Raw genomic sequence first — 559,751 nt, 5'->3', positions numbered from 1 at the left:
ATGTTGAATTTGTTGTCATCTATTATCGTTGTTACGGCCATGTTTCATCCAAATGAAGCCATCTTGCACTATTTGAATGGCCTTGAAATTTGATGTTGAATTTTTGTTGCCATCTATTATCGTTGTTACGGCCATGTTTCATCCAAATGAAGCCATCTTGCACTATTTGAATGGCCTTAAAATTTGATGTTGAATTTTTTTGCCATCTATTATCGTTGTTACGGCCATGTTTCATCCAACTGAAGCCATATTGCACTATTTGAATGGCCTTGAAATTTGATGTTGAGTTTGTTGCCATCTATTATCGTTGTTACGGCCATGTTTCATCCAAATGAAGCCATCTTGCACTATTTGAATGGCCTTGAAATTTGATGTTGAGTTTGTTGCCATGTATTATCGTTGTTACGGCCATGTTTCATCCAAATGAAGCCATCTTGCACTATTTGAATGGCCTTGAAATTTGATGTTGAGTTTGTTGCCATCTATTATCGTTGTTAACGTACTTAACAACATGCTCGTCATGGGTTCAAGCCCCGAATAGACCGTGCTCCCATACGTAGGACTGACTATCCTGCTATGGTACAATAAGTCGAAAGCCAAGCTCACTTCAATTGCGGGTGCCTTGGCAGGCCCTTGACCGACAGTGGTTGTTGTGCCAAAGAAACATATTATCGTTGTTACGGCCATGTTACATCCAACTGAAGCCATTTTGCACTATTTCAATGGACTTAAAATTTGATGTTGAGTTTTTTGCCATCTATTATCGTTGTTAGGGCCATGTTTCATCCAAATGAAGCCATGTTGCACTATTTGAATGGACTTGAAATTTGATGTTGAGTTTTTTTGCCATCTATTATCGTTGTTACGGCCATGTTTCATCCAATGAAGCATCTTGTACTAATTGAATGACCTTGAAATTTGATGTTGAATTTTGTTGCCATCTATTATCGTTGTTAACGTACTTAACAACATGCCCGTCATGGGTTCAAGCCCCGAATAGACCGTGCTCCCATACGTAGGACTGACTATCCTGCTATGGTAACAATAAGTCACTGAAAGCCAAGCTCACTTCACTAGTGGGTACTTGGCAGGCCCTTGACCGACAGTGGTTGTTGTGCCAAAGAAAAAAATTATCGTTGTTACGGCCATGTTTCATCCAAATAAAGCCATCTTGCACTAATTCAATGGCCTTGAAATTTGATGTTGAATTTTGTTGCCATCTATTATCGTTGTTACGGCCATGTTTCATCCAAATGAAGCCATCTTGCACTATTTGAATGGCCTTGAAATTTGATGTTGAATTTTGTTGCTACCCATTATCTTTGTTACGACCATGTTTCATCCAAATGAAGCCATATTGCACTTATTCAATAGCCTTGAAATTTGATGTTGAATTTTGTTGCCATCTATTATCGTTGTTACGGCCATGTTTCATCCAACTGAAGCCATATTGCACTATTTCATGGTCTTGAAATTTGATGTTGAGTTTGTTGCCATCTATTATCGTTGTTACGGCCATGTTTCATCCAAATGAAGCCATCTTGCACTATTTGAATGGCCTTGAAATTTGATGTTGAGTTTGTTGCCATCTATTATCGTTGTTACGGCCATGTTTCATCCAAATGAAGCCATCTTGCACTATTTGAATGGCCTTGAAATTTGATGTTGAATTTTGTTGCCATTCATCGTTGTTAACGTACTTAACAACATGCTCGTCATGGGTTCAAGCCACGAATAGACCGTGCTCCCATACGTAGGACTGACTATCCTAATATGGTAACAATAAGTCACTGAAAGCCAAGCTCACTTCATTAGTGGGTACTTGGCAGGCCCTTGACCGACAGTGGTTGTTGTGCCAAAGAAAAAAATATCGTTGTTACGGCCATGTTACATCCCCATGTTAAATCAGCCATGTTTTATCCAAATGAAGTCGTATTGCACTATTTGAATGGCCTTGAAATTTGATGTTGAATTTTGTTGCCATCTATTATCGTTGTTACGGCCATGTTTCAGCCAAATGAAGCCATATTGCACTATTTCAATGGACTTAAAATTTGATGTTGAGTTTGTTGCCATCTATTATCGTTGTTACGGCCTTGTTTCATCCAAATGAAGCCATCTTGCACTAATTTAATGGCCTTGAAATTTGATGTTGAATTTTGTTGCCATCTATTATCGTTGTTACGGCCATGTTTCATCCAAATGAAGCCATCTTGCACTATTTGAATGGCCTTAAAATTTGATGTTGAATTTTTGCCATCTATTATCGTTGTTACGGCCATGTTTCATCCAAATGAAGCCATCTTGTACTATTTAAATGGCCTTGAAATTTGATGTTGAGTTTTTGTTGCCATCTATTATCGTTGTTACGGCCATGTTTCATCCAAATGAAGCCATCTTGCACTATTTGAATGGCCTTGAAATTTGATGTTGAATTTTGTTGCCATCTATTATCGTTGTTACGGCCATGTTTCATCCAAATGAAGCCATCTTGCACTATTTGAATGGCCTTGAAATTTGATGTTGAGTTTGTTGCCATCTATTATCGTTGTTACGGCCATGTTTCATCCAAATGAAGCCATCTTGCACTATTTGAATGGCCTTGATATTTGATGTTGAATTTTGTTGCCATCTATTATCGTTGTTACGGCCATGTTTCATCCAAATGAAGCCATCTTGCACTATTTCAATGGCCTTGAAATTTGATGTTGAGTTTTTTGCCATCTATTATCGTTGTTACGGCCATGTTTCATCCAAATGAAGCCATCATGCACTATTTGAATGGCCTTGAAATTTGATGTTGAATTTTGTTGCCATCTATTATCGTTGTTAACGTACTTAACAACATGCCCGTCATGGGTTCAAGCCCCGAATAGACCGTGCTCCCATACGTAGGACTGACTATCCTGCTATGGTAACAATAAGTCACTGAAAGCCAAGCTCACTTCACTAGTGGGTACTTGGCAGGCCCTTGACCGACAGTGGTTGTTGTGCCAAACAAAAAAAATTATCGTTGTTACGGCCATGTTACAACCAAATGAAGCCATCTTGCACTAATTCAGTGGCCTTGAAATTTGATGTTGAATTTTGTTGCCATCTATTATCGTTGTTACGGCCATGTTTCATCCAAATGAAGCAATCTTGCACTATTTCAATGGCCTTGAAATTTGATGTTGAGTTTTTGCCATCTATTATCGTTGTTACGGCCATGTTTTATCCAAATGAAGCCATTTTGCACTATTTCAATGGCCTTGAAATTTGATGTTGAGTTTGTTGCCATCTATTATCGTTGTTACGGCCATGTTTCATCCAAATGAAGCCATCATGCACTATTTGAATGGCCTTGAAATTTGATGTTGAATTTTGTTGCCATCTATTATCGTTGTTAACGTACTTAACAACATGCCCGTCATGGGTTCAAGCCCCAAATAGACCGTGCTCCCATACGTAGGACTGACTATCCTGCTATGGTAACAATAAGTCACTGAAAGCCAAGCTCACTTCACTAGTGGATACTTGGCAGGCCCTTGACCGACAGTGGTTGTTGTGCCAAAGAAAAAAAAATTATCGTTGTTACGGCCATGTTACATCCAAATAAAGGCATCTTGCACTAATTCGTTGGCCTTGAAATTTGATGTTGAATTTTGTTGCCATCTATTATCGTTGTTACGGCCATGTTTCATCCAAATGAAGCCATCTTGCACTATTTCAATGGCCTTGAAATTTGATGTTGAATTTTGTTGCCATCTATTATCGTTGTTACGGCCATGTTTCATCCAAATGAAGCCATATTGCACTATTTCAATGGACTTAAAATTTGATGTTGAGTTTTTGTTGTCATCTATTATCGTTGTTACGGCCATGTTTCATCCAAATGAAGCCATCTTGCACTATTTGAATGGCCTTGAAATTTGATGTTGAGTTTAATTTGCCATCTATTATCGTTGTTACTGCCATGTTTCATCCAAATGAAGCCATCTTGCACTTTTTCAATGGCCTTGAAATTTAATGTTGAGTTTTTTTGCCATCTATTATCGTTGTTACGGCCATGTTTCATCCAAATGAAGCCATCTTGCACTATTTCAATGGCCTTGAAATTTGATGTTGAGTTTTTTTGCCATCTATTATCGTTGTTACGGCCTTGTTTCATCCAAATGAAGCCATCTTGTACTATTTCAATGGCCTTGAAATTTGGTGTTGATTTTTTGTTGTCATCTATTATCGTTGTTACGGCCATGTTTCATCCAAATGAAGCCAACTTGCACTATTTGAATGGCCTTGAAATTTGATGTTGAGTTTTTTTGCCATCTATTATTGTTGTTACGGCCATGTTTTATCCAAATGAAGCCATCTTGTACTATTTCAATAGCCTTGAAATTTGGTGTTGATTTTTGTTGTCATCTATTATCGTTGTTACGGCCATGTTTCATCCAACTGAAGCCATATTGCACTATTTTCATGGCCTTGAAATTTGATGTTGAGTTTGTTGCCATCTATTATCGTTGTTAGGGCCATGTTTCATCCAAATGAAGCCATGTTGCACTATTTCAATGGACTTGAAATTTGATGTTGAGTTTTGCTGCCATCTATTATCGTTGTTACGGCCATGTTTCATCCAAATAAAGCCATCTTGCACTAATTCAATGGCTTTGAAATTTGATGTTGAATTTTGTTGCCATCTATTATCATTGTTAACGTACTTAACAACATGCTGGTCATGGGTTCAAGCCCCGAATAGACCGTGCTCCCATACGTAGGACTGACTATCCTGCTATGGTAACAATAAGTCACTGAAAGCCAAGCTCACTTCACTAGTGGGTACTTGGCAGGCCCTTGACCGACAGTGGTTGTTGTGCCAAAGAAAAAAAATTATCGTTATTACGGCCATGTTTCATCCAAATAAAGCCATCTTGCACTATTTCAATGGCCTTGAAATTTGATGTTGAATTTTGTTGCCATCTATTATCGTTGTTACGGCCATGTTTCATCCAAATGAAGCCATCTTGCACTATTTGAATGGCCTTGAAATTTGATGTTGAATTTTGTTGCCATCTATTATCGTTGTTACGGCCATGTTTCATCCAAATGAAGCCATCTTGCACTATTTGAATGGCCTTAAAATTTGATGTTGAATTTTTTTGCCATCTATTATCGTTGTTACGGCCATGTTTCATCCAACTGAAGCCATATTGCACTATTTGAATGGCCTTGAAATTTGATGTTGAGTTTGTTGCCATCTATTATCGTTGTTACGGCCATGTTTCATCCAAATGAAGCCATCTTGCACTATTTGAATGGCCTTGAAATTTGATGTTGAGTTTGTTGCCATGTATTATCGTTGTTACGGCCATGTTTCATCCAAATGAAGCCATCTTGCACTATTTGAATGGCCTTGAAATTTGATGTTGAGTTTGTTGCCATCTATTATCGTTGTTAACGTACTTAACAACATGCTCGTCATGGGTTCAAGCCCCGAATAGACCGTGCTCCCATACGTAGGACTGACTATCCTGCTATGGTAACAATAAGTCACTGAAAGCCAAGCTCACTTCACTAGTGGGTACTTGGCAGGCCCTTGACCGACAGTGGTTGTTGTGCCAAAGAAAAAAAAATTATCGTTGTTACGGCCATGTTTTATCCAAATGAAGCCATTTTGCACTATTTCAATGGACTTAAAATTTGATGTTGAGTTTTTTTGCCATCTATTATCGTTGTTACGGCCATGTTTCATCCAAATGAAGCCATGTTGCACTATTTCAATGGACTTAAAATTTGATGTTGAGTTTTTTTGCCATCTATTATCGTTGTTACGGCCATGTTTCATCCAAATAAAGCCATCTTGCACTAATTCAATGACCTTGAAATTTGATGTTGAATTTTGTTGCCATCTATTATCGTTGTTAACGTACTTAACAACATGCCCGTCATGGGTTCAAGCCCCGAATAGACCGTGCTCCCATACGTAGGACTGACTATCCTGCTATGGTAACAATAAGTCACTGAAAGCCAAGCTCACTTCACTAGTGGGTACTTGGCAGGCCCTTGACCGACAGTGGTTGTTGTGCCAAAGAAAAAAATTATCGTTGTTACGGCCATGTTTCATCCAAATAAAGCCATCTTGCACTAATTCAATGGCCTTGAAATTTGATGTTGAATTTTGTTGCCATCTATTATCGTTGTTACGGCCATGTTTCATCCAAATGAAGCCATCTTGCACTATTTGAATGGCCTTGAAATTTGATGTTGAATTTTGTTGCCATCTATTATCTTTGTTACGACCATGTTTCATCCAAATGAAGCCATATTGCACTTATTCAATAGCCTTGAAATTTGATGTTGAATTTTGTTGCCATCTATTATCGTTGTTACGGCCATGTTTCATCCAACTGAAGCCATATTGCACTATTTTCATGGTCTTGAAATTTGATGTTGAGTTTGTTGCCATCTATTATCGTTGTTACGGCCATGTTTCATCCAAATGAAGCCATCTTGCACTATTTTCATGGCCTTGAAATTTGATGTTGAGTTTGTTGCCATCTATTATCGTTGTTACGGCCATGTTTCATCCAAATGAAGCCATCTTGCACTATTTGAATGGCCTTGAAATTTGATGTTGAATTTTGTTGCCATCTATTATCGTTGTTAACGTACTTAACAACATGCTCGTCATGGGTTCAAGCCACGAATAGACCGTGCTCCCATACGTAGGACTGACTATCCTAATATGGTAACAATAAGACACTGAAAGCCAAGCTCACTTCACTAGTGGGTACTTGGCAGGCCCTTGACCGACAGTGGTTGTTGTGCCAAAGAAAAAAAAATATCGTTGTTACGGCCATGTTACATCCCCATGTTACATCAGCCATGTTTTATCCAAATGAAGTCATATTGCACTATTTGAATGGCCTTGAAATTTGATGTTGAATTTTGTTGCCATCTATTATCGTTGTTACGGCCATGTTTCAGCCAAATGAAGCCATCTTGCACTATTTGAATGGCCTTAAAATTTGATGTTGAATTTTTTGCCATCTATTATCGTTGTTACGGCCATGTTTCATCCAACTGAAGCCATATTGCACTATTTTCATGGCCTTGAAATTTGATGTTGAGTTTGTTGCCATCTATTATCGTTGTTACGGCCATGTTACATCCAATTGAAGCCATCTTGCACTATTTGAATGGCCTTGAAATTTGATGTTGAATTTTGTTGCCATCTATTATCGTTGTTACGGCCATGTTTCATCCAACTGAAGCCATATTGCACTATTTTCATGGCCTTGAAATTTGATGTTGAGTTTGTTGCCATCTATTATCGTTGTTACGGCCATGTTTCATCCAAATGAAGCCATCTTGCACTATTTGAATGGCCTTGAAATTTGATGTTGAATTTTGTTGCCATCTATTATCGTTGTTACGGCCATGTTTCATCCAAATGAAGCCATCTTGCACTATTTGAATGGCCTTAAAATTTGATGTTGAGTTTTTTTGCCATCTATTATCGTTGTTACGGCCATGTTTCATCCAACTGAAGCCATATTGCACTATTTTCATGGCCTTGAAATTTGATGTTGAGTTTGTTGCCATCTATTATCGTTGTTACGGCCATGTTTCATCCAAATGAAGCCATCTTGCACTATTTGAATGGCCTTGAAATTTGATGTTGAATTTTGTTGCCATCTATTATCGTTGTTAACGTACTTAACAACATGCCCGTCATGGGTTCAAGCCCCGAATAGACCGTGCTCCCATACGTAGGACTGACTATCCTGCTATGGTAACAATAAGTCACTGAAAGCCAAGCTCACTTCACTAGTGGGTACTTGGCAGGCCCTTGACCGACAGTGGTTGTTGTGCCAAACAAAAAAAAAAATATCGTTGTTACGGCCATGTTACAACCAAATAAAGGCATCTTGCATTAATTCAGTGGCCTTGAAATTTGATGTTGAATTTTGTTGCCATCTATTATCGTTGTTACGGCCATGTTTCATCCAAATGAAGCAATTTTGCACTATTTCAATGGCCTTGAAATTTGATGTTGAGTTTTTTGCCATCTATTATCGTTGTTACGGCCATGTTTTATCCAAATGAAGCCATTTTGCACTATTTCAATGGCCTTGAAATTTGATGTTGAGTTTGTTGCCATCTATTATCGTTGTTACGGCCATGTTTCATCCAAATGAAGCCATCATGCACTATTTGAATGGCCTTGAAATTTGATGTTGAATTTTGTTGCCATCTATTATCGTTGTTAACGTGCTTAACAACATGCCCGTCATGGGTTCAAGCCCCAAATAGACCGTGCTCCCATACGTAGGACTGACTATCCTGCTATGGTAACAATAAGTCACTGAAAGCCAAGCTCACTTCACTAGTGGATACTTGGCAGGCCCTTGACCGACAGTGGTTGTTGTGCCAAAGAAAAAAAAAATTATCGTTGTTACGGCCATGTTACATCCAAATAAAGGCATCTTGCACTAATTCGTTGGCCTTGAAATTTGATGTTGAATTTTGTTGCCATCTATTATCGTTGTTACGGCCATGTTTCATCCAAATGAAGCCATCTTGCACTATTTGAATGGCCTTGAAATTTGATGTTGAATTTTGTTGCCATCTATTATCGTTGTTACGGCCATGTTTCATCCAAATGAAGCCATATTGCACTATTTGAATGGCCTTGAAATTTGATGTTGAGTTTTTGTTGTCATCTATTATCGTTGTTACGGCCATGTTTCATCCAAATGAAGCCATCTTGCACTATTTGAATGGCCTTGAAATTTGATGTTGAGTTTAATTTGCCATCTATTATCGTTGTTACTGCCATGTTTCATTAAAATGAAGCCATCTTGCACTTTTTCAATGGCCTTGAAATTTAATGTTGAGTTTTTTTGCCATCTATTATCGTTGTTACGGCCATGTTTCATCCAAATGAAGCCATCTTGCACTATTTCCATGGCCTTGAAATTTGATGTTGAGTTTTTTGCCATCTATTATCGTTGTTACGGCCATGTTTCATCCAAATGAAGCCATCTTGTACTATTTCAATGGCCTTGAAATTTGGTGTTGAGTTTTTGTTGTCATCTATTATCGTTGTTACGGCCATGTTTCATCCAAATGAAGCCATCTTGCACTATTTGAATGGCCTTGAAATTTGATGTTGAGTTTTTTTGCCATCTATTATCGTTGTTACGGCCATGTTTCATCCAAATGAAGCCATCTTGTACTATTTCAATAGACTTGAAATTTGGTGTTGATTTTTTGTTGTCATCTATTATCGTTGTTACGGCCATGTTTCATCCAAATGAAGCCATCTTGCACTATTTGAATGGCCTTGAAATTTGATGTTGAGTTTAATTTGCCATCTATTATCATTGTTACTGCCATGTTTCATCCAAATGAAGCCATCTTGCACTTTTTAATGGCCTTGAAATTTAATGTTGAGTTTTTTGCCATCTATTATTGTTGTTACGGCCATGTTTCATCCAAATGAAGCCAACTTGCACTATTTGAATGGCCTTGAAATTTGATGTTGAGTTTTTTTGCCATCTATTATTGTTGTTACGGCCATGTTTTATCCAAATGAAGCCATCTTGCACTAATTCAATGTCCTTGAAATTTGATGTTGAGTTTTGTTGCCATCTATTATCGTTGTTACGGCCATGTTTCATCCAAATGAAGCCATCTTGCACTATTTTCATGGCCTTGAAATTTGATGTTGAATTTTGTTGCCATCTATTATCGTTGTTACGGGCATGTTTTATCCTTATGAAGCCATCTTGCACTATTTGAATGGCCTTGAAATTTGATGTTGAATTTTGTTGCCATCTATTATCGTTGTTACGGCCATGTTTCATCCAAATGAAGCCATCTTGCACTATTTGAATGGCCTTGAAATTTGATGTTGAATTTTTTGCCATCTATTATCGTTGTTAACGTGCTTAACAACATGCCCGTCATGGGTTCAAGCCCCAAATAGACCGTGCTCCCATACGTAGGACTGACTATCCTGCTATGGTAACAATAAGTCACTGAAAGCCAAGCTCACTTCACTAGTGGATACTTGGCAGGCCCTTGACCGACAGTGGTTGTTGTGCCAAAGAAAAAAAATTATCGTTGTTACGGCCATGTTTCATCCAAATAAAGGCATCTTGCACTAATTCATTGGCCTTGAAATTTGATGTTGAATTTTGTTGCCATCTATTATCGTTGTTACGGCCATGTTTCATCCAAATGAAGCCATTTTGCACTATTTCAATGTCCTTGAAATTTGATGTTGAGTTTTTTTGCCATCTATTATCGTTGTTACGGCCATGTTTCATCCAAATGAAGCCATCTTGCACTATTTGAATGGCCTTGAAATTTGATGTTGAATTTTGTTGCCATTTATTATCGTTGTTACGGCCATGTTTCATCCAAATGAAGCCATATTGCACTATTTCAATGGACTTAAAATTTGATGTTGAGTTTTTGCCATCTATTATCGTTGTTACGGCCATGTTTCATCCAAATGAAGCCATCTAGCACTATTTCAATGGCCTTAAAATTTGATGTTGAGTTTTTTTGCCATCTATTATCGTTGTTACGGCCATGTTTCATCCAAATGAAGCCATATTGCACTATTTGAATGGCCTTGAAATTTGATGTTGAATTTTGTTGCCATCTATTATCGTTGTTAACGTACTTAACAACATGCCCGTCATGGGTTCAAGCCCTAAATAGACCGTGCTCCCATACGTAGGACTGACTATCCTGCTATGGTAACAATAAGTCACTGAAAGCCAAGCTCACTTCACTAGTGGGTACTTGGCAGGCCCTTGACCGACAGTGGTTGTTGTGCCAAAGAAAAAAAATTATCGTTGTTACGGCCATGTTTCATCCAAATAAAGCCATCTTGCACTAATTCAATGGCCTTGAAATTTAATGTTGAATTTTGTTGCCATCTATTATCGTTGTTACGACCATGTTTCATCCAAATGAAGCCATCTTGCACTATTTGAATGGCCTTAAAATTTGATGTTGAGTTTTTTGCCATCTATTATCTTTGTTACGACCATGTTTCATCCAACTGAAGCCATATTGCACTATTTGAATGGCCTTGAAATTTTATGTTGAGTTTGTTGCCATCTATTATCGTTGTTACGGCCATGTTTCATCCAAATGAAGCCATCTTGCACTATTTGAATGGCCTTGAAATTTGATGTTGAATTTTGTTGCCATCTATTATCGTTGTTACGGCTTTGTTTCATCCAAATGAAGCCATCTTGCACTATTTGAATGGCCTTGAAATTTGATGTTGAGTTTTTTTGCCATCTATTATCGTTGTTACGGCCATGTTTCATCCAACTGAAGCCATATTGCACTATTTTCATGGCCTTGAAATTTGATGTTGAGTTTGTTGCCATCTATTATCGTTGTTACGGCCATGTTTCATCCAAATGAAGCCATCTTGCACAATTTGAATGGCCTTCAAATTTGATGTTGAGTTTTTTGCCATCTATTATCGTTGTTACGGCCATGTTTCATCCAAATGAAGTCACATTACACTATTTGAATGGCCTTGAAATTTGATGTTGAGTTTTGTTGCCATCTATTATCGTTGTTACGGCCATGTTTCAGCCAAATGAAGCCATATTGCACTATTTCAATGGACTTAAAATTTGAGTTTGATATTTTCTGCCATCTATTATCGTTGTTACGGCCTTGTTTCATCCAAATGAAGCCATCTTGCACTAATTTAATGGCCTTGAAATTTGATGTTGAATTTTGTTGCCATCTATTATCGTTGTTACGGCCATGTTTCATCCAAATGAAGCCATCTTGCACTATTTGAATGGACTTAAAATTTGATGTTGAGCTTTTTTGCCATCTATTATCGTTGTTACGGCCATGTTTCATCCAAATGAAGACATATTGCACTATTTGAATGGCCTTGAAATTTGATGTTGAGTTTTTTGCCATCTATTATCGTTGTTACGGCCATGTTTTATCCAACTGAAGCCATTTTGCACTATTTGAATGGCCTTGAAATTTGATGTTGAGTTTGTTGCCATCTATTATCGTTGTTACGGCCATGTTTCATCCAAATGAAGCCATATTGAACTATTTGAATGGCCTTGAAATTTGATGTTGAGTTTTTTGCCATCTATTATCGTTGTTAACGTACTTAACAACATGCTCGTCATGGGTTCAAGCCCTAAATAGACCGTGCTCCCATTCATCCAAATAAAGGCATCTTGCACTAATTCATTGGCCTTGAAATTTGATGTTGAATTTTGTTGCCATCTATTATCATTGTTACGGCCATGTTTCATTCAAATGAAGCCATTTTGCACTAATTCAATGTCCTTGAAATTTGATGTTGAGTTTTTTGCCATCTATTATCGTTGTTACGGCCATGTTTCATCCAAATGAAGCCATCTTGCACTATTTGAATGGCCTTGACATTTGATGTTGAATTTTGTTGCCATCTATTATCGTTGTTACGACCATGTTTCATCCAAATGAAGCCATCTTGCACTATTTGAATGGCCTTAAAATTTGATGTTGAGTTTTTTTGCCATCTATTATCTTTGTTACGACCATGTTTCATCCAACTGAAGCCATATTGCACTATTTGAATGGCCTTGAAATTTTATGTTGAGTTTGTTGCCATCTATTATCGTTGTTACGGCCATGTTTCATCCAAATGAAGCCATCTTGCACTATTTGAATGGCCTTGAAATTTGATGTTGAATTTTGTTGCCATCTATTATCGTTGTTACGGCTTTGTTTCATCCAAATGAAGCCATCTTGCACTATTTGAATGGCCTTGAAATTTGATGTTGAGTTTTTTGCCATCTATTATCGTTGTTACGGCCATGTTTCATCCAACTGAAGCCATATTGCACTATTTACATGGCCTTGAAATTTGATGTTGAGTTTGTTGCCATCTATTATCGTTGTTACGGCCATGTTTCATCCAAATGAAGCCATGTTGCACTATTTCAATGGACTTGAAATTTGATGATGAGTTTTTCTGCCATCTATTATCGTTGTTACGGCCATGTTTCATCCAAATAAAGCCATCTTGCACTAATTCAATGGCCTTGAAATTTGATGTTGAATTTTGTTGCCATCTATTATCATTGTTAACGTACTTAACAACATGCCCGTCATGGGTTCAAGCCCCGAATAGACCGTGCTCCCATACGTAGGACTGACTATCCTGCTATGGTAACAATAAGTCACTGAAAGCCAAGCTCACTTCACTAGTGGGTACTTGGCAGGCCCTTGACCGACAGTGGTTGTTGTGCCAAAGAAAAAAAATTATCGTTATTACGGCCATGTTTCATCCAAATAAAGCCATCTTGCACTATTTCAATGGCCTTGAAATTTGATGTTGAATTTTGTTGCCATCTATTATCGTTGTTACGGCCATGTTTCATCCAAATGAAGCCATCTTGCACTATTTGAATGGCCTTGAAATTTGATGTTGAATTTTGTTGCCATCTATTATCGTTGTTACGGCCATGTTTCATCCAAATGAAGCCATCTTGCACAATTTGAATGGCCTTCAAATTTGATGTTGAGTTTTTTGCCATCTATTATCGTTGTTACGGCCATGTTTCATCCAACTGAAGCCATATTGCACTATTTGAATGGCCTTGAAATTTGATGTTGAGTTTGTTGCCATCTATTATCGTTGTTACGGCCATGTTTCATCCAAATGAAGCCATCTTGCACTATTTTCATGGCCTTGAAATTTGATGTTGAGTTTGTTGCCATCTATTATCGTTGTTACGGCCATGTTTCATCCAAATGAAGCCATCTTGCACTATTTGAATGGCCTTGAAATTTGATGTTGAATTTTGTTGCCATCTATTATCGTTGTTAACGTGCTTAACAACATGCTCGTCATGGGTTCAAGCCCCGAATAGACCGTGCTCCCATACGTAGGACTAACTATCCTGCTATGGTAACAATAAGTCACTGAAAGCCAAGCTCACTTCACTAGTGGGTACTTGGCAGGCCCTTGACCGACAGTGGTTGTTGTGCCAAAGAAAAAAAATTATCGTTATTACGGCCATGTTTCATCCAAATAGAGCCATCTTGCACTATTTCAATGGCCTTGAAATTTGATGTTGAGTTTTGTTGCCATCTATTATCGTTGTTACGGCCATGTTTCATCCAAATGAAGCCATCTTGCACTATTTGAATATCCTTGAAATTTGATGTTGAATTTTGTTGCCATCTATTATCGTTGTTAGGGCCATGTTTCATCCAAATGAAGCCATCTTGCACAATTTGAATGGCCTTGAAATTTGATGTTGAGTTTTTTTGCCATCTATTATCGTTGTTACGGCCATGTTTCATCCAACTGAAGCCATATTGCACTATTTGAATGGCCTTGAAATTTGATGTTGAGTTTGTTGCCATCTATTATCGTTGTTACGGCCATGTTTCATCCAAATGAAGCCATGTTGCACTATTTCAATGGACTTAAAATTTAATGTTGAGTTTTTCTGCCATCTATTATCGTTGTTACGGCCATGTTTCATCCAAATAAAGCCATCTTGCACTAATTCAATGACCTTGAAATTTGATGTTGAATTTTGTTGCCATCTATTATCGTTGTTAACGTACTTAACAACATGCCCGTCATGGGTTCAAGCCCCGAATAGACCGTGCTCCCATACGTAGGACTGACTATCCTGCTATGGTAACAATAAGTCACTGAAAGCCAAGCTCACTTCACTAGTCTAATTTTAAGAAACACATAGTTTATAAGACATTAGTTTTAATTGTGTATGTAGGCCATGGAGGCTCGATACTCTATAATAAATAAATAAAAGTGGGTACTTGGCAGGCCCTTGACCGACAGTGGTTGTTGTGCCAAAGAAAAAAAATAATCGTTGTTACGGCCATGTTTCATCCAAATGAAGCCATCTTGCACTAATTCAATGGCCTTGAAATTTGATGTTGAATTTTGTTGCCATCTATTATTGTTGTTACGGCCATGTTTCATCCAAATGAAGCCATCTTGCACTATTTGAATGGCCTTGAAATTTGATGTTGAATTTTGTTGCCATCTATTATCTTTGTTACGACCATGTTTCATCCAAATGAAGCCATATTGCACTTATTCAATAGCCTTGAAATTTGATGTTGAATTTTGTTGCCATCTATTATCGTTGTTACGGCCATGTTTCATCCAACTGAAGCCATATTGCACTATTTTCATGGTCTTGAAATTTGATGTTGAGTTTGTTGCCATCTATTATCGTTGTTACGGCCATGTTTCATCCAAATGAAGCCATCTTGCTCTATTTTCATGGCCTTGAAATTTGATGTTGAGTTTGTTGCCATCTATTATCGTTGTTACGGCCATGTTTCATCCAAATGAAGCCATCTTGCACTATTTGAATGGCCTTGAAATTTGATGTTGAATTTTGTTGCCATCTATTATCGTTGTTAACGTACTTAACAACATGCTCGTCATGGGTTCAAGCCACGAATAGACCGTGCTCCCATACGTAGGACTGACTATCCTAATATGGTAACAATAAGACACTGAAAGCCAAGCTCACTTCACTAGTGGATACTTGGCAGGCCCTTGACCGACAGTGGTTGTTGTGCCAAAGAAAAAAAATATCGTTGTTACGGCCATGTTACATCCAAATAAAGCCATATTGGACTAATTCAATGGCCTTGAAATTTAATGTTGAATTTTGTTGCCATCTATTATCGTTGTTACGGCCATGTTACATCCAAATGAAGCCATCTTGCACTATTTGAATGGCCTTGAAATTTGATGTTGAATTTTGTTGCCATCTATTATCGTTGTTACGGCCATGTTTCATCCAAATGAAGCCATCTTGCACTATTTGAATGGCCTTAAAATTTGATGTTGAGTTTTTTTGCCATCTATTATCGTTGTTACGGCCATGTTTCATCCAAATGAAGCCATATTGCACTATTTTCATGGCCTTGAAATTTGATGTTGAGTTTTTTTGCCATCTATTATCGTTGTTACGGCCATGTTTCATCCAAATGAAGCCATCTTGCACTATTTGAATGGCCTTGAAATTTGATGTTGAATTTTGTTGCCATCTATTATCGTTGTTAACGTACTTAACAACATGCCCGTCTTGGGTTCAAGCCCCGAATAGACCGTGCTCCCATACGTAGGACTGACTATCCTGCTATGGTAACAATAAGTCACTGAAAGCCAAGCTCACTTCACTAGTGGGTACTTGGCAGGCCCTTGACCGACAGTGGTTGTTGTGCCAAACAAAAAAAAAATTATCGTTGTTACGGCCATGTTACAACCAAATAAAGGCATCTTGCATTAATTCAGTGGCCTTGAAATTTGATGTTGAATTTTGTTGCCATCTATTATCGTTGTTACGGCCATGTTTCATCCAAATGAAGCAATCTTGCACTATTTCAATGGCCTTTAAATTTGATGTTGAGTTTTTTGCCATCTATTATCGTTGTTACGGCCATGTTTCATCCAAATGAAGCCATTTTGCACTATTTGAATGGCCTTGAAATTTGATGTTGAGTTTGTTGCCATCTATTATCGTTGTTACGGCCATGTTTCATCCAAATGAAGCCATCATGCACTATTTGAATGGCCTTGAAATTTGATGTTGAATTTTGTTGCCATCTATTATCGTTGTTAACGTGCTTAACAACATGCCCGTCATGGGTTCAAGCCCCAAATAGACCGTGCTCCCATACGTAGGACTGACTATCCTGCTATGGTAACAATAAGTCACTGAAAGCCAAGCTCACTTCACTAGTGGATACTTGGCAGGCCCTTGACCGACAGTGGTTGTTGTGCCAAAGAAAAAAAAAATTATCGTTGTTACGGCCATGTTACAACCAAATAAAGGCATCTTGCATTAATTCAGTGGCCGTGAAATTTGATGTTGAATTTTGTTGCCATCTATTATCGTTGTTACGGCCATGTTTCATCCAAATGAAGCAATCTTGCACTATTTCAATGGCCTTTAAATTTGATGTTGAGTTTTTTGCCATCTATTATCGTTGTTACGGCCATGTTTTATCCAAATGAAGCCATTTTGCACTATTTGAATGGCCTTGAAATTTGATGTTGAATTTTGTTGCCATCTATTATCGTTGTTACGGCCATGTTTCATCCAAATGAAGCCATCATGCACTATTTGAATGGCCTTGAAATTTGATGTTGAATTTTGTTGCCATCTATTATCGTTGTTAACGTACTTAACAACATGCCCGTCTTGGGTTCAAGCCCCGAATAGACCGTGCTCCCATACGTAGGACTGACTATCCTGCTATGGTAACAATAAGTCACTGAAAGCCAAGCTCACTTCACTAGTGGATACTTGGCAGGCCCTTGACCGACAGTGGTTGTTGTGCCAAAGAAAAAAAATTATCGTTGTTACGGCCATGTTACAACCAAATAAAGGCATCTTGCATTAATTCAGTGGCCTTGAAATTTGATGTTGAATTTTGTTGCCATCTATTATCGTTGTTACGGCCATGTTTCATCCAAATGAAGCCATATTGCACTATTTCAATGGACTTAAAATTTGATGTTGAGTTTTTGTTGTCATCTATTATCGTTGTTACGGCCATGTTTCATCCAAATGAAGCCATCTTGCACTATTTGAATGGCCTTGAAATTTGATGTTGAGTTTAATTTGCCATCTATTATCGTTGTTACTGCCATGTTTCATCCAAATGAAGCCATCTTGCACTATTTCAATGGCCTTGAAATTTGATGTTGAGTTTCATTTGCCATCTATTATCGTTGTTACTGCCATGTTTCATTTAAATGAAGCCATCTTGCACTATTTGAATGGCCTTGAAATTTAATGTTGAGTTTTTTGCCATCTATTATCGTTGTTACGGCCATGTTTCATCCAAATGAAGCCATTTTGCACTATTTCAATGGCCTAGAAATTTGATGTTGAGTTTTTTGCCATCTATTATCGTTGTTACGGCCATGTTTCATCCAAATGAAGCCATCTTGTACTATTTCAATGGCCTTGAAATTTGGTGTTGATTTTTGTTGTCATCTATTATCGTTGTTACGGCCATGTTTCATCCAAATGAAGCCATCTTGCACTATTTCAATGGCCTTGAAATTTGATGTTAAGTTTTTTTGCTATCTATTATCGTTGTTACGGCTATGTTTCAACCAAATGAAGCCATCTTGTACTATTTCAATAGCCTTGAAATTTGGTGTTGATTTTTTGTTGTCATCTATTATCGTTGTTACGGCCATGTTTCATCCAAATGAAGCCATCTTGCACTATTTGAATGGCCTTGAAATTTGATGTTGAGTTTAATTTGCCATCTATTATCGTTGTTACTGCCATGTTTCATCCAAATGAAGCCATCTTGCACTTTTTAATGGCCTTGAAATTTGATGTTGAGTTTTTTTGCCATCTATTATCGTTGTTACGGCCATGTTTCATCCAAATGAAGCCAACTTGCACTATTTGAATGGCCTTGAAATTTGATGTTGAGTTTTTTTGCCATCTATTATTGTTGTTACGGCCATGTTTTATCCAAATGAAGCCATCTTGCACTAATTCAATGTCCTTGAAATTTGATGTTGAGTTTTGTTGCCATCTATTATCGTTGTTACGGCCATGTTTCATCCAAATGAAGCCATCTTGCACTATTTTCATGGCCTTGAAATTTGATGTTGAATTTTGTTGCCATCTATTATTGTTGTTACGGCCATGTTTTATCCACATGAAGCCATCTTGCACTATTTGAATGGCCTTGAAATTTGATGTTGAATTTTGTTGCCATCTATTATCGTTGTTACGGCCATGTTTCATCCAAATGAAGCCATCATGCACTATTTGAATGGCCTTGAAATTTGATGTTGAATTTTGTTGCCATCTATTATCGTTGTTAACGTGCTTAACAACATGCCCGTCATGGGTTCAAGCCCCAAATAGACCGTGCTCCCATACGTAGGACTGACTATCCTGCTATGGTAACAATAAGTCACTGAAAGCCAAGCTCACTTCACTAGTGGATACTTGGCAGGCCCTTGACCGACAGTGGTTGTTGTGCCAAAGAAAAAAAAAATTATCGTTGTTACGGCCATGTTTCATCCAAATAAAGGCATCTTGCACTAATTCATTGGCCTTGAAATTTGATGTTGAATTTTGTTGCCATCTATTATCGTTGTTACGGCCATGTTTCATCCAAATGAAGCCATCTTGCACTATTTGAATGTCCTTGAAATTTGATGTTGAGTTTTTTTGCCATCTATTATCGTTGTAACGGCCATGTTTCATCCAAATGAAGCCATCTTGCACTATTTGAATGGCCTTGAAATTTGATGTTGAATTTTGTTGCCATTTATTATCGTTGTTACGGCCATGTTTCATCCAAATGAAGCCATATTGCACTATTTCAATGGACTTAAAATTTGATGTTGAGTTTTTTTGCCATCTATTATCGTTGTTACGGCCATGTTTCATCCAAATGAAGCCATCTAGCACTATTTCAATGGCCTTAAAATTTGATGTTGAGTTTTTTTGCCATCTATTATCGTTGTTACGGCCATGTTTCATCCAAATGAAGCCATATTGCACTATTTGAATGGCCTTGAAATTTGATGTTGAATTTTGTTGCCATCTATTATCGTTGTTAACGTACTTAACAACATGCCCGTCATGGGTTCAAGCCCTAAATAGACCGTGCTCCCATACGTAGGACTGACTATCCTGCTATGGTAACAATAAGTCACTGAAAGCCAAGCTCACTTCACTAGTGGGTACTTGGCAGGCCCTTGACCGACAGTGGTTGTTGTGCCAAAGAAAAAAAAATTATCGTTGTTACGGCCATGTTTCATCCAAATAAAGCCATCTTGCACTAATTCAATGGCCTTGAAATTTAATGTTGAATTTTGTTGCCATCTATTATCGTTGTTACTGCCATGTTTTATCCAAATGAAGTCATATTGCACTATTTGAATGGCCTTGAAATTTGATGTTGAATTTTGTTGCCATCTATTATCGTTGTTACGGCCATGTTTCAGCCAAATGAAGCCATATTGCACTATTTCAATGGACTTAAAATTTGAGTTTGATTTTTTCTGCCATCTATTATCGTTGTTACGGCCTTGTTTCATCCAAATGAAGCCATCTTGCACTAATTTAATGGCCTTGAAATTTGATGTTGAATTTTATTGCCATCTATTATCGTTGTTACGGCCATGTTTCATCCAAATGAAGCCATCTTGCACTATTTGAATGGACTTAAAATTTGATGTTGAGCTTTTTGCCATCTATTATCGTTGTTACGGCCATGTTTCATCCAAATGAAGACATATTGCACTATTTGAATGGCCTTGAAATTTGATGTTGAGTTTTTTGCCATCTATTATCGTTGTTACGGCCATGTTTTATCCAAATGAAGCCATTTTGCAGTATTTGAATGGCCTTGAAATTTGATGTTGAGTTTGTTGCAATCTATTATCGTTGTTACGGCTTTGTTTCATCCAAATGAAGCCATCTTGCACTATTTGAATGGCCTTGAAATTTGATGTTGAGTTTTTTTGCCATCTATTATCGTTGTTACGGCCATGTTTCATCCAAATGAAGCCATCTTGCACTATTTCAATGGCCTTGAAATTTGATGTTGAGTTTAATTTGCCATCTATTATCGTTGTTACGGCCATGTTTCATCCAAATGAAGCCATCTTGCACTATTTGAATGGCCTTGAAATTTGATGTTGAGTTTTTTTGCCATCTATTATCGTTGTTACGGCCATGTTTCATCCAAATGAAGCCATCTTGCACTAATTCAATGGCCTTGAAATTTGATGTTGAGTTTTGTTGCCATCTATTATCGTTGTTACTGCCATGTTTCATCCAAATGAAGCCATCTTGCATTATTTCAATGGCCTTAAAATTTGATGTTGAGTTTAATTTACCATCTATTATCGTTGTTACGGCCATGTTTTATCCAAATGAAGCCATCTTGCACTATTTGAATGGCCTTGAAATTTGATGTTGAGTTTGTTGCCATCTATTATCGTTCTTACGGCCATGTTTCATCCAAATAAAGCCATCTTGAACTATTTGAATGGCCTTGAAATTTGATGTTGAGTTCAATTTGCCATCTATTATCGTTGTTAACGTACTTAACAACATGCTCGTCATGGGTTCAAGCCCCGAATAGACCGTGCTCCCATACGTAGGACTGACTATCCTGCTATGGTAACAATAAGTCACTGAAAGCTAAGCTCACTTCACTAGTGGGTACTTGGCAGGCCCTTGACCGACAGTGGTTGTTGTGCCAAAGAAAAAAATTATCGTTGTTACGGCCATGTTTCATCCAAATAAAGCCATCTTGCACTAATTCAATGGCCTTGAAATTTAATGTTGAATTTTGTTGCCATCTATTATCGTTGCTACGGCCATGTTTCATCCAAATGAAGCCATCTTGCACTATTTGAATGGCCTTGAAATTTGATGTTGAATTTTGTTGCCATCTATTATCGTTGTTACGGCCATGTTTCATCCAAATGAAGCCATCTTGCACTATTTGAATGGCCTTGAAATTTGATGTTGAGTTTGTTGCCATCTATTATCGTTGTTACGGCCATGTTTCATCCAACTGAAGCCATATTGCACTATTTTCATGGCCTTGAAATTTGATGTTGAGTTTGTTGCCATCTATTATCGTTGTTACGGCCATGTTTCATCCAAATGAAGTTATGTTGCACTATTTCAATGGACTTAAAATTTGATGTTGAGTTTTGCTGCCATCTATTATCGTTGTTACGGCCATTTTTCATCCAAATAAAGCCATCTTGCACTAATTCAATGGCCTTGAAATTTGATGTTGAATTTTGTTGCCATCTATTATCGTTGTTAACGTACTTAACAACATGCCCGTCATGGGTTCAAGCCCCAAATAGACCGTGCTCCCATACGTAGGACTGACTATCCTGCTATGGTAACAATAAGTCACTGAAAGCCAAGCTCACTTCACTAGTGGGTACTTGGCAGGCCCTTGACCGACAGTGGTTGTTGTGCCAAAGAAAAAAAAATTATCGTTGTTACGGCCATGTTTCATCCAAATAAAGCCATCTTGCACTAATTCAATGGCCTTGAAATTTGATGTTGAATTTTGTTGCCATCTATTATCGTTGTTACGGCCATGTTTCATCCAAATGAAGCCATCTTGCACTATTTGAATGGCCTTGAAATTTGATGTTGAATTTTGTTGCCATCTATTATCGTTGTTACGGCCATGTTTCATCCAAATGAAGCCATCTTGCACTATTTGAATGGCCTTAAAATTTGATGTTGAGTTTTTTGCCATCTATTATCGTTGTTACGCCCATGTTTCATCCAACTGAAGCCATATTGCACTATTTTCATGGCCTTGAAATTTGATGTTGAGTTTGTTGCCATCTATTATCGTTGTTACGGCCATGTTTCATCCAAATGAAGCCATCTTGCACTATTTTCATGGCCTTGAAATTTGATGTTGAGGTTGTTGCCATCTATTATCGTTGTTACGGCCATGTTTCATCCAAATGAAGCCATCTTGCACTATTTGAATGGCCTTGAAATTTGATGTTGAATTTTGTTGCCATCTATTATCGTTGTTAACGTACTTAACAACATGCTCGTCATGGGTTCAAGCCCCGAATAGACCGTGCTCCCATACGTAGGACTGACTATCCTGCTATGGTAACAATAAGACACTGAAAGCCAAGCTCACTTCACTAGTGGGTACTTGGCAGGCCCTTGACCGACAGTGGTTGTTGTGCCAAAGAAAAAAAAATTATCGTTGTTACGGCCATGTTTTATCCAAATGAAGCCATTTTGCACTATTTCAATGGACTAAAAATTTGATGTTGAGTTTTTTTGCCATCTATTATCGTTGTTACGGCCATGTTTCATCCAAATGAAGCCATGTTGCACTATTTCAATGGACTTAAAATTTGATGTTGAGTTTTGCTGCCATCTATTATCGTTGTTACGGCCATTTTTCATCCAAATAAAGCCATCTTGCACTAATTCAATGGCCTTGAAATTTGATGTTGAATTTTGTTGCCATCTATTATCGTTGTTAACGTACTTAACAACATGCCCGTCATGGGTTCAAGCCCCGAATAGACCGTGCTCCCATACGTAGGACTGACTATCCTGCTATGGTTACAATAAGTCACTGAAAGCCAAGCTCACTTCACTAGTGGGTACTTGGCAGGCCCTTGACCGACAGTGGTTGTTGTGCCAAAGAAGAAAAAATTATCGTTGTTACGGCCATGTTTCATCCAAATAAAGCCATCTTGCACTAATTCAATGGCCTTGAAATTTGATGTTGAATTTTGTTGCCATCTATTATCGTTGTTACGGCCATGTTTCATCCAAATGAAGCCATCTTGCACTATTTCAATGGCCTTGAAATTTGATGTTGAATTTTGTTTCCATCTATTATCGTTGTTACGGCCATGTTTCATCCAAATGAAGCCATCTAGCACTATTTGAATGGCCTTAAAATTTGATGTTGAGTTTTTTTGCCATCTATTATCGTTGTTACGCCCATGTTTCATCCAACTGAAGCCATATTGCACTATTTTCATGGCCTTGAAATTTGATGTTGAGTTTGTTGCCATCTATTATCGTTGTTACGGCCATGTTTCATCCAAATGAAGTTATGTTGCACTATTTCAATGGACTTAAAATTTGATGTTGAGTTTTGCTGCCATCTATTATCGTTGTTACGGCCATGTTTCATCCAAATAAAGCCATCTTGCACTTATTGAATGACCTTGAAATTTGATGTTGAATTTTGTTGCCATCTATTATCGTTGTTAACGTACTTAACAACATGCCCGTCATGGTTTCAAGCCCCGAATAGACCGTGCTCCCATACGTAGGACTGACTATCCTGCTATGGTAACAATAAGTCACTGAAAGCCAAGCTCACTTCACTAGTGGGTACTTGGCAGGCCCTTGACCGACAGTGGTTGTTGTGCCAAAGAAAAAAAATTATCGTTGTTACGGCCATGTTTCATCCAAATAAAGCCATCTTGCACTAATTCAATGGCCTTGAAATTTGATGTTGAGTTTGTTGCCATCTATTATCGTTGTTACGGCCATGTTTCATCCAAATGAAGCCATCTTGCACTATTTGAATGGCCTTGAAATTTGATGTTGAGTTTGTTGCCATCTATTATCGTTGTTACGGCCATGTTTCATCCAAATGAAGCCATCTTGCACTATTTGAATGGCCTTGAAATTTGATGTTCAATTTTGTTGCCATCTATTATCGTTGTTAACGTACTTAACAACATGCTCGTCATGGGTTCAAGCCCCGAATAGACCGTGCTCCCATACGTAGGACTGACTATCCTGCTATGGTAACAATAAGACACTGAAAGCCAAGCTCACTTCACTAGTGGGTACTTGGCAGGCCCTTGACCGACAGTGGTTGTTGTGCCAAAGAAAAAAAAATATCGTTGTTACGGCCATGTTGCATCCAAATAAAGCCATATTGCACTAATTCAATGGCCTTGAAATTTGATGTTGAATTTTGTTGCCATCTATTATCGTTGTTACGGCCATGTTACATCCAAATGAAGCCATCTTGCACTATTTGAATGGCCTTGAAATTTAATGTTGAATTTTGTTGCCATCTATTATCGTTGTTACGGCCATGTTTCACCCAAATGAAGCCATCTTGCACTATTTGAATGGCCTTAAAATTTGATGTTGAGTTTTTTTGCCATCTATTATCGTTGTTACGGCCATGTTTCATCCAACTGAAGCCATATTGCGCTATTTGAATGGCCTTGAAATTTGATGTTGAGTTTGTTGCCATCTATTTTCGTTGTTACGGCCATGTTTCATCCAAATGAAGCCATCTTGCACTATTTGAATGGCCTTGAAATTTGATGTTGAATTTTGTTGCCATCTATTATCGTTGTTAACGTACTTAACAACATGCCCGTCTTGGGTTCAAGCCCCGAATAGACCGTGCTCCCATACGTAGGACTGACTATCCTGCTATGGTAACAATAAGTCACTGAAAGCCAAGCTCACTTCACTAGTGGGTACTTGGCAGGCCCTTGACCGACAGTGGTTGTTGTGCCAAAGAAAAAAAAATTATCGTTGTTACGGCCATGTTACATCCAAATAAAGGCATCTTGCACTAATTCATTGGCCTTGAAATTTGATGTTGAATTTTGTTGCCATCTATTATCGTTGTTACGGCCATGTTTCATCCACATGAAGCCATATTGCACTATTTCAATGGACTTGAAATTTGATGTTGAGTTCTTTTGCCATCTATTATCGTTGTTACGGCCATGTTTCATCCAAATGAAGCCATATTGCACTATTTCAATGGACTTAAAATTTGATGTTGAGTTTTTTTGCCATCTATTATCGTTGTTACGGCCATGTTTCATCCAAATGAAGCCATGTTGCACTATTTCAATGGACTTAAAATTTGATGTTGAGTTTTTCTGCCATCTATTATCGTTGTAACGGCCATGTTTCATCCAAATAAAGCCATCTTGCACTAATTCAATGGCCTTGAAATTTGATGTTGAATTTTGTTGCCATCTATTATCGTTGTTACGGCCATGTTTCATACAAATGAAGCCATCTTGCGCTATTTGAATGGCCTTAAAATTTGATGTTGAGTTTTTTTGCCATCTATTATTGTTGTTACGGCCATGTTTCATCCAAATGAAGCCATCTTGCACTATTTCAATGGCCTTGAAATTTGATGTTGAGTTTTTTTGCCATCTATTATCGTTGTTACGGCCGTGTTTCATCCAAATGAAGCCATATTGCACTTATTCAATAGGCTTGAAATTTGATGTTGAGTTTTTTTGCCATCTATTATCGTTGTTAGGGCCATGTTTTATCCAAATGAAGTCATAATGCACTATTTGAATGGCCTTGAAATTTGGTGTTGAGTTTTTTGCCATCTATTATCGTTGTTGACGTACTTAACAACATGCTCGTCATGGGTTCAAGCCCTTAATAGACCGTGCTCCCATACGTAGGACTGAATATCCTGCTATGGTAACAATAAGTCACTGAAAGCCAAGCTCACTTCACTAGTGGGTACTTGGCAGGCCCTTGACCGACAGTGGTTGTTGTGCCAAACAAAAAAAATTATCGTTGTTACGGCCATGTTACAACCAAATAAAGGCATCTTGCATTAATTCAGTGGCCTTGAAATTTGATGTTGAATTTTGTTGCCATCTATTATCGTTGTTACGGCCATGTTTCATCCAAATGAAGCAATCTTGCACTATTTCAATGGCCTTTAAATTTGATGTTGAGTTTTTTGCCATCTATTATCGTTGTTACGGCCATGTTTTATCCAAATGAAGCCATTTTGCACTATTTGAATGGCCTTGAAATTTGATGTTGAGTTTGTTGCCATCTATTATCGTTGTTACGGCCATGTTTCATCCAAATGAAGCCATCATGCACTATTTGAATGGCCTTGAAATTTGATGTTGAATTTTGTTGCCATCTATTATCGTTGTTAACGTGCTTAACAACATGCCCGTCATGGGTTCAAGCCCCAAATAGACCGTGCTCCCATACGTAGGACTGACTATCCTGCTATGGTAACAATAAGTCACTGAAAGCCAAGCTCACTTCACTAGTGGATACTTGGCAGGCCCTTGACCGACAGTGGTTGTTGTGCCAAAGAAAAAAAATTATCGTTGTTACGGCCATGTTACAACCAAATAAAGGCATCTTGCATTAATTCAGTGGCCTTGAAATTTGATGTTGAATTTTGTTGCCATCTATTATCGTTGTTACGGCCATGTTTCATCCAAATGAAGCAATCTTGCACTATTTCAATGGCCTTTAAATTTGATGTTGAGTTTTTTGCCATCTATTATCGTTGTTACGGCCATGTTTTATCCAAATGAAGCCATTTTGCACTATTTGAATGGCCTTGAAATTTGATGTTGAGTTTGTTGCCATCTATTATCGTTGTGTTACGGCCATGTTTCATCCAAATGAAGCCATCATGCACTATTTGAATGGCCTTGAAATTTGATGTTGAATTTTGTTGCCATCTATTATCGTTGTTAACGTACTTAACAACATGCCCGTCTTGGGTTCAAGCCCCGAATAGACCGTGCTCCCATACGTAGGACTGACTATCCTGCTATGGTAACAATAAGTCACTGAAAGCCAAGCTCACTTCACTAGTGGATACTTGGCAGGCCCTTGACCGACAGTGGTTGTTGTGCCAAAGAAAAAAAAATTATCGTTGTTACGGCCATGTTACAACCAAATAAAGGCATCTTGCATTAATTCAGTGGCCTTGAAATTTGATGTTGAATTTTGTTGCCATCTATTTTCGTTGTTACGGCCATGTTTCATCCAAATGAAGGCATATTGCACTATTTCAATGGACTTAAAATTTGATGTTGAGTTTTTGTTGTCATCTATTATCGTTGTTACGGCCATGTTTCATCCAAATGAAGCCATCTTGCACTATTTGAATGGCCTTGAAATTTGATGTTGAGTTTTTTGTTGCCATCTATTATCGTTGTTACTGCCATGTTTCGTCCAAATGAAGCCATCTTGCACTATTTGAATGGCCTTGAAATTTGATGTTGAGTTTCATTTGCCATCTATTATCGTTGTTACTGCCATGTTTCATTTAAATGAAGCCATCTTGCACTTTTTCAATGGCCTTGAAATTTAATGTTGAGTTTTTTTGCCATCTATTATCGTTGTTACGGCCATGTTTCATCCAAATGAAGCCATTTTGCACTATTTGAATGGCCTTGAAATTTGATGTTGAGTTTTTTTGCCATCTATTATCGTTGTTACGGCCATGTTTCATCCAAATGAAGCCATCTTGTACTATTTCAATGGCCTTGAAATTTGGTGTTGATTTTTGTTGTCATCTATTATCGTTGTTACGGCCATGTTTCATCCAAATGAAGCCATCTTGCACTATTTCAATGGCCTTGAAATTTGATGTTAAGTTTTTTTGCTATCTATTATCGTTGTTACGGCTATGTTTCAACCAAATGAAGCCATCTTGTACTATTTCAATAGCCTTGAAATTTGGTGTTGATTTTTTGTTGTCATCTATTATCGTTGTTACGGCCATGTTTCATCCAAATGAAGCCATCTTGCACTATTTGAATGGCCTTGAAATTTGATGTTGAGTTTAATTTGCCATCTATTATCGTTGTTACTGCCATGTTTCATCCAAATGAAGCCATCTTGCACTTTTTAATGGCCTTGAAATTTGATGTTGAGTTTTTTGCCATCTATTATCGTTGTTACGGCCATGTTTCATCCAAATGAAGCCAACTTGCACTATTTGAATGGCCTTGAAATTTGATGTTGAGTTTTTTGCCATCTATTATTGTTGTTACGGCCATGTTTTATCCAAATGAAGCCATCTTGCACTAATTCAATGTCCTTGAAATTTGATGTTGAGTTTGTTGCCATCTATTATCGTTGTTACGGCCATGTTTCATCCAAATGAAGCCATCTTGCACTATTTTCATGGCCTTGAAATTTGATGTTGAATTTTGTTGCCATCTATTATTGTTGTTACGGCCATGTTTTATCCACATGAAGCCATCTTGCACTATTTGAATGGCCTTGAAATTTGATGTTGAATTTTGTTGCCATCTATTATCGTTGTTACGGCCATGTTTCATCCAAATGAAGCCATCATGCACTATTTGAATGGCCTTGAAATTTGATGTTGAATTTTGTTGCCATCTATTATCGTTGTTAACGTGCTTAACAACATGCCCGTCATGGGTTCAAGCCCCAAATAGACCGTGCTCCCATACGTAGGACTGACTATCCTGCTATGGTAACAATAAGTCACTGAAAGCCAAGCTCACTTCACTAGTGGATACTTGGCAGGCCCTTGACCGACAGTGGTTGTTGTGCCAAAGAAAAAAAAAATTATCGTTGTTACGGCCATGTTTCATCCAAATAAAGGCATCTTGCACTAATTCATTGGCCTTGAAATTTGATGTTGAATTTTGTTGCCATCTATTATCGTTGTTACGGCCATGTTACATCCAAATGAAGCCATCTTGCACTATTTGAATGTCCTTGAAATTTGATGTTGAGTTTTTTGCCATCTATTATCGTTGTAACGGCCATGTTTCATCCAAATGAAGCCATCTTGCACTATTTGAATGGCCTAGAAATTTGATGTTGAATTTTGTTGCCATTTATTATCGTTGTTACGGCCATGTTTCATCCAAATGAAGCCATATTGCACTATTTCAATGGACTTAAAATTTGATGTTGAGTTTTTTGCCATCTATTATCGTTGTTACGGCCATGTTTCATCCAAATGAAGCCATCTAGTACTATTTCAATGGCCTTAAAATTTGATGTTGAGTTTTTTGCCATCTATTATCGTTGTTACGGCCATGTTTCATCCAAATGAAGCCATATTGCACTATTTGAATGGCCTTGAAATTTGATGTTGAATTTTGTTGCCATCTATTATCGTTGTTAACGTACTTAACAACATGCCCGTCATGGGTTCAAGCCCTAAATAGACCGTGCTCCCATACGTAGGACTGACTATCCTGCTATGGTAACAATAAGTCACTGAAAGCCAAGCTCACTTCACTAGTGGGTACTTGGCAGGCCCTTGACCGACAGTGGTTGTTGTGCCAAAGAAAAAAATTATCGTTGTTACGGCCATGTTTCATCCAAATAAAGCCATCTTGCACTAATTCAATGGCCTTGAAATTTAATGTTGAATTTTGTTGCCATCTATTATCGTTGTTACTGCCATGTTTTATCCAAATGAAGTCATATTGCACTATTTGAATGGCCTTGAAATTTGATGTTGAATTTTGTTGCCATCTATTATCGTTGTTACGGCCATGTTTCAGCCAAATGAAGCCATATTGCACTATTTCAATGGACTTAAAATTTGAGTTTGATTTTTTCTGCCATCTATTATCGTTGTTACGGCCTTGTTTCATCCAAATGAAGCCATCTTGCACTAATTTAATGGCCTTGAAATTTGATGTTGAATTTTGTTGCCATCTATTATCGTTGTTACGGCCATGTTTCATCCAAATGAAGCCATCTTGCACTATTTGAATGGACTTAAAATTTGATGTTGAGCTTTTTTGCCATCTATTATCGTTGTTACGGCCATGTTTCATCCAAATGAAGACATATTGCACTATTTGAATGGCCTTGAAATTTGATGTTGAGTTTTTTGCCATCTATTATCGTTGTTACGGCCATGTTTTATCCAAATGAAGCCATTTTGCAGTATTTGAATGGCCTTGAAATTTGATGTTGAGTTTGTTGCAATCTATTATCGTTGTTACGGCCATGTTTCATCCAAATGAAGCCATCTTGCACTATTTGAATGGCCTTGAAATTTGATGTTGAGTTTTTTGCCATCTATTATCGTTGTTACGGCCATGTTTCATCCAAATGAAGCCATCTTGCACTATTTCAATGGCCTTGAAATTTGATGTTGAGTTTAATTTGCCATCTATTATCGTTGTTACTGCCATGTTTCATCCAAATGAAGCCATCTTGCACTATTTGAATGGCCTTGAAATTTGATGTTGAGTTTAATTTGCCATCTATTATCGTTGTTACGGCCATGTTTCATCCAAATGAAGCCATCTTGCACTGATTCAATGGCCTTGAAATTTGATGTTGAGTTTAATTTGCCATCTATTATCGTTGTTACTGCCATGTTTCATCCAAATGAAGCCATCTTGCATTATTTCAATGGCCTTAAAATTTGATGTTGAGTTTAATTTACCATCTATTATCGTTGTTACGGCCATGTTTTATCCAAATGAAGCCATCTTGCACTATTTGAATGGCCTTGAAATTTGATGTTGAGTTTGTTGCCATCTATTATCGTTGTTACGGCCATGTTTCATCCAAATGAAGCCATCTTGAACTATTTGAATGGCCTTGAAATTTGATGTTGAGTTCAATTTGCCATCTATTATCGTTGTTAACGTACTTAACAACATGCTCGTCATGGGTTCAAGCCCTAAATAGACCGTGCTCCCATACGTAGGACTGACTATCCTGCTATGGTAACAATAAGTCACTGAAAGCTAAGCTCACTTCACTAGTGGGTACTTGGCAGGCCCTTGACCGACAGTGGTTGTTGTGCCAAAGAAAAAAAATTATCGTTGTTACGGCCATGTTTCATCCAAATAAAGCCATCTTGCACTAATTCAAAGGCCTTGAAATTTAATGTTGAATTTTGTTGCCATCTATTATCGTTGCTACGGCCATGTTTCATCCAAATGAAGCCATCTTGAACTATTTGAATGGCCTTGAAATTTGATGTTGAATTTTGTTGCCATCTATTATCGTTGTTACGGCCATGTTTCATCCAAATGAAGCCATCTTGCACTATTTGAATGGCCTTGAAATTTGATGTTGAGTTTTTTGCCATCTATTATCGTTGTTACGCCCATGTTTCATCCAACTGAAGCCATATTGCACTATTTGAATGGCCTTAAAATTTGATGTTGAGTTTTTTGCCATCTATTATCGTTGTTACGCCCATGTTTCATCCAACTGAAGCCATATTGCACTATTTTCATGGCCTTGAAATTTGATGTTGAGGTTGTTGCCATCTATTATCGTTGTTACGGCCATGTTTCATCCAAATGAAGCCATCTTGCACTATTTTCATGGCCTTGAAATTTGATGTTGAGGTTGTTGCCATCTATTATCGTTGTTACGGCCATGTTTCATCCAAATGAAGCCATCTTGCACTATTTGAATGGCCTTGAAATTTGATGTTGAATTTTGTTGCCATCTATTATCGTTGTTAACGTACTTAACAACATGCTCGTCATGGGTTCAAGCCACGAATAGACCGTGCTCCCATACGTAGGACTGACTATCCTGCTATGGTAACAATAAGTCACTGAAAGCCAAGCTCACTTCACTAGTGGGTACTTGGCAGGCCCTTGACCGACAGTGGTTGTTGTGCCAAAGAAAAAAAAATATCGTTGTTACGGCCATGTTTCATCCAAATAAAGCCATCTTGCACTAATTCAATGGCCTTGAAATTTGATGTTGAATTTTGTTGCCATCTATTATCGTTGTTACGGCCATGTTTCATCCAAATGAAGCCATCTTGCACTATTTGAATGGCCTTGAAATTTGATGTTGAATTTTGTTGCCATCTATTATCGTTGTTACGGCCATGTTTCATCCAAATGAAGCCATCTTGCACTATTTGAATGGCCTTAAAATTTGATGTTGAGTTTTTTTGCCATCTATTATCGTTGTTACGCCCATGTTTCATCCAACTGAAGCCATATTGCACTATTTTCATGGCCTTGAAATTTGATGTTGAGTTTGTTGCCATCTATTATCGTTGTTACGGCCATGTTTCATCCAAATGAAGCCATCTTGCACTATTTTCATGGCCTTGAAATTTGATGTTGAGGTTGTTGCCATCTATTATCGTTGTTACGGCCATGTTTCATCCAAATGAAGCCATCTTGCACTATTTGAATGGCCTTGAAATTTGATGTTGAATTTTGTTGCCATCTATTATCGTTGTTAACGTACTTAACAACATGCTCGTCATGGGTTCAAGCCCCGAATAGACCGTGCTCCCATACGTAGGACTGACTATCCTGCTATGGTAACAATAAGACACTGAAAGCCAAGCTCACTTCACTAGTGGGTACTTGGCAGGCCCTTGACCGACAGTGGTTGTTGTGCCAAAGAAAAAAATTATCGTTGTTACGGCCATGTTTTATCCAAATGAAGCCATTTTGCACTATTTCAATGGACTAAAAATTTGATGTTGAGTTTTTTTGCCATCTATTATCGTTGTTACGGCCATGTTTCATCCAAATGAAGCCATGTTGCACTATTTCAATGGACTTAAAATTTGATGTTGAGTTTTGCTGCCATCTATTATCGTTGTTACGGCCATTTTTCATCCAAATAAAGCCATCTTGCACTAATTCAATGGCCTTGAAATTTGATGTTGAATTTTGTTGCCATCTATTATCGTTGTTAACGTACTTAACAACATGCCCGTCATGGGTTCAAGCCCCGAATAGACCGTGCTCCCATACGTAGGACTGACTATCCTGCTATGGTTACAATAAGTCACTGAAAGCCAAGCTCACTTCACTAGTGGGTACTTGGCAGGCCCTTGACCGACAGTGGTTGTTGTGCCAAAGAAGAAAAAATTATCGTTGTTACGGCCATGTTTCATCCAAATAAAGCCATCTTGCACTAATTCAATGGCCTTGAAATTTGATGTTGAATTTTGTTGCCATCTATTATCGTTGTTACGGCCATGTTTCATCCAAATGAAGCCATCTTGCACTATTTCAATGGCCTTGAAATTTGATGTTGAATTTTGTTTCCATCTATTATCGTTGTTACGGCCATGTTTCATCCAAATGAAGCCATCTAGCACTATTTGAATGGCCTTAAAATTTGATGTTGAGTTTTTTGCCATCTATTATCGTTGTTACGCCCATGTTTCATCCAACTGAAGCCATATTACACTATTTTCATGGCCTTGAAATTTGATGTTGAGTTTGTTGCCATCTATTATCGTTGTTACGGCCATGTTTCATCCAAATGAAGTTATGTTGCACTATTTCAATGGACTTAAAATTTGATGTTGAGTTTTGCTGCCATCTATTATCGTTGTTACGGCCATGTTTCATCCAAATAAAGCCATCTTGCACTTATTGAATGACCTTGAAATTTGATGTTGAATTTTGTTGCCATCTATTATCGTTGTTAACGTACTTAACAACATGCCCGTCATGGTTTCAAGCCCCGAATAGACCGTGCTCCCATACGTAGGACTGACTATCCTGCTATGGTAACAATAAGTCACTGAAAGCCAAGCTCACTTCACTAGTGGGTACTTGGCAGGCCCTTGACCGACAGTGGTTGTTGTGCCAAAGAAAAAAAATTATCGTTGTTACGGCCATGTTTCATCCAAATAAAGCCATCTTGCACTAATTCAATGGTCTTGAAATTTGATGTTGAGTTAGTTGCCATCTATTATCGTTGTTACGGCCATGTTTCATCCAAATGAAGCCATCTTGCACTATTTCAATGGCCTTGAAATTTGATGTTGAGTTTGTTGCCATCTATTATCGTTGTTACGGCCATGTTTCATCCAAATGAAGCCATCTTGCACTATTTGAATGGCCTTGAAATTTGATGTTCAATTTTGTTGCCATCTATTATCGTTGTTAACGTACTTAACAACATGCTCGTCATGGGTTCAAGCCCCGAATAGACCGTGCTCCCATACGTAGGACTGACTATCCTGCTATGGTAACAATAAGACACTGAAAGCCAAGCTCACTTCACTAGTGGGTACTTGGCAGGCCCTTGACCGACAGTGGTTGTTGTGCCAAAGAAAAAAATTATCGTTGTTACGGCCATGTTGCATCCAAATAAAGCCATATTGCACAAATTCAATGGCCTTGAAATTTGATGTTGAATTTTGTTGCCATCTATTATCGTTGTTACGGCCATGTTACATCCAAATGAAGCCATCTTGCACTATTTGAATGGCCTTGAAATTTAATGTTGAATTTTGTTGCCATCTATTATCGTTGTTACGGCCATGTTTCACCCAAATGAAGCCATCTTGCACTATTTGAATGGCCTTAAAATTTGATGTTGAGTTTTTTTGCCATCTATTATCGTTGTTACGGCCATGTTTCATCCAACTGAAGCCATATTGCGCTATTTGAATGGCCTTGAAATTTGATGTTGAGTTTGTTGCCATCTATTTTCGTTGTTACGGCCATGTTTCATCCAAATGAAGCCATCTTGCACTATTTGAATGGCCTTGAAATTTGATGTTGAATTTTGTTGCCATCTATTATCGTTGTTAACGTACTTAACAACATGCCCGTCTTGGGTTCAAGCCCCGAATAGACCGTGCTCCCATACGTAGGACTGACTATCCTGCTATGGTAACAATAAGTCACTGAAAGCCAAGCTCACTTCACTAGTGGGTACTTGGCAGGCCCTTGACCGACAGTGGTTGTTGTGCCAAAGAAAAAAAATTATCGTTGTTACGGCCATGTTACATCCAAATAAAGGCATCTTGCACTAATTCATTGGCCTTGAAATTTGATGTTGAATTTTGTTGCCATCTATTATCGTTGTTACGGCCATGTTTCATCCACATGAAGCCATCTTGCACTATTTGAATGGACTTGAAATTTGATGTTGAGTTTTTTGCCATCTATTATCGTTGTTACGGCCATGTTTCATCCAAATGAAGCCATATTGCACTATTTCAATGGACTTAAAATTTGATGTTGAGTTTTTCTGCCATCTATTATCGTTGTTACGGCCATGTTTCATACAAATGAAGCCATGTTGCACTATTTCAATGGACTTAAAATTTGATGTTGAGTTTTTCTGCCATCTATTATCGTTGTAACGGCCATGTTTCATCCAAATAAAGCCATCTTGCACTAATTCAATGGCCTTGAAATTTGATGTTGAATTTTGTTGCCATCTATTATCGTTGTTACGGCCATGTTTCATACAAATGAAGCCATCTTGCGCTATTTGAATGGCCTTGAAATTTGATGTTGAGTTTTGTTGCCATCTATTATCGTTTTTACGGCCATGTTTCATCCAAATGAAGCCATCTTGCACTATTTCAATGGCCTTGAAATTTGATGTTGAATTTTGTTGCCATCTATTATCGTTGTTACGGCCGTGTTTCATCCAAATGAAGCCATATTGCACTTATTCAATAGCCTTGAAATTTGATGTTGAGTTTTTTGCCATCTATTATCGTTGTTAGGGCCATGTTTTATCCAAATGAAGTCATAATACACTATTTGAATAGCCTTGAAATTTGGTGTTGAGTTTTTGCCATGTATTATCGTTGTTGACGTACTTAACAACATGCTCGTCATGGGTTCAAGCCCTTAATAGACCGTGCTCCCATACGTAGGACTGACTATCCTGCTATGGTAACAATAAGTCACTGAAAGCCAAGCTCACTTCACTAGTGGGTACTTGGCAGGCCCTTGACCGACAGTGGTTGTTGTGCCAAAGAAAAAAAATTATCGTTGTTACGGCCATGTTTCATCCAAATAAAGCCATCTTGCACTAATTCAATGGCCTTGAAATTTGATGTTGAATTTTGTTGCCATCTATTATCGTTGTTACGGCCATGTTTCATCCAAATGAAGCCATCTTGCACTATTTGAATGGCCTTGAAATTTGATGTTGAGTTTTTTTGCCATCTATTATCGTTGTTACGGCCATGTTTTATCCAAATGAAGTTATAATGCACTATTTGAATGGCCTTGAAATTTTATGTTGAATTTTGTTGCCATCTATTATCGTTGTTACGGCCATGTTTCATCCAAATGAAGCCATATTGCACTATTTCAATGGACTTAAAATTTAATGTTGAATTTTGTTTGCCATCTATTATCGTTGTTAACGTACTTAACAACATGCCCGTCATGGGTTCAAGCCCCGAATAGACCGTGCTCCCATACGTAGGACTAACTATCCTGCTATGGTAACAATAAGTCACTGAAAGCCAAGCTCACTTCACTAGTGGGTACTTGGCAGGCCCTTGACCGACAGTGGTTGTTGTGCCAAAGAAAAAAAATTATCGTTATTACGGCCATGTTTCATCCAAATGAAGCCATCTTGCAGTATTTGAATGTCTCTGAAATTTGATGTTGAAATTTTTTGCCATCTATTATCGTTGTTACGGCCATGTTTCATCCAAATGAAGCCATCTTGCACTATTTGAATGGCCTTGAAATTTGATGTTGAGTTTTTTTGCCATCTATTATCGTTGTTACGGCCATGTTTCATCCAAATGAAGCCATCTTGTACTATTTCAATGGCCTTGAAATTTGATGTTGATTTTTTGTTGTCATCTATTATCGTTGTTACGGCCATGTTTCATCCAAATGAAGCCATCTTGCACTATTTGAATGGCCTTGAAATTTGATGTTGAGTTTAATTTGCCATCTATTATCGTTGTTACGGCCATGTTTCATACAAATGAAGCCATCTTGCACTTTTTCAATGGCCTTGAAATTTAATGTTGAGTTTTTTTGCCATCTATTATCGTTGTTACGGCCATGTTTCATCCAAATGAAGCCAACTTGCACTATTTGAATGGCCTTGAAATTTGATGTTGAGTTTTTTTGCCATCTATTATCGTTGTTACGGCCATGTTTTATCCAAATGAAGCCATCTTGCACTATTTCAATGGCCTTGAAATTTGATGTTGAATTTTGTTGCCATCTATTATCGTTGTTACGGCCATGTTTCATCCAAATGAAGCAATCTTGCACTATTTGAATGGCCTTGAAATTTGGTGTTGAGTTTTTTTGCCATCTATTATCGTTGTTAACGTACTTAACAACATGCTCGTCATGGGTTCAAGCCCTTAATAGACCGTGCTCCCATACGTAGGACTGAATATCCTGCTATGGTAACAATAAGTCACTGAAAGCCAAGCTCACTTCACTAGTGGGTACTTGGCAGGCCCTTGACCGACAGTGGTTGTTGTGCCAAAGAAAAAAAAATTATCGTTGTTACGGCCATGTTTCATCCAAATAAAGCCATCTTGCACTAATTCAATGGCCTTGAAATTTGATGTTGATTTTTTGTTGTCATCTATTATCGTTGTTACGGCCATGTTTCATCCAAATGAAGCCATCTTGCACTATTTGAATGGCCTTGAAATTTGATGTTGAGTTTAATTTGCCATCTATTATCGTTGCTACTGCCATGTTTCATCCAAATGAAGCCATCTTGCACTTTTTCAATGGCCTTGAAATTTGATGTTGAATTTTGTTGCCATCTATTATCGTTGTTACGGCCATGTTTCATCCAAATAAAGCCATATTGCACTATTTCAATGGACTTAAAATTTAATGTTGAGTATTTTTGCCATCTATTATCGTTGTTAACGTACTTAACAACATGCCCGTCATGGGTTCAAGCCCCGAATAGACCGTGCTCCCATACGTAGGACTGACTATCCTGTTATGGTAACAATAAGTCACTGAAAGCCAAGCTCACTTCACTAGTGGGTACTTGGCAGGCCCTTGACCGACAGTGGTTGATGTGCCAAAGAAAAAAAATTATCGTTGTTACGGGCATGTTTCATCCAAATGAAGCCATCTTGCACTATTTGAATGGCCTTGAAATTTGATGTTGAATTTGTTGCCATCTATTATCGTTGTTACGGCCATGTTTCATCCAAATGAAGCCATCTTGCACTATTTGAATGGCCTTGAAATTTGATGTTGAGTTTTTTGCCATCTATTATCGTTGTTACGGCCATGTTTCATCCAAATGAAGCCATCTTGTACTATTTCAATGGCCTTGAAATTTGATGTTGATTTTTGTTGTCATCTATTATCGTTGTTACGGCCATGTTTCATCCAAATGAAGCCATCTTGCACTATTTGAATGGCCTTGAAATTTGATGTTGAGTTTAATTTGCCATCTATTATCGTTGCTACTGCCATGTTTCATCCAAATGAAGCCATCTTGCACTTTTTCAATGGAATTGAAATTTAATGTTGAGTTTTTTTGCCATCTATTATCGTTGTTACGGCCATGTTTCATCCAAATGAAGCCAACTTGCACTATTTGAATGGCCTTGAAATTTGATGTTGAGTTTTTTTGCCATCTATTATCGTTGTTACGGCCATGTTTTATCCAAATGAAGTCATATTGCACTATTTCAATGGCCTTGAAATTTGATGTTGAATTTTGTTGCCATCTATTATCGTTGTTACGGCCATGTTTCATCCAAATGAAGCCATCTTGCACTATTTGAATGGTCTTGAAATTTGATGTTGAATTTTGTTGCCATCTATTTTCGTTGTTACGGCCATGTTTCATCCAAATGAAGCCATATTGCACTATTTCAATGGACTTAAAATTTAATGTTGAGTTTTTTTGCCATCTATTATTGTTGTTACGGCCATGTTTTATCCAAATGAAGCCATCTTGCACTAATTCAATGTCCTTGAAATTTGATGTTGAGTTTTGTTGCCATCTATTATCGTTGTTACGGCCATGTTTCATCCAAATGAAGCCATCTTGCACTATTTGAATGGCCTTGAAATTTGATGTTGAATTTTGTTGCCATCTATTATTGTTGTTACGGCCATGTTTCATCCAAATGAAGCCATCATGCACTATTTGAATGGCCTTGAAATTTGATGTTGAGTTTTTTTGCCATCTATTATCGTTGTTAACGTACTTAACAACATGCTCGTCATGGGTTCAAGCCCTAAATAGACCGTGCTCCCATACGTAGGACTGACTATCCTGCTATGGTAACAATAAGTCACTGAAAGCCAAGCTCACTTCACTAGTGGGTACTTGGCAGGCCCTTGACCGACAGTGGTTGTTGTGCCAAAGAAAAAAAATTATCGTTGTTACGGCCATGTTTCATCCAAATAAAGCCATCTTGCACTAATTCAATGGCCTTGAAATTTGATGTTGAATTTTGTTGCCATCTATTATCGTTGTTACGGCCATGTTTCATCCAAATGAAGCCATCTTGCACTATTTGAATGGCCTTGAAATTTGATGTTGAGTTTTTTTGCCATCTATTATCGTTGTTAGGGCCATGTTTTATCCAAATGAAGTCATAATGCACTATTTGAATGGCCTTGAAATTTTATGTTGAATTTTGTTGCCATCTATTATCGTTGTTACGGCCATGTTTCATCCAAATGAAGCCATATTGCACTATTTCAATGGACTTAAAATTTAATGTTGAGTTTTTTTGCCATCTATTATCGTTGTTAACGTACTTAACAACATGCCCGTCATGGGTTCAAGCCCCGAATAGACCGTGCTCCATACGTAGGACTGACTATCCTGTTATGGTAACAATAAGTCACTGAAAGCCAAGCTCACTTCACTAGTGGGTACTTGGCAGGCCCTTGACCGACAGTGGTTGTTGTGCCAAAGAAAAAAAAATTATCGTTGTTACGGCCATGTTTCATCCAAATGAAGCCATCTTGCACTATTTGAATGGCCTTGAAATTTGATGTTGAATTTTGTTGCCATCTATTATCGTTGTTACGGCCATGTTTCATCCAAATGAAGCCATCTTGCACTATTTGAATGGCCTTGAAATTTGATGTTGAGTTTTTTTGCCATCTATTATCGTTGTTACGGCCATGTTTCATCCAAATGAAGCCATCTTGTACTATTTCAATGGCCTTGAAATTTGATGTTGATTTTTTGTTGTCATCTATTATCGTTGTTACGGCCATGTTTCATCCAAATGAAGCCAACTTGCACTATTTTAATGGACTTGAAATTTGGTGTTGAGTTTTTTGCCATCTATTATCGTTGTTACGGCCATGTTTTATCCAAATGAAGTCATATTGCACTATTTCAATGGCCTTGAAATTTGATGTTGAATTTTGTTGCCATCTATTATCGTTGTTACGGCCATGTTTCATCCAAATGAAGCCATCTTGCACTATTTGAATGGTCTAGAAATTTGATGTTGAATTTTGTTGCCATCTATTTTCGTTGTTACGGCCATGTTTCATCCAAATGAAGCCATATTGCACTATTTGAATGGCCTTGAAATTTGATGTTGAATTTTGTTGCCATCTATTATCGTTGTTAACGTGCTTAACAACATGCCCGTCATGGGTTCAAGCCCCAAATAGACCGTGCTCCCATACGTAGGACTGACTATCCTGCTATGGTAACAATAAGTCACTGAAAGCCAAGCTCACTTCACTAGTGGATACTTGGCAGGCCCTTGACCGACAGTGGTTGTTGTGCCAAAGAAAAAAAATTATCGTTGTTACGGCCATGTTTCATCCAAATAAAGGCATCTTGCACTAATTTATTGGCCTTGAAATTTGATGTTGAATTTTGTTGCCATCTATTATCGTTGTTACGGCCATGTTTCATCCAAATGAAGCCATTTTGCACTATTTCAATGTCCTTGAAATTTGATGTTGAGTTTTTTGCCATCTATTATCGTTGTTACGGCCATGTTTCATCCAAATGAAGCCATCTTGCACTATTTGAATGGCCTTGAAATTTGATGTTGAGTTTTTTTGCCATCTATTATCGTTGTTACGGCCATGTTTCATCCAAATGAAGCCATATTGCACTATTTCAATGGACTTAAAATTTGATGTTGAGTTTTTTTGCCATCTATTATCGTTGTTACGGCCATGTTTCATCCAAATGAAGCCATCTTGCACTATTTCAATGGCCTTGAAATTTGATGTTGAGTTTTTTTGCCATCTATTATCGTTGTTACGGCCATGTTTCATCCAAATGAAGCCATATTGCACTATTTGAATGGCCTTGAAATTTGATGTTGAGTTTTTTGCCATCTATTATCGTTGTTAACGTACTTAACAACATGCCCGTCATGGGTTCAAGCCCTAAATAGACCGTGCTCCCATACGTAGGACTGACTATCCTGCTATGGTAACAATAAGTCACTGAAAGCCAAGCTCACTTCACTAGTGGGTACTTGGCAGGCCCTTGACCGACAGTGGTTGTTGTGCCAAAGAAAAAAAATTATCGTTGTTACGGCCATGTTTCATCCAAATAAAGCCATCTTGCACTAATTCAATGGTCTTGAAATTTGATGTTGAATTTTGTTGCCATCTATTATCGTTGTTACGGCCATGTTTCATCCAAATGAAGCCATCTTGCACTATTTGAATGGACTTAAAATTTGATGTTGAGTTTTTTGCCATCTATTATCGTTGTAACGGCCATGTTTCATCCAAATGAAGCCATATTGCACTATTTGAATGGCCTTGAAATTTGATGTTGAGTTTTTTGCCATCTATTATCGTTGTTACGGCCATGTTTTATCCAAATGAAGCCGTTTTGCACTATTTGAATGGCCTTGAAATTTGATGTTGAGTTTGTTGCCATCTATTATCGTTGTTACGGCCATGTTTCATCCAAATGAAGCCATCTTGCACTATTTGAATGGCCTTGAAATTTGATGTTGAGTTTTGTTGCCATCTATTATCGTTGTTACGGCCATGTTTCATCCAAATGAAGCCATATTGCACTATTTGAATGGCCTTGAAATTTGATGTTGAATTTTGTTGCCATCTATTATCGTTGTTAACGTACTTAACAACATTCCCGTCATGGGTTCAAGCCCTAAATAGACCGTGCTCCCATACGTAGGACTGACTATCCTGCTATGGTAACAATAAGTCACTGAAAGCCAAGCTCACTTCACTAGTGGGTACTTGGCATTCCCTTGACCGACAGTGGTTGTTGTGCCAAAGAAAAAAAATTATCGTTGTAACGGCCATGTTTCATCCAAATAAAGCCATCTTGCACTAATTCAATGGCCTTGAAATTTGATGTTGAATTTTGTTGCCATCTATTATCGTTGTTACGGCCATGTTTCATCCAAATGAAGCCATCTTGCACTATTTGAATGGACTTAAAATTTGATGTTGAGTTTTTTGCCATCTATTATCGTTGTTACGGCCATGTTTCATCCAAATGAAGACATATTGCACTATTTGAATGGCCTTGAAATTTGATGTTGAGTTTTTTTGCCATCTATTATCGTTGTTACGGCCATGTTTTATCCAAATGAAGCCGTTTTGCACTATTTGAATGGCCTTGAAATTTGATGTTGAGTTTGTTGCCATCTATTATCGTTGTTACGGCCATGTTTCATCCAAATGAAGCCATCTTGCACTATTTGAATGGCCTTGAAATTTGATGTTGAGTTTTGTTGCCATCTATTATCGTTGTTAGGGCCATGTTTTATCCAAATGAAGTCATCTTGCACTATTTGAATGGCCTTGAAATTTGATGTTGAATTTTGTTGCCATCTATTATCGTTGTTACGGCTGTTGAAAAACGCGGTGGATTTTTTAGAGAAAACACTTTATTTACTGTGGTATGAGGTTAAATCAAAAAATTAATCCACATGTACCGATTGTCGAATTTCAACTAACTGGTTAGGGGCGGACCAACCCTCCTCCTTATCTCCTAATTTACCGTTTTTATCCTCCCTCTCACTCTCTTCTCTAGCGTTGTCACCTGACAGACTGTTGGGCACTCACGAGTTTCCAACATTGTTCCCCCAGTGTACCACGGTTGAGGCGGTTGAATTTGTTAGTAGCCCGTAAACGCTGAACGTGTAACCCGCTTGAGCTTATAGCCCGTAAACGCTGATCGTGTAACCCGCTTAAGCTCTATAGCCCGTTACACAAAAACGTCAATCCCGCTTAACAATGGTGCAACCTCTTTTTTCGCCATCGTAGCCTGCGACACTATCTACCTTGGCTACACTTCCTATTATCTGTCAGGTGTTTTGCGTGTATGTGTATGTGCATTGGTTTGTTTACTGTCTGCTCACTGTTCGATCTGTTGCGTCGTAACCACGCGGTTTTACCCCAATTACTCTAAGGAAATTGCACATCCGTGCGTAGACCTATCGTACGTTTAATGGGCCGTTTTGACGGTGGCTTGACTAACTTGTCCATTCCTATCAGGGTTTACTACCACGATTCCTCCCTTAGGCCAACAATTCCTAGGAATTGTTACACGCCACTACAACTATATCGCCTATTTCTGTCGGCCGCACCGGTTCGGACCGCTCGGTTCTGTGGTGAAGTGTAGGTAAAAACTCTGCTACATTTGTTCTATTCACATCGTTTGCTAACTTCGAATATTTTGCCATCTTCTGTTTTAGAAACCCATCACGCTTGAACGCCTTTTTGTTGTAGGGCAAATTGACGCTGTCGTACCGCCACAAAGGTCCCATTTCGTATCGCTGTCCGTTCGTTTCCCGCTCCAATATTGCCAACGCTCTTTCGTCGTCCCTAGGCCGCAACGGCCGCACTGCTTTGTCGGACTTGGAGTTACAAGAGAGGTTGTGAAACGGGCGGCCCGAGAAGGACCGGTTTGAAGGACTCGGCTTTGCACTCGCAACCGAGCAAGGCCCATAGACAACCCATCCAAGGCGGGTTTTCGAAGCGACCGGTTCGTTGCAGCTTGCATCCACGGTCTTCAGAGTTCGCGTTATGTTGCAGTTGTCTATGCCTATGAGGATGCGAGGCACGGCGTAAGCGTAGGATTCGAACTGGAGACCTCTCAGATGAGTATAGCGTGCAGTCAGTTGTGCTACGTTTACAGATTGTTCCGGAAGGGCAAGCTCTTTGACCGTGTGTACTTCTGATAGTTTGTATATCGCATGCGACATGTTTCTACCCGATATGCGCACCGATAGCCTTACGGAGTCTTGTTCTGCTCTTGTCACGTCTCCCGTCCATTGTAGACACAAGGGGTACGGTGTCCCTGTAACTCCAAGCTCCTGTGCTAGTTCGTGCTCCATAAACGTGGAAGTAGAGCCGTCATCTAAAAAGGCGAACGTATCTATTCGCCCCCTGGGCCCGTGCAGCGTAACGGGTACGTATTTTAAAAGCGAAGAGTCTTTCGGTCCGGAATGGGTAAGAACGTTAGCGACACCAGTGTACACGACCTTACCTGAGCCATTTAGATGATCGCGTTGGTGAGGGCTGGCTGGTGTCTGGTCATTTACGTGGAGCAGCTCATGGTGTTGTCTGTTGCATCCGTTCACCGCGCACGGTGCTCTTACGCTGCATCCACCTCTATGGTATCCGAGGCATTTCCGGCATATCCTGCGTTCACTTACAAACGATCTTCTGGTGGCAACCGTTGTCCTTTGGAACTGCTCACACTGGACCAGAGTGGGACAATCCCTGCCGCACAAGGGACAGACAGTCAGCAATTCTGGTGTATTTTGCGATGAAGATGGATCACCAAGATTCTCATCCTGCAATACCGTTGCGTTGCAGTAGGCTAGATGAACCCGCCCAGTACGGATCGGTGGCCGTCGATCGAGTTGCGCTGGCGGGGCACGATGGGGTTGAAACCGCTGAGGCTGGGTGCGGCTGTGATGAGTTGGGGGTTCTGGTTGTTGATGAGTTGAGTCGCTATTGTCCATGATGGACATCACGTCGACAACACCACAGAGATCTTCTGCTAAGTCACCAACCCATTTTCCAAACTCCAAAAGCGTCACTTCCGAAAGTTTACTCCTCGTTCTCGCCCAGTCGATGCATAGGACGGGGGGTAGTTTCCTGACTAACTCCTTGAATAACGCCACGTCGTACATGTACCCTCGTAACCCGGAGGCCGTCATCGTTCCTACCAACCGCTTCACCGCATATCCAAACTCTACGACCGTTGACAACCTTTCAATCTTCGGTGGTGCCATTTTTCTGATCTTCTCGGTCATGGACTCCACAATCAGATCTGGTCTGCCGAAACGCGCCTTTAGAGTCGCCATCACCTCATTCAACCCGTCCGGGAAGGACAAAAGGTGGCCTACCGCTTCGAACGCCGCTCCTCTCAACGCATATTGTAGACGGCCAATGTTTTCGTCATCGGTGTAACCACATGCCGTGTTAGTGCGGTTATACGTGGCTATGAAAAACGACCACGCTTCTGGTTCCCCGGAAAAGATCGGAAGGTCCCGGGGCACCGGTTGACGAGCAGCTATCTGGCTCTGACTCAGTGTGCTGGTGTTGAAATGTGGTTGCACATATTCGTGTTGTGGTAGTATCGTGTGAGCCGAATGTGTATGCGAAGTGTACGTCGGGTGTGTCTGTATAGTGTGCGCTGAGTGAGAATGTGTCGCGTGAGGAAGAGTTTGTGTTGCGTGAGGATGCATCCTTTGTGACGGTAGTGTAGCGTAGGTCGACGCAATCGCGGGGCTCGGTTGAGGGAGTTGGGCTTGCTCAGCAGCGGCGCGTTGCCCGAGGTCGTTGCCCCCTGGAATTTGGCCTTGCGTAAGGGCTTTTCCCGCCGGGTATATTCGACGCAAGGATTCCTCGAAATTCTTCACCCACCCAGCAAACTCCGGATAATGTGTCCCCCCAGTGCCGCCGTGGTTGGGATGCTCAGCGATGGCCGCCGAGCCATTTTCGTCCTCTGCATCCCGTAGCATCTGCATCTCGTGCTCAATCTCCTGCAATCGTCGTCTTCGCGATTCGCGAATGTCAACGCGGCCCTGGTTCGCACCGTGGTTTAATGCGTGGAACGGTGAACTTATCCCCTTACTCTGCCCCTCTTTGCGAAGTACCGCAACGTTCGTTGTGGTGGCATCGCTCCTCGGGGTGCTTCCTTCCGTCGTTACAGTGCTCGATGTTCCCGGGGAGGATGGATCGTACCTGTGCCCGCCAGAGACGTTACCGCTTTCCTGCGGCGTTTCCGGACTCGCTGGTAGGTTTTGCTCCACCCGAAGCGTACGACGCATTTTACGTTGGTTTATTTTCCCGTTCCACTATATATCACTTGCGCGCGCGACTTACTGTGCTTTCTGCTCTGCGAAACGAGTTTTCGATCAACTTTATTGGCTTTTTCGCGCGAATGCTAATTTTTTGAAATGTTGAAAAACGCGGTGGATTTTTTAGAGAAAACACTTTATTTACTGTGGTATGAGGTTAAATCAAAAAATTAGTCCACATGTACCGATTGTCGAATTTCAACTAACTGGTTAGGGGCGGCCCACGCCTCCTTATCTCCTAATTTACCGTTTTTATCCTCCCTCTCACTCTCTTCTCTAGCGTTGTCACCTGACAGACTGTTGGGCACTCACGAGTTTCCAACAACGGCCATGTTTCATCCAAATGAAGCCATATTGCACTATTTCAATGGACTTAAAATTTGATGTTGAGTTTTTCTGCCATCTATTATTGTTGTTACGGCCATGTTTCATCCAAATGAAGCCATCTTGCACTATTTGAATGGCCTTGAAATTTGATGTTGAATTTTGTTGCCATCTATTATTGTTGTTACGGCCATGTTTTATCCAAATGAAGCCATCTTGCACTATTTGAATGGCCTTGAAATTTGATGTTGAATTTTGTTGCCATCTATTATCGTTGCTACGGCCATGTTTCATCCAAATGAAGCCATCATGCACTATTTGAATGGCCTTGAAATTTGATGTTGAGTTTTTTGCCATCTATTATCGTTGTTAACGTACTTAACAACATGCTCGTCATGGGTTCAAGCCCTAAATAGACCGTGCTCCCATACGTAGGACTGACTATCCTGCTATGGTAACAATAAGTCACTGAAAGCCAAGCTCACTTCACTAGTGGGTACTTGGCAGGCCCTTGACCGACAGTGGTTGTTGTGCCAAAGAAAAAAAAAATTATCGTTGTTACGGCCATGTTTCATCCAAATAAAGCCATCTTGCACTAATTCAATGGCCTTGAAATTTGATGTTGAATTTTGTTGCCATCTATTATCGTTGTTACGGCCATGTTTCATCCAAATGAAGCCATCTTGCACTATTTGAATGGCCTTGAAATTTGAGGTTGAATTTTGTTGCCATCTATTATTGTTGTTTCGGCCATGTTTCATCCAAATGAAGCCATCATGCACTATTTGAATGGCCTTGAAATTTGGTGTTGAGTTTTTTTGCCATCTATTATCGTTGTTAACGTACTTAACAACATGCTCGTCATGGGTTCAAGCCCTTAATAGACCGTGCTCCCATACGTAGGACTGACTATCCTGCTATGGTAACAATAAGTCACTGAAAGCCAAGCTCACTTCACTAGTGGGTACTTGGCAGGCCCTTGACCGACAGTGGTTGTTGTGCCAAAGAAAAAAAAAATTATCATTGTTACGGCCATGTTACATCCAAATAAAGCCATCTTGCACTAATTCAATGACCTTGAAATTTAATGTTGAATTTTGTTGCCATCTGTTATCGTTGTTACGGCCATGTTTCATCCAAATGAAGCCATCTTGCACTATTTGAATGGCCTTGAAATTTGATGTTGAGTTTTTTGCCATCTATTATCGTTGTTACGGCCATGTTTCATCCAAATGAAGCCATCTTGCACTAATTCAATGTCCTTGAAATTTGATGTTGAGTTTTTTTGCCATCTATTATTGTTGTTACGGCCATGTTTCATCCAAATGAAGTCATATTGCACTATTTGAATGGCCTTGAAATTTGATGTTGAATTTTGTTGCCATCTGTTATCGTTGTTAACGTGCTTAACAACATGCCCGTCATGGGTTCAAGCCCCAAATAGACCGTGCTCCCATACGTAGGACTGACTATCCTGCTATGGTAACAATAAGTCACTGAAAGCCAAGCTCACTTCACTAGTGGGTACTTGGCAGGCCCTTGACCGACAGTGGTTGTTGTGCCAAAGAAAAAAAAATTATCGTTGTAACGGCCATGTTTCATCCAAATAAAGCCATCTTGCACTAATTCAATGGCCTTGAAATTTAATGTTGAATTTTGTTGCCATCTATTATCGTTGTTACGGCCATGTTTCATCCAAATGAAGCCATCTTGCACTATTTGAATGGCCTTGAAATTTGATGTTGAGTTTAATTTGGCATCTATTATCGTTGTTAGGGCCATGTTTTATCCAAATGAAGTCATCTTGCACTATTTGAATGGCCTTGAAATTTGATGTTGAATTTTGTTGCCATCTATTATCGTTGTTACGGCCATGTTTCATCCAAATGAAGCCATATTGCACTATTTCAATGGACTTAAAATTTGATGTTGAGTTTTTCTGCCATCTATTATTGTTGTTACGGCCATGTTTCATCCAAATGAAGCCATCTTGCACTATTTGAATGGCCTTGAAATTTGATGTTGAATTTTATTGCCATCTATTATTGTTGTTACGGCCATGTTTTATCCAAATGAAGCCATCTTGCAGTATTTGAATGGCCTTGAAATTTGATGTTGATTTTTGTTGTCATCTATTATCGTTGTTACGGCCATGTTTCATCCAAATGAAGCCATCTTGCACTATTTGAATGGCCTTGAAATTTGATGTTGAGTTTAATTTGCCATCTATTATCGTTGTTACTGCCATGTTTCATCCAAATGAAGCCATCTTGCACTATTTGAATGGCCTTGAAATTTGATGTTGAATTTTGTTGCCATCTATTATCGTTGTTACGGCCATGTTTCATCCAAATGAAGCCATCTTGCACTATTTGAATGGCCTTGAAATTTGATGTTGAATTTTGTTGCCATCTATTTTCGTTGTTACGGCCATGTTTCATCCAAATGAAGCCATATTGCACTATTTGAATGGACTTAAAATTTGATGTTGAGTTTTTTTGCCATCTATTATCGTTGTTACGGCCATGTTTCATCCAAATGAAGACATATTGCACTATTTGAATGGCCTTGAAATTTGATGTTGAGTTTTTTTGCCATCTATTATCGTTGTTACGGCCATGTTTTATCCAAATGAAGCCATTTTGCACTATTTGAATGGCCTTGAAATTTGATGTTGAGTTTGTTGCCATATATTATCGTTGTTACGGCCATGTTTCATCCAAATGAAGCCATCTTGCACTATTTGAATGGCCTTGAAATTTGATGTTGAGTTTTTTGCCATCTATTATCGTTGTTACGGCCATGTTTCATCCAAATGAAGCCATATTGCACTATTTGAATGGCCTTGAAATTTGATGTTGAATTTTGTTGCCATCTGTTATCGTTGTTAACGTGCTTAACAACATGCCCGTCATGGGTTCAAGCCCTTAATAGACCGTGCTCCCATACGTAGGACTGACTATCCTGCTATGGTAACAATAAGTCACTGAAAGCCAAGCTCACTTCACTAGTGGGTACTTGGCAGGCCCTTGACCGACAGTGGTTGTTGTGCCAAAGAAAAAAAAAATTATCGTTGTTACGGCCATGTTTCATCCAAATAAAGCCATCTTGCACTAATTCAATGGCCTTGAAATTTAATGTTGAATTTTGTTGCCATCTATTATCGTTGTTACGGCCATGTTTCATCCAAATGAAGCCATCTTGCACTATTTGAATGGCCTTGAAATTTGATGTTGAGTTTTTTTGCCATCTATTATCGTTGTTAGGGCCATGTTTTATCCAAATGAAGTCATCTTGCACTATTTGAATGGCCTTGAAATTTGATGTTGAATTTTGTTGCCATCTATTATCGTTGTTACGGCCATGTTTCATCCAAATGAAGCCATATTGCACTATTTCAATGGACTTAAAATTTGATGTTGAGTTTTTCTGCCATCTATTATTGTTGTTACGGCCATTTTTCATCCAAATGAAGCCATCTTGCACTATTTGAATGGCCTTGAAATTTGATGTTGAATTTTGTTGCCATCTATTATTGTTGTTACGGCCATGTTTTATCCAAATGAAGCCATCTTGCAGTATTTGAATGGCCTTGAAATTTGATGTTGATTTTTTGTTGTCATCTATTATCGTTGTTACGGCCATGTTTCATCCAAATGAAGCCATCTTGCACTATTTGAATGGCCTTGAAATTTGATGTTGAGTTTAATTTGCCATCTATTATCGTTGTTACTGCCATGTTTCATCCAAATGAAGCCATCTTGCACTATTTGAATGGCCTTGAAATTTGATGTTGAGTTTTTTTGCCATCTATTATTGTTGTTACGGCCATGTTTTATCCAAATGAAGCCATCTTGCACTAATTCAATGTCCTTGAAATTTGATGTTGAATTTTGTTGCCATCTATTATCGTTGTTACGGCCATGTTTCATCCAAATGAAGCCATCTTGCACTATTTGAATGGACTTAAAATTTGATGTTGAGTTTTTTTGCCATCTATTATCGTTGTTACGGCCATGTTTCATCCAAATGAAGACATATTGCACTATTTGAATGGCCTTGAAATTTGAAGTTGAGTTTTTTGCCATCTATTATCGTTGTTACGGCCATGTTTTATCCAAATGAAGCCATTTTGCACTATTTGAATGGCCTTGAAATTTGATGTTGAGTTTGTTGCCATCTATTATCGTTGTTACGGCCATGTTTCATCCAAATGAAGCCATCTTGCACTATTTGAATGGCCTTGAAATTTGATGTTGAGTTTAATTTGCCATCTATTATCGTTGTTAGGGCCATGTTTCATCCAAATGAAGCCATATTGCACTATTTGAATGGCCTTGAAATTTGATGTTGAATTTTGTTGCCATCTATTATCGTTGTTAACGTACTTAACAACATGCCCGTCATGGGTTCAAGCCCTAAATAGACCGTGCTCCCATACGTAGGACTGACTATCCTGCTATGGTAACAATAAGTCACTGAAAGCCAAGCTCACTTCACTAGTGGGTACTTGGCATTCCCTTGACCGACAGTGGTTGTTGTGCCAAAGAAAAAAAAATTATCGTTGTAACGGCCATGTTTCATCCAAATAAAGCCATCTTGCACTAATTCAATGGCCTTGAAATTTGATGTTGAGTTTTGTTGCCATCTATTATCGTTGTTACGGCCATGTTTCATCCAAATGAAGCCATCTTGCACTATTTGAATGGCCTTGAAATTTGATGTTGAGTTTTTTTGCCATCTATTATCGTTGTTAGGGCCATGTTTTATCCAAATGAAGTCATCTTGCACTATTTGAATGGCCTTGAAATTTGATGTTGAATTTTGTTGCCATCTATTATCGTTGTTACGGCCATGTTTCATCCAAATGAAGCCATATTGCACTATTTCAATGGACTTAAAATTTGATGTTGAGTTTTTCTGCCATCTATTATTGTTGTTACGGCCATGTTTCATCCAAATGAAGCCATCTTGCACTATTTGAATGGCCTTGAAATTTGATGTTGAGTTTAATTTGCCATCTATTATCGTTGTTACTGCCATGTTTCATCCAAATGAAGCCATCTTGCACTATTTGAATGGCCTTGAAATTTGATGTTGAATTTTGTTGCCGTCTATTATCGTTGTTACGGCCATGTTTCATCCAAATGAAGCCATCTTGCACTATTTGAATGGTCTTGAAATTTGATGTTGAATTTTGTTGCCATCTATTTTCGTTGTTACGGCCATGTTTCATCCAAATGAAGCCATATTGCACTATTTCAATGGACTTAAAATATAATGTTGAGTTTTTTGCCATCTATTATTGTTGTTACGGCCATGTTTTATCCAAATGAAGCCATCTTGCACTAATTCAATGTCCTTGAAATTTGATGTTGAGTTTTGTTGCCATCTATTATCGTTGTTACGGCCATGTTTCATCCAAATGAAGCCATCTTGCACTATTTGAATGGCCTTGAAATTTGATGTTGAATTTTGTTGCCATCTATTATTGTTGTTACGGCCATGTTTTATCCAAATGAAGCCATCTTGCAGTATTTGAATGGCCTTGAAATTTGATGTTGAATTTTGTTGCCATCTATTATCGTTGTTACGGCCATGTTTCATCCAAATGAAGCCATCATGCACTATTTGAATGGCCTTGAAATTTGATGTTCAATTTTGTTGCCATCTGTTATCGTTGTTAACGTGCTTAACAACATGCCCGTCATGGGTTCAAGCCCCAAATAGACCGTGCTCCCATACGTAGGACTGACTATCCTGCTATGGTAACAATAAGTCACTGAAAGCCTAGCTCACTTCACTAGTGGATACTTGGCAGGCCCTTGACCGACAGTGGTTGTTGTGCCAAAGAAAAAAAAATTATCGTTGTTACGGCCATGTTTCATCCAAATAAAGCCATCTTGCACTAATTCAATGGCCTTGAAATTTAATGTTGAATTTTGTTGCCATCTATTATCGTTGTTACGGCCATGTTTCATCCAAATGAAGCCATCTTGCACTATTTGAATGGCCTTGAAATTTGATGTTGAGTTTTTTTGCCATCTATTATCGTTGTTAGGGCCATGTTTTATCCAAATGAAGTCATCTTGCACTATTTGAGTGGCCTTGAAATTTGATGTTGAATTTTGTTGCCATCTATTATCGTTGTTACGGCCATGTTTCATCCAAAAGACGCCATCTTGCACTATTTCAATGGCCTTGAAATTTGATGTTGAGTTTGTTGCCATCTATTATCGTTGTTACGGCCATGTTTCATCCAAATGAAGCCATCTTGCACTATTTCAATGGCCTTGAAATTTGATGTTGAGTTTGTTGCCATCTATTATCGTTGTTACGGCCATGTTTCATCCAAATGAAGCCATCTTGCACTATTTGAATGGCCTTGAAATTTGATGTTGAGTTTTTTTGCCATCTATTATCGTTGTTAGGGCCATGTTTTATCCAAATGAAGCCATCTTGCACTAATTCAATGGTCTTGAAATTTGATGTTGAATTTTGTTGCCATCTATTTTCGTTGTTACGGCCATGTTTCATCCAAAAGACGCCATCTTGCACTATTTGAATGGCCTTGAAATTTGATGTTGAGTTTGTTGCCATCTATTATCGTTGTTACGGCCATGTTTCATCCAAATGAAGCCATCTTGCACTATTTCAATGGCCTTGAAATTTGATGTTGAGTTTGTTGCCATCTATTATCGTTGTTACGGCCATGTTTCATCCAAATGAAGCCATCTTGCACTATTTCAATGGCCTTGAAATTTGATGTTGAGTTTTGTTGCCATCTATTATCGTTGTTACGGCCATGTTTCATCCAAATGAAGCCATCTTGCACTATTTCAATGGCATTGAAATTTGATGTTGAGTTTTGTTGTCATCTATTATCGTTGTTACGGCCATGTTTCATCCAAATAAAGCCATCTTGCACTAATTCAATGGCCTTGAAATTTGATGTTGAGTTTTGTTGCCATCTATTATTGTTGTTACGGCCATGTTTTATCCAAATGAAGCCATCTTGCAGTATTTGAATGGCCTTGAAATTTGATGCTGAATTTTGTTGCCATCTATTATCGTTGTTACGGCCATGTTTCATCCAAATGAAGCCATCATGCACTATTTGAATGGCCTTGAAATCTGATGTTGAATTTTGTTGCCATCTGTTATCGTTGTTAACGTGCTTAACAACATGCCCGTCATGGGTTCAAGCCCCAAATAGACCGTGCTCCCATACGTAGGACTGACTATCCTGCTATGGTAACAATAAGTCACTGAAAGCCAAGCTCACTTCACTAGTGGATACTTGGCAGGCCCTTGACCGACAGTGGTTGTTGTGCCAAAGAAAAAAAAATTATCGTTGTTACGGCCATGTTTCATCCAAATAAAGGCATCTTGCACTAATTTATTGGCCTTGAAATTTGATGTTGAATTTTGTTGCCATCTATTATCGTTGTTACGGCCATGTTTCATCCAAATGAAGCCATTTTGCACTATTTCAATGTCCTTGAAATTTGATGTTGAGTTTTTTTGCCATCTATTATCGTTGTTACGGCCATGTTTCATCCAAATGAAGCCATCTTGCACTATTTGAATGGCCTTGAAATTTGATGTTGAATTTTGTTGCCATTTATTATCGTTGTTACGGCCATGTTTCATCCAAATGAAGCCATATTGCACTATTTGAATGGACTTAAAATTTGATGTTGAGTTTTTTTGCCATCTATTATCGTTGTTACGGCCATGTTTCATCCAAATGAAGCCATCTTGCACTATTTCAATGGCCTTGAAATTTGATGTTGAGTTTTTTGCCATCTATTATCGTTGTTACGGCCATGTTTCATCCAAATGAAGCCATATTGCACTATTTGAATGGCCTTGAAATTTGAAGTTGAATTTTGTTGCCATCTATTATCGTTGTTAACGTACTTAACAACATGCCCGTCATGGGTTCAAGCCCTAAATAGACCGTGCTCCCATACGTAGGACTGACTATCCTGCTATGGTAACAATAAGTCACTGAAAGCCAAGCTCACTTCACTAGTGGGTACTTGGCAGGCCCTTGACCGACAGTGGTTGTTGTGCCAAAGAAAAAAAAATTATCGTTGTTACGGCCATGTTTCATCCAAATAAAGCCATCTTGCACTAATTCAATGGCCTTGAAATTTGATGTTGAATTTTGTTGCCATCTATTATCGTTGTTACGGCCATGTTTCATCCAAATGAAGCCATCTTGCACTATTTGAATGGACTTAAAATTTGATGTTGAGTTTGTTGCCATCTATTATCGTTGTTAGGGCCATGTTTCATTGAAATGAAGACATATTGCACTATTTGAATGGCCTTGAAATTTGATGTTGAGTTTTTTGCCATCTATTATCGTTGTTACGGCCATGTTTTATCCAAATGAAGCCATTTTGCACTATTTGAATGGCCTTGAAATTTGATGTTGAGTTTGTTGCCATCTATTATCGTTGTTACGGCCATGTTTCATCCAAATGAAGCCATCTTGCACTATTTCAATGGCCTTGAAATTTGATGTTGAGTTTTTTTGCCATCTATTATCGTTGTTAGGGCCATGTTTCATCCAAATGAAGCCATATTGCACTATTTGAATGGCCTTGAAATTTGATGTTGAATTTTGTTGCCATCTATTATCGTTGTTAACGTACTTAACAACATGCCCGTCATGGGTTCAAGCCCTAAATAGACCGTGCTCCCATACGTAGGACTGACTATCCTGCTATGGTAACAATAAGTCACTGAAAGCCAAGCTCACTTCACTAGTGGGTACTTGGCAGGCCCTTGACCGACAGTGGTTGTTGTGCCAAAGAAAAAAAAATTATCGTTGTTACGGCCATGTTTCATCCAAATGAAGACATATTGCACTATTTGAATGGCCTTGAAATTTGATGTTGAGTTTTTTTGCCATCTATTATCGTTGTTACGGCCATGTTTCATCCAAATGAAGCCATTTTGCACTATTTGAATGGACTTAAAATTTGATGTTGAGTTTGTTGCCATCTGTTATCGTTGTTAGGGCCATGTTTCATTGAAATGAAGACATATTGCACTATTTGAATGGCCTTGAAATTTGATGTTGAGTTTTTTGCCATCTATTATCGTTGTTACGGCCATGTTTTATCCAAATGAAGCCATTTTGCACTATTTGAATGGCCTTGAAATTTGATGTTGAGTTTGTTGCCATCTATTATCGTTGTTACGGCCATGTTTCATCCAAATGAAGCCATCTTGCACTATTTCAATGGCCTTGAAATTTGATGTTGAGTTTTTTTGCCATCTATTATCGTTGTTAGGGCCATGTTTCATCCAAATGAAGCCATATTGCACTATTTGAATGGCCTTGAAATTTGATGTTGAATTTTGTTGCCATCTATTATCGTTGTTAACGTACTTAACAACATGCCCGTCATGGGTTCAAGCCCTAAATAGACCGTGCTCCCATACGTAGGACTGACTATCCTGCTATGGTAACAATAAGTCACTGAAAGCCAAGCTCACTTCACTAGTGGGTACTTGGCAGGCCCTTGACCGACAGTGGTTGTTGTGCCAAAGAAAAAAAAAATTATCGTTGTTACGGCCATGTTTCATCCAAATGAAGACATATTGCACTATTTCAATGGCCTTGAAATTTGATGTTGAGTTTTTTTGCCATCTATTATCGTTGTTACGGCCATGTTTCATCCAAATGAAGCCATTTTGCACTATTTGAATGGCCTTGAAATTTGATGTTGAGTTTGTTGCCATCTATTATCGTTGTTACTGCCATGTTTCATCCAAATGAAGCCATCTTGTACTATTTCAATGGCCTTGAAATTTGATGTTGAGTTTTTTTTTGCCATCTTTTATCGTTGTTAGGGCCATGTTTCATCCAAATGAAGCCATCTTGCACTATTTGAATGGCCTTGAAATTTGATGTTGAGTTTAATTTGCCATCTATTATCGTTGTTACTGCCATGTTTCATCCAAATGAAGCCATCTTGCACTATTTCAATGGCCTTGAAATTTGATGTTGAGTTTGTTGCCATCTATTATCGTTGTTACGGCCATGTTTCATCCAAATGAAGCCATCTTGAACTATTTGAATGGCCTTGAAATTTGATGTTGAGTTTTGTTGCCATCTATTATCGTTGTTAACGTACTTAACAACATGCTCGTCATGGGTTCAAGCCCTAAATAGACCGTGCTCGCATACGTAGGACTGACTATCCTGCTATGGTAACAATAAGTCACTGAAAGCCAAGCTCACTTCACTAGTGGGTACTTGGCAGGCCCTTGACCGACAGTGGTTGTTGTGCCAAAGAAAAAAAATTATCGTTGTTACGGCCATGTTTCATCCAAATGAAGACATATTGCACTATTTCAATGGCCTTGAAATTTGATGTTGAGTTTTTTGCCATCTATTATCGTTGTTACGGCCATGTTTTATCCAAATGAAGCCATTTTGCACTATTTGAATGGCCTTGAAATTTGATGTTGAGTTTGTTGCCATCTATTATCGTTGTTACGGCCATGTTTCATCCAAATGAAGCCATCTTGCACTATTTGAATGGCCTTGAAATTTGATGTTGAGTTTTTTTGCCATCTATTATCGTTGTTACGGCCATGTTTTATCTAAATGAAGTCATATTGCACTATTTCAATGGCCTTGAAATTTGATGTTGAATTTTGTTGCCATCTATTATCGTTGTTACGGCCATGTTTCATCCAAATGAAGCCATATTGCACTATTTCAATGGACTTAAAATTTGATGTTGAGTTTTTTGCCATCTATTATCGTTGTTACGGCCATGTTTCATCCAAATGAAGCCATTTTGCACTATTTGAATGGCCTTGAAATTTGATGTTGAATTTTGTTGCCATCTATTATCGTTGTTACGGCCATGTTTCATCCAAATGAAGACATATTGCACTATTTCAATGGCCTTGAAATTTGATGTTGAGTTTTTTTGCCATCTATTATCGTTGTTACGGCCATGTTTCATCCAAATGAAGCCATCTTGCACTATTTGAATGGCCTTGAAATTTGATGTTGAGTTTTTTTGCCATCTATTATCGTTGTTAGGGCCATTTTTCATCCAAATGAAGTCATATTGCACTATTTGAATGGCCTTGAAATTTGATGTTGAATTTTGTTGCCATCTATTATCGTTGTTACGGCCATGTTTCATCCAAATGAAGCCATATTGCACTATTTCAATGGACTTAAAATTTGATGTTGAGTTTTTCTGCCATCTATTATCGTTGTTACGGCCTTGTTTCATCCAAATGAAGCCATCTTGCACTATTTGAATGGCCTTGAAATTTGATGTTGAATTTTGTTGCCATCTATTATCGTTGTTACGGCCATGTTTCATCCAAATGAAGCCATATTGCACTATTTCAATGGACTTGAAATTTGATGTTGAGTTTTTCTGTCATCTATTATCGTTGTTACGGCCATGTTTCATCCAAATGAAGACATATTGCACTATTTCAATGGCCTTGAAATTTGATGTTGAGTTTTTTTGCCATCTATTATCGTTGTTACGGCCATGTTTCATCCAAATGAAGCCATTTTGCACTATTTGAATGGCCTTGAAATTTGATGTTGAGTTTGTTGCCATCTATTATCGTTGTTACGGCCATGTTTCATCCAAATGAAGCCATCTTGCACTATTTGAATGGCCTTGAAATTTGATGTTGAGTTTTTTGCCATCTATTATCGTTGTTAACGTACTTAACAACATGCTCGTCATGGGTTCAAGCCCTAAATAGACCGTGCTCCCATACGTAGGACTGACTATCCTGCTATGGTAACAATAAGTCACTGAAAGCCAAGCTCACTTCACTAGTGGGTACTTGGCAGGCCCTTGACCGACAGTGGTTGTTGTGCAAAAGAAAAAAAAATTATCGTTGTTACGGCCATGTTTCATCCAAATAAAGGCATCTTGCACTATTTGAATGGCCTTGAAATTTGATGTTGAATTTTGTTGCCATCTATCATCGTTGTTACGGCCATGTTTCATCCAAATGAAGCCATCTTGCACTATTTGAATGGCCTTGAAATTTGATGTTGAGTTTTTTTGCCATCTATTATCGTTGTTACGGCCATGTTTTATCTAAATGAAGTCATATTGCACTATTTCAATGGCCTTGAAATTTGATGTTGAATTTTGTTGCCATCTATGATCGTTGTTACGGCTTTGTTTCATCCAAATGAAGCCATCTTGCACTATTTTAATGGCCTTGAAATTTGATGTTGAGTTTTTTGCCATCTATTATCGTTGTTACGGCCATGTTTCATCCAAATGAAGCCATCTTGTACTATTTCAATGGCCTTGAAATTTGATGTAGAGTTTTTTTTTGCCATCTATTATCGTTGTTACTGCCATGTTTCATCCAAATGAAGCCATCTTGCACTAATTCAATGGCCTTGAAATTTAATGTTGAATTTTGTTGCCATCTATTATCGTTGTTACGGCCATGTTTCAGCCAAATGAAGCCATATTGCACTATTTCAATGGACTTAAAGTTTGATGTTGAGTTTTTCTGCCATCTATTATCGTTGTTACGGCCTTGTTTCATCCAAATGAAGCCATCTTGCACTAATTCAATGGCCTTGAAATTTGATGTTGAATTTTGTTGCCATCTATTATCGTTGTTACGGCCATGTTTCATCCAAATGAAGACATATTGCACTATTTCAATGGCCTTGAAATTTGTTGTTGAGTTTTTTGCCATCTATTATCGTTGTTACGGCCATGTTTCATCCAAATGAAGCCATCTTGCACTATTTGAATGGCCTTGAAATTTGATGTTGAGTTTGTTGCCATCTATTATCGTTGTTACGGCCATGTTTCATCCAAATGAAGCCATCTTGAACTATTTGAATGGCCTTGAAATTTGATGTTGAGTTTTTTGCCATCTATTATCGTTGTTAACGTACTTAACAACATGCTCGTCATGGGTTCAAGCCCTAAATAGACCGTGCTCCCATACGTAGGACTGACTATCCTGCTATGGTAACAATAAGTCACTGAAAGCCAAGCTCACTTCACTAGTGGGTACTTGGCAGGCCCTTGACCGACAGTGGTTGTTGTGCCAAAGAAAAAAAAAATATCGTTATTACGGCCATGTTTCATCCAAATAAAGCCATCTTGCACTAATTCAATGGCCTTGAAATTTGATGTTGAATTTTGTTGCCATCTATTATCGTTGTTACGGCCATGTTTCATCCAAATGAAGCCATCTTGCACTATTTCAATGGCCTTGAAATTTGATGTTGAATTTTGTTGCCATCTATTATCGTTGTTACGGCTTTGTTTCATCCAAATGAAGCCATCTTGCACTATTTTAATGGCCTTGAAATTTGATGTTGAGTTTTTTGCCATCTATTATCGTTGTTACGGCCATGTTTCATCCAAATGAAGCCATCTTGTACTATTTCAATGGCCTTGAAATTTGATGTTAAGTTTTTTTTGCCATCTATTATCGTTGTTACTACCATGTTTCATCCAAATGAAGCCATCTTGCACTTATTCAATGGCCTTGAAATTTGATGTTGAGTTTAATTTGCCATCTATTATCGTTGTTACGGCCATGTTTCATCCAAATGAAGCCATCTTGCACTATTTCAATGGCCTTGAAATTTGATGTTGAGTTTTGTTGCCATCTATTATCGTTGTTACGGCCATGTTTCATCCAAATGAAGCCATCTTGTACTATTTCAATGGCCTTGAAATTTGATGTTGAGTTTTTTTTGCCATCTATTATCGTTGTTAGGGCCATGTTTCATCCAAATGAAGCCATCTTGCACTAATTCAATGGCCTTGAAATTTGATGTTGAGTTTAATTTGCCATCTATTATCGTTGTTACTGCCATGTTTCATCCAAATGAAGCCATCTTGCACTATTTCAATGGCCTTGAAATTTGATGTTGAGTTTTTTTGCCATCTATTATCGTTGTTACGGCCATGTTTTATCCAAATGAAGCCATCTTGCGCTATTTGAATGGCCTTGAAATTTGATGTTGAGTTTGTTGCCATCTATTATCGTTGTTAACGTACTTAACAACATGCCCGTCATGGGTTCAAGCCCCGAATAGACCGTGCTCCCATACGTAGGACTGACTATCCTGCTATGGGGGGAAATCTATTAGTCACTGAAAGCCAAGCCCACAAGTGGGTACAGGCAGGCCTTGACCGACATCGGTTGTTGAGCCAAAGAAGAAGAAGAAGATTAGGGTGTGCACATTTTAAACAACGCATTTCCCATGTGCCTCTTAAATACAAAATACTCATGAGGCTCACTTACTGATGCTGATTATGACGCTAAAACAGTCTTTTAATTCCATCAGATCCGACACCTGTCCCGGTACAGATTTTGGTCTCATACCGGTCCTAGAAATGCTACCAAACCTGTACCGGTTTTGGAACTAACCCCGTACCGATCGTACTACCAAAGTCGATTAGTTGATCCCGAACTCATTCCATAAACTTACACTGAATACATATCGGTCCTGGAAATGATCCTGACCCAATATTTATCCTGGAAGCTTTTTCTATCGTTTCTAGAACTGACTAACCCATAGTGGCCCTGGAACTGATTCCAATTATATATCAGAACTGAAACTGATCCTGACACCATAATGGGTTGTGACCAGACATGGAGCTAACAAGTGCAGTGGTTTTCCTTTTTGTTTATCTGTTGATGCAACATCGGTGGATCTTGCGATACTTACTGACCATCAGGCTATGTCAGGGGTCTCCAAACTACGGCTCGCGGGCCGCATGCGGCCCTCGAGAGCCTATAATGCGGCCCGCGGTGATGTTGCAAAGGATAATGTAAATATCTGATTAATTTCACAATTTTCATCAAATTTTTAATTTTTACTAAACCATTCCAAAAATCAAGGTACTATAAAAGAAAATGCAGTTTTTAAAAATATTCATTAAGTATTTTCAAATGAAAACGAGATTTAAACGTTCTCATTACCAAAAGTATCGTCAAAATGGCCCTCAACAACGTTATTTGCGAAGCAATGCGGCCCGCGAATTGAAAAGTTAGGAGACCCCTGGGCTATGTGATACTAAGACTGCGTGATGTGTGAGTCTGTTTAGTCCTATAAGTCTTTATTTCAAAAATAACTTTTTTGATACACGAATATTAACGGAACGCTTTGAAAAAAGAATTAATTTTATAGCCAAAAACCAAATTAAATTTTTATTTTTATTTAAACTGAACAATTCTGAGCGAGAAAATGTTGCCGTGACATTTTTACAGCGGTATATATTAAAATTTTCCCAGAAGCATCGGAAAGTAACGAAATAAAAATTAATCTTTCCTTTCTGCTCAAAGAACATAAAACTTAGTCATCTTACTACATACATCCTACGCAAAAAGCGATCTTACAGCCACAGGAAAGTAACTCAGCGTCAAACTTCACTAGAGTTTAAGTAAAGAGATTATGAAAAAATAATAGGTACTGGAGCAAAATGGCTTTGCTGTTCTTTTTTTATTTTTTTATTATAATCCTAATCACTAGAAATGATAGTCAAAATATAAATTTCAATTAAAATCGAAACATTTCAAGCAAATAACCGCCAACGAAAATTTAAATTTACATTTCAATCGTTATACGCCATATCTTATGCAATCCGCATACACGATATCAGGATTTGCGTATGTGCTACGCAATGCCCTCACCTGGCTATCGTACAACATTCCCGGAGCCTTCTCTACTCTTTAGCCTCAATTGGTAGTTTAGCATATAATTTAGCTAAATTTTAGGCTTAGTTATAGGTTATGGTCTTGTTTGTAATATTTAATGTAAAGTTAGTTAGTGTAGTTTGCATAACTAGGTTAGTTAGTTTAGTTAGCATATTTAGATAGGATAGTTTCTAAAACAAAATTCGTGGGTTTTTTTTTTGTAAATTTTTCCCACGTTACTACTCAACATCAGAACAAAATCGAAAAATCCAACAATTGCTACACAGAAAACATTAATGAGGAAAGCTTAAGAGTCGAACCCATTATCGCAAGGAAAATTTGTAAAACATAATTACATTTAATGCTTCAAATTCAAATAAACTACTACTACTACTACTCCTACTAACCAGGTGGCCGTCTTGCCCCATACGAGTGGCACTCTTGTCCCATAGCCCAAAACACAACGTCTTTTTGGACCCTTTATAAAACGCTTCAAAAACAATTTTGTTTGCACGTTTTTCAAGCGAAACTCATTTATTAGTGAGGAAATAGATGTAAAATGGTTATGAGATTTAAATTGGCTTTTGAAAAACTCGTTTTAGTGAGTTATAACTAGAAATGCTTAAGGTGGCACACTTGCCCCAAATACCGCTAATAATGTTTTAACCGTCATCCGCTTAATCCGTTTTGGCGTACAATCGAAGCGTAAACAAAACCATAAATACATGTACAAGTGGAGTTAATGTTGTCAAAATCGGTGTCCAAGATGGAAGCTGTCAAACGGGCTAATTGTGACCTGATATCTCCTATCCTGATAACAGACCTTGTACCAGTCCCAATAGTGGCCAAAGTACTATTTTAGATTTTTGTACTCTCTTCTCTATAGCTTCTAGTTTTTCCATTCATAACGATACCCATATTGTTGATTGGACCCACTTTTTGTCCATTGTCATCAACTAACCCACAGCTCTCTAAAACGTTCCAGGTGGAAGTATGAAAAAACAGAACATAGATTTCTATACACATTACTCTTAGATGATCCTCCCTCCCTTACACGCTTTCACAAATAATAACAAATGTAGCCTCAACTAATTTCCCTCTTACAAAAGTGCAGTTGGCAGAAAGTCCGTCCCATGGTGGAATAAAACAATTACTCTTCCCATTAAGACTCGTCGTAAAACACTGAAGAGTAGGGAATTAAGAGAAGCCGTCAAATTTGCAAAAGATTTATCTTGGGGCTAATTTGTTTTTAAAATTATCTCTAAGATAACCGCCAAAACAATATTCCAGAAAGTGGGAATTGTATCCAGTAAAAACTACAAATCTGCACCAATCTTTCTAAAACCAGCAAAGATGATCATTCCACCGACTAAAATACCTGAGGCTGTAGTAAAATACTTATGATACATCTGCAACACATAATTTTCCATCTCATTTTTTAAGCCATAAATTCATCTCTGAGTCCAGACCCCATCAACCCATTGACGCCTCCGACCATAATTACAATAGTCTTTTTTCTCTGGATGAGCTTAATTGAGCTCCCAATAAATATCATTGCAGGCCCGGACAACATTGGTTATCCAATGCTTTGAAATCCCTCCTACCGGTCCAAAACTGTTCTTCATCCGATTTTCAATAATATTTTTGATCCGGAAACATACCGGATGACTTGAAAACCTGTTTAACAATTCTCATTCCAAACCCCAATAAATCACCACATGCAATAGATAGCTACCGCCCCATTTCTCTCCTGAATTGCATTGGCAATATCACAGAGAGAATGGTAAAATAAGATCGCAACCTTCTTAGTACCAATCAACACGCTTTTAGAGGTGGGAAAAGTACTGAGACATACAGGACGTTCGGGATAATTTTGACAGTCACCTACGGAGAAAGAAAAAAAAAATATGGCAAAATTATTCATCGGGGAAATTTTTGTTTTTGTTTTAGAAATAGTAGCTTACCATGTATTTTATTCATTTTATTCAAAATATCCGCCCTCGGCTTCTATTACGGCCTCCACCCGTCTCCGGAACCGGGAACAAGCCCTGGCCAAAGGTTTCGCGGGGTAGCGCCGCAAAAACGAACCTGATTTTCGCCATCAGCTGCGCCTTGGTGTTGCTGGAGGTTCTGTTGGTGTCCCGTTCCACCGCGCCCCACACGAAACTATCCATTGGATAAAATTCCGGGGAGCTGGGAGGCCACACATTCGGCGCGGTGAAGTCGTTGAAATTGGCCGCCAACCACTTTATTGTTTTGGAGGCTGTATGGCACGGAGCGGAATCCTGCTGGAACACGTACGGTCTGCCGTTGGCCACTCTCGTGATCCAAGGCTTCACGACGGTCATTCAGGGCCATTTTCATCGTGGATGGTGCCACCCTCATCTCACGTACCAACGGCCGAATCCCGATCCCTGTATTTTCCATTACGTGCACCTGGAGGTTAGCCAGGAAAGCGTCGGTCTGCACGCAATCCCGCCGCTGAGAATATGGTTTTTGTGCTGCCACCGCTTCGTCGTCGTCGCTGTTTTCTCCCAGCTCACTCCGGATCGCCTTCACCGTATTCAGCGAACACTGCACGCACTGCATGATCATGATGCATGTGATCCGCTTCCACAATGTACTCTTTTTTGGCATTTTTTTATCACGGGATATTTTCGCTGCTTGTTCCGTACATTTTTAGCTGTCGAATGACGTATTGGTTGTTTTCCTATGCCAACTCGATCACGAGTTAAAAACAAAAATGTAACTGTCAAAATTATCCCGAACTTAACATTTTTTAGAAACCCACAACCCATGAGGCCACCACATTGACTGCGCAATATTATATTTATCAAAAGCTTTTGAAAGAACCTGGCGACATACAATGCTTGAACAGCTCAATATGGGAGATTTTGAAAGACGCATTACAGCGTATCTTCAAAGCTTCCTTTCAAATCGCACATTTAAAGTTTTAATTGGAACTCTATCTTCCGACCTGCCTGTCCAAGAGAATGATGTTTCCCAGGGTGCCATTATCTCTCCCACTCTTTTTTTCTGATTAGTATAGAATCCCTCTTCCGCCCTATGCCTAGTAACATTAAATGTTTCATGTATGCTGATGATATAGTTCTTGTCTCAACATCTAACAATAGAACTGAATCACGCACAATTTTACAAGAAGGAGTCAACATAGTTCAGAAATGGTCATGTTGGACAGTTACACAATTTAACACTTCAAATCCAAAATAATTCACATCTGCAATAGCAAATATCATACACTAAAACCCATAACATACACACAGTAATACCAAACACACGAACAGCCGATATCCTAGGAGTGACTTTTGATCGTCACTTAACATTTAAAGCACACACTTTCCGCGTCAAAAGAGAAGCGTAGAACCGTATAAATCTTTTCAATGTGCTTGGTACCGATCGCGCCTCCCTCCAAATACAACTTCAAACATCAATAGCTGGGAAGAGACTGTAGCATATCTGCTATACAGAACATATTATAATACACACTATCAGCTATAGACACATTGTAACACACTTCGAAAAGCCAAATCACACCATTGCAACACATTCATTCTAACACATCAGCAAATCAATCCACACCATAGCAACACACCCAGACCATACCGTTCATAGAAAAAAACAATTGAGACACAATTATCGACAACAACCGAAACGCGCAACATAAGCAATTCAAGCGTTACTGCAGCAAACCCGCTGCGCAAAGCGACGGAAGAAATCATGCCGTTCGGAGATTTTTATCATGCCATCATTTTCCCTCCAACTGCAAATTTGTCAAGCACCTCGTCGAGCTACCCGTCCCTGGAGCCTGAGCGCGCTGCGAAGGTTTGGATGAGTTGGGGCGTCAGACGGCAAATCGCTGTCAGTCGTCGCCCGTGCTTTTTCCCTCCATAGCGCCATCTCTTTCTCGCGTGTGGTCAATGCTCGCGAGCTGTTGTGGCGCCTAAAAATGCCGTTAACAAACATTGCGGTGATGAAGTTGCATTTTCACAAATCAAATTAAAAATGCGCAATGAGTTCAAACACTGCAATATAAAAATGACTAAGGAATCGCTAGTTTACGCTAGAGGGTTTGGTGTGCAACGCGCTGAACCCTAATTCGCATTAACACGTTCAGCCCGGCATCATCAACTTTCCTTTCTGTTTTCAGTTTTCATCAACTTTCCTTTCTGCCGGCATCTAGAACGCAAGCTGATTGTGAAACCGGCATACTGGAAAGTTCACTGGCAGTCCCAGGGGCCTGCCATCGATCTGAACGTGCTAAGCATTAAGCATAACTTTGTTACCCTAAGCTTTTGCTTTCGTATGTTGTAGATTACGCAGATAGACTGAGCCGTCTGCGCAAGGGTGTGAGCGTGCGTATGTGTGCAACACTTTCGCCAAATGTGTTTTCTTCCGGAATGTTATGATCCATCGGTCAAAGAAAGGAAGGTGTTGATGACAGTGGCGGATTGAGGGAATCGGGGGCCCTGTAAATGCGGAAAGATGGAAAGGCAAGTTGAGGTCCCTGTGAATGGTAGCTGCTGATTGAAAGGAGAGGGTACTGGCACACAGCTGTTGAAAGATTTGAACAGTATACTTAAATTGCCGGCGGGAGGGAGGGAGGGGGGACTCCTACGATCATCGGTCATAGGTCCTAAAATTGTTGCCGGCATGGGGGGGGGCAAATGGTTCTACAGCCACGGGGCCCCAACGACCATCTTTCCGGGGGCCATTGTCGCTAATGCTCTGTCCACTTGTAAACATACGGCATACTACAGACCAGAGATCTTCGGCGACCGTCTAGTCCGCCTACCGTTAGATCTGCCGCTGGTTCATGACGGTGTTTTTTTATTGTGGAGGTGAATCCTTCCTCCTGCCTGCAGCGTATGCATCGGGCAGGAGACAGTGTGGCAATATGCAAGTTGCCCGCTGGATAGGAACGGGCCCGCGGCACCTGATTCCTCACATCTGCATGCCCGTGGTGGGTTCTAACCGCGTATGAACCGTCCGCCGTAGCAAGAGGTGACTATCCGGGTACGTGGTACTCAAGTTCTGAAAAGGCCGGCATGATCGCGTTGGCTATTACGCCAATAATAATAATAATAATAATAATAAAAAGAACTTAGCGTAGCAGTCCACACCCGGGTAAGAGTTTGTCTTGACTTTGTTGTTGCCGTGCTACCGCTGTGACGAGACAAATACACGGAACGCACTCGACCAAAACATGAACCTACCGATCCGAACCCATTCCAAGGCATTGCCGGTCAATCGGCGTCATGATAACTACTCCAAACCAACAAGCCACCAGATTCTGGACGGACAGGTACGCGCACCGTAATAAACAAATCCAGAATCCTTTTTTGTATGAATTCAATTCAAAATGTTGTTTCCACTTGCGTTCGCTAGCTGAATTATAAATAAAGGTGCAACATATCACACACACGTTTGCTTAGATCGTGTGTCTTTTTAATACCCCCAACAGCAGAGCCGATCGCAAAGATGCCAATGCCAATGGTTGTGTTGTCTCTCAGGTAGCGAGATCGAAAATGCACCGACTTTGTAGCCGCAGCGGATGAAAATGTACGCATCAGAATCAAATAGTTTTGGGGTTTCCAAACGCACACACACACAAACACGCGCGCGCAAACTCACACACACACACACACACACACACACACACACACACACACACACACACACAATAGCGGAATGAGCGGAGGCGATTCCCTTCATCCGCGTCCTTTAGGGTCCGCCCTTAAGGACTTAAGTGCTTTTTTCGGTCGTAGTGGCAAGACACCAAGGTCACCCCGGATGAAAACGCACAGAGTTCTGCATCACCTGCAGTGGTTGCCGTTGAAGAAACACCGGTTGAACACGCCTTAGTCAACCTTGGTCAATCAACCGCCTTAGAAGAAAAAACCTTGTTGGCGTCGGAGAGCGTAGGAAAAATACAAATAGGCTGGTCAGTCTGTCCAGTGCGGGTCAGCACTCCGAGCAGAAAATGCTACCGCTGCTGGCAAACGGGCCACATCTCGCAAGACTGCAAGGGTCCAGACAGGAGTAAATGCTGCCTGCGCTGCGGAGATGAAGGTCACTTCGCTTCTGCGTGCCGAAAAACCCCTCGATGTGTGTTCTGTCCAGCTGGTTTCAACGCGCATCATTCGAGTGGAGCATTCTGCCCAGTGACGAAAAAAATAATATCATGGAAGTTGTCTAGATAAATCTGAACCACTGTCCAACAGCCCAGGACCTCCTGAGCCAGGTATTGATTGAACAGGAGGCAGATATTGCTATTATATCAGAGCCTTACAGGGCTCCAATCAGATCTACGAATTGGGTGGCTGATAAAACTGGCGCAGCAGCAATCCCAATCAGCGGGTTGTTTCAAATACGTTCGAAGGCTTCTGCATAGCCGAAGTTAACGGAGTATTCTTTGCCAGCTGCTATGCACCTCCTAGCTGGGAACCAGAAAAATTTAATGAAATGCTTAACAATCTATGTGCAGCGCTGGAGGGATGCAGTCCTTTGGTGATTGCCGGTGATTTTAATGCCTGGGCTGTCGAATGGGGGAGTAAACGGTCTAATAACAGAGGAGAGGCAGTGCTCGAAACTTTTGCCCAACTTAATGTAGTGCTTGGAAACGTCGGCTCAACCGCTACCTACAGCCGAAACGAAAGGACATCTATAATAGATATTACGTTCTGTTGCCAATCTCTGGCCTGGCATCTACACTGGCGCGTCAGCGATACTTTTACAGGCAGCGACCATTGTGTGATACGGTATGCTGTCGGGGCACAGGGGCAAACGAGTAAACTAACTTTGGCGTCGACAACGGATATAAGAGGCTGGAAAACACAGAGCTTTTGCGAAGACCGGTTTGTAGAGGCCCTGAATTTCGGTGACTTTGGAGACGTTGCAAATCCTTCTCAGCTCGTGTCTGCATTGAGCCGAGCGTGTGACGTCACAATGCTTAGAAGGAAAACACCAATAAACACCAGACCACTGGAATACTGGTGGAATTCTTCGATCAAGAAGCACCGAGTTGAATGCATTGCTGCTCGTAGGAAACTACAACGCGAGAGCAATCCTTCTATCAGAGAGTTACTGAAAATTATCTACGTCAAGTTAAGATCAGATCTTAAAAGGGAGATAAAGTTGAGCAAAAGAAAAATATTCCTTGAGCTACGGGACGAAATAGCTCGGAAGCCTTGGGGATTGGCTTTTGAAACTCTTATGGACAAGAGAAGACCCAAAGAGCCTGTGGAAAGATGCCCCGTGAAGCTTCTCCAGATAATCCAGCAGCTGTTTCCTACCCATGGCCCTCCGCTCTTGAATTCGATTATCGACTCGCCAGAATCCACCCCTGTGCCTATTACGACCACAGAGATTGAAAAACTCGCAGATCGCTTCAAGTGTGGAAAAGCCCCCAGCCCAGATGGTATCCCCGCTGAAGCAGTCAAAGGCCATGAGGATGTTCCCTAGGGTTTTCCAAAAAGTTTTCCACAACATACTTACGACAGGACAGTTTGCAATAGATTGGAAGAAGCAGTTGTTAGTCCTGATACCAAAGCCAGGGAAGACTCCAGGGGATTTATCAGCCCTAAGACCACTGGGACTGATCGACGTACTGGTCAAAGCACTGGAAATGGTAATTCTCGATCGTTTGACACCCTATACAGAAGGAGAACACGGATTATCAGAGCGTCAGTTCGGTTTCCGCAAGAAGCGCTCCACGGTTGATGCGATACAGGCGGTACTGGTGAAGGGTGATGCTGCCTTTCAACGGAAGCGATGTGGGGCTCGTTACTGCGCGATCATCACCATCGATGTGAAGAACGCCTTCAACACTGCTAGCTGGGAGGAAATAGCAAAAGCTCAAGAGCGCATGAAAATCCCCTTGCATTTGTGTCGGCTACTGAGAAGCTATCTCAGCGGGCGCGTTCTACAGTATAGCACGGAAGAGGGAACAAAAATAGCTACCATCACTGCTGGCGTACCGCAAATATCAGTACTTGGCCCCACTTTGTGGAACATTATGTACAACGGAGTATTAACCCTGGCCCTACCCACAGGAGCTGAGGTCATCGTGTTTGCAGACGATATTGCACTGACTGTCGTAGGAAATAGTGTAGAGGAGGTCGAGTTGCTGTCTACGGATGCTGTCGGCAGGATTGACGATTGGATGCGAGAAATGAAGTTGGAAATAGCACACGCCAAAACGGAATTTATTCTCATAAGTAGCCATAAGGAGGTCCAAAAAGCTCACATAATGGTAGGCACTAAGCAAATAGAATCAATAAGAAGCCTGAAATACCTTTGAGTTATTTCTGTACATTTAAAAAAATATATTTTATAGCCACTATACACTGTGCTACATGATGCTTAGAAGGTCGTTTAAGCATCAAACATGTTCAAATTAAAAAAAAAATTAGATTAGTGTTACACGTTCTCCTACGCTTGTTTTAAATAGGCTTCTTCACCCTCAACTGGCACGGGCATCGAATGGTCTCATCAGCAGCGGCACGAAATAAAATAAACCATCAATACACCGATAACACTTTGAATCCCAAGCCAACCCAACCAGCTTCTCCCGCATCGTCTCAAGGTCACACACAAATTAATAAATGCTAACGCCCACCAATAACAATACACAACCGCAATGCACATATGAGTATCAACGCATACACCGCAACAGCCAATCAGATGGCGGTGGAAGGCACGGGCAGAAGCGCAAGGCAAGTAAGGCAAGGCAGGGTGAGGAGGGAGAAGAAGCGGACGAAAAAATGGGTGCCAATATTTTTAAAATTTTTGACCGTTTTTTTGTTGCTCCGCCGCCATAAATAGTTCATCCATTTCGCCAACAGATGGCGCTAACCCTGCGACAGCCTGCGCAGGAATCGCTGAAGTCCCGCGCGGGAGACCAGCCAAAATCTGCGATGGCTAGCGCAGGCTTTGGTACATTCCCGCTGTGCAAAGCGACGGAAGGCGTTATGGCGTTCTGAGAATTTTATCATGCCTTCCTTTTCTCTCATACGGCAAATTTGTCGAGCAGCTCGTCGAGCTACCCGTCCCTGGCTCCGCCTCATACCCCTCGCCTGAGCGCGCTGTCGAAAGTTTGGATGTGTTGGTGCGTCAGACGGCCAATCGCTGTCAGCCGTCGTCCGTGCTTTTTCCCTCCATAGCGCTATCTCTTTCTCGCGTGTGGTGAATGCTCGCGAGCTGTTGTGGCGCCAAAAATGCCGTTAACAAACATTGGGGCGATGAAGTTGCATTTTTACAAATCAAACCAAAAAAGCGCAATGAGTTTAATCGATGCAATGTAAAATTGACTACGGAATCGCTAGCGCACGATAGAGGGTTTCCTGTGCATCGCGCAGAACTCTAATTCGCTCTAACACGTTTCTAACACTAAGCTTTTGCTTTCGTCTGTTGTGGATTAAATAGATATGCTAAGCATCCTGCGCATGGTTGTGAGTGTGCGTGTGTATGCAAAACTGTCGCCAAATGTAATTTCTTCCGGAATGTTATGATCCATCGGTCAAAGAAAGGAAGGTGTTCATGAAAGGCGGAAAGACGAATTGAGGCCCCTGTAAATGGTAACTGATGACCGGGAAGAGGGGGTACTAGCACACTGCTGATGGGAGATAGATTGAACGGTATACTTAAATTGCAGGCGGATGGAGGGGGGGTGGCCATGGAACCCCTACGATCATCGGTCACAGGCCCTAAAATTGTTGCGGCATGAGGGGGTGGGGGGGTAGGAGAGTACAGATGGTTCTCCAGCCACGGGGCACCAACGACCATCTTTCCGGGAGCCCTTGTCGCTAATACTCTGTCCACTTATAGACATACGGCATACTACAGACTAGAGATTTTCCGCCTAGTCCGCCTACCGTTAGGTCCACCGCTGGTTCATGAGGGTGTTTTTTTATCGTGGAGGTGCATCCTTCCCCCTGCCTGCAGCGTATGCATCGAGCAGGAGACAGTGTGGCAGTATGCAAGTTGCACGCTGGATAGGAGCGGGCCCGCGGCACCGCCATCATTCCGCACATCTGCATTCCGCACCCGTCGTGGGTTCTAACCGCGTATGAACCGTCCGCCGTAGCAAGAGGTGACTATCCGGTTACGTGGTACTCAAGTCCTGAAAAAGCCGGCATGATCGCGTAGGGCATTACGCCAATAATAATAATTATTGTAATAAGAAGAACTTAGCATAGCAGTCCACACCCGGAGAAGGTTTTTGTTTTGACTTTAATGCTGCTGGGTCTACTGCTGTGGCGCGACAAATGCACGGAATACACTTGACCAAAGGACATGAACCTACCGATCCGAACCCATTCCAAGGCATTGCTGGTCAATCGGCGTCACGATACCGACAAGCCAACAAGCCACCAGATTCTGGACGGACAGGTGCAGCACCATACGCGCACCGTAAAAAACAAATCCAGAATCCTCTTTTGTATGAATTTAGCTCAAGTTTTGTTTCCACTTGCGTCCGCTAGCTTAATTAGAAATAAATGTGCAATATATCACACGCACGTTTGCTTACATCACGTGTTTTTTTAATACCCCCAACAGCAGAGCCGATCGCAAAGATGCGAATGCCAATGGTTGTGTTGTCTCTCAGGTAGCGAAATCGAAAATGCATGGACTTTGTAGCCGCAGCGGATGAAAATGTACGCATCAGAATCAAATAGTTTTGGGGTTTCCAAACGCACGCACACACACGAATACGCGCGCGCAAACTCTCTCTCACACACACAGACACACACACACACACACACACACACACACACACACACACACACACACACACACACACACACACACACACACAACCACGCGCGCGCGCACACATGCATGAATGCGCGCACGCCAGCACGCACGCACGCACACACAAACACACGCACGTACGCGCGCCCGCGAGCATAAAAGCGCGCACGCCAGCACGCACCCACGAAAGCGCGCTCGCGAGCACGCACCCCCGAAGTCGCGCAAGCACGCACTCCCCACCCCACAGGACCCCCCCCCCCTTCCACGCATGATCGATTACGGCTACCTTATCGGTAGAACGGTTGGTTCAACTTTCTTGTAGCATCCTCATCCTTAGCGCCGGGCGGGGTGGGGGATCGCGACATGATAGAGTGAACGGCCACTTTCCCCGCGCTGTGTGTGTGTGAGTGACGAGACCCGAAAACTCGAGATAGATTTCGGCACATTTAAAAAAAAAATTATTGCCACTATACATCGTGCAACATGATGCTTAGAAGGTCGTTGAAGCATCAAACATGTTCAAATAAAAAATTTTAGATTAGTGTTAGACGTTCTCCTACGCTTGTTTTAAATAGGCTAAATAGGTTTTTTTTGCTCCGCCTAAATGGCGCTAGACTTGCTCGACACAGCGCAGGAATCGCTGAAGTCCAGCGCGGGGAACGGGCCAAAATCTGCGCTGGCCAGCGCAGATTTTGGTACATTTTCTGCGCTGGAAACTGCTCGAATTTGCGCAGCGTGTTTCCTGCGCAGGAAACTACTCGAATTTTCGCAGCGGGAAAGTGGACAAACAGAGAACGCATAGCAACTTAACACTAAAAGCGCAGTGAAGGCAAAGATCGACCAACGCACCCGTTCCTTGGCTAGAACAGTTGAAACTTTCCAGAACCTTTGTAAAAACACTTAAAGCGCAGCATAGGCACAAATTGACAGACACCTCGCTCCAATACAATGTATGAATTGCACCTCATATCAATAACCTTTAATTAGGACAAAAACACATTCCAAAACCAAAATGTATGAAACCCATTGAGTATAAATAAAACCAATTCCGACCGTGGTAAGTCAGATTCGTTCGGACTGCCAAGATAGGACGTTACGCTTCCTAATACTTCGCCTTCCAACTTATTTCAAAAGTTTAGTTATGTCCCCTTACCCAAGTTAAGGCTTCTAAACTCCAATGTTTCCAGTAAGGGAAACCTCCTAAATTTTTCTATGATCGCCTGGACGATCAAGTGTTGAAAAGTCCGCTTCGAACAAAAGTGTTATTTCGCCTCGGCTCATGTCAGTAAAAACTGACCTACCGCGACGGTGCTTGAGGTACAGCTGTACGATCATCACATGGCGACCGTAGCTATCGCCTAACCCATTACAAGACGAAGGAGGCCAATCGACTGAAAGTCTCTATTAAAATACAATTGGCCCGGCTAGCCTTGTAGTCTTCGTATTGCTTAAGAACGACTCGGGAGAGTGTCCCACAGTTGTGAGATAAAGTGTGAAACTCGGTATCTGTTCGACTCTTCCAACGACCTTGGTGTTTGTTTTTCTGTTCTCGTCTTTTCTCTAAGGAGTCACAAAGTCCTTTCTCCCTTCTTCCAAAAGTTCACAACACTTTGCGCATTATTTTTAAAATTTGCGTTATTAATTGCATTGCATTCATCAACAATAAAAACAAAACGATGATTTTTTGAATGTTTTCGTATACAATCATCCTACCAACTTTTATTATGAATATAATTTAACGTTAGATTAGATCTGTCAACGTTATCTACCGTGATTCCCGACAGAGCATCCGTTACCAATCGAGCCGAAGTCAAGCGTTTGATTTTTTAGCGTCACAATAAAAGAATAATATAAGACTGCTTAAGAAAACGCCGCGACTGCTTAAGAAAAGCAAGAGTGCTGTTGCTATAGTTTGCAACATTCATTAATGCTCTACAAAAGTCTATTTTCCGCTTTCAAATAAATATTATTCGTAAGATATTGCGCAACAGTTAAAATAAACATGCCACTAAAATCGCCGGGGTTTTCCACCTTATTTTGTCCCATTCGTTATGTGTACATATTTAGACATGTTTATTATTACCTAACAGTTTCTTATGGTGTAATAATTAATAAACGTCATAATTAGGTATTATGAAGCTTTATTAGCAACTCAATAAAAAATCGACTTGAGATCCTATCAACCACATATAAATGATATCATGGCCAGTTTTCTTTACATTAATAACAGGGCTTCTAATGATGAACGCTAATAATAATTTCTTACAGGGTTGAACGACAGTAAAGCAAGGCTTATAGCTATAAGTTGAAATAATTTGGTGTAATCAAGTTTAAAAATCTACTGACTAGCTGAGTTGTTATGATAATAAAATGGGTCTTTTGTTCAACGTTATTTGGGTATATGTAAACGTCTATGACTCCCTTTAGAAACATTACAAAAATTTGATTTCATCACTGCTCCAAATGGCCAAAGGAAGAGGACAAGACTTTTTTCGATAGCAAAATGAGCACCTAGATTAATTATTTCAAGCACCTATAACACATATTTGCTTCATCAAGACCTGATTCACATGAAACGCATACGTACGAAACTCTTTTAGTACATTTTTTACATACTGGTCTGTTGCATGTTCATTCGTTAGCACTTTTGCCCTCGTAATAAAACATTTGAACCTGGCAGCGCTGACAAAAACCTCCAGCATCTGACATAGGCAAGTTAGCGTTGGCGCTTTTATTTAATAGGTAATCTTTGGCAAGTTCTTTGCCTTGCTTGAAAAGAAAATAGCATCTAGATATATTAATATATTTATATATTGCCTATGGGACAATATGTCCCGTTTAGCGGTTCTAAGTAGGAAATGATTTTTTAAAGAACCGTATGGGTCAAACAATTGTGTGTGGGCGCAATCGAAAGATTATTAAAAATAAATAAATGTCATAACATTTCAATGGGCTGTCACGACGGCAAGCGGAATAACACACCTTTTTCCATCCCATATAGTTAATATGTTGTAGGTACGATGAACTGCTGTACTCTTAATGTTCTAAACTAGAGCCTTTATTTACTTCTTGAGTTACTAGCCGGGCTTGACAACCAGATGATGAGTCTGCCACACTCCAAGCATATACTCGTCCTCGGGCATCTCCTGCAAAAAAAATGAAAAATGGATCTTTGTCTTCAGTACACCTAGGACAATGTATGCTTTGTGCGTAAAATAATATTTTTCTTACCAACATATAATGTGTGATGGTCCTTGGAGATGGCTAACGCGGTAATACTTGCAGGTTCTATATTGTTCTTATAATCATAAGCTGTATGCATCGTCAAATCCGTTCTAAAAACAAGCTTTCTCTCCCACGCCACGTTGCCTGAAATAGAAAGAAAGACATTACTAATAACTTCAGTGAATATGTTTTGTGCATTACTATTCAATACACGAAAAATACTACTTATTCAATATTAGCAGGTATCGCGAATAAATGAACACATTTCAACACTCGTTTAAAGGTCTTTTTGGTTTGACTAACTTCATTTTTTGTTCATTTTTGTTAAAATAAACAATCGTCAAAACCAAGGACTGTGTAGAAAGGAGGTCCAATAATGTAGAACAATTTTACAAGCAGCCGAAAGTTCATTACAATAGTCTGAGTTCTGAAAACCCTTTAAGATTCATTTTTTAAATCAAATTTTATGATGTGAAGCCCGTTTAACACTTTGACCGCCAGCCTGACGTCACAGTTTTTGAGTGAGCACGTAGCGCATGGCAAGAGAGCGATGAGAGCGACAGTTTCTCGGGCCATTGTTATCACTCTTTTGTTTCATTGCGATAAGCGGCGTAGCACATGTCGTTCTCGTTCTCTCTTTCCTACCTCATTCGTTCTCAAGAGAATCACTGAGCGTCAGATACAAAGCTGAGTGGTGAGCAAAGCCGTCATACGAAATCATATGACGCGGCGCTTAAAGTGTTAAGGGTAAATGCAATAAAATTCTCAATTTCAATTTCAAAAATTTTACAGGAGGAGTATGTATGCCTCTAGTAATAGTTAATGTTTGAGAGTACAAAGAATTTTTATAGGGCTTTCTGCTGTCAAATGGCATCCAAGATGGCCAAACCAGTTTTGGCTAATATTTGACCACGTTCCTATACAGTCCTTGATCATGTACCATAAATGACTTTGACTAGCCGCTAACTGCGAATGTAATAAAAGATTTCCACAATTAACAACACTGGCACTGAACGTTTGGTGATACAATTTAGTCTAGTGTTCAAGTGTATAAGAGTTGTGCGCATAGAAATTAAGGGTAAAAGTAAGGCTCAGCCCTCTACGTTACGCTAGCGTTACGCGAGTTAACCATCCTATGTGTATGTGACACACCACTATATTCACTAATAGCTATAGCCTAACACCATATCCAAGTAAGATAAGCCATACACTCATACATACAAGATAAAGTTAGGATTAGATTTGATAGGAATAAAACTACGATGAATAAAGTCAGTAAGAATCTGGAACTCAAAGCGTTCGCATAATTTAATCCGAAAATATATTAACTGGCGCCCGAATAGGTTGTTTGTGTGTGAGGGAAGAGTATAAGTGCATATAAAAGTAGAGTATAAGTGCATTCGGCACGTGGCGAAGTATATTTTTATTGCAAATAAACGTGTTTATCCTTATTTAATTATTTATTTATTTATTTATTTGAATCAAAGTTATCGGGCAGTTTGCCTAAATAACTTAATGCTTACAGAGTACAAGTTTAAAGTATGGCCCTAGAACTAACTTGAATATGCTGACGCAGCTGACTAACGGATTGATTGAAATCTGCTGATAACCCTAACCTATTATACACATCAATCATTTTGAGCAGTGGATCATTGGCACCAAAACCAGTCGATCTAAAAGGGCTTCTTAGTAGCTCTCTACTTCTAAGACCTCTAGAGGGAGTAGAAAAGCAAATAAAATTTAAAATGTCAGATGCATCAAAATCTCCAATAAATAATTTATGCATAAAAGTTATCTGAGCCGTAGTTCTCCTATGCTGTAAAGTCTCTAAGCCAAATAGTAAACACCGAACATTATACGAAGGACGTGGAATTTGGTTTGACCAGGGAAGACGATGAAACATAACACGTGTGATTTTTTTCTGATTTTTTTCAATTTTATCTATGTAGGGTAAATGTACCAATAGTGGTGCAATTTGTAGTGGTACCGATGTGTTTTAATGGACTTAAAGTGTCAGAAATGACATTTTCTGAATATTTTAACACATAGCAATTGTAATATGTTTTATCTTCGCAATCATAACCATTTTTACCATGAAATACATCAAATTTTCGAAAAAATACAAATTTTTGTGACTGCTTCGTTGTACCTATAATGGTGGTATGGTTCCTATAGTCGTCTTATTGTGTTCCTATAGTGGTGGTAAACAAAGATGCATCAAAAACGGTGTATAATATCAATGAAACATAGTTTAGAAGCTGTTTTCGTATGAATAGCAAGGATTACTGCCATAATATTGGTTTCTTCCGTAATTTGATCGTAAAAAAATGTATAATGTTAATCGATGAAACTATTGACGAAAGTACTGCATCACACCTGTCGTCAACCTACACCCGGAAGAGTGTGCTTGATTTGAAGTCAATTTTTCATTCAGCCATATAAGCGAATTTTGGCCTGTTTTTGGTTAATTACCTACATAAAACTCATTTCTGTTGCTTATTTTAGTGAAAACAGTACGACATGTCGAAAATATCATCGAATAAACAGAAAACGACCTGTTTTTATTGATTTTATAACTATAACCACTATAGGAACATGCCTGTTTTGTGTACCTATAATGGCACTATGGTAAAAAAAACACTTAAAAATGCATAAATATGGTCAAAAGGCAAATAATTTTAGTAAAACAATAACATTTCATAACAGTTATATTGAAAAACTAGTAATTGCGTGGTTATATGGTCATTTAGAACGTTAACAGAAATATGAGTTTCGTTATGAAATCCTAAGGATTTTGGAAAAATGTTGACACATTTCACAAAATAATGGATTTTTCGGTGACAAAGTAACGGAATGGCCCCATTTAACTTTTAAACCCTTTGTAAAAGGCTAAAGAACATTTCACACTAACGTAAATAACTTAATTGCTTTTAATTTGCCGTATGAACCGCATTTTAGTGCAATACCACCACTATTGGTACTACCACCACTATAGGTACATTTACCCTATGTGATTTGATGGGGACACCAAACTACACTGGCAATTCCAGGATGGGACGGACTAAAGAACAGTATTATGTTTTTAAACTGAAAGGATCTTCAGAGTCGGCCGAGACACGTAAGACAAATCCTAACAAAAAGAGCTTTAGTGACGATAGTTTGATAATTGCTAGATAAACTAAGCTTACTGTCTAAAATAACTCCTAAGTCCCGAACCTGAGAAAAACGTGGAACGCTGTCTTCATTGATTTTGTAGTTATAAATAATAGGATTTTTTTTTCTTTGAGAATGTTATACAACTACATTTGCTAACATTGAGTAACATTTCATTATTAAAACACCATGCAGAAAAATAGTTTAACGAGTCTTGTAACATTTCACAGTCGTCAGAATATTTAACAGGTAGGAACATTTTTAGATCGTCAGCATATAATAACAATTTAACATGAGGAATAGCAAACACGACATCGTTAATAAATATAATAAATAGTAAAGGTCCTAATATACTCCCTTGAGGAACACCAGATAAATTATGGAATGTGGCAGATAAACTAGTTCCTATCTTAACGTTAATGCAACAATCAGTTAAATAACTTCTTAACCACTCAACAACATTTGTGTGAACACCATACTTTGATAATTTAGATAGCAATAGAAAGTGGTTGACCTTGTCAAAAGCAGCGCAGAAGTCAGTATAAATGACGTCAACCTGTAAGCCCTTGTCAATATAGGAGTGGCAAAAGTTAAGTAAGTATATTAGATTGGTCTCAATCGATCGTTTCGGCATAAAGCCATGTTGAACATTAGAAATTAATGGTGAAAAGGCTTGGAGCATATCACGAGACATTATCTTTTCAAACAGTTTACTGCACGCACATAACATTGAAATTCCTCTATAATTGCACACATTACTTTTGTCAGATTTTTTATAAACAGGAAACATCCATGATGATTTCCAAAGACGCGGGAAGCAGTTCGATTGCAAGGATTTGTTGAATAGTTTGGTCAGTATGGGAATGAGAGCAGCCTTGCAGTTAATGAGAATTGCGCTGGGAATATTGTCAGGCCCAGGTGCGTAGGAAAGCTTCAACAACGAAATAGCAGATTCCACTTCATCATCGTTGATTAGTGGTGTGCATAAATTAACCTCGTCATTAATGAAGGATAAAGCCGATGTTGAGTTAGACGGTATCGAGGAATTGTTGGTGTACACAGAAGAGAAATATGAGGCAAATGCATTGCAAAACTCTTCATCTCCGGTAATGGTGTTTCCCTCAAACTGCATCGAGGAAGGAAGTCGTCCACTGGATTCCTTATCTTTAGCAAATTTCCAGAATGATGTGGGATGTCTTTTGATATTGATTTCAATTTTCCTGACGTAGTTGGCGTAGGCGGTTCGGTTCAGTTGCTTATATATTTTTGAGGCGCGAGCAAAATTTATTTGATTAGTGCTGTTTTTTAGTCGATGCAGTTTTTTAAGGGCCCGTGATCTTCGACGTTTAGCCAAACGTAGTGCAGAATTGGTCCATGGTGGATGAGCACGAACATTAAACCGTGGGATGAATTGTTCATACAGTTCATTCATTTGAGAAGTAAATTCAGCCACACTGTCGTTGATGTCGTCATAATCAGCGATAGAGTCCAAGTTGATTTGGTTAAGTGCAGAAACGAGATCAGTGAAATTAGTTCGTCTAAAATTGAAATCTGCTTGACGTGGGGGTTGAGATGACGGTACACTGTATTGCGGGAGCGTGAAGTATGTAAGTAAAGCTGGATCAGGTTCAACAATACTTTCGATGCATAATTCGATTGGCCTCATGTAATCAGTAACTTTGTCGTTCGCAAACACTAGATCTAACATATTGTTATTGTGATTTAGAACAGTGTTAAGTTGGCGAAGACCTTCAAAGCTTAGTTCATCGAGTAGAGCTTGACTTGTAGGGGATAGTCGGGTAAGCATAAGATTCAGTGTCGGAAATTTGCCGTGATATCCCGTTGATTATCCGTGTGTAAGAGCTTCGTGTACGGGTTCTTTCATGGAAAGAAATACGGCTTCGTGCAACAACATTTGGTGACCCCGACGTGATTTATCGCGAGTGTACTGCTTCGTGTAAGTGTGTAAGTTATCATAAGTGCTTCATCCATGACGACACCGGGTGATAACGAGCACAGCATCGAGGTAGCTAACTGCGTCAGCTAACTGCGTTGGAAGGTGCAGTTAAGGCAAAACTCGATGAGGCTCGCAAAGGAAAGCTCTCTAAAATCATAGCTTCCATAAAAGCCGAAATCCTAGAGTCACTATGGAGCGACGGTAGAAATACTCTCCTGCAGCTCGAGGGTCTCGCGGGACCACATCCAAGACGGGTCCCCTTCACCGAGGCGTACGCGACAGCAAAATGCGCCTTGGCCGAGCTGCCAGCACATTTGCGACGCCAGCACTCAACGCGACGATGCTGCCGGCCACTGCAAAGAAGAACCATATCCCACGGTTAGACCTACCCAAATTTTCTGGATCGCCATCGGAGTGGCCCGCGTTCGCAGGGCGATTCAACAAACGCGTGAAAACTGGGATGACCTTCCAAGACGCGTGGATACGTCTTGAGGAACGCTTCTACAAGAAGCGCGTGGCCCAAATTGACAGCAGCGTCTGCAACGGCATTGATGCGGCTTATCGACGCCGTTGAAACACCAACATCTTCAGTGCGCCAGATTGCTGGCAAAATGGATCAGGCCGCGTAAGCAGTGAAGGACGGAATGATAGTGAGCTTCGTTTTGAGCAAGAAACCGCTGCTCAGATCACTCGCCGCCTGGATTCTCAGCAGATCCCTACGTGGAAAGTACTCCGCAACGAGCTAGATCAGTTGACCAACACCCTCTACTACGAACCAAAGGCCAAGCCAGGAAACAACTTCCGGACGGAACGTCCCGCTACGAACCACGCACCGGCGTAGACGGAGTGCGCGATGCTGTCCGCTACTGTGCACGCAGAAGGCCGACATGCGAATATCGGAGCAATAGGCAATAGAAACCAATCATGGATGGCGGTGCGACGGTGTTATGCGTGCGATAAAACAGGGCACGAGTCCACGTTGTGTCCGGAACTGCGCGTGCGGTCGTTTTTGGAGCGTACCAACTAATGGCCTTAGGTAAGTGCATCAATTGCTTCTCCCGACAGCATGCTGCAGCAAAATACCCTTGCGAGGAACGATGCCAAATATGCTCCAAGAAACACCATACGATGCTGCACGTCGAAAGCAATGGGAGTGAGAAGTGACTATCAGGTTATCATCGCACCCCATTCACCATGCCCATCCGTTCCCGCTCATCATCGCTTCGTGGATGCGCAGTGCCTGATCGTGTAGGTGGTGTGCCGCATGGCCCTCGCGCGGTGGCCCGTTCCTGCTAACCATCGCTTCGTGGATGCGCGGTGCCAGCTCGTGTTGGTGGTGTGCCGCATCCTCCTCACGCGGTGCTACGTTCCTGCTTCGTGTCGCTCCGTGATCGTACTGTGCCGTCCAGTGAATGCACCGTGCGACCTCGCACCTACTCCGGTCCTCATCATACCTGAGCGGTGCTACGTTCCTGCTTCGCGTCGCTCCGTGATCGCACTGTGTCGTCCAATGACTGCACCGTGCGCCCTCGCACCTGCTCCGGTCCTCATCGTTCCTGAGCGGTGCTACGTTCCTGCTTCGTGTCGCTCCGTGATCGCACTGTGCCGTCCAGTGACTGCACCGTGCGCCCTCGCACCTGCTCCGGTCCTCATCGTTCCCGAGCAGTGCTACGTTCCTGCTTCGCGCCGCTTCGTGATCGCACGGTGTCGTCCATTGACTGCACCGTGCGAGCTCACACCTGCTCCGGTCCTCATCGTTGCTGAGCGGTGATACGTTCCTGCTTCGTGTCGCTCCGTGATCGCACTGTGCCGTCCAGTGACTGCACCGTGCGCCCTCGCACCTGCTCCGGTCCTCATCGTTCCCGAGCAGTGCTACGTGAGTGACGACATTAATTTTTGATCTTTGATTGTAAATAGAGGACTGCACTTGTTTATATCTTTTTGCCAATAATGTTTTCCTCCTCCGAATATTGTCCATCCCAGACGAATCTCCTGAGCTACCGGCTGGTGAGGTTTTCCGGAGCGATATCCAATGCTTTGAGTATAATAAGCATGTGGGAGACCTAATAAAACTGTGAGAATGGCATCATAGTAACTTTCTAAATCGATATTTTTGAAGTGTTTGTACATCTTGCTTAATTTCTTAGCATCTACAGTTTGTCTGGGGAGGTCGAGTTCCTTCACCGAGCGTAGATTCTTGATGTTGAGCATTTTATTATTTGGCCCACGTACCCTCAAAGAAACAGTTTGACTATGTGGTTCGTCTTGTATGTTTCCATTCGTCCACGATAATTTAAGAGGCATATTGGGCCCTGTTAGTTGCAGCTGTTTTCTTACATCATCAACAATAAGACTTGTTGCTGACGCTGGATCCAACAAGGCAAATGTTTTTATTTCCGCACATTCGTGATATAATGTGATCGGTATGATTTGATAGTAAAGCTTTCTGTCCTCTTTGTGGAAGTTTAATCTTTGTGGAGGAGTGTATGATGGGGATTGTTCCTCTTTCCTATGGAGCAACGTATGGTGTTTTTGTGAGCAACGTTCCACTCTGCATTGAGCAGGAAGGCGGCAGCTAACTGCCTTATGGTTTTTGTATTTGCAGCAATTAGTACAAATGCCCTTTTGGGTTAACAGTTTCCATCTCTGCCATACTGGCTTATCTATGAGCTCTTGGCATTGAGTTGTTTCATAAGCCCTTCCACATACCAGACAATGATTGTCTTTAGAATACATCTTTGGCTGTAAGTGGGCATTTAAACGGTGCCCTCGAAATTTCTGACCATTTTCATTTGCTACCAACACTGCCGCTAGGTCCTCGGTTGGTTTTATCCATAATGCCAGATCACTTAATGTGTGAATCTCTTGATCATTTAATGTTTTTGCAATCCATTTATTTCTCAGATCTGTTGATAGCCGTGCTATGAGGTCGCTTAGGAGCCTCTGATCATTTAAATATTGTGTTCTCCCCAGTAAATTCATATTATCTACCATATTATTCAACGCGTTGGAAAACTCTATTATTGATGTTGGATTTGCTATTGAAATGTGCCTGAAAGCTGTGAGGGCGTAAAGCAAAGACTTGTAGACGCTTTCGGGGTTACCATAAAGTTTTTCTAATCGGTCGATATTTTTTTCAAGATTATCAGGACTTAACATGAGACCACTGACTGATTTTAATGCATTCCCTTTTAAGTATCGCTGTAATCTATTCAGATTCTCCAGCTTTGAAAAATTTCCTTTCTTAGTTGTTTCATCAAAGGCCGTTTTAAATCGAGACCATAGTTTATAACTACCATCAAATTCAGGAAGTTCCATAAGCGTACTTTTGCCAGCAGAAGAACTAGCAGTTAGTGCACTTACAAGTCTGTTAATATTTTCGGTAAGCGACATATTTTCCTCGCTTGTTTCGGGTTTCAGAGCCTTATCGCTTAGCAATTGTTTTGTTTCCTGCTTTTTTGATTCTATTATGATTTGATCTTCAAGAGTCTTCTGCAATCTTTATATTTCTTCTTCTTGTTGCTTCTGTGATTCTCTATTTCGTTTTTCATTATCTATCTTTTCCTGCAATAATTTCTCTGTTTGAATTAATGCTTCACGCATTTCTTTCCCGTCGTTTGCGGCTTCGTTTAATTCCTCTTGTAACCGCTCCAAATCCTTTTTATTGTTATTACTTTGTTCTAATTCTTTCTCTCTTTTTTCCTTTAATAATTCGCAAAGTCTTTGTGATTCTTCTAGAGCCTTCTTTATCTCCTTCCTTTCTTCTTCAGATTTCTTACATTTTGAACATACGAAATTCTTTGGGGTACTCTTTACCCCCAAACAACTCAGGTGAAACCACCTGTCGCATTCCGTGCAACTAACCTGTTTCCCCCACTCATCTTTGTTAGTACAAAGTTTACAATGACCGTTTGGATTAGTAATAAATTCCATTGTTACTCACTCAGCGTTTGAGATGCTTTCGTATGCCGTATCACGGATGTCCGCTTGCTGATGATGCTAGTCGATCTGGTGGGTTCTTCTCTGGTCCGGCTACTGCTGTATAGTCGTCTCTAGTAGGTTGGATGCTTTCTTCAGTCACGTTATTGCCGGCCCCGCTCTGCTGCTTGGAACGTCTGCGATCGCTGTCTGCTGCCTGAAGTCGCTGGTGCACTGACCGTTATCCGCTCGCTGTTTGTTTTGTTTGCCGGCCCTGGCGATGAGTCGCTGCTTGCTGCTTGGTGCTTGGAGACGCCGGTGGACTTGCCGCTTGTCGCTCGCTGTTCGTTTTGTTTGTCGGACCTGACGATGAGTCACTGCTTGCTGTCCGTTCCGAACCGAGTAAGCCTACTCGTTGTTGTTTAATTCGATGTTTTTAATCAGCTATTTCCATTGAAACTTAAGCTGTTTGTTGTTACTCGTTGTTTTTATTTCGTTGTCGCCGACCTTGCTGTGTAACCACCGAATGGTCACTACGTTGGCGTAGCCTTTTGCTGATTTGGCTTTTTGACGTTTTGCCGTTGGTTTGTTTATATCGTTGTCGGTACCCTCCGTGCTCTTGTGTTCGCTAACGGTTCTCGGGTTTTGTTTATGATGTCACCTTATTCTTATGGTGTTTCGGCGGTCGTGCTTAGTTATGCACTTATTTGCCGTTCTATTCCACTCCTGGTGTTGATTATAATGCTTTGTGCACTTTCATTCGCGGTGTTTCGGCGGTCGTGCTGGTTTACGCACCTTGTAGCCGATCTATTTCACTCACGGTTGTGATCCTTACTATTTCACTCACTTTAAATCGCGGTGTTTTGGCGGTCGTGCTGTTTTACGCACTTAGTTGCCGTTCTACTTCACTCATGGTGCTTCGGCGCTTATGCTGGTCTGAATCACGTGCTATTAACTACGAGGAGGTCGTTAGTTCCTCTCTGTGTTAGTTCCTCGATGTGTTGCTCCGTCGCAGCGCCCAACGCCGGTGCTTTACACCGAGTCGGGTATATTTTTCCTTCGTCGACCGGAGAGTGCCTCCGACTATTAAGAAACGAGCGATTCTGAGGTTTGTGTTCGAATGCGCTTACATTATTTAGGTTTTCATCTCTTATATACTATTTAGTTGCTGGCCGCATATAGGTCAGCTAACTGTAACTATGACTATTTTGATAACAAGTTTTATTTATATTTAATGCGACATGTACCTATGGTTTATGAATTGCGTAAGTTACTTCCTCGTTTGAACCGTGAGAACGGTTGACTACCTGGTTATGTTTGTTGCGTTTCTGAAGCGCGCGCTATTGCTTGAGGCGTGTTTTGCTTGAACTTTGTTTTAACTTGAGGTGTTTTTACTTGAGGTGTTTTACTTCGCTACATCCGCATATATGCTTTTACTTCATAATGAGGTCGTACGCAACAGTGTGAATTCCCGAGGCGTTGGTTTGATGTTTGTTGGATCAACTGCATTTTGAAAAGGTTGATTTTTTGCTCGTAATGTTTCCACTATTCTTATAGGATTTGTTTGCACAACTTTCAGATAGTTTTTAGCTACATTTTGCCTAAATCTTCCACTCAATTTTATTCTGCTCAATTTGTCAGACATGATAGCTTCTTTTGTTGGTACAAAAATATGACAACTAGCAACTATTCTTCCAACATTCTTTTTATAATCCTGACGTGTCGGCATTAAGAGATTATAGTTTTAACGAGCGTAAAATTAGACAGGATGGTCTTATTGCTTTTAGTTTTAAATAGATCTAAAAATCAACTGTTTTTATAAGCTCTTTACAGCACATCTACAGTGCAATTAAAATCACCCAAAAAAACAACAGTGGGGGCCTTCACGATTCTAGTTAGTTCTTTGTTTGGAGTTTGACAGTTGGAGGCTGAAATCATGTAAACACTCCATACAAAACCGCACAAAAAAACTAGCCTGCGATTTTCAGTCTAGAAAATTTTAGCCTTAAAGCTAGAATTAGATTCGAGTACCTGCTCGAAAACACGGTGTTGTTTACATTTATCCCAAGGTGCATCAGGTGGTGGAATCTGGAATCAAAGTGTATGTAGTCCAGGTGGTCTCATAGCATTTTTGCATAACCAATTTTGAACATCACTTTTTGACAGAACGAAACTTTTGCTCAAATAAGCTTTCTTGACAAGGAGGCTTGACGAATATACAAAATACTCTTCAAGTCTTCATTCAGAAACAGAAGTGATAAAAATCAGCCTTCTAAATTCATACACCTTGGGATAAGCCCACCTGTATATTATACTCAATTAGATAGCTGCTCGAAAACTGCTATACGATGCAAACAGCTGACAGGCTGAAATTTCAGCCTACGAATTTCAAACGGAAAGGGCCCCAATTTTAGTTTTAATAGATGGTTTTGTAGGTGTTTTAAAATGTTTTAAAGATGCTCGCATTTCAAAGACTGCTTAGCAAGTAAAAAGTGTGTATTACGACACTTAATTCTTAGGCCAATCATGATAATACTTTGATAAGACATGTTTAAGTCTAAAAAGCGTAGGAAATGTTCCTTGGGTTGTCCGTTATAATGACGAACTTTACGAGATGTACGGGGTTGGCAGGTTGTACGCATGGGAACGGACGACTCAATAACGTCCTGATAAAGTCATATAGACTCAATAAAGACTAAATAAAGTGTATTCTAATCAGCCGAACTGAACCGAACGCCTAAAAAACTAAAAGGCTCGAGTTTATTACTGGGTATGCCGAATGTTCTAGTTATCTACATTCAACCTTTTTGCACATTTTCGTCAATCTTTGGAGATAACATTTGAAGCAAACAATTGTGAAGTTTTAATTATAAGAACAGATGAACTTTCACAATGAAACAACGTTCCGGAACGTAAGAGTAAAGTTCTTAGTGAGACCATCACTCCGTCTGCGAGGAGTGCAGACGTGTTTTCCGCGAGGCTCTAAGCGTTGTGATAAACACATACAAAAGTCAGAGTTCTAATTGGTAATAAAAGTGAAACCTATAACCAAAGCGACTAAAGTCGCCCGACCCGTCAACATGGGTTGTGGCAAAGTCTCGTCAAAGCGAAGACGAGAATGTAAAAATTCCTTTATCTACATTCCACCGCTTGAGCAAACTCAATACGGAACAGGTGCAAATGGTGTCGCCTAACACATATGCACTGCTTGAAGACGATAAAGAAGAGCATCCTATGGATACACATACGAGTAAGCCTAGCTCGACGAGTAATAGTGTTAGTATTCCTCCAATCAAGATTGTGTGCAAGTCATTAGGAGAAGTGCACAAAAAAGTCATCGACGCAGGAGTAATACGTTATCACACCAAAGTGGCAAACGAAGGTAATACAGTATCGGACAGAAAGATAGAACCCTGGTGTTTTCAACGCAGCATGCACCCGTTGGGACAGGTTTATGTGTGGTTTGTGTGTTTGTGTGTGTGTGTGTGTGTGTGTGTGTGTGTGTGTGTGTGTGTGTGTGTGTGTGTGTGTGTGTGTGTGTGTGTGTGTGTGTGTGTGTGTGTGTGTGTGTGTGTGTGTGTGTGTGTGTGTGTGTGTGTGTGTGTGTGTGTGTGTGTGTGTGTGTGTGTGTGTGTGTGTGTGTGTGTGTGTGTGTGTGTGTGTGTGTTGTAGTAGTAGTAGTAGAAAGAGAGTGTGCTTTTTAATGTGTATTTGCAAGTGCGCGGGTTTTTGTCTGAAGAAACGTAGCTTGACATGGTTTCATATTGCGTTGAAAGCATTCTGTTTATGTGTGTTTTCATGTGAAACAGCGTGTGTTTACACTTGGATATAAGCTAAAGTTTGCATCGACAGCAGCGCTTGTTCCTCGGACGAGAACGCAGGTGTGCTGTTTCATGAATGTGAATGCGACACCGGTGCGAAATGAAAACGCGCACAATAGCAATGAACTCGGCATTCCCTCACAGGTGTTTCTCCAGTGCACGCCATTGAAAGGCCTTCGTGCATCCCTGCGTTGAACGTTGTGTGCGCATGGAAAACTTGGTGCGGGCATGGAGCTGGTGCGCAGTTGTTCTTTTCAATGGGCGTTTTTTTTTTCATGAGCCAAAGTGAATTTTCACACATACCAACTGGCAGAGGATCGTACAAGCAAAATAGTACTCAGCGGGCTGTACGATATGCCTACGGAAGAGGTAAAACATGTGCTAGAAGCTGAGGGCATTAACCCGGTGTCAGTGCGTCTGTACACACTGTTTTTTTACTTCACACTTCACCAAAACACACCAGCGCACGAGACTTTGACGAAATGCGCACCAACGCACAAACATTGCGCGCGGGACTTAGAACGAAACGCGCACAACCATCTCCGGCAAAGCGTCGCGCTGTACTGGTTGTTTTGTACGCGTAGGAGGGGGGGGACATACGTAGCGATGGTTCAATGCTGTAGTGTAAGCGAGACAACACGATGTGACGAGCAGATCCAAGTTGGTGAGCTCGCTGAAAGAAGACACACACACATTCACAGACGGCTCGTCAAAGCACGGTATTTGTATTGGTGTTAGTGAAGCGCGCGTGTAAAACAGAATGCGAACTCTCATCGCAGCGCGTTTCTCCCTGCTTCCTCAAGCTTCCTCATACCCCTCGGCTTGAATCACTCAAAATTTGGGGTCTCATTGTTTGCGTGGAATGGTCTACTGCCAACACACAAACTAAAATGTGTTAACTGTGAAGGCAATCATCCAGCCAACTTTTGGGGGTGCCCAAAGCGACCAACAAAATCAAAAGCCAGTGCTGCTAAACTACCCGCATCGAGAGAATTTGTATTCGAAGGAAATGCATTCCCTGTGCTCCCTCCTACGTCAGCGTTCAAAACAAATAAACTCCCTCACATAGAAGCGAATCAAACAAATAGCAGTACGGAGGATTTGTTTAATGCGACTGAATTAACAGTCATAGTTGGTGAAGTATTTTGCAAATTACGCGCTTGCAAGACAAAACACCAACAAATCACCGCGATATTCGAGGTTGTTAGTAAATTTTGTTTTGCTAACTGATGGATCATATTCGAGAAATAACTATATCATACTGGAACGCAAACGGTGTTTTAAATAAGAAAATTGAGCTATAAAACTATTTAAAGAAAAAAGATGTTGACTTAATGATTATAGTAGAAACTTTCTTAAAACCGGGACAAAGATTCAACATTGCTAACTATAGCACATGTAGACTAGATAGAATCCTAAATGCCAAAGGAGGGATTATAATACTTATCAAAAGCAACATTGCTTTTAACCTTATGAAAGCCTTTAAAATGGAAATTATAGAAACAATAGGAGTTCAAATTAAGACATCTAAGGGCCCATTGTCAATAATCGCAGCTTATCATCCTGGCTCAAACACAGTGATGCGCAAATTTAAAAACGATCTAAGAAATTTAACTAGACTAAAAAGTAGCTTTCTAATATGTGGTGACTTAAATGCTAGGCACAATATGTGGAACTGTGCTTCAACAAACGCAGCTGGCAAAATATTATTTGACGAATTGCGCAAGGGGAAATTTTCGATTTGTTTTCCTGACACACCTACTCATTTCCCTTCAGAGTCTATAAGAAATCCTTCTACGATTGATATTACACTAACAAACAATTATCATCACATTTCCGACCTGAAAACCAGTACAAATTTCACTTCTGATCACCTACCAGTAACATTTTCTGTATTAAACGAAAAGATCAATCTTAAGCCCGACAGAACACCTCATGATTACACCAAAGCAAACTGGCCCTTATTCAAACATAGCATCAATTCTAAAATCAATCCAGGTGAAATTTCACATGACAGAATACATAGTCAAGCTCAAATCGATAATATGATAGAAAAACTAACTAACACTATATGATCCGCGCTTGAAATCGCAATACCATCAAAATCAGCAGGAAGGTATAACTTAATAACCCCCCCAGATATCATAAAGCTTATAAAAATTAGAAATACGTATCGTAAACGATGGCAAAGACACCGACTTAATAATACATTAAAACAATCATATTATTTTTTGAAAAATCTTATTAACATTAAATTATCTGAGCTGCGAAACAAAGCATGGTCAATAAACCTAAATTCAATGAATAAGGACAAACATAATAAAACCAAACTACGGAAGTTTATTAAAATCATTAAAAATAATCAAAACGCAATACCGGCATTAAAAAGCAATGATCAAACGCTCATAACGTCAAACGAAAAATGCAAAGCACTGAAAGATGTTTTTAAATCTGCACACACAGTAACAGCAAATTTTACAAGCCCAACCGAACGTCATGTGAAAAAAACCGTTAAAAACTTTCCCAGTACCATCAAGAACTTATGCAAAATAACTTATTCAAACCAAAAGATGTTACACAAATTCTTAAAAGATTCAAACTGAAAAAATCATCTGGTATTGACAACATAATTAACTGCACACTCAAAAAGTTACCTCCAAAAGCCATTATATATCTAAATACCATTCTCAATGGTTGCTTAAAACTTGGCTACTTTCCTAATGCATGGAAAATAGCTAAAGTTATCGCGATACCCAAACCAGGCAAGGACCACAGTCAACCAGAAAGCTACCGACCGATTAGCCTTCTTAGTTGTCTAGGAAAAATTTTCGAAAAATTGTTAGAAAGCCGAATGGCACTCCATACATTCAACAACAACATAATCCCGAAAAGTCAATTTGGTTTTCGTCCCTCTCTTTCTACCACACACCAACTCCATAGATTAACAAACAATATCGTACATAACAGATGTAATAGAAAATCAACCGGCTTAGTTCTTCTTGATACTGAGAAAGCATTTGACTCCATCTGGCATCAAGGTTTACTTTCCAAACTCATCAAACTAAATTTTCCCAGCTACTTAATCAATATAGTAAATTCGTTCATTTCAAATCGCCAAAACAAAGTACATATTTTAAACAGTACATCTAGCACATATACGCCAAAGGCAGGTGTTCCTCAAGGCAGCGTTCTGTCGCCTTTACTGTTTAATATATATACCTCAGACATACCCCACATGAAGAGCTGTGAGCAATTCTTTTATGCTGACGATGTTGCGTTTTCATCCTCAGCGAAAAATCCAAAAACAATAATTAGAAATTTAAATACTGCTCTGAAAAAATATAGTAACTACTGCACAAAATGGAAACTTAAATTAAATGGAAACAAATCTGAAGCTATCTTCTTCACTAGGTATACCTGTGCTCGGAAGCTTCCAAGTACTAAACTAACAATTAACGATTGTGAAATTCCTTGGAAAAATCAGACTAAATACCTACGACTAATACTAGATAAACGACTGACATACGGATATCATACAGAAAATGTTACTGTAAAATGTGAAAAACTATTTAAAATTCTGTACAGTTTTCTTAACAGGAAATCGAAATTAAATTTCGAAAACAAAATGCTGTTGTACAAAGCATGTGTTAGACCTATTATGACATACGCCTCACCCATTTGGTCAAATTGTGCCCAGTCACACAAATTAAAACTACAAAGAGCCCAAAACAAATTTTTGAAAGCTATCCTTAGAGTCCCTCGGTGGTACAACACAGCTGCATTACACATCGAATGTAATATTCCCACAATAGTGGAAATATTAGCCAGGTTGAAATCAAATTATAACGCAAAGTGCACAACTAGCCCACTGCAAATACTAAGAGAATTGAACTCTTAAAAATATAATTTTAGGTTTACAATTACTATTATTATTTTTTATTTTTATGGTAAGGCCTGTACAAAGTATCAAAAGCAGCAAAAATTAGTTTAAGTCTTGTATTCAGCCAAGCGGTTTTCAATTCCAATTATATTTTTTCCCCTTAACCAAATTGTTCCTTAATTTAGCTTTTGTTAGAAATATTCTAAGTCCTTCCGGCCAAGATTGCCATTAAGATTAGAATTCAATGAGGAGAGAACATAGTTTCGTACCCATTATCGCGTAAGATTTCAAACTGTTGTACTTACTAATGAAATTTAAAAATGGAAATAAAAGAACTAACTAACTAACTAACTCTTAGTGAGCAGAGTCGCAAATCTTCTCTCGAACCTGTGGTGAGAATCCTTTGATTGAATCTTCTATATGTATGAAAATTTCGTGTCACGATGTTTGAGGCAAGCAACCTCTGAAACTGCTGGATAATTTTCAACAAAACTTTGCATAGGTTGTAAGACTTACATCATTTTCAGATGTTACACTAAACTTAATTTAATTGCAATTTTCTAGCTCCCATACAACGGACAAACTCGGTGTGAAGTGCGGTTTACACTGGCGTTGAAAACCCACAAAACAAATTCGAGCAGTTTGCGAGCTCGCAAGGGACCTCGCAATCGCGATAGCGTTATAGCGCCAGTGTCCTTGCATGAAGGCAGGTTGTGAGGGTAAGCAGTTTTTTTCGATCATAGTTTAGCAGTTATATTTAGAACACAGCATATTAGAGCTAATAATAGCCTGCTAATAATAACACAGCCTGCATTAGAGCTAATTATAGGCTGCTTACTTACTTACTTACTTATCCGGCGCTACAACCGCTTTGCGGTCTTGGCCTGCCTCAGGAGTGTCCGAAACCGCTCACGGTCTCGCGCCTTCGTCTGCCAGTCCGTTATCCCGGCCTTAATGGCGGACGCCTCCACGCCATCTTGCCACCTCAATTTGGGCCTACCACGCCTCCTCTGTCCTTGTGGACGGCCTAAAAAGACTTTACGCGCTGGGTCGTCCGTTTCCATGCGTATAACATGGCCAGCCCACCGGAGCCTGGCGAGCTTTATACGCTGTACGACAGTGAGGTCGCCGTACATCTCGTATAGCTCGTCATTATAGCGGCTCCTCCATTGTCCTTCCACACATACGGGGCCAAGTATCCTTCTAAGCATCTTCCTCTCGAACGCGGCTATAAGGGTTTCGTCAGATTTGGACAGTGTCCATGTCTCAGAGGCGTATGTGAGCACTGGTACTATTAGAGAAAACCTCACGAATGTTCGGCTACGTGGTAAAACTCGTTTTCTTTCCCGATAATTCCAAAAACTTGTGCCGGTTAGAAAAATGAATGCGACTCGTTCAAATGTCCGGTTGCTACTGTATATTCAATTGTCAAGAGTTCATTACATAATTCATTTTAGTTCATTCTGTATCCTTATCTATGCCTATGAATTCATTTCCTATCTCTAAATTTAGTTCGAATTTCGAATTCGAACTAATTCGAACTAATAAATTCAAATTACAATCTCTAACAACTATATAGGTACTATATAGTCCCAGCTTCGTCCGTCGCGACAGGTTCTTTGAGGTGAACTGCTTTTTCAGGCTGTAGAATGACCGGTTGGCAGCCAGCATCCTTGCGCGCAACTCAGCTTCCATGCTATTGTCGTTGCTGACCTTTGATCCCAGATAGGTGAATTGTGGGACGACTTCAAAAGTGCGTTCACCTATCTGCACGTCACGCTTACGTAGATTCTGATTATTTGTTGGCGGGCCCGCTGATATTGCCACCATCAGTTTGGTCTTTGCCTCGTTTATCTGCAATCCGAGGTTCTCTGCCGCCTGCTCGATCCCTTGGTAGGCTTCTGCTACATAGGAGAGCCGCAGACCAATGATGTCTATATCATCAACGTATGCCAGGATCTGGGTTGACTTATAGAAGATGGTTCCCGTAGTCTCCACCCTCGAGTCACGGATGGCTCTCTCTAGCGCCTAGTTGAATAGGAGACAGGCAAGCTCGTCCCCCTGGCGCAGACCCTTGGTGGTAGCAAAAGGTCCTGAGAGTTTTCCATCCACCCTCACCTGGCATGTGACGTTGGTCATAGTCTTTCTAACTAGCCTTATCAGTTTGGCCGGGATTCCAAATGAGCTCATAGCGTCGTAAAGTTTTACCCTGGCTATGCTATCGTATGCGGCTTTGAAGTCTATGAAGAGATGGTATGTGTCGTTTTTGTATTCAGTCATCTTCTCCAAGATCTGCCGCTTGGTGAAGATCTGATCAGTGGTTGATTTTCCGTTTCGGAATCCTCTTTGATAGTTTCCTACTATCTCTTCGACGTGCGGGACAAGGCGATCCTGAAGGATCAGGGAGAATATTTTATAGGCGGTATTCAACACCGTAATACCCCTGTAGTTGTTGCAGTCCAACCTATCTCCCTTCTTGTATATGGGGTAGATGATGCCGAGATTCCAATCACAAGGCATCGATTTGCTATCCCACACCTCAGTAACAATTTGATGAATCTCGTTTTCTAGTCGTGCACCTCCATTCTTGACCAGTTCGGCTGCAATTCCGTCGGTTCCGGGTGCCTTGTTATTTTTTAGCCGACGGATAGCCTTTCGTGTTTCTTCTATGCTAGGTGGCAGTAGCATGACATTATCTGCTAGTGGCGCTTCTAGCTGTTCGCTAAACTGGTCATTGAGTAATTCATCAAAGTACTGAGCCCACCGCGAGAGGACCTCTGACTGGTTACTGACCAGATCTCCATCCTTGTTGCGACAGCAGGTTACCTTAGGTACAACGTTGTTTCGGTGACCTGCTATCGCTTGGTAAAACTTTCGTGTCGGTCCGTACGCCTCTCTGGTTTGCTCGAGTTCCCGCATGTTTTGCTCTTCCAAAGCATGCTTCTTGGAGCGGTGAACTCGTTTCTCTTCGCGTCTAAGCCGTGAATATTCCTCTGCGCATGCCCGCGTTCTATGCCGTTGCTGCATTGCTCGGTATGCAGTCACTCGGTTCGGTCACTTGTCTGCATTCATCGTCGAACCAGCCAGATTTGGTGTTGCCACGACGTGGTGGGAGTATATTTCTTGCACAGTTTATTATTTTTGTTTTTAGAGCGTTCCACCTCTCGCTCGTAGTTTCGTATCTGTCTTCTGGTAGTAGAGACTCTTCTAAAGCGGTTTTGAATTCCTGTTGGACAGCAATGTCCCTTAGAGAGTCCGTGTTGAGCCGAGCCTGCGTGTTTTCTCCGCCCCCATTGGCGCGGGGGCGGGCGATTCTACAACGTATCACTAAGCAAATAGGCTGCTAATGACTTGAAATGTTAATTTTTTCCTTGTGAAATCCTCAAAAAGGCCGTTAGTAATCATTTGACGAATCACTGTGAACAAAAAGATTCTTTCGATAAAAAATAAATAAAAGCTAAAACTTAAATAAATTTCAAGCAGGACCTACTGCTCGCAACCCTGGCAATGATCAGCGGGAATCCTTGCGATGTACGATGCTGTCACAAATATCTCAAATGAAAAAGCAAAGATGGTATGCTTTAGTTATTTGAGAATAATTTATTTATTTATTCATTTATTTATTTATTTCATATATAACCGACGGACCATCGTGTCTAATCAGCAACATTATAATTAAATTAAGGAGCATATAAATAAACATCTAGTTATAAGCAAACATTAAATGTGACGTAGAAGCAATTTCTCCTTCAACGTGGAAGTAAACATACTAAAATCGAACAAATCTAACACTTCATTGAACTCGATGGACCTGGCGATGGTTGTTGCGGGTACGCGGTACACGGAGATGGAAATTAGATCTAAGAATCCGACTGGGAGCGAACAAATTGATTCTGGCTAGTAATGCCGGGGAATCGATCTCTCCGTTAAGGAGCCGGAATATGAAAAGGCATTGGGCGTTTTTGCGTCGAGAGCAGAGTGGTTCAAGTCCGAGAAGCAGACACCGCTGATGGTCGGAGCCGAGCGTGGTGGGATTGCCATGGAAGGAGTCGAACCGCGTACTTGGTGAGTCTCCGTTGAATGGCTTCGAGGTGATTGATGTCACCAACGCCAAGCGGGCACCAGATCGGGCAGCAGTACTCCAGGCACGACCTTACGATGGCACAGAAGATCGACTTGACGCACATGGGATCGGTAAACTCGCTACAGGTCCGCGTAATTAGACCAAGTAGATGATTTCTCTTCGCTACAACGCTATCAATGTGAGGGCGAAATGACATCTTCTGATCGAGTAGCATCCTAAGATCACGGATACATGTCGTGCGAACCAAAGCCGTGTTGAGCATAGTGTATGTAAACGGGGCAGTGTAACGGGCTCTGCTGAATGATATGCACTGGCATTTATCAGCACACACTTGGAGGGCGTTTCTGCTGCACCTGCTGTCGAGATTCTCAAGGATCATTTGAAGGCGTACACAGTCACTGTAGTTTCTAACTGGAGCGAATATTTTTACGTCGTCGGCGTACATTAGGTGTTGGCCTGGCGGTAAAACAAAAGATAGATCATTTATATAGATGAGGAAGAGTAGCGGTCCCAAATTACTCCCTTGAGGCACTCCGGAGGAGCTGGTGAAGGAGTGAGAACGATGAGATCCTATGCTTATATAGTACGAACGACCAGTTAAGTATGAACGCAGCCAGGTGATGTGCCAGTCGAGGAAACCGAGTTTTTTTACGCGTTCGAGAGTAGAATATCATGAGAGATACTATCGAACGCAGCCCTGAAGTCGATATATACTGCATCAACTTGAGTACCACGATCCATGTTGTCGAAGCAGTAGCCAACAAATTCGGCAAGATTTGTGGTGGAAGATCTCCTTGGGAGAAATCCATGCTGACTAGGGCTCATATAGTTTTGAACTGCTGTGAGTAGCGGATTGTATAGAATGAGCTCAAACACCTTTGCACAAGCGCATAGGGAAACAATGCCACGATAATTACTAGCATGAAGTCGACTGCCTTTCTTATGGATAGGAACCAATCGCGCGTGTTTCCAGGACGCAGGATACATGCCACGCATAAGGGAATCATTAAATATTTTGGCAAGAATGGGTGCAAGTGATTGACGGCAGTGCTTCAAAATGTATGCGGGAATATTGTCAGGTCCAGATGATGTAGATGATTTTATATCGCTGAGTGTGCGCGCAGCTAGTGCTTCGTCAATTGTGGGTAAAATAAAGTCGATAGCATTCGATGGAGTATTGCGAGTGGCCTCAGCTAGTGTGTTAGGATTGTGAACAGGAAGGGAGAATGCATCAGCGAACTATTTGGCGATTGGCGAAAGTGTTGCAAATATCGGATGTATCGATACTAGTTTCGCCATTGTAGGTCATTGACGGAGGGATACTTCTTATATTGCGCCGTTTGTTCCAGAAGCTCTAGAACCGTGTTGGCTTAGAAAACAGCTGCCTTTCAGTACGGCGAATGAAGGAGCGGTAGAGCACACGATTTTGTCGACGATAATTGTTCAGTGCATCGAAAAAAATTCTCCTATGCAGCGATGATCTCGTTCTACTGTAATCCGCGTAGGCTTTTGATTTTATTTTTTCAACCGTCTTAAAGATGTATTAGACCAATCGGGGCCAAAACTTTCGTCGAGCAACAGGAACGCAGGAGTTAATCGCTAAGCGCATAAAAACGCTAAAGAAATCGGTGGCTTCGTCGATAGTGGCAAAGTTGGAGCAGTCAAAATTGCGGTCAAACGACACAATAAGAGAATTCATACATTCCACATTCGTATTGAAGAAATTTCTATTGACTGTACTGCGAGTGTGACTGTTGGTGATGTGTGATAATTGTGCGGGATAATAAATCATCATATCCAATGAAGGATGATGAAAGTCCTCACTGAGAAGTGGAATACTACAGTGTGTTACGTATGGGGGGGAGTTCTCTAGAGCCGAAGTACCATTCACATAGGACAGAGGTGTGATTGAGTCGCACAACATATTGGTTGCGGCAAGGTTTGCGAAGACCAGATCCAATTGACGCCCAGATTGATTTGCAATACCACTCAACTGAAATAATCCGGTACTATGCAACCCATCCACGAAATCGGTATTAGCCACTGAATTGCATAAAGGCGCATAATGCATGACAGAATAACATGGAGAGCAATCGGCTTTTGATGTATTAGTCAGCTCCCATCTGATATCAGGTTTATTGAAATCTCCGAAGACGTGTAATAAATCGCTCTCTTTAATGCGGCTTGAAATTTCACATACACTATCATGTAAAGCGTTCATCACTGCGGGGTCATTCGCATGACTGGGCGGAATGTAAACAACGCCGATGTAAACAGAGACACCTGGCAGCAATGTTTTGATCCAAAGTTGTTCCAGTATGGTATTAGGCGATGCGATTTCACATGTCGGTATTGAAGAGGAACATGCAATTAAAACACCCCCACCGCGTGAGAGGGCACTGTTGGAAGGATTCCTATCGCACCTGTAGATATGATTCAGGGTTTCGAATCATATAATGGACTACTTGATCCACTCGGTGGAATGTTTCAAATGGTTAGGGGATGTATGCAACGTTGCCTCAAAGAAAAAATAGTAGAGTAGAGATTTTTACAGAGAATATTGTTTAAATAGCAAATTCAATTTAAAAATAAATTATTATGTTGCTTTACAATACCAAAAACATGTGTTTAATCACCTCAAACATTTAAATCATCACGCGGTGCTTTTTAAAAAATTCTTGGATTAATTTCTACAGCGCTACATCCGAGCGCTCCATAGCTGGATGCAAAACTCCATAGCTGTTTTGCACACTTCTCCTAAGCGTTTGACATATTCCCCTATTTTTTTTCGCTGGTGTGCGATGATGAGTGAGGTGTAGTTTGTGTTGCTCTCCCTGTTGAAGTGTTTAAAGTGGTGAAAGGGTGTAAATATTGTGGAAATTTTTGTTACACATGACAACTGAATAACAGGACTTTGATATGTAGTGAAGTTGTATCCAGAGACGATTGAAATACTCTTGATTTTAATTAATTTATTTTGTGTTGTTTCAGTAGCTGTAAACAGTTCCAATGTGTTAGTGAACTGTACGAACGAAGGAGGATCTCCTGAAATAGCGTATAACGTGTATTAGTATTAGTAGTAAGCAAAACGGGCATCGATCATTATTAATACACTCGGTGTGCTGATGAGTGTTTGTAAACACTCGTCATGAGTTGCAAGAAATGTATAAGACCGGTGTTGATTAGTGACGACCCGGTTACTTGTATGGGTATATGCCATGGTCAATTTCATCGAGCTTGCACAAGGCTTACTAAGCCAGCGGCTAAGATGATTAATGACATAGTGAACGTGAAGTATTGGTGCGATGATTGCTTGGAACAAGAAGGCTCAGGTGCATCAAAATCCGACGAAATGCTAGAAATCAAAGCGATTTTAGAAAACATTAAATTGTCAATTGTTGCTATCGAGGAGAAAATTAAAAAGAGTGTGTGTGAAGTTGTTAGCATTGGTATTACCAATATGCAGAAAACTTCGATTGATGCTATTGAAACGAAATTGGCCAGTAGTGTTAGTGATGCGGTTAACACCGGCATCTCTAGCATTGAGAAAAAATTAAATGCAATAGTTGCATGCAATATGCCACAAAAAAACTTGGTAGAAAAATCTGATGCAACTTCCCTTACAGGGTTTCTCAAGCCAGTTCAACATCGTAACACTATTTTTCGAACACGTTAAACCAGCGGTCGGCAAACTTTTAAGGCAAAGGGCCAACTTTAGTAAATGATCGAGTGCCGCGGGCCAGGAGAATGCGGTTTTATTATTATTACGCTTAAAAAATAACAATAACAAAAATCTCGTGAAAATGTATGGATCTGTTTCACTATATTTAAAACTTTGTATTGCATGTTTTGCGTAGGCAAAAGTCAAAAGCTCTGCCATCGCAAAGTCGCATGCAAAACTTTAAATAAATTTATTGCAACCAGTCTTCAGTGCATCTCATCAATATAAAATTTCGTGTGCGATTTCCTTCATTCCGAAAGTCTTATTGTCGTGTTGATACAATGTTAACCGTTATGTAATTAACGGTTGCATTTACAAAATTGACAAATTCATGGGTTTATCATAGATAATCACCCATTCTAACAAATAGTTAATTGCATTTTGAATAGTAGTATCCCATTAGACAACAGGCAACCTCTATCAGTCACTTCACCTTGACACCTCTATCAGTCAAGCTCTAACCATGATGACCAAAAAAGTAAACCAACCAACTTAGAAGCGTGCGCGATCAACGAATGACACCCCGTAGCGTTTTATTTGGACTGCATACAGAAGTTTTTCGTCGCATGACAACGTTTCTGCGTTTTGGTCACCAACATCTTGACACTATTAGTCAACCATCAAAGCATCGCAAGAGAGCCTATTTTTGAGGTTTCAAAAAAGCTAAAAATGAAGACAGAGGTACAAGTGGCTACATTACTGGGTTATCTGGGCCGGGAGATCGATGCAACCCGCCAAACAGTGAAATAGTGCTTGGGAAACATAAACACATATATCAGGAAGCAGAAATCGCGTCCACTGGTTTCGCAATGGCAAACAGTGACGCCAAAACTCAATGCGTTCATATTAGGTGAGTTTCGGCAAAATTTCGACATGACACCCTAGTCCGCAAACTGGTACAACATCCGTCACATGTGTTCCATCGATTTTTTCTGGATCAACATGATCCAAAAGCTCTACTCTAACAATTTTGTCGCGAAAACTTGGGATGCCTATAGGCATGTCTTCGTCCATCGTGGTAAAAATTCCAAATAACTGATGAAAGGCAACTCCCAAGGTCTTAGATTTATTTGTCCAAGGAAGCTGAAATAATTACCTTTCAAATGATGTACATGTAAATAAATTATCTCTCCTAGTTTTATTCTACAGCCAGCCGAAAAAAGGCTATTGTTTTCATGCAAACGTTACGGGGATATTGAGCACGAGTTCTAACATACCGAACGATCCGTCATTCCATAGTACTTTAATTAAAATTGAAAGAGTACGATGGTATAAAATGTTATTCTAAAAGATATACAGTAATGTGTATACGAATAGTTTCTTTCCATCTTTCAAAATCAGTCAAAATCTTTCGCGGGCCGGATTGATTGTTGCGGTGGGGCGCATTTGGCCCGCGGGCCGGACTTTGCCGACCGCTGCGTTAAACGATTTTCAACATCGTACATACAATTCGAATCCGTAAACTCTTTTCGATTTGGTAACACTAGGTTTTGAACGCGTAAAATCCCAACTCGAATCTGGAAAATGTAAATTTGGGTGTCTTGTCACCCATTATTGAGCGAAAAATAAATGAATCAAAAAATGATAGCAAACAATTGTGGAAGTTGTTAAAGTTGGTTGCAAACAGGTTCCAATGAAACAGGTAGGGTGCAATTTAATGACAAGATAATCGAAGATGAATCAGAAATTGCCCGGTTGTTTAATGAACACTTTGTCAATAGTGTTATGGACATACATAAAAGCATTCCTCAATGCAATGAACCAGAGCAAATTAAAAATATGGAGCAAACAAGAAAAAGATTTCACTTTCAGCCGATTGATATTCCAACACACCAAAGAATCTGTTTCAAATTGAAAGGAGCTTCTGGACTTGATGATATAAATGGTAAAGTGATACGAGATTGTCTCAGTGACAGGGGACACGTTACATAACATTATTAACGATTCTTTGATTACGGGACAATTTCCAAATACTTGGAAAGAATCAATAGTGATTCCCATCCCTAAGATTAATGGTACAATCATTGCAGAAGAGTTCAGACCGATAAATTTCTTTTCGGCATCGCGAACGCATTGAGTTCATTTGTTAATTTTAACGACTGGTCCTATGCCTGGTGCCGTTAAACAAACGACTGTCAAGAGCGTATGCGATACAAATTAACAGTCGTTTAATTATACTGCTCGAATTTTTTCCCCGTGTTTGCCTATATGCGATATCGAGCAGTCGTTAACTGTTTTGACGGTCGTTTATTTTAACAGGAATGAACAACAAATGAACTCGGTTAAACCAAAATTAACTTTAAACGACTGTTAAAATGTGTTCATTTATTCGCGATGCCGGCTATTAGCTGTCTTTTTAGATTTGAAAAGAGCCTTTGAAACAATATCGAGACCTTTGTTAATCAATGCCTTAAAAAACTTCGGTATTGTGGGACAAGAACTTGATTGGTTTAAAAATTATTTAGAAGGGAGAACTCAGAGAACTCGTTTTAAAACCACAACATCGGAATCTCTTGAAAACTCATTGGGAGTCCCCCAAAGAAGTGTGCCTGGTCCTATTTTGTTTATTATGTATATAGATGACATGAAAAATGTATTAAATTTTTTTGATATTAATCTCTTTGCTGACGACACGGTTTTCTTTCTCTCTTGTAGCTCTGTAAAAGAAGCAACAACGAAGCGGAATGAGGATCTGGCCTCGATAGATCAATGGTTGAAGTACAAAAAATTGAAATTAAATGCAAAAAAACTAAAATGTTAGTGCTGTCCCGTACCAAGACCCTCTTTGACTTACAGATCAATATTGATGACGAGGCCATAGAGAGAGTTAAAGAAATAAAATATCTTGGAGTCACAATAGATGAAGAACTTAAATTTAAAAGCCACATTGATAATATCATTAAGAAAATGGCAAAAATACGGGATTATTTGTCGACTAAAAAAAGACTTAAGTGTTTTTGCAAAGATACAGCTTTACAAGTCTCTTATGGCTCCACATCTGGATTTTTGTCCATCAATTCTTTTTATGGCTAATGCAGGACGAATGACAGGAATGCAAAAACTGCAAAACAGAGCAATGCGAGCTATTCTAGGATGCGGATGGTATACGTCGTCATTGATTATGCTAGATACCCTAAAATGGATGTCGGTGAAACAAACAGCGGGTAATGTACCAAACAATGATTTTTGTTTATAAACTCCTGAACAGTCACTTGCCTCAATATCTTTGTGATCGGGTTGTTCGAGGATTAAATGTGCACGACTACAACACAAGAAGAGCAGCAGATCCGAGAGTTAATAAGGTTGAGACAGCATCAGCAATGAACTCTTTGTTTTTCAAAGGCATACAAACTTTTAATATGATGCCCAGAGTGGTTTGTAATGCAGACACTATACCCCAATTTAAGAGACTGTGTGCAACTCACATCAAGGCCACTATTGTATGAAGTATGACTGTTGTGACAATAGTAAGGAAGTAGATTAATTTAGAAAAGACGAAATCCGCGAAAGCGTGAATGAAATATAAATTGATAAATAAATGTTTTAGTCACTTGTTGTGTAAACCTCACTTGTCATCACCAGCTTTGATGATGATGATGATTTTAGCTTTTTTTTTGCTTTTATCTCTTTCTTTATATCTTTTTAAAATTAAATTTAAAAAAGTTAAAATAAATAAACAAGTTAACACAAAAACAAAAATAAAAGAAAAGAATGAGTCGATATAGCATTGAGACACGCGCGCGAAAAATAGTAAATATAATTTGATAACTTTCCTGGGGGTACTGGTTTGGTCCAATGCAACCCGAAACGTGAATCGTCATAAATTGTACAGTAACGGAATAAGGAAAAAGTACGCTGTGAGATAGTTTTGAAAGTGGTTCTCTATCGCCATTAGTTGGTTGTAGGTTGAACCGGCTATACAAGAGAAACGAAAGCAGGTACCATGTGTTGAGACCGACCATGACTGCTTCATAAAGAGGAGAAGAAAGAAGTTTTGTAGCCACCACGTTCTTGCAATACTTACTTGCCTTATGATTTGATTATTTGCTTAATTACTAATTTACAACAACACAATTATCGATAAGATACAATCGTTCCTCTCAATACTATATCGGGGTAAAAGGTGGGACTCATCATCATCATTGAACCGTTGAAGATTGATAAATAATAATAATAATAATAATAATCATTAAATTATTTGCTTGCAAATCTTCATAGCAACGTTGCATACATCTCCTAACCATTTGATACATTACACCGAGTGGATCAAGTAGTCCATTATATGATTCGAAACCCTGTAATGATCGTCAGTGAGGAGGGAAAAAGGTATGGACTGAGTAAGCCAAGTATCAGTGAGAATTATAAAATCATATTCTGATTCTGATAGCGCCAGGCGAAGATTTGTAGTTTTCGTTCGTAGACCACGTACATTTTGGTAGTAGATAGAGAGACTAGGATGAGCTGAGCGAGGTGCATCGCCGGATGCAGTGGTAGATTGCTATTCGTCTGACGGGCCAGCGTCAGCAGATTCATCAGTCCATTTAGCGTTTACGCGACGCGGTCTTTTTTTAGGAGTGGCTAAGCACTCGGGAGGTGACCTGGTAGGTGTGGTGGTAACAAGCATTCGCTTATTAAGGTCTTGATGTGGTTCGTTTGTAAACAAAGCTGTATCTGTAGTGGTCATGGCAGGCGAGGAAATCGTAACAGGCTGTGCGAGCGTATCTGTTGTAGTGGTTGGTATCGGGGCACACGAATGTGAGAGAGGATTATGATAAGTGTCGGTAGCGAGAGTAACGTATTGATCGAGCATCGAATTTGTATCAGTTGTTGCACAGGTATTAGTGTTATAATTATTGGTCCGATAGTCACGGGTTCAAGCCCCAAATGGACCGTGCCACCATAATTAGGACTGACTATCCTGCTATGGGGGGATCAATAAGTCACTGAAAGCCCAAGCTCACTTCACTAGTGGGTACAGGCAGGCCTTGACCGACAACGGTTGTTGAGCCAAAAGAAGAAGAAGAAAGTCACGGAACTCTCGGTAGGTAAGAGCAGAGGGCCATGTCTCAGGTGAGAGAGCCTTGTTGCGTAGAGTGGCTGGTATGCCCACCTTAAATGAGATAAATGAGAGTGTACTAGTGTCGGCACCAAGTTTTGTCAGACGGTGTACAAACACATCCCGCTTATCGAATGCTAGACGTACTTGCACCATGAGAGAAATCTGCTCAGTGGTAACCGATGGGTAGTGTGGGTGTTATAATACCAGGGATATTTTTGACCACTGAATTAAACAATTCAGGGTGAGACGACGCTGGATTGTGATGAATGGGCCGTTGAGATGGTAATTCGGTGGCGGTATGCGTCGAACGCAAGCAGGAACGGATCTCCTCCTTTAAAACTTCCAGAAGCTCAAACTTAATAGCTGTGGTATGCTGTGACAGCTCGCTACGGAAGCCCGCTTTAAGGTCGGCTATGCTGGACGATAGGTCGACAGAAGTGTGAGTGTAGGGGGTGGACGACCTCAAGACGGCCGTACGCGGATCCTTTTGAAACTTCACACAGGCCTTGCAGGCCCAACAAAGTTGTGCACAGGACTCAATAGTAGTATACAGCTCCTCAGAAAGTCCGCTGCATGAGAAGTGAAACTCACAGTTGTACCAACCCTGATACTTCACAACGCGATCAGCAGCTACGATGTCATTGGCACAGGCGGAACAGATACCAGCCATTAGCTGGTATCGCGAAAGAATTGGTTTAAAATTAACAGTCGTTAAAAATTAACCAGAGTCGTTAAAAATTGCTAGAATTCGGCATCGCGAACGCATTGAGCTCATTTGTTAATTTTAACGACTGGTCCTATGCCGCCGTAAAACAAACGACTGTCAAGAGCGTATGCGATACAAATTAACAGTCGTTTAATAATACTGCTCGAATTTTTTCCCCGTGTTTGCCTATATGCGATATCGAGCAGTCGTTAACTGTTTTGACGATCGTTTATTTTAACAGGAATGAACAACAAATGATCTCGGTTAAACCAAAATGAACTTTAAACGACTGTTAAAATGTGTTCATTTATTCGCGATGCCGGCTATTGTTTGTGGTACAGTGAATGTTGAAGCGATGTTTTGATTATAGGCCAGGAATCGTTCCCAGGTGATTGTAGGTGGGTGATCTGATTGTAAATGAAGACCAGGTTCTTGGATTCACTGCGCTAGCAGACAGGTTGTGCAGGAAATGTGTTTTCACTGAATAATATTGAAAACTTTCCAGAGCGCAAAGAACCTTCGACCAGACACAAGGCGTTTGACGTTTAACGGATACTCTAATAACACGAATAATGAGTTGAATTACTTCAAGCTTTGCCAAAGAGAATATTTGAAATGTTCCATGATTCAGGGTGATTTTAGTTATGACAATATGCTCTTATATTCGTTATTTTTTAAATATCCTCTTCAGCACTCCATGTTACCTTTGTATGGAACTGTAATATTTTAACTGCATAGATAAACGAAGAGCCAGATTAAAGGTACCCAGATAAACCACGGTCCATTGCACGAGATTTGTATTAGAGATTAAAAGAAGTTATCTGTTGATTACAATAAAGTAATTCCAGTCAAAATTCAATAGTTGAACACTTTTTAGTTGACATGCTTTTTAGTTGAACGCTCTATAGTTGGTTTACTTACTTACTTACTTATCCGGCGCTACAACCGCTTTGCGGTCTTGGCCTGCCTCAGGAGTGTCCGAAACTGCTCACGGTCTCGCGCCTTCGTCTGCCAGTCCGTTATCCCGGCCTTAATGGCGGACGACTCCACGCCATCTTGCCACCTCAATTTGGGTCTACCACGCCTCCTCTGTCCTTGTGGACGGCCTAAAAAGACTTTACGGGCTGGGTCGTCCGTTTCCATGCGTACAACATGGCCAGTCCACCGGAGCCTGGCGAGCTTTATACGCTGTACGACAGTGAGGTCGCCGTACATCTCGTATAGCTCGCCATTATAGCGGCTCCTCCATTGTCCTTCCACACATACGGGGCCAAGTATCCTTCTAAGCATCTTCCTCTCGAACGCGGCTAAGAGGGTTTCATCAGATTTGGACAGTGTCTATGTCTCAGAGGCGTATGTGAGTACTGGATTTATATAGGTAATATATGGTCCCAGCTTCGTCCGTCGTGACAGGTTCTTTGAGGTGAACTGATGAGTTGGTTAACATTTCAATTAAAAAGCATGTGTATGTATGGGTAAACCGGTTTTTGAAAATTTCACAAAAATCTCATGGCTTACCGAGAAAAAATTCAAAAAAAAATGTATGGAAAAACGTGTCAACTAAAAAGCACATATTCAATAGTTGGGAGGGAATCGAAGTTCAACCAGTGAGTTTAGACTGTGTTTTCATGTGAATATATTAATGTATCAAAATTTTAATTTATTGTTCAAAATCATGTTCTGTATCATAATTTTTGTTTAATAAACGACAATGATATGAACACATAAAAAGAGAAATGTGTACTCAGACACCTGTATTTACAACTTATGATACTGAATCGTCAATTTATACTATGTTGGGTAAAACCAGGTTTACTGGGCAAGCTAAAGCATATATCTGGAAGTATCTATACATGGTATATGGTATATGGGTCTAATAAACTCCGTGGTAAACCAAAAAGTCAGTGCTATCCAAAGGGATGATTGCCATAGCAGATCTTAATTACCTACGGTTATTACGAATGATAAGAAGAATGGAAGCTTTGGGATAAAACCATTGTTATCATTGTAATCATAATTTTGTGCTACTCGGATTGCATATTCTTCTATTTTTAATTAAAGCGAGATATCAATTTTATCCCGTGTGAATCCGGGTAAATCAGCTAGTTTTTTTTTATATTTTCTTTTGAGGTATATTGAATGTTCTATTGAATTATTATGAATATTCTAATGAATTCTATTGAAGGAATTGAGTTACTCTGGTTAGCATCAAATACTGGAAAGAGAATAGTGAAGGGATTCGAGTCACGTGCAACATCATATTTTTGTAAATGGATCTTACATTTAAGGGCACGAAAAAAACAACATGGATTTTATAAGTATGCATGTTTTTGATTGGATCCGAGCGTGTTATATGTGGCACCCTAAATTCATAAACCAGTGAGCTTCAATCCGTTTTTCAATGAACACCTTGTTACGGTTAATGTTTAGTTATGCTCTGCAGAAAATCATGTCAATAACTGTACAAAAATAACTTAAATCATACATGTATGTCAACATAGCAATGGAATGTATCAGGTCTATTGGAAATCGGACCTTCTAAATTTCTGCACAACCTTTTGCATTGTCAAAATGGCATCCGTTTGTGAAATTGAAATTTTTTTTATCATTGCTAATAGTTTTTGGCAAATCAGCTGCATTAGTACTTTATGAGCGTATGAAATAACCTTTTTGTGAAAAACCATTAAAAAAAAAAATAAAAAAAATAGCGAGGCTTGGTGTTATGAGGTTTTTTTCAAGTTATAAGCTAAATTTTACTGGATGGAAGCCACAGCAAGCCACAAAGTTAACAAATGTATGGAAAAATGCTCAAAGAAAATTAGGAATTCAAGCCTCGGTACGTGTAGGGCAGGTATGTCAAACTGGCGGCCCGCGGGTCGCATGCGGCCCTCGTCAATGCTGAATGCGGACCGCGAGAATATTTTGAGAATTGCTAAAATCACTCCAAACCAAAAAACTGTTATTACTATTTGTCGAAGTGTATTTAATTTTCCAGAGAAGAACAATCATTTAGATGGTATATTTTTCGAATCTAACATGAATGTACCCATAACATCTCATAAACTTATTCTACACAATCGTACAGAACAATAGAGACCCTTAAGAAACATCCCCGGTACCATTATCCATGCGATTTCGGTCTCATCGGGCTCTATCTGGGCGCCCATTAAAATAATCCCTTACCCAACCGACATTATCGCGCGACATTTTACAATTTTGTATGAGAAAAAACGGGCTCAAAACATGCTCAAATCGTGCTCATTAGCAGCACTAAAGAGCACGTTTCTGCAACGGTGCGACAGCATGTATCATACATGTAGTTTCTGTATGCTACATTATTGTTCAATTTCTTTCATTCTCTCCTCTCTCCCAAAACAAACACAGACTCTCTTTCATTTTCCCATTCCACACATTCGCTCTTTATTTTACCTGTTTACCTCTACTCACACATACACTTTTCAATACTCACATTTCACACTGCCGAAAACCCGTTGCGGGATACACACGTACCCGTCTTGCCTGTCTTCTCTCCTCGTCCTTCCTTTCATCCAGCGTTGTCTTCGTCGAATGGTGTGCACGCGTTAAAAATTCTTCCTGCTTGCCTCCCTCTCGCTGTTCCCAGATGCTGCGCTAGCGTGCTGGATAATCGTCCCAACCTTCCTGCCGCCTCTCCTCTACCAGGCGCTAGCACGTTGGAGGATCGTTCCTGCCTTCCTGCCACTTCTCCTTCGTCCGGCGCTAACGCGTTGAATGATCGTTCCTGCCTCTCCTGTCCTTTTGTTTTTGGCACTGCTGGTGAAAGAGGAAATATTATCTATTTTGAAAACCGCTGTTCCATTTAACGCGAAGCATAATACTTACCAACCAATTGATTATTTCTATCGTGGTCCGTGCTCACTTCCGTTTGTGCGTGTGTGACGATTTGCTATAGAAAACGAAATTGATTTGATATCACCAATTATTAATACCATTTAGTTTGATACAGATTGATATAATCCTTTATTAAAAGCTGTACTTACCAAATAACGTACTGGTTTCACGAGAGAAAAAACGAGCACGCATCGACGCGTCCTTCTGCTTACAAACTTGATTTTACACTGCCACTTTTTCATATGAACGCGAAGCAGCGCCTTCCTCTGGTGGCTATACAGGTATTTCCCGATATACGCCATACTCGAAATACGCGATTTCGCTATAAGCTTTTTGTCTAAATTTGACAGTTCTTTGAGCAAATTGTACTAATTTGACACATCAAATATCAAATTCAAAATAAATTCGCTTTTGGTCGAATATTAAAAATCATTTCAAAAGGTGTACAATTGTAATATTCAGTTGAAATCATATCAAATAACTAATTTAGTGGCTAAAACCTACCACTTCATGCAAAATTATATCAAAATTAGCTATAATTTGACCGAAAACTCGACATTTGCTAATATTCGAGATACGCTATTGCCTCCGCATTAATAGCGTATATCGGGGAGTACCTGTACAATGATACAAAGAGCGGACGAGAGAAGATCGCTTGCATGAACGCTTGGTGTGGCAAGCGAAATTGGATAAGTCCCAGAAAAGCGAGACACAAGAGTTTCTCTCGAACGATGGAAAGAGAAGAACCATATGAAACATGAGGATGGTTGATGTTACACAGCCAAGTTGCGAGCAAAAAGTGACCAACACCCAGAAGAGCAAGACAGAGTGAAAATTTTTCTGAATGTTAGAATGAGAAAAATGATAGATACACATAAAAAACGCGCGATAATGCCGGTTGGGGATAGGAGCTTCTACCCAACCGGCATTATCGCGCGATTTTTATGTGTATCTATCATTTTTCTCATTCTAACATTCAGAAAAATTTTCACTCTGTCTTGCTCTTCTGGGTGTTGGTCACTTTTTGCTCGCAACTTGGCTGTGTAACATCAACCATCCTCATGTTTCATATGGTTCTTCTCTTTCCATCGTTCGAGAGAAACTCTTGTGTCTCGCTTTTCTGGGACTTATCCAATTTCGCTTGCCACACCAAGCGTTCATGCAAGCGATCTTCTCTCGTCCGCTCTTTGTATCATTGTACAGGTACTCCCCGATATACGCTATTAATGCGAAGGCAATAGCGTATCTCGAATATTAGCAAATGTCGAGTTTTCGGTCAAATTATAGCTAATTTTGATATAATTTTGCATGAAGTGGTAGGTTTTAGCCACTAAATTAGTTATTTGATATGATTTCAACTGAATATTACAATTGTACACCTTTTGAAATGATTTTTAATATTCGACCAAAAGCGAATTTATTTTGAATTTGATATTTGATGTGTCAAATTAGTACAATTTGCTCAAAGAACTGTCAAATTTAGACAAAAAGCTTATAGCGAAATCGCGTATTTCGAGTATGGCGTATATCGGGAAATACCTGTATAGCCACCAGAGGAAGGCGCTGCTTCGCGTTCATATGAAAAAAGTGGCAGTGTAAAATCAAGTTTGTAAGCAGAAGGACGCGTCGATGCGTGCTCGTTTTTTCTCTCGTGAAACCAGTACGGGAAAAAACTATTTGGTAAGTACAGCTTTTAATAAAGGATTATATCAATCTGTATCAAACTAAATGGTATTAATAATTGGTGATATCAAATCAATTTCGTTTTCTATAGCAAATCGTCACACACGCACAAACGGAAGTGAGCACGGACCACGATAGAAATAATCAATTGGTTGGTAAGTATTATGCTTCGCGTTAAATGGAACAGCGGTTTTCAAAATAGATAATATTTCCCTCTTTCACCAGCAGTGCCAAAAACAAAAGGACAAGAGAGGTAGGAACGACCATTCAACGCGTTAGCGCCGGACGAAGGAGAAGCGGCAGGAAGGCAGGAACGATCCTCCAACGTGCTAGCGCCTGGTAGAGGAGAGGCGGCAGGAAGGTAGGGACGATTATCCAGCACGCTAGCGCAGCATCTGGGAACAGCGAGAGGGAGGCAAGCAGGAAGAATTTTTAACGCGTGCACACCATTCGACGAAGACAACGCTGGATGAAAGGAAGGACGAGGAGAGAAGACAGGCAAGACGGGTACGTGTGTATCCCGCAACGGGTTTTCGGCAGTGTGAAATGTGAGTATTGAAAAGTGTATGTGTGAGTAGAGGTAAACAGGTAAAATAAAGAGCGAATGTGTGGAATGGGAAAATGAAAGAGAGTCTGTGTTTGTTTTGGGAGAGAGGAGAGAATGAAAGAAATTGAACAATAATGTAGCATACAGAAACTACATGTATGATACACGCTGTCGCACCGTTGCAGAAACGTGCTCTTTAGTGCTGCTAATGAGCACAATTTGAGAATGTTTTGAGCCCGTTTTTTCTCATACAAAATTTGAAAACGTCGCGCGATAATGTCGCTTGGGTTTTTCAATACAAAAAAACCGGTTGAAACGTGACAATGTCGGTTGGGTCGGGCTGAAAGCGAGAAACGTCGTGGCGGCGCGATACATGTTGCATGCATGTGTACTACATTGCATGACCCCCCTCGCTTTCTTTCGGATTGCAATGAGTTCAGACACACTTAAGAATCCGTTGTTCAATTTTTTTTTATTTCTTACTTTCTTTTTATGCACCCGCGGGAGAGTGCGAAACGACAAAGAAAAGAAAACACACACACACCTGCTCCTCGCCATGGTGTTTTTCGCAATGTGATCGTAGGAGAACGCGAACGCAAAAACACACACACAAAACCACGCACGCACGCAGGCATGCACACAAACACACACCCCACTCCTCCCCCCTCGTGTTTTCGCAAGGCGATTCCATAGGAGATCACGAAACAGCAAAAAACACACACAGAACCACGCACGCACACATACACACACAGACACAGACACCTACTCCTCCCTTCAAGTGCAAAACAAGATTTGCCAATCTTTATGGGATCACACACCACGAATCTTTGTCAGATAAAATTATCGTAATTTAACAAAATTATTCGTAACATATGGGTTCTTGTTATAAGAAATGCCTCCATACCACCATATACCACCATATACCACTTCGAACTTAGAAATTAGCGAAAAATAATGTTTAAACACGTTTTTTTTACAATTTTCCTCTTGATCTATCAAAAAATTGCATGCCAATATTTTTGTTATTCATCCAGCGGTGGATAGCTCGAATGGCTTAAAAAAGATTCGCAACAGGCTGGTAGACTTCCCCTACCTCAGTGAAAAAGTGTGGTTCAGTGATATTTTCTAACATAAGTGCCATGTTAGAACGCGACTAATGAGAAATTTCCTATTTTAATAATAAGGATGAAAACAACGCATGTGACTTTAAAAGTACACTAAACATTTTTTTTAAATAAAAAAGGCACAATAAAAAAATTGCAAATTTATAAATAAGAAACTATTCCAGATTTGAAGCGAGGAGTACAAAAAGTCAATTTGTTTAACAATAATGATTTTAAACAGTATTTTATATGAATATTGAGATATATTTTTTATTCTCAACTTTGCGGCCCACGAATCACTAAAAATATGTACTTGCGACCCTCTTATGAATTGAGTTTGACACAGCTGGTGTAGAGTATGAAAACCAATCAAAGTTTGCGTTGTAAAAAAACGTGGAGTTTAAGACAAAAAAAAAATAAAACAATCAGGGGTGTCGCTAGGTACATGAAAATCTTGGCTATATCATAGTAATCAGATAATAGAAATCATATATTATACATACTTTTTGATAATTTTAGATTATTGTCTTTTGCACCAGATTCAACCGTCAACAATTCATTATTGGCATTTACCGATGATTGTTGTGGCCGATTTCTAATGACCTCCATTGACCATAGCTGAAATGAAAAATGTGTAAATGTATAAATAAACATTAGTAGATTTGCTCTCAATGATTTTGTTGTAAAGGATAATTGAAATGAATTGAAATACAAAATTCACTTTATTAACTTTATTGCTAACTGAACAGCACTTTTTAACGTTTATATGTCTGTTTGCAGTGAGGTGATATGTAAAGGCTGGGGTAAGGGAAAGCAGGGCAAAATGGACATGTGGAGCAAAATGAGCACCCTCTATTTAAGCATTATTTCACTACAAAGATACTTTCCAATGCTCAAAATGTATTCATTAGAGTGTTCTATGAACAGCGCTTACGTAACAAATTACCAAAAAATGCATAATAAAGTTTAGTAGCATATTGATGTAATTTTTGCCACTTCGAAAATAAGCTTAAACCAATGTCAATGTGATGCATGGAAGTTTTACATGATATTCTTTAAAATGTGTGATATGTCTATATAATTTGTCTGAAGAAAGCAAGGCGATTGAATGTGTATTTTTAGTAACATAACACAAAATACAAAAATGTTTCAGAGCAAAATGGGCAGTTTCGCTTGAGGCAAAATGGGCAGATGCTTTTTGTCCCTTCAATAATGATCCCAGACACAGCTTCAAAAGATTCAATTTTGTAGATTAAAACGTGTAAAAACTGTTTGAAATTTGATAACATATTTTTGGAAGAGTTTTAAGAGCTTTGCTGATCAGCAAAACAAAAGATAGAACGAAAAAATATTTCACGAAACGTGCACAAAAGCATAGACCATTACCTAAGCGCAGTTGTTGTGGCCCATATTGCCCCAGTGTTTTGACGTTTCACAGTTTGTTTAAATATGCCCATTTTGCCCCAGGGTTATGCCCATTTTACTCCACGTGTCAAAAACGCTTCTCGTAAATCATCAACTTTAATTTTACTCTGATTTCATGTTTAAAGTTGTTTTCATTCTATTTAAAATATCTGCCAATATCTGGCAATTTTAATCCATAGATAAATAGTGGATGCATATAATAATGAAAGAAAAATTGTGTTTTGTGGCATATTCAAATGAATATTCATTGAACTGCTTAATATGTCCATTTTGCCCCACTTTCCCCTACATTGTCCGTACTTGCTAGTGTAAGTACGTTTTTCACTGGCGCATCTGGTGGCGGCTGACCAAAGCATTTTGCCAAACAATTTGAAGCCGCGTCAGAAAGTATGTTATTTTACCATGTTTTTACTTAAATCGGACGAGAAAAGTTTTGATACATATACCGATAACGCTACACGCATTGCATCCATTTTCGCATCGAAAAACGATAAAAATAATACATTACAGGGTTTACCTAGCCAATCCGGCATCGTCAAAGCGTTATCGGTCGACGTAAATACTTTTTCGGGCGTCGTAAACCCTCAATTGGGCACTGTCATTTCTATTCGGGCCTTGTGAAGTATGAATCGGGCAAAATACAGAATGAATTGGGCCTACTTTATATTTTGTTGCTTTCTAGCTGTAAAACAATACTTTTTTGCTAGTAGTTGAACTGATATGTATGAAAATTCACTATTTTTAAGTTTAATCACATAACAAATTATTCAAATTCCTTTTTTAAAATTTTTAATTCAAACCCGTACAATGCAATTTGGTTTTATATTTTTTTAAAAATATAATATGTTTGGTGATTTAATTAGGTAAACATTTTAAAATAATATATAATAAGTTAAACAACATGCAAAATACGTATTTTTAATCAACTTGATAGATCAAACACACCGAAGCTACCGATTTAACACCTTCAAGAGTAGGACGCTTTCATTCTGTACTATGCCCGATTCATACTTCACAAGGCTCGAATAGAAATGACAGTGCCCAATTGAGGGTTGACGTCGCCCGAAAAAGTATTTACGGCGACCGATAACGCTTTGACGATGCCGGATTGGCTAGGTAAACCCTGTATTTTGAATTACCAATATTAAATTTTTTTATTAACGATGATTTAAAAGTTCTTAATTTTTCTTTGGTGCAATAGGCTTGCTCATCTTCAGCCATACGACCTGATCACGACACTCGAATGGAAGCTTTAATTAAACGTAGTTAACTTCATTTTTTACATTTTAATGCATGTAAGATTGTTAAAAACGCTTCTAAACCTCGATAAAACTTTCATTGATTCGAATTGGTTTAAATGATTCCAATGTTTTGACGTTCGATTCGATTCGACTACCGTTCGAATCCCGCGATCGGGCGGATAGTGTGGCTTTCCTCAAACAATCCTCAAATCTTATCCATTTTAGTGCATTCACAATCATCCTCAAAATTCTATTTACACTTTGAAAACCGGCATGACGTCACAGTTTCTCGAGTGAGCACGTAGTGCATGACATGTGAGCGAAGAGAGCGACAATTTCTCGTGCGACTGTTATCACTCTTTTTTCATTGCAATAAACGGCGTAGCACACGCAGTTCTCGTTATTTCTTTCCTCCCTCAATTGTTTTAAAGAGAATAACTGAACGTTAGATGCTTAGCTGAACGGTGAGCAAAGCCGTCAAACGAATTCATTTGATGCAGCACTAGAAGTCCCATCGCATTCGAGAAAGGTATGTTATTCCGCTTGCCGCCGTTACGACTCATTGAATTTTTCTGACTTTTATTTATTTTTTAAAGATCTTTTGAATGCACCAATAAAAAAATTGTATCTCATATGGTAATTTAAAAAAAAAAATTTTCAATCTAAAACCGCCATATGGAACATTTTTGTCCCATAAGCAAACTTAATTGTGATGGCTGGCATCCCTGCTGTCAACGAGTGACGGGTGTGCTTCTGTAAGTCTGACAGCTCTGGCGTGTACGCGTTTTCGTAACAAGGCATGTCAATATGAATAGAACAATAAAAGTGAGCGAAAGTATTCAACTACATACGTGCTTTTACTCATGCTTACTACGCGCTTATTTTTTCGCTATATTCAATAGGCTAGTAGGGTAAGTGTACCGATTATGGCCATAGTACCAATTATGACCATAACGACAACCCTATTTTTGCTCTAAAAGAGTAAATTCACATTCTGCACTCTCAGATGGATTTTTTGCATCAAATATGAACCTTTTAAAATATTCATGCTTCATTAGTTACGTGTCAGAAACATCCATTTATAAAATATCACTCTTCTATAATGTTCCGCTAAGATTTTGGCCATCTCTTACCATTTTGCTAAGAGTAAAAGCACCACTGTAGGATATTAGTGATTTACAAGCATCTAAACATATTTTTATATGAAAAAAACACCATTATGATGTAAAACGCTTGTTATTTAACAGCTTCACATCAAAATTTATAAATTTAGCATCAAAAATGTGCCTTTTTGCCATATGTCCATAATTGGTACTACTTAACAACGATGTACCAATTATCACACTAGGTAAATATACAAATTATGGCCATAGTATCAATTATGGCCATAAGGAGCACTTCCTGTTGTATAAACCAATCTATTTCCTTTTAAAACGTTCGAAAGCATTTTAATATAAATTATAAACTGTATTATGATCATGGTTTTCATTAGCAACGTATAGGACACTATCATTTATTAATTATTCCGGGTTTAAAATCAGTCCTCAGAAGAGCCGACACTCGTTAGCTTTTTTCGAAGACCATTGCGGTTGAATTTTAGTGACTTTTAAAACTATTAATCCAAATTTCAACCTTGAAAATTTAACATTTGTCAATTATCACTACAAACTTAACGAATCGATTTTTAAATGTATAAACAATGTTCAACTCAACTGTCAAAAATGTTCGCACTGTCATGTACGCCATGTTCTCTAATTTTCATTATAAACAATGTGTCATGCTATTTGTTGTCAATAAATGTCTCCTACATTCACTAGTGAAGCAAAAGTGCGTGCTATCTTTCAAGTACATTGCAAAATACGTCTTTAATTCAATAACAACTTAATTTCTCGTCCTTTATGCTGCAAGCCTTTGTTGTATGCGTCCCAGTTCAGCGTCCTAAACCTAACCCCCCCTGGGCGGACCGCACACTCAAACGACTCAAACGTGTAAAAAGAGCTGCTTATCGTCACTACCAAACGCGCCGCTGCCAAAGATCTCGCTCGATCTACTTTGACACGCACTCTTTATACTGCAGCTATAACAGGTTTCGATATGGCAGATATTTGAGTAATACTCAACGTTACCTTTGCAGGTGGCCTGATTCGTTTTGGCGCTTCTACAAGAGCAAAACAAAATCCACGCATACTCCGAAATCTATCACGTACAAATGAGCAACAAGTGTCAACACTAATGAAATGTGCAATCTCTTCGCGGATCGCTTCGCAGATTGCTTTTCACCGGCCATAAATGATACCGATACCAGTGATGCAGCTCTCGTCAACACTCCGGCTGGCGCAATTAACATGAGCACTCCTTTCATCGACAGTGAGATCGTTTTATCTACCCTAACGCAACTAAAGCCTTCCTTCGCTCCTGGACCCGACGGAATTCCTTCTACCGTGCTGAAACGCTGTCAAACGACAGTAGCACCTATCCTTGCAAAATTGTTCAATGCATCGCTAGCCAATGGCTACTTTCCCAAAACATTGAGGAAATCTTGGATGGTTCCTATTTACAAAAAGGGCGACAGGACAGATGCCATCAACTACCGGGGTATTACATTTTTGTGTGCCATTGCCAAGGTGTTCGAACTAGTGATATACAAAAATCTGCTACATGCATGCCGCAGCTACCTAAGCCCGTATCAACATGGATTCGTGCCAAAAAAGTCGACTACCACGAACCTGGTTGAATTTGTAACCTATTGCACTAGTCAAATTGATGCCGGAGCACAAGTCGATGCAATTTATACAGATCTGAAAGCAGCATTCGACTCTCTTCCGCACGCAATTCTTCTCGCTAAACTCGATAAGCTAGGATTTCCCAGCTCGCCCGTACAGTGGCTTAAGTCTTACCAAATTAATCGCACATACATCGTGAAAATTGATAATCACATGTCCAAAGAAATAGTCAGCAGCTCGGGTGTGCCACAAGGAAGCAACATTGGCCCGCTTCTCTTCACATTGTTCATCAACGATGTTACCCTCGCTCTACCTCCCGACAGTATCAGTCTGTTTGCCGTCGATGCAAAAATTTTTGCGCCTATTCACAACACAGGTGATTGTACATTGCTGCAAGACTGCATCGAAATTTTCTGTTCGTGGTGCAAGCGTAAAGGACTGACAATCTGCATTGAGAAATGCTACTGTGTGTCTTTTAGTCGATGCAGGAGCCTAGTCACTAGTACCTACTTCATGGACGGCACTGCAGTTAATAGACAAAATCAAGCCAAAGACCTGGGCGTTCTGCTTGACTCTAGTTTGAACTTTAAAAAGCATATCCATGACGTTGTAGCTAGAGGAAATCAATTACTTGGCGTGGTTATCCGGACAACTAATGAATTCCGCAACCCCATGTGCATCAAAGCTGTCTACAACTGTATCGTTCGTTCAGTTCTGGAATATTCGTGCGTAGTCTGGAGCCCAATACCGCTTCTTCAATTGCTCGACTTGAGGCGATTCAACGTAAACTCACGCGATATGCACTACGCCTACTTCCCTGGCAGGATCGCAATAATCTTCCTCCGTATGCTGCGCGGTGCCGTCTTCTAGGCCTTGAACCTCTTTCGGTAAGAAGACGCAATGCATAGTGTTCTTTCCTCTCTGGATTGCTAAATGGCTCTATCGACTCATCACCTTTGTTGCATCGAGTCGATATCTATTCACCATCCCGAACACTTAGGTCTAGAGAAACTCTACGGCTCGCTCAACCCCGTTCCAGCGCTGGTCGGTCTGACCCTATGTTCCGCATGTCGGCTGTCTTCAATACTGTCTCGGATTGCTTCGACTTCGACATCTCGACTCAGTGCTTCAAGGAACGTGTCCGGCTTTTGCCGTGGCCGCAGTGAATTGCGATGCAAATTGTGGTTTTGTTATGTATTTTTTTTAATGTACTGTTACATCTTAATTAGGCCATACGGCCCGTTGAAGATTAATAAATAATTAATAATAATAACAAATAAGCATTCCAGAATGGGACCCGCGAGTGAGCGGAAACAATATTCGAACGAGGCAATCGCCCAATGCATTGAATCTATTATTGCAGGTTCAACTGTATACGCAGCCTCCAAACGATTTGGAATTCCAATATCTACTATCCGCTATAGAATAAGTCGTCAATGGAAAAAAGGCAAAGCCGGGGGCCAGAATCTGTGCTATCTTCTCAAGAAGAACAGAAACTTGCAGATTGGTAAAGCAATATGCAAGATCGCGGCTTTCCTGTTACGTCTAGAGCTTTGTTGTTGAAGATGAAAGAATTTTTTTAAGCAAATCCGGATCGAGCAACTCCATTCCGAAACAATCAAGTACCATTTACTATGTGCTTTAAATCTTTAATAATTTTTAGTCTTTTCTTACTTTAGGACGCAAATGGCTGCGCAATTACATGAAACGTAACGTAACGAAACGTAATCCAGGATTTTCTTTTCGTACGCCAGAACTATTACCCTCGGCTAGTAGCCGAGTGAGTGAGAATGATATCCGTGGATGGTTTCAGATGATAACAAGCTGGCTAACAAAAAACGGACTGCACGAAATAATAGACGATCCTTCTAGAGTATTTAACGCTGACGAAACCTCTTTCTTTCTACACCCCAAATCAAAGGAGGTTATTACCCGAATTGGATCTCGCAATGTGTATAAAGCAGAGCAAGCGGCTGATGAGCAAAATATAACTGTAATGTTGCATGGTAGTATAATAAATCCACACGTTATCCTCCCTGGTAAACGTCTTCGGCAGGATTTGGTGCAAAGCTTTCCGGAAGAATGGGGTATCGGTCAAAGTGACAGTGGTTGGATGGATACTCCAAACTTTTTGGGATATATTGAGAAAATATTTCATCCCTTTCTGGTGAGGAAAAACGCAACATTTCCAATAATTTTGTTCGTTGATGGACATGCATCGCATATTGGATTGAATGTGGCAGATCTATGCCAATCACTTGGTATTATACTGATCTGTTTGTATCCAAATCACACGCACATCACGCACATCACACAGCCAGCAGATGTCAGTAAGCAAGCAAAGTCAGTAGAAAGCTGGAAGTTCAATAATCCCGGTAGTATTCTGAACACTTTGCACTTTGCATCAGTATTAAGTTTGGCTATCGAGAATGGTATCAAAACTTCGACGGTCAATAATGGGTTTCGAGCATGTGGACTGCATCCGTTCGATTCGAATGCAATCGACTATTCTAAGTGCATCGCAACTTCAGCAACTGGTTCCTTGATTACGAACGAAACAACCGATGTTTTTGTCACACCTGAAGCTTTTGAAGAATCAATCCAGAAGGAATCAGATACCACACAACACGGTAGTGTAGATCAAAGCGCTACCATTAGTATGGATAGAATAGTTGAAGCATATGATATAATTTGGAGCTGAAACTATAGCTAAAATTGAAGGAGACGTCAACAAGCTGTCCCGTGAAGAACGTGTGATTCGTTATTTTTATCGTGAATTTGTTCGTCCGCATATTGGATTTCATGCCTTAAACTCTTCAGTAGAAGCCAATGGATTGAAATGCTTAGACGGACACGATGGAATTTACGACAACGACGATGTCGTTAACGACGATTTTTCATCGGATTCTTCATCCAAAAAGATGGATATCGTAGCTCCTTTGGATACTTATATATCAATAGATATGACAGATTACAAAGAAGTTGAAGCTGGAGGCTCTAATGTATCATGCAATATATTGCCTTCGACATCTTCCACTGAACTACAAACTACTTGTACGGATTCAGAACTACCCAAAATGATGGATTATGGTAAGTAATCATTAAAACATCGCTGTATTTTATGAAATTTAGTCTGGAATTATTAAATGAACGAATTATAATTTTCACTGTTTCTTTTTCTGTAGTTGATGCAAGAATCGTAAACAATCATGATCTCCAAGAAAAGGACATTGAGACTCAATGCGAAGATGGAAAAGACGCATCATTGGTTATTAGTACACGCCGACTTTCAGAGGTGTTGAATCTACCAGCTACGCCTCACCATTGTGGTAGACATAGAAATTATAAAAAAAAAACATTTCAACCTGTCTTAACAGCTAAGGACCGAAGAGATGCACTTCTTAAAGTAAAAGAGAAAAAGAAAAAGAACTGCAACAAAAGAAAATAAGAGCCCTACAACGCCAAGAGGCCAAAGAAAAACGGGAAAATGAAAAACGTGCTAGGATGCAAGAGCGTAAAAAAATAAATAAAGAAAAATCAAAGACATCTACACCAAAGGCTAAATTAGGGGACTAAAAACGCCAGAATGCGCAATTAAAATAGCTTGTAGGGCTAAACAATTTAATCCAACTCATTTACAAGCTATCAAAATCATCAATAGTTCCTTATATTCAAATATAAAAGTTATGAATCATATTATGAACTAATGTATAAGTGAATTGAATGCAATACATGAACTGAATGAAATAAATAACTGGTGTAAAATGTATCACAATATCACAAAAAACTAAAGCAATAACACCGCATTTAAGCGACATTATTTATACTATCAAATGAGCCTTTCTCAATATATCAAAGTAATATAAATGCTAATTTTTATTACGGATTTTGGTTTACACGTAGTTTTCTTTAATTTGTTTTAGTTTCATAACATTAAGCGATTTTTTTAATGTCAAATATATGGTTTAATATGTATGGCCATAGTAGGACCCTAACAGCCACATTAGGAACACTTGTGCCATAATTAGTACATTTAGAAGCAGAAGTAATTTGAATTTTTCAGTGATTAATGATTAAAATCAATCAAATAAAAAATATGTGCAGGTTTTACACATTTCAGACTTCCAAAATCCATTGTGGAACGTGAGATTGGGTAAAAGACAAATTAATACAGCCGCGAAAAGTGCGTATTAATAACAAACTATGTCCATAATTGGTACACTTACCCTTTATATAAGAACTCTACCGTACACTCTACCGCAATTTTATTAGAAGCACTGGTTCGTCTGAGTGTCCCTATCCTCCGCTCTCTACCCAAAGCATCAACTAATGGCTAGTTCGTATTGGGATCCTTAGCACAATACTTGCAGGTCCAAACAAGTAGCCTACACGTTTTGATTTCCGGTATAATTGGTCGCTGTGTATGCTCTCCCGACACCCGCTCAACCAGTTTGCCTGGTGCACTTAGGACATTGCAAGTGTTTGCAAGGTACAATATTTATATGTGCACCATCTCAATATGACGCGCCAGCCTGGTTTACGACCCGGAGAGATTGTCGCTGCTCTGAACAACATTTCCAGTAATCAATCAGAAGGGAATCAACTGTCGGATACCTCGGATTGCAATTTGGATCGATCGTAGAGGCACCTGACGGCACTCAGTGGAATGTAGTGGAAATTAACAATGGTAATAGAGGTAGAGTTGCTGAACTAAACGTTATAAGAGATGTACCCGTTCCATCTGCTTATGCTAAACGATACGTAGTCGCTGGTGCAGTCTCGAGTTCATGACGTCTTATCATTGATAATGGTATTCTAAATCAAATTCGAAAAAGCACAGAAATTGAAGCTAGAAGAGTGTTGCAAACTAAAAACTGGACTTTGTCTTTTGCTGAGCTGGAAGCATTTCTAGCTATTTAGTACATTTGCGGAGGTACTGAGTCCAAAGGCATGGAGATTGATCTTATGTGGTCTGAAAAATACTCAAAAATAAATAAAAATGGTCTGGATTTCCGTTCTGCAAGAATGTTATGTCGCGTAATAGGTTTCGCGAAATTATGAAGTTCCTAAGATTTGACGAAAAATCGACACGCTCGCAACGATTGCAAACCGACAAAATTGCCCTAATATCAGATGTGTTTACAAAATCTGTTTCAAATTGTCAAACCAATTACGTACCAGGTCCTACCATTTCTGTCGATGAACAATTGTTTGCATCGAAGACAAGATGCCCATTTACGCATGTTGGAACCTTTTCGAAAGGTACCCAACGACCTGCCGTAAACGCGAGTTTTTAAATATGTTATCAGATCGGGTTTCAACCCATCGCGTTCGGTTCGGCATAGAAAGCATAAAAAGGGCGACAGGACACGGAGAAGGTCTCTATACCAAAAGCGGGATCGAAGACTAATTTTTTGGCAAACGTATAACAATAAATCGTTTCGGCAAGGAATTTACACCGCCTTGGTTTTCATTGCGCAACAACGCAGTTTATGGCATCGAAGCAGATAATAAAATGGCTGTCGATAATGGCATCGAAGCCAAATAAGTACGGGCAAAAGTATTGGATGGCTGTTGACGTAGATTCTAAAAATGTAGTCAATATATTTCCTTACCTCGGAAAAAATAATGAACGTCCTGCGAAGGAGAGATTCGGAGATTTTGTAGTCTAAAAGTTAGTTGATCCGTACCTAAACAAAAGAAGCAACGTAACATGTGATAATTTCACCTCCTTAGAATTAGCAAAGTTTTTGAAATAAAAAAAAAACTAGCTTAGTTGGCACAGTCCACAAGGCTAGAAGGGAAGTGCCGATCTGCGTAAAGAAAGCCAAAGAGAAACTTTACTTTACCAAAGCGTTCAAAAGCAATGACACATCTCTTAGAGTCTATCAAGGAAAAACTAAAAAAAATGTCGTTTTACTGAGGTCAATGCATCGTGATATAAGAACTAGTAATGGGTAAATACAATTTTTTTCCGGAGTCGGATTGATCCGACTCCGGCACCCCTCGGAGTCGGACTCGGAGTTGCTCCGGACTGTTTAGCGGGGGGGGGGGGGGAGGGGGCTGGGGGTGCGTACGGGAAAACCCTCGGACTCAACGACTCCGAGTCCGGATCACTCCGGATCACTCCGGATTACTCCGGATTACTCCGGATTACTCCGGATCACTCCGGATCACTCCGGATTACTCCGGATCACTCCGGATTACTCCGGATCACTCCGGATTACTCCGGATCACTCCGGATTACTCCGGATCACTCCGGATCAGTCCGGATCAGTTTTCGTACATATTAGATGTACGACTTGGAAGTCAATGAACTCATCAAGAATTGTTTAAACGATAATGGACAGTTATTCCGGATCCGGAGTGATCCGGAGTGATCCGGAGTAATTCGGAGTGATCCGGAGTAATCCGGAGTGATCCGGAGTAATTCGGAGTGATCCGGACTGATCCGGACTGATCCGGAGTCGAATCCAGTTATGATCCGGAGCCGGAGTCATATTTTGCGCACCGGAGTCGGAGTTGATCCATGACTCCGCTCCGGATTACCCATCACTAATAAGAACTGGAAACGATAAAAAATCAAAGCCTGAAACTGTGTCATTTTACAACTCGACCAAATACGGAGTTGATGTAGTTGATCAAATGTGTAGAAAATACTTTGTAAAAAGTGCTAGTAGAAGATGGCCTATTCATTCATTTTTAAATATTCTGGATTTGGCAGGAATCAATGCTTGGGTCTTGTACAAATAACTTACAAAATAAAAGATACCAAGACGTGATTTTCTTTTCAAGCTAGGTGAAGAACTTTCCGAAGAGTACGTTGAAAATAAAAGCGTCAACTTGCCTGTGTCAAATGCTGGAGGTTCTCGTCGGTCCTGTCAGGTTCAAATGTCTTGTCACGAGGGCAACAGTGCTAACGAATGCTTCACATACAACAGACTAGTATGTAAAAAATGTACTTAAAGAAATTCGTACGTATGCGTTTCATGTGAGCTAGGTTCTGATGAAGCATTGTAATATTTTGTCTTGGTGCCAAGAAACCTAAAAATGGGTTATAGATGCTTGCAATAATTAATCTAGCTGTTCTTTTTGCTTTTTAAAAAAGCCTTGCCCTCTTCTTTTGGCCATTTAGAGCAGTATAGATATCGAATTGTTGTAATGGTTCTAGAGGGAGTCACAGACGCCCACGTAGACCAAAAGAACTAAGAACAAAAGACTTGATTCATTATCCCTAAAACTCTACTTATCAGTTGATTGTTTAAATAATTTATAGTTATATGCCTAGATTTACTGTCGTTCAACCCTGTAAGGAATAATTATGAGCGTTTATCACTTAAAGCCTGATTAACAGCCCCCCTGTTATATTAATGCAAAGAAAAATCCATGGTATGCGGTTAATATGATCGCAATTCTTTTTTTTATTATTGTTTGAGTTGCTTATAAAGATTTATTATACCTAATTATGATGTTTATTCATTATTTTGCCACAAAAAAACCCTCAGGAAACATGTCTAAAAATGTACACATAACGAATGGGACAAGATTGTCCCATATGGCGGGTTTAGGTGGGAAAAAGGTTGAAAAGTCCAATGGTTCTAGTGTTCAAGCACACACTAAACGGGTCAAAAGAGAAGCGAAGAACCGTATTCATCTTTTCAGATTGCTTGGAACCGGACAACATCGCGCCTCCCACCAAACTCAATTTCAAATCATCAATAGCTGGTTTTTACCAAAACTACTCTACGTCATCGAAATAGTCTCCCAGCAACGGAAAAAATTCCAAAAACAAATCGCACCACTCTACCATACCGCCATCCGCTGTGCTACTGGGACTTTCATCACGAGCCCCATAGCATCACTTCTATGTGAAAACGGACTTAAACCCTTGGACCACATCATCACCGACAAGATAGTAGCAGCTGCAGGACGAATGATGGAGAAAAACATCAAGGCCGATGCCCTTATTCAAAGGTCAAACGCCGAATTCACCACACTAACAGGACAAACACTCCCCTCAGTCACCAAACTCATCCAAATCGGTAGTCGCCCCTGGTACTGCCGCCCACCTCAAATAGCCTAGACCAGGTATATCAAACTGGCGGTCCGCGGGCCGCATGCGGCCCTCGTCAATGCTGAATGTTGCCCGCGAGAATATTTTGAGAATTGCTAAAATCACTGCAAACCAAAAAACTGCTGTACTATTGCTGTACTAACTATACTATTACTGATTACTATTTGTCGAAGTGTATTTAATTTTTCAGAGAAGAACAATCATTTTGAAGGTATATTTTTCGAATCTAACATGAATGTACCCATAACATCTCATAAACTTATTCTACACAATCGTACAGAACAATCGAGACCCTTAAGAAACATTGAATTGAATGCAAACTCATTATGTTTCGATGAAATTCTGAATATTAGCATAGTTTTGTGCACACTCTACTACACATTATATGTAAAAATATGGAAAAACAGATTTGCGTCAACCTTCTACAAACGAATAAGGAATGAAAATACTTTTATACACACACTTGGAAACTTCGCAGCAACTTTTGATGGATTGTCAGAATCGCATCCACGGCTCAAAACCATTTTCGATCTTAGCTATTCTGACTCCTAATCCGTTCAAATCAAACCAACAGTTCCGTTTGGTGCCGACCAAAGCTTATAGAGCCGTTTAATGCCATTCGGAACCATTGGAGTCATCGGTTGTCGCACGGAGCGGCTAATCTGCAGTGAGAAATGGATCCGGTCAGTCCTACCGAATTTGACCATCTCAATGCCCCGAGTGCCGAGTAAAGGATTCATTGGGCTCCTAAATTCTTTTTCCAACGGATTTGCACGGCTCCGACCTAAGAATGTTACATCTTTGATGTTCGATTGAAGCCACTTCTGTTTTTTCAGAATCATGCCACCATAAATGTTAATAAAAATGATTGTAGCCAAGTTAAAATTGTGTGTACCCGACATTCTACCAAACGAATTAATGTACTTTCTAACCTCCCCAAAAATCAAAACCAAAATTATATGATTAAGCTTAAGCCATGAGTATTTAAATTAAGGATTAAAATAATCGAAATGCCGAAGTCGTGCGATACATAGCTTATTAATAGATTAGCTCACACAGTCCATACCTCAATTCGCGAATCATCTCCCTTAAAATGCAAACAAGATTTGCCAATCTTTATGGGATCACACACCACGAATCTTTGTCAGATAAAATTATGGTAATTTAACAAAATTATTTGTAAAATACGGGTTCTTGGAACTTGGAAATTAGCAAAAATAATGTTTAAACGCGTTTTATTACAATATTTCTCTTGATCTGTCAAAAAATTGCAGGCCAATATTTTTGTTCTTCATCCAGCGATGGATAGCTCGGATGGCTTGAAAAAGATTCGCCTCGTGAAAAAGATACCTCAGTGAAAAAATGTGGTGGAGCTAATAATTTCGAACAGACTAATGAAAAAAGTCCTGTTTTAATAATAAGGATAAAAAATGCATGTGACTTTAAAAGTACATTAAAATTTTTTTTCCAAATAAAAAAGTGCACAATGAAAAATAACATACAAAATTTGTAGATAAGAAATTATTCCAGATTTGAAGCGAGGAGTACAAAAAGTCAATTTGTTTAACAATAACGATTTTAAACAGTATTTTGTATAAATAATGAGGTATATTTTTTATTCTCACGTTTGCGGCCCACGAATCACTGAAAATATGTACTTGCGGCCCTCTGATGAAATGAGTTTGACACAGCTGGCCTAGACCATCAAAAATCAGCTTCGGGCTGGTGGTAATAGTGTTATTCCTAACCGTCATTTTGCCGAACTCGTTCAGCAAAAATACCGTAATCACCATCTCATATTCACACACGGATCAGTACAAAACTGTTCCTCCAGCTGTGGAATCTACTCCAGCACCGACAATATCGCCATACCAGACCATACCTCAATCTTCACCGCAGAAGAAATAGTCCTGGTTATTGCTGCTGATGAAGGTCCACACAGAGTCAAAACCCACGTAATTTTTACCGACAGTGCAAGTGTTATTCAAGCACTTGAATCTGGAACCACCCGCAACTCGAACATCCAACAACTCTGCAATATACCAAATTCACTCCAAGTCACATTCTGCTGGATTCCTAGTCATACAGGTATCCAGGGAAACGAAATAGAAGAAGCCAGCGCAGGACGTAATAACTCGGCCTGCTGCCATAACCCTCTTCTACTCCGTGACTTCATCCACCTTAGCAAAACCATCATCGCCAATAGCTGGAATGGTTATTAAGTTAGCAGCGGCCGCTCTTTCCTCAGAACCATCAAGACCACAACACCACCATGGAAAGACCATCCATCTCACCAAGACCAGAGAATCCTATCACGACTGCGGATAGGACACACCCGGCTCACCCACACCTTTTTATTACAAAAATCAAGCCCACCTTACTTATCCGGCGCTACAACCGCCAGTCCGTTATCCCGGCCTTAATGGCGGACGCCTCCACGCCATCTTGCCACCTCAATTTGGGCCTACCACGCCTCCTCTGTCCTTGTGGACGGCCTAAAAAGACTTTACGGGCTGGGTCGTCCGTTTCCATGCGTACAACATGGCCAGCCCACCGGAGCCTGGCGAGCTTGACACACTGCACGACAGTGAGGTTGCCGTACATCTCGTATAGCTTGTCATTATAGCGGCTCCTTCATTGTCCTTCCACACATACGGGGCTAAGTGTCCTTCTGAGCATCTTCCTCTCGAACGCGTCTAAGAGGGTTTCGTCAGATTTGGACAATGTCCATGTCTCAGAGGCGTATGTAGTAGTAGTAGTAGTAGTATTTATTTATACATAAACTAAATTTTCTTCACAATTCAATACATTGGTACTGGTATTATTCGCACCTTAACTCAATACTAGCTATGTAAGCACAAGGAGGCGCGTAGTAGGCGTTTGTGAGTTGAGCTTTTACAATGTCTTTATTTTCACCCAAAGATTAATGAAAGTTGAACTATATGTACTTAAGCAAATCTATCCAGTCAAGCAAAGTAAGAAAAAAAGATAAACTACAAAAAAGGTTCGCCTATCGCTCTCTGCCAAATCGTTCCCTGCTCGCACACTTGCCGAATGCTCTCGCATGTCCCGATCCCGAACCTCTTCCCTTTCGGCCTCTCGAGCACTCACCCACACACACGTGTGGGTGTTCATCGCGTTCCGGCCACGATCGTTTCGACTCTAGAATTTCTACTCGCGCTGCACATTTCGCCCGGTTTGGTAAATAGTTGCAGGGCTCGCCTAAGTTCTTTTCGTAAAAAGCTATTTCCTTTCTTGTGCTATGCCATTTTGAAATTAATTAATATGGGATGATTATGGAGGATGATCCAACCTTTGGGAAAAAATGAAAAAAAAAAAAAACCCTGGTGCCTGTTTATTTTTCTATTATTTTTAAAACTTCCTTCTTACGTAACTAACGAATTATTCTACGTTCTTAGATATTCAAATGCTCTCTAATTAATACTCATACTAACTTATTTTATTTACGTCTAAAGTAGTTCATTGTGTTTTCCTTAGTCTTAGTTGTCTGTCATTATATTTAGCCATAGTATTTTTTATGTATTCAAACAAACTTGATAAATTTGCTAGTTTGTGTACATCTGTTGTTCTATGCCAAGGTGGTAAATTAAGGATCCGTTTTAGACATTTGTTCTGAAATATTTGCAGCTTCTTTATATGAGAATAAGATGGAAACGAGGAATTGTTGGTGTACACAGAAGAGAAATATGAGGCAAATGCATTGCAAAACTCTTCATCTCCGGTAATGATGCTTCCCTAGAAAGACGTCCTCAGGATTCCTTATCTTTAGCAAATTTCCAGAATGATGTGGGATGTCTTTTGATATTGATTTCATTTTTCCTGACGTAGTTGGCATAGGCTCTGCAATGGGATGGGATCCGAAGCCCTCCGAGGGATAATACAGGCTCTCCCATCCAACTCCTATTCCGACACGTCCTCGTCGTGCAGAGTGGTAACATGTGCCTCCATATATCCTAGCTTGGGTACACGGGCTAGATCCAACCCCTTGGGCGGATGGTGGCACATGGCGAACCAGGAGGGGGTGGCTATCCCGGGAAACTGAGTGCCTGAACGTCAGGGGGGCAACCCGAAACTAAATAAAACGGCCACGTGGGCGCAGGGCCAGTCACCCAGTCTCACGGAATAAACGACTACAGAAAGCACCAGGGATTTACGAAACGGAGCTAACGATACCGACCCTACCCAATGCCCCCGGACAACGATTAAAATTGGCTCATGGAACGTACGCACTCTTAGCAAAGCCGGAGCCTTGAAACAACTTGACGCCCTAGCCACACTGAGCATGGACCTCGTAGCTCTACAAGAGATTCGGTGGCTAGGGAACGGTGTGCACAACAGGCGTGGTAAGCAATGCTACGACATTTACTACAGCTGCCACGACCGCCACCGCGTGCTCGGACGGGTTTCGCCGTAGGTCCCCGGCTGAAATCCGTAATTATAGATTTCAAGGCTATAAACGATAGGCTATGCACCCTGCGCATGCGAGGCAAATTCTGTAATATAAGCCTTATAAACGTTCACGCCCTCATATATAAGCCCTCATAATATTAGGAAGAGGAGAAGGACCTTTTCTACGGCCGCCTCGCTAGAACTATAGATGCGTGCCCCAGGCATGACCTCAAAATCATCCTGGGGGACTTCAACGCAAAAGTCGGTAGGGAGCCAATGTACCGCCAATACACTGGCTGTCACAGTCTGCATGAGCACAGTAACGATAATGGTAGTAGATTGGTCCAGTTCGCCGCAGCGAACAATCTGGTTGTAGGAAGTACCAAATTTGCGCGCAAAAAAATCCACAAGATTACTAGCACTAGCAGATAGTGTCATGTTACTGCCACCTAGCATAGAAGAAACACGAAAGGCTATCCGTCGGCTGAAAAATAACAAGGCACCCGGAACCGACGGAATTGCAGCCGAACTGGTCAAGAATGGAGGTGCACGACTAGAAAACGAGATTCATCAAATTGTTACTGAGGTGTGGGATAGCGAATCGATGCCTTGTGATTGGAATCTCGGCATCATCTACTCCATATACAAGAAGGGAGATAGGTTGGACTGCAATAACTAAAGGGGTATTACGGTGTTGAATACCGCCTATAAAATATTCTCCCTGATCCTTCAGGATCGCCTTGTCCCGCACGTCGAAGAGATAGTCGGAAACTATCAAAGAGGATTCCGAAACGGAAAATCTACCACTGATCAGATCTTCACCATGCGGCAGATTTTGGAGAAGATGGCTGAATACACACACGACACATACCATCTATTCATAGACTTCAAAGCCGCATATGATAGCATAGCCAGGGTAAAACTGTACGACGCTATGAGCTCATTTGAAATCCCGGCCAAACTGATAAGGCTAGTTAGAATGACTATGACCAACGTCACATGCCAGGTTAAAGTTGATGGAAAACTCTCAGGACCCTTTGCTACCACCAAGGGTCTGCGCCAGGGGGACGGGCTTGCCTGTCTCCTATTCAACCTGGCACTAGAGAGAGCCATCCGCGACTCAAGGGTGGAGACTACGGGAACCATCTTCTATAAGTCAACCCAGATCCTGGCATACACTGATGATATAGACATCATTGGTCTGCGGCTCTCCTATGTAGCAGAAGCCTACCAAGGGATCGAGCAGGCGGCAGAGAGCCTCGGATTGCAGATAAACGAGGCAAAGACCAAACTGATGGTGGCAACATCAGCGGGCCTACCAATAAATAATCAGAATTTACGTAGGCGTGATGTACAAAAAGATGAACGCACGTTTGAAGCCGTGTCCCAGAATTCACCTATCTCGGGTCAAAGGTCAGCAACGACAACAGTATGGAAGCTGAGTTGCGCGCAAGGATGCTGGCTGCCAACCGGTCTTTCTACAGCCTGAAAAATCAGTTCACCTCAAAGAACCTGTCGCGACGGACGAAGCTGGGACTATATAGTACCTATATAGTTCCAGTACTCACATACGCCTCTGAGACATGGACACTATCCAAATCTGACGAAACCCTCTTAGCCGCGTTCGAGAGGAAGATGCTCAGAAGGATACTTGGCCCCGTATGTGGGGAAGGACAGGAGCCGCTATAATGACGAGCTATACGAGATGTACGGCGAGCTCACTGTCGTACAGCGTATAAAGCTCGCCAGGCTCCGGTGGGCTGGCCATTTTGTACGCATGGAAACGGACGACCCAGCCCGTAAAGTCTTTTTAGGCCGTCCACAAGGACAGAGAAGGCGTGGTAGACCCAAATTGAGGTGGCAAGATGGCGTGGAGTCGTCCGCCATTAAGGCCGGGACAACGGACTGGCAGACGAAGGCGCGAGACCGTGAGCAGTTTCGGACACTCCAGAGGCAGGCCAAGACCGCAAAGCGGTTGTAGCGCCGGATAAGTAAGTAAGATAATGAATTCGAAAAGCAAAAGCAATAAGTTCAAGTATTTGTCAATGATGCAATACAACCACCGAATTCAAGTGGTAGGTACAGTTACGCCAAAAAGGAAAAAAACCACAACGCCTGCAATCAATGCAACAATTTGTTCTCACCAGAGAAAGCAATAAAAAAAGGGATCACATTTCCTTCAGGATAACGCTAGGCATAAAACAGAACCAGAAAACCTCTCAGAAGAATGCGTAGGCGTGGCGAAAAGGGAAAAGGCTAGCGACACGAACATATGCGTGAAAAGGAAGCAACATATTCTTCCCACGTCAGAACGTAAATCCTATAGTATAAAAACTCTGATTATAGAAATGAATAAACACTTGCTATTTCGATCTAAAACAGAAAGGATCGGTGTGTCAGTGTCGGAAGTTCTTTTTTTTTCCTCGTTTTTAAAAGGTGGTACTGGCAGCGCGTTGGCAACGGACTCGATCAATCGTCTGATCGAGCCAAAAAAGGTTTTGTAAACGCCTCGAAGTTTTACAGATTTATACAGCTGTATTTTGGCTAAACACTTCGGTCGTTTTTCAGTCGACATATAACTCCGCATTTCTTTGCCATCTTCTTGATCGTGTTGTCAATATGAAATTTAAAGGTTAATTGATTGTCTATTCTGACCCCCCGATATTTTATTTCGCTTGTTATCTCTATATCCTCGTTATCTATTCTAATTGGTGCAGTTGGGATTGCATTAGTATGGGAAATGACTAACAATTTAGTTTTTTACGTGTTCAGTTTTATTTTTTTAAATTTCCGTTGAGTGAAGCAAGATCATTATTTAAAAGTGTTGTTGCTTCTTCGATTGATTTGTGGGGAAGAAATACCACTGCGTCATCAGCAAAACGATTGATATCACAGTAATTTAAAACCTTCTTCATATCGTTGATGTACATTAAAAATAAAATAGGACCAAGTACACTTCCTTGTGGCACCCCTAGTGTGTTTTGCAATGCTTCTGATATTGAGCTTCCTCAACAAGTTCCTCTGGGTTCTGTTTTCTAAGTAATTCTTGAACCAACCGGGTTCTTGTCTCCGTATACCGAAATTTACTAACGTATCAATTAATAAAGGCCTAGATATGAGGTCCGATTATTAAACACAAATTGTAAAGACAAGTTGTCAAAATCGGAAGATTTGTATTATGACATCCGTTTGTGTTGCGTGTTGGAATTTTTTTTTGACGAAACACAAACTCACAAGCATACTGCCAAGATATGTATTATGAAACACAAAAGGAAATCCAAAATGGTCAAACTGCTTTCCGTCAGCTTTTTGTCACGGAAAGGCGCCAATCACTGATTGTTTGACCGACACAACACAACAATAGAGTTGTTGCTGTTGCTTTCACGACAAAATATAAGTATTTTATCTCAGAAATAATCACATTTTATCATTTTAAACAAAAATATGTGTACTGCCATATTCAATTGGCTATATGCTGGAGATACCGGTAACGTGCTGCTGTTTTGGGTTAAGAAGCTGCTGTTATTTCCTTCCTCTGTTGTTATTCGACGGTAGTCAAAAGATGAAGGGCTCACGCACCCGGTTTGCGTTCAACAGCATTGGATTCCAGCAACTTTTTCACAGTCACTCACTTGCTTCAACAGCCAACAGCATAAGCACATGTAATTATCACATCTAATACTGCATACACTTTAAGGAATAACAAAGACTCGGAGGGCTCGATCTCCGCCAGAATGTCAAGGAAAATTTCCTTCGACACACGAAAATGTTTCTTAAATCTGAAATTAGCTACCACCAAATGAAACATGTATAACACAGTTTGCACAAATGATCCGCATGATTAACTCGCGCTTGGTTAGAAAGCTGTAACGGGTCGAAAACACTTCGAAGCAGTCGGCGCTGTTTTGCCAGATCTACCGTTGTTTGTTCTTCACTGCTGCTATCGTCACTTACGAAGTGTGAGAAAATCATTTCGATGTTTTAAACAAGCTTTTGTTAGCTTGATAAACGATTTTGTCTTAAATAAACTTGTTTACGTTGTTTTATTTTGATTATGAACATTTAGACACATCGACAAAGGCTTTGACACAGCTTTAACGAAAGAAAAAATTTAACGAAACTTGTCTGTCACAAGAACGGTTTCAAAATGCATAACTATTTTCCGTTTATCTTGACGCGCTTGTCTTGTGTCATTTCCGTTTGTGTTTAATAATCGGGCCTATGGTCTCAAACGCTCTTTTGAAATCCAAGAAGACTGCCAATATCGTATACTTTTCATTTAAACTGGTTTTCCATTTTGCCAAGACAAGGTTTAAAGCGGTTTCGCAAGTATGAAATTCTCTATATCCTGATTGTTCATGTATTAGCAACATATTTTCATTTAAATATTTAATTAGTTGATCTTTCACGACCATTTCTTAAAAAAAATCCAATGTGTTAAGCATATTTATTGGCCTAAACTCTTCCGCAAAGATAGTACCTTGTACCTTGGGAATTGAAATCATTATCGATTCTTTCCAAGAATTTGAAAATTGTCCTTTTATAACAGACTCGTTGATGATGGAAAGGAACTCCGCCCCCATTACCCTGAAACAGTCCCAAACAATTTTGCCATTTACATTATTTAGGCCAGACGCCTGTTTCAGATTAGAACAAATCCTGTTGAGTGTTTCCATATCAATTGGATGAAAGTGAAATTTTTTGATTGTATGCTATGCTCCTTTGAGTTGTTCTGGCATAGTACAATGAGGTATACTTTTGTTAAAACTAACAACGCTTTTCACAAAATACTCATTAAAAAAACGGGCAATGTCTGAGTCATTCAACTTATCAATCAACTTATCCTTAAACTGAACCTTGCATATAACCTGAGATCATGTCTGGAGCCAACTTTTTAGTAGTTTCCATAGCTGTTTACTATCATTTTTAGCTTCATTGTTTTTTCGTTCAAAGAATTTCGTTCTCGTCATTTTGAGCTCACGCAGGTAAGAATTCTTATGGATTTTGTATGCTGTCCAATGTGATTTCAAATTTGTCCTCAAAAATTTTAAGTAATATTTGTCAAGGCGCTATTTTTTGTAGTGTAGTGTACCAGGCTTTTGGGTCGCAACTTTGTACTTCTTTTTCGTCTACGAGTTCGTTGATACTCATTTTTTTATTGTAAGCTCGAATTTTTTAGCATTTTTGTGTAAACATAAATCTTGAGCGGGTAATTTAACACTTACGGACGCACACATATATTCTTTACTGTATCTTTTCCAAGTTTTGATTTTTTTTCATGTTATTTACAGCTACTTTACACTCTTTTATTGTCAATGTAATTGTTTCATGGTCTGTTATTTTCAATTTTGGGTCTGTTCTAGTGAAACGGTTAGAACTATTTATTAGAAAGAATATACTAACTTTAATGATCCCCAACACCAAAACTTTTTTTTTAATTCTCTACACTTCTGCTCTAGCCAAGCACCGACACCAGAATCTCCTTCATCTTTTTACCGCCATCGCCCGTTAGCTCCTTCGATCGTCAACCTTGTCCTCTCTCCATTCTCACGATCATCTTTCTCTTACCTTCTCTCCTACTTCATGGTTCAGGTTCTTTAGCCGCCTGTACGGATACGGCCGCCGTTATCAGCTGTCATCGACGGTCTATATCGTAGCGGCCAAGGTCGCTACACTAGCTATCACGGAATCATTGTTGCAGTAAACATGGTTGATTAATGTTTTACTTCTGTAAGTTATACGAGTTTTCTCTCTGAGCATCTGATTCATATTAAGAGATTCCATTAAATGCCTAAGAGGTTTACATTCAATAGCATTCATCCAATTGATATTAAAATCCCGAATTAAACTATTTGTCTGCCCTAGATCAAGATACTGTTCCAACCGTGTCTCAAGTAGCTTAATAAAATTTGCGTAGCTTGCACTTGGGGAATGGTATACCAGACCAAATAGAGTGTGCTTTCTATGTATTTTTGTTGAGATAGCTAAAAACCAATTTTTATCTCGAGCTTCATTTATCAAAATTTTGAATTCGGCGCATTCCCTATTAATATTGTCACGCCTCCTGTGTGTCGAGAATTAGATAGGCATGAGATAACAGTAATTCCAGTTAAACCATATTGGTCAAATGCATCCTGCTCCACAATATGCGTTTCTGTTAAGAAAACCATGAACCATGATTGGTTTGTATGCACTATTTGTTTTAACATGATGTGGTTAGAAGGTAATCCAGCTACGTTCAAGTATAGCATGTTAACGTGAGTCTTTTCCTTTTTCTGAAATTGCTACTTTATTGTTCGAACATCTGTTGTTTTTAAGATTTCAACCATTTGAATGTTGGACAATCTTTGCTGTACGATGAATGATTCACATTTAGCGTTGACCCTCTTTGTTCGTTTTGTTTTAAACAGTTTATGCAACTTTCTGTTGTTGACTAACACTCTGATGTTTTATGTTTCCCCATACATTTTGAACATGCCTCATCATTTTGGCACGTTGTCTTCTTATGACCAAACTGTCCACATTTAAAACATCTCATTACGTGGAATGATTCGTTTACGTAAACTCTGTCAAATCCAATGTTAATATTTTTTGCTTTGTATAAGTAATCGGCTATTTCATTGGCGACTTCGATAATTATGTTTTGTTTTTTGTATTTTAAATCAGCTCTTTCAAATGTACCTATAACTTTGACATATCCCGCTGTTGGAATGCCTTCGTTTTGCGTTTTCATTAATTCTATTAATTATTTTTCATGGAAGTTGTCCGATAATCCAACGATACCAAACTTTCTCATTGGTAGAGTTATTGTTGGCGCCTAAATGGCTGCAAACTTATAGAATTTAAGATTATAGGAAAAGGGTACATAGGATTACGTTAGTTTTAGTGTTAGCAGGACTGTCAGGGATATGACGAAAATATAAAAAGGATTAGTAGCAATCATACAGTCGACTCGGCAACACACTATTTGGAAACCACAAAAATATTACAAGTATTTTATGAGCTATAGTTCATTGGTCCTACGAATCGGATCCGGATTACGGATATTCTTTGCTTACTTTTGTGGTTTATGCTATTTAGTTACCAAGCGCCAAGTGGGAGTGCAAAGAAATATTAGATTTCTAGCATAACGGTGTGTTCTCCACTCCATTCGTGTTGATGCTACTGCTGCAGGAGCCGGACACTCATCGTTGGCGTGTGTGTGAGAGAGAGGAAGCCGCGAAAGGAGTTGCGTATCTGTGGGCTGTCGGTAAACAGCAAAAGACGAACTAAGGGCGAGGCTGTAATACGGTTGAATAGCTGAATTTAGTGCGTGCGTGAACTTTCCTGTATTAACGTATTTGTGAATAATTAGTGTCAGCGCAGAACATTTTCGAACGCCTGAGTGTCGTTCAACCGTAGTAGTGGAGTAGGTGTGCGTGAGTGACTATCCTAGCGCCATATTTGGCACCCAAAGCTGTTCGCGTATTAGTCCAGGTGTCGACAGCTTTCAGGGGTACGGAATTCATTGCTGTGCGTTTAACTAAAAATTGTGTGAAGAAGTGTCTAAAGAACAATTATTGGGAGCAAAATGCCAGCAGCAGATAAACGAGTGAAAATGTTCAATTTAAAGAGGGTAGAAATTATGAACACTTTGCAAGATTTTGAAGAGTTTACGAAATCCTTTGATGCAACCATCGATGCATATCAGATACCAAGTCGGTTGGAACAGTCAGAAGAGTTGGTTAGTGAGTTCACGGAATTACGTAAAGCATTCAACGAAACGATAGATGATTCGGAAGCGTTCGATATCATGCAAAAAGATCGACGTGAATTTAACAAACGGTCTCAGGAAATAAGGGCATTTTTATAAAAAAATAGTTCCTGTTGAGACGTTATCAACAGCACTCTTTCTTTCGCCCGCAGTAAATTATTATTAATAAAAACAAGGGTTTTTTAAGCTGCCTTTGTGTTATTTTATTATGCGACGCTAAAAAATCCGTCACTTGTCTCGGGCTACGGCGAAAGAGTGAAATTTCTTCTCTCCCGTAGCCCCGATCGTGAGCCTTCGGGAGTACTCGGCCCGATCAGTGTTGGAAGTTGACCACACGACTCCACTTCGATAGCGTCCTCTATCGGGATTGTTGTAAAACACTGCTGTGCCATGGGATTGACCGTAAATATTTATTTTAACATTTAACATTCTAGGGCGTCGAGTGGTTTGAACACTACACAGGTGAAAAGGTAAGATAATTCAAAGGTGTATAAAAGGGAATATTTCTTCTTCTTCTTCATTGGCATAACAACCGTTGTCGGTCAAGTTCTGCCTGTACCCACTAGTGAAGTGGGCTTGGCTTTCAGTGACTTTTTTGTTACCGTAGCAGGATAGGCAGTCCGAAGCAAGTAGACTAATCAGATGGTTAGAATGTTTGAACGAGCCTGTCGACAAGTGGCACACTCCGTTAACAAGTTTATTGTTTTACAAATTGGACAGTAAAACTTTCGTGGCGTGGGAGCAGTACTCGGTGGATTTTAAAACAGATGAATACAAAACTCTAGTGGAATTTTTGGAACAGCGAGTGATAAATTTTAAAGCGCTCTGCACAAAATATTTACAATCAATATTCAGCCAATTCGATCATGGTGACCGGCAAGCAGGGGAGAAGAGATGGTAGGAATGTGGCATTACCAGTACAGAAAACGAACAATACTTTTAAAGGGTATCTCAAGTGTCCATTGTGCAATGAACAGCATCTTTTGCATGTGTGTGAGAGATTCGAAAGAGAGTCAGTGATAAATCGAGAGGCGATAGTAAGGAAACATGGCTTATGTTTTAATTGCTTGCGAAAGCAATGAGTGTAGATCGACGGATGTGTGCCAGCAGTGTAAAAGAAAGCACCATTCGAAACTGTGTACGATGGGAAGATTGTCTGAAGTGGAAGTGGTTCCGTCAACGTTAAGATTGACTGCTACGGCTCAAGCAAATTTTTCAAAGAAGGGGGTTAGTCAAGGGGGAGAAAGCGACATAGCTTCTTTGATGAACACATTTTTTAATATCGAAGAAGTTCTAGATCAGAATTTGTGGAACGTTGAGGAACGAGAATGCGAAGAACATTTTCAAGCAACAACAAGGCATGATGAGAGTGGAAGATACGTGGTGCTGTAGTGAACTTGTCATCACTTAGTGCCGTTCCTGACTAAAGACGGATTGTATTTGCACTTTTATATAAACTCACTTTATTTTTGCCACTTTACTTAAACTTAATAGCGTGGTTGGCTTCTATTTTTTTACGAACTAAATTTTGCGTGGCGGACTGGACTGCGTGATTTTACTGATACAACAACTCTCCTCTAGCTACGCGCGAACTTCCTTTTATACGAAATAATTACATTGCGCTTATGGGCATATTTAACCTTTCCGCTCCGTTATGCATGATTACAATTTATTATCCTGCTCTACCTCCTGCATTATGCGTACGTGACTTTTTGCGTACATTAGGTAACATCGTCCTTTCATGTGTATTATCCTACTGCGCAATTGGATGAACTCTATTAAATTTTCCCTATTTATCTAGTTGGTTCGGATTAGAACATATTGCACTTTTATGTCTAATATGTGTGTGCATCTAATTACAGTAATTTATGTTCTGATAATGTTTAATCTAAAATTTTATACTTGTAAAAACTATTTCTTTTGAGTGTGTTGGTGAATACGATCACGCCACTTATCATGCTATTTCATTCTATCATTAGCTGTTTCATTCTAGCCTTAGTGCGGTTTGTGTCTAGGATGTAATGAATTTACTGCAGATAATTATAGCGGATGTTATACTAATAATTATGTCTTTGCTATTCTAATCTAATTCTAATTTGCTAAGTCTAATAGTGTCGGGTGTCGAACCTATGCTACAGTGCGATTACCACTCAAGGCGGAGAGGGAATTGGGAGAGTCAAGGAAGTACCCGACAGACAAAGAGAACGAAATTTTCAGGCGAGGGATAGGTAGGAACACGCGGTGGGGGCCCGGCCCAAGCTCGGATCCGAAGTCTGTTGTTATTATTATTATTATTATTTAAATAATAATTTGTTGGCCTCTAGGGTTTTTGTTTTCTTATTCTTATATAAATGTTTTCTTATAATCTAGGGAAATATATGGGATGAGGAGTCACGAAGATAGGAGCGGAATTGGGAACCTGGGACGTTGAAGTCGAATAGGTGATACGAATCGTTGAACGCAGAAAGAGCGCGCAAGAAATGGTCATTCTGGCCATGACGAGTTTGGCGGGAAGGAATAAGAAGCGGGGGTCGGTCACGAAGACGACGTGAGGGGGCATAGATAGGAATCGAGGATAGGAGGGCGGGAACATCCAAGACATTGGAAAGGAGGCAGGCAATGAAATATGACTGGATGTGATAGATACGCGTTCTTAACGTCTCTAGCCTGAGCAAACGGCATCGGATAGGCTACGAAGAAATTCGATCCGATCGTCCAAGAAAACGACGGATAGCGACACGAGTGAATTTCCGCTGAATTCGTTCGATCCTATCGATCAGTGTTAGGCCGGCAGGCCACCAAACTACCGACGCATTCTCAAGTATCGGGCGGACCCAACAGCAGTAGCGGAATTTGGGGCAAGTGTGCCATACGGGGCAAGAGTGCCACCAAGCATTGTTCCTTAAAAACTTTAGTTTAATGATCAATTGTGTATACAGTTGGTTGCTTTCCAATGACTAAGTATTCTGAGCCTAATTTCATATTGACCAATCGATATTTCCCATTGTTTTGAATTTATTTATATTGAGTTTCAAAATAGAGCAGAATATTATAATTTTTTAATCCAGCCAAATAAGCTCTCAAAAATCATGCGAACAATCAATCGAGGAAATATTTGCACCACCGTATAGCTGAGAAAACGTGTAATTTTTTGTGGGGTTAGTTGAAAAAAAACTTTTTTTTGTCACTGAAAAATTCAATTTCAAAAAAGTTACAACTTTTGGGGCAAGTGTGCCATCTCTGTTTGGGGCAAGTGTGCCACCATCTTTCATAGGCGCGAGCTGTCAAAAATGTAAACATTGTTGTAGCGTGCTGCGGAATGGTGCGCTATTGTGAGCGGATTCCACGCCAGAAAAACAGAACAGTAACAAACCATACTGTGGTACAATTGGTGTTCAAAAAGGGTTCATTGGTGACTAAATACATGTAGGAATACATACACTAGTGGTACAAACGTAATAATTTCCAATTATCTAAGAAATACGGTTATTTTAACCAGGTGGCCGTCTTGCCCCATACGAGTGGCACTCTTACCCCATAGCCCAAAAAAGAACGTCTTTTTGGATCCTTTTTAAAACACTTCAAAAACTGTTTTGTTTGCACTTTTTACAAGTGCAACTCATTTATAGGTGAGGAAATAGATGTAAAATGGTTATGAGATTTAAATCGGCTTTTGAAAAACATGTTTTAATGAGTTATAACTTGAAATACTTAAGGTGGCACACTTGCCCCAAGTTCCGCTACAGGGACTTTAAACACATAGGATCAGTGATTTCAGAGGACATACGAATAATGAGACCGAGCATTTTATTGGCCTTATTAGCGGAACTTGGGGCAAGTGTGCCACCTTAAGCATTTCAAGTTATAACTCATTAAAACATGTTTTTCAAAAGCCGATTTAAATCTCATAACCATTTTACATCTATTTCCTCACCTATAAATGAGTTGCACTTGTAAAAAGTGCAAACAAAACAGTTTTTGAAGTGTTTTAAAAAGGATCCAAAAAGACGTTCTTTTTTGGGCTATGGGGTAAGAGTGCCACTCGTATGGGGCAAGACGGCCACCTGGTTAAAATAACCGTATTTCTTAGATAATTGGAAATTATCACGTTTGTACCACTAGTGTATGTATTCCTACATGTATTTAGTCACCAATGAACCCTTTTTGAACACCAATTGTACCACAGTATGGTTTGTTACTGTTCTGTTTTTCTGGCGTGGAATCCGCTCACAATAGCGCACCATTCCGCAGCACGCTACAACAATGTTTACATTTTTGACAGCTCGCGCCTATGAAAGATGGTGGCACACTTGCCCCAAACAGAGATGGCACACTTGCCCCAAAAGTTGTAACTTTTTTGAAATTGAATTTTTCAGTGACAAAAAAAAGTTTTTTTTCAACTAACCCCACAAAAAATTACACGTTTTCTCAGCTATACGGTGGTGCAAATATTTCCTCGATTGATTGTTCGCATGATTTTTGAGAGCTTATTTGGCTGGATTAAAAAATTATAATATTCTGCTCTATTTTGAAACTCAATATAAATAAATTCAAAACAATGGGAAATATCGATTGGTCTATATGAAATTAGGCTCAGAATACTTAGTCATTGGAAAGCAACCAACTGTATACACAATTGATCATTAAACTAAAGTTTTTAAGGAAAAATGCTTGGTGGCACTCTTGCCCCGTATGGCACACTTGCCCCAAATTCCGCTAAGGGTGATTTCGATGTGTTCTTGGAACGAGAGTTTCTCGTCGATCCACACTCCAAGGTCCTTTACGTAATCGTGCTCGATCTTATTAGACGAGCGACCATATGAAATCACACAACATTTATCCGGAGACAGAATAAGACCGTTAGAGTTACACCAAACATTAAAACAATCGATGTAATTCTGTAGACGCGCACAATCAGTTAACGAGGACACTGGTAGGAAAATTTTGATGTCGTCAGCGTAAAGCAAACAACCATCAGGAGGAAGTACATTAACACAATCGTTGATAAACAGTAGGAAAAGTAGGGGACTAAGTACGCTGCCTTGGGGTACCCCAGAAGAGGCAATAAATGGCTCGGAAAAACTATTTATGGGCTGAGAATTAAAAATGGCGGATGGAGCGCTACCACGGAGAGATTGCACTCTCTTGCTTGCCCTTAACACTTTGACCGCCAGCCTGACGTCACAGTTTTTGAGTGAGCACGTAGCGCATGGCAAGAGAGCGATGAGAGCGACAGTTTCTCGGGCCATTGTTATCACTCTTTTGTTTCATTGCGATAAGCGGCGTAGCACATGTCGTTCTCGTTCTTTCTTTCCTACCTCATTCGTTCTAAAGAGAATCACTGAGCGTCAGATGCAAAGCTGAACGGTGAGCAAAACCGTCATGCGAATTTATATGACACGGCGTTTAAAGTGTTAAAATAAACGAGGCGCTCTCGCTGTAAAGAACGCTCGCTCGCGCTGTTTCATCATACCCCTTCCTTCCCGTTTCTTTTGGCTTGCGCTGTGTTGAACTGGTACAGTATCGGACATTAAGATAGAACCCTGGTGTTTTCATCGCACCGTGCACTTGTTTTGCCACGTTACTTGTGTTTGTGTGTGTGTATGTGTGTGTGTGTGTGCGCGGGTTTTTGTCTGAAGAAACGTAGCTTGACATGGTTTCATATTGCGTTGAAAGCATTCTGTTTATGTGTGTTATCATGTGAAACAGCGTGCGTTCACACTTGGATAAAAGCTAAAGTTTGCATCGACAGCAGCGCTTGTTCCTCGGACGAGAACGCAGGTGTGCTGTTTCATGAATGTGAATACGACACCGGTGCGAAATGAAAACGCGCACAATAGCAATGAACTCGGCATTCCCTCACAGGTGTTTCGCCAGTGCACGCCATTGAAAGGCCTGCGTGCATCACTGCGTTGAACGTTGTGTGCGCATGGGAAACTTTGTGTGTGCATTGAGCAAGCGCGCAGGTGTTCTTTTCAATGGGTGTTTTGTTTCATGAGCGCGGCAGTAACCTGTTCTGGTTTTGAATGGGTAGATGCTCGCTCGCTTACTCATTGATTGTTTTTATCCATACGCTTTTTTGCTGCTCGACAACGATGTGATTCATCGCGTATAAAAGCAGAATACAGGCAGAGCACGGCATCAGTCGTGTCCAAGTTTTTAACCAGTGTGTACTTGACGGTCTTAGCAAGCAATTTTTATTACAATGGGTCGAGGTAAACATTGTACCGATTATCAGCGCCATATGATAAAGCGAATGGCGGCTGCTGGCATTAAGCGCAGAACGATCGAGTTCGTGATGGAACGATCGCGCACCTTTGTGGCAAACGCGCTTCGGACAACCGAAACGCGCAAGTCACCCGGACGTCCTCGGAAGACCACGGCGGAGGAAGACCGTAAGATCGTAAACATATCGAAGAAACATCCGTTTAGCTCGGCACCAGAGATCCGAGGTAGACTGAAATTGGCGGTGACGCCGAGAACAGTTCAGCGAAGATTGGTCAGTGCCGGGCTACTCGCGCGAGTGCCACGCAAAGTGCCCAATGTAACACCTGCGCATAAAAACGCACGGGTGTTATTTGCAATTGAGCACATGTTCTTCGATGAAGAGGATTGGCGCAGGGTTTTGTGGTCAGACGAGTCGAAATTCAATCGACAGGGGTCGGACGGACGCAGGTTGGTTCGGCGCCCTGTTAATTGTGCTCTTGATCCAAAATACTGCTTCAAAACTTTCAAGCATGGCGGTGGTAGTCTCATGGTGTGGGGATGCTTCTCCTACTATGGGATGGGTCCGTTGGTTCGAATCCACGGTAATTTAAATCGTTTTGGGTATTGAGACATTCTTGATATTCATTTGCTATCACATGCTAGGAAAAACCTTCCTCGGTCTTGGATGTTTATGCAAGACAACGATTCTAAGCATACTTCCGGGACTGTCCAAACTTGGCTTGCTGACAACAATGTCAAAACAATGAAGTGGCCTGCCCTTAGCCCGGATCTCAATCCCATTGAGAACCTCTGGGCAATATTCAAGAAGAGGCTGGGTAATAACATACCGGAAGATCTGGATCACCTCTTCGATCACATGCAAGAGGTGTGGAGTAAAATTCCACCTAAAACGATCCAGAATCTGGTGATGTCGATGCGTCAACGCATGATTAATGTCATCGTGGGTGACGGCAATAAGATCAAAAACTGAGCTTATTGCATTTTTGAATAGGGATCACTGCTCGCGAGGGCGGTGGTCCTGCTAATTACAACAAACACCTAACCCAAAACACAAAAAAACTACTAACAAAATTATCCGAAACGACATACTTGTGAAACAAACACACACACCAATACACATTCAAACATACATACACACACATGCACACACACACACACACACACACACACACACACACACACACACACACACACACACACACACCTCTGTAGGCTGCTGAAAAGCTATTTGGATCACCGTATGCTTTTATACGACACAGATCTGGGAATCAAAAAAATGAGCATCACCGCTGGCGTTCCTCAAGGTTCTATTTTGGGTTCAACTCTCTGGAATGTTATTTACAACGGAGTTTTGACCCTAGGGCTTCCTCCAGGAGCTGAAGTGATAGGTTTTGCTGATGATATTGCTCTTACTGTCCTTGGTGAGTCAATAGAAGAGATTGAACTCCTCACATCCGACTCCGTAAGCAGAATCGAGTCGTGGATGCAACAAATGAGGCTAGAATTCGCCCATAAAAAGACAGAATTCCTCATCATAAGTAGCCACAAGACAGTGCAGTCAGGTAGCATCCAGGTCGGTGATGAACGTATTGAGTCGATACGTCATCTAAAATATCTTGGTGTGATCATCGATGACCGCTTAAGTTTCCGGAAGCATGTCGAGTACGCCTGTAACAACGTCTTCAAGGCAGCAAACTCGTTGATACAAATAATGCCGAACATTGGAGGGCCCAAGAGTAGCTGCAGGCGACTTCTAGCTGACGTGGCCATCTCACGGTTGCGTTATAACGCTGCGATCTGGGCACATGTTCTGGTGCTAAAGGAAAACCGACAGTTGGTGAACAGAGTGCACCGATTGTTAGCTATGAGAGTTGTTTGTGCCTACAAAACAATATCGCACGCGGCAGTTTGTGTTATCGCAAGCATGGTTCCCATCTGCCTCATATTAGCAGAGGATTCTGAGTGTTGCAGTTTCTCCGGAGTTTCAAGCGCGGGATTATCCAGATCCTCAGCAAAACAGCTCTCTATGAGAAAGTGGCAGTCTGAATGGGATTGTTCAACAAAGGGGCGTACGACACATGCACTGATCCCGAACATCGCTGCATGGACGAGCAGAAAACACGGCGAAGTGAACTTCTACATAACTCAGTTCCTCTCCGGCCATGGGTGTTTCCGGAGTTACCTTCACAAGTACCGTCACGCAAGCTCGCCAGACTGCCCAGCGTGTGTGAGCATCGTGGAGTCAGCAGAACACGTGCTTTTTCATTGCCCTCGTTTTGCTGAGGAACGTCATGAAATCACCGTGAAGTGCGGAACAACAATCAACGGAACAAACCTGACCGAGGTGATGTTAAAGAATGCTGAAACATGGGAAGTCATAGCAAACGGCATGCGATCAATACTGATGAAGCTGCTGACCTTATGGAAAGCGGATCAACGACTTGGGCGTTCGTAAATAGTGTTGTGCGTATTGTGAAAGTGTTTAGTGTATCTGTGCACGAATTGAAGTGAGCCTGTAACTCAAGTGAATGCGTACTTTCTGTACTTTTGTGTGGTATTACGAGTGTCTCCAGGACTGTCATTCTGTCTCGCGAATGTGGCCCATGTTGCAATAGCGAGGTGTAATGCTAATGCATAGCCCTTCCCCAAGAAGCATACCGAAAGGTGAACCCATGGGGAAGGGTAGATGGCCCAAGGAGGGGGTTTACTGGGTAAAAATCCTATGTCAACACCCGTGCGACAACGGGAGTCTTTCGAAGATTCCCCCTCCTTGTAAAACAAAAAAACACACACACACACGCACACACGCACTTACACACACACATAAACCTGTCCCAACAGGTGCATGCTGCGTTGAAAAAACCAGGGTCCTATCATTCTGTCCGATACTGTACCCCCTCCCACTTGATTCCAGCGAATTACGCTGCGCTGGACTGACACACCCTCCGGCTCGTTTCTTTCGTAGCGCGCTGTGCGCTTCACTTCATTTGGACTTTTTACACCCAAATAAAAACAAAAACTTGAACACATCAAATTTGGTTTACATTTCATCACTTTTATTGCAAATAAAAGCACATTTTAACATATCCCTACTAGCAATGAGAATGAAAAAATGTGCAACTTTCAGGCGAGGGGCATGTAGAAGCATGGGGAGACGGTTGGAAGTACGCGAAATTACGCGGAGGCGCGAGCGTGTTTTGGTTTCTACACAGTTTTTGCACTCACACAATTACACATGTGTGAATGTGTGCGTTCACTTTCAGCCTGCGCGCTCAGTTTGGTTTTCTCGCAGCGGCTTGCTGGTGTCGGTGTCTCGCTCGCACTAGTGCAGCGAGTGTTCCTCGTGCGTTCCCTTTCTTGCTACCACACAAAATCGTCAGTACAGCTCAAGCGTTCGCCTTGAAAAGTCGCGCGCGTGTTAGCCTAAGCCGCGGGCGATCGAAGTGTTGAAGTGTTGTGCACATTGAAATGAAGCTGCGCTTTTCTTTCACCATTTAACTTAAATGTGTGATTTGCGCTGCTTTATTTCAATGTTTTTTTTGCTTTATTGAACATCAACAACGGGATCCACGCAGTTAGGCGGCTATTTGAAATGCGACGATTTTTTTATATAATGAATGTGTGTGGTTTGAAGCAAGATTGTGTGAAGCTATGTATTTAAATGTGCTTTTATTTTCAATAAAAGTGATAAAATGTAAACCGAGTTTGATGTGTTTAAGTTTTTGTTTTGATTCGGGTGCACCAAGTCCGAATGAAGGAAAGCGCACATCGCGCTACGAAAGAAACGAGCGGAAGGGGGTGTCAGTCCAGCGCAGCGCAATTCGCTGGAATCAAGTGCCCAACCAGCAAAACCGAAGCTAACCGAGGAAAACTTTCCTGTGTGCCAAAGCGAGAGAGCATGTCTTTTTTCTCTAGATTTTGGACGGCACAACGCCGATCGTGTGGCCGATGAACGAAAAACGGGAGAAGGGGAAACCGATATCCTTCGAGTGACACACACGCATGCATCTGCATGCGTATTCCGCTGAACCGAGACTACACATCTCTCTCGATCTCCCATGATTTTTCTGCTATCGCGCTCATCCGGGTGTTTGGCATCCTCAGTCTGTCCAGAACTTTCACTGTGGAAGGATGTTTTGGAGTGATGTGTGATTTCTGTGCCCCGTAGTTTGCTCGTTTACGTTTTGTACCGTGTTCCATCTTCTTCAATTATGGAATGATTTATCCTTGTAAATTTCTAAGGTAAGTTTCTTATCCTCGTGTATGCTTCAGTGTGTATATTCAACTAACGCTTGTCGTCTAAAAAGTTACAGGTGCACGCGCATGTTAATCGACGGTTGCAGACGGAAGGACGGTGTCCGGTTTTAAAATATCAAGGGAAGCGTTTCTATAATCCTATGTGCAAAATGTTGTTTAGCTGTTTTTTTTTTTTAATAAAACACATGGATTAATTATTGGTTAATTTTCATCAACAGATATCATCACAGCTCTTTCGTAGAAGAGCGCACTTCAAGGACGCCTAGGATACGGCTAAACATGCGCAGCACCAGTCCGTGACGTCATTTCCAGACAGGCGCCGGCTGAACACGCGCATCACCAGTCGAGGATATCCTAGCGCAAAGGGTAGAAGGAAGAACGAGAGAAAGGGTAATAGAAAGCAACCGCAGCATTTGGAAGGGGCGAAGCATCCTGCCGTATACAGAGTGTGAGTGTGCTAAAACGCATGTGGAAAGAGGAAGTCCAATAAATAGCATGCGAAAGTGTGCATAAAGCAAAAAGAAAAAGCGTCACTGCTACAACCAGCAATCCGAAAATATAAGGGGAGGGATAAATACAAATGTATGCGTGAGCAGGACCAGCAATCCAAGCATTTGAATGTGTGCATCGGTTTGTGTCGTGCTGAAAGTTTTTACTTTAGCTGCTGCTAGTGTAAAAATTTAAGGAAAGCTTAAAGTAAAAATGTTTTATGCGGGGCGCCTTCGGAAATTGTTGGCTGGGTGGGAGGGGGTACCAGTTCGTCGCTGCCCAAGCCGAAAGAAACGGGAAGGAAGGGGTATGATGAAACAGCGCGAGCGAGCGTTCATTAAGGCCGGGCTACATTGATCGTACTCGCAAGTGTAATTTCGATTTTCACTAGCGCATCTGGCGGCGGTTGGTGGAAGCTTTTTTTTGTCGGCGGAAGAATGGTCCTGCCGGATCTCAAATTTAAGTAGTTTTTTAACCGTTTTTCGATGCGAAAACGGCTGGAATACTTGCACAACATATTTATGTATCAATTACAAAGCTTTCTCAGTCCAGTTAAAGTGAAAAACATGGAAAATTAACGTATTTTCTGGAGCGGCTCCAAATTGTTTGGCAAAATGCTTCGGTCAGCCGCCGCCAGATGCGCTAGTGAAAATCGAAATTACACTTGCGAGTACGATCAATGTAGCCCGGCCTTTACAGCGAGAGCGCCTCGTGTATTTTAAAGGCAAACAAGAGAGCGCATTCTCTCCGTGGTAGCGCTCCATCCGCCATTTATTTATTCTCAGCCCAAAACAACGGACTTCAGATCCGACCTTGGGCCGGGCCCCCACCGCGTGTTTCTACCTACCCCTCGCCTGAAAATTTCGTTCTCTTTGTCTGTCGGGATAGCTTCACACAATCTTGCTACAAACCTCACACATTTTTATATTTCAAAAATCGTCGCATTTCAAATAGCCGCCTAACTGCGTGGATCCCGTTGTTGATGTTCAATACCGCAAACAAATATTGAAATGAAGCAGCGCAAATCACACATTTAAGATGAATGATTAAAGATAAGCGCAGCTTCACTTCAATGTGCATAACACTTCAACACTTAGCGAAACTTCGATCGCCCGGGACTTAGGCTAACACGCGCGCGGCCTTTCACAGCGAACGCTTGAGCTGAACTGTCGATTTCGTGTGGTGGCAAGAAAGGGAGCGCACAGAGGAACGCTCGCTGCACTAGTGCGAGCGAGACACCGATACCCGCATGCCGCTGCGAGAAAACCAAACTGAGCGCGCAGGCTGAAAGTGAACGCACACATTCACACATGTGTAATTGTGTGAGTGCAAAAACTGTGTAGAAACTAGTGATGCGCGTTGCGTTCCGAACCTGCCAGGTGCGATCCGTTCCAGCATGCAAGCATCCGGACTGCGATCCTTATTTTTAACCCAAGCAGGTTCAAACTGAACCTGTTGCTCCCACTGTTCTTTGCGATCCGACCTGAACCGGCAGTTATCAACGATCATATCGATCCGATCTGAACCGGCTGCTCTCAGCGTTCTTTGTGGTCTGTGCTGGGCCAGTTGCTCTCAGTGCTCTTTGCGATCCGGCCTAGAACGCACGACATTCTACTCTCTTTGTATTGATGAGCCGGTTTGCTGAAAACAAATCATCCAGGTTCAATTTAAACCTGTTTCTCTCAGCGTTCTTTCCGATCCGATCTTTTCGTTCCGGTAAAGAACGGCGTTCTCTTCTCTTTTGCTTCTTTGTAGTATGGAAAAACACAAACCCACACACACACACACACACACACACACACACACACACACACACACACACACACACACACACACACACACACACACACACACACACACACACACACACACTCACACACACACACACACACACACACACACACACACACACACACACACACACACACACACACACACACACACACACACACACACACACACACACACACAAACACACACACACATTCTGTCTATATGAGTGATAACAGCGCAAGCCATACTCTCTCAGTCCAAGAGATAACGGTACAACACCTGAGCCGTGAAACCAGAGAAGGATACAGATTTGTGATTGGTGGGAAGCTAATCGCCAAAATTTAAAGAGACAATTCTGCACTTGCGGTAAGCGCAATGAATGAAATGTCTCTCTTCTGCCATATGGATGTTATCAGTATAGGTGCGTTATTTGGACTGTATTGTGGTAGTCAATGAATTGCTATATGCTGCTATACATCTTCTGAGATCTTCTTTGTGCAACTAAATATTTAGGGTGCATGACACGTTTAGCCTTCCGCAATAATTTCTTTAAAGCCGTTTATCGCCCCGTGAAACAGCGCTATTCTTATGAACAATTAAAGTGCACTATCGAACACTTTCACACCGGTAGTTCACCGTACATCCGTGCATACGAAATTTAAAAATCCGAATAAGATTATAAGCTTTTTGATTTTGCATCAAAATTTCATATGCGTTGCAACAAATTTCTGATTTACTTCTTTATTTAGAAGTATAAATAGGGAATAATAATTAATTTTAGTAAAAACAAAAACAACAAAACTTAAGTTAAGCGTTTATATTTTAGTAGAATAATAGTTTTACACATTGGTCCTAAACTATTATTTAGCTTTGTTTAATTGAAACTGTGTGATTACTACACAAAAAATATATTACACAATATTCAATGAATACTTTCAAGTTAACCATACATAAAGTGAGCAACTGAAAAAAAGGTAACCATCGCAGGTCATCTTGAACCTGCGTTCCGCGTTCCGTTCTTTTTCTCCAGATTGGCAGGTTCGTTCCGTTCCTCAATTTTCGGAACTATTCCCATCACTACTACAAATATAGCTTCAAGTGCACCAAAGCAAACTGGTATCCCCACTACAAGTTTATTATCCGTTAACGCATACCACACTGATCCTGACAATATAGAGTCATCCACGCCTGAATCCGTTAAACTAGACACTATTTCACGCTAACACCCATCAGAGCGTACCGAAACGTCGATCACTGAATTCTCTCACCTAGCTCTTCACATTGGCACTTCTAACGACTCCATGAACAGCGCTATACAGTTTATACCAGCACCAGAACCAAAAACATGGATTTTTATTACGAGAGTTGCACCAAAAGTTACCGAAGAAAGCATGAAAACATTTATTCAAGGGAGATTGAATTGCACTAACTGTTGCGTGAAACGTATTTTGCCCAACGGCCGCGATCCAAATGCTCTCACATACATATCATTTAAAGTTGGTGTCCCTTCTGAACTAAAAGAGATCGCGCTCTCTCCCACGACTTGGCCGTGTGGTTTTGTTTACAGAGAGTTTAACTTTCGCCCACGCGCTCCCAAAATATTCACACCATATTCGGGATTCACCTTACCTGCACCGCTTTATCCTCAATCAGCTGTTCAGGAACCTGCGAAAACAAACACTACTCACCAGGACATGAATCTCACCAACACTATCACATCACCACAGCCGACTACTTCTTACTCGATCTCTACCGCGGTTATACAAACAAACGCTGCATCAACAACAGAACCGCAAATAAATATTGCTGGCAACTCTTCCGGATCACCTTTTTTACACAAACAATAACGTGTCCGCGCCGACACGATGTATCACTAAAGGATCCATTCTATAACTTCTATCAAAATGCTAGAGGTTTACGTACTAAAAATACCGAATGCTTTACCAGTACAGCTATTTCCGAGTGGGATGTGATCGTTCTAACCGAAACCTGGCTCGCCGATAATTACCCATCTTCTATATTGTTTGACAGCCACCGCTACAATACCTTCTGTTGTGGGCAGCCGTGCCGACCCCTGGACTTGCCGTGGCAGTTGCGCTGCCACCGGTCAACGTCCAGGAGGACGACAGTGTACACGCACACTGTCGCACACACTAAGCAGCGCAAGGCTTAGTGTGTGCCGAGCGCCATACAGGCAGAGTGTGTTTGCGAGCCGATCGAGCAGGAGCTCTCGGCAGGGGCGCTCGGTGCGGCTGGTGCGCGGCCACCGCACTTGCGGTTTTAAAGTGTTAATTGTTTGTTCATTGTGTCTTTTATTTATATATGTACGTTTAAATTTTAATAAAAGTAATAGTGTCAAACATAAAACCTTCCGATTGGATCGCTCTGCCATAAATAGTGATAAATGTATTGGTGGAGGAGTTCTCATTGCCACGAATATCAAATATGCGGCTTCGCTGTGCACTACTAATACATCATCAATTGAGTGTCTTTGGGTGCGTGTAAAAGTTTTGGATGTTTCCCCTGGTCATCGGCTCATTCTACCTCCCTCCTGACCAAGCTGCCAACCCCGATATTATAAATACTTTCTGTACTACGCTACATGAAACTAGGGAAAAATATAAAGACGATTATTTGATTATTCTCGGAGATTTCAATCAACCCAATCTTAAATGGATTACTCGGAACGATTTTCCTTCGCTTGACTTCAGCAACTCCCGAATACATCCTACCTGCCAAATTCTCCTCGATGAAATTAATTCGGCCGGCCTTCAGCAAGTTAATTCAATCACCAACTGTAACAATACTATACTTGATTTAATTTTTGCGGATGACCAGACCGTTGAACGATTGAGCCCATTAGAACTGAGTTTAGAATCCATAGTTGAACCTTGATCCACATCACCCTGCTCTACTTACCAGCTTCATGGTTCCGCAACAGAATTTGTCGTCGTCTGAGTCCCCAGAACGGAGAGATTTGAACTTTAGACGTACGAAATTTGATGAATTAACAATAGCGCTAACTCAAACCAATTGGGAATTATTAAAGTCTATCCACGATATCAACGGTAGCGTGTTAAGCTTCTCAAATCATCTAAATGGATTATTCGAACAGTTTGTTCCCTGCTTTAATCCTCCATCGAAACCACCGTGGGCTAATAATGCACTACGCATCGCCAAACGCTGGAGATCTAATGCCCAACAAAAACTGCGCAGTCTTCGAAACAGCACCAACAAAGCAAACTTTGCTCGCGCTGCTCGGATTTACAAACAGTTTAACCGTTTTTCGTATGCTGACTACGTTAGAAAGATCGAATTCAGATTCAAAACGGATCCACTAGCATTCTGGAAATTCATACGAAATAAGAAATCCTGCGACCGACTTCCAGCTGTAATGAACTTCAAGGGAAACATCATTTCGGGTGAAGATGACCTCTGCAAAGGTTTTGCAGAACATTTCGCTTCCGTGCACACCTGCAATTCTTCGAAACCTCTCAACCTATCTTCAGCACTTTCCGCAATCAACGACGCAGTTGACTTATCCACATCTATTATCAGTGAAGATGAAGTCGATGCTGCCATATCGCACATTCCCAGTGCAATTTTTATTCTCTGTAAGGCTGCTCTTTTGCCTACTCTGACTCAACTTTTCAACAAATCCTTACAGTCGAAATGCTTCCCGCAAATATGGAAATCTTTTTACATGTTTCCTGTCTTTAAAAAAGGAGACAAATCTGATATATGTAATTATCGCGGAATCTCTATGTTATGTGCTTGTAGTAAGCTGTTTGAAAAAGTTATGTTCCGCCACATGTCCTACGCTTTCCTAACTGTTATATCTATTATGCAACACGGCTTCATGCCTAAACGTTCGATTGAAACTAACCTGCTTCATTTGCATCAATTTTGCTACTCCAATATTGACAAGGGCCTCCAGGTTGATGTCATTTATACCGACTTCTGCGCTGCCTTTGACAAAGTCAACCACTACTTATTGCTTGCTAAATTATTAAAATATGGTGTACACTCAAATTTTTTAGCATGGTTAGAAAGCTACCTAATGAACCGTTGCATTAATGTAAAAATTGGAAAAACTTTTTCTGACCCTTTCTGTAACTTTTCTGGCGTTCCACAAGGAAGCATATTGGGGCCATTATTATTTATTATATTTATCAACGATATTGTGTTTGCTGTTCCCAACGTCAATGTTTTACTATATGCAGACGATCTTAAGATGTTCCTTGCTGTTGAAAATTCAAATCACTACGAAATACTTCAAGATTCCGTAAATCGTTTTTTGACGTGGTGCCATGATAACGAAATGTTTGTGAATGTACAAAAATGTAACTGCATTACTTTCTTTAAGAAAAGGATTCCAATAACTTTTAATTACAAAATTGGTCAAGACAGTGTGCCGCGGTCATCTGTAGTTCGTGATTTAGGAATAATGTTAGACAGTAAACTTATATTATCGTGTCATTTCCACACAATCGTCTCAAAAGCATTAAATATGTTAGGTTTCATTCTACGAGCTTCTTCCGACTTTAAAGATCCTTTCTGTCTTAAATCGTTATACTGTGCCCTAGTCCGTCCTATACTAGAATTTGCTTGCGTTGTTTGGTGTCCAAACCAAGTGACCTATATAGACATGATAGAAAAAGTTCAGAAAAAGGCGACACGCGCTATGTTTTATCGTCTTCCTTGGTCAAACCAAATGCCACGCCCCCCGTACCATGTCAGGTGTCAGTTATTTGGTCTCGAAACTTTAGAACACAGGAGAAAGAATGCTCAATGTATTTTCATGCATAAATTATTAAATGGGCTTATTGATGCACCTGAAATTTTAAATCTGATCAGTTTTTCTGCACCTACTACTAAGAACTTTCCAGTTCTTATAGCACGATGCATTGACCTCAGTAAAACGATATTTTTTTTTAGTTTTTTCTTGATAGACTGTAAGAGATGTGTCATTGCTTTTGAACGCTTTGGTAAAGTAAAGTTTCTCTTTGGCTTTCTTTACGCAGATCGGCACTTCCCTTCTAGCCTTGTGGACTGTGCCAACTAAGTTAGGTTTTTTTAATTTCAAAAACTTCGCTTATTCTAAGGAGGTGAAAAAATTATCACATGTTACGTTGCTTCCTTTGTTAAGGTACGGATCTACTAACTTTTAGACTACAAAATCTCCGAATCTCTCCTCCGCAGGACGTTCATTATTTTTTCCGAAATAAGGAAATATATTGACTACATTTTTAGAATCTACGTCAACAGCCATCCAATACTTTTGCCCGTACTTATCTGGCTTCGATGTCATTATCGACAGCCATTTTATTATCTGCTTCGATGCCATAAACTGCGTTGTTGCGAAATGTAAACCAAGGCGGTGTAAATTCCTTGCCGAAACGATTTATTGTTATACGTTTGCCAAAAAATTAGTCTTCGATCCCGCTTTTGGTATAGAGACCTTCTCCGTGTCCTGTCGCCCTTTTTATGCTTTCCTTGCCGAACCGAACGCGATCGGTTGAAACCCAAACGATAACATATTTAAAAACACGCGTTTACGGCAGGTCGTTAGGTACACCGGTGGACAAAAAGATAGGAAAAAAATTTGTTGTGTGTTTTTTTGCGTGCAATAGGTGTGTCATCGCCAACAGTTGTTGTTGTTGTTAGTATGGTTTAGAGAGGCTTTGGCTCCTGCGGAGTTCGTTGGCCTCTTATCTCCAACAGATCCAGGCGTATGTTGTTGTTAGTATGGTTTAGAGAGGCTTTGGCTCCTGTGGAGTTCTTTCGCCTAACGTTCGAGGCGTACTGAATTAGCAAACGCTGTTTGTTTGCCTTTTATACTCGCATTTGTGGTGCGCTACTTATCTGAGTTTTGAGTAACGGCAGCGTTTTTCGGTAGTATAAAAAGAGATCCAAACCGTGTTGCGCTTCATTCTTCATTCAGTGGTAAAGGTGAAAGTTTGCGATTTGAAAATTCCACAAGTTCATCATGGGTCGCGGAAAGCACTGCACTCCAGAGGAGCGGAAACATATTCAGGGTTTGTATCGTAGGAACGTGCCTATCAAAACCATCGGCAAGGCGTTCGGCCGTTCGCGGACGTTTGTGGACAACGCCATTCGTAGCGAGGCTACGGGTAAATCCACAGGTCGTCCGCGAAAAACAACGGCTGACGTTGACGCGCAGATGGTTGAGATAATCAGGGCGGACCCTTTCAAAACTTGCAATCGTGTTAAGCAGGAGCTTAGATTGCAAGTTTCGGCGAAAACGGTGTCGCGCCGTTTACACGCCGGTGGGTTCTGTGCCCGGAATCCACCAAAGGTTCGTAAGCTAATGCCGCACCACGTAGAAGCGCGCATTCGGTTTGCCGAAGAGCATTTAGCTGCATCCATCTTTTGGTGGAGCAAAATAATTTTTTCGGATGAGTCCAGAATCAATCTGGATGGTTCGGACGGCACTAAATACGTCTGGCGCCTACCTAAACAGGCGTATCATCCAAAAAATACTATAAAAACCCTAAAGCACGGAGGCGGCCACGTAATGGTGTGGGGTTGCTTCTCCTGGCACGGCCCGGGTCCTTTGTTCCGTATCAAAGGGACACTGAACTCGGAAGGGTATAGAAACATACTACGTCATAAGATGTTGCCACACGCCCGACAAAAATTCAGAGACGAAGAGCATTACATCTTTCAGCACGATAACGACTCAAAGCATACATCGCGATTAGTTAAATGTGTTTTGGCAAACGAGGATGTGCAAGTTCTACCGTGGCCTGCGTTGAGTCCAGACCTCAACCCGATTGAGAATCTGTGGTCAACTCTCAAGCGTCAGCTTAAGAACAAGCATGCACGTTCTGCCGATTCGCTATGGAGACGCTGCAAGGCTATGTGGCCATCGGCGATATGGCCCTACGCTGTGAGGAAGTGATAGCGAATAACGGTCAACACATTGACCGTTAGAATATGTTTCCGCTCTGTGGAACACCGCAACACCACCTCCCAACAACCACTTAAACAGTCCTTTTCAGGGCTACCAAATATTTCCGACAAGAACTATGTTTTTCGGTCACAGAAAAAAGTTCCTATTTTTATGTCCACCAGTGTACCTACGTAATATAGAAAAAAGCTGCGCGTGCATCCTCACCGCTTCTGGACCTACGCAAACAATAAGCGTAATTCTTCCGGCTTCGCAGATATGATCTGCTACAATGGGAACCGAGCTCGCACACTCCCAGATATGTGCGAATTGTTTGCTACACGTTTTGAGGACACTTTTGTTTCTGAAAACATGCACCCCGAGGCCCTTCATGCTGCACTTACTAACACACCCGCAGATGCACTTCGTCCCATGCTTCCGGTCATTAATACCTTGTCAGTCACCCGCGCCATAGACCGCCTAAAGATGTCCTACACCGCCGGCCCTGATGGCATCCCGGCAGTGATCCTGAAAAAGTGAACTGCGTCGATTACTCCGTTATTAGTAAAAATCTTCGAGGAATCGCTACGTTCATGCACCTTTCCTGTCTCATGGAAGGTCTCGTGGTTAACACCAATCCATAAGAAAGGCTGCAAGAATAAGGCTTCTAACTATCGCGGCATTACATCGCTAGGGGCCATTGAAAAAGTGCTTGAGCTGCTTGTTTATGAACCGTTACTGGCTTCTGCCCGCAATTACATCAGCTCCGCATAAATCAAGTAGATGTCATTTACACCGATTTAAAAGCCGCCTTCGATAGGATATCTCACGTCATATTACTAGCAAAACTCGACAGACTTGGCCTTCCAGATCCTCTAGTTGCTTGGCTGAGATCATACGTAATGGGCCGCACTTATTCCGTTAGGATGGGGCCCCATTTATCTAGATCCCTCCGTGCTTCTTCTGGCGTCCCTCAAGGCAGCAATCTGGGACCTTTACTATTTGTCCATTATATAAATGATATTTCCACGATCCTTCCTGCTCTATGCGGACGACACCAACATCTTTCGGCAAATCCAGGGACCAGACGACTATCGCATACTTTAGACTTCACTAGAAGAATTCGATAACTGGTGCATGCGAAACTCCTTAACCATTTGTGTTGATAAGTGTGTTAACATCACCATCAGCCGTTCGCGCTCTCCAGTGCATTTTGACTACACGCTAAATGGGCAAACTTTGCTGGGAGTCGATTGTGTCAAGGACTTGGGTGTTTTCGTCGACGCGAGACTCACGTTTGAGCAACACCTTGATCACGTTGTGACAAGATGCAGTCAATTGTTAGGTTTAGTCGTTAACATGTTTCGCGCTCCGTTCTTGGGGCAGCAACAACTACTACACAACAAGGTGTTTGTTGCTCGGGTTACCCCAACTCGACGACCGAATACGAAATGCTAGGCTGGCTTTTAACATTGGGCTTCTCAATAATAGCATCGATTGTTGTTTGCCCCAAATGCAAACATTACAGTTATATTTTGCTTGGCAGCCGCTTGCTCTGCATCATACAAATTGCGAGATCCAATTCGGGCAATAACCTCCTTTCATTTGGGGTGTAGAAAGAAAGAGGTTTCGTCAGCGTTTAATACTCTAAAGGATCTTTCGTTAAAGGATCGTCTAATATTTCGTGCAGTCCGTTTTTTGTTAGCCAGCTTGTTATCATATGAAACCACTAGTTAATTTGGCCCGGTTGCAGGTTTAAGCAACAGAACCTTAGACGTGTATACTAACTGCAGGGCACATTTAAATGTTTTCATTCATCATGTGCTCATATAAAAAAGAACCCCTAACCCAGGAATGTCCTAATTACGTGTAAATTATTATCCCATAACTTTTCCCAATAGGAGTTGCTGTTCATTTCAGTTTTACAGTGCAGTTCAGTTGTAATTCCACTGCTGAACCATACAATTGTTTTTTTCCACGCAAGATATACTTTCAATGGATGAATAAGTTGTAGCAACCTCCCGCTGCGCAAATTCGAGCAGTTTCCAGCGCAGAAAATGTACCAAAATCTGCGCTGGCCAGCGCAGATTTTGGCCCGTTCCCCGCGCTGGACTTCAGCGATTCCTGCGCTGTGTCGAGCAAGTCTAGCGCCATTTAGGCGGAGCAAAAAAAAACGGTCAAAAAATTTAAAAATATTGGCGCCCATTTTTTCGTCCGCTTCTTCTCCCTCCCTCACCCTGCCCTGCCTTACTTGCGCTTCTGCCCGTGCCTTCAGCCGCCAGCTGATTGGCTGTTATGGTGTATGCGTTGATTCATGTATGTGCATTGCGGTTGTGTGTTGGTTATTGGTGGATGTCAGCATTTATTAATTTGTGTGTGACCTTGAGACGCTGTGGGATAAGCTGGATTGGGATTCAAAGTGTTATCGGTGTATTGATGGTTTATTTTATTTCGTGCCGCTGCTGATGAGACCATTCGATGCCCGTGCCAGTTGAGGGTGAAGAAGCCTATTTAAAACAAGCGTAGGAGAACGTCTAACACTAATCTAAAATTTTTTTATTTGAACATGTTTGATGCTTCAACGACCTTCTAAGCATCATGTTGCACGATGTATAGTCCCCGGTACCAAAATCCATGCGACTTTTCGCTAACGGATTGATTAAATGGCGCCCGATTAGACGATCCGATAGAAGCACTTTTCAGGCTTAACGGATTGAGCGAGATACACCCCCAGGACAATCGCATGGCAATCGGATTGAACGCGCAGCATTTTCCATACAATCCGCAGTGTTGCGTTTTCTTCGCGCCAACTTTGCCTGTATTTTCAATGAGCCAAGCGATTTTACCCCCTCCTACACGCATTGTATCCTACAGCACGCTTGACGCGGCAACGTTCACCACATACACACACACATCTCCACACTCAGGGTACGACATCTTCCCTGTTGCTGTTCTGGACTCAGACAAAATTTGTGTTTCTACACTTATTGTTCAAAAAGTAGTAGCTCTTAGGATCTGAATTTACAAACAAATATCAAAATGTTATGTTCTGCTAATGATATTGCACTAAATTTAATTGCACTACATTAAGTTTTTACATATCTTTCGTAAAAGTTCGTCAGAGTATGAAAATGTCGATTCAATTTGTCATGAATAACTTGAATTTTAAGATTTTCGCGCATAAAATTATGACGCGCGCTGTCTGTGCGGCGGCGTAATTCGCTACTCGTATAGCCGTCTCGCTTCTTCTTGTATGTGCTTTACCGTTGCTCACCGCTTCAAGAACATTGCTGCTCACACACACGACAGTCTGTGGCAAACAATTGGAGGAGTAGGACGTGTCGGTTTGCTCCAGAAATCGTGTGTGATTTTGTTGCTGGATTTGGTTCCATCGCTGTTTGTTTTGGTGAAATTGAAAAGGTAAGAATCATCAACCGATGTAAAATTGTGAGAGTAAGATGATGCTGATGGTGACTGATGCTTTTCTTTGTTTTTTTTTCGGCTTTTATCCACTGATGGCGTCGAGCATCGCCGAGGATGTGATCGAATGCGGAATATCCTAAACGAGGAGCTTCATTCCGGATTTTGTTTGCAATAAGGCAAGTTATGATAACACACAAAGCATACGAAAAAGAGTGAGTAATCTTATTCTTAACTTTCATTTCTTCAACAGCGCTGAACTAATCCTCCAGCTTACAACGAACGGTCAACGGATGAGGAAGGAGAGGAGGGACGGCAAAGGTACACGCACAAACGTGCACACCTCAGCCTTGTCGGAGAACGAGAACACGGGAGGGGGAGACCGGCAACGTAGGTTCTATACGTTCTTCATTTACGCTCCCTCGTGCGTTCGTGCGTGCGTGCACGCGCGCGTCTGTATGTGTGTGCATGCCTGCGTGCGTGGCTGTGTGTGTTTTTCCCGCTTCGCTTAACGAGATCCTACGGGATCACCTTGTGAAAAACACCAAGAGGGGGAGGGGTAGGTGTATGTGTGTGTGTGTATGTGTGCTTGCATGCGTACGTGGTTGTGAGTGTGTTTTTGCTGTTTCGCGATCTCCTACGGAATCAAAAGGGGGTGGGGGGGAAACACGGGGGGGGAGGAGTGAGGTATGTGTTTGTGTGCTAGCCTGCATGCGTACGTGGCTTTGTCTGTGTGTGTTTTGCGTTCGCGTTCTCCTACGGAATCACCTTGCGAAAAACACCATGGGGAGGAGAAGGTGTGTGTGTGTTTTCTCTTCTTTGTCGTTTCGCACTCTCCCGTGGGTCTCCTTGTGTGCGTTAGTTTTTTTGTTTTTCAAGAAGAAAAAAAATACTTCGAAAAATACCAGTGAGGAGGGTGTGTGTATGAATGAAAGAATGTGCTTGGAAAAAGAAAGTAGAAAAAAAAATTGAACAACGGATTCGTAAGTGTGTTTGAACTCATTGCTATCCGAAAAAAGCGAGGGGGGCTCTTGAAATGTAGTACACATGTATGCAACATGTATCGTGTCGCCGCGACGGCCCCGGTACCAAAATCCATGCGACTTTTCGCTAACGGATTGATTAAATGGCGCCCGATTAGACGATCCGATAGAAGCACTTTTCAGGCTTAACGGATTGAGCGAGATACACCGTCGCGGCGACACGATACATGTTGCATACATGTGTACTACATTTCAAGAGCCCCCCTCGCTTTTTTCGGATAGCAATGAGTTCAACACACGTGTTCAAACACAGACAGGAGTGCGAAACGACAACAACACACTCTCCTCCATTTTCGATGCCTGCTTTCACGGCATGGCACAAAACCGTGATTCCGTAGGAATCCGCACTCACATGCTCACATGCTGACGCCACTCGTAAAAAAACACACACAACCACGCAGGCATCATACACACACAACGCGTGCACCGCACAGGCGAACAGCGATAGAACCTATCCGGTTGAACTGTGCGTGCCGCCACTTCCTCCTCTCCGTTGTAAGCTGGAGGATTAGTTCAGCGCTGTTGAAGAAATGAAAGTTAAGATTGATGCTTCGATGCTCGGATAAAAGCCGAAAAAAACAGCATCTCACAATTTTACATCGGTTTTTTCAATACCAACGAATCATCACACGATTTCTGAGCAAACCGACACGTCCTACCCTCCAATTGTTTGCCACAGACTGTCGTGTGAGCAGCAATGTTCTTGAAGCGGTGAGCAGCACGAAGCGAGACATAAGCGCGCCGCCGCACAGACAGCGCGCGTCATAATTTTATGCGCGAAAATCTTAAAATTCAAGTTATTCATGACAAATTAAATTAGTGCAATATCATTAGCAGAACATAACATTTGTTCAGATCCTAAAATACGCTTGGCTCATTGAAAAGAAAGGCAAAGTTGTCTGAGAACGCAACACTGCGGATTGATGGTAAATGCTGCGCGTTCAATCCGATTGCCATGCGATTGTCCTGGGGGCAGGCAAAGTTGGCGCGAAGAAAACGCAACACTGCGGATTGTATGGAAAATGTTGCGCGTTCAATCCGATTGCCATGCGATTGTCCTGGGGGCAGGCAAAGTTGGCGCGAAGAAAACGCAACACTGCGGATTGTATGGAAAATGTTGCGCGTTCAATCCGATTGCCATGCGATTGTCCTGGGGGGTGGCAATAAATTTTTTTTTTTTAATGTGCCGAAATCTATCTCGAGTTTTCGGGTCTCGTCACTCACACACACACAGCGCGGGGAAAGTGGCCGTTCACTCTATCATGTCGCGATCCCCCACCCCGCCCGGCGCTAAGGATGAGGATGCTACAAGAAAGCTGAACCAACCGTTCTACCGATAAGGTAGCCGTAATCGATCATGCGTGGAAGGGGGGAGGGGGGTCCTGTGGGGGTGGGGAGTGCGTGCTTGCGCGACTTCGGGGGTGCGTGCTCGCGAGCGCGCTTTCGTGGGTGCGTGCTGGCGTGCGCGCTTTCATGCTCGCGGGCGCGCGTACGTGTGTGTGTTTGTGTGTGCGTGCGTGCGTGCTGGCGTGCGCGCATTAATGCATGTGTGTGTGTGTGTGTGTGTGTGTGTGTGTGTGTGTGTGTGTGTGTGTGTGTGTGTGTGTGTGTGTGTGTGTGTGTGTGTGTGTGTGGGTCTGTGTGTGAGAGAGAGAGTTTGCGCGCGCGTATTCGTGTATGTGCGTGCGTTTGGAAACCCCAAAACTATTTGATTCTGATGCGTACATTTTCATCCGCTGCGGCTACAAAGTCTATGCATTTTCGATTTCGCTACCTGAGAGACAGCACAACCATTGGCATTGGCATCTTTGCGATCGGCTCTGCTGTTGGGGGTATTAAAAAAACACGTGATGTAAGCAAACGTGCGTGTGATATATTGCACATTTATTTCTAATTAAGCTAGCGGACGCAAGTGGAAACAAAACTTGAGCTAAATTCATACAAAAGAGGATTCTGGATTTGTTTATTTACGGTGCGCGTATGGTGCTGCACCTGTCCGTCCAGAATCTGGTGGCTTGTTGGCTTGTCGGTATCGTGACGCCGATTGACCAGCAATGCCTTGGAATGGGTTCGGATCGGTAGGTTCATGTCCTTTGGTCAAGTGTATTCCGTGCATTTGTCGCGCCACAGCAGTAGACCCAGCAGCATTAAAGTCAAAACAAAAACCTTCTCCGGGTGTGGACTGCTATGCTAAGTTCTTCTTATTACAATAATTATTATTATTGGCGTAATGCCCTACGCGATCATGCCGGCTTTTTCAGGACTTGAGTACCACGTAACCGGATAGTCACCTCTAGCTACGGCGGACGGTTCATACGCGGTTAGAACCCACGACGGGTGCGGAATGCAGATGTGCGGAATGATGGCGTGACCGATGATCGTAGGGGTTCCATGGCCACCCCCCCTCCATCCGCCTGCAATTTAAGTATACCGTTCAATCTATCTCCCATCAGCTGTGTGCTAGTACCCCCTCTTCCCGGTCATCAGTTACCATTCACAGGGGCCTCAATTCGTCTTTCCGCCTTTCATGAACACCTTCCTTTCTTTGACCGATGGATCATAACATTCCGGAAGAAATTACATTTGGCGACAGTTTTGCATACACACGCACACTCACAACCATGCGCAGGATGCTTAGCATATCTATTTAATCCACAACAGACGAAAGCAAAAGCTTAGTGTTAGAAACGTGTTAGAGCGAATTAGAGTTCTGCGCGATGCACAGGAAACCCTCTATCGTGCGCTAGCGATTCCGTAGTCAATTTTACATTGCATCGATTAAACTCATTGCGCTTTTTTGGTTTGATTTGTAAAAATGCAACTTCATCGCCCCAATGTTTGTTAACGGCATTTTTGGCGCCACAACAGCTCGCGAGCATTCACCACACGCGAGAAAGAGATAGCGCTATGGAGGGAAAAAGCACGGACGACGGCTGACAGCGATTGGCCGTCTGACGCACCAACACATCCAAACCTTCGACAGCGCGCTCAGGCGAGGGGTATGAGGCGGAGCCAGGGACGGGTAGCTCGACGAGCTGCTCGACAAATTTGCCGTTGGAGAGAAAAGGAAGGCATGATAAAATTCTCAGAACGCCATAACGCCTTCCGTCGCTTTGCACAGCGGGACCTCATAATCATCCTGGGGGACTTCAACGCAAAAGTCGGTAGGGAGCCAATGTACCGCCAATACACTGGCTGTCACAGTCTGCATGAGCACAGTAACGATAATGGTAGTAGATTGGTCCAGTTCGCCGCAGCGAACAATCTGGTTGTAGGAAGTACCAAATTTGCGCGCAAAAAAATCCACAAGATTACTAGCACTAGCAGATAGTGTCATGTTACTGCCACCTAGCATAGAAGAAACACGAAAGGCTATCCGTCGGCTGAAAAATAACAAGGCACCCGGAACCGACGGAATTGCAGCCGAACTGGTCAAGAATGGAGGTGCACGACTAGAAAACGAGATTCATCAAATTGTTACTGAGGTGTGGGATAGCGAATCGATGCCTTGTGATTGGAATCTCGGCATCATCTACCCCATATACAAGAAGGGAGATAGGTTGGACTGCAATAACTAAAGGGGTATTACGGTGTTGAATACCGCCTATAAAATATTCTCCCTGATCCTTCAGGATCGCCTTGTCCCGCACGTCGAAGAGATAGTGGGAAACTATCAAAGAGGATTCCGAAACGGAAAATCTACCACTGATCAGATCTTCACCATGCGGCAGATTTTGGAGAAGATGGCTGAATACACACACGACACATACCATCTCTTCATTGACTTCAAATCCGCGTATGATAGCATAGCCAGGGTAAAACTGTATGACGCTATGAGCTCTTTTGGAATCCCGGCCAAACTGATAAGGCTAGTTAGAATGACTATGACCAACGTCACTTGCCAGGTGAGGGTGGATGGAAAACTCTCAGGACCTTTTGCTACCACCAAAGGTCTGCGCCAGGGGGACGGGCTTGCTTGTCTCTTATTCAACCTGGCGCTAGAGAGAGCCATCCGTGACTCGAGGGTGGAGACTACGGGAACCATCTTCTATAAGTCAACCCAGATCCTGGCATACGCTGATGATATAGACATCATTGGTCTGCGGCTCTCCTATGTAGCAGAAGCCTACCAAGGGATCGAGCAGGCGGCAGAGAACCTCGGATTGCAGATAAACGAGGCAAAGACCAAACTGATGGCGGCAACATCAGCGGGCCTACCAATAAATAATCAGAATCTATGTAGGCGTGACGTGCAGATAGGTGAACGCACAAAGTCGTCCCACAATTCACCTATCTGGGATCAAAGGTCAGCAACGACAATAGCATGGAAGCTGAGTTGCGCGCAAGGATGCTGGCTGCCAACCGGTCATTCTACAGCCTGAAAAAGCAGTTCACCTCAAAGAACCTGTCGCGACGGACGAAGCTGGGACTATATAGTACCTATATAGTACCAGTGCTCACATACGCCTCTGAGACATGGACACTGTCCAAATCTGACGAAACCCTCTTAGCCGCGTTCGAGAGGAAGATGCTCAGAAGGATACTTGGCCCCGTATGTGTGGAAGGACAATGGAGGAGCCGCTATAATGACGAGCTATACGAGATGTACGGCGACCTCACTGTCGTACAGCGTATAAAGCTCGCCAGGCTCCGGTGGGCTGGCCATGTTATACGCATGGAAACGGACGACCCAGCCCGTAAAGTCTTTTTAGGCTGTCCACAAGGACAGAGGAGGCGTGGTAGGCCCAAATTGAGGTGGCAAGATGGCATGGAGGCGTCCGCCATTAAGGCTGGGATAACGGACTGGCAGACGAAGGCGCGAGACCGTGAGCGGTTTCGGACACTCCTGAGGCAGGCCAAGACCGCAAAGCGGTTGTAGCGCCGGAGAAGTAAGTAAGTAAGTTTTGTAGCTCCGATGGTTTCACTATATTGCATTGTACCAAGCATTTTTGGGTTAATGTACAATGAAAAATGGTAATTGTTCAACGTTCATATCGTACGATTTTGCAATCCTTTCAAGCAAGCATTTGACTGCACTTGGATGATGGTTCGAAGCAAGTAAATGATAGTTCAAAGCAAGTCTTTTTATTGAAACGTTTTGAACTACACAATAAAACACTACTACGCATGATAAAATGGATGGAACGGGGTAGAATCTCTACCACACAATTATTTAGAATCACAATGATGTCTTGATGTATGTAGAAAAAAACAATGATGTCTTTTGATTTGAATGTCTCAATGATTCAATCACTCTATCATTGCTTAATGCCTCGGAAAATGAAAACACCGTAAAGAAATAAAAATCATCCAGGCACCCATAGTTGGTTAGCAAAACCGTTCTATAGTGAGTAACTTTTTCGTACAGGGAGATCCTATAGTGAGCAATCATTTCACCTATGAGCGTAACGTGAGCGTAACGTGAGCGTCACCTCTTACTTCGTTTTGTATAAGGAGATCCACGGATATCATTCTCACTCACTCGGCTACTAGCCGAAGATAATATTTCTGGCGTACGAGAAGAAAATCCTGGATTACGTTTCATATAGTTGCGCAGCCATTTGCGTCCCAAAGTAAGTAAAGACTTAAAATTATTAAAGATTTAAAGCACATAGTAAATGGTACTTTCCTGGTTGATTGTTTCGGAATGGAGTTGCTCGATCCGAATTTGCTTCAAAAAATTCTTTCATCTTCAACAACAAAGCTCTACGCGTAACAGGAAAGCCGCGATCTTGCATATTGCTTAACCAATCTGCAAGTTTCTGTTCTTCTTGAGAAGATAGCACAGATTTTGGACCCGGCTTTGCCTTTTTTCCATTGACGACTTATTCTATAGCAGATAGTAGATATTGGAATTCCAAATCGTTTGGAGGCTGCGTATACAGTTGAACCTACATCAATAGATTCAATGCATTGGGCGATTGCCTCGTTCGAATATTGTTTCCGCTCACTCGCGGGTCCCATTCTGGAATGCTTATTTGTTATTCGGGGCGACTATGGGCTTCGAACGACGAGATCCGTTCGCCGCGGTTGTCAGAAGGCGCTCAGTTGGCGCTCAGTTTTAAAATAACGTACCATTGAGAGACCGTAAGAAGCGCGTGAAAGAATGAGTTCTACCTGCCGGGGTCAAACGTTCCCTTTTGTATGGGGAGAAATCCGCGAGGTTTTGCGCTGCGGATTTGGAACGAATGTTGTTTTCAATGTTGTTGTAACGTTTTGCTTAAAATTTTGCTTTAAATGATTGGAGTAGATTGAACTTAGAGGTATGTAACATTTTGAAAATGTTTTGTGATCTATTTCCAATAAAAAAAACATTTTCATCAGTTTTGAAAATGTATATAAAAACATAAAATATATCGGAATATAAATATACATACAAATATCTATAATAATATAGTTATATAAATAAATTATACATAGATATATATATATATATATATATATATATATATATATATATATATATATATATATATATATATATATATATATATATATATATATATATATATTTATATATATATATATATATATATAAAATATTTGAATATTTATGTAAAGGTCAAATTTAATGTTTTTCACATAAATTTGTTACACTGCTGAAAACTTTATAGAAAAATATCGCAAAACATTTTCACCATGTAAATAACGTTTATAATTTTTTGAAATAAAAGCAATCAGTATTTTTATACATTTTTATAAAGTAAATCCAATCCTGTCGTCCCTCCTAAATTTTAACTAAGATAAATTCAAATTTCAAGAAAGTGAGTAAAGCTGCCTTATAATTGATAACAAATCATCCAATAATGATGTTACGAATGAAATCCAACACCAACGGCAAAAAAGATCAAAATTCAAAACTTTACCATCCTTGAATCGTAGATATAAACGTCTTTAAATGCTTGACAGTTGTATCTCATGATTCTCATTCTCTCATGAGTGTCGAACGGATTTAGTCGTTCGAAGCCGGTACTCGCCCCGATTGAATTAATGTTGTATTTTGCAATGTATTTGAAAGATAGCACGCACTTTTTCTTCACTAGTGAATGTCGGAGACATTTATTGACAACAAATAGCATGACACATTGTTTATACTGAAAATGACAGAACATGGCGTATATGACAGTGCGAACATTTTTGACAGATGAGTTGAACATTGTTTATACATTTAAAAATCGATTCGTTAAGTTTGTAGTGATAATTGACAAATGTTAAATTTTCAAGGTTGAAATTTGGATTAATAGTTTTAAAAGTCACTAAAATTCAACCGCAATGGTCTTCGAAAAAAGTTAACGAGTGTCGGCTCTTCTGAGGACTGATTTTAAACCCGGAATAATTAATAAATGATAGTGTCCTATACGTTGCTAATGGAAACCATGATCATAATACAGTTTATAATTTATATTAAAATGCTTTCGAACGTTTTAAAAGGAAATAGATTGGTTTATACAACAGGAAGTGCTCCTTATGGCCATAATTGGTACTATGGCCATAATTTGTATATTTACCTAGTGTGATAATTGGTACATCGTTGTTAAGTAGTACCAATTATGGACATATGGCAAAAAGGCACATTTTCGATGCTAAATTCGATGCTTATAAATTTTGTTGTGAAGCTGTTAAATAACAAGCGTTTTACATCATAATGGTGTTTTTTCATATAAAAATATGTTTAGATGCTTGTAAATCACTAATATCCTACAGTGGTGCTCTTAGCAAAATGCTAAGAGATGGCCAAAATCTTAACTGAACAATTTAAAAGAGTGATTTTTTATAAATGGATGTTTCTGACACGTAACTAATGAAGCATGAATATTTTAAAAAGTTCATATTTGATGCAAAAAATCCATCCGTGGGTGCAGAATGTAAATTTACTCTTTTAGAGCAAACATATTGGTTGATATGGCCATAATTGGTACTATGGCCATAATAGGTACACTTACCCTACCTGTGGAATTAAGAGAGCGTACATTCGATAGTGAACACAACATGTCACATCTTGAAGTTCGAGCTTCAAGAAAATTAATCGCTACCCGTCGGAAAGTGGGCACGTTCGTGCTTAATATGCCAGAGGTCAAAGGTGCATCGCCATAGAAAATCTCCACTAGAACAGTTTCCATTAACGTCCGGGAGATTTGAACACGTCCACTAGGACATTATAGGCCTCTCCCACCGTCGGAAGGGATGTGCTATTTAATAACCATGGTAGATCGTTTCACAAGATGGCCGGAATGCTACCCTATTCTCGACATAACCGCAGAAACAGTAGCAAAAACAATTATAAGCGAATACATCTCGAGATTTGGCTGCCCGGCAAAAATCACGACTGATAGAGGTAAACAATTTGAATCGCGGCTTTTCGGAAGTTTAACTAATCTATTGGGGATTCATCACATTCGAACAACAGCATATGATCCTCAACGGTCTTGTAGAACGATTCCATCGTCAATTGGAAAATTCTCTGAAAGCCACAAATAGTTCCCTTTCTTGGACAAAAAAGTTTCCACTGATCTTGTTAGCGATACGGGTTTCGTATAAAGAAGACATTAAAGCCACTCCCGCCGAACTAGTATACGGTCCAAGCTTGCGCATCCCAGCAGAAATTTTTAAACCAACAGAAATAAGTATGGAAAATCCTTACAATTTCGTTAACCAATTGAAACAAACAATGCGGGAGGTAAAACCGGTAGACACAAGGAAACACGTTACAATCAAACCTGTCGTCCGGATCAGCCTCTCTCTCTCTTGTTGGCCTGCGCACGATAGAGCACGTCGATGTGACATGGCCTGGCAACAGTAATTCTCCAGGATGCTCGGTCCCTGGCTGCAGCCTCCCATCCATGCAGACCCGATCTCCGTCAAGTCTCGCTTCACCTGGTCCAGCCATCGAGTTCGTTGTGCTCCCCTGCGCCTTATGCCGAACTGGGGATCGCTGTCGAGCACCTTCTTGGTGGGGCATGAGTCCAGCATCCTCATGACATGCCCCAGCCATCGTATCCTTCAAACCTTCGCCACCGTCAGGATGCTCGGTTCGCCGCACAGCTCAGCAAGCTTGTGGTTTATCCTTCTCCGGAGGATACGTCGCTCAAACACGCCCAGAACGTTCGCATCCTCCGCTCGGATGGTCCAGGATTGGTGTTCGTAGAGGACCACCGGGCGAATCAATGGGCCTGATCGCCAACGAAAGTCGATAAAATTTATCCGATCGGTTAATATGCTCAAAATGCCACCGGTGGAATTTATTTTCCACCGGAGGATAATTTCTCCACTGGTGGATAACTCTTACCGATTCGAGTAGCCATTGGTTTTGCCTATCTGTCAATCACACTTTTGTTTATATTTAGAGGTGTTGTTTTCCGGAATGAATGAAATGGTAAATTTTGCTTATTTACGGACCATCTAGTGAAGAATCCACACCAGAAGTGGCCTTAGACAGTACCGACTGTAGGCCTGTTCAAACGATCCGGGAAAAGTGTAAAACGGGTTGTTGGCTGAACAAGTCTAGATGAAACAAAATCGTATGCACTGGACTGGAGGACGAGGTTTGAATCCTTTCTGAACTAGTAGTCTTCGCTGACCCTTGTCCTGTACCATGTACCATGTGCGCCCATCAACTCCAGCCACCGCGAACGTTGGATCCGTGAACGTCCGTATTTTACACACTCGTGCAAAAATATTTTGAAACAACGCGGTACAATTATTCCGTGCAATAAGGAGTGTCCGAAGCCGAAGTCTCTAGCCCTCGCCAGTCCATTATCCTGGCCTTAATGACTGAAGCCTCCAAGTCATCTGGCCACTTAAATTTAAACCTACTACGCCCCCTCCGCAATGGCGGATTTAACTGAAACTACTGATGCTCGGGGTTTTCACGCTCAGAGACTCATCTTCACTTATTTTTTACACTTTTAATTTTACATCACAACAACACTCCGAAAGGTTTTCGTTTCATTAGCACGAGATTAACAGAACGGCGAATGATATATAGAATACCGAGCCTCGGTTAATCCCAATAGTAAAGCTGAAATCTCGGTTATTTTGACGGATGAGCTCGGTGACAACTATGTTTAACGTATGTCCTCGGCATGTTGTGTTGCCGAGTTTCGGTTCAAATATTTATTTAATTGATATTTCAGTTTTAAATGGTACTGCATTTTGGCTACTGGGATTTTTCAAATGACATATCAGCAAGAATCGAAATAGCCGACGGATTTTGGAAGTTTTTTTAACCGAGGTCGTGAAATATTTTTAAGTGTTTACATCTCGCCAGCTGCTCATTTTGGACTGTTATGTAAACATAAAAATTTTAAAATATAATTACCCGTATTCTTCCGTCAGTAGAGCCAGTGATTATGACATTATTAGTGTCCCATTCTCGAATATATGAAAAAGTCACACAAAGAATTTGTTGCATTCGATCCGAACTACCCATACTTGTGTTGACAACAGCTAGATTGAGACCATTGATAGACCATATGTAAAGCCATGTGCCGGAACATGTTGCAATATCACCCTTTAATCAAGAGGGAAAATAGGAATGTAAATATGCATGTAATGCGTATTACTATTTTACTATGATTTCCACTCTACTCACCGTTAATTCATTGATACTGATTGCAGTTACAGCTCCAACGTGGCCTATTAATTGGCGTGCGTAAGTCATTCTCGCCAAATCCCATATTATTGCAGTTTGATCTCGAGAACCACTTATAATTATGTTGTAAGCAGTACTAGATGTAAGAGCAGTGACTGCATCAATGTGTCCGTACAGTGTTTGTTTCAGAGAAATTTTTTTCATATTCGTATCCATATGATATACAGATAATACCGAACTGGTACCAGCAAATATCAGTAACTTTGCACTAGGACATGTACAGGTATGAATTTCGCCACAAATATCAACGTTCTCCCATACTTGATGTATACGACCAGAATCGTAACAACCAATTCGTAACGAATGATCAGCGAATCCCCAACCTACGTAGCGATTATATGATGATGGTATGAGCATTTTATTTTGTTCAACGCACAATATTTGTTTCTCATAATGAATTATTTGCCCCACCGGACCTTTGAGCTCTGAAAAGGAAGAAAATAATACAAATATATCAATTATATTTTGATGTAATTGTTCACCGTGAAGCTACACCATATGCTGAAAAAGAAAAGAAAAGAAATATAGAGACGAGGGAGCGCAAATTAAGACAGAAGCACAGTGATTGCTTAAGTAGGTAGAGGGAAAGAAATCCCGTAACTAAATAGGATGGAGGGGGGGGGGGTAACAGGGGTTAAAGGGATGTTAAAAAACAAAAATGGGTCTATATTACCAAAAAAAGATTAAATTACCCAGCCAAATTGCTCGTTTGTGACAATTTTAGTCAGTTTTGCGACATATATTTATTATTCATTTTCAATTTAACTTTTTTTTGTGACCGTCGTATTGATGTGTCATTTTTACATTGGGATAGCTTGCATTGACAGTTATCAGTATCCTTTTCAGTTATGCTTGCAACATGGCATAATGCTCAAAAGACATTCAAGAAAACCATTTTATATCATTTTTGACATCCACTTCGATCGAGTTTGGGAAAGTGTCTAATTATCTGGCCGAGGTTTCATTTGCTGATGATTGTTCCCTATCATTTTCAAAATTCTTCAATTTCTTCATATTAATAATCTGAGTTCTAGGTCCTATGTGAACTTATTGTCATAATTATATCCGTATGGCGTCAAAAATAAAAACATATATAAGTTAAGCAAAGTACAAAACAAGATCATGGTTATTTTTATTCGATCACTAAATGGACCATTTATGCAATTTCTTGCCATTCGTTTGTGTTTCAAACATGTACATGAGCAGATTTACCCTCATTGAATCATGAACAACCAATGTTATAGTCGTTCGTGTTGGCTGATATCCTAAACAATGATACATAATTTTGTTGGAAGGCAAGATGGTGTATAACTTGCATGCATGGCAGTTGTTAGGTTATTTTAAAGGTTTTTTTCGTGTTTGGCAGATGGATTTTACAATAAATAAACAACAATTAAAAAATTATATTATACCTTTGATTGGTTGTTGTGATGACTTCAGATTGTTCAAATGATAAAAAAAGATTTTCTCGTAGTTGATTGCTGGTGTTACTCCGATTGGCGTTTGTGGAGGATGCAGTGGACTTACATCACCCAATATGGAAAATTGCTTTGTAGTGGTAATTCGCTTAGCAGGATGTTGTTTTCGGAATAATTGCTTTGGAATCTGCCCAAAATTGTTTATAAAACCAATTGCTGCACTTTTCTCAAGGGGGTCTTCAATGCTGAAAAATATCAAAATATTCATTTAAAAAAAAAGATTGTATCTCAAGTCGAATATTAAGTCCACAGCAAATCGGGGAAGCTTTTTACACCGGCACCCACAGTCTGATGACAGCTCCACAGCATGCTTGCAAAATTTCCTCTAGTCGATTGCAACGCTCCCCAATATGATTGCAAACTTCCACAGCTTGCTTGCATCATTCCCCTACCGATTTGCAACATTCTCCTAACTGATTGAACTATTCCCTTATACGATTCAAAACCCTGTAAATGTTATTATATATTAACTACTACAGTGGAGCGCTATTAATAATATGTTTTGGTAAAACCTAGCCAGTTTTATAAACTTCATGCTTTTCCGATAAAAATATTAAAAATTTGTCATTAATTACAGCGTATTTTATTATGACAAAATGCTCTAGTAACCGTTATTTCAAATATCCTCCTCAGCACACAATGTCATCCATGTATTGATCTGTCATTTTTCAACAGGACGTATAAAAGGACAAGTGGATAAAAGGTACCCGGATATCTCCTTCTAATCATCCTAAAACATGTAATTAATCACCCCAAACACATAAATCATCACGACGGTGCTTGTCAAAAAAAAAAAATCTTTAATTTCTACAGCGCTACAATCGAGTGCATCATAGTTGGATGCAAAACTCCATAGCTGTTTTGTACACTTCTCCTAAGTGTTTATAGTATTCCCCTATATGCCTGCAAACCTCCATAGCATCGTTGCAAACATCTCCTAACCATTTGAAACATTCCACCGAGTGGTTCAAGTAGTCCATTAAATGTTTCGAAACCCTGTATAGTATACCCACTTGGCAGAAAATCACTCTTTTCTCTGCCTTTTGCTCCCCGTCATTCACGGTTTCGAACGTTCGTGCGTCAAACTCGCACTTCACTTGCCTCTCCACACCCGAACACTCCAACCATTATAGTGTTCGTCAAAATTTTGCGCTTTTCATCAGACATACACTCGCACTCCACCAACCTTCTATACCCAAACGCTCCCATCACTGCGGTGATGTGTGCATTTCATTCTTTCTGAGAAAAGAACAGTATGGGTTTATTGCAGACGCAATGGACTGGAATTGTATTTACCAAATTGCTTTGATTTTTCATTCGGTAGTGTTATTTAAAATTTTAAAATATTTGATACATAAACATTAGTTCATGAACTACAATTCAAACTATTACAACAGCAAGATTAAATAGAAATAATCAAAATAAATTACATGCTCGAGTCTTAAGATGTACTGTCCATGGATCACCCATAGTGTCATTTACGGTTTTAATTCTTTATCCCTCTAATACTGCGCTGGGAACGCTCGACATTCCTTGCCAGAACGAATTTGAGCTTTATTTGGAGAAGTGCTGTGCCATACGGTGGGGTAAATTAAGTGAAAAGCAATATAACACATTTCTACAAATACGCAAAACGTTTGCGTAAAGCGTGAACTTAAGTGAGTTTTTATTGTAGTGCGGTAAGTATGTTAAAGAGCAAATTGAGGCATTCAAATGACTGTTACGACTTGTTTAAGTGATAGTGTGATTAATTTGTATATTTGTGGTGATCATACCACATACCGCGTACCCGTAAGGCGCTACGTTTTTGTGTTCAGCACTGTCAGCGCCGGCAGTGCAATCACGACGTTGTACTAGCGTCCGCTAGATGGCACTAGAAATGATAGGGAGTAGCAGGACGACAACGTAGGGACCGAACATCCACGAACCATAGGAGAGCAGGGATAAAAGATCGTACCGATAGGAGAGCAGGGATAAACGATCGCACCGATAGGAGAGCAGGGATAAACGATCGCACCGGGCGATCGTCTTTCTCTTATCATTCCGACCGCCAAACTGTACGCTCGTGAGGTTCTTCCGTTCCGTCTATCTGTGCGTGATTATAGTGCGTAATAATAAAGTTGGTGTACGTCAAAGACCCAACATATTTATTTACTTTGGATTTTTTGAACACTTGGAGGGGAAGCCCAGCATGTGAGGCGCCAAAGATAATTCAAATAGCGTATACCATCATCAATTAACATATGTGTGTAAACCGAAGTGACTAAAAAATAACACGCAATCTGTTTTAATTTCTAAAAATAGTTTTTGTGAGCACCAGATGTGCTCGTGGATAGAAGGAGGAAAGAAAAGGGGAAAAGGGAAAAGAACAAGCAAACAACATACACCCCATCAAGGCTACGCTTGAATATAGGGTTTACTAAATCACTTTGCGATGTGAGGTGCACAATTCATATCACTTGAGACGTATTTCTATTCTGACGTGCTAGCAGGTTTGACAGAGCAGGTTCAACAGGTAATAAGTCAATGAATAATCCATGTTTCGGCTAAAATACTACAGTCGAGCAATGATAAACTTCTATTCTTTGTTAAACAACATAATTGTATCACAAATCAGCACTAAAAGCCCCAAAATTAAATGTGTTGTCTATGCGTATAATATAATTACATATATAATTAAATTAAGAGAAATTTTTTTCACCCGTATGACAAAACCCCCCGGTTTGAACCGGTCTCGTAGTACAGTCGTCAACTCGTACGACTTAGGGTTCGACGGGTAGCTAAACCAACCAAGTGTAAGCGGGAATACGCTCTAGAGATATTTCGGATTAACATTGTGAAACGTGTGAAAAGGCGCCTTGGAAGAGTATTTGTTGCTAAATAAGATGGAACACTATAACAAATAACTGGAGTTTCTTGAGAATACGCTAGAAAAGTATGAGAAAAAACGTATAAAATAAGCGAGCGAACATTAGCTAATGTGTATTTTATAAAAACGTATAAAATAAACATTAACGCAATACTGCGAGTGGACGATAATAATGACAAGTGACAGCAGGGCCGTCCCGTTGAACATTTTATAATGCATGAAGCGCGATTAAAATCTACCCTCGAATGGAAGTGTTTTCCGACCAAAGGCTAACCTCGTCCAAGCGGTACCAACGATCTTTCTGTGCATCGGGATAAATAAGTGTGGGGCAGTACTGCGTTGAAGTGAATTAAAAAAAAATAAATAAATAAAATAATAATAATAATAATAATAATATAAAAAAAAGGAAAAAAATATAATAATTATAATATTATATAAATAATAATAATAATAAAAAAAAGCTCATCAGGTTCAATCCAGGTTACCACTAACATCATGGAACTCCGATCCCGTGCTGGCCCGGTAGAATGCAGTCTTGGGGCAAGGCCAAAGAATCCGGCAATACCTACAGTGACATGCAGGGAGTCACGACAGCCACTGTCTTTCCGAGCTAACACCAGCAGCACGTCGCGAGCAACAGAGGCGAGCGAGCTGAGACTACAGCTCGATGAGACGCGCAGGGAGAAAGCTGAGCTGCAGGCTCTCGTATTGCAGCTCCAAACTCAACTGGAATCCATGCGCCAACAGTTGGTAGAGAGATCGGAGCGTGCGGACCGACAGGCCAAAGAAGCACGCGAAGACTCCTTACGTCGCGAGAACTTTCTTCGAGAGGAAGTAGATCGGCGAGCAAAGGAAATGCGGGAAGAAGCAAGAAAAGATCGAGAACTCATTGCCAAGATGATGCAGCGCCAGCGCGAGCAGCCGAATACACAAGAACGGCAAACGCGAAAGCAGCAGGATCAGCAATGTCAGCAACAATCGTCACAGCCATCGTCACAACAACAAAAGCCGCACCGCCAGGTAGTGAGCAACGAAGTGAACGAAGGAGCATCAACGTCGGCAGGTATAGTTGAGGACCCATTTACTGAGGTGGTTAAACGAGGGTCGCGTCGCTGGCAAGAAATTCGGGCAGAGCGGCGACAGCAACAGCAGCACCAACAGCAATTGTAGACAACCTCCATTGCGGGTGGACGGCTATCGGTTGATGATCATCAGCCACTGCAGCAAAAGAATCTGCAGCAGCAGAGACGCGAGCAGCTCAACAAGGAGCAGCATCGTTCAGCCCGTAAACAGCCGGATAAAATCTTCGTGGCGCCGGCAGCTGGAGTGACGTACTTTACCCTGTACCAGAAGGTTCGGCTGAATCCGAATCTGGTGGAGGAGAATAGCCTGATTCGTCGTGGAAATCGTTCGACAAGGGATCACCTACGCCTCCTGCTGAAACAAGGTGCCGATGCTGGAGCCCTCCTTGGCAAAATACAAGAGGCCGTCGGGGAAAGCGGTACTGCACGTGTCGTAGCAAATATGGGGGAAGTCATCATACCAAACATTGACATGTTGGCTACGGAGGCAGATATTCGCAAGGCACTACAAATTGCCTTGGAAAAAGAGGCGATGCTGGCCTCAACCAATGTCTGGGAGCAGCGTGATGGCTCACTACGTGCGCGTGTGAAATTGCCTCGTAGTGACGCCAACTATCTCATCGACAAGCGGCTTATAATTGGTTTTTCTAGCTGCAAGGTGCGCGAAGCACCGAAGCCATCTGCCGAGTCGCGTCGATGTTTTCGATGCCTTGAACGCGGCCACATGGTCCGAGAATGTCAGGGGACGGACCGATCTAGTCTGTGTATTCGCTGCGGTGCAGCCGATCACAAGGCGGTGAACTGTACCAATGACATTAAGTGCCTGTTATGTGGCGGCCCGCATCGAATTGCCGCCGCCTCCTGCGCTGTTACGTCAATGCCCTGTTAATGGATATCTTGCAGATAAACATTAATAAATGCAGGATTGCGCAGGACCTTGCGCTAAATACCATGCGTGTAGAGAAGGCGGACGTATTGCTTTTGTCAGAGTTATATGCAGTCCTTCAGAACAACGGAAACTGGGTGGTTGACAGGGACAGGTCGGTGGCCATCGTGACGAGTGGGGTGCGCTATTCAATACAACGTATTCGCAGCGTTACATTTCCTGGTATCGTCGTAGCGGATGTGAACGGGATAACAATTGTATGTTGTTATGTGAAACCTAATGTCAGTGTCCGGCAGTTTGAGGAAATTATGGAAAGGATAGACATACTTATCCGTGGCCATCCGAGAGTGCTGTTGGCAGGTGACTTCAACGCCTGGCACACAGCGTGGGGGAGTGAACGCACTAAGCCGAAAGGCATTGCGCTTTTACAGCTGGTTAATGATCTGGGACTTGAGGTACTGAATATCGGGACATCCCACACATTCCGGGGCTGTGGATCAGCACGGCCCAGTAGGATAGACGTAGCTTTTGCCAGTCCGTCCATCTGCCGTCCAGACCTAGCAGCAAACCCTGCAACCTGCTGGCGGATCCTGTCACGATACTCCTATTCTGACCATGTTTACATCCGCTACACAGTTGGAGAACAGCCACCGAGAGAACAGCAATCAGGGACAGCGAGAAGACAACGCACAGCAGTGCGGTTGGCCGGGACGCGATGGAACACACGTCAGTTCGATCCTACACTCTTCGAGTCAGCACTGCAGTCAACCCGGTTTGAGGACCGGGCTACGCATGCGAAGAGTCTGATTGAGTCGCTGACAAGAGCCTGCGATGAGACGATGTCGCGCGTGTTCCCATCACAAGACCACACCGGTCGGCCAGCGTATTGGTGGACTCCGGCCATTGAAGAGTTGGTGAACGAGTGCCGTATCGCAGAACAGCGGCGATTAGCTTCACCCACCGATCCCGATATTTCAGCATTGGATCGACAGGCTCGTCATGCGTTGAAGACTGCGATTAAGGCGAGCAAGAAACAGTTCTTTGACCGAATGCTTCAAGCGTTGCATGATGATGAGACGGGACAGTGCATCCGTAAGGTCCTGTATCGCCTACAGCCCTCTCGGACAGCGCAAGAACGGGATCCGGTGGTATTGGAGAGCGTTGTATCGACGTTGTTTCCGGATCATCCTCAAGCAGAGTGGCCAACTGAGGACGAACATGAAGTTGGCAACAGGGTGCCGCTTCGTGAGGTGACTGATTTGGAACTGCAGATTATCGCCAGCGGTATGCAAACTAGGAAAGCCCCTGGTCTCGATGGCGTGCCGAACGCTGCATTGGCGTCTGCCATTAAGAACTATCCAAGATCCTTTCGACAAGTGTATCAGGAGTGCCTAGGCAGGTCATGCTTCCCAGAACAATGGAAAAAGCAGCGGCTGGTACTCCTGTCCAAGCCGGGCAAGCCACCGGGGGATCCATCGTCCTTTCGCCCGATCTGCCTGCTGGACAACGCGGGCAAAACGTTCGAAAGTTTGTTGCTGGATCGCTTGAATGAGCACCTGGAAGATTCAGATAATCCACAACTGTCTGAATACCAATACGGTTTTCGGCGTGATAGATCGACACTGCTGGCAATCCAACAGGTAGTAAATGCGGGCAGACGAGCCATGTCGTTCGGGCGCACAAACTACCGTGATCGGCGCTGCCTCATGGTTGTCGCGCTCGACGTGCGCAACGCGTTTAACACCGCCAGCTGGCAATGTATTGCTGAGGCCCTCAGGGATAAAAGAGTTCCCCTGCAACTGCGTAACATTCTGCAGGATTATTTCACTGACAGGGAACTGACGTACGATACAACAGATGGTCCCGTAACGCGTCGGGTCTCGGCCGGCTGTCCACAGGGATCTATATTGGGTCCTACACTTTGGAACGTCGGATACGACGGCGTGTTACGGTTGGAGCTTCCTGAAGGTGCACAGACAGTTGGGTTCGCAGACGATTTGGCAATTTTGGCGGCAGGAACCACGCTAGAACACGCGGCAGCAATTGCAGAGGAGGCAGTAGAAAGAGTGCACGCATGGATGCGACAACATCACCTGCAATTAGCACCAGAAAAGACGGAATGCGTCATGATCTCCAGCCTCCGTCGAGGGCATCCAGAGATCCCGATAAGGGTTGGCGGAATTGAGATCCGCTCCAAGCAGGCGATACGCTACCTGGGGGTCATGATTCATGACCACCTTCTTTGGCGACCACACGTGACGATGGCAGTGGAAAAGGCCAACCGCGTTGTGAAGGTCGTGACCAACGTAATGAGGAACCACAGTGGGCCCCGGGTAGCTAAGCGGAGATTGCTTGCCGGGGTGTCTGAAGCGATTATTCGCTACGGTGCACCCATCTGGGCTGAGGCCACGGATCGCCAGTGGTGCCGGCGGATGTTGGCAAGCGTCCAGCGACCTCTGGCGCAGCGAGTCGTATGCGGATTCAGATCCATGAGCTACAGCGTAGCTGTACTCACGGCAAGGCTCATCCCTCATCACCTTTTGATAAAGGAAGACGCGAGATGCCACCAACGGTACTTCGCCGACCCGGAAGCAAGTCGTGCTGTCATCCGACGTGAGGAACGCGCGGTGACGCTGGAGGTATGGCAACGGGAGTGGGATGCGAACGCATCGAATCCAGGAGCCAGCCGTTACGCACGTTGGGCACACAGATTGATCCCCGAGGTGCATTCATGGATGGCACAGAAGCGGGGTGAGGTGGACTTTCATCTTGCCCAGATACTCTCGGGACACGGATTTTTCCGAGAGTTTCTGCACGTCTGCGGCTTCGCTCCATCTCCAGAATGCCCGGAATGCACAGGCTCGGTCGAGTCAGTGGCTCACGTGCTGTTCCAATGTCCGAGATTTGTAGAAGTCCGGCGCGACCTACTGGAGCTGGGAACGGACGGTCCCATTACCGAGGATAACATCGGGCGGAGGTTGCTGCAAAGTTCAGATTCTTGGACCCGAATCAAGGAAGCGGCACAACGCATAACCACAGTTCTGCAGCTGCGCTGGAGAGAGGATGAGGCAGCGATGAACGCGCTTATCCAATTCTGCCTCCGCAGAGGCGACAGTCAACGCAGAGCAGGCGCAGGACGAGGCTGCAGTACGACGAGCGGCCCGAAACCGTCAAATAAGGGCCCGTAGAGCTCGGCTACGCGCGGAGCAGCTTGGCGACATGGAACTGGCGTCCGCGTTACGACTTTTGTACATGCCAGCAGCCAGCGATGCAGCACCAGCCGAAGCCACACCAGCACCAGTAACAGCAGCAGTAGCACCTCCGACACCACAACGCAACCGGAGGCGAACGCAGAGAAGGGTCGGACAACAACAACTATCCGACAGTCGGCTGCAGGGTCACACAGCGCCACTTACTGTGGAAATGGACCAGCGCCAAGCTACGGTGACACCATCGTCACCGCCACCATCGGGCGAGAGACAGGAGAGGCGTACTGGCCTAACACCAGAAGAAGAAGCAGCCGTTACCGCTCAAGTAACATCAGGGCGCTAAGAGAGCTGCTCAAGGCACAGAGGATGACTCCCACGCGAGTAACGGAAGGGCTTAAGCTAGGTCACAAGGTTTTTTTTCTCATAAAGGATCAAGGCACAATAGTGTATAAATGCGTAATAATAATAATACTAATAATAAAAAAGGAAGGTCCAATCGGACGGTCTTATCCGGTGGGTAAACCCCTAACGGGTAACCCCCATCGGAAGGTGCGCGCAGTTGTATGTTAACTATGTAAATTTTTTTGACAAATAAACTGCGGATACATTTAAAAAAAAACCCGTACGACTTAACAACATGCCCGTCATGGGTTCAATCCCTAAATGGACCGTGCCGCCATACGTAGGACTGACTATCCTGCTATGGGGGGGGAATTAATTAGTCACTGAAAGCCAAGTCCTCAAGTGGTACAGGCAGGCCTTGATCGACAACGGTTGTTGAGCCAAAGAAGAAGAAGATGAAAAAAAAAACCCATGTGCCACAGATGAAGCTTAAACGACTGCAAAATCAAATATAGGGGCCCTTTCCGTTTTAAGTTCGTAGGCTGAAATTTCAGCTTGTCAGCTGTTTGCATTGTATAGCAAGGTATATGAATTTATAAGGCTGATTGTTATCGCTTCGGCTTCTGAATGAAGATTTTAAGAGTGTTTTGAGTATTCGTCAAGCCTCCAGAAAGCTCGTTTGAGCAAAAGTTTTCACTCGTTCTGTTAAAAAGTGATGCTCAAAATTGGTTATAAATGCTATGAGACCACCTGGAATACATACACTTTGATTGTTTATTGCATCACCTAACATCTTTAATGCACCTTGGGATAAATGTAAACAAACCCGTGTTTTGTGCTTTGTGGCTAGAATAATCTAGACTGAAAATTGCAGGCTAATTTTTTGTGTGGTTTTGTATGGAGTGTTTACATGATTTCAGCCTCCAACTGTCAAACTCCATATAAAAAACTAACTAGAATCGTGAAGGCCCCATACATAGAAAAAAACTGAAAGCTCCATAACTGCTCTGGTTTGCTCAACAGATGGCGTATTACTACTCATCATTATATTGCTGTCCTTTTCTTGCAATGTGTTTCGACAAGTTTCATTTAATCATTACATATATTCCCTTCTAACTTTCCGAACAAAAATCAATATGAATGGTCTTGTGGTCCACGTGTATCAACACCATCGACCATTACTCAAATCTCACTTGCTTCTGTACAAATGGTGCACATTGGAATTTAGAATTGAAACTATTACAAATATTTCATCCCGGTACTTTCAATCAACGACCATACCATGTTGAAAACACCGGTTCTCTTCCGATCACCGAAGTTAAGCAACATCGGGCATGGCTAGTATTTTATTGGGTGACCACTTGGGAAAACCGTGTGGCGTTGGCATCTTCACCTTTTTGATGGACGTTCCCGAAGGGGTGAAGTGTCAACAGTTCAGGCAGATGAGCTCCGTATTTGTCTTCCAAATTTTGTTGTAAAAAGACGCAAGAAGATAGACAATTTATAAGATAACAACAGCTAATCACCAAATTTGTTGAAATTGTGAGAAAACCGCTTTTAAAAACGAAGAAATTCAAAGTAAAAAGAGTGGCGTCTGTTTAACCCTTTGCGTACTTAAGGTGCGTTTACACTCGACCCAGTGTCATACGACAGATTAGGGTGCTGCTACACTCCGCGAATTTTATCCACACACATCGAAATGACAGCCACACAACAGCTGAAGGCAGTTTATCTTTTTTCACAAAGGGGGGCAAGTTTTGGTGGTAAAGATGAGTTTTTCATCTCAAGTGCAGAATGCGCATGTCAGCGGATACACCAAAAACAAACGTGGGGAAGCAGTTGGCTGCTTCTGGAAAACCAGCACTACGCGTTCCAATGGCCACTGAGAACGCTGGCTCCGTAGTCTCCAAGACAGTGGAAGACTTACAGCTGGCGCTAGCAGCAGAGAAAGAGGATAAGATGCAGCTTACTGTGCTTTTACAGGAACTACAAGCTCAAATTAGCATTATGATGAAAGAATCTCGAGAAACCAAGGAAGAGGCACGTCATGATAAAGAAGAAGCCATCAGACATCGTGAGGAGTACCGGCGTGACATGGCACTAATCCGTGAGGAGAATACGAAACTCCAGGCCCAATTAATGGTAATGAAGTTAGCTACAACAACTGCAGGGAGCATTCCTTCTGCTTCCATATCGCAGAGGCGGTGAAGATTGCACCGCAGCCCTCTATAGCATCGGTAGTGGCAAATGGGGACACAGCGTCTATATCTCGCCAGGCGACGCTGACTCAAAGTCAGTATAGGAGGTCACTAATTCGTAGAATCAGATGGTATTTGGCGCGAGGTGACTCGACGCAAGTCACGTCGGTCTGACAATCGCCGGAACGAGCGGGAATCTACGCAGTATCAACAAAGCGTGCATAAACCTCAACAAAGCGTGCATAAACCTAAACAAAGTTCCCGGTCAGCAGCATGGTACGCAACATCGACCTCAGATGACGCGTCCGAACCGGTAACATCACTAACAGGTAAAATGTGGTGTACAAACAAATACGCGATGCACCTGAAATGGAGGAGATGAACGACAAATTGCATATTGGTTTAGAATGACTGCAATGTGCACCATTTGTACAGAAGCAAGTGAGATTTGAGTAATGGTCGATGGTGTTGATACACGTGGACCACAAGACCATTCATATTGATTTTTGTTCGGAAAGTTAGTCGTACAGCCAAGCTCAATCTACGCATGAAAGTGGCTCGTAGCATTGACAGTTCTGATGCGATGGCACTCATACACTGGTGGACATAAAAATAGAAATATTTGGTAGCCCTGAAAAGGACTGTTTAAGTGGTTGTTGGGAGGTGGTGTTGCGGTGTTCCACAGAGCGGAAACATATTCTAACGGTCAATGTGTTGACTGTTATTCGCTATCACTTCCTGACAGCGTTTGGCCATATCGCCGATGAGATTACGGCATTCGCTTCTGTCTATGCGTTCCCACATAAACTTGCAGCGTGTCCATAGATCATCGGCTGAACGTGCAGGCTGGTTCTTAAGCTGACGCTTGAGAGTTGACCACAGATTTTCAATCGGGTTGAGGTCAGGACTCAACGCAGGCCACGGTAGAACTTGCACATCCTGGTTTGCCAAATAACATTTAACTGTTCGCGATGTGTGCTTAGAGTCGTTATCATGCTGAAAGATGTAATGCTCTTCGTCTCCGAATTGTTGTCGGGCGTATGGCAACATCTCACGACTAAGTATTTTTCTATACCCTTCCGAGTTCAGTGTCCCTTTGATTCGGAACAAAGGACCCGTGCCGTGCCAGGAGAAGCAACCCCACACCATTACGTGGCCGCCTCCGTGACTAAGGGTTTTTATCGCATTTTTCGGATGATACGCCTGATTAGGAAAGCGCCAGACGTATTTAAAGCCGTCCGAACCATCCAGATTGATTCTGGACTCATCCGAAAAAATGATTTTGCTCCACCAAAAGATGGATGCAGCTAAATGTTCTTCGGCAAACCGAATGCGCGCTTCTACGTGGTGCGGCTGCAGCTTACGAACCTTTGGTGGATTCCGGGCACAGAACCCACCGGCGTGTAAACGGCGCGACACCGTTTTCGCCGAAACTTGCAATCCAAGCTCCTGCTTGATACGAGTGCAAGTTTTGAAAGGATCCGCCCTGATCATCTCAACAATCCGCGCGTCAACGTCGGCCGTTGTTTTTCGCGGACGACCTGTCGATTTACCCGTAGCCTCGCTACGAATGGCGTTGTCCACAAACGTCCGCGAACGGCCGAACGCCTTGCAGATTGTCTTGATTGGCACGTTCTCACGATACAGCCCCTGAATGTGTTTTCGCTCCTCTGGTGTGCAGTGCTTTCCGCGACCCATGATGATTTTGTGGAATTTTTAAACAGCAACCTTTCACCTTGACCACTGATGGAAGAATGAAGCACAACACGGTTTGGCTCTCCTTTTATACTACCGAAAAACGCTGCCGTTACTCAAAACTCAGATAAGTAGCGCACCACAAATGCGAGTATAAAACGCAAAATTCGGCTATTACAAATTCAGTACGCCTCGAACTGTTGGCGATGACACACCTAGTGTAAATTTTTTTTTTCCTATTTTAATGTCCACCAGTGTACAAGGAGTTCTTCGAGGTGATGGCTCAGTCCGTGTACTCACCCAGATGACTGAGGTCATCATAACGAATGTAGATTATGGCAGCTGTCAGATGGTACCCAGAGGGCACGAGTTCGCTTGCCTCTGGCTCATGCAAAACGAATAATTGGACTGCGCCTAAAGGTGTTATACACCATGTGTAGAGTGAAAGAAGCTCCTCAGCGTCTCACCCGACGCGCCAGTTCATCGACATCCTACTATCAAACAAAACCTCAGATATATTGGTGGACGCCAGAGATAGCACAATTACGTTAGCTCTGCAAAGAGGCTAGTGACAATGTCCATTCGCGTGTGGACCCTGATGAGAGAGCAGCGGCATCGGAAATTCATCAAGAGAGGCGAAGTGAGCTGAAACGTGCCATAACTACCACCAAGGCACAGCTATTTCAACAGCTGATAGACGAGGTTAATGCGAACGTGTATGGTTCGGGTTATCAGGTCGTTACCTCTCACTTGCGCGGTAGTCGCACTCCTCCCGAATTGGATCGCGAAGTGCTGGAGCGCATAGTCACTCACCTGTTTCCTGAAACCTCTTCCGAACCTAATCGTATCCGACCAGTGACGGATTTAGAGCTGGAACGTATAGATGACGATATGTGCTCGAGAAAGGTACCGGGGCTGGACGGCATTCCTAATATCGCTCTCAAGACTGCCATCAAAAAACATACAGTGTTTCGTTATATCTATCAAGGCTGCTTCGATCGTGGTGACTTCCCGGCTCAATGGAAAATTCAGCGTTTGGTACTACTGCAGAAACCCGAGAAGTCACCGGGAGAATCTTCATCCTTCAGGCCTCTTCGATTGTTTAATGGGCTTGGAAAAGTGCTAGAACGCCTTATTCTGAACCTTCTTAATGAGTTTCTTGAGAACGGTGAGACTTCCCATCTTTCCCCAAACCAGTACGGCTTGTATCGGGGAAAATCGACGGTGCAAGCAATCCTGAGAGTAGTTCAAACTGGAGGAACCGCGAAATCTTTTAATAGAACAAACGGACGAAACATGCGCTGTTTGATGGTGGTTTCCTTGGATGTGCGGAAAGCATTTAATATGGCGAGTTGGAAATCGATTGCAATGGCGTTGAGATCCAAAGGAGTCCCTGCTCTACTACAAAAGTTGCTGCAGCATTGGGTGACTGATCGGCAACTCGTTTTTGACACTGATGATGGCCCTGTAACGTGAAATTTGTCTGCAGGCGTTCCACATATTGGGCCCCACATTGTGGAATGTCATGTATGATAGTGTGCTGGACCTAGAGTTGCCTGAAGGAGCGGAAATCATAGCCTTTGCCGATGATCTGTTGTTATTAGTTCCGGGAATTACTCCTGAAGCGGCTTCGCAGCGAGCAGAAGAAGCGGTATCCGCGGTTAACCACTCGATGAAAAATCACTCGGTCTTGGACGGCGCCAGCTGGTTACAATTTTGAGCAAAAGGCAGGGCAATATAAACATTCCTGTGGTCATCAATGGAGTGAAGTGGAGAACCACCCCGTAGTGTTCGCTACCCTGGGGGTCGTGATCGACAACCAATTGTCTTGGAAACCGCATGTCGAGTATTGCACGACAAAAGCGCTTCGAACAGCTAAGGCGCTTGGGTAACTTATGCGCAACCACAGTGGCCCCAAGTGTGCGAAACGACGTCTTCTGGCATTCGTTGTAGACTCCATCCTTCTTTATGCCGCGCCCGTTTGGCATGAAGCTACCAAGACTCAGGAATGCCGGAGGATGCTGCAAAGGGTGCAAAAACATTGTGCAATAAAAATGTCAAGCGCATTGCGGACGGTACGTTATCAAACAGCAGTTGTGCTAGCCAGCATGATACCTATTCGTCTGAAGTTACAAGAAGACGCTCGATGTTACCAACGGCAACAAGAGGCGGGAGGAGTCCTCTCGGCAGGGTCGCTTCGATCAGAGGAGCACATCAACACCATGCAAAGGTGACAGGAAGAATGGGACGCGGATGCAAGTCAAGCTGATGCCACCAGATTCGTGCGATGGACACATCGTGTCATCCCCGACATCGCGGCATGGCATTCCCGAAGACACGGAGAAGTTAACTTCCATCTGTATCAGGTTTTGTGCGGTCATGGCTTTTTCCGTGACGACTTGTGTCGGATGGGGTTCACACCGTCGCCAGATTGCATCAGGTGTCCGGATGTTCCGGAGACTGCCGAGCACGGAATGTTTGAGTGCCCCAGATTTGCGGAAATCAGACAATAGTTGTTTGGTGAAGCCAACACTGACGCGATTACGCCTGAAACACTGCAGTTCTATCTCCTTCAAAGTCAAGAAAAATGGAGCAGGATCGCTGAAGCTGCGAATCAGATTACTTCCCCATTGCTCGCCCAGCCAGAACGCAGAGAGCAGGTATGACCACAGCGCAGGAACAGTCAACATATACCGCAACAGCAAGAGGTAGTCGAGCTTTCAGACGTCACCCAACATGTAACAGCTATCAGTAAGGGTGTCTACTCCACCAACCCCATTCAGGGAGGACTTACAGCGGCAGAGTCAGCAGCGGCTACAGAAGCCGAAATTTTCTCTCGGTAATCGGTGACACAATAAAAAATCGGAAGCTCCTTCAGACACGTCAGTGTCCCGTTGTAATTTGGTTGGATAGATTTGTATTTTTGTTTTCTTTAGTTTTGTCTAAAAATCATTTTGCTTTATTTTGTTTCGAACTATCAAAGAATTATTATTAATGTAATACACACACAAGTGAACTGCCATGACGGCACTACTAAACCGTCATCTCCACCCAAAGCGGTAGGAAGGCGAGCAGAAGTCCGATCTCTTGGGGAGCGCTATCGCAGGCAGTTACTGGCAGTTGAAGAGCATCGGCAAATACCCAGCCACAGTGATGGTCGAGTAATCCCGCAGGTACAAGGAACATTGGTTAAGGCATCTCGACAAGGTACGAACGGCAAAAGAGACTACAGAGCCCGAGGCCACAGGCTCTAGGGAGGACCAAAGTATAGCCGAAAGGACTCCTCTCCGCATCCTGAGCGGCAATGAGGACACCATGCATATGAAAGGGCAAGAAGGGGATATAAATATGTGTTAGGTGCCTGACGCACGGAAAAAAGAGGCTCCGAGAAGCAGTAAAAGCCCTACCTCATAGACCCCTCGCGGGACAAGAGGAAAGGGAGTGGGTGAGGATAGGGGATGTAATATATACAGCAATAGGAACAATAAAACCTGTCCGTGATCGATCAAAAAGACCTAGGACACGAACGACAATTATTTCGCCTGTCAGATTTTATTACAAAATTGACAGTACATACACGATTTTCACGGTACCACGAAAATCTCGGTTCGTGCGTATCTCTCCAAACTTTTTTTCCCTTCAGAACGTCACTACTACAACAAGTTCAGTAGTAAACATCAGGAGCAAAAGAGAATCTTAAAACTAAGACAATTTTTAAGTGCCGAGAAATAAAACGTCCCTCTTAACCGTCATGTGTACGACCAAAAACCTTTACGTAATCGTACAACCGCCTACCCGGGTAGGCCATACATTTTGTATGGAACAATAATGTTTTTCGTGGTTAAAAGAGTATATCTTTTGAATTTCCTTGAATTTGAATTTGAATTTGAATGAAATCTGTCTTAAAGGTTCATAATAATGTTTCATAACATATCATAGTAAAATTAGAACATTAAAAATCCTATCAAGATATTTTTCAGTCAAAAATATGTTCTAAATCCACCACCATCACTGGCCAGGCCGCATGTTTAAGTAGATGATTAGTCTTTTTCTAAGTTTTACTTACGCCTTTCAAAAGTTTTATACATTTTTCAATTGTTGTATAAAACTTCATGTTGACGATCGATCATCATGTTTTATTAAAAACCGGCTTCGACCGGCTCCAGACAACTTCGGAACCTCCTCCACTCCAACACAACGGAGACGGCTCTGCACCCATGGCCCCGCACCCACGGCTCCCAAGCTGACCCCGCTCCAGTGGCTCCGGAGCCGACTCCGCACCTACGACTCCGCACTCACGGCTCCGAAGTTGGTTTTAACAGATTGCTAAAAAAATCCTTTTCAATAAAGTTTTAATCGGAATGATCCGTAAATAGCTTAGTAAATAATGTTTTAAATTAATTTATAAAAAAATCGATAAGTTTTGAACATCGATCAACAATCACACAATCACATCGGGTGTTAGCTTCTACACTTAGAAGAAGATAGATTCGTTTTTTAGGCTATTATACAATGCCGTCTCTCTTTTGGACCGTTACTCCTGAATAAAAAAAAAATAAAAAAACAATGCCGTCTCTATTGAAACGTTAGTCCAGAGCCGTTGGTCCGGAGCCGTTGATTCACCGCCGGCTCCGGAGCCATTGATTCGTCGCCGGCTCCGGGGCTGTTGGTACGGAGCCAGCTCCGGAGATGTTGGTGCAGATCTGGCTCTGGAGCTATTGGTGTGGATCCGGCTCTGAAGCCGTGAGTGCAGAGCCGACTTCGCAGCCATTGGTGCGCTCCAAAACACCCATCCCTATTCGGCAGTAACACTATGACAAAAGTATGAATGTGTGTGTTAACTTTCCACCCTTTCTATTTCGTTTGCTTGTAGTGGTTGGTATCATTTTAAAAGAGGTGATTTCAGTGTTAATTTCAATATATGGTTACACTGTAATACAACATTTAAAAGAAAAGAAAAAGGCATAAGCATCATATTAAAACATGCGGCAAGGCCGGTTGGGGTGTTGGAGTTACAGCACATTTTTGATGGAAAAAAAATATTGATAGGAGTTTTAAAATTCTAATTGCACAACGATATGTTATAAAACATTATTGTGATCCTATAAGACAATTTTCATTCAAATCTAACAAGTAGTTCAAAATATAAACGCTTTTACCCACGAAAAACATAATTCTTCCATTCAAGTTGTATAGCCTATCCGCGTAGGCGGTTGTACATGTGAATGGTATATAAACTTAAATAATTCAAAATAATATTTAAACATATTTGATATTTTTTACTTTTTACACATGGGTAGAAGACATCTTTTCTGAGGCATTTTTAAAATTTGAAGTCTATATGATTTTTTAATTCAAAGTTATTTTGCGAATTATTTGCTAAATTTACTCATGTAGGGGGTTGTACACATAACGGTTAAAAGTATATTTCACGGAGGGTTTCTTCCAAGCCCACTGCTTTGTAGCGACCAGAGTTCCATCTGGAGCACAAACCTAGAACCACAGACTAAAAAATGTTCGACGAGCGAACTACAGCGAGAAAATCAGTGATAGCACGATTCACCGCCTCAATTATCCGATAGCATGCTAAGCACACTCTCTACTCCAACAACTCTCAACCAAGCATCACTTGGTTGTCTCGGTTAAATGATTTTTTATACGTACGTAGTTCGCAAAGCGTGTTGCGTTTATTTAAAAAAGTATGGAACACATTTTGTGGCGCCCCTAAAACTGGAGACTCCGACATGATCCGCAACCATCGCCGCGTGAATTCGTACGTGTGTGCACTACTCCTCACAAGCTTTTCGTTACACTCAGGACAGCAAGTAGATGTCTACGAAAAACGCAGCAACGCCGTGTTAGTACATCAATAGCTACACGAAGCGTTCCTGCATTCGACGGACCACCATCTTACTGGTGGTCTCCTCGAAGCCGATCACCGCACCGCGAGCTGTTCCTGCATATCGTGCTACTAGTTTTTTTTGTTTGTGTGCACTTCTACCCACGGATGCGAACGAGTAGGAAGACACCAACGTTGAGTTGCGCACGCAAATTACCCAGCCGTGACACATCACCGCCATCGCGGTTTTCTCGCTCGGACGCGAGCCGCTACCATCGCACATTGGGCAAACGCCTGTATAAAAATCCAAAAACCAACTTCATCGCAGGTTAACACCATAATCATTTTCTTAAAATAGATACTTAAACTTAGTTCAAACCAAAATATTTCACGTTTTTATCTTAAACTTACTGAGATATAGGCCATCAAAGTGTAAACTTTGTGTTTTTTGTCCCAAATTTGAGCAATTTTTCGACCGAACATAAACCATCATATTTTAGTATATGATGCTTAGATCTTAATAATTAATTCGTCGTTGGAAAGGCTTTTTGTCATACTTTGATGTTAAGTCAGAATATTTGGCAAAAACTTGTTTTTAAAGTTCATAAATGATTGAAAATCAAACATCACTGCCGAATTTTTGGATATTTTTATTTTGGAGAGTGATTTTTTTTATGATTCGACTCGATTTCACTCGTGTGTCGTATATCATAGGAAAGATCAACATTTTTCCTACGTATTGCCGTTAAAGTTAGCTACGACCATCTGCGACCCCGAAAATTATTGAACTTTTTCTTGAAAATAGCACGAGCGATTTTGACGTGTTGTTGTATGAGCCGTACACCACGAGTATCGAACTACCTGTCATAAACGGGCATTTGAAACAAACAGGCATAAGAAACAAAGCTGAACAGAGAAAAACAGTTTAAAAAAGGTCGTAAGATAGGAATCAGCTCTTTTCAAAACTAACCATGAAACACTCAGCTTTTTTAGCGCGTAAAATTTAAAAAATCGGTTTTAGTACGGAACTTACTCCGCCTTTGTTTGAATTCTTAACAATAATTGTTGATGCTGTAAAGTATTACACAATAATGCAATGTTGTGAGCGATAATTATTAAGATTGTTTTGCTGTCTTGACGATTTTAGTATAGGACTGCCCTGTATAGTAATAGCATTGCTATTGAATGAAGAAAAACTGCAATAGCAGGAGGAATTGATTTTCATCCCGGCGTTTGTATGGCCGTTGCCCACTGTGCATCGTCCACGCCCGAGAGAGAAGCGCCGCTGCCCGTAGTCCCTTGTGTACGCAGCCAACGTTGTACCGTACAGCGGTACCCAGCCAACGTGCGCACCTCTTCAACCATCAAGAGGGGAACCGTGTGCATTAAGCTGACAAGCAAGACGACGCAATCATTGTGTCCGCCAATTTTCACCGTAAATTTTCTGCACCCGGGAAGAAAGACGACGCACGATGATTCTGAAGCGATTTCATTCCAACCGACCGAAACGATAACAATCTGGTTACGTGAATAATTAAGGCAAGATCCACTCTTTTATTCACTTTTGACCCTGATGCGGATGCAGCGTAGACCGCAACAAGGTGCAGAGGCGGTCGCCACCCCTGCAGTTGCCATCAGCCTCGCGGTGGCCGCCAGCCTCGCAGCTGGGCTCCCCGCTCCGAGTCCATACCTAATTGATATAATCCCCCTCGCTCGTGGCGCCACTACCGACTTCCTGAAGTTTCAAGTAGAGACCGTAAATGCCATGCGTCTCAAGCACTCGAACAGGATACTGGCGACATTCATACATTCTTCTACGCCTTGGAGAACTGGTTTGACGCCTGGAATATTTTTCCGTCAAACTAGTTCGACGCCTGGAATATTTAAAACGTTTAACAACGTATCTAATACCGACCGCTACGAATCTACGAAGAAAGCCATAATACAACATTTCGAAGAGTCTCAGTGAAGCCGTCTGCACCGTTTCTTATCTGAAATGAGCGTAGGCGACCGCAAACCTTCGCAACTACTAGCCGAGAAGCGGCGAACAGCAAACGGTGCGATAATCGCCTCCATGTTGATCGATCTTTGCACCGGCCGGCTGCCACCCTACGTTTAGTCCGTGATTGCTTCCTCCCAGAACGCCAACGAAATAGTTAAGGTGGCCGATTCAGTGGTAGATTCCTTCGCTATGTACAATCGCACAGGTCCGTACCAAACCATCGCCGAGGCACGGAATGAGGAGGTCAACCGCCTTTCACGACAATTAGCCGAGCTCAGTCAATGCTTAGAAACTCTCATGAACCAGAATCAAGCTCGTGAACGCTCAAGGGCTCGCTCACCGACAGCACAGCTCCGTTATCTCCGTAATACCTCGACAGCACAGCTCCATCCCTTGCTAACCATCGACCATGAAACTGTTTGCCGCTAACAGCACACCTATCCAAGTGTGTGGAGAGTAACCCTGCACATTGGATCTTGCTCTTCGAAGCGCCTTTCTGTGGATCTTTGTGATCGCAGACATTGGTACCGCAATAACAGAAGTCGATTTTCTCCAGCATTTTCTACCTTTTAGTGAACAAATGCGCGACAAATGCTCGTAGACATCCTAACCAACATACGATTGCCGGGTGTTCCTGATCCACATCTTAGGGAGACAACCGTAAAAATGTGCGATTCAACCTCATCAATCGCCACTTGGTGAGGGAGTTCCTTGGATTGACTGCGCTGACCGCACTTGGAACACACCTGCATTCCAACGTCAAGCATCGCATAGAGACTACGGGACAACCAACCTTCACACGGCCGCGCAGGTTGTCCCCCGAAAAATATGCTGCAGCTCGTGCCGAGTTCGAGTTTCTCGTCAACAGCATCTGGGCCAGTCCGCTGCAAATGACAAAAAAGGCATACTTGACGTGGCGGCCCTGTGGCGACTACAGGACTCTCAACGCGAAAACAATTCACGACCGTTACCCACTACCTTTCTTGCAGCACTTTACAATGCATTAGGAGAGAAAGGCCATCTTTTATAAGGTCAACCTGCAGAAGGCATCCCAACGGTCAAAAGCCGAAGATTTTATATAGACCTTTCGTTTTTTCTATCTTTTGAGTGATTTTCTCTTCGTGAGTATCCACGAGCCCCGTCGTGTGGTTGTTGTTGTTGGAAGTTGAAACCGAAACCCCTTCGTGCGCTGCCAAAATCAGCGAAGACCGAAATCGAGTGGCTCAAGCGAAAAAACGAAAAAAAAAAATGATGAACGAGCCCAAGTAGCAACCGAAGCTTTTTTCTCCTATCCCATTTCTACATTCTACAACGATTGTTGCGTTCTCGCTCATCAGGATGTTAGTCAATTCTCTCTTGCCACACGAAGAGAATTCTCCTGCACACTTCGTGTGTTTGATTCTACCCATCCCTGTTGAACACAAGTCATTTCCTTCCATCGCACTCATCTGGGGTTTGCTCTTTTCCATCCAAGCCAAAGAGCGACTTCAGTGTGCTCTGAACCGTGGACATGAGAGTGTGTGTTTGTGTGCTGCGTGAACTATTTTTCCTGCGTAAAACACTTTCCCGTACTGCACCATCCGCGGTGTTCTTTCTGCTCTATCGCAGGACGAATTTTTATCATAAAATAGTTTGGGTAAGTGTCTTTTTCTAAGTGTCTAGTGATATGTGACCTTTAGTCTAATTAAAACATTGCACTTTACAAGTTTCAGATGTGTGCTGCTACGGCTAGCTGTTCTCCAAACCTCTTCAACACTGTGTGCACAGGCGTTCAATGTTCAATTGATCCTCAAGCACAAAGGTAAGTTCGTCACATCTTCAAATCAAGTATAATATTTTCAACAAGGTGTGTCTATTAATTGTGTATTTTCATCAACAGCCTTCATACAACACCGCGGTTGAGGCGCACCAAATCTGATGACATCTTTCCTGAACTAAGCAGGCTGAACACGCGCATCACCACGGGCTCCAGCGCGGTGTGAAGAGGGAAGAAGAAAAGACAGAATTGTAAACAGTATGTAAGTATGTGAGAACACATGTTTGAATCCTCTTGTGGGAACTGCAAAAAGAAGAGAATAAAGAGTGTGAAGCAGCTAGACTCCCAAGTAGCAGAGCCGAAGTTTTTCAGAGATTTTTCTGTGTGCCAAAGCGAGATGCCCTGTCTTCTCTCTCTAGATATTGGACAGCAAACCGCCGCGCGTGTAGAGGTGTGTGCGTGTGACGAAAAATGATGGGATGGATGCGAAATCTGTATCTACACGGACCACAAACCTCTAACTTTCGCATTTCGCCAGACTCACGACATCACCTCGCCGCGTTGAGTCAGACAACTTGACTTCACTGGAAAATTCTCCACTGACCGCCGCCGACCTACTCTCACGAATCAAAATTGTGCACGAGTCACCTGCGATCCATTTTGAACGTTTCGCAGAAGAGAAAACCAAAGACCCTGAGATCACCGACATACTCAACGGCAAAAAACGCCGATCCCATGAAGCACAAAATGTCTATATACCTTGGTGGAATAATTCGCCCGTACATTACCAAATCATTCTGGAATCAGCTACAACATATCCTATACGACCCTAACCACCCTGGAGCGAGAGCCGCTGCCAAATTAATGACAGAGTGATTTGTTTGACTGGATGTCAAAAGAGACGCACAAGAATTCGCCAGAAACTGCTTGGCATGCCAACGCATAAAGGTGGGCAGACACATGAAAAACCCACACGTACCGTACCCGGCTACGCAAGACAGGTTCAGCCACATAAACATCGATATCATAGACCCATTTCCCATCAGCAACGGCAACTACTACTACCTCACGATCGATGACCGATACACCCGCTGGCCTGAAGCTATTACCAAACTAAGACATCAAAGCAACTATGGTTGTATCAGCACTGCTGTACCATTGCATTGCATGATTCGTTATTCTTTTTTTTGTTAAACAAAATAATTGTATTACAAATGAGCACTAAAACTCCAAAAATTTAATTAAAAACTAATATAAACATCGCGGACGGCTCCAGCTAACATTCCTAGTGAAAAAAACTTCATATAATGGATGAAAATGAATGCGGCGGAATAGAAAATTATTTCGGGCCAAATGAAGTAGCGCATCAGAATAGTAATACGTCTCAAGTAAGATTAATTGTGCAGATCACATCGCAAAGTGACTTGGTTAACCCCGTATTGCACTACTTCTAATTAAAGTTGAATAACAAACATAACTTGCTGTATGATAGCGTACTTATGTATTAACATACTCATTAACATTACCATTTACATACTAGCTCATACTACATTAACATACAGTATTGATGAACAGAGTACAGCTGAAATTATAGCAAAAGAAATTTAATCTCGCTGCATGTATATTTGTTTCAAAATCAATTGCTTGCATCGCAAATGCCGAGTTAACGGAAAATTTATGAAAATTAGTGCCGGGGTGAACGAATTAGACAAACATTATAGGAGCGTAATAATAAATTCTGAAATTTATAACTGGTATTAATGATTGCATGACTAGGTGATTTACTGCCACCTTATATTGATATTGGATCCCTTCACGTTTCTAGTCAGTTTTTTGTATGGAGTTTGACAGTTGGAGTTCAGTTTAGATTATTCTAGCCTCAAAACTAGAATTAGATTCGAGTACCTGCTCGAAAAATGGAAGACAAGGTGGTTATTACATTTATCCCAAGGTGCATTAAAGATCCATCCCCAGATGGAATCCCAACAAAGTGTATGTATTTCAGGTGGTCTCATAGCTTGTTTTTGTAACCAAATCGGAATATTACTTTTTGACAGAATGCGTGAAAACTTTTGCTCAAACGAGCTTTCTGGAGGCTTGAGGAACACTCAAAACTCTCTTAAAATCTTCATTCAGAAACAGAAGTGATAAAAGTTAGCCTTCTAAATTCATAACCTTAGGATAAGCCCACCTGTAAATTATACCCACTTAGATAGTTGTTCGAAAACTGGTACACAATGCAAACAACTGACAGGCTGAAATTTCAGCCTACGAACTTACGGAAAGGGCACCCTTATTGGATATATAAGTTCAATAAACAACTATTCATGTGCCATAATAGCTGGTATCGCGAAATAATTGGTTTAAAATTAACAGTCGTTATAAATTAACCAGAGTTGTTAAAAATTGCTAGAATTTGGCATCGCGATCGCATTGAGTTCATTTGTTAATTTTAACGACCGTTAAACAAACCGCCGTTAAACAAACGACTGTCAAGAGCGTATGCGATACAAATTAACAGTCGTTTAATTATACTGCTCGATTTTTTTCCCCGTATATGCCTATATGCGATATCCAGCAGTCGTTAACTGTTTTGACTGTCGTTTATTTTAACAGGAATGAACAACAAATGAACTCGGTTAAACTAAAATGAACTTTAAACGACTGTGCGATGCCGGCTAATATTTCGTTTAGTTTAATCAATGTTGTTGCTGTCAAAAGAAGACAAAAAAGGAATAAAAAATCGACAAAAACCGCGTTATACTTTAATTCGTACATATTGCAAGCAGTAATGTTGATCTTAACTACATTAGAACAATACGAGATCAGTCTACCACTAACTTCCGTGATTTACTTTTTAGTCGTTAGAAAGCAGTAATAAACTGCAATTTTATTACGATATTGGTGAAATAATAAAAACAACAGCATTGAACCGATGTTCCCGTACTTACAGGGTTTCCCACGATTTATTGGTTGGTTCCCACGATTTTTTGGTCATTTCCCATAATTTTTTGGTGCGTTCCCACGATTTTTTGGTCATTTCCCATAATTTTTTGGTAGCATCTCACGATTTATTGGTCGGTTCCCAAATATTATTGCTCGGTTCCCAAATATTATTGGTCGGTTCCCAAATATTATTGGTCAGTTCCCATAATTTTTTGATTTGTTGCGATATGATGTGTATACTCTAGCTAGAGCTTAATTTAGGGTGGCGTGGGGTGGCGTAGGGTGGTGTGGTTTGGTGTGTGGGGTGGGGTGGAAATATGTGGTGTGATATGAGATGAGGTGTGGTGAAGCTCGATGGGATAAGGAGAGATGATGGGAGTCAGAACGGGGCGAGGTGGGGTTGGGTTGGGTTTGGTGGGATAGTGGATGGATGCACCATAGGGGTGTAGTAAGTTGGCATGAGTAGATGTGTTAAGTGGGGTTGTATGTAATGGGTTGATGCGAGATGGGGTGATAGGTGGTAATGGGATGGGGTAAAGTGTGGTGGAATGGGATAGGATGGGGTAGTGCGGGGTGGGACGGTGGGGGAGGGAAGTAGGGGGTCGATGAGCAGAGCTGGGTTGATATGGAATTTGATTGTGTGATTTTTGGTTTGCATGTAAAAATAAAATTATGACATTCAAACTTAACTGTTGGCTTTTTTGGAGCATTTATTGCATTAAATGTTAATGTTTTGTTTAGCATTATTAACATTAACAGTTTGAGCGCTGGCTTTCTGCATTAAAACAGTGCAAGATAAAAGAGCGGTGAGAGCGTTTCGTTGGGTTACGATCGTTTACTCCCTTTCTGATCTTCAGAGACGATCCACCCCGCACTACCCCATCCTATCCCATTCCACCACACTTTACCCCATCCCATTACCACCTATCACCCCATCTCGCATCAACCCATTACATACAACCCCACTTAACACATCTACTCATGCCAACTTACTACACCCCTATGGTGCATCCATCCACTATCCCACCAAACCCAACCCAACCCCACCTCGCCCCGTTCTGACTCCCATCATCTCTCCTTATCCCATCGAGCTTCACCACACCTCATCTCATATCACACCACATATTTCCACCCCACCCCACACACCAAACCACCTCGTACCGCTCCACATCACCTCATCCACCCCACACCCCCTCACACCACCCTACGCCACCCCACGCCACCCTAAATTAAGCTCTAGCTAGAGTATACACATCATATCGCGACAAATCAAAAAATTATGGGAACTGACCAATAATATTTGGGAACCGACCAATAATATTTGGGAAACGACCAATAATATTTGGGAACCGACCAATAATATTTGGGAACCGACCAATAAATCGTGGGTTGCTACCAAAAAATTATGGGAAATGACCAAAAAATCGTGGGAACGCACCAATAAATCGTGGGAACCAACCAATAAATCGTGGGAAACCCTGTATCTTTACACGTTGATTGATTTAATTGACTCACCATACCTGTAAATATCAACATTCCCTTCATAAAATAAATGATGGAATACGTTCACTGCATCTATTGCTGCCTGTCCTTGCTGTTTGTGCCCAAAAATGAGATCAATCCACTGAAAAAAAAACATAACGACACATCAAGATTTACTATCAAACATATATGAAAGAATAATTGAAATTACTGTAAGAATCTTACCAAATGTAAGTGACGACTCACATAATCACATTCAAGAGCTTCTCGATGCATACGAATGAATTCTCGATGATCGTTTTTGGCCCATGGTGGAAGAACAATATGATTTAAAATGTCTCCATTTTGCTTTGTTCCAAGATCAAAACGATTTGAATTTTCCAAAAACTCAGGAAGATAATAGAATTCAGGAATTAATTCTTTTACATCTGCCATGTTTTGTCTTGAAGCTGAGAGCCACGCTTCTTTAACACTGTGAAACATTCGATCGGCCAAATCAAAATGGCCTCCTTGTAATCGTAAGAAATGTTGTGTAAACGGTTCAAGACGAATCAAATACGAACACACGATCATAGCTGAGCTGTAATGCGTTCCATAATGATATGGCGGAGTATCACCTTGTGGATCGTCCCAATCTTTAAATCGTTTTAAATACTGTTCCAATCGTTCCTGCGTTTGAGCTCCCATCGGTTTTGAAAGATCCCGAAAATTTGAAGGTTCACTCAAATCTAAAAATTCGGAATCATAATTGGCTAGAATCCAAGGAAATACAGGGTACTGCATTAAGTCATTATATGAACGCCCAGCTAGAGAATTTAAATGCATCAAATATTGAAAATTTGATATTTCGCCTCGCTAAATAGAAAAAGAAAAGAAAAAAGCACATTAGAGAACTGGATATAAAAACAATTTTACGAATAATTTACATTTCAGTTAAGATACATATTATTAGCAATTCATTAATAGCAATAGCATTAGCATGTAGAACGTATACATACGTGTTATCAGTTATATCTTACATTTCTACAAATATGCATATTTATTATATAGCATGCGGCATTCAAGAAAATTCACTTTAACGTTAATTTGATTCATTTTTTTCATGTATTAAATTGAAAAAAAAACTATCAAATAAATTTTCTCAAATTCCAAATACTCTGTAATACAGATACATCAATGCCTGTTAGTTCATTTCATTTATATAAAATCATCAATCTTCTACGTTACACTATGACGTGAGACCAAGGCTCGAGTACCAGGCATCGAAAACCACCGTAACTAAAACGAAAGCTATGCTGGTGCGAAAAAAAAATCAGGCCAATATTTGAAGTAACCATAAAAAACCCAATGCCAACCGTATACTAACGCTTGTTAGTAATGACTATAATTTCTAATATCTGGAATATACTAACAGCTGATAAGTCCCCGGTTTGGTAGTACTCCTTCGGTTTTACCTCAAAATAGGCCTCAGTTTCGGCGACCACCTCTTCATTGCAGCCAAATTTTTTCCCTGCGAGCATCCTTTTGAGGTCTCAGAACAAGAAAAAGTCGCTGGGGGCCAAACCTGGAGAATACGGTGGGTGGGGAAGCAATTCGAAGGCCAGTTCATGAATTTTTGCCATCGTTCTCAATGACTTGTGGCACGGTGTGTTGTCTTGATGGAACAACAAAATAACAAAAGTTGCTTGACAAAAGACGCTCTGTCTCACAAACTAATTGACATACAGACGTCAAATTTTGACACGAATCATTTGAAGGTTGGTACTATATAAAAATAATATGCATTTAATACTATCGGCGCCATCTATGTGTCTGACCGGGGACTTATCAGCCTGTTAACGATGGGGCCCTTTCCGGTTTATGTTCGTAGGCTGAAATTTCACCCTGTCAGCTGTTTTCATTGAATAGCAGTTTTCGAGCAGCTATCTAAGTGGGTATAACATACAGGTGGGCTTATCCCAAGGTGTATGAATTTAGAAGCCTGATTTTTATCGCTTCTGTTTCTGAATGGAGATTTTAAGAGTGTTTTGTGTATTCGTCAAGCCTCCAGAAAGCTCGTTTGAGCAAAAATGCTCACCCGTCTTGTCAAAAAGTGAAGTTCAAATTTGGTTATAAAAACATGTGAAGTCCAAATTTGGTTATAAAAAACATGCTACGAGAGCACCTGCTCTACATACACTTTATTTCTAGATTCCACCACCTGATCTCTTTAATGCACCTTGGAATAAATGTAACACCACCTTGTTTTGCTATTTTTCAAGCAGGTGCCTGCATGAGTCGGTCTGGTAGTACAGTCGTCAACTCGAACGACTTAACAACATATCCGTCATGGGTTCAAGCCCCAAATAGACCGTGTCCCCATACGTAGGACGGACTCTCCTGCTACGGTAACAAAAAGTCACTGAAAGCCAAGCTCACTTCACTAGTGCGTACAGGGCAGGCCTTGATCAGCAGCGGTTGTTGTGCCAAAAAGAACGAATATAAAACATAAAAAAAGGATTAATGTTTAAAAAAAGATAACTAATTTTTTTGTCCAGCAATTGGTAAAACAGGATATTGAAATGTATAAAAGTATTTATTAACCTCATTAATCGCTTTAAAACAGATCCTTGGACCCAAACTAATTTTTATTCAAAATGGCCGGAAACAGAGATTGCATAGGTAATAATTATTCTTTATATATTTAATTTATTGATATATATTTTCTATGCCTTCTATATATATATATATATTTCACTTATTGAAAATTTTACTCTAATTGAATGCTTTAAGGGTGTTTATGAACTTCATACTTTCAGAAAAAAAAATCATAAACCATAGTGCAACAATGAAAAAAATTAAATCTGTTATTTACTTGTAATTTAAAAATTTAATCTCGTAGATATCGATTTATTTTAAAGCAATTTTTTTCATCTCAATTTACACCTGTTTCCAGCTACGTTCGAATCGCAAACCACCTGCTCCGAATCGCATGCTACTAAGATCAAATGCGAGCATCCATGGTTGAATCGCGCGCCAATACAGTTGAATCGCGTTCCACTACGGTAGAATCATAAGCCACTACGATCTAATCGTGTGCCGCTACCATTGGATTTCAGATTGCGCTACTACTTGAGGTGAAAGACACAGCGAAATGAACTATTTGACAGATAAAACATCTGTCAGATAATGCATCACAGCAACCAGGCAATGTGCAATATAAACAAATAACGTGCACAAAATTGTAACTAAATCCAATATAGAACTTCAATGTTAAGTATTTTGCTAATTTTCATTCAACAATTTCATTCATTTTGGGAATGTTCTGCTTAAGAAGATATCAGCCTGCATTGCGAATAAATAAACACATTTTAACAGTCGTTTAAAGTTCATTCTGGTTTAACTCAGTTCATTTGTTGTTCATTCCTGTTAAAATAAACGATCGTCAAAACAGTTAACGACTGCTTGATAACGCATATAGGCAAACACTGGGAAAAAATAGAGCAGTATAATTAAACGACTGTTAATTTGTATCACATACGCTCTTGACAGTCGTTTGTATAACGGCGGCATAGGACCAGCCGTTAAAATTAACAAATGAACTTAATACGTTCGCGATGCCAAATTCTAGCATTTTTTGACAACTCTGGTTAATTTATAACGACTGTTAATTTTAAACCATTTCTTCCGCGATACCAGCTATCATTTTAAGAGATTTTCGAAAGCGGATGTTTTATATCCCCCAACTCTTTAGCAGCAGCTGTCAGATATTTTACCTGTCAAATAGTTCATTTCGCTGTATATTTCACCTCTTATGGCCGCGCGGTGAAGAGTATAGCATACAGTTTGTTTACGTTTGAAAATTGCTTCCTTCTTCGCCAATGGTAATTTGTTTGTAAAATTCTAATAAAAGATAAATATTCACTGATTACACGTAAAATCCTTGTTATCAACGAATATCATGGTCCCTTGTTGATGGTAAAATTCTTATTTTCAACTAATATTCAGTGTTCGTTGTTTTGATGGTAAAATCAACAAATATTCGTGGTTTCAACCAATATTCGTTGGGTTTGCCTATAATCAGAGAATTCCTTTTTATTAGTATTTTACACACAAAATGCCGTCGGCGAAGAAGGAAGCAGCTTTCAAACGTAAACACAAGGCTTGCTATACTCTACCTTTCAGAAATCCAATGGTAGCGGCACACGATTCGATCGTAGTGGTACACGATTCAACCATAGTGGAACGCGATTCAACCGTACTGGCACGCAATTCAACTGTGGATGCACGCATTCGATCGTAGTGGCAAGCGATTCGAAGCAGGCGGTTTGCGATTCGAACGTAGCTGGACACAGGTGTATGATATGCTAAAGAGAAGAAATATATGATAATAATAACCTTGAAATATTTCTTTTCATTTCATTAGACCTTAATCTTTTAATCATCTCTGAGACAATTTATGATATAAGATCGATTTTGATCACGTGGTCGAACTTTATAAATTGTATGATTATAATGTATATTTATCACAATGATTTTAACTTACCACCCAACGCTGAGTAACAGATGTTTCACCTATCAAATTGTTTAAAAGTCCAGTCTTATGTTCTACACTTGCTGCCCTTTTCTGTCCGGCAACGGATTGTTGGGCATTATCAGCAATTTGTGTGGCCATAGAGGAGACTTTTTGAAACACTTTATCTCTTACTTTTTGTGGAAAACTAAGTAAGTAGTTTTGACCATTGGCGCAAAAGACTTCCAGAGCTATTGGCTGCAGCAAATATCGTCGTTTATGAATTTCGCAGATATCTTCATAAAATATCTTTGAGCATTGTTTGATGTTTTGAGCTCTGAAAATAAAAAATAAGAATTGTAAAATGTTTTTAGAATCATAAACATGCAATTAAGTAAACTCAATAACCTAAAAAATAACATGAACGTGTTGTATGAAGTTCAATTGTCCTTATGGTGGCGTTTTGGATCCAATCGAACACGAAATCCCAATAACCACATCCATATAACCTTATGGAGGTACACTTTTAGACCCTTTCAAACAAAAATACAAACATCGTGTCGAACATGTCACTAGAATCACATAAGGTGTATATTAACTCCAAAGTTGGGCAGGTCTCGTTGTACAATCGTAAACTCGAACGATTTAAAAACATGCCCGTCAAGGGTTCAAGCCCCAATGTATAGCCCGAGACCCTTAAGAAACCTTAAATCGAATGCAAACTAATTCGTTTTATGATTCGATTAAATTCTGAATATTACCATAATTTTGTGCACACTCGATTACACATTCCATATAGAAAAACAGATTTGCGTCTGTCTAGAAACGAAATAGGAATGAAAAGACAAGATACAAACACTGGGAAACTTTGCAACAACTAGTGATGGATTATCAAACTAACAGTTTCGCTCGTAGCCGTCCGAAGCTTATAGAGCCGTCTAGAGTCATTCGCAACCGTTGGAGTCATCGGTTGTCGCACGGAGCGGCTAGTCTGCAGTCAGAAATGGTTCCGGTCGGCCCTACCGATCTTAATACCTCTGACTGCCGAGTAAAAGCTTCAGTCGGCTCCGAATTGCTCCGAACAGATCTGCAAGACTCCGACCTTAGTATGTTACATCTTTGATATTCGATTGGAGCCACTTCTGTTTTTTCATAATCATTCCACCAAAAAAATCAGTTAATATCCAATATGTACGACTTATCGAAAGCATTTGTAGCCTAGTTGAATTTATTTGCATCTCACATTCTACAAGATGAATTGTACTTTGCGACCTCCCCAAAATCAAAACCAAAATGAAATTATTATGCTTAAGATAAAAGGATTTAGATTAAGGATTAAAATAAACGAAATGCCGAAGTCCTTCAATACATAGCTAATTAATAGGTTAACTCACACAGTCCTTTCCTTAATTCGCGAATCATTACCCTTCAAGTTTAAACAAAAATATTTGCCAATCTTTTTGGGCTCACACACCACGAATCTGCGTCGGATAAAAATATCGTAATTTAATAAAAATATTCGTAAAATACGGGTTCTTGTTATAAGAAATGAATGTACCACCAGAACACTTGGAACTTGGAAATTAAAGAAAAATAATGTGTAAACACGTTTTATTATAATTTTTCTCCTGATCGGTCGAAAATTTGCAGGCAACTATTTTTGTTGTTCATCCAGTGATGGATATCTCGGATTGCTTATAAAAAAAATCACAACAGGAAGCTAGATTTCCCCTACCTCAGTGAAAGAGTGGGGTTGAGCGATATTTTCTAACAGAACTGCCGTGTGAGAACGCGACATTTGAAAAATATCCTATTTTAATAATAAGGATAACAGAGATTGAATGTGACTCTAAAAGTAGGGTAAATGTACCTACCAGTATTGGCCCGGTTAGTGCAGCAGTTTCACAAAAAAACAGCTCGTACACTTTGAATGTTTTTTTTTTTCATAAATGTGACATTATTATGGACTATAGGAATAGGAATGCAAACACTGTTTTTGTTTTTGTTCCTATTTTCGTAAGTTTGGTTCTATTTTCGGCAGGCTGTGCTCCTATTTTCGGCAACGCGAATAAGGGTCGGTAAATGTTTAAATTAATGCCAATAGGTAAACAAAAATGTTTAAAACAATTTTACACTCTCACTAAGATTAAAGTTGAAAAGTACTTAAATTATTAATTTTGTGTTGCCCATTTTGGGCATTTTCCTCGCAATTTTTACAGTCGCTTTGATGTAAGTTACAATCAAAGTAGGCATTGGAGAAATGAAACTGCCTGAATACGGCTATAAAGTACGGCTCCGACCGGCTCACAAATTATTATTTTTCTCTCAAGTTATTGGATAATTTATAGAGAAATTGGTGATATTTGGTACAAGAAATGTCGTTTTATGTGTCGAGATACGCATTGCATTTTTATTATAAAGTTTTAAATGAATATTTGACGAAATCAAAAGTGTGTTTTTGTTTCAAGTTTCGGCAGAAGCCAACAGCATTGATCTGTCAAAAATCAACATTTATCGTGTACCAATTTTCGGCAGCATTCAAAGTGAATAATTACTTGTTTTTAGTGAATTTAAAATTCCAAGCCGTCTAGTATAAAATCTGCAACGATAGAATCTTTCATAAAAACCAGACTTTCATTGTTTTAGTGCTCTGGTTATCATAATAATGAAACCTGCCAAACTATTGGCTGACAGCAAATCTGCCGAAACATGTTGAACTCTGCACGTTTTGTTTGATATTTTGAAAACTATGCAAGGAAATGATGTGAAGCTTCGTATATTTATTTATTTATTTATTTATTTATTTAAATCAAAGTTATCGGGCAGTATGCCTAAATAACTTAATGCTTACAGAGTACAAGTTTAAAGTATGGCCCTAGAACTAACTTGAATATGCTGACACAGCTGACTAACGGATTGATTGAAATCTGCTGATAACCCTAACCTATTATACACATCAATCATTTTGAGCAGTGGATCATTGGCACCAAAACCAGTCGATATAAAAGGGCTTCTTAGTAGCTCTCTACTTCTAAGACCTCTAGAGGGAGTAGAAAAGCAAATAGAATTTAAAATGTCAGGTGCATCAAAATCTCCAATTAATAATTTATGCATAAAAGTTATCTGAGCCGTAGTTCTCCTATGCTGTAAAGTCTCTAAGCCAAATAGTAAACACCGAACATTATACGAAGGACGTGGAATTTGGTTTGACCAGGGAAGACGATGAAACATAACACGTGTGATTTTTTTCTGATTTTTTTCAATTTTATCTATGTATGTGATTTGATGGGGACACCAAACTACACTGGCAAATTCCAGGATGGGACGGACTAAAGAACAGTATTATGTTTTTAAACTGAAAGGATCTTCAAAGTCGGCCGAGACACGTAAGACAAATCCTAACAGTTTAAGAGCTTTAGTGACGATAGTTTCATAATGGCTAGATAAACTAAGCTTACTGTCTAAAATAACTCCTAAGTCCCGAACCTGAGAAAAACGTGGAAAAACGCTGTCTTCATTGATTTTGTAGTTATAAATAATAGGTTTTTTTTTCTTTGAGAATGTTATACAAATACATTTGCTAACATTAAGTAACATTTCATTATTAAAACACCATGCAGAAAAATAATTTAACGAGTTTTGTTACATTTCACAGTCGTCAGAATATTTAACAGGTAGGAACATTTTTAGATCGTCAGCATATAATAACAATTTAACATGAGGAATAGCAAACACGACATCGTTAATAAATATAATAAATAGTAAAGGTCCTAATATACTCCCTTGAGGAACACCAGATAAATTATGGAATGTGGCAGATAAACTAGTTCCTATCTTAACGTTAATGCAACAATCAGTTAAATAACTTCTTAACCACTCAACAACATTTGTGTGAACACCATACTTTGATAATTTAGATAGCAATAGAAAGTGGTTGACCTTGTCAAAAGCAGCGCAGAAGTCAGTATAAATGACGTCAACCTGTAAGCCCTTGTCAATATAGGAGTGGCAAAAGTTAAGTAAGTATATTAGATTGGTCTCAATCGATCGTTTCGGCATAAAGCCATGTTGAACATTAGAAATTAATGGTGAAAAGGCTTGGAGCATATCACGAGACATTATCTTTTCAAACAGTTTACTGCACGCACATAACATTGAAATTCCTCTATAATTGCACACATTACTTTTGTCAGATTTTTTATAAACAGGAAACATCCACGATGATTTCCAAAGACGCGGGAAGCATTTCGATTGCAAGGATTTGTTGAATAGTTTGGTCAGTATGGGAATGAGAGCAGCCTTGTAGTTAATGAGAATTGCACTGGGAATATTGTCAGGCCCAGGTGCGTAGGAAAGCTTCAACAACGAAATAGCAGATTCCACCTCATCATCGTTGATTAGTGGTGTGCATAAATTAACCTCATCATTTATGAAGGATAAAGCCGATGTTGAGTTAGACGGTATCGAGGAATTGTTGGTGTACACAGAAGAGAAATATGAGGCAAATGCATTGCAAAACTCTTCATCTCCGGTAATGGTGTTTCCCTCAAACTGCATCGAGGAAGGAAGTCGTCCACAGGATTCCTTATCTTTAGCAAATTTCCAGAATGATGTGGGATGTCTTTTGATATTGATTTCAATTTTCCTGACGTAGTTGGCGTAGGCGGTTCGGTTCAGCTGCTTATATATTTTTGAGGCGCGAGCAAAATTTATTTGATTAGTGCTGTTTTTTAGTCGATGCAGTTTTTTAAGGGCCCGTGATCTTCGACGTTTAGCCAAACGTAGTGCAGAATTGGTCCATGGTGGATGAGCACGAACATTAAACCGTGGGATGAATTGTTCATACAGTTCATTCATTTGAGAAGTAAATTCAGCCACACTGTCGTTGATGTCGTCATAATCAGCGATAGAGTCCAAGTTGATTTGGTTAAGTGCAGAAACGAGATCAGTGAAATTAGTTCGTCTAAAATTGAAATCTGCTTGACGTGGGGGTTGAGATGACGGTACACTGTATTGCGGGAGCGTGAAGTATGTAAGTAAAGCTGGATCAGGTTCAACAATACTTTCGATGCATATTTCGATTGGCCTCATGTAATCAGTAACTTTGTCGTTCGCAAACACTAGATCTAACATATTGTTATTGTGGTTTAGAACAGTGTTAAGTTGTCGAAGACCTTCAAAGCCTAGTTCATCGAGTAGAGCTTGACTGGTAGGGGATAGTCGGGTAAGCATAAGATTCAGTGTCGGAAATTTGCCATTGATATCCCACTTAAGATTAGGTTGATTGAAGTCCCCGAACAGAATAAAAAAGTCATTCTTATATTTCTTTCTCGTTAAGTGCAATGAATTAAAGAATGCATTTATGGTGTCCATGTTGGCTGATTGATCAGAAGGCAAATAAAATGATCCAATGATTAGCGAAACATTAAGAACTTTTACTCGAACCCAATGGCATTCAATTGTAGATGTGTTTGTCGAGCACAGAGAGGAAGCATAATTTGCATTGATCGCAACGAGGACACCACCACCTCTACATTTGTTACTGTTTGCTGCAGAACGATCCGTACGGAATGTATTAAAGCGGTTGTTATCAAACAAAAGCTCAGATGGAAAGCTGTCATCATATGAATAACAAATGAGCATTTCTCTATTTATAAAATATATGTTGAAACAATTTTCAACGCGTTTTTGCGTAATTACACGTTTTTAGCTACACTGCCAAAAACAGGTATACTGCCGAATACTGGTACAGTTACCCTATATTAAACATTTTTTTTTTTAAAGAGTACTAAGAAAAATAACATCGCAAAATTTTTAAATAAGAAACGATTCCAAATTTGAAGCGAGGAGTACAAAATGTCAATTGGTTTAACAATAATGATTTTAAACAGTATTTTACATAAATATTGTGGTATATTTTTTAATTTCAACTTTGCGGCCCGCGAATCACTAAAAATCTGTACTTGCGGCCCTCTGATGAAATGAGTTTGACACAGCTACCGTAGAGAGTAAGACGAGCCTGATGATCCCGTCCCTACGGACAAAGAGCGGACAAAATCCTGGTCGCTTTGTGTTATAATTTTGTGAAGTGTTCAAGTGTTCAAGTGTTGTGCGCATTGAAATGAAGCTGCGCGAATGATTCGTATGGTATGTACATTATGTACATCGCGCAGCATTATTTCATACCTTTTTTACAGTAATCAACGTTTGCAACAGGATCTACGCAGATATTTGGCTTTTATTAACGTTTGCATCGATAAATTTTATTCTCGTTAAATATTGTGTATCAATTTACGTTAATGTGTAAAATCATGTAAAATTTAAGTGTAAAAGTTTCAATAAACTTATGAAATAAAAAAAAACTATCTAAGCGTTTTTTATTTTATATTTATATTGTGTTTGTAGTTTTTTTGTTTTTTAGCTGTAGAAAAACAAAAATTACGCAGCGAGTGGAGGGATCGCTGAACGAAAAAAATACACAGCGCAACACGAAACAAACAAACACAAGCACACGAAAGGATACTGCATGCGCATGGTCGCGAGCATTGAGAGAGCGCACCATGTATTTTGTATGGAAGCGGGAGAGTACGGTGGTACCCCTTCCCTCCCCTTTTTTAAGCATAGAAAATCTTTCATAAGCATAACTTTTTACGTTTTTACGCACACCATGTTAATAATAACCCACTTTTTGTTCGTGGGGGTGAAACAGTTCGTCCATTTCTCCAACAGAGGGCGCCAAAACTGCTCTACCCAGGGCAGGTTTCACTGAGGTCCCGCGTGGGAAATTGAACCGTCCGCCGTAGCAAGGGCTGACTATCTGGCTACGTGATACTCAAGTCCTGAAAAGGCCAACATGATCGCGTAGGTCCTAATGACAATAATGGGTGGAATCGCAAACCGTAACGAACGAGTCGTTACGACTGTCGTCAGAGAAATGTCAAATACGAACAAAATTTTCGAGTAGTTCAATTGACGATCGTTTATAGCCTAGCGACAGTCGTTAACCATATCGAAAGCTATTGAGCCGTCGTTAACTTAAAAACATTTTTTATTTAGATTTTTCTAATCGCGTGAAAATTTGTTTACCTTAAATAAAAAAAAGGAAAAAACCTTTTTTTAATATACGTTTGGATAATATTCTAAAAACCTATAATCTATTAAAAAATTAGTTTCCACCAACTGGAAACTGAGCTTCCATCGGCTTATGAACAAATTATCTTCACGATTTCTTTGCGGTTGAGAGTCGCCCGCATAAATTATGGTTTCGCATGTTTTGTTGACAAATTATGCCGGCAATATCATCTAGGCAAGATTCACCATGTGGCATATGTTGGGAAAAATAGAGACGCATAACATACCATCTCTTAATTGACTTCAATGTTGCATGTGACAGCCAGTGTTGGCGCCTAAATGGCTGCAAACTTATATAATTTAAGATTATAGGAAAAGGGTACATAGGATTACGTTAGTATTAGTGTTAACAGGCCTGTCAGGGTTATGACGAAAATATAAAAGGATTAGTAGCAATCAGACAGTCGACTCGCCAACATACATTTTGGAAACCACAAAAATATCACAGTATTTTATGAGTTATCGTTTAGCCAGGGTTAAAATATACGACGCTATAAGCTCTTTTGGAATTCCGGCCAAACTGATAAGGCTAGTGAGAATGACTATGACCAACGTCACTTGCCAGATGAAGGTGGATGGAAAACTCTCAGGGCCTTTTGCTGCCACCAAGGATCGGTGCCAGGGAGACGGGCTTGCCTGTCTCCTATTCAACTTGGCTCTAGAGAGGGCCAGCCGCGACTTGAGGGTGGAGACTGCGGGAACCTTCTTCTATAAGTCATCCCAGATCCTGGAATACGCTGGAGATATAGACATCATTGGTCTCGGCTCTCATCATCATCGGCTCTCCTATGTAGCAGAAGCCTATCAAGGGATCGAGCAGGTAGCAGATAACCTCGGATTGCAGATAAACGTGGCAAAGACCAAACTGATGGTGGCAACAACAGCAGCCCTACCAATAAACCATCACAACCTACATAGCCGTGATTTACAGATCCGTTACGAACTTTTGAAGCCGTGTCACATTTCACCTATGTCGGTTCCAGGGTCAGTTCCGACAATAGCATGGATGAGTTGTGAGCAAGGACGCTGGCTGTCAACCGTTCATTCTACAGTCTGAGATAGCATTTCACTTCAAAGAACTTCGCGACAGCTTCTGGCAATATATAGTACCTATATAATACCGGTACTCACATACGACTCTTGGTTATGGGCACTGCCCAAATCTGATGAAACCCTTATGGTCGCGCTCGAGAGAATGATGCTCAGAAGGATTCTTAGTCGTATGTCTAGAAGGATAATGGAGGAGCCGTTATAACGACGAGTTATACGAGATTTACGGCGACCTCACTGTCGTGCAGCGTATCAAGCTCGCCAGGCTCCGGTGGGTTGGCCATGTTGTACATTTTTAAATGGACGACCCTGTCCGTAAAGTCTTTTTAGGCCGTCCACAAGGACAGAGCGGGCGTGAAGGTAAATCCCCCCAAAATGTGGAGGTAAGATGGCATCCATCCAGGCGTCCGCCATTAAAGCTGGGATAGCGGATTGGCAAAAGAAAATGCGAGGCCGTGAACGGTTTTGGACACTTGTGAGATAGGCCAAGACCGTGTGGCGGAAGTAGCTAAGTAATTTATTAAGTATCAACGAGGACTATAAAAATGGTTTTTGGGTATGCTGTGTATTAGTACTGTGTACTACTACTGAGTCAAACGATTCATTTCACGATGCAACCCGAAGGATCCGTATGGATCCGCCATACATCGCCGGGAACTTCTACCAGCGACTTGGAGTCTATCGGATTCGATTCCGTCCCAGGGGTGCAGCTTAAGAGTAAGGTCAGTATCGAAATCATGCTCGACCCATGGTACGGGACAGTCGGTACAATGAAGCATTAGTGACATCGATCTGTTGGTACAGCGAGTTCAGGTCGGGCCTTGAACTTACTTTGGCTTGACCCAACCTCGGAGTCGCTTATGCTTTATTGTACCTACTGAGCCTTTCGGGTCGATCCGAATGACTCCAGGTCGCTGGTAGAAGCTCCCAGCGATGTATGGCGGATCAAGACTAAGCGATCGCAAAGGATAATAGCGTGTAAATTACATATTTAGCAGATGTCGTCTTTTTTAACCGTCGTTTATTTTGACGACTTCCATTGGCGATCCCACCCAATAATACTTTTAATAATATTAATAAATAATAACTTAGCATAGCAGTCCACGCGCGGGGAGGAGTTTTTCTTGTCTTTGTTGCTGCCGGGTCTACCGCTAAGGCGCGACAAATGCGCTCGACCAAAGGATATGAACCTACCGAGCCCAACCCATTCCAAGCCAGATCCGGTCGCTTGGCGTAATGATAACGACACCATGCCAACAAGCCGCCAGATTCTGGACGGACAGGTGCAGCACCATACGCGCACCGTAATAAACAAACCAGAATCCTCTATGTATGCATTCAATTCATAATGCTGTTTCCTGTTGCGTCCGCTAGCTGAATTGGAAAGAAATTTTCTACATTTGCACGTTTGCTTCGATATTATGTCTTTATAACACCCCCAATTTTGTTTTGAGAATTTTGTTTGAATTTTTTAGTTTTTTTATTTAATTTTATAGAGACTTTGAGGCTTTGTCTAAAAATGTAAAGAATTTGATAGCCACAGCAGATGAAAATGCACGCATCAAAATCAAACAGTTTTGGGTTTTTCACACGCACGCTCGCACGCATTTATGCACGCGATCGATTACCGCTACCTTATCTTAGGGATTACTAGTTTAACTATCTTGTAGCGCATCATCATCCAAAGCATCGGGAGGGGTGAGGGATCACGACATGTAAAGTGAACGGTCGCTTTCCCCGCGCTGTGTGTGTGACCCTCGAGACAGATTTCAGCACATTTAAAAATTTTCTTTTATTGCCTCTTTACACTGTGCTATATGTTGCTTAGAAGGTATTTGAAGCATCAAACATGTTCAAAGCAACACACATTAGATTAGTGTTAGACGTTCTCCTGCGCTTGTTTTAAATTGGCTTCTTTACCCTTTAGTGGCACGAGCTTCAAATGGCCCCATCAGCAGCGAATAAAATTAACCATCAACACACCAATTTTTTTTTTTATAAAATGTTTTATTGAAAACGTGCTTAGGTTCTAATTAACATTAATATTTACAAAGAACAACGCAGAACTTCTATGTCAATCACAGCATCATTGTTTCCAATGATGTGGATGACGTAGTTTGCAAACAAACTTAGGATATGGTTACGTTTACCTGCACTAATGCCATTTAGTACAGGCAAACGCAACAAACCGAACAATAACGTTGACGTAGACGGACACCCTGAGATAACAACGCTAATTCGCTGGTGCAGAATCTGCCTCTTTTGCAGCCAGCGAATTTGTGTTCTAGAGTGTCTATTGCAGGACAAAACGAACATGACGGAGATGGGACGCGGTTCATTCGATGCAGCAACTCTCCATGGCTGATCTTGCCGTTTACCAGCAAGAAGAGCGTGCTGCGTTGAAGGGACGATAGACAGGAACGATGAATATTGCGCCAGAGTAGCCGCCAATTCACTGACGGATTTTGCAAGACTACCTTCGGCTCAAGTAGCACTTCCGTCAGTGTTTTTCGAATCCAGCGTGTCGTGATGGCGTCTGATGTTGGTTGATAACCAAGTTGCTGTATGACGATACGCAGACACGGGTACGTTGACGAAACAGCGGCGATGTTCGGAGGATTCCCAGCACAAGAAATGTGCTGACCTCCGACTCGTAGACACCCCTGTTCCGCAACATACCGGTTCGTCAACAGCGCCTTGGCCATGATGGCAGGAAGGTGAAGGTTAAGCCCACCACGGTTGCAAGGCAGCGCCAGTTGCTGCAGTGGGACTCGGAATCCTCCTGATCCATCCCAGAGGAACGAGTTCACGGTGCAGGTCACCTTCGCTATGTCCATTGCACGGGCGCCACAAACCGATGCAACAAACCACAGCTTGGGGAGTAGGAAGGTGTTCAGCAGAACAACCTTCTGCACCATGTTCAAATCCCTCACGCGATGAAGCCACACCAGCTGCCGGAAATGGTGGATCAACAGGTCCCAGTTGAGGCTCATAGCTTCTCTTACATTGTTGGTAAACAATATACCGAGGAGCCTAAGCCTCTCCACGGTACGAAGCCAAGGGACCTGAATGGCATTTGATGTGGTGTATCCCACGTCGAGCGCGATGGTTTTGTCGACGTTGAGGCGGGCTCCGGAGACTCTGCCAAACGCTTCAAAAGCCTCACGCACCAACTCGATTTTTTGGGATGAGGTTGTCACCACCGAGATGTCGTCAGCGTACGCATTGACCAGGTCATCCTGGTCGCAGCATATGCCTTCTAGTCTGGTGATGAGGGGATGAAGGTATAGGATGAAAAGGTGCATGGAAAGTGGATCCCCCCGACGAACGGATCGTCGGATGGAAATAGGGGGAGATAGGGATCCGTTGATTAGGATACGGGAGGAGGACTGATCACCAAACCTTCTCAAAAGCCCCACCAGCCCAGGATTTAAACCCATAGAGATCATGTTATTAAAGAGGAAGCCTCTATCGACGCGATCGAATGCCTGCGAAAGATCAAAGGAGATGAGTTTACCACACTTGCGTTTCATCTTCAAATCAACCACCCTCTCCTTAACAGAGAGTACAGCTTGAAAAATGTTACAAGGTTTGTTGCAACACTTCTGCGCTGTCGAGATTATTCCCCATTTCTCGATTATACAATCGAGACGGGGTTTAATAACCTTCGACAAAAGCTTGTAGTCTGTGTTAAGGAGCGATATAGGTCGAAATGAAGACATGGCATCCCCACCCCCCTTTTTCCTCACCAGCACTATGACCCCGTCGACGAAGCCTCGAGGAATTTCTCTGCGAAGTGCCTCATTGAGCACGAGCCCAAGCTCGCGCTCGATGACGTCGAACGCTCGTAGATAAAACTCTTTAGGTATTCCATCCGGGCCAGGGGACTTTCGAGACTGGGAGTTTTTGATCGCATAGAGGATCTCACCAGAAGTGATTTCCTCCATGCAACCATTATTGATCTCACAATCCTCAGGAATGACGCGTGTGCATGTAAATGTGTCGTCTGTTTGTGTGTTGTCTGTGTTGTCTGTGGTGTATAGCTCTGAAAAGAAGCTCCTAATGTGAACATTTATTGCGTCTTTATCAGTTAAGGATGTCCCGTCTTCAATGTTTAGTTTTTCGATCACAGTTCGCCTCCTCCTCCTTTCCTCAAGCTGGAAGGTCGAAATGTTTTCGCCACATACGCGGGTTTCATTGATACGTTTGAAGTCCTCGGAAAAACGTCTCTGAAGGAGAAGCATTTTACCTTATATACGATTGATATTCGTCAACTCGTTAGTGTCAGACAGATATCGCTCGTATGAGGACTTCAACCCTCTGTAGAGGAGTTCGTGGTGCAAGTGGAAACTTCAGAATCTCTCATTTGTTTTCCAGCGGAAAAATGATTTTATTTTAGGCTTCGCGAACTCCATCCACCACGAGATCCACGTGCCGTAGTTTCGACGCTGTTTAGTCCAGTTATTCCACTTGCATCTGAACTCCTCCAGGTTTCCTTCAGTTAAAACGTGTGGCCTCAGCTGCCAATAACCGTTGTAGGTCAAACGATTAGGCGGGGTTGGGAGGCAGAGGCGCACTGTGAGTGCCTTGTGATCCGAAAAGGAGAGCACATGCATATCGGTAGTCCTTAACTGTGTTAGCAGCGAAGAGGAGACATAACAACGATCGATGCGTGACCCCGAACCACTAGTGATGTAGGAAAACTCCACAGAGTTGCCTCTGAGAGCCTCCCAGCTATCACTCATACCCATGCTGTTTACAGCGTTTTGCAGAGCAAGGCTGAAATTCCCCCCACCCGTGACATCCTTCGACTTCAACACACAGTTGAAATCGCCCGCAAAAATGACATGAGGACATGCATTCCGCAGGTAGAACGTCACGGTACGATTGAAAAATTCCTCCCGCTCCGCCCCACGCTGGCTTCCTGAAGGAGCATAAACATTACACAGAGTGGCTATATTCTCCAATCGAACGCAGATCAGACGTGAGTCTAAGCTGCGCTCGACGTGAGAAAATTTTAAATTGTCCCGTAAAGCGATCGCCGTACCCCTCCTCGACGCGTCAACATTAGACAAAACATTGTATCCTGGAAGCGCTAGGTCTGTATGATATACTTCCTGGAGAAATATAACACCCAGATCCATCGTCCTGATAAATGTCTTAAGAGCTTCTAATTCCGTTGCGCTGGATATGGTGTCGATGTTAATAGTAGCTATATTATAGCCACTACCAACAACTGATCCTATATTATTGGTCACCGTATCTATCGCAACGAAATTCAGAGTTTGTTAGTGGTAGTGGCCTTTTTGGATGGTCGACCAGGCTTACGCTTGGCGACCATCGTAAAGCTGTTCATGGATGAACTTGAGGCGTCACTCTCGACATCTGACTCAGTGGTTCGCTTACGTGTTACCGTTCGCGGTTCATCCGAGGAAGGACCAGGAAAGGGGGCAGGAAGGACATCGAGCGGTACCTTAAAGGCCAGTAGAGCACTTGTTGCCGCTGGGTTAGCGACGACAGCCCCAAGGACTTCGGCAGTAGCAGGAGCGGCGGCAGCAGCAGGATCATCCGTGTCCCTAGGAGTGGAGACAGCCGCAGGAGCGCCGGCAGCGGGTGCAGCGTTAGCAGCATAAGCGTCGGCAGCCACAGGAACGGCGGTAGCCACAGGAGCGGCGGTAGCCGCAGGAGCGGTGATAGCTGCAGGATCGGCGTTAGCCACAGGAGCAGCGATAGCCGCAGGAGCGGCGGTAGCCACAGGAGCAGCAGTAGTCGCAGGAACGGCGGTAGCCGCAACAGCGGCGGTGGCCACAGGAGCGGCAGTAACGGCAGGTGATAACGCATCATCGATGCGCCGATCATGCGCGGAGACGACAGCATCCGTCGTGGGAGCGAGAGGGAGAGCTGGAGCGACGTGCTTGTTGTTCGCATTGCTTATCTCCCCCTTGCGAGAGTTCGGCTTCGGGCTGGAAGGCCGAACGGTCACCGGCACGAGCGGGATGATCAGTCGTGCGGCGATCTTCGATGCGTCGCGTGGGTGCTTATCTTCCACGTTTGCGTGTGTAGGTGTAGGTGTCGCCGCCGATTGGAACCTTGAGCGGCTCTTCTTCTTTTTCTTCTGGCCACTTATGCCTGCTGCAGTGTGTGACGCTACTTGTGGTGTGGGTGCAACTGTTTTTGCACTAACGGTACTGGCGTACGTGGCCTTTACTTGTGCAACGTTCGCAAACCGATTTTGCCGGTTCTGGACACAATTCAGACCGTGGTGCACCGGTGCGGCACAGTTGCGGCAAGTTTGTGCCTGTCCACGATAGGACACACCTGTGACTTCCCCACAGAGAGTTACGTAGGAGAGGATGGGCTTTAACAGCTTCATCCTCAACACACGCACACCGTTGAGCGCACCAGCCAACGGTGAATCGGGGGCCCATGCGCCCTTGGTGATAGATAAGACTTCACCGTATTGTGCCATCTCAGCAACAATTTCATCGTCCGGGATTAGATGAGGCAGATCGCGCACGGACACGTCTACCGCCCCATCTACCATCTCAATGTTGATGGGAAAGTGCTTTCCCTCGTGCGTGATGGAGTGCTTTCCTCTGTGTTCCTTGACGATGGCCTCCGCATCCTCCACCCTTTCCATCGTCACAAACACACAGCTCTTCGCACTATTCAGCTGGGCGACTTGCACTTTTTTTCCGCCGATTCCCAGCCGCTCGCACATGAAATCGACGGTCTCCGAAAGAGACGGTCGCTTTGGCACCAGCGAGAAATCGATGCGGAACGTTCCGTCCGCATATTGCGATCGCTTATTCGCCATCGCGGGGGCTTGCAAAACTATATCAAAACACGACTGCACTCGTTGACGTTTGCAGGCGAACCGGCCAATCATACTTCAATTCCCGAAATATTGTTGGGAACTAAAACCAAGGCGGATTAAATTTCTTGCCAAAACGATTTATAATAGTAATATTACGCGCCAAAAAATTTGTCCGTTTTCCGCGGTTGGTTTAGAAAAGGGCTCGTTCCTGTCTTGCGGCCCTTTTTAACCCTTTTCTTCGGTTACGCTTCGTGTCTTGTTCGTTTTACGCCTACGCTCTTTTCAAATATCCCGTTTATGACAGGTAGTTGGATACCTTTGGTGCGAGGTTCCAACACACACAAATAAAAACTGGGCGCCAATATTTTTGAATTTTTTGCTCCGCCGCTTAAAAAATTTTCGTCCATTTTGCCAACCGAATGCGCCAAAACTGCACGAACTGCACAATCCTGCGCAGCCATTGCTCAAATCGAGCATTTTCCTGCACAGGAAATAGGACAAAATCTGCGCAGGTCAGCGCAGATTTGGCCGATTTTCCGCGCCGGATTTCAATGAAACCTGCGCTGGGTAGAGCGGTTTGGGTACTCTCTATTGGGGAAAATGAACGAATTATTTCGATCGGTGGACAAAGACAAGACAAACTCTTCCCCGGGTTTGGACTGCTTTGCTCAGTTTTTCTTCTTAAAATTATTATTCTTATCAAAATTCAAAATATTGGAGCCCATTTTTCCTCCTTTTGTTCCTTGCCATACTTGCGCTTCAACCCGTGCCTTCCACCATCAGCTGATTGTGTGTTGTGTATACGTTGGTATATATATATATATATATATTAGTGGTGTATTCCGCGGTTGTGTGTTTTGATTGGTAGAGGAGTTAGCATTTTTTTATTTATGTTGTTTGAAACTGGCTTCTAAACCCATGCCAATCGAGGGTTAAGAAGCCAATTTCAAACAAGCGCAGGAGATTGTCTAACACTAATCTATTTTTCATATTTTAACATTTTTGATCCTTCTACGACCTTCTAAGTGTAATATAGCACGGTGTAGTAAACTAATGAAATACACTACAAATAAACTAAGATAAAAGAAAATTTTTGAATGTGCAGAAATCTGTCTCGAGTTTTCGGGTCTCAACAGCGCGGAAAAAGTAACCGTCCACTCTATCACGTCACGATCCCCCACCCCGCCCTGTGTCTTGAATGAGAATGCGTTACATAATAGCTGAACTAACAAATTCCTCCGATAAGATAATATTCCGATTGGATATATTTAGCGTTGCTGTTCGATATGTTAAAAACGTGCGACGGGCATACTGTTAAGATGTGCGGAATGATGGCGGTGCCGCGGGACCGCTTTTATCCAACGAGCAACTTGCATACTGCCACACTGTCTCCTGCCCGATGGATTCGCTGCAGGCAGGGGGAAGGATGCAGCTCCACAGTAAAAAAAAAACACCGTCATCAACACATTCCTTTCATTGACCGATGGATCAGAACATTCCGGAAGAGCATACATTCGGCGATAGTTTTGCAGATACACGAACACTCACACCCTTGCGTAGACGCCTCAGCCTATCTGTGTAATCTAAAACATACGAAAGGAAAAGCATAGTGTCACATACAGTTATGCAATTTGGTTTAAGCTTTCCTATGCACGGCCATGGTCACCTATGTTGCGTGAGCTATATTGAAGTAGGGTTCTGCGCGTTGCACAGCAGGACAGCAGGATCATTTCAACGATCAGTCGATAGGTTGTGGAACGAGAGAGAGAATACCTAGTGACGACGCGCGGTCGGTGTGTAGTGGTATAACGGGACGAAGACAGGGTAATGACACGCGGTCAATACATGAGGGTGAGACAAGGCGGAGACGAGATGGTACAAGCCAACGAAGGTGTGAGGACGATGTACTCTCACGGTATACGAATGAGACAGTACGCAGGGGAGACGACGAAGAAGAAGAATTGCAAGAGAAATTACTGCTAAATGAGATTGCATTGCTCAGGTTGCAATTGAGTAAGCGTTTACGTGCGGAGAAAGAGAAGCAAGAGAGAGAGTTGGATGAATTGCGTGCTACTAGAAACGCAAGATACGGGTTGGATAAAGACAGTGTGCGATCTATGACGACACAAAGTAAAGTAGAAGAATGGTTAGATGATGCGTCTAGAAAAAGTAACAAGCCAAGAAAAACTGACGTTAAGGAAGAAAATGAACCAACAAACAAACAGATTGCAGCGTGACATATAATCGGGAAGGATTTACCGATGTTTTCGGGTGACCCCAAAGAATGAGCGATATGGTACGCGGGCTACGAAAGAACCACCAAAACATGCGGTTTTTCATTAGACGAAAACCTTATTAGGCTGCAACGGTGTTTAAAAGGACAAGCTCTAGAATTAGTGCAAGGCCGCTTGTTGATACCTGACAATGTTCCTTGCGTGATAAACCTCTTAAAAAAAACGGTTCGGCCAACCGAATGGTTTGATACGATCGTTGATCGACAGGGTTAGGATGACACCTTCCCCAAGAAGAGATGACCTGCAGAGTCTTGTTAGGTTCGGAAGCGTAGTCGATGGTTTGGTACAGCATATCGAGGCAGCAAGAATGAAAAATCACCTTAATAACCCCACACTGTTGTACGATGTAGTGCACAAGCTTCCTACAGAGTACCAATTGAAATGGGCAAAATATAAATAAAAGAAACACAAAGAAGAAAACCTCGGTATGTTCGGATGCTTCATGAATCATCTGTTGGTTTTAGCTTTCGAAGTAGTTGATGATAAAACGGTCACTGGAAGAGGACACGTCAATGTCCATAACAATAATACACAAATATGGTCACGGAGGACATGTGCTGTATGTAATGGAGGAGGGCGTGGGGTATCGACCTGAGCCACATTTAGATCATTAACAAATAACGAACGTTGGATGCGAGTAAATAGTTTGTCATTGTGTCGAATGTGCCTCAACAAACATAGTAACTATCCATGTAGAAGTTTTTCTGAATGCGAAATATCGGGCTGTCGCCTCCGACATCACACGTTACTACATCGAACAAATTTAATAGATGATCAACAAAATAATTAATCACCACGGCAAACGACGAGCAATAGCGGATATTGTGGTACTCATTCGAATATAGCAAGAACAAGTTTGTCCTTATTTAGAATTATACCTATTACGCTCGAGAAAAGCGATCATACAGTGAGAATTTATGCGCTGTTGGATGAAGGATCAGACTTGACGTTACTAAACGAAGAAATAGCTCAACAAATGCAGATAAGCGAAACTCAACACGAGTTAAAAATGATGTGGACGGGACAAGTAGCAAAGACAGAACGATATTTCATGAGGATTAACAGTTTAACAATTTACGGCCAACAAAAAAATAAATACCAAGTCAAAGACGTACGAACAGTATCGAGCTTAAAACTCCATGAACAAACGTTGTGCTATCAAGAACTAAAAATAAAATACCCCCATTTAAGTGGCCTACCGATTAAAGATTACAAAAGGATAGTGCCAAGAATGCTGATTGGATTAAACAATTTAAGCCTAATAGTCCCATTAAAATACGACAGGGGGCTTGAAACGAACCAATAGCATCGAAATGTAAATTAGGCTGGGGAATATATGGTCGTACACAATCATCACCAGGACTAGGTGTCATAGGGTACCATAGTGAAGAAGGTTCCGACGACTTAACACAACTAGTGCTAGACTTTATTATTCATGATAAAATGAACATTACACCCCCAACAGTAATAATTGAGGCAGAAGAAGATAAAAGAGCTCGAACACTATTAGATAGTACTACTAAAAGAGTAGGAAAGCGGTCCGAGACCGAACTATTATGGAAAACCGATGAACCAAAATTTCCACCTAGCTACGATATGGCATATAAAAGGTTGATGCCAAGCTACGATATGGCATCAGTTTCGCAAAATAAAAAATCTATTTGAGGATCAGAAAGCATCCTTCTACACGCACCAACTCGCGGATGATAGGACGACAAAAGTCGTAGCATTTGCCCGTTATGGAATTACAATATATCAAAAGTGATCTAAAAGAAAATAATTTCAACCCAATTGCACTGAAGAGCTTGGCAATCAAAAACAAAAGGTACACTGACCAAGCAATGTACTTATTGCATTTCACCAAAGGTTCGATAAAATTAGCCATTCCAGTGTTCAAACTGCCAAAAATTTGGCCATGGTAGTGCAAACTGCTTTCTCCCGTCCATATGTGTGAAATGCGCTAGCACGCACACTTCAAAAACCTGCCCTCTATCACACAGCACATTAAATCCTGATGGCAAAATCGCCACAAATAAGCTCTGCTGTGCAAATTGGAACAAACACCACACTGCGAATTACCATGGTTGCAAATCCCGTCCATCTACCAACACATGAAACAAGAATCAAAGCGCCCCGACGTTCGCCTTACGACACGAGATGTTTCCACCGCTACATCGACAAAACGCTCCCACACCAACGATAGTTACACCGAGTAGCAGAACGCCTACATACGCTGGCTTGCTTAGCGAGCGAAATAGAACACATACACCCGAAGCGGACATGTTCGCGATAGACGAAATAGGCTCTAACCCAAACTTCTCCCATGTCTGAATCTCCTAGGACACTTAAAATCATATCATAGAATGCAAATGGTATTCATACAAAACAAGATGAATTAGTTAACACCTTAATAGAGAGAAAGATAGATATAGCTACAAGGGAACCTTCCTGAAACCCCAAACTCGTTTCTCACCCCCAAACTTTATTGTATATAGACTATTGTTGTAGCAAAAGAAGTGCCTGTGGTTTTACATGCACTGGATCTCAATGTTATTGAATGCATAGGAATTAATGTTAAATTAGTCTCCGGCCCTTTAGCTATGTTATTGATTTATAATCCAGGTTCAAATTCCGACAATGTTAGTTTCCATAACGATATAAGAAAAATAAGTAAGCTTAAAGGAAAATCACTCATTTACGCAGATTTTAACGCCCGGCACCGCATCAAAGGCAATAGTATGGGTAAAATCCTATTTGATTACTATACGTTCACCTTCTACACTTGACTTAATCCTTGTAAATGGCCGAATCGACATAACTCCCCCTTCTACACAAAAATATTTTCTTCAGATCACTTACCCGTCCTTTTCGAAACTATCGACAGTAAAATTATCAACAAATCCCCTTATGGGAAGTCAAAATATGCCGCAGCAAACTGGTTTCTATTTAAAGGGTGGCATCGTAGAAGTGATACACTTTGTTTTTGTATTAAATTGACACCAGGTTTGATTTCTCGTAGGAATCGACTTAAATAACTTCTAATGGTATTAAACCTGCATTTCACTTAATTTATTTCAAATCTTTCACCTTTACACTTGATAACCGCCCGTAGGCGCTTTTGGAAATCGTTGCAGGCCGCACGCACAACTTCATCCGGCTTTTCATCCCATATCTTTAACAACCGTTTCTTGAATCCGTCCAAATGGAAATGTTTGACGTCGCCCAACTTTCCAAGCATGTATCCCCATATGCTAAAGTCCAACGGGTTCAAATCTGGGGACGACGCAGGCCATTCCGATGCACTGATAAAACATGGCAAATGCTCCTTGCACCACTTCTGAACGACCGAAGCCTTATGGGCTGGAGCTGAAGCTTGTTGGAAGCAAAAGTTGTCGTTGCCAAACAGTCTCTTAACGTATGGTTTCAAGTGGCCTTGAAAAACGTGTTCTAAATAGTACTCCTTGTTGATCTTCACGCCTTTTTCGATAAAAAATAATGGAAACTTCCTTTTGGCCGAGATAGCTCCCCAAACCATCACAGCTGACGTATTTTGATACCGTTCGACTGTTCTTTTATCGGCTGTTATATCCCGAATACATGACCCATAAATACGATCATTCTGCTTATTCAAGGTTTCCTCCAGAGTGAACAGTTTTACGTCCGAAAAGATGATGTTTTGGCCTGTGTGCATATTCAGCAACAAGCGTGATTTGGTCAACCTTACGGAAATATTTTTTATTTGTTCTCGACTTGAATCCATTATAATATATGTAGGAAATAGGAGACAGTTGACAGTTGTCAGACAAGGGATGTAAGGCGAATGTCAAGGAATGAATTTAGGATCACCCTGTGCGGATGTCAATCGAACTGACGACGCAGTAGGTTTAGCTAGAGCGAAACATTCACGCGGGAGAAGCCAAGCGAACCAGACGAAAGTGAATAAAGTGGATTGTAAAACCATCTCTTTCCGCGTATCCTCTTTTCTTCATCGTTCTACATGGGGGCTCGTCCGGGAAGAGGCTAGGCGATGCAAAGTGATGAGTTTACAGTTATGAAAAGTTGCATAATGTGTTAAAGTTGATAAAATTGTTCAAGTCGTAAAGTTGATAAAGTTGTAAAGTTGTTAAAGTCGTTCATGTCGTAAAGTTGATAAAGTTGTAAAGTTGTTAAAGTCGTTCAAGTCGTAAAGTTAGTAAAGTTGTTAAGTTGCAGTAGTGGTTCGAATTGGAAAAGTTGACTTAGTCGGTGTTTCACCTGATGTGAAAGTGTGAATTTGTGACGAAAAGTTGACATTGTGACGCATAAAGGTTGTTAAAGTTGCGATTGTGACGTTGTAAAGTGTGTTTAAATAAAAGCTAAAGTTGTGCAAAACTTTAATGAGAAAATGGAGAACGCGTTGATTGCAGCGATGGTCGAAGACCATACGCGGTTGGGTTTGGTGAAAAAATGTGAAGAGCGTGAATTAAGTACGGTCGGAACAAAAGAGGAGCTGGCCGCACGCGTCGTTGCGTATGATCGAACCGATGCAGCTGATTTTGCGGATGTTGAGTTGCCCACGGTTGACAGAGTGCAACCATACTCCTTCCGTGATGTCGAAGATGGTGTTGATGCATTTGGCGCCGGATCTACGCAAGACGTGCGCGCATGGATCAGAAGTTTTGAGGAGATTAGTACGATGGCTGGATGGAACGAGGATCAGAAATTGATCATGTGCCGTAAAAAGTTGACCGGAGTCGCACGTGGTTTTCTAAATACGCTGAAAGGTGTGACGACATATGCAAATCTACGTAGAGCGTTGATTAACGAGTTTGCTCCAAGTGTGCGTGCAAGCGACATACACAGGCAGCTATCGACGCGTCGTAAGAAAAAAGAGGAGACCGGGTTAGAATTTGTTTATGCCATGCAGCAAATTGCGCAGCAAATCGATTTAGACGAAGCCAGCCTCGTAGAATATGTGGCAGATGGAATAACTAACGACGAAAGGCAGAGGTCAATGTTCTACGAGGCAAAGAATATTAACGAACTTAAGGAGAAAATACGTTTGTTCGAGAGAGCGGCGAACAAGTTTCAACAGGAACGCCCAAAAGTTGTCGGACAACGAATTCCGGATAAGTTAAAACAACGCCATTGTTTCAATTGTGGAAGCGCTTCTCATCGACTTATCGAATGTCCAACAAAACAAGAAGGTCCGACTTGTTTCAAATGTGGAACAAAAGGACATTGTGCAAAAGATTGTACGACAGCGCAAGGAAGAAGACCGCATTGTTATGCTTGCGGCGAAGTTGGGCATGTTGCAGCACGATGCCCGAATAACAGTAACAATAATAGAGTTCAAATAATGACGAGCTCCAGTGCTGCAAAATGTCATGACTATCACGAGATTTTCACCAATGAAAACAATCAACATATCCGTGGTAGCTTGATGTTCATTGTTGATAGTCAATAAAAGTGCATCATGACATGCTGAACACGACATGTGAATTCTTGAGTCCAACGCGATACTCTGACTGACAAGCTTAGCTTACTGCCCGCATAAGCATAATCATGACTATTGCTGGCTGTGTACTGTGCTGCCAAATATCACTGTTTCAGTCACCAACGCTCATGACTGAAACGAACCTCAAAGCAGCTCACGTACACAAGTGCGATGATCAGCCGCAAGATGAACATAGTCGTTGTGACGTGTGACCAGATTGGTGACATTGCAGCAACCCCCTCTTGGTCGGTCACTTTGACGTGACTTTGTTTGTATGTGATCAATTTCGAAATGTCACTGGTTCTATCACCAGCACTCGTGATTGAAATGAAATTCATTTCGGTTCACGTACACATGTGCGATGATCAGGGGTAAGACGCACATGGTCGTTGTGACGTCTGATCTGATTGGTGATATTTTGGTAACCAACTCCTGGTCAATCAGTTTGTCGTGATTTTTTGGTATTTTATTATCGCGATAGACTTAGAACATACGTGGCGCAGGCGAGTGGTGTTTTATTAACCATGTGCATTTGATTACAAGCAGTAGTCGGTTCTGCTAGCTGGTTAAATGATCCCGCATCCTACATATATTGCCAGACTCATTTTGCTGATCCAAACGTTTATGTATGAACTCTCGTAAGCAGTGCACATGCAAGGATGCCGCGAGCATTGCCTTTCTGTGAAAAATTCACAAACCCGCGACAATCACGGTTGCCTCTGATTTAGTTCTAAAACTGAGAAGTTGTTTTAGAACAAAGAGCTCGCAAAAAATTGTCGCGGAAGATTTTTGTCGTCTAGAAGCAGTGTGACAGAAAGTAGCCCAATTTTGCAAACAGAGCTACTTGCCTAGCGCAATAATTCTGCTGCACCAAATAGAATCAAATTATCCAGTTTGTTCCAGCCAGATTAATGCCAAACTAAAAGAAAAATAAAATTGAGCACAATTCAACTTGTTTTTTATGTTTTTTTAACAAAAAACAAGCAGGTTGACTGGGTAAACTGAGCTAATTTGATCTACTCGGTGTCAAATTTATCAATGCAATTCACCAAAAACGTGAGCGAAATTGTCGCAAAAAACGTTGTCGCTTTAAGTTTATTTAAACGGTTACGGGTTTCAATCATAATATGCCATTCTATTAAGTCACTAATATTAAGATGTGTCGTACAAATTTGGAAATTAAAAAACAGGCTATGAGCAGCCTGGTCTCCATACACCTTGGGCTTGGAGAACGATTGTTGTTGATGTGTGTTTAATATTTACATTTCAAGAGGCATAGCAAGCGGAAAACGGTTTGGTTTGTTATTCGAAGCTAGGAGATAAAATTGCAAACGGTTCGTGTTTCATACCATTTAACATATCAGCAAGTCGAAGCACACGTAGAATGGGATCGAAGTAACGGCTTCATATTTTGGAACCATGCACCAGCGTTGGATGCTGGTGTCATACTTAGCACTCATACTTTATTCATGGTAAGTTTTGCTTCTTTCTTTCACTCGATTGATTGATAAACATTATTATTTGCTATTTTTAGGAACGGTTTATAATGTAATAAGCTCGCGTGAAGTTTTTCCAGCTTAGTGAGATTGCGTTTCAACAGCTTCTACCGTGTGATTTAGCTGTTTCTCCGAGTGTTGACGGTTTCAAAGGATACCCGCTCGCTGTCGGTTACCTACCAACGCTGGATGTATACAGGAGTGCATTGCCACGATTACGACGGTGCAGGCCATTTGACGTGCCGGCTGATTCTCTGACCGATCCAGTTTTGACTACCACATTTGCTCGCTTTGATGTCACCATGCTGTTGCATGCCATCGCCGAGATAAGCATCTACTTGGCTGTGAATCCACTGGATTCGATATCGCGTATAATAAACCCAATACATCACCGACGCTGAGCATTATAACATTTACCGTGGCGTGCAGCGGATCCTGTAGAACTACAGGACGCTCCAGGAAATAATTCCCATCCTGACAATGAATGAGCTGTTCGTAGTGTTGCACATAGTGCATTGTGCTAGCACTTTCCGCACAGTTTGGTCTACGAGAACGGTGCGCTTTTTGTGCTCTTAACGTGCTATGCGCTTTGAGTTTTTGAGCCCTGTCCGCTCTTTAAGCACTTGAGGTTTGGTCTCCATTTTTTCCACGTCCACGTAAAATTTTCCGCACAGTCGCGTACTTTAAGCGCTGTGTTGTAATGCGCGCATAATGTGATGTGCTGTGCGCATGATGCGCCGTTTCTAGCGTTTCGAATTACAGGCGTTTCAGGTCACAGAAGTGTTCACGGGCTATGCCGGCAAGCTGGTGAACAAAGAAAATATTATCAAGGTTTACACCATGCTCATGAACGGCAAACTCGACCAACTGACGGAGATTGCCTTTTGGTCATGGTCGGTACGATCGAGAATTTTGGCAAAACGAAGTAAAGCGTCTGGCCAAGGAACCGGCCTAAGAATCCGGTTGACTCAAAAAGATAAAGTAGGCAGTTTTCCAGTAGTTGCGTCGGCGTTCGAATTCGGTTGGAAAACGATCAAGCAGAGCTCCTCGGATGTGAACTCACTTCAGCGGCACCTCCTCATTCACTGTGCTGTTAGTGTAATAATTTTAATCGAATCGATGATATTCTTAGCATACGAGGCGTGTAATTTGTTAGTTTCTCCATAGTGAAAATATAAAAAGATGTTTTATAGATGGATGAAAAGGTAGATAGTTTTTGTTTTACATCCTGGTTTTATTATTTTCATATCCGAAAGTACTGACTCTAGACAAAGCCACCAAATTCCTGCACCTTTCATAATCCACCTTTGGCGCAATTGACACCGCGCACGGGTACGGATTTTCTAACGGGCACGGCATGCTGACACCTAGCGTCTATCCACTGCCACCAACAACAGCCCGTGTATCCGCCCCCGGAGATCACCATTAACATAGGATTCCCGTTACCATCGAACAGCGTAAAATTGGTCATCTGGACAAGGTAAAAGTCTTAGGTAATGTCCGCTAAAAGTCGTACTGACTCTTCCTTCCCTTCTTCCAAATTCCAGTGCCAGCTGTTTGTGGGTCTAAAGTGTTTTTCTAGAGTAATTAATAAATACATTATGAAGCGATAATCATTGCATGTGCACTGCTTACGAGAGTTAATACATAAACGTTTGGATCAGCAAACTGAGTCTGGCAATATCTGTAGGATGCGGGATCATTTAACCAGCTAGCAGAACCGACTACTGCTTGTAATCAAATGCACATGGTTAATAAAACACCACTCGCCTGCGCCACGTATGTTCTAAGTCTATCGCGATAATAAAATACCAAAAAATCACGACAAACTGATTGACCAGGAGTTGGTTACCAAAATATCACCAATCAGATCAGACGTCACAACGGCCATGTGCGTCTTACCCCTGATCATCGCACATGTGTACGTGAACCGAAATGAATTTCATTTCAATCACGATTGCTGGTGATAGAACCAGTGACATTTCGAAATTGATCACAGACAAACAAAGTCACGTCAAAGTGACCGACCAAGAGGTGGTTGCTGAAATGTCACCAATCTGGTCACACGTCACAACGACTATGTTCATCTTGCGTCTGATCATCGCACTTGTGTACGTGAGCTGATTTGAGGTTCGTTTCAGTCATGAGCGTTGATGACTGAAACAGTGATATTTTACAGTGCTGCTCCTGGTCCAGAAAATTTCATAACAGTGATTGACTAAAAGTTTATTCCCAAATTGTCACCAATCATATCACTCGTTACAACCACTTGAGAATTTCACCTGTGATAATCGCAATTGAGTACGTGACGCTGACAAGGTTTTTGATTCACTCAGTTTTTTTTGTGATATTGATGGTGACATTTTGCAGCACTGACGAGCTCATTTCCAATTGTGTGTGTGTGTCAGTTGGAAACCAGTTGTGCGAAGCGGTGATCGATACGTGCAGTGATGTGACGCTCATGCGCTGGGATTTGTTCCAGGAATTAAAACTCAATTGTAATGAGTTGAAACCGTCTGCACGGGTAATAAAAGGCTATGGTGGAAAACAAAGCAACGTGTGTGGTGAGCTGACGATCCGTGCTACCATCGATGAAGTTGAGGAAATAATTCGTTTCGTGGTGGTACCTTCGAATTCTATCGACACCAAAATGCTGATAGGAATCGATGTGCTCAAAAGGGTTAACTACGTTATCACAAACGGTCATGCAAAGATAACAAAGCAACAGGAGAAAGCGGAAAAACCCACGGGTGTTGATGATCGTTGGGTGTATCGTATAGTTTGTGAAAGTCATCAAGAAATAGACGCACCGTCAAATTATCGTCGCGTGATTTGTGATATGGTGAATAATTTTGAACCAGCAAAGATTTCAAACGTTGGAAGTGAGATGAAAATATTAGTGAACAACGAGGAGGTAGTGCGTACGTTGCCAAGAAGAATAGCTCCGCTAGAGAAAGAGGTGGTAAGGAAACAAGTTCGCGAATGGTTAAATGACGGAATAATTCAGCCATCGCGAAGCCCTTACGCTAGCGCAGTTGTGGTTGTACCGAAGAAGGATGGATCTCACCGTGTGTGTGTGGATTATCGTGAGATGAATAAGAGGATCGTGCGGGACTCTTATCCGATGCCCAATATCGAAGACCAGATTGATCAGTTGGCAGATGCTCGTGTGTACAGTGTATTAGATCTGAAAAATTCGTATTTTCATGTCAAGGTGGAGAAGGAAAGTCGCCAGTACACATCTTTCGTAACAACGGGTGAACAGTATGAGTTTTTACGTGCTCCGTTTGGATTGTGTCTCAGCGGCAATGCATTTGGACGCTTCATCGATGCAGTACTTCATGAGTTGATCATAGACGGTACCGTGATGGCCTTCGTAGATGACATCATCATTCCGTCTCGAGACGAGGAGCATGGTTTGGCGTCTTTGCGGCGAGTTTTGGAAGTGGCACAGCGGGCAGGACTTCACTTCAATTGGAAAAAGTGTTCGTTCCTCAAACGGCGTGTAGAGTATTTGGGGTATACCGTGTATGAAGGTAAGATTGAACCAGCACCCCAAAAAACAGAAAAAGTTAAATATTACCCGCAGCCAAAAACGGTGAAACAGCTGCAATGTTTTATAGGGCTAGCTAGTTATTTTAGAAAGTTTATAGAAGGTTTTGCGCGTATTGCCAGGCCATTGACCACAATGTTAAAAAAAGAGAGTGTTTTTGAATTTAATGAAGAGGCAAGGGCAGCTTTTGAATCGATTAAAGAAAAATTAGTGGAATATCCTGTATTACATATTTTCAAGGCGAGTTTGGATACTGAATTGCATACTGATGCGAGTAAAGATGCTCTGGCCGGCATATTGTTGCAGCGTTCTGAGGAGGATGGTTTATTACATCCTTGCTATTATTATAGTAGGTTGACTAATAAGGCCGAGAAAAATTATCACTCATTCGAATTAGAATCGTTAGCCGTTGTGGAATCCATAAAGAAGTTCAGATGTTACTTGCTAGGTAAGAAATTTAAGGTTGTGAACGCTATACAGTTTAAACAATCCTTGAACAAAAAAGTTCCCAATGCGCGAGTGAGTCGTTGGTGTGTGACGTTGTCCGAGTTTGATTTTGAAGTAGAACATCGTTCAGGTGAAAAGATGAAACATGTTGACGCTCTTTCAAGAGCAAACGTATTGAAAATATCGGCAGGTGTATGTGAGAAAATAATACAAGGACAATTGCGCGATGAAGATCTTACGGCAATCAGGACGGCGCTTGATCAGGGCGAAGAAAGAAATGGTTTTTGTTTGATAAATGGAGTACTTTATAAAAATGAGAATGCTCATAACAAAATATGTGTACCTCGAGCAATGGAGACGGGTATGATAAGAGAGGTACACGAACGAGGACATTTTGGAATCAAGAAAGTGAAAGAACAACTAACAGAGGATTATTTTATTCCTGAAGTAGAAAAGAAGATAAAATATTGTATTGATAACTGTGTCCGATGCATAGTGAGTGATAGAAAACGAGGCAGGGCAGAGGGAGAACTTCATCCAATACCGAAAGGAGAGGTTCCGTTGGATACCTTTCATGTTGATCATATTGGCCCTATGCCATCTACTCGCAAATGTTACAATTACATTCTTACCGTTGTCGATGCGTTTACGAAGCATGTTTGGCTATTTGCTACAAAAACTACTAGTGCGGAAGAGGTTATAAAAAAATTGACGATTATATCTGATACGTTTGGAAATCCGCGAAGGATAATTTGCGATAGAGGATCTGCTTTTACCTCTAGTTTATTTACAAAATTTTGCGAAGAAGCCAATATAGAATTGCATCACATTGTTACAGGAGTCCCACGAGGGAATGGCCAAGTAGAGCGTGTACACCGCATAATTATCCCTACATTAGCGAAGTTGTCGTATGAAAATCCCGAAAATTGGTTTAAGTTTGTAAATAATTTTCAAAAGGCGATAAATAATAGTTGGCAGCGATCGATTAAGATGACACCGTTTGAATTGATGATCGGAGTGAAAATGAAAGAGAAGGAAGATATTCGAATTAACGATATTTTGCAAGAAGAAATCCAAAAGATGTTTACAGATGATCGTAATGAAATAAGGAAAATAGCATGCAAAGGAATTGCCAGAATCCAAGATGAAAATCGTAGGACGTACAATTTGCGGCATAAATCGATTCAAAAGTATAAGATAGGAGATATCGTAGCGATTCCAGTAACTCAGTTCGGAATAGGACGAAAAATTAAGAGGAAATTCTTTGGGCCGTATAAGATTGTCAAAACATTTTCAAATGAGCGTTGTGAGGTACTGAAGCTAGATGAGCAAACTGAGGGACCAATGAGAACGACAACTGCATTCGATCAAATAAAAATATGGGTAGATTCAGGAGAATCATGATGTCAGGAAAGGCCGTGTAGGAAATAGGAGACAGTTGACAGTTGTCAGACAAGGGATGTCAGGCGAATGTCAAGGAATGAATTTAGGATCACCCTGTGCTGATGTCAATCGAACTGACGACGCAGTAGGTTTAGCTAGAGCGAAACATTCACGCGGGAGAAGCCAAGCGAACCAGACGAAAGTGAATAAAGTGGATTGTAAAACCATCTCTTTCCGCGTATCCTCTTTTCTTCATCGTTCTACATATATGAGAAAACTGAAGTGAGCACTAAGTGTACGTTTTTCACGATAAATAGTAAACAAATTAAGCTGTCAAAATATGCCCACGAGTTTGACACACATTGACCGAAAACACAAAAAGGGGTTCTCGAATAGGTGTATCACTTCTACGATGCCACCCTGTAAAAACATCATTAACAGCCGTATTAATCTCGCCGCACTAAACCTCAGAAACATAATTAACACCTTCCAGATCGACACAATGGTAACGTCATAACACTGTGATTCACATCGGTAACTTAACCAAAACAATCACTTTGGCACAAAATAATGATAAACCTGAAAAAATTCAATACAACATCAAAATTAACATCGTGACTCAGTAAGACGTAGATGGCAAAGAAACATAAGAAACTTGACACTTAAAGAACAATACAACGAACTAGCGAATCAAATAAGAAATGATATAACTCAATACCGAAATATTATTTATTTCATACACAACCGACGGACCATTGTGTCTAATCGGCAACCTTATAATTAAATTAAGATAAGTATAACAATGATCATTTATAACATATAAATAGACCTCTAGTTTTAAGCTAACATTAAATGTGACGTAGACGCAATTTCTCGTTGAACGTAGATGTAGACATACTAAAATCGAACGAATCTAACACTTCATTGAACTTGAGGGACATACGTATAATGGGGTGTCCCTGGCTATGGTTGTTGCGGGTACGCAGTACACGGAGATGGAAATTGGATCTAAGAATCCGACAGGGAGCGAACAAATTGATTCTGGCTAGTAATGCCGGGGAATCGATCTCTTCGTTAAGGAGCTGGAACATAAAAAGGCATTGGGCGTTTTTGCGTCGAGAGCAGAGTGGTTCAAGTCCGAGAAGCAGACACCGCTGATGGTCGGGGCCGAGCGTGGTGGGATTGCCATGGAAGGAGTCGAACCGCGTACCTGGTGAGTCTCCGTTGAATGGCTTCGAGGCGATTGATGTCACCAACGCCAAGCGGGCACCAGATCGGACAACAGTACTCCAGGCACGACCTTACGATGGCACAGAAGATCGACTTGACGCACATGGGATCGGTAAACTCGCTACAGGTCCGCGTAATTAAACCAAGTAGCTGATTTCCCTTCGCAACAACGCTATCAATGTGAGGGCGAAATGACATCTTCTGATCGAGTAGCACCCTAAGATCACGGATACATGTCGTGCGATCCAAAGCCGTGTTGAGCATAGTGTATGTAAACGAGATAGTGTAACGGGCTCTGCTGAATGATATGCACTGGCATTTATCAGCACACACTTGGAGGGCGTTTCTGCTGCACCAGCTATCCAGATTCTCAAGGATCGTTTGAAGGCGTACACAGTCACTGTCGTTTCTAACTGGAGCTAATATTTTTACATCGTCGGCGTACATTAGGTGTTGGCCTGGCGGTAAAACGAAAGATAGATCATTTATATAGATGAGGAAGAGTAGCGGTCCCAAATTACTCCCTTGAGGCACACCGGAGGAGCTGGTGAAGGAGTGAGAACGATGACATCCTATGCTTATGTAGTACGAACGACCAGTTAAATATGAACGCAGCCAGGTGATGTGCCAGTCGAGGAAACCGAGTTTTTTTACGCGTTCAAGAGTAGAATATCATGAGAGATACTATCGAACGCAACCCTGAAGTCGATATATACTGCATCAACTTGAGTACCACGATCCATGTTGTCGAAGCAGAAACCAACAAATTCAGCAAGATTTGTGGTGGAAGATCTCCTTGGGAGAAATCCATGCTGACTAGGGCTCATATAGTTTTGAACTGCTGTGAGTAGCGGATTGTATAGAATGAGCTCAAACACCTTTGCACAAGCGCATAGGGAAACAATGCCACGATAATTACTAGCATGAAGTCGACTGCCTTTTTTATGGATAGGAACCATTCGCGCGTGTTTCCAGGACGCAGGATACGTGCCACGCATAAGGGAATCATTAAATATTTTGGCAAGAATGGGTGCGGGTGATTGACGGCAGTGCTTCAAAATGTATGCGGGAATATTGTCAGGTCCAGATGATGTAGATGGTTTTATATCGCTGAGTGTGCGCGCAGCTAGTGCTTCGTCAATTTTGGGTAAAATAAAGTCGATAGCATCCGATGGAGTATTGCGGGTGGCCTCAGCTAGTGTGTTAGGATTGTGAACAGGAAGGGTGAATGCATCAGCGAAACGATTGGCGAAAGTGTTGCAAATATCGGATGTATCGATACTAGTTTGGCCATAGTAGCTCATTGACGGAGGGATACTTCTTATATGGCACCGTTTGTTCCAGAAGCACCAGAACCGTGTCGGCTTAGAAAACATTTGCCTTTCAGTACGGCGAATGAAGGAGCGGTAGAGCACACGATTATGTCGACAATAATTGTTCAGTGCATCGAAAAAAATTCTCCTATGCAGCGATGATCTCGTTCTACTGTAATCCGCGTAGGCTTTTGATTTTATTTTTTCAACCGTCTTAAAGATGCATTAGACCAATCGGGGCCAGACTTTCGTCGAGCAACAGGAACGCAGGAGTTAATCGCTAAGCGCATAAAAACGCTAAAGAAATCGGTGGCTTCGTCGATAGTGGCAAAGTTGGAGCAGTCAAAATTGCGGTCAAACGACACAATAAGAGAATTCATACATTCCACATTCGTATTGAAGAAATTTCTATTGACTGTACTGCGAGTGTGACTGTTGGTGGTGTGGGATAGTTGTACGGGATAATAAATCATCATATCCAATGAAGGATGATGAAAGTCCTCACTGAGAAGTGGAATACTACAGTGTGTTACGTATGGGAGGGAGTTCTCTAGAGCCGAAGTACCATTCACAGAGTGCAGAGGTGTGATTGAGTCGCACAAAATATTGGTTGCGGCAAGGTTTGCGAAGACCAGATCCAATTGACGCCCAGATTGATTTGCAATACCACTCAACTGAAATAATCCGGTACTATGCAACCCATCCACGAAATCGGTATTAGCCACTGAACTGCATAAAGGTGCATAATGCATGACAGAATAACATGGAGAGCAATCGGTGGCTTCTGATGTATTAGTCAGCTCCCATCTGATATCAGGTTTATTGAAATCTCCGAAGACGTATAATAAATCGCTCTCTTTAATGCGGCTTGAAATTTCACGTACACTATCATGTAAAGCGTTCATCACTGCGGGGTCATTTGCATGACTAGGCGGAATGTAAACAACGCCGATGTAAACAGAGACACCTGGCAGCAATGTTTTGATCCAAAGTTGTTCCAGTATCCAGTTCCAGAAATATGTCATGGTTTCGAAATTTAACAAAAATTAATGCTACTAAAAACATAAACAATAGTAAACTATGGACATCTATAAAATAATCAAAGGCTACCATATATGCTCTACCACCATTCCTCGCCTCAAGGCAAACGATAGAGTATTTCTCACGCCAAAGGAAAAATGTGAAGTATGAAAATCTCACTGTGCGAATGCCAATAACACCACTTTCAATAGTCCAAGTTAAACTGCACAAATTGACCCCTTAATAACCCAGTTTCTTAACTATCATACAGAAAGAGGAAATATTAATCCGCCTTATCTTGTTAAGCCAAAGGAAATTTATAAAATTATAAAAACATTAAAAACGAAAAAGTCGATTGGTACTGACTAGACAAGTTCAGAACACATGCGTTGGAATTGAAATAAAAAAATAATTTTACAGTAGGACGCCGATTATCCGGGGGCGGATTAACCGGCGGGCGGCTTAACCGTCTGCATAAATGTGACAGCTGTTCAAACGTACAGCGAACATTTGCAGCGATAGTCAAGTGAGCAACCAGTTTTTTGTGCAGCTCTGTAGTGTCTAGTGGTATTTTCGAATTTCATTTTTGTTCATGAAAAGTTGTGAAACCTATTGTTATTAATTAAAATAATATTCTTCTAACGATTAATCGATTAATGCTAGGTAAATTAATCATAAAACTAGTGAATTTTATAATTTTTATATGAATTTGACATTTCTTGGACCATTATCCGTGCAAATCGATTAACCGGCAACCGTCCGGTCCCGAGCTGCCCCGATAATCGACGTTCTACTGTATTTATTCAATTTGTCGCGCACATATTCTGAGTTCAAGATGTTGATTAGAACTGCCTAATATTTCCTGATTTCATGTTATATATGTTATTTTCCCTACTTTTCATTGTTTATGCTATGGTTATTATGTTTATGCAACGGTTATTTATTAGATGTTTGATTTGGCCAGATGTTGATACGATGTTGGTGCTGGTTCTGGTTCCGATGATTACTTTGTTGATCATAGCATATTTCGCTATGAATGGTGTTGCATTTTTTCGGTGCTGGTGTTTTGCTTTCGGTGCTGTGATGTCGTGTTAACTGACATGGGCAAGAAGAGCGGGAATCATAAGGTTCACTCGCGCCCATTAGTGAGCGGGCGCTCGCCGCTCTTCATTCCAGAAAAAATATGATTCGCCCGCTCGCATAAAAAAATGAAAAAAAGCTCATTTGAAATTATTTGCCCCGAGAGAAAAAATCTAAATCTATGATACTGTTGGGCTTATACGGAATGTAAATAGCTTCCTTGTAAATAGCTAGTAAAAACAGCAAATATTTTTATTGTGGTTAAAACTAAAACTCAAATTAACGTTTTATTGAAAAAAAAACTAAAAAAAAATCACAAACGTCTCGGTCATCCATTTCTCAGACGCGAGCTCGTGGCCGTCGCCAAATTTTCTCACTCTGAGAAACTGATATAGCCACTAAAGTTTTATTTGGAGCTTTTAATTGAAAATATGTTTATGATCGCATTTTTTTTCAACTATGAACATTGAATACATTTTCCAAAGTGATTACCGAAAAACAAAAAACACAATTGCTCATATTTCAGTTAGCCAATCGCTGCATCGTCAACTTTTTCAAAGTTTCTCAAAGATTCTCAAACGGATTTTGTTCCGATTCGACAAACGTTGAGAACGTAGGTTTCTAAAAGCCCTAATGAATGCTTGAGAAAATGAGCGTTGAGAGACCCCATGGTCCCGCGGCCTAAACATCGTAGAGCGCGCATTTTGGATGGGCGGCTCGCTCGCGAGCTAGGCTTTTTTTTCTGCATGGATTTTGGATAGGAAGTGCGCTCGCGAGCTGGGCTGTTTTTTTCTGCATGAATTTTAAGCATACAGGACGCTTGCGAGTTACCCTTTTCTTCTCACCGCGTATTTTTGATAGACAGTGCACTCGCGAGCTAGGTTGTAGAGTCGTTTATAAACAGCTGGTTTTTAAAAAGCAAGGTATATTTCGACACACACAAAACGGATTTATAATGGTTATAATAAATATCCCCTAGTCTGAATTTCTTCGCTGTATTCGCTGCAGGAAACCAGTTATTACGATACAGGGTTTCTCAAGCCAGCTCAACTCAACATCGTAACACTATTTTTCGAACACGTTAAACGATTGTCATCCTCGTACATACAATTCGAATCCGTAAGCTCTTTTCAATTTGGTAACAGTAGATTTTGAACGCGTAAAATCCCAACTCTAATCTGGAAAATGTATGTTGGCTGTCTTGTCACCCATTATACATTTTCCAGATTCAAGTTGGGATTTTACAGGTACAAAACCTAGTGTTATTAAATCGAAAACAGTTTACGGATTCGAATTGTAAGTACGATGTTGAGAATAGTTTAACGTGTTCGAAAAATAGTGTTACGATGTTGAGTTGGCTTGAGGAACCCTGTAATGATTTGAGTAACATTCGTTCACAGAGTGACATTTTGTTTTTTTTTTCCTGCCTGGTTATTATTTCATTCCTGCTAAAAAGATCATTACTTCATTAATGCCACGGATGCAAAAAATGAGGAGCACAATTAATGAAATGAATACTCATTAGTGATTGTTTTACTCCCATTGAAGATGTAAAAAATGTGTATTTTTGTGCATTGATTTTTTCTCACCATTAACTCTATACTCTATTATTCGAGAACAACCTGCATTAATTAAGCAATACCTCACGAAAAATATCACCTATATCTCCTGTCTAATTAAAAGGTATGGCTTGCGCGAGCGGACGAAACACCGCTCGCTCGTGATTCGCAGTAAGCAAAAGAGCCAGCTCGCTCGAATCGTCGCAAAGAATCATTTTGCATATATCTAGTACTGACCTTATAAGTAACAACGCACTTAAACATTTACCAAGAAAAGGAATAATTTTGTTATGCTTTTTCTTAAATAGCTGCTTCAAATTAAGCTTCTTCTTCTTCTTTTGGCTCAACAACCGTTGTCGGTCAAGGCCTGCCTGTACCACTTGTGGGGTTTGGCTTTCAGTGACTTTTGGATTACCCCCCCCATAGCAGGATAGTCAGTCCTACGTATGGCGGCACGGTCTAGTTGGGGCTTGAACCCATGACTGGCATGTTCTTAAGTCGTACGAGCTGACGACTGTACCATGAGACCGGCTTAACCATGAGCTTCAAATTAAGCTACCAAATTACGTACCATGAGCTTCAAATTAAGCTACTATCCCAAAAATTGGAAAATAGCAAAAATCATTCCCATAGCAAAACCAGAAAAGGACCCCATGATTCCGGCAAATTACAGCATACGATGCTACTGCTTACTACCGATAAGCATACTAAGCTGTATGGGTAAAATCTTGGAAAATATTATATTAAAATAGCTAGACTCTCATACCAAGTCTCATAACGTCATCCTTTCTTTCCAATTTGGATTTCAAGCCAATTTTGCCACCACTCACCAATTAAATAGACTGGTTAACACTATAAAATCAAATCGAAATATTAAAAAATCGACAGGACTAGTTCGACTTGACCTAGAAAAGGCATTTGACACAGTATGGCACGATGGACTAATATTCCAATTGATCAGCAACAATTTCCCCCCCAAATTAATTCTTCTCATTAAATCCTTCTTGTCGAATCGATCTGGCTCCGTTCATCTTCATTCTTATCATTCTGAACCCTTTAAACCACTTGCCGGCCTGCCCCAAGGCAGTGTGCTGTCCCCAATACTTTTTAATATATTTACAAGCGATATACCTAAAATGAAAGGAGTTAAGAAATACGCCTTTGCTGATGATTTTGCTATCAGCTCATCTAGTTCCAATCCCGATAGCATATTGTGTAGCCTCAACAAAGGCATACGAAAATATGTGACCTTCTGTGAGCTGCTTCTTCTTCTTATTTGGCTCAACAACCGATGTCGGTCAAGGCCTGCCTGTACCCACTTGTGGGCTTGGCTTTCAGTGACTAATTGATTTCCCCCCATAGCAGGATAGTCAGTCCTACGTATGGCGGCGCGGTCTATTTGGGGATTGAACCCATGACGGGCATGTTGTTAAGTCGTACGAGTTGACGACTGTACTACGAGACCTTCTGTGAGCAGTGGAAACTAAAAAATGACGATGAAAAAACGGAAGCAATATATTTCACGAGGTGCCGTAGCGTAAGAATTCTCCCAAATAGTTCACTTATGATAAATAATAACGAAATTCCTTGGAATAACACCGTAAAATATTTAGGAGTAGTATTAGATAAAAAGCTTACATTTCAAAAACACATTGAAGAAAAATTTGTTACCGGCACAAATGCGATTAGAATAATTTACCCATTTATTAACAGAAACTCTAAATTGAATTTACGAAACAAACTTCTTATGTACAAATCGTTAGTAAGACCTTTAATTACTTATGCATCACCATGATGGAGAAATAGTGCAAAAACACACATAAAGAAAATGCACATACTTCAAAACATATTCTTAAAACAAATACTAAATCTCCCACCTTGGTACAGCACTTCCATTATTCATAGAAAAGCTAAAATTGACAGAATTTGCGAGTTCATAGAAAAAATCAAAATTAAATATCAATCTAAATGCATAAATAGTGGCATACACACCCTACAAAACCTCATCTAAAACGATACTTCTATTAGTAAATACTACTTTTTTTCTCTCTCTCCCTAATTTCAAATCCCAATATGAATTAGTTCCCCTAGTGTTGTCTATAAATGAATAAGTTAGTACATAATTTAGAAAATATAACCAAATTAAGAGGTTTTTTTTGTATTTTTTCTTCCATTGATACGTCATATTCATTTAAAATCAGGAATAGTGTCCACAATGCCAAGGACAATAAATATCAACGAAATATCACGTTATGGAAACTCCCGTACCGATGTAAAATACTATATTGTAATTCAGGAATAATGTACATCTAAGAAATAAATGTAAGTAAATGAATGACTGGAATAGTTATTGAACTGTTTCCTGTTACTGTGCCATGTTAGTGTATCATTTCGCTCTCCCGCGAATGAGTTTTAACGTTTTTGTTTCGGACTACCGATGTTGTGATCAGAAATCATTTCGCCCTAAATAGCTATTCACACTAACAGTTCGACCATTTCTTTTTTCCTTAAATTGATGAATGTTGGTAGGTTTTTCTGTTCATTATTTCAAAATGATTAAGCCGGTCTCTTATTACAGTCGTCAACTCGTACGACTTAACAACATGCCCGTCATGGGTTCAATCCCCAAATAGACCGCGCCGCCATACGTAGGACTGACTATCCTGCTATGGGGGGAAATCTATTAGTCACTGAAAGCCAAGCCCACAAGTGGGTACAGGCAGGCCTTGACCGACATCGGTTGTTGAGCCAAAGAAGAAGAAGATAAGAAATATACGTAACGGTATGACTAGTGTAACGGTATAATACATTTGTTGGTATCAGTGTTAGAAATGATAATACTAACTTACACATTACATTATAATAGTATATTAAGCGTATTAGTGTAAGCCTAGCCATAAGTAGTAGTGTTAGTCCAAAAATGTTGAATTATATAAAACTATCGCGGTCGAGCAACGTACTCCGAAGCGACAGCATCACCCGTTGTCATAACTGGCGCAGCCGAAAGTCGAATTGCTGGTAATAAGTGTAAGCCATCTCATCCCGGTACGAACCATCACTGAACGAATATCAGTCGATTTGCGGAGAGAAGCAACTGTTCCAGCTAACGCCCCAAGCACGTCACAATAACGTCGAAGGAAGGAAGAATATTGACCGACAGCGAGAACAAAAAAACTTCAAGCACCACGCACATACGCTGAGAGAAAGCAACGCAATCCGGTTTTAATTGTGCGTGAGTATAGTGAGTTGCGATAGTGAAAGATGGAACAAAATTTCACACCAGAAGAATTGCTTGTTCACATTCGTGAGCTAACAAACTCACACAACGACCTGCTAGAAGATATGAAAAGGATGAAAGCTAGGACAGATGACCCTTTTTTGTCATATAGAACGCCTGATCCAATTCGTAATCTGCCGAATTTTGACGGAAACAAAAGTGAAACGCAGGCATGGATTGAGGATACCGAAACTGCTTTGGAATTGTTTAAAAATTACGCAGGATCTTCTATGTATGATCAATTAGTAAGAGCAGTGAAGTGTAAAATTACCGGCCCAGCTAGGGAAGCGTTAATAGCTGCAGGAAATGTGAGCACATGGCCTCAGATAAAGGAAGTGTTAACGAACGCGTTTGGTGACAAAAGAGACTTGACATCACCCATACAACAACTGTTTTACGAGCGACAAGGAAGGAAGACTCTAGCAGAATATTATAGTTGTTTGAAAAAAATCGAAACAAAAATCAGATCAATAACCGCATCTGCTGAGGAATATAAAAATTCCATACCAGCAGTACACCATTTGATCGGTGTCATTACACTCACACGCTTTATCGATGGTCTCGAAGGAACATTATCGTCATATGTTAGGAGTTGTAAGCCAAACAATTTAGACGAAGCTTATTCGGTATCTATCGAATATACAAACGCGTCGTATCGAAAAAAACTAGATCACACTAACACAGATGAGCGGGGAAGGAAGAAATACGATAACGAAACTCCGTCAAATTCGTACGCTGTTCGGAAAAATAATCAAAGTGATAAACCTTGGTCAGATAAATTTAAAAACAAACCTTGGCAAGAAAAGAATAGAAATGATGACGTATCCATGCGCACTTTAAATTCAAGAATGCAAATTAACAATACGGAAACCGACGAAAAAGCAAACGGCAACGAATCTAATGAACTAAATTTTCACATGGTTGTAGGAAAAAATACGGACACTTGAAAAATAATAACTTCATCTCATATTTGCAAATTTTTACGACAAAGGGAATACTTAAATTCTTAATTGATACAGGCGCTAACAAGAACTATATTTCGCCTTCACACGTAAATTTGGAGAATTGCTCGAACGAAAAAAACTTTTTCATAAGAAATTTAAAAGACAATCAACGAATTGTTAAATCAGTTTCTTTCGATATGTTTGGTATAAATAAATCAATTTAATTCTACGTTTATTCGTTTCACGATTTTTTTGACGGGCTGATTGGTTACGAAACATTGAAAGATATCAATGCATTTCTAGACATTCGTAACGATACGCTGAAAATTGGACGGAAAAAAATTACATTGCATAAGAAATTTATAGGAAATCAATCAACGATTTTGAATGCACAGCAGACACATTTCATTACCATAGACACTGAAAATGATGGGGATTTCGTTATAGAAGAAGAAAAGTCATGTTGTGAATTTTCTATTTTACCCGGCATCTATACCAGCAGGGGAAAGAGAGCAGTTATAGCCCTAAAAAATAATATTGGCAAGAATATTGAGATAAACTTAAACGAAATTGAAATCGTCGATACCAAATTTCTCGAAGATGAAGGACCTAAAATAGAACATTCCAAAAGCTTCGAACTTAACGACGATTATCTCACCCAATTCGAACTAAAGGCAATTAGAAATTTATTAAAAGAAATACCAGAAGTTTTGTATTTTGATGAGGATAAGTTATCATTTACACATAAAATCAAACATAAAATTAGAACAGTCGATAACGTTCCAATTCACACAAAGTCCTATAAATATCCTAGGGTATTTGAAACCGAGGTACAAGATCAAGTAAAAAGAATGCTTCGAGATGGTATAATTCGTGAATCCATATCTCCATACACTTCTCCGGTTTGGATCGTTCCAAAGAAAGAAGATTCAACAGGATTGAAAAAGTATCGTTTAGTAATTGATTACCGGAAACTGAACGAAAAAACCATTTCAGATAAGTACCCCATACCGGACATTACTGAAATCTTGGACAGATTAGGTAGAGCTTCCTATTTTTCTACAATCGATCTTGTAGCAGGCTTTCACCAATACTCGAATCCTATTTCTTTCCAAACATTCAAAAAAAAGTAAGAATGGTAGTCAACAACTGTGCAATTTGTAAACTTTGCAAGTACGATCGAAGCCCACCTCAGTTGGTAAAGAAAACCGTCAGCATAGAGAAGCCACACGAAAAAATCCATATCGATATTTTCTTCATGAAAGGAAAAAAAATGTTGACAATCGTTGATGCATTCTCCAAATTTGCGAACGTCATACCTTTAGAAACGAGAACTATCGTCGACCTTAAGAAAGCGATAACGGAGCATATAAGAATTTTTGATAGACCTAAAGTCATAGTTTGCGATCAGGAACCAGCGTTTATCTCTATTGAATTTATTGGGTTCCTGCAAGATTTAAACATAGAAGTACATTATGCCAGTTGTAGTAATTCTAACGGAATTGTGGAAAGATCCCATTCTACTTTAATAGAACTATACCGAACTATCAACTCTACTTACAATGAATTTGATTTTAATGACAAAATTAATATCATGGTGGATATTTACAACAATACTATTCACTCTGCCACAGGAACAAAACCAAGACAAATTGTATTCAATGTAGAAGGTATTACGAACACAGAAGAAATTTATCAACGATTCAAAGAACTACAATCAAATGTTAAAGTTAACTTAACAAAGAAAAGCAAGAAAATTGAAAGAGAAAATCTAAACTTAACAGAACCTCCAGAGTTAACTGAAGGCCAAGACATTTACGTTAAGGTTAATCAAAGAATTACTAAAGATAAGGAACCATACAAATCGTCTAAAGTATGTAAAAACAACGACTTAACTTTCGTAGATAATTATAACATAAAAATCCATAAGTCTAGGCTTAAGAAATAACTTTGTTATAGCTTACACATTAAATATGAAAATTAACGACGTTTAGCGAGGACGCTTGACTTTAAGGAGGGAGACGTAACGGTATGACTAGTGTAACGGTATAATACATTTGTTGGTATCAGTGTTAGAAATGATAATACTAACTTACACATTACATTATAATAGTATATTAAGCGTATTAGTGTAAGCCTAGCCATAAGTAGTAGTGTTAGTCCAAAAATGTTGAATTATATAAAACTATCGCGGTCGAGCAACGTACTCCGAAGCGACAGCATCACCCGTTGTCATAACTTACATATATATATATATATATATATATATATATATATATATATATATATATATATATATATATATATATATATATATATATATATATATATATAAATTTATTTGTATGTTTTTCGAGGGTGTACCACTGAAATTTTTGATTTCCATTAAGACCAACTAACAGTTTTACAAAATGATTTGCATTCTAAGCATTAATATGTTCTACTCAATACATTGGTAGGGCGTTTGAATCCGTTGATGTTTTTTTTTGTTTTCTTTTCTTTTTGTTTTTTTTAATAATAATAATATCTTAATATGTAATCTATTCTAGCTTACCCTACCCTACATTAGATTTATCATGCCTAGACGAGGCTATTTCTTCTTCTTCTTCTTCTCTGGCTCAACAACCGATGTCGGTCAAGGCCTGCCTGTACCCACTTGTGGGCTTGGCTTTCAGTGACTAATTGATTCCCCCCCATAGCAGGATAGTCAGTCCTGCGTATGGCGGCACGGTCTGTTTGGGGATTGAACCCATGACGGGCATGTTGTTAAGTCGTACGAGTTGACGACTGTACTACGAGACCGGCCAGACGAGGCTATTTATTAAAGGAAAAGTGTTTATAAACTGCCAATTTATTTAATTGCGATAAACGAGACCTACGACTGATCGGTGGATAAAGGCATTTCAAAAGAAGATGCCCTCTTTCTAGGATGGATTCGACATGTCCCCTGAAGATCATCTTGTAGTCCGTCGTAAGCCCCAGATACTTTACCGACGGCGACCATGGTACAGTCATCCCATCAACTAAAAGCCCCGGGCTCAGAGGTGAAGTCAGCGTTTTCTTAAAACGATGGGGAAATACAATTGCCTGGGTTTTGGATGGATTGATTTTGATCTTCCAATCTGCAGCAAATCTCAGGAAGGCATCAAGACATCGTTGCAATCTGCTCTTTAGTTCAATCATGTTTCTACCTTTGACTGCAATGGCAGTGTCATCTGCGAACAGAAACAGCATGCCATCACAGGGGAGGGGAGGGATACCCGTAGTGTACAAGATGTAAAGTAACGGGGCCAGAAGGCTCCCTTGTGGTACTCCTGCTGGCACAGGATTTGGATCAGATAAGGCAGAGTGCAAGGCCACTCTTGTGGTACACCTGCTGGCACAGGATTTGGATCAGATAAGGCAGAGTGCAAGGCCACTCTTAATGTTCTGTGTTTTAAGTAGCTGCTAATAATTTTAACTAAATAAACTGGAAGACCAAAATCAACCAGCTTGTGTAAAAGCCCACCATGCCAAACGCTGTCAAATGCTTTTTCAACATCCAACAGTGCTACAGCTGTGGATTTTGAATTTGCTTTGTTTTGTTCGATGCAACCCTTGACTCGTAAAAGCTGATGAACTGTTGAGTGTTCTTGTTGAAAACCAAATTGTTCCGGTCGAATGAGATTAAGCTCAGATACCCAGTTCTGTAGGCGGTCAAGAATTATCCTCTCAAAAAGCTTACCCAACGAGGGGAGCAAGCTGATTGGACGATAACTTGTCGAAAGCGTGGGATCTTTACCGGGTTTGAGTGTAGGCACAACCTTGGCACACTTCCATGTGCTAGGGAAGTAACCTAGGTCGAAACAAATGTTAAATACCTTTGTGATCAGGCACAGTGCCTTCACCTGTAAATGTTTGATAAGGATGTTAGATATCTGTGAAATCCGGGAGCCTTCATATTTTTCATGCGACCGATAGCAATCCGTACGTCAGTGATGTTCACTTTCTCTTGTAGAGGTACAGTAAAAACTGAAACTTCCAATCGTATTGAGGTGGTAGCCACTTTAGCCTCGTTGCGCCCTATTAATCGCCCCCCTCGCCCTATTAATACCAACCGAGTGAGCATTGGCAAACTGGCTGGCTAAAGCATTACTTTTTTCGCTATGAGTAACTTGGGTTTGCCCAAGAGAGGTCAAAGGGGGGACAGGCTTTGGCCTCTGTTTGAGTATCCTTGCCAGTTTACAGAAAGCTGGAGCTCTGGTATCCATTCTTTGGATGAAACGACCAAAATTTTCATTTCGTATTATTTCAACCCGAGCGAATATTTGTTTAGCCATAGTCGACGTAAGTCGCTTGGCAGTGATATCACCTGTGTATTGAAATATTCGCCGGAGTCGATTTCTTTCTTTAATCAGTGCTAAAGTATGGGAATCCATGTCCGAAAACTCACCCCTGATCATTGATTCTTTGACACATGCCGCTTCTGCGGACCTGACAGCTATTTCAAGATTAGCGATCGCTATGTTTACTTCTGGCACGGAGAGAATTTCCGTCGATTGAATTTGATTGTCTACCAGGCGACCGAAGCGCTGCCAGTTTACATTTTGGTATTCTTTACGACGTCGGATGGAACCCGCGGAGACGGAACAGTCTACCTCTGTCACAACCGGAAAGTGATCAGAAGTAAGATCAACCAGGGTTTCAGGTTTACTGATTTTGACATTAGTCAAAAATAAATCCAGAGTGCTAAATGTGCCCCCCGCTGAGATGTAGGTTGGAGAATCCGGAAAATCGACTGTGAACCGTCCTGACTCTGAATGGCGAAAAAGTAATTCACCATTTGTATTACGTCGGAGGTTGTTCCATGCTTGATGGCGTGCATTAAGATCCCCACCAACGATGAGCCTTTGGTGAGAACGGGTGATGATGGTGAGATCATTTTTAAACGCGGCGGCTTTGCCATCGTTGCGCCTGCACTGCATCGGACAGTATGCTACAATGATTTTTAGTAACCCGATTGATAGTTGCACTTCTATACCCAGAGCTTCAATGACCGTGGTGTTCAGGTGCGATATTTGGTTGAAATTTATACCACTGCGAACGATGATAGCAACCCCTCCGCCTCTGGTAGTAGTGCCTTGGCGGTCCAGTCGTAGGAAGTGGTATCCTTTTAAGGAGAAATTAATGTCTGGTCTAAGGTGTGTTTCACTAACAAGTGCAACGTCCACTTTTTGTCGAAGAAGGAATTCCATCAGGGGTATTTTCTTAGCAGCGATTGATCGCGCATTCCACGTAACAATGCGGAGTTTAGCATCCATAACGAATGACTAATTCCACAATAACGGCGAATTTGTATTATATTGGCGGGCTGTATTATGATTGGCGTTGGGTGCATTGGTAGGTGTAGGCAGACCCAAATGCTTAAGAGGCGGAAATTTGGCATTAGGTAATGCCGGTGGAGGTTGCCCAGGGGGTTTTGGTTGCCTTTGGGTGATGGTCGAAGTTTTTTGACGACTTAGATTGTAGTTTTGTCGACTTGGACAGTCGGGATCAGTACTACGGTGGCTACCGTTGCAGTTTGCACATTTAGTAGCCTCTGGAGCTTTGGTAGGGCACGTTTCAGAGTCGTGTTCCTCAGAGCAATTTTCACATCGTTTCCTCATAGAACAATTTCTTGTTCCATGACCGAAGGCTTGGCAACGATGGCATTGAACAATACGGCCCTTACCACTGCGATGTGCCTCCCATGAGACACGAATGGAGTCAACCGTGCGGATGCACTTGAGAGCCCTATGGTACCCTTTGTGAAATGGACAAGGTAAAGGCATGCCTGCCTGCTATGCCCCTCGTAGTGTTTTTTGGATATTTTGTGAACGACCAAGGGTTGAAGGGATTGCTCGCGTAAAGCGGTGATAATATCCTCTTCGGGAAGATCCGGGAGACCACGGATTACTGCCTTGAAGGGTTTTTCTGAGCGTAGTTCATGGGTAAAGAACTCCTTTCGATTTGCCTTAAGTAACGTTAAAACTCGGTCACGAGTTTCAGCAAGGCTGATTATTAGTTTCAAATTTGCGCCAGCAAATTGAAAGACAATACCGGGTATACCGGCAAGTTCAGCGCGTAGCTGATGGTACGGTGCGTTGACCACGATCGGTGGTATGCGTGCAGAACGGATTACCGTATTGGGGCATGAGGTTGAGGCAGCAATTTGAGGGGTTACCGCTGTATTGGTTGTTTCGACACGAACACTATCGTGCGAGCGATTTTCTACTTCCATAGCTCCCTCAAGGGAGTAGATACTCTCTTTTTGGAGAGCGAGGCATTTGAATGCTTGTTTGCACAAGCAGGTTTAGATTCCTGTGATCCGCTTGGTATGGGTGCTGCAACCGGTGCGAGAGTTGTTTTTTTGGTCGATCCACTACTGCGAGAGCGAACCTCGATGAAATCATCGTCGCCGATGTCGTTCTCTTCGGTTTGAGATGATTCTTCCAGCTGAGAGTGCTTCGTGCGTTTATCCGGGGCATCAGCTGCTGGTAACGACGTACTCACCTGTGAAGGATTAGAGGTATCTTCCCATTTTTTCTGTCTCTTCTTCCCGCGTTTCGCCATTCTGGCGACTCTTCGCACACAGCAGTGTGCTCGGCTCTATAATATTTTTGCACTAGCTAAAAAACACGTCCGTTCGCGTCAAATGCTAGATTAGAACTCACTTGCCAACGGTTGACGTGCCTTCGGTCCTGAACGCGATCAAGCGACTCAGTCCGCTATCCGCTGTTTATCGGTCAAAAAAATTTTAACATTCAACTGCGTGCACCTTCCGATGGGGGTTACCCTTTAGGGATTTACCCACCGGATAAGACCGTCAGAGTGGATTTTACTTTTTTATTATTATTTTTATTATTTTTTGTTATTACGCATTTATACACTATTGTGCCTTCGTCCTTCATGAGAAAATAAAAACCTTGTTACCTAACTTAAGTCCTTCCGTTATTTCCGTGGGAGTCATCCTCTGTGCCTTAAGCAGCTGTCTTAGCGCCCTGATGTTACTTGAGCGGTAACGGCTGCTTTTTCTTCTGGCGACAGGCCAGTACGCCTCTCCTGTCTCTCGCCTGATGGTGACGGCGATGATGGGGTCACCGTAGCTTGCAGTCAGTTGCGCTGTGTGACCCTGCAGCTGACTGTCGGATAAAAGTTGTTGTAGTCCGACCCGTCTCTGCGTTCGCCTCCGGCTGCGTTGCGGTGTCGAGGGTGCTACTGCTGCTGCTACCAGTGTGGCTTCGGCTGGTGTTGCATCGCTGGCTGCTGGCTCTTAACGCCAGTTCCATGTCGCCAAGCTGCTCCGCGCGTAGCCGCGCTCTACGGGCCCTAGTTTGGCGGTATAAAGCCGCTCGTCATACTGCAGCCTGATCGTCCTGCGCCTGCTCTCCGTTGACTGCAGCCTCTGCGGAGGCAGAATTGGATAAGCGCGTTCATCGCTGCTTCATTCTCTTTCCAGCGAAGCTGCAGAACTGTGGTGATATGTTGTACCGCCTCCTTGATTCGGTTCCAAGAGTCTGAACTTTGCAGCAACCTTCGCCTGATAATCTCCTCGGTAATGGGACCGTCCGTTCCCAGCTCCAGTAGGTCGCGCCGGACTTCTACAAACCTCGGACAGTGGAACAGCACGTGTGCCACTGACTCGACCGAGCCTGTGCATTCCGGGAAATCTGGAGATGGAGCGAAGACGTGAAGAAACTCTCGAAATAAATCATGTCCTGAGAGTATCTGGGGAAGATGAAAATCCACCTCACCCCGCTTCTGTACGCGGTCCATGATTGCACATCGGGAATCAGGCGGTGTGCCCAACATGCATAGTGGGTGGCTCCGGGATTTGCAGCGTTCGCGTCTCACTCCCGTTGCCATGCCTCTAGTGTCATAGCACGTTCCTCGCGTCGGATGATGGTTCGGCTCGCCTCTGTGTCGGCGAGGTATCGCTGGTGGCATCGCGCATGGTGAGCATGGTGCGCATAGTGGAATGCGGCATCAAATGGTGATGTGGAATGACCCCCGGCCATGAGTACAGCTACGCAGTAGCTCTTTATTATTATTATTATTATTTATTGTTTAATCTTCAACGGGCCGTATGGCCTTATTAAGATATTAAGATAAGTTACAGTACATTAAAAAAGAATACATAGCAAAAACAACATTTGTATCGCAATTCACTGCGGCCACGGCAAAAGCCGGAGACGTTCCTCACTGATGTTGAAGTCAAAGCAATCCGAGACAGTGTTGAAAACAGCCGACATGCGGAACATAGGGTCAAACCGACCAGCGCTGGAACGGGGTTGAGCGAGCCGTAGAGTCTATCTAGACCTATCGATGCAAGAGAGCCGTAGAGTCTATCGATGCAACAAAAGCGATGAGTCGATAGAGCCATTTAGCAAACCAGCGATGAAAGAGCACTGTGCATTGCGTCTTCTAACCGAAAGAGGCTCAAGGCCTAGAAGACGGCACCGCGCAGCATTCGGAGGAAGATTATTGCGACCCTGCCAGGGAAGTAGGCGTAGGGCATATCGCGTGAGCTTACGTTGAATCAAGTCGAGCAATTGAAGAAGCAGTAGTTGGGCTCCAGAGTACGCACGAATATTCCAGAACCGAACGAACGATACTGTTGTAGATAGTTTTGATGCACATGGGGTTGTGGAATTCATTATTTGTCTGGATAACCACGCCAAGTAATTGATTTCCTCTGGCTACAACGTCATCGATATGCTGTTTATAGTTCAAACTAGAGTCAAGCAGAACGCCCAGGTCTTTGGCATAATTTTGTCGATTAGCTGCAGTGCCGTCCATGAAGTAGGTACCAGTGACTGGGCTACTGCATCGACTAAAAGACACACAGAAGCATTTCTCGATGCAGATAGTCAGTCCATTACGCTTGCACCACGAACAGAAGATTTCGATGCCGTCTTGCAGGAATGTACAATCACCTGTATTGTGAGTAGGCGCAAAAATGTTTGCATCGTCGGCAAACAGACGCACTGGCAAACACTGTCGGGAGGTAAAGCGAGGGTAACATCGTTGATGAACAATATGAAGAGAAGCGGGCCAATATTGCTTCCTTGTGGCACACCCGAGCTGTTGACTATTTCTTTGGACATGTGTTTATCAATTTTCACGATGTGTGTACGATTAATTAGGTAAGAGTTGAGTCACTGTACGAGCGAGCAGGGAAATCCTAGCTTGTCTAGTTTAGCGAGAAGAATTGCGTGCAAGAAGGAATTCCGTCGGGTCCAGGAGCGAAGGAAGGCTTAGTTGCATTAGGGCTGATAAAACGATCTCACTGTCGATGAAAGGAGTATTCATGTTAATTGCGCCAGCCGGAGTGTTGACAAGAGCAGCATCAATGGTATCGGTATCATTCATGTGGAGTTTTTTATTCGGTTTAAGATAATTGTCCGAATAAAAATATCATATCATATCATATCAACCATATCATTTAAATCATTATTTGGACCTGGTGCTCTCCAACTCTGCTGCAGCTGCTTGTTGTTCTGTGTATCCTGCTTCGTCACTGCTCCTGCCCCAGGATGCTCATCATCCTGCTCTAGAAATTGCGTTACCGTCTTCTTTATTTAGGGCTAGTAGGGTTATGAATGTATTACCTTCTGCTCCTAATTCATTGAGTGTTCGTTATAATTTTCGGCTCACAGACTATCGTAAACTTAATTCAATTCTATCTCGTTCCGACTGGTCTTTTTTTTTATCAATGTACATCGGTCGACGAGGCTGTCCAATCGTTTAATGCTTTGTTAACCTCTGCACTCCTTTCATGTACACCTATTTTTCGTTCTCCTCCTAATCCTCCCTGGTCCAATCGTACTCTTCGCAACCTGAAAAAGGATAGAATGAAATATCTTAGGAGGTATCGTCTGAACCGATCTGCTTTCAACTTTCGTTTATTTAAGTACGCTGCCTCTGTGCATCGACTATACAAGAGGGCTCGTTTTGAGGCCTATTCGAGTAGACTGCAATCGCGTTTCCGTTCTGATCCAGCATCCTTCTGGCAATTTGTTAGGATTCGAAGAGGGTGCAATACGTTACCTAATGAAATGGTACTTGATTCTCGAACTGCCTCTACGCCTGTTGAGATCTGTGAGCTATTCTCTGCACATTTTTCCCAAATGTTTGAGCCACCGGTTAGTGACCCTAACCTTATTAAGGGTGGGCTACTCTACACGCCAGAGAACTTAATTAATCTCTCCGATATTTCGGTTAGCTCTGATACAGTTGTACAGGTGTTATTTGGGTTGAAACGTTCTTTTACTCCTGGTCCAGATGGCATTCCTGCCTCTGTTTTAATAAACTGTAAGGACGTGCTTGCTCCACATCTTGCTAAAATTTTCAACCTTTCACTTTCTCTTGGGGTTTTTCCTGCTCTTTGGAAATCCTGTTGGCTTTTTCCGGTACACAAAAAAGGATGCCGTAGCATTGTTTCTAATTATCGTGGGATAACCCAAACTTGCGCCACAGCCAAAACTTTTGAGCTATGTATCCTTCCAACCATACTTCATAGTTGTAGTTCAGCTATTAGCCCTAAACAGCATGGGTTTATGCCTGGTAGGTCTACTTCAACTAATCTCATGTCTTTTATTTCCAATATTTTTAGATCTTTTGAGGCCGGTACCCAACTTGATGCAATATACACCGACTTTCATGCTGCTTTTGATAGTTTACCTCACTCTTTATTATTAGCTAAATTGTCTAAACTTGGTTTTGGTGATGGCATTATTAGCTGGCTGTCCTCATATTTAAGTAATCGATCATGCAGGGTTAAAACCGGGTCGTACTTATCTGAGGAGTTTTTTTGTACGTCAGGTGTCCCTCAGGGTTGTGTGCTAAGTCCACTTCTGTTTTCTTTGTTCATCAATGATGTTTGTAATGTTTTACCGCCTGATGGTCATCTCCTTTATGCGGATGATATCAAAATCTTTTTACCTGTGTCTTCTTCTTCTGATTGTCTGAGACTTCAGCATTACCACAATGCATTTGCTCATTGGTGTTCATCCAATTTACTTCGCCTGTGTCCCGAAAAATGTTCTGTTATTTCTTTCTCTCACTCTCTTTCTCCTATTTTATTTAACTATACTCTCTCTAGCGCTTCCCTCTCTCGTGTTATGTCCATCCGTGACCTTGGTATTATACTTGACTGTCGTCTTAACTTTAAACTGCAGCTTGATGAGGTGCTACTAAAAGCAAATCGAACCCTTGGGTTTATCTTACGTTTTACCTCCATTTTTAGAGATCAAAGCATCCTAAGAATCCTTTATTGTGCTTTGGTAAGGCCTATTCTTGAATATGCTAGTATCATCTGGAATCCTCCCACTATTGATGGCTGTTCGAGAATTGAAAGCATTCAGCGCCTCTTTACCAGGATTGCCTTTCGTCGTTTGTTCGGTGCTGCCTCACTACCTCCCTATGAAACGCGATTGCAGTTATTCAATCTTCACTCCTTAAGCTTCCGCCGCCAAGTGTTTCAGGCTTGTTTTATTGGTGGCTTATTACTTTCTGCTACTGATGCTCCTGATTTACTCTCGTCCATCTCGCTGTATGTTCCCTCTCGTTCTCTTCGTCCACGTGATCCTCTGTCAATTGAAACACGTCATACTCTTTATACTTTCAATGACCCTCTTCTGTCCTGTTTCAGGTTGTTTAACCACTTTTACTATCTCTTTGATTTCGACTCCTCTCTTAACTCTTTCCGTAACCGTATTTTTTCTTCTAATTCCCTTTAATTATTCTCCTTAGTTTTCTACTACCCTCTTTTTTTTTTTTTTTTTTGTTAAGTTTATGATAGTCTCTACGCTCTACTCTTTTTTTTTCTTTTCTTTTTTGCTAGGTCAAGACTAGGTTAGTTAGGCTTAGTTATTCATGAATTATTTTGTTTATTTGTTAGAATTAAATTAGTTTTAAGTCTATTATATTTAGCCTTGATGGCGGATATTGTATTAAATAAATGAAATGAAATGAAATGAAATGAAATAACGCTTTATTGATTACTTTAGTTCACACCGGAACCGCTTCGCGGTCCGAATTCAACTCCTCGCGCTTAACCCGCGCTCCCGATTTTAACGCTGCGCGTTCTCTCTCTCGCAACTCGTTCCTAGTTCGCTCTCGTTCTCCTGATCTCGCTACCGTTATTTCTCTCTCCTTACCACTAGCGCTTTTCCTTTCTTACATTCATGGCCGATGAAAAGCAATCTGCGAAGCGATCCGCGAAGAAATTGCACATTTCATTAGTGTTGGCACTTGTTGTTCCTTTGTAAATAATAAAATAAAAAAAAAATCAAAAGCCTACGCGGATTACAGTAGAACGAGATCATCGCTGCATGGGAGAATTTTTTTCGATGCACTGAACAATTATCGTCGACAAAATCGTGTGCTCTACCGCTCCTTCATTCGGTTCTGGAGCTTCTGGAACAAACGGCGCAATATAAGAAGTATCCCTCCGTCAATGAGCTACAATGGCCAAACTAGTATCGATACATCCGATATTTGCAACACTTTCGCCAATCGTTTCGCTGATGCATTCACCCTTCCTGTTCACAATCCTAACATACTAGCAGAGGCCACTCGCAATACTCCATCGGATGCTATCGACTTTATTATACCCACAATTGACGAAGCACTAGCTGCGCGCACACTCAGCGATATAAAACCATCTACATCATCTGGACCTGACAATATTCCCGCATACATTTTGAAGCACTGCCGTCAATCACCCGCACCCATTCTTGCCAAAATATTTAATGATTCCCTTATGCGTGGCACGTATCCTGCGTCCTGGAAACACGCGCGAATGGTTCCTATCCATAAAAAAGGCAGTCGACTTCATGCTAGTAATTATCGTGGCATTGTTTCCCTATGCGCTTGTGCAAAGGTGTTTGAGCTCATTCTATACAATCCGCTACTCACAGCAGTTCAAAACTATATGAGCCCTAGTCAGCATGGATTTCTCCCAAGGAGATCTTCCACCACAAATCTTGCTGAATTTGTTGGTTTCTGCTTCGACAACATGGATCGTGGTACTCAAGTATATATCGACTTCAGGGCTGCGTTCGATAGTATTTCTCATGATATTCTACTTTCGAAGCTAAAAAAACTCGGTTTCCTCGACTGGCACATCATCTGGCTGCTTTCATATTTAACTGGTCGTTCGTACTATATAAGCATAGGATCTCATCGCTCTCACTCCTTCACCAGCTCCTCCGGTGTGCCTCAAGGGAGTAATTTGGGACCGCTACTCTTCCTCATCTATATAAATGATCTATCTTTTGTTTTACCGCCAGGCCAACACCTAATGTACGCCGACGACGTAAAAATATTCGCTCCAGTTAGAAACTACAGTGACTGTGTACGCCTTCAAATGATCCTTGAGAATCTCGACAGCAGGTGCAGCAGAAACGCCCTCCAAGTGTGTGCTGATAAATGCCAGTGCATATCATTCAGCAGAGCCCGTTACACTATCTCGTTTACATACACTATGCTCAACACGGCTTTGGCTCGCACGACATGTATCCGTGATCTTAGGGTGCTACTCGATCAGAAGATGTCATTTCGCCCTCACATTGATAGCGTTGTAGCGAAGAGAAATCATCTACTTGGTCTAATTACGCGGACCTGTAGCGAGTTTACCGATCCCATGTGCGTCAAGTCGATCTTCTGTGCCATCGTAAGGTCGTGCCTGGAGTACTGCTGCCCGATCTGGTGCCCACTTGGCGTTGGTGACATCAATCGCCTCGAAGCCATTCAACGGAGACTCACCAGGTACGCGGTTCGACTCCTTCCATGGCAATCCCACCACGCTCGGCCCCGGCCGTCAGCGGTGTCTGCTTCTCGGACTTGAACCACTCTGCTCTCGACGCAAAAACGCCCAATGCCTTTTTATGTTCCAGCTCCTTAACGAAGAGATCGATTCCCCGGCATTACTAGCCAGAATCAATTTGTTCGCTCCCTGTCGGATTCTTAGATCCAATTTCCATCTCCGTGTACCGCGTACCCGTAACAACCATAGCCAGGGACACCCCATTATACGTATGTCCCTCAAGTTCAATGAAGTGTTAAATTTGTTTGATTTTAGTATGTCTACATCTACGTTCAAGGAGAAATTGCGTCTACGTCACATTTAATGTTAGCTTAAAACTAGAGGTCTATTCATATGCTCCTTAATTTTATAATAAGGTTGCCGATAAGACACGATGGTCCGTCGGTTGTGTATGAAATAAATAAATAAAGAAATAAATAAATAAATAAATAAATAGATAAATAAATAAATAAATAAATAAATAAATAAATAAATAAATAAATAAATAAATAAATAAATAAATAAATAAATAACTAAATAAATAAATAAATAAATAAATAAATAAATAAATAAATAAATAAATAAATAAATAAATAAAAAATAAATAAATAAATAAATAAATAAATAAATAAATAAATAAATAAATAAATAAATAAATAAATAAATAAATAAATAAATAAATAAATAAATAAATAAATAAATAAATAAATAAATAAATAAAAAATAAATAAATAAATAAATAAATAAATAAATAAATAAATAAATAAATAAATAAATAAATAAATAAATAAATAAATAAATAAACAAATAAATAAATAAATAAATAAATAAATTAATAAATAAATAAATAAATAAATAAATAAATAAATAAATAAATAAATAAATAAATAAAATAAAAAATAAATTTATCGAAACCTGTTATAGCTGTAGTATAAAGAGTGCGTGTCAAAGTAGATCGAGCGAGATCTTTGGCAGCGGCGCGTTTGGTAGTGACGATAAGCAGCTCTTTTTACACGTTTGAGTCGTTTGAGTGCGCAGTCCGCCCACGGGGGTTTAGGTTAAGGACGCTGAACTGGGACGCATACAACAAAGGCTTGCAGCATAAACAAAGTTGGCTATTGTTAAACATTGATAACATGTCGTTCAGTTTCATATAGTCAGCTTTAGCAAAGTTATAACGATAAAATGCGGTTGTCGTCGAGTTACGTCGAGTCGTCGAATTGCGTCAGGCCGCCGAGTTAATACGTATATTGAAGTCAAACGCCGGAAAGTAGGAGTCAAGAGGTACAAGCGGAACAACACTTGGAAAGACAGGCGAACACGATTTAGTTGCAGCATTGTTCGCGTAGAGCAGGTCAAGCATGCGTCCGTGCGAGTTATTGATGTGATTTAGTTGCACTAATCCATTAAATTTAAATCAATCCACAAAGCTGTTGTTGGCCAGTGAGCGCGCAGTTGGTTCATAGTGCGTGATTGATGAGTATGCTGGCGAGGACGAAGGATCAGCTGTGGGCCAGCTTATGCTGGGCTGATTGAAATCGCCAATAACAAACAGCAGATACGAAGGCTTCAATGTGAGAGTGAAGCCGCTGATACAATCATGTAAAGAGCAAAGAGTCGATATCTCGAAGCTAAGCTGCGGTGGAATGTACAGTGGCCGGCAATATAAAGTGGCCACTACTTACAATTTTACATTTTTTCCATTTTTTCAGTGAAAAATGAAGTTATTGTACTGCTTTATTTTTTGAAACATTGTTCGTGATATGCTTAAGAATGCGCAGTACCATAACATGGCAAAAATGAGAAGTTAGCTTCAAGAAAAAATATGTTTTCCAAAATTGATCAAAATCACTGTGCCAAAATAAAGTGCCCACTTTATTCATTCTACAGAAAATATTTTTCTGAACAAATATAACACCAAACTTATAATTTATATGCGTTTTTCTTGCATTCTTTACATGTTCGAGGATCTTTGGCGTATTTTTTTCTATTTTTTAAAGGTTTATCTAGTTCTGCATCTAGTTTTTGCATATGGTTCTTCTCAAGCGTTATCAAGAGCTTTAAATTTAAATTTATTTGTTTGTGACACCAGTTTTATCCACCTTCGCACATAGAATCTGCCTCAAATTCTCGATGGAACCACGATTTAGACTTCATGGAGGACATGCAAGGTGTTTCATACGATACTAATAGAGAAATGTTTTTGTATTGATTGTGTGTGTTGAGATGCTAGCCTGTAGGAACATGTTTTTAGTTTTCAAACCCCATTTTTTTTAAAAAGAAATATCCCAAAGTATTGATGAAGAATGTTAAAAAAGGTATCAGCCATAGTTGTACTTTCGATTCACACCAGTTTTTACGCTACTTCTAAAGATAAACACCCCCTAGCTATCACATTGCAATTTTCGTAATTTACTGCCCGTTAGATGTGGCGTCCTTCAACTTCCTCGCTCGAGCTACAGCAATCTAACAAAGCCAATTGGCTTCAATATGATCAAGAACATGCAGATATATCGTTAGATTGATGAAAAACTGGAATTTGGACAGATGAGTCCAAATTAGAACTGATGTTCAAAAATAAGTAGACGCGATCCAACAAACCTATGTGTATGAAGAGTGCAATGTGATGACCAAGGAGGGGATTTCTATACGAGAAGTGGGGAGCATGGTTTGAATCGACGGCATATTGAAAACTTATACCTATATAAGTATCCTGTGTGAATTTATCTGTTTTCTGTGAAAAATACGGAGTTAGTAAATAAATTTATGTTACAACAGGAAGACGACTCAAGTTATACACGAAGAATTTTTTAATTTTTTTTCAATCAAATCGAATGAAACTTTTTTAATGGCTCCCACTTAGTCTTAACTTTAATCCTATCGAGATTTCGTGTGCAAATTTTGATGCAAATGTGGTGAGAATGACGTGATTAGGAATAACAAAATATGTTAAAGCTCTGAAATACTCCTAAGAAGAACAAATGCCAAATATGTGCAAATAAAAAAAAAATAAAGTCAAAGATCCTCGAACATGTAAAGAATGCGAGAGGAACGCATATAAACTATATGTTTGATGTTATATTTGTTTAGAAAAATATTTTCTGTAGAATGAATAAAGTGGGCACTTTATTTTGGCACAGTGATTTTGATCAATTTTGGAAAACATATTTTTTCTTGAAGCAAACTTCTCATTTTTGTCATGCTATGGTACTGCGCATTCTTAAACATATCGTGAACAATGTTTCAAAAAATAAAGCAGTACAATAACTTCATTTTTCACGGAATACATGGAAAAAATGTAAAATTGTAAGTAGTGGCCACTTTATATTGCCGGCCACTGTATACTACCATGACGTACAGATGTGCGTTATTGCAGGCGTCGTGCACACAAATATACTCGAGAGACCGATCACGGGAAGGTAATTCTATCGACTCGTATGTGTTAGAAACGGTTAGGTGTTGTAAAGCGGTTTCGGGTGGCTATAGGAGATGAGGTTTGGTGGTTATGTTGACGGGATGGAAAAAACTCACGTACACCGATACCGACGAGCCAGGTGGATGGTGTGAGTGCTGCATCTCGAAGGATAGCCGGGACTCTCACTTTGAATGAAAGCCAATTCATGCTGTCCAAACCAACTCCTCTTCTCAGCAGGCAATATGCTATAACGTCCTCGGTGACTAAGCGACGCTTTACAGAAGCGACCACTTTTTCCACAGTGACGACCGTTGATAAGCGGAATAGGCGGATCCAGATCCTATCTGTGAATGGCACACGAGGTGTAGCTTGAAGCGGTGATGATAACGGATCGGTTCCCACCAGTTCATGCAGTAGTGTAGGTGCCGGCTGGACGGCAATCGTGGTATTGGTATATGCGTTTGGCAATGACGCGGCACAAAGGATATTACCGCGATTGTTTACAATTCTGTTTACACCAGGAGATGCCGAATCCTCGATTACGCACCTCCGCTTTCTACTAGTAGCCGGTCAAGGATCTTCTTCTTCTTCTTTGGCTCAACAACCGATGTCGGTCAAGGCCTGCCTGTACCCACTTGTGGGCTTTGGCTTTCAGTGACTAATTGATTCCCCCTCATAGCAGGATAGTCAGTCCTACGTATGGCGGCGCGGTCTATTTGGGGATTGAACCCATGACGGGTATGTTGTTAAGTCGTACGAGTTGACGACTGTACTACGAGACCAGCCGGTCGAGGATCAGGATTCCGAATGTGAGGCGTGGATGCAGTTTGAAGGAGGGTAAAACCACTGCGAACTTCGGCGACAATAGGCTCAACGAGCTTGCCAATAGCTGCTACAGCTGAGGTGAGGGCGGCTTGGAAACCGACCTGGGCGCCTATTTCTTTTACTGAACGACAGCGCGGATTTTTAAGAATGTTAGTGCAGCCAATGCAGCTCCAGTGCAGGTCGACATTGGATAATACCGCGTCAATCAGCTCGGGGGGCAATTTGCAACAGCCGCGGTGGAACGTAGCGTCACAATATGCACAACTGATGATGCAGCCGGTGGCTTCTAGCGGTTCAGCACACGAGAAGCAAATAGCCGCCATCACGAAATCACGCGTAATCACAGCACAACACTGCTAAGCCAAGCAGGAAGAAACAGCAGGAAACCCCAGTTGCGGTGCAACTAAACAATACGCCAAGACGAAACGATGATATAAAACAGTTTAATAGTCAGTAAAACAGGCAGCAATGCGATGCGACGTAGAAAACACAAGAAAATTACTGAAAAATCACGGAGCGCGACGGGAGGGCGGCCGAACAATTAAACGTCAAACTGAATATGACCAAGTCAGAAGGTGATACAAAGGAAAATAAAAAATTGTTAGAATTGGTAAAAAAGTACAGAAAGTGTTTCGCACTGAATATGAATGAAGTTGGATGTGCCCGAAATAATACGATGAGAATACAACTCATGGATAATGTAGCTGTATACGTGAACCCACGTAAGATCGAGTTAGCGCGCGAACAAGTTTTGAGTGAGTTGGTTGATGAGTTGTTAGATACTGGAATCATAAAGGAATCAGAAGCACCATACAACAGCCCGACATTATTGGGGCCGAAGAAAAATGGACAGTTTAGAATGGCAGTCGATTATCGAATGCTGAATAGGAAAACATTAAAGTATAAATATCTGTTGGAAAACGTTTGTTTCACGTGTAAAAAAGTGAGAGAATTAAATTCTATAGACTACTAACGCAGTGCCAAAACATTAGTGTTTTTTATTCTCTCTTATAATCGTTTGTACGCTTCTTCGCTTTTTGTCGTTAAGGGCCGATTCCGCGGTTTTTCTCCCTTTTTATATGTTTTGAACCGGATCAAAACATCGCCTGGTCTGACAGATGTTTAACCTAACAAATGTTCCAACAATATCCTATGCCGGATATAGAGCAATGCTTACAAAAATTAAATGGTGCTCAGATGTTTCTAACTCTCGATTTTTTTAGTGGTTATTACCAAATTCCGATCCATGAGGATAGTCAAGATTTAACGGTTTTTTCTATGCCTAGTGGTCACTACAAGTTCACAAGAATGCCATTCGGGTTAGCAAATGGGTGTGCCATTTTTCAAAGGGCGATGAACAAAATGGTGATGGAATGCAGAAAGCGGGAAGTAATATTGATGGCCTATCTAGATGATTAGATACTGCCGGGAAAAAATTAAGACAATTTTTTGGAAAAATTAGAAACGCTATTTCAAGTAATAAGAGAGGAAGGTTTTACGATAAACCTGGAGAAAAGCCATTTTTTTCAAAGAAAATGTAGAATTTCTCGGTTTTGAAGTGGGTAGAAATGGAGTGAGGCCAGGAAAAACGAAAACAAAAGCGGTGACAGATTTTCCAAATCCAATGACGTTACATGCGGTTCAACAATTTTTGGGACTTACAGGTTTTTCAGAAGATTTGTGAAAGATTTTAGTATTATAGCGACACCTATGTTAAAACTGCTGAAAAAAGATTTCGAGTTAGAATGGAAGCAAGAGCAACAAGATGCGTTCGTTGAAATTAAAAAAACGATTAGAACAATGGCCAATTTTGATGTTATACGATTTAAATGCATCGACTGAATTACATACAGATGCATCAAGTGTAGGGATAGCTGGCATATTACTACAAAAGTCATCAGACAAATGGCATGCAGTCAGTTATTTCAGCAGAAAGACAAATCCGACAGAAATGAAATATCATAGCTATGAACTGGAAATGCTGGCGGTTGTAGCTAGCGTCGAACGATTCTATCTGATAGTTAAAAGCCATTGAATGCATGGCGATAGTTAAAAGTTCACTATCTGGTAGTTAAAAGTTTTGTGTTGAAAACAGACTGTGCAGCGGTACGAGATGCATATAAGAAGAAAGAGATGAATTCACGAATAGCGAGATATTTTCTAAGATTGGGACGCTTCACGATTCTAGTCAGTTTTTTGTATGGAGTTTGACAGGATGGAGTTTGGGGGCTGAAATGATGTAAACACTCCATACAAAACCACATACAAAACTAACCTGCAATTTTCAGTATAGATTATTCTAGTCCCAAAGCTAGAATTAGATTCGAGTACCTGTCCGAAAGCCGGTCCTCGTAGCCGGTTAGCCGGTCTCGTAGTACAGTCGTCAACTCGTACGACTTAACAACATGCCCGTCATGGGTTCAATCCCCAAATAGACCGCGCCGCCATACGTAGGACTGACTATCCTGCTTTGGGGGGAAATCAATTAGTCACTGAAAGCCAAGCCCACAAGTGGGTACAGGCAGGCCTTGACCGACATCGGTTGTTGAGCCAAAGAAGAAAAAGACCTGTCCGAAAAATAGTAATGTATCCCAAGGTGCATTAAAGATATCTGGTGATGGAATCTATAATCAAAGTGTATGTTGTAGTGATGGAAATATTTCCGAAAATTGAGGAACGGAACGAACCTATCAGTCTGGAGAAAAAGAACGGAATGCGGAACGCAGGTTCTGATGACCTGCCAAGGTTACGCTTTTTTCAGTTGCTCACTTTGTATATGGATAACTTGAAAGTATTCATTCAATATTATGTTACATATTATTTGTACAGTAATCACACAGATTCAATTAAAATAATGCTGAATACTTGTATATTGAATGTGTAAAACTATTCTTCTACTAAAATATAAACGCTTAACTTAAGTAACCCACTTGTTGCAAACGCGACACCTTTATTTTCTGAATTTCATTTAATACAATTTCTCTTTACGAGCGATCGCCACGACGATCACAATTTCAAACTTAACCGATCGTATTTTCAAATTTAAAATGAGCAAACCGCTCAAAACGCTTATTACCTTTTTAAGTGCCCTGGCGACGTGCATCGGCGCGATAAACAGCATAAGTCTAGGAATATGTCACGCATCCAGTAAGGCATTCTGGTTCTTCTTGACTTGCACGATCATAAAAAAATCAAACCTAAAATACAGGCTCGTCACCAATATCAAACGGGTAATAAATTAAAAAAGCAGAAACCTTAGCCACTTGACAATGCAGGGATACATTCTAAACATACACCAGAAGATTCAAGTGTTAGGTACAGTTCTGCCCAAAGGAAAATCACTACGCCCGCAATCAATGCAACCAATTTGTCCTCACCACGAGAAAAGCAACAAAAAAAGGATCGCATTTCTATCCATAGCACTTGACATTAACAATATGGAAGAAAATGCGTGAAAAGGAAGGAAAATATTCTTCCCACGTTAGAACGTAAAGCCTATAGTATAAAAACTCTGATTGTAGAAATGAATAAACACTTGCTATTTGGTACTCAAACTGAAAGGTTGTGTGTGCTCACTTATTTCTTCCTCATCGTTACCAGTGGAAAGCCTGCGCGTGGGCATCGGCCTTGTTCTACTTCTTGATCAGGCCAAGAGGTATTGTAAAACGCCTTTAAGTTTTTTACACCGCTATACAGTTCCTTTTTCACTAAAAGGTTAAGGAATTTTTTTTATTTTTGTTTTTACTAAAATTGACCATTTTTCCCTTTTTATACTTCTATATAAAGAAGTAAATCAAAAATTGTTGCAACGCATATGAAATTTTGATGCAAAATCAAAAAGCTTACAAGTTTAATCGGCTTTTTAAATTTCGTATGGTCTAAATTACACTTAACTGATTCAATTAATATTCCTTAATAGAAGCAGATAGATTATATAAAAAAGAGACTGTTAAGTTGTTTTCGTAGGGTTGACATTATACTGTACGGTAGACTACCGGTCCGTGTATGTCCGGTAGTGCACTTTAATTGTCAATAAGAATAGCGCTGTTTTACGGGACGATAAACGGCGTTTAAGAAATTATTGCGGAAGGCTAAACGTGTCGTGCACCCTAAATATTTATTTGCACAAAGAAGATCTTAGGAAAAAAATTAAACGAGTTCATTGAAGATGCATGCGCAACGAAGCAGCTTAGCACCCAACACACAGCAATTCATTGGCTACCACTATGCAGTCCAAATATCGCACCTATATTGATAACATCCATATGGCAGAAAAGAAACATTTCATTCATTGCATTTACCGCTAGTGCAGGATTGTCTCTTTAAATTTTGGCGATTAGCTTCCCACCAATCACAAATCTCTATCCTTCTCTTGCTTCACGGCTCAGGTGTAGTACAGTATCGGACATAAAGATAGAACCCAGGTGTTTTCAACGCACCATGCACCCGTTGGGCCAGGTTTATGTGTGATTTGTATGTGTTTGTGTGTGTGTGTGTGTGTGTGTGTGTGTGTGTGTGTGTGTGTGTGTGTGTGTGTGTGTGTGTGTGTGTGTGTGTGTGTGTGTGTGTGTGTGTGTGTGTGTGTGTGTGTGTGTGTGTGTGTGTGTGTGTGTGTGTGTGTGTGTGTGTGTGTGTGTGTGTGTGTGTGTGTGTGTGTGTGTGTGTGTGTGTGTGTGTTTTTTTTTTTTTTTTTTTTGTTTTACAAGGAGGGGGAATCTTCGAAAGACTCCCGTTGTCGCACGGGTGTTGACATGGGATTCTTATGGGCCATATACCCTTCCCCATGGGTTCACCTTTCGGTATGCTTCTTGGGGAAGGGCTTATGCATTAGCATTGCATCCTCGCTATTGCACAATGAACCAGAGTTCGCGAGACAGATCAAAAGTACTATCAAACATCACACAGCAATAGAGCTCACAATCAATACACCAAGCACTTCACACTTCGCATACTGCTCCATGGGGCACACATACAAAACACTCCAAACCGTACCACGTTCACACGCGTCCCAGGTCCTGATCTCCTCTCCACAGCTGGTCCAGCCTTGTCAGGATCAGTCTCATACATGTTGTTGCAGCTTCCCACAACTCTTCGCTATGTAGCATCAGCTGCACTAGGTTGGTCTGTCTTACGGCGGTTCTGCACTTCGTGTCAAGCAGCTGGCGCTCCTCTAGGAAACGTGGACAGTAGAACATTACATGTTCCGCAGTCTCATGTTTGAACAGTCCCGGAAGTATGCTTAGAATCGTTGTCTTGCATAAAAATCCACGACCGAGGAAGGTTTTTCCTATCGTGTGATAGCAAATGAGTATCAAGAATATCTCGATACCCAAACCGATTCAAATTACCGTGGATTCGAACCAACGGACCCATCCCATAGTAGGAGAAGCATCCCCACACCATGAAACTACCACTGCCATGCTTAAAAGTCTTGAAGCAGTATTTTGGGTCAAGAGCACAGGGCGCCGAACCAACCTGCGTCCGTCCGACCCCTGTCGATTAAATTTCGACTCGTCTGACCACAAAACCCTGCGCCAATCCTCTTCATCGAAGAACATGTGCTCAATTGCAAATAACACCCGTGCGTTTTTATGCGCAGGTGTTAAATTGGGCACTTTGCGTGGCACTCGCGCGAGTAGCCCGGCACTGACCAATCTGCGCTGAACTGTTCTCGGCGTCACCGCCAATTTCAGTCTGCCTCGGATCTCTGGTGCCGAGCTAAACGGATGTTTCTTCGATATGTTAACAATCTTACGGTCTTCCTCCGCCGTGGTCTTCCGAGGACGTCCGGGTGACTTGCGCGTTTCGGTTGTCCGAAGCGCGTTTGCCACAAACGTGCGCGATCGTTCCATCACGAACTCGATCGTTCTGCGCTTAATGCCAGCAGCCGCCATTCGCTTTATCATATGGCGCTGATAATCGGTACAATGTTTACCTCGACCCATTGTAATAAAAATTGCTTGCTAAGACCGTCAAGTACACACTAGTTAAAAACTTGGACACGACTGATGCCGTGCTCTGCCTGTATTCTGCTTTTATACGCGATGAATCACATCGTTGTCGAGCAGCAAAAAAAGCGTATGGATAAAAACAATCAATGAGTAAGCGAGCGAGCATCTACCCATTCAAAACCAGAACAGGTTACTGCCGCGCTCATGAAACAAAACACCCATTGAAAAGAACACCTGCGCGCTTGCTCAATGCACACACAAAGTTTCCCATGCGCACACAACGTTCAACGCAGAGATGCACGCAGGCCTTTCAATGGCGTGCACTGGCGAAACACCTGTGAGGGAATGCCGAGTTCATTGCTATTGTGCGCGTTTCCATTTCGCACCGGTGTCGCATTCACATTCATGAAACAGCACACCTGCGTTCTCGTCCGAGCTTTTATCCAAGTGTGAACGCACGCTGTTTCACATGATAACACACATTATCAGAATACTTTCAACGCAATATGACATCATGGCAAGCTATGTTTTTCAGACACAAACCCGCGCACTTGCAAATACACATTAAAAAGCACACTCTCTTTCTACTACTACTACACACATGCACACACACACACACACAAACACACACACACACACACACACACACACACACACACACACACACACACACACACACACACACACACACACACACACACACACACACACACACACACACACACACACACACACACACACACACACACACACACACACACACACATACACATACACACACACATACACACACAAACACAAGTAACGTGGCAAAACAAGTGCACGGTGCGTTGAAAAAAAAGGGTCCTATCTTTCTGTCCGATACTGTACCGTTATCTCTTTGACTGAGAGAGTGTGGCTTGCGCTGTTATCGCTCACATAGACAGAATGTGTGTGTGTCCATACTAAAAAGAAGCAAAAGAGAAGAGAACGCCGTTCCTTACCGGAACGAAAAGAACGCTGAGAGAAACAGGTTCAGAATTTACCTGCTTTTTCTTTGTACGTACCAAATCGGCCCCTCGTATGAAAGAGAGCGGATGATCGTGCGTTCCAGACAGGATCGAAAAGAACGCTGAGAGAAACAGATTTAAATTGAACCGGCAAACCGGCTCATCAATACAAAGAGAGTAGAATGTCATGCGTTCTAGGCCGCATCGCAATAAGCACTGAGAGCAACCGGCCCAGCACGGATCACAAAGAACGCTGAGAGCAGCCGGTTAAGATCGGTTCGATAAGATCGTTGATAACTGCCGGTTCAGGTCGGATCGCAAAGACCGGTGGGAGCAACAGATTCAGTTTGAACCTGCTTGAGTTAAAAGTAAGGATCGCGGTCCGGATTTTTGCAGGCTGGAACGGATCGCACCTGGCTGGTTCGGAACGCAACGCGCATCACTAGTATGTAGTCCAGGTGGCCTCATAGCATGTTTTTTATAACCAAATTTGAATATCACTTTTTGACAGAACGGATGAAAACTTTTGCTTAAACAAGCATTCTGGAGGCTTGACGAATACACAAAACACTCTTAAAATCTTCATTCAGAAACAGAAGCGATAAAAAGAAAAGAATAACGCAACAAAAACGGGCGGCTATCGTGGGAGGACTCACAGGTCCTACACCGTGGCTTTCCCATTTCATCCGACGTACCACACATAATTTCCGTAATTCCAGTTCTACGATAGATATATTTTTAACAAATAAATCCAACCGCATTGATGTCCCAACTATCACGGGACTTTCATCTGATCACCTGCCGGTGACGATGTGCATCGGTGCTTCGGGCTCACAAATCAGACGACAACAGCGAAATTACCGTGAATCGGACTGGCTTTGTTTTGAACACCACATGGGGGAGTACATCCATGCCTCCCCCTCTCTCGTTACGGTTGAGGATATCGATGTAGCAATCTCCAGCATCGTTGATTGTATGAGGGAGGCCGAGATACGCTCAGTCCCCTTGGTACACATCCGAGATAAAGTTCTAGAACTGGATGCGGTGACAAAGCGTTTTATAAACGTTAAAAACTCTTTCAGGTGAAAGTTTCAAAGGAGATAGGGCCTTCTACTCTGCATTCCGACAAGCAGCTATACTGGTTGAGGCCAGACTCATTGAAGTTAGGAACAACCAGTTTGCGAACAGGGTACGTACCTTCCCAAAATGCTCGAGGCCCTTTTGGCGTATGACAAGGGTTTTGAAGGATAAAAGGAAGCCCATCCCCATTCTTAAAACATCTCTTCTTCCGCTTTCACTCCTAGCGAAAAAGCTAAAACTTTGGCTTCCCATTTCGCGCTAGCCCACAGGCTTAGTGATCCACTCACAAGCTCGTTTGAGGATGCTGTTCATTCTAGCATCGGGGAGTAAAGTTTTGTACCTGTGGATACCACAGAGATTGACTGTGTCATCTGCGGGGAAGTTCTTAATATCATTCAATACAGTGTTAGCTACAAGGCTCCTGGACCGGATGCCATATTCAATGTTATGCTCAAACACGTCAGTTACAGCACTGCCATCTTGCTAACTAGGGTGTTAAACAGGTGCCTTGAATTGGGATATTTTCCAAAAGTGTGGAAGCTTGCTACAGTAGTGCCAGTGCTGAAACCTGGAATGGACCCATGCTCGGGATCGAGTTATCGGCCTATTTCTTTGATGAGTGCCATTAGCAAAATATTCGAAAGGATAATTCACACGAGGTTGGAGACCCACGTGTCTGCTAACAACATCCTACATGACGTACAGTTTGGGTTCAGGAGGCAGCGGTCGGCAGTCATGCAGTTCCAGCGAGTGTTGCAGATTGTTAGCAATGCCAAAACAAGTGGGAAGTCCACAGGCATAGCCCTTCTAGACGTGGAGAAGGCGTTCGATAGCGTCTGGCATAATGGTCTTATTTACAAACTCAGACTGCAGGGTTTTCCTTCCTACTTGGTTCATTTGATCCAAAACTACCTTAGTGGACGAACATTGGCTGTTTACGTAAATTCAGAAAAATCTGATTCATATTCAAATTGTGCGGGTGTACCACAAGGGAGTGTTATCGGTCCTCTGTTTTACAATTGCTACACAGCCGATGTTCCTTCACTGAGGTCAGGCACGGATCTGGCCTTGTACGCGGATGACTCTGCCATCTTGTGCTCAAGCAGGACCTTACGACACGTTGGTACCGGACTTTAGACCTTAACACGTTTGTCAAGTATCTGAACGACTGGAAAATTGAAATAAACTCCAACAAAACTCAAACCCTAGTAGTTCCATACAGAACTGGCACCAGAACTTCCACAATAGAGCGTAAGGCTGGAAATATTAAAATGGGTGCCACTAACATTCCATTAAAGTCAAGGCAACCTGGATGTTAAAGAGTCTAAACCCTCTCATCAAGTACAAATCAAATTTTTCACTGGAAAAAATGATTATTTACAGTCAGATTGTTTTGCCGTAATCTATGGATGTAACGTTTGGCATAAATGTTCAAATTCAAATTTAATATCGTTACAATCAATTCAAAACAGGTTTTTGAAATTAATAATGAACTTGCCAAATCAGTACCCTACCACAGATCTGCATGCACAAACTGGTTTGACTAGATCGACTTCGACAGACCTGTATGAATTCGGATTCGGAAAGTATAAGGAACTTATTTTAGTACCCTAGTTCACAATTAAGGTGAAAGCTGTACCTACACGATGACGCTTGCACGTGCTGTGTATCCTTCGTTTTGTGGAGGATTAGACAAAATGCGCATGGTGTGTTTTGTCGGGTCCCCTGCAGCATGGAATGTGTATGCATGCGTACGCGCTTCTATGTCGATACAACTTAAAATTAGGCATAAGTTAGGTTAAGTTAGGGTAGTTAGTATAGTAAGCTTTTGTGAATATTCTTCTCCTTACAATTTCATTCAATTTGGAAAAGCTTCACATAAATAGCCACTCTGAGCTGTCATTAAAGAAAACAATTATTTTCTTCCCTTTCAAACAAAAGAAAAGCTTGAGCTGTGAGTTCAAACCGCTAGAGTAAACACCAACAGGCAGGCAACCTAGTTAAGATTTCGTTAAATAAACTGAATCAATCGATGTACTTTAGTGTATGAATAAACACAATCATTTTTTGCTCTTAAAAAAAACAGCCACGCACTTTTCGATACACGCTGTGTGGTGCGGTGTGGTGGACGTTCAGAATTCAGTGGTGCAAATACACACATGCACACACTTGGCGACAAACCCTCTGCTGTGCGGTGAGATTTGTGCTCTGTGTCCAGTGGTGCAAATATACACACACACGCACTTGGCTACACACGCAGTACGGCGCGGTTGGCTTGGTAGAAGCGTATACACACATTAACGCAGTAGGCTTCACTTTCAGTCCAGAGAGGTTGGTCCTTGTGTGGTGTTTCATTTGAGGTAAGTAAAAGTGATTAAAATTATCAACCAACATCCCTCCTTCTAATTAATATCATTTTTCTTCCATTTCCATTGTATTTCACTGCGAACGGAGACAACAAGACCTGTGGCTGTGTCGTAGTGTTGGAGATAGTGGCCCGTAGAGTGCAGCGAGAGGAATCAGGAGCAGGAAGTGACAGTGAGGAAAAGCAGTGAATGTTGTGGCAATTTTGTGATTTTATTTACTGTGCGAATATATAAACTTTGTTTTTTTTTTTTAATGTGGGATGATTTAAGTTCAATTAAGTTCAATTTAATTAAGTTTAGAGTTTGTAATGGCTGTAATTTGATGTTTGTCCGTATAATATTAATATTTTCAATAAATCGAATTGTGTTGATGTAATTGTGTGCACAATGTAATTTCAGAAAGAAAATCTGCTAAAAAGGGGAGGGGCTATTAAAACGAAGGTTTTGCTTCGTAAAGTTGGCAAAAATCCGGAGTCGTCTCCAATCCGAATCCGATGAATTCGGAATCGACTCCGGAAGATAGGTCGGCGCTACAATATCCGGAGTCGTTCGGAATCGTCCGAAATGGCCTGGAGTCGTCCGGAGTTGTTCGGTATCGTCCGGAGTCGTTCGAAGTCGCCCCGAGTCGTTCGGAGTCGCCCGGAGTCGGAGTTATCTGGAGTCGCCTGGAGTCGTTCGGAGTCGTTCGGAATCACCTTAAGCTGGAGCCGTCTGGAGTCGTCTGGAGTCGTCCGGAGTCATTCTGAGTCGTTCTGAGTCGTTTGGAATCGTCCAGAGTCGTTTGAAGTCATCCAGAATCGGCTGCAGACGGAGTCATCCAGAGTCATCTTGTGGACTCTGTGGACTTGTATAGGAAGTGCATGCGCAAAGAGAAAGAGAAAAAACACAACGACAGGAAATGTCTGATCACAAGTAATTAAACCACACGGTTCCTGTTGACTCCGAACGACTCCAACTTTGGACGATACTGACGACACTGAACAACTTCGAATGACACCGGAAGACTCCGACTCTGGACGACTCCGAACGACACCGAACGACTTCGGACGATTTCGAACGACTCCGGGTACTCCAGATGACTCCGGGCGACTCCGGACGACTCTGGGCTTTTTACATGCAATATATAATATTTACATCCAGGGCCAAGGATCGTGCAGCGTGTCTGTATTGAAACACATAATCTTAATTTTTATTTTAGGGCTCTAGTCAGTTTTTGTTGTCAACTGATGAGTGTGGCGAATTGGTAAGGGGGGTATTCATATATCCGAAAAGCGTCTGGGCGATTTTAGTTTTAAAATTAATTTTTGTTACTATTGTAACGGTACTTTATTCGCTTGAAAACGTCCGTCACTCACTGTCGCTCATCTAATGCCTATCTCTCTCTCTCTTTTGATAATTATCGCTCTCATCCTTATCTGCCTGCATCTTGTCGTTTGCGCTCATCGTTTCGCACTTAAGGCGAGTTTACACTACTTACAACTTTTTGCATGAAGACAAGTCCGAATAAACGTTACAGTCATACTGAAGGTAAATTTCAAAGAGGGTTTGGAGGGCTCGCCCCCCTCGCTTATGTGGACTCGTCGATGAAGGAGCCGCGTCGATAAGGCGCCCACCGGTACGAGGCCCCGTCGGTAAAAAGGGACCCAATCCATTTGGTGTTTTGGTTTGGATGTTCCGTGAACAAGCTCAGCGAAATCACACGGAGGCACTTTAAGTTAAAATCGAATGCAAATCCATTTGGTGTTTTGGTTTGGATGTTCCGTGAACAAGCTCAGCGAAATCACACGGAGGCACTTTAAGTTAAAATCGAATGCAAAAAAAAAACTACGCTTAGGCCCGTGTCTGTGCTCCATCGGATGCGATTTTATCGGAAGGCCTGTCAAAATTTTATATGTAATTTGACAGATAACGTCGGACGTGCGATTTCATTGTACGACGGAATAAAAAAAAAAGATTTCGTCGGACCCCGCTTCCGATTTTATCTGTCAAACTAAATGTGTGGTATTTTGTAGGAACAATCTCAACTAGATTTTTAATGATCGATATGTTATTAAAATCATCCAAATAATCGCAATATTATACGAAAAAGCGTTTGACAGCACGTGCGATAAAATCGCATGCGATGAAGCACAGACACGGCCCTTAACCACCGAAACCCCGTTAAAACAGCCACATGCATATTACATTCACACAAAAATTTTAAAGATAAAATTAAAGGCCTGGAATCCAATTCCATTCCACCGGTTCGTAAGCCAGTAAAATTAGCAGGAAATTTTAGAAATTGACAGACACCAAGCAAGTAACGATGCTCCAAGAGGTAGATTTTTTTTTCTTTATTTTTATAGACACTTTGAGCTGATTGGCCTAGTTCCCCTTGTGGAAAAAGCGACTTAAACGATTTTTAATATGAAAAAAAACGACTTGAAAGGCTTCCCCAAGTGCCACAAAACCACTAAACGACCACTAAACGGCTTCTAAACGACTCAAGTTCTCTACCTAAACGGAATATAGAAAGACTTCGTTTAGCAGACGGCAAACGACTCATGCATTCTAAAAATAGCAAAAAAGCTGGTGGCGCTCTCTGTTGATGGGATACTCCAACCAGTTGAGCTTCATCGTTTGGAGGAGAGCTTTCTCATTTCCTCTGTACTGTTGTATGGTTTCGCATTGAAGTTATGCATCGCTAGAACTAGAACGGCGATACGATTGTTTAAATACTAAACTCCAACGAAAACCACCCAAGTGAGATTTGAGTTTCGTGTCGACTCGAACTCGTTGCACCCACGGGTCGGATCGGTGCCTGCCGAACTACCTAGCGCACTCGCTGTCGATTGCAGCACGTGGACGATAAGACCCCACAGCTCCCTGCTAACTCCCTGCTCTCTTTGTTGTACAGGTGATTTTGCCATCCCCCACGTGCCCGAGGCCGCGTGCGGCATTGCAAGCTCATAACCTCCCGTACAAAATTTCTTCTTCTTCTTTGACTTAACGAATAATGCTGTAGACAGGGCTGAAACGACTTCTCTTAACCTTACTAAAATCACGCTATCGGATAGTGGGTTCTTGCTATCTGGGGAATGGTCCGGATAAGAATCGATCTCGTTCGGTCTCGTAGGAACCGGTCTCATCACAGCATGCGTTCAATGAGTCGGGGCGCTGGTCGAAGAGCACCAGAGTGACGATTAAAAGATTGCAGCAGATTGCGTTTGGTTTAAAGGGTATACAATATGCGTATACAATATTGTTGCTCAACCGCATAAAAAGTTTATCAAAATATGTCCCAAATCTACAAACATCATAATACTATGTTTGTAGTTGTGCTAGTCGCAAAACGCTTTATGTGCAGTGTGGCACATAAACGTTCACGAATTGGTACATCATTTGGTGTACCAGAGCAATTGCATCTAACAATTTACCCTTTAACTAACTTAACTTCTTTTAACGCATCAAGAGGATTCGCAGCCAATGTCACACACGGGAAAAACAAGGACAAAGAAAACTCTCTCACGTGCGAGAAAGAGCAGCAACAACCACAGATTTGCGCCAATAACTTGGTGGGAAAGCGGCGGGACATCATCGCCTGTGAGCGAGAGTGAAACAGAAGTCATAACCATAATTTTCCCACCCATAATCAACAACCATAATTCGTGTGTGTGTGTGTGTGTGTGTGTTCGCCCCACACAAATGGCATAATTTTCCCGCTGCGCAAAGCGACGGAAGGCGTTATGGCGTTCTGAGAATTTTATCATGCCTTCCTTTTCTCTCCAACGGCAAATTTGTCAAGCAGCTCGTCGAGCTGCCCGTCCCTGGCTCCGCCTCATACCCCTCGCCTGAGCGCGCTGTCGAAGGTTTGGATGTGTTGGTGCGTCAGACGGCCAATCGCTGTCAGCCATCGTCCGTGCTTTTTCCCTCCATAGCGCTATCTCTTTCTCGCGTGTGGTCAATGCTCGCGAACTGCTGTCGCGAACTTTAAAAACCCGTTAACAAACATTGCGGCGATGAAGTTGCATTTTCACAAATCAAAACACAAAATCGCAATGAGTTCAAACACTGCAATGTAAAAATGACTAAGGAATCGCTAGTTAACGCTGGAGGGTTTGCTGTGCAACGCGCTGAACCCTAATTCGCATTGACACGTTCATCCCGGCGCTGATTTTCATCAACTTTCCGTTCCACCAGCATCAAGAACGCAAGCTGATTGTGAAACCGGCATACTGGAAAGTCCACTGGCAGTCCCTGGGGCCTGCCATCGAACTGAACATTTTAAGCATTAAGCATAACTTTGTTACTCTAAGCTTTTGCTTTCAAATGGTTTAGATTACACAGATCTGCTGAGCCGTATGCGCATCGGTGTGAGCCTGCGTGTGTGTGCACAACTGTCGCCAAATGTGTTTTCTTCCGGAATGTTATGATCCATCGGTCAAAGAAAGGAAGGTGCTGATGAAAGGCGGAAAGACGAATTGAGGCACTTGTCAACGGTAACTGATGACCGGGAGGAGGGAGTACTGACACACAGCTGTAGGAAGATTGAACAGTATACTTAAATTTCCAGCGGATGAGGGGGGGGGGTGGCCATGGGACTCCTACGATCATCGGTCACAGGCCCTAAAATTGTTGTCGCCATGGGGGGAGGGGAGGTGCAAATGGTTCTCCAGCCACGGAGCCCTAACGACCATCTTTCCGGGGGCCCTTGTCGTTAATACTCTGTCCACTTGTACACATACGGCATACTACAGCATAGAGATCATCGGCGACCGCCTAGTCCACCTACTGTTAGGTCCGCCGCTACCTGCAGCGTATGCATCGGGCAGGAGACAGTGTGGCAGTATGCAAGTTGCACGCTGGATAGGAGCGGTCCCGCGGCACCGCCATCATTCCGCACATCTGCATGCCCGTCGTGGGTTCTAACCGCGTATGAACCGTCCGCCGTAGCAAGGGGTGACTATCCGGCTACGTGGTACTCAAGTCATGAAAAGACCGGCATGATCGCATAGGCCGTAATGAGAATAATAATAATAATAATAATAATAACAATAAAAATAATAATAATAATAATAATAATAATAATAATAAGAAGAACTTAGCATATCAGTCCACACCCGGGGAAGAGTTGGTCTTGACTTTGTTGCTGCCGGGTGTCCCGCGGTGGCGCGACAAATGCACGGAATGCACTCGACCAAAACATGAACCTACCGATCCGAACCCATTCCAAGGCATTGCCGGTCAATCGGCGTCATGATACCGACTCAAAACCAACAAGCCACCGGATTGTCGACGGACAGGTGCAGCACCATACGCGCACCATAATAAACAAATCCAGAAAATCGAAAATGTACGCATCAGAATAAAATAATTGTGGGGTTTCCAAACGCACACACACACACACACACACACACACACACACACACACACACACACACACACACACACACACACACACACACACACACACACACACACACACACACACACACACACACACACACACACACACACACACACACACACACACACACACACACACACACACACACACACACACACACACACACGCCTACGAACGCGCGCACGCGAGAACGCACCTACGAAAGCGCGCACGCAAGAACGCACCCCCACCAAACCCCCCTCCGCTTCCGCTATCATCAGCTATCATATAGCGCATCATCATCCAAAGCGCCGGGCGGGGTGGGGGATCGCGGCATGATAGAGTGAATGGTCGCGCTGTGTGTGTGTGTGCGTGTCGTGACCCGAAAACTCGAGACAGATTTCGACACATTAAAAAAATAATTCTTGCCACTTTACACTGTGCAAATTCGCAAATTCGAGCAGTTTCCAGCGCAGGAAATGTACCAAAATCTACGCTGGCCAGCGCAGATTTTGGCTGGTCTCCCGCGCTGGACTTCAGCGATTCCTGCGCTGGGTCGAGCAAGTTTAGCGCCATCTGTTGGCGAAATGGACGAACTATTTATGGCGGCGGAGCAAAAAAAACGGTGAAAAAATTTAAAAATATTGGCGCCCATTTTCTCGTCCTCTTCTTCTCCCTCCCTCACCCTGCCTTGCCTTACTTGTAATTGCGGCGCTTCTGCCCCGTGCTTTCCGCCGCCAGCTGATTGGTTGTTGTAGTGTATGCGTTGGTTCATATATGTGCATTGCGGTTGTGTATTGTTATTGGTGGGTGTTAGCATTTCTTTTTGTGTGTGACCTTGACGATGCGGGAGAAGCTGGTTCATTTTGGGGTTTTAAGTGTTATCGGCGTATTGATGGTTTATTTTATTTCGTGCCGCTGCCGATGAGGCCATTTAATGCCCGTGCCAATCGAGGGTGAAGAAGCCTATTTCAAACAAGCGTAGGAGAACGTCTAACACTAATCTAATATTTTTTTTAATTTGAACATTTTTGATGCTTCAACGACCTTCTAAGCATTATGTAGCACAGTGTAAAGTGGCAAGAATTATTTTTTTAATGTGTCGAAATCTGTCTCGAGTTTTCGGGTCACGACACACACACGCACACACATACACAGCGCGGGGAAAGTGACCATTCACTCTATCATGCCGCGATCCCCCACCCCGCCCGGCGCTTTGGATGATGATGCGCTATATGATAGCTGATGATAGCGGAAGCGGAGGGGGGTTTGGTGGGGGTGCGTTCTTGCGTGCGCGCTTTCGTAGGTGCGTTCTCGCGTGCGCGCGTTCGTAGGTGCCTTAGCGCGCGCGCGTGTGAGTGCGCGCGCGCGTGTTTGTGTGTGTATGTGTGTGTGTATGTGTGTGTGTGTGTGTGTGTGTGTGTGTGTGTGTGTGTGTGTGTGTGTGTGTGTGTGTGTGTGTGTGTGTGTGTGTGTGTGTGTGTGTGTGTGTGTGTGTGTGTGTGTGTGTGTGTGTGTGTGTGTGTGTGTGTGTGTGTGTGTGTGTGTGAGAGTGTGTGAGTGTGTGTGTGTGTGTGTGTGTGTGTGTGTGTGTGTGTGTGTGTGTGTGTGTGTGTGTGTGTGTGTGTGTGAGTTTGCGCGCGCGTGTTTGTGTGTTTGTATGTGTGCGTGCGTTTGGAAACCCCACAACTATTTTATTCTGATGCGTACATTTTCCATTTTCTGGATTTGTTTATTATGGTGCGCGTATGGTGCTGCACCTGTCCGTCGACAATCTGGTGGCTTGTTGGTTTGGAGTCGGTATCATGACGCCGATTGACCGGCAATGCCTTGGAATGGGTTCGGATCGGTAGGTTCATGTTTTGGTCGAGTGCATTCCGTGCATTTGTCGCGCCACCGCGGGACACCCGGCAGCAACAAAGTCAAGACCAACTCTTCCCCGGGTGTGGACTGATATGCTAAGTTCTTCTTCTTATTATTATTATTATTATTATTATTATTATTATTATTATTATTATTATTGTTATTATTATTATTATTATTATTATTATTCTCATTACGGCCTATGCGATCATGCCGGTCTTTTCATGACTTGAGTACCACGTAGCCGGATAGTCACCCCTTGCTACGGCGGACGGTTCATACGCGGTTAGAACCCACGACGGGCATGCAGATGTGCGGAATGATGGCGGTGCCGCGGGACCGCTCCTATCCAGCGTGCAACTTGCATACTGCCACACTGTCTCCTGCCCGATGCATACGCTGCAGGTAGCGGCGGACCTAACAGTAGGTGGACTAGGCGGTCGCCGATGATCTCTATGCTGTAGTATGCCGTATGTGTACAAGTGGACAGAGTATTAACGACAAGGGCCCCCGGAAAGATGGTCGTTAGGGCTCCGTGGCTGGAGAACCATTTGCACCTCCCCTCCCACCATGGCGACAACAATTTTAGGGCCTGTGACCGATGATCGTAGGAGTCCCATGGCCACCCCCCCCCCTCATCCGCTGGAAATTTAAGTATACTGTTCAATCTTCCTACAGCTGTGTGTCAGTACTCCCTCCTCCCGGTCATCAGTTACCATTGACAAGTGCCTCAATTCGTCTTTCCGCCTTTCATCAGCACCTTCCTTTCTTTGACCGATGGATCATAACATTCCGGAAGAAAACACATTTGGCGACAGTTGTGCACACACACACGCAGGCTCACACCGATGCGCATACGGCTCAGCAGATCTGTGTAATCTAAACCATTTGAAAGCAAAAGCTTAGTGTAACAAAGTTATGCTTAATGCTTAAAATGTTCAGTTCGATGGCAGGCCCTAGGGACTGCCAGTGGACTTTCCAGTATGCCGGTTTCACAATCAGCTTGCGTTCTTGATGCTGGTGGAACGGAAAGTTGATGAAAATCAGCGCCGGGATGAACGTGTCAATGCGAATTAGGGTTCAGCGCGTTGCACAGCAAACCCTCCAGCGTTAACTAGCGATTCCTTAGTCATTTTTACATTGCAGTGTTTGAACTCATTGCGATTTTGTGGTTTGATTTGTGAAAATGCAACTTCATCGCCGCAATGTTTGTTAACGGGTTTTTAAAGCGCCACAGCAGCTCGCGAGCATTGACCACACGCGAGAAAGAGATAGCGCTATGGAGGGAAAAAGCACGGACGATGGCTGACAGCGATTGGCCGTCTGACGCACCAACACATCCAAACCTTCGACAGCGCGCTCAGGCGAGGGGTATGAGGCGGAGCCAGGGACGGGCAGCTCGACGAGCTGCTTGACAAATTTGCCGTTGGAGAGAAAAGGAAGGCATGATAAAATTCTCAGAACGCCATAACGCCTTCCGTCGCTTTGCGCAGCGGGATGTTACACATTTCTTTCCAATTCCGCTAGCGGACGCAAGTGGAAACACAACTTGAATTGAATTCATACAAAAGAGAATTATGGTTTGGTTTATTACGGTGCGCGTATGATACTGCACCTGTCCGTCCAGAATCTGGCGGCTTGTTGGCTTGGAGTCGATATCATGACGCCGAGCGACCGGCACTGCCTTGGAAATGGGTTCGGCTCGGTAGGTTCCCAACGGTCAAAAGCCGAAGATTTTATATTGACCTTTCACTTTTTCTATCTGTCTCTCGCTCTAATTTGAGCGATTTTCCACTGATGAGTGTCCCCGAGCATCCTCGTGTGGTTGTTGTTGTTGGAAGTTGAAACCGAACCCCCTTCGTGCGCTGCCAAAATCAGCGAAGAACGAAATCGAGTGGCTCAAGCGAAAAAACGAAAAAAATGATGAGCGAGTGTGCTGTGACAATAACACACACGCACGCACAAGGCGACACCCGAAATTTGGTGCGATACCGGCTTTCAGTGGAGCAAGTACACACATGCACACATTTGACCATACCAGCGCTCTGTTCTAGTGCAGGTAGTTTTCTGCAGTCCACGGTGATACTACACACAGCCACGCACTTGGCGATACACGCTGTGTGGTGCGGTGCGGTGGACGTTCAGAATTCAGTGGTGCAAATACACACATGCACACACTTGGCGACACACGCTCTGCTGTGCGGTGAGGTTTGTGTTCTGTGTCCAGTGGTGCAAATATACACACACACGTACTTGGCTACACACGCAGTACGGCGCGGTTGGCTTGGCAGAAGCGCATACACACATTCACGCAGTAGGCTTTACTTTCAGTCCAGTGAGGTTGGTGCTGTTGCGCGTTTCCGACAGCTTGAGCTGTCGGCAGAAAATTTCTCGAATGCACCTTCCTGTTCGAGCAATACGGTACCGATTTTTACTTCGTCGACTCGAATCTGCCGATGAGTTATTCGAAACAGAACGTCGCTAGCAAAACGAAAATACGAAAATGAACATAATGAACGTGCGAGTGAATCTTCTCGAATGCCGTACGCAATATAATAGGCCTGATAGAGTTGTATTCTACCCCGTCGCTGCACTCGCCATTGGCGCAACATGCGTAAGTGACGTTTATGCTGCACGCATTGTCGATAGCGCTGCGGCTGAGCTCGGGGATTGGTTGTGGCGACCGGCTCTCTGGGAGCTATCCCGGCAAACTAATCAGTAACATTTAACGTCAACTTGCACGACTTAACAACATGCTCGTCTTCGGTTGAATCCCCGTACGGACCGTCTCTCGTAGCAAGGGCTGACTATCCGGCTGCCGGCGTAAGAAGGTATAACCGCGCAGAGTGTTACGCAAAGAAGAAGAAAAACAGGAGATTAACGCCCAAGAGTGGTTGAGGCAGGTAGAAAAGGAATGGTGGTTGTGTCAAATAAGAAAAAGATCAATAAATTTTCTACGATCCTTCGCTCATAAGATTGATGTGGACCATACTTTCAATTTCATTCTTGACAGAAATTTCTTTCCAAAGTGTGGCTGGAAGGAAGAACATCGACCTACAAAAAATGCATGTTGCTCCCTTCCGGTATGTCCTTCCCATTCCTGTATGCTACCTTCAGCTCGATTTGCTAACGTTCCCTATTGTTTAGAACCCATCGTCGCTCCGGAACAGTGCGTGCTGCTGCACACAACCCACGTCTTCATCTTTTCATCCTACTCCTTCGGCTATCTCCTTTCCCGCTCCGCCTTCCGCTCTGTAAACTAAATGTAAACTATATGTAAAATGTAAACTGTATTTACCGTGCTTAAGGTGCGGGCAGGGGCGGTTCAAGCAGTATGGAAACTAAGCGGCCGCGTGGAGCCCCGAGGAAGGGAACCCATCCCCCACTCGGAAGTAAAAGTGCTTCGCAATCCTTCTCTGGTTTAGAATTCCTCATACACCTTTTCGCACGACGCATCCGAACGGTCAACTTTTGTGTGTCCGCTTAGGGTTTCCACTCGTGCTAATACGCCACTGAATGCGGGTCGACCTACCGGGTCGGAACCATCCGGATCATTTGGGAGGGGCGATTCCTTTCCAAATCGCTGCTCCCACGAATCGGAATGGTACCTGCCGAACTACCTGACGCCCCGCTGACCACATATCAGCGCTCCTTGGAACCACGTAATCGATTACAGTCCGTGGCCGATAAAACCCCACAGCTCCCTGCCATCTGCATACCAAGCCAATTTCCTCCCGTAAAAATTTTCTTTTTCTTTTATATTCCGAGCAATGCAGTGGCTCCTTAACCGTAAGGCTCCTTAACCGTACTAAAATCACGCTATAGAATAGTCGGTTCATGCTATCCGGGAAATGGTCCAGATGGGAGTCGATCTCGTATGGCCTCGTAGGAACCGGTCTCATTGTGATGATCGACTGCGTCAAATAAGTCGATACGCATGTTGAATAGAGCAGCAACGAGACGATTAAAAGCATTCTGCCATTTGGTTAAAAGGGTATACAATATGCGGCATTTAATTGTTGCTCAACCGCATAAAAACTTTATCACCATGTTTCCCAAATCTACACGCATCATGATACTGTGTTTGTGGTTGTGCTGGTCGCAAAACGCTTTATGTGCAGTGTGGCACATAAACGTTCACGAATTGGTGCAGAATTTAGTGTGCCAGAGCCATTGCTTCTAACAATTTATCTTTAACTAACCAACGGATCATGAGGATAATGACCGTTCGCAGCCAATGCCACACACGGGAAAAACAAGGAGAAACAAAACTCCCTCACGTGCGAGAAAGAGCAGCAACAACCAAACCGTAGAGCCGATGGGATTGTGAGAATGCGACGGGAGATCATCGACTGTGAGCGAGAGTGAAATAGAAGTCAGAACCATAAACTTCCCATCCATAATTTACGACCATAATTTGGGTGTGTGTCTTCACTCCATACAAATCGTCAAAACCGCCTTTTGCGGATAGGGTAAACAGTTCTCGGAAGGATCGTGGCGAATTAACGTCCGTGAAGCTGGATAGTAGTAACAAGATTTGTTTATAGAGATTTTGAGTCTTGCGACTACATTCATCTATTTGCAGGTAGGTTATTGGTGTGGAGTTGGGTTGATTTGATAATATTTTGTTGTATAGGTCTGTGTCTTTCAGAAATTTGAGGAGGTTCTTTTGATGGAGTTTGTTATAAGATAGAGCATCATCAATGTTGTTTGAGATGTTGTATTCTATGCGTTTATGTTCGTAACCACGTCATTCAACCAAGAGGTGTTTGACGGTAATGGAGTGTGTGACCTATCCGCAGTCTAGACAAAACTTTTTGGTCTTTTCTAGAGTCTGTATCTGGCCAACCGTTTGTGGATGTTTTGATTTGGCGTAGAGTCCGATTTGATGTTGTGTGCCATATTCTTTGCCATGACGAATGTTGTTTTTGCTGAGTCTGATTAGGTCTTTTTTAGATAATCCATCATCTTGATTAGTCGATTCGACTCTTCTCTTGTAAGCAAGATGGTCTGCTTTTTCGTTTCCAGGTAAGCCCATATGGCTAGGTACCCAACAGAAAGCTACTTTAGATGTTTCTTCTATGCGCTGTATGTGTGGGTCGTGTGATGCTCCTGCTTCTAATGATCGAAGTACGCTGGCGCTATCTGTGAAAATCACATTGGGTTTTTCAGTGCTGAGATCTTCTATGGCTATGAGTATTGCTATGGCTTCTGCAGAGAAAATGCTGGTATGGTTAGGTAATTTTATGGCACAATTACTGGTGGTTGATGTTATACCACAACCGGCATCGTCATTTTTCACTGATCCGTCTGTATAGATATGGTGATAAATTGAATATTTTGTGTTGACCAACGCATTGAAATGTTGTTTAACTATTGTTCTGTTGGGTTCTTGCTTGTGTAGATTTTCCATATTCCAATCAATTATTGGTTGTGGTTGGTACCATGGTCGAGACCCGTGACGAGGTTGTTTAATGACATTTGGAAGATGATAGATTGTAAGATTTAAAAATTCTTCATGTGCTCTGTTAATGAAACTGAACATTGGCATATTTTTCTCCTGTAGTCTTGCAGCGATAGCTGTTATGTTTAGTGTTGCTAGGTGATCGAATGGAAGCTGTCCGCTTTCGCATATGATCGATTCAATCGGGCTTGATTTAAAAGCTCCGGTGGCATATCTCAGAGCTGTATGGTATATTGGACCTAAAGCTTTGATAAAACGTGATTTTTGTAAGGATGCTAGTTCAATGCCATAGAATATTTTTGGAAGAAGCCAGGATTTGATGATTTTAAGCATGGTGGAGCGGGAGGGGTGGGAAGAGCTACAGGAAATCATGCGGAGTAAGTTAAGTTTATTTTTACATTCTTTTATGACGTTTGAGCAGTGTTTTGTAAAAGTTAGACGGTTATCAATTGTTATACCCAAAATTCTGGCTGATTTAACGAATGGAATCTTTGTTTTGTTTATCTTTATCGGGGTTTTTTGGAATTTTTGTCCAATTGCTGTTTGATGGACGTGAAATGTGTAGTACGTGGCACTTGTTTAGATTTAGATCATGTCCGGAACGTTTTGTTCACTGATTGATCCTTCTGATGCTCTCTGTAATATATTTTTTTTTTGCTGTTCTGCAGCAGCTTGAGGAAGTGGCAAGGATTATGTCGTCAGCGTATATGAATATTTGGGTGTGTTTGGGGATACAGTGGAGTAAGGATTCTATGCTAACCAGAAAAAGCGTTGGTGAGAGGATGGCACCTTGCGGTACACCATTTTCCATCGACTTGAAATTTGAGACTGTACTACCAACCCTAGTTTGGAAGAACCTATCATTGAGGAAGTCCTGGATGAACGCTGTGAGGCGCCCTCCAAACCCCCATTTTTTGAGCTGTTGAAGAATAGACCTTTCAGTACCTAAAGCGTGCTGGTCTACACTCAAGAGTTTTCTTGATTCCAATTCATGTATTAAACGCCTGTTTATCATTCGCTCAAGGACTTTACTGATGCAGTTAAATAATGAGATAGGTCGATAGCTGTTTTGGTCGGTTGGATCCTTTCCTGGTTTCAGTATAGGAATGGTGATGCTCAATTTCCAGTCTTCGGGTATTGTACCTTCATCCCATTTTCTGTTGTACAAGTGGAGAAGTGTTTTTTTATATGTGTATGGGAGGTTTTGCAAAAAAGGGTATGGTATATTGTCCGGGCCAGCAGATTTTCCTGTGCATCTCTTTAGACTCTATTCCAGTTCAGGCATTGAGAAGTCTTGATTGTATTGGAGATGATTAAGGTTTGGGAAAGCTATCGGTTTGGCTTTGGAGAGCTTGCTTTGGAGAGAGCTTTGGAGAGAAAAGTTGGGGAATTAGAATTAGATGATGCAGAGCTTTCATAACAGTGATTTGCTAAAGATTGCGCAACATCCTTAGGATTAGTAACGAAAGAGGAATTTTGTTGCAGTATAATGGAGCAGGTTGAAATCTTTAGCTTGCCACATAGAGCCTAGATGTTACTCCACATTTTCCGGCTGTCTGTATGAAAGTTAATTTCGTCCAAAAAGGTATCCCAGCTGTCCTTTTTGGCCTTCCGTATCCCTTCTTTAGCTAATCTGTTTGCTTCGCAGTATTCTTCCGCTAGAATTGGAGTACTTAAGTTGTCTTTGATTTTGCTGCTTTTATGTAGAGCATGAAGTAGTTTCCTCCTTTTCTTTATTAAAGAAGCTACAGTTTTGTTCCACCATGGAGCATTTCGTTTGCTTGGCTTTCCTTTTGTTTGAGGGATACTATGGTGGGCAGCTGTTAGGATAAACTGCTGTAGTTGTTCTGTATTTGGTGTGTAACCTTCAGGGATTAGTTGGGTAAGCTTTATCTGGGATAGATCCCAGTCAGCTTCCCCTAATTTCCATCTAGTTTTTGTTGGTGGATTATGCACATGCATATCAGAATAAATTAGGAGTGGAAAATGATCGCTTCCGTGGCCATCCGGAACTATTTCCATGTTAAAATTAGAGAGCATAGACCAGGGCATAACACAGTGGTCCAAAGTGTTTCCAGTTCCTCTGTTAGGGCATATTCTTGTTATTTTTGAGTTTGGTATAGGAGTGATATTGTGATGGTAGAAAACTTCCTGTAAAATATTGCCTCTGTTTGAGTTGGATTTATTGCCCCATGAATGGTGGCTTGCGTTGAGATCTCCTAGTAGTATTACTGGAGAAGAGAGTTGTGAGAGTAGTCCTGTTATATCTTCTAAAATGTTTGCGTCATTTATGTTTTTGAATGGAATGTACAGGGAAACTATAGAGCATTCTATGGGAGCATTCATTTTAATGCCTACTGCTGGAAATTGTGAGCTGATTTGTAAATATTCTGATGGATTTTTTTTTTTTTTGATGCCAATGAGTGAGCTATTTAGATTGTCATTAGTAGTTGTAATAGGGTATCATGTGTAGTTTTTAAACGGACAAGTGTAGGGAGGAATTTTTTTTTTGTTTCTTGGAGAGCAATAATTAACGGGTTGTTTTTGTTTATTAATATAGCAAGCTCGTTTAGATTTGTGATAAGATCTCTTATATTCCATGAGAGAGCGAAACATGTTTGGTGATTGTTAGAATTTCTATGATATGCGAAGAGGAAGAGAGGGGAGAATTTTTTTTGTTGGCTTTTATAAAAAGGTCGTAGAGATATAAAAACGGCGGTAATGTTCTTTTTCATGGCAAAGCTTGAGATGAATCCATATTGCATTCCGGCAGCAAGTGTGATGGCGGTTTAGGTGGGACGGCATGCGTGGGAGTGGTAGTGTGGAGATTTGGTGGTGGAGTTGTAGATTGGAGATGTATTTTGGGGGGAAGTGCTTTTTCTTCTTCTGAGTTCTTGTTTTTGTTGTTGCGTTGTCGTTTGCGTTTAGATGATGAAGCTGATTCAGTTTCTTTTTCTGTTGTAGTGGTGTCAGTGTCATTGGTTTCTTCTTGATTTTGAGTTTGTGGCTGTTTATTGTCGGCTTTGTTTAATTTTTTTGAAATTTCCTTCATTTGTGATCTCATACTGTTTAGTTCGTTGGTAAGTTCAGCGATGGTGCGAGACAGGTTTTTGAGGATTATGTCTTTTTGGTCGCTATTGTTGTTCGCGCAAGCTTGTGCAAAATTTAGTCTATTTTGGACTGAGCTTGTTGTTTGACAAGCCATACGTGCCTCTTTGTGGGTGAGATTGTTGTCTACTCGATACTTGATTATTTCTTCTTCTTTCATGTAGACTGGGCAGCTCTTATCGTATGCATTGTGTGTTCCGCTGCAGTTTGGGCATTTCACTTGTTTATTACATTCACCGTGTTCAGGTTCGCCACAATTTTTGCATAATTGGTTTGTGTTGCACCGGGTTTTTGTGTGCCCGTAGCGATAGCACTTGTGGCTCATCATTGGGCGTGGGTAATAAACTCTTGTTCTTACCTGAAAGGCACCCAGACGAATAAATTCCGGGATTTTTGGAGCTTCGATTGTCAGAAGAAAAGAGTTTGTTGGTGTTATCATTTGGTTTGTTTTTCGTATAAAGCGCCGAACCTCCACAACATTCTGTTCTTTTAGTTCTTCCATGATATCGCTATCTGGCATTCCGGATAATTCCGGAGCATAGATTACGCATCGAACTGAATTCATCGTTGCGTGCGGTACAATTGAGACTTTGGTGCCATCAATAAGCTGTATCATTTTTTGTATTTTTTCAAACTGTTTAGCGGAGCGGGTCTTTATCAGTACTTTAGAGCCGTTTTCTATTTTGATTGCCGGTAGGAAATTTCCAATCATGTTTTCGATACTTTTCCCAATTAGAAAAGGGTTGTTTAGGAAGGTTTTAGCTTCTACTAGACTCATGACCAAATATTTCAGTATGCCCAAATTACCGGTACGGTCCATCCATATCGGCATTAAATGGTTTCTATTTTCCATGGGAAAAAAAACCCATGGAGGGGCGGGGGGCCCCATCATTCTGCACTACGAAACCTGCTGTTCGTTTTTTCCAGAAATGGGACGAAGACATAAAAAAACGCACCACCTGCAAACTACAGTCAACCTAGCAAAACACGTTCACACACGTTTGTATCAGTCGCCGTGCTGTAACTGATTCTTGGAAAGTCTCTGCACACACTTTCTCACACACACACGGTATTACGGCTGTTGGCGTTTTTTTTTTGTTTTTTTTTTTTTAAGTGGCGAGCGTAGCACGGACAAGTCTGAACTGGACCACGATCAACACACGACTGTGAAACTGGATAATCCGTGGTGATCGTGGTACCGTCGTTCGAAAGCCGTTGACCCCATTCGTATGCTAAAGCCGCTAGAGAACAGTGCATTTTTTAACGCTTGTGAATTAAAAAATAAACAGTGAAACAGTGAATTAAAAAATAAACAGTGTTAAAAAAAAACTAGTTAACGCGTGTTTTATGCGAATCATTTCGATAGAGTCGACTGCTACTTGAAGTAACATTAAAAAAACAATTTCTCGCTAATTGGATTATTCGCTTATTTCGTTACCGAATAAACCAGCATGCTAAATGACGAAATGGTGTGTTGACACGTTTTGGCACGCGGAATTATGTAAACAAACACCTGTCAGCGAGTTGAAGCGAACGGATAAACCGAAGCAATTCCACCACCAAACGCAGATTGGCGCTAGCGTACGATCAGGAGATTAGGCTCTGATAAAAGCTAGATGACTAGCGCTTCATGCTAAGGTCGCAAACCTTAGCGAAAGGGTCAATGAAGGTCGAGTTTGGCACAATTAGCAGCAAGTGAGTTAGAAAGCAAACACGAGAGAGACCGGACAAATTTTTAAGCGTGCGCATTAAGTTCGAATCGCCGTTGTTGAAAATTAACGGAAATAAATTTATTTGTTACTAAAGTAACAGGTGGGTGAGATGAAAAGTACCTGCGCGTGCGGTACATGCGGTAAAAAGGCGATGGCAGACTTGGTAAAGTGTAGTGACTGCGGCCAAGCGTTTCACTTTGATTGTGTCGAGGAAGACGAAACGGTTCTAGACCGGGAGTGGTACTGTGAACCTTGCTGCAACAAGGATTTTCCGCCGGCTGAGGAACCGCGAGATGTTGAACTAGAGCAACGCGAGGTAGATCCTCCGCACGCCAACCCTTCCACCAGCCGTATTCGGCAACCTACTGTGGAAAGACGAGAGGTGTATCCTCCGTTAGTTGAACAACAACGTACCACAGAGAAAAAAGACCGTGCAGCTTGCCTTCAATTTACTACTCCATCGACTATTTTTGTGCTCTCTCCTCTTCTATAACTTCTAGTTTTTCTGTTTCCTTTCATAACGATACCCATGGCAGTAATCACCACCCGCTTTTTGTCCATAGCCATCAACTAACCCACAGCGCTCAAAACGTCCCAGGTGATAATATGAGTAGGCTGACTGGGAAAAGTACAAAATAGAAATGACATACACACTACCCTTAGATGATCCTCCCTCCCTTACACGCTTTACAGAGACAATAACAAATGCAGCCTTAACTAGTATCCCTCTTACAAAGGTTACAGTTGGATGAAAGTTCGTCCCCTGGTGGAATAAAACAGTTGCCCTTGCCAATAAGACTCAACGAAAAGCACTCAAGAGTCTACAATGCTCAAAAAAAGAAACACTATTTTTACACCGCTCATGGCCGACCAACACCAAGAAGCCAACCGGGAATCAAGAGAAGCCGTCAAATTTGCAAAAAATTTATCTTGGGGCACATTTGTTTTTAAATTTAAGCCTAAGACAACCACCAATGTAATATTCCAGCAAATTGCAATTTTATTCGGTAAAACCCACAAATCAACTCCAATCTTTCTAAAACAGAAAACACCATTATTACACTAACAGAAATACTTGAGGCTTTAGCTAGATACTTTTATGATACATCTGCAACACATAATTTTCCATCTCATTTTCTAACCCATTAATTCATTTCTGAGTCCAGACCCCTTCCAATCATTGACACCTCCGACCAAAATTACAATAGTTTTTTTTCTCTTAATGAGCTTGATTCGGCTCTTAATAAATGCCGTGGCAAGTCTTAAGGCCCAGATAACAATGGTTATCCAATGCTTCAAAATCTTCTTCACCGGTCCAAAGCAGCCCTCCTTCAGATTTACAATAATATTTGGTCTTCCGGGAACATACCGGATGACTGGAAAACCTGTTTAACAATTCTCATTCTAAACCCCAATAAATCACCACATGCAATAGATAGCTACCGCCCCATTTCTCTCCTGAATTGCATTGGCAAAATCATGGAGAGAATGGTAAATAGAAGACTGATGCAAGAATTAGAAGACCGGAACCTACTTAGTACCAATCAACACGCCTTTAGAGGTGCGAAAGGTACTGAGACATATTTTGCCGAATTTAAAGAACTTTTAGAAACTCACTACCCCAAAGGCTACCACATTGACTGTGCAATATTATATTTATGAAAAGCTTTTGACAGAACTTGGTGACATACAATTCTTGAACAGCTCAATATGTGGGGTTTTGGAGGACGCATTACATTTTATTGCTGCTGATGAAGGTCTACACAGAGTCAAAACCCACGTAATGTTTACCGACAGTGCAAGTGTTCTTCAAGCACTTGAATCTGGAACCACCCGCAACTCGAACATCCAACAACTCTGCAATATACCAAATTCACTCCAAGTCACATTCTTCTGGATTCCTAGTCACACTGGTATTCAGGGAAACGAAATAGAAGTATGACTAGCCAACTCAAATTCTCTATAAAAAAAGATAAAAAAAGATGACAAGTTGATTTTTTTATCCAACAAGGAGTCATCCACAAACACCAAGTCCAATGTAGAGCCGAATGAGTTTGTCTTAGTGTTAACCTGTGTAAGGCATGAAAAGGTAATTTCGTCTAGTAGTGGTGCGAACGTGGAAAAAATACGTGATCGTTGATCATCCAGCACAGGGGCAGTGTTTTCTTGTATGGACCAGTTCAAGGTTGACTGATTAAAATCCCCCATTAGTATGACGCTATCGTCTTCGAATTTATGTTTTTAGCGAGTCTTTGACGCATACCCATAACAACTCGATTGTTGGTGTATTAGTGAAATACATTGAAGATTGGATATCACACATTTCATAGGCTTCTAGATTAAAAATTAGAAAACCGTCTGGGTTTTGTACTGCCCAACCTAGTGGTACAACCCTGTCCACTCATGAGCGACTAATGATTCTCGACGAACGAGTTCGCCGGTAGGGCTGATTATTGTGGTAGTGTATGAATCGAGATCATGGTATCGTTTAGATGAGCCGGGGAGCAATCGCGCGATTGGGCTGTCTGTACGTACAGTGTTATTGTTAGTGCAGTGGATATTGGTGTTGGGCTGTTTATAGATAATATCAGATGAAAACTTTGTTGTGTTGCAGAGTTTTTTCTCTCAATGAATTTATTCTATGGTTGATTCGCGTGCCAGTACGGTTGAATCGCGTTCCACTACGGTCAAATCGTGTGCTGGTATCATTTCCTGAAACGTAGAGCATATTAAACTGTTTGTTCACGTTTGAAAGCTAATTCCGTCGTCGCTGATGGCAATTCGTTTGTAAAATACTAATGAAAGGTAATTATTCACAATTGGTATGCACTATTTCACAATTATTGGTAAAAACCACGAATATACATCTGTTCTCACTTTCCTCTGAATCTTTTTCTGGTTGCTATGGATCACGGTCCATGAGAATGGATCGCAATCAACTACGTCTGAATCGTTTTCCGGTTCAGGTTCATTTCCGGTCGTTCCGGTTGCTATGGATCACGGTCCATGAGAATGGATCGCAATCAACTACGTCTGAATCGTTTTCAGCTACGTCTGAATCGCTCTCAGCGATACCTTTGGTTTTTACGGTAGCTCGCGCAAATTTCATTGCGTATTCGTTTATTCCGTTTATTCCGTTTATTTACGGATTTTACGTGTCATCAGCGAATAATTACATTTTACTTGAATTTTACAAACGAATTGCCATCGGCAAAGAAGGAAGCAGCTTTCAAACGTAAACGAACAGTATACTATGCTTTACCTTTCAGAAAACCGATGGTAGCGGCACACGATTCGATCGTAGTGGCATGCGATTCGAAGCAAGCGGTTTGTGAATCGAACGTAGTTGGAAACAGGTGTAATCTCAACTAAAGAAAGCTTGAAGAAGGTTTAAAATATCAGCCGTACCCGCGAACTCGTTCGTTGCTGGGAACGTTCGTCGCGACGCTCATTTCACTCATTATTAAATGAGGCTGGCTATGAAGCCCTCTAGATAAAAAATTTGAAATCGTATTTAAAATCGTATAGATTTAGTACTAACCAACTTAGTGGTACAACCCTGTTCACTCATGAGCGTCGAACGATCTCTATGTGTATATATATATATCTATGTGTATATATATATATCTATGTGTGTATATATATATATATATATATATATATATATATATATATATATATATATATATATATATATATATATATATATATATATATATATATATATATATATATATATATATATATATATATATATATATATATATATATATATATATATATATATATATATATATATATATATATATATATATATATATATATATATATATATATATATCTATATATATATATGCTGCGTTATATAGTTATGTGGCATTGGACACCATCACGTGGCACGATACAATGCTTTACCATGTAGCAGCGCGGCACATTCCATCTCTTCTAGTTCCCACGGGCGCGCATCATCGGACACCAGCCGGGCCGACAACGCAGACAGCACGGTCGCGCGACATCGGACACCAGCCGGACGCAGACAAACATACACCGCCAACCGAGGTAGAATTAATGTGAGAGTTTAGTTTTAGTTTAGAACTCATTGGAGTAACATTTAATCTTTTTGAATAAAAAGCCGAATAATAAATGTACACCGCATAATTGGCGCAGCCGGGTAGGCACTAAAGAAAAGTGACGTCATAGTGAGAAACAGTGGAAAGTACTGAACTAATAACACAGTACATCAGTGATCCCGCAAAGTGCATCGTGATCTACGAGCATCGAGCATCCACAAGCACCAAGGACGGCAACGTCGCTGAGGAGTTGAGGATCCCCCCGCTAAGACGCACACGGAGCACCGTCATTGTTTTCTTGGCCTTCGCCCAAACACGACTTCAACATAAACCGTGTGAGTATTTAGTGTTGAGTTTCTGTGCGTGAAATCGTGTTCAGTAAAACTACCTAAATAATAACACAAGAAATCGTGGGTGAAAGAATTTAAAATTAATGTGAGTGCGCACTATCAGATAGACGCATCACACTAGTTTTATAAAATTCTTTTCATTCACGTACCTAGAGCCACTACCAGATAGAGCTTTAGGATTGGCTTTCTTTATGCCAAAAATCAAGAACAACGCTTTCAAAAAGGCCCAACAGCTGATTCAGGAAAGGATTTTTACATCTGAAACAAGTTCCGAATCAGAAGAAAGTACGGTATCTGAGGAATATTCGCACATACCAATTGCAAATTTGCAGTTATCACTTGAGCACCTAAACATGGAACCTCAAGCTCAAACTATTCAAGAGAGAGGTAATGATCAGATGGCTCGTATGATACAAGCCATCGAAAACATAAGTGCAAGATTAACGCAGCAGGAGTTGCAATGGCAAAGTACAAATGGAAACCAGGGAATAGCACACCAACGAAGTGATCCTATTCCTCGTGAAGTGACAATATCAGGTGATCCGTTCCGTATCCCTGATCCCATAAAAATGTTGCCCACATTTAATGGCAATAAAAAGCAACTCGCAAGTTGGATAGAAACAGCAGAAAAAACTCTTCGTTTATTCGAAAACCTCGTGTCACCACAAATATTTGAAATTTATGTGACAGCTGTTATAAACAAAATAGAGGGGCATGCTAAAGATGTAATTTGTACAAACGGCAACCCAAAAACGTTCAGTGAAGTGAAAGAAATTTTGATAACATCTCTAGGAGATAAACAAGATCTTTCCACGTATAACTGCCAACTCTGGCATAACAAAATGGATGGTAACGCAAACACGCATTATCAGAAAACTAAGGAACTGGTTCACAATATAAAATCGTTGGCAAAACAAAATCCTAAGTACAATCTTCATTGGGATGCCATAAACGACTTTATAGACGAATATAGTCTAGCTGCATACGTCAGTGGGCTGCAGAAACCCTATTTTGGGTATGTACAAGCTGCTGAACCCAAATCAATCGAAAATGCGTATGCATTTATTTGTAAATTTACATCAAATGAATCTAACAGAAACCTTACCCATATTCAATTAACACAATCAAAACAATACTTAGGCAACTCACATACCGCAGGGCAAGGAAATAATAAAAAACAAACAGAAAGGAAATTTAACAATACAAAAATCACATAGCCTCAGCAACAGGATTACAAACCTCGTAAACCAGTTGACACGAATCTGCCACCCGAACCGATGGAAATAGGTTCTACCAAAAGTCGACTTACTTTAAATAAGAAACAGCTGTTTAATGCTGAAATAACAAAACCCTCCGATAACGAAGAATCTGAGTCTGAGGATGAATTAGACATAAATTTTTGCTTAATTCATCCAGAAAACAAAAACACGTAAATTACTTGCCTTACATTATATCAAATACTCAAACTTATCCCACAAACATTTTGATCGATACTGGAGCAAATAAAAATATAATACGACCGGGCATTCTCCCACAAACAAGAAAGGTAAAGGAAACCAAAATAAAAAACACCGCTGGATGTAAGCACGTTACGGAGAAAGGACGTATTAATTTACTCGGTGATAATTTTCCAAATCGAACCTATTATGAGTTAAAATTTCATAATTTTTTCGACGCACTCATTGGTTCAGAACTAATGGCTAAAAACCAAGCAATAATAAATTTTAAAGAAGAAACATTTGAAATCGGAAACATGAAACTCAAATATGAAAAATATTTTCCCGATAAACAATTATATTCGCACAACTTAGAAATGGAAACATCCGTTAATGGCGATTGGTTCGTACCAACGTTTCAAAAACTTTGTAAAGGAGTTGTTATTGAGCCAGGTTTATATAGAGCTAATAACAATAAAACGACAACAAAAATTTTAAGCACAGAAAAAACAATACCTGATGTCAAAGGAAAATTAAACATAATAGTAAATAATTTTGAAACAATTTCCCCAATCCCATTACATCCAGAGCGTAGCGTTACAAATGAAGTGCTTAGTGATATAATCCGCACAGATCATTTGTCAATACTAGAGAGGGATGAACTATTCAAAACAATACTTGCAAATAAAACAGTTTTACTTAGGGCTGGAGAGAAACTTACATCTACATCTTTAATAAAACATAAAACCTTAACAACAGACGAAAACCCTGTTTACACAAAATCATATAGGTATCCACACGTTTTTAAAAAAGATGTGGAAGAGCAAATCAAGGAACTGTGCGACAACGGAATCATACAACATTCAATTAGCCCTTACTCATCGCCAGTTTGGGTTGTTCCAAAAAAGATAGACGCATCAGGAAAACGCGCGTTGTTATTAACTATCGTAAGATCAATGACAAAACCATTAACGATAAATTTCCCATCCCACAAATAGAAGAAATATTAGATTATCTTGGCAAATCAGCATATTTTACCACCTTAGATTTAAAATCAGGTTTTCATCAAATCGAAATGGACCCCGACGATCAAAAAAAGACAGCGTTTTCAACAGCTTTAGGGCATTTTGAATTTACGAGAATGCCGTTTGGCCTGAAAAATGCCCCAGCGACATTCCAGCGTGCGATGAATAATGTTTTATCAAACTATATTGGATCAATCTGCTATGTGTATCTTGATGATATAATCATAATTGGTAAAAATCTTCAAGATCACCTCAACAATGTTTCAAAAATCCTTAAGAGGTTAAGTGATTTCAATCTTAAAATACAATTAGACAAATGTGAATTTCTTCGCAGAGAAATGGAATTTCTTGGACACATTATTGCCCCTGACGGAATCAAACCTGACCCAGAAAAAATAAGAAAAATTCAAGAATGGAAACTTCCATCCAATCAAAAAGAAATAAAACAATTCTTAGGACTCGTAGGGTATTATAGACGTTTTATTAAGATTACTCAAAATTAACAAAACCCCTCACCAAATTGTTACAGAAGGATGAAAAAGTAAACCTTAATGATCAAGAATATCAGGAAGCCTTTAAACATTTAAAAAATATAATAGTTTCAGATCAAATCTTATCTTATCCTGACTTTGAACTTCCTTTTATATTAACAACTGACGCCAGCAATTATGCCCTAGGCGCCGTTTTATCACAAGTAATCGATAAAACAGAAAAACCCATAGCTTTCGCAAGCCGTACTCTAAACAAAACAGAGTCAAATTACTCCACAACAGAAAAAGAGGCACTAGCCATCATATGGGCAGTAACCAAGTTTAAGCCGTACCTGTATGGTAACAAATTCACTTTGGTTACCGATCATAAACCCCTTATTTACATTAAAAACTCAAATAAGAACGCTAAATTGATACGTTGGCGATTAGACTTAGAAAATTACGACTACGACGTAATCTATAAGACAGGAAAGACAAATGTTGTGGCAGACGCACTTAGTAGAAAAGTCGAAGTTAACAACAATCAACTAGAAAATGTTGTTTCTGTTGATCAAGTATCTGTGGAAAATAATATCAGTTCATCTTCTTCCGAAACAGCACATTCAGCAAACACATCCGATGACTATTATATGCATTTTACAGAAAGAGCTATTAATAGTTACAGAAATCAAATCATTTTTAAAGTAACGGACTCCGACTCCGTTATCACGAAACAAATTTTTCCAAACTATAAGCGAACAACTATTTGCTCCACTTCGTTTGATAATAGAAAAATTACAACATTTTTGAAAGATCATTCGAATGGAAAGCAAAATGCTGTGTTAGCTCCAGAATGCTTACTTAATTTAATTCAAGAAGTTTACAGAGAATGCTTCTGCAACACAAACTGCCATTTCATTATTACACAAAATATGGTTGAAGACGTAACTTCCGAAACAATGCAAGACATTATCATAAGAAAAGAACATGATAGAGCCCATAGAGGCATAACCGAAGTCGAAAGTCAGATTAAACGATCTTACTTTTTCCCAAACATGATCAAACGAATCAGGCAATTAATTAATTCATGTACAATTTGTACTCAACACAAATACGAACGAAAACCATATAATATAAAAAATTTCACCAAGGCCAATAGAAAATGGTCCCTTTTACAGAGTCCATATGGATATTTTCGGCATGGATAGACACTACTACCTTTCTTTAATTTGTGCATTTTCGAAGCACCTTCAACTTATAGAAATTAAATCTAGAAACATGACAGATATACGGAATGCCCTTTCACAGTTTTCAAGAAAAATCATTTGCGACCATGAAGCAGCTTTTACTAGCATTCAGTTCCAAGACTTTTTAGCTAATTTCGGAACCGTAACAGAATTCGCTTCCTCATCAGAGTCAAATGGCCAAATAGAAAAAACTCATAGTACTATCATTGAAATTTATAATACTAACAAACACAAATTCATCAATAACTCATCTCCTGAAATAGTGCAAATAGCGAACTCAATGTACAACGATACTGTTCATTCAGTCACCACTTATACCCCTAATGAAATTATTTTTAATCCAGGGTATACGATAAACCCACCAGAAATAGCCGATAACGCCGACAAAATTTTCAAAAATGTAAAAAGAACCTTCAGCTAGCTGCAAATAGAATGAAGAAAAATAACGACAAAAAGAAATTGCACCTGCTGTAAATGAAGGACATGATGTTTATATAAAGAAAAACACTAGAAAAAAGCTAGATCCACGCTTTTCAAAATCAAAATGTTTGGTTAATAATGAAAAAACCATTCAAATTGGACCAAGAAATGTCAAACGCAATAAAAATAAAATAAAACGCATAAGAACATAATTGTACATGAAACTAATATTTTTTATATATTTACAGGATTTGACGTCTCAAAAAAAGAAAAAAAAGAAAAAAAAAGAACAGACGACTGGCTGAGCACAATTTTTTATTTTTTTCATTCTCTTTTTAGCAAAAAAAAAACTAAAGAAGAAAAAAAAGGATCGCAGTGGTACGACTCATTGTCACTCATTTAAATTTAAAGCATTTAAATTAGGAAAAGAAACTTGATAAAAAAAAGGTTAGGAAATCGAAGGAATCACAGGAAATAGCAAATTAAATCATTAATTGAAAAATGAATAATTTTGAATTTAAATTTTTTTCTGCTGCACGACAAGACGTCGTCAGAATAGTTATGTTGAGGGTCATTCTAATGATAGCTCATATTAAAGCCCAAGAATTAAAAATAACTAGTTTGATTGATCAACCAATTTTAATTCTAGAGAAACATAATTGCAAAATTCAAATCGGTAATATCAATATAATACATGAGGTAAACATAACAGAAATTGAAAATACAATGCACCAATTAACTCAAGTAGCTTTTCGCCCAACCAATAGTCCTCTATCAATAATTGCGAAGCCTAAGGTTAGAAACTTATACTCTAATTTTAATCTCATAAGACCAAGGAAACGTTTGATAAGAAGCGTAGAAGCTATAGGCTCGGTTTGGAAATGGATTGGAGGAAGCCCGGATGCACATGACCTGCAAATCATCAACAGTACAATGAACGATTTGATAGAGAGTAATAATCAGCAATTCCTAGTAAATGAAAATCTTGGAATGAAAATTAAAAACCTCACCAACGAAATGAAGCAGATGATTGAAAATAGAAACGACATTCTTCTTAATGAATTAGACATGCTGACGGCAATTATCAATATAGATACAATTAACAAGATATTAGAAGATATACAAGAAGCGATATCGTTATCCAAAATGTCTATTACAAGCAGCAAACTTCTATCACCACGCGAAATTGCTATTATACAACAGCTATTAGAAGACCAAGGAGTTAAAAGCGATATTCCTGACGAGATCATTTCTTATGTCACACCTAAAATAGCAGTCAACAACAACAAACTGCTCTACATACTTAAAGTGCCAGAGTTGCAAAAGGAGGAGTCAAAAGTAATAGAACTACTAGCACTGAATCACAATAACTCGTTAATCAAAAGACTATCCAAGGCAACTCGTGAAACAGAAAAAGAAACTATATACAACAAAGAATCCAGAGAAATACGTACAAAAGTATTCTGATATCATGGATTTTTTGATAACTGCATCGCTCCATTAGTAATGGGGAAAGAGAGCCATTGTGTAGTAGTTCCGGAAAACGAAACAACAGCTAAAATGATAGGTGATAATCAACTTCTTATTGAAAACGCAAAAGATCATTTGGTAACATCCGATTGTGGACCGAACGATCGACATTTGAATGGAAACTTCTTATTAACTTTTTCTAATTGCACCATACAATTCAGAAACAAAAGCTTCACATCAGAAGAAATCCATGTCAAGAGTCCAGCTGTATATGGGACAGTATTCAACATCGCAATTCATCGAAAAGTTGTCGAAACTCCTTTAGCCTCCCTGGATGATAGAACATTGACGAATCGCAAACACATCGAACACATCTATTTGCAACAATATAAAAATATTACTTGGAATTGGAGCTTATTAACTGGACTGGGAGTGTCCACTACAGTATCTATTGCCATTATCATATTTGTCTATTTTTACTTTAGTCGTTTCATCTCAGCCATATCAAATCAGATAGAAAAGAGGAAATCTCGCTCACAGAAGTCGTCACGAAACCATCGTAGAGAAAATAATCTCGAAGACAGTTTAAACGCATGAGGACACGCTTTTTTTCACCCCCTGGAGGAGTTATGTGGCATTGGACACCATCACGTGGCACGACACAATGCTTTACCATGTTGCAGCGCGGCACATTCCATCTCTTCTAGTTCCCACGGGCGCGCATCATCGGACACCAGCCGGGCCGACAACGCAGACAGCACGGTCGCGCGACATCGGGCACCAGCCGGACGCAGACAGCTCCCACAAACATACACCGCCAACCGAGGTAGAATTAATGTGAGAGTTTAGTTTTAGTTTAGAACTCATTGGAGTAACATTTAATCTTTTGGAGTAACCGAATAATAAATGTACACCGCACAATTATATATATATATATATATATATATATATATATATATATATATATATATATATATATATATATATATATATATATATATATATATATATATATATATATATATATATGCTGCCTACACAAAATATGGTTGAAGACGTAACTTCCGAAACAATGCAAGACATTATCATAAGAAAAGAACATGATAGAGCCCATAGAGGCATAACCGAAGTCGAAAGTCAGATTAAACGATCTTACTTTTTCCCAAACATGATCAAACGAATCAGGCAATTAATTAATTCATGTACAATTTGTACTCAACACAAATACGAACGAAAACCATATAATATAAAAAATTTCACCAAGGCCAATAGAAAATGGTACCTTTTACAGAGTCCATATGGATATTTTCGGCATGGATAGACACTACTACCTTTCTTTAATTTGTGCATTTTCGAAGCACCTTCAACGTATAGAAATTAAATCTAGAAACATGACAGATATACGGAATGCCCTTTCACAGTATTTCAGAATCGGGCGCGCATCATCGGACACCAGCCGGGCCGACAACGCAGACAGCACGGTCGCGCGACATCGGACACCAGCCGGACGCAGACAGCTCCCACAAACATACACCGCCAACTGAGGTAGAATTAATGTGAGAGTTTAGTTTTAGTTTAGAACTCATTGGAGTAACATTTAATCTTTTGAATAAAAAGACGAATAATAAATGTACATATATATATATATATATATATATATATATATATATATATATATATATATATATATATATATATATATATATATATAAATATATATATATATATATATATATATATATATATATATATATATATATATATATATATATATATATATATATATATATATATATATATATATATATATATATATATATATATATATATATATATATATATATATATATATATATATATATATATATATATATATATATATATATATATATATATATATATATATATATATATATATATATATATATAGCGACCAAAGCGCCATCTGGTGCGCACACCTAGAACTACCGACAGAAAATGTTTAACGGGCTAGTTAGGCAGGGACTGCACATAAAGCTAGAGCAGGACAAACAGTGGTAGCATGCTGCACCGCAGCTATAAAAACGGTGGCTTGTTCCATACACGTTCTCTCTCGTCCTAAACGTTTCAACACCGACACGAGCCTATCCGTCCGGCTTAACCAATACATCTTCTTCTCCGGCAACTCTCGAACGAACAACACTAATTTTCGCGTCTCTCCCGAACTCACCGTTCCGCGGCTTAAAAGAAAAAATAAATCGAATTCTACCAAAAACGTAAAAAAAATAAAAAATTAGGGACCACTTTTGTGGCGCCCCTAAAACTGGTGACCCCGACGTGATCCGCAACCGACGCCGCGAATTCGTACGTGAGTGTGTGTGTGTACTACGCATCGCAAACTTGTACCGCGTTGAACGTGTTAAAACGTGCCACCGGCAGCAGAGATCGACGCAGAGAAGACAACGCGTGTGTGTGTGCCTACGACCGGGAGTGCTACCAGCGTTAGAGGTACCGGCAACGCAGCTGGCCTCCTCCCCCCTTTCCCTGTAAAGTGTGCAACGAGCGCCCTTTCATCATTCACAGGACGTTGAGTGAGGGCCGACGAAAAAACGCAGCAACGCCGTGTTAGTGCGCCCGTAGCTACACGGAGCGTTCCTGCATTCAGCGAAACAAAAGAACCACCCGCACACGCGCGCCGCCTCGAAGCGCGACAAGCGCACACACACCATCATCGGCGCAGCAGAAAAATTCCATCCTTCTTTCGACGGCTGACGCAATCGACGCAATTCCTGGAAGCGGATCGACGACAATCTCCGCTGGTGGTCTCCACGACGCCGATAACCGTCTCGCAAGCTGTTGCTACACCTAGTGCTACTGGGAACTTTCCGTTTGTGTGCGCTTCCATCTACGGGTGCGATCAAGAAGGAGGACACCTACGTCGAGTTGCGCACGCAAATTACCCAGCCGTAGCAGTAGTGACACATCGCCGCCAGCACAATTATTTCGCTCGAAGGCGAACCCGCTTGGATCCAGCCGACAAGAAAAACGACGCCGCCATTTTGTCTACACAATTCCGCCGTAAGGGAGAAGACACCATTTGCTGCTCGCGAAAAGGACGACGCACACCATCATGCGAACCGACGCACTTCATCGTTCTCACCTCTACCTGTGCATGAACGTGGAGACAACCAGGAGTATTTGCGTCATCATCACGGCTTAACACCATAGACGAGAGAGCCGCTGCCGCCATCATCGTGTTCGCGTGGATCTACCCGACCGGGAGGGCCGCTGACAGCAGGCCCCGCGAAGACACCACTACGCACGCCGTCACCACGACAACGATCATACGTCATCATCATCGTGCTATTAAGGTAAGATCCACCCTTTTACGACTAACTGCGAACATTCTGCAGCGATAAAAAATGACCCCAACGTCAATGGGAAACCGCCGCCGACCGCCGACCATGCGGTACCTCGCAACCGACCGATAACCGACCTCGCATCCGGACCGCCGAAGACGACTACCTTCCAGTCCGCGCCAGGCACCCAAGCTTTCTATTAGCTTTCGAACAACCTACCGACCACTACCTATTCGGTCAGGAGGCGTTAACTGCCAGTCTCTTTGCTCGTGCCACCATGGACCGCAACGAGGCAGTACGCAATCGACTTCTTCACCACGAACCATCGAAAACTCTCGACGATTAGTATCAACGGAAAATGATCGCCTTGCCACGTTTCTTCGTCGCTACCGATGCCGACACCTAAGCGATTAATCGAATCGATACCGAATCTGCCGCACAGCGGCCCGACCGAAAACGCTACACGCTACGTATGCCGACCTCGAAGCAGAATCCCCACATCGACCGCTACTCAAACCCTAAAGCGAGATCCTTCGCCCAACCGATGACACTACGATTCGTTTGGCAGGACCGTAAGGGGGAACAGGATTCGTCTGCTTTCCTGCCGATCCACTTGCCCAGACATCATCGAGCACTTTTTCGCTCAGCCAGGGTAACCGCTACCGACCAGCACCAATCTGCTTACCTGCTGACCCGAACGATATCAAACCGAAACGTATCGACACTTGTTTCAACGTTCCTACAGGACACCGTCTGGCACTTTGACCGATTGGAACAGTTGCTCGCCCATAGCAACATATCATTCGACCGTTGCCGCAACAAACGTATCACGCTTCATACTAAGCACTTACACAAATGTTCGAAGTAGTTTCAGATCTTTGTAACGGACAGCTACACTAATCTCCGTCAACCGCCTGAAACCAACCCAAGCAACGAACGACCACGACAATATCGGCCTCGTGACACCGTCACTCGATCGCCCGCCGATGACCGGACGCGCACATAACTCCGATGTCCCAACTGCCAGCGCCCGAACAACCGTTGACGAGCCGGCAAAACAAGACTTCGATGTCTCCGCCGTCGACACCGACCTGGACGCCGAAAGCCCGAAAGTGCACTTAATTGATTTCGCATGCACCGTCGCTACCTGCAGCTACGTCGACCGCCAGCTGCACCCCACCTCCACCTATCCCACGACATATGGAATCGATCGTATCGACCGGTGTTACCAGGGCTCAACGGAAACTCGCCTTCCTCTACGATACCAGTAACACCGCTCTAGGAGGGGAATCCTGTAGCGATCAGAGCGCCATCTGGTGCGCACACCTAGAACTACCGACAGAAAATGTTTAACGGGCTAGTTAGGCAGGGACTGCACATAAAGCTAGAGCAGGACAAACAGTGGTAGCATGCTGCACCGCAGCTATAAAAACGGTGGCTTGCTCCATACACGTTCTCTCTCGTCCTAAACGTTTCAACACCGACACGAGCATATCCGTCCGGCTTACCCAACACACACTTCTTCTCCGGCAACTCTCGAACGAACAACACTAATTTTCGCGTCTCTCCCGAACTCACCGTTCCGCGGCTTAAAAGAAAAAAATAAATCGAATTCTACCAAAAACGTAAAAAAAAAAAATTAGGGACCACTTTTGTAGCGCCCCTTAATCTATATATATATATATATATATATATATATATATATATACTAACTATAGACAGACAAACTAATATGATATTTATACACATATATATATACATAGCAAAAACTATCAAATCTGAGTTTTAAAAGAAGATTACATGTAATGGACAGCTTTTTCCGGGTAAGTAAGGTAATGAAAGTGTTAAACAGCATTTCCCAAGCCAGCTTAAAAGTGTGAAAACTATAATTTTGATAAATATTCCGAAGATTCTACAACAACCAAATTTCAGTGACGTAACGCTGAAATCAGGGCCGTAACTATTATCTTATTAAATGAAATATATGTATAGAAATCATGTAAACTTTGTTACTTACGTTTGGCAGCTTCCAGATGTCGTGCTCGGTAATATAGGATCGAAACTCCCCTTCGGCAAAGAATCGATATCATGTATTTCTTGATTACAAAGCATAGTGAATCCATCAACAATATAGCAGCATTCTTTTCCAAAAAGCAGCAATCCCTCAAAAGTATCCAAACCTTGTATACGAGCTGTTCGAAAAATGTGAGATACCTATTAAAAAAATGAAAAAATAAATTGTTTAATTCATTACTTTTGCTTTGTTTTACTTATTATTCTTTTCCCAGGTTTTTCAAGGTTTTTTGGTTGTTTACCGAACATTTTTGATTGATCCAATATTTCCGTGTGTTTCGATATTGGATTAAAATTACGATATTAAAAATCTATCGAGAAATCGTGAGACGAGCCCAAAAAATTAAGAGAACCAACCAATAAATCATGGGACACTCTGTGTAGCGTGGTTTTACCTTTTCTTTATCTTCTAAAAGTCTCAACAATATCTGACTATCCGGAAATGATACAGGCAAGTCTTCTTCATTTTCCAAATAATATTCCATTCCATAATTTAGCACGCTGCAAGGATGACAATTAATGAAAATACATGATTATCATTCTCTTATTATTTTTCAAGTCATTACTACTTATCTAGCTAGCTTATCAATAAGAAAATACTTATACTTGAAAATCTACCTAAAATCCGAAAGAGATAGATAAAAAAGCGAATAGGATGAACGCGTTTCAGACACGCAGCGTGAGAGAGGGAGGAAATACTAGAAACAACCCCTTCTAGCAAAGATAATGAAACAATTGCGATTTCCAGGCGAGGGTGAAGTACAAGCAGGAAGAAACGGTGGAAAATAGGCGAAGGCGAGATCGTGTATTGGTGGCTGCACAAATTCCGCAATAAACATAATTAAAACTTTAAAACTTAAAACTTTTAAATGGACAAACTATTTCAGGAGGCGGAGCAAAAAATTCAAAATATTGGAGCCCACATTTAACCTCGTCTTCCTCTCCCTCCTTCACCATGCCTTGCCTTACTTGTGCTTCAACCCGTGCCTTCCACCATCAGCTGATTGTGTGTTGTGTATACGTTGGTATATATATATATATATATTAGTGGTGTATTGCGCGGTTGTGTGTTTTGATTGGTAGAGGAGTTAGCATTTTTTATTTGTGTTGTTTGAAACTGGCTTCTAAACCCGTGCCAATCGAGGGTTAATAAGCCAATTTCAAACAAGCGTAGGAGATTGTCTAACACTAATCTATTTTTCATATTTTAACATTTTTGATCCTTCTACGACCTTCTAAGTATAATATAGCACGGTGTAGTAAACTAATGAAATACACTACAAATAAACTAAGATAAAAGAAAATTTTTGAATGTGCAGAAATCTGTCTCGAGTTTTCGGGTCTCGACACACACACAGCGCGGAGAAAGTGACTCTGAAAGTCCACTCTATCATGTCGCGATCCCCCACCCCGCTCTGTGTCTTGGATGAGGATGCGCTACATAATAGCTGAACCAGCAATTCGTCCGATAAGGTAGCCGTCATGGATCATGCTGAGGGAGGGGAGGGTGTTTGGGGGGGGGGGGGTGCGTGCTCGCGTCTGCCCGTACAAGCATGTGTGCGTGCGTGCGGAAACCCCATAACTGTTTGATCGTAATGCGTACATCTACTACATATCACCTGTACTACACCTGTACTACATATCTCATACACGTTTGCTTCAATCGTGTGCCTTTTTAAAATATCCAACAGCAGAGCTAAATATATCCAACAGGTCGCAAAGATGGTGGTGCCAATACAATGGTTGTGTTATCCCTCAGGTAGCGAGATCGAAAATGCATCAACTTTGTAGTCATACCCTCGTACTCTTGAGAGGGTCGTACTCTTGAGTTACGACGATTCGCAGATACGACGATTTTGATTTTGACAGTTAAAAGTTGTTATTGAGACGAAATTGATTTATTTTTTTAAATTTCTGCGCAGATAACCGTTACAAACATATTTCCTCAGATTCCATAACTCCACCATTTTATCATAAATAAAATATACGATTTCATAGATTCCGACTCTTCAATTTCAGTTATAAACTTTATATTCACAGATATTCGACGTACGACTATTTCGACTTACGCCTTGCTTTGAAACATTTTGTCGGTCCCAAATACAGTCGCATCTCGGGGGACACCTGTACATATCTTTCCAATTCAGCTAGGGGCCGCAGAGGAAACTACATTTGGAATTGAATCCATTCAAAAGAGGATTCTGGTTTTGTTTATTACAGGGCGCGTATGGTGCTGCATCTGTCCGTCCAGAATCTGGCGGCTTGTTGGCATGGAGTCGTTATCATGACGCCGAGCGAATGGGCGTTTCGGAGCGCACCAACAGCTCCGGAGCCGGCTCCGGACTAACGGCTCCGGAGCCGGCTCCAACTTTTTCCCGGAGCCGGCTCCGCTTCGACGGCTCCGGAGCCGGCTCCGCTCCGACGGTTCCGGAGCCGGCTCCGCACCAACGGCTCCAGAGCCGGCTCCGCACCAACGGCTCCGGAGCCGGCTCCGCACCAACGGCTCCGGAGCCGGCTCCGCACCAACGGCTCGGCACCAACGGCTCCGGAGCCGGCTCCGCTCCGACGGCTCCGGAGCCGGCTCCGCACCAAAGGCACCGGAGCCGGCTCCGCACCAACGGCTCCGTAGCCGGCTCCGGACTAACGGCTCTGCACTCACGGCTCCGTTCCAATGGCTGCGGAGCCGGCATCGGGCCCACCGTTCCAGAGCCGGCGACGAAACAACGGCTCCGGACCAACGGCTCCGCACTAACGGTTCAATAGAGACATCATTGTATGATAGCGTAATAAAAAAATGAATATATATTCTCGCACGTGTGGAAGCTAACATACGATATGATTGCAGTATTGACATACATGATGTTGTGTAGCATTCGTTAGTCTCGTCTTTCTTAACAATATTCAAAACTAATCGATGTGTAATGTGATCGAACGTACGCGGGGCCGTCGTGCACCGTTTTTGCGGGGAGTCAGTCTTTACTGACATGAGCTGAGGTGGAACGAACTATTCGAAGCGGACTGATTTGATCGTCCAGGCGATCATGGAAACCCGGAAGGAGTTTCCCTTACTGGAAATGTTGGAGTTTAGAAGCCTTCCCTTGGGTAGGGGGACATAACTAAACTCTTGAAATAAGTTGATACACGAAGTTTTTAGGAAGCGTAACGTCCTATCTTGGCAGTCCGAACGAATCTGACTTGCCACGGTCGGAATTGGTTTTATTTATACTCAATAAGTTTCGTACATTTGGTTTTGGAATGTGTTTTTGTCCTAATTAAAGGTTATTGATATGAGGTGCAATTTATACATTATATTGGAGTGAGGTGTCTATGTTTTTACGAAGGTTCTGGAAAGTATAAACTGTTCTAGCCAAAGAACAGGTGCGTTCGTCGATCTTTGCTTACACTGCGCTTTTAGCAATAAGTTGCTATGCGTTCTCTGATTGTCCACTTTACCGCAGTAACGCTTGAATTGCTTATGTTGCCCGTTTCGGTTGTTTTTGATAAGTGTGTCACGTCTGTTATTTGTTTGAATGGACGGCCTGAACTCTTCCGGTTGCGGTGCTATGGTATGATCTGATTTGCTGAATGTGTTAAAATGAATGTGTTACAATGGTGTGGTTTGGCTTTCTAAAGTGTGTTACAATGTGTCTATAGCTGATAGTGTGTATTATAATAAGTTGTGTGTAGTAGATATGCTACAGATGTTTTTTTTTTTGATAAATTCTTTTAAACATGAAGTACTCCGCTATTTACGGATTTCCTCTATTGAAACTTCATTGAAAAAGTTATTTTGGTCCTTTGTGTTAAAACCGGCTCTGGAGCCGGCTCCGGAGCTGTTGGTGCGTAGCCGTCGGAGCGAAGCCGTGTCCGGAGCTGTCGGTGCGGAGCCGGCTCCGGAGCCGTTGGTGCCGGAAAATTGTCTGGAGCTGGTCGGAGCCGGAGCCGTTTTGCCCATCACTAGTGCGGAATGATGGCAGTGCCGCGGGACCGCTTTTATCCAACGGGCAACTTGCATACTGCCACACTGTCTCCTGCGCGATGCATTCGCTGCAGGCAGGGGGAAGGATGCACCTCCACAGTAAAAAAAAACACCGTCATCAACACATTCCTTTCATTGACCGATGGATCAGAACATTCCGGAAGAGCATACATTCGGCGATAGTTTTGCAGATACACGAACACTCACACCCTTGCGTAGACGCCTCAGCCTATCTGTGTAATCTAAAACATACGAAAGGAAAAGCATAGTGTCACATAAAATTATGCAATTTGGTTTAAGCTTTCCTAAGCACGGCCATGGTCACCTATGTTGCGTGAGCTTCTTTGAAGTAGGGTTCTGCGCGTTGCACAGCAAACCCTACAGCGTGAGCTAGCGATTCCGTAGTCATTTTTACAATGCAGCGATTGAACTCATTGCGCTTTTTTGGCTCGATTTGTGAAAATTGAACTTCATCGCCGCAATGTGTGTTAACGGTTTTTAAGCGCCACAGCAACTCATGAGCATTGACACCACGCGAGAAAGAGATAGAGCTATGGAGGGAAAAAGCACGGACGACGGCTGAAAGCGATAGGCCGTCTGGCGCACTAACACATCCAAACCTTCAACAGCGCGCTCAGGCGAAGGGTAGGAGGCGGACCAAGGGACGAGTAGCTCGACGAGCTTCTTGACAAATTTGCCTACGTGAAATGATATATTTTAGGTAAAAGTAAGGCTCAGCAGAGCTGCCACACAGAGCTTATTATAATACACACTATCAGCTATAGACACATTGTAACACACTTCGGAAAGCCAAATCACACCATTGCAACACAATCATTATAACACACTCAGCAAATCAGATCGTACCATAACAAGATAACCAGAAGGCCACACCGTTCATATAAAATAAAAATGAGACACTTAGTGAAAACACCCGAAACACATATAATAAGCAAATTAGGCATTACTGCAGGCTAATTAAGGCAAATTAGGCATATCGTCAGTTCGGTTTGAGCCTTCGATGGGTACCCAACGGTCAAAAGCCGAAGATTTTATATTGACCTTCCGCTTTTTCTATCTCCCAAGTAGCAGAGCCGAAATTGTTCAGAGATTTTTCTGTGTGCCAAAGCGAGATGCCCTGTCTTCTCTCTCTAGATTTTGGATAGCAAACCGCCGCGCGTGTAGAGGTGTGTGCGTGTGACGAAAAATTATGGATGAAAAACGCGAGGAGCGGGGTCTGAAGTCTTTCGTTGGTCACACACACACATGCATCTACCAGCGGATTGCGCTACACCGAGTCTATCCATCTTTCTCGATCTACCATGATTTGTTCTGCTATCACACTCATCCGGGTGTTAGGCATCCTCAGTCTGGCCAGAACTTTCGTTGTGGAAGGATGTGCGATTTCTTGTGTCCCCTACTTTCCTTATTTACGTTTTGCGCAGTGCTGCTTCTTCTTCCATTGTGGAATGATTTATCCTAGCTAACTTGTTGAGGTAAGTTTCTTGATCTCATATGTGCTTCAATGTAATAATTCAACCAATGCTTATCGTCTTCAAAGATACAGGTGCATGCGCTGTTCATCAACGCCTACGTGTTGGCATCATCAACAATCGTGAAAGTGGGTGACGGAAAGAAATTGTTGGCTTCTGTTGGCTGTGTCCAGTGGTGCAAATATACACACACACGCTCTTGGCTACACACGCAGTACGGCGCGGTTGGCTTGGTAGAAGCGCATATACACATTCACGCAGTAAGCTTTACTTTCAGGCCAGTGAGGTTGATGCTTGTGTGGTGTTTCAGCTCATGGTGGTAAGCGGATAAATTCCGTAAAAAATTGAGATTTATCTTAAATGAGGTAAGTAAAAGTAATTCAAATCATCAAACAACATCCCATGTTCAACATGTGTTTCACGGCGAACGGAGACAACAAAACCTGTCGCTGAGTCGTAGTGTTCGAGATGGTGGCCCGACAGTGCAGCAAGAAAAACTAGGCACGACAGCGATGAGGAGCAGAAAGTGCTGTGCTGATTTTAATTTTTCTCTGTGCGAGTGTAAAAAGTGTTTCTTAAAGTATGTGCGTTAATTTAGAATTATGTGCAGTGATTATTGTGCATGTGTTGTGTTTTTTGTATTTATGTTAGTAAAATATGCAATAAATCGAATCATGTTGGTATAATGGTTCGTACTGTATCATTTTAGAAAGAAAATCTGGTAAAAAAGGAGGAGGGGGCTAATAAAACGAAGGTTCGTGCCGAATTCTGTTCGGGTTCGCTTCGGCTTCGGGTTACTTCGGGTGCTGAAATATTTCGCCAACTCAGCTTCAAAGTCAGCTTCTAATTCAGAGAATCTCTGAGTGCTGGTTACCGTTGGGGATGCATTGGCACAAAGGTTGACTAATGAAAAGGATAGCATCAACGATACCAGCTCATCCGACACCATGGAACAGGAAGAAATTTCCCAGAAATTTACCATAGTAAATCGAAAGAAAGGCTCCGCTCGTCGGTTGAGTACTCGAAAAACATCGGCCGGCCCGTCGACTATCCCACCCGCCGCACCTGCCACACCGCTGGCAGGTCGAAACGTAAATCCGAGTTCCGAGTCGATTTTGAAGCCTCCACCAATTGTGGTTAAAACAATACCTGTTGCTGAACTTCGATCGGAGCTTCAGTCACGAGGATTCACGCCCCAATTCCGACTCAGCGGCATTGGTACATCCATTATCACTCGCTCCAGGGTTGAATACGATGGCGTAGTAAAATACCTGCATGAGCGAAAAGCGGAATTCTTTAGCCATGATGCGAAACAAAACCGCCCGTTCAAGGCTGTGCTGCGCGGGCTCCCAGAAAGGGATATCCTCGAAATAGTGGAGGAACTTCGGAGACGCTACCAACTCGAAGTTTAGGAGGCCTTTGAAATTAAATGGCGCATCGATACAAAACACTACAGATTGTATCTTGTACATTTCAAACGAACCATACAGCAATAGTGATGAGTCAAGTACAGGCGTCCCCCGAGTTACGACCCCCTCGAGTTACGATGATTCGCAGATACGACGATTTTGATTTTGACAGTTAAAAGTTGTCATTGACAAGAAATTGATGTATTTTTTTGAATATCTGGGCTGATAACCGTTATACATACATTCCCAAAGATTCCACAACTACCCTATCTTGAATATCTATATTGTGAACGGTTTTTAAAATATAATTATTACATTATCGAACATTATTTTAAATAAAATACAAGATATCATAAATTCCAACTCTTCAACTTCGGTCTTAAACTTTATATTCATAGATATTCGACACACGACTTTTTCGAATTACGCCTTGTTTTGGGACATTTTTTCGGTCCCAAATACAGTCGTATCTCGGGGGACACCTGTACCACTTTTCACTGTGTGGTGCTGTGGTACCACGCACAGTCTACTGTGCTGTGTGTGCGTGGCACCACACTTAATGTGTGGTCGCACAGTAGCTGTGTTCCCGCACAGATTTTTCACAGTTACTGTGTTATCGCACAGTTAGTGTGCTTTGCACACTTTTTATGCTCCGCACAGCTACCACACAGTTTGCACAGTTTGTGTGTTCCGCACGATTTTTGTGCTCTAGACAGGTTCTGTACTCTGCACAGTTTCTGTGCTCCGCACAGTTTACGCGGTTTACGGTTACGCTTCGTGTGCCGAAGGAGGATTTCCCGTCAGAAATCTCGAACAAACAAGACAAACATCCTCTCGAACCGATCAAATTCACAACAAATGTGGTGTCTTCTTCGATTGGTGTCAGAGCGCGGTGTAATTGTGCGCGCACAATAACTGTGCGGAGCTCAGAAACTGTGCGGAGCTCAGAAACTGTGCGGAGCACACAATAACTGTGCGGAGCACACAAACTGTGCGGAGCACACAATAACTGTGCGGAGCACACAATAACTGTGCGGAGCACAGAAACTGTGTGGAGTACAGAAACTGTGTGGAGCACAAAAATCGTGCGGAACACAAAAAATGTGCGAAGTGTGGCACCACAATTTTATAAAATGTGGAATTGCGATGATTTCATTTAAAAAAAACAGCTTACAAGTAAAAAAAGAGTCTTCTTCATTTATTGCTCTGAAGTTTTTTTTTGTATTTTTTTAAACAATAAAGTCAAAAACAATTGTTTGCTCCGTATATATATATAGGGAAAAACTATGAATCAAACTATTATTGATCTTTATTTTCATAAAAGATGGACGGATGATTGATAGTTATATTCTTTGTCTTGTCCATGTGCCATCATTTTATTCGGTAAAAAAACAAGTGCGGCCTAAACCATACACGTTAGTCGATGTAAACAACCGTGCAAAACTGCCATAATTACACTAGTCTGCCTCGTTGTTTCGTATTTTATCAAACCCACCTCCTGTCATAGTTCTATTGCTCCTTGACCTCCTAATTTGATTCATTTTTGTCCTATATATACAGAGCAAACAATTATTTTTGGCTTTATTTTTGAAAAAAAAACACACACACACAAAAAAACTACATATCAATAAATGAAGAAGACTCTTTTTTTACTCGTAAGCTGTTTTTTACAATAAAATTATCACTAATATCGGGAAATTAATGCGCTTCAGAATGCTTCCGACTATTACAACTACTCCGACGGCTCCAACTGGCTCCAACTGGTTCCGAACGGCTCCGAACGGCTCCAGACGGCTCAGAGGTCGGAGTTTTGCACCTACCTTCCGGAACCGCTTCCAATTTTGGCGGAGTCATTCGGAAGCGATTCCGGATTTTTGTTGAATTTACCCATCACTAACTCCCATACAATGAGCAGGATTGTTGTTGTGTTGTATACGGCACTTTGACACTTGGTGTGAGGTGCCTGGCGGTTTACACTCGATGATCGGATCCTGAGGGGATACGGGCACGATATAACAATCCCAAGTAACAAAGCAATAATGGAATATTTTAGTTTTTTTAATTATTCAGTTTGTCGGGCCAGCTAGTAGTATAGAATATTTGATAACTTACTCGGCGGTAGTGGTCTGGTCCAATGCAACCCGAAACGTAAATCGTCGTAAATTGTACAGTAACGGAAAAAGGAAAAAGTACGTTGTGAGGTAGTTTTGAAAGTGGTTCTCTATCGCCATTATTTGGTTGTAGGTTGAACCGGCTATACAAGAGAAACGAAAGCAAGTACCATGTGTTGAGACCGACCCTGACTGCTTCATAAAGAGGAGTATAAGTTTTTGTAGCCACTACGTTCTTGTAATACTTACTTGCCTTATTATTTGATTATTTACTTTATTACTAATTTATAACAACACAATTATCGATAAGACACAATCGTTCCTCTCAATAAAGACAACTTTTATACGCAGTTGGAGAAGGAATTCCACCACTGCCCACAACACGATGTCAAAATTGTCATCGGGGATTTTAATGCTCAGGTCGGGAGGAGGCATTTAAACCAACAATAGGAAATTTCAGGGCCCACCAGCTGAGGAACGACAACGGGTTTTGGCTCGTCAACTTCGCCTCCTCCAAACATATGACCATCCGCAACACCTTCTTCCAGCACGCACCTCACTTCAGCTACACCTGGAGATCACTGCAGGAGACATTATCACAGATCGACCACATTCTCATCGATGGAAAGCACTTCTCGGATGTAATCGACGTAAGTACCTACAGAGGAGCAAACGTCGACTCAAACTATTTCCTGGTTATGGTTAAGTTACAACAAAAACTATGCGTGGCTACAGCGGCGGGTAAAGCCTCCTCTCCCTAGGCGTAATGGTAGACGGGGCCCCTTTACCAAATCCATTGACAGGAGGGGGGTGTGGTTGTGAAATGGTGTGAAATCATGCACTGCAAATTTTCTAAGTTTGCTGCAGTTACAGTTTTTACTGAAAGCTATTGAGTAATACATGGTTTTGTCGTTTGACTGAATATCAGTAAAACAAATTACTGAAAATGCATTTATTTATTCTGTCAAAACATGTAAGTCTGTTTGAGCCCCAAAAGAAAATATAATGCGATGCCCGCTTACTCGTGATGAATAAAAATTTGATTTGGGTAAGCAGTTACTTACAGACACCCCGGTAAAATTTTAGGTGCATATTCGGCTTGCGGAATTAACGTTTTGGTTGAGAAAAATCTTCACACCACTTTGCTGTTCTTGCTGAAATTTCGTGGTAACCGTGAGTGCATACCAAATCAACAAACTTGTTTCGACAAAATACAGTTCACATCTGTATGAAACTTTATAAAACAGAAATGAACATGAGCAGAATGGACTGCCATCCTGCGCATCAATAAAAACCCCAATTTCTATACTTTTTTTCGCCAACTTTTAATCGATATCAATGACTAAACAATCAGTAATATCAGAAAGGCTTTGTGGTATGTTCAAATTTTGGGTACTGTGGATACTGTTTCGAAGCGGAATTTCGACACTTGATCGTCTAGGCGATCATAAAAACCTTTAGGACGTTGGAGTTTAGAGGGCTTCCCTTGGGTAGGGGGACGAAACTAAACTCTTTAAATGAGAAGTCCACAGATGAAGGATGAGCATAGTCCTATCCTGACAATCCGAACAAATCTGACCTGCCATGATCGGAGTTGGTTTTATTTATACTCAAAAGAAGTTAAAAGTCAGAAAGTTATCGTTTTCGCTACGCTAGTTACGTTTGTCTTTTATTAACAAGAACGATGGTTCTAAACGATATTTTCTTTCCTACTTTACAGTTTTCAGCTCGTGTTTCATAGTACGGACGATTTTATTTAAAATCGTCATCGTGCGCATAACATGAAAACAATAGTTTGCTTTTACGTTGGTGTTTACCTTTACAATGAATACTGAAGTACCGTCTTGCTTCGAATTACGGCCACTTCATTTTCAATCGGTCAGAGCGATAACTTCTTGCACGCGGGAAAAACAATATTTTCATTCGAAAGTAACTGGAAATACTCTGTATTGCAGTATGTTTGTCTTAAGTGATCCGCGGACCACAGATTGGAGGCCACTGCTTTAGATCAGCTGCTTTCTAAATGATCGATCGTTGAGGGCCAGGAGAATGCATCTTTTTCTTCTACACATACATTATTATGTTATTACAGTTAATACACAAAATAACTGGTATATCATATTAACCAATGCGATTGGTTATATTGTTGTTTTTCTTAAATTATTATATCATCCAAGCAAGTTTCTAATTCGTTTTATTAACTTACAATTACTAAAATTGATTGTAAAGATTCTTCAATTAAGAGTCAGCAGCGTGCAAAAGTCATAAAAAGTTCCAAACAATTAAGCAAAATCGCAATATCGCTTCTCAATGTACCCTTCCTTCCATGTTGCAAATTTGTTTCAGGATATATCTGAAGATGATACAAAAACCTTAACAGCTGAAAAATTATCGAGACAAACGTACAATCGTTCAGTACTATTATGAGGCCACGGACAAGTAACGCCAGGTCAGACAAATTGATAGCGAATTTCCTTCAAAAATACTCCTAGAAAATCGTTGCATCCTTAAAAAGCAATAGTGTGTAATCATTGTTCTCGTAAAATCAACAGTCAGGTTTTTATGGAATTATTCGTTTCTATTTTCTAATTTCTCCTCAAATTTGACCATATTGATTGGTCCGACAATCCATGTTATGGTGATCAAGTTTGGAAGAGTTCAACGATATGAATTGTCATATTAAAATATGTTCAGTTACTTTTTAATGAACAGGATCTTCCTATCTTTCAAAATCGGGCAAATATTTTCTCGGGCCTGACTGCATATTGTGACGGGCCGGACTTTGCCGACCGCTGCCGACAGCTTAATTAGTTCAAATTTTACACGATCATTCATATCGATATTTCCTTTCCGTCGACCCTTTTGACCCAAACCCTTCAACAGCTTGCCTTTCTACCATCACTTCCTCCAGTCCACAATTTTGACTGGGGCCTCAAAGGTTACCCGGGGCACGAGTTCTTAGTTTTTGCGAGATAACATAGACATAAGCCAAATTAAAAAGCGCACACATCGACATCGGAATCGATTCTTGAATGAAACCTCAACAGATAAAAAGAGCGTGCTTGGTGTCAGCCAATTTTTCTTGCTAATTTCTATGGCTACGAACCGTTGTGTTGAGATCGGTTCCGGAGCCTTTTAATGTCGTATGTCCTTGTAATTTGCGTTAGGCATCTCTTGTAACGGATTTTCGCTTTACCCAATTCGTGCGTAGCGTTCAATGCATTTGATCCAACGCTTTGGGTCAACAATGATGAAATGATATTGTTTTGAGCTGTGGGCATGTATCGCAGCGTTCTGCGCTTCCAACTAAGGTAAAAATATTGCACATGTTAAAAAGGCAAATATTTTCTGCTTCTGATAGTAAAATACTTGTGATAAATAAAATAAATATGCTTCTGATAGGTCTGGTAGCAATAGTAAATCTGATTGTAAACATAACCCAGGGAGGGAAAATGGGGGTATATTGGGTTTTTCAACACCAAATGGAAGGGGCCCCTCAATCGACGGGATCATCAACGGGGCCCCCAAATGGCCGAGGCAATGGAGATTGTTCTTCGTATTATGGCTGTATATGGCTGTATGTAGATGCAGCTGTAACGGTTTTTGGTCTTGTTGTATTCGCAAAAATTGAAATAGTCGATAAAAACCATATATAAATGAACATGGTCCATAGGTTCCTTGAGTATTTTTATACCCTTCCCCCCCCCCCCTTCCTTCTAACTGAAACCTTTCCCATTTTCCCTTCTCTTCGGTCCACAAACTTGATGTGTTCGATTAGGACCAAGAATGAAAATTTTAGTTTTTGCATTAAAAGACACACACAATCCACTATACCAGGCCAGGAATGTGAATACCATTTTTCGTGTGAAATAGCTGTCTGCTTTCGGCACAAAATCGCAAAGCTTTTTTTGTTGTTGTTAAATGTTATCTTTATTTCTTTTCTTTTTCACGGTTTTAATGAGTACAGTTTTCGCGAGATACAACATTTTTGTTTTTCAGCACTGTCTTCTATTTGCTCTATAGGCAGTTGTATTTTGGAGAATATTAATAAGATAATAATGCCCGTTGAAGATTAATAAATAATAATAATAATAATAATATGATGAAGAATTTGGTTGAATGATTGATAACTTAAAGTAAATAAACTAACCTAATTAACCTATACCTATATCAGTCCTAATTTTTATTCAAATAGAGTTCTTATTAAAGTATGATTTGACAAACGACTGTTAGTTTGTATACGAATACTATTTTGAAAAGCTATTTCTTCAAGGGTAATTGTGTTGGCTTTGTTATGAAGATGTGTTGTCCTGATGCCGTACGTTTCATTAAGGATCATTCGTAGTATTTTGTTAAGGCTTGCTTGAAGTTTATTAAGGTAGGTTTTAGCACAGTCTTTCCAGACCGGGATTGCATATGTAATAGCTGGTAAGATGATGCATTTGTAAATTGCAATTTTGTTATCTTGGGAGAGTTTGGATCTTCGGTTGATCAACGGATAGAGTTTTCTAACAAAGATGGTGTTTTTTGTTATTAAATTTTGAACATGGTCGCGAAAGAGTAGCTTATGATCAAACGTTATTCCTAGGTAATTTACTGTCTTTGTCCATCTAATAGGAGTGTCTCCTATTTTAACCATATGACCTGTTGGTCTAAGGAGTGTGGACCGCATTTTGTGTGGAAAGATAATGGCTTGTGTTTTACTTTCATTTAACTTTAATTTCCAATCCTGAACGTATTGGAATATGATATTTACACATTTCTGTGCTCTATTTTTAAGTTCTAATATGGTTCTGCCTTTGACTGCAATGGCAGTGTCATCCGCAAAAAGAAATAGATTGCAGAAATGTGGGAGAGATGGTAGGTCCGAAAGATAAATTGTGAATAGAATGGGAGCCAAGATGCTCCCTTGGGGGACTCCAGCTGGGACGCTGGTAATACCAGAGGTTTGTTTCCCTAAGGTGACTCGGAAAGTCCTTTGCGATAGATAGCTCTGAACAGTTTTTACAATGTAAGATGGAAGCCTCATGTTGACCATTTTATAGAGCAAGCCATCATGCCAGACATTGTCAAAAGCTTTTTCAAAATCCAACAAGATGACGGCCGTGGATCTTGAGTCTCTCTTGTTATTTGTTATGGTGTTTTGTAGACGTATTAACTGATGAATTGTAGAATGTCCTGATCGGAACCCAAATTGTTCAGGCGGAAGGATGCATAACTCTTCAATTGCATCTTTTAGCCGCCAATAAATAATTCTCTCAAAGAGTTTGCTTAAAGCTGCCAGCAAGCTAATGGGCCTGTAGCTCTCTGGTAATGTCGGATATTTTCAAGGTTTAAGGACGGGTATGACCTTAGCGCATTTCCAACAGTCTGGAAAGTAGCCAAGTTCCATGCATTTCGTGAACACATTAGCCAGTAGTTCGATTGCGCGGGTGTGAAGCCGCTTAAGAAGGATGTTAAATATGGAATCAAAACCTGGTGCTTTCATGTTTATTAGGCTTTTACACGCAAATTTAATTTCATTGACTGTTGTTCTGGTTACGGATGGGGTGGATCCCATAGGCTGATTGAGATCAAGAACTGTGGACGAGACCAATGGTTCATGTCGGCTGTTGATATTTTCACCGATGTGATGTGCGATGGCGAATTGTTTCGCGAGTGAGTCGGTTTTTTCAGCAGATGATATAAGCGTTTGCCCATTAACTACAAACGGGGGGACTGGTTTGGGTTTCGTCTTGCAGACTTTAGCAATCATCCAGAAAGCATTTGAGCGTGGATCAAGTTTTCCAAGATGATCACCAAAGTTCTTGTTACGAATTTCAGCAACTCTATATGAGATTATTCTGCCCAGCATCGCCGCTTGCTGTTTTAGAATGATATCGCCCGATCGTTGATAACGTCGTCTCAGATCATTTCTTTTCTTATGGCATTATCAACATCTGTCCTTGTCTGCACATCCGTGGTTAGTATATGAAGATCAGCCACTTGACCAAAACGTTGCCAGTCCACTTGCTGGAAATTTTTGCGTTTAATTGGTGGTATTATAGTTGCACAGCAATCAATTTCAGCTAGTACTGGGAAATGGTCCGAATTTAGAGCATGGATAGTTTTAGGTTTACTTATAGTAATGTTTGTAAGGAAAAAGTCGATTATACTCGGGCGACCGCGATTTGGGATGTGGGTGAAACTATCTGGGTAGGCGAAGGTAAACCTTCCAAGCAGCGACAAATCGGAGAGTAGAACTCCATTAGTGTTATTACGAGCATTGCCCCAAATCACGTGTATGGCATTTAGGTCTGACCCTATTAGTGTCCGAGCATTTGTGCTCGTGAGCGATAATATATCCTTTTTGAAAGATGCAGCCATTTCATAAGCGATCGTACATTGTTTAGGGCAATATGCTGATATTAGATTAAATGATCCAGTTTGTGTTTGAACTCGTATGCCAATTGCCTCAATTATGCTGGTTTTGTAATGTGAAAGTAGCTTATGTTTTCGTTTCGGTTTTCGTACTGCGATCGCTACTCCACCCCCTCTCGTTTCTGCAGGTCGATCGAGTCTGTGGATAGTATAATTTTCGATGTATAAGCTCAGATCAGGTTTGAGAAATGTTTCTACTATGAGAGCGATATCAATTTTATGCTGATGTAGGAAGTCTCCTAGTGGTATTGCCTTGGATTTTACAGATTGTGCGTTCCATACTAAAACTCTTAGCTTATCCATAGGTAATGATAAGTTCCCCTAAGACGGCGATTTGATCAGCCTTGGTACGGCAAGAACGGAGCTTTGTGCTCATTTCTTTGAAAATTTGCATTAGCGTAGTAGCGTCATACAGGTTTTCTTGTTGGGTAGAGATCGGCTCGGGAATAGTCGTCTGAGCGTTTATCAATCGTTGCGCAAGATTGTATTGAAAGCCCGGGGGCACTTGTGTGTTGGTGTTTTTTCGGGGGAATGCGGAACTGCTGGGAGCAGAAGACGGCATGCCGGTAAGCGGGAAGTGCTCAGTGGAGGAGAGTGGTGGTGGGGGGGCTCTCTGGTTGTTCTTAGCAGCGGATGAATGATTTCTGCGTATTCTTTGATTTGCAAGTATTTGTATTTGCTGGTATTTTGTGCGTTGATGCAAGTCACATCACGCGCTCGATGACTTTCACCACAATTTGCGCATTTTACCGTGGCATCAACATTGTTTTTTGCGTTGCAGGAATCAGTATGATGAGATTCGGCGCAGACCGCACAACGAGGTTGGATGCAACAGTTTCGGGTACCGTGTCCAAAGTTTTGACAGCGAAGGCATTGAGTGGGACCTTTGTGCCCGCCTCGATATGATTCCCATTTCACAATTACAGATTGTATTGTGCGAACTGTTTCCAGCTTTTTCATGGAACATGAACCTCTCTTGAAATGAGCGAGATAGAGCTGTTGATGATAGCTCTGATTTTCCTCATTTTTTCTTTTTATACGGAACACCTCCGTTACTTCGAGATTGTAGTTGACTTTGAGTTCATCTACTATGCCTTCTATTTCGATAAGCGGTAGACCGCGGATAACTGCTTTGAAAGGACGATCTTCTTTCAAGTCGTTCAATTCCACTTTTTTCCCTTCTAGTAAGCTTATGATGGCTCGGTGGTCAGCTAGAGATTTGGCAAATATCTTTATGCCAATTCCGCTAAGTTGGTACTCTACGTACAATTTTCTCGATTGCAACTCCGGGCGCAGGGAGGCAAGGGGCATAGATTTAACCACGATTGGTGGGAGTTTAGCATTAGGCTTGCTGGTGTGTTTAGTGGGGGCTGACGTAGAGGCTTCTACGTTTACATTCATTAGGACATTTGACGCTTGTCTACGCCCCTTGGCCCAGACTTGAGTAAATTCATCGTGTTCTGTACTTACTGTTTCATCATATGCATCTTGCGTTTCCATTCTTGCACGCTTCGATTCGTTGGAATTTAGGCTGTTCGAACGCGATAGTTCTTGTTGATTTTCTTTTCTTCCGCTCATTCTCTCCATCACGGAGCACCGCGGCGCACACACACTATCATAGGCCAATTGTCGGCGTTTCTCAATTTGTCGTACGCTCAGAAAACACGTCTGTTCAGCTCCGCAGGCCACACGCGACTCGTATACAAGTACAGGACGGTTCATCCCAGCCAAGAGCGCACAAAATGACATCGATTTAACCATTTCTCGAATGAAACCTCAACCCACTGAAGCACCGTTGACCAAACGACCTTCCTAGGCTTTTTAAAGCGACGCGAGCTTGGTGTCAATTTTTCCTGCTAATTTCTCCGGCTACGAGCCGGTGTATTGAAATTCTGTGTAGGGGCCTTTAAATTTTTGTCTGTGTATGATGTGTGCTTGTGGCTGTTGAAACGGGTTTTCTTTGTGGTTAAACGCAGCGTTCTGTTCTGTGTTCCGTGCATTGGATTTTAGCAGCAAGTGTCTCCGCGTTTTTTTTTTTTTGTGCTCGTGCACCGACCATCCACACCAAGACACCAAATACACGGTTCCCCTTATTGACGGGGGCCCTTACCGACGGGGCCCCTTCATCGAAGAGTCCACATAATCGTTGGGGCTCCGTAAACCACCTTTGAGTTTTGGCTTCAATATAGCTGTAACGGTTTTTTATCTTGTCTTCACGCAAAAAGTTGTATGTAAATAGTGATAAAACATCATTTTAATATTAACATGGCCCAGATCCTTTTTGGACATATGAATACCACCCCTTCCCGATTTCCCCTATTTGTCAGTTGACCACAAAAGTTGAATAGGGCCCCGCGTGAAAATTTAAAGTTTTGCGTTAAAAGCAGGCACGCTCCACGATCTCAGGCTTGAGATGTGAGTACCATTTTTCGCGTGAAAACAGCTGTCTGTTTTCGGCACACATCTGCAAAGGGGCCCCCAGACAAGCACAAGCACGTTTCATCCAAGCCAAATTGAAAAGCGCACACATCGATATCGATGGAATCGTTTCTCGAATGAAACCTCTACCCACTGGAGCACCGTTGCTTGCTTGATGTTAGTCAATTTTTCCTGCTAATTTTACTCTGCGTGGTTTTGGGTTTGGGTGTCTCGTGCACAGGCCACCCACACCAGCAAAAATTGACGGTTTCTCGCTCTGCCCAATACTTTGCGCCAACGATGATGAGGTATTGATTTGAGCTGTGCGCGCGTGTCGCAGCGTTCTTCGCTTGCGACTTTGGTGCAAGTAGCGGCAAATTTCTTAGCACATTTAATGTGCTGCTTTGAGTAGTATGGGGCCCCGATTTTCTGCAGTTCGGGGCCCTCGACAAAATATAGTGAGTGAAGCGATGGGAAAAATGAATTAATTAAAAATAAGTCTTTTTGAAATAGATGGTAAAAGTCCCATCCAGGGGGGGGGGTAGATTCGATACGAAGTCGAACATCCACAATGACGGGGCCCCCTCGATCGCCGGGGCCCCTGGCGGCCGCCCAGTCCGCCCACCGTTTAACGCGCCACTGCGTGGCTAATAAACTGCCCTACCAGCCTACCCCAAGGCTCAACACAGACAGGCTGAGACAAGCTGATGTGGCGAGGGACTTCGCAAACGCGCTTGGGGAAGCGTTGCCGGAGGACACCACTACCGAGGCGATGTCTCTCAATGACCATTGGCGTTTGGTAGAGCAAGCCATCAGCAGCACGACCGAGCGAACAATTGTCTGCGTGAACCGTAACCATAGGAAGGAATGGTTTGATGATGAGTGCAGACGAGCGCTCTCTGTGAAGAACGCCGCGCGTACCCGCATGCTCCGTACCGGAAATTACTGCAACGAGGAGGGAGATATCCTGTCGGACGAGCGAGAGGTGATCGACAGGTGGAAGTGCTCCTTTAATGGACACTTGAACGGAGTAGATAGCGACGCAGAAGCAGGAAATAGAGGAAAGCAGCCCTACGACAGCCAGCATGACAATGACGAAGTGCCCCCGCCGTCTATGGACAAAGTCATTGGTGCCATCAAACAGTTGAAGTGTAACAAGTCAGCTGGCAGTGATGGTATAGTGGTCGAACTGTTCAAGATGCATCATCATGCATCGGCTGATTGTGAAGATTTACGTAAGTTAAGTTGGGATAAGGAAGAACTACCGGACGAGTGGAAACTGGGTGTCATACACCCATTGTACAAAAAGGGCGACTGGCTGGACTATGCCAACATTCCAGCCATCACAGTCCTGAATGCTGCCTACAAGATCCTGTCCCGAATAATCTTCTGCAGACTTTCGCCCCTTGCAGATCCTCCAGAAATGCCGCACCACCTGTTTATCGACTTCAAGGCGGCCTACGATACCATAGATCGGAAATGTTAAACGATTGTCAACATCGTACATACAATTCGAATCCGTAAACTCTTTTCAATTTAGTAACACTAGGTTTTGGATCCGTAAAATCCCAACTCTAATCTGGAAAATGTATGTTGGTTGTCTTATCACCCCTGTAATACAACACGTACTATTCTATCCATCACATTGACTTTAAATCTGCTAATGATAGCATAGCGAGGGAAAAACTATACGACACTGTAAGCTCTTTTGGAATCCCAGCCAAATTAATAATGTTAGTTAGAATGACTATGCCCAACGTCCCAGTTGAAGGTGTATGGAAAACTCTAAGGGCTTTTTACAGGGTTTTTCAAGCCAGTTTCATCATGAACATCGTGACACTAATTTTCGAACACGTTAAACGATTGTCAACATCGTATGTACAATTCGAATCCGTAAACTCTTCTCGGTTAGGTAGCACTTGGTTTTGAACGCGTAAAATCCCAACTCGAATCTGGAAAATGTATGTTGGCTGTCTTGTCACCCATTATGGACGCGGCGGCAGCTTCGAGGTTGGTTCTTTTAAACCAGGGTGGCCAGAGCACCTGAATTGTGACAAATGGCCGCAACTCAATAGTGGACGTGTCCTTTTGCAGCCCTTCCGTAGCAGGGGACAATAATTGGCACGTGTGTGACGACAACTCCAGTTCAACAATACTATCAAATTTATGGTCGGCAGGGCTTCGAGGCAACGCGTCAATAATTTGGGACACACCGCAGTAAATAAGGAAAGGTGGTCCACAAGGATTTGTTCGTAGAAATCTTGATCGACCAGGACATTTTTGCACACACTGCTACGGCAGTGGAGCTGACCCGTAGTGGCCTGCGATGCTACCATGCCTAGGCAACATTCAAGGCAACAGGGCCGGCATCCAGTTAGTTGATGGACGTCCGGGATTGAACGGTTGCGCAGCTATTTTCATGCAATGAAACGGCGGCTCAACAGAGCCCGGGCAGAGGAGGAGCGAGAGGAAAGGCGTCAAATGTAGTCGGAAGCACGCGCTACCCCGGAACGGGCCATAAAGCACAGCAAGGACTAGAACAGGGATGATCTGCCGGAGCAATTGAAACCGCACGGCTTTGGCCCTGCGTACCAAATCGGCAAGCAGCAGTGGGAGGGAGCTCGTGTTCCGATGGAACGGGATGCTAATGTCAGCGCCTACACGCACGGTCCAAAACAGCCGAAGTCATACAAAATCATGAAAAAGTCTGCGCCCTTTTGTTCCGGCATCCTCGTGAAGTTTACCGAGCCGAACCGAATAGTTGTGTTCGATTAACATGTATGCGTATCAGGTAGATGAAGTTGTACTGCTTACCTGCCGTATGCCGCTGTGATACCGAGCGAGACGCATAGACAACGCATCAAAAGGACATGTGTAGCCGTGAGAAAATTTGTGTGTGTCTCTTTTGTCATGTCCTTGCCTTTAGATCCTGATGAGTGAAGCATGCATACCTTTTGGGTACGTTCGCGGCAATATCTGGTACTGCTTACCAAGTCTGGGGAGCCCTCTCATACCGGGCTATTTTTTTGCTGAGTGTGTTGCGGATAATTTTGGAGCGGTTTATTCAGCGGAGGCTGACAACCCACTTGGAGTCCACTGAGGGACTATAGGACGCATAATACGGTTTCTGTAAAGGGCGTTCGACCGTGGATGCCATCACTCGGGTGATGGATAGCGGAAAAGTCGCTCTGGACAAGAAGCGGAAGGGGGTCGCCTCTGTGCGATGGTAACGGTGGAGGTCCGGAATGCCTTTAATTCGGCAAACTGGACAGCAATCAGACAAGCTCTGCAAAGTAAAAACATTCCGCCTTATTTGCAGGCGTTGCTGCGGAACTATTTTGTTGGCCGAACGCTCCACTACAATACGGATGAAGGAGTGGTGTCGAGGACAGTTTCTGCTGACGTTCCGCAGGGTTCGGTTCTAGGACCAACACTTTGTAACGTTATGTACGACAACCTACTCCGCTTGCCGCTCGACGGACTACGAGCGGACATCATCGGCTTTGCTGAGGATGTGGCCTTCAAATTTTTTGAAAAGACCACGGAATAGGTCAGTGCTTTGGCAACAGCTAACCTGTAGAGGATCGAGCGGTGGTTGCAAGGAGTCGGTTCGGAACTTGCCCACGAAAAGGCCGTGTGGTAGGTTCGGCCACGCTTCTCAAACCGTTTCGGTAAGTCAACGCGCAGAGCGCAGTGAAACGGGTGTAGAACGAGGAAGGGGATCGTACGGAACGCGACGCCAAAAAGTATACACATTCGTCGCGTATTGGTTACGTCAACCCGTTCACACTTACGCTAAATTCGAAAAGAAGCACTTGCTACGTCAGTGGAATCGCGGACTGGATCGACCTTGCGCGTCGAGTTGATGACCGAGGCGGAATCGGACACCGTGGGAGAAGTTGGCTGGAACTAGTGCAAACGTGCACTTTACTTCGATGAGGGTAATGCTGATCGGTCAACTGACTGAACAGCTGTGAGATGCACCAGAACACGAGTGATCTACGTGTCTTTGGAAGGTGAACTGACTTCGCCATCAGTTCGAGCTTTACGATTACACTTCTGGTGTTTAACGTTTCTTTACCAGGCTGCTGGCTATGCGCTTGCGCTTCTGGTGGTTAACGTCTTTTTACCTGGCTTTTTGCAATGCTAAGTTAGATGTGACCTACTGTTAGCAGTAAATCTGCTACAACCGAATTCATGATATTTTGTACGTATCATGTCGCGCAGCTCAGAAAGCTACAAGCGGGCGGTCATTCGATTCAATCCACGGAAACGCTGAAGTACCTGGTAGTTGATCTCTGCCACAAGCAGCACCACAGCCGGCATCTGGAAAGAGTGGTCGACAAGACAGCACGGCTCGCGAATGCCTGCCTGATGCCGAATAAGCGTGGTCCTAAGAGCCTAAGTAGCAGACAACTCGTCTATGTCAGCAATAGTATCATCCAATACGGAGTTGCCACCTGGGGACGACGGGTCCTTGACAAGGAGACCTATCGCATAACAGTCCAAAGCGCGCATCGACCAGGGGCTCTCCAAGTCGCAAGCGCCTTTCAGACCGTTTCGTATGATGACGCTTGTGTCGTCGCCAACACCACCCCGTGTCTACCGCGCTCCTATTTCGTCGAGAAAGGTATCTTGGATGGCTCGCCCAACTACCCCGAGTGCAGGAACTCCGTGCTGTTCCGCTGTCCACGGTTTGATCAGGTCCGGAATGAGATGCAGCAGCGGAGCCAATCCCGTTTAACAATGGACAACATCGTGTCGGAACTGTGCGTCCGCGGCGATACATGGGAGGCCGTACGCGCCACCGCCAGGATCATCTTTTCCACTCTCTAAGTGAGAAGGGATGTGGAGCGTCCACCACCGGCAAAGCGATGCAGGCATGCCAGACGGCGGCCGAGGGACGTAATTAGCGGTCCTTCAGGCCCTGCAGCACGGCAACAACCCGCGACGAATTAATTGAATTAATTGAAAAATTGAATAATATGTCTCCTGAATAAATACTTGATGACCAATGGGTGATTGCTATTTTATTTAGTTTTCTACCGGTGGATTATGATGTACGTGTAACATCATTAGAAGCTCGTCTGGATGAACATTTGACGTTGAATCTTCTTCTTCTTCTTCTTTGGCTCAACAACCGTTGCCGGTCAAGGCCTGCCTGTACCACTTGTGGGTTTGGCTTTCAGTGACTAATTGATTTCCCCCCATAGCAGGATAGTCAATCCTACGTATGGCGGCACGGTCTATTTGAGATTGAACCCATGACGGGCATGTTGTTAAGTCGTATGAGTTGATGACTGTACTACGAAACCGGCTCACGTTGAATCTAGTGAAGGGAAAAGTTATTGACGAGTGGCAAAACAAAACAAAATCGATATGATTTTGAATTAACGGTAACAGCACTTCAAATAGACAGGATAAAAGAAAATGATTTTCCAACTGGCTTCTTCTGGAAACGACCAGGGAATCATAAAGTACAGCGCGTGAAATTTAAAAGATGGAAAGAACGAAATCAGCATGTAATGTGATGATCGAAAAACAGCACAACTAATAATCGAGTACCGTTACGGTAGGTTAGTTTTTACCGACATGATCCGAGGTAGAATAAAACTTTGATCGAAGTCGATTTTTTGACACTTGATCGTCCAGGCGATCATAAAACACCCCTGAAGGGGTTTTCCTTACTGGAAGCGTTGGAGTTTAGATGCCTTACTTTGGGTAGGCCTTACTACACTCTTGAAATAAGTTGGATGGTGTTGTTTTTAGGAAACGTTACGTCCTATGCGGACATGCCGGCCTATACAGGCTTTCGAGACTTAAGTCATTACCACGTAGCCGGATAGTCAATCCTTCCTACGGGAGGACGGTCCATTCTGGGCTTGAACCCATGTCGAGCATGTTATTGAATCGTTCGAGTTGACGACTGTACCACGGGACCGCCTTTTTTTGTCCTTTTTTAATGTTATTGATATTGGCAACAATTTATAAATTGAAATGGTGTGAGCTGTTTGTCGATGTGTGCCTATGCTGCGGTTTTACTGTATTGTGAAATAAAGTTTCAACTATTGTTGCTAAAGAATGAATGTTTTCGTCGTTGAGCTTATCGGTTGCCATACGTTCTCGGTTCACCTAGTTTGCTGCAGTTATGCCTAATTTTCTTATATGCGTCTTTCTGATGTTTTCAATAAATGTTTCACAGTTGTTTTTTATATGAATTATGTGACCTGAACTCTTCCGGTTGTGTTGTTATGGTATGACCTGATTTGCTGAATGTGTCATAATGAATGTGTTGCAAAAGTGTGGTTTGCCTTTCCGAAGTGTGTTACTATGTGTCTCTAGCTGATAGTGTTATTATAAGTGCTGTATAGCAGATTTTAAATTATTTATTTAAATATTATGAATCTGATTTTTTAAGATCCTCAGAATTATTTTCTACGCACCTCTTGCAGAATTGAGTTTGACAGTTCTTTGTGTTTTGTTGATAATCATATGAAATTGTATCATACACAATTGTACGGTAAATTTATGCGCACAGAAAATATGTTACAGCTCAAAATTGTGTGCGCGCCTTAAATAGAACGGGACTATAAAAGCATTGCGGGAACAAAAAATTGTGTGGCTCCTCAACATTGTGCACAACCACAAAATTATGCGGTAGCACAAAAGTGGTACCAATATAAAACCGCACACTAGATTGTTCGTGGTAGCACCGTACAATACAGTAAAAAGTGCTACTTGACCTATCACTAAGGTTAAGTCTAGTAATTATAGCAGTCAGTAGAGTACGAGTAGGTTCCTATATGAGCGTGTGGGTCCCCATTACCGATGGACGTTGGGGCCCCATGATCGATCAACCCTCAGCCGACTGTTCCTTCACCACAACCGAATGGCTCCAGAACCGCCCCTCCCCTGCCCCCTACCCACTTTTCATGTTCAGGGGACCACAGCTCTTCTTACCAGCAATTCTCGTTAAATACATCCATAATCTAGGCCCACTGGAGTCGGTGTTCCGGGCTCGACGGCTAAGCCGACCACGAAGGTTTCGGTCGTTCTGGTGCGCTTGGTAAACCGTCTGCTGCCACGGAACAGAACGTCCCGGGCAAAGGGTTTCGGGAGCGTCAACGGTCCAACTCTCTTTCACCAAACTACTTACAGTATTGGCCTACCAGCCTAGTTACCTCTTTTCCAATGTAAATTGTAATTGTCTATTCCGTGGTAGCGCCGCTACTGATTTCGTTAAGCGTTGTCGAGAAGGCAATCGTATTCGCCCAAAGCTTCACCCTGGAGAATCTTACCACCAAACAGAGAAACGCACTTATCAAATGCTGGTGTAAGACTGATTTATTATAATGATTTTCTCCTTTTATACTCTAAATAACAAACTATCTTAGCCTTCTAAGAACGAAATAAAAATCATTAAATTATAAATTCTAACAGCCACCTTCGATGTGGTCGCTGCGCAACAGTCGGTTTACGGTGGTTAAAGTTCATTTTCATGCAGTTAGGATATTAAAGATATGAAAGATAGAGTTATCAATTTGAAAAGGGTTAACTGATTTAAATTATATTTAAAATTTCACAATCGTGTTTTCAAACGCGTTTAGGAAAATAATCTTAAGATGCAAAGATGGGTTGAGAATCCCTGTTAAAATATATGGCATGATGATTGTGAAATAAAGTAAAACTAAACATGTAATAATTTTTTGGACGATTTGATAAAACAAACCAAAATGACACAAATTATACATTAAAAGTTTTTATCTTTCTCTTTCAAATTTTAAGTAAATCTAATAAATGTTCATACAGGGTTTCACACTTTATCTCAAGACCGCGGGACCCTTTCCCGAATCTGTCTTAGCCAAAGCCAAGATTGCGGTATGATGCTTGAAATCGTTGATGATACCTGAAAACGTTGATGATACCTGAATTCATCGGATGCAATGCTGAATCTGCGGCACATTTCTCGAAACACACTGGTCCGCGCCGAGGACATGCGGTCGAATATTTTTTTACACGGATAACCTTTGTGTACATCAGTGTACTGAAAACATTGAATTATTTGTTCGTGTTTTTACCAGAAAAGATTATTTAAACAGTTCAAACTACTTTCTTAACACATGTAAATATTTTAATTAAACAAATATGCATTCACTCATTTTATTAAATTGTCTTTTTTTGGTAAAAAAACGAAAAGGATAATTGAGTGTTTCTAATAGACTGATGTACACAAAGGTTATCCTTGTAAAAAAATATTCGACCGCATGTCCTTGGCGCGGACCAGTGTGTTTCGAGAAATGTGCCGCAGATTCAGCATTGCATCCGATGAATTCAGGTATCATCAACGTTTTCAGGTATCATCAACGATTTCAAGCATCATACCGCAGTCTTGGCTTTGGCTAAGACAGATTCGGGAAGGGGTCCCGCGGTCTTGAGATAAAGTGTGAAACCCTGTAAAGTTATATGAAGCGCTATATCTCTCTATTTATGCTGTATAAAAAAATAAAGTTACTGGTGTAAAAAAAAACTTACCTATTATGTTTTGGATACTCCCAACATTTGATACTGCCATTTATTTTTGATTGATCAATTGGTGTTACATCCTGCTCAAATTGTTCAGGAAACATATTTCGATACAATCGAACAAATTTGCTATATTTAGCACTATCATAACTGCTTGCCACACGACTCTTAATTGGACGTATGGGATCGACTGATTCTTCTGAATCAGGTTTTGGCGGATAATGTAGATAAAAAAAACACATTCTTCATCATCTTTCTGCGCATTCGATATGGCCCTTCTGTATTATCCAGGGTCCATTTTGTAAATTCAGTGCAACATTTTGGTCCCCAGATAGCTCGTTCGCGAATCAATTCTGCTTCGATTTGCAGCCAATCCTGATAAACGTATCGTTTGGTGTGTACATAACTGTTTTCTTGTTGCATCAATCCAAAATTCCAAAACTCCTCTATGAGAGTAATTTTTGCATTGACTAATTGTTTGTTTGATTCAGTATTATATTGATCAAAACGTACATCATTTCGTTCTGAAATGTCTTTTTTCAGTTTTGTACGACTTGTAAGTCGCGTCAGACCATCAGTTACTTTTTGAATTTTTGATTGTATGTTATTATGCACATCCCATGGGTTTCGTATTATAGCATTTTTCTCTCCTTCTACGTATGCTAGCCAATGTTTGAATGCCGATTCAAATATTTGATCATATGTACCTTTGATGTTTGGAGCACGACAATTTTGGAATGGTGATGCCAGCGTTACTTTGAAAACTTCTTCTATAACTGGTTTTTTGCAAACGTAGAGCTCTTCCCACACTCTAAATGACATCCTTTCTAATTCAGTTGATGATCCATTTGATGCCTCACCATGCTCCAGTTTCGAGTATTCAGATTTGTTAGAGAAAAATAATTCCACGTACCCAGTTGTCGTTCGCTGTTGATCAAATTGCGACGGAATATGTAAAATTGGTTTATCCCCTTTATGAAGTTGGATTATACAATAAGTCAAACATCCGATGAAGTCTGGATCATGGTTTCCGGCTCCAAACACTAATAATCGATTATACATGAGCTTGTTTAATATCTCTACTAATGTTATATTAAACGGAGCTGGTGGATATGCAAGTAGATAAAGTATACATCGATTTAATGAACGGTATAATGCATCTAAAGAATTTGCGCTTGAATAATTGTTTCCATTACAGCTGATACTTCCTCCGTTATTTGCTAATGAAGGTGTGCGGCTTGCAGTTCGTTTTACGTGATTTAGTAAAGTAACGCAGTAATCAAACACTTCGCGGCCATCAATCAACAACATTTGTTGCCACAATTTATCGACAAATCGAGCTGTCATGTAGAAAATGTTAGTTAACAGATACTCTTGACCTGTAAATTTTATATCATTGTTATTCAAGAAAGGGGTTTTCTGTCCATCAGTAATATCATTTAGGGACGCATTTTTCATCAACAACAAAATAATTTCCGTTAAAAATGTTTTACGCTCGTTTAGGGAAATAATGCTGCCTGAGATATAAAAATCCAGGACTAAATCTATTACAGGTGGAGTTTTTGTATAGGGCATCAACAACAGGGAATCAATAATTAAAGCTTGAAGTATATCCATAACCTGTGCGGTTGTTGGTTCACTATTGCACATTGTTCCAGATTGTGGTTCTATTTCCGGCGTTGTGTTTTTGGAGGATGATCGTGCATTCTTTGGTTCATTGGTTAATTCTGAAGCAGGAGCAAAAGATGAATCCATGTTTGATTGATGATTTACATCTTCAACCGGGAATTTTAAATGATGTTCCAACGATGGATCAACAAGAAGCACTGTGGTAGGATCAAATCGTATTGAAATAAGAGAGGTAATAACTTCCCGACTCATGGCAACTGGTACAAAATCAGGTAGGTGCTTATAAAAAGAAGTAAATAATTTTAATGTTTCACATGGATGTGCATGTATCCAGTGTGGGGAAGAAATCTTTTCTTCGATATTTTGTTGGTACCTTTTTTTACAATGAACGATTGATCTAATTAAAGAAAATAAGATGCATACAGCTTCGGTACAGAATGTCAGTTTGTCTAATTTTATATTCGATGACCAAACGAAGGACCATATTGATTCGAGGTTATTATTTCTTGAAGGTTCAATCAATGATTTTACCGGAATGCCTATTATCAATGCAATCAGCAATGAAAATACTTCCGATACGTTGGTGCGATGCATTAACAGCCATTCTAAATACGAAAATCCCATTAGTTGATGTGATGCTTGATTAAAAGTACTATTTTCTTCTAAAACAGTATTGCACCCGTATGCTCCTAAAACATGAAACGGCGATTTTGACGAAAGTATGATGGCGTTTTGCGAATGCATAATCATTTCCGTGTTTTTTAGGTATCCTTGTTCAGCACTCGTACATTTTACTTCTCTGAAGCGAGCAATAATGGACTCTCGTGTTAGCATTGTTACTAGCAAACGAAAAGCCCAAACAATAGATGTATGATGCAGATGTGGTTGCATTAGTAGCAGTACCCATTCGAGTCCAAGTATTCGAGCCATTTCATCGCAAAATTTCCAATTAATGATGTTATTAGCATCATAATATAGCTGATGTAAGAGTCTTAGGCAACGATTTCGTAAATGAATTTGTCGATCGATATCTATTTCCATGGTTTTTTCACTAACAATCTGAAAAAAGAACATTGGAATCAGTTACTCCGAAAAATTTTACGCCGTTTATGAAGCGGCCGCTTGAACTATAGTAAGAAACTCGATAGAATAGTAAATGTTGTTCTTAAAATGGTTGTTGCTTGCAGTATTGAGTTGTAATTATTATTATTATTATTATTATTATTATTATTATTTATTCCGAAAGTTATCCAGCTGGCATAAGCTTACATAACATACTTATTTCTATAGTTAATGCTAAAGAACAGTGCTAACAAAAACGCATCAAAAAACATTACAAGTTTAACTGTCAATCAACCAAATAAAAATGAAGAAAACAACATAAACTGTGGAAGCGTCATATTAAGCTATGTAAAAAGGTCCGTAAATTTTTTAAGTTTGAGTTCAAGTCGACATTGTTTCCTAGCGAGTTATAAGCACTTAACATTTTTAATAAAGGATCGTTTGATCCAAAATTAGTCGATCTGAATTCTATGTTAAATAATGTCCTGGTTCTTAACATTCTACTGGGGGCCTGAAAGTTCAATTTACTCAGAATTGACGGGGCGTCTAAAGATCCGGTAACAAGTTTGTGTATAAATAAGCACTGTGCCGTCTTTCTTCTATGTTGCAGAGGTTCTAGTCCAAATAGCCAGTAATACAGGGTTTCGAATATATATCGGAGATCAGAGTAGATATCAGAGTCCGGATCAAATTCTTTTATTTCTGTGGGGCATGATAGTCGAGACAACGGATCAGCAATATTTGGTTTTCCTTAACGGTACACTATGTCATAACTAAAGGCTTGGAGTCGTAAAACCCATCGCTCAATTCGTAAGCATGGCGATGAATTAGGTGCAAATATCGATTCGAGTGGTTTATGGTCAGTTTCCAATTCAAACCTTATACCGAATAAATAAATTTGGAATCGTTCTACTGCCCATACTAATGCTAATGCTTCTTTTTCCGTCTGTGCATACCTTTTCCGTCTGTGCATAGACACTCTGTATTCGTTAGGCTTTTGCTAGCATACGCAAATACTTTAGGTTGACCTTCGTGGAATTGTATTAAAACTGCTCCTAATCCGACCGGAGAGGCATCTGCTATAACTCTGGTTTTATAACGAGGATCGAAATGAGCGAGTGTTTCAATATTTGCTACCGATCGGATAAGCTCATTAAATGCCTTTTCTTGATCATTTCCCCATGTGAATGGTACGTTTTGCTTAGTGAGCTCGCGGAGTGGAAATGATACAATCTGGCTAAATCTGGAATGAAGCTACCGATGTAAGTGACAAGCCCTAAAAAACTGCGCACTTCCTCACCATTCTTTAGCCGCCGAAAAGTTTTTATAGCTTCAATTTTACTCAGAGATGGACTCATTCCATTTTCGTTAAACTTTTTTCCGACAAACTCTATTTCTTTTAACTTGAATTCGCATTTCGACTGGTTTAGTAAAATACCAAATTCCTTTAGCCTATTCAACATTTTCTCGAGTGCCTTGTCATGCTCTTGTTCAGTGCTCCCTGTAACGATAATATCATCAATAAAACTTGTAGTGTTACTACAACTCGCCAGAATTTGCTCCATGATCTTTTCAAATTTTTCTGGGGCACAGGATATTCCGAATAGTAACCTTTTATATCTAAAAAGACCGCGATGAGTAATAAATGTGGTCAATGGCTTGCTCTCGTCATCAAGCAGAAGTTGGTGGAAAGCATCTTTGACATCCAACCGTGAGAATTTTTTTTCCCATTCATCTTCCATCGTATTTCTTCGATGGTCGGCAATGGGTGTCATTCGCGTAAAATTGCTTTATTGAGTTGTCGCATGTCAATGCACAACCGTATGTCGCCACTATCTTTGACGACTATGACCATCGGAGAGACCCATTGGCTTGGCTTGGTAACTCTTTCAATAACATCCTTTTCTAATAACTCTTCGAGTTTTTTATCTACCTTTTCTAATGTTGGTAAAGGTAGCCGTCGTAATCGCTGTGCTACAGGCCTCACCGTCCTGTCTATAGGGTTATTTATTTTAACTCCCTTGATGTAAGGAAATTTCCGGCAACTGTCTACACTATGAATCAACTCACGCTTACTCGGTAATTCTACAACCAATACTCCCAACTGTTTTGCCGTATCTTTGCCCAGAAGGGGTTGCGGTCCATTTTCAACAACATAAAAACGATATACGGTTTTTAGTTTTTTATCTCCATCTGATATGGCTATTTCTGCGTCAAACATTACAATTACTTTTAAGCAATTTGTTTGAGCATATGCCTTAAACTTCCGATCCAGAGCTCTTATTTCTCGGATGGTTTTGATGCCATTATTCTTCATCGATTTCCATGTCTTATCATTGATGATAATGGATTTTACTCCTGAATCTATTTGCATCTCAAATAAAATTCCTCCTACTTTTGTCCAAATTAACCCATCCGAATCATTTTCCGATGAAACCATTTCAACCAGCTTAGTATTAGTTTCCTCCTCTTCGTATTCCAAAGCGTGTATTTTTTGAATTTGTCGAGAAAACTTCCTTTTTGTAGCCGGTCCCGTATTTAATGACTCAGTGTTGCCGTGCGATCTTTTAAATGCATTCTGATTGAAATGCTCACTTTTTGCCGCAAATGAAGTAGAGCGACACACTCCTGCAAAATGGCCACGTTTCCCACACTTCGCACACGTCTTGTCTCGTGCTGGACATGTTCTTTGGTTATACGACAATCCACAGCATCCGCAAGGTGCTACTATATAGTTTATATTATCTGGTGCTTGGTTATTCGCCGGACGAGTGTTATTAGCGTTACCACTGATTTGATCGTTTGCGGAACGAGAAGCTTCATAGGAATTAACCTGTCGTACTAACTCTTCTATCGAAAGATCTTTTTCTTGAAGCAACCTAACTCTTAATTGGTTCGGTACGAGCTGTAGCCAGTGGCGGATCAAGGGTATCGGGGGCCCTAGGCGGAACGACGAGTTGAGGCCCTCTGTAAATGGTAAATGTTGTGGGGGGGGGGGTAGCGGCATTAAAGTTGCTGTTGGGAGATTGAACAGCAAACTTGAAATGCCGTCGGGGCCCCCTTCGATCATCAGTCGCAAACTCTTCAATTTTAGCTGACGGGGGGGGGGGGGGTGGCAATTGATTCAGCGGGGCCCCCTTCGCAAATCAAATCCTTCGTAAATCATCTGTCGCAAACTCTAAAAATTTTGCTGACGGGGGGGGGGGGCAAATGTTTCGCCAACCTCGGGGCCCCATCGGCCATCCTTCCGGGGGCCCTTGTCGCTAGTGCTCTGTCCATACGGCATACTATAGAATGGCGATCTACGGGGCCCCTAAATCGGCGGGGCCCCAGGCGACCGCCTACTCCGCCTACCGTTAGATCCGCCGCTGGCTGTAGCATTTTATCTACCACCGCGATTCCTGAGCTTTCCAATGCCGTTTTTAAAAAATTGCATTTAGATCCATGTGCTTGGACACGAAACAAAAATTTATCAATGGATTCTTCTGGTTCAGGTTTCATATCCCAAAAAAGGAATCTTTCATGTGCCTCGTGTCGTTAAGGGGCAAAATATTCATCCAATTTCTCAATTGCAACCGCGTAAGGATCGATTCCTTGTTCCACATTTTCACCCACATCGGCATCAGGAATACTAAAAAAGATTTCCTGTAGCTCAAATGAGCCCCACGCTAACAAAAGATCTTTTTTTCTCCGTCCCAACGCTGATCTTTGCCGCGCGAAAGCAAATTTCAAATCCTCGCTTCCAGGTTACCCACACTTTTCTCCTATCAATCAATGATACGCCCGCTATGCCGAGCGGCGGTAATTTTGCAAATAGATTCGTATCATCCATTTCTCTCTCTCTCTCTCTCTCTCTCTCTCTCTCTCTCTCTTCTTGTTATCTACCCACGTCACACGCTTTCTCACACTACCGCTGCTATCTTGACGCAGCTTGATCACCGCTCTCTAGCCGCTATTCTGGCACGCACACTATCAGATGCTCTTTTCTGCCTATGCCTTTTGTTCGGAGGCTTAGTTTTTTTGCGATGTTCTTTTTTTCCAGACCCGACGCACTTTCTACCTGATTTTTTTCTTGCTGCTTACTAGACGCAGTTTTTTTCCACGCTGCTTACTAGACGCAGTTTTTTTTGCTGCTTACAAGACGCAATTTTTCCACGCTGCTTACTAGACGCAGTTTTTTTTCTATTGTTCTGCTTACAAATGCGATGCGTCCTTTTTTTCACACCTCGCTTATACACTCATACGCGATCATTTCTACACCATGTGTCCTGTGTGTGCTTTATCATTTGAACTCGTTTGCACTGAACTCCTTTTTTTTTCTTCTCAATAGGAAAAAACCCAATCCTCGTCGCCAGTTTGTGGTACTCAATAAAACACTTGTGGTTTGCTCAGTTGATAACTATCAAGTGCTCTCTTTATTATGTGCTCATCGCACTCTCGGATGCTGTGTTCGATGACAAAGCACCAATACTTATCTAACGATCGCTATTGTTAGAAGCTCACTACCACAGTTCCATTGGGCAGTAGAGCAAGTACACACATGCACACATTTGGCCAAACAGGTGTGAGGTTGGTGCTCGTTTCGATTTCCAGCGCTTGGTGTTTAGCGGATAAACCCCGTGAAAAATACAGTTATGTCCAATTTGACGCAAGTCAAAAATAATTAACCTTTAAAACCAACAACCCCTCTCCTTAGTTATATTATTTATATACAATTTCATGAGTTTTTCATGGCAAACGGGGATAACAAAACCTGTAACTGTACTTCATTTTTAGTGCCAATTAGGCCTACAAGTGAAGTAAATTCAACAGTGCTGGATGTGATATTGTGTTTTCGTAAAAATGAATAGATCAAACGTTGCAAAATTAGTTTTCAATAATTTGCGTGACAGGGCAATGTTTTTGTGTACGTGATTATATTTTTTGTGTAAAAAATATGTAAGAAATAAATTTTTAAGAAAACAGTTTCCCCCGAGTTACGCGGATTCGATTACGCGAATTTTTAAATTTGACAGTTTAGATGTCAAATCGGTACAATTTTCTCTATCAATTGTTAAATGAAAAATATTTGGCAATTTTTTTAAAAGTTTTAAATTCCTAATGACCAAATTTTTTTCACCAATTGAATTTAATAAATAAAAAAATACTTAAATAAAATTAATTCAATCAAAAATCGTTATTTACACTCTGGGCGCTGTGTGGCTCGCTTTGGAAACACAGCTTTGTTCACTCTCCTTCTCTGTGATTAGTCTCTCAGCAACTCTCAGCAGAGCGTATTGCAGCGGGACGAAAGAGAGAGCACATATTGCAGAAGCGGCATCGTACGTGAGGATCGGAAAGAGAGTGAACGATCATAAGCCAATGAAATGCTCTCGTCACTCCCTAATCTATTACTGTGTTCTCCGCAGAAAGCTAATGCAAAATGCCAGCGCCCATAGTGTTAATCAAATATATTTTGACTGTCAAACGTGATATTCGACTTAAGCGAAAATCCGAGTTACGCGAATGTCTCCGGAACGCATTATTAGCGTTACTCGGTGAAATATTGTATACATATAATAAAACATAATATAACTTACCTTAGGAATACATTTCGCAATATATTGTCCGAAAAGTAGAATATCATTAGATCTTGTTTGATGAGAGAGAAGTATTTGTATTAAAGCGAATAATGCATTTTCAGCATCTTGATTAGTGATGTCTTGGATGATATACAGCAATTTAGATAAACACTGAAAAGTACAGGAAATAAAAAAAAACTTTGTTACAGGTCTGCTTAAGGTGACGATCGCATTAATAGTCGTACAGGCGGTCTCCGAGATAGAGTTACACGGTACCTCTTATACGTGGATTGGATGGATCTTCGATACGCGATTTTCTAAATTTGACAGATATTTGAGCAAATTCAACTGATTTGACACTTCCATTGTAAAATGCCAAATAATTTCTGTTTTGATCGAATGTTAAAAACTATTTAAAAAAGATTGAAACTGTTATATTCATTCGGAATCATATCAAATAATTATTTAAAAGGCTTAAACCACACCCTACTTGCAAAATAACACAACAAATTAGTGATATTTTGGCTACAAATCACGAGATTCGACTTACTCGGACATTCGATATACGCGGTATTTTGCGGCCGTTTTCGGTCCCCATTAACCGTGTATCTCGAGGACTGCCTGTATAGGATTATCCGTGACACTTTGCAGTTTAAGCTGCACCCTTAGGGCGGTGGCAACGCTCATCGGATGCGATTTTATCGGACGAGATTTGTATGGGATTTGACAGATAACGTCGGACGTGCGATTTCGTTGTCCGACGTTATCTGTCAAATCCCATACAAAAATTTTACAGGGCGTCCGATAAAATCGCAGGCGAAAAAGCGTTGCCACCGCCCTTAGTCGTACTGTAATAGACGTTATAAAAAGACGCGTTCAATTATCACGGAAAGCCACTTGTATTAGCGAAAGAAGAAAATAAATTATCTCAACTATACATGGGTAAGAAAAGCGGGAATCGTTACTTTTTTTCCAAATCAGTAACATTGTCGGGCTTATAAAGAATGTAAATAGCTGCGTGTAAAAAAGAAAATATGTTTGAAAAATATATGACCATCACCGAGACAACTGTGCGATAATCTGACATATCAAAATAAAGATCTTTCGTTTACGGATGATTGTACTGACAACACCTTCAGCCTTCTATTTATTCTACCGCCTTGCGATTTTGTGCCGTTCAACGTTTTTGTTCAACGTTTAATTCGAATTGATAAACTTCGAGATTTTACAATATTAAAAAATAACCTGGTGTTTGAATTTCTATGTATATTTTTATTTGAATTAAATTTTATTATGGCATGAGTTATGGGATTATGGTAATCGGATTAGAAACAGACAACACTTGAAGGCTACAATATAAACAGGGAAATAGATGAGGATGAGATGAACTATGTAATGAATTATAGCATGTACAAATGAACTCAAACGGACAAGTGAATACACATTAGCAAAGTGAAAGTTCAACCGCCTACACGTTATTTTTCTTATTCCCAAAATATCACAAGTTTTCCTCCAATTTCACACCCGGTATAATTTTCTACATTTGGTCCTTCAAACCGGATCGTGAAAGGAAGCACAGTGCAGTGCAAATTTGTGTGCGGACACTACGTGGCCTTAATTTTGGGAAAACGGCACTCCGTGACCGTTGGTGTGAACCAAAGTGTGGACTTATTCGTTTGCTATCCGTTGTGTTGCGCAAATCACAACGTGGGTTGCCCCGCTATCACGGGCAAATCTGACTTTAGTGTGCTGTGATTCTTGTATTGTTTTTTTCGTGTGGATAAAACATTTCGTGCGTGCGTATTCTAGTTCGGGAGAAAAGTGACGCCGACCGTTGGAACCATTGCGAAAACCGCCATCCTTGTAAGCAACCATCAGCGCATCAAGCTCGCGCCAATCGTAATCGTCGTTGCGTACAACTTTCGTGCAAGCTGTACGAAGTCAGTGAACTTTCGCGCCAATTTTTAAAATAAAAATGGAGAAGAAGTTGAAATCGGCGCAACTGAAAAGGCATCAAGCGGTCGAATTGGTGAAAAGTATAGAACAGTTTACGATCGGCTACATCGAGGAAAATGCCAGTGAAATACCAGTGTGTTTGGAACAACTAGAAAGGTATTATGAGGACTTCATACATGCAAATGCGAAAGTGATGGAACTCGAAGAGGAGGCCACAGATGCGAGTGTAACTGAGCGGTGTGATATGGATACACAGTATCGTCACGTTAAGGGCTTTCTTCTACGAAAGCAACCACCTCCTACGGCCGCGCAAAATATGTCGAATGAGTCGATGCTATTAGCGAGCTCGACACTCAATAGTTCGGGACGATCAGGTGCAGTGAATTTGCGGCTTCCAAAAATCGAATTGCCTACGTTCGATGGCGATTCCACCAAGTGGTTAACGTTCCGCGACCGATTTGTGGGGATGATCGATAGTGCCAGTGAGATACCGAATATAATGAAGCTGCAGTATCTGCTGTCCTCTTTGAAGGGCGAGGTTGGTTTGCTTTTCGAGCACACCACATTGACAGCAGGCAATTACGAGGTGACGTGGGCTGCCTTGCTGAAGCGGTTCGACAATCCGCGTACGCTGATCCGGGAGTACTATCGGAAAATTCATCACCTGCCGACAGTGAGTTGTGACAACATGGACGATTTGGCGCTGCTCGTCGATGAATTCACGCGGCATGTGAACGGGCTGAAGAAGCTCGACGAACCGGTGGGCACCTGGGACACGCCGCTCGCCAACCTGCTTCTGATGAAGCTGGATTTGTCGACCATTCTGGCATGGGAGAACCACTCAGCGCAATATAAAAAAGATAAGTACAAGGAAATAGTAGACTTTTTGCAAGATCGTGTACGAATATTAAAATCATCGCGCGAGTTTTCCAATAACGGTGACGGCAGTTTGAGAATGGTGGCCGGCAACAGAAGGGTATCCGACCATAGGCCGAGAATTGTGGGCAATGCTGCAACTGCAAGGAGAGCTTCGCCGAATGTTTCAGCTCAATAGTGTGTTTTGGATTGTGCAGAGCTTCACAATCTGCGCAATTGTACTGCATTCTTGCGAAAGGACGTACAGCAACGCCGTGAAGTAGCCACCCGTGTGCGACTGTGTTGGAACTGCCTCAATCGCAGTCACCATGTGACTACGTGCAACGCACGCCATCACTCCTTGCTGCACGTAACGCCAATTGTCACAATGGCTGCGCAGTCGGATGATGAAGTGGTTTTGCTGGAAACAGTCCAACTACAACTGGTAGATGATCATGGCAATAAACATACAGCACGAGCACTGTTAGATTCCGGATCGATGTGCAACTTTATCTCCGAATCTATGGCCCATCGACTGTTGACACCGCCCGTCCGGCAAAATGAGTGTATTTTTTGAGTGATTTGAGTGACGCTGTCGAAATACAGTGTCTCTTCGACGAATGAGTTACACCCTCGCGCGAGCCCTCCCCCTCCCCACCCGTAACGCACGGTGCGCTCTGCAGTTCTCAATGTGTTTGTGTTCTTTCGAGCCATGCTACCAACACATCAAAAGCTTCTTGTTTTTCGCTTTCTTTCATGCACTTATTCTAAAACTAAACCCAAACACGGTCATTTTTTATTACATTTAACACTTTATTGAAACATAAAGTACACACTAAAGTACACATTTAGAATCCTTTATACTCACGAATGACGTCATACAGCAAAGTACCGGGTCGAGCCAGGCTGCGGGAAACTTGTCGACAATCTGCGTTGCCTCTGTTCAGCAAATTCTTACCTGTCGATCCACGCACTGCATGTGCGTCTGTGAACACTGTTTATTCACTGCACCAAAACACACCGGCGCACGAGACTTATAACGAAATGCGCATCAACGCACAAACACTGCGCGCGGGACTTTGAACAAAACACGCACAACCATCTCCGGCAAAGCGTCGCGCTGTACTGGTGGTTTTGTACGCGTAGGAGGGGGGACATACGGAGCGATGGTTCGATGCTGTAGTGTAAACGAGACAACACGAGGTGACGAGCAGCTCCAAGTTGAGCTCGCTGAAAGAAGACACACACACATTCACAGACGGCTCGTCAAAGCACGGTATTTCTATTGGTGTTAGTGAAGCGCGCGTGTAAAACAGAATGCGAACCCTCATCGCAGCGCGTTTCTCCGTGCTTCCTCAAGCTTCCTCATACCCCTCGGCCTGAATCACTCAAAATTTGGGGTCTCATTGTTTGCGTGGCCGTTAGCAGTTACTCTTGGAGGAATGAGTTACACCCTCGCGCGAGCCCTCCCCCTCCCCACCCGTAACGCACGGTGCGCTCTGCAGTTCTCAATGTGTTTGTGTTCTTTCGAGCCATGCTACCAACACATCAAAAGCTTGTTGTTTTTCGCTTTCTTTCATGCACTTATTCTAAAACTAAACACAAACACGGTCATTTTTTATTACATTCAACACTTTATTGAAACATAAAGTACACACTAAAGTACACATTTAGAATCCTTCATAATCACGAATGACGTCATACCGGGTCGAGCCAGGCTGCGGGAAACTTGTCGACAATCTGCGTTGACTCTGTTCAGCAAATTCTTACCTGTCTATCCACGCATTGCATGTGCGTCTGTGCACACTGTTTATTCATTTCACACTTCACCAAAACACACCGGCGCACGAAACTTTGAACGAAATGCGCATCAACGCACAAACACTGCGCGCGGGACTTAGAACGAAACGCGCACAACCATCTCCGGCAAAGCGTCGCGCTGTACTGGTGGTTTTGTACGCGTTGGGGGGGGGGCATACTGGTCGATGGTTCGATGCTGTAGTGTAAGCGAGACAACACGATGTGACGAGCAGTTCCAAGTTGTTGAGCTCGCTGAAAGAAGACACACACATTCACAGACGGCTCGTCAAAGCACAGTATTTGTATTGGTGTTAGTGAAGCGCGCGTGTAAAACAGAATGCGAACTCTCATCGCAGCGCGTTTCTCCTTGCTTCCTCAAGCTTCCTCATACCCCTCGGCCTGAATCACTCAAAATTTGGGGTCTCATTGTTTGCGTGGCGCTGTCCAAAGTAAGCATTGCTGTATCGGGTATAGGGCAAATCAAACAGCACGTGAAGGGTTCCATCACAGCGACCGTTCGATCGCTAGGAGAAGACTTCCATTCGTCAATGGAATTTCTAGTGCTCAAGACTCCGTCAGCTGAAATTCCAACCATTCCCTTAAACATTGCGAAATGGAACATCCCAAACGTACAGTTGGCAGACTCGTCTTTCCACGTTCCTGGAAAAGTCGATGTTGTAATCGGTGGAAACACGTACTGGGAGATTCACACTGGAAGGAAACAGTCATTGGGTAACGGAAGGCCATGGCTGATAGAAACTGCGTTTGGATGGGCGGTCTCGGGGAATACTTCCCAACTTGCTGACCCCAATCTACGATTGTGTCACACGGCCACCAACGAAGGTGCCATCGAACGCTTGCTATTGATGAAGGATCAACCGGCGATGAAGGATGGCGAGGCTGACATCGAAGAGCAACTGGCAGTCTCACACATTGTCACTACATCTACGATGTGTGATTTTAGCAACATACTGTTCGCCAAATACTCAAGGTATGGAAAGTTACGGAGAGTCGTGGCTTTCTGCTTGCGGTTTATCGCAACGCTTAGGGCAAGCAAGGCATCATCGTGCAAGCGCGTTAAGGTAAAAGCGGACATGAAGACGTTGCTGCACTCCGTTCCACCACTTACAGCAGAGGAGCTACAGCAAGCCGAGCTACCTTTGTGTCAGCTAGCACAACCGGAGTCGTTCGCGGAAGAGCTGGTCGATCTACAACGAGGGAAGCAGGTTAGTGCGAGATCGAAGCTGAAGTGGTTGTCCCCATACATCGACGCACAGGGTGTGTTACGTGTCGGTGGCCGGCTAGGTAATGCCAACATCACAGAGGCAACGAAGCATCCGACAGTCCTTGCAGCATAACATCGTCTGTCAGTGCTATTGACAGAAAGGGTCCATCAGCAGGAGATGCACGCCGGACCACAAGCAATGTTAACCATACTGCGGCAGAAGTTTTGGTTGATTGGAGGCCGAAATATGGTAAAGCGTGTGTATCACCAGTGCCACACTTGCTTTAGAAACAAGCCGACGTTGGTGAAACAGGCGGTAGCGGATTTGCCTGAGTCACGGGTAACACCAACGAGACCGTTTGCGGTGAGTGGGGTGGATTATTGCGGTCCGTTCTTGTTGAAGTCTACCATCCGCAATCGCAGTCCCACCAAAGCGTATATCGCGATATTCGCCTGCTTCGCGACCAGGGCAGTTCATATCGAACTGGTGAGTGATCTCACATCGACTGCATTTTTGGCTGCATTACGTCGTTTTGTCGCGCGGAGAGGGAAGGTTGCTGAATTGCATTCAGATAATGCAACAAGCGGCGGTAAAATCGGCCAAAAAACACCTTCAAAAAACAATAGGAGTTAGTAGCATTACACAGGAGCATATGCTTACCCTTTTAGCTCAAGTTGAGCAATGTTTAAATTCTCGCCCGTTGGTACCGTTATCCGACGAACCAACTGATTTGGAAACATTAACCCCGGCTCATTTTCTGATAGGTTGTAGTATGCAGGCAGTACCGGAGGTTGATTTAGGTAAGCTTTCTTCCAATCGGTTAAAAGAGTACCAATTAGTGCAAAAGCATTTACAAGGAATTTGGTCCCGGTGGTACCCAGAATATTTGCAGCAGCTGCAAGCCAGAGCAAGGCACGCAAACAATGCGCCGGTCAAGCTAGAAATCAATCAGCTGGTTATAGTAAAGGAAGATAACGTTTCACCTACCGTTTGGCCGAAAGGGCGTATAACTCCTTTGCATCCGGGTAAAGAAGGTGTAGTTAGAGTAGTTACACTACGAACAGGCATGGGAAAGGAAATAGTCAGAGCAGTAAATAGGATCGCATTGCTACCTAATCCCATTGACCAACAAAGGTTAGAATGTCGCGCAGCTTCACCACGTGATATATTAAACAAACCTTGTTGACATTAGCGAGATGTCAAGTGTTAAAGGTCAGCCAGGTTTATACTTTGCTCGCTCACTAAAAAGAATTCTCTTTTGGTGGCCGGAATGTTTGAATTTCTATGTATATTTTTATTTGAATTAAATTTTATTATGGCATGAATTACGGGATTATGGTAATCGGATTAGAAACAGACAACACTTGAAGGCTACAATATAAACAGGGAAATAGATGAGGATGAGATGAACTATGTAATGAATTATAGCATGTACAAATGAACTCAAACGGACAAGTGAATACACATTAGCAAAGTGAAAGTTCAACCGCCTACACGTTATTTTTCTTATTCCCAAAATATCACAAGTTTTCCTCCAATATCACACCCGGTGTAATTTTCTACACCTGGCTTGCAAGCGCACTGCTTACGTAGCGAGGAGATCAGGGTAACTTGTGAGCGCACTGCCTGTCCAAAATCCCGAAAAACAGCTTAGGTCGCGAGCGCATTGTTTTTTAAGCACAAAATTCAATAGGTGTATTTATTCACGTTAAATTTTTCATAATTATCTTACTTTAGGATTAAACTAGTTCTCTTTCCCACACGGGTGTTTAATCTTTGTATATGGGAAACTTAGTTTGCCCTGTTCAAGATTTCATACACTAGTTTATAGGAAATATTAGATAGACCTATGTAAATTAATCAGCACAGCTGTTTCTTCGATTGAGCATTGACGTTCTTTAGGACGTAAGTCCGATCATTGATTTCTCTAAAATACCTAGTGTATGGTATTTTTTTACACCTAAGAGATAGGCAAACACGCAGCAGCGGGCGTATTAGAATAAGAATAGAACATGCACACGGAATGAGACGGTAAGCGTGAGTGACCATTTTACTAGGTGATGAGAATAAAGCGAGAGTGGTATCGGCCACTATAACAAAGGCATTAGAAACTATCGGACGTGTTACGATACTGTGCTACAACGAAAGAACTAGTGATGGGAAAAATTAAGTTTTTGTCGGAAACGATTCCGGCTAGCTCCGCAGTTTTCTGGAATCGATTCCGGAGTAGGTCCGGAATCAGTTTCCGGAATCGGAATCGACTCCGGAATCGGCTCCAGAATTGATTCCGGAATCGGCTCCGGAATAGGAATCGGCTCCGGAATTGGAATCGGTTCCGGAATCGACTCCGGAATTGGCTCCGGAATCGACTCGGGAATCGGTTCCGGAATCGAAGTCGGCTCTCAAATCGGAAATGGCTCATAAATCGGCTACCAAACGGAATCAGTTTCGGCATCGCCATAAAAAAAGGCATTTGGGTCCAATCATACTACGTATTGATAACCGCAAAAATACAAATTTACTTGTAAAAGATCCATTCTCATGGAGATTCCCGGACTGATTTCGCTCCGGAGTCAACACCGGAATCGGCTCCGGAGCCAACTCCGGAATCGGCTCCGGAATCGGTTCCGGAATTGATTCCGAACACGGAATCGGAATCGGGTAGGTCCGATTTCGAGCTCCCACCACTAGAAAGAACACTTATACATATTGGTCCTTCGAAACGATTATTGAACCAGGAAACAATTATGCGAAGCTAGTTTAAGTTTAGCTCTGTAATGGGATGGGATCCGAAGCCCCATTGAGGGATAATACAGGCCCTCCCATCCAACTCCTATTCCGACACGTCCTCGTCGTGCAGAGTGGTAACATGTGTCACCACATATCCAAGCTTGGGTACACGGGCTTGACCCAACCCCTTGGGCGGATGGTGGCACATGGCGAACCAGGAGGGGGGTGGGTATCCCGGGAAACTGGGTGCCTGAACGTCGGAGGGGCAACCCGACGCTAAACAAAACGGTCACGTGAGCGCGGGGCCAGTCACCCAGTCCCATGAATCAACGACTACGGAAAGCCACAGAAATTTTCGAAACGGACATCCCGATACCGACCATACGCAATGCCCCCGGACTACTCTGAAAATGGGCTCATGGAACGTACGCACTCTAAGCGAAGCCGGAGCCTTGAAAAAACTTGATGATGCCCTAGCCACACTGAGCATGGACCTCGTAGCTTTACAAGAGATTCGGTGGCTAGGGAACGGTGTGCACAACAGGCGTGGTAAGCATTGCTACGACATATATTACAGCTGCCACGACCGCCACCGCGTGCTCGGAACGGGTTTCGCCGTAGGTCCCCGGTTGAAACCCGCAATCATGGATTTCAAGGCTATAAACGATAGGCTATGCACCCTGCGCATGCGAGGCAAATTCTTTAATATAAGCCTCATAAACGTTCACGCCCCTACCGAAGATAAAGAGGAAGAGGAGAAGGACCTTTTTTACGGCCGCCTCGCTAGAATTGTAGATGCGTGCCCCAGGCATGACCTCATAATCATCCTGGGGGACTTCAACGCAAAAGTCGGTAGGGAGCCAATGTACCGCCAATACACTGGCTGTCACAGTCTGCATGAGCACAGTAATGATAATGGTAGTAGATTGGTCCAGTTCGCCGCAGCGAACAATCTGGTTGTAGGAATTACCAAATTTGCGCGCAAAAAAATCCACAAGATTACGTAGGCGCACCCGGGTGGAGAATCCTTCAACCAGATCGACCACGTGTTAATAAGCCGCCGACGACAGTCGAGTCTGTTAAATGTCAGAACATATCGAGGAGCCAATATCGATTCCGATCACTACTTGGTTGGCTTAGTGATACGTTGTAGAATCGCCCGCCCCCGCGCCAATGGGGGCGGAGAAAACACGCAGCCTCGGCTCAACACGGACTCTCTAAGGGACATTGCTGTCCAACAGGAATTCAAAGCCGCTTTAGACGAGTCTCTACTACCAGAAAACAGTTATGAAACTACGAGCGAGAGGTGGAACGCTCTAAAAACAAAAATAATAAACTGTGCAAGAAATATACTCCCAAAACGTCGTGGCAACACCAAATCTGGCTGGTTCGACGATGAATGCAGACAAGTGACCGAACGTAAGAATACTGCATACCAAGCAATGCAGCAACGGCATAGGACGCGAAGAGAAACGAGTTCACCGCTCCAAGAAGCATGCTTTGGAAGAGCAAAACATGCGGGAACTCGAGCAAACCAGAGAGGCGTACGGACCGACACGAAAGGTTTACCAAGCGATAGCAGGTCACCGAAACAACGTTGTACCTAAGGTTACCTGCTGTCGCAACAAGGATGGAGATCTGGTCAGTAACCAGCCAGAGGTCCTCTCGCGGTGGGCTCAGTACTTTGATGAATTACTCAATGACCAATTTAGCGAACAGCTAAAAGTGCCACTAGCAGATAATGTCATGCTACTGCCACCTAGCATAGAAGAAACACGAAAGGCTATCCGTCGGCTGAAGAATAACAAGGCACCCGGAACCGACGGAATTGCAGCTGAACTGGTCAAGAATGGAGGTGCACGACTAGAAAACGAGATTCATCAAATTGTTACTGAGGTGTGGGATAGCGAATCGATGCCTTGTGATTGGAATCTCGGCATCATCTACCCCATATACAAGAAGGGAGATAGGTTGGACTGCAACAACTACAGGGGTATTACGGTGTTGAATACCGCCTATAAAATATTCTCTCTGATCCTTCAGGATCGAATGTCCCGCACGTCGAAGAGATAGTAGGAAACTATCAAAGAGGATTCCGAAACGGAAAATCAACCACTGATCAGATCTTCACCATGCGGCAGATCTTGGAGAAGATGGCTGAATACAAAAACGACACATACCATCTCTTCATAGACTTCAAAGCCGCATACGATAGCATAGCCAGGGTAAAACTGTACGACGCTATGAGCTCTTTTGGAATCCCGGCCAAACTGATAAGGCTAGTTAGAATGACTATGACCAACGTCACTTGCCAGGTGAGGGTGGATGGAAAACTCTCAGGACCTTTTGCTACCACCAAGGATCTGCGCCAGGGGGACGGGCTTGCCTGTCTCCTATTCAACTTGGCGCTAGAGAGAACCATCCGTGACTCGAGGGTGGAGACTACGGGAACCATCTTCTATAAGTCAACCCAGATCCTGGCATACGCTGATGATATAGACATCATTGGTCTGCGGCTCTCCTATGTAGCAGAAGCCTACCAAGGGATCGAGCAGGCGGCAGAGAACCTCGGATTGCAGATAAACGAGGCAAAGACCGAACTGATGGTGGCAACATCAGCGGGCCCGCCAACAAATAATCAGAATCTACGTAGGCGTGACGTGCAGATAGGTGAACGCACTTTTGAAGTCGTCCCACAATTCACCTATCTGGGATCAAAGGTCAGCAACGACAATAGCATGGAAGCTGAGTTGCGCGCAAGCATGCTGGCTGCCAACCGGTCATTCTACAGCCTGAAAAAGCAGTTCACCTCAAAGAACCTGTCGCGACGGACGAAGCTGGGACTATATAGTACCTATATAGTACCAGTGCTCACATACGCCTCTGAGACATGGACACTGTCCAAATCCGACGAAACCCTCTTAGCCGCATTCGAGAGGAAGATGCTCAGAAGGATACTTGACCCCGTATGTGTGGAAGGACAATGGAGGAGCCGCTATAATGACGAGCTATACGAGATGTACGGCGACCCCACTGTCGTACAGCGTATAAAGCTCGCCAGGCTCAGGTGGGCTGGCCATGTTATACGCATGGAAACGGACGACCCAGCCCGTAAAGTCTTTTTAGGCCGTCCACAAGGACAGAGGAGGCGTGGTAGACCCAAATTGAGGTGGCAACATGGCGTGGAGGCGTCCGCCATTAAGGCCGGGATAACGGACTGGCAGACGAAGGCGCGAGACCGTGAGCGGTTTCGGACACTCCTGAGGCAGGCCAAGACCGCAAAGCGGTTGTAGCGCCGGATAAGTAAGTAAGTAAGTTTAAGTCCAGAAAGCTTTTTTGTGTTTCTTGTTTTTCTGTGAACATTTGTTTGCTAGAGCCTTACATTTAGAGGTGAGCTTTCAGATAAAAGATCGCCAGAGCCTTACGATGAGAAGCGGATTACTCATTGCGAACAATTGGTTGGTGATGCATTGCGAACAATTAGGTGATTAAAATTTGGACAGTGTTTCGTGAGAGTTTTGGTGAAATTGCATTAGGTTTGAACATTTATTTTGTAAAATAGTGTTAGGTTTGAAAATTTATTTGGTGAAATAGTGTTAGGTTTGAACATTTACGACAATTGACCGATGAAAGCTACAGACCGCATTAGTCAGGTTTGTGCAGGAGGCTTGTGAAAGTAATCGGTGCAACGCGAAGGGACGCTTCTACTTTTCTTCAGGTTAAGGGACGAGTGAAAGGTTATGAAGTTGGTAGCCATTAAATGTCGTTAGGGACACTTCTACTCCCTACTGTTGAATGTTCTATTTAATTAAGCGCAAAACCCGAGGCTAACAGCCATCTCACTTGTTAAGGGACACTTATTATCCCTACAACTTAATATTCCTTTGCAGTTTAGTGAAAATACAACGAGGATGGTAGCCATTGCTTTCGGCTAGGGATACCTTAAGTACCACAGTCGAATATTAGAATTAATTGAGGACAAACCACGTGTTTGTGCTTTTTTCGGCAATGGACACTTCAACTCCCTAGTGTCCACCATTGCGTTAAGTATTATTAAGAAAAAAAGGAGGAAAGAATTACAAGCCTGGTAACCGTGTAAGTTAAGGTACGCTTCTACTACCTAAAACGAAAGTGTGTCATTTTAATTTAGGACAATTCTTCTCGGTGCGTAAAATTTTGGTTGAATGTACGATATTGAGCGAGAAAATGACTCAAAATAAGATGAACTAATGTCTGCGCAAGAAGCAGGGTGCGTTGAACATGTTTATAGAAATGAAGTTTCCAAAACTCATATAACGAAACCCAGGTGTTAGAAGTTCCATTACGGTCGGAACTAATAGATTAGTTTCAGGAGGATTTGGATAGCGTGATGGACAAAATCGAAAGCTTGCAACCTGAATTGTTGACAATGCCACTGTTGAAAAACGCGGTGGATTTTTTAGACAAAACACTTTATTTACTGGTATGAGGTTAAATCAAAAAATTAATCCACATGTACCGATTGTCGAATTTCAACTAACTCGCTAGGAGCCGACCAATCCTTCTTCCTAATTTACCGTTTTTATCCTCCCTCTCACTCTCTTCTCTAGCGTTGTGACCTGACAGACTGTTGGGCACTCACGAGTTTCCAACATTGTCCCCCCAGTGTACCACGGTTGAGGTGGTTGAATTTGTTAGTAGCCCGTTAACGCTGAACGTGTACCCCGCTTAAGCTTATAGCCCGTAAACGCTGAACGTGTAACCCGCTTAAGCTCTATAGCCCGTTACACAGAAACGTCAATCCCGCTTAACAATGGTGCAACCTCTTTTTTCGCCTGCGACACTATCAACCGTGGCTACACTTCCTATTATCTGTCAGGTGTTTTCCGTGTATGCGTGTGTGCATTGGTTTGTTTACTGTCTGCTCACTGTTCGATCTGTTGCGTCGTAACCATGGGGTTTTACCCCAATTGCTCTAAGGAAATTGCACATCCGTGCGTGGACCTATCGTATGTTTAATGGACCGTTTTGACGGTGGCTTGACTAACTTGTCCATTCCTATCAGGGTTTACTACCACGATTCCTCACTTAGGCCAACAATTCCTAGGAATTGTTACACGCTACTACAACTACATCCCCTACTTCTGTCGGCCGCACCGGTTCGGACCGCTCGGTTCTGTGGTGAAGTGTAGGTAAGAACTTTGCTACATTTGTTCTATTCACATAGTTTGCTATCTTCGAATATTTTGCCATCTTCTGTTTTAAAAACGCATCACGCTTGAACGCCTTTTGGTTGTAGGGCAAATTGACGCTGTCGTACGGCCACAAAGGTCTCATTTCGTATCGCTGTCCGTTCGTTTCCCGCTCCAATATCGCCAACGCTCTTTCGTCGTCCCTAGGCCGCAACGGCCGCACTGCTTTATCCGACGCGTGAAACAAGAGAGAGCGTGAAACGGGTGGCCCGAGAAGGACCGGTTTGAAGGACTCGGCTTTGCACTCGCAACCGAGCAAGGCCCATATACAACCCATCCAAGGCGGGTTTTCGAAGCGACCGGTTCGTTGCAGCTTGCATCCACGGTCTTCAGGGTTCGCGTTATGTTGCAGTTGTCTATTCCTATGAGGATGCGGGGCATGGCGTAAGCGTAGGATTCGAACTGGAGACCTCTCAGATGAGTATAGCGTGCAGTCAGTTGTGCTACGTTTACAGATTGTTCCGGAAGGGCAAGCTCTTTGACCGTGTGTACTTCTGATAATTTGTATATCGCATGCGACATGTTTCTACCCGATATGCGCACCGATAGCCTTACGGAATCTTGTTCTGCTCTTGTCACGTCTCCCGTCCATTGTAGACACAACGGGTACGGTGTCCCTGTAACTCCAAGCTCCTGTGCTAGTCCGTGCTCCATAAACGTGGAAGTAGAGCCGTCATCTAAAAAGACGAACGTATCTACTCGCCCCCTGGGCCCGTGCAGCGTAACGGGTACGTATTTTAAAAGCGAAGAGTCTTTCGGCCCTAAATGGGTAAGAACATTAGCGACACCAGTGTACTCGACCTTACCTGAGCCATTTAGATGATCGCGCTGGTGAGGGCTGGCTGGTGTCTTGTCATTCACGTGGAGCAGCTCATGGTGTTGTCTGTTGCATCCGTTCACCGCGCACGGTGCTCTTACGCTGCATCCACCTCTATGGTATTCGAGGCATTTCCGGCATATCCTGCGTTCACTTACAAACGATCTCCTGGCGGCAACCGTTGTCCTTTGGAACTGCTCACACTGCACCAGAGTGGGACAATCCCTGCCGCACAAGGGGCAGACAGTCAGCAATTCTGGTGTATTTTTCGATGAAGATGGATCACCAAGATTCTCATCTTGCAATACCGTTGCGTTGCAGTAGGCTAGATGAACCCGCCCAGTACCGATCGGTGGCCGTCGATCGAGTTGCGCTGGCGGGGCACGATGGGGTTGAAACCGTTGAGGCCGAGTGCGGCTGTGATGAGTTGGCGGTTCTGGTTGTTGATGAGTTGAGTCGCTATTGTCCATCACGGACATCACGTCGACAACACTACAGAGATCTTCTGCTAAGTCACCAACCCATTTTCCAAACTCCAACAGCGTCACTTCCGAAAGTTTACTCCTCGTTCTCGCCCAGTCGATGCATAGGACGGGGGGTAGTTTCCTGACTAACTCCTTGAGTAACGCCACGTCGTACATGTACCCTCGTAACCCAGAGACCGTCATCGCTCCTACCAACCGCTTCACCGCATATCCAAACTCTACGACCGTTGACAACCTTTCAATCTTCGGTGGTGCCATCTTTCTGATCTTCTCGGTCATGGACTCCACAATCAGATCTGGTCTGCCGAAACGCGCCTTTAGGGTCGCCATTACCTCATTCAACCCGTCCTGGAAGGACAAAAGGTGGCCTACCGCTTCGAACGCCGCTCCTCTCAACGCATATTGTAGACGGCCGATGTTTTCGTCATCGGTGTAACCACATGCAGTGTTAGTGCGGTTATACGTGGCTATGAAAAGCGACCACGCTTCTGATTCCCCGGAAAAGACCGGAAGATCCCGGGGCACCGGTTGACGAGCAGCTATCTGGCTCTGACTCAGTGTGCTAGTGTTGAAATGTGGTTGCACATATTCGTGTTGTGGTAGTATCGTGTGAGCTGAATGTGTATGCGAAGTGTACGTCGGGTGTGTCTGTGTAGTGTGCGCTGAGTGAGAATGTGTCGCGTGAGGAAGAGTTTGTGTTGCGTGAGGATGCATCCTTTGTGACGGTAGTGTTGCGTAGGTCTGATGCATCGTGTGCGACGGTACTGCAGCATAGGACGATGTAATCGCGGGGTTCGGTTGTGTGTGTTGTGCCGGGACTGCAATGGCGCGATGACCGAGGTCGTTCCTCCCTGGAGCTTGGCCTTGCGATGTTGCGTTTTCCGCTTGGTAGGTACGACGCAAGGATTCTTCGAAACCTTTCACCCGCTCCGCAAACTCCGGGTAATGTGTCCCCCCAGTGCCGCCGTGGTTGGGATGCTCAGCGATGGCCGCCGAGCCATTTTCGTCCTCTGCATCCCGTAGCATCTGCATCTCGTGCTCAATCTCCTGCAATCGTCGTCTTCGCGATTCCCGAATGTCATCGCGGCCCTGGTTCGCACTGTGGTTTAATGCGTGGAACGGTGAACTTATCCCCTTACTCTGCCCCGCTTTGCGAAGTAGCGGAATTTGGGGCAAGTGTGCCATACGGGGCAAGAGTGCCACCAAGCATTTTTCCATAAAAACTTTAGTTTAATGATCAATTGTGTATACAGTTGGTTGCTTTCTAATGACTAAGTATTCTGAGCCTAATTTCATATAGACCAAACGATATTTCCCATTGTTTTGAACTTATTTATATTTAGTTTCAAAATAGAGTAGAATATTATAATTTTTTAATCCAACCAAATAAGCTCTCAAAAATCATGCGAACAATCAACCGAGAAAATATTTACACCACCGTATAGCTGAGAAAACGTGTAATTTTTTGAGAGGTTAGTTGAAAAAAACTTTTTTTTTGTCACTGAAAAATTCAATTTCAAAAAAGTTACAACTTTTGGGGCAAGTGTGCCATCTCTGTTTGGGGCAAGTGTGCTACCATCTTTCATAGGCGCGAGCTGTCAAAAATGTAAACATTGTTGTAGCGTGCTGCGGAATGGTGCGCTATTGTGAGCGGATTCCACGCCAGAAAAACAGAACAGTAACAAACCATATTGTGGTATAATTGGTGGTCAAAAAGGGTTCATTGGTGACTAAATGCATGTAGGAATACATACACTAGTGGTACAAACGTGATAATTTCCAATTATCTAAGAAATACGGTTATTTTAACCAGGTGGCCGTCTTGCCCCATACGAGTGGCACTCTTGCCTCATAGCCCAAAAAAGAATGTCTTTTTGGATCCTTTTTAAAACACTTCAAAAACTGTTTTGTTTGCACTTTTTTCAAGCGTAGCTCATTTATAAGTGAGGAAATAGATGTAAAATGGTTATAAGATTTAAATCGGCTCTTGAAAATCATGTTTTAATGAGTTATAACTTGAAATGCTTAAGGTGGCACACTTGCCCCAAGTTCCGCTACCGCAACGTTCGTTGCGGTGGCATCGCTCCTCAGGGTGCTTCCTTCCGTCGTTACAGTGCTCGATGTTCCCGGGGAGGATGGATCGTACCTGGGCCCGTCAGAGACGTTTCCGCTTCCCTGCGGCGTTTCCGGACTCGCTGGTAGGTTTTGCTCCACCCGAAGCGTACGACGCATTTTACGTTGGTTAATTTTCCCGTTCCACTATATATCACTTGCGCGCGCGACTTACTGTGCTTTCTGCTCTGCGAAACGAGTTTTCGATCAACTTTATTGGCTTTTTCGCGCGAATGCTAATTTTTTGAAATGTTGAAAAACGCGGTGGATTTTTTAGTGATGTTGGGAGCCACCCTGTACAAGTCTTAACAGAGTTCGTCATGCGCCCGATGTTAGGCGACCGTATGCGTGAAAGCACGATCGACGCTCTTCGGGATAGAGAGATCGTTCTCTTCTCTCCCGACCGGCTAAGGCAAAGGACGTATCGTTTGGTCCGTGTGTAAAATATTACATTATATTAATAAAAGTTATTGTTGTAGATCGAAGATACAAAAAGTGAAAACACTTTATTTACTGGTATGAGGTTAAATCAAAAAATTAGTCCACATGTACCGATTGTCGAATTTCAACTAACTTGCTAGGAGCCGACCAATCCTCCTCCTTCTCTCCTAATTTACCGTTTTTATCCTCCCTCTCACTCTCTTCTCTAGCGTTGTGACCTGACAGACTGTTGGGCACTCACGAGTTTCCAACAGCCACAACAAGTTCAAGAGTATATTGACTTTAACATTCGGTATTGTAAGGTGAAGGGTTTCTTGCTGTATGACAACTCTGATACTAGTGCAACCAATTCGTCTATGTCAAATGCAACCTTTTGAGACAATTCCATTGTAATATAGTGATGAAACATCAGTATCTACTTGCGTCATTCAAGAGTGAGGCAACCGCATTGTTCGAGCACACGGATCTGACAGCGAACAACTTTGCCATCACAAGGGATATACTCAACAAGCGGTATGATTATAAGAAGGCGCTCACTCGAGAATGCTACCGAATGCAGAGTTTCCTTCCTACGATGAGGTCTGATCGAGTGGAAGAATTGGCGCAATTAGTGGGTGAGTTTACTCGCCTTGTAAAGGGCCTTATCAAATTGGGTGAGCCAGTTGACAAAAAGGACATTTTATTAACTCATCTTCTTTATTTGAACCTCGACGAATCGACCATCTTAACCTGGGAAGCCACCTGCCACGAGAAGGACGAATATTCTTAACTGATGGAGTTTCTAAACAATCGAATTAAGATGCTGAAGTCGTCACACCAGCTCTCACCTTCAGCATCGCATTCGGCAAAGCTATAAGGCCTGGAAGGGTGGCTGGGAACCATCTTCGAAAAAAACACCAGACTGGGACGGCATACCGTAGCATTGCCGGCGCAAGGCAATAAGGCTCTGTTAAATGTCAGAAAATATCGAGGAGCCAATATCGATTCCGATCACTACTTGGTTGGATTAGTGATACGTTGTAGAATTGCCCGCCCCCACGCCAATGGGGGCGGAGAAAACACGCAGCCTCGGCTCAACACGGATTCTCTAAGGGACATTGCTGTCCAATAGGAATTCAAAGCCGCTTTAGACGAGTCTCTACTACCAGAAAACAGTTATGAAACTACGAGCGAGAGGTGGAACGCTCTAAAAACAAAAATAATAAACTGTGCAAGAAATATACTCCCAAAACGTCGTGGCAACACCAAATCTGGCTGGTTCGACGATGAATGCAGACAAGTGACCGAATGTAAGAATACTGCATACCAAGCAATGCAGCAACGGCATAGGACGCGAAGAGAAACGAGTTCACCGCTCCAAGAAGCATGCTTTGGAAGAGCAAAACATGCGGGAACTCGAGCAAACCAGAGAGGCGTACGGACCGACACGAAAGGTTTACCAAGCGATAGCAGGTCACCGAAACAACGTTGTACCTAAGGTTACCTGCTGTCGCAACAAGGATGGAGATCTGGTCAGTAACCAGCCAGAGGTCCTCTCGCGGTGGGCTCAGTACTTTGATGAATTACTCAACGACCAGCTTAACGAACAGCTAGAAGCGCCACTAGCAGATAGTGTCATGCTACTGCCACCTAGCATAGAAAAAACACGAAAGGCTATCCGTCGGCTGAAAAATAACAAGGCACCCGGAACCGACGGAATTGCAGCTGAACTGGTCAAGAATGGAGGTGCACGACTAGAAAACGAGATTCATCAAATTGTTACTGAGGTGTGGGATAGCGAATCGATGCCTTGTGATTGGAATCTCGGCATCATCTACCCCATATACAAGAAGGGAGATAGGTTGGACTGCAACAACTACAGGGGTATTACGGTGTTGAATACCGCCTATAAAATATTCTCCCTGATCCTTCAGGATCGAATGTCCCGCACGTCGAAGAGATAGTCGGAAATTATCAAAGAGGATTCCGAAACGGAAAATCTACCACTGATCAGATCTTCACCATGCGGCAGATCTTGGAGAATATGGCTGAATACAGAAACGACACATACCATCTCTTCATAGACTTCAAAGCCGCATACGATAGCATAGCCAGGGTAAAACTGTACGTCGCTATGAGCTCTTTTGGAATCCCGGCCAAACTGATAAGGCTAGTTAGAATGACTATGACCAACGTAACATGGCAGGTTAGGGTGGATGGAAAACTCTCAGGACCTTTTGCTACCACCAAGGGTCTGCGCCAGGGGGACGGGCTTGCCTGTCTCCTATTCAACCTGGCACTAGAGAGGGCCATCCGCGACTCAAGGGTGGAGATTACGGGAACCATCTTCTATAAGTCAACCCAGATCCTGGCATACGCTGATGATATAGACATCATTGGTCTGCGGCTCTCCTATGTAGCAGAAGCCTACCAAGGGATCGAGCAGGCGGCAGAGAGCCTCGGATTGCAGATAAACGAGGCAAAGACCGAACTGATGGTGGCAACATCAGCGGGCCTACTAATAAATAATCAGAATTTACGTAGGCGTGATGTACAGATAGGGGAATGCACGTTTGAAGTCGTCCCACAATTCACCTATCTTGGGTCAAAGGTCAGCAACGACAATAGCATGGAAGCTGAGTTGCGCGCAAGCATGCTGGCTGCCAACCGGTCATTCTACAGCCTGAAAAAGCAGTTCACCTCAAAGAACCTGTCGCGACGGACGAAGCTGGGACTATATAGTACCTACATAGCACCAGTACTCACATACGCCTCTGAGACATGGACACTATCCAAATCCGACGAAGCCCTCTTAGCCGCGTTCGAGAGAAAGATGCTCAGAAGGATACTTGGCCCCGTATGTGTGGAAGGACAATGGAGGAGCCACTATAATGAAGAACTATACGAGATGTACGGTGACCCCACTGTCGTACAGCGTATCAAGCTCGCCAGGCTCCGGTGGGCTGGCCATGTTATACGCATGGAAACGGACGACCCAGCCCGTAAAGTCTTTTTAGGCCGTCTACAAGGAGGCGTGGTAGGCCCAAATTGAGGTGGCAAGATGGCGTGGAGGCGTCCGCCATTAAGGCCGGGATAGCGGACTGGCAGACGAAGGCGCCAGACCGTGAGCAGTTTCGGACACTCCTGAGGCAGGCGAAGACCGCAAAGCGGTTGTAGCGCCGGATAAGTAAATACAGGGTTTCTCAAGCCAGCTCAACATCGTAACACTATTTTTCGAACACGTTAAACGATTGTCAACATCGTACATACAATTCGAATCCGTAAACTCTTTTCGATTTGGTAACACTAGGTTTTGAACGCGTAAAATCCCAACTCGAATCTGGAAAATGTATGTTGGCTTGTCACCCATTATCACCCATTAACTTTTTATGACTTTTGCACACTATGCTGCTGACTCTTGATTGAAGAATCTTTACAATCAAAATTAGTAATTATAATTTAATAAAATGACTTTGAAACTTGCTTGGATGATATAAAAATTTAAGAAAAACAACAATACAACCAATCGCTTTGTTTAATATCATAAACCAGTTATTTTGTGTATTAATTGTAATAATATAATAATGTATGTGTAGAAGAAAAAAATGCATTCTCCTGGCCCTCAACGCTCGATCATTTAGACAGCAGCTGATCTAAACCAGTGGTCTCCATCCTGTGGTCGGCGGATCACTTGAGACAAACATGCTGAAATACAGGGTATTTCCAGTTACTTTCGAATGATTTTTTTCCCGCGTGCAAGAAGTTAGTCCATATCGCTCTAACAGATTGAAAATGAATAAGTAAGAAAATATGAAATTCGAAAAACTGCCTTAACTGGCCGTAATTCGAAGCAAGACGGTAGTTCAGTATTCATTGTATAAGTAAACACCAACGTAAAAGCAAAATATTGTTTTCATGTTATGCTCACGATGACGATTTTAAATCAAATCGTCCGTACTATGAAACACGAGCTGGAAACTGTAAAGTAGGAAAGAAAATATCGTTTAGAACCATCGTTCTTGTCAATAAAAGACAATCGTAACTAGCTTAGCGAAAACAATAATTTTCCGACATACAACTCGGAACTAAAAGTGCGAAACCTTTAACTTCTTTTGAGTATAAATAAAACCAACTCCCATCATGGCAGGTCAGATTTGTTCGGATTATGAGGATAGGACTAAGCCCATCCATCATCTATCGACATCTCAATCAAGGAGTTTACTTATGTCCTCCTACACAAGGTAAGCCCTCTAAACTTCAACGACCTAAAGGTTTTTATGATCGCCTTGACGATCAAGTGTCGAAAGTCCGCTTCGAAACAATATCCGCAGTACCGAAAATTTGAACATACCACAAAGCCTTTCTGATGTTACTGATTGTTTAGTCACTGATATCGATTAAATATTCGCGAAAAAAAATATTGAAATTGGGGCTTGTATTGATGCGCAGGGTGACAGGCCAGGGTAGCAGTGCTCATGTTCATCTCTCTTTCATAAAGTTTTAGACAGATGTGAACTATTTTGTCGAAACAAGTTTGATGATTTGGTATGCACTCACGGTTACCACGAAATATATATATATATATATATATATATATATATATATATATATATATATATATATATATATATATATATATATATATATATATATATATATATATATATATTGCTGATTATATATGAGTATATATATATATATATATATATATATATATATATATATATATATATATATATATATATATATATATATATATATATATATATATATATATATATATATATATATATATGTGTATATATTTATATAAACATATATACACATATATATGGACATATAAAAATCCACTTACCTGTAAATCATGCATCATTCGAATGATTGTTAGTTTTTCATTGGATTCTGCACAAAGTTCCAACAGATGTTCCAACAATGAACGAATCAGCTCGTTTGATTGATCAAGCCATATTGGAAAATCACACAGCAGATCCTGAAAAGATTATATTTATTTTACTATTTTCAAATAAACTGTATATTAAAATTTTAACCGTCGTGACTCCAACCGCGAATAAGCCGTATTGTGTACGTTGTTGGGAAATAACTGTCGACTTTAAAATTTCAATATGCCTCATAAATTGTCCACTTTTTCTAACTATGTCCTTGCTATTTTGATTTTTAAGCATTTAAAATATGAACAAACTAATGTTAAAAATAGCATGTTCATGGTGTTTACAGATTCGCATTTCTATAGACTTATTCTATTCTGAACTCGAGTCGTGAAAATGAACTCCATGGTGGGCTTTTCGATACAAATGAACATACAAAATTCATCAACCCGACGTAGAGACGACTCTATTACAAGTATAGAATACGCCTGATACTTTCGCTTACTCTGAATGATATTATGGATCGATGCAAAACAAATAAACAGTCCGATGGTAGGGTCGTCTGAGCTGAGGTTGACCGGTGAAGAGAGTGTGTGTATCATTCATAAAAAGAAAAATTACCCAGCATTGCAATGGTTGTGTATGGATGGTTGGTACGGTACAAATGCATGAGTGATGAATAGTCCACCATTATTTTTGCACTCCCATTTCCCAAGTTTGAATCTGGAAAAGCAATTTGTTGTAGCAATGATGGGTAATGAAATCAATGCGTGAAATGTGATTAAGGAGTGCAAGTTTGTCGCACGAACGCTCCAAAGCGTGGATCAGGGGGAACTGATAGGGAACTGATACGCTTGTTACACGTTCCCTACACAGAAAAACTTTTTCCATACAAAACGGGCAAAATTTGGTTCCAATTCTATTCCCACCTTGTGAGGCAGAACAGAAGTTGAACAAGGTAACTTAGCTGAGAGTCATTCACTTTTGCTGAGTGCCCCTATGATTTTCAGTGAGAGCAAATGAAATAAGTAGAGCACATTCATATTGATGCAAATGCAGTGAAGCTGCATTGTGCGCGGTTAAGTTTAAGCGGTTCGGCAAAGTTGTGGTGGGAAAGCATTCAAGCGATGATTAAAACCTGGGAGAGTTTCAAGCAACAATTAGAGATCGGTTTTCCTGCGACGAAAAACGAATTGTTTTATCACAACTGGTTGGCTGGTAGAAAATGGAGTCGTCGTGAAGCGCCGATGGACTATGTGTATGAGATGCTGGCTGTTGGAAACATTTGTAAGGTTCCAACATCTGTCAGACCAGGCGATGTTTTGATCCGGTTCAAAACATATAAAAAGGGAGAAAAACCGCGAAATCGGCCCTTAACGACAAAGCGAGCAAGTGTACAAACGATTATAAGAGAGAGAATAAAAAACACTAATTTTTTGGCACTGCGTAGAAGTAGTCTAAAGAATTTAATTCTTTTTTACACGGGAAGCAAACGTTTTCCAACACTGGCTATGGGTAAAAAGGGGCAGTTTAGAGAAGAAACAGTTTAGAGAAGAAACGCCACAACAGTGTTGTAGCGCCGGATAAGTAAGTTAGAGAAGAAACAATTTTAATGTACATTCCGAGCGGATTGAACGAATTGCGGGAGCGTGTACAAGCGACTATTGGTAGAGTGTCAACCGTGCAAGAACTTTTGGCGGAATTACGATGGTTAGAAGGTGTAGAAGCGGCTGGGAGAAGTGGTATACAGATGATAGAACAGAAAGTTGTAATAAAGGACACGCGTAGGCGTACACCAATACAATTCGACAATACGAGGAGAGCGCTAAAATGTTACCAATGCGGCGGATCGGGACATGTAACGAGAGAGTGTGAAAGAGTTAAGTGCTATGCGTGTGGACGGGAAGGGCATTTGAAAAGAGATTGCCGTAGTGTGGTGAGACAAGCGACGGATAAGAAACTTACACATATGCGTGTAGTAGAGAAAGAGAGGGCGTGTTAAAAAATTGTTACAGTGGAGGATTAAACATTCGAAACACTTATTGACACGGGAGCCAAAGTTTCTACAATTCAAGAAAAATGGGTGAATAGTTTCGGGATCATAAAACTAAGCGATAAGACACTGAAAGGTTTCGGACAAGTCGAGGTAAAAGTAAAGGAAAAGGTACGTGCAAAGGTCAGCGTGGATAATGTGGTGTTGAGTTTAGAGTTGCTGATAGTACCGTCGTGGGCGCAAAATACTTAATTATATTAGAAGAAGATGTCCTCGAACAAGATGGATTAGTGATAGTAAAACGAAATAATCAATTGGTATTTAGTTTAGATAAAAACACAAATATTCATAATGAGGATGAAATATTAGAGCTTGATATTTTTACAATTGAAGGGACTGAACCAATTGAAGTTATCGAGAATATGATCAAGTCAGAAGATGATACAAAGGAAAATAAAAAATTGTTAGAATTGGTAAAAAAGTACAAAAAGAGTTTCGCACTGAATATGAAGGAAGTTGGATGTGCCCGAAATAATACGATGAGAATACAACTCATGGATAATGTAGCTGTATATGTGAAGCCACGTAAGATCGAGTTAGCGCGCGAAAAAGTTTTAAGTGAGTTGTTAGATACTGGAATCATAAAGGAATCAGAAGCACCATACAATAGCCCGACATTATTGGTGCCGAAGAAAAATGGACAGTTTAGAATGGCAGCCGATTATCGAATGCTGAATAGGAAAACAATAAAGGATAAAAATCATAGGCCAGGTATAGAGCAGTGCTTACAAAAATTAAATGGGGCTCAGATGTTTATAACTCTCGACTTGTTTAGTGGTTATTACCAAATTCCGATTCATGAGGATAGTCAAGATTTAACGACTTTTTCTACGTCAAGTGGTTCGCTATTACAAGTAATAAGAGAGGAAGGTTTTACGATAAACCTGGAGAAAAGCCATTTTTTCAAAGAAAATGTAGAAATTCTCAGTTTTGAAATGGGTAGAAATGGAGTGAGGCCAGGAGAAACGAAAACAAAAGCGGTGACAGATTTTCCAAATCCAATGACGGCACATGCAGTTCAACAATTTTTGGGACTGGCAGGTTTTTTCAGAAGATTTGTGAAAGATTTTAGTATTATAGCGGCACCTATGTTAAAACTGCTGAAAAAAGATTTCGAGTTAGAATGGAAGCAAGAGCAACAAGATGCGTTCGATGAAATTAAAAAACGATTAGAACAAAGGCCAATTTTGGTGTTATACGATTTAAATGCACCGACAAAATTACATACAGATGCATCAAGTGCAGCGATAGCTGGCATATTACTACAAAAGTCATCAGACAAATGGCATGCAGTCAGTTATTTCAACAGAAAGACAAATCCGACAGAAATGAAATATCATAGCTATGAACTGGAAATGCTGGCGGTTGTAGCTAGTGTCGAACGCAGAGGCGGATTTATCCATCTCTGGGCCCTAAGCGGGGGATAGAATTGGGGTAGAAAAGCCCCTGGTTTCCTTAAAAGTCCAGAAAATTATATTGCATTTTTTTGAATATCTCGTTGAGAATACCAAATATGTCATCCTGATTTCGTTAGGGATTAATTTTCTTCTGTCGTTTTTTATGGCAGTTAGTTAATTATTTTAATAGCATCTATCTTTTTCTTCATTGGCATAACAACCGTTGTTGGTCAAGGCCTGCCTGTACCCACTAGTGAAGTGGGCTTGGCTTTCAATGACTTTTTGTTCCCGTAGCAAGATAGTCAGTCCTACGTTTAGGGGCACAGTCTATTCGGGACATGAACCCATGACGGGCATGTAGTTACGTCGTACGAGTTAACGGCTTTACCCCCAGACCGGCCCAAATAGGATCTATAGTCTTCGTGTAATCAAGCTAACATATTTTGCATATTTTTAGGATGTACATCATCGTTGATTCCGGTAGTGCAAAAATCAAAACTATATTCAAATACTATACAGCAGATTTTCTCATCTGGCTTCAGTAAAGTTTTTTACTGAAACGGTTCAGTAATAGAATATTTTACTGGTACATAAATAAAAACTCAATTTAAAAGAAATATTTCGTCATTTTTTAATCGCTACCAACTACTGAAAAATCAGTAATATGAGAATGGCTTCACTGGGATTCCAGTAAACGAGCTGTCATTTTGGTGAGCACCGAACATTACTGAATGATTCAGTAAACATTATTTTTACTGAAAGGATTACTGAACTTTCAGTTAAAAAAATTTCAGTAAAATTTTGCTGAAGTTCAGTAAAAAAAGTTTTCTGTGTGGTTATACTAGTGTTACTAGTGTTTGGTGTAAAGAAGCATTTCATTCTCTGTAGTAGTTTTTCAATACAAGTGCGCATTAGGTCGTTTTTCTAAGCTAAGAGTCTTGTATATTGAAATAAATCAATGAACAATGAAATAATAAACTGTAGTTATTAAAACTCCAGATTTTCCGAATTTCAGTAGAGATCTAGGCATATCTAGATAAAGGCATATCTGGAAAACCTGACAAAAAGATCTGAATTTTACTCATTTATACTTTTGTATTGTTAGAGCAGAGTTTGCACTACATTTGTTTGCTCATTCATCTACATGAGCAGTGAAAGCCACTATACAAAGCTTGTGTGATTTCTTGTTTCACAGATACATAAAAAGTGCCTGAAATCCAAGCGTCCGACAATGATTATCCTGCACTTGCGTATTTGTAGTCTTTTCGTCCTTGCAATCGAGACCGTTTAGGAAGTTCTTAAAAAATATATATTAATCATCCCAGGAGCATCTTTATGACTTATTATCAGGAGAGGATTTATTGTTTTTAATATGAAAGAGTGCTAAAGTATGTAAAATTTGTTTTGGCCTTCAAAAATTATCTCCAAAGCTCATATCAACTTTTAATTGCTATAAACGTTATCAACACATTCTTCACTTGTAAGAATGAACTACTTTGAGAATGATTTAGTTTCCGTTCATTTGTGCAATAAAAACAAAAAATCAATCGCTTATAAAAGTGATTTAACATGTGGAGGTTTAGCTTGGGGCCCCCTTTAGGCCGGGCCCCCCCGCGGCCGCTCAGTCCTCTTATAGGAAAATCCGCCACTGGTCGAACGATTCAGACACTATCTGATAGGTAAAAGTTTTGTGTTGAAAACAGACTGTGCAGCGGAACGAGATGCATATAAGAAGAAAGAGATGAATTCACGAATAGCGAGATATTTTCTAAGATTGGCGCCCTTTCCGTTTTAAGTTCGTAGGCTGAAATTTCAGCCTGTCAGCTGTTAGCATTGTATAGCAGTTTTCGAGCAGCTATCTAAGTGAATATAATATACAGGTGGGCTTATCCCAAGATGTATGAATTTAGAAGGCTGTTTTTTCGCTTCTTCTTATGAACGAGGATTTTAAGAGTGTTTTTTGTATTCGTCAAGCTTCAAGAAAACTTGAACAAAAGTTTTCACCCACCCTGCCAAAAAATGATATTCAAATTTGGTTATAAAAAATGCTATGAGACCACCTGGACTACATACACTTTGATTCCAGATTCCACCACCTGATTTCTTTAATGCACCTTGGGATAAATGTAAACAACACCGTATTTTTGAGCAGGTAATCAAATCTAATTCTAGCTTTTAGGCTAAAATAATCTAGACTGAAAATTGCAGGCTAGTTTTTTTGTGTGGTTTTGTATGGAGTGTTTACATGATTTCAGCCTCCAACTGTCAAACTCCATACAAAAAACTGACTAGAATCGTGAAGGGCCTCATTATTGGAGTATGATTTTGAAATCGAGCATAGAAGTGGATCGCATATGCAACATGTTGATGCTTTAAGTAGATCACCAGTAGAGAGACCAAGAGAGGTAGATACTAGACATGGGTAAGAAGAGCGGGAATCATAAGGTTCGCTCGCTCCCATTAGTGAGCGAGCGCTCGCCGCTCTTCATTCCAGAAAAATATGATTCGCCCGCTCGCATAAAAAAATATAAAAAAGCTCGTTTGAAACTAGTTGCCCCGAGAAAAAAAATCAAAATCTATAATACTGTTGGGCTTATACGGAATGTAAATAGCCACATGTAAAAAAATCAAATATTTTTTTGTGGTTATAACTAAAACTCAAATTAACGTTTTTATTTAAAAAAAAAAACATCACAAACTACTGTCGTTTACCCACACTGCCTATTCAAAACAGACGTATAAAACATCGCAGAGCGCAAGCGCATCGTATGTGCAAAACACATAGAGAAAAACAGTCTGGCTTGCAAGCGCACTGCTTGTCCAAAATACGTAGCGAGAAGATCAGGGTAGCTCGCGAGCGGCCTGTATACTTAAAATCCATGCAGAAAAAACAGCCTAGCTCGCGAGCGCACTGCCTATCCAAAATCCATGCAGAAAAAAACAGCCTAGCTTGCGAGCGCACTGCCTATCCAAAATCCGTGCAGAAAAAACAGGGTAGCTCGCGAGCGCCCTGCCCATCCAAAATACGTAGCGAGAAGAACAGCCACGCAAACAATGAGACCCCAAATTTTGAGTGATTCAGGCCGAGGGGTATGAGGAAGCTTGAGGAAGCAAGGAGAAACGCGCTGCGATGAGAGTTCGCATTCTGTTTTACACGCGCGCTTCACTAACACCAATACAAATACCGTGCTTTGACGAGCCGTCTGTGAATGTGTGTGTGTCTTCTTTCAGCGAGCTCAACTTGGAGCTGCTCGTCACATCGTGTTGTCTCGCTTACACTACAGCATCGAACCATCGCTCCGTATGTCCCCCCTTCCTACGCGTACAAAACCACCAGTACAGCGCGACGCTTTGCCGGAGATGGTTGTGCGTGTTTTGTTCTAAGTCCCGCGCGCAGTGTTTGTGCGTTGATGCGCATTTCGTGCGCCGGTGTGTTTTGGTGAAGTGTGCAGTGAATAAACAGTGTGCACAGACGCACATGCAGTGCGTGGATAGACAGGTAAGAATTTACTGAAAAGAGTCAACGCAGATTGTCGACAAGTTTCCCGCAGCCTGGCTCGACCCGGTACTTTGCTGTATGACGTCATTCGTGAGTATGAAGGATTCTGAATGTGTTGTGAAAGTGTACTTTATGTTTCAATAAAGTGTTTACTGAAATAAAAAATGACCGTGTTTGTGTTTGTTGTTAGAATAAGTGCGCATACAGCTTACATTTTTCGCGTGAACGCCCTTGGTACTACGGGAAATGTGAGCAACGAGGCGATAACAACTTACGTCATCCGAGGACTATCGCGCGATCCTATGTACAACAATCTTGTGGCGAAAGAGTACAAAGACATTTACGATCTCATCGACCATGTGAAGCGGTGTGAGATGCATTACCAAATGCGTGAGCTTCCAGCTCCCATGCCTCGCATGCTACCAGCTAATCGCTTTACATCAACACCATCTGTGAATACAAAAACACAGCCAGCCAACAAGCGTGAAGAAGTTCGTTGCTATAATTGTTCCAGTTTCGGCCATTATTCCAACCAATGCCGAAAACCTCGCCAGCCAGTCCAATCATGCTTCCTGTGTGGTGATCCTGACCATAAAAGACAGGAATGTCCGCGAGTAAGCCACCGAATGCCTGCTGCAGTATTTGCGCCGTGCGATCAAGAGATTTTTACAAACCAACAACCAAATGAAAGCAACACATTGAGAGGATATTTGCAACCACAATCACCGCTTTACTCGATTAATGATGGTTCGCGTCGTAATCAGTCGGTAGCTGTTGCAGTTGAGGGCAACTATCGTGACGATAGTGGAATTCACCATGCTGAAGGAGGGGTTAGAATAGATCCAGTTCAGGAGGTAAGTGTCGCATTTGAGAATAACAATGAATTTAGCAAAGTGTATTTACGTGTTTGTTGTTTGTTTGATTCCGGCAGCCCTAAAAGTTTTCTCAGCGAGCAGCTTGTGCCAAACCATAAATTTAATCCTCGGCTGTCCGGATTCCGTGGCCTAGGTAATCAGCTACTCACATCATTGGGCCATGTAGAAGGCACTATTGGTTTTCGGAATACAAACGTTATTCATTCTTTTATTATACTGCCCAAACATCAAAGAGCTTGGCCAATGATTGTTGGAAGAGATTTATTGGAAAGAATGAATATTCATTTGAAATATATATGTTATCGTTACTCGCGTGAAAATTTGATGAGCTTATTGAATACAAATAAATGCACTATAGAAACACACGTGAAAGCGCGTCTTAATTCGTTGGGTATTCTTAAAATAAAGTCAAGGGAAGAGGCAGACATTTTTTTGCAATCCATTTGTATACCAAAAGAAAATCTACCTGTTAGCGAATTTGATAGTGTTATGAATAATCATAATTATTCCAAAAGCGAAACCATTTCTAAAACTTTTTCGGAGTTGTGTGCCATTGACCTTAGAACAGAATCAAATACATTGGATATAGGAAACAATTTAAGTGAAGATGATATTTGTCTCATAAATTCATGCATACAGAAAAATTACCTTGAGGTGCTAAATGAGCCCATTGAAAAATCGAAATATTCCATGAAAATTAGTGTCACAAACGAAACACCCATATTTTGTAAACCGAGGCGGTTGTCTTTTGCAGAACGCAATCAAGTTCGTGATGTAGTCAAAGATCTATAAGAAAAAGGGATTATTCGACCAAGCAATTCTCCATATGCATCTGCTATTGTGTTAGTGCGTAAAAAGAATGGTGAGGTGCGTATGTGCGTTGATTACCGTCCGTTAAATAAGATTACCATACGTGACAACTACCCCATACCCCTAATTGATACTTGTCTCGAGCATCTAAGTAGTAAACAGATTTTTACGCTTTTGGATCTGAAGAGCGGGTTTCATCAAATTAATATGCACGAAGAATCCATCAAATATACTGCATTCGTAACACCAGACGGGCATTACGAATACTTGAAAATGCCATTTGGCCTTAAAAACGCTCCTTCAAGCTTCCAGAGGTTTATTAATAACATTTTACGTGAATTTATTGAAGAGGAAAAGCTAGTTGTCTATCTCGATGACATCATTATAGCGTCAAAGAATTTCCAAGATCATTTGAAAATACTAGCTGCGGTTTTGACAACGCTTAGAAAAAACGGAATAGAGTTGAGACTAGATAAATGTAAATTTGCATGCAGCAGTTTGGATTACCTTGGCTATTTTGTAACTTCTAAAGGAATTCAACTAAGTGACCACCACCTTAAAGCTATACAAAATTATCCCGTTCCCAAAACCCCTAAAGAGGTTCAACGTTGTTTGGGTCTCTTCTCCTATTTCAGGCGATTTGTTCCGTCATTTTCGAGTGTTGCCAAACCTCTCAGCAACTTGCTTAAAGAAAACGTATCTTTTAAGTTTGATGACAATTGCTTGAAAGCGTTTAATGATTTAAAAACAAGATTAATGAATGCTCCTGTATTAGCTATTTATGACCCCCATCGGGAAACTGAATTGCACTGCGATGCCAGTACCGTTGGGTTTGGTTCGGTGCTACTTCAAAAGCAGAATGATGGCAAATTTCATCCAGTGGCATATTTTTCAAAAACTGCTTCTCCTAGTGAATCGAACCTCCACAGCTACGAGTTGGAAACTTTGTCAGTGATTTACGCTCTCAAACGTTTTCATTCGTACGTACATGGTATACCTCTGAAGATAGTGACCGATTGCAATTCGCTTGTGGAAACTTTAAAAAATCGAAATTGTTCCGCCAAAATTGCAAGGTGGTCTTTGTTCTTGGAGAACTACCAATATACCATGCAATATCGACCTGGAACGACTATGGGTCATGCCGATGCACTTAGTCGTATCCAAACAGTGGGAGTTGTTGATGATTTGGACATTGATACGCAGTTGCAAATTGCACAGTGCCGTGATCCTGACATCTCGAAACTTAAATCTGATCTGGAAAATAAGCCAACCGTAGGATACCTTTTAAAAGATGGTGTTGTCTATCGTGAATCTCCTCAGAAGAAATTGCAAATGATGGTTCCAAAAGAATTAATTAAAAGCATTATTCGTAATATTCACGAAAACATTGGCCATTTAGGAGTAGATAAATGCTGTTCTCAAATTACCAAACATTATTGGTTCCCTGGAATGAAAAATCATGTACAAAATTTTATTCAAAATTGTCTTAAATGCATTCTCTTCTCTGCCCCCTCCAGAGAAAATAAACGCAACTTGCACACTATACCAAAAAGTCCGGTACCTTTCGATACTCTTCACATCGACCATTTTGGTCCGTTATCATCTATAAGATCGAAAAAAAAGTATATTTTGGTGGTAATTGATTCTTTTACAAAGTTCACAAAATTGTACCCCACTAATTCAACCAATACTCGAGAAGTGTGTTTAGTTCTAAAGCAATACTTCAATTATTATAGTCGTCCCCGACGGATAGTGAGTGATCGTGCTACTTGTTTTTCTTCTCATGAGTTTAAAACGTTTCTAGAGGATAATAATATAATTCATATTCAAAACGCAGTTTGTTCTCCTCAAGCCAATGGCCAGGTTGAGAGGGTTGACAGGGTAATCCAACCTATGCTTAGTAAATTAACAGATCCCTTAGATCATGCAGATTGGTGTTCTAGATTGCCGGATGTCGAATATGCACTCAATAACACAGTACACTCATCAACAAACTACACACCTTCCATTTTACTATTCGGTGTTGAACAACGCGGAACCATAATTGATGAATTTACCGAATACTTAGATGACAAAAACGTACATGCTAGAGATCTTGAATCTTTTCGCGTTCATCTTGAATTTCGCAAAAAATTTATTCCCAAGTTTAAAGGCGCTTATATAATTGACAAACGACTTCCAAATGACCGTTACGTGATAAAAGATATCGATGGTTTCCAACACACACAAATTCCTTATGATGGTATTTTAGAGTCTGATAAACTTAGGCATTGGATTGCGGCAGATGTTGACCTTTTTCCCGAATCGTATGATGCGACACAAATTTATTTAAATGTAATGTAAATTGAGGGCAATTTTAGATGTCAGAATAGGCCGAGTTGTAAACCTTGCAGATGAGAAAATGTAAACCTTGAGCGTGATACGTGTAAATGCTACCTAACCACACCTCATGTCGCGTGTATATAGACCTGGTCGATGACAGCTGTCACCGGCAGACGATACGAAATAAAGAAGAGCAACTCGAAGGAAGCAAAAAATCTAAGTGTGCTAAATTTATTGGATTTTATACTAGTAATAGCTTCATCGTTGTTTCACTGCAGGAATTTATTTATTTCATTTTACCATAGTAAAACGTTGTAGCTATTTTAAACTTGATCGCAATCCCTGTATCTGCTGCTTGAAACACATTGATGGGAGGGAGACAAATTGCCTCACACTATGATAATGATCCGTGTACAATTCGCACACTGTCTTGCATTCCATTTCCTGTTTGGTTATCGCTATTGTCTAAAAAGTTCGTTATTTTATGAATGAACAGATACAGTTTGATCTCGAGTTACGCAGTACTCGAGCTACGGAGATGATTATTAACGTGATTTTTAAAAATAACTGTAATTTACAAAAGTAATGGCATTGTAATAAAACATTTAAATGAAAAACAATCGAATTGAAGCTCAAAACATGCATTAATGTTATCAAGATAACATTATAATTTCCTCTCATGGTTAGATTAATTTTATTGCTAGTCATACTACAGCATAAAAATTACAACCAAAATAATTCTTTTTATGCAATATGCTTTTAAGCTTATTTTTGTATTAAAAAAATAGTGTGCAGTAAAAGTAAAAATAATTAATATCGTATGAACTGCATAACATGAATGCTCACTGTACTAGTTGGAGTGTACATACCCCACGCATACTATGGAAAATTCAACGGACGAAAAATCAGGAGCAGACAGTCAATGAAGCCTTAATATTGTTCTACTTGTCATTCTTGTTGCGTGTTGTCGAGTCTAGTTACTTTAAAAGTGATTACTTAAAAGTGAAGTCTAATACTTTTGACAGTGAATATTAGGAATTATTAACATATAAAGGTAAGTTTAACATAATCTATCTTATTTTTTATGTATAATTATAATAATTATTCTGCCGGAACCTGCCTTCAAGATTCATCTGTTTGCAAGTGTTAGGAAAAGGTAATAACAGAATAATATCAATTATTAAAAAATGTAACACTATTTAAATTATTTATTTTCTAGGGTGAAAGTATGTCTTCCAAGACTAGTGACATATGGCAACATTTTGAAGACCAAGGAAATACGGCCAAATGTCGCTATTGTTCCAAGGCGATTTCATTTTCCAACAAATCTAGTTCGAATCTGAAGCGACATATGAAATCTATGCACCATACTATTCCGATTGAGAGAAATGCTCCTACAGCTACTACTTCTTCAATACAATCGACAGATAGGGACGAAACTACGTTGCCTGCTGCAGGCCCGTCAAAAAAGCAGGGGGATCTTTTACGTTTCTTTGACGCAAATAAGCCGCTAACTATTGCTCAAAAAAGTGAATTAGATGAAGCCTTACTTGAAATGATTTGCGACGAATGTTTACCTTTCAACATCGTAGAAGGAGAAAAGTTTAAAAAATTCGTACGTATGTTAAATCCCAAGTATGAGGTTCCTTCTCGTAAAACCCTTTCAAATGGTTTACTTGAAAGCAATTATCAGCGAGAATTGGCAAAACTTACAGATAATTTGAGCAAAACAACATCATTAGCACTAACTTCTGACGGGTGGACCAATTCCAATAATACCAGCTTTATGGCTGTTACAGTTCATTATATAAACGATGAATCAAATCTCTGCTCCAATTTATTAGAATGTACAGAGTTTCCGAACAAACATACGGCTGATAATATTGCCATTTGTTTAAAAAATGTAGCAGAAAAATTTAAAATCCACGATAAAATTCATGCAGTGGTTACAGACAATGCTGCAAACATGAAAGCTAGAGTACGCCAGACTAAATTTACTCATCTGCCATGTTTTGCACATACTCTCAACCTGATCGTGCAAAATGCTGTGCAAAAGTCGATCTCAGACACTGTAGAAAAAATAAAAACAATTGTGAGATTTTTCAAAAAAAATAGCACCGCAACCCATAAATTAGCCGAAGCGCAACAGAAACTGGGTTTCATTGTTTTAAAATTGAAGCAGGATGTGTTGACATGATGGAATTCGACATATGACATGATCAACCGATTCCATAAGAATAAGATTCCAATTTTGTCATGTTTGGATATCATGAAATATAAACATGATTTATCCACCAAAGATTGGTTGGTGATGGAACAAAGCGTTAAAGTGCTACAAACGTTTGATCACGTTACTAAAGTAATTTCAGCAGAAAAATCGGTAACAATATCTAAAATGGGCATATTATTAAACATACTACGGCAAAAAATAGAAAAGGAAATGTCTGATGAATTAGAACCTCCAGTGAAAAAACTAATTTCTATTTTAATCCAGGGCCTTTTAGAAAAGGGTAAGCCTTATCTAGAGAATAAGCTGGTTAACCAAGCTTTGCTTTTGGATCCACGTATGAAAAACCATAGTTTTGAGAATGATCGGGACAGGTATGAAGAAACTTACCAAAGCTTGATCGAAGCTATGGTACCGTTCAAAGCAAATAATTCATCAGCGGAAGAACCAATTACTCAGCAAGCATTCACCGACCCTAGCTACGAATGTTTGTTCAGTGATTTTACATCAAAAATAAAACGAGTAAGACACAATATAAATCCAGAGACGGCCGCAAAACTAGAACTAGATGAGTATTTGAAAATGGAATGCATAGAATTTACTGCTGATCCTCTCTCGTGGTGGAAATCATATAAGGGCCAATTTCCAGCAGTTTATCAAATTGTTCTTAAACTGTATTGCATTTTGGCGACGTCAGTTCCATGTGAACGGATTTTTTCGAAGGCAGGGAATATATATTCTGACAAACGGTCAAAACTATTGCCTAAAAAAATGTCTCAAATTCTTTTCCTGCAACAAAATTATCAGCACGAGCCTTAGCAAATATGCCGTCATACGTGTTTATATAGTTAAAACATTGTTCATAGCCTTAAAATCGTTTGTGCGTAAGATGTTGAATTATATTAGTACTGTTATATGATCTCAATTATGTAAATTATTTTTAATTATGAAGTGAATTAAATAATAAAATGAATTACTTTGTTGGAGATATTTTGTTCATCACACTGTATTTTTGGGTTGAAAGAGCTTCCAAAACTTAATAGTTTTTAATATAATTATTTATTATAATTAAAAAAGGCCTTTTACGTATATGCCTCGTACCAGAATAGGTTTTAAGATAGGAATATGTTTTCATTAGATATAATGATAGTAAGTATTTCTTAATTTAAACTTTTTTTGCGTAGCATTGACCATAATCTCTAGAGTTGGAAAAAAACTGCATGCTTTTGGACAATGCCAAACGAAGGACGGTATTTACACCGAAAATCGTTCTAATCACTATGTGATTATCGCGAGCGGACGAATCACCGCTCACTCATGAATCCTTATTGATAAAAGAGCCAGCTCGCTCGATTCGTCGCAAAGAATCATTTTGCCCATGTCTAGTAGATACAGTAGCAGAAAGTATATTGAATATAGAAATAGCTAATACTGATTTCCTAGTAACAATGCAAGATCAAGATAAAAACCTAATTAGAATTGTTGATATTTTATCGAGAGAAGCGATGTGCGATGAAGACACACAAATCAAAAATAGCTACGTGGTAGAGAATCACAGGCTTTTTAGGCTAGTGGAGGGTAAAAAATGCTTCGTTGTACCAGTTAGAGTAAGATGGAGAATGATTAAAAGTTACCACGACCATAAGGGACATGTTGGGGTGGAAAAGGTTTTAGCGCTGGTCAAAGATATATTTTGGTTTCCGAAAATGCGCAAGTACATACGATCATACATTGATGCATGCCCAAAATGTGCATATTTTAAGGAAAAAGGTGGCAAGCCAGAAGGGTGGTTTAACCCAATACCGAAACAACCAAGGCCGTTTCATACAATCCATATAGATCACTTAGGGCCTTTTATCAAATCGGTCAAAGGAAATGAACATATTTTAGTGACGATTTGCGGATTCACAAAGTATGTGTTCATAAAAGCAGTAATGTCGACAAAAACACATCCTGTTATAGAGATGTTAGAGGAGGTGGCCTGTATTTTTGGATTGCCAACCCGAATTATAACAGATAGGGGCACCGTGTTTACTTCGAGTGTGTTTGAGAAATTTTGTGAAGATTATACAATCGAACACATATTCGTAGCTGAAGGAACGCCAAGAAGAAATGGACAAGTGGGAAGGAGTAATCAAACTATACTCACGGCGGTTAGAACAATGGCAGACGATAACGAACGTCGTTGGGATGAACAGGTTAAATTAATTCAAAATTAATACCATGCCAAATTGAACAACAGGAGTATCCACTACCTCTTTGGTTTTAGCGTACAACCCAAAAGACGTGCTAAGAAACGAAATCATAGCAGTTATTGGTAGGGGAAGGTAGGTAAAGACGGACACTGCGGGAAAGATGGACACTTCTCATAAATGCATGGAAAAGGTAATTTTCGAGTAATTCAACAATGTAGAATCCAAACTGAAGGTAAAACAACACATTTGAGAATATTTTTGGCATAATATATACAAAATTGGTTAAAACCACGAACAAAACAAATTTTCAATCATGTGCACCCTTGTGGATCTAATTTGACCACTGCGAATCTTAAGCACTGTTACTTGTATTGTTTATATTTCCGGAAGTTTTATTTCATGAATGGGTTGTCGTGATCATTAATGAAAAAACTGGCGAAAGAACGAGAGTAAAAGCAATACAAAATTTTGTTTTTTGGTGGTTTAAACATTCTGACACCAAAGCGGGAAAGACGGACACCTTGTTGTAGGGAAAGATGGACACCGAATTTATTGATTTTTTTACTTCTTATATCAATTGGTGATGAATATATTTCTTCAAATACCTTAAATAAGGGTATTCCGAAGCTATAAATCAATCAGCAACTAGAGAAAGTATTGGAATAAGCGAGAAATGAAACACCGGTCAAAATAGTAGCCTCTCGTTATGCTATTACACGCTCGACGCTGATGAGGCGCTTCATGAAATCCAATATCTTCTCACGACTTGGACAACTTTAAGCAATAAAAAGATGAGGCATTAATATGACATTGTTCAGGAATAGATGAGAAATTCTAAGGGATTACAAAAATCAAATGTTGAATTTTGACATGGTGGAAAGTGGATTAAACTATTAACAAGGATTAAACTATTATTATGATAAATACTGAGATCGTGGACATTTTGCGGAGTAATTTCCTAAAAGGAAGTTCTAGACTGTTGTTCTGTAAGCTGGAGCAACGATAGCCGCGCGATATGTCAATAATGCTTTAGATGCTGCATTCTACGATATATTACAAGCGCCGTTTACAATTCCTAAATTCATGGCTGAATGAATTACCGTTGCAATAGGCCAAGAATTGGTTTATAAACGTACCAGGACGTGGAAAGCGATAGAATTTGTTAAAATACTGTAAAACTCTTCACTTTCTAACCTTTCCTACAGGTGTCCATCTTACCCTTCATGGTGTCCATCTTTCCCATATCAGGTGTCCGTCTTACCCGAACATTTCAAAACTGCACGAAAAAAACATGTTTTTCATTCATGAAAAAAAAACGCAAAAATCGATGGAAACTTAAAAACTTCAACACATTTTCTGATAAAACATGAGTGCAAGATAATGTATGCACATTTTCATGGTCGTTGCACTTATATATCCCTAGATTTTTACCATTTCCCTTAACGTGTCCGTCTTTTCCTACCTTCCCCTACAGGAGAAAAGGAAGCGCATGAAGTAGATACATTTGAAAAAGTATTATATGCCACGAGAAAAGAACAAACTTGTCAAAAGACATATTTAAATAAAACGTAAAAAGAGACATACTTAATAGACAAAAGACAAACTTAATAAAAGACGTAAGAGGCCAACTATACATAAGGTCGACGGTTTGGTATTAGTGGTAAAAGATTAATTTATACCCGGTGGGAGTAGAAAATTAGAACCGAAGTTTAAGGGACCGTCGATTATAACGGAAATTTTAGGAAATGATAGGTACCGAATCGTTACAATTCCAGGCACGGAAGGTAAACAATATTCAACAGTATATTCGGCCGATAGGATTAAAAAATGGTGCGCCTTCTAATTATTAGATGAGTTGCAAGACTCCGAAAATGAAGATGAGGAGTGAAGGTCACTCCACGTGCTGGGTGTCCGAGTGTAACAATAGGTTTAAGTATGGGTGAGGGATGTAATAATAGGTATAGGTATTGGTTAGGTTAGAGTTACGGTTAGGAATGTAAGTGTATGTGAGAATGATTAAGAAGAATAAAGCAGTCGTTAATTAGCAGCCAAATCGAGAGGATCATTTCTTATACTAGTATGCAGTTGCATGGTTATCTGCAACTTGTTGGTCTTAGACAAGACGGTTAAATATCAGCATTATAAAAAATATACTTAAAAAACATACCTGAAATGCAGTTGGATTTGGCGTTGCAGATGCTTCATGACCACTATGAATGGTACCAACTAAATTGAACGTTAAATGTAAAATATGCGAATTTAACAACGATTTTTTTCTTTTGTATAACATCCCAAGCGTTTGATAGAAACGTCGCTGATTCATTTCTTGTCGCGCTGATTTACTTGTCCGTAAAATGCAAGTTAATGCTTTTACGGCGGCATATAAACTTTCAATATCGCGTGACATAGCTACCAAACCAAGCAAAACACTGCATCCACCAACGGTGTGAATTGTCATAGAAACTGGGAGAGGATTAAATTTCCGAATACCTAGATAACCAATTAATACTCCACCTAAAGTACGCGCTGGGCCATTCAAATGTCCAGCAGCATTATGCAACACTATAATTGGAGTAGCATTTTCATGAGAACTCATTCCCAATTGTTTTGCAATTGCTTTAGCATCCATTCTGTTATACATTTTACGTATTTTGTTCAACGTCATACACGAGTGGGCTTTAGGATTTAGACTAAATGCAATCCTATCTTCTGGGATTATAGGGTTTATTTCTTCATTATCTTCCAATCGTGCGTCCTGAAACGATCCAACATAATGTGGTCCAAGCATGTATGTTCGGGCTACAGCTACTGCATCAAAACACTAGAAAAATAAATATCAATAAGTAAAATATTGAGCTCATTCATTCCTATTGAACTTACATCATCAATCAAATTGCAAACTCCTTGTTTCCACACAAGCTTTGAATATTTGCGCCAAATTGGCGGTGTTCCAATAAATGCATGAAATATATTTGTATGATTTCGTTCGGAACTACTCCATGTACTGGATATCGGATTAATTTTTTGAGAATGCACATGCTGGCCATCTAAATATATACTAACGAGACATGATTTTGGTGTCAGTTTACCTAATGTTACTGCCACATGATGCCACTGACTTTCACGAATAAACGTTGGACACCAAACACGGGACAAGAATTCATCTTTATATACATTGCAATAATCTGAAAAATATTAAAAATAATGGTACAGGATTAATAATTAGCATTGAATATTAAAAAATTATTCGAATACTACCATACTACAATTATAAACAACATAGATTGTTATATTGATTGTGACTAACGCGTTGATTCCAATACAGAGCAGTAAATTTTGTAAAGTGAAGTTGGTATTGGTGTCATTTCAATAATCAATCAGGCCTATTATTTTATTCGAATGACATTCGATTCCGTCGGAAGCACTCGAGTCGAATGGAAGAAAAATTGGTATCGTTTTCGCCATTCGAATCGATGAAGCTATTCGATCGACATTTTTGTTCTAGCTTCTATGTGTTTGACAGTTGGTCGAAGCAACCGGCGGTCGGAGTGAGTGTAAACAAACGGATTCAGCACTTCTTCAAAATCATTTTTTCCATAATTTTGTTGGAAATGAGATAAATATGAGTGATGAGAGTGTTGATAAACTTATGTTAAACTTAATTACTCACGTAGACAGTGGTTTAAATTCTTTGTGAGGTAAAATTTGCGCGTTTCCAACAGCTTGAGCTGTCGGCAGAAAATCTCTCGAATGCACCTTCCTGTTCGAGCAATACGGTACCGATTTTTATTTCGTCGAATCGAATCTACCGATGAGTTACTCAAAGTGGGACGTCGCTAGCAAAATGATACGAAAATGAAGAAAATGAACGTGCGAGTGAATCTTCTCGAATGCCGAACGCAATAAAATAGGACTGATTATCAGGCCATTGCAATGACATAGAATCGACACCTTGTGGGGTGATTTCGACACATTGGCTATAACTTTAAAATAACAAACTCTGATGACCTGCAGTTTTCATTGAAGATGAATAAAGTAATTCGTACCAATTTTATGAAAAACTAACACAAAACATTATTGAAAATGGAAAAAAATGAAGTTACAAGCAAGAACAAAAATTTCATTACAAATAGCATCGGACCAGACTCCATATAGTAGAAGCTGCGGCGATAGCATCTGGTTTACGGAATGAATGGTTCAGATTCCTTTAAAAAATAACCTGGCAGCCAGTATCTTCCAGTAATCTTCTTCTTGTTTTTTTTTCATAAAATTTTATTTTTCTCTGCCAACTCGAATGCCAAAAGTCGAACATTGGTCAATGTGATTCCAAACCAGCGACTATTTTTTTCTTCAGTTAGGCCTACCCGGCCTAAAGTAAGCCATAACAATATTAATGTTGATAAGCCTGAACCATAAAAAAGTACATGTTTTATGTCCGAGTTTGGTAAAGGTTCTATGAGGGAATGATAGCTAAATTCCTTAATTAAAAGCTCCTTGGTTTGTTGACGTCGCGAGTTTTAAAGCTTCCAAGATATTTTTAACTAAGTGTTTGCTCAGCTTGATCATTACATTTGCCGTTCATAGTTATGGGACATGTGTAGAAAATATAGACACGATATTTAAAAAAAGTTAACATGCTACAAATAAGCATTGCACTACTACCAAGTATGGTGTCGATTTTACCCCCATGGGCCACAAAAGTCTTAGTGACATTTTATGCTATATAGTTTAATATAAAAAATACGCACTTTGATACAGAACTAATCAAAAGTGTTTATAAAACAATACTTTTAACACGGAGACTATAATTTTGTTGAATGAACGTCACAATTCCTTAAGTCCCAGCAGTAAAAAATTACATCGGCTGTCAATCAAAACCATCATGTGTTTATTTTGTTGTTTTTTGGCAATTGACAGGATTCTAATCAGTAAAATGTGACTCAAATATTTGAAACAGTTTACATAAATAACTTGTACTAGTTTTTTTTTTTCTTCAAAAAGTTCTATAAATACAAAAACGACAAGGTGTCGAACCAACCCTGACTTCCCCTACATTAAGTCTTCATGTTTCACTTGAATGTCGTGTATGATCTAACAAGACTATTACAAAACTCATTTAAGATTGAAAGGGCCCATCTACAGAACTCTGTAAAGACTACTAGTTAAATCCATTTCTAGACCTTTAAGATGTGAGGCGCAAATAAACTATCAAAAGAACAGCATATTGCTATGGATACTTTCTTGAAATGACAATAAAGCATCGTATATGAAGTCATTACTGACATTATTTTTTCTAATGATTATGCTCGCGTATGAGCAGAAATTCATGCCAAGAAAATTTCACTGTTGAAATGTATTATAATAATTTTATAATAATCAAAGCGCTTTAATAGTATTCTTCATTTTAGTTAAAAATACATTATTTTCAAAATTAAAGTTTGTTTAGAACACCAACAATTTGCACCAAAAGCATTGTCAAAATTAACATGACGTGAAAAGCGTTTTAAAAATTTAAAAAAACTTTTTTCTATTTGTCATGCAATCTATGAATCGAATTTGTTCATCAAAATATCAACATGGCTGACTAACAAATCAACAATCCTATCAATAAAAATGGACTCCACTGGATTAAGATCACAAGGAATTTCCTGATCATAAGTTCAGAAGATTTGTAGTGCAATATGTGTGGCTACGAACGATTTAAACAGCATATAACTTTGGGACGCGCTTGTGCAGACTAACAAGTTTTAAGACTCTCCGCGCACAGGCAGTGTCAGAGATACGCATTTTTACATTATCGCGGTTTTCTCAGTTTTATCCCCTGCATAGATTATTAGAATTAGACAGATATCTAATAATCTTTACAAGGGGATAAAACCACCCACTGCAAGCAACAGGAAAAAGTATATTATGGTTCAAAACCGTAACATAGAACTCACGCAGAAGTTAGAGATTATCGATTTATCCACGTTTTGCGTTAATAGCATATTTCAGGAACAGCCCGTATAGTCTCTTCCAAGTTCCCTTCATCCAAGACTTAATATGCATTTAATAAGATCTTTTGATCCTGATGCCTTAGTCTCAAATAACAAGTCTTTAAACTTGCTTAAGAATACCTGTAAATAGGTTGATTAAAGCCAGCAATCCAAACTCTAATTTTAGTTTTAACCGACAGCCTTATAAACGTCATAGTCTCAAGTAACAAGTATTTAAACGTGCTTAAGAATACATTTACAGGTTGATTAAAGCCAGCCATCAAAACTCCAATTTTAAATTTAACAGATAGTCTTATAAGCGTCTTCAGAACGTTTTAAAGGTTTAACAACTTTAAAGACTGTTAAGCATCTTCAAAAGACATGTTAAAACTATATGGTGTGCACTCATAATCAAGAATGCTTTAAAGGCCGGGCTACATTGACCGTACACCTGAGTGTAATTTTTGTGAACGCGTACGCCACCTAGCGGCGGCGGGTCGAAGCTAGAGGCTGGTATAATTTATATGTCAAAAAGCGTTTTGGGTCGAGGAGCCTATAATTTTGATCACAAACCAGTAAACAAACAGCTCGGTGAGTATGTTCGATATTTTGTTGTGCATGTTTTTTTGAAAATATGTTTTAATTTACATACATATTGTATTTCTAGCCATGGAACAAGCAGGAAGCAGTTGACGCAATGCAAAAATAGTGTGAACAACTGTTTTTAACGAAAATTGTGTGTGTGTGTGTGTGTGTGTGTGTGTGTGTGTGTGTGTGTGTGTGTGTGTGTGTGTGTGTGTGTGCGCGCGCGCGTGTGTGTGTGTGTGTGTGTGTGTGTGTGTGTGTGTGTGTGTGTGTGTGTGTGTGTGTGTGTGTGTGTGTGTGTGTGTGTGTGTGTGTGTGTGTGTGTGTGTGTGTGTGTGTGTGTGTGTGTGTGTGTGTGTGTGTGTGTGTGTTTGTATGTGTGTGTGTTTGCGCGTGCGTGTGGAAACCCCAAAACTATTTGATTCTAATGCGTACATTTTCATCTGCTGCGGCTACAAAGTCGGTGCATTTTCGATCTCGCTACTTGAAAGACAACACAACCATTGGCATTGGCATCTTTGCGATCGGCTCTGCTGTTGGGGATATTAAAAAGACACACGATCAAAGCAAACGTGCGTGTGATATATTGCACATTTATTTCTAATTCAGCTAGCGGACGCAACTGGAAACAAAACTAAAATTGAATTCATACAAAAGAAGATTCTGGATTTGTTTATTACGGTGCGCGTATGGTGCTGCACCTGTCCGTCCAGAATCGGGCGGCTTGTTGGCTTGTCGGTATTGTGATGCCGATTGACCAGCAATGCCTTGGAATGGGTTCGGAACGGTAGGTTCATGTCCTTTGGTCAAGTGTATTCTGTGCATTTGTCGCGCCACGCCAAGTCGCTGTAGACCCGGCAGCAACAAAGTCAAAACAAAAACCTTCCCCAAGTGTGGACTGCTATGCTAAGTTTTTCTTCTTATTATTATTATTATTATTGGCGTAATGGCCTACGCGATCATGCCGGTCTTTTCAGGACTTGAATATCACATCGCCGTATAGTCAGCTCTTGCTACGGCGGACGGTTCATACGCGGTTAGAACCCACGACGGGCATGCAGATGTGCGGAATGATGGCGGTGCCTCGGGCCCGCTCCTATCCAGCGTGCAACTTGCATACTGCCACACTGTCTCCTGCTCGATACCCCCTCCTCCCGGTCATCAGTTACCATTGACAGGGGCCTCAATTCGTCTTTCCGCCTTTCATGAACACCTTCCTTTCTTTGACAGATGGATCATAACATTCCGGAAGAAAACACATTTCGCGAAAGTGTTGCACACACACGCACGCTCACACCCACGCGCAGATGGCTCAGGATATCTATGTAATCTACAGCATACGAAAGCAAAAGCTTAGGGTAACAAAGTTATGCTTACTGCTTAACACGTTCAGTTTTATGGCAGGCCCTTGGGCCCAGTATGCCGATTTGCAATCAACTTGCGTTCTAGATGCCGGCGGTACGGAAAGCTGATGAAAATCAGCACCGGGCTGAACGTATTAATGCGAATTAGAGTTCTGCGCGATGCACAGGAAACCCTCTATCGTGCGCTAGCGATTCCGTAGTCAATTTTACATTGCAGCAATTGAACTTATTGCGCTTTTTTGGTTTGACTAGTTAAAATGGCCCGGTTACAGGGCTACGCAACGTTTATTGGGGGGTATATAAGAACAAACAAACAAATTTTGTTCCATGCTTATATTATTTTCTTCTATAGTAGTATATGAATACAAATTAAATTATGGTTGGTATACCTGTTGGAATAAGTAATTTTTTATCAAAATTCACACTGTTTGCGATAAATTTGCTTTACCTTTTGGATCATACGTTCCAGGTAATATCAAGTCCCGTGGTATCTTGGCATACGCCTTAACGAAACCCGGGAATATCATATGCCGTACGGAGATACGGAGCAGAAATTCTGCGAACTCTTTCGGCTCATCAGCATCTTGCACAAAGGGCTGTCTGCATACGCATGTTTTCCCGCACATGCAATACCCTAAATTTTCCCAACAGTATGCTCAGTCGGATGCACTGCTGCAGGACCTGGACGTTAGTATCACGCGGGATGATTGGCAGTATCCGTCGGAAGTCACCACATAGTAGAACCACCTTATTATCGAACGTTTGGCGATTTCCCATAACATCCTGCAGGACGCGATCGAAGGCGCGAGCTTCTAGAGCATAGCGGCTACTCATGGATGTCTCGTTCCATACGATCCGTGATGCCTGTTGCATCAATTCAGCCTGTGCTAACTGTACACGGATATTATAGGAACTGTTTCAGCGTCCAGCAAGTTCGCGTGTACGCAAAAATAGTTTCGAACAGAAACGGGTTCCCAGTGCCACCAGGACCATCAACGAAAAATATTTGTTCAGTATGTCTCTACTGTCGGATTGATTGTTTTGTCAACCCGCAGCTGTCCACTGCTGCGGTAATTACATCCTAAACCGTTTGTCGTTCGTTGATCAATCGGTTCACGTTTACTACAATAATATGTTGTCCAGCACATCTAAAGCATAAGAGTGCTCCAGGTTCATCAGGGAAAATATTTCTGCAGTGGATATGGCGCATTGTAGCAGGTCTGGCTGTATCTGCTCAAAGTTGGCTAAATGCAGCATACTCGGAAACATCGTCAGCGCCTTCTGCGGCGTCTTTTCGCACAGGTACTGATTAATAAATCGTAGCGCTTTGAGGTTCTCGACAGCTTGGCGCAGCAAATTCTATTTGGAGTCTTTGACGGTGTACTGATCCTGATTTGTCGGTGACCAAAGTGGTTCACGTGTACGTCCTACAATAACCGAGGATTCTGCGACATTCCCTTCGACAACTATTTTTCGCGTCGTGTATTTGCAGCCTTACACAACTTCATTTGCCTTTGTTTGTTTATGGTTTGTCGTCTTTCGTCCAACGCCTACATCGATGAATCGCTTTGTCGGTGCAAAGTGTGCAAGAAAACCAACACGCTACAGAAATCATCCAAACTATCCGCCCCTAACATCAACTCACTAACCAACTTCGTCTCACTATAGGAGTGAAAAAGTAACGCTCTATAGTGAGAGATTGAAAATGAGAACCTTTTTGTTAAATTTGTTATAGGACTAGTTAAAATGGCCCGGGTACAGTGTATAGTATTTACATCATACTTTGCAGTATACACACAACTATGATTTCTTAATTTTCTATTATTTAAAATTCTATAAGTTAAATTGAGGATGGTGTATCTCTTGGAATAAATAATTTATTCAGCGAAATTCACATTGCTGCCATATGTAACTCACGCCGATGAGGAGCAGCAATTCTGCGAACTCTTTCCGCTCTTCAGCATCTTGAACAGTCTGGGCTGTGTCTAGGCACTGCTGCAAAACCTAGACGTTGGTATCTGTCGGAAGTCACCACGTAGCAGAACCACCTTATCACCGAACGTTTGGCGATTTCCCATAACGTCCTGCAAGGCGTGATCGAGGGCGCGAGTTTCAAGAGCATACGGCTACTCATGGATGTCTCGTTCCATACGATCAGTGGTGGTGCCCACTGATCTCAGGGTATGTGTTCCATCCTTGTCAAGGGGGAGTGCTAACCTGCTCTACTTTCAAATGACACAACCAAACGATCAGTGAAGCCTGTTGCATCAATTCCGCCTGAGCTGACTATACACGGATGTTACAGGAACTGTTCGCGTCCAGGTTGAGCGATAGCTTGAATTTAGAGTGTAGCGTACGTCACCAGGTCAGCAGCAGAGCAGCAATTCAACTCGAAGCCACTGCTATTGCAATGTTCAATTGGCACCGCGTGTACGCAAGATTAGTTTTGAGCAGAAACGGCTACCCGGTGCCACCAGGTTCATCAAGAATAGATTGTTCTGTCAAACCGTAGCTATCCATCCACTGCTGCAGTAACTATATCTTACACCGTTCGTTGTTCATTCGGGTCACGTTTGTTAATATGTTATTCATCACATCGATAGCATAAGAGTGCTCCCATAAGGCTCCGCATATCGATAGCATAAGGCAGATTTTAGCAGGTCTGGTCGTATTTGCACAAAGTCGGTTAACTGCGCCTCGGTAAGATCGTCAGCGTCTTCTGCGGCGTCATTTCGAGCAGGTGCTGATCAATGATTCGCAGAGCTTTGAGGCGCTTGACAGCTCGCAGCTTCCGATTCTGCTCGGAGTCTTCAACGGAGTACCGGTCCATATTTTGCCGGTGGAAGTCTTCACAAACGTGTTTCACGTTTGCATCCTACAATAAGAGAGGATTATGGGACACTTCCTCAGACAATATAAGGGCAAATAGGTGACGCAGATAATTGAGCATTTTAAATCAGACTGCAACCTGTAGGGTCCTGGATATTTTGGTGTCGTACTGCAGCAATCCGAACATCAACAGTACACCATGCAGCCAATTAGTCTGGCGGTGGTGCACGATCTACTGGTTACCCGTACCAATATACCAGGGAAGCTGCTGCAATTAATTTTAAACTTACCTGTACTTATTTAATCTTTCTGCTATTTAGATCACTTCATACATATTACAAAACTTCGCATACAAATGGACGATATTCTTTGACGAAAACATCGTTGTCGTCTTTCGTCCAACGCTTACATCGATGAATCGCTATGTGCACCGAAGTGTGCCGAACCAACACGGTCCATTCATTCATTCATTTGTATTTATTTCTTAGATGTACATTAATCCTGAATTACAATTTAGTATTTTACATCGGTACCGGAGTTTCCATAACGCGATATTTTGTTGATTTTTATTGCACTTGGCATTGTGGACACTATTCCTGATGTTAAATGAATTTGACGTATTGATGGAGGAAAGATTACAAAAAAACCTCTTAATTTGGCTATATTTTCTAAACTATGTACTAACTTATTCTTTTATAAACTATATTAGGGAACTAATTCATATTTGGATTTGCAATTAGGGAGAAAGAGAAAAAAAAGGTAGTATTTACAAATATAAGTATCGTTTTAGATGAGGTTTTGTAGTGTATGTATGCCACTATTTGTGCATTTAGATCGATATTTAATATTGATTTTTCTATAAACTCGCTAATCCTGTCAATTTTAGCTTTTCTATGAATAATGCTTGTACTGTACCAAGGCGGGAGATTTAGTATTCATTTTAAGAATTTGTTTTGAAATATGTGCATTTTCTTTATGTGTGTTTTTGCACTGTTTCTCCATATTGGTGATGCATAGGTAATTATAGGTCTTACTAACGATTTGTACATAAGAAGTTTGTTTCGTAAATTCAATTTCGAGTTTCTATTAATAAATGGGTAAAGAATTCTAATCGCATTTGTGCCGCTAACTAATTTTTCTTCAATGTGTTTTTGAAATGTAAGCTTTTTATCTAATACTACTCCTAAATATTTTACGGTGTTTTCCAAGGAACTTCGTTATTATTTATCGTAAGTGAACTATTTGGGAGATTTCTTGCGCTTCGGCACCTCGTGAAATATATTGCTTCCGTTTTTCCATCGTTAATTTTTAGCTTCCACTGCTCACAGAAGGTCACATATTTTCGTATGCCTTTGTTGAGGCTACACAATATGCTATCGGGATTAAATAGTATTGGGGACAGCACACTGCCTTGGGGCAGGCCGGCAAGTGGTTTAAATGGTTCAGAATGATAAGAATGAAGATGAACGGAACCAGATCGATTCGACAAGAAGGATTTAATGAGAAGAATTAATTTGGGGGGAAAATTGTTGCTGATCAATTTGAATATTAGTCCATCGTGCCATACTGTGTCAAATGCCTTTTCGAGATCAAGTGCAACTAGTCCTGTAGATTTTTTAATATTTCGATTCGATGTTATAGTGTTAGCGAGTCTATTTAATTGGTGAGTGGTGGCAAAATTGGCTTGAAATCCAAATTGGAAAGAAGGGATGACGTTATGAGACTTGGTATGAGAATCTAGCTTTTTTAATATGATCTTTTCGAAGATTTTACCCATACAGCTTAGTATGCTTATCGGTCTGTAATTTGCCGGAATCTTGGGGTCCTTTTTTGGTTTTGCTATGGGAATGATTTTCGCTATTTTCCAATTTTCGGGATAGTAGTTTAATTTTAAGCAGCTATTTAAGATAAAGCATAACAAAATTATTCCTTTTCTTGGTAAATGTTTTAATGCGTTGTTACTTATAAGGTCAGTACCAATCGACTTTTTTGTTTTTAAAGTTTTTATAACTTTATAAATTTCCTTTGGCTTCACAAGATGAGGCGGATTTATATTTCCTCTTTCTGTATGATAGTTAAGAAACTGGGTTATTAAGGGGTCAATTTGTGCAGTTAATAGACTTGGACTGTTTAAAGTGGTGTTATTGGCATTCGCAAAATGAGCTTTTAATACTTCACTTTTTTCCTTTGGCGTGAGGAGTATTCTATCGTTTGCTTTGAGGTGAGGAATGGAGGTAGAGCAGCCTTTGATTATTTTTATAGATGTCTATAGTTTACTGTTGTTTATGTTTTTAGAAGTATTAATTTTTGTTAAATTTCGAGACCATGACATATTTCGGTATTGGGATATATCATTTTTAATTTGATTTGCTAGTTCGTTGTATTTAGTACGTCAATTAAAGTTAAAAGAGCAGGATGGTATAAAATGTTATACTTAAAGATGTTCAGTAATTTATACTCGAATAGTTTCTTCTCCTCTTTCAAATTCAGTCAAATCCTTGCGCGGTCGGGATTGCATGTTGCGGCGGGCCGCATTTGGAGCTAGAGCATGTTGTCACTAAGGGTATACGTTTGACCCCTACACTGTTACGTTTGACCCTTACACTAAGGGATTACGTTTGACTCGGGCCGGTTTTGCGATTTATGGTTCACCGTATGTGCGTTAGTGTTCGGTCGTAGCCTTTCGATAACCACTGTGCTGTATATCGCGATTCCCGTGCTTTCCCTCGCTATTTTCCATGTTTCTGCTACAGACTTCTCGACGTCATCATCGTGCTGTGCACTTGCTTCAGTGTTAGTGCATTTTCTCATTCTGTGTGAGTGTTTCATATTGTTGGCTATGACTGCGTCCTGTCCATCGTGCGCCTTGCCTGTAACGAACGTAGAGGCTTACAAATGTGTGGGACTTTGCGACGCAACTTACCACCAAGCGTATATTGGACGGTCGGATACTCAAACCCTCTGGATTTGCGCTCGCTGCAATGTCTCTCGCCGCAATGGGAAGTCCATCTTCTGCGAAGTCTCAAACGCTCTCGACGTTATGAAGACAGAGTTGTTATGCGAATATAAAGGACGTTTGTCCTCCACTTTGGATACCGTGCGAGTAAATTTTTTGACAGCTATTGGTAGAAGCACCGCTAACACGCACACTTTTTTACTTGATTGGATCACTTTCTCAAAAACTTTGTATCCAGCACTGAGTGTTGTTCTACCTCTATAGTTCGCTGCTTGTTCCTAGTCACCTTTTCTAAATATGGGGACAATTCATGAACTCTTTCAACTTGAGGGGTGTTCGATCTTACGATTTTGGATAATCTTTTCTTTCGTGTTTCAGTGTTACAATCTTTAAGCGTTCGATATTTATTGGCGGTTACGGCTTGTTCAGTTGCAAAATTAGAAGAGGGTTTATTTCTAGAATCACATTTATACTTATAAACTAATCGCCCGAGCCGAAAGCTCAAAGCTCAACGAAACAATCTTCGTGTTTCGTTAAACACGATTAGACGACAGGGCTTCCGTACCTGTGTCTCAACAGGGGGAATTCCCCTAGTGGCAGTGAAAAATTAATTATTTTTTTTAAAGATCGGCGCAATGGACTCACAGCATCGGCTGAGAATGATGGCAGGAATACCATCTGGGCCAGGGTTAGCTTTGGGCTTAACTGCTTTGAACACATTTAGTACAGCTTCTTGCGATATATTAGTTAAATTAAGGTCGATGACATCATTAGGAGTATTAATTAAAGCGTTGGTGATAATATTTTCAGCAGTAGTTGAGATTTTGTATGCCTCCTCAAATTTCCCTCCAATATGTCACAAATATCTGAGGCAGTTGATCCAGTTCGGTCATTGTGGTAAATCGATTTAGGTGTCACATTCGTATTATTGTGTTTCTTACGAAAACTCCAGAGAGCTTTGGGTCTTTTGATGAATTTCTTCTCCAACCGAGACAAGTAGCCACCGTAGGGTATTCTATTGTAACTACAGTACAGGCGAGTTGTTTCATTTCATATGCATTTGTTAACAAGTGATCGGTTCTACGTATATTTTTTAATGCAGCTGCCTAGCTCTTTTAAGTTTTTTTTAGGTTTAAGACCAAAAAGGGCCGCTTTTTGGTGTGATAATTGGCACACACGAGTCAAACGAGGATAAAAGAAAGCGTATAAATATAGATTAAGCTTCATCAACAGAATTAAGCTGGCTAATTCTGAATTGGCTATTAAAATTGGTTATTAGTTCATCAAGCCGAGTACAATCTATATATATATAAATCTCGTGTCACGGTGTTTGTTGCGAGCAACCTCCGAAACGGCTAGATCATTTTCAACGAAAATTTGCACACACTTTATTGTGATATGAGAATAGGTTTTAGGATTTACAGAATGTTCAGATGTTACACTAAACTAAATTTAATTGCAATTTTCTAACTTCCATACAAACAGCAGGAATGTTGTTGCTGTATACAGTACTTTGACACTTGGTGTAAGATACCTCTCGGTTTACACTCGACGATCGAATACTGTTAGGATACGGGCACGGTACAATTATCCCAAAAAGGAAAGCAATGATGTTTTTTTTGTTTTTTGTTTTTTTGTTTTGAGAATAACTAAGTTTCCCGGGCCAGCTAGTTGGTTTTATAAAAATTCATCCTAGGTCTACTCGCCTGAGTCAGTGTAGGAATAGGCATTGTGTTTGGAATTCGAACCGTTAAATCGGTGGCTGGATGATACAGGTCAGGAGAGACTAGTGGCGTTGGGCAGGGGTACAAATCGATGCAGTATGTTGCGACAATAAAATTTGCGAATACTAAGTCGAGCTGCCGGTTAAGCGAGTTTTTGATACCGCTTATTTGATAAAGATCGCTGGCGTTAATTTCATCGAAAAACCGGGTTCTGACCGTGGACATGAATTTGCCACATATTGCGCGAAGGAGTGACCAAATGTTTGTTGTGATGGTGACCATGTTACAGCGGAAAAATTAAAATCTCCGAACAGAAATATTCGATCATTAGTTTTTGCATGGTTTACTTACACTTACACTTTCAATCACCGATGTAAGAGTATCTGTGTCGTTAGCTCGATTAGGAGGTATGTAAACACCACGCAAACAATGAGACCCCAAACTTTGAGTGATTCAGGCCGACGGGTATGAGGAAGCTTGAAGAAGCAAGGAGAAACGCGCTGCGATGAGAGTTCGCATTCTGTTTTACACGCGCGCTTCACTAACACCAATACCGTGCTTTGACGAGCCGTCTGTGAATGTGTGTGTGTCTTCTTTCAGCGAGCTCACCAACTTGGATCTGCTCGTCACATCGTGTTGTCTCGCTTACACTACAGCATCGAACCATCGCTCCGTATGTCCCCCCTCCTACGCGTACAAAACCACCAGTACAGCGCGACGCTTTGTCGGAGATGGTTGTGCGCGTTTCGTTCTAAGTCCCGCGCGCAGTGTTTGTGCCTTGGTGCGCATTTCGTTGAAAGTCTCGTGCGCCGGTGTGTTTTGGTGAAGTGTGCAGTGAATAAACAGTGTGCACAGTCGCACATGCAGTGCGTGGATCGACAGGTAAGAATTTGCTGAACAGAGTCAACGCAGATTGTCGACAAGTTTCCCGCAGCCTGGCTCGACCCGGTACTTTGCTGTATGACGTCATTCGTGAGTATGAAGGATTCTAAATGTGTACTTTAGTGTGTACTTTATGTTTCAATAAAGTGTTTAGTGTAATAAAAAATGACAGTGTTTGTGTTTGTTGTTAGAATAAGTGGATGAAAGAAAGCGAAAAACAACAAGCTTTTGATGTGTTGGTAGCATGGCTCGAAAGAACACAAACACATTGAGAACTGCAAAGCGCACCGTGCGTTACGGGTGGGGAGGGGGAGGGCTCGCGCAACGGTGTAACTCATTCCTCCAAGAGTAACTGCTAACGGGGGACGGTACTCAAATCACTCAAAAAATACACTCATTTTGCCGGACGGGTCCAGCGTTAGCTAGAGATGGCTTAGTCATTTTTACATTGCAGCAATTGAACTTATTGCGCTTTTTTTGTTTGATTTGTGAAAATTCAAATGCATCGCAGCAATGTGTGTAAACGGTTTTTTAAGCGCCACAGCAACTCATGAGCATTGTCCACACGCGAGAAAGAGATAGCGCTATGGAGGGAAAAAGCACGGACGACGGCTGACAGCGATTGGCCGTCTGACGCACCAACACATCCAAACCTTCAACAGCGCGCTCAGACGAGGGGTATGAGGCGGAGTCAGGGACGGGCAGCTCGACGAGCTGCTCGACAAATTTGCCGTTGGAGAGAAAAGGAAGGCATGATAAAATTCTCAGAACGCCATAACGCCTTCCGTCGCTTTGCACAGCGGGTGTCTGCGTACAGACGGCCTCCACGGGCCTTCCCACGCTCGAATGCAGCACCGATTGCATAGGATTCTATGACTTCGGCTGTTTTGGACCACACGAGAAGGCGCTCGCCATGGACACAGGTAATTCTGCACTTCCCTGATCACGGGCGTATAAATTACGGGTCAGTCGAGGAGCTCGAGGTAGAACACGTCTGCACTCTTCGGCTGGCACGAGAAGATTGAGGTAATTTTAGTTATTTTAGTGTTAAATATGGTAAATTAATTGACACGTTTTATAAAATTTGGTTTATGACAAAAAACTATAAAAAACGTATCTTTATTCCGATAACGATAGAAAAAGGGCGATGGCGTACCTCACATCTGTACTTATACCCTTCGCACTATAATCGTCTTCGCTTCGGCTTCGTGTTGCGATCGCGCGAGTCGACCTGCGAGTCGATGTTGGCTTATGCAGCAGAAAGCGTTAGGGCATCATTACACTATAATAATTTCAATTTAAATAATACTGTAACTCAATTTAAATGTTTAAAGCCTGATTCATATATACAGCTTATAAAGTTATCTTAGGATTATACTTTTTTTTTTGCACGTGGGATGCGATTTCAATAAATAAATTAATCAAACTTGTTTTAAAAATCTGTGCTTACCTTGTGAGAAAGGAAACTCCTGTGTTGCAACTGAGAGGGATTTGTCGCTGGGCAAAATAAAAATACTGAATATAATCACTGCTTCCTCGTTTAAGTTATCGTTCGAGCGAACGACATGTATAAGTCTTATTGGGTTATCATCTGCTATATGCTCTTGTGGATAACGCTCAAGACAAAACCATGTGCTGAAAGTTAATCCATTAGGTGATGGAAATGATCTATCACCAGATCCGATGCCACCGCCAACCGCAGGTTCCATTGGGGATCGAGAGAAAATACTTTTGTTGATATTAGAATGAAAACCAGTGAGTGACCCTACACTCATTCCAGTTATACTGGTTCTGCTAGTACTCTGCGCTGTCGCTACTGGAGTAATCAGGCGGTGAAGTGTTTTCGATTGATATTGTAGATGACTTGGCGCAATGTTCGGAAAGTATAAACATGCAAATCCTTCGCTTGACATGTCCATTTCGATGAATGATGGCATTGTGGATGATAATTGGCTTCTAAAATCACGTGGCGTTGTAATAGACACAAGCGTTTTTACACGAGTTAGTGGCACAGGAAGTATATTTTTTTCAAATTGGTCGGTGTAATTTTCATTACAACATTTAAGACCCAAACGAAGAAAACTTCGCAATTCCTTAGTCATTAATTTCTGGACAGCTAAGCGTTCGAAGATGTAGTGCAGCGATGCGTGAAGGGGATGTTGCTCATTGATCAATAATTCCTTGCAATAGCAGACAATATATTCATTTAATCCGTTTTCACACATAATCTGTTGATTACGTTCAGTACGAACTAACGATTTAATTACATCGGCTAAAAAAACCTGTAGTGCGATTGCGCTTCTAGTGAAACTTCTCCAACACATTGTTTGATCACCGAGATCTGACGAATTGGGCTTTCCAATCGATGGTAGTAGTTTCAGCATGCATAAAATTACTGAAGGATGCACAATTAAACTATCATTCATATTAGAGGTTGCTATGGGCGATGAGACAATGTCGGAACAGATTGATTCCTACAAAGAAATGATTGAAAAAAAAAATCATTACTAAATCATGTAAATATACTGAAAGAGAACAACTATTAAATAAATACAACACGCTTTTAAACGCATAAAGAATAACAACAAAAATAAAACCTGGAGGCTGCTCTTTTCATTAAAACACCAACTATAATATAGAGGTCGATATAAAACAAACATTTACATTACATTACTTACATTTTTATGGTCTTATTTTTGTTTGTTTTTAGTTAATATGGCATATGTAACCAATTTGTTTATTATTTATGTTATGTACTCTTTCATTTCGTTCGATATATCGTTTATGAGAATCATCCTATTACATATTCTTCTAATTCTTATTTGGCAGAACAACCGTTGTCGGCCAAGGCCTGCCCGTAGCACTAATTGGGCTTGGCTTTCAATTACCTATTGGTTACACAAAGCAGGGTAGTCAGTCCTAGGGTCCATTCGGAGTTTGGACCCATGTCGGGCATGTTGTTGAGTCCTACGAGATGACGAATGCCCTACACATAAGTCATGGGAAATATGATTCTTTACAGAGATCAGGTGCGGTGATTCTTTCGTACGCTCGAGGCGCGGTATGTTTTCCATTGTCCATTTTATGCTGCTAAAATTTCCCCAGCTCTTCATTACAAACCAAAATATATACTCGCATAAAAAAGATCATTCAAAATTAGTTCTTCTTCTTCTTGTTCTTTGGCTCAACAACCGATGTCGGTCAAGGCCTGTCTGTACCCACTTGTGGGCTTGGCTTTCAGTGACTAATTGATTTCCCCCCATAGCAGGATAGTCAATCCTGCGTATGGCGGCACGGTCTATTTGGGGATTGAACCTATGACGGGCATGTTGTTAAGTCGTACGAGCTGACGACTGTACTACGAGACCGGCTTAAAATTAAGGTCAAAATTTGTTACCGCGAGAAAAAAGATTCCAATTCTGTAACATTGTCGGGCTTATACGGAATTTAAATAGCTGCGTGGAAAAATTGAACATATTTTATACGTGGTTAAGTTTAACTAAAATTAGCGTTTCATATTTACCAAAAATCACAAGCTACTATCGACGCATCACATTACCTATCCGAAACACACGTAAAAAACGTAGAGCGTGAGTACGTATCCATCGTACTTGGAAAACACACAAGGAAAAACATCCTGGCTTGCAAGCACACTGCTTGTCCAACATACTAGTGATGCGCGTTGCGTTTCGAACCTGCCAGGTGCGATCCGTTCCAGCATGTAAGCATCCGGACCGCGATCCTTATTTTTAACCCTAGCAAGTTCAAACTGAACCTGTTGCTACCACCGTTCTTTGCGATCCGACCTGGACCGGCTGTTATCAATGATCTTTTCGATCCGGTCTGAACCGGCTGCTCTCAGCATTCTTTGTGATCCGTGCTGGGCCGGTTACTCTCAGTGCTTATTGCGATTCGGTGTAGAACGCACGACATTCTACTCTCTTTGTATTGATGAGCCGGTTTGCCGGTTCAATTTAAACCTGTTTCTTTTAGCGTTCTTTTCGATCCAGTCTGGAACGCACGATCATCTGCTCTCTTTCATACGATGGGCCGATTTCCCAACGGGACAGAAGTAGAAAGATTGGAGCAAAATAATCCCTCTATCCTCTACACCGCGCTTGCTTGCATTCATGCGCGAGCACTCAGTATATTCTCTCAGAACTGAGCTTTCGCAGTTCAACCCGCCACGCAAACAATGAGACCCCAAATTTTGAGTGATTCAGGCCGAGGGGTATGAGGAAGCTTGAGGAAGCAAGGCGAAACGCGCTGCTATGAGAGTTCGCATTCTGTTTTACACGCGCGCTTCACTAACACCAATACAAATACCGTGCTTTGACGAGCCGTCTGTGAATGTGTGTGTCTTCTTTTAGCGAGCTCAACTTGGAGCTGCTCGTCACATCGTGTTGTCTCGCTTACACTACAGCATCGAACCATCGCTCCGTATGTCCCCCCCCTCCTACGCGTACAACACCACCAGTACAGCGCGACGCTTTGCCGGAGATGGTTGTGCGTGTTTTGTTCAAAGTCCCGCGCGCAGTGTTTGTGCGTTGGTGCGCATTTCGTTCAAAGTCTCGTGCGCCGGTGTGTTTTGGTGAAGTGTGAAGTGAACAAACAATGTGCACAGACGCACATGCAGTGCGTGGATCGACAGGTAAGAATTTGCTGAACAGAGTCAACGCAGATTGTCGACAAGTTTCCCGCAGCCTGGCTCGACCCGGTACTTTGCTGTATGACGTCATTCGTGAGTATGAAGGATTCTAAATGTGTACTTTAGTGTGTACTTTATGTTTCAATAAAGTGTTTAATGTAATAAAAAATGACCGTGTTTGTGTTTAGTTTTAGAATAAGTGCATGAAAGAAAGCGAAAAACAAGAAGCTTTTGATGTGTTGGTAGTATGGCTCGAAAGAACACAAACACATTGAGAACTGCAGAGCGCACCGTGCGTTACGGGTGGGGAGGGGGAGGGCTCGCGCGACCACGCAAACAATGAGACCCCAAATTTTGAGTGATTCAGGCCGAGGGGTATGAGGAAGCTTGAGGAAGCAAGGAGAAACGCGCTGCGATGAGAGTTCGCATTCTATTTTACACGCGCGCTTCACTAACACCAATACAAATACCGTGCTTTGACGAGCCGTCTGTGATTGTGTGTGTGTCTTCTTTCAGCGAGCTCAACTTGGAGCTGCTCGTCACATCGTGTTGTCTCGCTTACACTACAGCATCGAACCATCGCTCCGTATGTCCCCCCCTCCTACGCGTGCCATCCCCCTCCCCACCCGTAACGCACGGTGTGCTCTGCATTTCTCAATGTGTTTGTGTTCTTTCCAGTCATGCTACGAACACATCCAAAGATATTTGTTTTTTTTTCGTTTCTCGTTTTCTTTCATGCATAGACACGATCGCAAATGCGCATTTATTCTAAAAGCAAACACAAACACGCTCATTTTTGGTTACATTAAACACTTTATTGAAACATAAAGTACACTTTCACAACACATTCAGAATCTATCATACACACGAATGGCGTCATACTGCAAAGTACCGGGTCGAGCCAGGCTGCGGGAAACTTGTCGACAATCTGTGTTGCCTCTGTTCAGCAAATTCTTACCTGTCGATCCACGCACTGCATGTGCGTCTGTGCACATTGTTTGTTCACTTCACACTTCACCAAAACACACCAGCGGACGAGACTTTGAACGAAATGTGCATCAACGCACAAACACTGCGCGCGTGACTTAGAACAAAACGCGCACAACCATCTCCAACAAAGCGTCGCGCTATACTGGTGGTTTTGTACGCGCTGTACGCGTGGTTTTGTAGGAGGGGGGACATACGGAGCGATGGTTCGATGCTATAGTGTAAGCGAGACAACACGATGTGACGAGCAGCTCCAAGTTGTTGAGCTCGCTGAAAGAAGACGGTAGCACGGTATTTGTATTGGTGTTAGTGAAGCGCGCGTGTAAAACAGAATGCGAACTCTCATCGCAGCGCGTTTCTCCTTACTTCCTCAAACTTCCTCATACCCCTCGGCCTGAATCACTCAAAATTTGGGGTCTCATTGTTTGCGTGGGGCAGCAAGGCAGTTTTTTATGCATGGATTTTAAGTATACAGGCTGCTCGCGAGCTAGGCTGTTTTTTCTGCATGGATTTTTGATAGGCAGTGCGCTCGCGAGCTAGGCAGTTTTTTCTGCATGGATTTCAAGTATACAGGCCGCTCGCGAGCTACCCTGATCTTCTCGCTACGTATTTTGGACAAGCAGTGCGCTTGCAAGCCAGACTGTTTTTCTCTATGTGTTTTGCACATACGATGCGCTTGCGCTCTGCGATGTTTTATACGTCTGTTTTGAATAGGCAGTGTGGGTCAATGACAGTAGCTTGTGATGTTTTTTTTTTAAATAAAAACGTTAATTTGAGTTTTAGTTTTCACCACAATAAAAATATTTGCTGTTTTTACATGCAGCTATTTACATTCCGTATAAGCCCAACAGTATTATAGATTTTGATTTTTTTTCTCGGAGCAACTAGTTTCAAACGAGCTTTTTTATATTTTTCTATGCGAGCAGGCGAATCATATTTTTCTGGAATGAAGAGCGGCGAGCGCCCGCTCACTAATAGGAGCGAGCGAACCTTATGATTCCCGCTCTTCTTGCCCATGTCTAATTGGGACCCATGTTATACAATCTGTATACATCGGATCTTCCCACTCTCCGTAACAACTCCTACATCTCGTTGTACGCAGATGACACAGCCATAAATCACACTGCTCGACAGTACCGTTATCTTTCAGGAGGTTTACAAAGAGGTCTAGATATTTACACTAAGTATCTAACCGACTGAAAGATCAAGGTTGTTATTGTATTATTTGAACTGTAAACAGCATATCAATGACGTTGTAGCCAGAGAACACCAACTACTGACGTAGTTATCCGGACAACTGTTGAATTTCGCAACCCTATGACCATTAAGGCGATCTACAACAATATCGTCCGTTCGGTTCTGGGATATTCGAGCGTAGTCTGGAGCCCGACTACTGCTTCTTCAATTGCTCGACTCGAGACGATTCAACTAAGCTCACGCGATATGCCCTACGCCTACGTCCCTGGCAGGATCGCAATAACCTTCTTGCGTATACTGCGCGGTGCCATCTTCTAGGCCTTGAGCCTCTTTCGGTTAGTTCTGTCGTGGCCACAGTGAACTGTGGTACAAATTTTGTTTTTTCTTTTTTAAAAGTAACGTTTCTGAAGTGAAAAGTTAAGTTTATACGACAAGGTTGAATTGATAGTAAGAGGTTACATAAACCATGACGGCGAGTGTTGCGAACGCGACAATTTTATTTAAATTAATCATTTTTAACGAGCATTTTTTTTAATCTTTAACCGCCAACAGCGATAATTAAATTCCAATTTAAATAATTTTCTTTAACGAGCAATTCTCGAAGTAAACATAAATAACATTTTCTTTTTATTTTTACTTGTAGCAAACGTGACACCCTTATATTATTAAATTCATTAAAATCAATTTCTCTTACGAGCAATCACCACGACGATCAAATTTCAAACTTAACGGTAATTTACGAATTCAAGGAAGAAAGATAAGCCTAGATATCGTAAAATCAACATACTTCGCAAGCCGTCTTTTTGTGTTTACTTACTTACTTACTTATCCGACGCTTCAACCGCTTTGCGGTCTTGACCTGCCTCAGGAGAATCCGAAACCGCTCACGGTCTCGCGCCTTCGTCTGCTTATCCGTTATCCCGGCCTTAATGGCGGACGCCTCCACGCCATCTTGCCACCTCAATTTGGGCCTACCACGTCTCTTCTGTCCTTGTGGACGGCCTAAAAAGACTTTAAGAGCTTGGTCGTCCGTTTCCATACGTCCAATATAGCCAGCCCACCGGAGCCTGGCAAGCTTGATACGCTGCACAACAGTGAGGTTGCCAAACATCTCGTATAGCTTGTCATTATAGCGGCTCCTCCGTTGTCCTTCCACACATACAGGGCCAAGTATCCTTCTGAGCATCTTCCTCTCGAACGCGGCTAAGAGGGTTTCGTCAGATTTGGACAGTGTCCATGTCTCAGAGGCGTATGTGAGTACCGGAACTATATAGGTACTAGTGATGCGCGTTGCGTTCCGAACCAGCCAGGTGCGATCCGTTCCAGCCTGCAAGAATCCGGACCGCGATCCTTACTTTTAACTCAAGCAGGATCAAACTGAACCTGTTGCTTCCACCGGTCTTTGCGATCCGACCTGAACCGGCAGTTATCAACGATCTTATCGAACCGATCTTAACCGGCTGCTCTCAGCGTTCTTTGTGATCCGTGCTGGGCCGGTTGCTCTCAGTGCTTATTGCGATGCGGCCTAGAACGCATGACATTCTACTCTCTTTGTATTGATGAGCCGGTTTGCCGGTTCAATTTAAATCTGTTTCTCTCAGCGTTCTTTTCGATCCTGTCTGGAACGCACGATCATCCGCTCTCTTTCATACGAGGGGCCGATTTGGTACGTACAAAGAAAAAGCAGGTAAATTCTGAACCTGTTTCTCTCAGCGTTCTTTTCGTTCCGGTAAGGAACGGCGTTCTCTTCTCTTTTGCTTCTTTTTAGTATGGACACACACACATTCTGTCTATGTGAGCGATAACAGCGCAAGCCACACTCTCTCAGTCAAAGAGATAACGGTACAGTATCGGACAGAAAGATAGGACCCTTTTTTTCAACGCACCGTGCACTTGTTTTGCCACGTTACTTGTGTTTGTGTGTGTGTGTGTGTGTGTGTGTGTGTGTGTGTGTGTGTGTGTGTGTGTGTGTGTGTGTGTGTGTGTGTGTGTGTGTGTGTGTGTGTGTGTGTGTGTGTGTGTGTGTGTGTGTGTGTGTGTGTGTGTGTGTGTGTGTGTGTGTGTGTGTGTGTGTGTGTGTGTGTGTGTGTGTGTGTGTGTGTGTGTGTGTGTGTGTGTGTGTGTGTGTGTGTGTGTGTGTGTGTGTGTGTGTGTGTGTGTGTGTGTGTGTGTGTGTGTGTGTGTGTGTGTGTGTGTGTGTGTGTGTGTGTGTGTGTGTGTGTGTGTGTGTGTGTGTGTGTGTGTGTGTGTGTGTGTGTGTAGTAGTAGTACAAAGAGAGTGTGCTTTTTAATGTGTATTTGCAAGTGCGCGGGTTTGTGTCTGAAAAACATAGCTTGCCATGATGTCATATTGCGTTGAAAGTATTCTGATAATGTGTGTTATCATGTGAAACAGCGTGCGTTCACACTTGGATAAAAGCTCGGACGAGAACGCAGGTGTGCTGTTTCATGAATGTGAATGCGACACCGGTGCGAAATGGAAACGCGCACAATAGCAATGAACTCGGCATTCCCTCACAGGTGTTTCGCCAGTGCACGCCATTGAAAGGCCTGCGTGCATCTCTGCGTTGAACGTTGTGTGCGCATGGGAAACTTTGTGTGTGCATTGAGCAAGCGCGCAGGTGTTCTTTTCAATGGGTGTTTTGTTTCATGAGCGCGGCAGTATTCTGTTCTGGTTTTGAATGGGTAGATGCTCGCTCGCTTACTCATTGATTGTTTTTATCCATACGCTTTTTTTGCTGCTCGACAACGATGTGATTCATCGCGTATAAAAGCAGAATACAGGCAGAGCACGGCATCAGTCGTGTCCAAGTTTTTAACCAGTGTGTACTTGACGGTCTTAGCAAGCAATTTTTATTACAATGGGTCGAGGTAAATATTGTACCGATTATCAGCGCCATATCATTAAGCGAATGGCGGCTGCTGGCATTAAGCGCAGAACGATCGAGTTCGTGATGGAACGATCGCGCACGTTTGTGGCAAACGCGCTTCGGACAACCGAAACGAGCAAGTCACCAGGACGTCCTCAGAAGACCACGGCGGAGGAAGACCGTAAGATTGTTAACATATCGAAGAAACATCCGTTTAGCTCGGCACCAGAGATCCGAGGCAGACTGAAATTGGCGGTGACGCCGAGAACAGTTCAGCGCAGATTGGTCAGTGCCGGGCTACTCGCGCGAGTGCCACGCAAAGTGCCCAATTTAACACCTGCGCATAAAAACGCACGGGTGTTATTTGCAATTGAGCACATGTTCTTCGATGAAGAGGATTGGCGCAGGGTTTTGTGGTCAGACGAGTCGAAATTCAATCGACAGGGGTCGGACGGACGCAGGTTGGTTCGGCGCCCTGTTAATTGTGCTCTTGACCCAAAATACTGCTTCAAGACTTTTAAGCATGGCGGTGGTAGTCTCATGGTGTGGCGATGCTTCTCCTACTATGGGATGGGTCCGTTGGTTCGAATCCACGGTAATTTGAATCGGTTTGGGTATCGAGATATTCTTGATACTCATTTGCTATCACTCGATAGGAAAAACCTTCCTCGGTCGTGGATTTTTATGCAAGACAACGATTCTAAGCATACTTCCGGGACTGTTCAAACTTGGCTTGCTGACAATAATGTCAAAACAATGAAGTGGCCTGCCCTTAGCCCGGATCTCAATCCCATTGAGAACCTCTGGGCAATATTCAAGAAGAGGCTAGGTAAAAACATACCGGAAGATCTGGATCACCTCTTCAATCACATGCAAAAGGTGTGGAGAAAAATTCCACCAAAAACGATCCAGAAACTGGTGATGTCGATGCGTCAACGCATGATTAATGTCATTGTTGGCGACGGCAATAAGATCAAGAACTGAGCTTATTGCATTTTTGAATAGGGATCACAGCTCGCAAGGGCGGTGGTCCTGCTAATTACAACAAAAAACTAACCCAAAACACAAACAAACCACTAACAAATCTATCCGAAACGACATACTTGTGAAACAAACACACACACACACACACACACACACACACACACACACACACACACACACACACACACACACACACACACACACACACCCACACACACACACACACACACACACACACACACACACACACACACACACACACACACACACACACACACACACACACACACACACACACACACACACACACACAAACACATACAAATCACACATAAACCTGGCCCAACGAGTGCATGGTGCGTTGAAAACACCTGGGTTCTATCTTTATGTCCGATACTGTACTACACCTGAGCCGTGAAGCAAGAGAAGGATAGAGATTTGTGATTGGTGGGAAGCTAATCGCCAAAATTTAAAGAGACAATCCTGCACTAGCGGTAAATGCAATGAATGAAATGTTTCTTTTCTGCCATATGGATGTTATCAATATAGGTGCGTTATTTGGACTGCATAGTGGTATCCAATGAAATGCTGTGTGTTGGGTGCTAAGCTGCTTCGTTGCGCATGCATCTTCAATGAACTCGTTTAATTTTTTTCCTGAGATCTTCTTTGTGCAAATAAATATTTAGGGTCCACGACACGTTTAGCCTTCCGCAATAATTTCTTAAACGCCGTTTATCGTCCCGTAAAACAGCGCTATTCTTATGGACAATTAAAGTGCACTACCGGACATACACGGACCGGTAGTCTACCGTACAGTATAATGTCAACCCTACGAAAACAACTTAACAGTCTCTTTTTTATATAATCTATCTGCTTCTATTAAGAAATATTAATTGAATCAGTTAAGTGTAATTTAGACCATACGAAATTTAAAAAGCCGATTAAACTTGTAAGCTTTTTGATTTTGCATCAAAATTTCATATGCGTTGCAACAATTTTTGATTTACTTCTTTATATAGAAGTATAAAAAGGGAAAAATGGTCAATTTTAGTAAAAACAAAAATAAAAAAAAAATCCTTAACCTTTTAGTGAAAAAGGAACTGTATAGCGGTGTAAAAAACTTAAAGGCGTTTTACAATACCTCTTGGCCTGATCAAGAAGTAGAACAAGGCCGATGCCCACGCGCAGGCTTTCCACTGGTAACGACGAGGAAGAAATAAGTGAGCACACACAACCTTTCAGTTTGAGCACCAAATAGCAAGTGTTTATTCATTTCTACAATCAGAGTTTTTATACAATAGGCTTTACGTTCTAACGTGGGAAGAATATTTTCCTTCCTTTTCACGCATTTTCTTCCATATTGTTAACGCTCTTCCTTTTGACGCGCCTACGCCTGATCTGGTTAATGTCAAGTGCTATGGATAGAAATGCGATCCTTTTTTTGTTGCTTTTCTTGTGGTGAGGACAAATTGGTTGCATTGATTGCGAACGTAGAGAACTGGGCAGAACTGTACCTAACACTTGGATCTTCTGGTGTATGTTTAGAATGTATCCCTGCATTGTCAAGCGGCTAAGGTTTCTGCTTTTTCAATTTATTACCCGTTTGATATTGGTGACGAGCCTGTATTTTAGGTTTGATTTTTTTATGATCGTGCAAGTCAAGAAGAACCAGAATGCCTTACTGGATGCGTGACATATTCCTAGACTTATGCTGTTTATCGCGCCGATGCACGTCGCCAGGGCACTTAAAAGGGTAATAAGCGTTTTGAGCGGTTTGCTCATTTTAAATTTGAAAATACGATCGGTTAAGTTTGAAATTGTGATCGTCGTGGCGATCGCTCGTAAAGAGAAATTGTATTAAATGAAATTCAGAAAATAAAGGTGTCGCGTTTGCAACAAGTGGGTTACTTAAGTTAAGCGTTTATATTTTAGCAGAAGAATAATTTTACACATTCAATATACAAGTATTCAGCATTATTTTAATTGAACCTGTGTGATTACTGTACAAAAAATATGTAGCATAATATTGAATGAATACTTTCAAGTTATCCATATACAAAGTGAGCAACTGAAAAAAGCGTAACCATGGCAGGTCATCAGAACCTGCGTTCCGCATTCCGTTCTTTTTCTCCAGACTAATTGGTTCGTTGCGTTCCTCAATTTTCGGAAATATTTCCATCACTAATAGGTACTATATAGTCCCAGCTTCGTCCGTCGCGACAGGTTCTTTGTGGTGAACTGATTTTTCAGGCTGTAGAATGACCGGTTGACAGCCAGCATCCTTGCGCGCAACTCAGCTTCCATGCTATTGTCGTTGCTGACCTTTGACCCAAGATAGGTGAATTGTGGGACGACTTCAAACGTGCATTCCCCTATCTGTACATCACGCCTGATTCTGATTAATTCTGATTATTTATTGGTAGGCCCGCTGATGTTGCCACCATCAGTTTGGTCTTTGCCTCGTTTATCTGCAATCCGAGGCTCTCTGCCGCCTGCTCGATCCCTTGGTAGGCTTCTGCTACATAGGAGAGCCGCAGACCAATGATGTCTATATCATCAGCGTATGCCAGGATCTGGGTTGACTTATAGAAGATGGTTCCCGTAGTCTCCACCCTCGAGTCACGGATGGCCCTCTCTAGCGCCATATTGAATAGGAGACAAGCAAGAACGTCCCCCTGGCGCTGACCTTTGGTGGTAGCAAAAGGTCCTGAGAGTTTTCCATCCACTCTCACCTAGCATGTAACGTTGGTCATAGTCATTCTAACTAGCCTTATCAGTTTGGCCGGGATTCCAAATGGGCTCATATCATCATACAGTTTTACCCTGGCTATGCTATTATATGCGGCTTTGAAGTCAATAAAGAGATGGTATGTGTCGTGTCTGTATTCAGTCATCTTCTTCAAGATCTGCCGCATGATTGTGTTTACTCAAAGCAATAAAATATAGACAAGAAACGCTGTACGAAAAACGCATATTATAAATAAGTTCAGATTTCTAACAAATTCAGACGAACAAACTATGCAACAGGATAGCACAGAACAATCAAAAGTTCAGACTAGCAACACATCATACTTAGGGATCGTGATCGCTATCCTAAATAAGCAATATTCCTTTCGAGGATACTGTAGCATATCTGCTATACAGAACGTATTATAATACACACTATCAGCTATAGACACATTGTAACACACTTTGGAAAGCCAAACCACACCATTGTAACACATTCATTATAACACATTCAGTAAATCAGATCATACCATAGCACCGCAACCGGAAGAGTTCAGGCCGTCCATTCAAACAAATAACAGATGTGATACACTTATCAAAAACAACCGAAACGCACAACATTAGCAGGAACAGTATGTAACCCAAAGCAGGAACAGTATATGCATTAAACCCAAAACAGGAACTTAGTGACAAGAACCATCGTTCTTGTCGACAAAAGACAAACGTAACTAGCTGAGTGAAAACAATAACTTTCCGACATAAAACCCGGAACCAAATGTGTGAAACTCTTAACTTCATTTGAGTATAAATAAAACAAATTCCAACCGTAGCAAGTCAGATTTGTTCGGACTGTCAGGATAGGACATTACGCTGCCCAAAAATCTTCGCCTTCCAACTTATTTCAAGAGTTTAGTTATATCCCCCTTCCCAAGGTAAGGCTTCTAAACTCCAACGTTTCCAGTAAGGGAAACCTCCTAAAGGTTTCTATGATCGCCTGGACGATCAAGTGTCGAAAAGTCCGCTCGAACGAAGTTTTATTCCACCTCGGCTCATGTCAGCGAAACACTGACCTACCGCGACGGTACTCGAAGTACAGTTGTACGATCATCGCATAACATGGCGACCGTAGCTATCGTCCGAACTCATTACATGGCGACCGTAACATTATCGAAACCCATTACAATACGAAATAAGCTTAACACGATCTATATATGCACAACTCGGTGCAATATAACAACAGGTTGGATACGAGAGCGATCCATGCATTCATTCACGGCAAATAACATAAACAACTCACGCCCGCACACGGCGAACATTAGATAGGGTAAAACAATAAAACAGGCCCAGCGAGCCAAAAAGGGATCCGTCGAATGTGAGGAGTTCAATCTCTTCTATTGATTCACCTAGGACAGTGAGACCAATATCATCAGCAAAACCTCACTTCAGCTCCTGGAGGAAGCCCTAGGGACACAACTCTGTTGTACATAACATTCCAGAGAGTTGGACCTAAAACCAAACCTTGAGGAACACCAGCGGAAATGCTCCCAGATCTGGGAATGCTTTTTTTGATTCCCAGATCTGTGTCGTATAAAAGCACACGGTGGTCCAAATAGCTTCTCTGAAGCCTACCGAGGTACGGTGGAACCATCATCTTGGAGAGAGCTACATGTATGGCCTCCCAGTTGGCACTGTTGAAAGCATTCTTTACGTCAATCGTAACGATCGCGCAGTATCTGTTTCCTGTCCTTTTTTTTAGCAATGCGCTTCGCCCTTTCTGTTAAATAGCTGCGATCGCTTCACCAGTAGACCGCTCCTTTCTAAAGCCAAACTGTCTGTCCGACAGTCCGTGTTCGCCTTCCGTATAGACAACTAATCGGTTGAGTATTAGAGTTTCTAGTACCTTGGCGAATTTGTCTATCAATCCTAAAGGCCTTAGTGCTGATGCGTCGCCAGGGGGCTTCCCAGGCTTTGGTTGAAGAACGAGTTTTTGTCGCTTCCAGGGTATCGGAAAAAACCTGTATCGAAGCAGTTCTGGAACACTGATAAAAATGCTTCCGGGTACGCTTTGATAGCTGCTTTGATCGCCTTTATGGGAATACAGTCGGGACCAGGTGCCTTCCCCAGTTTGAGATGGTCTACAGCCTTCTGTAGTTCATCAGCGGATATTGACACAGGTTCAACATCAGGATTGCGGGGTATATCACGTGAAGTTTGTGGCTCATGGATAGGAAACAACTGTTCAATGATAGACTTGAGCACGGTTGGGTTCCTTTCCCTAGGTCCCTATCTTACCCATTAGCGTTCGGTAAGCACCAAACGGGTTGTTTTCAACCTCATCGCATAGGGCCAGAAAGCATCTCCTTTTACTTGCCTTAATCTTCCGTTTTAGATTAGATCGTGCCAGGATGTACAAACGTCTCAGATCCTCCCTTTTGTTCCGAGGATTTGGCTCGATTCATCTTTCGGCGTGCTTCGATGCAATGGCTTCGGCACTGGGCTATTTTGGTAGTCCACCAGTAAGCTCTCCGTCGTGGCATAGAGGTGTCACATGCGTTGGCGATCGCTAGCGCTATCTCCAAGGCTGACGAGGTGTTTGAGAAATCACCAAACCTCAATGCCTCAATAAAAAGTTCTTCGTTGAAGCATTGTATTTTCCAGGCTGGAAAACCGGAGCCATGGGTAACCCTCTGGCACTTGCTTCCTGCCGTGTAGCGTATCACTCGGTGGTCGCTGAGGGTGAAGGCGTTGCTTTCCCTCCAGTTCATGGAAGAAGCCAATGCTAGACGACTACAGAACGTATGGTCTATAATGGAAGTTCTGCTATTCCTTACAAATGTGAGACAGGAGCCAACATTTACCAGTGCTAAGTTCAGTCTAGAAAAGTGCTCCAACACGGCGTTTCCTCTAGCATTGTTCTTTTACTGCCCCATTCCGTGGCCCAAGCGTTAAAATCTCATGAAATAACGATAGGATTAACATCGTAGACCTCATCTGAAATCCTCTGAAGCATTTCTTCGAATTTCTCTAGATCCCACCTTGGCGGAGCATAGCAGCTGCATAAGTTATTTTATTAATGACTGCAATCACATACCCCCCGCCATGCCTTGAAATGATCTGCTGGATCGGAAATCTACCAGAAGCCCAAATAGCAGCGGGCCCTGTAGAGTCAGAAACCCAATTGTTTATGCCGCTAGGACAGCGACAAAAAAGAAAAAAAGTTTCAGAACGCAACAATTGGTAAAACTAGGACATTTATGTCATAATCAATATACAAAAGTATTTACTAATACAGCGCCATAATTTTAACGCCCTTGTACCTAATTTAATTATGCTTCAAAATGGTAAGAAGCTTAAACTGAAATGATTATGAATATATTTAAATTGATTTGAAATGTTTTATGTTTTATACTCCATTTTCTTATAAACCATAGTGCAATAATAAAAAAATATAACTGTAGTTAACTTGAATAATAATTTAATCTCGTTGATATCAATAAATCATAAAACAAAAAACCTATACGTATCAAAGTTAAAATATCTTTCAAAATATCAAAATAACGTACACCGGTCGACGAGCTTGGCCAAAACAACAGTAAAAATATTGCTAGGGAATATTATAAGGCGTGTAACGCTTCTCCAATTAACGTCACTTTTATTTTTTTTATAAAACTAATCTATACGCAATCTGAGATTGACTGTCAATACGACGAAGGCCACAAAAACAGATAGAAGGCGAAAAGAGCCAAACTTCGACCCTTTTTCGAACACGACTTCGAAAAAAGAAAAATAAAACTATTTTCTCGTAGGCGTCCACCAGCCTAAAAAAAATAGTTATTTCATTTATGTTAGAATTTATAACAAACCAGGATAAATCTTTAGGGTTTCTTTTGTTAAGACATGGTTGGTATAGAATATAAGCAATAACATAAATTATCAATATGAAAAAATTAATTTTTTTATAAAAAGTATACTCACAGAGGCCACATCTGTAACAGGTTTGTAGTATTGCATTACTTCTACCACCGAAGGTACATCAAATCCATCCAAAACAATACCGTACAGAATACGGTATATGATGCATACAAACCGTAAAGATGATGGAACTTTATCGCTCATAGTTGATAATTTTTCGTCACTGAAAATGAAATATATTTTAAATGTAATCCTCGGTATTTATATAAATGTTTTTATGTTCACTGTTCATATTATAATTATAATTGTAATCAAAATAATTATTAACTGGCATCGCGAATAAATGAACTCTTTTAACAGTCGTTTAAGTTCATTTTGGTTTAACTCAGTTCAATTGTTGTTCATTCCTGTTAAAATAAACGATCGTCAAAACATTTAACAACTGCTCGATATCGCATATAGGCAAACACCGGGAAAAAATTCGAGTAGTATAATTAAACAACTGTTAATTTGTATCGCTTCGCAATTTTTAACGACTCTGGTTAATTTTTAACGACTGTTAATTTTAAACCGATTCTTTCGCGATGCCAGCTATTAGCTGGCGTATGCGATACAAATTAACAGTCGTTTAATTATACTGCTCGAATTTTTTCCCCGTGTTTGCCTATATGCGATATCGAGCAGTCGTTAACTGTTTTGACGGTCGTTTATTTTAACAGGAATGAACAACAAATGAACTCGGTTAAATCAAAATGAACTTTAAACGACTGTTAAAAAGAGTTCATTTATTCGCGATGCCGGCTATTATCTCTATTAACATATCCGTGACTTCGTCCGTACTGACGAAAATACTAGATAACTGACAAAACTGACAAGCTCTTTCAAGATTCATTTCAGATGGTTTTTGTTGGATTTTCTTGACGCTTCCCATAGGATCGGATGCATCAGGCGGGATAAAATACTACTCAATCTCGGGGAAACTACGTAAGTCTTTCACGTTGTTCAAATGCTGCTGGGCTTGGAATTGTCTATAGAGCTCATTGAGTTTGTAATTAGCTCCTCGAAAATTGGTAGCATCGTCGGAATGAATTTGTTGTATTATTCCTCAACGACCAATAAATTGTTTTAATGATGCGATGAAAGCATCCGTAGTCCTGTCAGGTATAGCTTCCAAATGGACAGCCTTTATTTCCATCCACACAGAAACAAAGATGTAAGCTTCCACTATTACGGTTCGTCATCAGCAGCTGTGTCAAACATTTCATCAGAGGGCCGCAAGTACAAATTTTCAGTGATTCGTGGGCCGCAAAGTTGAGAATGGAAAATATACCCCAATATGTATGTAAAATGCTTTTTTAGATTTTTATTGTTAAACAAATTGACTTTTTAATTGAGAAAAATGTTTAATGTACTTTCAATGTGTTCAATCTCACTATTTCGGATAATTTATTTTCCTCGTTTCGGTGTAACTTTCAAACCTTTAATATTTACCAGCAGTTATTCGTTGTGCAGCAAAATTGGAAGAGAGAGGTTTATTCGCGACATACACTGTTATTTATAAACTACTCGATCGAGCCGGACACTCGAAATTGAACGAAGAATGTTCGTGTTTCGTTAAGCACGATATGAAGTGACAGGGCTGTGCCTGAACATCCTCCCCCCCTTGACGCAAGTCAACAAACAAAACAAAAACAATCAAAATAAACAGAAATTAGGTGCATATGCTCTCGTCGGCCTCTGCCACAGGTAAGATACAAATTTTTTTTATCGGACGAGTTACGATACCTTTTGATGTTTTCAGTGTTACTACCCGTGTCAGCTTGTCGTCTCCGGTGTGCACATGTACGATACGTGCGAGTGGCCAACGGGTTGGGGGGAGAAATCATCGTTCAGGATGACCAGTCTGCCAGGTAAGATGCTGTCGTTCCTCTTCGCCATGGTGTTATCACGTTGCATCTCTTGCAGGTATTCCGTCGTCCAGTGCTTCCAGAAGCGCTGCACCATTACTGCCACTTCTGCAAGTCGCTGAGGGTGCAGGAACGAAGATGGGTGTAGTCCGGCTCGGGGACAGCATGCATCGATGTGCCCACGAGGAAATGCGCTGGGGTAAGTGCCGATAGCTCGTTAGGGCCGTCTGACATAGGTAGGAGAGGACGCGAGTTCATCGCCGCCTCAATCTGCTGTAGGACAGTTGTGTAGCCTTTGTAGGATAGTCGCGTGCTGCCTAACTGCCGAAAAAGGTGTCGCTTGGCGGTCTTCACAGCTGCTTCCCACAATCCGCCGATTGTGCCTTGGGAGGGGTGAAGTGCCAATTGATGCCGCGGTTAGTGCAATCTGTCACAATTAGATGTAGCTGCTGTTCATCGCGAAACATTTCGAACAGCTCGTGAAGCTCCCTCGCCGCGCCTTCGAAGTTTTTCCCGTTGTCCGAATGTATGTGTGCCGGTAAACCGCGTCGTGCTGTGAATCTGTGTAATGCAGCTAAAAAACCAGCAGTAGTTAGATCACTTACCAGCTTCAAGTGTACGGCCTTAGTGGAAAAACACACAAACACGCAGAGGTAGCATTTTCCCGGGGCGGCTCGTTTATGGGATGGCTTCAGGTATAATGGACCGGCGTAATCCACTCCAGTAACACTAAAAGGCCGGCTGGGAGTGATGCGCTGCGCTGGAAGCTGTCCAAGTTGTTGCTGGTCAAGTGTCGGTCGCTGTCGAATGCACCGAAAACAATTCTGCACAATGTGCTTAACAAGATGCCTTCCATCTAACGGCCAAAACTCTTCGCGAATTCGAGATAAGAGCAGCCTTCCTCCTCCATGACGAAGCTCCTCGTGTTGATACTTTGCGATCAATTGCGCGAACGGATGTTTCTTGGGAAGCAAAACAGGATGCTTCGCTTGGTAGGGAAGTTGAGATAGTCGTAAACGTCCACCTACACGGATAATCCCTTGTTCGTCAAGGAATGGACTTAGTGCACGTAAAGGTGATTGCCTCGTGACTTCGTTTCCCTTTTTGAGCTGCCCGAGTTCAGCTGAAAATGCATCCTGCTGTGCTAGGCGGCTGAACACAGTGTTTGCTGTTTTCATGTACTCGGGTGTGACGATTAAAGGTGCGGGGTGCTGTGCTGCTGTTCGCTGAGAGCGTGCCTTTTCCTTAGCGTTACGTGTGAAGCGAATGCAGTATGATACGATACGCAGCAATCGCTTGTAGCTAGAACACAACGCAAACCAAGGGTGATTAGTGGTTGTGTTTACAACGGCAGCACTCACCTGGCGAATCTCTAGATTCGTTTCGTTGGCTGCTTCCGGGTTAGAGTTGAGCCAGATGGAAGCGGGCAAAGGTAGCCAATCCGGACCGAGGCTCTACAGTTTGCTTTTCAGGAAATCAGCGGCTGACATGCCTCGTGAAACCAGGTCAGCAGGATTAGACGCGCCGGGTACATGTCTCCACTGCCGCGGGTGTGAGTAATGCTGCACTTCAGATACCCGGTTAGCCACAAACGTTGCCCATGTGTTGGGTGTGGCGCTGATCCAGGTTAAGGTGATGGTGGAATCCGACCAAAAGAAAGATTCTGCATCGTTGATCCCCATCGCCTTCTTTACTCGGTGATACAGGTGTGCTCCTAATACAGCAGCGCATAGTTCAAGGCGGGGTAGTGTGACGCGCTTGAGCGGTGCCACACGCGATTTGGAAGAAAGCAACGTTATGCAAATCTGCCCACCTTCGCCTTCACAACGCGCATAAATGCAGGCTCCATATGCTTCCTCCAATGCATCACAGAAAGTATGTAGCTGAATACGCGCACCAGGTAGAAGCGCATAACGACTAACCTTGAATTTAGAGATGAGTTGCCAATCCTCTTGTATTGTTTTCCATTTCTTACAGATAGTATCTGGAACATACTCGTCCCAACCAACTTTCTGCAACCATAATTCCTGCATCATCATCTTGGCCCGAATGACAATCGGGGAGATCAGGCCCAGCGGATCGAACATGCGAGCTACGTTGGATAGAATGGATCGCTTTGTCGGAATGGACACATCACTGGATATTGCGGATTCGAAGGATAAAACGTCATGCTCTGGCTACCATGAAACACCAAGAGTCTTTACCGTCTCGTGTGGTAAGAATTGCCGCGCTGACTGTGTGCCGATTTGATCCGCATTTAAACCGGCGAGCACCTCGAGCTGATTGGATGTCCACTTTCGCAGCTCGAAGCCGCCTTTGGCGAGCAATTGAGAAAGCTCGATTCGCAACTGGCGAGCATTTCCGATGGAATCAGCACCACCGATGAAATCGTCAACGTAGAAGTTAGTTTTCAAAGCAGCTGCAGCATTGGGACAAGAGGCGCCCTCATCGTTTGCAAGCTGCAGCAATGTTCTGGTTGCCAAGAATGATGAGGGGGCTAAGCCATAAGTAACCGTATTCAGCTCAAAATATTCGATTGGCGAGTGAGGCGAAAATCGAAAGCAAATGCGTACAAATTTCCGGTCGTTAGGATGGAGCAATACTTGTCGATACATTTTCGCAATATCTCCAACAACGGCTACCTTATATGTGCGGAAGCGCAAAATTATGTCGAGCAGATCGTCCTGCACGACAGGGCCGACGCATAACGCCTCGTTTAGCGAAAAGCCGGTGGACGTCTTAGCTGAACCATCAAATACCACGCGAACCTTTGTTGTGGAGCTAGCGGCTTTGAACACGGGATGGTGAGGCAGATAATACGCGCGTTCGTCGTCGGAGGGATTTTTTATGCGTGACATGTGCCCAAGCTCCAGATACTCACGCATGAAATCATGGTACGCCGCTTTTACGTTTGGATCTCGTTCTAACCTCCTTTCTAACAAACTAAACCGCCTTAATGCTGCTGCCTTTGAAAGGCCAAGCTTATCATCGAAGTCTGCTTGTTTAGGTAAGCATACCATATAACGACCAGCTTCATCTCGCTGTGTTGTATCCTTGTAAAATTGCTCACATTTGCGATCCTCAGGAGAATAGCCATCGTTAACCTGTAGTTCTTCTACTTTCCAGAAACGCTCTATTGATTCTTCTAGTGAAACCATACACACCACGGATGAAGTGTGAAAAGTATTGGATGTTGCTGGCTGAGAGGTAGATACTGATCCACTCACGACCCAGCCAAATACGCTCTCCATCAGGACTGGTAGATTCGATGACATTTTATATTGCGCCCCGCTTACAAAGAACGAGTGATAGTGCCGGGCACCGAGAATAATGTCGATCGGTGCCGACTTCTCGAAATGGGGGTCGGCGAATATGATTTGTGGCGGTAATTTCTAGCCGCTGGTGGGCACATCATGTGCGGGCAGGTCAGCAATAAGCTTCTCGACTATCAAAAACTCAACGTTAATCGCATAAGGGCTCGCTCTGGATGATACCGTGGTGCGCATCGATTTCCGCACCGGGGTGGACGATTGACCAGCACCAATCAGCGTGATATCGACCGTGCCCGATTTAATACCTAGCCGGTTAGCAAAACGGCTACTCATCAAATTTGGCTGGGAGGCACTATCTAAAAGTGCGCATGCAGGATGCATTATGCCATGTGCATCAACAATGTTTACTAGTGCAGTTTGAAGCAGAACTTGTTCCGTAGTTTGCCTCAATGCTGCTGCATAAGTGCGTTGCGTGTTTGCCGTGTGATCGTCTGTGTTGTGTGTGTTGCGTACGGAAGCATTTTGCGCAGCTGACGTGTTTGCAGTGGAAAATGTGCCGTAATTTTGTGAAGAGTGTAAAAGCGAGTGGTGTGTTGAATTGCAGTGTCTGCACTTGTATTGCGATGAGCAATCACGCACACGGTGATTGTCGCGCAAGCAATTCAAGCACAATTTCAGTGTCATTGTGTTTCGGTACCGTTCCTCCGGTGTCATTTGCATGAAACGGGGGCATTTCGTTAAATTGTGATCGGAGTGGCATAAAGGGCATGTGCGTGTGTCGTGTGATGTTGACGAAAAGCTTGCTAAGCGCATAGGCGGAGCATGTTTATGTGCGTAGTGCGTTTGGTTCACGGTAGGGGGAGCTTCGGTAATGTTTACCTGTAGGGTTTCCAACACTCGCATACGGCGCTGTAAAAATGCGATTAATCCTTCGTAACTAGGATTTTGGCTAGTTGAGGCATTTTCCTCCCAATCTCTTAATGTGGAGGTAGGCAATTTTGTGCACATTAAGTGTTCTAACAAGCAGCTCCATGCCTCCGTTTTTTCGCCTAGATGATTGAGCGTTTTCTTGTGACGTTCGAACTCGTCCACAAGATGGTGAAGGGTTGATGCACTCTCCTTCTTAACGGTGGCCATACCAAAAAGTGCTTGAAGATGCCGTTTCTTTAACAAATACTCATTCGAGTATCGTTCGGTGAGCATTTGCCATGCTAGCTCGTAATTGGCTGCGCTGATCGTGATTGCTTCGATCACCTTTGCGGCTTCGCCTTTCACGGAAGCTCGTAAATAATGAAACTTTTGTATCGGTGGTAGTTCCATGTTTTCGTGAATTAATCCCTCAAAAGTGTCCCTATACGTGAGCCATTGCATGTAATCACCATCGAACTCAGGAAGTGAGATGGTGGGAAGCTTTATACCTGCCAACGGGTTAGTGTTTGGTGTTGTGCTTGCGGATCGCGGAGCGTGCACCCGTTTAGCCTTCAAATGGGCTTCAAGGCGTATCAAACGCGAGCCAAAATCGTCTCGTAACGCGGCATTGTGACTTATCACTTCCTCGGTGGCCGCCGCATCTTCCAATTTGGCCTGAATTGCTTCCAAATCAACGAAAAGCTTCTGGACCTTTGCCATGCGAATGTTGATTTCGATTGCATCCCGTTCCGGGTCAAATTCTGCCAAAAACTGTTCGTGCTTAGCCAATACTGCTAGTAAAACTGTCCTTCTGGACGACAAAACGTTTATCGGAGCAGTCATAGTGCGGTTTGACAAAAACGCTAAATTTCGCGGACACAGTGAACTTGGTCGATTGTGAGGCGACTAAAGCACAGTTACACGCGCGCAAACAGTGATTATCGCGAGAATAATTAAGATTCAGAAAACCAGATTCGTCTTAATCCTGGTCACGGCACCAATGTTCAATCTCACTATTTCGGATAATTTATTTTCCGCGTTTCGGTGTAACTTTCAAACCTTTAATATTTACCAGCAGTTATTCGTTGTGCAGCAAAATTGGAAGAGAGAGGTTTATTCGCGACATACACTGTTATTTATAAACTACTCGATCGAGCCGGACACTCGAAATTGAACGAAGAATGTTCGTGTTTCGTTAAGCACGATATGAAGTGACAGGGCTGTGCCTGAACACAATGTTATTATTAAAATAGGACATTTTTCATTACTCGCATTCTGTTACGGCAGTTCTGCTAGAAAATATCTGTCAAACACACTTTTTCACTGAAGTAGGGGAAGTCTAGCAACCTTTAGTGAATCTTTTTCGAGCAATCCAAGCTATCCATCGCTGGATGAATAACAAACATATTTGCATGTAATTTTTTAGAGATCAAAAGAAAAATTGTAATAACACGTGTTTAAACATTATTTTCGCTAATTTCCAAGTTCCGAATGTTCTGGTGGTATATTCATTTCTTATAACAAGAACACGTATTTTACGAATAACTTTTTTTAAATTATGATCATTTTATCTGACGAAGATTCGTGGTGTGTGATCACATACAGATCGACAAATCTGTTTTTGACACTTGAAGGGAGATGATTCGCGAATTGAGGAATTGAGGACTGTGTCAGCTAATCTATTAATAAGCTTTGTATTGTAATTTCGATTGTTTTTATCCTTGATCTAAATCCTTTAGGCTTAAGCGTAATCATATAATTTTATGTTTGATTTTTGGGGAGGTTGGAGAGCACATTAATTCGTCTTGCAGAATGTGGGGTACAAGTAATTCCAACTTGGCTACAATCACTTTTATTAACATATATGGTGGCATGATTATGACAAAAAACAGAAGTGGCTCCAGTCGAACATCAATGATGTAAAATTCTAAGGTCGGAAAAAAATCGGAGACGAATGAATCCTTTACTCGGCAGTCGGGGGCATGGAAATTGTCAAATTCGGTCGGACAACCGATGACTCCAACGGTTCCGAATGGCTCTAAACGGCTCTACAGGCTACGGACGGCACCGAACGGAACTGTTGGTTTGATTTGCCCGGATTTGAAGTCGGAATAGCTATGATCGGAAATGGTTTTGAGCCGTGGATGCGATTTCGACAATCAATCACTAGTTGTTGCGAAGTTCCCAATTGAGTGTATCTAGTTATTTTCATTCCTAATTCGGTTCTAGAAAGTTAACGCAAATCTATTTTTCCATAGAGAACATGTAATTGAGTCTGCACAAAATTATGCAAAATTTCAGAATTAAATCAAAACATAATACGACTGAGTTTGTATTCGATTTAATGTTTTTAAGGGTCTCGGTTGCTCTGTACGTACGTGTAGAATAAGTTTGTTAGATGTTATGGGAACATTAATGTTAGTTTCGAAAAATGTAGCATCAAAATTATTATTCTTTTCTGGAAAATTTAATACACGTCGACAAATAGTAATAAAAGAGTTTATGGTTTGCAGTGTTTTAAGAAATTCTCAAAATATTCTCGCGGGCCACATTCAAAATCCACGCGGGCCGCATGCGGCCCGTGGGCCGCCAGTTTGACATGCCTGGTCATCAGCATTATTTGATGTAAACGGGACCATAATCAACACCAGTGTTGGCAAACGATGGTGTAGGTACACTCTGGATATTGGCTTGTTGTTAGCTGTTGCTGATTAGAGTTGGATTAACGCGGAGGAATTTTACGCACGTTCTTGCGATCGATCGGATGGTGGAACGGGCATTCAGCAATGTATATCTCTATTTCATAGCGTTCATCAATCCAGTTTGTCCAGAGACCATCTTGGTACATTGGACCAGTGACGGGTCTTGGCTTTCTGCTTTGATGGATATTAACAAGGGAAGGGGGGGTGGTTGTGAGTAATGTGTGCACTTTTTCATGTATTTTTATTTCAATATTATTTAAAATTCATGCACAAGTTACATGGTAAATATAAAAAAAATTACAAAACATGAGAAGAAAAACTTTATTTGACCATTCCAAATTCTTCACTGGGGCCCCATACGTAGGACTGACTATCCTGCTATGGTAATAAATAAGTCACTGAAAGCCAAGCTCATTTTACTAAGTGGGTACAGGCAGTCCTTCACCAACAGCGGTTGTTGTGCCAAAGAAGAAGAAGAAGAAGAAGAAGAAGAAGAAGAAGAAATTCTTCATAGATTGGGCTTTTGCTGCCAGCACCAGCATAATTATGATGTTTTACTACATTATTTCACCACAAATATGATATCTTTTAAATATTTTTTCAATAAACTATGGCCCATTTCACACAATAATTTTTCACATTAAAACTTTTTTTTAACACAGTTGTGACTCAAATTGTGGACTACTTTATCCATTCGGTTGCATATTTCAAATCGTTAGGAAAGATGATCTACTTGTTGTTTTGAACCATTGTAAACATAGGATGTGTGAGACATTACACAACCATTAGCTGGTATTGCGAAAGAATTGGTTTAAAATTAACAGTCGTTAAAAATTAACCAGAGTCGTTAAAAATTGCTAGAATTTGGCATCGCGAACACATTGAGTCCATTTGTTAATTTTAACGACTGGTCCTATGCCGCCGTTAAACAAACGACTGTCAAGAGTGTATGCGATGCAAATTAACAGTCGTTTAATTATACTGCTCGAATTTTTTCCCCGTGTTTGCCTATATGCGATATCGAGCAGTCGTTAACTGTTTTGACGGTCGTTTATTTTAACAGGAATGAACAACAAATGAACTCGGTTAAACCAAAATGAACTTTTAATGACTGTTAAAATGTGTTCATTTATTCGCGATGCCGGCTAAAGTTATGCTTAATGCTTAACACGTTCAGCACGATAACATGTCCCAGGGACTACCAGTGAACTTTCCAGGATGCTGGTTTCACAATCAGCTTGCGTTCTTGATGCTGGCGAAACGGAAAGTTGATGAAAATCAGCGCCGGGATGAACGTGTTAATGCGAATAAGGATTCAGCGCGTTTCATAGCAAACCAGCGTTAGCTAGCGATTCCTTAGTCATTTTTACATTGCAGCAATTGAACTTATTGCGCTTTTTTGGTTTGATTTGTGAAAATTCAAATGCATCGCAGCAATGTGTGTAAACGGTTTTTTAAGCGCCACAGCAACTCATGAGCATTGTCCACACGCGAGAAAGAGATAGCGCTATGGAGGGATTGAGCACGGACGACGGCTGACAGCGATTGGCCGTCTGACGCACCAACACATCCAAACCTTCGACAGCGCGCTCAGGCGAGGGGTATGAGGCGGAGCCAGGGACGGGTAGCTCGACGAGCTGCTTGACAAATTTGCCGTTGGAGAGAAAAGGAAGGCATGATAAAATTCTCCGAACGGCATGATTTCTTCCGTCGCTTTGCGCAGCGGGTTTCCTGCGCAGGAAACTGCTCGAATTTGCGCAGCGGGACGCATCGTCAAAGTAGAAAAAATCGATTTACATTGTGACTCGAGTTCTTTTGGTTTTGGTGCCATACTCCTTCAGAAACAAGACGAAAATAAATTACACGAGTTCTAATCTAGCATTTGACGCGAACGGACGTGTTTTTTAGCTAGTGCAAAAATACTATAGAGCTGAGCACACTGCTGTGTGCGAAGAGTCGCCAGAATGGCGAAACGCGGGAAGAGGAGGCAGAAAAAGTGGGAAGATACCTCTAATCCTTCACAGGTGAGTACGTCGTTACCAGCAGCTGATGCCCCGGATAAACGCCCGAAGCACTCTCAGCTGGAAGAATCATCTCAAACCGAAGAGAACGACATCGGCGACGATGATTTCATCGAGGTTCGCTCTCGCAGTAGTGGATCGACCAAAAAAAACAACTCTCGCACCGGTTGCAGCACCCATACCAAGCGGATCACAGGAATCTAAACCTGCTTGTGCAAACAAGCATTCAAATGCCTCGCTCTCCAAAAAGAGAGTATCTACTCCCTTGAGGGAGCTATGGAAGTAGAAAATCGCTCGCACGATAGTGTTCGTGTCGAAACAACCAATACAGCGGTAACCCCTCAAATTGCTGCCTCAACCTCATGCCCCAATACGGTAATCCGTTCTGCACGCATACCACCGATCGTGGTCAACGCACCGTACCATCAGCTACGCGCTGAACTTGCCGGTATACCCGGTATTGTCTTTCAATTTGCTGGCGCAAATTTGAAACTAATAATCAGCCTTGCTGAAACTCGTGACCGAGTTTTAACGTTACTTAAGGCAAATCGAAAGGAGTTCTTTACCCATGAACTACGCTCAGAAAAACCCTTCAAGGCAGTAATCCGTGGTCTCCCGGATCTTCCCGAAGAGGATATTATCACCGCTTTACGCGAGCAATCCCTTGAACCCTTGGTCTTTCTCAAAATATCCAAAACACACTACGAGGGGCATAGCAGGCAGGCATGCCTTTACCTTGTCCATTTCACAAAAGGTACCATAGGGCTCTCAAGTGCATCCGCATGGTTGACTCCATTCGTGTCTCATGGGAGGCACATCGCAGTGGTAAGGGCCGTATTGTTCAATGCCATCGTTGCCAAGCCTTCGGTCATGGAACAAGAAATTGTTCTATGAGGAAACGATGTGAAAATTGCTCTGAGGAACACGACTCTGAAACGTGCCCTACCAAAGCTCCAGAGGCTACTAAATTTGCAAACTGCAACGGTAGCCACCGTAGTACTGATCCCGACTGTCCAAGTCGACAAAACTACAATCTAAGTCGTCAAAAAACTTCGACCATCACCCAAAGGCAACCAAAACCCCCTGGGCAACCTCCACCGGCATTAACTAATGCCAAATTTCCGTCTCTTAAGCATTTGGGTCTGCCTACACCTACCAATGCACCCAACGCCAATCATAATACAGCCCGCCAATATAATACAAATTCGCCGTTATTGTGGAATTAGTCATTCGTTATGGATGCTAAACTCCGCATTGTTACGTGGAATGCGCGATCAATCGCTGCTAAGAAAATACCCCTGATGGAATTCCTTCTTCGACAAAAAGTGGACGTTGCACTTGTTAGTGAAACACACCTTAGACCAGACATTAATTTCTCATTAAAAGGATACCACTTCCTACGACTGGACCGCCAAGGCACTACTACCAGAGGCGGAGGGGTTGCTATCATCGTTCGCAGTGGTATAAATTTCAACCAAATATCGCACCTGAACACCACGGTCATTGAAGCTCTGGGTATAGAAGTGCAACTATCAATCGGGTTACTAAAAATCATTGTAGCATACTGTCCGATGCAGTGCAGGCGCAACGATGGCAAAGCCGCCGCGTTTAAAAATGATCTCACCATCATCACCCGTTCTCACCAAAGGCTCATCGTTGGTGGGGATCTTAATGCACGCCATCAAGCATGGAACAACCTCCGACGTAATACAAATGGTGAATTACTTTTTCGCCATTCAGAGTCAGGACGGTTCACAGTCGATTTTCCGGATTCTCCAACCTACATCTCAGCGGGGGGCACATTTAGCACTCTGGATTTATTTTTGACTAATGTCAAAATCAGTAAACCTGAAACCCTGGTTGATCTTACTTCTGATCACTTTCCGGTTGTGACAGAGGTAGACTGTTCCGTCTCCGCGGGTTCCATCCGACGTCGTAAAGAATACCAAAATGTAAACTGGCAGCGCTTCGGTCGCCTGGTAGACAATCAAATTCAATCGACGGAAATTCTCTCCGTGCCAGAAGTAAACATAGCGATCGCTAATCTTGAAATAGCTGTCAGGTCCGCGGAAGCGGCATGTGTCAAAGAATCAATGATCAGGGGTGAGTTTTCGGACATGGATTACCATACTTTAGCACTGATAAAAGAAAGAAATCGACTCCGGCGAATATTTCAACACACAGGTGATATCACTGCCAAGCGACTTGCGTCGACTATGGCTAAAAAAATATCCGCTCGGGTTGAAATAATACGAAACAAAAATTTTGGTCGTTCCATCCAAAGAATGGATACCAGAGCTCCAGCTTTCTGTAAACTGGCAAGGATACTCAAACATAGGCCATAGTCTGTCCCACCTTTGACCTCTCTTGCGCAAATCCAAGTTACTCATAGCGAAAAAAGTAATGCTTTAGTCAGCCAGTTTGCCAATGCTCACTCGGTTGGTATTAATAGGGCGAGTCGCATCGAGGCTAAAGTGGCTACCACCTCAATACGATTGGAAGATTCAGTTTTTACTGTACCTCTACAAGAGAAAGTGACCATCACTGATGTACGGATTGCTATCGGTCGCATGAAAAATTTGAAGGCTCCCGGATTTGACATGATATTTAACATCCTTATCAAACATTTGTATATTTGTATATTTATTAAATGATCGACGGACCTCATAAGCCCTCTCGATATATGTAAGGGTACAATAGGAATATACCATAAATAGTCACACGCTTTACAATAACACAATAATAACAACAATAACAATTACAAGGACGCTAAAGATTCTGGCGAGAGGCGCGAAGTAAATTAATGCGACTCAACACATTTGCCATCGTCATGCCGGGCTCATACGCATCAGATTCCGCATTCAGAGCAAGACATATATGCAAAAACGGGTCTCGGGAGGCGAAGGCGGTCCTTGTCTCTGGGATGGCCAGCATCGCCCGAGGGCGGAGAGTTCTTGCAGGCACGTACAGCTGTATCAACGAGATCAAAACCGGACAATCGATGCTACCATTGAGAAGCCCAACGATAAAAGCCAGCCTAGCATTTCGTATTCGGTCGTCGAGTTGGGGTAACCCGAGCAACAAACTCCTTGTTGTGTAGTCGTTGTTGCTGCCCCACGAACGGAGCGCGAAACGAGTAGCCCTACGCTGGATGGACTCCAAGCGCGCAACCCCCCGAGCAGAGGAGGGCCACCACACAACGCTGCCATACTCCAGCACTGATCGAATAAGAGCCCGATGAAGAGTTTTGGTGCAGATTGGGTCAGAGAGCTCGCGAGTCATGTTAACGACTAAACCTAACAATTGACTGCATCTTGTCACAACGTGATCTAGGTGTTGCTCAAACGTGAGTCTCGCGTCGACGAAAACACCCAAGTCCTTGACACAATCCACTCTCTGCAAAGTTTGCCCGTTTAACGTGTAGTCGAAATGCACTGGAGAGCGCGAACGGCTGATTTACAGGTGAAGCCACTGTGCCTGATCACAAAGGTATTTAACATTTGTTTCGATTTTTGACGTTTGACGTTTAACGTAAAAGTCGCTTTCGCATATCGCTCAGTATATTTTCTTGAAAATCGCGCTGTTTATCACACTATTTTTGGGTTTCTGTATAACCACAGTATTTTAGAACACCGTTCGTATATCGTGCAATAGTGCGTTTATCTCTGTGACCCAAAAACTCGCGCATATTTCGCATTTCGGATCGCGTCTGAGTTCACGCCTCCTGACCGCCATCGCTCTTGTTGCTGCAACGACAACCTGCACCGTTTCCCGTAGAATGGCTCGTATTTGCAACGCCTGCACTATGGAAATTGCGGAGGCATCTATCAGCTGCTGCCTGTGCGACTCTCCATTTCATCAGCGCTGCACTTCGGTTCCCGCTGATCTGTTCCTGCGCATTTCGGAATATACAGGGTTTTCCAAGCCACTTCAATGTTGAAACTAGAAATTTCAATCATGTTAAATGTATGCTGAAGGCTGCACGGGTGAATTCAAGTCTGAAAAGCCAGTTCAATACAAAATGTTTTGTTTTCAAAATCGTTAAACTATTTTTCAATATCGGTATAAGCCATTTCGATCTGTCAGTTTGGCGGGCTCTCGCCACTATGGGATAGAAAGAAATTAAATACGTTAAATACGTGTATTGGCTGCAACAACGTCTTCATGAATCCGCGCACCAAGTTCGTAAAAGACGCAGCCATGTTTTTTTTTCTTTTTTTTTTTTTTAAGCACAAAAAGATGTTATGGTTTATTCATATAAATTTGTTGAAAGACAAGATGTTTTAAATCCTCGCTAGGTTTCCTACCGTTTTGGCGCTTACACTAGGTACATGTTACATGAGATGTATCGTTATAGTTCGTTGGAACAGAAGAACAAGCAGTACTTCGCAATATATTACAAGGCTTCTGAGCCTTGTGAATTGAGACCAATTCTCTATCGGTTAATATTACCGAATTGTATGGGAAAGGAGAAAATTATTTACAAGGCATTTAACTAACTGATAATCTATTTTTGTTTTGATCTAATTCATTGGTATTTTCATCGTATTCCTAACTGCTAAACAAATTACTAATTATGTCAACTTCCGAGTCTCGACATTTGCGCTTTAAGCACTCAATGATTTCACTTATTTAACTTTTATATGAACAAAACCTGTTTCGCTATGAAGGACCCTGGTGGGATATCTATTTGGCAGTCCCATAATGGTTTTCAGGAATCTGTTTTGTATGACTTGTATAGTCTGCATATTTGTTCGAGAGCACCTTCCCCAAGCTATGCTACCGTACGTTATTGATGGTAAAACAATGTGACCGTAAATGGCCAATCTGTTTTCCATCGATAAACCTGAATTATTTTTTAAGAGGGAGTAGAGCATTAAAAAAAGTGGCCTGTTTTGGTTTTTATATAGCCTACGTGAGCTTTAAAAGTTAGACGCCTATCCAGAATGACTCCTAGATAGCGAGCTTCTGAACCCCATGGAATGATGTTATTTTCCATTTTTAAACGGCCCACTTTAGCGATTATGTTGGATGCTGTCATTCCAACCTTATATGGGAAAATTAATGCTTGGGTTTTGGTGTTGTTAACCACAATCTTCCACTCTTTGAGGAAATTCACATAACTGTCACATAAGCCCTCGTTGGAGACCTGCTCGTATGAATCTCAGAGGTTTTGCCGAGTACAGGATGGCTGTGTCGTCTGCATACAGTGCCAGGCTCGTGTTCGCCCCCAATGTAGGGACGTCAGCAGTGTAGCAGTAGCAGACAACAGGAGACCCAGAATACTCCCCTGCGGCACACCAGCATTGTTTTCGTATGGGTCAGATTTCTCTGATACAATGTAGACAGCCGAAGACCGTCCATTTAGGTAGCTTTGTACAAGCCTAACAATGTACACAGGAAAGCCCTGCACCCTCAGCTTATGTATAATACCATCGTGCCAGACGTTATCAAAGGCCTTTTCCACATCAAGAAGAGCCATGGCAGTGGTTTTTCCACGCATTTTGGCAGAGTCGAAAACGTCTAAAACGCGCTGAAGCTGCTGGGCTGCCGACCGATGTTTCCTAAAACCGAACTGAACTTCACTGATGACATTGTTCGATTCATAATGAGCCATCATACGAGTGTAAAATATTCTTTCGAACAACTTACTTAAGGCACCAAGGAGTGAAATCGGACGATAGCTTGATCCTAAGCTAGGGTCCTGACCAGGTTTTAAAACAGGAACCACTTTTGCATATTTCCACAAGTGTGGAAAGTAACCTAGCTCCAGACACCTGTTAAACACGTCGGTTAGTAACACGACAGTGCTGTGTCCGACGTGTTTCAACATAATATTAAAGATACAGTATCGGACATAAAGATAGAACCCTGGTGTTTTCAACGCACCTTGCACTTGTTTTACCACGTTACTTGTGTTTGTGTGTGTGTGTATGTGAGTGTGTGTGTGTGTGTTTGTGAGTGTGTGTGTGTGTGTGTGTGTGTGTGTGTGTGTGTGTGTGTGTGTGTGTGTGTGTGTGTGTGTGTGTGTGTGTGTGTGTGTGTGTGTGTGTGTGTGTGTGTGTGTGTGTGTGTGTGTGTGTGTGTGTGTGTGTGTGTGTGTGTGTGTGTGTGTGTGTGTGTGTGTGTGTGTGTGTGTGTGTGTGTGTGTGTCTGTGTGTGTGTGTAGTAGTAGTAGAAAGAGAGTGTGCTTTTTAATGTGTATTTGCAAGTGCGCGGGTTTGTGTCTCAAAAACGTAGCTTGCTTTGGTTTCATATTGCATGGAAAGTATTCTGATAATGTGTGTTATCATGTGAGACAGCGTGCGTTTGCACTTGGATAAAAGCTAAAGTTTGCATCGACAGCAGCGCTTGTTCCTCGGAAGAAACCGCAGGTGTGCTGGTTGATGAATGTGCATGCGCAGCGATGTAAAATGGACACGCGCACAATACCAATGAACTCGGCATTCCCTTACAGGTGTTTCTCCAGTGCACGCCTTAGAAATGCCTGCGTGCATCTCTGCGTTGAACGGTGTGTGCGCATGTTAAACTTTGTGCGTGCATTGAGCTGGCGCGCAGTTGTTCTTTTCAATGGGCGTTTTGTTTCATGAGCGCGGCAGTATTCGGTTCTCGATTTAAATGGGTAGACACTCAATCGCTTACTCATTGATAGTTTTTATCCATACGCTTTTTTGCTGCTCTACAACGATGTAATTCATCACGTGTAGAAGCAGAACGCAGGCTGAGCACGGGATCAGCCGTGTCCAACTTTTTAACCAGCCCGTTCTTGACGGTCCAAGCAAGCAATGTTAGTAACAATGGGTCGAGGTAAACATTGTACCGATAATCAGCGCCATATAATAAAGCGAATGGCGGCTGCTGGCATTAAGCGCAAAACGATCGAGTTTGTAATGGAACGATCGCGCACTTTTGTCGCACTTCGGACATCCGAAATGTGTTTGGACAAGCAAAACGCGCTTGGACAACTGAAACGCGCTTGGACAACCGAAACGCGCAAGTCAACCGGACGTCCTCAGAAGACCACGGCTAAAGAAGACCGTAAAGTTGGTAATAGATCGAAAAAAAACTGATCGCGAGGGCGGTGGTCCTGCTTATTACATCAAAAACCTTACCCAAAACACAAAAAAACTACTAACAAATCTATACGAAACGACATACTTGTGAAACAAACACACACACCAATACACATTCAAACATACATACACACACACACACACACACACACACACGCACACACACACATGTTCACACACATACACACACATACACACACACACACACACACAAACACAAACACACAAACCACACATAAACCTGTCCCAACAGGTGCATGCTGCGTTGAAAACACCAGGGTTCTATCTTTATGTCCGATACTGTACCATCCGCTACTGGTGCTTTGTAGCCAACAAGATACTTGTTTATGTTTATGTTTATGTTTATTTGTCTATCGATGGACAATAATGCCCTCTCGAACCATTTTAGCAATGTTTTACAATGAGTTCTTTACATTGGTTTACAATAACATAAAACATAAAAATGTGCACTATGGAACCAAATTTAACACAGAAACACGATCATTAAACTCAGTTGGCAAAATCCTCGGCTCAAAAGCGTCGCTGACTGCGTTGAAAGCACGGCACATAAGTATGAACGGGTCAGAGGAGCCAAATTGCGTTCTACGGTCGTCGAGGGCCAACATTGCCCGAGTCCGGAGCGGCCTGGCCGGAACGTACAGGTTGATGGCAGCCAGTAGTGACGGAGAGTCAATACGGCCGTCGAGAAGTCCCGTGATGAACGACAACCTGGCTTTTCGTATTCGCTCACTTAGGGTGGGTAGCCCGAGTAGTAAACACCTAGTCCGGTAATCGAGCCTTTGGTTCCATGAGCGAAGTGCAAATCGTGAAATTTTGCGCTGGATTGATTCCAATCGAGCTAACGGACGCGCTGCAGTTGGCCACCATACGATATTTGCATATTCCATCAACGACCGGATAAGTGAGCAATAGAGCGCCTTGGTGCAAGGTATATCGTTAAGCTCGCGAGTCATATTGATAACTAGTCCTAGCATTCTATTGCTGGTGGCCACTACGTGATCCAGCTGATCCTTAAATGATAGTTTTGTATCGAGCAAAACACCTAGATCCTTAACACATAGTTTTCGCACCAAGGACTGTCCATCAAGCGCATATTCATACAATGATGGGCAGCGAGAACGACTGAAAGTGATGACTTCACATTTATGTGTGCATAGGGAGAAAGCATTACGGTTGCACCAACACTGGAACTCATGCAAGGAAGTTTGCAGTCGGGCGTGGTCTTCTGGTTCACGAATAACACGAAAAATTTTAATGGTTCCTAGGAGTTCCCCGCTGGAGATACGCTGAATATTTGTCGCTTCAATAGGTTCTGAAACAAGAGAACTGATGCTGTCAGCAACCCTACTCTCATATGTGCTAGTCATGGATTCGCTCAATCTATGTGCCTGAGCAAAATTGACTGACAATTTCACTGATTTTTCCCTAGGTGTAAAGGCAGGGATTCCACCATCAATTAGGACTGGTATCGGTCGACGCTTATCTTTGAGCACCTTCGTTAGACGCCAAAAGGGCCGAGAGTGTTTAGGAAGTGTTTTTAAACGAAATTGTCTATTTCTTACCTCGACCATTCTGGCGTCAACAATCCTAGCTACCTGCCTGTATAAAGAATAGTAAGTCCTGTTCCTCGTCCTTTGGTATGTCCGTCTCAACGAGTTTTTTGACGCAATAAGCCGTTCTGTATCTGCGTCGAGTTCAGTTACCTTATGTCGTACTTGGATCAGCGGAACAAAACGATCTACTGCTTCCTTCATACAGCTTTCGACATTAATGATCGCTGTATTAATGTCTTCGATGGTCAGAAGAGGAGGTGCCGAACTGACGTTTTCCGTCATATACCGCTCAAATCGTGGCCAGTCTGCTTCTCGATAATTTCGCTGGTGTCTAGTGGCATGCATCCCCGGGCAAACAATGTTCATAACCACTGTTAAGTGATCAGATGACAAAGACGTGATGGTGGAAGGGACGTCAAGACGATCTGTCATATTCGAGATGAATATGTCAATCGTAGAGTAGGAATTGCCATTCTGGAACGAAGGCTGAAATGGAAATGACACTGAGCATGCGCTGGCTTGTGTGAGTTCTCTCAGAATCATCTATTGCTCCATTCCTATTGGTGCGAAGGTTTCCCCACTCCTGTTGACGGGCATTCAGGTCGCCAGCTACAATGTATCTTCTTGAGGCCCGGGTGAGCAGTTGAATCGCGTTTCAACAGCCTGCTGGTACCACTAGTGTCGCTTACTTGCTGCTCAGCACTGAGCATTTCGATTCCCACAGCCTCAATGTAATGGGTGTTAGGAAGGGGGAGTACTTTGAACGCTAAAGTTCGACGGATAGCAATTAGAACTCCCCCTTTTGGCTGATCAGGACGGTCCAGTCGAACTACAGTGTGCTCAGGGAGAAAAAATGATTTGTTATGCTTTAGGTGCGTTTCAGTCACAGCAAGCAGGTCGATTTTTTCATGATTCAGAAAGTCAATCAAATCCAGTCTTTTTGGAAGGACGGAGCAAGCGTTCCACGTTGCGCACTTAATCATCTCAAAAGTTGGCTGTGATAAATTCGACCATTTTCATTAGAATCTGATCACGCGGGCACTGTTTTGATAAGCGCTTGAATTCCACCCATAAGCGGACAATGTCACCAAACTGTGATTTTATTTCTTCATCTTCCTCATCGGAAAGACGGGATCGCAGTTGATCCAGCTTATCTTGGGCTGGTTGCCGATGGGTTTTTCGTGGAGTTGAATACGAACAACTAGCAGATCTAAATCAGAATCTGATATTTGCACTGTAGGCTTTGCTGTTGCTGCTGCTGCTGCTGCTGCTGCAGTTTCTGCAGCTGTTGCTGTTGCTACTGCTGCTGCTGAAGCTGTTGCTGCTGCAGTTTCTGCAGCTGTTGCTGTTGCTGCTGCTGCTGCTGAAGCTGTTGGTTCTGTTGCTGATGGCCATGCGGACAACCATGGCAAGTGCAGACAGAATCATCAGCAACTTTACGGTACTGTCCAACCCAAGGTAATGGTTCCGCCCACGATGATCTAGTTGGTATTGGTGCCGGGACTAATCGTCTTGGAACATTTTGTGTGGAGTAACGCTTCTGCAGGTACTGCTTACGCGAGGGGCAGTTTCGATTATAGGGGCTATGGTCCCCCATACAGTTTGCACACGTATGTACATCTCCCATCTCTTTTGTGCACTGCTTTGAGCGGTGATTTCCTGCACACTTAGCACATCGCGGTGACATTGGGCAGTGCTTAGCACCATGTCCAAAGTTTAGGCAGTTCATACACTGTAGCACATCTCTATGTTTCGGTTGGAATCGTTCCCATTTAACGGTGGTGTAGTTAATATGGGTTATTTTTTGCAACTCCTCTAGGCTGATTGCTCCTTTTGGAAAGGAGACAACAAAGAGTTTTGATGAGAGTCCCCGGCCCTCACCAATTTTAACTTCACGTACAAGCGATGGTTGTAATTTTACGCCACGTAACATTACGGTAACCTGCTCAGCCAAGCCGAATCGTAGTCCTTTTAGGACTACCTGATAAGGCTTATCAGCCTTGAATTCATGAGAATAAAATTCTTTCGTGTAGTTTTCAAGCAACTTTTTGACCTTATCATGGTCATCTCTTGATGCCGCATTTATGCGACACGTGTTTCCAGAAGCGAAACTAAAGGAGGCTTTAATGGCACCTGACTGAGTGGCATCACAAAGGGAACCGTATTCCTCCTCATTTAATCCCGAGACAACAATTGGCGGGATTTTTTCTTTGCGGTGGTTTTCTTCCTCCGCAGTATTTGGTACATCAATACCATCCATCGCTGCATTAACAGCTACGTCGTCAGCTGTCGCCGGCGTGATTTTTATTTCCCTTTCTTCTTTGAAGCCGGGGTCGATGACTCCGGTTGAGCCTCCTCGCGTTTTCTTCTTCTCATTTCAGCAAGTAAATCCGGCGTACGCTTCACTCTTTTCTTTCGAACTGCGGGGCAGGCATGATATGGCACAGTTCGCCACTTACTCATTTACGCATGTGTTGGTGCGAGCAGAACACACCGCACACTTTAATCGTCAAGGTCACAAACGAACACAGAGCGCAAAAAACACGTCCGATCACGTCAACGTCCCGACAGCGAATGAGACGCAGCCATGCAATCTGGATCCCAGGCGGCAATAACGACAGTAACCGAAAGCATCAAGACCGTTATGGAGCCATTGACTAACGAAATTAAAACTGAGTTTGCACGGATGAGCCAACCTGACCTAAAAACTCCACGTAGCAGTCACCCTCCCGCAAAAATTCGTCGCATAAATCCATCCAAACGTTTGTTTTCCGATGTCATTAAGGACAATCACGCATTGTTTACATTCGGTGCTACGTGCAATCAAAGAAATAGCCAAAACAACAATACGAAGCGAATTGACAATGTTCAACGCAAAACTCATGCACCACCTGTGATAACTGGCACAAAAAAGGATAAAGCAGCTTTTCCGATCAAAATAGTTCCCGCTCATTCCACGGTGCAAAAATGCGCGTTGTATATTTCCCGGCTCTCTCCCGATACAACCAGTGACCAAATTGTACAAATGGTCAAACAAGCTTTATCCATTGACGATGCTACAGCATACTGTCTTATTCGCCAGGGTACAAATACGGCTACACTCTCATTCCTGTCGTTTAAAGTGTTAGTGCCTTTATCACTACATGACAAGGCTCTTTCCCCTGACACCTGGACTCTTGGCCTATCAGTACTTGAATTCATTGACTATCGAACTCAACAGCCGAGTGCAAATTTTCGTATACAACCGCCAATGGGTCTCTCCACCCCTACAACTTTGCCTACGGTACTAAATATTCGGTCACCGCCACTGCTGGATCACACAATTTTATCGGCACACACTCCACGCACATCACCAACACCGCAAACCCACCGGTATTCATTCCACGCCGGTCTCGTAGTACAGTCGTCAACTCGTACGACTTAACAACATGCCCGTCATGGGTTCAATTCCCAAATAGACCGCGCCGCCATACGTAGGACTGACTATCCTGCTATGGGGGGGAATCAATTAGTCACTGAAAGCCAAGCCCACAAGTGGGTACAGGCAGGCCTTGACCGACATCGGTTGTTGAGCCAAAGAAGAAGAAGATTCATTCCACGCACATCGCGCACACTTACAATCACACAAATCATTCTGACACGTCTCAATAAACGAAGAACACCGGCGCTGAAACAACGTTAGTAAATAATAATTGCACTTACCAGACGATTGTTTTTCCTACAACAAACAATATTTTTTCTACTGAGGCAGTGCTTGACGAAAGGCCCACGCAACTTAATGATCGTGAAACCAAAACAAACCATCGCCAAAGAACGGACACTACACTCACACATCGCACGGCTATCATGTCAATCCTACAGGAGTCGCCTGCAGTAATAATACTGACGAATTATTGTTCCTGTACCAAAACGTTAGAGGATTGAAATCTAAATGCAATCAAGTATTTGACTATGTTTCTACAACCCACTATGACGTTATTATCCTGACTGGTTGGATTCAACGATTGATTCCTCGGAATTGTTCCCGGATAATTATACAGTGTATAGAACAGACCGCAGCAGCAAAAATAGTAAAAAATCAACCGGTGGCGGGGTTCTTATTGCCGTTGCTTCACACCTACGTACAATACTTTGTCCTACACAGGATACCGCTGAGCAACTCTGGGTAAGAGTTTAGGTAATAAACGTACTTTTATCACGGGTGTAGTGTACATCCCCACAGATTTAGTAAACAACACTACTACCATGCAAACTATCTGCTCCACCATAGATAATATTGCTTGTGCAACCACCGATACGTTTCTCCTATTCGGAGACTTTAACTTCCCCAATCTTTCCTGGAACACCGATGATTCTAACGTTCCTGCACTGCGAATCAATTATGAGAATCCACGAATTACGGACAACTGCCGCTCTTTGCTGGACTGCATCTATAGTAATGGGCTTTCTCAGATCAACTTTATACCTAATGCATCGAATAACATTCTCGATCTCATAATTGTCTCTGACGAGATCCTACATTATTGTGCCCCACCGGTGGTGTCACCTTTCCCTATGGTTGCCGTTGATGTTCATCATCCTCCTGTTGAACTACACTTAACTGGTGCTGGCAATACAGCTCGTTCCTGGCGTTCTACCTCACCAAACCGTGAGTCCGGCACACGTAACTACAGGCGAACTAACTTTATCCGTCTAGCTGAACTGCTTCAATCTACTGACTGGTCTTTCCTGGAAGGTAATCCGGATGTTAACTCAGCATTGGTACTATTTAACACAACACTACTGGCGCTTATATCTGATTGCTGTCCTCTAATGCCACCGCGTCGCAATCCACCATGGTCTGATGCACGTTTACGCCGTCTAAAGCAAAACAAAGCATCATGCTTTCGCTTTTACAGTACAAATGGTACTCAACACTCCAAATTAAGGTTCATTGCTGCCCATAATGTATATAGAAGCTATAACAGACAACTTCATACTCAATATCTCATTCGAGTGAAATTCTCGCTCATCAGACACCCAACACGATTCTGGAGGTATGTTGAATCAAAACGCGGTAACAGCTCGCTCTCCGATGTTCTCACATATAACAACGTCTCCACAAGCAGTAAGGAAGGCATGTGCAACTTATTTGCTGATCGTTTCAAGGACTGCTTTACTACGGATGATGCAAGCTTATCATTAGAAGCAGCTTTAAATAATGTGCCCCGTGATGTTGTTGACATTGATGTACGCGATATTATTATCTCGGTAGATACTGTACTACGTGCTCTGCAGCAGGTCAAAACCTCATACAACCCTGGACCCGATGGTATTCCTACGGCAATCCTTGCCAAATGCTGCGAATTTTTAGCAGAGCCTCTGTCTCAAATCTACCAACTCTCTTTTGCACAAAGTACTGTACCCACGGCCTGGAAATCCTCTGTGATGTTTCCGGTGTACAAAAAAGGGGATAAAAACTCTGCTGAGAACTACCGCGGTATAACCACCTTGCCTTCTTGTGCCAAGGTGTTTGAGATCGTCATACAAAACTCGCTAATGTATCACTGTCGTTCTTATATTTCTACACGCCAGCATGGTTTCTTTCCTCGACGCAGTGTTACCACAAACCTGGTGGAATTCGTCTCCAACTGCCACGCAGCCTTTACTTCCGGAACACAGATGGATGCAGTATACAAGATCTAAAGATCTTGATCGTGTGAACCATCGTTTGCTGTTGGCTAAGCTCGCCCGGATCGGTCTCTCTACTCCGCTGGTGAATTGGTTCAGGTCATATATCTCTGAACGTTGTACTACGTACAAATCGATGGTGTCTCCTCTAACGTTTTCGAGAGTTCATCTGGCCTCCCTCATTGCAGCAACTTGGCACCACTGCTGTTCTCGCTTTTTATTGACGACGTCACACTGGCCATTACGGAAGCAGATTGTCTGCTTTATGCGGATGATGTTAGGCTGTTTCGTATCGTACGGAACACTTCCGACTCTCTTTCTCTGCAAAGATCGATTGATGTTTTCTCTGACTGGTGTATCAATAACGACCTGCTAATTTCTGTTGATAAGTGTACGTCAATGTCTTTCTTTAGAATAGCTAGTCCGATAAGGTATATCTATAGCATATCAGGGACACAACTACCGCGGTGCAATACGGTCAGGGATTTAGGAGTCACCCTGGATCGCAAACCAGATTTCCGACAACATTACTGTGATATTTTAGACAAAGCTAACAAAATGCTAGGATTTATTGGTCGACATTCGAGAGAACTCAATGACCCACACTGCCTGTTAACTCTGTATAAGTCCTATGTTCGTTAGAACCTCGAGTTTAGTTATACAGTTTGGTGTCCGTTCTCTAGTGTTTGGTCCAATAGAATAGAAGCTGTCCAAAAGAGAGTTACTCGTATTGCCCTACACTTCACTCCGTGGCGTAATGTAGCCCCTCGTCCATCGTATCATACTCGTTGTGTGTTGTTTGGTCTGGACACACTTGCTAGGAGACGTGATAATGCTCAATGTACGTTTTTGTCCAAACTTATTGTTGGTGAGATAGATTCGCCAGAACTGCTGGCTAGAGTCAACATAAATGTCCCTCCTAGAGTGTTCCGTAACTACAGACTAATAAGAACTGACCTTACAAGACGTGCATACAGCGAGAACGACCCAATGACTGCGATGGCCCGTAAGTTTAATCAGCGTTACATTTTATTTGACTGGCACCTACCTACTAGATTATGTTGATCCGTCTTGTCATTGTACACTGCGTTAGTTATTTAAGTTTTAGTTTTAATTTAGTGATAAGGCCGCTTGTTTGGCCAATCACTTAATACAATAAACAACAACAACAACAACAACAACTAGGTTACTTCCCTAGCACATGGAAGTGTGCCAAGGTTGTGCCTACACTCAAACCCGGTAAAGACCCCACGCTTCCGACAAGTTATCGTCCAATCAGCTTGCTCCCCTCGTTGGGTAAGCTTTTTGAGAGGATAATTCTTGACCGCCTACAGAACTGGGTATCTGAGCTTAATCTCATTCGACCGGAACAATTTGGTTTTCGACAAGAACTCTCAACAGTTCATCAGCTTTTACGAGTCAAGGGTTGCATCGATCAAAACAAAGCGGATTCAAAATCCACAGCTGTAGCACTGTTGGATGTTGAAAAAGCATTTGACAGCGTTTGGCATGGTGGGCTTTTACACAAGCTGGTTAATTTTGGTCTTCCAGTTTATTTAGTTAAAATTATTAGCAGCTACTTAAAACACAGAACATTAAGAGTGGCCTTGCACTCTGCCTTATCTGATCCAAATCCTGTGCCAGCAGGTGTACCACAAGGGAGCCTTCTGGCCCAGTTACTTTACATCTTGTACACTACGGATATCCCTCCCCTCCCCTGTGATGGCATACTGTTTCTGTTCGCAGATGACACTGCCTTTGCAGTCAAAGGTAGAAACATGATTGAACTAAAGAGCAGATTGCAACGATGTCTTGATGGCTTCCTGAGATTTACTGCAGATTGGAAGATCAAAATCAATCCATCCAAAATCCAGGCAATTTTATTTCCCCATCGTTTTAAGAAAACGCTGACTCCACCTCTGAGCCCGGGGCTTTTAGTTGATGGGACGACTGTACCATGGTCGCCGTCGGTAAAGTATCTGTGGCTAGCGATAGACTACAAGATGATCTTCAGGGGACATGTCAAATCCATCCTAGGAAGAGGGCATCTTCTGTTGAAATGCCTTTATCCACTGATCAGTCGTAGGTCTCGTTTATCGCAATTAAATAAATCTTCTTCGGATTCAAACACTGTTAGGAAAAGGCAGTGCTATTGATGAGTCCAACCCGGACGTATAAACGAGATGAAGTGAAATGACAGCAAGGGAAAATGACAGGGAAACGGTTGCACGCGCTTCAAGCCAGTTGCGAGAGAAGCGAGCAGCAGGTGACACCGTTTTAAAGTTTTTGATCGGATTTTTTGGTGCTATTTTATTTGGATTTATTTGGATTATTATTTGTCTTCAGGAGAATAAATAGTTAAACTAAAACTTTCGCCTTGTGGCTGTTTGCTCTCGCACTCAAACTGTGTTTACATTAAAAAGCCTTTAAAACGGTTCCAAAGGTGAAATGGGCCCAAAACGGAACGATCACTGCCAGGCTTGCGGTGATCAGCGGGATGATCCGGATTTTGTTGCATGTGACGAGTGCAATTTATGATGGCATTTTTCGTGCGCCAGATTGACGGAACCCGCGAAAGCTGTGGAACAGCGGAAATGGTTGTGTGTGGCTTGTCAAGCTAAGCAACGGTCCGGCTTGATTCAGAGGACGCCGGTCAAGCACGCAGAACAAATGGAAGCTGCAAATGCTAACCTCAATCTGGAGGAGGTTACGCAAAACGTGGCTGAGAAACATAACCTCAAACTGGTTGAGGTTATCCAACAAGCGGCAGAAACACCCATGCCTTCTTCAAGTGGGACAAGCTACAACGCGGTGAGCAAACCTAACCTCACTCCTGCTAAGGTATCCGACAGCGTGGCTAATCGGCTAGCCATTATGAAGCGGCGGCAGGAGGCGGAGAGGAAACGGATGGAGCTCGAGTTGCAGCTGAAGTTTGTGAAGGAGGAGGAGGACTTGTTGTCCGAGGAGTTGGGTGTGAATGTGATTTCGGGAGCATCGGCTGTGACACCGTCCCGGCCAGATGGAGAATCGATGCGAGGTTCGCAGCGGGATGAGCGTGGTCTCGCCCCGCGACTAGAAAGTGTTAATCGAAACGTGCCTACCGAATTACCCGAGTTTTCAGGGGACCCGGCGGAATGGCCCGTGTTTATTGCGCACTACGACTACACAACGGAGAAATGTGGTTTTTCCAACTGGGAAAACATGATACGGTTGCAGAAGGCGCTCAAAGGTCCTGCGCTTGAAGTTGTGCGAAGCCGTCTAGTGCTACCGGAGGTGGTGCCACAAGTGATTGCGACGCTGCGATCGCGCTATGGTCGGCCGGAACATCTCATTTCAGCGCTGATTGGGATAGTGCGTCGGATTCCTGCACCTTGCAGGGAGAAGCCCGATACTGTTGTGGCGTTCGGCGAGGCAGTGCGGAGCATGGTAGATCACATGCAGGCTGCTGGTCTACGGGGACACTTAACCAACCCGTTGCTGCTGCAAGAGATCGTGGAAAAGTTGCCGACGAGCGAGCAGTACAGTTGGGCACGGCACATACGAGGCGTGACGGAACCGGATCTAATCGTGTTTGGCGGATTCATGACGGAATGGATGGACGATGCTGAGACGTTAACCAGGCTGGATTCATCCTCATTGAAAGCCGACAGGAAGAAACCTAACACCAAGGGTTACGTGCATGCGCACGTTGAAAACCAGGGAGCGACCACATCGGGAACAAGAGCCATCCAGGTAGGACAATCTTGTTTTGTGTGTAACAAACAGGGACACCTTGTGAGCAAATGCTTCGCGTTTGGAGCAATGGCGGTGAAGGACCGCTGGCGGAAGGCCCGTGCACTTTCTTTATGTTTTAGCTGTCTGGAGCGGCACAATTGGCGGACGTGCCAAAACAGAGCGGTTTGCAGCATTGGTGGGTGCACGCGCCGACATCATGCGTTGCTACACGGCGCTGAGGAGTCTCGCGAGATCGGCAGCGAGCAGAATATTATAGAAAACCGTGAAGGAGGAATCGATGGTCGTGTCATTGCGGAGAGTAACCATCACCAATACGTGTCATCATCATCGAAGGCGCTCTTTCGAATAGTGCCTGTCACCGTGTATGGACCGGCTGCTACGGTGACGACGTTTGCGTTTTTGGATGAAGGCTCGTCCATGACGCTAGTGGATGACGATTTGGCGGAACAATTAGGCGATGAGGGCAAGGTGGAGCCACTTTGCATCCATTGGACAGGCAACACTACAAGGATCGAGGCTGGATCCAGACGAGTAAACCTGAAGGTGGGACCTGTTGATTCTACAAAGCGGTTTGCCATCCACTCGGTACGGACTGTGCCAGGGCTAAACCTACCTCGACAATCCTTCGTGCAGGAGGAAGAGAGATGGCAACATTTGGAGCGGCTACTGATTCGGCAATATCGGGATGCGGAAACCAAGCTGCTTATTGGGTTTAACAATTTGCGGTTGGCGGTCCCTCTCAGGACTAAGGAGGGAGGCGTTGGTGATCCAATCGCAGTAAAGACACGCCTTGGGTGGTGTATTTACGGAAAACCGGCGAATCTGGAGTGTGAACGGTTGTTGCATATTTGCGAGTGCAACGACCAAGGCAACATTCACGAGACGCTTCGAGAATATTTCGACATGCAGTTGATTGTTGCTGCACACGGCGTCGAACAGGATCCAGATAAGCGACGTGCGAAGCAGATTCTGGACACTACCACGGTACGAATCGGGAAGCGATTCGAATCGGGATTACTGTGGAGGAAAGATGACATCGAGCTACCTCCTAGCATCGACATGGCGCGTCGTAGGTTCAATTGTTTGGAGAGGAGGATGGAGCGAGATGGACATCTTAAGGAGCAAGTACATCGACAAGTTCGAGATTTGTTGAGCAAGCAGTATGTTCACAAGGCTATGGTGCGTGAGCTGGAGGAGGCTGACCAGCGACGCGTATGGTACCTACCGATAAGGGTGGTTACCAACCCAAATAAACCTGGAAAGGTTCGGCTGATTTGGGACGCAGCAGCTAAGGCGCATGGAACATCGTTGAACGACATGCTGCTGAAGGGACCAGACGAGTTGAGCTCGTTACTTGGCGTACTCTTCCGATTTCGTCTGTACGCAGTGGCGGCGTGTGCAGACGTGAAGGAGATGTTTTTGCAGATTATGATACGAAAGGAAGACAAACACGCGCAGCGTTTCTTGTGGCGTTACGAACCAACGGACGAGTTAGAAACCTACATCGTGGACGTCGTGACGTTCGGGTCTGCGTGTTCACCCGCAACAGCGCAGTATGTCAAGAACCAAAACGCACGAGAGCACATGGAACAATTCCCACGAGCGGTGGAGGGAATTATCGACAGGACTTACGTAGATGACTTTCTGGACAGCTTCGAGACGGAAGAAGAAGCATGTCAGGTATCCCATGACGTAAGGGAGATATTTAGGAACGGCGGATTCGAGTTGAGGAATTGGACCTCAAACAGTATGGAATTGATGAGATGTCTTGGCGAAGCAAATGGCGACATCAAATGTTTATCGTCCATGGGAGACGAGGCGGAACGAGTATTGGGAATGCGATGGAACCCTGCATCTGACGAGCTTGGATTTTGCACTAGGGCGTGCACGGCGGTGTCTGACCTCTTGATAGCAGAGAGGATTCCAACGAAAAGAGAGGTATTGCGATGTGTGATGTCCCTTTATGATCCTCTTGGGCTGCTTGCGATGTTCGTGATCCACGGCAAGATCCTGATACAAGATCTTTGGCGAACTGGCACGCAGTGGGACGAAGAGATTAACAACACGCAGTTGAACCATTGGCGTAGATGGATTGATCTGCTACCGGCAAAAGCAGACCTACGCATTCCGCGCAGTTACTTTGCGGCAGCATCGAAGAAGATGTACGAGAATGGCGAATGGCATTTGTTTGTCGATGCAAGTCAGCACGCTTATGCATGCGTCTTATATCTGAGGATATTTGATGATGCTGGAGAACCTCAGTGCACACTCATCGGTGGGAAAGCTAAGGTGGCGCCACTGAAGCCACTTACTATTCCGAAGCTTGAGCTTCAGGCTTGCGTGTTGGGAGCGAGATTTTTACGCTACACGCAGGAGCATCATCCGATTAATGTGAGACGACTTGTGCTTTGGTCGGACAGCACAGTTGCGTTGTTGTGGATAAGGTCGGATCCAAGAAACTACAAACCCTTCGTGGCTTATAGGGTGGTCGAAATACTGGAGAGCACATCGGTTGACGAGTGGAGATGGGTACCTACTGACCACAACCCGGCAGACGAGGCCACGAAGTGGAAGGGGAAGCCGAATTTCGACTTTGGTGAAATGACAGCTAGGGAAAATGACAGGGAAACGGTTACACGCGCTTCAAGCCAGTTGCGAGAGAAGCGAGCAGCAGGTGACACCGTTTTAAAGTTTTTGATCGGATTTTTTTGTGCTATTTTATTTGGATTTATTTGGATTATTATTTGTCTTCAGGAGAATAAATAGTTAAACTAAAACTTTCACCTTGTGGCTGTTTGCTCTCGCACTCAAACTGTGTTTACAAACACCCTACCAATGTATTGAGTAGAACATATTAATGCTTAGAAGGCAATTGCAAATCAATTTGTAAAACTGTTAGTTTTACCATTAAATAGGTCTTAATGGAAATCGAAAATTTAAGTGGTACACCCCCGAAAAACATACAAATAAATTTATATGAGAACGGTAGCGAGGTATTTATATGAGAACTGAGAGGTATTTATATGAGAACGAGCGAGGTATTTATATGAGAACGCGTGAGTGTATAACTCATCCCTCCCAACAATGGCACTCAAATTCTCTCATTTTCTCATGCCCTCTCTTTCACATTCGTAGCTCGATCTCCCTCTTCTGGGACTTAGCGTTCTGAGCATGCGGTTTTTGCAACGGCCATTTCGTGCCGCTTCGATCTCATCACCTTCTCTCCCTTCCCACCCCCCCTTTTTGATCCACACTTTGGGGCTTGCAAATTGTTGACATGTCAAATGAGAGTGAAGCCAAAATGTTGTAGCGACCAGAGCGCCATCTGGTGCGCACATCTAGAACTACCGACAGAAAATGTTTAACGGGCTAGTTAGACAGGGACTGCACATAAAGCTAGAGCAGGACAAACAGTGGTAGCATGCTGCACCGCAGCTGTAAAAACGGTGGCTTGCTCCATACACGCTCTCTCTCGTCCTAAACGTTTCCACACCGACACGCGCATATCCGTCCGGCTTACCCCACATTTCTTCTCCGGCAACTCTCGAACGAACAACACTAGTTTTCGCGTCTCTCCCGAACTCACCGTTCCGCGGCTTAAAAGAAAAAAATAAATCGAATTCTATCTGAACGTAGTTCGCAAAGCGTGTTGCGTATCTTTTTAAAAAATTAGGGACCACATTTGTGGCGCCCCTAAAATGTAAACAGCAAGTGTTTGCGTTTGCGGTGATCTTGTGAGTATTTTGTGCAAATTATTATTATTATTATTATTTATTTCATATTGTCAGCCGCCTAGGGTATCACAATAATATGTCTTACAAACTAAGGAAGAAGGAAGTGTTAAGGATGGGAGGTTGATGATAGAGACAAGGACTCAGAAAGACGAGAGCGAAAACTGGACAAGGGGACGTGGTAGTCGAACAAATCATGAGCTTCATTAAATGCTGCGCAAGCTCTCAAAAATGGATCTCTCTGACCAAAAACAGAACGGCGGGAGGGGATAAAAATGGGAGGTCTGTCGCGGAGACGACGAGAAGGGACGTAAATAGGAATGGAGCTGAGGAGCGAAGGAGCATCGATATTGGAAGTCAGGAGGCTGGCAATGAAGTAAGACTGCGCGTGTGAATGCCGGGATTTGATTTCCATCAAGCCCAACATACGACAGCGGAGAGAATAAGAGGGCACAGGTGCATTATGTCCGTGCAGAAATCTACGAATAGCTATACGCGTAAAGTTCCTCTGCACTCTCTCTAGTCTCTGCATAGCGACACCTCCAGCCGGGGTCCACACAACACTAGCGTAATCCAGAATAGATCGAACCCAGCAACAGTAAAGCGCCTTCAGGCATAGCGGATCTCTCAACTCATAGGCAAGACGAATTATTAGTCCCAACGCTTTGTTCGCTTTAGCAACGACATGATTGATCTGATCCTTGAATGTGAGGGAGTCATCGAGCCAAACACCAAGGTCCTTAATAGAAGACTCTCTAAAGATCTGAGTTTGACCAAAAAAGTAATTCCATGTAATTTTCCTGTTAGGACGACCAAAAGAGACAACACAGCATTTAGGGGGACAAAGCACTAACCCATTAGACGAGCACCAAGATGAAAAATTATTTAAAAAACTCTGAAGCGTTTGACAATCAACAATAGAGGACACAGGAAGAAATATCTTCAAGTCGTCAGCAAATAGAAGGTGTCCATCAGCAGGTAGAACATTAATACAATCGTTTATGTATAAGATAAACAGTAAAGGGCTAAGCCCTTCCCTGGGGTACACCCGACTGGCCTATGAATGTAGAAGAGAGGAAATTCTCTATTTTGACTGTGTAGCTACGGTTTGCTATAAATGAATTTAGCCAAGTTATTAAAGGATAGCCTATTCCTAATTTCTTTAGCTTATCTATTAGCAGGTCATGTGGTAGACTGTCAAAAGCGGCTTTAAAATCAGTATATATTGCATCCACTTGACGATTACATGCAATATTCGACATTAATGAAGACACAAAGTGCATTAGGTTGCTCGTGGTGGATCGTTTAGGCATAAATCCGTGTTGATGTTGCGTTATATAATTTGTTACGCATGGAAGAATGGCAGTATGAACGAGTGACTCAAACACCTTAGCCATAGCACATAGAATGGACACACCACGATAATTTGAAGCGACTGAACGGTCACCTTTTTTAAAAATAGAACATATCCAAGCAATTTTCCAAACAGCTGGAAAGGTTCCCTCTTGAAAGGATCTCACATACAGGCGTTTAAGTATGGAAACAAACAAAGTGCTGAATTTTTTCAATATGCATGCGGGTATGCCATCTGGACCCGGCGTAAAGCAATTTTTTAATTTTTTCAATGCTGAGTAAATGACCTCATCATCGATAGCCACTGTGTTGCAGGAAATTATATCACTTGGTACATATGCTAAGCCATCAGATAAGGATACTGGACTGGAGTCTGGGTCCACAAATACGCTAGAAAAATGTCTAGCAAATAACTCGCTGCAGCTGGAGGGCGTATCAGCCACTTCATCGCCAAGGGAAATTATGGAAGGGATGCCGATAGAGTTGCGACGATTATTAGCAAATCGCCAGAAAGATCGAGGGTCAGAGATAAATCTTAATTGGAGACGCATGATGTATAGTTTTTAGCACGCTCTGTTGTAAATACGATATGCTGTGGAAGCATATTTGTATACCCGTTGGGCATGTTGAGAGCGAGTATGCATATATGCACGCTGTTTACGCTTCTTATCCGTTCGTAAAGCTTTTAAGGATCTGTTCGACCACGCAGGCTTAGGAGGAGGATTTAGGATGGGACAGCAAAGAGGGAAGGATGAAAGGATAACATGATTAAGTTGATTCATGGCATCGTCGATAGAAGGGGGTGATTCAATAAAATTAAGGTCCGAATTCAACATAAATTGCTCAAAAGCACCAAAGTTCATTTTACGAAAATTAAAACGTTTTACTCTAGGGTTAGAACGAGCGAACGGAACAGAAACAGAAGTTTGAATTGATATTGCTAATTCTAATGCTGGATGGTAATTGTCAAGATTAAGAAGCGGTGTGTTGGATTCAGAAATCTCTGAGCTGGCCGATTTAGCATTCTGGTTTACGAAAATAAGGTCCAGTTGGCGATCAAAAGCATTTTTCACTCCCGATATCTGTGACAATCCATTAAGCACCATTCCATGCGTTAGCGATCCATCATTGTCGGTCATCGAAGGGATAAAACAGTTGACGTCACATGGTGAAGCGATCCAGGAGAGAGATGGTTTGTTAAAGTCTCCCAATAGCAGCAACAAATCAGTCGGTTTCATTCTCTCCACAATTACACTGACACTATCATGCAGAGCGATTAACGTATCGTCACACTTACTCCGGTCCGGTGGAATGTAAACTACTCCGATGTAAATCGACACATGATTAAGCTTGATGCACGACCAGACCAGCTCCAGAGTTGCATATGTATGTGTTATCTGTGTACTAGAGAGCTTAGAAGAGCATGCGATCAGCACTCCTCCGCCGCGAGAGCGAGAACTGTTCTCACCATTACGATCACATCGGTAAATTGAATTGGAATCATCAGAGATGAGAGAGGATGGTATTGACTCGTCTAGCCACGTTTCTGTCAGTGCAATTATGTCGTAATCAGATTCTCCCAGAGCTAGACGTAGATTATTAAGTTTGGTACGAATTCCTCTAACGTTCTGATAAAACACGTGCAGATGTAAGTTAGAAGAGACATTCAGGTGAGTATGAGCCGAACTATCATCGAGGCCCACAGCAGTGATTGGTGCTACGCCAAGGTATGGTGAGGAGCGGGGTGCCAGCTGATTATTATTACTGTTATCAACTATTGCTGAATTGTTACTTGCTGTCTGTCTGTTGTTGTTTTGGTGCGTATAGCTTCGGTGGACGGTACTATTGTGCAATGTGTGTTCGGTTGCGGTGATGAGCAATGAGCGGGGCGAGGACCCGGGGTAGGATGTGGCATTGATGCGTGGTGTGTGATGGTATGGTGAGGGGCGAGGTGCCAGGTAATTATTTATACTGTTACTATCTAATGCTAGATTGTTACTTGCTGTCTGTCTGTTGTTTCGGTGCATGTGGCTTCGGTGGACGGCTCTATCGTGCAATGTGCGATCGGTTTCGGTGATGGGCAATGAGCAAGGTGAGGACCCGTGGTGGGATGTGGCATTGATGCGTGGTGTGTGTTGGTATAGATTTCCGAAGGTTTGTGGGGAAGGTTTCGAGAAGCAGGACACCAAAAATTTTCAACAGGCGATCGACGGTCAGTGAATTCACGGAAAATCAATCCCGCAGGCCAGGTAGTCGGAGCGAGAGCCTTGCTTTTAAGCGAGAGCATTAATCCCACCTTAAACGAAACAAAAGTGAGAGTGCTCGTTTCGCGATCCCGTGGCAGCAGCCTAATAACGGTGACGTCATCAGTGCCTAGTTGGTGAGTAACCATCGCTTTCACATCTTGGTCTGATACCGAGGGGGCTATTCGCGTCAAATACAGCCAGAACTTTTGTTCCATCGGAACCGTAGCTAAGACCCGAGACGGTGTTGTAATTGCTGTGCCAAAAAGTAGAGGAGCGGCAATATCGGTGGTTTTTGTGATTGGTGGTGAATAATCGACAAGTCTACGTTTAGGCGCATTGCGCTTCGGTGCATTTTGAGAAGTGCGGATGGATTCACTATTGCGTGCACTGAGTGGTATGAATGTGTTGGTGAGAGATGGTTGCATTTCCAGGCGGTCCACCATGGAACGAACAGAGTGTGAGGTTGTGTGCGTATTAACGTCTTTCTTAGTAAGTGTTGACAACATCTCATTACGTATGGCGACAAGTGCATGATTAAAACGGCGATCAAACTCCTTCAGAAGCTCCTCCTTGAAACCATCCAGGACGGTCGTAAATTCGTGCAATAATACAGATTTGCAACGCCGGATGTTCTTGCAGCCAGCACAGGACCAGGAAGTAAGCGACTCGGGGATGAGAATCTCATTCAGCACTGCATCAGAGACTCCCAGACAGGCATGGTGAAACGATTCATTACACCATCCAGCACACACATATACATTCTCGTCCGTTACAGGCTTAAGGCATGAAGGGCAGGGAGCAGCCATGTCGACGATCAGCAAAAGTCGTGATCCAGATGAGCAGCACACTTCAGCGCCAAACACTGGTGAAAAACTCGCCCGGAATCGACTGATGAATACAGCAACGATGAACTCGATCAGTAACCTCACTCAATCAGGCCCGGAACAACCACAGCACGAAAAACACGTACAAAAAACGGAAAAATAATCAGAGCGCAAACCAGAACACAACCGTTAAGACCAAGTGTCAAGTGTTAAGTTGTAGTATGTGAGATTTCAAGTATGTCAAGTATGTGAGATTTCTTATGAAAAACGTTTCGTTTTGTAGATTAAACATAAAACTAACAACGACAGTATTATTTAGTTGTGGTGGAAGCCAAAAAAATAGCTTGGAGCATTCAATAAAGCAGGATGAAATTTTTAACCTTCAAGCACGACGCTGACGCTGAGGTAAGGTGTGCTTGTGTTTAATTTCGATGATTGTTTCATTTTAGGATGTGATTTGTGCCATATAACCTTTTCTGGCGGGGATGATGTTAGGCTGTTTCGTATCGTACGGAACACTTCCGACTCTTTTTCTCTGTAAAGATCGATTGATGTTTTCTCTGACTGGTATATCAATAACGACCTGCTAATTTCTGTTGATAAGTGTACGTCAATCTTTAGTCAGCATCGTCTGCAGCTGTTAAACGGTGCAGAGGAAGGGGCTCGCTACGACCCTTCCCATACCCGGACGCTTTTTCCGGGGATGAAGGAAATGTTCCCGGTGGGTTGAACTTGTTCTGTTTTAATTGACTGGTTTTAATGTAGGTGACCATTCTCCCGGTAGGCTATATGCGCAAAATCTAACGGTAACCCGTGTTGTGAACGAATCGGCATATGCGGTGCCGGACACTGTGGAAATTGTACACAACGGGACGATGTCCAGGCACGACACAAGAGTACGATTACATGCAACTGATCTGCTCAGCATGCCACCTGATGCTGGCGTTCGGCAAGACACAGAAGGAAAGGATTTCGACGTGTGGAACAAGGATGTGCTGAATGCGTTCCTGATCGATATCACGTGGATCATTCTACCGCGACTATAAGGGCTACTTGCTGGATTGTATTCGTGACAGGGCCGGCCAGAAGGGTGTGGGCAAGTTGACGGAAATTGTCGCAATTTACCATAGCGTTCCGGTGATGCCAAAAGACGAAGCAGACTTCTCCAGCTACTTATCCACGCCGAAGGATGAACTTGCTCAGGGCAGCAAACAACTCGCCGGAGCACGGAGCACGAAAGGCATCGTACGCGCAAGGCTTCATGCTGCTGCGCGAAGCGGCCAAGTTCAAGCGTACTAGTTCATTGAACTATATAAAAAACATCAAACCAGCACGCTGTTGCCTCGAGTCGAGTACATGCTCCGATTTAACCAAATTGTTATCCCTAAAGTGCATAATCATCCTATGCAGAAATACGTGCTCAATGTATGGCGTTGCTTGCTTGTACTTAAACATATACATCTTTGAGTAAGTACGCTTTGGGGACCGTTATTCCAAGCTTATAATTGTGAAAATATATTTAATATAAATTTCAGGTTGTATGAGTCCCGTAAATGGTCGTGCCTTTTGAAAACATACGTCCCCATTAGACCTCATCAATAGATCATCTAATAAACGACGACGCTGCATTGAAAGCGGTTCATGGTAGACCTCAAAACTGGTTAGCACTTGATAAAAAGGTAAGCAAGTGAGTATTCGACAAACGTGCATGTGACCATCTCTGTTCTGTAAAAGTTATTCACAAATTATGATAACTATGAAGTATCATAATTATGGTAATAATCTTAAAGCTAACTTTGCTACTTATTGATTGCACCAGTTTAATCAATTATGAATATAAAAATTGGTATGTTGAAGCAAAATTACTCATAGAAACTTTTTATAACTAAAACTCCATAATATTTTGTATTTACTGATATCCACATTATTAAGAATAATTCATACAACTACCTTAAACCGAAAAATCAATTACTATCAACATTTACTAGCATTTATGAATTCGCTTATATTTTTCAATTGACTAATAGTTCAGCAACAATCAAAAATAAAAATAAAGCCTTATCAATATCAACAAATTCAAAGCAAAAAAAAATCGTCAAAGGAACATTATTGAATTCTATCTTATTTATCTAATTCTTCTTCTTCTTTCTTGAAAACGTACCACGACTGACACTTTTCACAATGCCTTTCGCTTGAGCAGCTGATTACGAATTTTTAAATTTTTTTATAAAAAAATCCTCAACAATAGAATCCTCTGAAGCCCTTCCTGCTCCTCCGACAACAGCAAATAGACGGAGGATATTAGAATATTTCCTGAATTCTACCTTAGGCCCGCTGCCTCCCCGTCCACTCCAATTGCAATCTACTATAAATATCCTATTAAATAATAGGTAAAGAGCCCGATGCATCCTACTCTTTGCGTTTGATGCTTTTACCTTCTTCATAAGCCATCCTTTTAAATTATTGAAGCGCTCTGCTGACGCTATACTTTCTTCTAAGTCATCTAGACCTATCTTGGTTGAAATCAAAGCGAACAAAAAGACTTCTTCATCTTCCATATGCCCATCATCATTTTGGGTTGGTTCAGCTTGGCTTTGGCTTTGAGTTTTTAAAATCTCATCCTGTTTCATTCGCACGTCTATCACTGCATTCAAAACTGTCCTTATATCTTTTTTATTTTCCTGCGCTAGTTCTACACAAGGACATTCCTGGGAACTACTCGTCGAAGCATCTGGAGCTCGTCCGACGTTTGATGTCATGATTATCTAAAATAATAGGTACAGATAAAATCAACTAATTTGTTATGATTTCGATGTATTAACGCTTTGATTCCTTCACTTACAGATTTGCCGGACGCCGAACAACTATTTCGCTAACTAATAATGAGCTGGAATAGGAAAATACGTTAATCCGGAACTGATTTTTAGCTACTCAAAACGACGCCACTTGTCGACTTGTTATTGTTTAATAAAACGCATGTAAACCAAATACCTTTGTTGTTTCATTTTGACAGCAGTTGGAATGGGTCGAACCCCATTGTGTGGACTCGCATCAATACGGCTACACCGTGACGACACTGAGCGCCTGTTCTCTGGACTTGTTCTCCGAGTGACGTTTATACCAATAAGCCGAGAGCAAGCCGAAAACAAGCCCAAGAAATTTCATACAAATTCTTTCTGAGATTGTTGAGAGGGGCGTTTTTCCCCAAGCGAATGAAAATGGCACTTTTTGGCTGTGTTTTCGATTGACATTTCGTGCACGATTTGACAAACGAAACAGTGTACGAGATTCAGACTTTTTTCGGCACAAAATCACATAATCACAACCGCGTGCAATGGCTGCTATCTTCATCGCACGTCTAGCGTTAGACATTTTGAGGTTAAATAGTTTTTACATTGTTGGTGTTTATATGAATGATACGATACGAAAGAACACAACTGATTTAAATGCAAACTAAACATAATACACAAAAACAAATACACATAACCTGCTTCAACGCTTGAATTGGAGAGCGAAATGGTTCGAAAGGAAGAACCACACATACAGTCATATATTGCTTGTCAAATTATGAGAGTGTATGAGTTATCGTCCGAAAATTTCCGCTTGGGTCCTTGCTTCCTCAAGCTTCCTCATACAGTATCGGACAGAATGATAGGACCCTAGAGTTTTCAACGCAGCATGCACCCGTTGGGACAGGTTTATGTGTGGTTTGTGTGTGTGTTGTTTGTGTGTGTGCATGTGTGTGTATGTGTGTGTGTGTTCATTTTTGTGTGTGCATGTGTGTGTGTGTGTGTATGTATGTGTGAATGTGTATTGGTGTGTGTGTATGTTTCACAAGTAGGTCGTTTCGGATAGTTTTGTTAGTAGTTTTTTTGTGTTTTGGGTTAGGTTTTTGATGTAATAAGCAGGACCACTGCCCTCGCGATCAGTGTTTTTTCGATATAATAACAATTTTACGGTCTTCTTTCGCCGTGGTCTTCTGAAGACGTCCGGTTGACTTGCGCGTTTCGGTTGTCCAAGCGCGTTTCGGTTGTCTAAGCACGTTTCGGTTGTCCGAAGCGCGTTTGCCACAAAAGTGCGCGATCGTTCCATTACGAACTCGATCGTTTTGCGCTTAATGTCCGCAGCCGCCATTCGCTTTATCATATGGCGCTGATAATCGGTACAATGTTTACCTCGACCCATTGTTACTAACATTGCTTGCTTGGACCGTCAAGCACGGGCTGGTTAAAAACTTGGACACGGCTGATCCCGTGCTCTGCCTGCGTTCTACTTCTATACGCGATGAATTACATCGTTTTCGAGCAGCGAAAACATCGCATGGATAAAAATTATCAACGAGTACGCAAGTAAGCGTCTTCCCTTCAAAATCGAGAACAGAATACTATGACGTTTGACGTTTAACTGTTCGGCCGCACTTTCGTCGCGCTCCGTGATTTTTCAGTAATTTTCTTGTGTTTTCTGCGTCGCATCGCATTGTTGCCTATTCTACGGACTATTAAACTGCTTTACATGATCGTTGCGTGTTGGCGAATTGTTTAGTAGCACCGCAACTGTGGTTTCCTGCTGTTTTTTCCTGCTCGGCTTAGCAGTGTTGTGCTGCGATTACGCGTGATTTCGCCATGGCGGCTATTTGCTTCTCGTGTGCTGAACCGCTAGAGGCCACCGGCTGCATCATCAGTTGTGCATATTGTGACGCTACGTTCCACCGCGGCTGTTGCAAATTGCCCCCCGAGCTGATTGACGCAGTATTGTCCAATGTCAACCTGCACTGGAGCTGCATTGGCTGCACTAACATTCTTAAAAATCCGCGCTGCCGTTCGGTAAAAGAAATAGGCGCCCAGGTCGGTTTCCAAGCCGCCCTCACCTCAGCTGTAGCAGCTATCGGCAAGCTTGTTGAGCCTATTGTCGCCGAAGTTCGCAGTGGTTTTACCCTCCTTCAAACTGCATCCACGCCTCACATTCGGAATCCTGATCCTCGACCGGCCACTGGTAGAAAGCGGAGGCGCGTAATCGAGGATTCGGCATCTCCTGGTGTAAACAGAATTGTAAACAGTCGCGGTAACATCCTTTGTGCCGCGTCATCGCCAAACGCATACACCAATACCACGATTGCCGTCCAGCCGGCACCTACACAACCGCATGAACTGGTGGGAACCGACCCGTTATCATCACCGCTTCAAGCTGCACATCGTGAGCCATCCACAGATAGGATCTGCATCCGCCTATCCCGCTTATCAACGGCCGTCACTGTGGAACAAGTGGTCGCTTCTGTAAAGCGTCGCTTAGCCACCGATGACGTTATAGCGTATTGCCTGCTGAGAAGAGGGGTTAGTGTGGACAGCATGAATTGGCTTTCATTCAAAGTGAGAGTCCCGGCTATCCTTCGAGATGCGGCACTCACACCATCCACTTGGCCCGTCGGTATCGGTGTACGTGAGTTTTTTCAATCCCATCAACACGACCACCAAACCTCATCTCCTATAGCCACCCAAAACCGCTTTACAACACGCACACCAGCTACTGGTACTGATCACCGCTACAACACACGCACACCAACAACGACTCACCGTTTAGCCGCACGCACGTCTACTCCACCTGGTCCTGAAACAACATCATCACAACAGCACCCCGGTGAATGATACCTTGGAAGCACCCAACTCAACACTTGTTTCTGGACCGCCCCAAAACCACCGCGCTTCATCTCCGCACCTGCACCAGTCTACAATAAATCGCTTTTTTCTCAACTAGACGAAGTACCACTCATTGCACGCAACAAACACGCCAAGCCTCATGCTCTGACAACGCAGCTCAATTGACTTACCGTATACCCGCTTTATCCAACCGCCACAATGACAACGCTACCGCTAAGTATTTAAGCTACTATTATCAAAACGTTAGAGGTTTGCGTACTAAAACAAAAGAATTTCACCTAGCTGTATCGGAGGTTGACAACATTCCATCTGCTCTTCTCTTCAACAACAACTTCTCTGTTTACCGCTGTGATCGCTCTCTCAGCGGCTCTAGCTCTCGCGGTGGTGGTGTTTTGCTAGCCGTTTCTAACGCATACGAGTCGATAGAATTACCTTCCCGTGATCGTTCTCTCGAGTATATTTGTGTGCGCGTCACCTGCAATAACGCACATCTGTACGTCATGGTAGTATACATTCCACCGCAGCTTAGCTCCGAGATATCGACTCTTCACTCTCTACATGATTGTATCAGCGGATTTACTCTCACACTGAAGCCTTCGGATCTGTTGTTTGTTATTGGCGATTTCAATCAGCCCAGCATAAGCTGGTCCACAGCTGATCCTTCGTCCTCGCCAGCATACTCATCAATCACGCACTATGAACCAACTGCGCGCTCACTGGCCAACAACACCTTTGTGGATGGATTTAAATTTAACGGATTAGTGCAACTTAATCACATCAATAACTCGCACGGACACATGCTTGACCTGCTCTACGCTAACAATGCTGCAGCTAAATTGTGTTCGCCTGTCTTTCCAAGTGTTGTTCCGCTTGTACCTCTTGACTCCTACCATCCGGCGTTTGACTTCAATATACGTATTAACTCGTCGACCCGACGCAATTCGACGACTCGACAAAACTCGACGACAACCGCATTTTATCGTTATAACTTTGCTAAAGCTGACTATGTGAAACTGAACGACATGATATCAATGTTTAACAATAGCTTTCATTGTTCCAATTTTATTTCGCTTGACGAAGCAGTATGTTCATTCTCGTCCTTCATGCTGCAAGCCTTTGTTGTATGCGTCCCAGTTCAGCGTCCTAAACCTAACCCCCCCCCCTCCGCGGACCGCACACTCAAACGACTCAAACGTGTAAAAAGAGCTGCTTATCGTCACTACCAAACGCGCCGCTGCCAAAGATCTCGCTCGATCTACTTTGTCACGCACTCTTTATACTGCAGCTATAACAGGTTTCGATATCGCAGATATTTGAGTAAAATTCAACGTAACCTCTGCAGGTGGCCTGACTCGTTTTGGCGCTTCTACAACAGCAAAACAAAATCCACGCATACACCGAAATCCATTACGTACAAAGGAGCAACAAGTGCCAACACTAATGAAATGTGCAATCTCTTCGCGGATCGCTTCGCAGATTGCTTTTCGCCGGCCATGAATGATACCGATACCATTGATGCTGCTCTCGTCAACACTCCGGCTGGAGCAATTAACATGAGCACTCCTTGCATCGACAGTGAGATCGTTTTATCTGCCCTAGCGCAACTAAAGCCTTCCTTCGCTCCTGGACCCGACGGAATTCCTTCTACCGTGCTGAAACGCTGTCAAACGACAGTAGCACCTATCCTTGCAAAATTGTTCAATGATATCTATGCACCATCCCGAACACTTAGGTCTAGAGAAACTCTACGGCTCGCTCAACCCCGTTCCAGTGCTGGTCGGTCTGACCCTATGTTCCGCATGTCGGCTGTCTTCAACACTGTCTCGGATTGCTTCGACTTCGACATCTCAACTCAGTGCTTCAAGGAACGTCTCCGGCTTTTGCCGTGGCCGCAGTGAATTGCGATGCAAATCTTGTTTTTGCTATGTATTTTTTTTTATTGAACTGTTACATCTCAATTAGGCCATACGGCCCGTTGAAGATTAATAAATAATAAAAATAATAATAAATACTGCCGCGCTCATGAAACAAAACCTGCTCCATGCACGCACCAAGTTTTCCATGCGCACACAACGTTCAACGCAGAGATGCACGAAGGCCTTTCAATGGCGTGCACTGGTGAAACACCTGTGAGGGAATGCCGAGTTCATTGCTATTGAGCGCGTGTCCACTTCGCACCGGTGTCGCATTCACATTCATGAAACAACACACCTGCGTTTTCGTCCGAGGAACAAGCGCTGCTGTTGATGCAAACTTTAGTTTTTATCCAAGTGTAAACGCACGATGTTTCACATGATAACACACATTTTCAGAATACTTTCAACGCAATATGACATCATGGCAAGCTACGTTTTTCAGACACAAACCCGCGCACTTGCAAATACACATTAAAAAGCACACTCTCTTTCTACTAATGCTACACGCACACACACATACACACACACACACACACACACACACACACACACACACACACCCACACACACACACACACACACACACACACACACACACACACACACACACACACACACACACACACACACACACACACACACACACACACACACACACACACACACACACACACACACACACACACACACACACACACACACACACACACACACACACACACACACACACACACACACACACACACACACACACACACACACACACACACACACACACACACACACACACACACACACACACACACACACACACACACACACACACACACACACACACACACACACACACACACACACACACACACACACACACACACACACACACACACACACACACACACACACACACACACACACACACACACACACACACACACACACACACACACACACACACACACACACACACACACACACACACACACACACACACACACACACACACACACACACACACACACACACACACACACACACACACACACACACACACACACACACACACACACACACACACACACACACACACACACACACACACACACACACACACACACACACACACACAAACACAAGTAACGTGGCAAAACAAGTGCACGGTGCGTTGAAAACACCAGGGTTCTATCTTTATGTCCGATACTGTACTAGTGATGGGCGTTTCGGAGCGCACCAACAGCTCCGGAGCCGGCTCCGGACTAACGGCTCCGGAGCCGGCTCCAACTTTTTCCCGGAGCCGGCTCCGCTTCGACGGCTCCGGAGCCGGCTCCGCTCCGACGGTTCCGGAGCCGGCTCCGCACCAACGGCTCCGGAGCCGGCTCCGCACCAACGGCTCGGCACCAACGGCTCCGGATCCTGCTCCGCACCGACGGCTCCGGAGCCGGCTCCATACCGACGGCTCCGGAGCCTGCTCCGCTCCGACGGCTCCGGAGCCGGCTCCGCACCAAAGGCTCCGGAGCCGGCTCCGCACCAACGGCTCCGTAGCCGGCTCCGGACTAACGGCTCTGCACTCACGGCTCCGTTCCAATGGCTGCGGAGCCGGCATCGGGCCCACCGTTCCAGAGCCGGCGACGAAACAACGGCTCCGGACCAACGGCTCCGCACTAACGGTTCAATAGAGACATCGTTGTATGATAGCGTAATAAAAAAATGAATATATATTCTCGCACGTGTGGAAGCTAACATACGATATGATTGCAGTATTGACATACATGATGTTGTGTAGCATTCGTTAGTCTCGTCTTTCTTAACAATACTCAAAACTAATCGATGTGTAATGTGATCGAACGTACGCGGGGCCGTCGTGCACCGTTTTTGCGGGGAGTCAGTCTTTACTGACATGAGCTGAGGTAGAACGAACTATTCGAAGCGGACTGATTTGATCGTCCAGGCGATCATGGAAACCCGGAAGGAGTTTCCCTTACTGGAAATGTTGGAGTTTAGAAGCCTTCCCTTGGGTAGGGGGACATAACTAAACTCTTGAAATAAGTTGATACACGAAGTTTTTAGGAAGCGTAACGTCCTATCTTGGCAGTCCGAACGAATCTGACTTGCCACGGTCGGAATTGGTTTTATTTATACTCAATAAGTTTCGTACATTTGGTTTTGGAATGTGTTTTTGTCCTAATTAAAGGTTATTGATATGAGGTGCAATTTATACATTATATTGCAGTGAGGTGTCTATGTTTTTACGAAGGTTCTGGAAAGTATAAACTGTTCTAGCCAAAGAACAGGTGCGTTCGTCGATCTTTGCCTACACTGCGCTTTTAGCAATAAGTTGCTATGCGTTCTCTGATTGTCCACTTTACCGCAGTAACGCTTGAATTGCTTATGTTGCCCGTTTCGGTTGTTTTTGATAAGTGTGTCACGTCTGTTATTTGTTTGAATGGACGGCCTGAACTCTTCCGGTTGCGGTGCTATGGTATGATCTGATTTGCTGAATGTGTTAAAATGAATGTGTTACAATGGTGTGGTTTGGCTTTCTAAAGTGTGTTACAATGTGTCTATAGCTGATAGTGTGTATTATAATAAGTTGTGTGTAGTAGATATGCTACAGATGTTTTTTTTTTTGATAAATTCTTTTAAACATGAAGTACTCCGCTATTTACGGATTTCCTCTATTGAAACTTCATTGAAAAAGTTATTTTGGTCCTTTGTGTTAAAACCGGCTCTGGAGCCGGCTCCGGAGCCGTTGGTGCGGAGCCGTCGGAGCGAAGCCGTGTCCGGAGCTGTCGGTGCGGAGCCGGCTCCGGAGCCGTTGGTGCCGGAAAATTGTCTGGAGCTGGTCGGAGCCGGCTCCGGCTCCGGAGCCGTTTTGCCCATCACTAGTGCGGAATGATGGCAGTGCCGCGGGACCGCTTTTATCCAACGGGCAACTTGCATACTGCCACACTGTCTCCTGCGCGATGCATTCACTGCAGGCAGGGGGAAGGATGCACCTCCACAGTAAAAAAAAACACCGTCATCAACACATTCCTTTCATTGACCGATGGATCAGAACATTCCGGAAGAGCATACATTCGGCGATAGTTTTGCAGATACACGAACACTCACACCCTTGCGTAGACGCCTCAGCCTATCTGTGTAATCTAAAACATACGAAAGGAAAAGCATAGTGTCACATAAAATTATGCAATTTGGTTTAAGCTTTCCTAAGCACGGCCATGGTCACCTATGTTGCGTGAGCTTCTTTGAAGTAGGGTTCTGCGCGTTGCACAGCAAACCCTACATCGTGAGCTAGCGATTCCGTAGTCATTTTTACAATGCAGCGATTGAACTCATTGCGCTTTTTTGGCTCGATTTGTGAAAATTGAACTTCATCGCCGCAATGTGTGTTAACGGTTTTTAAGCGCCACAGCAACTCATGAGCATTGACACCACGCGAGAAAGAGATAGAGCTATGGAGGGAAAAAGCACGGACGACGGCTGAAAGCGATAGGCCGTCTGGCGCACTAACACATCCAAACCTTCAACAGCGCGCTCAGGCGAAGGGTAGGAGGCGGACCAAGGGACGAGTAGCTCGACGAGCTTCTTGACAAATTTGCCTACGTGAAATGATATATTTTAGGTAAAAGTAAGGCTCAGCAGAGCTGCCACACAGAGCTTATTATAATACACACTATCAGCTATAGACACATTGTAACACACTTCGGAAAGCCAAATCACACCATTGCAACACAATCATTATAACACACTCAGCAAATCAGATCGTACCATAACAAGATAACCAGAAGGCCACACCGTTCATATAAAATAAAAGTGAGACAGTTAGTGAAAACACCCGAGACACATATAATAAGCAAATTAGGCATTACTGCAGGCTAATTAAGGCAAATTAGGCATATCGTCAGTTCGGTTTGAGCCTTCGATGGGTACCCAACGGTCAAAAGCCGAAGATTTTATATTGACCTTCCGCTTTTTCTATCTCCCAAGTAGCAGAGCCGAAATTGTTCAGAGATTTTTCTGTGTGCCAAAGCGAGATGCCCTGTCTTCTCTCTCTAGATTTTGGATAGCAAACCGCCGCGCGTGTAGAGGTGTGTGCGTGTGACGAAAAATTATGGATGAAAAACGCGAGGAGCGGGGTCTGAAGTCTTTCGTTGGTCACACACACACACATGCATCTACCAGCGGATTGCGCTACACCGAGTCTACCCATCTTTCTCGATCTACCATGATTTGTTCTGCTATCACACTCATCCGGGTGTTAGGCATCCTCAGTCTGGCCAGAACTTTCGTTGTGGAAGGATGTGCGATTTCTTGTGTCCCCTTTTCTTATTTACGTTTTGCGCAGTGCTGCTTCTTCTTCCATTGTGGAATGATTTATCCTAGCTAACTTGTTGAGGTAAGTTTCTTGATCTCATATGTGCTTCAATGTAATAATTCAACCAATGCTTATCGTCTTCAAAGATACAGGTGCATGCGCTGTTCATCAACGCCTACGTGTTGGCATCATCAACAATCGTGAAAGTGGGTGACGGAAAGAAATTGTTGGCTTCTGTTGGCTGTGTCCAGTGGTGCAAATATACACACACACGCTCTTGGCTACACACGCAGTACGGCGCGGTTGGCTTGGTAGAAGCGCATATACACATTCACGCAGTAAGCTTTACTTTCAGGCCAGTGAGGTTGATGCTTGTGTGGTGTTTCAGCTCATGGTGGTAAGCGGATAAATTCCGTAAAAAATTGAGATTTATCTTAAATGAGGTAAGTAAAAGTAATTCAAATCATCAAACAACATCCCCCCTCCTAATTAATATCATTTTTCTTCCATTTCATGTGTGTTTCACGCAGTGGCGGATCAAGGGTATCGGGGGCCCTAGGCGGAACGACGAGTTGAGGCCCTCTGTAAATGGTAAATTTTGTGGGGGGGGGGGGGGTGTAGCGGCACTAAAGTTGCTGTTAGGTGATTGAACAGTAAACTTGAAACCATCGGGGCCCCTTCGATCATCAGTCGCAAACTCTTCAATTTTTGCTGACGGGGGGGGGGGGGTGCAATTGATTCAGCGGGGGCCCCTTCGCAAATCAAATCCTTCGCAAATCATCTGTCGCAAACTCTAAAATTTTTTGCTGACGGGGGGGGGGGGTGCAAATGTCTCGCCAACCTCGGGGCCCCATCGGCCATCCTTCCGGGGGCCCTTGTCGCTAGTACTCTGTCCATACGGCATACTATAGAATGGCGATCTACGGGGGATCGGGGGCCCCTAAATCGGAGGGGCCCCAGGCGACCGCCTAGTCCGCCTACCGTTAGATCCGCCGCTGGTTTCACGGCGAACGGAGACAACAAAACCTGTCGCTGAGTCGTAGTGTTCGAGATGGTGGCCCGACAGTGCAGCAAGAAAAACTAGGCACGACAGCGATGAGGAGCAGAAAGTGCTGTGCTGATTTTAATTTTTCTCTGTGCGAGTGTAAAAGTGTTTCTTAAAGTATGTGCGTTAATTTAGAATTACAATTTGACAGTTAAAAGTTGTCATTGACAAGAAATTGATGTATTTTTTTGAATATCTGGGCTGATAACCGTTATACATACATTCCCAAAGATTCCACAACTACCCTATCTTGAATATCTATATTGTGAACGGTTTTTAAAATATAATTATTACATTATCGAACATTATTTTAAATAAAATACAAGATATCATAAATTCCAACTCTTCAACTTCGGTCTTAAACTTTATATTCATAGATATTCGACACACGACTTTTTCGAATTACGCCTTGTTTTGGGACATTTTTTCGGTCCCAAATACAGTCGTATCTCGGGGGACACCTGTACCACTTTTCACTGTGTGGTGCTGTGGTACCACGCACAGTCTACTGTGCTGTGTGTGCGTGGCACCACACTTAATGTGTGGTCGCACAGTAGCTGTGTTCCCGCACAGATTTTTCACAGTTACTGTGTTATCGCACAGTTAGTGTGCTTTGCACACTTTTTATGCTCCGCACAGCTACCACACAGTTTGCACAGTTTGTGTGTTCCGCACGATTTTTGTGCTCTAGACAGGTTCTGTACTCTGCACAGTTTCTGTGCTCCGCACAGTTTACGCGGTTTACGGTTACGCTTCGTGTGCCGAAGGAGGATTTCCCGTCAGAAATCTCGAACAAACAAGACAAACATCCTCTCGAACCGATCAAATTCACAACAAATGTGGTGTCTTCTTCGATTGGTGTCAGAGCGCGGTGTAATTGTGCGCGCACAATAACTGTGCGGAGCTCAGAAACTGTGCGGAGCTCAGAAACTGTGCGGAGCACACAATAACTGTGCGGAGCACACAAACTGTGCGGAGCACACAATAACTGTGCGGAGCACACAATAACTGTGCGGAGCACAGAAACTGTGTGGAGTACAGAAACTGTGTGGAGCACAAAAATCGTGCGGAACACAAAAAATGTGCGAAGTGTGGCACCACAATTTTATAAAATGTGGAATTGCGATGATTTCATTTAAAAAAAACAGCTTACAAGTAAAAAAAGAGTCTTCTTCATTTATTGCTCTGAAGTTTTTTTTTGTATTTTTTTAAACAATAAAGTCAAAAACAATTGTTTGCTCCGTATATATATAGGGAAAAACTATGAATCAAACTATTATTGATCTTTATTTTCATAAAAGATGGACGGATGATTGATAGTTATATTCTTTGTCTTGTCCATGTGCCATCATTTTATTCGGTAAAAAAACAAGTGCGGCCTAAACCATACACGTTAGTCGATGTAAACAACCGTGCAAAACTGCCATAATTACACTAGTCTGCCTCGTTGTTTCGTATTTTATCAAACCCACCTCCTGTCATAGTTCTATTGCTCCTTGACCTCCTAATTTGATTCATTTTTGTCCTATATATACAGAGCAAACAATTATTTTTGGCTTTATTTTTGAAAAAAAAAAACACACACACACAAAAAAACTACATATCAATAAATGAAGAAGACTCTTTTTTTACTCGTAAGCTGTTTTTTACAATAAAATTATCACTAATATCGGGAAATTAATGCGCTTCAGAATGCTTCCGACTATTACAACTACTCCGACGGCTCCAACTGGCTCCAACTGGTTCCGAACGGCTCCGAACGGCTCCAGACGGCTCAGAGGTCGGAGTTTTGCACCTACCTTCCGGAACCGCTTCCAATTTTGGCGGAGTCATTCGGAAGCGATTCCGGATTTTTGTTGAATTTACCCATCACTATACTGTACCCCTCGGCCTGAATCACTCAAAATTTGGGGTCTCATTGTTTGCGTGGTACACACACTCACACAACCACTCACGCGCTCACGCTGGGACAGTCACGATGCTTGAAATAAAATGTTAACAAGCATCGATTTCAAGCATGCATGTCGCGCGACAAGATTTTGCCAATCGCATGGCAATCGGATTGAACGCGAAACATTTTTCATACAATCCGCAGTGTTGCGTTTTCTTCGCGCCAACTTTGCCTGTATTTTCAATGAGCCAAGCGATTTTACCCCCTCCTACACGCATTGTATCCTACAGCACGCTTGACGCGGCAACGTTCACCACATACACACACACATCTCCACACTCAGGGTACGACATCTTCCCTGTTGCTGTTCTGGACTCAGATAAAATTTGTGTTTCTACACTTATTGTTCAAAAAAGTAGTAGCTCTTAGGATCTGAATTTACAAACAAATATCAAAATGTTATGTTCTGCTAATGATATTGCACTAAATTTAATTGCACTACATTAAGTTTTTACATATCTTTCGTAAAAGTGCGTCAGAGTATGAAAATGTCGATTCAATTTGTCATGAATAACTTGAATTTTAAGATTTTCGCGCATAAAATTATGACGCGCGCTGTCTGTGCGGCGGCGTAAGTCGCTACTCGTATAGCCGTCTCGCTTCTTCTTGTGTGTGCTTTACCGTTGCTCACCGCTTCAAGAACATTGCTGCTCACACACACGTCAGTCTGTGGCAAACAATTGGAGGGGGAGGATGTGTCGGTTTGCTCCAGAAATCGTGTGTGATTTTGGTGTTCTAGATTTGGTTCCATCGCTGTTTGTTTTGGTGAATTTGAAAAGGTAAGAATCATCAACCGATGTAAAAGTGTGAGAGTAAGATGATGCTGAAGGTGAATGATGCTTTTCTTTATTTCTTTTCCTGCTTTCATCCACTGATGGCGTCGAGCATCGCCGAGGGTGTGATCGAATGCGGAATATTCTAAACGAGGAGTTTCATTCCGGATTTTGTTTGCAATAAGGTAAGTTATGATAACACACTAAGCATACGAAAAAAGAGTGAGTAATCTTATTCTTAACTTTCATTTCTTCAACAGCGCTGAACTCATCCTCCAGCTTACAACGAACGGTCAAAGGATGAGGAAGGAGAGTAGGGACGGCAAAGGTACACGCACAAACGTGCACACATCAGCCTTCTCGGAGAACGAGAACACAGGAGGGGGAGACCGGCAACGTATCGATCCTCGTGCGTGGCTGTGTGTTTTTAGCCGCTTCGCATAACGAGATCCTACGGGATCACCTTGCGAAAAACACCAAGAGAGGGGGAGGGGTAGGTATATGTGTCTGTGTGTGTATGTGTGTGTGCGTGGTTGTGTGTGTGTATGGTTGTGTGTGTATGTGTGCGTGCGTGGTTGTATGTGTGTTTTTTGCTGTTTCGCGATCTCCTACGGAATCGCCTTGCGAAAACGCGAGGGGGGGGAGGAGTGGGGTGTGTGGTTGTGTGCTTGCCTGCGTGCGTGCGTGGCTTTGTGTGTGTGTTTTTGCGTTCGCATTCTCCTACGGGATCACATTGCGAAAAACACCATGGGGAAGAGGAGGTGTATGTGTGTTTTTTCTTTTCTTTGTCGTTTCGCACTCTCCCGCGGGTGCATAAAAAGAAAGTGGAAAATAAAAAAAATTGAACAACGGATTCGTAAGTGTGTTTGAACTCATTACTATCCGAAAAAAGCGAGTGGGGCTCTTGAAATGTAGTACACATGTATGCAAAATGTATCGTGTCGCCGCGACGGTGTATCTCGCTCAATCCGTTAAGATTGAAAAGTGCTTCTATCGGATCGTCTAATCGGGCGCCATTTAATCAATCCGATAGAGAAAAATCGCATGGATTTTGGTACCAAGGGAGTCCACGCAAACAATGAGACCCCAAATTTTTAGTGATTCAGGCCGAGGGGTATGAGGAAGCTTGAGGAAGCAAGGAGAAACGCGCAGCGATGAGAGTTCGCATTCTGTTTTACACGCGCGCTTCACTAACACCAATACAAATACCGTGCTTTGACGAGCCGTCTGTGAATGTGTGTGTCTTCTTTCAGCGAGCTCAACAACATGGAACTGCTCGTCACATCGTGTTGTCTCGCTTACACTACAGCATCGAACCATCGCTCCGTATGTCCTCCCTCCTACGCGTACAAAACCACCAGTACAGCGCGACGCTTTGCCGGAGATGGTTGTGCGCGTTTGGTTCTAAGTCCCGCGCGCAGTGTTTGTGCGTTGATGCGCATTTCGTTGAAAGTCTCGTGCGCCGGTGTGTTTTGATAAACTGTGAAGTGAACAGTGTGTGCAGACGCACATGCAGTGCGAGGATTGACAGGTAAGAATTTACTAAACAGAGGCATCGCAGATTGTCGACAAGTTTCCCGCAGCCTGGCTCGACCTGGTACTTTGCAGTATGACGTCATTCGTGAGTATGATAGATTGTGAATGTGTTGTGAAAGTGTACTTCATGTTTCAATAAAGTGTTTACTGAAATAAAAAATGACCCTGTTTGTGTTTGTTGTTAGAATAAGTGCGTATTTGCGATCGTGTCTATGCATGAAAGAAAACGAGAAACGAAAGAAACAACTATATTTACATGTGTTCGTAGCATGCGGCTCGAAAGAACACGAACACATTGAGAACTGCAGAGCGCACCGTGCGTTACGGGTGGGGGGGGGGGAGGGAGAGGGCTCGCGCGAGGGTGTAACTCATTCGTCGAAGAGACACTGTATTTCGACAGCGTAACTCAAATCACTCAAAAAATACACTCATTTTGCCGGACGGGTTGAGTTACGCTGTCGAAATACAGTGTCTCTTCGACTAATGAGTTACACCCTCGCGCGAGCCCTCCCCCTCCCCACCCGTAACGCACGGTGCGCTCTGCAGTTCTCAATGTGTTTGTGTTCTTTCGAGCCATGCTACCAACACATCAAAAGCTTCTTGTTTTTCGCTTTCTTTCATGCACTTATTCTAAAACTAAACACAAACACGGTCATTTTTTATTACATTAAACACTTTATTGAAACATAAAGTACACACTAAAGTACACATTTAAAATCCTTCATACTCACGAATGACGTCATACTGCAAATGCGAATGAGCAAAGTACCGGGTCGAGCCAGGCTGCGGGAAACTTGTCGACAATCTGCGTTGACTCTGTTCAGCAAATTCTTACCTGTCGATCCACGCACTGCATGAGCGTCTGTGCACACTGTTTATTCACTGCACACTTCACCAAAACACACCGGCGCACGAGACTTATAACGAAATGCGCATCAACGCACAAACACTGCGCGCGGGACTTAGAACAAAACGCACACAACCATCTCCGGCAAAGCGTCGCGCTGTACTGGTTGTTTTGTACGCGTAGGAGGGAGGACATACGGAGCGATGGTTCGATGCTGTAGTGTAAGCGAGACAACACGATGTGACGAGCAGTTCCATGTTGTTGAGCTCGCTGAAAGAAGACACACACATTCACAGACGGCTCGTCAAAGCACGGTATTTGTATTGGTGTTAGTGAAGCGCGCGTGTAAAACAGAATGCGAACTCTCATCGCAGCGCGTTTCTCCTTGCTTCCTCAAGCTTCCTCATACCCCTCGGCCTGAATCACTAAAAATTTGGGGTCTCATTGTTTGCGTGGCAAGCATCGATTTCAAGCATGCATGTCGCGCGATATCTTGCCAAGCGGGCATGATGTTAGATGTTGTGATCGTATTGTTGCTTACCCCTGGATCGTGGCTGGAGATAGCCGCCGATACCAGTCAGGCGGCCGACGCAACGAGAGAGGCGAAACTAGATAGGCAAGGCGAAATCTGGAGAATTAGGAGAATTAGAATTTGGAGAATTAGAATTAAGGAATTGCTCTCTCTCTCTCTCTCTTCCGATCTGGCTTTGGTGGCGAACGATTGTGTGTCAGCGCGGCACGGATTACCATTTTAGTTATAATATAAGTTGTAAATTGTAGTTTGTGTTCGCGTCATTACTATCAACGTTTTATCGGCCATCCGAACACGCGTTGGCGACGAGTCTAACGTTTTTCTGTTTTATTATTTTATTTTACCCACGCGACGAAAATTACGCGACCACAGCGCAAACGACGGAGGATGAGCACCATTGAGGCAAACGGTGCAGCCGCGCATCCCGATGAAGATCAACGGCGTTCGTCATTTGGATGGCCCAGTGCATTGGACCCGGTGTAACAACCCGGCGGACCAGTTATTGGCGGTGTTACGCAGCACCATGCCGGTACTTATCCTGAGCAAGCTGTAAATTTCGGCCGTGATGACCGGCCTGCGCCATCGCATTCGGGTGTCCCTCCCGAACTTTGCTGCTCAACATGGGTCATCGCAACCATTGCCAACGGGGTCGATGATCTCAGGCTCCAGCACAGGCGCCAACACGATGGCGAAAACGTTGCAGCTGCTCCAACAACAGATGGCACAGCAACAGCAGTTGCTGAAACAAATCATGTGCCAGCGAATGTATACGCTGAATCCTGCCGTCCCCAGCTTCCAGCCGAAGCAAGTGATCGAAGCGCTCTCCCGCAACATTAGTGAATTTCGTTTCGATGGTGAGAGCGGCATCACTTTCAGAGCGTGGTTCTCGCGCTACGACGAGCTGTTCAAAAAGGATGCGGCTCGTATCGACGATGCAGCGAAGGTTCGTCTACTGCTACGCAAGCTCGGCCCCAATGAGCATGACAGGTATTCATCGTTCATTCTACCTGCGCGCTAGTGATTTCCATTTCGATGAAACGATAGCACAGCTCGAAACGTTATTTGATACCCGCGAATCACTACTTAGTAAACGTTTTAAGTGTCTCCAATTACTCAAAACAGTAGCGAGGATCATCTCACTTTTGCGTGCTGGCTCAACAAAGCGTGTGTTGATTTTGAACTAAGTAAAATGCGAGAAGAGCAGAGTTAAAGTGTTTACTTTTTGTGTGCGGACTCAAGGACGAGTCAGATAAAGACATGAGGACTAGGATGCTCGCGCGTATAGAGGATAAACCTGATGTTACATTACAACAATTATCAGCTGAGTGTCATAGAATAGTTAATTTGAAGCGGGACAGCGCCATGATAGAGTCGAATGCGCAGGAAAATGTATTTGCCGTACAGTCGCGGGAACAGCGGTTCCAACGTTCGCCGCCAACACAATTACGAAAGCCAAGGTATAATTGCTTTAAGAGCGGTGATTTACACTGGGTTAGTGAATGCCCGTTTTACAACAACAAATGCAACGATTGCAACCGTTTCGGTCATAAAGAAGGTTATTGCCAGTCAAGCCAAAATCATAGCCAATACTTTAAGCCAACGTGGAAGCCAGGATTTAAAAATCGAAATGTAGCTAATACTAAAGTCGTGAAAGTCAATGTGTTCAATGTTAATAACCATCGTCGGTTTGTTGATATAACGCTTAACGCTATGCCTGTCCATTTGCAGGAGGCAGTAAAAAGTGAATTAGACCGGTTAGAGCAACTTGGAATCATTACTCCGGTGAATTTTTCCGAATGGGCTGCAACAGTAGTCGTTGTTGGAATGGTGCAATTCGAATCTGCGGGGATTATTCAACGTGGTTGAATGATGCTCTTCAACCCTATGACTACCCGCTTCCTCTCCCGGAGGACATTTTTGCGCGTCTGGCAAACAGTATTGTCTTTAGTAAAATAGATCTTTCCGACGCATTCTTACAAGTTGAGATAGATCCGCGCTATCGTAATTTGCTTACAATTAACACACACAAAGGTCTATACAATTATAATCGCCTTCCACCTGGCGTTAAGATAGCCCCTGCTGCATTTCAACAAATCATAGACGCAATGTTAACTGGATTTAACGGTGTTTCAGGCTATTTAGATGACATAATTATTGGAGGTAAAACTCAGCAGGAGCACAATGAAACATTGGTTAATGTACTTAAGCGAATCGAAGAGTTTGGGTTGTAATAACTTGGACCTTTGTGTATTATGTTATGTGTAAATATGTAAACACCTTTGTGATATTATGGTCAACACTGAACAGAACCTTCAAGTCTGTTTCTTCGTTCATCACTGTCCTAGTTCCGGACACGATGCGTTCTATTTATTTATTTCATTAGTTTCACGTCAGGCGAGATACCTGAAGCCGTTTTGCCAAAGTTGCATTTTGTTGTGGGAACCGATATTGTCATCAGTTCCCTGTTATTTTGTAAGGTGGCAAAATGTGGGAACCATTCGATAAAGTCGCGGACACGCGTCTCTTATTGCATACTGCAGCCGCAGTCCGTTTTGGCGTTAGCTATTCCGGTACTGGACAGTGCGTGTGCGTATCGAAATTAGACCTGTCTAGACGGTGTGGAATGTTCGTCACAGGGTTTACCATAAGAGCGGATAAATGTGCTTTCAACGTCAAAGAGATAAAGTACCTGGGCCATATTATCGACAAGAGAGGTCTACGCCCTAACCCGGACAAAATCGAAGCGATCATGAAAATGCCAGTAGAAAAAGATTTAGCGTATGTAGCAATTAACTCGCTGTCAGCATTTCCGCTCACTCATGAAGAGGTTGCAAATGCTACGTTTAATGATACGCTGTTAAGAAGGGTATATGGATTTGTGAAACATGGTTGGCCTCGCGACATGCAGTATGGAAAAGATCTTTCATGTTTTTATAGTAGCATAATTTTTGGAGAGAAGGTAGTGATCCCAGCAATATTACAAAAACGATGTCTTGATCGGCTCCATAAAGGTCACCCAGGGATAGTCCGGATGAAAGCAATCGCTCGTAGCTATGTGTATTAGCCGTCAATGGATGTAGATATAGTTGATTTGGTCAACAGTTGCCTGGCATGTCAGTCTGCAGCAAAAGCACCACCGAAGGAGAAAATTGCAACTAAAATTCCAAGCTTCTGTATCACGTACATTCCAAATTGGTGAACCAGTATTTATGAAATATATCACGCACTATGCTTACAAATGGATATCAGGAAAAGTTGAAAAAGGGCTAGAGAATGTTTTGTATGAAATTAAAACAGCAGATAGCAAAATACATAGGCGTCATATAAATCAGCTTCGCAAGCGTAATGTATACTCAGAACATGAACACCATCCCGATGGATTGCCGCTAGACGTTTTATTAAGTGAACGGAATTTAATAGGCACACATCATACGATAGAGCAAGCAGCATTGCCTATACCACTAACTAAAACCGACATAGATATCCTTCCTAATTAACGTCCTCGTAGTCGCACGCTGGAACGATCTCCTCGTCGATCTTCTCGTATTAGAAGACCGCCACGTAGGTTCGAGTCGTACCAGCGAATTTAAAGGAAGGAGATGTTGTGATCGTATTGTTGCTCACACCTGGATCGCGGCTGGAGACAGCCGCCGATACCAGTCAGGCGGCCGACGCAACGAGAGAGGCGAAACTAGAAAGGCAAGGCGAAATCTGGAGAATTAGGAGAATTAGAATTAAGGAATTGCTCTCTCTCTCTCTCTTCCGATCTGGCTTTGGTGGCGAACGATTGTGTGTCAGCGCGGCACGGATTACCATTTTAGTTATAATAGAAGTTGTAAATTGTAGTTTGTATTTGCGTCATTACTATCAACGTTTTATCGGCCATCCGAACACAAAATTAGAGGTGTGCCAAATAAACCAGAAACGTACGATGCATTCAGTTCTACGCGGACATGCCGGCCTATACAGGCGTTTGAGACTTAAATCATTACCACGCAGCCGGATAGTCAATCTTTGCTACGGGGGGACGGTCCATTCTAGGGTTGAACCCATGGCGGGCATGTTATTGAGTCGTTCGAGTTGACGACTGTACCATGGAACCACCTTTACCGGTATTGTTGTTTGCAAAAAAAAAAGAAAGAACCGAAATAAAGTTTACGTTCACAGCAAAAAACGACTCAAAATACCAAAGAGCCGAAATGCCAACCTCTACAGGATATCTAAACGCTAGGGTAAATATATGTACATATGTTTGTTGGAGCATTTTAAATAATAGAGAAATTTGGTGAAATGCATGCAAAATTTTATAAATGTATAACTTACCATGGACAATTCGCTTGGGTCATTGTAGTATTAAAGATTGTTGCATATGTCTCGATTAAATTTTGATCGACATCCGACAGATCATGTGGAGGGTGCATGACATTTTCTTTAGTAGCTTCACTGTTGTATGAATACATTTTAATTTGATCATTGCTTGAAAAACACCCCAAAGCCTTGATAGCTTCCAAAAATAGTGTGTTAACAACCTAAATTGTGATTAAAAGGGGCGAAAAACAATTAAAACAATCAATCACACAATATAGACGTAACTACGCTACCTCATTTTGGAAATATTTTGCATTCGCAGGCTCAAATCTCATCGCAGCACATAGTGTTCGACATACGACAAGAAATAGTTCGACGTGAACTCTATTGGTATCATCATTGGGTTCTATATTTCCAAATTTATTTTTCAGCAAATCCAAAACATTCACAACGTATACGAATCCGCTAACCTAAAATAAGAAATATTGTTATGTAGGAAATTTACACGTCATTATTATGTTTTATACAAATTGAAGCAAAAACAAAAAAACGTTTATCAGGGCCAAGTGTGGATTAAGGGTATCAGAAATCCTTGGCGGTAAGACGAGTTTAGGTAAATCTAGTGGGAAGGGGGTACTGGCACACATCTTACTGTTAGGAGGATGAATACGGGGGAGGGGGGAGGGTAAATGATTCGCCCGCCGCGAGGTCCCTTCGGTGGGCTAGAAGCTAGTCTGTCTGTCCTCTTTTATACATACTGCATACTACAGACTAGCGATCTACGGGGCCCCTAAATCGGCAGGGCTCCAAGCCACCGCCTATTCCGCCTACCGTAAGATCCGCCGCTGCACCTTGGTGAGCACGAGCGCTTCACTCCGCTCCTTGAAAAGAGCTACTTGACCCAACACTACAAACATGGTAAAGAACTAGGGGCGTCACTCGGACTCAGCGTAGGACAGTAGGAAGAATTGCTTTTGTTAGATAACGAGCCCATCCCAAGTGACATTTGCTCGAAATTGTTTTCCCATATCTGCTCGATTAGTAGTGTGTGATCAAATGTGTTGAAAGTCGAGGTCATTTTTCATTCATAGCTATGATTTTCTAAAACAAATGCTAATTTTGTGTGACGTTATTTTATAAAAATTGATATTATTTAAGTATAAAATGGGAACATGGCCTACTATAACGATAGGAAACATCATTTCCGAGCGAATCTAGAATAAAGTAACGAAAAAGCCGTATCACAGTTGATTTTAAAGGACCTTTTCTGAATTCCCTTAAACTGGTGCAGGCTCTTGTTTAACGGAATTTGCTCGAGTTCCCGATTATTCGTGCTCGAAAATGTGAAATGGGATGTACACCGTGCGCGTGTACGTGGGATGAAACTCATACCCGCTGCGCAAAGCGACGGAAGAAATCATGGCGTTCTGAAAATTTTATCATGCCTTCCTTTTCTCTCCAACGGCAAATTTGTCGAGCAGCTCGTCGAGCTACCCGTCCCTGGCTCCGCCTCATACCCCTCGCCTGAGCGCGCTGTCGAAGGTTTGGATGTGTTGGTGCGTCAGACGGCCAATCGCTGTCAGCCGTCGTCCGTGCTTTTTCCCTCCATAGCGCCATCTCTTTCTCGCGTGTGGTCAATTCTCGTTAGACGTTGATTTTCATCAACATCCCGTTCTTCCGGCATCTAGAACGCAAGCTGATTATGATACCGGCATCCTGGAAAGTTCACTGGCAGTCCCTGGGGCCTGCCATCGATCTGAACGTGTTAAGCATTAAACATAACTTTGTTATACTAAGCTTTTGCTTTCGTATGGTGTAGATTACACAGATATGCTGAGCAGTTTGCGCATGTGTGTATGCAAAACTGTCGCCGAATCTATGCTCTTCCGGAATATTATGATCGATCGGTCAAAGAAAGGAAGGAGTTCATGGCAGTGGCAGAGTAGGGAAATCGGGGGCCCTAGGCGGAAAGACGAGTTGAGGCCCCTGTAAATAGTAGCTGATGACCGGGAGGAGGGGGTACTGGCACACAGCCGTTGGGAGATTGAACAGTATACTTAAATTGCCGGCGGATTGGGAGGAAGGAGGGGGGGGTGCCCATGGGATCCCTACGGCATACTACAGACTAGAGATCTTCGGTGACCGCCTAGTCCGCCTACCGTTAGATCCACCGCTGGTTCATGACGATGTTTTTTTTTTACGGTGCAGGTGCATCCTTCCCCCTGCCTGCTGCGTATGCACCGGGCAGGAGACAGTGTGACATTATGCAAGATGCACACTGGATAGGAGCGAGCCCGCGGCACCGCCATCATTCCGCACATCTGCATGCCCGTCGTGGGTTCTAATCGCGTATGAACCGTCCGCCGTAGCAAGGGGTTAGTCACCGGCTCCGGCTACGTGGTACTCAAGTCCTGAAAAGGCAGGCATGATCGCGTAGGCTATTACGCCAATAATAATAATAATAATAATAATAATAATAATAATAATAAAAAGAACTTAGCATAGCAGTCCACACCCGGGTAAGAGTTTGTCTTGACTTTGTTGCTGCCGAGTCTACCGCTGTGACACGACAAATGCACGGAATGCACTCGACCAAAACATGAACCTATTCCGAACCCATTCCAAGGCATTGCCGGTCAATCGGCGTCATGATAACTACTCCAAACCAACAAGCCACCAGATTCTGGACGGACAGGTGCAGCACCATACGCGCACGCCGTAATAAACAAATCCAGAATCCTCTTTTGTATGGACTCCATTCAAAATGTTGTTTCCACTTGCGTCCGCTAGCTAAATTAGAAATAAATGTGCAATATATAGCACGTACGTTTGCTTAGATCGTGTGTCTTTTTAATACCCCAACAGCAGAGCCGATCGCAAAGATGCCAATGCCAATGGTTGTGTTGTCTCTCAGGTAGCGAGATCGAAAATGCATGGACTTTGTAGCCGCAGTGGATGAAAATGTACGCATCAGAATCAAATAGTTTTGGGGTTTCCAAACGCACGCACACACACAAACACACAAACACGCGCGCTCAAACTCACACACACACGCACGCACACATGCACGAACGCGCGCACACCAGCACGCACACACTCACGCACATACACGCACGCATTCACGCACACACACGCACGCACGCACACATGCACGAAAGCGCGCACGCCAGCACGCACCCACGAAAGCGATACATCGCAACAGCCAATCAGCTGGCGGCCGAACATTTTCTGCGCAGGAAACTGCTCGAATTTGCGCAGCGGGAATGTACCAAAATCTGCGCTGGCCAGCGCAGATTTTGGCCCGTTCTCTACGCGGGACTTCAGCGATTCCTACGCAGGCCTGCGCAGGGTTAGCGCCATCTCTTAGCGAAATGGACGAACTATTTATGGCGGCGGAGCAAAAAAACGGTCAAAAAATTTAAAAATATTGGCGCCCATTTTTTCATCTTCTTCTCCCTCCCTCACCCTGCCTTGCGTTACTTGCGCTGCTGCCCGTGCCTTCAGCCGCCAGCTGATTGGCTGTTGCGGTGTATGCGTTGATACTCATATGTGCATAGCGATTGTGTATTGTTATTGGTGGGTGTTAGCATTTATTAATTTGTGTGTGACCTTGAGACGCTGTGGGAAAAGCTGGATAGGGATTGAAAGTGTTATCGGTGTATTGATGGTTTATTTTATTTCGTGCCGCTGCTGATGAGACCATTGGATGCCCCTGCCAATTGAGGGTGAAGAAGCCTATTTAAAACAAGCGTAGGAGAACGTCTAACACTAATCTAATATTTTTTTAATTTGAACATGTTAGATGCTTCAACGACCTTCTAAGCATCATGAAGCACAGTGTATAGTGGTTATATATATATTTTTTTTCTGCCGAAATCTGTCTAGAGTTTTTGTGTCTCGTCATACACACGCACACACACAGCGCGGGGAAAGTGACCGTTCACTCTATCATGTCGCGATTCCCCACCCCGCCCGGCGCTAGGGATGAGGATGCGCTACAAGAAAGCTGAACCAGTCGTTCTATCGATAAGGTAGCCGTACTCGCTCGTGCGGGAGGGGGAGTTGGTGGAGGGTGCGTAATCGCGTGCGCGACTTCGGCGGCGCGTGCTCGCGCGCGCGCTTTCGTGGGTGCGTGCTGGCGTGCGCGCTGTCGTGCATGTGTGCGTGCGTGCGTGCGTGTGTGTGCGTGTGTGTGTGCGTGAGTGTGTGCGTGCTGGCGTGCGCGCGTTCATGCATGTGTGCGTGCGTGTGTGAGTGAGTTTGAGCGCGCGTGTTTGTGAGTTTGTGTGTGTGTGTGCGTTTGGAAACCCCAAAACTATTTGATTCTGATGCGTACATTTTCATCCACTGCGGCTACAAAGTCCATGCATTTTCGATCTCGCTACCTGAGAGACAACACAACCATTGGCATTGGCATCTTTGCGATCGGCTCTGCTGTTGGGGGTATTAAAAAGACACACGATCTAAGTAAACGAGCGTGCGATATGTTGCACATTTATTTCTAATTCAGCTAGCGGACGCAAGTGGAAACAACATTTTGAATGGAGTCCATACAAAAGAGGATTCTGGATTTGTTTATTACGGCGTGCGCGTATGGTGCTGCACCTGTCCGTCCAGAATCTGGTGGCTTGTTGGTTTGGAGTAGTTATCATGACGCCGATTGACCGGCAATGCCTTGGAATGGGTTCGGATCGGTAGGTTCATGTTTTGGTCGAGTGCATTCCGTGCATTTGTCGCGTCACAGCGGTAGACCCGGCAGCAACAAAGTCAAGACAAACTCTTACCCGGGTGTGGACTGCTATGCTAAGTTCTTTTTATTATTATTATTATTATTATTATTATTATTATTGGCGTAATAGCCTACGCGATCATGCCTGCCTTTTCAGGACTTGAGTACCACGTAGCCGGAGCCGGTGACTAACCCCTTGCTACGGCGGACGGTTCATACGCGATTAGAACCCACGACGGGCATGCAGATGTGCGGAATGATGGCGGTGCCGCGGGCTCGCTTCTATCCAGTGTGCATCTTGCATAATGTCACACTGTCTCCTGCCCGGTGCATACGCAGCAGGCAGGGGGAAGGATGCACCTCCACCGTAAAAAAAAACATCGTCATGAACCAGCGGTGGATCTAACGGTAGGCGGACTAGGCGGTCACCGAAGATCTCTAGTCTGTAGTATGCCGTATGTCTACAATTGGACAGAGTATTAGCGACAAGGGCCCCCGGAAAGATGGTCGTTAGGGCTCCGTGGCTGGAGAACCATTTGCACCTCCCCTTCCTCCATGGCTTCTACAATTTTAGGGCCTGTGACCGATGATCGTAGGGGTCCCATGGGCACCCCCCCCCCTCCTTCCTCCCAATCCGCCGGCAATTTAAGTATACTGTTCAATCTCCCAACGGCTGTGTGCCAGTACCCCCTCCTCCCGGTCATCAGCTACCATTTACAGGGGCCTCAACTCGTCTTTCCGCCTAGGGCCCCCGATTTCCCTACTCTGCCATTGTCATGAACTCCTTCCTTTCTTTGACCGATCGATCATAATATTCCGGAAGAGCATAGATTCGGCGACAGTTTTGCATACACACATGCGCAAACTGCTCAGCATATCTGTGTAATCTACACCATACGAAAGCAAAAGCTTAGTATAACAAAGTTATGTTTAATGCTTAACACGTTCAGATCGATGGCAGGCCCCAGGGACTGCCAGTGAACTTTCCAGGATGCCGGTATCATAATCAGCTTGCGTTCTAGATGCCGGAAGAACGGGATGTTGATGAAAATCAACGTCTCGCGAGCATTGACCACACGCGAGAAAGAGATGGCGCTATGGAGGGAAAAAGCACGGACGACGGCTGACAGCGATTGGCCGTCTGACGCACCAACACATTCAAACCTTCGACAGCGCGCTCAGGCGAGGGGTATGAGGCGGAGCCAGGGACGGGTAGCTCGACGAGCTGCTCGACAAATTTGCCGTTGGAGAGAAAAGGAAGGCATGATAAAGTTCTCAGAACGCCATGATTTCTTCCGTCGCTTTGCGCAGCGGGCGATTAGATTGTGCGTCAACCAGATCTCCGAAATAAGGGCCAATTCGCGAGCAGGTCAAAAAGGGTCAAATAGCACAACTGATCGAGGAACAGGGCGCCATCACCAAACACAGTTAGTAGCAAATATTAAGCTAGAAAGGACAGACGAATTTTTAAACTGCGCAATAAATAGAAACATACATAGCCAGTTCTAAAAACGTCTACCAAGCTACTCATAATAAATAGATAGCTACATCCGTAGCAACACTACTCTTTTCCCGATTGTAGCCCATCACTACTTTCGCGCATCGCTACAAATTGTTCGACGGGTCATCGATCATTTCGTCATCACGCACACCATTTAAAAACATGCATTATAAATAAAGCGGCCAAGCCAAATTCAATCTCTCTTGTCATTCAAATCTTCAAGCAAGCAACACGCCTCGCTCTTCTGACCAACAACTCCTTTGCACACAGAAGTAGCACAGAACTCCAAGCAAAACAACCCAGCTTGGTAACAAAAGCACACAAACGGCTCTTTTCAGAGCAACCGCTTCAGTTATTAAGAACATCTTAAAACATTCAAACACAACGTAGGGTTCCGTACCAAACACAAGCCTTAAATAAAGAAGAGTTTTTCACCAAATAAGAATAAGAAGATATTAAAAAAGGACAACCTTTTCGATTGAGTAAAAAAAATTGGAAGTCAAGTCGCAGCAGGATAAGATTGAGACATTACCACAAAAAGTGTAGATATGACATGTTCAAGGTAAACAAACGATGAATAGCATGATTGATATTTTTAATCCAGAACTATGAACTATTTAAGCAATCTCTTCCCGTTATCCTGGGAGGATGAAATATTTCTCAGTGTATTTTAGAGCCCTAAGGCATCTTTTCTACAAATGAGCAAAATCGGTTGAATGTCTCATTTTTAACAAAATATTAAGATTATATCTTGATGAAACCGTCAAGAACAGGAAAATGGAAAAGGAAAGGGGAAGGGGTAAAAGGATCCCAAAAATCATACCATGAACTATAAACTACGTTTTTGCCAAATTTGGCTCAAATCAATGGGGTATTGATTACATGATGCAAAACTGTACATACATACAAATCGACAAATCGCAAAACAATCGTTCATTTTTTGATAATGATATTTGAAGATAATGACATTTGGTTTCTTTACTGAAATTTTGGAGATTTATCAAATAACTTGTAAACGTATATAAATTTCTACAAACTAAAATTTAGTTTAATTTAAATTCAGAAATACAATAACACATTATATCGTTTTTTTCACGATTATAGACTGTAAACAGACGAATAAAAATGAAAATTAAATTAATTAGTTTTACCTTTCTAAAAATTGTTCTAGTGCGATGACTTTCCTTCAGACATTCCATTAGTGTTTGCAAAACATTAATACACATTAGTACGTTCGCTGAGTGTTGACCGTCTGAAAAAATCATTGTCTTCAAAAGTTGTAGCATATCGTCTTCGCTGCCGACGGTTAATATAAGTACTTTCACAATTTCTAGAATAAAGAAAAAAAAAGTTTTTTTTTATTTGCCGTTTTATTAATAATTTGATTTCATTTTCTACCTACTTATAACAGATGCATTGTTAAATTTATGCTTCAATAATGCATATATACATTTGCTACCACCGCTGCTTTTGAATATGGTTGTGTTATTAGAATTTCCATTCACTAATCGAAAAACAGCTTCCATAACTAGCGTTCCTAATATCTCTTGCTCATCTGTTGAACCTAGTAGCTCTTTTGAGAAAAGAAACAAAGCATTCAAACATAAAATGTATTTTCCGTTTTATTACTTTGTAAGTGCTATTTTATTAATGAAAAAAATTCAATTCAAAGTGTAGAAAGTGGATTTTTGTGCTTGTAGCAGTGGAATGTAACTGTTTTTCTTATTTTTTATGATTTTCCTTCACAGTAAATAGGAAGCCATTTTCGGGCAACCAGACATATCGTGACAATTTCATGTCGTGAAAAAAGCCAAAATCAACATGGATGAAACAATTCTCGCCTAAATGTCTGCACATAACTGTTGTTCTGTATGATGCGAAGACATTCTATGAAATACAAAATTAAATATTTTTTACCAGTGCTTCAAAATATTACCGTCACTATCATAACGAAATCCATGTCAGCGCGACGTACAAAAATGTGATCAAGGTTGTATCAAATTGAATACTTTCAATTCCGGGAAAAATCCACGGGTATTTCCTGGGTAAATTAGGGTTTTTCATTGGTGCAACAACAAATGTAAATATTTGCCTGTTGGATGTACAGTAGAACGTCGATTATCCGGGGGCGGTTTAACCGGCGGGCGGCTTAACCGTGCGCATAAATGTGACAGCTGTTCAAACGTACGGCGAACATTTGCAGCGATAGTCAAGTGGGCAATCAGTTTGTTGTACAGCTTTGTAGTGTCTAGTGGTATTTTAGAAATAAATTTTTGTTCATGAACGGTTGTTAAACCTATAGTTTTTGATTAAAATAATATTCTACTAACGATTAATCGATTGATTCAAGGTGAATTAATCATAAAATTAGTGGATTTTATAATTTTATATGAATTTGACTTTTCTTGGACCATTATCCGTGCAAATCGATTAACCGGCAACCGTCCGGTCTCGAGCAACCCGGACGTTCTACTGTAATTGGTACAGTATCGGACATTAAGATAGAACCCTGGTGTTTTCAACGCACCGTGCACTTGTTTTGCCACGTTACTTGTGTTTGTGTGTGTGTGTGTGTGTGTGTGTGTGTGTGTGTGTGTGTGTGTGTGTGTGTGTGTGTGTGTGTGTGTGTGTGTGTGTGTGTGTGTGTGTGTGTGTGTGTGTGTGTGTGTGTGTGTGTGTGTGTGTGTGTGTGTGTGTGTGTGTGTGTGTGTGTCTGTGTGTGTGTGTGTGTGTGTAGTTGTAGTAGAAAGAGAGTGTGCTTTTTAATGTGTATTTGCAAGTGCGCGGGTTTGTGTCTGAAAAACGTAGCTTGCCATGATGTTATATTGCGTTGAAAGTATTCTGAAAATGTGTGTTATCATGTGAAACATCGTGCATTTACACTTGGATAAAAACTAAAGTTTGCATCAACAGCAGCGCTTGTTCCTCGGACGAAAACGCAGGTGTGTTGTTTCATGAATGTGAATACGACACCGGTGCGAAATGGAAACGCGCACAATACCAATGCACTCGGCATTCCCTCACAGGTGTTTCACCAGTGCACGCTATTGAAAGGCATGCGTGCATCTCTGCGTTGAACATTGTGTGCGCATGGAAAACTTGGTGCGTGCATTGAGCTGGTGCGCAGTTGTTCTTTTCAATGGGCGTTTTGTTTCATGAGCGCGGCAGTATTCTGTTCTCGATTTTGAAGGGAAGACGCTTACTCGCGTACTCGTTGATAGTTTTATCCATGCGATGTTTTCGCTGCTCGACAACGATGTAATTCATCGCGTATAGAAGTAGAACGCAGGCAGAGCACGGGATCTGCCGTGTCCAAGTTTTTAACCAGCCCGTTCTTGACGGTCCAAGCAAGCAATGTTAGTAACAATGGGTCGAGGTAAACATTGTACCGATTATCAGAGCCATATGATAAAGCGAATTGCGGCTGCGGACATTAAGCGCCAAACGATCGAGTTCGTAATGGAACGATCGCGCACTTTTGTGGCAAACGCGCTTCGGACAACCGAAACGTGCTTAGACAACCGAAACGCGCTTGGACAACCGAAACGCGCAAGTCAACCGGACGTCTTCAGAAGACCACGGCGAAAGAAGACCGTAAAATTGTTATTATATCGAAAAAACACTGATCGCGAGGGCAGTGGTCCTGCTTATTACATCAAAAACCTAACCCAAAACACAAAAAACTACTAACAAAACTATCCGAAACGACCTACTTGTGAAACACACACACACACACACACACACACACACACACACACACACACACACACACACACACACACACACACACACACACACACACACACACACACACACACACACACACACACACACACACACACACACACACACACACACACACACACACACACACACACACACACACACACACACACACACACACACACACACACACACACACACACTCACACACACACTGCTCGGTTCTGCGGTTGGATCTGCTCGTCACATCGTGTTGTCTCGCTTACACTACAGCATCGAACCATCGCTCCGTATGTCCCCCCCCTCCTACGCGTACAAAACCACCAGTACAGCGCGACGCTTTGCCGGAGATGGTTGTGCGCGTTTCGTTCCAAGTCCCGCGCGCAGTGTTTGTGCGTTGATGCGCATTTCGTCTAAGTCTCGTGCGCCGGTGTGTTTTGATGAAGTGTGCAGTGAATAAACAGTGTGCACAGACGCACATGCAGTGAGCGGGAACGAATCGCTACCTCCCCGTCCTCTGGGGTCGGCCTTGAAGGATATAGGCGCTTTTTTTGGCCGTAGTAGCAAGACGCCTAGATCTCCTCCGTCGGATCTCGGAGAGTGTTCAGCTTCTCCTGCGGTTGAAGTAGTTGCCAGTACGTCGGTCGATTCTGCTGTTGTTGAAGCGGTAACCGGCGAGGAAAATGTGATGGCAGCAGAGGATTCCGTGACCTCGCAACCAGTGGAATCGTTTTCTTCATCGAAAGAGCCAGCGCTTGTTGTCGGTGGAAGCAAGCTGCAGGAAGCTTTAAAGGTGGCTGGAGAACTTCATGCCTATACGAAAGATCGGAATAATGTTCACCATCCGATCAAGAAGATGGCAGTGAGCATCTTATCGGCGTTAGCCTGTGTTGAACGTGAGCTCATGATGACAAGGCTGCGAGCGGAAAGGGCTGAAAAGTCCCTAAAAGAGGCTAGAAGGCTGCTCCCAAACCGAGACGCCAGTGAATGGTAAACGGGGTAGAAATTTGAGGTCGCCTAAGGAAGCGGACGATGCTAAGAGAGCAAAAAATGATGCCCCCTCTGGCAGCTCGCTGGTCGCGAGTGCCGGTTGTGGCCCCGAAATGAACGAGACAGAGGGGTCGTGGAGCACGGTCGTGCGGAAAAATCGCCGGAAGCCGAAGGAAAGTGTCATTCCGGATGACACCAGCGCAAAGCAAGTTCACCCTGCATCTACTCGGGAGGCGCTTCCGCTGAGGCGTCCAAAAACCGAAGCCGTACTAGTGGCGCCCGGCGAAAATGTTACCCATGTGGAAATCCTCCGCAAGCTAAAAGCAGATCCTGAGCTTCAAGCTTTCGGTAAGAAAGTAGTGCGAATTCGAGGAACAAAAAATGGAGACTTGCTATTCGAACTGGGCAAAAGCGATGATGATTGCGGAGTCGACTACGCAAAGGTGGTTCAGAATTCCATTGGCAGCAATGGGACAGTAAAGACCTTAGGCCAAATGGAAACGGTGGAAATTCGATACATCGACGCAGAGACGCAGACCAGCGACGTTGAAAAAGATCTTCGGGATTTGTTCACCGAGCTGGACGGGGTAACTTTCGAGACCAAGATGACTTCAGTGAAGCTCCCGACGAAACTAGCAACGCTAGTGGCACCACGTGGCAAGATTAGGATTGGATGGTCAATCTGCCCGGTAAAAATACAAATACCGAACAGGAGGTGTTTCAAATGCTGGGAGACGGGCCATTTCTCCCGCGATTGCAAAGGCCCAGATAGGACCGACTGCTGTCTGCGATGCGGTGAAACAGGGCATTTTGCCAAAACATGCGTCAAACCTCCCAGATGTGTCTTTTGTCCACCGGGTACAAACATGCATCATACCAGCGGCGTTTTCTGTCCAGCGAGCAAGCAGAAATCGACATGGAGATAGTTCAGTTGAACCTGAACCACTGTGAAGAGGTCAAAGACATGCTTGGGCAATTGCTTATAGAGGAGAAGGGAGATGTGGCAATGCTGTCCGAGCCGTATTGCTGTCCTAGCGGCGTAAACAATTGGGTTTCTGACTCTACAGGGACCGCTGCTATTTGGGCTTCTGGTAGATTTCCGATCCAGCAGATCATTTCAAGGCACGGAGAGGGGTATGTGATTGCAGTCGTCAACAAAATAACCTTCTGCAGCTGCTACGCTCCGCCAAGATGGGATCTAGAGAAATTCGAAGAAATGCTTAAGAGGATTTCAGATGAGGTCTACGATGTTAATCCTATCATCATTTCAGGAGATTTTAACGCTTGGGCCACGGAATGGGGCAGTAAAAGCACAAACGCCAGAGGAAACGCCGTGTTGGAGCACTTTTCTAGACTGAACTTAGCACTGGTAAATGTTGGCTCCTGTCCCACATTTGTAAGGAATAGCAGAACTTCCATTATAGACCTTACGTTCTGTAGTCCAGCATTGGCTTCTTCCATGAACTGGAGGGTAAGCAACGCCTACACCCTCAGCGACCACCGAGTGATACGCTACATGGCAGGAAGCAAGTGCCACAGGGTTACCCATGGCTCCGGTTTTCCAGCCTGGAAAACACAATGCTTCAACGAAGAACTGTTTATTGAGGCATTGAGGTTTGGCGATTTCTCTAACACCTCGTCAGCATTGGAGCTTGCGTCAGCGATCGCCAACGCATGTGACACCTCTATGCAACGAAGGAAAGGGGGACCTTACCCACGACGGAGAGCTTACTGGTGGACTACCGAAATAGCCCAGTGCCGAAGCCATTGCATCGAAGCACGCAGAAAGATGAATCGAGCCAAATCCTCGGAACAAAGGGAGGATCTGAGACGTTGGTACATCCTGGCACGATCAAATCTAAAATGGAAGATCAAGGCAAGTAAAAAGAGATGCTTTTTGGCCCTATGCGATGAGGTTGAAAACAACCCGTTTGGTGCTTACCGAACGCTAATGGGTAAGATGGTCGGCCAAGACCTACCTAGGGAAAGGAACCCAACCGTGCTCAAGACTATCATTGAACAGTTGTTTCCTATCCATGAGCCACAAACTCCACGTGATATACCCCGCAATCCTGATGTTGAATCTGTGTCAATATCCGCTGATGAACTACAGAAGGCTGCAGACCATCTCAAACTGGGGAAGGCACCTGGTCCGGACTGTATTCCCATAAAGGCGATCAAAGCAGCTATCAAAGCGTACCCGGAAGCATTTTTATCAGTGTTCCAGAACTGCTTCGATACTGGTTTTTTTCCTATACCCTGGAAGCGACAAAAACTCGTTCTTCTACCAAAGCCTGGGAAGCCCCCCGGCGATGCATCAGCACTAAGGCCTTTAGGATTGATAGACAATTTCGCCAAGATACTAGAAATCCTAATACTCAACCGATTAGTTGTCTATACAGAAGCCGAACACGGACTGTCGGACATACAGTTTGGCTTTAGAAAGGGGCGGTCTACTGGTGAAGCGATCGCAGCTGTTTTAAAGAAAGGACGAAGCGCCTTGCTAAAAAAGAGGACAGGAAACAGATACTGCGCGATCGTTACGATTGACGTAAAGAATGCTTTCAACAGTGCCAACTGGGAGGCCATACATGCAGCTCTCTCCAAGATGATGGTTACACCGTACCTCTGTAGGCTGCTGAAAAGCTATTTGGATCACCGTATGCTTTTATACGACACAGATCTGGGAATCAAAAAAATGAGCATCATCGCTGGTGTTCCTCAAGGTTCTATTTTGGGTCCAACTCTCTGGAATGTTATGTACAACGGAGTTTTGACCCTAGGGCTTCCTCCAGGAGCTGAAGTGATAGGTTTTGCTGATGATATTGCTCTTACTGTCCTTGGTGAGTCAATAGAAGAGATTGAACTCCTCACATCCGACTCCGTAAGCAGAATCGAGTCGTGGATGCAACAAATGAGGCTAGAAATCGCCCATAAAAAGACGGAATTCCTCATCATAAGTAGCCACAAGACAGTGCAGTCAGGTAGCATCCAGGTCGGTGATGAACGTATTGAGTCGATACGTCATCTAAAAATATCTTGGTGTGATCATCGATAACCGCTTAAGTTTCCGGAAGCATGTCGAGTACGCCTGTAACAACGTCTTTAAGGCAGCAAACTCGTTGATACAAATAATGCCGAACATTGGAGGGCCCAAGAGTAGCTGCAGGCGACTTCTAGCTGACGTGGCCATCTCACGGTTCATCTCGCGAGTGCCGGTTGTGGCCCCGAAATGAACGAGACAGAGGGGTCGTGGAGCACGGTCGTGCGGAAAAATCGCCGGAAGCCGAAGGAAAGTGTCATTCCGGATGACACCAGCGCAAAGCAAGTTCACCCTGCATCTACTCGGGAGGCGCTTCCGCTGAGGCGTCCAAAAACCGAAGCCGTACTAGTGGCGCCCGGCGAAAATGTTACCCATGTGGAAATCCTCCGCAAGCTAAAAGCAGATCCTGAGCTTCAAGCTTTCGGTAAGAAAGTAGTGCGAATTCGAGGAACAAAAAATGGAGACTTGCTATTCGAACTGGGCAAAAGCGATGATGATTGCGGAGTCGACTACGCAAAGGTGGTTCAGAATTCCATTGGCAGCAATGGGACAGTAAAGACCTTAGGCCAAATGGAAACGGTGGAAATTCGATACATCGACGCAGAGACGCAGACCAGCGACGTTGAAAAAGATCTTCGGGATTTGTTCACCGAGCTGGACGGGGTAACTTTCGAGACCAAGATGACTTCAGTGAAGCTCCCGACGAAACTAGCAACGCTAGTGGCACCACGTGGCAAGATTAGGATTGGATGGTCAATCTGCCCGGTAAAAATACAAATACCGAACAGGAGGTGTTTCAAATGCTGGGAGACGGGCCATTTCTCCCGCGATTGCAAAGGCCCAGATAGGACCGACTGCTGTCTGCGATGCGGTGAAACAGGGCATTTTGCCAAAACATGCGTCAAACCTCCCAGATGTGTCTTTTGTCCACCGGGTACAAACATGCATCATACCAGCGGCGTTTTCTGTCCAGCGAGCAAGCAGAAATCGACATGGAGATAGTTCAGTTGAACCTGAACCACTGTGAAGAGGTCCAAGACATGCTTGGGCAATTGCTTATAGAGGAGAAGGGAGATGTGGCAATGCTGTCCGAGCCGTATTGCTGTCCTAGCGGCGTAAACAATTGGGTTTCTGACTCTACAGGGACCGCTGCTATTTGGGCTTCTGGTAGATTTCCGATCCAGCAGATCATTTCAAGGCACGGAGAGGGGTATGTGATTGCAGTCGTCAACAAAATAACCTTCTGCAGCTGCTACGCTCCGCCAAGATGGGATCTAGAGAAATTCGAAGAAATGCTTAAGAGGATTTCAGATGAGGTCTACGATGTTAATCCTATCATCATTTCAGGAGATTTTAACGCTTGGGCCACGGAATGGGGCAGTAAAAGCACAAACGCCAGAGGAAACGCCGTGTTGGAGCACTTTTCTAGACTGAACTTAGCACTGGTAAATGTTGGCTCCTGTCCCACATTTGTAAGGAATAGCAGAACTTCCATTATAGACCTTACGTTCTGTAGTCCAGCATTGGCTTCTTCCATGAACTGGAGGGTAAGCAACGCCTACACCCTCAGCGACCACCGAGTGATACGCTACATGGCAGGAAGCAAGTGCCACAGGGTTACCCATGGCTCCGGTTTTCCAGCCTGGAAAACACAATGCTTCAACGAAGAACTGTTTATTGAGGCATTGAGGTTTGGCGATTTCTCTAACACCTCGTCAGCATTGGAGCTTGCGTCAGCGATCGCCAACGCATGTGACACCTCTATGCAACGAAGGAAAGGGGGACCTTACCCACGACGGAGAGCTTACTGGTGGACTACCGAAATAGCCCAGTGCCGAAGCCATTGCATCGAAGCACGCAGAAAGATGAATCGAGCCAAATCCTCGGAACAAAGGGAGGATCTGAGACGTTGGTACATCCTGGCACGATCAAATCTAAAATGGAAGATCAAGGCAAGTAAAAAGAGATGCTTTTTGGCCCTATGCGATGAGGTTGAAAACAACCCGTTTGGTGCTTACCGAACGCTAATGGGTAAGATGGTCGGCCAAGACCTACCTAGGGAAAGGAACCCAACCGTGCTCAAGACTATCATTGAACAGTTGTTTCCTATCCATGAGCCACAAACTCCACGTGATATACCCCGCAATCCTGATGTTGAATCTGTGTCAATATCCGCTGATGAACTACAGAAGGCTGCAGACCATCTCAAACTGGGGAAGGCACCTGGTCCGGACTGTATTCCCATAAAGGCGATCAAAGCAGCTATCAAAGCGTACCCGGAAGCATTTTTATCAGTGTTCCAGAACTGCTTCGATATTGGTTTTTTTTCCAATACCCTGGAAGCGACAAAAACTCGTTCTTCTGCCAAAGCCTGGGAAGCCCCCCGGCGATGCATCAGCACTAAGGCCTTTAGGATTGATAGACAATTTCGCCAAGATACTAGAAATCCTAATACTCAACCGATTAGTTGTCTATACAGAAGGCGAACACGGACTGTCGGACAGACAGTTTGGCTTTAGAAAGGAGCGGTCTACTGGTGAAGCGATCGCAGCTGTTTTAAAGAAAGGACGAAGCGCCTTGCTAAAAAAGAGGACAGGAAATAGATACTGCGCGATCGTTACGATTGACGTAAAGAATGCTTTCAACAATGCCAACTGGGAGGCCATACATGCAGCTCTCTCCAAGATGATGGTTCCACCGTACCTCTGTAGGCTGCTGAAAAACTATTTGGATCACCGTATGCTTTTATACGACACAGATCTGGGAATCAAAAAAATGAGCATCATCGCTGGTGTTCCTCAAGGTTCTATTTTGGGTCCAACTCTCTGGAATGTTATGTACAACGGAGTTTTGACCCTAGGGCTTCCTCCAGGAGCTGAAGTGATAGGTTTTGCTGATGATATTGCTCTTACTGTCCTTGGTGAGTCAATAGAAGAGATTGAACTCCTCACATCCGACTCCGTAAGCAGAATCGAGTCGTGGATGCAACAAATGAGGCTAGAAATCGCCCATAAAAAGACGGAATTCCTCATCATAAGTAGCCACAAGACAGTGCAGTCAGGTAGCATCCAGGTCGGTGATGAACGTATTGAGTCGATACGTCATCTAAAATATCTTGGTGTGATCATCGATGACCGCTTAAGTTCCCGGAAGCATGTCGAGTACGCCAGTAACAACGTCTTTAAGGCAGCAAACTCGTTGATACAAATAATGCCGAACATTGGAGGGCCCAAGAGTAGCTGCAGGCGACTTCTAGCTGACGTGGCCATCTCACGGTTGCGTTATAACGCTGCGATCTGGGCACATGTTCTGGTGCTAAAGGAAAACCGACAGTTGGTGAACAGAGTGCACCGATTGTTAGCTATGAGAGTTGTTTGTGCCTACAAAACAATATCGCACGCGGCAGTTTGTGTTATCACAAGCATGGTTCCCATCTGCCTCATATTAGCAGAGGATTCTGAGTGTTGCAGTTTCTCCGGAGTTTCAAACGCGGGATTATCCAGATCCTCAGCAAAACAGCTCTCTATGAGAAAGTGGCAGTCTGAATGGGATTGTTCAACAAAGGGGCGTACGACACATGCACTGATCCCGAACATCGCTGCATGGACGAGCAGAAAACACGGCGAAGTGAACTTCTACGTAACACAGTTCCTCTCCGGCCATGGGTGTTTCCGGAGTTACCTTTACAAGTACCGTCACGCAAGCTCGCCAGACTGCCCAGCGTGTGTGAGCATCGTGGAGTCAGCAGAACACGTGCTTTTTCATTGCCCTCGTTTTGCTGAGGAACGTCATGAAATCACCGTGAAGTGCGGAACAACAATCAACGGAACAAACCTGACCGAGGTGATGTTAAAGAATGCTGAAACATGGGAAGTCATAGCAAACGGCATGCGATCAATACTGATGAAGCTGCTGGCCTTATGGAAAGTGGATCAACGACTTGGGCGTTCGTAAATAGTGTTGTGCGTATTGTGAAAGTGTTTAGTGTATCTGTGCGCGAATTGAAGTGAGCCTGTAACTCAAGTGAATGCGTACTTTCTGTACTTTTGTGTGGTATTACGAGTGTCTCCAGGACTGTCATTCTGTCTCGCGAATGTGGTCCATGTTGCAATAGCGAGATGTAATGCTAATGCATAGCCCTTTCCCAAGAAGCATACCCAAAGGTGAACCCATGGGGAAGGGTAGATGTCCCAAGGAGGGGGTTTACTGGGTAAAAATCCTATGTCAACACCCGTGCGACAACGGGAGTCTTTCGAAGATTCCGCCTCCTTGTAAAACAAAAAAAAAAAACACACACACACACACACACACACACACACACACACACACACACACACACACACACACACACACACACACACACACACACACACACACACACACACACACACACACACACATATATATGAACACACACACATACACACACATGCACACACACACATACACACACACACACACACACACAAACACAAACACACAAACCACACATAAACCTGTCCCAACGGGTGCATGCTGCGTTGAAAACACTAGGGTCCTATCATTCTGTCCGATACTGTATCTATGACATGGCTACGATTAACCGTCTTGTGTACAACCAAAAAACTCTACGTAACCGAACAACCGCCAACCTGGGTAGGCCATACATTTTGTATGGAAGAATGATGTTTTTCGTGGTTATAAGCGTATATCTTTTGAATTACTTGTTAGATTTGAAAGAAAACCGTCTTGTAGGATCATAATAATGTTTTATAACATATTGTTGTAAAATTCGAATATTAAAAATCCTATCATTTTTTTTCAATCAAAAATGTGCTGTAGCTCCAACACCTCAACCGGCCTTGCCGCATGTTTTGAGAGAATGCTTATCAGTGGCGGGTCAAGCCTCTCCGAGGCCCTAGGCGTAATGGTAGACGGGGCCCCTTTAACAAATCCATTGACAGGAGGGGGGGGGGGGTGGTTGTGAAATGGTGTGAAATCATGCACTGCAAATTTTCTAAGTTTGCTGTAGTTACATTTTTTACTGAAAGCTATTGAGTAATACATGGTTTTGTTGTTTCACTGAATATTTGTAAAACAAATTACTGAAAATGCATTTATTTATTCTGTAACGACATGTAAGTCAGTTTGAGCCTCAAAAGAAAATATAATGCGATGCCCGCTTGTTCGTGATGAACAAAAATTTGATTTGGGTAAGCGGTTACTTACAGACATCCCGATAAAATTTTAGGTGCATATTCGGCTTGCGGAATTAACGTTTTGGTTGAGAAAAATCTTCACACCACTTTGCTGTTCTTGCTGAAATTTCGTGGTAACCGTGAGTGCATACCAAATCAACAAACTTGTTTCGACAAAATACAGTTCACATCTGTATAAAACTTTATGAAACAGAAATGAACATGAGCAGAATGAACTGCCATCCTGCGCATCAATAAAAACCCCAATTTCTATACTTTTTTTCGCCAATTTTTAATCGATATCAATGACTAAACAATCAGTAATATCAGAAAGGCTTTGTGGTATATTCAAATTTTGGGTACTGTGGATACTGTTTCGAAGCGGACTTTCGACACTTAATCGTCTAGGCGATCATAAAAACCTTTAGGACGTTGGAGTTTAGAGGGCTTCCCTTGGGTAGGGGGACGAAACTAAACTCTTTAAATGAGAAGTCCACAGATGAAGGATGAGCATAGTCCTATCCTGACAATCCGAACAAATCTGACCTGCCATGATCGGAGTTGGTTATATTTATACTCAAAAGAAGTTAAAGTCGGAAAGTAATCGTTTTCGCTAAGCTAGTTACGTTAATCTTTTATTTATTTATTTTACAAGAACGATGGTTCTAAACGATATTTTCTTTCCTACTTTACAGTTTTCAGCTCGTGTTTCATAGTACGGCCGATTTGATTTAAAATCGTCATCGTGAGCATAACATGAAAACAATAGTTTGCTTTTACGTTGGTGTTTACCTTTACAATGAATACTGAAGTACCGTCTTGCTTCGAATTACGGCCACTTCATTTTCAATCGGTCAGAGCGATAACTTCTTGCACGCGGGAAAAACAATATTTTCATTCGAAAGTAACTGGAAATACTCTGTATTGCAGTATGTTTGTCTTAAGTGATCCGCGGACCACAGATTGGAGGCCACTGCTTTAGATCAGCTGCTTTCTAAATGATCGATCGTTGAGGGTCAGGAGAATGCATCTTTTTCTTCTACACATACATTATTATGTTATTACAGTTAATACACAAAATAACTGGTATATGATATTAAACAATGCGATTGGTTATATTGTTGTTTTTCTTAAATTATTATATCATCCAAGCAAGTTTCTAATTCGTTTTATTAACTTACAATTACTAAAATTGATTGTAAAGATTCTTCAATTAAGAGTCAGCAGCATAGTGTGCAAAAGTCATAAAAAGTTCCAAACAATTAAGCAAAATCGCAATATCGCTTCTCAATGTACCCTTCCTTCCATGTTGCAAATTTGTTTCAGGATATATCTGAAGATGATACAAAAACCTTAACAGCTGAAAAATTATCGAGACAAACGTACAATCGTTCTGTACTATCATGCCACGGACAAGTAAGGCCAGGTCAGACAAATTGATAGCGTATTTCCTTTAAAAATACTCCTAGAAAATCGATCCATGTTATGGTGATCAAGTTTGGAAGAGTTCAACGATATGAATTGTCATATTAAAATATGTTCAGTTACTTTTTAATGAATAGGATCTTCCTATCTTTCAAAATCGGGCAAATATTTTCTCGGGCCTGACTGCATATTGTGACGGGCCGGACTTTGCCGACCGCTGCCGACAGCTTAATTAGTTCAAATTTTACACGATCATTCATATCGATATTTCCTTTCCGTCGACCCTTTTGACCCAAACCCTTCAACAGCTTGCCTTTCTACCATCACTTCCTCCAGTCCACAATTTTGACTGGGGCCCCAAAGGTTAGCCGGGGCACGAGTTCTTAGTTTTTGCGAGATAACATAGACATAAGCCAAATTAAAAAGCGCACACATCGACATCGGAATCGATTCTTGAATGAAACCTCAACAGATAAAAAGAGCGTGCTTGGTGTCAGCCAATTTTTCTTGCTAATTTCTATGGCTACGAACCGTTGTGTTGAGATCGGTTCCGGAGCCTTTTAATGTCGTATGTCCTTGTAGTTTGCGTTAGGCATCTCTTGTAACGGATTTTCGCTTTACCCAATTCGTGCGTTGCGTTCAATGCATTTGATCCAACGCTTTGGGTCAACGGTGATGAAATGATATTGTTTTGAGCTGTGGGCATGTATCGCAGCGTTCTGCGCTTCCAACTAAGGTAAAAATATTGCACATGTTAAAAAGGCAAATATTTTCTGCTTCTGATAGTAAAATGCTTCTGATAAATAAAATAAATATGCTTCTGATAGGTCTGGTAGTAATAGTAAATCTGATTGTAAACATAACCCAGGGAGGGAAAATGGGGGTATATTGGGTTGACAACACCAAATGGAAGGGGCCCCTCAATCGACGGGATCATCAACGGGGCCCCCAAATGGCCGAGGCAATGGAGATTGTTCTTCGTATTATGGCTGTATATGGCTGTATGTAGATGCAGCTGTAACGGTTTTTGGTCTTGTTGTATTCGCAGAAATTGAAATAGTCGATAAAAACCATATATAAATGAACATGGTCCATAGGTTCCTTGAGTATTTTTATACCCTCCCCCCCCCCTTCCTTCTAACTGAAACCTTTCCCATTTCCCCTTCTCTTCGGTCCACAAACTTGATGTGTTCGATTAGGATCAAGAATGAAAATTTTGAAACTCCTCTACCCACTGGAGCACCGTTGCTTGCTTGATGTTAGTCAATTTATCCTGCTAATTTTACCGGCTGCGAGCCGGTGTATTGATATTGTGTTTCGGGGCCTTTAAATTTTTGTTTGGGTATGTTGTATGCTTGTGTTGTGTAAGGCCGCGGGGCCATGGGGATTCTCAACGCTCATTTTCTCAAGCACTCATGAGTGCTTTTGAGAAATCTACGTTCTCAGCGTTTGTCGAAACGGAACAAAATCGGTTTTGAGAATCTTTGAGAATCTTTGAGAAAGTAGACGATGCAGCGATCGGCTAACTGAAATATGAGCAATTGTGCTATTTGTTTTTGGGTAATCACTTTGGAAAACGTATTCAATGTTTATAATTGAAAAATTTAAAAAAATTGTGATCAAAAACTAAATTTCTATTTAAAGCTTCAAATAAAGCTAGAGTGGCTTTATCAGTTTCTCAGAGTGAGAAAATTTGAAGACGGCCACGAGCTCACGTCTGAGAACAAGTTTTGAATGCTTGAGAAACTTAAATGAGTGCTTGAGAATTTTTTTTCAGCTTGAGAATGCTCCGTGGCCCCGCGGCCTAACGGGTTTTCGGTGGTAGTTAAGCGCAGCGTTCTGTGCATTTCATTTTAGCGGCAAGTTGCTCTGCGTGGTTTTGGGTTTGGGTGTCTCGTGCACAGGCCACCCACACCAGCAAAAATTGACGGTTTCTCGCTCTGCCCAATACTTTGCGCCAACGATGATGAGGTATTGATTTGAGCTGTGCGCGCGTGTCGCAGCGTTCTTCGCTTGCGACTTTGGTGCAAGTATCGGCAGATTTCTTAGAACATTTAATGTGCTGCTTTGAGTAGTATGGGGCCCCGGTTTTCTGCAGTTCGGGGCCCTCGACAAAATATGGTGAGCGAAGCGATGGGAAAAATGAATTAATTAAAAATAAGTCTTTTTGAAATAGATGGTAAAAGTCCCATCCAGGGAGGGGGGGGGGTAGATTCGATACGAAGTCGAACATCCACAATGACGGGGCCCCCTCGATCGCCGGGGCCCCTGGCGGCCGCCCAGTCCGCCCACCGTTTAACGCGCCACTGATGCTTATGTCTTTTTCTTTTCTTTCAAACGTTGTATTGCAGTTAAATTTTATTGCTTTTTGTGAAAACAATATATTGAAAATAACTCTGAAATCATCTTGTTAAAAATGATACCAACCACTACAAGCAAACGAAATAGAATTCGCAGGCTTAAGCTAACACACACATTCATTCTTTTGTTTTAGTGTTACTGCCGATGGGCGTTTCGGAGCGCACCAGTGGCTCCGAAGCCGACCCCGCACCAAAGGTTGTACATGTGAAGAGTATATAAACTTAAATAATTTAAAAAAAATTTAAACATTTTTGTTTTTTTTTGGCACATGGGTAGAAAACTTATTTTCTGAGGCATTTTCAAATTTTGAAGTCGATACGACTTCTTAATCCAAAGTTATTTTGGAATAAAGATGCAAAACTTACCCGGGTAGGCGGTCGTACACATGACGGTTAAACGGTATCAAAAGAGAATTTGAAGAGAGATTGGACTTAAGCACTTGTATTATCATTCATGGATAGCATGAGCACGTATGTATATATGTTGAAAGTAAATCTAAGATAACTTAGTCAAAAATGCGGCCCGCAGATGGACAACGTTGTTCTACTTAGGTAATAATGCAAAATGCAATACAGCGCCTACCACAACTATATGGACAGTCGTTTTTCGCGATTTGCGGAAATCCATAAGAGATAGATAAAAATAGTGAATGGATGAGTTGTGCAGAATACTATTTCACATCTTCGAATATTTTTTCAATTTTTTTTACACATTTTTACACGACTTATGGCGAAAAAACAAATTTATGGTCATACCATAACTATAAAGACACTTCGAAAAACAGTTTTTATGCGCTAGCTAACGCATTTCAAAATCGTTCGAAAATATAAATAATATATTCTTGAAAGGTTTTAAAGAAAAATATTTTTTTGGACGATTTTTAAAAAGTGTTTTATAACTTATTTGTAAAAAGATTTTCAAATTTTTTTTGAAAATTGCCATGAGAACCTTATCAATTTTGTGAACAACGGTTCAAAACTGATCCGATCAAACAAAAGCGACACAAAAAGCTCAACAACGATTTTTTAGCAGAATCTAAATATTTGCTGCTGTTACATACATAGTTGAGAAATGTAATCCTAGCCCAATATTTTTTTCCTTCCACCACCCACTTCACCATCGATGTTCTCATAGACCGCTACAAAGGCGGCCGTAGCCGTCTGCTTGTAGAGTTTAGTCGTGAATTCGTGAGGTAGTTTATGAGCCTTTATAAGAACTGGCTGAATTAGTAATGTGGTATTTACATGTATTAGATTCAGGGTTTTCGATGATATTATTGACATGTTCAGCGAGTTGTTGATTCGTTCGAGCTTATTATTGACTCTGTAATGCGTTCATTCTGCACTATGCTCGATTCATACTTCACAAGCCTCAAATAAAAGTGACAGTGATTGAGGGTATACGTCGCCCGAAAAAGTATTTACGGCGACCGAAAACGCGTTGACGACGCCCGAATGGCTAGATAAATCCTGTATGAGTAATCAGATCGTTATTTGGAAAACATTGAACGGATTGTTTACAAAACAAGATATGGTATTTCGACATCGTCAGTCGGAAAATAAAGATGTTGAACCATGTATATGCCTCTACTTATATGGAAAAGTTTAATATATACAGAGCGTTCAATAAGTTCGAATACAATTTTTTTTATTCAGAAAGAACAAGTTCGGCGGTATTGCTTGATGTTAGGGTATAATAATACAATTCTAATGGTTGCAGATGTTATCCAATCCTAGTTCTGCTTGAATGGTCTAATATTTCGTAAAAGGGGTCGAGATTGTGCAATTCGTCATCCGGTCCAGTACGTTCATTCGTAAATGTGGAAGAGGTCGAGATCGTGTTATACGTTGTCATTTGGCGTACTTGTCCGGGTCGTCATATGGATAGTCTTCGAGTATCCGAAATATCCATTATTATTATTATTATTATTATTATTATTATTATTATTATTATTATTATTATTATTTATTTTAATCTTCAACGGGCCTTATGGCCTAATTAAGATATTAAGATAAGTTACAGTACATTAAAAAAGAATACATAGCAAAAACAAGATTTGTATCGCAATTCACTGCGGCCACGGCAAAAGCCGAAGACGTTCCTCACTGATGTTGAAGTCAAAGCAATCCGCAACAAAAGCGATGAGTCGATAGAGCCATTTAGCAAACCAGCTATGAAAGAACACTGTGCATTGCGTCTTCTAACCGAAAGAGGCTCAAGGCCTAGAAGACGGCACCGCGCAGCATACGGAGGAAGATTATTGCGATCCTGCCAGGGAAGTTGGCGTAGCGCATATCGCGTGAACTTACGTTGAATCGCCTCAAGTCGAGCAATTGAAGAAGCGGTAGTTGGGCTCCAGAGTACGCACGAATATTCCAGAACCGAACGAACGGTACAGTTGTAGACAGCTTCGATACACATGGGGTTGCGGAATTCATTAGTTGTCTGAATAACCACGCCAAGTAATTGATTTCCTTTGGCTACATCGTCATCGACATGCTGTTTATAGTTCAAACTAGAGTCAAGCAGAACGCCCAGGTCTTTGGCATGATTTTGTCGATTAGCTGCAGTGCCGTTCATGAAGTAAGTACCAGTGACTGGGCTACTGCATCGACTAAAAGACACACAGAAGCATTTCTCGATGCAGATAGTCAGTCCATTACGCTTGCACCACGAACAGAAGATTTCGGTGCAGTCTTGCAGGAATATACAATCACCTGTATTGTGAGTAGGCGCAAAAATGTTTGCATCGTCGGCAAACAGACGCACTGGCAAACACTGTCGGGAGGTAAAGCAAGGGTAACATCGTTGATGAACAATATGAAGAGAAGCGGGCCAATATTGCTTCCTTGTGGCACACCCGAGCTGCTGACTATTTCTTTGGACATGTGTTTATCAATTTTCATGATGTATGAGCGATTAATTAGGTAAGAGTTAAGCCACTGTACGAGCGAGCAGGGAAATCCTAGCTTAACGAGTTTAGCGAGAAGAATTGCGTGCGAGAAGGAATTCCGTCGGGTCCAGGAGCGAAGGAAGGCTTAGTTGCATTAGGGCTGATAAAACGATCTCACTGTCGATGAAAGGATCCCCGCTGTGCAAAGCGACGGAAGGCGTTATGGCGTTCTGAGAATTTTATCATGCCTTCCTTTTCTCTCCAACGGCAAATTTGTCGAGCAGCTCGTCGAGCTGCCCGTCCCTGGCTCCGCCTCATACCCCTCGCCTGAGCGCGCTGTCGAAGGTTTGAATGTGTTGGTGCGTCAGACGGCCAATCGCTGTCAGCCATCGTCCGTGCTCTTTCCCTCCCTAGCGCTATCTCATTCTCGCGTGTGGTCAATGCTCGCGAGCTGCTGTGGCGCCAAAAATGCCGTTAACAAACATTGCGGCGATGAAGTTGCATTTTCACAAATCAAACCAAAAAAGCGCAATGAGTTCAAACGCTGCAATATAAAAATGACTAAGGAATCGCTAGTTTACGCAGGAGGGTTTGTTGTGCATCGCGCAGAATTCTAATTCGCATTGACACGTTCAGCCCGGCGTTGATTTTCGCACTTTCCGTTCCACCAGCATCAAGAACGCAACCTGATTGTGAAACCAGCATCCTGGATGGGGGGCGGGGGGGGTGGCCATGGGACCCCTACGATCATTAGTCACAGGCCCTAAAATTGTTGTCGCCATGGGGGGAGGGGAGGTGCAAATGGTTCTCCAGCCACGAAGCCCTAACGACCATCTTGCCCTTGTCGCTAATACTATGTCCACTTGTAGACATACGGCATACTATAGAGATCTTCGGCGACCGCCTAGTCCGCCTATCGTTAGGTCCGCCGCTGGTTCATGGCCGTGTTTTTTTTTTGTCGTGGAGGTGCATCCTTCCCTCTGCCTGCAGCGTATGCATCGAGCAGGAGACAGTGTGGCAGTATGCAAGTTGCACACTGGATAGGAGCGAGCCCGCGGCACCGCCATCATTCCGCACATCTGCATGCCCGTCGTGGGTTCTAATCGCGTATGAACCGTCCGCCGTAGCAAGGGGTTAGTCACCGGCTCCGGCTACGTGGTACTCAAGTCCTGAAAAGGCAGGCATGATCGCGTAGGCTATTACGCCAATAATAATAATAATAATAATAAAAAGAACTTAGCATAGCAGTCCACACCCGGGTAAGAGTTTGTCTTGACTTTGTTGCTGCCGGGTCTACCGCTGTGACGCGACAAATGCACGGAATGCACTCGATCAAAACATGAACCTACCGATCCGAACCCATTCCAAGGCATTGCCGCTCAATCGGCGTCATGATAACTACTCCAAACCAACAAGCCACCAGATTCTGGACGGACAGGTGCAGCACCATACGCGCACCGTAATAAACAAATCAAGAATCCTCTTTTGTATGGATTCAATTCAAAATGTTGTTTCCACTTGCGTCCGCTAGCTGAATTAGAAATAAATGTGCAACAAATCACACGCACGTTTGCTTAAATCATGTGTCTTTTTAACACCCCCAACAGCAGAACCGATCATAAAGATCGTGGTGCCATTTCGATAGTTGTGTTGTCTCTCAGGTAGCGAAATCGAAAATGCATGGACTTTGTAGCCGCAGCGGATGAAAATGTACGCATCAGAATCAAACAGTTTTGGGGTTTCCAAACGCACGCACACACAAAAACACACAACCACGCGCGCGCATACTCACACAGACACACACACACACGCACGCCCGCACGCACACATGCACGTACGCGTGCACGCGAGCACGCACGCACGAAAGCGCGCACGCCAGCACGCACCCACGAAAGCGCGCGCGACAGCACGCGTCCCCGAAGTCGCGCACGCGATTACGCACCCTCCACCAACCCCCCCCCCCCCCTCCCGCACGAGCGAGTACGGCTACCTTATCGGAAGAAAGGCTGGTTCAGCTATCATGTAGCGCATCCTCATCCCTAGCGCCGGGCGGGGTGGGGAATCGCGACATGATAGAGTGAACGATCACTTTCCCCGCGCTGTGTGTGTGCGTGTGTATGACGAGACACAAAAACTCTAGACAGATTTCGGCAAAAAAAATATATATATATAACCACTATACACTGTGCTTCATGATGCTTAGAAGGTCGTTTAAGCATCAAACATGTTCAATTTAAAAAATATTAGATTAGTATTAGACGTTCTCCTACGCTTGTTTTAAATAGGCTTCTTCACCCTCAACTGACAGGGGCATCGAATGGTCTCATCAGCAGCGGCACGAAATAAAATAAACCATCAATACACCGATAACACTTTAAATCCCAAGCCAACCCAACCAGCTTCTCCCGCATCGTCTCAAGGTCACACACAAATTAATAAATGCTAACACCCACCAATAACAATACACAACCGCAATGCACATATATGAATCAACGCATACACCACAAACACGCAATTAGCTGGCGGCGGAAGGCACGGGCAGAAGCGCAAGTAAGGCAAGGCAGGGTGAGGGAGGGAGAAGAAGCGGACGAGAAAATGGGCGCCAATATTTTTAAATTTTTTTTTTGACCTTTTTTTTTTGCTCCGCCGCCATAAATAGTTCTTGCTCGACTTGCTCGACTTGCTCGACCCAGCGCAGGAATCGCTGAAGAACAGCGCGGAAGACCAGCCAAAATCTGCGCTGGCCAGCGCAGATTTTGGTGCATTTTCTGCGCTGGAAACTGCTCGAATTTGCGCAGCGGGGAGTACTCATGTTAATTGCGCCAGCCGGAGTGTTGATGAGAGCAGCATCAATGGTATCGGTATCTGTTGTGGATAGACGTGCCGAGCCCTGGATTCGCCGTAGCAGTTGCGCTGCTGTGGGTCGACATCCAGGAATCGACACTGCGCTCACGCACACTACCACGCCGCACTTAGCGATGCGCGCTAAGTGTGTGCAGAGCGCACCTAACGCAGTGAGTGTGTAACAGGCTACCGGTCGAGCAGGGCTCCCGGAGGGGCTCACGGTGCGGCTTGTGCGCACGGCCCCATACTTCAAAGTAGGCATGGGCAAAACGATTCTTTTCACCGAACGCGAACGAACTAGTTCGCTCACCAAAAAGAACCGAAGGTGAACGACGATTCTTTCGTTCTTTTTTTCATGGGTTTTTTATTCACAAAGAACGCTCGTTCTCTTTTTCATTTTCCCACCATAGACGCATACTGTAGCCAAAGAAGTACTCATTCTGCGGTTGACACCAATAATTTAAAAACATTAAACACTCGGCCCATTTGCTGTCTGGTCAACACAAGCTATCGAAAAACCGACCAAAAACTAGCATGTATAAAGCTAATACGAGCATAGATGTCTCCAGCATATATTGTACCCTATGCCCTATGCCACTCAAGGATTCTATAAAAAAAAAACTACTTAAATATGGATCAACATGATGAGCGCAATCAATTCAGTTCAGTTCATTCGCGAACAATGACTAATCCGTTTGAACGGGCTCGATCTATTGAATTGTATAGGTATAATTTCCACAAATAGAACACAGATCGAACACTGCTGGACCAATTCGAACGCGTTAGATGAATTGAGTTGTGTAGGTACGATTTACACACCAACAGAACACAGATCGAACACAAATGAGCCAGTTCGAACGCATTCGATAAATTCAGTCGTATAGATACGATTTCCACACCAACAGCACACGTATCGAACACTGCTGGACAAATTCGACGGCGTTCGAGGAATTGAGTTGTATGGGTACGATTTCAACACCAACAGGGTACATTTTGATCTCTGACAACCCATTCGCATGATGCGAGAAAGAGCGAGAAAGCAATATGATTTTGCACGTTTCATTACCACATTTATGTGTGCCGTCGAACACTGAACGGAACGTTCAAACACGTTCGGTGTAGTCAGTTTCTTCCAAAAGTCTTGGTCGTTCTTTTTGCTAGGAATCTCGTTCGTTCGTGCACTTTACCGAACTGTTCGAACGGTGCGATTCTCGTTCATTTTACACATGCCTACTTCAAAGTATTGTGTTTTGTGTTATTACTTATTATTTAATTCGTTTAATAAATGTGTAAATGTGCAAAACATAAAAGTATCATTCATGGCCGGTGGAAAGCAATCTGCGAAGAGATTGCACATTTCATTAGTTTGGCACTTGTTGTTCCTTTGTACATAATAGTTTTCGGTGTATGCGTGGATTTTGTTTTGCTCTTGTGGAATCGCCATACTGAGTCAGGCCACTTGCAGAGGTTACGTTGAATATTACTATAATATGTGCTATATCGAAACCTGTTATAGCTGCAGTATAAAGAGTACGTGTTAAAGTAGATCGAGCGAGATCTTTGGCAGCGGCGCATTTGGTAATGACGATAAAAAGCTCTTTTTACACGTTTGAGTCGTTTGAGTGTGCGGTCCGCGGAGGGGGGGGGGGGGGTTAGGTTTAGGACGCTGAACTGGGACGCATACAATAAAAGCTTGCAGCATGAAGGACGAGAATGAACATACTGCTTCGTCAAGTGAAATAAAAATGGAACAATGAAAGCTATTGTTAAACATTGATATCATGTCGTTCAGTTTCATATAGTCAGCTTTTGCTAAGTTATAACGATAAAATGCGGTTGTCGTCGAGTTTTGTCGAGTCGTCGGGTCGACGAGTCAATAGGTATATTTAAGTTAAACGCCAAATAGTAGGAGTCAAGACGTACAAGCGGAACAACACTTGGAAAGACAGGCAAACACGATTTAGTTGCAGCATTGTTCGCGTAGAGCAGGTCAAGCATGCGTCCGTGCGAGTTATTGATGTGATTAAGTTGCACTAATCCATTAAATTTAAATCCATCCACAAAGGTGTTGTTGGCCAGTGAGCGCACAGCTGGTTCGTAGTGCATGATTGATGAGTATGATGGCGAGGACGAAGGATCAGCTGTGGGCCAGCTTATGCTAGGCTGATTGAAATCGCCAATAACAAACAGCAGATACGAAGGCTTCAATATGAGAGTGAAGCCGCTGATACAATCATGTAGAGAGCGAAGAGTCGATATCTCGGAGCTTAGCTAATCAACTTGTGCTACAGGATCTACGCAGATAGTCGGTCACTTCAACGTTTGCATGGATGGAGCGATCGATTTTATTTTAGATAAATTTTGTGCATCATCTTATGTAATTGTGTGAAATTGTGTAAAGTTAAAGTGTAAATGTTTCAATAAAGTGACGAAAAAAGAAATCTAAGCGTGTTTGTGTTTAGCTTTAGATAACAAAAAAATACGCAGCGAGTGTGAGCGATCGCTGAACGAAAGAAACGCACACTGCGCAACACGAAAGAAACAAACACAAACACGCGAAAGGATGCTCGCGCATAACCAACGGAACAAAAGTAGAAAGCTTGGAGCAAAATAATCGTTTGTGTCCCTCTATCCACTGTACCGCGCTTGCTTGCACTCATGCGCGAACGCTCGAGTATATTCTCTCAGAACTGAGTATTCGCAGTTCAACCCGTGCAGTTAAACTGTATGTGTTAATGTAGCGAAATTTGTCTCTGTATCTCATTCCCCCACCCCCAAAAAACCACATTCACTCTCCGCGCACTCTTAAAAGTTTGGCTCGCACGCTACGCCCCAAGCGAATCAACACGCTCGAAAGTAGTAAGGAAAGTAGAAATGAAGTAGCCTTCTACTTCCCGTTCTACTTTTGTTGCTTAAAATCAGAAGAATGTAGAACATCTGGGTTCCAGGAAAGAGCAAAAATTGAGTTCTCGCGTGTACACCACCCACACACACGCACGCGACGGACTCGCTCACGCTTACGTTCTCGTCCTACGTCCCTCCCCCTTCTCACTCACCACACAGATCTATTTTTAGAACATCACTCACTTCCATCGAGACGGCGGTCGATGTGACGATGTGTGTCGTCGTGTGTGTTGTCGATTTGATCAGAAAAACTTTTTTCTTCAAACCAAATATCTCTGACTTGGAGCGTCGGCGTTCCGATTGAACCATCACGACTTTGATCAATGAGCGCAGTTAAAACGACCTTTTGTATTGTGTTGTACGTAGCGTGCGCGCCAAAATTTTAAGAGTGCGCGGAGAGTGAATGTGGTTTTTGGGGGTGGGGGAATGAGATACAGAGACAAATTTCGCTGCACATTAACACATACATTCTCACTGCACGGGTTGATCTGCGAATACTCAGTTCTGAGAGAATATACTCTTGCGCTCGCAACATGAGTGCAAGCAAGCGCGGTATAGAGGATAGAGGGAGACAAACGATTATTTTGCTCCAAGCTTTCTACTTTTGTCCCGTTGGGGCATTGTTTGATTCTGACGCATGCGGTGTCAAACTGTCACCCGCTGCGGGTGTCAAATTCCATATATTTTCAGAAAACGCACGCACGCCCGCATCAGCGATTACCGCTGCCTTAATCCGGCTATCGTTGTTTCTAGGGTACAGCTATAGCTTCCTAGCTGGCACTGTTGAAGGCATTTCTAACATCGGGGTCCTTTCCGTTTTAAGTCGGTAGTCTGAAATTTCAGCCTGTCAGCTGTTTGCATAGTATAGTAGTTTTCGAGCTGCTATCTAAGTGGGTATAATATACAGGTGGGCTTTTCTCAAGGTGTATGAATTTAGAAGACTGATTTTTATCGCTTCTGCTTCTGAATAAAGATTTTAAGAGTGTTTTGAGTATTCGCCAAGCCTCCAGAAAGCTTGTTTGAACGAAAATTTTCACCCATCCTGCCAAAAACTGATATTTAAATTTGGTCATAAAAAAACATGGTATGAGACCACCTGGACTACATACACTTTGATAGTGGATTCCATCTCCAGATCTCTTTAATGCACCGTGGGATAAATGTAAACAGCACCTTGTTTTGCCATTTTTCGAGCAAGTACTCCAATCTAATTCTAGATTTGAGGCTAGAATAATCTAGACTGAAAATTGCAGGCTAGTTTTAAGTGTGGTTTTGTATGGAGTGTTTACGTGATTTCCCTCCAACTGTCAAACTCTATACAAAAAACTGACTAGAATCGTGAAAGGCCCCATTAATAGTGATCACTGCACAGTAGCGCCGCCCTGTTATTTTTCGATCTAATGTCGTTTGGCCCTTCCGCAGAACAGCTTGTATCGCATCGATTGTTGACCTTTTCTTCCGAAGCCCGTACTGTTAGTCAGAAAGCCCGTTCTGTCCTTCGGTGATGACTCTTAGCCATAGTGTCCACAAGACCTAATGGTCTCCACGCTGATGCAGCACTGGTTTCGGTATGAGCACAAGCAGATACTTTTCCAAATATCCGGGAAGTGGCCTGATACCATACAGTGTTGAAGCGTTGCTTGCAACACCTCTGGAAACCATTATATATCTGCCTTCACTACCACGTTTGGTAGGCCATCAGGGCTAGGTGCCTGTCACAGTTTAAGTTGCTCGGCTATACATAACAGGTTGGCTGATAAGTCCCCGGTCTAACAAAGAAAAACACATTTTTTGTCGAAATTCGTTTTTATTATTCAACATAGTTCTCTTCAAGAGCGATAAAACGATTATAACGACCTTTCAATTTTTTGATACCATTTTGGTAGTACTCCTTCGGTTTTGCCTCAAAATAGGCCTCAGTTTCGGCGACCACTTCTTCATTGCAGCCAAATTTTTTCCCTGCGAGCATTCTTTTGAGGTCTGAGAACAAGAGAAAGTCGCTGGGGGCCAGATCTGGAGAATACGGTGGGTGGAGAAGCAATTCGAAGCCTAATTCATGAATTACAGAACCCGTCGAAGTGACACGAAATTATGTGTTGCAAGGGATATTGTTGCGAAATGAAAACCAACGCGGTGTAAATTCTTTGCCGAAACGATTTATTGTTCTACGTTTGCCAAAACATTAGTCTTCGATTCCCGCTTTTGGTTTAGAGGCGTTCTCCGTATCCTGTCGCCCTTTTTATACTTGCCTGCCGAACCGAACGCGATCGGTTGAGACCCGAACCGATATCTTACATATTTCAAAACGCGCGTTCACGACTGGTCGTTGGGTACCTTGCGAAATGGTTCCAACAGATATCTATCCACGGTTCCTATCACTGGTAGCCCTGACTTGTCCAGTTCGAGGACCCTTGTGGAATCTGATATGGCTCAGAAAGCAGAACAATATCTCCTTTCTCTTCCACTAGCACATGTGACAGTCTTGTGCATCCTCACAGTGATTTAGATTTAGCTGCACTACTTCCATGAATTGCAAACTGGGCACCGGGGTCCTCCTGTTTGATGGTCATTGTCTCTGTCGCTGACAACAATTTAGGCTTAAGAACAAAGTGTTGCTAGGTCAATAAAAGCTGACTACCTACGTTGTGCAACGCGCCAGTGATGCGCGCTAGTGTAACAATTTAATGGAAAACATAGGCTATAAAGAATATGCTGTTCGACGATGGTCAGTATTTTTAGAGTATAAATTCCATTGAATAAATTAACGAATGCATTATTTGTCAAGATCCAGTTGTTGCGTCTATTATTGTGCTTAAGTTGGCGTGTACTGTGCCTGTCTGAAGCTGCTGCTCCGAAAGACACTTTCGTGTGCGCGACAGTCTCCCCTAGTACAGACCAAACATTTTGCTTTGTTTGAGCATTTACGAGCTTGGTGGCCTTCCTCGCCACGACGGATGCATAATTTGGACCTATCAGGGCCTTTGCAGTCATTTGCATGATGGTCTACTTTAACCTTCCCCACATTCGATACAGTGGAGGCTAGTTTAGTCGACATCTTAATCAGCTTAGTCGAACTGGTCGCGAAGAGTTTCAGCTTATTCACTATTTTTTCAGCTTATTCATTCGTGTCACCTCGTCTATGTAACGACACTCTATCGCTTCGGCTTGGCTCAGAACTTTAACTGTCACTGTTTTGCCGACTAAGCGCTGAACCAGATCCCTAAAAGATCTATGCAGCCAGATGTTCCTTTCGTTTTTTTAACTCAAGTATCATTGCACCCTTTTTTTTTACATCTCAGAGCTGTCACATTCTTGCCAAGATTTTGCATTTCTGAATCCGCCTTAACTTTCCGATTAATATCATTGAACGTATTAGTTTCAGTGACTGCTACCTAAATTGCTTCTGGTCGCATACACTTAGGGGGTATCAGCATATGACTACCAATCTCTTCCTTTCTATCCAGTACGAAAGAGAGTTTCTGATTCCCCTTTCTTCTCACCATCGTAGTCCACGTTTCAGCATCACGACTTGTTGACAGCAGCGCAGAAGCGTCGCTTCTTGCTCTTTTGAGTCCGTTTAGAGTAACTGATTGTAGTTCAACACTGCTGAGTGCCGACAGCATTTTCACAACTATCTTTTTAATAGGCTATGTGTGTGTGTGTTTTTTTTTTGTTTTACAAGGAGGGGGAATCTTCGAAAGACTCCCGTTGTCGCACTCCTTGGGTCATATACCCTTCCCTATGGGTTCACCTTTCGGTATGCTTCTCGGAGAAGGGCTTAAGCATTAGCATTGCATCCTCGCTATTGCACGATGAATCAAAGTTCGCGAGATAGATTGACAGGTATCACGCGAAAACAAAACGGTCATGACGACGACGCGAAACACTAGGCACTAAACGACACTTTTTCCGCCGCGCACTCACGCGTTCACTAACACATACAGTCATTATCCGATATACGCTATCGTACGGGACCGAGCGCAATAGCGTATCTCGAGTTTTCGCGTATAGCGGATTTGTATGGAAAAATAGTTTACACTACCAGTTCGAGGGTTGACAAATATCGCCACAGAGTTTTGCATTAAAGTTTTTTGTAGTAAAATAGGTATCTTTTGCACAAATTTAATGCAAAATGCAATAAGAACATCAAGGAAACTCAAAAAGAGCATAACATATTTCAAAATATTAAAATATTTGCAAAATACACATGGAGCTGTCAAATTTAGAGCAATCGCGTACTGCGAATTCGCGTATATCGAGTATCGCGTACTGCGGATAATTGCTGTACACTCACGACGAATTTTAATATCACCGAGCTGCTGGTCTTGCTTTCATTTTTGGTGCAGTTTGGTCAGAATCAGACGCATTGTTGTTGCCGCTGCCTCCAATGAGTCGGTGTGCTGCAGCATGACTTGTACCAGGTTAGAACGGCCCACCTCTACCCTGCAACTCACGTTCAACTGCAGGCGTTCCTCGGTGTATCAAGGGCAGTGTAACATGACGTGGTTCACCGTCTCATCTTCATCCTTGCACGCAGGGCACCGAGATGAAGAGGCGCGATTGAACCTGTGCAGATAGCTTCTAAAACAGCCATGGCCGAAAAGAACCTGGGTGACAAAGTAGTTCACATAACCATGTTTCCTGTCCAGCCATGCTGCAACGTCGAGGATCAGCAAGTAGGTCCATCTTCCGTTCAACGAGCTACTTCACTCGTTCTGCCATTGCCGCATCGATGCTTCCTTTAACATTCTGGGCGCTGTGTGGCTCGCTTTGAAAACACAGCTTTGTTCACTCTCCTTCTCTGTAATTGGTCTCTCAGCAACTCTCAGCAGGGCGTATTGCAGCGGGAACAACGAGACAGTGCATATTGCAGAAGCGGCATCTTACGTGAGGATCGGAAAGAGAGTGAACGATCATAAGCCAATGAAATACTCTCATCGCTCTCTTATCTTGTACTGTTTACTCCGCAGAAAGCTAATGCAAAATGCCAGCGTCCAGAGAATTAAAGCTTTCTTTGCAATATCGATGAAAGATTCCCCCGCACGCGATTTCCGGAAGTTTTTCGAGTCCTCCTCGAAGGTGATGCAGAGAAGCATCATCCTCGCAATAACGCATACCGCTTCGTACGAAATGATACGGTATGCGCTAGTATCAGGCATGGCCAACTTTCTGTGCACCTTATTCACGGTGTTCTGGTGTTCTTCTTCTCCTTTAGTATACGCGCCCAAACCGCCCCTCTGTACCTCAACACCGAGATGGCGCAGTTAGCATGAAGGCCATCGTTTTGAGTGAATGCTGCGAGTGCATTTACTGCTTTCATGGCCTACTTGCAAGCTTCCTCGAGGTGGCGCTTAAATTTAATGATACTTTAGCGATTTGGTTGACTCGACTTGTAAGGTTCCTGCCAGTATCGATGCTTTTTGGTGCACCTTGTGACTGCTGATGACGATGAACTCAGTCTTCGCATGCGCAATCTCTAGCTTTGCATCCACCGGTCAATCCGACCGACTGCATCGGTGTGAGCATCTCTACCACCTCAATAGACACAGCTGAGACTGTGATAGCGATTTCGTCTGCTAAACCAGTTATTTCGACACCAGGAGAGGGAGGGCGAAGGTTAGTATTCCATCGTACAAGACGTTCCACAGGGTGGGACCAAGCACTTTTCTCTGGGGTACGCCTGCGGTGATAGGAGTAGTTTTCACTCCTTCCGCCATATCATACTGCAGCACGCGACCGTCAAAATAATTCCTCAACAGCCTGCACAAGTGCGGGGGAATCTTCATGCGCTCTACCGCTGCCGCAATTGCCTCCCAACTAGCACTGTTGAAGGCATTCTTCACGTCGATGGTGATGAGCGCACAGTATCGAGCTCCGCATCGCTTCCGTTGAAACGCCGCATCACCTTTCTCCAACTCCGCCAGTATCGCGTCCACCGTAGATCGTTTTTTTCCGAAAGCCAAATTGACGATCAGACAGACCGTGTGGTCCCTCAGTGTGTTTTGTTGTCCCAAATGCCTCAGAGCTGACGGGTGGCCTGACGGCTTACCTGGCTTCGGTATCAAGCTTAATTTCTGTCTTTTCCACATCTATAGGCACAGGATCAGTCTCTGACGTGTTCATCGTAGGACTGAGGGTCGGTGGTGCATGTGTTGGAAACAGGGTTTCTATAATGCTCTTCAGCTTTACAGGACATTGTTCTAAAGGTTCCGAAGACATTACCTTGTTTATGAGTGTATGAGTGTGTGCTGCTACGCATTCAGCCTGCTGTCTTTTAATCGACGCGTTCCATCAGTACATGGGCGGTCGTCGTCCGTTAGGAAGTTTCCTTCTTGGCATAGCGCCATCACAGACTTTGGTCAAGGCTATCACGATTTGAAACACGATTTGACTATTCCCTCACGGCTTCGCCGAAATCTCCAAAAGCTAAAAGCTCCTCAAACAAATCTTCATTGAAGTGTAGCATGCACATGCACATGCTATACTGTTTTCAATCAGTTCACACACATTTCTTATTACACTTAATAAACACAAAATTGTCAACACAACACAACACACAAAAAGACCAAATTCCAACCACTCAAGATACCAACACAACCCAAACCACATAAATAACCTTCCACACCAAACCACATACAAATACGTCAGGAATTGTAAGTCAGCAGAAAAACCCTTATCCAAAAACACTTAGAAAACACACAAGCGACACACAACCCCGGAGGTGCGAAAAAACCTTACCCAGCACAAAACGCTTCAAGTGGGTAAAGCGTAAAAACACAGCATTGCATAATAGCAACCAACAGTTAATAAATAATGAAATAGGAGACATCGTACCTCGTGTGTACAAACAGAACCGTAAGCGTAGGAAACAAAAAAACATCACGTAAGCACAAAAACCCAGAACTGACCTTACAGAATAAGCACAACCATATGTAAACTCAAAACTTGACATTCAGCATAATTGACACAAAATAGAAAGTAAAGTAAAACCAAATCTAACTAAAAGGAAATGAATCGTATAAATAAAGATGTAAGATGAGACCGAGTACTGCTCAGTTACACACAGTACGCACAGTGACACGGTTCAGTGGAGCCGTTTAAGTCTTATCGTAATTCGCACAAACAACACAAATATGTTAAATTAATTCATTGTGTCCACTCGTTACCTGGAGCCCTGATGGCTCCCAGTGATCATCCGAAACTAATGCTTTGTTTTTGACGAATTGACCTCGCGAGTGATGTTTAATCCTTCTGCACCGCTGCTCTAACAATTGCAACCTGATCCGAATATTACAGAAGGATTCGATTTTCCAGTCTCTACAACCAATCGGGACCCATGTATTGATAATGATGCGGGCCTTCACGATTCTAGTTAGTTTTTTGTATGGAGTTTGACAGTTGGAGACTGAAATCATGTAAACAATCCATACAAAACCACACAAAAAACTAGCCTGCGATTTTCAGTTTAGAAAATTTTAGCCTAAAAGCTAGAATTAGATTCGAGTACCTGCTCGAAAACACGGTGTTGTTTACATTTATCCCAAGGTGCATTAAAGAGATCAGGTGGTGGAATCTGGAATCAAAGTGTATGTAGTCCAGGTGGTCTCATAGCATTTTGTCATAACCAATTTTGAACATTACTTTTTGGCAGAACGGGTGAAAACTTTTTCTCAAACAAGCTTTCTGGAGGCTTCACGAATACTCAAAACACTCTTACAATCTTCATTCAGAAGCAGAAGCGATAAAAATCAGCCTACTGTAATATCTTGTTTATAGCAATCGTGGTATTCCGTCTCATCTTATGTCTCTGTGAATCTTGATTAATGTCAAAACCGAAAGTGACAGCAGCAGAAAATAAAATGGGCATTCGAGTTTGAACAAGCAAACTGCAAGCGTCTTCCGATTTTCCGTTCTTCCGAAAATTTAATACATTACAACTCAGAAGTGGGATTGCAACCCGAAATGTCGACTAAAGGAGACATGCTGTGTGTTTTGGAAGCAGCTGGAGTGGAGGTACCTACAACAGCTACCATAATGCAGATTAAGAAATTGTATACCGAGTGTGTGAATCCTGAAAGCGGCGCTATAGCTTCCAACGATATGGTGACCTATGACGCCATTTTGGAAAACATGCGTATTCCTGAAACACCTTCTGCTGGTGCCATATCGGCTAATTCTGGCAATTCAGCGATGATATCCTATCGGGACGAGGAAAAGGTTATGCAGGTTACAGTGACGGAGGCTGCTGGTGATAAGAACAACAATGTCACCGTTTCCAGTAATGACGTTGTAAACAACGCTGCTGCTGATGGTTTTTCTGAAAGTTTCGATGCACTGAAGAGGCGATTGGAACTACTGGAGCTGCGTGAAAAAATAAAGGAGTTGGAACAGCGACAGATACATTCAGATAGGAAAGCTGTGCATCCCGACGAGTTGAGCAGAATTATTCCAGAATTCTCTGAGGGACTGGGTGTAGAGGAGTGGCTAAAGACAATACAGCACTATCGAGAATTATATGGATGGAGTGATGGTGCGACGCTCATCTATGCATCCTGTCGTTTAGCGGGAGCCGCGTGTGAATGGTTTAAGGGATTCCGCACAACATTAAAATCATTTGCTGCTTTCGCTGAGGGTATAAAGAAAGCTTTCCCTGATCATCGTAATGAAGCCATCATACACAAAGAGTTGATGTCAGTTTCAAAGAAACAGACTGAATCGTATGCTGCTTATGTATACCGTGTCAATGCCTTGGGACGATCAGGCAATGTGAGTGAAGAGGCAATTATTACCTACGCCATCAGAGGGATGTCACGTGATGCACTTTACGGCAGTCCACTCACTAAAGACTACAACAACATATACGAACTCATTGACCACATCCAGCGTTGCGACACGCACTTCAAGCGTCAAGCCAGTTCGCAGTACAACCCGACTTCAAGTAGCAGTGTCGTCAGAGTCAGAGATACACCTCCTAGCCAGAACCGTTGCTTCAATTGTTCTGAATTTGGTCACCGTTCCGCTCAATGTCAACGACCTCGACGAACTCCTGGTTCCTGTTTCCATTGTGGGAAAATGGATCACAACTACCGAAACTGTCCGTTGATTCGCGAATCAATTGCCGCAGCTGCACTTTTCGAAGAACCCGAAGAAAAATCACTAGTAACAACAATAGATGCTCATCAAGAGGTAAGTGTTGCTATAGGGGATCAAAGGGCTTGGAGCGGGCAAATAATGATAAATGCACTTTTTGACTCTGGCAGCCCTAAAAGTTTTGTTAACCAGGACTTGATTCCAAGATGTGACAACAGTGTACGGAAACCTACTCGGTTTAGAGGAATAGGAGGACAATACCTAGAAACGTTAGGAAACGTTGAGCTTCGCATAACTTTTGGAAATCTCACCATCGAGCATACTTTCATCATTTTGCCTAATCATTATATGAATTTACCGCTCATTGTCGGAAGAGATGCATTGTGTAAATTGAATGTTTTTCTTACAAATTTAGATACAGATATAATAAAAATAAATTGATTGAATTGAAGAAACAACCTTTGCCAGTATTCAAATCAGCTATTTGCCAAACGCTCCAAACTCTTGATCTTTACCGGGACTCAGTCGGTGAACAAGCAAGGGAAACTCAGCTAGATCTTTCGTTATATCATTTTAATAATGTTAATACTCCACAAACTCCGACTATAGAGTCACACAATAGTCTTACTGAGGCATTTTCCGAAATGTGTGGGATTGATGTTTGCGATACTAACAATATTTCTTTGGGTGAAACTTTATCTCACGATCAAATTACGGCAATAGAATCTGCAATAGAATTAAACTATCACAAATTTCCGAGCGATAAAATCATTATTCCGGATCATGGAATGAAAATTAGCCTTATGCACGATGTTCCTATTTCAACCAAACCCCGGCGATTATCTTATGCTGAAAGAAACAAGGTCAAAGATATAGTCAGAGATCTATTGAAGAATCAAATCATTCGGCCTAGCAACTCTCCTTATGCATCTGCTCTAGTGTTAGTACGCAAACAGAATGGTGAAATACGTAAATGTGTGGATTATCGCCCCCTTAACAAGATCACTATACGAGACAGTTACCTGCTGCCGCTCGTTGAATCATGTTTAGAACACTTAGGAAACAAAAAATACTTCACTCTTTTGGATTTAAAAAGCGGGTTTCACCAGGTGCACATGCACCCTGATTCAATCAAATACACCGCATTTGTTACACCAGACGGCCAATACGAATATACTCGTATGCCGTTTGGATTAAAGAACGCCCCCGCTGAATTTCAACGGTTTATAAATAATATTTTAAAAGAATTTGTCGATGATGGAAAAATTGTTGTATACATAGACGATATATTGATTGCTTCTATTGATTTTGAGGAACATCTTCAGTTGATTGGTACAATTTTGCGTACCTTACGAAAAAATGGCCTAGAACTCCGAATTTCAAAATGTACATTTGCCATGAATGAACTCAACTATCTGGGGTATAAAGCCAACTCCTCTGGAATTTCTCCTAGTGACCATCACATAAAAACTATAAAAAAAAACTACCCTATGCCACAAAATGCTAAACAAGTACAACAATGCTTGGGACTATTCTCGTTTTTCCGTAAATTTGTTCCTTCATTCTCCTTCATTGCAAAACCGTTAACAAATCTATTAAAGGATAAAGTACCATTTCATTTTGATGAATCTTGTATGAACGCTTTTGAAACTTTACGATACAAGCTAATATCAGCTCCTGTGTTGGCCATCTACGATCCTAAACGTGAAACGGAGTTACATTGCGATGCAAGTGCTACAGCTTTTGGTTCAGTATTGTTACAAAAACAGGATGATGGTATATTTCATCCAATTTCGTATTTTTCAAAAACTACCTCTTCCGATGAAGCAAAGCTGCATCGCTACGAGCTGGAAACACTCGCAGTGATTTACGCTCTCAAGCGGTTTCACACATATGTGCACGGGATCCCTATCAAAATAGTTACTGATTGTAACTCCCTTGTCGAAACTTTAAAAAACCGAAACGCTTCTGCTAAGATTGCGCGATGGTCTTTATTTTTGGAGGAATACAATTATACGATACAGCATCGTCCAGGCACAGTTATGTCTCATGTAGATGCACTGAGCCGTATTGAGAACGTTGCCACAATAGATGAGGTGGATCTGGATTTTCAGCTTTGTGTAGCTCAAGCGCGAGACCCCGCTATCAAAGCATTAAAAACAGAATTAGAATTAAACCCGGTGGATGGTTACGAGTTTGACGTTTGACGTTTGACGTATTAGTCGCATTCATATAGCGCTCCGTGTTTTTGGCAAAAATTCACGCTATTCATCATATAAGTTTTAGTTTTTGGGAATACCATTACATCCATAAACATCATCGCGATATTGGAATAAAGTTCAACCGTGCCAACTCTCGATAATCTCGTGCTAATTCGCTTTCCAACCTGGTCGCGCTTTCGCGCATCCCTGCCGTCATCGCTACAATCAACATTGCTGTCATCATAGCCAAGATACATCGTTCCCTAATAATGGCAAACATCTGCAACTCTTGCACCACGGAAATCACGGAAGCTTTCATTAGCTGTTGCTTATGCAACTCTCCATTCCATCGGCGCTGCTCTTCTATACCCGCAGACTTACTCCAGCGCATCTCTGAATACAAACAAATTCACTGGTGCTGCAGTGGCTGTAACAACGTTTTGTTGAATCCGCGCACCAAATTTATTAAGAACGCAGCCATTCAATCTGGTTTCCAAACGGCTTTAACAACAGTTGCTGAGAGCATTAAATCCGTAATCGAACCATTAACAAACGAGATTAGAACTGGATTCGCACGTATGACTCAGCTCGATCATAATACGCCACGAAGTAGTCACCCACCCGCAAAAATTCGCCGCACAAATCCATCGAAACGATTGTTTTCTGATGTCATAAACGACAACCGTTCAATGTTTACATTTCGTGCTACTTCCATCAACAACCTAAACAATAATTGTCAATACAAAACTACACAGCCTATCGATGAACCCAACCGTAAGATTCGCCCACCACCCACAATCACTGGCACAAAAAAAGACACCGCATCATTCGCGATCAAAATAGTTCCTGCTCAACCTTTGGTGCAGAAATGTGCTTTGTACATTTCCCGACTTTCTCCGGATACCACCACTGACCAAATTGTTCAAATGGTCAAGCAAGCTTTATCCATCGAAGACGTCACAGCATATTGCCTTGTACGCCGGGGCACAAACACAGCAACACTCTCATTCCTATCATTCAAAGTGTTAGTGCCTGCTTCTATAAGAGAATGTGCACTCTCCCCGCCCGACAGACAAAGAGAACGAAATTTTCAGGCGAGGGGTAGGTAGAAACACGCGGTGGGGGCCCGGCCCAAGATCGGATCCAAAGTCCGTTGTTTTGGGCTCGAAATTAAAAATGGCGGATGGAGCGCTACCACGGAGAGAATGCGCTCTCTTGCTTGCCTTTAAAATACACGAGGCGCTCTCGCTGTAAAGAACGCTCGCTCGCGCTGTTTCATCGTATTTTCCTCATACCCCTTCCTTCCCGTTTCTTTCGGCTTGCGCTGCGCTGAACTGGTACCCCCTCCCACTTGATTCCAGCGAATTGCGCTGCGCTGGACTGACACCCCTCCCGCTCGTTTCTTTCGTAGCGCGCTGTGCGCTTCCCTTCATTCGGACTTGGTGCACCCGAATGAAAACAAAAACTTTTAACACATCAAACTTGGTTTATATTTTATCACTTTTATTGCAAATAAAGGGGCATTTTCACACATAGCTTCACACAATCTTGCCACAAAATCACACACATTATTTATATAAAAAAAATCGCCGTATTTAAAATAGTCGCCTATCTGCATGGATACCGCTGTTGATGTTCAATACAGCAAACAAATATTAAAATGAAGCAACGCAAATCACACATTTAAGATAAATGGTGAAAGAAAAGCGCAGCTTCATTTCAATGTGCACAACACTTCAACACTTAGCGAAACTTCGATCGCCCGGGACTTAGGCTAACACGTGCGCGGCCTTTCACGGCGAACGCTTGAGCTGAACTGACGATTTCGTGTGGTGGCAAGAAAGGGAGCGCACAGAGGAACACTCGCTGCACTAGTGCGAGCGAGACACCGATACCCGCATGCCGCTGCAAGAAAACCAAACTGAGCGCGCAGGCTGAAAGAGAACGCACACATTCACACATGTGTAATTGTGTGAGTGCAAAAACTGTGTAGAAACCAAAACACGCTCGCGCCTCCGCGTAATTCCGCGTATTTCCAACCGTCTCCCCATGCTTCTACATGCCCCTCGCCTGAAAGTCGCACACTTTTTCATTCTCATTGCTAGTAGGGCGGACACCTGGCCAATTGGTTTATCGGTGCGTGAATTTGTTGATTACCGATTGCAACAACCAACTGCAAATTTTCGTCTACACCCACCTATGGGACTTTCATCCCCTACAACCTTTTCTGCGACACAAAATACGCGATCACCGCAATCGCCGAACCGAACAATCCTGTCGGCACACACTCCACGAGCCTCACCCACACCGCAAACGAACTAATTAGTGCTTGTGTGCGTGCACATTCTGCTCCACCGAATCCTGCACTAATCTCTAACGTCACGCACACACACACGCATATTTATCAAACGAGGACGGCACTTGAACACAAGAACACGGAATCCGGCTCACCTATGATTAAAAGTGATTGCTCTCACCTGAATATTGCTCCTCCATCAAGGAATGAATGCGCTCATGTTCTTACCAATAGCAAAATAAGCTTTCACACAAATGATCACGAATCCGTAACAAATCATGAGCAGAACGATCAAAACAATGCCGATCCAACACTCACACAAATACGTGGCGCTAATGTCAATCCAGCAGGGTTTGCCTCCACTATTTTTCGACAAAATTATTCTTGCATATCTGAGCTTTCCGTGTATTACCAAAACACCCGAGGTCTACGGACAAAACTCTCGAGTTTCTTCAGTGCATCTTCAAGCTGTTCTTTTGATATCATCGCGATCACAGAAACCTGGCTCAAGGATGACATTGCCTCGTCTGCACTCTTCGATGACCGATATGATGTTTTCCGAATGGACCGTAACTCCTCAAATAGCCAGAAAACCCGAGGGGGAGGGGTACTGATTGCGGCTAAAACCATGCATCGTCCCTCAGTAATCACTGTTGCGAGCTCATCAACCGAAAGTATCTGGATCCGCATGCGTGTTGGCACTTCATTCGTAATAATCGGTACCGTTTACGTTCCACTGATTCTTAGTAATAATACCGAATATGTTGCTGCTTACTGTTCATCACTTATGGAAATTTCTGAGAAATATCCACAAGACTCGATCCTCGTGTTGGGAGACTTCAATCAACCAGGCCTTTTTTGGCTATGTGACACTTACGGTTCTCTACATGTCAACATTCCGAGATCCCGTGTATCCCCAGCCTGCTCCCAACTGCTTGATACTCTCAGCTTTGTGGGACTATCTCAGGTCAATAATAATGTAAACAATCATGGGTCTTTACTTGATCTTATATTCGTGAGCCCGCGTATAATTGAGAATGGTATGAGAATTTTCCGTTCCATAGATTGTTTCACAGAGGAAGACCGATATCATCCGAGCTTGCTGGTCAATATTACACTTCCATCAACAACCCAGACTGCTACGGAAGTCACTGGATCGAACAGCCTGAGACATCTCGATTTTAGAAAAGCTGATTTCCCAAAAATGATTGACGCTTTTGCCAATACTGACTGGTCATTCCTTAATTCTGATAGCAATCCCACCTTATCAATCGATTCGGCAATCGACTCCTTTCAAATCAAGGTTGGTCTAGTCCTTCACAAATGCTGCCCTACTTTTCAAGAGCGCGCAGCTTCCGGTCCCCCGTGGGGCAATAGAGAATTAAAAAGACTTAAATCTGCGAAAAATAGAGCTTTACATTGTCTCGTAAAGTCTAATCTTCACTCCGACAGACTATTGTTTAACACTGTTAGTGGCAACTATAGAAGATTCAATAGGCATCTGTATAGAATCTATATCAACAAACTTCAACGAAGTATATCCACCGATCCGACTAAAATATTTTCTTTCGTTAACCGTAAGAGGAAAAATGCAAAAATCCCGTCAGTAATGTCACTAGACACCGAGAAAGCCTCAAGTGAACTAGAAATCAGTCAGCTCTTTGCCAAAAAATTTAGTTCAGTTTTCGACCTTCAATCTTTGTCACCAATTAATATTGCAACTGCCCTGCAGCACACACTCGCGGATGTTCTAGATATGTCTATAAATGATATTGTCATCACAAATGAATCGGTAGAAAATGCAATCAAACAAATTAAACCCTCATTTATCCCGGGTCCGGACGGGATTCCAGCAATAGTCTTACAGAAGTGCTCAACTTATCTTTCAGAGCCACTGGTCCATCTGTTTAAGCTTTCTCTGCACAGTTCTACATATCCTACTATGTGGAAGTCTTCGTGGATGACACCCGTTCATAAAAAAGGTCCGAGACATGTTATATCTAATTATCGTGGCGTAACTTCCCTATGTGCATCAGCAAAAATACTCGAAATTCTTGTCCAGGAAGCGTTAGTCAGGGGTGGCTTGAATTATATCAGTCCAAGCCAGCATGGATTTGTTCCCAAACGATCGGTGTCGACCAATCTCGTTCAATTCGTGTCTGAATGCCTTACGGCAATGGACGGCAAGTCACAGATTGATGCAATTTATACTGATTTCATGTCAGCATTTGATCGGATTAACCATGACATACTCCTTGCGAAACTGAGCCGGCTTGGCTTTCATAATAATCTAGTCATATGGTTAAAATCATATTTAAACCAAAGATCATACTGTGTTAAAATCAATAAGTGCTTGTCCAACGTGTTCGTTAGTTCGTCCGGTGTACCACAGGGAAGTAACATTGGCCCAGTATTGTTTATCCTATTTATTAATGATGTTGTATTTGCGCTCCCAAATCAATGTTTGCTTATGTATGCGGACGATATCAAGATTTATGCGACCATTAGAAATGATTCGGACAGCTCGACACTCCAGCACAGCCTAGACGAATTTAGCAATTGGTGCTCTGCGAACTCGCTATCCTTGTGTGTCAATAAGTGTTGCGTGATTAGTTTTACTCGTAAAAAAGACCCTAACAAGCGAGACTATAACCTTGACTCGTGTATAATCCCACGTAACATAGAAACAAAGGACCTCGGCACTATTCTTGACTCATCACTCTCCTTCCGTCAACAATATTCGTACGTCATCGACAAAGCATATCGGCAGCTTGGTTTTATTCATCGTCTGACATCTGATTTTAATGACCCTTTCTGTTTAAAGCAACTGTTCGTCGCCTTAGTATCCGTACTTGAATTTAATGTTGTAACATGGTCTCCACACACTAACAACTGGTCCACACGAATTGAGCGAATTCAGAAAAAAATCACAAAAATAGCTATAAGAACCTTACGGTGGAACATGGACCAGCCTCTAACCTATCAAACTAGACGGCTTCTTCTAGGATTGCAGTCCTTAGAGAGACGTAGGGAGGTAGCACAAGCAGTTTTTGTAGCAAAATTAATAAAAGGCGAAATTGATGCTCCCGAGCTTCTCCTTAAAATAAATTTGTACGCCCCTGACCACGCACTTCGTCCTCGAAATTTTCTGATCAAAATAGACCGGGCCCGTACTTCCAGAGGAGCTCATGATCCAATTATTTCAATGTGTAAAGCTTTCAATAAGTTCTACTGCTTTTTTGACTTCAACATTACAGTTGCCACGTTTAAATGTTCATATCTGTTTTCAAATATATAGCAAGTAAGGTTATTTTTAAGTATTACTTTATTTTAATATTGCAAAGGCCCCTGCGCGCGCCACGCAATTATCTTCAATAAATAAATAAATTGCAAGATTAATAACCTTAAAATTATATGTTCCAACAGAAATGGTGAATAACCTTATCAGATTTGTACATGAAAAAATTGGGCACCTTGGTGTAATCAAGTGTTGAAACCAAATGGATAAGAACCACTGGTTCCCTAATAGGAAAACAAGGGTTCATAATTTCATTAACAACTGCTTGAAATGTGTGTATTATTCTGCCCCTGCAAGGGTCAACAACCAAAATATGCACCATTTGACACTATTCACATCGACCACTTAGGTCCTTTACCAACATCTTCGTTGAAAAAGAAGTATATACTAGTAGTTATAGATGCGTTCACAAAATTGGTAAAACTTTATCCAACTGCATCTACAGGTGCAAGGGAAGTATGCAATGCTCTTAACCAATACTTCTCTTACTATAGTCGACCGAAGCGCATCATAAGCGATCGTGGCACCTGTTTCACTTCCGGCCAATTTGCCAACTTTTTGTCGTCTCGAGGTATTTCACATATATTAAATGCTACTGCATCACCCCAAGCCAACGGGCAAGTAGAACGAGTGAATCGTGTAATACGGCCAATTTTGAGCAAACTCTCACAAAATTCTGATTATTCTGATTGGGTTTCTCAAATTCATTCCGTAGAGTACGCTCTTAATAACACCATACATTCATCCACACATTTCGCTCCTGCTACACTGCTCTTCGGTATCGAACAACGAGGCCCTATCCTTGATGAAATAACAGAACATTTAGAAGATAAGAATAATCAGCCGCGTAAAGACTTACATACAATCCGTGCCGAAGCCTCGACAAATATTAAGAAATCTCAAAGAAATAATGAAAAGCAGCATGTAAAACATAATCGTCCGGCTATAGAATTTGAAGAAGGGGATTTCGTGGTTATAAAGAATAAGGACAGCACACCAGATTCCAATAAGAAATTAATCGCTAAGTTTAAGGGTCCATACGTGATACACAAACGGCTTCCAAATGATCGGTACGTTATTCGTGATATCGACGGTTGCCAATTAACACAATTACCTAACGACGGAGTATTGGAGTCAAATAAGATTAGAAGATGAATTGTACCCCTTGTCGGTGACTGACTGAGTTCAAGTTCTAAGCAACACCTACTTACAGTAACGTACAAATTGAGGACAATTTGAGCAGGACGGCCGAGTTGTAATATCTTGTTTATAGCAATCGTGGTATTCCGTCTCATCTTATGTATCTGTGAATCTTGATTAATGTCAAAACCGAAAGTGACAGCAGCAGAAAATAAAATGGGCATTCGAGTTTGAACAAGCAAACTGCAAGCGTCTTCCGATTTTCCGTTCTTCCGAAAATTTAATACATTACACTACTAAATTCATACACCTTGGGATAATCCCACCTGTTTATTATACTAAATTAGATAGCTGCTCGAAAACTGCTATACAATGCAAACAGCTGACAGGCTGAAATTTCAGCCTACGAATTTCAAACGAAAAGGGCCCCGATGATAGTCTATGCCCTTTGTTGATGGCGTATCTGACAACATTATGGTCGCTGAGGATGAGTGCATCCAAAGTGGGTTCATTATACAGGTGGGCTTATCCCGAACAATTTGACAGCCGTGCTATAGAAAAATGAAAACGAAATGACAGGAGGGGATTCGATCATTTGTAGATGTATGCGTGTGAATTCCAATGGCTGTTTTGGTTGATGTGTCGTAGTGTAGATGAAAAACTACGTATCACAATCGAATCCCCTCCTGTCATTCGTTCGTCCAATATGGCCTTCCCGCCAAACCTATAAGCCCACCTAGTCCCTATACCCACTTTGAGTGCATCACACACAAGGTGGAATATAGAGGAGGTGTCTTCTTAGCGTTTGGCATGTTGCCATTTTGAGATTCAGTTTGACAATAGCCGTCGTTATTTGTTTACAGGCAGCAGCTGCATTATAAAGTGTAAAATGTAAATGTGGTACTGCAGAACGTAATATCAATAATTGATGTCCTCTCGTTCCTGTTGAACGTGAGGGTTGTGCCGGTTTTTCCCAGCTCTACTTCCAGCCGGGCGAAGCTTTCGAGAACAGCATCACCTCTGCTATTAGTTCGCTTGCTCCACCATTCATCAGACCAGGCATTGAAATCACCGGCAATTACAAGTGATCTATGCCCATCCAGCTCTGCTACGAGGTTACCTAGCATAGCATAGAACCTCTCTTCAACAGATTTTATAGCGTCGAGCCATTCCTGCCATTATCTTTGGAGGTTAATTGGCAATATATCATCCCAGTCCACCTTCTCTTTCCATAGTTCTTGCATGAGGACCTTTGATTCCGTAGTGAGATTGATGATCAAGCCCAATGGGTCGTAGATTCTCATTATATTTGAAAGTATATTCCTTTTGGTAAATTTTTTATCTTCTAGTGGTGTAACTTTTAGTTTATATCTGAAAGTATCGTTTCTCGTGTCCCAGTGCATACCAAGAATTTTCTTGTAAGTATCATCCTTGTTTTCGATAAAATGCATCTCTATATTCCCTCTCCTGTCCTCAGGAAGAGAGTTTATTAACTCATGAGAATTTGACACGAAGGTTCGTATAAAAAAAATAAGCCTTATCATGAATTGTCATGATTTCGTTTACTGTTTTGGCAGCATCTTCAATACTGGCGAAACTATCCAGATAATCATCGACGTAATGATTATCGGTAATTGCCTTCACCGCCTTTGGGTTTTATTGTTCGAATTTAAGAACGTTTTGATTCTTTACAAATTGTGCGCATGCTGGAGATCATGTCGCTCCAAATGTGATTACCTGCATAACGTAAACCTGAGGGTCTATGTTAGGAGATTCTCTGTACAAAAAACGTTGGGCACCCTGATCTTCTTGCTTAACCTTTACCTGGTGGAACATCTCTTTAATATCACCAGAGCAAGCAATTTCGGGTTCGCGGAATCTGATGAGTACACCAGATAAAGAGGTGGTAGCATCAGGACCGAAAAGGAGGAATGAGTCCAGTGACCTTTCTGCATTTTTTGCTGCTGCATCAAATACTAGACGGGGCTTATATGGAAACTGGTTCTTGTTTACTATAGTAAAGTGTGGAATGTAGTTTATCTTTCGGTTATGTTCGAGCCGCTTTCTAGGGGTAGCCTTTCGAGCATATCCTTTGCTTAGGTATTCCGCAACAGTTCGGTGATACCATTCTTTTTATTCAACATCCTTTTCTAATTCATGAGCCCTTCCACATACTAGACAATGATTGTCTTTAAAATATACTTTGGGCTGTAACTGGGCATTAGGTCGATGTTCTCAAAATTTTAGAGCATTCTCATTTGCTACTAAAACTAACGCTAGGTCCTCGGTTGGTTTCATCCGTAGCTCCAGGGGGTTTTTCGAACCAATTTATTTCTAAGATATGTTGGCAGTCCCGTGGCACAGTCATCAACTCGTACGACTCAATAACATGCTTGTCATGGGTTCAATCACAGAATGGACCGTTCCCCCGTAGCAAGGATTAACTATCCGGTTACGTGGTAATGTTTTAAGTCTTGAAAGCCTGTATATAGAAGAAGAAGATGTTGATAGTCGTACTATGAGGTCGTCTAGGAGCATCTGATCTTTTAAATATTGTGTTCTCCCCTGTAGATTCATGTTATCCACCATATTATGCAATGCGTTGGAAAACTCTATAATAGATGTCGGATTTTCTAACGAAATGTGACTGCAAGCTGTGAGGTCGCTAAGTAAAGACTTGTAGACGCTTTCGGGGTTACCATAAAGCTTTTCTAATATGTCAATAACTTTCTCAAGATTATCAGGACTTAACATAAGAACACGGACTGATGCATTCCCCTTTATGTATCGCTGTAGTCTATTCCGATTTTCCAGCTATGAACAATTTCCTTTCTTTGTTCCCGTTAAACATTGCGAGGGTTTGTAGTAGTATCATCTGCTCGAAATCTTAAAGTATTTTAAATAATATTTATTATTTATTCATAATATTTTTTTTTAAATGTTATTCGTCGAAAAGATTACTATTTCTAATTTTGTGGATTTTTACAAAATAAAAAGTCAAAATTCAGGCGTTTAGTATGCTGCAAATCGCACTGTTATACCTGATCTCAGGGTGCTATACCTAATTATAACTGCTAAATCTAGGGGCGAAAAAACTGCCTAGGCTCGCATGCTCTTTAATGCAGGGTTAGGGTTTAGCGTCTTATCGCTTAGCAATTGTTTTGTTTCCTGCTTTTTTGGTTCTATTATGATTTGTTCTTCAAGAGTCTTCTGTAATTTCTCTATTTCTTCTTTTTGTTGCTCCTGCAATTTTTGTTTTTAGAATTTTTCTGTTTGAATTAATGCTTCACGCATTTCTTTCCTATCGTTAGCGGCTTCGTTTAGTTCCTCTTGTTACCACTCCAAATCATTTTTATTGTTATTACTTTGTAGTAATTTTTTCTCTCATTTTTCCTTTAATAATTCGAAAAGTCTTTGTGATTCTTCTAGAGCCTTTTTTATCTCCTTCGTTTCTTGTTCAGATTTCTTACATTTTGGACATACGAAATTCTTTGGGGTACTATTTTCCCTCAAATAACTCAGGTGAAACCACCTGTCGCATTCCGTGCAACTGACTTGTTTCCTCCAATCATCTTTGTTAGTACAAAGTTTACAATGACCGTTTGGATTAGTGATGAATTCCATTGTTACTCACTCAGCATTTGGGATGCTTTCGTATGCCGTGTCACGGATGTCCACTTGCTTATGGTGCTAGTCGATCTGGTGTATTCTTCTCTGGTCCGGTTACCGCCGTTAAGTCATCTCTAGTAGATTGGATGCTTTCCTCAGTTACGTTATTGCCGGCCCACTCTGCTGCTTGGAAAGTCTGCGATCGCTGTCTGCTACTTGAAGCCGCTAGTGCACTGACCGTTAGCCGCACGCTGTTTGTTTTGTTTGTCGACCCTGACGATGAGTCGCTGCTTGCTGCTTGAGGTCGCTGGTGAACTTGCCGCTAATTGCTGGCTGTTTTTTTTTTTTTTTGTCGGGCCTGACGGTGAGTCACTGCTTGCTGTCTGTTCTCAACTGAGTAAGCCTACTCGTTGTTGTTTATCTTGTTGGTTTTAATCAGCTATTTCCATTGAAACTTTATCTGTTTGTGGTTTTTCGTAGTTTTTATTTTTTGTTTTATTTTGTTGTCGCTGACTTAGAACCACCGTATGGTCACTACGTTGGCGTAGCCTTAAGCTGATTTAGCTTTATGACGTTTCGCCATTGGTTTGTTTATATTGTTGTTGATACCCTCCGCGCCATTGTGTTTGCTAACGGTTCTCGGGTTTTGCTTATGATGTCACCTTATGCTTATGATGTTTCGGCGGCGTGCTTAGTTACTTACCTATTTGCCGTTCTATTCTACTCCTGGTGCAAATCATCGGATCATATCAAATTTTCAAAGTTTGCTGCAGTAATGTTTTAACTGAAAGCTATTCAGTAATAGATAGTTTTGCTGAATTTTACCATTAATGCCATGTTTTTAATGATTTTCAGTTAAACAATTTACTGACTATATTGCAGTACAGCAAGTTTTACTGATATTCAGCTATATTAGTGTCCAATTTGTCGTTTACTGGATATCAGTGAAACAAATTACTGACAATGCAGCAATTCATTCTGTAAAAACGACATGTCAGTCAGTCTGAGCCTCAAAAGAAAACATAATGCGATGCCCGTTTGCTCGTGATGAACAAAAAGTTGATTTTGTAGGCGCTTACAGACACCCCGATAAAATTTCAGATGTTTTGGTTGAGAAAAATCTTCTCACCACTGTGCCGTTCTTGCTGAAATTTCGTGGTAACCGTGAGTGCATACCAAATCATCAAACTTGTTTCGACAAAATACAGTTCACATCTGTATAAAACTTTATGAAACAGAGATGAACATGAGCAGAACGGACTACACCTGCGCATCAATAAAAACCCCAATTTAAATACTTCTTTTCGCCACTTTTCAATCGATATCAATTAGTGAACAATCAGTAATATCAGAAAGGCTTTGCAGTATGTTTGATTTATGGGTACTGTGGATACTGTTTCGAAGCGGACTTTCGACACTTGATCGTGCAGGCGATCATAGAAACCTTTAGGAGGTTTCTCTGACTGGAAACGTTGGAGTTTAGAGGCCTTACCTTGGGTAGGGGGACATAACTAAACTCTTTAAATGAGAAGTCGATAGATGTTGGATGGGCATAGTCCTATCCTGACAGTCCGAACGAATCTTACCTTCCATGATCGGAGTTGGTTTTATTTATACATACACAAAGTAAGTTAAGGGTTTCGCACCTTTGGTTCCAGGTTGTATGTTAGAAAGTTTCATTTCATTAAGCTAGTTACGTTTATCTTACGTTGACAAGAACGATGGTTCTTGTCACTGAGTTCCTGTTTTGGGTGTAATGCTTATACTGTCCCTGCTTTGGGTTATAATGCATAATTTGCTCAAATTTATATTGTGCAATCAGTCAAGTATTCAGCAATCAAGATTACTGAACGGTTCAGAAATAATACTTTAACTGAAACGATTACTGAACTATCAGCTGAAAAAATTTCAGTAAAAAATTACTGAATTGTGCCAAAAGAAATGTGTGTAGGGTACTTTCAAACATATTTCTCTACAAGCCCTCACTTCAATTGGCAACTTTTATAAACTACCTTATTGTTACAATACTATTGCACGAAAAAAATCAACACTAGGTTTACGGGCGTCTCGCATACATCTATCTCTACGAACATCCGTCAATTTCACGGATGGATAAAAATACGCCGTATTTAGACCAATGTCGGCAGGAGTTTCGAAAACCAAAGGAATAAGTGGGTTTGCAATTCCGTATCAGGCCACCTTAGATATTTCATTTATGATTATGATAAAGGGTGGTTAGTAATTCCCTTTCACTTTCAATTCATTTTTTTTTTTTGAAAAAATACAACTAAACGAAATAAGCTAAACTTAATCGCCGTAAAAATAAGTATTCCACACATGTATCTGAAAATCTAAGAAAACTAATAAAATAATGCTTATGCTACAAACTTATAGCATTTTAGGATGAATTTACGAAACGTAAAAATAGGTATTAAACAAAAGGTATTTATGTATTCCCCTTCAAAGTTAAAATTTCGTCAAATTGACAGGTTTGGTATACCTAGTGTTAAACGATATTTTCTTTCCTATTTTACAGTTTCCAGTTCGTGTTTCATATTACGGACGATTTGATTTAAAATCTTGACATTTACAAAACACAATTTTGTTTTGGCCGAACGAAATTTACAACTTCATAAACAATCTTCCTTGGAATTCCGGGCAAAATTCTAAAGTTGTTTCTAGTAAAAATATGAGAATAACACGAAAACAATATTTACCTTTACAATGGATACTGATGTACCGTCTTGCTTCGAATTACGACCACTTAAGGCAATTTTTGACATTTCATATGTTCTACCAATTTAATTTCATTCGGTCTAATCAATGTATAATTTATTTTACTGTAGCAAACAGGATTTTGCTCGTTGTTTTCAGGATATATTGCAGATTGTACAAAAATCTTAACAGCTGAAAAATTATCGAGACAAACGTACAATCGTTCAGTACTATTATGAGCTTTTACGGACAAGTAATGCCAGATCGGTCTGGTGGTACAGTCGTCAACTCGTACGACCTAATAACACGCCCGTCATGAGTTCAAGTCCCGAATAGACCGTGCCCCCATACGTAGGACTGACTATCCTGCTATGGTAACAATACAGGGTTTTCGAGGATTACATAGACATCTTCAGCGAGTGGTAGATTTGTTCAGGCATATAGACTCTTTAAGTGAGATATAGATTTGTTCGGAAGTAGGCGTTGCCATGTTCGGTTATACTGTAGAGCTGTCACTTTCGTACCCCTTGGACTGCAGCTTGGATCATTGACTGCATATTGCGGCGGGCCGAACTTTGCCGACCGCTACTGACCGCTTCATTGGTTCAATTTTTACGCGAACATCATTCAAATTGACATTTCCTTTACGTCGATCAATCCAAATCTGACCCAAACCCTTCAACCCTTCAGCTTGGCCTTCCACCGTCACTTCGTTCAGTCCACAATTTGAACTGGGCCCCAAAAGTTAGCCGGGGCACGAGTTCTTAGTTTTTGCGTGATAACACAGACACAGGCCAAATAAAAGAGCGCACACATCGACATCTGAATCGATTCTTGAATTTACTCGAATGAATCTTGAATGAACTGCGTTGGCAACCGGAGTTAGAATAGGGGAACTAAGGACATGCGGCCCTTAGCTCGCTCCCTTTGCTCGCTGACCGTTATTGAGACAGGACGCAATAAATGTTAATTGATAACTCACACACGAGAGTTATAAGTGGTGACCCCGACGAGTGAAATAAAGTAGCTTGTGTTTGTGCAGTGAAGTGAAAAAGCAGTTATTTTTGGTCTTCTCTACGCCATCTGAGTAGACATACGGCAAACGCTAATCGCCGCGCAAAAATCCTAATACTCGTTAGAGTGGATACATTGCAATAGCGGTGACGCCACGTGTAAAAGCCGTGCTCACGATATACACGAGCACACGCTGATACAGCTAGGACGGCAGGTTAACGGCCGCGCTCACGTCACACGGGCACATGCTGCTTCAACTGAACGGCTCTGCATTCACGCGAAATTCTCCGGCAGCAGCAAAGAAAGAACGTACGTTAGTACGTATTCAGCGTACGCTACACACACGCTGACAAAAAGGTACATCCAGCGCACGGATTCTGCATAGCAACGCAGATTCCCCCGGCAACGGCATTTACGAGGTAAGGTACGTAATAAGTGCACGCTACGCACACTTACACACCTCGCAACCTCATGCGCACGGATACGGTACCTCATCGGAAATCCGTCGACGAGCGGCGACCACGAGGTGACTTACGTATTACGTACTAAGTGCACGCTACGCACAACTACACACCAGTGGCGCACGAGGAGAGCTATCATCATTGCATCCTCCGTCGGCGACACCAAGTACCACGAGGCAATTTCATTGTCGTCGCACACACATATCGACACACCTCGGTACATGCGCCGCAGCACTGAAGCAAGTTAGGCCATGGTTGCCAACTGCGTTGGCAACCGGAGTTAGAATAGGGGAACTAAGGACATGCGGCCCTTAGCTCGCTCTCTTTGCTCGCTGACCGTTATTGAGACAGGACGCAATAAATGTTAATTGATAACTCACACACGAGAGTTATAGGCCCCTCAATCGACGGGAACACCCCCACGGGGCCCCCAAATGGCCGAGACAATGGAGATAGTTATTCGTATTATGACTATGTATGCCTGTATTTAGATGCAGCTGTAACGGTTTTTGGTTTTGTTGTATTTGAAAAAAAACAGAATGAGATGTATGAGATTGTATGTGTCGTGTCTGTATTCAGCCATCTTCTCCAAGATCTGCCGCATGGTCAAGATCTGATCAGTGGTTGATTTTCCGTTTCGGAAACCTCTTTGATAGTTTCCGACTATATCTTCGACGTGCGGGACAAGGCGATCCTTAAGGATCAGGGAAAATATTTGGGGACGTCCATAAATTACGTAACGCTCAAAGAGGGGGGGGAGGGGGTTCCCTGTAGCGTTACGGTTTGTTACATAGGGGAGAGGGGGGGTTCATATTCTGTTACGTAACGTAATACAAACCTATCACTGGTCACTGACAAATGATCGCCCACCTGGGTAAGTTTTGCTCTTTTATTTCTTTATATCTTTTGATAGGGAATACGAACTTGACATTTATAAAATACCAAAACAGAGGTTTAACAGAAAATTGCCATAAAAAATCCACCGTGTAATACAGGTTTAAGAGCCGTGTGTCTCAGGTAAAGACTGTAGTTTTCAATCTTACCGTCAACAAAATTCAAACAGTTACATGTCATTCTACGCTAAACGCATCGACCTGTATATTATTGTTGGTAAACAACAGTCGTGCGGTGCTGTCAATCAGGATTAGTTGGATAATTCGGCTGCCTCGATCATCCGGACCACCCGGATGATCGAGAAAGGGAATTCGTAACGTTACGAGACAGGGAACGATTAAGCGGTAGTAGCGAAGAAACAGGCAAATAAAGCGCAGCAAATTTTTAACCCTCCCTTCAAAAAGGTGTTCAAAGATCTGTTTTTTGTTTAGCAGTTTCGCTACTCTTGTTACATCCGTAACAAATTAAAAATTTGGTGCAAGTTAGAGTGTGAGAAGTGTCATGGAGGGTGAATATACTCCGGAAAGCTGTGGTGACCAGCAGGCGCATCGAGCCGATAGCGACCTATTGGCAGGATCGACACCGAGACGTGGAGGAGTCCACAAAAGTGAGACGCCGACGATCCTGAGCCCAGCAGCGGGGCCATCGAAGAGTAGAAGAGAGGATCCCCTGCAGGATGACCAGCGTGTGGAACCGTTGGCGTACTCGACACTGCGATAGAACGGCGGTAGGAGTGCGAGTCCACCGGGGGAGCCGAAGGATGCCTATCTAGCTTCGTGGTACGAGCTAGAGATGGAGAAACTTCCCATATTTTTTTGTGTTTGTTGATGCAAAACCAAATTAAGGGGGGGGGGGGGTGTCCGATCATGCGTTATGTAATTTTGGAAGGGGGTCTCCTCCAACGTTACGTTTTGTTACGATAGGGGGGGAGGGGGTCGAAAAATCCCAATTTCAGCGTTACGTAATTTATGAACGGCCCCTTTTACCATTTTTCGCGTGAAAACAGCTGTCTGTTTTCGGCACGCATCTGCAAAACAAGTATAGGGGCCCCCAGACAAGCACAGGCACGTTTCATCCAAGCTAAATTGAAGAGCGCACACATCGATATCGATGGAATCGTTTCTTGAATGAAACCTCTACCCACTGGAGCACCGATGCTTGCTTGGTGTTAGTCAATTTTCCTGCTAATTTATCCGGCTACGAGCCGGTGTATTGATAATGTGTTTCGGGGCCTTTAAATTTTTGTCTGGGTGTGTTGTGTGCTTGTGGTTTTTTTACGGGTTTTCGGTGGTGGTGAAGCGCAGCGTTCTGTGCATTCGATTTAAGCAGCAAGTGTATCTGTGTGGTTTTGGGTGTCTCGTGCGGCAGCATCCACACCAGCAAAAAATGACGGTTTCTCGCTCTTTCCAATGCCAAAAATGAACAATTTTGCCAACGATGATGAAATGGTATTGATCTGAGCTGTGCGTGCGTGTCGCCGCGTTCTTCGCTTGCTACTTTGATGCAAGTATTGGCAGATTTCTTAGAACATTTAATGTGCCGCTTTGAGTAGTATGGGGCCCCGGTTTTCTGTAGCTCGGGGCCCCCGACAAAATACAGTGAGTGAAGCGATGGGAAAAATAATTCATTAAAAATAAATCTTAAATAAGAAGTCCACCCACCATTTAACACGCCACTGCCACCACCCGATTACTCTCTCCTGAATCGCACCCAGCACTATGAACGCATTACCGAGCTCGCGCGTCTCTCCACCGCTCTGGTAGATCGTACAGTTGCTACGGTACTGGCGCACCGTCACACCTTTCCTGCCTGAAGTGCTACTATTTCGAAACCGCGGGCCCAGACCTCATCGAACGCAATTCGAATCTTCACATCCGATGAGAGGGTTTTGCAATTCCATGTCCCGAGCTTCCAATCATAAGTCCTTTTTCGGTGCGTGGGTCTGAATCGATTGGTGCTTTTTCATGTTGACTGTTCGTTCCGTTTATGGTTTTACGAGGGTGGCTTGCAAGACCTCTCCCCTAACCTCCAGTCTCGTCATAGGGCCTACGCTCATTGGCTTTTTGAGTCCTGCAGCGAGCCAAGACGGAAGAAGCCAGCCATTGTAACACCACAATAATGTTAATATTAGGGTAAATGTACCTATAGTGGTGGTAGTACCAATAGTGGTGGTATTGCACTAAAATGCGGTTCATACGGCAAATTACAAGTAATTAAGTTATTTACGTTAATGTGAAATGTTCTTTAGCCTTTTACAAAGGGTTTAAAAGTTAAATGGGGCCATTCCGTTACTTAGTGACCGAAAAATCCATTATTTTGTGAAATTTGTCAACATTTTTCCAAAATCCTTAGGATTTCATAACGAAACTCATTTTTCTGTTAACGTTCTAAATGACCACATAACCACGCAATTACTAGTTTTTCAACATAACTGTTATGAAATGTTATTGTTTTACTAAAATTATGTGCCTTTTGCCCATATTTATGCATTTTTGAGTGTTTTTTACCATAGTGCCATTATAGGTACACAAAACAGGCATGTTCCTATAGTGGTTATAGTTATAAAATCAATAAAAACAGGTCGTTTTAGATTTTGTCGAGGACATTTTTGACATGTCGTACTGTTTTCACTAAAATAAGCAACAGAAATGAGTTTTATGTAGGTAATTTACCAAAAACAGGCCAAAATTCGCTTATATGGCTGAATGAAAAATTGACTTCAAATCAAGCACACTCTTCCGGGTGTAGGTTGATGACAGGTGTGATGCAGTACTTTAGTCAATAGTTTCATTGAATAAATTTATACATTGTTTTACGATCAAATTACGCAAGAAACCTATATTATGGCAGTAATCCTTGCTATTTATACGAAAACAGCTTCGAAACTAAGTTTTATTGATATTATACACCGTTTTTGATGCATCTTTGTTTATCACCACTATAGGAACACAATACGACGACTATAGGAACCATACCACCATTATAGGTACAACGAAGCAGTCACAAAAATATGTATTTTTTCGTAAATTTGATGTATTTCATGATAAAAATGGTTGTGATTGCGTAGATAAAACATATTCCAATTGCTATGTGTTAAAATATTCAGAAATTATCCTTCCTGACACTTTAAATCCATTAAAACACATCGGTACCACTACAAATTGCACCACTATTGGTACATTTACCCTACATAACGGTATCATTAGAAAATGAACAACAATTGTCGATTTTTTATGGGTTTATCTTAACCCGCACTACTCTCTCTCTCTCTCTCTCTCTCTCTCTCTCTCTCTCTCTCTCTCTCTCTCTCTCTCTCTCTCTCTCTCTCTCTGTTGTTGACCTGCTCATGATAGAGCACGTTGATGTGATATGGCTCAGTCAACAATAATTCTCTAGGGTGCTCGGCATGCAGACACCCGATCTCCGTCAGGTCTCGCTTCACCTGGTCCAGCCATCGAGTTCGCTGAGCTCCCCTGCGCCTTATGCCGAACTGTAGATTGCTATCGAATACATTCTTGGAGGGGCATGAGTCCGGCATCCTCATGACATGCCCCAGCCATCGTATCCTGCCAGCCTTCGCCACCGTCAGGATGCTCGGTTCACCGTACAGCTCAGCAAGCTGGTTCATCCTTCTCCTCCTCGCCCCATGCTCGAACACACCGCCAAAGATGGTCCGGAGGATGCGTCACTTAAACATGCCCAGAGCGTTTGTATCCTCCGCTCGGATGGTCCAGGATTCGTGTCCGTAGAGGACTACCGGGCGAATCAATGTGCGATATATCTCACATTTCGTGCGGGCTCGAAGTCCTCTGGATCAAAATCAGCAGTCGATGAAGCCCACAATTTGCACGATTCCCCTTAACAATGCTTCTCCGGATTTCGCTGCGGATGTCGTTTTCCGAAGTAACGACCGTGCCGAGATAGCAAAACTCCTTTACCACCTCGAGACTGTCGCCGTCAACTAATACACTGCTTCCCAGAAGGACTGAGTCACCGGCAAGCAGGTACTTCGTCTTCGTCGCATTGATTCTAATTGCATTGAAAACGTTTATTGCACTTTGAGTAGTAGTATCTCATTAGTTAGCAGACAAAATTTGACACCTCTATCAGTCGAACTCTAACCATGATGGCCAAAAGTGAATCAAAAGCGTGCGCGATCAAAGAATGGCACCCCGTAGCGTCCAAAATTGACTCCGTGCGTAAGTTTGTGGACGTCGTATATAACCGTTTTGGCATTTTGGTCGCTAACATCTTGGCACTATTAGGCAACAATCGAAGCATCGAAAGAAAACCCAGGTTCATTTTTGAGGTTTCAAAAGAAGCTAAAATGAAGACAGAGGCCAAGTGGCTACATTACTGCGTTAGCTGAACCGGGATATCGATGCAACCCACCAAACAGTTAAATAATACCTGGGAAACATGAAGAAACAGATCAGGAATTAGAAATCGAATCCACTGGCTTCGTAGTGGCAAACAATTACGCAAAAACTCAATGCAATCATTTCAGGTTAATTTCGACAAAATTTCGATATAACACCCTAGTCTGCAAACTGGTCTAACATCCGTCACCTGTGTCCCATCGATTTTTTTCTACGCCAACGTGATGTAAAAACTCTACTCTAACAATTTTGTAGCGAAAACTTTGGAGGAATTGATGAAAAACGAAGGTAGAACTTAAATCATGCATGTCTTCGTCCACCATGGTGAAAATTCCTAATAACTGACGAAAGGCAATTCGCAAAGTCTTGAACATATTTGTGCAAATAATCTGAAATAATTCCCTTTGAACAGATGTAAATGTAAAGAAATTATCTTTCCTAGTTTTTTTCTACAGTCAGTCGAAAATGGCATATTTTTCAAGTTACGGGAATATTGACCTCTAGTTCGAACCATTGTACTTTTTTAACGTTTAATTAAACTACTTTGGAATGATGGACCGTTTAATTAAAAGTTGAAAAAGTACGATGGTTTAATATAGTATACTAAAAGATCTTCAGTAATTTGTGTACGAATCGTTTCTTCCCAACTTTCAAAATCAGTCAAATCCTTTCGCGGGCCGGATTGAATGTTGTGGTGGGCCGCATTTGGCCCGCGGACCGGACTTTGCCGACCGCTGTTCTAGAGGCTTCGGATCCACCTCTGTATCAGCAAGGTATTGCTTCAACACTACCAACAGTAAAAAACACTTTATTCAAGAGTATTTTGAGATGCTGGATGTAACTTTCGAAGAGAGTTTTTGGACACGATGAATAGTTTGAAAGTTATTCATCAAAAACCTGTTGCTTTCTTCTTACACTGTATTTGAAATGTTCAGCAGATAGTGGGTATCTCTTTCGCTGATACCTACGCCTGTGATGCTAGACAAAAATCATACAAAGAAAATCTATTCATATTGCATTAATAATCTCGACAAGTGCGATGTAATAAATAGTTAAATTGTTTGACCGGCTGGTTGTAAACATTTCTTCTACCACACACGCTGAAGACCCGGCGGATTCCACAAAAAGCACAATCGGTACAGACTCCTCCCCCCCCCCCTTTCCTCTGACCAAAAAGATGAAAGAGCACTCAAGGCGAACAAGGAGAGCAGGCACACCCCAAAATCAACTAGAACCCATCTCGAACCCTATTTCCTTCGAGCCATCCATTCGAGCCATTCGAGATTTGTTGGTTGGGAGAACAGCACAAAATTATGCACCCACAATGTGTTTGCTAAATTGTGCTACTCGCCTCGCGCGACATTTTCGCTCTATGACTATTTGTAACGATTAAAGAGAATAGGGTCATGGATACTGCCTTCGTGCAGATGGACTGGTGCAGATTAAAATATGACAGAATACCGATAGAGAAGATTTAGAATGGCAATCATACTCAAACATGTTGGTGTAAAATAATGTTGATTATTTTTTATTGCTTCACGGCATCAAATTACACGTTTAGTCTAAATCCACAGTTTCAAGAAAACTTGGTCAATTTACATAAAAATAGATTAGATTAGATTTTGAGCCAAATCAAGTGTACTTACTTACCAGATATTTCCATGGTTACTTTCCCAAATGATTTTTCTGTTGGGGATGTGTTGTCCAAATAATTTTTGTATCTTTTTAAGCATGTGACAAATACTTCGAGCACTCCAATTTCTCGGTACACATCAATGAAAATACTATTATGTCTGAAAAATATTAAATAACTTATCATGCGAACATGTTTTTGCTTTTTTGTTTGTTTTTTATGTTGGTTTGCAAAAACATACCGCAGAAGACGCAGAAATAAACCAATGCACGCAATACTAGTTTTTAAATCTTGATTTGTTTTCAAAATTATTGATACAGCTATCAGCTCTTTGCGAGGAATATAATTCAGTTTAAACACTATGAAATCGATCACCTCAAAGAATTTGTCTTGCACTATTCTCGATTTGAGATGTATTTTCTCCGCAAATAAACATAACGTGCTTTGAGACTCGACCATAAAATAGTTCACATCATCACTTTTATAAATATCTGCAATTGCATCAATTATTACACCACAAACGACTTCGTCGTCTGAATGTAAAAATACAGTTTGCAGAGCCATAAAAGCATGAATGTTTCGTAAACAAGCCGTTTTAGATGACCTTTCTGGCACGCGAAATTTCTGCATCTGAAACTGAGCATCTGAAAAATCTATCATATGCAGGGATTGTGCATGAGCAGATCCACAATAGCACAATGAGACTATCATTTCTATAAGCCTTTTAAACATTTTTATTCTCATTCCGGGTTCCATCTTTTCATTGATTTGAATGTCGATGCTCAACCTGGAAAGGAATAAAAAACAATTAATGTGTAAAATGTACATTTAAATTGGAATTCATTAATCAAATAATTACTTTATTAGACAATCTACGAGCATCATATATCCCTGACATTCTTTAAAATCATCCAACAACTTCTGTGAATATCGCGATGACTGCTGCATAAATCCACAAATAGATAGTACCATTTCAATTATTTCAATGGGTTTTGATGATATTGATCGTTGGACGTTGTCCACACAGAGCGCCATGCATCCCTTAGCTGCGAAGATAAAACGATTTTTAATTATAAGAATAAATCAATGAATGTAATAACAACAAAAACTAATAATAATAACAACAATTATCATGAGTCTTGCTCAAATCTTACCATGAACATATTCAATAACTGACTTAGTTAATCCATGCCGTCCTAACGTATCAAGTACATCGCAGGCTAAAGAACGCCATTGAAGGTTGCAAGATCCATACTGTGCAGTCACAGAAGAAAATAACAAACTAAGATCATCCATCCGTATCAATTCTTCGGCTGCCAACGGATGTGTGCAAAGTTTCAACAATATCTACAAAGAGATATATAAAAACATAAAATTATAACAAACATGACATGTTGGTACATTACACATAATCCTATAACAAATTTTACAAAAAGGTTCTCATTTTCAATCTCTCACTATAGAGCGTTACTTTTTCACTCTATAGTGAGACGATTTTGGTTAGTGAGTTGATGTTAGGTACGGATAACTTGGATAATTTTTGTACCGAGTTGGTTTTCTCGGACACTTTACACCAATATAGCGATTCATCGATGTAGGCGTTGGACGAAAAACGACAACCATGTCCAACCAAACATACGAATAATAATATGTTGTGTAATATTTATAAAGTGATCTAAATAGTTTAAAGATTAAATAAGTACAAGTAAGCTTAAAATTAATTGTTGCAGCTTCCATGGCACGTTTGTACGGGTAAACAGTGGATCACACACCGCTGCCAGACTGATATCGTTATTGACCGCATGGTGTACTGTTGATGTCTGGATTTCTGCAGGACGACACCAAATTATCCAGGACCCTACAGGAAGCAGGTTCATTTCGAATGCTCAACATCTGCGTCACCTATTTTCCCTTATATTATCGGAGGGAATGTCCCAGAATCCTCTTCCATGGTAGGACGCAAACGTGAACCGATTTTCTGAAGACTTTTACCGGCGAAATCAGAGCCGGTGCACCGTACACACTCCGAACAGAATCGGCTGCTGCGAGCTGTCAAGCGCCTCAAGGTGCTGCGACTTATTGATCAGCACCTGAGCGAAATAGCGCCTCAGAAGACGCCGACGATGTTTCCGAGTATGCCGCAGTTATTCGATTTTATGCAGATAGGACCAGACCTGCTACAATGCGCCTTATCCGTTGCCGAAATATTTTCCCTGGTGGACGCGGAGCACTCTTATGCTATCGATATGCTGGACAACATATTAGTATACGTGAACCGTTTGAACAAAGAATAATAAATTACGATGCAATTACTGCAGCAGTGGATAGTTACGGTTTAACAGAACATTCCAGCAGAGAGAAGACACATGGACAGAATTTTTTCTTTGATGGACCTGGTAGCACCGGGAAGTCGTTTCTGTTCGAAACCATTATTGCGTACACGGGATGCCAATCAAAAATTGCAATCGCAGTGGCTCGAAGTGGAATTGCTGCTCTGCTACTGACCGGGGGACGTACGCTTCACTCTACATTCAAGCTATCGCTATACCTGGACGCTAACAGTTCCTGTAACATCCATGTATAGTCAGCACAGGCTGAATTGATGCAAAAGGCATCACTGATCTTATGGAACGAGACATCCATGAGCAGCGGCTACCCAAATAGCCAGATCGTACTTTATAGCTGAATTAGGGCTGTTTAACGAAAAATCGTTCCGATGTCGTACTTTGTGGCTGATTAAGAGATAGACGGAACTTTGCGGAACTATGGAGCTTTTTAACAGGCACATGGTACTCTTTGGAACTTTGCGGCTGATTAGCACTATGAGTAGGGTTCATGAAGGAACTTGAAGGCTTGTTAAGAAAGGGTACTGAACTTGGTGGAACTTTATAGCTTTTTAATGCATGACATCGATACAAGGCGGCTTTTGTCAAAGTGTCAAAGACGTGCAGCAGCAATGATATTATTGCCGGCGTCCAAGTTAGATTCGTTAATTGAAGAATGAATATTGAGTGAAGTGATTATGATTGTACAGTTTTTTTTTTTTTTTTTTTCTTTGGCTCAACAACCGATGTCGGTCAAGGCCTGCCTGTACCCACTTGTGGGCTTGGCTTTCAGTGACTAATTGATTCCCCCCATAGCAGGATAGTCAGTCCTACGTATGGCGGCGCGGTCTATTTGGGAATTGAACCCATGACGGGCATGTTGTTAAGTCGTACGAGTTGACGACTGTACTACGAGACCGGCTATGATTGTACAGTAAATTGTGTAAAATTTTGTGTAATTCATCAATACAAAGGATTTAAAAATATACATATGTGTTTAAACGAAACAAATCTTGTTGTTTATTTCATCTATGACGCTTGCTTGAAAATAAAACACAAAGAAAAATAATCCTTGGTATCGTGGCATAAGGAAGCTGCTTAGGCGCTGTTTGAAAGACCCACATAGAACTTTGATGCTGTTTATCTACTGCAAAAGGCGAATTAGAGCAGCGATCTTTAGCGTGCCAAAATTAGCTGCTTAAGCAATTGTGGCTATTTGGGTATGCTCTAGAACAGGGGTCTCCAAACTAATAATAGGCTCTCGAGGGCCGCATGTGGCCCGTGGGCCGTAGTTTGGAGACCCCTGCTCTAGAAGCTCGCGCCCTCGATCACGCCCTGCAGGACGTTAAGGGAATTCGCCGAACGTTCGGTGATAAGGTGGTGCTGGTATGTGGCGACTTTCGACAGATACTGCCAATCGTTTCGCTTGGTACCAACGTTCAGGTCTTGCAGCAGTGCATCCGGCGGAGCATGCTGGGGGCAAATTTAGGGCATTGTGTTTGCGGGAAAACATGCGTCTGCCGACAGCCCAGACTGTTCAAGATGCTGAAGAGCGGAGAGAGTTCGTAGAATACGACATTCCCGGGATTCGATAAGGCGTATGCCAAGATACCACGGGACTTGATGTTACCTGGAACATATGATCCGAAAGATCAAATTTATCGCAAACAGTGTGTATTTTGATAAAAAAAAATATTCCAACCGGTACACCATTCACAATTCAATGTGTAGTACATTAAATAAAGAAAATTATCGAATGCTATACACTGCAATGTTTGTAATAAATAATATTAGCACACAAAAAAATCTTTAACAAAGGATTCAAAAACAAAATGATTATTTGAAGTGCAATTCTTATATCGTTGATAAGACGTATATGTCCCAATAAACGTTGCGTAGCCCTGTAACCAGGCCATTTTAACTAGTCCTACAACAAATTTTTCAAAAAGGTTCTCATTTTCAATCTCTCACTATAGAGCGTTACTTTTTCACTCCATAGTAAGACGATGTAGGTTAGTGAGTTGATGTTAGGTTAGCTGAACCGGATAGCTTGGATGATTTTTGTACCGTATTGGTTTTCTCGCACACTTTGCACCGACGTAGCTATTCATCGATGTAGGCGTTGGACGAAAGACGGCAACGATGTTTTCGTCAAACGAACGGACGAATATCGCCCTCACGTATGTGAAGTTGTGTAATATTTATGAAGTGATCTAAACAGCATAAAGATTCAATAACTACAGTTAAGCTTACAATTTATTGCAGCAGCTTCCGTGGTATGTTGGTACGGGTAACCAGTGGATCACGGGCCATCGCCAGACTGATTGGCTGATCGTTATTGGCCGCACGGTGTACTGTTGATGTCTGGAATGCTGCAGAACGACAACAAAATATCCAGGACTCTACAGGCAGCAGTCTCATTTCAAATGTTCAATCATCTGCGTTACCTTATTGGCACTTATATTGGTGGAGGAAATTTCGCATTATCCTCTCTTATTGTAAATTTACACTCGCAAAATCAAGATCAGTACACCGTCGAAGACTCCAAACAGAATCAGATACTGCGAGCTGTCGGGAACCTCAAACCGCTCATTAATCAGTACCTGTGCGAAAAGACGCCACGGAAGGCGCTGACGATGTTTCCGACCATGCTGCATTTAGACGACTTTGTGCAGATACTGCCAGACTTTGTACAATACGCCTTATCCACAGCCAAATATTTTCCCCGGTAGACGCGGAGCACTCTTATGCTATCGATGAGCTGGACAACATATTAGTAAACGTGAACCGATTGTACAACGAACAATGAACGGTGTGCGATGAAATTACCGCAGCAGTGGACAGCTACGATTTGACAGAATAATCCAGCGGAGAGGAGACACACAATGTACAGGTTTTTTTCTAGATTGACCTGGTGGCATCGGAAATCCGTTTATGCTCGAAAATATTCTTGCATTTAATCGAAAATTGCAATCGCAGTGGCTTCGAGTGGAATTGCTACTCTGCTGCTGACCATGGAAAGCACGCTACACTCTACATTCAAGCTATCGCTCATTCTGGACGCTCACAGTTCCTATAATATCCGTGTACAGTAAAGGTCTGAAGCAGTGTATTCGGCGGGGAAAACAATGTGAATTTTTAAACATAAATTATGTATTTCAAGGGGTACACGATCCTTTAATTAATTAATAAAATATTAAATAAAAGAAAATTAAGTATTCATAAATCAATATACTGCAATATATGAAATAAATAACATAAGTACACAGAAAATAAAATCTTTCACAAAGGATCCAAAAACAAAATGGTTAATTGAAGTGCAATTCTTATACGCCCTCCGATAAACGTTGCGTAGCCCTGTAACCGTGCCACTTTAACTAGTCTCCCGCTGCGCAAAGCGACGGAAGAAATCATGGAGTTCTGAAAATTGTATCATGCCTTCCTTTTCTCTCCAACGGCAAATTTGTCGAGCAACCCGTCCCTGGCTCCGCCTCATACCCCCTCGCCTGAGCACGCTGTCGAAGGTTTGGATGTGTTGGTGCGTCAGACGACCAATCGCTGTCAGCCGTCGTCCGTGCTTTTTCCCTCCATAGCGCCATCTCTTTCTCGCGTGTGGTCAATGCTCGCGAGCTGTTGTGGCGCCTAAAAATGCCGTTAACAAACATTGCGGCGATGAAGTTGCATTTTCATAAATCAAACCAAAAAATCGCAATGAGTTACGCTGGAGGGTTTGTTGTCTGGAAAAAATTACTAAGGAATCGCTAGTTTACGCTGGAGGGTTTGTTGTGCATCGCGCAGAACTCTAATTCGCATTGACACGTTCAGCCCGGCGCTGATTTTCGCACTTTCCGTTCCACCAGCATCAAGAACGCAACCTGATTGTGAAACCGGTATACTGGAAAGTTCACTGGTAGTCCCTGGGACATGTCATCGTGCTGAACGTGTTAAGCATTAAGCATAACTTTGTTATCCTAAGCTTTTGCTTTCGTATGCTGTAGATTACATAGATATCCTGAGCCATCTGCGCGTGGGTGTGAGCGTGCGTGTGTGTGCAACACTTTCGCCAAATGTGTTTTCTTCCGGAATGTTATGATCCATCGGTCAAAGAAAGGAAGGTGTTCATGAAAGGCGGAAAGACGATTTGAGGCCCTTGTCAATGGTAACTGATGACCGGGAGCAGGGGGTACTAGCACACAGCTGTTGGAAGATTGAACGGTATACTTAAATTGCCGGCGGATGGGGGGAGGGGGGGTGTGGCAATGGGACCCCTACGATCATCGGTCACAGGCCCTAAAATTGTAGTAGCCATGGAGGAAGGGGAGGTGCAAATGGTTTTCCAGCCACGGAGCCCCAACGACCATCTTTCCGGAGGCCCTTATCGCTAATACTCTGTCCACTTGTAGACATACGGCATACTACAGACTAGAGATCATCGGCGACCGCCTAGTCCGCCTACCGTTAGGTCCGCCGCTGGTTCATGACGGTGTTATTTTTTATCGTGGAGGTGCATCCTTCCCCCTGCCTGCAGCGTATGCATCGAGCAGGAGACAGTGTGGCAGAATGCAAGTTACCCGCTGGATAGGAGCGGTGCCACGGCACCGCCATCATTCCGCACATCTGCATGCCCGTCGTGGGTTCTAACCGCGTATGAACCGTCCGCCTTATATACGCGGTTCATATATGTGCATTGCGGTTGTGTATTGTTATTGGTGGGTGTTAGCGTTTATTAATTTGTGTGTGACCTTGAGACGCTGTGGGAGAAGCTGGATTGGGATTCAAAGTGTTATCGGTGTATTGATGGTTTATTTTATTTCGTGCCGCTGCTGATGAGACCATTCGATACCCCTGCCAGTTGAGGGTGAAGAAGCCTATTTAAAACAAGCGTAGGAGAACGTCTAACACTAATCTAATATTTTTTTTAATTTGAACATGTTTGATGCTTCAACGACCTTCTAAGCATCATGTAGCACTGTTGGGACTGTTTGATGGGAGAGTGCCCAACGACCTGTCATAAACAGGAGGCATCCGAAGATAGCCAGAAAACCCGAACCAATACGAACCAAACTGATCAGGGCAGGGATAAAAAGGAGCGATAGGGCAACATTCGGGGCTCTTGAACCAATTAGCGGGATAAAACGACTAATTTTTTGGCGCGTTTCACGTAATAAATGCTTGGCAAAGAATTCCTCCCGTTTTTGGTTATTTTCGTTTTCTAACATTCCAAAAAATTAGATCAACTTTATGAGTAACTCGTTCGCGGATCGAAGATCGTAGTAAGTCGCGCGCGCGAATAAGAAAAGTGCAAAACCGTGTTGGAAGTGCAACGTGATATGGAGGAGCAGACTACGCGTCGTATGCCAAGGGCGCAACCAGCTACCACAGGGTCGGGTCCCACTATAAAATATGAGGACAGGACCAACAGCCGTAGCGGAGGATCGTTCGCCCCGGGAACACTGCGCGAAGTAGCTGTTTCGTCGGAAGTAGCCACCCCTCATCGATGGGTGCAAAGTAAGGCGAAAACCTCACATCACCGCGAGCTCATCTTGTCGGAAGAAGACACCTGGAGGAGCATCCCTGAAACAGGAGACAAGATGCCTCGCAAATCGGTGCAGAGTAAGGCCGGTGAGTTTTATCAATATCAACTCATCCCGTCGGAAGTAGACACCGTGAAGAACATCCTTGAAGCAGGTGACGCGATCCCTTATAACTCGGTGCAAAGTAAGGCGAGTGAGTTCTACCGACACAGGCTGCATAAGAACGTTAGCAGCGACGATAGAGCCCAAACGCATGAAAGGTTTATAGTGACAAAATATGCGTGCGACAGGTGGCGATATGAAAATGTCGAGCACAAACACAAGTTTCGAATGCTCGTTGTCGCAAACACTAAACTTAGATGGGATCCAGAAGGCGAAATTTGTCTTCGCGTTATCGAGACGGACCAAATAAATCGCATGACAAAAGAAGATGGCTGTTTACGGTCCGTAGGTCATGACCCGCATCATCATGACACCAACAATAGCAACCACTGCGCACCGCAACAGCATCCTAAATGTATTATTTTTACGCCGCAACCCGTATACGCGAATCGCTCAAGATGCGCATCACACTTAGCCTACGTAACACATACTGGGGACTTTAGGCAACAATACACTCAAAACTCTAGGTTCACTACACGTTTATGGTACACATCACTTGGAAATCATCGCAATATTCCGTACCAGAACGGGATAGCGTTATCATAACCGGTATTGAGGGACCTACCCGTTTGTTTGTTCACGTTAATAGTGTGATGTTGATTGTTGTTAGGATTATTAAGCTAGGGGCGATAATTTTAGAATTCAGCAGCGACAGCGACCGTGGTATTTATGTATCAATTGTTTACATTTTCCTGAAACTAGACAGATTTAGTTAGTTTTAGTGCTTTAACGTCGCACGCATACTTTGACAAACGATACAGACGGCTGTACAATAGTAGAGCAGGTTAACCCAATGTAGAAAAAAGATGCGGTACTTGTTATTACTGGTGTACAGCTTATTTCTTTAGATGCAGAAGCCGCACATGAGTAGAAAAAGTACGGTACGTTAAAACATACGACTGTGATAAAATAGATAGCACGCGTTAGCACGAAAGAAGAAGCACGATACGTACCAAAACAACCACACGCGCTTAATTGACAGGTCAGAAGGAAGTGAGGCCACCGTTGATATCAGATAAGGTTAATACGATCAACTGTGGCACACTTGGGGGGACAATGTTGGGACTGTTTGATGGGAGAGTGCCGACCTGTCATAAACAGGAGGCATCCGAAGATAGCCAGAAAACCCGAACCAATACGAACCAAACTGATCAGGGCAGGGATAAAAAGGAGCGGTAGGGCAACATTCGGGACTCTTGAACCAATTAGCGGGATAAAACGACTAATTTTTTGGCGCGTTTCACGTAATAAATGCTTGGCAAAGAATTCCTCCCGTTTTTGGTTATTTTCGTTTTCTAACAAGCACAGTGTATAGTGGCAATATTTTTTTTTTTTAATGTGCCGAAATCTGTCTCGAGTTTTCGGGTTACGACACACACACACACACACACAGCGCGGGAAAGTGACCGTTCACTCTATCATGTCGCGATCCCCCACCCCGGCCGGCGCTTTGGATGAGGATGCGCTACAAGATAGCTGAACAAGCCGTTCTACCGACAAGGTAGCCGTGCTCGCTCGTGCGGGAGGGGGGGGGCGGTTCTGGGGGGGGAGTGCGTGCTTGCGTTCGCGCTTTCGCGGGTGCGTGCCCGCGTGCACGCGTACGTGCATGTGTGCGTGCGTGTGTGCGTGCGTGCTCACGTGCGTGTGTGTGTGTGTGTGTGTGTGTGTGTGTGAGTTTGCGCGCACGTGTTTGTGTGTGAGTTTGCGCGCGCGTGATTGTGTGATTGTGTGTGTGCGTGCGTTTGGAAACCCCAAAACTATTTGATTATTTGGCAGCAACAAAGTCAAGACAAACTCTTACCCGGGTGTGGACTGCTACGCTTAGTTCTTTTTATAATTATTATTATTATTATCGGCGTACTAGCCAACGCGATCATGCCGGCCTTTTCAGGACTTGAATATCATATCGCCGTTTAGTCAGCTCTTGCTAAGGCGGACGGTTCATACGCGGTTAGAACCCACGACGGGCATGCAGATGTGCGGAATGATGGCGGTGCCGTGGGACCGCTCCTATCCAGCGGGTAACTTGCATTCTGCCACACTGTCTCCTGCTCGATGCATACGCTGCAGGCAGGGGGAAGGATGCACCTCCACGATAAAAAATAACACCGTCATGAACCAGCGGCGGACCTAACGGTAGGCGGACTAGGCGGTCGCCGATGATCTCTAGTCTGTAGTATGCCGTATGTCTACAAGTGGACAGAGTATTAGCGATAAGGGCCCCCGGAAAGATGGTCGTTGGGGCTCCGTGGCTGGAGAACCATTTGCACCTCCCCTTCCTCCATGGCTACTACAATTTTAGGGCCTGTGACCGATGATCGTAGGGGTCCCATTGCAACCCCCCCCCTCCCCCCCATCCGCCGGCAATTTAAGTATATCGTTCAATCTTCCAACAGCTGTGTGCTAGTACCCCCTGCTCCCGGTCATCAGTTACCATTGACAAGGGCCTCAAATCGTCTTTCCGCCTTTCATGAACACCTTCCTTTCTTTGACCGATGGATCATAACATTCCGGAAGAAAACACATTTGGCGAAAGTGTTGCACACACACGCACGCTCACACCCACGCGCAGATGGCTCAGGATATCTATGTAATCTACAGCATACGAAAGCAAAAGCTTAGGATAACAAAGTTATGCTTAATGCTTAACACGTTCAGCACGATGACATGTCCCAGGGACTACCAGTGAACTTTCCAGTATACCGGTTTCACAATCAGGTTGCGTTCTTGATGCTGGTGGAACGGAAAGTGCGAAAATCAGCGCCGGGCTGAACGTGTCAATGCGAATTAGAGTTCTGCGCGATGCACAACAAACCCTCCAGCGTAAACTAGCGATTCCTTAGTAATTTTTTCCAGACAACAAACCCTCCAGCGTAACTCATTGCGATTTTTTGGTTTGATTTATGAAAATGCAACTTCATCGCCGCAATGTTTGTTAACGGCATTTTTAGGCGCCACAACAGCTCGCGAGCATTGACCACACGCGAGAAAGAGATGGCGCTATGGAGGGAAAAAGCACGGACGACGGCTGACAGCGATTGGTCGTCTGACGCACCAACACATCCAAACCTTCGACAGCGTGCTCAGGCGAGGGGGTATGAGGCGGAGCCAGGGACGGGTTGCTCGACAAATTTGCCGTTGGAGAGAAAAGGAAGGCATGGTAAAATTTTAGAGCTCCATGATTTCTTCCGTCGCTTTGCGCAGCGGGTTGCTCTTCTTCGTAGGGGAAAGCGGGGCAAAATGGACATGTGGGGCAAAATGGGTACCCTCTATTTAAGCATTTTTTGACTACAAAAATACTTTCCAATGCTCAAAATGTATTCATTAGAGTGTTCTATGAACACCATGTAGTTTTCATAACCCTTACATAGCAAATAACTAAGAATCATGGAAAATAAGGTTTAGCAGCATATTGATGTAATTTTTGCCACTTCGAAAATAAGCTTAAACTAGTGTCACAGGGATGCGTTGAAGTTTTTCATGATATATTTTTAAAGATATGATATTTCTTTACAATTTGTCTGAAGAAAGCAAGGCGGTTGAATGCGTATTTTTACTAATATAACAAAAAATACAAAAATGCTTCACGTGGGGCAAAATGGGCAGTTACGCTTGGGGCAAAATGGCCAGATGCTTTAGACATACGGCGCTTGGTGAGGCTATGGTGTTGTATTTGTCGCCTCAAAATGATAACAGACACAGCTTAATAAGATTCGATTTTGTAGATTTAAACGTTTAAAATCTGTTTTAATCTTGATAACATATTTTTGGAAGAATTTTAAGGGCTTTTCTGCCCAGCAAATCAAAAGATAGAACGAAAAATACATTTCACGAAACGTGCGCAAAGCATAGACCATTACCTAAGCGCAGTTGTTGTGGCCCAAATTGCCCCAGTGTTTTGACGTTTCACAGTTTGCTTACATATGCCCATTTTGCCCCAGGGCTATGCCCATTTTACCCCGCGTGTCAAAATAGCTTCTCGTTAAACATCAACTTTTAATTTACATTATTTTCATGTTTTAAGTTGTTTTTATTCTATGTGGCAATTTTAATCCATAGATAAATGGTTGAGGCATACATTAATGAAAGAAAAATTGTGTTTTGTGGAATATTCAAAGGAATATTCAGTAAACTGCTTAACATGCCCATTTTGCCCCGCTTTCCCCTACACGTGCACCGTACTCGGGCACTTTTGCTGACCGGCAGTTTTGATCTAGCAGTTATTTTCAACTGTACGGATTCGATCTGGTTGATGGAATCGTATTTGTTTTTTTTTTTTTTGTGGAATATTTTTTTAAAGCCGTTGAAATTGTTTTAACTGATGCTGGGTCATGTTTTGTTTACAATTGAATCAAACGTGTGTTGAGGTGAATCGAGCTTGCGGAAAGAAAAGGCATGTCGATATTTGCGAAAATGGTGCTTTCGTCTAATCAATTTGAAACGCGACCAGTTTGGTAAGTTGAATGAGTTTTTGTACAGATTTTTATAGTAATAACCATCAACAATTTTTCATGTATGTATGCATCCTTGACCAGCGTGATCCAATCTAATAGCTTCTAGGACATCAAACGGCAACACAGATCGAGATCCATACAGTATGAAGATGAACACAAATGAAGATCCATACAGTATGTATGATGAGTATTTTATCGCACATCGATATTATTCGTAGCTGTTAGCAAATAAATTAACCGACCATTTTTCTTTTTCGTATTGCTTTTCAAACAACAAAATAACTAAAGAAGACAGAAGGAAAAAGGTGACTCATCTCGCACCTAAAACCGAAACGATGGGCATATGAAGTATCGCGTTTCAAGGAGGGTTAGGAGATGTACGTTATAAATGGACTAAGCAAGTACAGGTAACTAAACGTCCAGTTGTAGAAGCCGAACGCAATAGGGTTGGTGAGATGGACAAGCGCAACAGGCACTACAAAAAACATAAAAATGTCAAAGAAAAAAAGAAGAACATGCTTCGCGTAGCTGTGAATGAGAGTTTAAATAATGAACGTACGGAAGTACTCCGGCAATAAATTAAAACTTCACAACCATAGAATTATCTACTTTACTTTCCGAAATCTGCCAAGGACGTGTGTGATCCCTGAGCAAAGGGGAAACAAAATCGCAAGTCGATTAACAACTATATTCAGATGCTTGCGCATAATCATATATCAGCCTATGACTGGGAATGAAGTTGAATATGGCAAACAATTGATGACGATGATGATTTATACAAATGCATGTTCATGTATTTGCCCTTGCAAAATTCATGCAAAATATCATAGAAAAAAGTGATTCATTCACATTGGCTTTTATACGGTGTTAATTTTAGCAACAATGTAAGAAACACAATTACAACGCTGTCGTTTAAAAACGGTTTTACACTCATTCATATCACAATATCATTAAATGTTTAACAAAAAAAGACCTACGTCCTTCTTAGTTTGGTTGATGTTAACTATATATTGTTTATGTTTTCAACTACCAAGTAATGCAGGAAGAGGAATGTTCAAAATAAACCCACATGTCCAATTCAACCTTTCAGACTGAGATGGATGCATTATGGGACAAACACATACACAATTATTTCTTTGATGTGTTGAACAGAAATCCACACACTTAAACACACAACAGTAGATTTTGATATTATGGCACTCCTATCACACAATTTAAGACAAATAATTCCTGTAATTTTACGATCCACTTACGTTGACGAGATCAACGATAGCTTCAAATTGCTGCCACTGTGGCGCCGTTTCCTGGGTAGAAACATTAGCGTCCAAGTACTGCAGGACTCATCATCTATAATTTATGAAATTCAAAAACCAGTGATTATCAACTTACATTTAAACACTCAAAGCAAAACCATGAATGTTAAGCAGAATGCATGTTGTTAATCATAGAGCTACGGCGTTTGATTCAGTCAAATCATTTTTTCTACAATAAAACCCTGCAGAAGGTAGAGCACAGATTAACACGTTCAGGTTTACACGCTATGGCGGTCTACAGGGACCTCCAGCAAACTTTCCCGTACGCCGGTAGCGGTCCCTGTGTCTTTTGATGGGAGATGAACAATCATTACGATCAACTGTACTCTGCCCTCATGAATGGAAGCAGTGTACAGGTTGAATTCCGTATTCTAAGAATTATTGCGGTTGACAAAAATCTCATCGGACACACAACAGTATTGATTGAACAGGACACACAACAGTTGAGTTGAAAACTTAGCAAAAATAAAATCAATTTTGCATCGTGTTCTTCTTCTTCTTCTAATTGGCGAAAACGTCCTACGGGGACATGCCAGCCTATACAGGCTTTCAAGACTTTATTCAATACCACATAGCCGCATAGTCAGTCCTTACTACAGGGGGACGGTCCGTTCCAGGCTTGAACCCATTGCGGGCGTGTTATTAAGTCGTTCGAGTTGACGAATGTACCACGGGACCGCCCCATTTGCTTCGTGTATATTTGGTTAAATTCAACTTAAATTCAGTTAATGTAAGCGGAACGGAAAGTTATTAAATTCAGTACCGGGTTGAACCTATTGATGGTAGTTTGTGCAAAGGAGGACAATCAGTTCTGTCAATGAGATTTGCTGCCACATTACAATGATTTGCATCTATCAAGCAGTTTAAGAGCAATAAGTCTATTGGCAGTGATAAGCAAGAGGCCAAGCTCTTCAATACAGGGCCGGTGAGGCTTACCGTCGAAATCGTTGGTGCATTCATGATTATAAGAATCTGGGAACAGATATAACTGCTAGAAGTGAGTGAACGCTGGGTTTCATTCACCCATGACATTTAAATTAAAAAAAACAGACGACAAGCTGGAATGCTCGAATTTTCGTGCCATCACAGTCTTTAATGCCGCCAACAAGATCCTGCCCTAGACCCTGTTCTGCACGTATGCATCCCTAGCTACAGAATTCGTCGGCAGCTACCAAGCAGGGTTTGTTGGAGGCAAATCCACCACTGACCTATTCATAGACTTCAGGCAACCTACAAAACCTTAGTCCGGTATGAGCTATAGAAAATCATGCAGCGGTACCACTTTCTTGGGAAGTTGATCCGGATGGTAGAAGCCATTATGTACGAGGTGCAGTGCAAGGAAAGAGTATCAAACTTGATGTCGGAATCGTTCGAATCGCACAGGGTACTGTTGACGATCACAGGTTTTGAGACAAGGTGACGGACTGTTCTGTCTGCTCTTCAACATCGCCCTGCAAGGTGTCATTTTGTATGCAGCCGAAGAAATTGTTTCATGACTTTCAAATGGTTAATGTTTCATTATTGAGAAACAGCGAAGGTGTGTAAGTCGTATAAACGCAGGTGACTCAAATGCAAATCAACAATCATAGATCAGAATCAGACCAACTAAGGAGCATTTTATTAGTTGACGGCGACAGTCTCGAGGTCGTAAAAGAGTTCTTCTATCTTGGTATGGTCGCTACTTCGGACAACAACATCAGCAGCAAATTCCGTGCAGGAGAATCGTGTATACTATGGGCTTCATCAACTGCTGAGATCCAGAAGACTCAGCCCGCATGAAATGTGAAATGTAACGCACATTGATTCGCCTGGTGGTCCTCTATGGACACGAATCCTGGATAATTCGAGCGGAAGACGCAAACGCTTTTAACGTGTTTGAGTGACGCATTTTCCAACCACCTTTGGTGGTGTGTTCGAGCATGAAGTTTGGAGGAGAAGGATGAACAACGAGTTTGCACAGCTGTACGGCGAATCGTTCACCTTAAAGATGGTGAAGGCAGACAGGATACGATCGCTGGGGCATGTTATGAGGATACCAAACACGTGTCTCGCCAAGAAGGGGTTGGTAATCTGGATCAGATAAAGTAAGTTTTGTCGGAGAATGGGTCTACATGGTTGAGATGCTGCAACTAGGGACCAAACATCATGGAGAATTGTTGTTCAGGCCATGTAAGGACGATTTTATTTGTTATTTATTAATTAAAATTCAACGGACCGCAAGTGGTCCACTTGAAGCGAATTCATTTACATTCATTCATTATAACATAGTCACATTTCGGTCATTCATTTGTCACGCTTAGTCGTAAGTAACATAATTAGCATGTAAAAGGTCGCACGACACGAATACTATTTAACAATGCGGTGCGCGACATGTCAGGTTGATGACGATCACAAATAACATTAAACTCACGGCACATACGAATTAACGGATCAGAGGAGCCAAAGCGAGTGCGGCGTTCCTCCACGTCAAGTAGCGATCTAGCTCGGAGCGATCTCGGCGGGACATACATGTTGAGCCTCGAAAGAAGCGCGGGCGAGTCGATCCGATTGTCAAAAAGTCCCGCGACCAGTGGCGCGTTAAACGGTGGGCGGACTGGGCGGCCGCCAGGGGCCCCGGCGTTCGAGGGGGCCCCGTCTTTGTGGATGTTCGACTTCGTATCGAATCTACCCCCCAAAAAAAAAACACGGAGACACTTGCTGCTAAAATCCAATGCACGGAACACAGAACAGAACGCTGCGTTTAACCACAAAGAAAACCCGTTTCAACAGCCACAAGCACACATCATACACAGACAAAAATTTAAAGGCACCTAAACAAAATTTCAATACACCAGCTCCGGAGAAATTAGCAGGAAAAATTGACACCAAGCTCGCGTCGCTTTAAAAAGCCTAGGAAGGTCGTTTGGTCAACGGTAGTTCAATGGGTTGAGGTTTCATTCGAAAAATGGTTAAATCGATGTAATTGTGTGCGCTCTTGGCTGGGATGAACCGTACTGTACTTGTATACGGGGCCCCTGCAACCGCTATGCGATTGTGTGCCGAAAGCAGACAGCTGTTTCACACGAAAAATGGTATTCACATTCCTGGCCTGGTATAGTGGATTGTGTGTGTCTTTTAATGCAAAAACTAAAATTTTCACTCTTGATCCTAATCGAACACATCAAGTTTGTGGACCGAAGAGAAGGGGAAATGGGAAAGGTTTCAGTTAGAAGGAAGGGGGGGGGGGAAGGGTATAAAAATACTCAAGGAACCTATGGACCATGTTCATTTATATATGGTTTTTATCGACTATTTCAATTTTTGCGAATACAACAAGACCAAAAACCGTTACAGCTGCATCTACATACAGCCATATACAGCCATAATACGAAGAACAATCTCCATTGCCTCGGCCATTTGGGGGCCCCGTTGATGATCCCGTCGATTGAGGGGCCCCTTCCATTTGGTGTTGTCAACCCAATATACCCCCATTTTCCCTCCCTGAGTTATGTTTACAATCAGATTTACTATTACTACCAGACCTATCAGAAGCATATTTATTTTATTTATCAGAAGCATTTTACTATCAGAAGCAGAAAATATTTGCCTTTTTAACATGTGCAATATTTTTACCTTAGTTGGAAGCGCAGAACGCTGCGATACATGCCCACAGCTCAAAACAATATCATTTCATCACCGTTGACCCAAAGCGTTGGATCAAATGCATTGAACGCAACGCACGAATTGGGTAAAGCGAAAATCCGTTACAAGAGCAAACTACAAGGACATACGACATTAAAAGGCTCCGGAACCGATCTCAACACAACGGTTCGTAGCCATAGAAATTAGCAAGAAAAATTGGCTGACACCAAGCACGCTCTTTTTATCTGTTGAGGTTTCATTCAAGAATCGATTCCGATGTCGATGTGTGCGCTTTTTAATTTGACTTATGTCTATGTTATCTCGCAAAAACTAAGAACTCGTGCCCCGGCTAACCTTTGGGGCCCCAGTCAAAATTGTGGACTGGAGGAAGTGATGGTAGAAAGGCAAGCTGTTGAAGGGTTTCATAAAGTTTTATACAGATGTGAACTGTATTTTGTCGAAACAAGTTTGTTGATTTGGTATGCACTCACGGTTACCACGAAATTTCAGCAAGAACAGCAAAGTGGTGTGAAGATTTTTCTCAACCAAAACGTTAATTCCGCAAGCCGAATATGCACCTAAAATTTTATCGGGGTGTCTGTAAGTAACCGCTTACCCAAATCAAATTTTTGTTCATCACGAACAAGCGGGCATCGCATTATATTTTCTTTTGAGGCTCAAACTGACTTACATGTCGTTTTGACAGAATAAATAAATGCATTTTCAGTAATTTGTTTTACAAATATTCAGTGAAACAACAAAACCATGTATTACTCAATAGCTTTCAGTAAAAAATGTAACTGCAGCAAACTAAGAAAATTTGCAGTGCATGATTTCACACCATGTTCGGATTGAAACACACATCCCAAAGATTTTTTTTGTTCATCCATTTAAACGAATATGTACACTTGAATAGCATCCATACTGAATCACAACGATTTCAATTTTAACGTAGCTATTTTATTATTATCAAATTTGATGAAATCATCATCGTATGTGTGGAAGCACACTCGCCAGGCTTCAGTGGACAGGCCATGTTAAAAGCATGGAAACGAAAAACCCAGGTGCTGTGCGGGCAGGTGGGGGGGGGGTTGATTTCGTCACTTGGCTTTGAATCAAACACATGTTAAATTTATTTTCTTGGGGGAGTGCGGGGGTATTGGTCGGAATTCCTCATATATGTACCCCCTGTAGTCTTTGAGTACCTTCGTCCATGGAGCGTGTATCGTTCACGTAGACCCGCGATGAAACTACTGTACACACCATATATGCTGGACTTTATATCCACGGGGCCTCCCGAGGCCACTCAGTTCGCTTACCGCCATTGCGGAGGGGGCGTAGTAGGTTTAAATTGAAGTGGTCAGATATTTTGGAGGCTTCAGCCATTAAGGCTAGAATAATGGACTGGCGCGGGTGAGAGACCGCGAGCGGTTTCGGACACTCCTTATTGCACGGAATAATTGTACCGCGTTGTTTCAATATATTTTTGCACGAGAGCGTAAAATACGGACTTTGACGGATCCAACGTTCGCGGTAGCTGGAGTTGATGGACACACATGGTACATGGCACAGGGCAAGCGTCAGCGAAGGCGGCAAGTTCAGAAAGGATTCAAACCTCGTCCTCCAGTTCATACGATTTTGTTTCATCTAGACTTGTTCAGCTAACAACCCGTTTTACACTTTACCCGGATTGTTTGTACAGGCTTACAGTCGGTACTGTCTAAGGCCACTTCTGGTGTGGATTCTTCACTAGGCACTTCTTTGGTCCGCAAATAAGACAAATTCACTATTTTATTCATTCCGCAAAACAACACCTCTAAATGTAAACAAAAGTGTAATTGACAGATAGGCAAAACCAATGGCTACTCGAATCGGTAAGAGTTATCCACCAGTGGAGAAATTATCCACCGGTGAAAAATAAATTCCACCGGTGGATTCGAGCATATTAACCGATCGGATAAATTTTATCGACTTTCGTTGGCGATCAGGCCCAATGGTAGAGTGATTGTATCATTAGGACATTCAAATCAAAAGTTACCATTGTTTTCTTTAATACAAAACTTCTTGGAGTAAAAGTTGAAAGTACAGTCTGTTCCCGAGTTACACGGTTCTCGACTTACGCGGATTCGGAGATACGCGGTTTTCTAAATTTGACAGATTAAATGTCAAATCAGTACAATTTGCTTCAAGTTCGGTATAAATTGCATTTTTGCTAACAAATTGAAACCGCTTAAAAGCCAGAAACGGGTCCCTTTCCGTTGTAAGTTCGTAGGCTGAAATTTCAGCCTGTCAACTGTTTGCATTGTATAGCAGTTTTCGAGCAGCTATCTAAGGGAGTAGAATATACAGGTGTGCTTATCCCAAGGTGTATGAATTAAGAATAAAGATTTTAAGAGTGTTTTTTGTATTCGTCAAGCCTCTAAAACGCTTTTTGAGCAAAAGTGTTCGCCCGTCCTGTCAAAAAGTGATATTCAATTTCCAAAAACATACTCTGAGACCACCTGGACTACATACACTTTGATTCTAGATTTCACCACGTGATCTCTTTATGCACCTTGGGGTAAATGTGAACAACACCGTGTTTTAGAGCAGGTACTCTAACCTAATTCTAGCTTTGAGGCTAGAATAATCTAGACTGAAAATTGCAGGCTAGTTTTAAGTGTGCTTTTGTATGGAGTGTTTACATGATTTCAGCCTCCAACTGTCAAACTCTATACAAAAAACTCAAAGGGCTTCAATATTAGAATTTTCTGCACGAATCATATGACATAAATGATAAAGTGTAAAAAGTACTAATTTAAATCAAAAACTGCGAGTAATAAATAGTATTTCAGTAAAAAACGTGAAATTCGACTAACGCGGATATTCGAGTTACGCGGATTCGTCGGGAACGTAGAAACCGCGTAACTTGGAAACAGACTGTATATCACTTACTTACTTAATTATCCGGCGCTACAACCGCTTTGCGGACTTGGCCTGCCTCAGACAGTGTCCGAAACCGCTCACGGTCTCGCGCCTTCGTCTGCCAGTTCGTTATCCCGGCCTTAATGGCGGATGTCTCCACGCCATCTTGCCACCTCGATTTGGGCCTACCACGCCTCCTCTGTCCTTGTGATGATACGCTGCACGACAGTGAGGTCGCCGTACATCTCGTATAACTTGTCATTATACCGGTTCCTTTATGGTCCTTCCATACGGGGCCAAGTATCTGTGGTGACACAACGTATAACCGCTTCTTAAGACGCGTTACGCATACATAACGCATCGCGCGTACCGTGTAGCACTCACTAACACTAACAATAGCAAACGATTACACTACTACCTCTAGATATAAGATTAGAATTATATTTTATGTTAGATATAAAATTATTCTACGAGTGACCACCAAGCGAGCAACAAGCCAACTTATTACGTACACACGAAAGTAGTGAAATTAGCGAGAATAACCCCATAACTGGTGACCCCGACTGAACAAGT

At 42.1% G+C, this 559,751-nt stretch overlaps 5 protein-coding genes, 2 long non-coding RNA genes, 2 other non-coding genes and 1 pseudogene across 15 annotated transcripts; 8 read left to right on the top strand and 2 right to left on the bottom strand.

The window, feature by feature from the left end:
• Positions 1 to 43,368: 43,368 nt before the first annotated feature.
• LOC120900100 lies at positions 43,369 to 46,578 on the top strand. Of its 4 annotated transcripts, none has more exons than XR_005739151.1 (3): positions 43,369 to 43,493; positions 43,577 to 43,672; positions 43,750 to 46,578. It is a non-coding gene; the product is annotated as an uncharacterized LOC120900100 (long non-coding RNA). The 4 variants fall into 4 exon arrangements; XR_005739150.1 differs by having other exon boundaries at positions 43,577 to 43,676; XR_005739149.1 differs by having other exon boundaries at positions 43,550 to 43,672.
• A 28,251-nt stretch (positions 46,579 to 74,829) lies between these two features.
• LOC120900094 (WD repeat and FYVE domain-containing protein 3-like) lies at positions 74,830 to 398,826 on the bottom strand. Of its 4 annotated transcripts, XM_040306681.1 has the most exons (17): positions 398,775 to 398,826; positions 383,890 to 384,194; positions 383,177 to 383,830; positions 365,601 to 365,735; positions 343,132 to 343,284; positions 334,871 to 337,549; positions 308,904 to 309,009; positions 308,453 to 308,649; positions 206,607 to 206,910; positions 202,307 to 202,936; positions 202,120 to 202,223; positions 175,710 to 175,960; positions 174,238 to 174,722; positions 173,965 to 174,156; positions 114,401 to 114,515; positions 76,402 to 76,539; positions 74,831 to 76,316 (listed from the first exon to the last, which is right to left on the bottom strand). In XM_040306681.1, exons 6-17 carry the CDS (start codon positions 335,101 to 335,103, stop codon positions 76,207 to 76,209), a joined length of 2,865 nt encoding a protein of 954 aa, XP_040162615.1. In that variant the 5' UTR covers positions 335,104 to 337,549; positions 343,132 to 343,284; positions 365,601 to 365,735; positions 383,177 to 383,830; positions 383,890 to 384,194; positions 398,775 to 398,826; the 3' UTR covers positions 74,831 to 76,206. The 4 variants fall into 4 exon arrangements, with proteins under 4 accessions (XP_040162618.1, XP_040162615.1, XP_040162617.1 ...); XM_040306684.1 differs by lacking the exon at positions 334,871 to 337,549 and having other exon boundaries at positions 74,830 to 76,316; XM_040306683.1 differs by lacking the exons at positions 74,831 to 76,316; positions 76,402 to 76,539 and adding an exon at positions 108,025 to 108,122.
• LOC120905252 lies at positions 185,431 to 185,549 on the top strand. The gene has a single exon (XR_005739887.1). It is a non-coding gene; the product is annotated as a 5S ribosomal RNA (ribosomal RNA).
• Positions 230,155 to 232,061, top strand: LOC120900102. The gene is made up of 2 exons (XR_005739153.1): positions 230,155 to 230,813; positions 230,876 to 232,061. It is a non-coding gene; the product is annotated as an uncharacterized LOC120900102 (long non-coding RNA).
• Positions 345,089 to 349,082, top strand: LOC120901053. Its single transcript, XM_040308758.1, has 3 exons — positions 345,089 to 346,016; positions 348,568 to 348,715; positions 348,773 to 349,082. The coding sequence occupies exons 1-3, from the start codon at positions 345,089 to 345,091 to the stop codon at positions 349,080 to 349,082; spliced, it is 1,386 nt and encodes a 461-aa protein (XP_040164692.1).
• On the top strand, positions 372,745 to 373,780 carry LOC120900095. Its single transcript, XM_040306686.1, has 2 exons — positions 372,745 to 373,434; positions 373,512 to 373,780. The coding sequence occupies exons 1-2, from the start codon at positions 372,745 to 372,747 to the stop codon at positions 373,515 to 373,517; spliced, it is 696 nt and encodes a 231-aa protein (XP_040162620.1). The 3' UTR covers positions 373,518 to 373,780.
• LOC120905272 lies at positions 391,117 to 391,172 on the bottom strand. The gene has a single exon (XR_005739906.1). It is a non-coding gene; the product is annotated as a U6atac minor spliceosomal RNA (small nuclear RNA).
• Positions 398,827 to 442,447: 43,621 nt separating the features above from the next.
• LOC120901052 lies at positions 442,448 to 446,681 on the top strand. The gene is made up of 3 exons (XM_040308756.1): positions 442,448 to 445,204; positions 445,520 to 445,674; positions 446,648 to 446,681. The coding sequence occupies exons 1-3, from the start codon at positions 442,448 to 442,450 to the stop codon at positions 446,679 to 446,681; spliced, it is 2,946 nt and encodes a 981-aa protein (XP_040164690.1).
• Positions 446,682 to 452,677: 5,996 nt separating this feature from the next.
• Positions 452,678 to 454,654, top strand: LOC120901051 (annotated as a pseudogene).
• Positions 454,655 to 469,978: 15,324 nt separating this feature from the next.
• On the top strand, positions 469,979 to 472,534 carry LOC120900096. The gene is made up of 2 exons (XM_040306688.1): positions 469,979 to 470,020; positions 470,611 to 472,534. The coding sequence occupies exon 2, from the start codon at positions 470,804 to 470,806 to the stop codon at positions 471,254 to 471,256; it is 453 nt and encodes a 150-aa protein (XP_040162622.1). The 5' UTR covers positions 469,979 to 470,020; positions 470,611 to 470,803; the 3' UTR covers positions 471,257 to 472,534.
• Positions 472,535 to 559,751: the final 87,217 nt, after the last annotated feature.

This window comes from Anopheles arabiensis, chromosome 3 (assembly GCF_016920715.1).
Source record: "Anopheles arabiensis isolate DONGOLA chromosome 3, AaraD3, whole genome shotgun sequence".
Lineage (NCBI taxonomy): Eukaryota > Metazoa > Arthropoda > Insecta > Diptera > Culicidae > Anopheles > Anopheles arabiensis.
This window is presented reverse-complemented; position numbering and strand designations above follow the sequence as displayed.

What these genes read in the sequence shown, in the direction of transcription:
- LOC120901053 (XM_040308758.1), top strand. Translation starts at nt 345,089, where the DNA reads ATGGAGAAGAAGTTGAAATCGGCGCAACTGAAAAGGCATCAAGCGGTC. An exon ending in TTCCAATAACGGTGACGGCA is followed by an intron (nt 346,017 to 348,567) that starts GTTTGAGAATGG and finishes CCACCAACGAAG; the next exon opens with GTGCCATCGAACGCTTGCTA. An exon ending in CTGTTCGCCAAATACTCAAG is followed by an intron (nt 348,716 to 348,772) that starts GTATGGAAAGTT and finishes CGCAACGCTTAG; the next exon opens with GGCAAGCAAGGCATCATCGT.
- LOC120900095 (XM_040306686.1), top strand. Translation starts at nt 372,745, where the DNA reads ATGACCGTGTTTGTGTTTGTTGTTAGAATAAGTGCGCATACAGCTTAC.
- LOC120900096 (XM_040306688.1), top strand. Translation starts at nt 470,804, where the DNA reads ATGACCGGCCTGCGCCATCGCATTCGGGTGTCCCTCCCGAACTTTGCT.
- LOC120900094 (XM_040306681.1), bottom strand. Translation starts at nt 335,103, where the DNA reads ATGTGTTTTTTTTATCTACATTATCCGCCAAAACCTGATTCAGAAGAA. An exon ending in ATCACAACAACCAATCAAAG is followed by an intron (nt 174,723 to 175,709) that starts GTATAATATAAT and finishes CTTCCTTTTCAG; the next exon opens with AGCTCAAAGGTCCGGTGGGG. An exon ending in CCATCACACATTATATGTTG is followed by an intron (nt 76,317 to 76,401) that starts GTAAGAAAAATA and finishes TTTTTTTTGCAG; the next exon opens with GAGATGCCCGAGGACGAGTA.
- LOC120901052 (XM_040308756.1), top strand. Translation starts at nt 442,448, where the DNA reads ATGGAAGCTGCAAATGCTAACCTCAATCTGGAGGAGGTTACGCAAAAC. An exon ending in CATGTCAGGTATCCCATGAC is followed by an intron (nt 445,205 to 445,519) that starts GTAAGGGAGATA and finishes ATCCACGGCAAG; the next exon opens with ATCCTGATACAAGATCTTTG. An exon ending in GCGGCAGCATCGAAGAAGAT is followed by an intron (nt 445,675 to 446,647) that starts GTACGAGAATGG and finishes TCACATTCGTAG; the next exon opens with CTCGATCTCCCTCTTCTGGG.